Source organism: Oreochromis niloticus, linkage group LG12, assembly GCF_001858045.2.
Source record: "Oreochromis niloticus isolate F11D_XX linkage group LG12, O_niloticus_UMD_NMBU, whole genome shotgun sequence".
NCBI classification, from domain to species: Eukaryota; Metazoa; Chordata; class Actinopteri; order Cichliformes; family Cichlidae; genus Oreochromis; species Oreochromis niloticus.
This window is the reverse complement of record NC_031977.2, coordinates 12,263,140-12,839,855: the sequence shown is the minus strand read 5'-3', so window position 1 is coordinate 12,839,855 and position 576,716 is coordinate 12,263,140. Positions and strand designations below refer to the sequence as shown.

At 41.8% G+C, this 576,716-nt stretch overlaps 21 protein-coding genes and 1 long non-coding RNA gene across 45 annotated transcripts; 8 read left to right on the top strand and 14 right to left on the bottom strand.

Annotated features, from left to right (window-relative positions):
• Positions 1-34,088: 34,088 nt before the first annotated feature.
• On the bottom strand, positions 34,089-35,862 carry LOC112841793 (uncharacterized). The gene is made up of 6 exons (XR_003213164.1): positions 35,727-35,862; positions 35,399-35,545; positions 35,216-35,244; positions 35,031-35,058; positions 34,773-34,914; positions 34,089-34,487 (listed from the first exon to the last, which is right to left on the bottom strand). It is a non-coding gene; the product is annotated as an uncharacterized LOC112841793 (long non-coding RNA).
• A 43,426-nt stretch (positions 35,863-79,288) lies between these two features.
• On the top strand, positions 79,289-80,758 carry LOC102082345 (trichohyalin-like). The gene has a single exon (XM_005450602.4). It carries the CDS (start codon positions 79,365-79,367, stop codon positions 80,676-80,678), a length of 1,314 nt encoding a protein of 437 aa, XP_005450659.2. The 5' UTR covers positions 79,289-79,364; the 3' UTR covers positions 80,679-80,758.
• Positions 80,759-120,550: 39,792 nt separating this feature from the next.
• Positions 120,551-137,313, bottom strand: mn1b (meningioma 1b). 2 transcript variants are annotated; one of them, XM_005473181.4, is made up of 3 exons: positions 136,443-137,313; positions 132,721-136,326; positions 120,551-122,077 (listed from the first exon to the last, which is right to left on the bottom strand). In XM_005473181.4, the coding sequence occupies exons 2-3, from the start codon at positions 136,256-136,258 to the stop codon at positions 121,866-121,868; spliced, it is 3,750 nt and encodes a 1,249-aa protein (XP_005473238.1). In that variant the 5' UTR covers positions 136,259-136,326; positions 136,443-137,313; the 3' UTR covers positions 120,551-121,865. The 2 variants fall into 2 exon arrangements, with proteins under 2 accessions (XP_005473238.1, XP_003445632.1); XM_003445584.4 differs by lacking the exon at positions 136,443-137,313 and having other exon boundaries at positions 132,721-136,436.
• A 4,513-nt stretch (positions 137,314-141,826) lies between these two features.
• LOC100708348 (phosphatidylinositol transfer protein beta isoform) lies at positions 141,827-159,417 on the bottom strand. Of its 4 annotated transcripts, none has more exons than XR_003213230.1 (13): positions 159,314-159,417; positions 156,813-156,843; positions 155,338-155,483; positions 155,002-155,093; positions 154,865-154,872; positions 154,687-154,761; positions 154,524-154,607; positions 150,954-151,031; positions 148,629-148,739; positions 148,120-148,242; positions 147,453-147,511; positions 145,764-146,017; positions 141,827-144,937 (listed from the first exon to the last, which is right to left on the bottom strand). XR_003213230.1 is itself a non-coding variant. In XM_005473179.4 (12 exons), the coding sequence occupies exons 1-11, from the start codon at positions 159,331-159,333 to the stop codon at positions 147,464-147,466; spliced, it is 816 nt and encodes a 271-aa protein (XP_005473236.1). In that variant the 5' UTR covers positions 159,334-159,417; the 3' UTR covers positions 141,827-144,937; positions 147,453-147,463. The 4 variants fall into 4 exon arrangements, 2 of the variants coding, with proteins under 2 accessions (XP_005473236.1, XP_003445718.1); XR_001224432.3 differs by having other exon boundaries at positions 145,764-145,943; XM_005473179.4 differs by lacking the exon at positions 145,764-146,017.
• A 1,749-nt stretch (positions 159,418-161,166) lies between these two features.
• LOC100707538 (tetratricopeptide repeat protein 28) lies at positions 161,167-341,944 on the bottom strand. The gene is given in 26 exon segments (XM_005473175.3): positions 161,167-163,529; positions 163,710-163,817; positions 163,919-164,048; positions 164,769-164,792; positions 165,502-165,578; positions 166,238-166,469; positions 166,554-166,678; positions 166,789-167,036; positions 167,303-167,847; positions 167,968-168,147; positions 168,303-168,392; positions 168,394-168,448; positions 171,771-171,911; positions 175,028-175,187; positions 176,698-176,916; positions 177,049-177,178; positions 180,280-180,389; positions 186,373-186,896; positions 188,183-188,727; positions 188,867-189,663; positions 199,815-200,322; positions 223,590-223,720; positions 225,454-225,726; positions 232,692-232,839; positions 338,856-339,152; positions 341,670-341,944. Coding segments are annotated over 26 exon segments (7,440 nt in total). The 5' UTR covers positions 341,700-341,944; the 3' UTR covers positions 161,167-161,916.
• A 2,230-nt stretch (positions 341,945-344,174) lies between these two features.
• Positions 344,175-347,942, bottom strand: LOC100707808 (L-serine dehydratase/L-threonine deaminase). The gene is made up of 8 exons (XM_003445587.5): positions 346,442-347,942; positions 346,149-346,305; positions 345,968-346,007; positions 345,747-345,886; positions 345,406-345,497; positions 344,795-345,022; positions 344,578-344,702; positions 344,175-344,494 (listed from the first exon to the last, which is right to left on the bottom strand). The coding sequence occupies exons 1-8, from the start codon at positions 346,453-346,455 to the stop codon at positions 344,301-344,303; spliced, it is 990 nt and encodes a 329-aa protein (XP_003445635.2). The 5' UTR covers positions 346,456-347,942; the 3' UTR covers positions 344,175-344,300.
• A 696-nt stretch (positions 347,943-348,638) lies between these two features.
• Positions 348,639-389,827, bottom strand: hectd4 (HECT domain E3 ubiquitin protein ligase 4). 4 transcript variants are annotated; one of them, XM_005473171.4, is made up of 76 exons: positions 389,140-389,827; positions 385,486-386,039; positions 383,191-383,280; positions 382,977-383,104; positions 382,195-382,303; positions 380,946-381,084; positions 380,550-380,720; positions 380,252-380,450; positions 379,998-380,159; positions 379,505-379,618; positions 379,274-379,414; positions 378,956-379,191; positions 378,720-378,862; positions 378,545-378,615; positions 378,343-378,448; positions 378,134-378,254; positions 377,897-378,025; positions 377,423-377,547; positions 376,895-377,048; positions 376,697-376,800; positions 376,342-376,540; positions 376,110-376,229; positions 375,920-376,024; positions 375,659-375,822; positions 375,263-375,508; positions 374,838-375,030; positions 374,420-374,524; positions 374,189-374,277; positions 373,939-374,111; positions 373,118-373,253; positions 372,881-373,025; positions 372,599-372,765; positions 372,301-372,447; positions 372,023-372,207; positions 371,748-371,901; positions 370,500-370,780; positions 370,186-370,372; positions 370,006-370,087; positions 369,696-369,898; positions 369,391-369,526; positions 369,121-369,303; positions 368,826-368,990; positions 368,407-368,576; positions 368,060-368,175; positions 367,862-367,965; positions 367,475-367,636; positions 367,165-367,313; positions 366,943-367,022; positions 366,485-366,648; positions 366,132-366,369; positions 365,875-366,011; positions 365,662-365,788; positions 365,076-365,213; positions 364,756-364,892; positions 364,511-364,671; positions 364,247-364,428; positions 363,950-364,155; positions 363,721-363,851; positions 363,393-363,598; positions 363,106-363,285; positions 361,432-362,825; positions 361,132-361,339; positions 360,829-361,052; positions 360,260-360,405; positions 360,065-360,168; positions 359,164-359,287; positions 358,336-358,526; positions 358,084-358,230; positions 357,866-357,985; positions 356,005-356,160; positions 355,231-355,334; positions 354,817-355,038; positions 354,560-354,726; positions 354,213-354,408; positions 353,336-353,558; positions 348,639-350,921 (listed from the first exon to the last, which is right to left on the bottom strand). In XM_005473171.4, exons 1-76 carry the CDS (start codon positions 389,284-389,286, stop codon positions 350,785-350,787), a joined length of 13,359 nt encoding a protein of 4,452 aa, XP_005473228.1. In that variant the 5' UTR covers positions 389,287-389,827; the 3' UTR covers positions 348,639-350,784. The 4 variants fall into 4 exon arrangements, with proteins under 4 accessions (XP_005473228.1, XP_005473230.1, XP_005473229.1 ...); XM_005473173.4 differs by having other exon boundaries at positions 350,785-350,921; positions 377,903-378,025; XM_005473172.4 differs by having other exon boundaries at positions 350,785-350,921; positions 380,258-380,450.
• Positions 389,828-391,005: 1,178 nt separating this feature from the next.
• On the bottom strand, positions 391,006-397,921 carry LOC102080676 (group 3 secretory phospholipase A2). Its single transcript, XM_005473170.4, has 7 exons — positions 397,408-397,921; positions 396,214-396,346; positions 395,406-395,540; positions 394,077-395,044; positions 393,338-393,467; positions 391,384-391,503; positions 391,006-391,229 (listed from the first exon to the last, which is right to left on the bottom strand). Exons 1-7 carry the CDS (start codon positions 397,898-397,900, stop codon positions 391,049-391,051), a joined length of 2,160 nt encoding a protein of 719 aa, XP_005473227.1. The 5' UTR covers positions 397,901-397,921; the 3' UTR covers positions 391,006-391,048.
• A 586-nt stretch (positions 397,922-398,507) lies between these two features.
• On the bottom strand, positions 398,508-417,377 carry LOC100708347 (rabphilin-3A). Of its 5 annotated transcripts, XM_019365178.2 has the most exons (20): positions 417,109-417,377; positions 416,280-416,463; positions 407,073-407,162; positions 406,942-406,953; positions 406,642-406,767; positions 406,404-406,533; positions 406,188-406,271; positions 405,929-406,097; positions 405,745-405,789; positions 404,782-404,964; positions 404,510-404,692; positions 402,846-402,925; positions 402,628-402,702; positions 402,282-402,391; positions 402,014-402,140; positions 401,867-401,923; positions 401,605-401,759; positions 401,444-401,525; positions 400,788-400,884; positions 398,508-400,694 (listed from the first exon to the last, which is right to left on the bottom strand). In XM_019365178.2, exons 3-20 carry the CDS (start codon positions 407,144-407,146, stop codon positions 400,564-400,566), a joined length of 1,920 nt encoding a protein of 639 aa, XP_019220723.1. In that variant the 5' UTR covers positions 407,147-407,162; positions 416,280-416,463; positions 417,109-417,377; the 3' UTR covers positions 398,508-400,563. The 5 variants fall into 5 exon arrangements, with proteins under 5 accessions (XP_019220723.1, XP_019220725.1, XP_019220722.1 ...); XM_019365180.2 differs by lacking the exon at positions 406,942-406,953; XM_019365177.2 differs by lacking the exon at positions 416,280-416,463.
• Positions 417,378-418,541: 1,164 nt separating this feature from the next.
• vps33a (VPS33A core subunit of CORVET and HOPS complexes) lies at positions 418,542-425,428 on the top strand. 2 transcript variants are annotated; one of them, XM_003445590.5, is made up of 13 exons: positions 418,542-418,707; positions 418,996-419,061; positions 420,326-420,453; positions 420,571-420,757; positions 420,853-420,969; positions 421,079-421,253; positions 421,652-421,845; positions 422,144-422,270; positions 422,422-422,489; positions 423,026-423,163; positions 423,256-423,393; positions 423,485-423,653; positions 424,351-425,428. In XM_003445590.5, exons 1-13 carry the CDS (start codon positions 418,606-418,608, stop codon positions 424,542-424,544), a joined length of 1,803 nt encoding a protein of 600 aa, XP_003445638.1. In that variant the 5' UTR covers positions 418,542-418,605; the 3' UTR covers positions 424,545-425,428. The 2 variants fall into 2 exon arrangements, with proteins under 2 accessions (XP_003445638.1, XP_005473224.1); XM_005473167.3 differs by lacking the exon at positions 418,542-418,707 and adding an exon at positions 418,785-418,869.
• Positions 425,429-429,818: 4,390 nt separating this feature from the next.
• Positions 429,819-439,070, bottom strand: LOC102080115 (uncharacterized). 5 transcript variants are annotated; one of them, XM_013271599.3, is made up of 9 exons: positions 438,934-439,049; positions 436,883-436,950; positions 434,759-434,953; positions 433,842-434,144; positions 433,450-433,764; positions 432,573-432,629; positions 432,288-432,371; positions 431,953-431,996; positions 429,819-431,664 (listed from the first exon to the last, which is right to left on the bottom strand). In XM_013271599.3, the coding sequence occupies exons 2-9, from the start codon at positions 436,923-436,925 to the stop codon at positions 431,458-431,460; spliced, it is 1,248 nt and encodes a 415-aa protein (XP_013127053.1). In that variant the 5' UTR covers positions 436,926-436,950; positions 438,934-439,049; the 3' UTR covers positions 429,819-431,457. The 5 variants fall into 5 exon arrangements, 4 of the variants coding, with proteins under 4 accessions (XP_013127053.1, XP_025767698.1, XP_025767699.1 ...); XM_025911913.1 differs by having other exon boundaries at positions 438,971-439,046; XR_002064087.2 differs by lacking the exon at positions 438,934-439,049 and having other exon boundaries at positions 433,450-433,663; positions 436,883-437,790.
• Positions 439,071-439,082: 12 nt separating this feature from the next.
• Positions 439,083-449,984, top strand: ppp2r2aa (protein phosphatase 2, regulatory subunit B, alpha a). 2 transcript variants are annotated; one of them, XM_005473164.4, is made up of 10 exons: positions 439,083-439,373; positions 439,755-439,832; positions 441,059-441,156; positions 441,359-441,524; positions 441,660-441,772; positions 442,505-442,682; positions 443,942-444,106; positions 445,643-445,812; positions 445,996-446,087; positions 446,411-449,984. In XM_005473164.4, the coding sequence occupies exons 1-10, from the start codon at positions 439,367-439,369 to the stop codon at positions 446,688-446,690; spliced, it is 1,347 nt and encodes a 448-aa protein (XP_005473221.1). In that variant the 5' UTR covers positions 439,083-439,366; the 3' UTR covers positions 446,691-449,984. The 2 variants fall into 2 exon arrangements, with proteins under 2 accessions (XP_005473221.1, XP_003445726.1); XM_003445678.3 differs by lacking the exon at positions 439,083-439,373 and having other exon boundaries at positions 439,742-439,832.
• A 1,895-nt stretch (positions 449,985-451,879) lies between these two features.
• On the top strand, positions 451,880-456,123 carry bnip3la (BCL2 interacting protein 3 like a). The gene is made up of 6 exons (XM_003445679.5): positions 451,880-452,034; positions 453,134-453,404; positions 453,499-453,580; positions 453,665-453,771; positions 453,883-454,032; positions 454,331-456,123. The coding sequence occupies exons 1-6, from the start codon at positions 451,983-451,985 to the stop codon at positions 454,377-454,379; spliced, it is 711 nt and encodes a 236-aa protein (XP_003445727.1). The 5' UTR covers positions 451,880-451,982; the 3' UTR covers positions 454,380-456,123.
• A 939-nt stretch (positions 456,124-457,062) lies between these two features.
• On the top strand, positions 457,063-465,619 carry dpysl2a (dihydropyrimidinase like 2a). The gene is made up of 14 exons (XM_003445680.5): positions 457,063-457,422; positions 459,903-459,991; positions 460,089-460,273; positions 460,445-460,609; positions 460,902-460,963; positions 461,095-461,175; positions 461,257-461,325; positions 461,417-461,537; positions 461,625-461,781; positions 462,037-462,178; positions 462,306-462,476; positions 463,142-463,321; positions 463,408-463,594; positions 463,678-465,619. The coding sequence occupies exons 1-14, from the start codon at positions 457,381-457,383 to the stop codon at positions 463,767-463,769; spliced, it is 1,743 nt and encodes a 580-aa protein (XP_003445728.1). The 5' UTR covers positions 457,063-457,380; the 3' UTR covers positions 463,770-465,619.
• Positions 465,620-471,838: 6,219 nt separating this feature from the next.
• On the bottom strand, positions 471,839-493,999 carry adra1aa (adrenoceptor alpha 1Aa). Of its 2 annotated transcripts, none has more exons than XM_003445591.5 (3): positions 493,764-493,999; positions 483,146-484,637; positions 471,839-474,698 (listed from the first exon to the last, which is right to left on the bottom strand). In XM_003445591.5, exons 2-3 carry the CDS (start codon positions 484,041-484,043, stop codon positions 474,157-474,159), a joined length of 1,440 nt encoding a protein of 479 aa, XP_003445639.1. In that variant the 5' UTR covers positions 484,044-484,637; positions 493,764-493,999; the 3' UTR covers positions 471,839-474,156. The 2 variants fall into 2 exon arrangements, with proteins under 2 accessions (XP_003445639.1, XP_005473219.1); XM_005473162.4 differs by lacking the exon at positions 493,764-493,999 and adding an exon at positions 492,884-492,963 and having other exon boundaries at positions 473,599-474,698.
• A 6,480-nt stretch (positions 494,000-500,479) lies between these two features.
• Positions 500,480-504,560, top strand: tmem230b (transmembrane protein 230b). Its single transcript, XM_003445681.5, has 3 exons — positions 500,480-500,782; positions 502,895-503,017; positions 503,115-504,560. Exons 1-3 carry the CDS (start codon positions 500,687-500,689, stop codon positions 503,253-503,255), a joined length of 360 nt encoding a protein of 119 aa, XP_003445729.1. The 5' UTR covers positions 500,480-500,686; the 3' UTR covers positions 503,256-504,560.
• A 1,854-nt stretch (positions 504,561-506,414) lies between these two features.
• On the top strand, positions 506,415-534,636 carry igsf9b (immunoglobulin superfamily, member 9b). Of its 4 annotated transcripts, XM_013271597.2 has the most exons (23): positions 508,558-508,644; positions 513,815-513,869; positions 514,284-514,379; positions 516,716-516,922; positions 523,298-523,444; positions 524,359-524,510; positions 524,703-524,820; positions 525,104-525,245; positions 525,526-525,671; positions 525,779-525,921; positions 526,010-526,150; positions 526,259-526,375; positions 526,460-526,610; positions 526,710-526,821; positions 526,901-527,076; positions 527,175-527,413; positions 527,537-527,621; positions 527,718-527,888; positions 528,036-528,072; positions 528,305-531,721; positions 531,870-532,027; positions 532,799-533,010; positions 533,222-534,636. In XM_013271597.2, the coding sequence occupies exons 3-22, from the start codon at positions 514,319-514,321 to the stop codon at positions 532,996-532,998; spliced, it is 6,120 nt and encodes a 2,039-aa protein (XP_013127051.1). In that variant the 5' UTR covers positions 508,558-508,644; positions 513,815-513,869; positions 514,284-514,318; the 3' UTR covers positions 532,999-533,010; positions 533,222-534,636. The 4 variants fall into 4 exon arrangements, with proteins under 4 accessions (XP_003445640.1, XP_013127050.1, XP_013127052.1 ...); XM_003445592.4 differs by lacking the exons at positions 508,558-508,644; positions 513,815-513,869 and adding an exon at positions 506,415-506,478; XM_013271596.2 differs by lacking the exon at positions 513,815-513,869 and having other exon boundaries at positions 508,552-508,644.
• Positions 534,637-536,873: 2,237 nt separating this feature from the next.
• gatd3l (glutamine amidotransferase class 1 domain containing 3, like) lies at positions 536,874-541,214 on the bottom strand. Its single transcript, XM_003445593.4, has 7 exons — positions 540,981-541,214; positions 540,843-540,895; positions 540,645-540,758; positions 540,423-540,554; positions 540,201-540,293; positions 537,217-537,382; positions 536,874-537,111 (listed from the first exon to the last, which is right to left on the bottom strand). Exons 1-7 carry the CDS (start codon positions 541,095-541,097, stop codon positions 536,977-536,979), a joined length of 810 nt encoding a protein of 269 aa, XP_003445641.1. The 5' UTR covers positions 541,098-541,214; the 3' UTR covers positions 536,874-536,976.
• Positions 541,215-542,349: 1,135 nt separating this feature from the next.
• tmem127 (transmembrane protein 127) lies at positions 542,350-544,973 on the bottom strand. The gene is made up of 3 exons (XM_003445682.5): positions 544,206-544,973; positions 543,943-544,107; positions 542,350-543,849 (listed from the first exon to the last, which is right to left on the bottom strand). The coding sequence occupies exons 1-3, from the start codon at positions 544,438-544,440 to the stop codon at positions 543,539-543,541; spliced, it is 711 nt and encodes a 236-aa protein (XP_003445730.1). The 5' UTR covers positions 544,441-544,973; the 3' UTR covers positions 542,350-543,538.
• A 365-nt stretch (positions 544,974-545,338) lies between these two features.
• On the top strand, positions 545,339-548,964 carry ciao1 (cytosolic iron-sulfur assembly component 1). The gene is made up of 7 exons (XM_003445683.4): positions 545,339-545,758; positions 545,871-546,019; positions 546,112-546,223; positions 546,312-546,400; positions 546,491-546,692; positions 546,795-546,861; positions 548,092-548,964. The coding sequence occupies exons 1-7, from the start codon at positions 545,620-545,622 to the stop codon at positions 548,324-548,326; spliced, it is 993 nt and encodes a 330-aa protein (XP_003445731.1). The 5' UTR covers positions 545,339-545,619; the 3' UTR covers positions 548,327-548,964.
• snrnp200 (small nuclear ribonucleoprotein 200 (U5)) lies at positions 548,536-562,432 on the bottom strand. The gene is made up of 44 exons (XM_003445684.5): positions 562,388-562,432; positions 562,007-562,170; positions 560,947-561,118; positions 560,656-560,848; positions 560,504-560,559; positions 560,324-560,422; positions 560,063-560,215; positions 559,873-559,972; positions 559,649-559,785; positions 559,491-559,568; positions 559,199-559,372; positions 558,929-559,066; positions 558,683-558,838; positions 558,421-558,591; positions 558,143-558,336; positions 557,913-558,036; positions 556,989-557,138; positions 556,646-556,888; positions 556,363-556,551; positions 556,071-556,268; positions 555,827-555,979; positions 555,664-555,744; positions 555,433-555,516; positions 555,181-555,287; positions 554,975-555,093; positions 554,732-554,886; positions 554,351-554,540; positions 554,087-554,260; positions 553,799-553,959; positions 553,462-553,689; positions 553,144-553,335; positions 552,842-553,020; positions 552,584-552,735; positions 552,366-552,474; positions 551,898-552,006; positions 551,623-551,812; positions 551,363-551,527; positions 551,141-551,262; positions 550,898-551,041; positions 549,950-550,126; positions 549,699-549,859; positions 549,502-549,583; positions 549,318-549,410; positions 548,536-549,236 (listed from the first exon to the last, which is right to left on the bottom strand). Exons 1-44 carry the CDS (start codon positions 562,430-562,432, stop codon positions 549,087-549,089), a joined length of 6,411 nt encoding a protein of 2,136 aa, XP_003445732.1. The 3' UTR covers positions 548,536-549,086.
• A 6,733-nt stretch (positions 562,433-569,165) lies between these two features.
• zfand5a (zinc finger, AN1-type domain 5a) lies at positions 569,166-574,613 on the bottom strand. Of its 3 annotated transcripts, none has more exons than XM_005473157.4 (6): positions 574,281-574,613; positions 570,931-571,092; positions 570,419-570,521; positions 570,222-570,307; positions 569,565-569,693; positions 569,166-569,468 (listed from the first exon to the last, which is right to left on the bottom strand). In XM_005473157.4, the coding sequence occupies exons 1-6, from the start codon at positions 574,309-574,311 to the stop codon at positions 569,320-569,322; spliced, it is 660 nt and encodes a 219-aa protein (XP_005473214.1). In that variant the 5' UTR covers positions 574,312-574,613; the 3' UTR covers positions 569,166-569,319. The 3 variants fall into 3 exon arrangements, with proteins under 3 accessions (XP_005473214.1, XP_003445733.1, XP_005473215.1); XM_003445685.5 differs by having other exon boundaries at positions 574,359-574,611; XM_005473158.4 differs by lacking the exon at positions 574,281-574,613 and adding an exon at positions 571,413-572,093.
• Between the last annotated feature and the right edge of the window lie 2,103 nt (positions 574,614-576,716).

Here is a 576,716-nt window from a genome sequence, read left to right as displayed (position 1 = left end):
AAAGAAGGACCCAGCTCCAGTCACACAGCAACTGAAAACATTTACACAGCTGGGACCCTTGAACCCTCGGGCTGCCCTGCCTTACTGCATCGACCTGTGCTGGGGCAGTAAGAGAGAGGGAAAGGGTGGAGGCAGGACCAGGTGCTTCGAGGGAACACAGGAGTTCCACGGATGGAGCAAAAGGATAATGACCGCTGTGAGCTCACTGCAATTCACTCGCTGTTCTCCTTGTCCCAAAAGTCATGTTTACCTCTGCCCCATTCTGATTAACAGGACAAATTACGCACATGACCGTGAACACAACAAATGGACAGACATTTATGTGGGCCAGCATCCATGTATGCGGCACTGACACTCATATTCATACACGTTTGCATGAGCCACTTGGAAAATGGGTTTTGATGGGTCTGCACTATTTTATTTCAGCATAACAATGTGCAGCTTGTGTCTATAATGACGATTGTTTCTGTTTGATAAGCTGTGTTTGTGTGTTTATGCTGGGATTAGAGTAGATTCATCCACTGGATTAAGGGCTAAAGTCATAGATAAAGTCTGCACCATACTTTACCCATAAACTAAATGAAAATACCAGATGAGTTCCACTTTGATGCATACACACAGAACTCTACCAGATGTTTGCATTAATTCCATTTATGGAGAATTTCAGCTACTTCACTGATTATGTTTTTTTCCTGCATACTGAGGAAACCATCAAAAATTGTGATGTTGCTTTACTCAGGCTTTCTTCCCTGGTCAACAGTTCAAAGCATGAGGTGGACTGACAAAAACCTGTTAGGATCACTTAAAAAAATGAGAGAGAGAAAACAGCTTCTTCCTCACCTCTAGTTTTATTTTTATGTAACATATTAAATGTGATTGATTTAGCATATGGGTGCATTCTGATAGTTCACATCAACAAAACCAGACCTTGATTCTGGCTGAAGCAGCCCATCTTTTACCTCTCAGTACAAAAAAAAATATGAAGGGATCAGGTTAAAGTCAAGCTTGAGACACTACAACTTTTCAATCCAATCCAGGTGAGAGTGAGATGAGAGAGGGTAGACCTCTGTATAGAAAAAAAATGCATGGAGAAGAAAGGTAGCATTTAAGACTTCTCCTCCTGCCTCCTCCTTGGGCGTGAAGAGGAGGGGAGGGCGGGAGGGCAGAAAAGACCGATGACTCCAAGGTTGTGTTGCCCCTGAGTGACCTCATCCCAGAAACCCCAGAGGAACAATGACATCACCACCTCATTCCAAGACAGAGAATCAAAGCACTACAGTGCTGGACAAGCACTCTGCATGTGTGCACACCAAACTATTAGACCTTGTTTCTAATGTGTGTGTGTGTGTGTGTGTATGTGCGTGTGACCATTCACCACTCTGGAAACAAGAGTAGAAATGGGCGGGAACTTCTCATAAGTAGAACCAGATTTGATTTTCAGGCATATATGTTCACATTTTCTTTTATGCTTCTTCTCCTCCTGAAAGCTACTCAAGTAAAAAGCATTTCTCAGTGAAAGGTAGACGTATGAACTGACGTGGCCGTGACATATCACTTCAAACACCTTATATACATTTTTTCCCTTTACCTATGTTTCAACAGTTAATCCTATAAAAACAGGCATACTGTCTGTCATGATTTATGGTGGCAGAAAGTATCTCAAGACCACAGACCACCAGGAATAAAAGAAGTTTTGTTGGCGTACTGAGTGACAATAGAGTAGTTGATGTTGTACAGATTACTTCATGTTCTTATAGGTAGACCCTCCATGCAAACAGCAGTGTAAGGTAACACTGGTAATGGGATCATAAAACAACTTCAATGGGTAACCACAACATGACATTATTAAGATGCAATGAAAAGTTATTTGTCCCATTAACATTACATAGTGGCAGAATGAGTGTCAGACACATCATATACTGCTTTACTTTGGAGTTCCATACTATATATTTTTAAATCAGTGATGTGCTTACACACCACTCTGCCTTTCATCATTAGTTATTATTAATCTCTGGCTCTTTTCCACATATGTTTTTTGTCCCGTCTTCCTCCCCTCACGTTCAACCAGTCGCAGCAGATGGCTGCCCCTCCCAGAGTCTGGTTCTGCTTCTGCTTGAGGTTTCTTCCTGTTAAAAGGGAGTTTTTCCTTCCCAGTGTCGCCAAGTGCTTGCTCATAGGGGGTTGTGTGATTGTTGGGGTTTTGTCTGTATTATTGGAGGGTCTTTACTTAACAATATGAAGCGCCTTGAGACGACTGTTGTTCTGATTTAGCATGATATAAATACAATTAAATTGATATATTATGTCGGTTTCATAATGTTCATCTCTACTGCATGTGTTGTATCTAAGTAAGGTCAGAGCACACAGTATAAGGCTCCTACTCACTCTCTTGCAAAAGGATTGATACTCCTCATATTTGCAGTAAAGACAGCCAGCATGAGCTTACACATAGACTGGAAACAATCAGCATGGTGCAGCTTGAAAGTAAAATATGCCTACCAGCAACTCGAAAGCTCACATGTAAACAATACAGTGTCTTGCTTGATTCAATTCAATTCAGTTTAAGTCAGTTCAATTTTATTTAATTAGCACCAAATGACTACAACAGTTGCCCCAAGGTGCTTTTATATTGTAAGGTAAAGACCCTACCCTCATTTGTAGAGAAATAGTTAGAGATGTGCAATTGTCCAGGTGATGTACTCGACTAGTTTTTAGCTTCTAGAAGTGACTGATTCCATACAGTCATATCATCTGTCCATGATATGATACACTACTGAAAAAAACACTGAAGTCACAGTGTGGGGATTTTGATGAATGAATTATTCAGCTTGAAAATCCTTTCAGATGCGCAAAAACGTACAAGAATTGCCAGTGAGAACCAGAATCATCAACCCTTCGGATTCAAAATCACATACACACATAAAAAAATCAAAGTTAAAATTGTTAAAATGTTCCATTCATTCCTTGAGCAGAAAAAAATGAATGGTACAAAAAAAATAATTAATAAAGAAAAGAAAAGGCGCACGCACACATACATAAGTTGTCAGTTTTACATTTGGTTTATGTACACATTAAATACATGAAAGATAACATGCTAATTAGTGAGCTTCAGAGGGGCTGGTTGGCCGACTTTGTTTGTTCCACACAGAGTCAGTGTAGCTGTTTCCTTTTGTTTGCAGTAATCACATTAAGATAAGCCAACTGTCTGCTGGCTATAATTTCACTACACTGCAAACGTCTTCCTGTGTAACTTGTGACAAGAAAGCAAATAAGCTTATTACCCAAAATTTAAGAAAATTTTCACTATTTTAATGAGTCTGAGCGAATTACTCCCAGTACATCACTTCATTTTCACCTTTAGTGAAGGTAGGTTAGGGCAAAATTAAGGGATTTGTAAATGGCAACATGCTAACTGTAGCTGCTATCTGATTGGCTTGATAGTGCTTTACGAGTTGTGCGGTGGGTAAAAAAGTGACAGTGCGTTTAGCTCCAAATCATGCAGAAGATGCATGCTGAGCTGTCTGATGCTGCTAGAAAGGACTGCTCAATTAAGGAGCAGATTTAAGATGAGAGCGTTGATTCCCCAGTCCAATTAATTAGCACTAGGAGAGAGGAGAGACAGGCAGAGAGCAGAAGAGAGATTTAGCCAGGAAGTGCCCACCAGGGACTTGCTCTCCTGCTCCTACCTTCTCACCCTCACTCTATTCTATGCTCTATTTCCTTCCTTCTCCTGCTCATTCTTTTATTCTTATGTTCGGCTCCTTTGACCTCTAGTTCACCTTACGTGCTCCATTGCTAGGTCTAAAATCCCAGTATAATAGTCTGCCTTTGATACAAAACCGTTGCACACATTGTCTAATTTGTGGTATTACAAATTCAGTTTAACATTTTCTCAGTACAGTTCTGAGAATTACGGTGCTAACTGTTTTGCTGAATCCACAATTGAAGCCCTCTTTAAAAATTCTTTCATGTCACTTACTGCTAAGTGGGTACATCAGTGCAAACACAGGTTCCTGACATCATATAGCTAAATTTAATTTCACATGTTCCTTTATACATTGCATAACATGTATAAAGTGATGTCGTATATTCTATATCTGTCTATCTACAGGACAACCACAGTGACTGAACTGTGATGAAACGTGGAGGTGAGTATATTAATATAAGGATGCACAAGGTGTAGGGGTGATATTAATAAATGGTATTAATGCATAGCACTGATGTTAATGCAACTTGTACACTGATAAGTGAATAAGAGGGTGATTCCCAGGCAGCCCCACAGGTCAAAATACATATGTACTGTATACCAAACAAACAAGATGTGCTGCCAAATCTCCAGGAGATAAGGCATGCACTGGAAATGAAAATAATACTGAGTAAACCCTCCACATATGATGTGGCCTGATGAAGATTTCAAACTTTGATAGAGTTGTAAAAAAAAGTAGTTTTTTCCAAGTAAGAGAGGGACCGCTCGAGAGCCTCTGCAGTCAGATAGGTGTTCCTGTTTCTTGTAACTTAAAACCAAGCAGGAACTTTTAAATGTTTTGCTGTCCCTTACTGTTTCTAGAATTAAACTTAAAATGGGCCATACATTTTGTTTGTATGGCTTTCCAGTAGCATGCCACCTTAAATGAGTCAGGTGTTCATTGAGAAGCTAAAGTGCATTTTAGTGGGCAGATGACGTGTGGTGATATATTTCACGTGTTTAGCTGAAAGAACAGCACGGTTATGGTAAAATGTCAGCATGAAACTTAAGGTCTTTCTCCAGAAGTTCTTCCAGATTCCAGTTTGTGTGGACCGTGAGGTGAAGAGGACCTAAAGTGCAGGATGGAGGATGCAGACTTTTCAGTGACCCCTTAATGCTGAATAGAGTCCAAAAAGGAGATCCAAAGATAAAGATACTAAAAACAAAGGGGGCACGAAGGAGACCAAAACACTGGAAAGGAAACCCAGGAATATCACAGAGCAGCACTGAGAGACTAAGCAGACAACCAGGAGAGAAACAGGAATATTTATACGGAGGCAACTGATTGGGGACTGAACCCAGAAAATTAATCAAAAGTAGGTGAAGACAATTAATACTATAAGACAAGAGGGGGAGTGAGTCCAGGAAAGGCACTAGGGACAAGTAAAACAGGAAACGAGGAAAAGAGAATCCAGCTAAACTCTCAGATACCGAAACTCACACTAGGAACACGGAAAGCTAGAATGACGAACCCGTTTATTTCATTAATAAAGAAACTAAAAACCTTTTCCATTCTTTGCAACCTCAGTTTGACAAATCCATCATTTTCACCATTTAGTGTTCAGTTGTGCTCAGTTAAATATCAGTCATAAAAAGCTGACAACCACATTCATGCGTGATGAGTTTCATCTTTTTACTGTTCAAAGTAGGAGACGAATATGCAAGATCTTGGAATCTACCTGTACACCTGTACAAGGAAAACCTTTGGCTGTCTTATATTCCTTCTGTAAATTTAATTCAGAGTTCATAATGCTTCCATTAATAACAGTAATAGCTCTTTCCGTGGCGTCACTGCATGTACACTATACCAGCAAAACACAATTAATCTTTTTTCTATAGTCATTCGTGTCCATGATGCCAGAGTTAATGTAGTTTTCACCAAAACAGGCTGCAGATTTGTCATTATAATGCTTTTCACATTAGTTCACAGACCAGACCTTTATTTTTGGGCCGGCAGCTTAGCGGTACAATATAAACCAATTATTTGTGTCTAAAAAGTACCAATCTGCAACATACATATTTATTATAGACATAGCCAATACCTGCGATGGTTTGTCAATAAGTGAGGGGCTGTGAATATATTGTGTCTGGACCCGTGACCCCGTCTGCCTGAACGACAGATAACTTACAGTATTACTGCCACAGCCCAGTGGCCATCTATCAAAACACGGCAAAAAGTCAATATCAGAAGCTCGTCCCAAAACTCAAAAAATTACCCTGGTTAGAGGGAGGAAAATAAAAACTAATCAATGTGTGGTCTGAAAGGAAGGGCCAGTCTTCACTGGGCTGTATGAATTTCTGATGCCTCTGCTGCTTAAGCTCCAGACTATCAATTACGAGATAAACAGGGTCTAGGTGATTGTTGTCATGGTGCACAGGGCTGCCATCCAATTAGATCTTGCGCCGACTAATGTGTTAATATCTTACATAATTGGTGTTGGGGGCTATTTTTTCCTCCCTCCCTCAAATGCCAAGCTGATTCTTATAGAGACTAATATCACACCATTAGCACAGTCTTATCGGGGCAAAGTAATATAGATGAAATATATAGAAGCGTACAGTATAATTCAAAATAATTCCAGTGCCTCGACAGATTATTTTATGCATGTTTCCCAATCATCACCTTTTTTCTAGGTGCCTTTTTATTTCCCATTGTCAGGACAGAATTTTAATCAACAGAGTGTTCCAGGAGCAGATCACTTGATTGTTTTTGGAAAATGCATTTTATCTGTTTTTCCCCCTTTTTATTTATCTGTGAAAAAGCTCCTAGATTAAAAAAAAAAGTCGGTTTTTAGTTGGCAGAGACTGGAGGATAAAACCTACACAGACTGAGAGGGGGGAAAAAAAACATTTGAGACTGAAAAAGTAAAGAAACAACAGAGCAGAGAGTATTTGTAAAGAGCAAAAGCAGGGGGATAAGAAAGAAGAAGAAGAAAAAAGAAAGGAGAAAGAGAGAAGGGACCAAGGGATGAGACGGCTGCCTGGAAAGACGATTAGTATTCATGCGGCGTGGCGCTCCAGAGAGGATTAATGGACTCTGATGCCTAATATCCTGGAGAACAATTAATTTGCCCACAGTTTTGTCATGGTTGAAAGTCAAATGCTGGAACAGATCGATGCGCACAGCCGCCAGTGAAATCGCAGCAGCCCCTTCTGCCAGGCGCAGAATTTTAATTTCATCATCATCATTTTCCCCGGCTGCCACCCTCAACGAAGCTGTCCCTGACATGGCTGAGAGGGCCGCCACATCCCGACAGGCCTAGTGTGCGCACACACACACATGCACACACAAAGATCACATTGAGCACACAAATATGAAGCAAACATTTATGTATACAACTGTTCAGTGAAAAACTCCCATGCAGGCATATGCATAAACATACACATATTCCTCTGATGCAAACCTAAGTAGAACGAGACAAAAATCTGAACTTACATCGATATGAATCCTTCTCTTTGTATCAGTCACTGGTGTAGGATGCGTGGGTGGAAATACACATGCGGAAATTTGTGGATTTCGGTCCTAAACGCAAAGCGAGCCTTATACGCTGTATACGTTTACATTCATCCTCCACAGCCTTTGACAAGCAAGAGTTATACCACAGAGAACAAAGTTACAACAGTGAGTTATTTTTCCATGTTTCAGAAGGGGGAAAATGACAGAATTTGAAAACAAAATGTGTACATAGCAAAAAAAAAACAACAACAACATATTTCATCAGTCTGGTAACAGAGCTGTGGCATTGTGGTCTAATGTGCATTCTGCATAACTGTGAAGGCATCGGTATAAGTGCAGCCCCAAGAGTCAAAGAGCCCCAAATCTACTGTCAGCGAAGTAGAAGAAAAATGAAAAAGAAGAAAATTAAATCATCCCGGACAACACTGATCCAAAAACACTGCTGGTTCAAGTCTTCACTTGGAGCGAACCTATGCTAATAACATTAATAACACAATGGCTCCTCGACATCACCATCGGCGGCACAGCGCCGATCGCCACGCGTCGCCAAACCATCATCAGAGGCGGTAAATATTTCATCAGGGATGCAGATGTGTCAATTAAATATATGTAGAGACACAGCAAGATCCCTCGTCAGACTCCTCGCTTTATTTGTCTTTTAGCTTCTCTGCCTAGCTCAAGGATATTCTCATTAGCACATTAATGCAACACAAATGAGGGGGACACAGGAGACAGCCAGAAAGTGGGAAAAAATAGCTGTTTGATAACATGCATCGCTTCATATGGCTAGCACAGTAGCGCTATGCTAACTTTGTGTGGCTAATGCAGTAGTGATAATAAGCGCCAAACTGCAGGTGTAATAAAAATAACGAAATCTCAAATAATATAAAAGTTTAAAATGTAGTCAGAGTCATAATCTGCAGATGGTTTCCGGCTCTCCCAAGAGCTCTGATTTTAGTTTTCCGAGTTCATGAAAGTCTCTCACTCTGATCGCCTGCTCTCAGTTAAGTATTACCTTGCAGGCCTTGCCTTCATTTCTATGGTTTTTTTTGTCACAGTTACCCTCTGTGAGGAAGAAAAAAACCAGAGACATCATTCTATGAATTATTAAAGGTGCTGGTGCTAATTTATTTAATGAATTAAGAAGAGTCCGGTGGGGGGTATTTCAATAACGGAGCACTGTTAGTAGTGTTTTAATAAGGATGGCACACACTGATTGGGTAATTACATCTCAGCTCTCCCCATGCAGCTTCACTCCCACAAGAGGAGGAAGCAGTGTGAAAGTGGAGAAGTTGTCTGGCTTCTATATTTATCATAAAACACACATCACGACATGGAGTCCTACTCGCTGGCCTCCCATTAGAGATTGAATTGGGTTGTGCCTCACAGCAGTTATTGGTTATTGGATAAATGGGAGTGCAGTGCACAATCAATCAACGAGCAAATGTTTGTGAACACAAACCTACATGCATGTGTACACTGTATGCACTTACCTGTATTTGATCTATGAAGTTTTCAGGTTAACAGTGTCAAAGTAGGGTGAAACTTTTTGTCTATTTACATAATTACAAAAAAGCTATAAAAGTTCTTTTACATTTTAAATCGACTAATACACCTAGAGTCCTTTAAAATAAAAAATCTATACATACAGTTTAAAGACAAAATATGAGCCAAAACAACCTGCCTTTAATGAAAGATATGTAGTGTCATTGTAACTCTAAAATAATAATGGCATTACAGCCACAATGACGTAATAACACCAACACAGTTTTAATATGAGAGTGACAGGTCTTCACGTGGTTTTTTGACTACAAAACAAAGGCATGCAGTAAAGATACTCAATCTGTGCTTTAACCGTCTTCAAGTCCAGTCAAATAAACTTGAAATGTCTCAGTTTCCTGTTCAAGAAAATATAACAAGAATAGTAATACACTCCAATGCATTTCAGTGTGAGATCTATTAGGCATCTGGTGCACATACAGTTCTACAATCATCCATGCAGTACTGTAATTCGCTACAGTTGGTGTTAAATGAAACACCTACTGTAGCAAATTACCATGTTAAAAGCTTTTTTACTGTCTGTTGAAAGAAAAAGTCTAATATAAGCTTTAATTTGGTGATATAATAATTGCATGTCATTTTCTTTGCTTAGCTACACCGTTGCACTGTTTTATAATCTCATATTTAATATGCAGATTACTGTGTATCCACATTGTGCAGTATTCTGTTCTTAAGACTAGTGAGCAAATTAGCAGTTGCTTGATTATATAGGTAGCAATATTGCAAATGTGATGCATCTAGTTGAGTTTCCATAAATACCTGTAAAAAATCACAAGTGTGAAAAGGTGCATGTTGCAGAAATGAAATGCTTTGTGTTGTTTCGGCACTTCACAATTAATATGTATTATCAAACATTTCAGTGTGCTTTGTTTCTGCCAGCTAAGGAAACACTGGTATTCCTGTCCACAGCGACAAAACACAGGGTTTTAAAATCAGGTGTCTGTCTTAGGTGTGTGAAGAGTGTGTGTGTGTGTGTGTGTGTGTTTGAGGGGGGGCACGGGCACAGCAGAACAAGAGAACTGATCAATTCTGTTAGCACTTAAACACTTTTGCCAGTTTAACCAAAAAGTGGGAAAGAGCCACGAGGAAAGTGGATTGAGGGAGGGACAAAAATAATCATTCCTCAGCAAAAATGTCAGGCTTGGTTATGAATTTTTTAGAAAGCAATAAAAATCCGCAAGCTTCGCCTGGCTCTTGTCTCACCATTCAACACATCGAATAGCTTGCACTGTGATATAATGGAGAAGATAGTGAGGGAGAGAGAAAGAAAGACATAGACCATAACCAGAAGAGAGAGAGAGAGAGAGGCTGTCTATAATAGGGGCTTCATTGGTCCAGGGTGGGCCTGTAATGGGACTGGATCCCAATCAATAGAGATGCTCCTCAGGCCATTCGTAGGCGTAATGACTTTAGGTTTCTCAATAATTAAGATATTGTCACTGTGCTGACTGCAGGGTCAGCCAATCATTAACCCCATGTTAAATATGCCTTTGTTTTAATTGCTTTGCCTTAACTCCTCCAGATATGCAGGGATGAAAATTAAAGGGACAGCAACCCTTTTTCTGCATGCATCTATGAGAATCAGAGAGGGTGCGATGTGTGGAGATAAGAGCCCCGGGGCAACGTTGTATGTGCGCTGCTGAGATGCCTGTTTTCAGCACATAACCAAATTATTAATTGTTCCTATTTTTAGCTTTTTTGAATATTTCCACAGTTAATTGGAAAATATGTCTTTTCACAATCAACTGTGGTGGTGTTTTTCTTTAAAAAAAAAAAAAAACCCAAAACAGATTAACAGATAAAGGTGTGTTTCTAGAGGTATGACATGCGAGAACCCAGCAGGATTTATTTTGTTTAGAGATATTAAGCAAAATCCAGTGAAAGCTACATGATCTGATTGTCATCATTTGGGCCCTTTAAAAAGTAATGCTATTTCTATAAGTTGTTTTTCATAATTTGGCCATCAAGGCTAAATGTGGCCCCAAAAAATGGGCGCTCATCTCCTCTCTCACTACTCACATGGTAATATTCCTACCTCACTTCCCCCATCCCAGCAATCACTCCCAGCCATTCCTGCCCCAGCTGGGTGATGAGAAACAATGAATTTATATCCGACGTGCTGTCATTCTTTTCTCTCTCCTACACAGAGTTCTGTGCTTCCCTCTCTGCTGTCTGCCGCCTCACCATTGGCTGTTGGTAAATGGACTAAAGCGCCACTCAATAGGCTGATGCACTCCGTCAAGGCGAGGGGGCTTGACCTTTCCTGGCGTGGGGAAACGCAATTCATATCGGCCCCAGACCAGCTGCCCGCTAAACGAACATCTCATCCAATTTCCAGACGCCTGCAACACAAAAAACAGGAGCGGGGGGTGGCTGGGTGTGTTGGGTGCTGGGTAGGCATGGCGGTAGAGTGAGGTTAGGGGGAGAGGGGCTTGTGGGCAGGGAAGTCCTGATGGATTTTAGATTGGTTTCTCAATTTCTCTTCACTCGGGAGAGGTGGGGGGAGAAATGAGACAAAGAGGAAAAACAAACACCAAATGCTTGAACAGATACACACACACACACACACACACACACACACACACACACAGAAGGCAGCTTGAAAAAAAGGTTGCTTAAACTGACCTCTTGATTTACTGATTATTTATTTACTTGTTGAGGTGTTTATTATCCCAGGTTGTTAAATGATTTTATGGGATTTCACGTGATATATCTGACTGGAACCCTGTTATTTTTTACGGAATCTAAATCATCAACGCTAGACAGACTATTAATGACGGACCACCAAGAGAGATGGTTACTGTGGAGACCGCATTCCCTGAGGACTTACTCATGACAAGCACACAAACAGGAATATAAACACGCACACGCGCACATGGGAACCTACAACCTAAAATGCAATAAACTCAGTCTGAATGCATCCGCACTCGCACTCGGATTCTTGCAAACGCACAAGGACAACCATTTGCTGTGACGGAAGGTGTTTTAGTGAGTGTAGCGCTTCTTGTAACACTCGGTGGCTTTTAAAGCACAATCATTTATTAAATAACAGAAGCCGGTGCATGCTGCAAAAAAGGCAGAGCAAATTAAGTATGAGATTTGTCATCATATATACATGCAATGTAAGGCAAGTCCATTCAGATGCAAGGCAAGCAAATTGTCTGAGAGAGAAATGAGGATCTGCTTCAGTGTATTTTTGCATGTGCGGGTATGTTTGTTTGCACAATATATATGAAAGAGGAAGACAAAAATAACCACACACACTCATGCACACAGAAAGAAATTACAGCCAAAGTAGCTTGTGCATCAAAGCAACTGTGGCCTTAACACCACCAAGTTCTCTAACTGTATTGAAGATTGCTTCATTAATTTCACTGGCATCTACTACCACATACCATCTCTGCTGTTTGAATAAATATCTGATGGATTATATCATATTTATAGGACACTAGCTTAATTGATTTAGTGGAAATAATATGGTGTACGTTTCGCTTTTGTTACAGCTGATCTACATTTTAGCGTGTGCTGCAGGGGATGTCACAGACCTTTTTGTGGCTGAGTTGGAGAATTCTTTTACAAAGATGCCTACACTAAGGCATGCAGACAAATGCGCTTATTCATAAACAAGCACACAAACACACACAGACACTAGGAGGTAAACAATTCCCACTATTGAGAGCAAGAGTTCTGCCTTGGGCAACAAACCAATCATAGCTCTGCTGTATGAGCATGTTTTTTTAGAGAAACAACTGGTATTGGTAATTTGGCACAGCTCCCTTGGACACAGGAATGTGTAAGCAGTGTGTCCTTAAACCGTGAGTATACCAAATGAGCCACACAGCAGCATCAAGATACAGGGACACAGTGCCTGAGGTCTCTTGGGTGCTCTGCTTTACCCCGTAGCCCAGTTTCTGTCTGGCGGTGTCTGCATTGCAGTGTTAGGCCTGGCCCAATTAAACCTATTTAGAGAGCCTTCAGCCTTGGGCTCACCAGGGACTCAACATGTTATCCTACCTTCCAGAGACATGTGACTTCCTGTCTGTAAGAAAGACGCCTCATGTGGTATGATGTAATCGTTCAGCATTTTAGTGAAATATACACTTTTTCCATACTCACATTTAATGTTTGTTATTCTTACTACTTAAGTATCAGTGATACCTGTTTTAGTGGCGACTGTCCTCACAGCCCCTTCATTCTTGGAGGTAGTGATGGGTGGGATGTGGGATGTGGTTTGGCTACATGGATGGAGATCAAATTTCCTACACCCCACAAAAGCAAACACAGCTAGTCGGCAGTGTGTGCTGAGCATCCCTGGAGTCCAACTGCTGCTCTGAAACTAATTTAGCAGCCCATGCTGGATGGAGCAAACCTCTGCCCCTATCCTTCTTTTCGTCTATCCATCCATTCCTCTCTCTTTTCCTTTCCTCCCCTCCTGTGGCTACTCAGTTCTCTCCCAAAGCGTTACTCTTTGGAAGACAGTGAGACAGAAGGACAGGGGGAGAGGAAAGGGTGGGAGTTTGGGCATGAAAAGGGGGGGAAAAATGGGGAAAGGCTTCTCTTCTTTCTGAAATCATGCTCTGGATCAGTCTGGAGAGGCCTAGCGTGTTTGGATTGGCATGGTGGCTGGCAGACAACAGAGGGAGGTGAAGCTGGAAGAGAGTTATAAATAAACATTTCAACAGGGTTGGGGAGAGGTGTCGGCAGGCCTCAGGCCATGGACCTTCCATGGGCTCACTGGCATCCTTCCAGGTCACATTACATGAGGAAAGTGCACACAGAAAAAAGTGTGTGTGTTCTGGTAATCATCACAGTGTGGGGACAACAAAAAAAAATCATATACACGTCATGGGGACCTCTTGTGGCATAGGGACCAAAAATCAGGTCCTCAGTAGAGAAATCCTTTCACCTTTAAACCTGCAAGTGTCTGCAATTTGTAACTTACATACACGTTAGCATCCCTTGTACTTCTCACAAGGTCCTCATGGTCCTCATAAGTGATGACAGGGAAGCTGGTACATATCTACATAGAAACCAGTATGTGTGTGTGTGTGTGTGTGTGTGTGTGTGTGTATCTAAGACAACGGGACAAAGAGGGAGCTTGGGTTGCTATAGCAGTAAACTTAATGAAGACATCACTATTCCAACCTCCACACACAGAGAGAATTTGTTTGTTGTTACATACATAAAAAAATCATCCATATCCACTTTTCTCACTGAAGATGTGCCAGTGTTTGAAAATCCTCAAAAAGCCAACAAAGTACCTACTGTAGAGTACAAAAGAGTGAATCTAGTCCTGTATGTGGGCTTTGTCTTCTCAGTGTATGGACTAGAAACTACTGACAGCAACATCAGGTTTCTGTACTTCATGTATGTTTGAAAAGTCCAATAAAATGAATATCAGTGTAATGTTATATAGTATATATCTAAATTTACATTCAGAGTAATATATGTAAAACTGAAAATAAATTATATGCAACTTAAACAATGTGTTTTATGAGTTCTGTGTGTGGATTTCTTTGTCCAGTATAAATGCAGCCTCCCAGATGTGATTTTTTTTTCCCACCCAATCAAGTCTCAGGACTCCCCTCAAGTTCCTCTGTGCAACTCAAAATGCATGGCTGACAGAGCAGGATCCACAGTTCTGCTATAGAAAAAGATACATTTTATTTTCATGGCTGCTTATTGCAGGCAGATTTTTATGGTTGCATTTTGGCAACGAGAACTGGTGCTTTTGGCTTGAGATGTCCACATCTGTGCTCCACAGTGAGTTTTTCCCCTACTCTTTCACTGAAACCTTGCTGTAAATAAATAAATAAGGAGCAATGGTGTTCACATTTAGCTGGATACTCTGAGGTGTGGCCTTAGTCTACAGCCTACAGAACTGTGCAATAGGACAAAATGTCTTTGCAAAAACAAAAAAAAATTGTGGCTGCACCATTACTGCAGCAAACTTTGGGACTTCTTGAACACATTAAGGCCTTCACGAAAATAAATCTTCCTATGGAAATCTGTAAAGATAAAACACTGTTGTAAAAGGCTAAAACAAAGAATACTATGAGGAAGAATGGTGGATCCAGCTGCATTTTGAATTAAGATGAAAGGAAAAAAGAGAAGGGAAAGAGCCCTAAAGAAAAAAGAGAGAGAACTCAAAGGGAAATGTAGACCGCAAAATGCTATGAAGTCAGAGCAAGTCTATCTCTTTTTAGTCAGTTGTGGTTTTGCTGCACAATTTACTATGAAAACCTGGCAGTGTCCACGGGGGCTAGTTAGCAGATCCCACCTATATGACGAGAGTTGGGTAGCTTCACCACACGCTTGACCAGGGGTGAAGTGACTCATAAACACTTGGGAGTGTAGTGGTAGGACGGTGGGAGGTGTTCATCCACCTGTGGAGAGACTGCATGGCTGCAGTGCAAACCGATACAGCTGACCCTTCTCATTTATTGACGTGACAAGTGCTATTACAGTCTGAGAAAAAATAGGTCAAGTTTATTAGAACAAAAACAAAACCAAAAACTTTGAAACACTCTTAACAAAGTTGCAAACAAATGCACTGTTTGATAGCAAACAACAATAAAATGCGAATTAATTTGATCATGATTGAGACTGCTGGGTGGGAATGCAGTTCATTAGGCTCACTATGTACATTTGGAATTTATATTTATTATGTTGTTGTGTTTCATCGTACAGCTTACTGAATAGATTTTTTTCTATAGAAATATCTGAAAGTGGAAAAGCGCAATATGTGTGGCTTGATTTTATATTATGCTCTATTGCCGGTCCATTTTCCACACATATATGGTGTTAAACATTTGTGCTTTCTCCTTTTTTGTTTACTGAGAGACAGAGAGAGAGGAACTGGGATACAGATAGGGGAGGAAAAGCAGTGCAATACTATTAAAATTTCCTGTTTCTGTGGAGCCAGGGGTCTTCGGGGAGTGAGCTGAGAGGAGTCCTGGCGGCCAGCCGCCTCTGATGAGCCAAGACATACTGTGGAAAGGGGAGAAAAATCAAGGAACCTGCCTACAAAGAAACCACTTTTAAATAATCCTAATATAAGCCTTGAAGCACTCGATATAACCTACAAGAGCCTAATGAGAAATTAACTTAAAATCAGATAAGCACTCAAAACAATCACAGGAATGGCTTCGCAATGAAGTTTTCTAAACTGAAGCCACATTCTCTATGAAAAATCTCTTTTCCTTGAACAGAACCTCGCTACATTTTCTTCTTGCTCTAGGCATCTCATCTTCACAACAGAAACACAACTGTTTCAAATTAAATTTTAGTACCAGTTTCGAATAGTCTTTACCGAGAAAACATTCTTATAACTCGAGGTTTTTTTAACACCGTTGTTTTTCACTATAAACACTCATAACATTACACCGCTGCTCTACTGCCAAATTACAAAAAAGAAGCGCATTAGTAGTACAGTTTGCATGGTGGTAATATGAATATATGTACAGCATCCATTAAAGCATTAATCAACAAGCTTTAAAATCCACTTTGATATAAGCAAAAACAAATATCAATAAAAAATATCAATGCATGTGAGCTGTTTGTGCAGCAACGAAACAATAACACAAGCCTCTTTGAATACTGTAATGTTTGTGGAGGCACGCTAACGAGACTATTGCCTGTAACACCATATAGATTTCTTGTACTTAAAATAAACTAACATGCACACAAATAATCACCAGCAGTTTTGCTTAGCTATGCAATCAGGATTTTGTTTTACATCAAAGCATCGCACATGTGCTTAACCTAAACTGGAAATCTGTCTGAGAGAGAATGAGGGATTGATTAGGGAAATTAAAGAAAAAACATATCAACTAAGAGGTGAATTGTGCAGAACCCCTGAAACCCCTAACCTACCCTGTAGGAGAGCTCTTTTCCTCCCTGAATCCTGCTACCAAGCACAATCTCCAGCACTGCCAGCATGCTGCTCTCCTGACAGGCTTGAGCTCAGAGGCCTAAAGAAAACAAACTGACTCTGATTGTGAAAATAGTGCCGTAAGGCCTTCCTGGTGCCCGCCACTTATCTTACACAAGGCGAGCTTTGTGTACTGCGGGAGCTCCTTGCTGGCCCTCAACCATCCCACCAGGTGGAGACGTCCAGGGCCATATTCTGCCCCCCTCTAACCTTCCCTCCTGCCATCACTTTCTCGCTCTGCCCTCATGTGTACCATGTCACCTCCACTGAGACCGCTGTGTATATTTTGAAAGGGGAGCATCAGGAAATTGATGCACAGGCCCCACACAGGTCTGTGGGCAAAAGCAATTCCTTAACAGTTGGAGATGATGAGACTCCCAAACCACAAAATGCCAAATGGTGTTTCGCATACACAGTATCTGGAATAATAGTTTAATGGATGGAAAACTAATCGCCTGGAGATTCAGAGGAGAAAACAGTGGATAAAGGATAACTAGTGTCAGGAAGTAGATGTACTAAAGTAGAATTACTACAAGTACATTTCACAATACCTTTGGGAGAGTGCGGTAGCATGACATCATAGTATTATTGTGCATTTTTTTAGTACACAGAAATATGTTGAAACTCTGACATCTTGACTTATTTGTTTTTTGTGACTATTTTTTTAACCTTTTTAAGTAAAAAGGTTTCCTGGAACAGGAAATTAAATCATTTTTTGCATATTTAAGGAGGTCATCAAGTAACAGTGTGGGAGGAAAAAATGTTAAATGAAAATTAGAGAGCAAAACAATTGGTCATTAGCGCATACGTGTTGTAGCACATGTGCACAACAGAGATATTAATACCACAGTAGTGACACTTTAGTTGCTGGGCATTGCTATTGGAGTGAAATTTGACAACAATCAGACGGCTGCCTCTCTGTCTGATGTTCAGCCAAGGCAGATCGTCAGTATAAGAATAGATGTTTCAGTGTTGCTGACCTCAAAATAGCTGGATACAACATTTGTATCTGTGTAATTCGAAAGTCAGTGATAACACACCCACAGCTATGACTGATGTTTTCCCTGATGTCACAAGCCAAGTCAAACTTCTAGATGTGCCAAGCTAACTGGATAATAAAGATCCTTACCGTAGGCTATTTACTTAGACCGTCAGAAACAGCTTTTTAGGCCAGAAACTGATTAGTGCTCGTAATGTTCTCAACAACTAATCTAATTACTGTGTCTATTGCAAATACAACTCTCAAGTTTAAGAAAAAAAATGACCCTTTATTTTTGTGGTATTAGATTTATTAGATTTCTTTACTTTATATGGATGTGGAGTCAAAACCTCTTTTTCTAACTTAATGGTGTGAAACCAAACTAAGTATAACCACAAATATATACCATGGAGTCATCACAACAAAGTAGCTGTGGGACAGTCACACAAGGAGTCAAACTCCAAAACATAAATGCAGTTATCTCCAAGATGAAACCCGTACACACTTTTTCATGTATGTTACTGAAAAATCCAGGAAATTGTGAGTTAGATTCAATCTTTGACAAAAGCCATTATGTTAACTTCTTTTTCCCCCCTGCCAGGCTGTTACTTGGTCTCCCACTTTGGCCCTGACTCAACAACCACACAGAGGATGACATTGACTTTGGCAACTCTCCGACTTCTCCACATTGAGACTGATCGTGTAAACTGTTATGACAAGTACTGGTTGGATTATGATTAATTGAAAAAGAAAATTTCAATTTGCTTAATTATCTGCTCCATCAGCCTTGGCAGCACATGTTGTTTTAGGGTTGTTAGCAAGTGTCACTAATATTCCTAAACTTTTTTATTTACCTGCCAAACATGCTAACATTGTCTGCATAAATGCCTTTAACCATTTTCTTCCTTTTAGAACTAAAAGAAACGCAACTTATGTTTGTTTTTGTTTTTTTTAAAGAGACAATATACCACAATAGAAACAATATGAACACCTCTGACCTAAAAAACCACGGCATGTTCTTCACCGAACATGTTTAAAGACACAGGTCCAGGGGTTTTCCTTGCCCCAACTTCAGGCTCTAAGACAGCGTTACTTAAAAGCTTTGTACAAATCCTCCTGGCAGACTCTAAGGCTCAAATCCATCTGCCTTTAAACTGGTTTACAAGTGGATGAAAACACTGCAAAAACAGAGTGAGCTATCCCTTATACAAACGCCATACAGAGGTTCACTCAGTAGCTTGTAAATTAAACGATACGTATGAGGCATTTTTAAATTTTCCTGAAACATTGAAATGAGAGCGATTAGTTAAAGAAGGTCGATGCTCTATAAAATGACTGACTAAGAATGATCCCCACTGATCATTTAGAGGGCTGAACTTTTTCTGCTACTGCCACATTCCACATCTGTCAACAATTTTAGAAGAGTTCAGAATAATTGTGATTTTTTTCCCCCTAGAGTAGGCTTGAGCTAGTTAGCATGCCAGTAACAAAGTAAGGTTACCATTCAGTCAATGGCTGATGCTCAGTAGATTAACAGCAACAGACAACAGCTAGTTCCCCTGGAGAGCTGATAAACAATTCATAGAGATGTGGTATAACCAGAACCATAAGCCTGGTGATAATTACCAAAAACACAAAGAAAACTCACCGACATGCTTATTGTTGAATAAATGCCACTGAAGCAACTTATTATACACTACATGAGTTCATATTTTACAGTTAAAAAAAATGCACCACGACAAGAGGCCTCAAGCAAACAAGTATCAAGATGAGAAAGACAAACTCTAATCCTTGGACTTTCTATTTGAGTTACATAGAAACTTTATGTAATACTTAAATTCTTTATTGAATTAATTCTTCAACTAGGAAGCAATAGTTTGGATAGTCATGTCTATTTACTAGCTTTCAAGCTTCTCACACTCTGTGGTGAGGGTAAAACATAAAGATCACTAGATATTATGTGCAACTGCAACATCCTATTAACATGCACCTTCTACCATCAGGTAGACAACTTTCAGCCTTTATTTAGTTGAATTTGATGTCTGTAAACCATTTAATATATCACTCTTACTTTTTGCTACTGTGGTTGGGTCCATTTCTGGAGGTATTTGCCTACATAGAAGTGTTTTCAACCGTCACAAATATGCTCCCATTCAGTTTTCCTTGTGTTAAGAATGTTTTGCCACTTGGTTTCAGTTCAGCTCTTTGTATGTTATAACTTGGTTCTTTTGCATGGCAGGCAAATAGACCAGAAACAGCACAGGTTGTAGCACATATTTGTGACAATGGGCACATTTGACAACACACACTTTCTGCAAGTAGACGGGCAATCCAAAGCTGCCTACAGGCTGCTCATGTGAACCGTAACTTCCCCGTTAAATTTCCCAAATATGCTTGTTCAACTCAGCCTTTGAACTCACCAGAAACACAGATGAACTTCTTGAAGTGGAGCATTTACTTCAATTCATCTCAGTTTTATTTAGATAGCTTTCAGAGTCATATCGAGATGATTTATACTGTAAGGTAAACAGTATTAGCATTACACTAATAAATACAGAATCCTGATGAAAGAGAATCCAGCGATTCTCTATGACACAGCACTTGGCGAAGGTGAGGAGAAAGAACTCCCTCTAGTTTTCTGCTTCCTTCACTAATATAAATCATATTAGGCTGTTTATTACTGACAAATCTGAACCGTCTCAATATATAAACCTTCTAACACGGTTCTGGCTTCAAAAAGATATTTGGAAAAGAAATCAGACTGGGCTTTGTCAGTAAGAAGAGAAAACAAATCAAGCTGATGACTGAGATTTAACTCTGCTGCCAGCTGTGCATATATAACTTCACATAGTTTGTAGACATAAAGCACTACAAGAGCGCACCTCTACTGCCATTCAAGACTATAAAGTTTGAATGGGGGTTAGCATAGAAAAGGGTAAGAATGAAGATGATGAACGCAAGTCTTTTTTTCAAATATAAAATTAAAATCCAATGATCTAATTTGTACAATGGCATAATATGTTCCATATGAAGCATGAAAATACTAAGCTGAAAAGCCTTGTTTGAGGTACATACTGTTACACCAACCATATTTCAGTTGGAATTCATTAGGAAGTTGGGGTTACATATTTCTTATGGAAACAAAGAGAAATGAGAAATGTGGATGAGGTTGTTTTTTCCAAGGTCCTTGGAGAGTGTGTAAGTGATCTGAGACACTCGGGGTGGCGTCTGGATGAGCTTGGGTTTGGATGAGGACCCTGCATCTGGGGCACATGTGCTTTCAACGGGGACAGAAAGATGGGGATACAAAGCCAAAACCTCTCTTTCCCCATGTCTATTTTTTTATTTGAATGAATTCAAAAAAGGAATCTAATGACTTTCCTGACCGTGCCACAAATCTGTGCTTATTCCTTTCTAACTTCACAAAGTATCTTTTTAAACAGCTCTCAAAGCAATGAATATGGTGAGGACAATAAGATTACTTACAATCAAATGTGTTTATGAAACAATGCTGTTGACACGCTCGCAGTGAAAAACGATCTCTGCTTAGCCCGGATCTCTGTGGCTAAATTTGTTTGGGTGTAAAAAGGAAACACAAACCAGCAACAGATACACAATCCTACTAAAAAAAAAAAAAAGGAAAAAATTATAGAGGAGAGGTAAAGAAAATACTGTGGATGTTGTTGTTCTTTGGCTAACAGCAAACCACATCTAGTCGTCCCAACGGTCTCTTGGCATCTCTCCTGCTAGCCCTCCATTAGCAGCATCAGAAGGCCCGGGGCGGCAGACAGAAGTGTGACTGGAGATTATTGTCCTGTGTGCTTGTTTGGGTTAAGGCTTTAGATGGGGAAATGGGATTAGGATAGGCCCGGCTGGAGAGACACACACTAATGGGAAGCAGAGGAGCAGTCGCCTGATCCTCCTCCACTCACAGAGAGCAACCCTGTTATCCCACCTGATTGGATTAGCCCCCTGTTAAATGTGCTGTGATAAGGGTGGACCACTGCTGAGACTCCTCGGTTGCTGCTGGGGTGGAAACATGCAGATACTGTATAGGGAGCGAGCAGATTCCGTCACACCCTTTTCAGTGGATGATGTCCATTTCATGCCTAGCACTATTTTGACTGTGATGACACAATTGTGGTGTAAACAGAGAGTATTTTCAGTGAGATCCTTTGACTTTTTGAGAATTTTCATACATACATAAGTCCTTTTTTACCTCCTGCGATGGATCGCCGTAATATAAGAATATCTCCTGCAACTGCACCTTGCTTCCCTGGGCTTTTTTATATGTATGCAAATCTTCAAGACTTAAACTTGCTAATTGCAGCCACTCTACCAATCAGACAGTAATTACTGGTATCCTGCCTGCCTTTCCTTCCAATGGCTGAGCAGCTAATTTGAGCTGTGGTTTAAACAGCTGGAAAACAGCATCCTGTGGCAAAACTGCAGGCCTGTGTTTGAGTGTGCATGCCTGCGTGTGCATCTGTGTTACTATTTATGTATGGCGCATGGAATTCTTTTTGGAAAATATGGTGCGAGCTATGATGAATTTTAACTAGCGGGAAAATGTGGGTAGATGTGTGTAATGTAATATTTCTACAGAATCAGGTCCATACCCCCTACTCTACCCGGTAAAGTCGCTGCCCGTATCAATATGTTAACTCTGCCTGACTTACCTGTCAGAGTAGACCCCTTCTCTGTGATTGATTAACAATTTATTCATGTTTCCTTTTTTGCCACAGGTTCAGATGATACAGCATGACACCTAGCACAGACTCTAGCTGATGATTGGATTAAAAAGGTTACCGATCTCATAATTGCTTTTAAATTACACTCCATGTGAGCGCGCGTCATTAATGTAATGATTATCCACATCGCACCAATCTTATCCCAGTGAATCTTTAACCATTTAATCTTGATAAGGTGACATGTCACACTCATCATCAAACACACACCTAATCTTCAAAGGGGGAAAAAAGATTTGGAATTTCACAGAACACACCAAACCACTGCAAAAAAGAGACAGTAGCGGAGTCCAGAGGGACAAAAAGTGCCATTTCTCCCACCTGCTGGTCATTCGCTGGACATTTTGGTGCAGCACCAAAGCCACTAACTTCTGCAACAGTGAGGTAAAAGTGCATACTGTGTAATCAATTTGGGCAAAGCCACCATCAAGCTGACAGGCACTTACGGAATTAGCCCTTGGAATACAGATCGCTGTTAGCTAATTAACTAAATTGTTTTTAATGTGGGGCATGTACAAAGGCCACCAGTCTCTAATGGCCAACCAGCTAGAAATGTTGCTGTTTTGCCTGCTACAAAGCAGTCATAACTAAGCCTGTTTAGTGAAACAAAAGTTGGATTAGTAAGAAGAGAAGGACGTGTATTCCTTTACAGCTCATTACAATGTTTATTGTTAATAAGAGGCATGAAAAAAGTGATATTTTCTGAATCTATTTTAAAACATTTGCAGATGCTTATTTTCCCTTTCACTGCTTTGTGCCTAAAAGACTTTTCTCCTCCTGAGTCCTTTTCACAGTTGCACTACTTTTCAAACGCAGTGTATTTCCCATTGCACGTTTTGCCGTTTTTTTCCCTCATCTCTCGCTCATTAGTTGCAGATCTGTGGCTTTGGCAGAAACAAATTGAGAACACATTTCCATCCTTATGTGAATGTAATATTATTTTGTAAACAACAGTAACAGTTTATGAACTATCGGAAAACAAGCAGGAAATATAGAAATACAATTGATATGAGCTATTCTGCTGGCAACTTGTAGAAAAAACATTTTGCAGCCTTTTCCACTGCAGTAGAATATTTTCCACAAGTTTGTGTTTTGTTCATCTGATAAGTTCATGGAGTAAGAAGTGCTTCGTGATCACGCTACTGCTATAAAGATGTCAGGAGAGTAGGTTTTTGGCTCAGTTATGGACAAAAACCCCAGGACTCTGACAGGTAGCAGAGTAGAAGGCATTCTACTCTATTAAAAGGTAACTGGTTCAAATCAGAAAGGACATCTTAACTGAGGACAGTCTGAGGAATGATTCAGTAATGAAGTCTCACAAAGAACAGGCTCACTCTGTATTTCTAAAACTATGATGCATTTTACTTTATATAATCATGAGGGTCAAAAGACCAAAACAGTAACCCCTTTCTTTCTCACCAATTACTAAACACTGCAAAAGTTTTCTCATTGGTGGCTTTTCCACTGAATCTAACAGAGAATTCCACTGTTTACTCTATGTCCTCTTCAATGCCTGTTTTCCTCTGCGTTGTTGCTTTATTAAAGTGGATGGTTTCAGATGCAAACACAAAATTTAACACGTTACACTGTGAGAAACCACATTAGGCCCAGGTTGCACAGAACCCCCCTGTCAAACATCGATCACTAGAGAAAAACATTGAAGATACAACTTTTACTTTGAAACATCCTCTGTTTCGGGTTTTGGATTACACTTCAACAACTTCATCACAGACAATGGGCAACTGTGGTAATGTACTAGTGACCAAACCACTTCTAAAGAGGTTTTCAGTGCAGCATCGATTGATTTTTTGAAACAACAGTCAGCATCCTCTTGCAACCACTTGGCAATTGGTTGGGGAATACATATTTTTCCGTAGCAAGGTTGCCAAGGGTTGCCAAATGGTCTCTAGGCCTCTAGATGGTATGCTGTGTAGTTTGTTTTTAGATATTATTGCTTCCTTCCTTTCTGCTTCCTCCCACTCTCTAAAGACCTGCAGTTAATGGCATTAGGTTAATTGGTGATTCTAAATTGAATGGTTGTCTGTCTCTCTGTGTTAGCCCTGCATCAGATTAGCGACCTGTACGGGGTGTGCCTCGCCTCATAGGCTCCACCCACCCCACAACCCTGATAAGCATAAGAGAATTCATAGGTAGACTGATAAATGAAAAATGTGAATCATTAAAAATGTGGAACATTCAGAAGAAGAAGCAAAACTGTGGTGTGGTCACCACAGCAGGTAGCTCCACATGTTCTGGATGCCCTCCCTGATGCAGTCCCAAGGGGGATTTGTAAGCTGACCAACCTTTTATTTGCTAAATGTTTTACCACTACATCATTTGAGGCACTTCCAAAGTGAAATGATTATGAAAAAGCAATATTTAAAATGTATGCCCCACCTTTTCAAATGCAAAGCCAAAAGCAAATCAAGCACTCCTTGAATCAGGACTTGACAACTCACAACAATCACAGCTGTTCCCTGCCCCACAAAGCTTTGAGTTTCTTGGATTGGTAATAATATATTAAAAGACAGATAAACAATAAAAATCAAATGTCTTGGACAGAGGAACGTGAAGAGCTTGTCCCTCGAACAGGATTTTCATCGGCTGCTTTGAAATATTTCGGATTTACCACAAGTGACATTAACCAACCTCGTTGTGTCTGCACCATGAAACAGCACAACTCAACTTCGTCAACCACCTGAAAACATACTACAAGTTTAGGCCAAGAAAAGCAGTGCATTGGCTGCTAATGTGAATTATCCAACATCAACCCAACTCTCTGCAAAAGTGAGAATGTTCAGTGCGTCAGCGTATCCACCCAGCTCACAAAGACGCACTGAAATCGCCAACGGAATCACACAACGCAATTTGACCAAAGACATAGTGAGTCATGAAGGCTTCAGGGAAAAAAACCTGTGCTGCATGGAAAAGGTCGTGGGGGGGGGGCTCACAGTGGCTAACCGCTTTGCTACAAGTTATTTAGCTCAGACTCTTTATTTATTTTATTCTGTTTTATTTTTTTTTACTTTTCTTCTAAGAGAAATTTAGACGACTAAGAAGGACCAGTTGTATTTCGTACATATATAGAAATGGTATTCTGTTTACATTACAGTGCAACAAAAATATTATTTGTCACTAAGATCAGTAAATAATGGTACATAAAACCATGATCTCGTTACTCAACAAAATAATCATGCCAATCATTTCAGCCAATATCGTGCAGCCCTAGTAGGGACATTTACTATGACAACACAGTAACTGGCCTGCATGGAAGCCAGGTAGATAGATGTGTGTCCAACTGGCTTACACGTGTGCTCAAACGATATATGTATGCTTGTACCTGCATTTCTGAATGTATTTTTCAGTGTATGAGCCTGAATATTATTAGCTTAGCCGTGTTTGTGTTTGTGCTTTGAGCTTGTGAATGTATGTGTGTATTTCTCATCCAGAGCAAGTAGTGAAACCTAATTGCTTGCAGATGTGGAGGATTTTCAAGTGTTTAGAATGAAGTTGGTTTCCAAAAAGGGATAGGGGGTGCTGAGCAGTCTGCAGTTCGAGACAACCCGCCTGCACCCCTCCCTCTGCTGAAACCAATGCCTTTCTCTTTCTCTACTCACAGGAGTAAAGGTCAAGGGTCGCAGGAGAAGATCTCTGTGATTGGACACAGGCCTGCTGTATCAAAAGTGGAAGACATATTAAAGCTGCTGTGTGTAACATGACACTCCTGTGTGTCTGATCAAAGTGGTATCATAAATGAAAAATTGCCATAGCTAAACATCTCCTTTTTAATCAACAAATGTATAAGCAAATACAAAACAAATGAGGGAAAAAAGAAGAAGAAGAAAAAAAAGACAAGGAAAAATTCTTGCATACCACCCAAACCTTGCCCTACCCCTCCTCTCATCCCCCAATCCTTCTTAGGGGGAGATAAAGTGTTCCAGAGACAGAGAAGCAAGCACAATTTCAAAGATATATCAGAGGGAAAAGATGGAAAAGTGCTTTTAATCTTGTGTAACCCTATAGGGCTCTAAATGTGAAGGGCTCCGGAGAAAGGATCCTTTAAAGAGGACATATAATCCTAATTAAAACACAGCACAGAGGTACCACTCGATCTAAAGGGGGCATGCAACCATCTTCTAGTTCAGGATCTTTTATTGCTTTGGAAGCCACACTAATGAAATAATGGATGCAGTCTAAAGAAGCAAATCAAGCGATCACATTTGCTCTAATGAATACCTTCACATTATGTCTATATGTGCCATGTGTAAGCTGATGGTCCTTATAGCATTCAATGTGAAGAAGACAGGAATTGTTTGATTTATTTCTGCTAAATGCAATTCTGTATTTTTAATCTATTTTGCAAGCAAAAAAATTAAGTATAAAAGAAATCCTTTCGTATTTGAGCTGTTAGTTTAGTTTAAGCTCTTTGGCTGAATATTTTAAGTCTGCCTTGCTGTGCAGTCCTGCCCCCTGAAACACACACACACGCACCATTCCCCTTTTTCCACTGATCAAGGTAATTGAGAACAGCCATGTCACCCGACTTCTCTGTCGTCCACTCCCAGCGCCCCTCCCCACGCTCATGAAAACCCAGACATCTGGTCCGCATACACCCCAAGTCTTCATCCCCCAGTCACCTCTGAGCCCCTGTCCTTCTCAGGAGCAACCAGACAGACTCCCAAGACATTTGAGTGTTTTTAGAACAAGAAGATAGAAGAAAAAAAACAAAGCGCAAAGGAAAAAGTAATATCCTAAAGAAAAACCTACTGCAATGCATAAGTAAAGATGCTGTATTTATGGATGACGGGATGACAGAAGTGAAAGTCTAATTCTAAGTTTTATGTATATGTGCATGAGGCTGTGTGTGCATGAATGTCTATGTGTTCATCCCACAGCAGCAGCAGCGGAGGCAGTGTAAGTTACGTGTTACAGATAGAGATCAGGCTGGGACAGATTTAATTAACAGATATCTCTCCTTAATGTAGATTCTTTTGGCTCCCTCAGATACACCCCTTACGCTTATCCAACCAGAAATAACTTATCTTGGCTCTGCACTACTCTTAATGTATTTCTTACAGCGTTTAAGGAAATGGAACAGGGGATTCGGCAGAGAGACTACACCTTCATGTTTACTCACGGCAAACAGCAGTGGACAAGATTAGCACTCAGGGAATTGTCTCAAAAATCTGCACTACTTATTACATTCACATACATCCTCCGTGTCAGCTTTTTACTCGCTGTCTTTGGAAACTGCATGCATGCATGTCTGTATGTGTGTATGTTTTAATTTGCCCCCCATAAACTAAAGCTAATAGAGATTTGCCCTTTTAACTATCTCTCAAGGTGACCAGATTACTGACATCAATTAAAGCAGGTCCGGTTGGCTGGGAGCCCATAGCACACACTCACCCTGAGAGGAAAAGAGGGGATCATCATCCAATAAATCACCAAAGGATAGGAAAGAAGGGGAAGAAAATATAGGATAAAAGTGACTGAAACTTGAAAAAGCAATGGAGGGATAAGCACTCAGTATTCTCATAGAGCATATTTGCCCTACAGCAGGTTACACAAAGCCCATTTCAGCGATTCCTATAAAGTAAATAAAGAAATGAATCTTAACGCTTATGGATTTCAGATATATATATATTCAATGCTAAGTACAGTCCTCCTATTTTCCACAGCTCAGCGATCTGGAAAAGTCAATGGAATGGAAGAAGGAGAATATGAAGTAAAATTGAAGACTATTATTATATATCAATTATGAGGTTCAAGATAAGAAAGGTCAGGGGCAGTCTGGAGAAACTGCACTGAAAATGTCCTGATGAAATGATTAACAAAGCATTCCTTTTGTTTGTTTGTTTTTGTGCACAATATCTTCACTGTTATCAACAATTAGCAGTGCGCTAATTGTTGGCACGTGGATAACCTATGTTGTGTGTCCATGTTTGTTGTCAAGTGTCTGACGAGATTCCGCCTATATGTGTAAGTAAATGTGGGTGACAAACTCACAACTGGATTTACATGTGCATGCGTGCGTTTCTATGTTATTGTAAGTGCGCGTGTGTCTGTGTGTGCGTACCGGAAACTGAGTGTGTGCATGTTAATCTTTGCACATGTGTCACCAGACTCCTTTTCTGATAATTGTAAGCTAAAGTTTCTATGGTGTGAGTCATACTCTTATCACAAGCCAGGATTGTAGTACCTTGCAGATGTGAGTGTGGATAGTTACTGTAGACACACAACCTGTGAGAACCTGTTTTTATTAAACTGCTTTCTAGTCCTTCTGGAGTACACTAGAGGATGAGTTTCACACAAGCACAGTGAATCAGCATCTGCACTCAGATGTGTTCTTCTCTCTAAAGGTCTGGGTAGTTTCCTCTGCAAATTATCGTACCTTTGATTATCCTTAAATTCTTTTAAAGTCAAATTGTATAAATGTCTGTGACCTTTTATCAACACATGAGTACATGGAAAGTTGTTCCCTTTGTAGCCCGTGCACAAAAAGGTAAACCAAAGTCCACACAGAGCCTAGTCCACCCCGGTTGTGACAAAATTTACATAACTAAGACCCTAACTGAGCATTATGAGTCAGACAAGAAGCAGCCTACTTCTCTCATACTTAAACTTGTGGATACAAAGTAGTTCACATCATAACAGAGGAATGTGAGAGCCTGTGGTTTGTTGGCTTGTTTAAGAGACATATCCACGGACTGAGCTTCCGTATTTACCCTCAGTCTCTTCTTTTCCACTAATTCCCATTTTACGCATTAAACAGGTGATGTAGCATCATTGTCACTGCGTGGGTGGAATTTTTACTAACTCCCATACAGACAAGGAAATACTACAAACACAGATTCCATAAGGCTAGCACATGCCTCATTCTTCAATTAGATCAAGGTTAAATGCTGCTAATCAGTGATCTGAATTTGGAAGATATTTTCAGTATCCAAACAGATATTCCTGCCTCGCATGTGCAACCAGATGACAAAATTAAAAGCACAGCATGCCCATTCAGTCACACCCATGCGCACATGCACGATAAGTCCTTCATTAAAAGGGCTGAAATACAATCCAATGACACATAGCACTCTGTTTAAAAGCATACTTTGAGGGGAGATGAGGAACTTTAATTAACCTGTGTTGCAGATAGGAGGGAAAGAGCAGTTATCCTGTGGCCTCTGGCATAGCGCCTGTCCAGTGCTGAAAGGTGAAATATATTCATATGGATCTTAAACCACCACCACGAACACACATTAACCTTGCAGGTGTGAACACGGGCAAAAGTTGGGAGCGAACGTAGACAGAAGGCATGCAAGGATTACAGTGGCCGATGAGGGAGCAGGAGTGAGATGGAGAGGAGAGAAATTTTCCACCCGCTTCACAGTCAACAATCCAATCGATAGCGCAGGAAACATACAGTGAATTTTCATACATCAGCTCCAGACAATGTGGGGAGAATCAATTTAGGACATTGTCCGACGCTGCCCTTTCTCAAATGCGGCACACAACAGGAAATAGTCCACTTCAGATGTATTCTTGAGACAGGAAATGCTCATTTTTGTTTTGAATGAGGGTGCTGTTTGGGTAGAGTGTGCAGAGAACAGGAAATAAGACATTCACTTGTTTAGAGGTGGATTCAGTGGACAATTACCTGCTCTCATTCTTGGAGATTTGCTTTCTCACACACAGCTCAGCTGGGCAGTGTTGAGACAAGGTGGGGTTGTAGTGCACGTGTGAAAGCAGTTTAAAAGAATTTAAACTTACCCCTTTGTTTTATTTAGTGTTTTTGTATTTAAGGCATTTTTATTTGATTTAATGAAACTGCACTCCTAATCTTGTCAGGCTGTGACGCACCTCGTGGCCCTGTGGCCTATTCCATCTCTGGTCCGCCCTCTTTTAAACTCTCCTTGGCTCTGTGACTCTTTAGACCTTTGGTCCAGCTTTCCCAGACGGTGATTTAAAATAACAATTGCGTGCATATCAGGTTTCAGGCCTCCGAAATAAATGTGAGATGAGGTAATACGATCAGTCCAGAGCCCCATCTAAACTTGTCTCTCCCTTTGTGTGCGTGCATGCATGTGTGCACCTGTGTCTTAAATATTTGTATGTATGTTTTATGTTAAAGTCAAGCAGCAGTGTGTTTGCAGTGTATGCAGGCGTATGCATTGTATTGTTTTGCATGTAAAATACAGCGTGTGAAACATAAGAGTTCAAACCTTTTACAAAAACCTATCCACATCATATTGGGCAGTAAGCACGAGCCCTTAGTGCCTGTTTTCAATTAGATTGAGAGTTAAAACAGCATTAAACTCTTACATGGTTTCATTGAGTCAAAATTACTACTCAATTAATACCTCATAAAGTGGTCACAGAGTTAACGATTGAGCAAAGAGACAGAGTCATAACGCTACCCATAACATTAAAACAAGAAGTCAGGGTTGCCTCACTGCACAGGGAGAGACACAGGATGCTTGTTGACCCTGTAAGTGCCAGTGAGTAAACACTAATAATAGCTTCCATAAAACCACTCATATGGCACTGTGGGCCTGGCCTATGGGGAACATTAAAATGCAGTGGCTCAAGGCACCCCTTGAAAGATCTGGGCAGAAGTGTTATGGTTTGTGTGACAGTGGTGAATTGGCAGCGCAGTGAGGTGATAAGAGCGACTCGTGGAAACAAAGAGCCAGAGGGACAAGCAATTACAGAGGAGAATAAAAGCTGCCATAATGCTGGAAAAGAAACTAGCAGTGGAAGCGCTGCAGTGATCAAGCAGGACCATGATTAACTGTAATAGCAGGAAAATGTTCTTCTGATTGGGAGGGAAAGCAGGTGAGCAAGGTGTTTCTATTCTCTGGGATGATTTGTGGACTTCTCAGCTACCTCTGGATAAAATGATACAAACTCAATCTAACAACTGGAAAAGACGACAAAGTTCAAAGAGTCGAGCAGCTGCGTTTCCTCTCGCTCTTTACTCTGTTCAGAGCTTTAGGTTCTTCCACCGCCTAACCCCGGTCCAGCTTTCTCTCAAATTCCACCCGTTACCTCCCCCTCTGCATGGCTTTACTAAACACGAACCCCGGGCTTAATCTCCCAATAACACGTTTGTCGCACTGCAGAGACAGGAGCGAAATCGCTCACTCCTATCCTCCCACGCGTCCCTTCTATTCTTCCGGCTGCTTCTCTCGAATGACAGGTACCTTTCAGTCTGGTAATCATTGGTTAAGTAGCCATTTTCCATTTCTGCCCCCTATTGAAGGCTGGCCATGTAGAAAAGGCAGGGCCTTGTAGGGATGGCTGCTAATGGGGCGACAGACAAGGCTCTCCCATTTTGTCAGAGGGAGCTGAGAAGGAGGGCCTCTTATCAGCAGGCCACAGCCACCAATTTTTCACCAAATTGGCTTCTCTTTAGCACCTCCCTCTTTCTCCCGTTCCCTTAAGTGTACTTGCCACCATTCCCCTCATTCTTGTAGTTCCTTCCCAACATCCATAACTTTTAATCTAAACGAACGACTGAGAGGTAGCCTTCTTTCCCCTTAAGGAGTGATGATAAGTTACTTTGCTTACTTCACAGGTTGTTCAAAAAAGGAAATCTGCTCTTCTGGAGAAGGCCATGAAGAAGACTTCTGTGTGACAACTGCAGAAAAGCGAGAAACCTCTATTCTGTAGTTTTCCACTCCAAATTTTAGCACTGACTCCAATTTTTAAGTGAAAACACTGAAACAGCCCGTGCCATAATATGCAATCAACCATTACGCATCGCTCCCTTTTTTTTTTCCTCAGCATTTTTCCAAATATTCCTACACATTCGCTTTTATCCATGTATGTGTGCAATTAAAGTGTAATCTCCTCTCATGCTCCCCCCTCAGCCCCATATGTTGTTGAGTGGTGAAGCTGTTGAGAAAGAGAAGTGTTAACCTCCACTCCAAACCGCAGGCAGAAGGGCTGCATTCCTCCCTGAGTACTCAACGTGCTGTTTATCTGCATCCATGCACTCTGTCACCATGGCAACCCCAACCAAATACACTGGCCTGTTCAACTCTGTTTAATTTTTTCCTCCCTTTTTTGATTTCATCATTGGGCTCCCATGCTCACTCTCACTAAGATAAACAGAGATGGAGCCCATACTCAGCCAAGCCTACTTGAGTTTATTTTGAGTCTCCGCCCGGTTCGGTCCATGACGCTGTTTCGCCATCCCTCTCACTTTTCACAGCTTGAAAATTGGAAAACGCTCAGCATTTGTCAGGCAGAGGAGACTGGAGCTGTGGTTTAAGTTGGCTCGGCTCATCTGAGACATAACGCCCCAAATAGTTTCAGAGCAGCGTGTTCATTGCATGGCTTACGACATGTCAAATCCAGAAATGAGACTAGTCTAAAAAAGCGTGGCCTCTGGGAGCAGTGAAAAATTCATTATTTATCTGTTTACAGACTGTCACCACTACCCGAAATAAACAATTTTTTTTTTTTCCCATTTGATACACAGAGTACACACACGCAACCGCACACAACTGGTCATATTTAGGAATCAAGCGATGCCAATGAGATGAGCCCTAAAAGTCACATTAATGGAGGGAGCCTGTAAGACAACACTTTGTTCTCTTAATTAGCACTTCTTTTCTCCATTCAGCCGGTGTTCCAATGGTTGACTATTCCTTTATTAGGCAGGATTCCGTCTCCAGCTTTCCAATAGGCACTTAACTCCTGCCTAATAGAGGATTTTCCCACACTTCCTCTGACAAGCCATTCAACTGAGAAGAGTTAATTTGTTTCTAATGCTTGGCTAATGGAGGATTCTGATGGCAGGAATTGAGTGCTATTTTTTTGGGGGGGGGGATTGACTTCCTTGCCACACACTCGTCTTAAATTAAGTCTATAAGATGAAATTTTTTCCCCCTTTAAACCGCAGAGAGTCAGTTTACCTCAAGCTCTTGAGAATAGAAAAAGACGGCAAAATGGAAGTCAGTGTAGCACAGTTACACTCTACTAACCTGAACTGAGGGCTGAGAGCCCTTAAACTCTCATCAAGAGACACACAGTTTTTCACCCAGAAAGCATCTCTCCTGCAGTGGTGCATACATTGTTGCTTTTTTTCCTCCCCCCTCACTGTGGATGTCAAAGGAGGGAGTCTATGGGACTATCTCAGTTCTGCAGTGGCCAGTCAGTTAGCGTCTGATTGACAGCCTGTGGCGCTATCAACTGTCCTGCTGCACAGCAGGAGTGTCAGGGAAAGAGAGCAGGGGGTGAGGGTGAGGACGAAAGCAGAGCCATGCCTGGCAAAAGGGATGAGGCTCACCAAGGGCTATCTGGAAATAGCCCAAATATGGCTCTTCTAATCAATCTAATTCCGTCTGCAAGCTTTGGCCTTCTCTCTCAGACGTTTCACAGCGTCAAGATAACCTTATCTTAACCTGCCACATCCTTTACAATTAGCGCTCTCTCTAAAGACACTCACAAACACACACACAAACACACACACACATAGATGCTCTTGTGTTTGCACGCACAAATCTTAAACTGGCCACATGCATGCTCTGCAAACTGCTACCTTCTATTAATTATATGTTGCTTTAAATTTAGCCTGTCTGCATTTGAATACAAAAACAATGTACTCATGCATAAACATAGCAAACCATCTGAAACCATCTTTTTTAATACTCACTTTGGTTACATATCTTGGTTAGTTTGTATTAGCTGTCAAACATTTAGCATGGTTGGAGAAGTGAAGTGCATCCACTGGGATGATGCATGACAATAGCGTGAAAAGCCGTATCACAGGAAAGCTTCAGCTCTGCTCTGCTTATATTCACACCTGTGTTCTGGAAGAGCGAGCAAGCAGCGCGGCGCATCGTACACCGGTGACAGATGATCGGAGCATTTTGGTGCGGCTAGCGTGTTGTGGGGAGGGGTGTGTAGTGGGTGTCTAAAGTCTTGTGGATTATGTCGTGACATTTCAGATGGGCGTGAGTGAAAGGCTATGAAGATGAGACTTTAATGAGGTAGCAGGCAACATGGCGACATGTACACCTGCTCAGCTCCTGATTGGCACAGTAATCGTCCACTCAACAGTCCTGTGGGAGGGAAAGCAGAGACAGCAAATCTTGATGGAAGTATGGGCAGATGAAAGAAAATCTGTCAGGAATTTATATGTTTATGTTAGCATAAAAGATAGGTACATGTCGCTTTCTTGTATTGGAGGAGCTGGGGGGCGGGGGTTCCTTTTACATGCTTGGTTTTATCCTGGCCAATCTTAAAATATCTCAGCAGAAGATAAATCCCAGCAAGGTCATACTAACAAAGACTTTACCTCCTCCCTGTTTTCTCTTGCCTCAGATAACTCTTTGGATTTCAAATACCTTTTCTGCTGCCTTCCATGAAGTCAGGGACACAAGCTGGCTATTGATCCATTGCTTCACCATTTAATGTCTGTGCATTCAATGTATGTTTGTGTCTGTGCCAGGAATAAATGTGTTGGTGCTCTCACAGCTTTGTTTATGTCTGCAAAATCAAGCACATGCACACACACAGAGACACACATATACAAGCTGGTGGTGACTTGTCAGGATAATTAGGACTAGTAATGAGATGTGGTGGGTGGAGTGCATTTACTTTACCAGTGCTGATGACCAGTGCCCTTGAAGTCTATCAGAGGGACGAGGCAGTAACAGAGAAAGCACAAATACCACAGTGTTTTAGAGAGCATTCAGCAGAAGTTTAAACAATGCTTCCTGTCTGCATAAATAACAGAGCGTTTAGGAGTTATATCCAATGTGAAATAGGTTGATTAAATAGACTCTACCAGCGACTACTAGCACCACCCAGAGCAGTCTGCCCCTCATTTGACACCACATGCCAAAAAAAGGAAAAAAAAAAAAGATTAAAATAATTGATCAATTTACTCAGGGACCAAACTGATCAATGAGATACATTATTAAAAGAAGGCTATTGATCAGGATGGAGGCAAGCCGAGTAAAATGTTTACCGCAGCAGAGAGGCCGGGATCAATTGTGCGGCCAGTGCAGTTGAATAGAGCCCCATTTGGATCAATCTGTGATGGAGCAATAGGGCGTATGGATCTGCCCACTGTTCACTGTCCCTTTGTAGCAGATGAAGAATGAAAGAGTGAGACCTGAAATACAGTGAAGATCAAAGCTGGGTTAAGACAGACATTTTTGTTGCAACAAAAACAGACTTTCATCGGTGAGAATATGAGAAAAGATTCCACTAGGAGCTTCCTTGCTCACTGTTTTTATACAGAGTATACAACGTGCATGTTTGCATTACAGACTTTTACGTCATAGTTTGCTTACCCTCATTCTTTCCAATAATGTTTAAAAGTCAGGCATTTGAAATCATGTCCCATGATATGATGTATGGCCCGACCCCGCTCTTGACCAACACCTAAAACGGGAAACTAACCCTACACAAACTATTTCTGCATGTTCCCATAAACGAACGTATGTCGCGTGTGTGAGCCAGTTTAAGTATGCGTGCACAGCTGTACGTGCAAGTGAGCATACGCGTGCGCAGAGCGTGCGTGCGCACAGAGTGTATGTGTGACTTTAGCGGCTATTGATTGTGGGCAGGAGCATTTTAAAAAATGTCAACACACACCACTACTCCACCATCAGTTCAAGGAGCTATTTTCCACACAAAAGAAAGCTTTGAGGAGAGAAAAGAGAAGGGCAGAAAAAAGAAACAGATTTTAAAATGTGCTCTAAAGAACAGCAGACCAGCAGACTCAAGGCTCCTCTCTTCCCTCCCTTCTTTTCTGGCTGCTTTCTTTGCAGCTATAGAAAGGAACAGAATGATTGTGGGCTGCGATCGGAGGGAGACGGGGGTTACTGAATAGACCTCAACTCTTTTACAGATTTCCTCTCTCCCCACCATGGAGGACATCTGACCTTTGAGGGAGGGGGAGAATAAGAGAGACAGGGGGAGACAGAGATAAAGAAGGAGGGGTAGCTGGGAGAGAGGGGAGGGAAATCATAATGAAAAGTGGTAATTCCTTAGAGAGGGAGCGAGAAAGAAATGTCTAAGGGCCAGTAATGAGATCGTCTGACTAGCGGGTTGCTATAGCAACCACCACAGTATTACTATACACTACACTCTATGAATGAGAGAAAGACCATCCATTGTGGCCACAAGTGGATGGGTCAGAGAGAAAAAGAAAGACAATGGGAGTATGAAACAAGGGAACCGACTCAGTGTTAAATGGGTGATACATTAAATGTCATATAGTTTAAAGGGCAAACAGGAATAGGGAAATGTAGGGATGCATAATGACAGATACATAAAGTAACTTTTTAACAAGCATAGACAACTATAATGTGCCATAATTTTTTTTTTAATTGGTCAGTTACATTTAGGGAGGCCGATTGCTGTGAGCTCCACCTCCTGAAAGGTCCAAGCGGAAGACAGTGACTGCGGGTCTTGCTTTTTAGCCCAGTGTTTGTAATGTCTAATTGGATAGCCAGGGATCCAGGTGGGGGGAAGTTAACCCTTTACAATTGTTAGGTTGGTTGGTGGGTCAGGCTGGACTCCCCCAGCTCTGTTGAGTTGAGCTGCAGATCTGATTACTGTGGTCTCTTCACAAAGCCTGCTTCCACCACCTGCTCCCACTCCATTCCTCCAGCCTCTGATAAACTATCATCAGTGCAGATTGAGACAAATGATCTCCCTCTCTCTCGTAGTCCCACTGCCCAACTGTTTGTGCACGTACGAGTGAATATGTGCACGTTCAAGAAAAATGTAGGGTTGGTGGTTGAGTGGGATGCATGGGCTGGGGCGATCGAGAGAGGAGTAGTTTTGTTTTTTTGATTACAATATGTTTCTGAAGTGGATTGCGCTCACGAGTCGTTATGTGATTTAACTTGGAATAATTTCAGTTCCTTGGTGGGAACACAACGTTATCTAGGGACAGAGCAGAAAAGATCAGTTTACATACACATTTTTTTCAGTCAAACTTGCCTTTTGGGTCTGTACAGCGTAATCGTGTGACACTGGCCCATGGGTAACGAACATTTCCTTCCTTGGAGGAAGTACTGGTTCATGTGAGCCCCGGAGACAGGAGGCGGTGTGGGTTCATGATAATCATACTGAATGGACAATGCCGTAGATAGGTTTGGGCGAGCTAACATGCACGCATGCCTGGTTTGACAGGCAGGGCCTGCAGGAACTGGCCATGAATACACACTCACGCTATGGGGCCAACAACAAAACAGGCAGATAAGAAGCCTAGACATCCCACCTCCATTTTTTTTTTATTGGTTTGTGGGGTATGATGAAAAAGGTACACAGGGATGCCATACACACCAACATGTGTGTGTTTGTGAAGTAGGGAAAAGGACCAAAGATGACCCTTTACGTTGAACATTGCTGTTAACAGGCTAGCTAATATTATGGTTTGTCAAGATTAGATCAAATGTCTGGGTTTGTTTGTTTGTTTTGCAAATTTGTATTTCTAACATCTAGACAGACATTTTCCCTTTTTTTGAACCAATTAAGACATTTATTAACATTAACACAACATTGACACAGAATGAGAATATTTTACTGAAAGAGCTCGATGGGCAAGGATCAGGGGAGGAGGAGGAAGGGTGGACCCGTCACTGATACTCTGTCAGATTTACAGCTAGACATGCTGACCTCATTGTGCTACTTTTTTATACTAGAAGCCAAGTTACATAACAATTCAATGCTCCACAGTGGCCTCTAAAACTATTGGGGCAAAATGTAATTCCATATTCTTTTATTTCCAAATCATATCAACCTTAGTTGACATGATTTGGAAATATATAATAAGTGTATGTGTAAGTTCTTCTTTAACCTGTGTTGATTAGTAGTCCTCAGCTGGTGATGCTTACCTCTAACACTGCAGTTGCAAAAGTATGATAGCCATCATGTTGGATTTATTTCTTCTCACGCTTTACTGTATTGATTTCAAAGGATTATGGGAAAACAGCATCAACATTTAAAGGCAGACCTAAGTGCTGTAAATACACCATCAACTAAAAGAATAGAATCAGCTCTTACTGCTCAAAAAGGCAGGGCAGGTGGTGCAACAAGGGAAGGATCACATTCATAAGCTGCAAACATTAAACCTAAGAAGATGTCTTTTATTGGAAGAGTCAGCAGAAGACCAAGTCTGGATTGATTTTCTACATGTCCTTATTTGTAAATCCTTTAATGTAACCGATATTACTTTTCTATCCTGGTGAAAGTGTTATTCTTTAATCTGTCGGAAACAAAGGTGCGAAACGGTATTTCAACTCCTCGGATGTGAGTCGTAACTTCAGGATGAATGTTTCACATTTGCTTCTTAATATTAAATGAAATAGTAACCATGGCAACATCAGGATGTTTTGCTTTCCCAAAACAGTAAGACAGACATAAATGCCATTTCTATCTAGTTCCTTATCAGCACTAGACCAGAGGACACAGGCTGCCCTTCCTTGTCCCCGCAACTACAACCTCTTTTAGGAATCCGGGGCCACCACTTACCATTGTGCTGTCCTACAGGAAGCACAGCTCACTGCTCACTCCCAGCATTCACTGGGTTTCCTGTGTCAGGTTACCACATCCTGTGTTTATTTTCTTTGCTTTTTGTCTGTATCCACCCTATAGGATTTTTCTAACATCCACTATCTCAACAGTTGGAAAGAGGTGTTGCTCACTGACAAACGTCTTTTTTGCGTCTATCTCTTTAGAGATATATACTCTCCCTCTGTGAAGAATTTTGACTTGCTTTGATTAGACTTGGATCTTTGCATGGTTTTCCCTCTCAAGTTTGCAGAAAACAGCTAAACCAAAAAGAACCTCAATCAATTTCAAATTAAGCAGTTCATTCAATGGACATTGTCTTTGACAGATAAGCTTGTTACACCTTGAGAAAAAGGCTAAAGGAAAGACTTTAAAACAATCTCTTCAAAGTAATTATTGCTCAGCTTGTTTTTTTCCCCCCTTTCTACTCTTCTAAAACAAACAGCTTTGGAAAACTTAGAAGGGTGTGATTGATAGAGAGCATGAATGATGTATAAAGTCTATTTTGCTGAGATCGATACTGAATTTCATTAGGACACAACTTGTGTGCGTGCACTCACACACACACCACTCTTACTGAGGGCATTGCAGGGTTTCCACCGTTGCAAACCTTGCACTGTATTTCCACTGATGAACATAAAGCTGAGTATGTGCCTGTTATCATCTTATATCAGCGCCTCGTAACAAGGTGCCCTGTCTTATGCTGACTTGCATTAGTTGCACTGATATGGTTAGGCTTTCCATGTCCTACCACAAAGTGTTCACTTGCATGCTAAACACTGACCTCTCAACCAAAGTAACACAGCTCTTCTTCATTTACCTCTTTGAGAATCCCCACGAGTATAGCTCACCTCTATTGTCCTTCCTCCTACTCTTGTATGCCCTGTGTGATGACTATGCTGTTACTGCATTCATATCCAACATCCATCTTAGTGTCCATCGTGCACCTTGATAAGCAAAGTGAAAAGAGAGGGCGGACATACAGTCTTGAAAAAAGTGAGTTTATCCCATGGAAACTGACTACATTTTTGTAATGTCTGTACAGGCAAATATGTGATGCTATTTGAAGACTGGCAACAGAGAAAAGCAAAAATGTGTTCTTTGGAAAATGCAAATATGCCCTTGGGTTTACGAGCCAGTATTGCTCATTTTAACATAAATGACATCATGAAAGTATTTTGTGTACCTGTCCACTGGCCATCAGGTATTGGCTTTATGACATTTTTTGACCACTTTTCTATGCAAAATGCCTTCAGTTGCAAAAAGTTCCAATTTGTAATTCTCCACATAACCTTTATATTTGAATTAAATCTGAGCTTTAGATGAGTTTCGGTCTCTTATTATTATATTTGATTTAATTTTATTTAATTTTTATCTTTTGTTTGTTTGTTTGTGTGTGTGTGTGTGTGTGTGTGTGTGTGTGTGTGTGTGTGTGTGTGTGTGTGTGTGTGTGTGTGTGTGTGTGTGTGTGTGTGTGGCACAGCATCATTTACTATTGAAAAGCCCAGTTCGGCCTTAACTTCAACTACTGGACAGATGGTCTCACACTATCTCCTACCCTTCCATATGATGTAGAACTTCTTGCAGAATCAGTGACTGCAAGCTGCCCACTCCCTGACGCAGCAAAGTGACTCCCAAACCGTAACATTTTCACAAGCCAGCTTCACAGTTTGTATGAGATTCTTCTTCTGAAAAGCTGTTTTTTGTCTGTGCCAAGCATGTCAACTGTTACCCTCGGCAAACAATTCAACCTTTGGATTTATTTGCACATTATTCCAAAAGCACTGGTCTTTGCCCATATTGTCCAGCATATTCGTTGCAGTCTCTTACTGTTTGTACACACATGCACTTTGGCACCGATAGTTACCTGCTGCTTGCAGAATGAAATATTCTTGTAAACTCTTTATATCAAACATTCAGGTTTTGGACTGAATTTGCCAGGTTTGTGAGTTCAAGACGTATTGGCTGTCATTTGTAAGCTACACCATTTGTTGAGGACTTCCATTATAACCGAATGATTTGCTTCATATTATTTGTAAAGTTTCTTACCAGACACGTGGGTATTCACATTATTCCTGAAGCTCTGCTGAAAGCCAGGCATCATAACAAAATGTATTTCTTCACTTCATCTTTACTAGCTCCTAATCTGGAATCCCTAATTTTATGGATTGGCCCTGCTCACTTTTTGTGACTAATCTTTTTTTTTTTTAAAGACAAAGGAAGACTGAAGCTACGTCTCAGTATTAGGGCCACATAAAGAAAAGAATGATATTGCTCATTTTGAAAATTAAGTTGAAATTTCAAGATTAAACGCAAATTACTGTGTTGAGTTTTAAAGTTGAAATGTGTTGATTAAGTTGTCATTTCAAGTAAAACAACTGCGATGACTGCTATAACCTCTACACAATGTCTTGTGTATATGAGTTAGTGAAACAACCTGATCCTGGTCCCACTTAAACACTTTATAACGAAACTCCATGTCGACGTCATATCCCGTCACAGCATTTCCATGAAACATGGGATGAGCCCATGGATATTCATTTCAGATGCATGAGCTCAACACAACCTGGTCTCATATGAGACACAGTCACTTAAAACCACTTTATGTAGTTGCAGTAAGTAATGTGCTCAAAATACATGCTGGCACCACGACAACAAATTAATTTCTCTTGATCACATGAGGTAGCAGAATAAAGGACAGAGTTAGTTTTAGGGGGATGAAGGCACACCACAGAAGCAGCTCAAAACCACATTTTGCAGTAATGCAAAAGGTGAATGTAATATCTCTCTCACACAAGAGCCCTATTCGCGCAGGACTATTATTACCTAGGGGCATCTAATAAAAAAATGGATTTGTAATAAAGGCGTCTTTGGTCTTAAACCCATGCAGATCAGCCACGTCTGTAATTTGTAAACTGAAGTGAAAATTCCAAAGCAAATTACCCTCCGCATTCTCCAAATGAGGCCCTGTGAGAATATTAGGCCTGTGGAAATTGGCATGCCTTTGATTTTGGACTTTATGTTTCCCATTTTGAACATCTTCTGTTCTTTGCAACTTTCTTCTGCCTTTCCTCTAAAGCAATCATAAATTGCCAAAAAAAAAAGAGAAGAAGTTTGGAGAGCATTTTTGTCCCAAATTCAAGAGGGCTCAGATCCATTCATAGAAAGAGCCAGTTCAAATCCATCAGAAGAGCAAAATCTAGAAGGATGATGACACGGAAAACATGCATGGCAGCATTCAGTAAAGAACATTTAAGAGTTATTACGCCTGTAGCTGAAGACCACAGAGCCAATAAATTCAAGCGAAACACTGACTTTGCTTATCCTGTGCAAATGAGTCGTACGAAACATAGACGTAAAAAGATCATTCTAAATCACAAGAATACCCCTGGTAATACTAATCCTGTGCAAATAGGTCTGAGAAGAAATTATAAAGAAATAGGTTTAATATACTTAAAACAGAGTTGTCACGGTACTAGAATTTCAAACTCAATACAGATTCCCAGAAAAAAGCTTGATAACATTTTCAATACTTTGGAGAAAAACTAACAAAATTAAGGAGCATATTTTTGCTACAAAAAATTAGAACAATTCTAGATTGCACATATGCACCCTGTTTATTTTCTGTGTTTTTGGTAACTTGGCTGGTCAAATAGAGTTGTTAAGGCAGGCTGCCAGAGTTTCTGTGTAGTTGCTGGTAGACTTTCCTCAGCTCCAATCAGGACTTCAACAGAAACATATCTCTTTTCAGACATAAATAATTGTGTTAACCTGTCATAGTACCACTGTCTATTAATGCTACATAATGTTTTAATATTTAATATTAGCCACTACCTTAATGATAACAGAATGTTAAGGTGGCTACTGTGTACAGAAAATGGAAAATAATGATGGTAGTTAAACAGCTGATGTTAACATGTGTAACACTGAGGGTAACATTGATGATGCCAAAGTTGTTGTGCTGCTAGACGTGGGCGGATCAATCCAGATATCGATAGTATCAAGACCAATGATAGTCAATAGGATTAATATGTTGTTTCTCTCCTCTGAGATCAGTATGTAGCCCACTGAATTGTATTATATTTTCTGCTTGTTTTTGTTTTTGGAAATGAAAAAGTATACCTCAAACGCACTAAGAACAGTGTCTGAACCTTTTTCTGTTGACTGTCACGTCTATTTTATTTATAGCATATAGGACATTTAAACAACAGAAGCTGACCCAGAGTGCTTTAGAGAAAGGCACATTTACATTTCAGGTGTTCAAAAAAACCTCAGTTTCAAAATACATGATGAAAAGCTGTAATGTGTGTTTTACTGAGTTAGCTAATTGCTGTGGAAAATTAAAATCACAGTTATTTAGTGGTCATTAGAATGTGTGCAAAATTTGGAAATGACAATGATTCATCTCATTCTCTCCACTACATCAGCTGCTTTTATAGGTTAAAAGGATCTGTATTGATATCAGTGATACTGGTCCTGTATTTAGTATCAGATCATTACTAATATTTGCCAGATCACACACCACGGTGTGCTGCTGTTCATGCATTTAGTTGTTAATGAGGGGACGGGCTGTGTACCTGGCTGGTGCTGTGTGAAATTTTGTGTCAGCCAGAAAAATCTTGTTGCTGGTATCAATAATGTTGCAAATGGGTGTGTAATCTGATTGTAATGTTTAGTATCAATTGTATCTTCTTTTGTTTTTGACATCCTACCCAGTACACATACTGCCTATGGTACCTATGATTCTTAAAAAAAAAAATTTGCTCTCAGGGACCCCAAGTGACATCACTACTTAATAACACATGTAAATAATCTAAAGTTACTAAATATCTGGAGGGAAAATGTTGTTATTTGGATCAATCCAATGAACAAAGAATATGAAATTAATCAAAAAAACATAATGTACAATGTTGCAGATAGTTAAACAGTTCATACTATATACCTGTCTGTATATGCTCAGCATCTCAGCATGCAGCACTCTTGACACTGTAAACACAGGTCAATCATAGTGACCTCTTTAGGCTTGTATTTCATGGCACGACTCTCAAGTGCTGGTGGAAGAAGGATGTTGCAACTCAGGACCTAATCTCATACGCTGTAGGAGTCAGTAGAGAGCAGGAAAATGCATCATCTGCAGTTGAACAACGGTGCTGCTGCCATAGCATTACTCTACACTGTACTCTTCTTACAATGCTCATCTGTTTCTGCCCAGAGCTCAAGTCCTGGTCAGAAGTCTTTGTGTGTCGCGGAGTAAATATGCACAAAGGCAACAAAGCAAGCAAGGAAAGAGCACGGAGAGGCGTGGGTTTACACACGTAAACTCTAACATCAGCTGCTCCACTTGTACTGTGTAACCCCCACCACCACCTCAGCCACCCACTAACCGTTTTCTGGGAGTTACATTCCACACGTGAAATATGCAACCTAACAGCCTCTGGGCCCCCTAAGAAAAAAACGATGACTGTTACCGTGGCAACCTTAAACAACAGCGGCGCACAACATCTCGCTGATGGACAGCACGCTCCAGGAGGCCAGTGCACAGGTGCTATTTTCTTTCAAAACATAAACAAAGCAAAAATTTTAAAAAGGGAAAGCATATATACATGAAATATGAAATCATCTTGCCAGTAATCTCTTTGTTTAGGGTTTTAGGGCACAGCACAGTAATCATGTGTGCTTGATCAGTAAAAAAAAACAATAAATCACCATTTCTCTTCACATATCAACATTAGATTATTCTGAACACCATAAAATAAGCATGTTACCCCCTGTGCATATTTACAAATTATTTCAAAACTGAAAAATTGTCTTGTCGTAATTCAAGTTTTCCTGTAAAAATAAGCAAACTTAGTCTTTTGATTATCCGATGCAGACAAAAACTCTCATGACTTTAACGCCATCATTTGGCAAAATATGAGGGTAAGTGTAACAAGTGTCCCATGTGATGGAAGAAGTAGTTAAAAACCCCAAGAGGGAATGTGTGAAGGATAAAGGCATACGCAGAGGGAGTGGGAGTAATGCTTAAGGATGTGTTAGTGGCATGGAGCGTGGGTCCGGTTCCCACAAAACACTTGATCGGCCTAATTAAAAAGAACCTTGGCATGATACTTTTTGAACGGTGGGGAGTCAGGCCACGTGCCAAGTCTGTACTCACCTCCTCCCTCCCACACACATCCAGGCACTGCCATCAGCTACAACAACATGATGCAAAAAACACGAGAGAGAGAGAGAGAATGAAAGCAAATTCTGGGCAAATTCTCAGCACACTGTTTAGTAATACTGCAAAAAAAAAAAAAAAAGACGCAGGAAACCTTATTTGAAGCACGGCTGAAGCTTACTGTCAAAGATGTATCTACTGTCAGTGTCCACTGACTCTCCTGTTTGTCCTCATAGTCTGAAAAGCACATTCAAGCTTTCAGCAGCAGAGTGTCCTGAGTGCAAAAGTGAGTCATCTTCAGCAACTTCCAGAACAAAACCAGTCTTTTGGAGCAATACTGTACATATGAATCAAACTTATGCATGTGGAAAGACTGCCAGGACTTAATGTGTAGCACATTTCTGTAGCATGCAATCACATATGCACTGTATCCTAGCACACACACTCACACACACACATATCCTAGGCATACTACGCACACTCATACAAACAGCTATCCATGTTTGTTTAAGCATTTTTCTTCCTTCTCTCCAAAATAGACACACCAGGGTTGCTACAACAGTAGGAAAAAATTCTACAAAACAACTTCAACAAGTTCAGTACAAGAGTATCATCTTACACAGTAGAAAAAAAATCTATATTTTTATTGGGTAGGAAACTGGAAAATATTAGAGAATACTTTGTGGACATCAGGTTCTTTCTAAATTGAAAGACAAGACTTTGTTGTTGTCAATAACTGTAAAAACAACAAAGGAATTATATTTCTATTATATTACATTGTCTGAAACAATCCTCTTGTAAACCATATTCTTAGTTCCAAGAGCATTCGTCCTACTGTAGGCATCAAGTTACAAGCATATGTTTTTTATATGCTGAAAAAAAAGCTTGTTATTATTAAAGGCATTTTCAGTCATTTTGATTTTCTCATGCGCAATAAGCAGTGCGAATGCATTCTGGTGCTCTGCAAAAACCAGTGAATCGGTCAAAATACTTCCAGTACAAAGTGCATCGGTACTTTGCACTAGAAGTACAAAGTGTTGATGCACCGTGCCGCATGCACCGTATGACCTCTATAATCTAAACCCCGTACCTGAACTGTGAAACAAACTGCTGTAATTCCGATGGTAAGTGGATTCACCACAATGTATATTATGCCTCTGGATGTCACCTTGCCAACAGCACCACCCATCCGTTTAAAGTGCTGCTCTTCCACCGTGTTACAGTGAGGAGACAAGCAGGTAATGGGATTGCCACACCCTGTTTGGGTTCAAAGCCTCAGGAGCTCTCAGCTGTAGGACAGTGAGCCGGGATGTGTCTGGGGATCATCACCTGCGTGTTGGAATTGTTCAACCTGCACAAGCTCATTGTTCAGCACTGTCTTAATCTATGTAGGAAAGTGAAGAGAAATCTGTGTTGCAAAGAGAAAAGAAAGGATAAAAGAAAAAAGGAAACCCCCGAACAACAGCGAGTCTGTGTGCCTGCAGTATGTAGCGGTCGTTTTTTTACCTGTGTCAGCTCTCTGAACCTGAAACTTTGAGATAAAATAAAGGAGAGGAAGCATTTTTCTGCCTGTTCTCTAATCCTTCACATTAATAGTGCCCCTTCTTTCTTTAGTCTTCTCTGTCTCTTAAATTTTCCATTTGACCATGAAAGACTATCTATGCTGTAAAATAATGAGCCTGTAATTTATTTTGTTACGTCTATAATAAACATCGAAAGAAGATATTGAGGTAGGGGGTTGATTATTTATTTAATGTTTTCAGTATTTCACGTGGCCATCACAGTACCAGCAAAACTCAGACAAGCACCAGATGCACCAGGTTTAGTGCTTGAAGAAAAATATGAATTTACAATGATGAGCATAAATACAACATTCAGGACACATGCCTAATAGTATTTGAGGTTGTTATGAGAGGTATAATGTAAAATAATGGCATTTGGAGAATTAATTAGTGTAATTAGGAGGACCTTCTCTCTCAACAGTTAACAACAAGAATATAATATCGACATCAAATTGCATCAATGATAATTTCCAAATTTCATCTTCACTTCTGTACCTCTGAGTGTGATGATGCTAGGGAGCAGAGATTGAGCATAATGTTATTACTTAAACTTTTTATCAAATCACTAGAAATAAATTTCATTTAAGCCTTTTTCAACATTTTTCCCCCTATTTTCATGCAGCAGTAGATCGCAGCCCTGAAGTACTTTTAAGTTAAGAACAATAGAGTTATACTTGCTTTCTCTGCTCTGCTGGTGTACACTTGAGTCTGAGCGCGTACGGTGACCCAATGTGCTGCTGCACTCCACTCGCCAAGGACTGGATCCTACAAGGCTGCATAGCCTTCCAGGATGTTTTGATTTGAGCTGATATTTGTGCTGACTGCACTTATTCTGGTCTTACAAGATCCAAAGAAGACAGCTAGTCTTTATGTCTCTTTCCATTGGGTGACTGGCTGCAAGAGCAGTTCTCACAGCCGCTGAAGATAATCGCCCAACATTTGAAATGAGTGGAACCCTGCCACAGGGAGAAGAACTCATAACACATTTTCAATTTTACTTTTCAGTAACTTCCATGGCTTTATTTTCCTTTCAGAATCAGAAGTTGACGTGTAAAACTCCCACTATAAGTAGCAGATGGTACGCCATTCATCGGTGGGTTTACAGGCTCCTGGTGGCACATAATGCATTGCGCACAAAGTTCATTCGCATCTAGAGTCTACTGTGATCATTTATAAGGCATTTGGTGTTACTCCTTAATTTTTGCTGAGCATGGAGAAAGCAGAAACAAGTCTTCAACAAGTATGAAATAACATGACGCCATGGTTTGGTTCTTGACTGCAACTGCTGCACTTAAACCAATCACGGGTCAAAACAATGCTAAATTCGCCTTAATTATCAAAGCCAGAGGGGCCACTGAATGGAGAGTCGTTTGAGAGCCTGACGAGCCAGCTCTTACTGCTAAGCTGAGCCAAATAAGACCCTATTTGAATGATGAACATGTGCTCTGGGTGGGTTTTCAGCTCTTCAGTCATGCATCATTTTCTTGCTGATACTCTACCTTCCATTCTGTAATAAGTTCAACAGACCTATATTGCGCCCAGCATCGTTCTGCTCTCTCTACCACCTAAAAACAAATAAATAAATAAATCCATCTCGCATATACCTTCATCCTCGGCCTACAAGTTATTTCCTCTACTCTAGATGTAATCCTGGCCCCCGGCAGGAAGAGAGAGAAAGAAAGAGGGAAAGAAACAGACATCTACACGGAGACACAGGCAAGAAACACATTGGAGAAGGGCTAAACATACACAGTGAAACAAGAGGTATGGAGACACACATCAATGCTGTTAAGTGGAGCAACAAGAAAATGTAAACACCTTCCCTTCTCCAATAGCCTTTGCTAGGAGGTTGTGTGTGTGTGTGTGTGGGGGGGGGGGGGGGGTTGCAGACCTGTCAGCGATTGTTAACACATGTGTCCAGGCTTCCTTTAGGCCGTTTACTTGAAGAATGAAGGAGGCTCAGTACCAAAGATTTATGGCTCCTGGGGAAGAAGTGGAAGTGTGTTATTGATAAGTTGCTGAGAGAAGGTGAGGGGCGCTCACTGCAGTAATTAGAGGATGAACTTGCAGCCCATTGATTGAACAGAGTCCTGGACAGGAACGGAGTCACTTCATACAGTTCTACAGTCACAGTCTGACCTCGCTTTGGGCAGGTGACCTCACCTCTGGTGCTAAGAAAATTGCCTAAAGATGTGACTCATCATATCTAAGCACTCTGTGTTGAAGTGTTGGACTCGGTCAACAAATGAGCCTCTACAGCTGGTGTTGCATCAGAACGCAGCAATATGGGAAGCAATGATGAGCAGCCAGGCCCAAACTGCCTTTGTGCATGTCGTGTGTGCGTTTGCGTGTGTGCTTGCGTGGGCGCATGCGCTCATAGCGCGTACATATGGGTGGAGGGGGTGAGAGTGGTGCTTCTGTTAAAGCCTAGTATTATCCCAGCATTCACCAGTGTTTCCAGTGACCGCAGGCTTGGAGACTGGCCCAGTCTTTCTAGACACTGCTTAGCAATGGGACCCACAATTGTTTGATTTGGCTGCATATTCCAGTGTTTTCAGTGTTGCCTAAAAGAGGAGGGGTCAGTGGAAGCGGTGAAGAAGTCTAAGCTGGAAGGAGGAGGAGGAGGAGAAGACGCAAGGCTGCAGTCGGCCTTCCCTTCCATTCCCCCAGCTTTCCTAGAACTTAGGAAAAAACAGCAGATTCGGAATCTGAGTGCGAGTTCTGTTTTGTTCATTTTTTTCCCCTCCATTTAGTACCAACAGAAATTCTCAGCTTGTTTCAATCCACTGTTGAATCAGATAGGCTTACTTCATCACGACGACTAGGATGTTGATATGTATCTTTAATCAAGGAAAACTGCATTCCCGTGATGCAGGCAATCACTGAGTCGTCCTATTTATTTTAAGTTTCCATGTGCTTGACTTTAGCTTGTATGAGGGAACTGTCTTTCTGGCAATGAGGGCATAAATCAACCGTGTGAACAGGATTAAACTTGTTTAATAAAGCAAATGAAATCACCAGTAATAATTTTTTTCCCTAATTTTTGGACTTGACATTTGCATTTCATCCTATTATTGGTATTTCTAGTGATTAAAAAAAAAAGGACAATTTGTTACTTGCGTGCTTTTTGAAAGACAGAGGCACAGATTTAAAATGTTTCATTACCTGGTTCGTTGTAACTAACACTGAGGAACTTACAGGACATGAATCTACCCGGATCCTTTTGTCCCTCAGAGTCAACATTTTAACAGTGCACAGCTCCCATGTGTAGGTAGGAGCTGATCTGGATATCTGAATCCCTCCATCTCATTAATAGTAGATGCCCTCCATCCAGGATTGGAGATGCTTGAATAATCCTCTCTTGGGTTTTTATCATTCAAATATATTCCACCCAATGAGACACCTGTTCTGCATCTTGGGTCTCCATGACTTCGCCATGTACCTTCCAGCCTGCAGCGCTGTGGGGACTCTTTTTGCTCCTTACAGTAGGCAAACTTTCTAAGGACGGCGAACGTGATGATATGTTACTACTAGAGTGACTGCTTTTCCACATTCGGGAAGAAATCGCCATTTGGTACAACAAGACAAAAAAAGAAAAGAAAAGAAAAAGAAACAAATGGATCCACTCTGACTACAAAATAGATTTCACTAACAGAAGTAATTGGAGTATACTCCTCTTCCTTTTACCAAACATACCAACCCCCACCCTCTCTGCACCTCCCTCTCATGTCCGCCTTACCCTCCTCTGCTGCCCAGGTGAGTGTTGTTCAAGCTGCAGCAGCATTGGAATTACACAGGCAAGACGAAGAAAGCGGACAATTATCTTCAATATCTGTCAGACACATGACAGCAACCCCCGTCCCCCAACCCCCATTCCCACCCACCAACACACACAAATGCACACACACACACAAGCCAAAGAGAAGTACAAAGAATGGGGGTGTGCTGCTCTTTTGATTGTTCAGAAGCATAGAAATTTTCTCTCTCTCTTCGTCTCTCCCGCTCCCTTTCTTCTATCCCCCCTCCTCTCAGTGCCTTTTTCTGCTCATTACCCACCACATTTGCATGCAGGCTGCCAAAGAGCAGGCAACTATTGGGAAGGAAATAAAATAGAAGGATTAGAACAATGGTAATCACTGGTGCTATGTGTGTGTTTAAGTGTGTCTATATGCCAGTATTAATGCAAGTGTGACAGAAAGTACAGAAAAAGCATCCAGTATGAATACATCACGCACTGCGTTTTAAAGAACACCTGGGAGCCTTTTTGTGGCAAAGTAATGTATTAATTTATCTAACTCAAAAAAGATGAGCAAATTCGTACATTAGTTTTATACTTTTGGTCTGAAAATTAAAAAAAAAATGAGACCATATGTTGCACAAGTGACACACAACCTTTCAATCCATGGCTTAGGTAAAGAGCAAAAATAAGGTTTACAGTTTGTACCAAGTATAATTAGTGAAGAACTGCATCCAAGCTTCCCAGCACTATACTAAGAAAGAAAGTGTAATAACTTACAGTAATTTTTAACTTTTCACTATGTCCTTTGGGCCTATACCTGCCTGAGTTGCCAACTAACACCTTCTGGGTATTCCATAAATGACACGAGTTCACACATGCAGACAAGACCTAATAGAGCTGGGCCATATCAGCAGAGCTGGAGGTATCGCAAGGAATGGCCATATTGCAGCCCAGGGTAAGACCAGCAGGAAAGACTTTCAAAAAAGGGAAGGTCGATGAAAGACCCCCATGAGCCACAGAATGGATTATGTCTCCTTCCCTCTCAGCAAACTGATAACCACATCAGCTTCAAGGACCCCTCAGGGCCAGTGCAGGTGAGGCTGGCTAGCGCTCTCACTTACAATCATGAATCCTTGATGCATTAACTGTGTTTCAGATGCATGTGTACACAGAGGGGTCCGAGCTAAAAGGAACAGATGGGAATAAAGGATGGCATGTGTTAGTGTGGAGGAAGTAGAAACAGGAGACCAATCAGCAGAAGCACAACAAAGCAAGGGAATGCTAACCTTTAAAAGGACTAGCAGTTTGAAAGAGGCGGGTGAGTGGGGATCTGTGATAATAGCACACACTTGATCACGCCATTACCTCGAATTAGGGATAATTAGCCTCGGTAAACTGGGCACGAAACACGCCTATGATGTTGGGCCCAGAAGGCATGCTGTGGTACCTTTTACAGCCCGGTGGTTGATTTTGGGCACACACAACTGCTGCTCACAGCACGGCGAGGAAGCGATAAAGAGAGTGGGCCCGACTGGCTGGTAGCAAACTGGGAGTAATTATCAAAGAGAGCTTATAATCAAACATCTGAATCGCAAACATGGACTATAAAACCCCTTTGGCATACATCCAGGAGTCGTTTTATCCAATTAGTTAAATGGCTGTAATGTGGTGGGGGGGGGCTGAGGTGGCAGTGAGGGGAGGGGGTCGGCGGCAATAAATGAATGGAAGTCCACAATCATACATCGCAGGGGATATTTGTCAATATTTTTTTTGTCTTTCATTTATTATATCATTGTTTTCCGTTAAAATAACCCAAGAACCACACAGTGGAAAACCTGTTTGTTGAGTGCAAATTGTAGTCACTTGAAATCTGGCTGCCGCACTGCTGGACTGAAACAATAGCTTTTGGCAGTGTTTTCTTATTCCAATTAGCATTTATTGTATGCATATTTAATTGCCAAATGCTACAAGAGGGGAAAGGTAAATACAGTATGTGGTTAGGTTTAAAAGCTTGGCTTTGCAAAAACACCTGGTTGAGACATGCTAAGCAGTTAATTCCACATGATTCAGTCTCCCTCTGTGTACATAAAATGCGTGTATGTGGGTATGACTGGTTTGAAGTATGTGTCAAGTCTGCCTATTCTCACTACACATTCTTGCTTTTTAAATTCCACTTTATGTGTGAGAAAATACATGTACACTGCTTTACTGGGCACACATCATTTGGTGGTTTTAATCTTTCAGAATGCTTATCACACCTTCAGAAGTCTCCATTTATACTTTTTGGGGCTTTTCCCTGTCCTGGAGTCTGTTATCTAGCTTTTGCATCCAAAAGGCTGGAAAAACTACAAAAAAACATGTTGCAAAAATGACTACTAAATTACTACTTAAATTCCTCAAACTCCTCAGCGGCATTCCACATATTTCTTTCAATACTTGAATAAAATACAGCTTTATTTATATAGTGCCCAAATCACAACATCAGCCTCAAAGCGCTTTATACTGTAAGGTAAAGATGCTACAATAATAGAGGGAAAACCACAATAATTAGACAACCCCCTGTGAGGAAGGCAACAGTGGGAAGGAAAAACTCCCTTTTAACAGGAAGAAAGCTCTGTCAGAACCACGCTCAGGGAGGGGCGGCCATCTGCCATGATTGGTTAAGATGAGGGGAGGAAGACAGCGTAAAGACACTTATCAACGTCATTAACAGGATCAGCTATGTCACCGGCTAAAGCAAGAGTTATTTCATAACAATCACAAGGGCTGCTATAGTTATAGACAAACAACATTGCCTTGCTTTGGTGGTGCTAACTGACCAATCAGGGTGGACTGGGCCGCAAGACATGAGGTAAAAATCGGGGCATCTGCGTTTTAAAGTATGAGAAAAGTAATGTGCCAAGTAAAATTGTGAGCCTTTAAATGAGGATAACGCGAGCCCTTTAAAGACCAGTATTTAAACTCGATTGACTCTCAGTTTAACGAGTTCTTGCCTCACTACCTCTCTATGGGAGTTAATTGGGAGCAGGATTGTTCGGTGATGATGAAATCCAGATACATCCCAGTGAGTATGTGCAACAACTCCTTACTTCTACCACACTAGAGAGGAATGTACCAGGCAGCATAAAGTGGGGAAAGATGGAAAGACCTGTGTCCTTCAGAGCTTTTTTTTAAAACCTGAAAGTCACATTCCACATTGTCTTGACACTTCATAAGCTACTGAACAATCTGGAGTTCCCTTTTTGTGAGTGACAAGCTTTGCACTGTGAGCTGTTGCCATGCACTTGTTAACCCTGCTCCTCTTCCCTTCTGCCATTCACGGCATGGCTCACACTACACCAATACTATGTTAAGAGTCATGCAAATAGCAATTTCAGACACCACAAGCAAGAGCAGGATATTTATGGAGAAGCTTCAGAGTCGTGCAGAAAAACATGTGCAGTTAACTTGCGGACAGCATGAAACTAATCCGAATAGGCAGAACAAGTGTCGATGTGTTGTGTTACAGGCCTATTGTGACAACACAGAAGCCTAGTTATATACTAGGATATTAAAGGAATATTCCAGCAAATGAAAACAGGCCTTTATTTTTGCCATCTTATCTTCAGTTTGTTGAATAGATCAATAGCACATTGCATTCACCTCTGAGATGTGATTTGCCTTTAAGACACAGAATGTAAGCGATAGAGAATGTCACAAGAACATATACTTAGTTAAACTTAGTACATTATTTTTAGTGCTCCCTCTCACTTTGCTCCTATCTGTACAGATTTCATTTTTATGTTTTTGTCTGATCACAGCTTTGTTTGGTTGCTTTTCTGCACAGCCAAACAATTCAGGGGTTGAGCCGTTTAAACAGTTTTTTCCTTTGTTTTTAGCATTAAGAAGTGTCTTAAAATATCTGTTGTAGCTAAGCTGACTGATGAGAATGGAGTGAAAAGTATTCTGCAAAAAACAAGTGGGCATTAACATTATAGTACACTCTATTGCATGCATTTCCTAAGCATGCATAGGCATGTTTGCATATGTATGCATGTGTAAAAATGCTATATGGGTATTTATGTATGCCTTTTTTAAAGAAAAATTAAGACACCAGAGCACCTATGCTGCCATCAGCCTCCAACTCCTCCATCAGTAAACTTCAATATTAGTTACAGCCTCTAAACTCAGGAATGTGTCACTTTAACTCTTTCATGAACACTCCCAGTAAGCAGACTCAGTCAAGCGTGAGATGCTGGCTGTGCATTCATGTATGAGGCATGTCCTACAAGAGCAGACACATACAGGGCTGAGTCAATTGTAAGGTGGCCTTTACCCCCTCAGGGCCAGTACAGGCAAACACAAGAGCAATAAGGATGGTGGGACGGTGTTTCCTGAAAACACCTTAGTGTTACATTGCAGGTGTCATTCAGGAGGATTGTGACTGTGTGCAGGTGCTGGTCAGTCACAGGATAAGAATGCATTATTATTGTTTAGCTCAAAGAGATAGAATTGGCTTGTTTTTAGCAAAGGAAAAAAAACTTTAAAAATTGTCTAAATAGTTTTAAAAATATGGCTTAAGTAGAAAAGTTTTCTCTTAATCAACTGTTTTCCTGGCTTTACCATGCTTTAGGGCTTGTCTGGTCTTTTCCTCTGGTCTTAGTTTGTGGTCAGCCAAGCTCATCATTTTTCTCCACCCTACATCAGTTTGTCATTCGATGAAAATAAAAGACCCAAGTGGTGACTGATGTGATTTACACAACCTCAGAATATGAAATCATTAGGCTCATTTCCTGCTGTACAGGAATCTAAATTATGTACACTAGATAGCAGCACTACTGTCTTACGCAATAACTGGTGGGTGCTTTGGCATAACTGTGGGTACAAATTATAGACTGGAGGGGAAAAACATGCATGTATCATCTGTGCTATCACTCATAGGTTTATGATCTGATATTTTCAAGCCTGGATTTGGGTATAACCCCCCCACCACCACCATCATTTTTCTGGAGCCACACAAGAACCACAAAATCCAAACAAACTGCAGAAACCACAGCCAAATCCGTTAGAGATGCAACACCTGTGAGTCAAGCAGAAACAAACACAACACCATTTCTTTAACCCTATAATATCACCAACAAGACACCTTCCAAAACCAAGAAACAATTAATGTGTAAAAATTCAGTCATTAAATTTACCACATAAGTATGGAGTGCTTAATCATGTTTATGTTCTCACACTAGACAATTACATACATGGTCTTACCAAAACATGGATAATATCTAAGCATATGCGCGTGCAATATATACATATATGCAGACATTTTCACTTGACTACTTCACATGACTTAAAAAAAAATCTAACTGCGTGTGTCTGCATGCATAACACAATAAGGGGCGCAAGCCCACTTAATGAGGTCATTAATCCGCAGACCAGCCACGCAGGCAACAGATGCAGCTGCAGGCAACTTCTCTGAGAACTGCACAGATGGGAGGGGGAGACTGGATCAGAGACATTTTGAAATGTAAGAACAAATGAAAGAAATATTACATTCAAGATGTATCCTGTTGGTTTCTAGTGGAAAAAAAGATAAACATACAAGATGGACAGACAATAGCATTTGCAAAAGGTCAAACAGAAATTGCATGTCAATTTTCTAAACTTTTTTCTTTCTTGTTTACATGTGTGCATCTGTCTTTCTCAGAAGCAAACAAGCTTCTCTGCAAATTTGCAAAAGCATAAAACAAACAGAACATGCCTGAAAAATTTCGGGTTGACATTCTCCAAATCAACTAACTCCACCCTAAAGACAGGGAGAAGGAGGATGCTCCTGGGCTCTTTATAGCAGAAAGAGTCACATTATGACTCAGCTTTCACTTCCTCAGAGGTGCCAGCCAATCTGTGGGTTGGTAGCAGTGTGAATCAGGACTGTTGCACCCCCCCCCCACCAACTCCTACACTTTGAGACTTAAAATGTGTCTTTTGGATGTCAGGTATGTGTGATTATCAAGGCTTGAGCTCTGAAGACAAGTTTATTTCATTTTTCCTCTAATATCAAAATACAAGCACAACTTAGAAAGAAGAGAATAATACTCTATGTTCAAAACAGTGCTGAAAATTATGTTGTCACTAATGCAGACTAAAAGAATGAATATTTTTAATAGTGTCTGTGTCTTTTTCCTTCTGCAATTTCTCTTTTTATTTACATTTTCACAAGTTCTCAAAAATGTTGAAGGTATAGCAATATTGAGAATTTTTGTCCTGTAGCCTAACCCACGCTTTACCAGGCACGTGAAGAAGCAATGCCCCTGTGCAGAGATCAATAGGCCATTCTTATCATTATATTAGAACTAGAATTTATGTAAACAGTCACATTTAGACTACATGAGCCTATTCATGCTCAACGGAGTGCAATGTGCATGTGCTTTGTAGTAGTATTTAGATGTCAGGTGAATTGAGTGCGTCCTTTAGAGCAGGCTAACAGAGTTAAACTGCAGGGCTGCAGCAGGGCAAAGGGCAAAAGCATGACTGATCTACTGAGAGGAGCATCAGTGTGAATGCAGTTGTGGCTCCAATCAATATCGCCTCATTTGTTTGTGTGCACAGAAGTGTAAAATTGTGTGTTGTCTCTCTCTATCTCGACTTCAAGTTGTGTAAGTTAGAGTTTTGCATTTAGGGAGTGAAAGCGAAGGACTGAAAGGAGAGGAATGAAAATATAGTTGGCATTTCAATCCCACACTGAGGCATGAGAGTAGGGTATTCATAGATTCAACTTGGCTTCATTCACAAATACAAAAGCCGTTTGCTCTTTCCAGGGTGACAAAGAGGCCAACTCATTCTTTTGCATTTACCTGCTTAGCATCAGGATCATATTGCTTTGGTTTTATTCAGTCAGCACTATCAAGTGCCTTCTCCTGTGTCACTTCAAGACTGACGCTTTGAATGAGGATGAGCAGTCAGGGTGCAATAACTGATGCCAGGGGATCCTTCAGTTTTGTGTCTGGTGAGATGAGAACCTTATCCACTTCACAGGTTCCAACCCCAAACACTAGATGTGGCCAAGAGAGACAACTGGCAAGCTTAACTAAGGACTTCCTATCAAGCTCTCTTCAACCATAAATTGGATTAGTATGAACACTTATTGCGCACAAAAATTTATCCTACATTACACTATTTTCTCTCATTAACTGTAACACACACAGAGTTTGAATTAAGTCTTACCGAATGTAGTGATTTTCAAGGACTTAAATGAGTTCTTTGCTTTCTGCCTGAGGCCCATGTCTAACAAAGATTCCTTGTAAGCAACATGAATTCACTTGTTCAGATGAGGTAATTTAAAACAATGGTCTTTTCACAGTGGCAGTACACTAATAGGAGGAAATGTGTTCCAAGGTAAGTCAAATTATTGATCATACAAATGTGTGATATAAAATCTCAAGATTTTATATTACACATGTTTTACAGAGCAATCTTTTTTCTGATTGTTCAGGTAAGATTTTACCTTCATTCTACTTTGCAATATGAAACTTTTTTTTTTGCTTTTCAGAAAATTAAATCTTAAACATTTACAGTATGGCAAAGTGTTTGGTACACTGGAAAGGTTTAAGACATGGCTTAATTCTAATTGTTTGTATCGTAATTTTTTACTGCTAAAATGTGGATCGATGTTTTTAGCCCCTACAGATGTATCACACAAGATACCTTCATTTGCTTATTTTAAATCAATAAAATGGTGAGCTCAGTGATAGTGAGCTGTCCAGATGTAGAGCCGGCAAAGCAGCGCTAAATCACGATGCTCACATCACTGCACTTTATTTCTGAGATCATGTTTTCATCCTACTGTATGTTCTTTTGGCATCAACCCACAAAATATTTCCAGTAACATTGTGAAGTGTCAGTATGGCAAACGTCTTTGCCAGAAAAAGTACCGTAAAATAACAGAAGTTTACTTTCACATAAAATTACAAAGGTCTTCCATAATTGAAATGCAGTTTTTTAGCTCTCTTGTGTATTTTTGCAGATCGTTTACGTTGAGGGTCTCTGTTTTTTCTCAGTGCATACCTGTAAATAACTGTTCATCGAACACAGACCCTATAGTGCCTGTAACTGATGGCTTGGTCTTATACAGTGGATTTGTAGCTATTACAGAAGAAGAAATCCACATATTTACTGTTCGTTTCTTTGGTGTTTATGAACAGCCATTTTTGCGATCTCTATACACTGATATAATGAAAATATTAAGAATAACACAATATACTGACCTCCATGTCTGTATTACATGAGCATAGACATGAGCGAAGCCTGGTCAGGTTTTTGCTGGTGTAATAAGATAAACACCTTTGAAAAAAGTCAAAATCATGCAAATATGATTTCAGATAGAGTCATGTGTATTTAATGGATATCAACCTTGAGACATTTACACTTATTAAAATATTAGTTTCATTTAAAAAAAACAAAAAGACAAGACAAATACAGCGGTACACCGTGGACAAGTCGCCAATCAAGTCCCCAAAAGTGCTCTTTATGCATTTTTAGCAATTCAATTTTGCAAAGAATCCAAAGTAACTTAGAATCGCACTGAACATCACAAGACAATTTAAGACTTTAGCCATGTATAGCTCACAAAAAGTTGCCCATCCTCAAGGAAATGTGGCCATAGACCATTGCTCTTTCCTTAACCCTGCTCACTGATTTCACAGCACAGTCTTAATAATGTGGTAGAGGTACCAGGAGACAAACCACTGAATGGATAACTCCAAAGACACGTCTATTGTGCTATTGTGAGGTCTTTACCTGACTATATAAAGCGCCTTGAAGCGACTGCTGTTGTGATTTGGTGTTTTGTGGGGGGTTTTAATGATTATAATAAAAAATACAATTTGCAAAAATGTTACATTTGCAAGTATTAACTATAATTACAGTCATTATAATTGTTTTCACTGTTACATTTTTATTTTGACAGTTCAATACTACTCATATAAGTATTAAACTTATAAAGGAAAAAGAACCTGCTAACATGTTTGTAGTGAAAACAAACAGACATATGTTAACAGAAACTACAGCTCTTTTCATTCTCATTGTGTCACAGTTTAGATATATATTTACAGTGTTAAACTAGAAATTAACAGTTTTAAATATACAATTCACATTTGTGAAATTGTTACGTTTTTACTGTATTTTTACACTATTTTTATATGAAAAAAATATTTCTTAAATTAGGCTTAAAACCATGAACCATCCTTTAGTCATGCTGCTGTATGCTCAGGCTGTTGGGGGTCTTTCCATTGATGCACTGAGTTATTCTCCTGCCCTCTTTTCACTCCTGATGTTTTTACATGCCACTTCTGCATACCATTAGCTTTTGTCTTCTCTCTTCCAGAGTTTGTTTTTTGTCCTTGTTTGGCTTTTTTCTGTTTTCTTTCTCTTTCCCCTCACCCACCACCTGGTTGCAGCAGATGGCTGTTAAAAAGGAGTTTTTCCTTCCCACCTTCACCAAGACCTTACTTATAGTGGAATCATAGGATTGGTGGGTTTTCTGTATATATTGTAGGGTCCATACCTTACAATATAAAGTAGTTTGAGCTGATTGTTGTTCATTGGTGCTATATAAATAAAGCTGAATTGAATTAAATTGAAGACTGAACACAAGACAGAATTTTCTCCAACATCAAAATTATATAAACAAAGTATTTACAAGAATTTGGTAATGTTAACGTATCGCTTATATCTAACAGCTACTTGTACCAATGAGACCGGTATTATAGTAGATATGCTACTGAGATGACAGCCCCATGATGTGAGAGGCTCAGTGTTGTAGAGCACAAGGTAGTCAATGGTAGCATCCTGTCAGTCAATAGGTGTTGCTGTGGGATGCCGTGGCTGGGAAATGACAGTTGGCGAACTCTGGAAAACTGAAACTTAAACCAGGCCCCCAAGAGAGAAAAACAACAACAAAAAAACAGGTGTCCAGCATGAGGCGCTACTGATGGTGGTTTGGGGGGATGACTGTCAACCCTCATTATGCACTGTCACTGGGCTCATGAGCAAGTGTCCACTGAGGAATAGCCTTGAGCTGTTAGGACACAATGTTCCAACGAAATAACACAGTCTTATCAATTATATGTACTCCAGTAAAAAGAGCCATAGTGATCCACCTTTTGATTTTTTAAAGCATTTGAAGGACATGGTTTTTATGCACTCTCAGTAAAATGATGTGCTGCTACTGATCAATCTATTTTAACTACTTACATTCCAGCTGAAATCACAGAAAACAGTAGTACAACAGGTCAAAGCATATCAGCAAGGTGCTGTCAGCCCCTTGGCTGTTGTTTGGTCTCTGATGGAGAAGAAAGGGCAACTATGGTCAGAATCTACCTGACCTGTGCACACATGACTGCTCTCTCCTAATCCACGTCACAGCAATACAAACAGCACAGAACCTTTCTGAAACATTTAGTGGTTGAAAGACAAAAGTTTCTGAGAATGATGAGCACCTGTTATTGGCATAGTGGTATGACCTTGCACCTGTTCATTGTGGCATTAACGGAATGAAGGGGCAGCTGCTGCTGTGGGCGCCTGGTTTTCCACCCCTGTGTTTTTCTCTTTTATATATTTTTTGGGGGGAATATTTCATGTAATTGCATCCCAAAACTGTATTTTTGAGTGCACTCTTACAGATTTTTGTTATACAGGATTTATGTGCCTCCTATCATATGCACTTGCGTGTGTGGTCTCGTGAGTGAAATTTGTGCACGTGATGTGTGTGTGTGGTGCTCCCCCATCGGTAAAGCTTCACCCCACCACCACCAACACCACAACCTCCCCCCCCACAGGGACAATGCAATCAAACGTCACCACAGGAACCTGATATAATGATCGCTGTGGAGTGTGCTAATTAACACTGAATAGAGCTCATAAGCACAGTCCCTTTGCCAACAAATCAGCCGACAGCACAGAACACAGGCGTTTGTCAATGAGGCGAACAGTGACAGGGTCACACACTCTACCCAAAATCCAGTTGACGCCAAAGAAAGCATACTAGCACCTACATACACATGTGTGCCACGCTGAAAATACATGCTCCTTTATTATGGGTGTAAACAGCATGACAAGGCACAAGACTTTGAGGGAATCATGTCCTTATTCAAGTGCCCTTAGGCTGTTTTCACTCCCTGCTGCAGTAAACAGTATCATTATTTATATCACCATTGCCCATGAGGTTGTGTGCACTGAGAAAGCACAATACTAGCTGTTAGCGGCACAAAAACTCAAATACACACTCATACACAACCGCCGGTCTCCTTTGAGATGTCAGCGATCTGCTCACGGTTTGTTGGAGCCATTGTTCAGAAGGGCTCATATTCTTTAACGGGGGGCCTTTTGTTGTTGTAAACAGCATGAATTTTTAATCCAGCCCAAGATTCTGGACTGGTAATGAATGTGTCTCGGCAGCCAGCCTCTCTGGGGAGGGAGGCCCCTGGCTCCTGTTGCTAAGTTTCAGCAATGCCTAAGTTCTGCAGGAATCAGCCTGTTACGCCCCACCAATCTAGCTCACACATATATACACTAACACACTCACTCACATAAGGCCAAGTGAGTACACATTAGTGCACACAGTTTCTCTCAAGTACATAATGCCAACAGTCATTTGGGCACACAATCGCTGGCTTATACAAATACACAATATCTTTAACGTTATATACACAGAACTTAAATTTGCAATTAAAAACAGACTATGTATGTCCTGTGCTGTAGAATGTAACGGGTGCTCTATGTACACACAAACGAACTTGCAAAAATATACACTAATCTCATAAAAAGTCACACTCAGAAAAGATGGCAGCGTTTTTGATGAGCTCAGTTTCTTTCCATTAAGTCACTTTCACTGGTCAAACTGATTTGAGGAATGTGTCTCTGTTCTTCCCTCTTCCAGCTGGCTTTTTTTTCTCAGAAGATCCATATCTTCGATTCTGCACCAGAGGCTGTCACTCATTTTATTAGCGTAAGGGTTGCTAGTTCAATAGCGTCAATTCCGAGCCTGAGACATTGACCTAAAAGAGTTCCTCCTCAACACCCAGTCCCGTAACCACCACTCCTTCCACAGAAATGCCTCCATCATCATCTTCAATAAAATCCTCATTTTACCTTCAGCGGCCAAAAAATCCCTTAAAACCTGTCCCAAACGATCCACCTCCAACCTCACAGCTCCAGCATAAGGAATATGGCATCTGTTTAGTTGCATGTACTGAAGTTGAAGAAACTTGTATATTACGCATATATCTGCGTGCAGGTTTTGACAAATGCATGAGCATAGAAGCTAAAGATCTACAATGGAATTTCTCATCTATGGCATACTCTATTTCTGAAACATTAACCAAGTCTTGCGTAAGACTGCAGATAGAAACAGTGGTTGTCTGATCTTATGTCTCAAAATAGATCTGCTCCCTCTAGAGCCTCTCTTGTCATAGAGAAAAGCATCAATAAAACTGGGAGATGTATAATGTATGTCAAAGGGTTAAATCAAAGCACTGCTTTCTTAAGTAAAAAAGCTGTGGAATTCTCTCCTGTCCTCTCTTTTTTTTCTGTCTTCCCCTCCCAAAGCGATTAAATTGCTGATTGATTTTTGTATCTCAGCTCAATTCCTTGCCCCTCGCTCTCCGTCTCTTGCCATTGATCCTCACAAGGCTGCTGACTCCAAAGTCAGAGGACCCATCCTCTCTGGCCTCCGGAAATGAACTTGTTAGATGGGCTGTGCGATTTATTGCTCATGAGGCTGGGGTGTCTCTGTGTGCGTGTGTGAGAGTCTATAGGGGCTGAATGTGTGTGTGTGTGTGTGTGTGTGTGTGTGTGTGTGTGTGTGTGTGTGTGTGTGTGTGTGTGTGTGTGTGTGTGTGTGTGTGTGTGTGTGTGTGTGAACCAACACTGCTTTCACACGAGTTGGAATTTATTGCATGTCTGCATTTCTCTGCACAGGAGTGCATGGACATGTCCGTGTGAGGGAGTAAAGTGTTGAATTTATACTGTCTCAGTGTGTGTACATGCATGTATTGATATTTTTCATGTTTGACAGTGGTACACATTATGCTAAGAGGTGTTTTCTTATTTTAATAAATCTTTACAATAATAAATCTCGTGTTTCATGTAAAGTTTGTTGACCCATGGTGTTCTGCTTAACTCTGGAATATTCTGGGTTGCAGACTAGGTAGCAATTTAACATCCGACATAAGGAGTCACTAAAGTTTGGGGAGTTTTTTGTTTGTTTTTCTGTTTTTAGAGCTATTATGCTGAGCTCTTCCTGGTATTCCTCGCTCTACTTCTCACTGCCCTGCTCCGTCTACCTGTATGTGACATCAGACACAGCCCTGTCCTCTGCTGCAGCCTCCACTGACATATTGATTGGGTTCCATTTAAAAGCCCTGTTCACCCACCGTTATTTACTCCAATAGTAAATCTTTACAATGCTGTAAAAGACTGTTTTACACACTTGGGTTATACAGTCTCCCTGCTGCAGGAGCCAGACAGGCGTGTGTCAGGTGGAGAGGAGAGGAGATGAGAGGGTTCAGCACGTCGTCTTTCCCTAGAAGCAAATGCAGTGCAATGGCACCAGAATGGGCTTTGGCACTACTTTAAAGGACGCTCCAGGAGAATGAGCTGCCTACTCTCCCTTAACTTCTTTCTTCTCTTTCTAGTGTGTTTTGGCCCTCCTCCATTCTTTTGTCTTTAGCTACTAGATTTTTTTTTTCTATTTGGTACAGTGGCATTAAATTTGAGAGAAGTGCCAGCTGCTGTTATTATTTCATTGTTCAGCAGAAAGAGATCTTACGTAACTGACCCAGACCTCAAATAGAAGTATTGTTTTACATTATCCAACTAACTTTTTATATGATAGAAATGTTTTATGTCTATGATTAACATAAGTGTGCAGTTTAGGTAAATGGTACAGAAAGCACTTAAGCAACAATACGTGATAGAAAGAGATTAATGACTACCATCTATAAGACCAGCTCCAGAAAAGTTGTGATGCTGCGTAAAATGTAAATAAAAGCTGAATGAGTCACAAATCTCATAAAATTATATTTTATTCACAGTAAAACAGAAAGCATATCAAATGTTTAAACTGAGAAAAAGAACGATTTTATGAAAAATATTAACCCTAATTTTGCTTTGTTTAGTTTACCCTCTTCTTTTAACAACAGCCTGTAAACATCTGGGAACTGAGGAGAGCAGTTGCTGGACTTTTTCGAGAGGAATGTTGTCCCGTTCTTGTCTCATATAGGATACTCAGCAGTCCTGGGCCGTCTTTGTCCTATTTTTGGTTTCATGATGTGCCAACTGTTTTTAGCTGGTGAAAGGTCTGAACTGCATGCAGGACACTTCAGCACCCAGACTCTTCTATGAAGCCATGCTGTTGCAATAGAGCCAGTATGTGGTTTAGCATTGTCTCGCTAAAATATACACTTCCTTGAAAAATCTCCTCTTTAGTCCAGAGGATACGGTGTCCATGTTTTCCAAAAAGAATTTCACATTTCAATTAATCTGACCACAGAACAATTTTCCACATTGCCTCAGTTCATTTTAAAAGAGCTTTGGCCCAGAAAAGACAGCGGTGTTTCTGGATCATGATCACAAAGTCTTTGCATGACAGAGCCTTAGTGGATGCTTTTTTTTTTTAGATTGGTGAATTTCTGCCCATCTTTACTTCTGAAGAGCTCTACCTCTGTCAGATGCTTTTTTGTACCAAATTATGTTAGTCTCACTTAACCTAATTAGTTGCAAAATGATCCTACACATGTTTCTTTTTAGTACCATTTACTTTTCCAGCCCTTTGTTGCCCCTTCTCCACTGTTTTTTGAGATGCGTTGTGCCATCAAATACAAAATAAACTAATATTTTCCATTAAATTGTAAAATGTCTCAAACATCTTAAGCATCTGATGTGTTTTCTGTGTTCCGTTGTGAATAAAATATGGATGTATGATATTTGTTTATCATAGCATTCTGTTTTTAAGTGCATTTTACACAGAGTGACATCATTTTTAGCATTTGGTTTGTATTAGGATGTGTCAAAAAGTCATGAACAAGCTTTGGCTTATGAATTCTTGAGGTCAGCGTGTATCAGCATAAATCATTCAGCTTGATTATATGTATGTCTGAGGTCTTTATTTCTTTAGAAGACATATGCTTTGCTCATTCCCGCTGTCTGTCTTTACTACCTACCCAAAGACTTCAGCCCTAACCAGGCGCAATGTGGTCCACATGGCCAAGTCACACCAGTAGTAATAATTACTTAATTTAGGAGCAGGGAGGCGGGCCGTGCTTGGCGTTTATTGGTGTTGATGCCGAGCAGACTTCAAAAAGCCACTCAGCCCATAATTTATCTCTCTCTGCGGACCCACAGTGTTTCAGGAGCAGAGTGGCAAAGACATAGAAAGTAAATGAGTGTGAAAGAGAGGAAGACAGAGAGTATATGTCTTTCAGCGAGTGTTTAATACTGTTTGGCTGTTGACTTTGGTGTACTTATTCTTTGATGTCAGTAACACGATCATCAAGGATCATTTCCCCAACCCCCTGCAGTACTTTTGCACCAGCAAAGGCACATACCCCTTCACAAACTCATCCAAGATGAACTTAGCTATCCAAATCATCTGGTGCCGCAAGCGTTCACATGGGATACCCAAGCTGAAAGTGTACACTCCAAAAAAAAAGAAAAAAAAGATCATTTGGAATAAACAATAAATAATTCATCAGTGTGGTTAAATAAGTAATAGTGTGATATCTATTTCTTTGGTGGCGCTATTGCCTTGCTTTATTTATTAATGGGCTTAATAGACACCATGTCTTGCCATGAAGTGTAAAGTCTAAAAAGCCTATAGAGAGTCTCTTGAACTGAATCCTTCAGGGAAAGAGAAAGTTATGACTTCGTTCGTCTTGTCCAACCCAACATATGCCTTTTCGGCCATCCCTGTGAAGTGGTGAGGCGAAAAGTACAGTCTAGACTTTTATTTTGTGGGGAATATGTGGGGGAAAGGGTCAAAGAGTGACATGAGCCAGCTGTGGAATCCTGATCACAGCGGCTCCCCAATTCTTCCCCTCCTTTACTTCACACACATACAACCGTACTCCCATCCCCAATTTCCCTGTAATATCCATGAGATGCTCCATAAATACCCTCCCCCACCATATCCAGAGGAGGATATCCGCCCTTCTCTGAAGAGATAGAATGTCTCTCTCCATATCTGGCAACCATGACCACATTTTAAGCCAGGGCTTCTGTGAAATATTCCCTTCGTGTGGCTCTGGGTTTAAAAGCACCCAGAGGGATACAGAAACTTCTGAGACTTGAAACAAGCACACTGAACTATTTTCAATTCATAATGAAGTAAAATAGAAAAAGAACCCTTCTTAAACCTTTGGTAACTACAGGGTTTATTGTCTGTGAGCTACCCAGCTTTTACTCACAAGGTTGCAATAGGAGCATTGGGATGAATCCAGTTTATAACACGGTACACTTCTGAGCAGAACAAATGTTTTAAAAAAAACTGCAGTTATGTGGCTCATAACTTTCGCTGCACCATATTCAAGTTTCGAAACACCTAATTACTTTTGGCAAATTGACAACTCATCTTTTCCAAGTTAACACAAAACAGCAAAAAGTAACCTCATTACTCTGTTCCCTCCTATTTAAACGTGTTCCCCCTTCCTAGAACTTTTGGGTTAATAAAAGTGGAACTATGCACCTGGCACTGGACTAGGTTGGGTGGGCTTAATGGTCTGTTGTTCAAGTGTTGACACCTTCTAATATGTTGACAAATGTGCGCTTTAGTGGCCAGTCAACAACTTGCTAATATACGACCACTACACTTTCTGCTGCTGAGGATGATTGAGGCGGTAGAGGCAGTGTGGTGCAGAGCTATAGAGTGTAAGCGTTTTTGCAGATAGGTGGACAAGAACACGCTGTCATCCTGAAACATGGCTGGCTGCAGCCAGACGCTGTAAATCAAGCAGCGCCAGAATTTCAGCACAGGCTACAGTGTCACCATGCACCTGCATATACTCTGCAGTCTATGACTGCAAAGCAGTACTCTGTTGAAATATATACTACAAACTACATACAGATATATACAGTTAATATTGTGTTGTGATATTACTAGCAATATCACCACCCCCACTTCTCCTTTCACTCCAAGTTGTTTCTGCAGTTTCTGGTCATTGCATAAAAACCTGCCTGTCAATGCATACAGGTAAGTGTATGCATGCAACACACACACACACACACACACACACACACACACACACACACACACACACACACACTTCACTGTCTTAGATTGCCAAGGGTGGAGAGACGATAAAAAATTACAGCCAGGGCTGCCCCCTCTGGCCTGTGGCCATTGGAGAGGAGAATGCCTCTCACCTCCCATTTCCTTTGGTCCACAGGAGGCCCATCTCCACACAGTCACTGACCCATCTGTCCCGCATGGCTAACTGGGCTCCTGTGTATTCACCACAGCAGTGAAACAGTGAAGGGAAGGAGGGGTGAAGGGGGCTGACAACATCTGGGAACTATCAAGCCAAAAGAGCCTTAGATCCTGAGATTCCAGTCTCTGACCCCTCTCCTCTTCTCACCCCCCCTCATGCCTCTTCTCATCCCCTCCACCACCACCTTTCCTTTCCATCTGTCTCCCTCCTCCTCTCTTCTCCCCCACCTCTTCCTCTCCTCCTATCGTCCCGGCTGCCCATCATTTCCATGTCTCTTCGGCAGTGGGCCTAATCCAAACAGATTGTCTAACTGTTTTAAAAACATACTCCCTTTCTCAGCCCCCTCTTCGCCCCCTCTCTGTCCTGTGTTCATCCTGGGGAACAGACACTCTCTTTCATAGTGGAGGAAGTGCTGGTGTCAGTCTGGCCTAGGTTAGCAGGTTGCTGCTCTACAGAACCATTTCAGGAGCAAAGAAGCTAGCCAGGCCCCAAAGCACTTTGACAGATCCCCATTTAATACTCAATCCTGACACATTACATGCCATCCAACCCATCCTCTCCCTCCAACTCCCCACTAAGTCTCTATAGGATTGACTACAGCTGGCCACATAGACACACACACACACAATGTGCCTGTGTGGTGCAAATCCCATTGTTCCAGGTATATTGTCCAACCTTGCCATGCTATTCCACAGGCTAGAGCTAGGCCAGGAAAAGCCTTTGGGGGAGCACCCCAGTAGGGTGCTTGAGAGCAGAGAGGTATCCCAGGAGACCACCAGGCCTCCCACTGGGTACCCTGCCTACATCAGAGCCACCCCCCCGCCACTGCCTGCTGAACTCCTGCATACTGTGTTTTGTTTAGAAGGAAGCTCTGTCCCTATTTACCATAATTGAATTAAAAGGATTAACATGGTTTCAATGTTGCTCACATCTGTGTTCTCTATGATTCCACCTCTTTGCTTCTGTCTTGAATTCTTGAGGGAGGGGACTGGGGATTTGCAAATGCTTAGAAAAAGGTTTCCCGTGAAATAAATGCAAGGTTTTAGATCATTAAAGCCCACTTTACAGTGTGTCAAATAGCTATTTATGGATTGTACTCATCTAAAATCTTCATATTAAAATTTGAAAAAAAAATCATGCTTTACAAATAGATGGAAGACACTGTAAAAATCTAGTGGACCGAAGCTCTGAGATTCTCTGGTGGATTTTACCCACTTGTGTAGTTGCTATCCCAATTGGGTTGTGACTGAGGGTCATAAGAGCAGTGGCCTACAGATCAGAGGCTGGATTAATTGTTGACACTCTCCTAGTCCAAACAGAACCTTCACTACCCCCATTACACACACGCACACACACAAATACACACACACACACACACACACACACACACACACACACACACACACAATGCTCCAAACTACATCGAGGCCCTGACAGACACTTTGATTTATGTCTAGCCACCAACAAAAAAAAAGACCAAAATCAATTGGCTATTACTGCACTTAGCACTGGGCTGTCACCACCTGGGAGTAGGGTGTTGAAAATAAAAGACAGAGTCCATACAACACTTCCATACCACTCCATATAGCCATTCCCACTGGGAAGACACAGATCAGTGCTCAATCTCCATATACACAGTCTACAAAATGACTGTCTGTAATACTTGTGCTTGGGGGCAGCAGCAGCCCAGAGGTCAGAGAAGCTGGTTTGAGAATGTCCATGGGTGAAATTGCCAGACGGACTAGAAAACCGTAGGTGGAGAAAGCTGCAACCAGACTCCAACTTCCATCTGGTATATAGAAATGTACCTTGGTTGCACTTTGATGCTTGCAGGTCTGCCTGTTTATCTGTGCACTAATGTACAGTATAAAAGCAGAGCCAATGAATTAATTTAACATAATACTTGATTTTTACTCATTATTGGTTGTGGACAAGCACTGGCCAAATTTAATGTGCCAGTACATTTCGACCCAAGCTCGCCTAATCTTTCTGAGCTTCTGATGTTTCTCTATCTCACTTTGTGGCTCTTTCTTAGTTGATTGCTTAAGAACATAAAGTGTAAAGGGCTCAATGGAGCATACTGGATCACTATGTACTCTTTGGGCCTATTCCCTGGTATAGCACAGTGGTAAGGTTAGTGAAAACAGTCTCTCTTTACTGTCACTGTACCCCTATGTCCTACACTCGAAGTTTGTCCTGCTGTATTTAAGTCTTTTCTTTTTCCCCAGTGGAAGCTATCCCAGGTATGCATCATGCAAGCAATAGAGGGATATTTTTATGGTAAGGCTGTTGGGGGCGGTGCATAAGGAGGTAGGGGCTTGCGACACTGAAAAGGGCAGGGATGTATGATTTAGGGACCTGTAATGTTGCAGGATCGGAATGAAGTTTTCACTCCAGGACTGTAGGAAACAAAGATTAGACTAGAAAAAAAATAAGAAAGAGTAAGGAGGTACAATTACACACTACAGAACACCTTATTTGTTTTCCACTTATAGGGCTGTGTCAAGTAGAGAGCAGTTGTCAATGGTAAAACAGGCAACACTGCATCGCCCCTCACCCCCCCTACTCAGCTTGTCCCTTGCCAGCATAGGAACCATGTCTGACCCAACAACTGTGTGTCTGCCATATGGAATGTGGACCAGGGTCAGTGGCTGAGGCCTCACAGCCTCCAAGGGACTATTCTGAGAGCAGGAGCTCATCTCTGTTCTAACCCTATACTGGCGTCTTGTGACTGTGGTTATAAATGGCCCTATGCGCTCACTGATTTGAAAACACAATCACTCTCTCTCTCCCTCTCACGTATACACACACCACAGACATCAGCGGCATAGTGGAAACTAGTCGATATGAAACCACAAAAGAAGAATGGTCATTTGGAAAATAAATAATGTGATTATAAGGTGTTCTAGTAATCGAGCTCAGTCAGCATCTGTGGTACGTAAGTGATGACAAGATAGTTTCACATTACACGCCCACACCACAAAGGCAAGCACACAAACATGTTGTAACAGACTTTAAAAAAAATGGTGTTCACACATGTAGTGCTGTTGCAATGTGCAAATCATCTTTGTGTCCATCTAGAGCTCCAAGTTCCTGCCCACGGACCATGTGCTGTAATCACAGTGTATTTAGCTTTATCTTTAGAGACTTGGCATGCGTGAGTCCTCTTTACGACACTGTAAACTTTAACTGCCTAGGTCTTAGTGCTTTAACTCCAATCCAGCCACCCAAGGGAGCCAGAGAGCTTAGGGGACAGAATAGGAGAAAGCCACTATTGTCCATTTGAGCTGGAGTAGTAACACCATGACAGCACAATGCCTGCTGTCCTTAAACTGCCCTGTAGACATTAGGGTACAGTGATTTTAATGGCATCCAGAGCAATACGATAGGAATAATTACTTATTACTATAAATACAGTCCTGATGATGCCTCCCAGCTCATATCCAATGCATGTTACACATGCACAAAATTTTTCAATTCAGTTTAGTTGGCGTCATTTGTGTATAAAACGTATGCAAAAAACTAATGTCCATTCCTTTAAAAGGACAGCTTCCTCCCTCTTCTGCTCCAGTTGGCATTTATCTCCACGACTGCGTGTGATTGTAGAGGCTTCTTGCTGTTAAATCATCTATTTCATGAGTCGCTGGCACTGTGAGGGGGGGAAAAAAACTTAAGGAGGCTATTAAAGGCTGCCTGCATTAATGTAGTCACCCATTAAAACTCCCTATCAAACTGAGAAAGAAAGTGGACTCGTGCACCCTGCACTTTTGAACACAAAACACTGATAGATAAATATTCACTGACACACAAAAACATGCTATTAAGGGCACAGATGTGTACGTAGGTGTGTGTGTGTGTACATTACAAACATGTGACATTACACATATCCTTGCATCCTGAATTACACTTCAAACAGCATGTTCCACAACATGGTTAATTACCTAAATATTAGTCATTCGTAGATGCAGGAGCATTATAATGATAAAGTACATATCCACAGAAGTTGCACAACACATACCCTTACAGACACCTGTTGTGATGATCACATTGCCATAGCCCCAAGATAGTTGGTCATCCTGGGTGCTCATTCACGTGAGCTCCTGGGGGCTGAGACAGAGCCGCCTTCTGGTGCAATACAAACAGGACTTTTATAGGCATGTTTACAAGCAGGTTGTCGTAGTCCCCCGTTTTAGGACGGGCTGGGCTGAGCTGGTCTGTCTTGAGCTGGGCTGGGGCGGAAGGCAAGGATTGATGGCAGGCGGGACAGCACAGCCCTGTCTGGGCGTCTGGGTCATATACCATGGCCTCTGCTCTCTCTGGTTTCAGCTCAGGTTGCTGTTTCATGTGGGCTCTCCTACAGGGGGACACTAACTGTCAACATAGCTCCTCTGAGAATGGCATAGGTCAGTGCACATATGTGGTTGTAGGGTGTCTAGTTGGTGCTTACAATGGATCATGTGGAGAAAGCACCCCACTGTGAAAATGAACCCTATAAATAAGAGTTAAACATGCTGCTCCACAAAAATGTGATCCCACTCAAACACAGTGATGTTGCTTGGGTCAATGCATTGATGTTACAATCGAGTCAAGGTTTAGACTTCAAGAAAGGATGAACTTTTGGTCAAGGAGTGGGCTCTCTCTAAGCTTCTGTATTGTGTAGTATTACCACAGCTGTGCAAAAGGCCAGATGAGGCTCTGACCCCCATGGGCCAAGGAATCATTATGGGCTCATAAAGGGCCCCGCGCCAAGCCTCCACTCAATAAGCCTAGATCCACGTGGAGCCAATGCAGCTGATTAATTAGTCAAGCAATCAATGAGCTGTGCCTTCTATCCACTGATTTTCTCCCGTATTTTGCCCAGGTACTGCAGCAATTACTACACATGTACAAACATTCACACATGCACCCGCAGGCAGATACACACAAATGCTGCACGGAAGATAACATTCGTACAAACCCACCAATATGCACACAATCCATCACACACTTGACTACAAAATGATAATGAGATACAAAAACAAAGAAAAACACTTTGAATTGGGGATAAGAGGCGACGAAGAGAGAGAAAAAAGCTGTGGGAATAAGTAAGGAAGTTCTCACCTTCAAAGCAGTGAGAGCAGACTGGCTGTCAGTCAGGAGAGGGAGGTGCCATATGAAGGATCAGTCATCCTTGACAGTGCTGTCATGGAGAGCCTTAATTAACCAGGATTACTTCCTCACTTAATGAAGCATGCGCATCTTCGTCTCGGCCCGAATACCACTCTCCCCTCTCCCTATTTTCCTTCCCTCAGGTTTTCTCCTCTATCTCTCTGCCTCGCTCATTCTCCGTAGCGCTTCCTCTTCCCTGCGCCTCTCTCCAGGTAGGCTCCTCAAATCACTTTTTATATTGGAGACTTCTCACATCCCATATCATAGGCGCTCTGTCACTTTCACTAACTCAAGTGGGTGTGTGTTCATTCCACCCATCTACCCTCTCTCTTGCTTAATGTGCACACAACTTCTGCTCAGCGGCAGCTTGCACTTTGACTGTTTTACTCAGTCAGCACCATCTTTGAGCCAGACCTTCACACTACTAAAGCACAAATGCATTCAAATATTTTTAAATCATATAAACGTAAATATTATGAACCTGATGCGGGACTGCAGAAGAAAATGGAATACTTGGGTAAGAGAGTTAGTGGGGAGGGGGGCGGTGGGGGACTGGTGATAGAGAGGGCTAACTAATAAAGTAGTGAGAAGATGAGCAGAGTATGAAGAGAGGAGGAGGAGTGAAGGTGAGGTGCAAGCTTGAAGAAGCACGGAGAGCAATTTGCCGCCACAGTGCACACAATGTCCCCTCCATGCCTGTGGGCCATGTGAAGACTGCTCCTTCAATTACACTTCACACTGGTCAGGGAGAAAGAGACAGTGAGAGACGGACAAACAGAACCGAGATGAAGGCGGAGACTGAGACAAATAGAGGCATGGCAATCTCGGTGTAAATACGGACGCCATGTTAGAGAGACGTCACAAAAAGGTGAGAAAGTATCATGCACTAAGTTTTAATGGGTCCAAAGAAGTAACGTTGTGCCTTCTCTGCTGGTTACCATCAGCAAAACAAGGAAAAACAGAAGATTAATACAAGAAAGATCCAACAGTGAGTTTTTTTATTGTACTTCCATCAAGTATGAGGACTTACAAGAAATAGATTTAAAAGGAGTAATCAAAATCACTACAGTAGAGGCTATAAATATACATAAAACTGAGAAAAGACCAAATTTATGCAGATTTTTTTAATTTACCAGTCATGATGGCATCACTTTGAACAATAAATGTGAATTTTTTTTCTACTCAAATTATATATAATATAGAAACACTGAAGAAAACATCTTCTATATATAATAAAAGCCTTATGGTAAGTAAAAAAAAAAAAAAAAGGCACCATTGAGCAGGACAAAAAGCACAGAGTGATCTTCAGCAGGCTGCTTTCAGAAAGCCAGATGATGAGGTAACGGGACCACAGGTTAGTGGCTAACACGGCTAAAAGTTATGATGCCAAATGGGTGGCTGACTCAGAGTGACATTTGGGCATGTCCCAGTACAGCCACAGTCAATATGTAGCCTTGTCCCCACTCTTCAATACGTCTCTTCTCAAACATGCCCACCAGGCATGGGGTGGCTGCTGAAGAGGAAGAGGAGGAGAGCAATAAAGGGCTGGAAGGACTGAGGGATGGAGGTAGATGTTTGGGAGTGTTGGGGTGGAGGCAGAGGGGTGAGGGGTGCCTGTATCAATCCGTCAAAGGCTGACAGCTGACTCCTGTGCTCGCCATGGCCACGGGCAACTGACCAGAACCAAGCTAGAGCTGGCCAGCTGTTTGTGTGCATGCGACCGCGTGTGCGTGAAAGCGCATGTGCATTTCAACAGTGCAACACGCCAACGCGCACACACAAACACACACGTGTATACGTCTCATCTTCCACCCAACAGTAGCCATATCTTTCTCGCCATCTCTCCGCTTCTCTCGCTCTCCCTGCCTCCCCAGCCTGTCCATGGCATCTTACAAGTCAATCAATCAGTTTCAGCGAGCTGGCATGAGAGCACTGCATTTATACAGAGCGCGCCCTGCCTGTCATACTTGCTGAAGTATTTTTATTTAAACTGACCTTCAAACCAGTCCACTTTTCTTCCTCTGTAACGCCTCAGGTATGTGCAACAACACACGAGAGCCTTCAGAGAAAAAAGGATGGCAGAGAGCAACATCTGGTGTCTTTCAGTTCCACCCTCAGCAGCTTTTACCTGAACCCCTGGTATTAGCAAACCTCTGTCGGTGGTATGAGCTCAGAAATTAAAGCAATTGTTTCATCTGCATCTACTGGTATCTGTATCAGTACCAAGTCTTGTGCACACACAAAGATTCACTAATATGTATATATAGCATAAACAATGGCATTTTAATGAATCCTGTTTTGTTGTCAGCTGCAAATTGTTGGAATTCTTCACCATACTCCCACTTCCACTGAGATTCATGAGTTCCGCATGTTTCGCTGTTTGCTCCTGTTTATTCACATGTTTCTGTATTTCAAAGCTCTTTGTTCTAATTACTCTTACACACACACACATACACACGTGTGGAAAAACACAGTTTTTCCTTTCCCTCTTCCCCTCAACTTCACCTCAAATTTAGGAAGACCCCGACTCCCTCAAGTCTGTTTAATTCCCCTCAACCCCAACCATACAATAGAACAACCCCTCACCCTGAACATCCGTACCCCCGCTCGATCATCCCACAACCCACCTCCCCCACCCCAGCTTCTGACAGTACCTCAGTGGGAGAGAGTGGCCCTGATGGATGCTGCAGATGGGCCCTTCCCTTGGAGCTTCCAGCCTCGGAAGGGTCAGAAGCTAGGGCTCCACATGAAATGTATGTTGTAACAGGAAACAAAAGAAGGGCCCCTGTCCACGCCAATAGGCCCTGCAGCCCACTTAGCCACCTCACCCACCCCAACAATGTAGGGGAAGCTGAGGAGTTTGCAAGAGAAGGTGAAAGAGAGAGAGAGAGAGACAGACAGGGATGCTTGGAGAGATGGTTGAACGTTAGCGGGGGTGATGGGTCTCGGAGAACAAGGAGCTGTACATTGAAAAGAAAACAAGGTGATCAGATGGAATGCTTTGGGTTGGGCTATAAGAAGGAGTTTGAGTTGCTGTCTTGCACACTGCATTGTCTTTTGCACCTGGCATTTTTTGTTTCTCATCTTAGCCACTGTGATAGACAAGTAGACAGATACACAGACAGTACATAAATTGACCTCCAACCCTCTCTGTATCTCCCACTGAGTGAGTGAAATATGTGTGCTTGCGCGTGCGTGCGCGCGTGTGTGTGTGTGTGTGTGTGTGTGTGTGTGTGTGTGTGTGTGTGTGTGTGTGTGTGTGTGTGTGTGTGTGTGTGTGTGTGTGTGACAGATGACAGGGTATCACTTGTTGGTCATCATGTTTAGACTCATTCACTCCAAAATTATTTAGGCCAAATATTTAAAACAGTGTCATTGCATACACATTTTCAATTGACTTCAATCGCACAAATGCAGAAATAATTGTTTGCAGTATCTTATTTATTATGAGAATGTCATGACTGATCATTTGCACCTACACCACCAAAAATGGGGGCAAAAGGGAGGAGATCATGTTTAATCAGTTAGAAGAAAAGGTTAGAAATATAAGTGCCGACATGAGCAGTGTCCACAGAAACCTCTGAATCGCAGCTCAAAGCTCATATAAACCATTTCTACAACCACTAAACGAAGCAAAGACACCAAACAGTTAAAAGAGCAGTTACGTCACCACGAATCTGTGGTCAGGTAATATCCATATTTTGATTGATGATTTTCTGGAGTTAAATGTGAACCAAAGCATATTTTCAAAGGTGTTATATGCTATGAAATATTTTTAAATAAAACAATCTCTAATAAATTAGGTGTGGGAAATAAAAGAATCTAATTTTTCTATGTTTGAGTCACAGTAACTTTTAGTTACAACACTTTCAACCACGTTTAAGAGCCACATCTGAAATTCAAGCACTTTTCAAACCTTGAAAAGACAATATTAAAATTCAAGCATTTTCAAGGATTTCAAGAACCCTGTATATGACTCTTAAGTCCATGATCTTCATCATATTGCCTGTTCTGGTCACGGCTTCAGGGCCGATCCTTTAAAAGTCTGCAGTGTCGATTAATGCATAGAGCTGCAAAACTCACACTTCTTCCTCTCACACGCAATATGTCACTGTAAAGATTTTCTGATTCACGTTACTGCTTTCTACACACCTTTTGTTTGATTTTTTTCACCTTACATAAAACACTTCCCCCATCTCACAAAATGACTTTCACATTAATGACACTGATTGCATCTGCAACCTCTTCAAAATGTAGCATTTATTTAATCAGATAATAATACAACTTTTTAAGAAACTCTTTTGTAATTAAAAATCCTGGTCAACCAGCAGTGGTTACTTACACTAATAGTACACACAAATCAACTTTTTCAGTTTTTCACTTAGAAGATGATCCAAAATACCATCTGGATGGATGAATAAAAAAGAATAATAATTTTTTATTCTTGTCACATGGAAATATTCTAATCAAACTGAAAAGAGAAACCTGCTCTTTGAAAACCTCGACGACTCTCTGTCGGCTTTGAATTACAGGATCACATCTTGCTGCTTTAAGGTTCTGTTCCAGCTTAACATTTTCCAGGTCTGACTACATTTAGCTTATTTGCTACTGTGCTTCCTGTTTTATTTTGGTAGCGATTAATGGAAGAAAACTGCTCTCCCAGTTAGTTTTACTTGTCCCAGTCAGATCGCTCTTTGTCTCTATAGTTGTGTCTCTTCTTTGCATGTACTTTTGTTTAAACTTTTCTTTTTTCTTTAAAAAAAACTTTTATTATAGCTCTATGGCATAGAAAAAAAACTCTTGTTTTCTGTTGTCTGTTATATAATATTAGGGATGTTTGTGACAATTAATTTCTTAATCGGCTGGACTAACCAATAGTCCACAACTAGGAAACACTGAAATTTAAAGTTAAGTTTGAAAACAGTTTTTTTTTAAAAATACCCCATTCCAAAATGTCTTGTGACAATCTCATTGGCTTAGGGCAGGGGTCGGCAACCTGCGGCTCCGGAGCCGCATGCGGCTCTTTAGTCCTTAAAGTGCGGCTCCGCCTGGTTTGGGCAAATAAATTAGAAGCATTTAGCTGAAGTGTATTTTATTTATGTTAGTTCTTTTTAACTCGGAGTTCTAAATTGGAAGATTATTGTGATATTGAAATATAAAAATAAAATTATATTCTATTATTTTTTCATCGCTCAAAATAAGAGTCACACTCGCGGAAGCCGGTGTACCCGCCGAAACGCCGTGCATTTATCGAGACTTTCAACCCCAGGTAGGCCAATTATGGATCTTCGGATCCACATTATGTCAGCAGCTGTTCTCCACCGTGAACTATGTTAAAGACAAACACCGTTCACGCCTGACAGATGACAGCTTACAGTCCTGCGTAAACTGACTTCGTACAGCCCCGATTTGCGGACTCTGTGCGCAGAGGTTCAGGAGCAGAAGTCCCATTGTAAACAAATCACGGCAGACCCGACGATGTTTCCATGAACATGCTTTTGAGCATCTCTTTATTGGGCACTTTTCTTTTCACACACGGTTGCTGTACGCATACAGCCGGCTGTAGCTTTTCAGCTCACAGCCCGACATACACCACCAACACAGCACAGATAGCGCAGACGTAAAGGCAGCGAGGCGTGATTGCGGGTGTCGCTCAGGTGCGTCCGCCTCCCCTGCAGCGGCGCCGCAAACCACGCCCCGCCGCACGCATTAACCAGGTAAAATACATAATTAGGCAGAATTTTGCAAATATCTATTTTTCATCTTTCAGCAGCATAGTGCTTTTTTCCAATTATTTTTTAAGAGTCAGGTCAAGGCTCCAACAGCCCAAAGGCGATATAAGGGTGGCGGCTGACAACAGTTTTTATTTGCTACATGGATCATTTTAGTTCAGCTGGGTGTCTGTCCTTTTGTTATATTTCTTTAAGAGTTCAAAATGTGTTGATTACATAAATATAATTTAATTTTCTCTGTAGCACTTCATGGATTTCATAAGCAGCACACCTTAGTTGTTCACACAAAGCATAAAGATAAAAAACAATATATACAGTGTTATCTTCATTTTAGATGTCAAAAAGTATTTGCGGCTGCCAGTGTTTTCTTTTGCGTGGAAACCGGGTCCAAATGGCTCTTTGGGTGTAAAAGGTTGCAGACCCCTGGCTTAGGGAGTGATGATGTAATAAGGAGATCTTAAGAATCTTAAGTCCTTTGATGTTTTTCCTTAAATAGGGGTGAGACACAGCAAGTTTTAGTTCGTTTTAGCAGCATCTGTGTTTGCAGCCTACAAGCGTTCACCACAGAAACATTTGGAAAGCTTTTCAAAGTCATCGTATAGAGACTCCAACATGTTTCCAAGAAAAAACCAACCAATTCAAAAAGATTACGCCGCCTCTCCTTCCTGGCGTGGTCCGCCAATTTCCCCAAATGGTGTCTTATCCTCCCAAAGGGCATTAGAGGAGAGTAGGAAGGAAATCTACCATCTCCAGAAAAAAATGCAACAAATTGAAGAAGAGAAACTTCAACTGGAGGACAAGTGTAGACGAATGGAAGCCCAAAATAAAGAGCTGGAAGAAAGACAACAGCACCAGCCGGACATAAAAATTATTAATGAGGGCTGGGGAATCAAGTTTGCTCAGGCCCGAGAGCAGATTGTGCACCTCATTAAAGAAAACAAGCAAAAGAGTGCAGAACTAAAAGAAATGACCAACCAGCTCCAAGACAAGAAGACGATGACTGATAAGATACAATGGGATCTCCAATACATGGACCAAAGGTATCAGCTGCTCCAAAGACAGCTCCATGAAGCTGTGGAAGAAAAGAAAGAAATCCTCCAACAGAAGGAAGAGCAGGACAAAAAGCAAAGAGACATGCAGCACGAACTGAAGAGCATGCAGGAAAAATACCGAATGCTGAAAGAAAGCCTGGATGAAACACTGCGCCAAAATAAAGACCTTCTTCAACAGAAAGAGCAACAGCAGGAAAGACTGGAAGAAGGAAAACGTATTGTCCAGGACTTTGAGTCTAAAAATCTAAAACTGCAAGAGTTTTGTAATCAGCTGGAGGACAAAGCAACTAAAGTGGAAGAAGAAAAGGACAAACTGGAGAAACGCTGCTCACAGATGCAGAAAAGGATCGATCAGATAGCGAGAAACAACTCAGAGCTCGTTAAGGGGATTTTGGTGGAATTCAATAACTTGAAGCGTGAAAACACTGAAATGCAGGCACAAAAACAACAACAAGACAAAATACATGAAGACCTGCAGCTCACGCTCCAAGAAATCCAGAAAAGAAACGAGCAGTTAGAAGACGAGCACAAAGAAGTACAACAGAGAAATGAAAACATGCACAAGGACAAGCTGGTACAGGAGGCAACATCCAAACAACTCAAAGACAAGCTTGAAGAACAACAAGCAACATTAGAAGAGGTGGAACAAAGATGTAAGAAACTTGAAAAGCAAAACGCAGAAACAGTCGATGAGTTGAGAAATCTCATCCTGGAGAAAAAAGCGCTTGTGGAAAAGTGCATGAAAAAGAAGACAAAATGGTTCCGCTTGTTCCGGAGGAGAGACGCTACTGCTTCCTCACCTGATGTAGCCTCGTCTTGCTCCACCTCTGTTCACCCCCCCAACCAGTCCCGGCAGTTGACTGTCCCCTCCTGAGCCTGGTTCTGCCGGAGGTTTCTGCCCGTTTAAAGGCAGTTTTTCCTCCCCACTGTCGCCAAGTGCTTGCTCAGAGGGGATTGTTGGGGTTTTCTCTCCTCGACCTTTTTTTCTTTATTTACTTGTTTAACTTTTTTCATTATTACTTCATTTTACCTTGTTTCTTTATTTACTTGTTTAACTTTTTTCATTATTACTTCATTTTACCTTGTTTCTTTATTTACTTGTTTAAGGTTTTTTCATTATTACTTCATTTTACCTTGTTTCTTTATTTACTTGCTTGTTTAACTTTTTTTTCAACTTATCTAAATAATAAACCAATTGAATTTATCCTTTGAGTATTTTTCATCTCGTCTTTACAGAATTCTTCCAAAACATTTTCAAACATTCAGATCTGCCTTTTATTTTCTTCTTGAAACCTCATAAATGGTGAACTAAAAACCCTGGAATATGGTTTGAAACATTGTTTCAGCTGAAACCGGCATAACATGCTTGAGTGAGTGTGTGTGTGTGTGTGTGTGTGTGTGTGTGTGTGTGTGTGTGTGTGCGTGTGCGTGTGCGTGTGTGTGTGTGTGTGTGTGTGTGTGTGCATTAAGTTGAGCTAAGTTGATCCTAGTTAGATTCCAGCCTGTTGGAGCTGAGAGTTGCACCAGGCAGCCAGCCTCTGGCTATCCACTAAATTAAAGGCCTAATGCACAATCCTTCGTGCAGGCTGACAAACTAATGAAATGGAGAGGTAGAGGCCCCCAGGAGGATTGGCCGGCAGATGAAGACGCTTCCAATGAGGGATTCAACCCAGGAGCAACCTCCCCACCTTGTCTTTTTCATCCACATCTCTGTACCCCTTCTCTCACTTTCTTGCTCATTCTCTCAGTTATTCTCCTACTGTCTCTCACTTTCTTTTGCTCTGCACAAGACCCAGGATGTCAACAGCATGTCTAAGTGCGTGGGAAAGGTGCAACAGCTCAGCAGTATATAGCTATAGCTATATCTGCATTTGTGTGTGTGTGTGCACTGGATTTCCGATGTGCATATAAAGAGATGGGGAGGTGATGCAGGTTTTTTGGTAATGCTCTGTTTGTTCCCATCAAACATAGTTGTCCCCACAGAGGACTGAACAGACTTAACCCACTAACCCTGGAAAAGGTGCTTTGTCTATAAATAACTCCCACCAATTAAAGCTGTTTTTCTGAGTCCTCCCCACTGAGCCCGGCACCTCTGAGTCTCTGACGACTCGTCTCTCGAAGCAGCTCAGCGCAGGAGCCACCACCCTGTTAATTAGACTTGCAATCATTCACCTGCCCTTGTCTTGCTGCTTGGCCGTACTGTATCTCACACACACACACACACACACACACACACACACACACACACACACACACACACACACACACACACACACACACACACTATTCACCTGATGAATAAATGCAAAATAGCAACAAAAAAAAAGTACTACATTACAATATCTTAAGCAGCGGATTAGTCCTGAGGTGATGACTCTGTAATTTAGCCATTTGCCTCCTTGTTTGACATGGGTGTTTTATCAAAACTGTCAAAAACACGATAAATTAAAAAATGTAACATTTAAAGAACAATGTGTCATAACTCTCCTGTGCTTTTGGTACATGAAATACACAGGATATAGTTTGGATTAATTGCTATTGCTATTAAAAAGAAGTCATGGAAATCTATTTTGGTTTGGGTGCCCCCCACCCCTCACCCCCACTTTGTCATCCTTACAAAGCTAACATCTTAATTGCAGCCTGGTTAACTGGCAGTTACAGTGAGTTAAACACACCCGCCCTGACATCCAGCTTCTGGCTGACTAGCTGGTTCATGGAATGCTTTTCACTAATTCATTAATGCAAACAACACATTATCCAGTCAGCAGGCTTGTTTGTGTAATGACAATCACTTACTGAAAAGAATTTAACATTTAAGAAACAGTAAAAGTCTATCTATTAGCAGAAAATAAAAGGGAGTGCTAAAACGTTTCTTGGTCATCTCTCTCTTCGCGTGTTCGTCATTGTCACGGGTGTGAAATTGGTCAGTCAGAAATGTGATGAATTCTATCTAGCCTATAAGTGGTTGAGCCTAGGGTTGATCAAAGGTTAACAACGCTTCACCTCTAAGACAGGTCCCATTAGCAGTTATATTGGGCTAATGCCAGAGTGTGTACATTGCCTCACAAATGTGTGTGTTGGTGTGTGGAGCACGCCAAAATGAAGCTGCGTCCACACAGGGAGCGATGTGCTCACTGTGCATCACTTTGAAAGTGAAGGTTGGTCACTAGCAGACATCACAGGCTCCGGTTGCCTAGGTAACCCTCTAATGTATTCACTACCCTGTCATGTGTCAATTACCGGTGTAAGGCACTCTCACTGGTAGTGGCTTCAGTCGTCCGCACTGAAGTTGAGAAAAGTTTATCTCGGGGCCTAGACAGTGTGTTTTTAACCAGAAAATCACTTGAAGTTGCTAAATTTCATCAATATTCTGTGGTCTCTGGCAGGCGTGTCAAATCGCTTTCTGTGTCCTTGCAGCTTTAGAGGAGAATTTAGACAAAAAAGTGACTGTCAATGCATTTTATAATTACTGCGGGATCTTTACCATACAATATTAAGCAATTGTTGTGATCATGCCATAGTTTGAAATTGATATTCCTTAAAAAGATTACACATTTATTTATTAAAGCTAAAAGAACCAATTTAATCTTCTGCTACATGAAAACACACTTGCTATAAAGAATATTTTAATAAAAATCATGCGTTTACTTGTTTAAAATAAGAAGAGAAGAGCTGAATAAACTAGTTACAGTTGATTGTTGATGACATCAATGTAATGGTGGTAATCACTGCAAGTGTTAGCTACAGTAACTGTGGTATGCAAGTCTTATGGTCAAGAACAAACATTAACTGGCCACTTTATTAGGTATACCTTGCTAGTACTGTGTTGCACCCTCTATTGTCTTCAGAACCATCTTAGATTGAGATTTTGGTCCACACTAACATGATAGCATGACACAGCTGCCGCACATTTGTTGGCTGCCCATCCATGATTCAAATCTCCCACATAACCACATCACAATGGTGCTCTTAGATTGAAATCTGGTGATTGTGGAGACCATTTGAATACAGTGATGGTTTGGTATCCTTCTGCAATCAGCCATCAAAAGATGAGTACATGGACATGGTCAACAACAATACAGATAAAACAGACAAGACATTTTTCCAATCTTCTGTAGTTCAATTTCGTGAACCTGTGCAAACTGTAGCAACTGTAGTGAAGCTGAAAACCAACCCAAAAAGGCTTTGAATCAATCTCTACAGCAATTCTACTGTAGCAACGTGTACAGGTAGAAATGACGCCTATGGTGCTCCAAGCCTGACTCCTCATCACTGCCTTTGTTACCTGTTAAAGTCCAGGGTCTAGCTGCTGGGCTTAAGTCTGCATATACTCACTCTGGCCTCTTCGCTAGCTTTATGTTAGCATGGCATCTCTGCAGATGCATGCAAAGAGCCAATGTCGTGTTAGCAGTGTAATCCAATTGTTTCAGTCCTAAACGAAGTTTACGCTTCACACCACCATTGGTTCCTTTATTGTTTTGTTTTTTAAAGCCCATATCCCCACTCAAAAGCTATAGACCACGCCACATTTTCATCATCTTTGTAAATGAACTGCAATCAGCTGACTGCAGGTGGAAAAATCTACGTTTGACATTTATTTTCCCTTTCCATCTGCCCATCATGGAGAAACTGAAGTACATTTGTAATGCAAGTAATGTCATAACTGCAAATTGAATGTAATTACTAGATTTAATACAGTAATAAGTAACAAGTTATTTTTGCAGTGTGTTACACTCAATACTGCACACTGCTCTTGGTGACAGCACAAATCCGCATCATCTAGACCAGGGATATGAACCATAAGGCCTGGGGACCAGAATCAGCTCGGCAAAGACTTCAGTCTAGTTCACTGGACGACTTTGGAAAATGTGAAGGAAGGCATAAATTTGAACTTCTGTTTTTATGGTTTTTCCCACCGATAAAGACCTTCCCCCATGTCATTCATTCTACACCATGGTAAATAAGTAACAGATGAACAGAAGAGAAGATCCTGTTTTTCACTATCTACAATAGAAATTTCTATTAAACAAAAAAAGACAAACTGTGCATTATACTAACAGAACTATTTCTGTAATTTGAGATTTATTTCTTACAATTTATGCCCAAAGAGTCATGCTGACAGATTTCTTCTATTTTCTGCAGCAGCATTTCTTTATCATGCAGAACAACTGGGATGAATTTTTTAAATTGCACTTCTTATTCTTATATTAAAATATATCAGGGTTTAAATGTGTAATAAACTTCTTCACACTGACTGAAAGGGGACTTTCACTGGTCCGGGCCACTTAAGTGGGCTCACCATGTAAAATGAGTTTGGCATCCCTGATCTACATATGGGCTGCAAAGTTCTGAGTAGGACCAGCACACAATCATGCCGGTCCCTGCAGCATGAAGACAGGCTTGTGTGTCATTAACACCCACAGACAGGCCACAGCCGGGAACTGTCAGTCAAACCCTATCCGTCTATCAGTGTCTACTAACCAGCCTGCAGTCAGAATCGCTGTGCTAAATGGCATTTTTACACATTAATGCATTTGATTACACTGAGAGATGGAGGGACTGCTATGGCAGCTACAAAACATGATGTATCCTCCCAACAACATGCAACATACCCCTGAACACGCACCGCGATAATAGCCCTGCCTTTGACATTTGAAGTAACATTATTATAGGGCTCATTTGGAGCACAGAAGCCCCAGGCATGAGGCTCTGTTCATCAGGTAGGCAAGGGCAGCTGGAAACTAGGGGGGGGTCAGGTAGGGTGTTAGAGCCTCTGGGTTTTGACATTCACAGCACAACAGACAGCAGAGATGGATGCTGGGTAGTATTCCATCTATGCATGCATGACAGAGCCACTCCCTGAACACAGCCACATTCAATCCCACACATGACCTTTCAAGAAAACTGGGGTCAACTTCAGGCGTTTTATTTTATTTTATTTTATTTTTTCACTGTGCTCCTTTGGCTCTACCCTGGATACCCTGGTCTTGACAGTAGGAGCAGTAGGCATGCTGTCTGGATTAATGCCAAGCTGAACACTATTACTAGGGGATCTAAAAACTGGCAGCAAGCTGGGTTTTCAGATCGGGATCAAGTTAATCAGCTGAATGTGGCTCCCCATCATCCTTTACCAGTCTTTAGCCTTTGGTCAGAGGTGTGAATACATATGATACATTACTGTGTTGTATGGCTGCACAGGTTCTGAGAGTTCATGTGTATGCAAAAGTATGTCTTTTGTGTGTTTCCTCGTGCAGGTGCTTGTGTGTGTGCACGCAGGTTAGATGGGCCCACAGGGTCAGGAGATGCTGCAGGGCTCTGCTGACGGCTGCAGGAAACCAATCAACCTTGTCTGTGTATTCCACGACCCGTCGTTTTCTTAATGACCTGCCCTGACAGGCCTGCTGCAGCCCCGGCCAAAACCTCCCCACACCGCTCAATGGATGACCGGCCCCCATCAGCAACATGCTAATGACCCAAGGAGAGGCAGAAAGGAGGGAGCGGCGATGGAGGAAAGAGAGCAAAAGGAGGCATAGAGGTAGAGAAACAAAGATAAACAGAAAGATAATTAAAGGATGGGGTCACCAACAGAACAGATGTTTTCCTCTTTTATAAACAACTGAGACACAGCTGGAGGTCACAAAGGCAATGTCTACATGACCTATATAATATATATGATAAGGAGAACTGCGCTTATGAACCATTACATGTGTAACTTGGGTTTTAGCAACCCAGGAGTGTTATTATTACAATAAAAATCTCTATTTTTTGTATTGTTTGAAACCGGTATCAGTTTGCAAGCTCCCTGAAGGATGCAAAACTAAAATCATAATGCAGCACAGCCTTCTGAACTGCAAGATGGCAGTGTTGTAATTTTCATCATTGATAGCATTCTTTTCTCAATCTTACAAAGGCTAACAATATACAATATGAATGGCAAAATAAGGGGCTCATCCATTTTATTTTATTAAACGGCTCATCACAAGAACCTGAACACAAACAGCATTTTCTCTTTAAAGAACACAGCATTGAAGCACCTTGGTAAGAGTCAGGAAAAGATTATGTTTTTAGCTAAAATACATCATTATTAAATGCATGTTAGAAAGCCATGTTATGAAGGCACTGAGGTTCACCGACTTAATGATGTCACTGTATCTTATAGGCCACTTATAAGCTTGTGTGAGAGACCTATAGCGTGGACAACTTTAATGGTGGTGTTTGTTCTCCAAGCAAATCTCCACTTCATCTAAGTTGTGTGAGCCTCACATTTACAATATGTTGCCCAGAAGACATGCAATAAATACTTCTTTCATTCTAATCATGCCCAAAATGAGGATGAGTTTCAGGTTTTGTTTCACATGTAATTTCAGAACAGTTAGGATAGGATAAAAAAGAAGGTCGGTGTTCCTATCACAACATCTTACTGAGAAAGAACCAAGGTTACAGAATCTTCATTAAGGCCTGTAATTACATTGATGTAGCTGTGCTGTCATTTACAGCCATAGTCAATGCTGTAGATGTTTAAGGACCTTTATATATTTTAATTAATGTCTTTCTTAAAGCTGCCTGGATGACAGTATCACCTATTAGGATCAAAATAGGGAGCAAATTTAGAAAAGCATCTTCTCTACATCTTTAATCATTGTGATCAGCACATGTACTAATGGCAAAGAGAAAATACATCACGTAGATGAACCTTGTTACACTCCAGCTGTAAATGTAATTATAGCAAAGCCCAAAGTACTCACTGACATTATGCATGAACATCAAGGTCTTCACCATAATGTTACCACAGCTCATACTTTTCAAACATGTTATATTTGTCCTCGTGGCACGACCGCCTTAAAAGCTCTCTTCGCTTTGTATATTTGAATTTGTTCTGAAACAATTAACTGAATGTCACGATATGTAGAGTGCAGCATCTCTCAGACTGATTTGTTCTCAGCAAGTTTTAATCCAACACAAAACTCTGTTGTTTAAAATGCGATGCCACAATATTTACTGCACTCTGGGAGAAAAAAAAAGTCCTTCCTTAATGTTATTAATATAAACAGCATTATTGTGCATAAAGATTCAACTGTTATCATTTCCACTTTGGCTTTTTTGTTTCTTATTTTTTAAAACAAGTATTTTACTTGTTTTTATTGAGACTACCGACATCAATAACACCGAGGAATAGTGTCCTGATATACGCTACCTCTGAACCTTCGACAGCTTAACTTGATAAGCAGTTAAGAAAATGGATGGATGACTATTTTTAATAAATGCACATTGAGAGTCAATTTACTTTCAATTATTGGTTTTGCGCCGAAATTTGTAAAACTTCGTAAATGGTTAATAAATACTGTTTTTCAGCCTCCAGAAACAATGACTGGATGTCTTTTCTGAAATTGCAACTGATATTTATTGTTTTGGGGTTTGTTTGTTTTTGTCAGAATAATAGTAATATGTTTTTAAACACATAACACACTGATACACAAGTAGACAGGAGGGGTGTGGTGGCGTGACTGTGGTGTGAATCGCAGTGTAAAAGACAATCTTTAGTGTCACTCTCAGTTTTGCTTTCACTCTTCATTTACTTTTGCTTTCACTGGCTTTTTGTTTTGGTTCAGACCAAATGCTTTGCATACAAGCAAAAAGTACTTTTTGTGGAAAAAAAACTCAACAACTGTAAATAGTTTTTGCCATGTGTCAGTTACAGTGATTAATTTCTATGTGCCCTGATTGTCATGAATCTGGACGAATGCGTCCACATTCTGATGGCGTGAGGAGTCATTACTGATGATGACTTAGACATCAGAGAGTTAACAAACAGCCAAAGACATAAGACGAGACATAATATAGTATGTATTATGTATTATTATAGTCCGTTATCTATGCTATAATACAATACATAATGTAATATATTTATAAAAGTATTTTATTATACAAACTAATGACAAATTTCAATTGTTTCCAATGTTTTTCCACCCAGTGTGACCTGACAGTACCTATTTTTGCCAATTCTAATTTGAGTAATAGAGTAATACTTAAACATATAGTGAGGATATATAAACAAAAATCAATTTTCCATCAATACAAAATATTACTTTTTATTTTTACTTTACAATTTCCCCAAAACTGTAGTAAGTTACAGGATCGTGTTTCACTGTAAGAACTGACAGATTCACTTCAATTCAATTCAATTTTATTTATACAGCACCAAATTATGACAGTCGCTTTTATATTGTAAGGCAGACCCTACAATAATACAACTGAGAAGACGGCAGTAATCATATGATCCCTATGACCAAGGAGTTTAGTGACAGTGGGAAGGAAAAACACACTTTAACAGGAAGAAACCTCCAGCAAAACCAGGCTCAGAGAGGGGCGGCCATCTGCCATGACCAGTTGGGGTGAGGCGAGGAGGACACGACATGCTGTGGAAGAGAGCATGTCCAGGAACAGGAAAGAGGTACAAATTTAAACAAATGAGTTGCTGTACACCCACTTTTACCCATATTTTACCATATCCTATACAAATACAGGCCATATCCAACAAAAGCAGGTGCAACCAATTTATAGGACAAAACAAATGTCATTTACATCATTTTCCAGTCTGTTTATAACCAAATAAGAGGATGTCAACCCTTGTCCCTTAATAGCGTTATTATAATGTACAAATTAAAAAGGAAAACACTTAAAATGCCTACTATTTATTTCTGAAGTGAGTTTTATACAAACCAAGGCATTTTCCCCCTATATTGCAAAGCTATGACATCACAACAATGTGACTGGTCAATCACAATGTTGATCCTGGGCAAACATTATTATGATGATGTAGGAACGACACCAACACAGGGACATCAGATACATCAAGATATATTCTGATCGCACTTTTATAGATTGAAGTCGTGCTCTCTTATTAGGCAACAATATTACAATAGCAAGAGGAATATAAGATTATGTCTACAAATTACTCATAATGTTAATCCAATAATCTAACTGATGCTCTTTTAACAATCCTGCATTTTTTTTTTTTGTTAAATGGTTTTTGCGATAGCTGTAAAACCCACTGATAATCTACCAGATAGTTCCCCCCTATCCCCAATAACAGGCATCTATTTAGCCAACCAGCATACCAATGACACTGGTGTTCATTTCTCCACTTTCCGTACCTGCTTTCTGCTGCTGTCTGGTCATTTAGGTCATTGACCTGAAATCTGATAGCAGTCAATGAGTTTACCAAATGAGCTACCCAATATCTGAATCCTGCTCCAAGCACAGGCACTCTCAATAAGGCTGTGTAGATTAATAGCATTAACACAGAGAGGAGGAGTAAGGGCAGCAGGGGGGAAACGGGGAGAGAAGCAGCAAACTGAGGATGAAAGAAAATAAGAAAGCCTTATCTACCACTGAACGCCGAGATGTTTTTTTCCTGTTGTATGAGACACAGCTGCACATGTGATTCATCATCTGTTATTTAGAGAATGTACGGAGGCCCATAAAGCCAGATGAATTATATCTCTTGAATAAATTGCGAATATTCTGTGTTTTCTGTCTATGATAGAACTGTATTTCAATCCCTGTCATTGTGATGCTGCCAGAATCCCCTGCCAGACACAGGGAGGTTTGGGACTTTTAAGCTGTTTGTTTCATCTCAGGTATATTAACCCCAATTTTATACTACGCAGTGAGATAATCATGGTTTCAAGCTGTTCGTGTTTTCTTCACTTACCAAATCTGCACACTTTTAATCCCTGGAAACTAATTAAGATTTATATAATTATCATTTTCGCCAGTGTACTTAAGTCACTTTGTGTGCGCCTGGATTTTTGTGCTTGTATGTGTGTGTGTGTGTGTGTGTGTGTGTGTGTGTGTGTGTGTGTGTGTGTGTGTGTGTGTGTGTGTGTGTGTGTCAAGCAAAAAAAGAAGAAAATGGAGAAAAGGATGTGGAAAGCAAATGTATGTAAGAGGAAAGAGAATGAAGTTAGAGTGTTAGACAAGGCTTTCTTTATGTGTGTTGGGAGGCATCATGCTGCTGCAGTGCTTTGACTGGGCACTGACTGACCACCCTCCTGAACCGCTCACCATACACACACACACACACACACACACACACACACACACACACAGATCCTGGAAAATATCTCACATTCCTTCCACTTCTCTGACTGCTTTACAGCCAAGCAGAGATAACAAAGGAATGGGCAGGCATTGAATACTAGCCTGCAGTGTGTGGATTCAGAAAGCACTTTTTTTTTTCCTTGCTGAAATTACTGGACACCAAACTTTATCTTGCCTATCCCATAAAGAGAGGTCTGACTGTTCTGCTAATGAGATGGGGTGCTCTGTTCATCTAAATAAGCAACCCGCTTGGCTCACCTGTTAATCCCACTGAAGTGAAACCTCATCCTACTGTCTCAGCAGCGTGCTGGCTCGTCCTCGTACCTGGGCCGTGTCTCATACCCTGGCCGACTCCAGCCCTACCACTCTCCCCTGGGATGCGGTTTTCTCTTTCTCTTGGGCTCAAGTTGCCAGCTCAGGTATCCCAAATTCCCTGGGTCTCTCGCTTCTTGTTTCACCTCCTGTAACAAGCCTCCTTTCCTCTTGCCATGCTCAGGTCATCTATACTATTCACCCCATGAGTGTTCATCGGAATGACAAAAAGAGATGGCTAACAGATGCACTGATACTCATTGACTTGAATGTTTTGGTCCACTGATGCACAATCAAGATCAACGAGATGATATTGCTTGAACGAGAGACAGAAGATAGGTTTCCAGGGCCGGTTCATTACAGTGTAAGAGTAGAGCTTCACAGTCAGGTGATGTTCCAGCTGATGTCTCTCAAACCTTCAGCTGTATGTTGGCCAGAAAATAGCATGCTTCCCTACTGTGGCAGGTGGAAGTATAATATGATTCAACCATCACTTCCAAGCTGAAACTTTCTCTCTCTCTTCACACTCTACCACTCCATGACAGCTGCCTAGCCGCTCAATAGTGATAATAAACTGCCAAAAGGTGTTGCCATTATCCAGTTTATGTTAGTATAAGACCAAATTTAAGTTTATAAGGTTATTAGCAATCAAAATATTGTTTTCTACTATCAGAAAAATAATTTCATATATTTCCCTGTATGGAGAATCTAAGCTACTATGACATTAAAAACCCCACAAATATACAATCAAAAATACCCATATCGCTAACAGTTTATGAAGACACTTTACAAATGATCAGAAAAACCTTTCTTTCAGCAGACAACTCGCCATACATCCCCAAGGCTCTAATCTATATCTATACCTATAATTTCAACAATTGACTCAAAGCTAACCTTTCTAACAAACAGCCAATCACTGCCAGTTCGCAGGACCTATGTTTATGCTTTCTCAATCACACATAAATGTAGCATCTGACAGCTTTAAAAGACTTCACTACGAGGGACAGCGACAGCAGCAGAAGCCAGTCCAGTGCTGGAGAAGAAGAGCCAGTCAAGCTGCAGATAAAGACGAGCCATGGAAAAAGAAGCAGTGTCACATCTGCACACTTTGGCTTCAGTGAATGCAATAATGGAAAACAAAAGTTAAACAGCCTTTTACTATAAAGGCGTCTGACTGCTACTGTCCTCTTAGAGACCTTCAAGTAGTTTTGGTGCCCATAAACTAGTCCAAAAAAAGCAACTTCAGTGAAAACGAAATCTGCAAATGGTCACAGATGAGACTCAAACTACAGTTTTCTGTCAAATGTCAGACATGACCATCCTACTAATGCTAGACTTGTTGAAGTGGAAACACACTTGAGAAGGTAAGAACAACCAACCAACAGGATATGCAGTGCCCATAATATGCCACATGGCTGTGTATGCAGCTTTTTTCAACCCTAAATATCAGTAAAGTTTTACACATACGTCTGAACCAGTGAATAAGAAACACAAAGTTAATAAAGGATTGATTGAATGATTAGAATATTTATGACATTTTTATTTATTTTGCAGTCGAACACACTTGCTTAATCATGGATTATGTGCAAAATGGTTATAAATTAATCCCTAGATTTCTCATTACCAAGCTAAGTGGGACAGTTAATTCTGACAATGTGTTTAGGTTAAAAACGTCATGTTAGAAACTATTGATAATACTTTTAATGCATTCTTATAGCCTAACAGCCTCCATTCCTACCCGAGTCAACCAGCCGACCCAAATTTCCACTTGTCAAGAATCCCACGACAAGGCTAACAAGAATACATATCACATCCATTTAGTGCTTTTTCCCCACAGGGTATAATTAATATAATTTTAGGTCTTGATTCTCAACTGTGTGTTTCAAAACAGATTTAAAATTTTTGCTGGCTTCTTTTGATGCATTTAAATTGCATTACATCTTATAAGCTAGATTTACATTGCATTGTTGCCCTGTCCTTTTTTAAAGACATCACATTTCCCAGAGAAACTTTATTTTATAATGCAAAATCTGAAACAGTCGGGCCAGACATCAAACTGACTTTGCTGTTCCTATCTTGAACACAAAGTCTGTGTTATGTCCGAGTGAACCCATGTGTGAATACAGCAGGCAACTGTCCAGAGCATTCATAGCAAGCAAGTTTTGAACCGCTCATGATGTTTCGATTATGCCTTCTGAATGCTGTAGCCACATACTACATGAATAAAAAAAGAGGAACTCCACATATGAACTTTGGCCTTGATTCTCAAGAAATGGTCCGAAGTTCATGTGTGAAAACAGTCTATGCTGACCTCATGCGACACTAAATGCAGCCTAATAGCCTCAGGTAAAGGTAATCGGTAATTCCAAGACTGAAAACCTGAGAAGACTGAGCGTCTTTGTTCTTAAAACGACCTGCCAGAGAAGTCAATGCAGACTTCTTCTGTCTAACACTATTAAAAACACAATTTTAATATCATTTTAGAGTACCATTATTTTTTTTAGAGATTAGAGATTATGTAAAAAAGCACTGGATGACAAGATCATTTTCTATGCATATTAGAAACTCGTGATGAGAGGTAGACACTAATACGTTTAAAAGATGGCATTCAAAGTAAATTATGTTGAGGAAATAAAGTGCACACACTGTAAAATACTAAGGTAATAAATACCGCAAGCATTTTCTTTGTGACCATGAAAATGACATTATTCATGACCTCGACCACGAAAGATTTGAGGAGACAGACAGAGAGGAGGAGTCACTCAGATTTGGGTGAATTTTGGTGGCATAAGAAGAAACTGGGAGGGGTTAGCATACTGGGTGGGGGCTGCGCTGCGAGACCAAGTCCACCCTTGGGAAAGGTTTCCAAGCATGGCACACCCCAGGGCAAGACAAGCAGACGGAGCCCCATAGGGTTAACGTGACAGTAACGTTGGTCGGCATCAGCCTTGCCTTCTCTCATCGCCATATCCTTGCAGAAATGCCAGACGCTTGGGTGGGGTGGGATTGTTTTTTGGGAGGGAGTGGGTGGGTAGTATGGCACCAACGTGGTCGAGTGGTAATCCCAAATGGCACATGAAAAGCCCCAGGTAGTGTCATGGAAGAGCAGTGGCAACTCTGTGCTATGAAAAGCCCGGGCTAATGTGTCAGCTGGGTGTTTCCCCAAATCAGCCTCGTACTCCACCAGGACAGCCCTCAAACGATACGGACTACTGAAGATGACATATGCTGAAGGCAGAGACTGACTATGTGTGCTTGTGTAATGTGCAATTTATGTCACTTCACACACGCACACACTCTTTTTTCTCATAAACATCGACATGTATTCAAATGGTGTGTGTGTGTGAATAAGCATCTGCCTGCTTGCTTTTCTGTCAGAACACATTGTAGTGTATACAGTGCATATGTATAACCTGTGCGTACAGCGTGGATTCAGACTTGTGGTGGGTCCAGACATCTTTATTTAAAGCTGATGTGGTTAAAGCAGCCCGTTAAGCCGCCCTTTCCGGGGCTTCTGTGGTCTAAGCTAGTGTGAAGAGGTGTGCTAATCGCTCTGCCATGTCTGTGTGCGAGGTGAGCAGGAATGTTCCCTGTAGCCCAGCAATTTGATCACAGCTGATTAGAGAACGCGCCCACTGCCCACAAGGCGAACGGGTAGACGGGAGATTAGCGCTGAAAAGTACCGTATATAGGAACGGAGATTTTGTTGTTAGCTCAGAAGCAGCAAAGTATCTTAAAAGATACCTTTAAGTGGAAACCTGAGCCACACATAGAGCTACAGCTTGGGTTTTGAACTGTAGAGAGGAGAAACAGCAGCTCCTTCCCCTGCTCTCCTGCTTCTCCCCTGACAGAGCCGCTGCTGCTGATCGCGCTGCCTCAGGCCTGTTGTGGCTGGATGCTGCCGTCCAAGCCTACATGTCAGTGTGAGACAGGCTCTATCTGACCTCTCTAGCGCTGGGGGCCTTCCAGCCCCAAGGAGCGGCCCCCCGCTCCATCACATCCCTTCCAATTACTGACATCCTGCCGCTTTTGAACACACAGGAATCATAGTGAAGAATAGCAGAGGTCAGACTGCAGATGGAGAGGGGTGGAAACTGCAGGGCCTAAGTAAGAGGGAAAGAAAGAGAAAAAGGGGGAGGAAGAAGAGTGAAAAGCTATTTGTGTCATTGATGCCTCTGTAGCCCCTCCACCAACCCTCCATCCTTTTTTCAAGTCTTATGACTCAACCATAATCAGGAGCAACTGTTTCAACACCAAAGATGGAGGGGCGATGAGACTTAAAAATGCCCTCCCATTTAGTAAAAACAGAGAAAACAAAGCACATCCGCCTGTGCCTCCCAAAAGAGAGCAGTTTGAATTTCTACTGTTAACAAGTTTTTTCTCCATGATTTAGTATTTAAATCTGGGGAAAACTTGAGGATTTGATTAACATGGAAAGAAAATTTACAGAGTAATAGGCAATCATGGACTGAATGAGTGAGAGATTTAAGTAAATAAGCAGCATTGAGGATGACAGGAGACTCACAAGCTAAGAATGATTTCAGTGCAGTGTATTTCACTGCTGAACGAACTGATGTTCTCAGGGAATGGTCCCTGGGTGGGGGCAGGGTTGGCGGCTGGTTGCATGCTTGTGCATGTGTGCATGTAGACTGTGGCCGTCATATAATAAATGGCATATGAGATTGGTTGGTGTGCCTGGCAAGGGCCCAGTGCCCTTAAACACAAATTAGCCTTTCCAAACCCATATCCCCCTGGCACAATGAAAAATCCCACACACACACACACACACACACACACACATATGTATGAGCACACACACTCGCAAATACAAAGCCACACTCACATACATGCACACTCACACATTTATTTAAAAAAAAAAAAAACACAAAAAAAACAAAACACACCGATGACCTCACTCTCCCAAACTGTGGTGAACACTGCCAGGCCAGAAATCCCTCTAAGGCCTCCCTTTCAGACTCTAAGCACTGTGCTGCTGAGTAGCCATATCATGGGTCAAAATGGGGTCATCACAGGCTGCTATTAGACTGCAGCAATCCCTGCATTTCAAGCATGCAAAATGAGCATCACATTTGCAGGAAAACTATTTCATCAAATCAGTTTTGACGTGTTTATTGTTGTGTGGAAAGTATAAAAATAGTTTCCCTTTATTAAATAAACTTACCTTGCCCTTTATGATTTTTGTTGGTATTTTTGCCCAAGCAAAGTAGTTCTGCGAGCTCTCTGTGTGTGTGTGTGTGTGTGTGTGTGTGTGTGTGTGTGTGTGTGTGTGTGTGTGTGTGTGTGTGTGTGTGTGAAAGAGTTTAAAGGGTGTTGAAAACTATTAGCCCGCTGCAGAGAGGCACTGTGCAGAGAATGAGTGATGAATTATTGAAGTGGCTCTTTGGTGTGAATGAAGTGTTGAAAATGTCCATTGCCACGGACCACTCTGACGTTCCTGCACAAGCCTTTCAGTTGCACTTGTTAAAATGCACGCGTTGGTTCAGACGGCTACTGTTCCACGCCTATTTCTCTGGAAACATTGAGAAAACAGCGGAAAACGGGCGGATAACTTTTTCTTGTTTCATGAATCTGAACATCCTGCTCTTTGCAGCAAAACGTTTCACCTCTAACTGTCACTCCTCTTGCAATTTTTTCTTTTCTCTTCCAACGAGCACTTCAGAATTTTCTCTTGTTATATCATATTCACTGATCAGTCTCTGTGATTCCTCTCTTTCAAGTCTTCCCCTTTTTCAAAAAGCAGTTTCCACTGGGGGTACAGGAAACAGGAATCTGAACCCAATGCTTTTCGACAGCGGGGCTGCTCCTGTATGTTACACCCCAGTAGCACCAGCGGAGGAGGCTGGCAGGGGGAGCTGCAAAAGAAGAGGAGGAGGGCTCTCAAACGCGCATCACACATAAAAGTCACCTCACTCCAACCGGGAGAAATCACGGGTCCTGACGGAAAGGTAACAGCCAGCCGCAGGCACTCGGTGAGTTGCTAGGAGACAGGGAAGCACTGTATGGTCGATGGGCTGAGTGAATGGCTGGTGTATTCGCTCAGATGGAGCTCACTGACACATACAGACGTACTGACAGCATACCGCTAAGCATAAATAAATTGAGGCTTCAAATATAAAACAAGCCATGATTACTGCGCATAATTACGAAATGTCAGGAAACAACCAGAATTTCACATTCCACAGTTTGCACAAAATAAAAACAGCGTTGCATTTACTTCAGTGGCACCAGAGCAACCTGGTTGCCCGTATTATCCCAAACCTCTTGAAGGTGAGCACAAAGTGTTGATCAGCACTGTCCCCAGAGCTGCATGGATGCACACATACAGTTGTCTTTCAGAAACTAAGGTGTTTTATGGTTGTGGGTAATAAGATGGCTGCCTTTGTCTCTCCTTGACCCATTGCTGAACCTGCCATAGTTGACGCCACCACAACAGAGGAGACGGGAGATGACGAGAACCGAGCAGCTACACCTTACTGTGTTCAGTCAACAAGAAAAGCTCCACTCCCGGCTCATCCAACCTCTTAATTTCAGTCTCTTCCCTTCACCAGATTTCCCTCCCCATCACGCATACATTCCTACGAGGAGAACATCCAGGGCATCATGTATGCCATGAATGCGTTTCCAGTGATTTAGGTTTCTCACTATGCGGTGAGAGATGCTCTGTGGAATGAGCCAGGCTGCCCACAGATAGCCTCCCCACTGCTCCGTCCAAAACCCCCTAACTCGCCTTATCTAAAGTATTTGAAGGGGAGGACACAGGCGCCCTCTCTTCCATTATATCATTATGTAAACACAGGACTTTGCCACAGGTTGACAGGCAGTATTTCATAAATCAGCAGAGAACAAGTCCACGTTGATTATAGCTTGCTTACATCATTGTGAGAAATCAATCTGTTTAATTGGTCAGCTTTTGTCAAATATATTAGATTAAGACCTGTGCGAGACCATCATATTGAAGAGTGTAAATGAATAAGCTTTCAGCTGTTAGGAGTCAGGGCTTGTTGTTATGATTTAATGTGCTTACTAAACATGTTTTTCCTCACTTGACCACACTGGGGGCTGATGAAAGAAGAGAAGATAAGGCCAAAGAGATGTAGGACCAGCGCAACTCATCTTTAAAGTGGCTCATTTTATGGTTGCAGTCACAATGATATTAATAATGAATTGACTTGAGTTTGGCAACACTAGCTGAAGCGCATATAAAATGATTGGGGGGGATTTGATAATCCCGAGGAAGACTATCACCTGTGTTTGACACGTATACCTGGCCCATTTTGCATATGATCTTTTTTTCATCAAAGCAGGCTCGGTTTATCTTCCCCTTCACCATTTCTTAGTCACGTCGACCACTTTAGCATTCATGGCAAGCCACAGCAAGGCACAATAACAAGTGGTCTATTCAAATTAAATCAGTAATGGCATTGTCCATATTTCAGGCAGGTCATGCGTTTTTATTTATTCAAAGAATGAAGACAGGTCGGTTCCTCTCACAATTATCTCTTTTCATTTAAAGAATGAATGTGCATGTCAGGGCTTCTTTTACTCCCTTTCTTTCTATTCTAAAGTCCCCACATCCTCACTGCCCCCGCCATCACTGGGCGACAGTAGAGGTCGTTAGTGGAAGAGGGATGATGCCAAACTTGAGTGGAGTCGGGCCTTATCTCTATTCTTTACACTCTCGCTTTTGTTTCAAGGGCTTTGTTTACACACGCCCCATTAATCACCTTCTGCCTTCCCACAATCCCACAGCATTTAAAGTGGGTGCTCGTCTTGGGGACAATGTGCAGCACAGGTGCCAGTGTAAATCTTCTTCCTTCTCTTAAGGAAGGGAATGAAGTTCCCCAGAACTGGTCACCTTCTCCCCCCAGGTTTTGCCATTCTCTTCGCTTAACTCTGCCCTTGGCCTTGATAACTATCTCGACATCTCGCTCTCAACTGGTGCCGGAGAGTCCCGATTGTCAAGACATTCAAGCTCTACCCAGCTGGGCACCAGTCTATTAGTGCTACCCAACACTACTTGATCCGGTCCCACCAGCTGACTGACGCTGCCCTCGTGTCTTGACAGGGAAATGTAAATGTACGCAGACTGGATGTTGTTGAGCAAACATTAATCACACCGCAGGAAGCCATGGTGAGAAAGGAAGATGGAGGACAGAGGGGAAACCACCCACCAATGGCTTCAAGGACTGCAGGGTCACCTTTGTCAAAACACTTCTCTGCACAGTGCCGTAAACCCAAATGGTATGCAGACAGCTCTTCATCTGCCTCACTGTAGGTAGGACGCCGCAACATTGTCATGTTGTGCAGCATCCTTGTCCTTTGAGGCATCTGGATGAGAAACACTGCCTCTGTCTCTGAAACGGCACTGACGCTGATAATTTCAGTGAATGGTGAAAATAAGTGAAAACAAAAGGGGTTGTTCGCTTTCTTCTGCATGTGTTTCACTGCAGTGTATGGTTGCATTACAGCATTTAAAACACTGGTCCAAGAGAGCATATGTGCGATGCATGTGTCGGAGCTTACTGAGAGTGCGCTAATGCATAGCCCTGTTTAATTGCATAGTCAATGCATTCATCATTCAGAGTGCAGAGCCCGGCTAAAATGAATTGAATTATCTGGCGGGGGAGAACAAAGAGATGTACATTGAGTTTGTGCGTAATTTATTGTTGCAGAGTGAAGCGAGCAGGGAGCAAGAGAGGCTGGGAGAATTAGAGGCAACGGGTAAGACAGAGAGACACGGAGGAGGACAGGAGGAAAGAGGAGGGGAGGGGGGGAGTGGAAGGAGAAAGGCAGACACCAAAAGAAGGGGGAGGAAAGGGAAGATAGAGCAGTCTGGGGGAGGAGGAGAGAGAGGCATGGAGTGAAAGGGAGAGAGAAATGAGTAGGGGGGAGAGGAGGTCAAAAAGAGTGGAAGAAAAAAGAAGGGGGGGGCACAAGGGAGACGAGGAAGCAGAAAGATAACATAGAAACTTGAGATGGAAAAGGAGTGGAGAGATGGAGGGAATGAAAGAAAGGGAGAGACGGGAGGGAGAAGGAAGCTTGTGTGTAGAGCAGAGATGGACCTGACACCTTCCTCCAGATTCCTAAGGGGATAAAACACAAGAAAAGTGTGTGGATGTGTGTGTCCATTTCCACATGCCTGCACAAGTGTGGAATGTGACAACAGAGGTTCTAGGAAATCTGTCATGTTGTCATGCATGTAAATGTTAAATGGGATGACAACAATACCTGAATTACATCACCCTTCTTCCATAGTCACTCTAATTGTACACACAAACAGACAATTTAGTTTTGCAAGGCTCCATCGCTCTCCGGTGAGTGCCAAGTAAATTTAGTATTGAAGAGAAAGGTTGTGGAACCCACTGTTGTTTGAGGGGTGGGGGGCAAGGGGTGGGGGGTTAAGGAAAATCTATTTCCCAATACTATCTAACTGCAGTTTTCCTCCAAAGGACTTGCGTTCCTGGTACTGGCTGTTGTCCCATTGATTCCTTACCAACATCATCTGAAAATCTATGAGCATAAAGGGCAACCCTGCAAAGTACAAAGCACATACGTGTCACGTCATGTCCTATAGGGTCACTGTGGAGGGAAACTCACTTTCATCTTCTCTTATTCTGTTGCCCCGTTCTCGCTGCTGCCTCACTCTGTGTGTGAGAAAAGATAGATCCAGACAGAGGAGAAGGAGAAGGAGGAAAGTGGCTGAAAAACAGAGAGCGAAGCTGAGGAGAGAGGTGGGTGGGTGGGTGGGGGGGGGGGCAATATGGATTATTCTGCACAGGTTGTGACATCTCCTGATAGTGCATTATACAACAAGGAGCTAAGCAATTGCATGTTCACATCCTGTTTCTGTGGGATAACTCACTCCTGGAAACCTAGCAGGGGGCTTAAAAAAAGATTATTGGCTGAGATTTGCTGATTCTTCTGTTTTTTTAAGTGTTCTATTGTATTTTATTGTGTCTATTTATGTCCATAGATTTCCTGACAAATGACACTAATTGTTTCTCTTACAGCAGATAAAGTGTATGAGTGCTTCTTTTTTTTTCCTTTTTTTAATAGACCAAAGCCCTTAGAATGTGATCATGGCATCAGTACAGCATTCCTTGGACTGATCCATGCTGTCCTACACAGATTCAAGCAGATGGAGGCTGTGCCAAACAGCTCAGTGCTTAGACTGGGAGCAGACAACCCAGTTCCTCCTACTCCAAATACTTGCCAAGAATTTAAAATTAGACTGTGGAGAGATACACACTGTACTGTATGGTTTAGAGCTACAGCTGAGCATAACACAACCTTTTGCTAACACAGTCTTGATATAAATTCAATATTAAGTTAGGAGGAGGGCAAGAGAAGAGGGTGCAATCGGAATTCTGGAAAACTCAGCTGCCAGAAAGAGTTTCGAGGGACTTTAAAAACATTAGCATGTCAGTCAGATGTACAGCTATTGATTACCCGTGCCGCCTAATGATGATTATTTCCTGACTGCAGGCTCACTCTAAGGCATTATAGGAAAAAATATAAAGACTTGTATAATATTTATGAGTTAAGCTGGTAGCAGTTGAATACCTTAGCTTTGGTTAGCTGGTCGACATTTAATCCAGCAGTTTCCATCTGATCTGCTACTATTGTAATAAAGGGTCTGTTCACCTAAAATATTTGTGTATCTAATATTTGCTTAAATTTATCCTTCAAGTCTGCCAATGTATTGTCTAAGATTGGCACTTTCTTTTTCACTGCTTTGGGGGAACCGCTGACTCGTTTTACCCAACCCAGTCACACTAAAAGAGATCTCACTACAAAAAAAATACACTGCTCAAAAAAATTAAAGGAACATTTTTTTAATCGGAGTAAAGCATCAAGTCAAGTAGCAGGGGGGGTTGCTAGTCAGGTTCACCTGCTTTGGTGTTAATGAAATTAAGAGGAGGTGCACTAGAGGGGCAACAATGAGACAACACCCAAAACAGGAGTGGTTTTACAGGTGGGGGTCACTGACACTTTTTCCCGTCTCATATTTTCTGACAGTTTTTCTCACTAGTTTTGCATTTGTTTTGCATGCTACCAGTCACTACTGGTAGCATGAGGCGATACCTGGACCCTACAGAGGTTAGGTAGTCCAACTCCTAATGCATGGCACATCAATACATGTCATTGCAGAAGGTTTTCTGTGTCTCCCAGCACATCTCAAAAGCATGGAGGAGATTCCAGAAGAGAGGCAGTTACTCTAGGAGAGCCTTCTACAGGGCTGTAGAAGGTCTGTAACCCATCAGCAGGATTGGTATCTGCTCCTTTGTGCAAGTAGGATAAGGATGAACACTACAGAGCTATAAAATGACCCCCAGCAGGCCATTGGTGTGAATGTCTCTAACGAAACAACCAGAAACAGATTTCATGAGGGTTGCGTGTTGCATGATTGGTTTAGTAGTGGGTCAGTTACCGTTATCTAACCTCTACAGGCTAGGTAACGGCACCTTGACTGCCATTAGAAATTGGGATGAAATCCTTGGACCCACTGTTTGACCCTATGCTGCTGCAGTGGTTTCATGGGTTTCTCTGGCCTCATGAAGTGAGCGTAAGCAAGCAGTTCCTGCGGGATCAAGGAATTTATAGCATTCACTTGCCTATTCACGGTGTCTTTGAATTCAGCCCTTTGTGTGTTGATAATTTCCATCAAATGATGTGGCATCCTTTAACTCTAACACATGACCCAGTTCATATCAGTATAGATACCCAGCATGATTTTTTCCCCTTTGAGATCTGATGTGTTTTCAGAGCGTTCCTTTAATTTTTTTTGAGCAGCATTTTAAATTGTATTTAAGAATAGTGTGTGTCCAAGTGCCTCAGTGTAAATTTGCCCACTGTCTGTAAATTTCAGCATCTATGGTATAAAACATATTATAAGATTAAGAAAAAGACTCACAAGTATATAAGTGATTATTCTACCATGAAAAAGAAAAAGAAACAGGTCCAAACAACATCCAAAAATGCTATCTTCTTCTCTTGACTCATCACTGAAGATATTATTTATTTATTTCATTCTTCATATTCCAGGAAGACAAAGCAAATCCATTCTATATTCTGCATGTATTGCAACAGTATGGCTCTGCATTCTGCAAGAGCTGGCTCCTGGTAGGTTACAACTGCCACACTTTAAAACGTTTGGTTCATTAGGAAATGAAAAATACAACGAAAGAGAGTGTGAGCTGTTTAGTTACTATCCTAATCTAACAAAGAACACTAGAACATTTCACTTTTAACAACAGCTACAATCCTCTCCTCAGCAGTGGTTTCTGGCTTCATACTTAAAATAAGCATCTGCTTTGTTAAAAATCCAAATATTGTGAGGACCAGTCTGCTTACACAGATGAATGGGACTCATCTTCTCACCAGGGACAAAAAGTCCCATCAATCATTCAGTTTTAAGGTGAAGGCACGTTTTTAAGAGGCTAATTTTAGGATGGAGTTCGGGTTTACAAAGTCGCAGTTGTGGTTAATGTCAGAGTAAATCTCCAGGAAATAATCCGAGTCAGTCTAATGTTCTGTGAAGTCACGGAAACATGACTGTCTGTGTGTGTGTGATTTATGTAAATTAACCCTTTAAGATCCTTTCTGTCTCTCACTCTGCAGATTGCAGCGTGAGAGAAACATGAAGGGTTTACTGTAGTTTGAGGGTTGTGTCTCTTCAAATTAGGGCACCATGTTTTTATGTTTAATCGAAATAAATGGAAATACAGAAAATGTTGTAGCTGTCTTTTAATATTCTACATGCGTACGTTATATACCTGTACTTGCTAATTATAACCTAACACCATTTGGACTTTATACAGAAGAACTTTTCACACAAAAGGTTTTTCTCAAATACCCGTAGACCAACGATCACTTGATGAACAGGGTGAGAACAGGAAGCAAGAGTTCAGTTAATGTTCAGAGTTCATAGTCCGTCAGCAACATGAGTCACTGGAGCTGGAAGCAGTGTTACAGGTGAGGGCACATTCCCCTTTACCACCACACGGCTTCCCGTGTCTTCACCCTGGTGACTCAGTGAGTTGCAACTCAACAAAACTCAAACTTAAAAAAAAACACATAGAAGCACCCGCTTTCAGAATCAAATGCATATATTTTGTCGGCATAAATGTGAGGATGTGAATTCAAATGTTTCAGTATTTATTGCCTCTTGTGTCTGCAGTACATCAACGGCAGTTTACTATGCTCCACGTTGAAACAAGGGGCTTAACTTCAACCCAGTAAACGATTAAATGAAAGTCACTCCCACGAGTTACCCGATTATAGCTAAAATGCCTCTGGATGTCTTCCAACCTTGTTAAATACTTGTTACCACCTCAAAAGTGTGAGTGATCCATTTTTACACCCCCACATATAAGAACGTGTGATTAAATGAGTTTTGACACACCCAACATGCCTACAAAATAACTATCATGCCTAATAGAATTGTTATATTGCTCTGCCTAGCACATGGGCACAAATAAACAACGTGCAGCAAAACAAAACTGCCCCCCGGCTGAACAAAAAAAAAAAAAAAAAAAAGCAGGCATGGAGCCACAGCTGTGTCCCACGCGATCACATCGACCAGAGGCCTCAAAGACAACATGTCTGTGTCAAAAAAATGACAAAGTAGTGTCATATGTGGCCGCAAGCCGGGATAGGGAGATATGAGAATCGTGAGTGGCGTTAAAGCGAAGAAAAGCAAGATAGAGAACAAAAAGGAGAGAGGAGGTCAGCAGGGGACATAAATACCACTGGCCCTGTCACAAGATTTTAGCCACACAACCAAGATCACACGCTGCATTTGTGCTAGCTGTGTTTAGTTCGCTGCTTGTGCAGCTTACAACAATCCTGCAGTTTTTACTTGAAGAAAACTGATGTTTTCACAGAAGCTCAGCTGAGAAGATGAATGGAGAGGAGAGAAAGGGGCCGGAGAGGATTGTGGGCCCAGAGGAGGAATACACAGAAAGGATGAGTCCTTTCTGAGAAGATGGGGGACAGCCAGAGCCGGGGCGCAAAAAAAAGAAGATCCTGTTTGCTGTCCCTTGATACAGTATACACACTAAATAGTCTTTGCAGCAGATTTCAGAGACAGACCCTTGTCTTTGTTCAGCTAATAGGCAGACCACTCTAAATGGGCTGTTTTTCAACCCTCTGACACAAAGACACTTTTTCATGACTCCTCAGTGCCATCGTTTTCCTGCTCTTCTTCTTCAGATATCTGGAACAGAGCGCTCTCTGTGTCTTGATGTGTAGCTCCCACAGCACAGGAGCTCTGAGCAAACTCTCACACACACTGCTCCCCACTGCCAGGCTCACATCCTTCGTAAAAACTGCACTGCGCACACAGACACAAGCCAGGAGTGAGTAACCACAGGCGCCCTCACAGGGTCCCATAGATTGAATATGTGAGCCATTAAATGACCAAAATGGTCAGTCATAATATCCAATTGCTGAAATCAACATTTTACAGCGGCCCATAAAGTTTTTGCTCATGAAAAATGGAATCAATAGTACAAAATGATCTCCCTATGACAGCCTAATATGAATTTGCACCGTTTATAGAATGGTTCCACGACTGAATCATCACTCCCTATAATCATGATATACATCTTAACGAAGTGTGTTGCCCTTTTCCAGGATGATCTGTACTTGTTGTCAGTTACACTGTATACCCAGGAGTTGTTGTTACTTGACTACTCTGAACCCTCAGGCTGTTTGGCACCTACTGGAGGAGAACTGAGTTCATTATCTAATAGCAATTTCCACTGGTGCTTTTCAGTCTGTATTCCTGCATGCAAACATTAAACAGCAGCTTCAAATAAACACAAAAAAAGAGGAAAAAATAAAACCAATTACCTACATCTGTATTTTCAACCTCCACTATTACTCCTGTTAGTAGTAGATCCCTACATGTCAAGTTTTGCATGTTTGTATACCTCAGTTTTAGTGGATTGTATGATCCCCAGAGTCATCAGCTATACTTACCATGTAAAAATCCAAAGTGGGTTTAATCTCTAAAGCTCGCCAGAAGTCAAAAGTTCCCCTCGTCATTCTCAGATTTCTTTACTTTTGCATTTACCCATTAAAGTTTAAAACCTTTGTCAAATTAAACAAGAGAAATGCATCTCTCTCTGTGAGGAAAAAAACATTGTGACAAAATGACTGCTAAGATTTATTTACCATCTTTCTTTTCACACATTTGCTTTTCTCAGTGTGCATCTCCTTTTTATGAGGTTGGCATCAAATGTCACATAGGCTGTCTGTAGACTTTGATGGATCAATCTCTCTCCCACCAGCCATCCCCAGGGCTTTCATCTGCTTATCTCTGACCACTGTCTGTCTGCCTGACCGCCTCGCTGCTCATTCACACTCGGAGGCTTCCACACAGCCCTGCAGCTCTCACTCCGTACCCCCAAAATAGAGGGAAAAAAACTCTATACATAACATAGTCAATGATCTCAACCATTAATGGAAGTGGGTTTTAAAGGGAAACATCTCTCACTTCTCATCTTTAAACACTTTATTCTAAAATCTACATCTGTGTTAAATACTGTGTATAAATCATGCCTTGGTGACTTAGCAGTCGCTATTGTCGGGCCTCCTTCAAGCCCATTAGTCACATGTGTAAAAGCATATAGACGCCATGCTTCCCAAGTTGCAGTTGTGAAAATACTGCTCATTGCTATGATGTCAGCACAGATCCCTAACCATAATGTGCTGAGAAAACTATCCTGGAATAGCAGCAGAAGAGGTAATGTACGAGATGAACATAAACACTAGGGTTTTTCTGCAGAAACTCTCGTCTCTTCTTATTATTGCATCAGTCACCCTCCATCTGGGAATCCAACAGAACATAAGCTAAACTTCAAATCGTTATTTGTGGCATTCCTGTGATTTTAATCTGTATTTAACAAATACTTTTTAAGTTATATATGTTTTTGGTTTTAGTTTTTTGGGCTAATTTGTTGCCGTTTTCAGCTTTACCTGTTAAATGCAACCAGTAGGAAGCTCGAGCTCGTGGTCTGTCTCTGTCTCATACGCTTATTCAGTTTTTCCACTCTTTTTATAGATCTTCACATACAAGCTTATTTACATTAACTACAGAAGCATATTTTAAATGTGACTGCTGCTTCTGGAGGCTTTCCCACCCTCTCCAGAGGGTCTTTTCAGCCACAGGGCTGCTGTAGTGATGGGATTAAGGGAGGCCTGGAGCGTGTCCACGTCTGGAGCTGAGCCGGACCATGCTCCGACGACCCACCAACCTCAGCGTTATTGTTCTGCTTCCCAGCGACCCACTCCAGGTGCCAGGCAATAGAGAAGATGCTCCAAACTTTCCCAGGAATGAGGCCTACTGACTAAAATAGTTCATTTAGCACCTTTAGCAACCTTTGCTAACCCTCGCCTCCCCCCCAAACACAAACGCCTTCACTTCTAACACTAACTCACTGAGAATCTGAAAAGGAGACTATCATCCCAACAGAGGCAGAAGGGATGTCTTTCTTGCTCTTTCTCTCTCTTGTGTTGCTTGCTCCTTCACTCTTTTAAATCTAAATTCCTCTTTTTTCGGTCGGGTGTGGGGGGCCAATGGGAGGACAGTTGTTTTGTCTTCCTCCATTGGCTGATTTACATCTCCACAGCTTCTCTATCAAAGTGGCCATTGTCAGTTTTGACCTATGAAAATTACAGAGGACACTGGGGGCCTTTCTCCTTTGACAGGGTAGCTAGCACACAGACAAGCGTGAACACACACACACTCACACACATACATATATAAACACATAAAAACACAGTTTAAATACACGCCCACAAGATGCACACTATCCCGTTTTATTTATTCTGATTCAACATAGATGATCAGCCAATAGCCGTCCTCTCTACTGTTCTTCCCTTTCTAAACCTCCCGGGAAACGAGGGATGGAGAGAAGGAAGAGGAGAAGAAGGGAGGGGAATCATCCAGGAATAAGGAGAGGAATCCATTTGCACACCAATTGTTTTTCCTTCTCTGTGAGCCAGGGAAAAGAGAAAGACCACCTCTCTCCCTCTGTGACCACGGTCCCTCCTTCTCCTCCTCCCTCCTTCCCTCCCTCCTCTGTGAAAGCAGCATGAATGGAGAGCCACATTCAGCGGGGATGAATGGGATGGGGTGGAAATGGGTAGGGGGTCATTCTGACCACCCCAGCCCTCCAATACCAGAGCCACATGTGCAGCATATTAGCATATGAAGCCCTGTCACTGCCGTGTCCACCTCCCAACTGACCCGATTCGTATTCGCGCGCACACAAACACACACATATGCATGCACACACAAACACGTAGAGCTTTTGGGTCAGGTGGATGCTGTTCTATCACCAGAAATCTCTGAGCAGTTTAGAGGGATTGTGCATCAACAGGACGGTAAACTTATGGGCAACAGGAGCAGCAGAGAGTTAGCAAGACCTGTGGCAGGCAAGCGGGCCTCACACTAAAAAGCTAAAAAACAAAAAATGTCAAATTAGCCTCACACAAGCTATAAGAGATGACTCTTCCACCTTTCCATCATCAAAATCAATGGGGAACCCGTACAGCAATCTGGAAATCCACAAACCATTGAACTGTAGTTAAGCAAATTGGAAAAACAAGTGCAAAAAAATGTGAGAAGAGGGCCAAAGAAAATGTACCTTGGGCCCTCGCTGCACAGGGACCTTTTTTAGACTGCCTTTCCTGTTAGACTTTCCCTCATCGAGACAGTGCGTCACACGCAGGGAGTCTGCAAGCCCAGCAGATGTTAACCCTTTGCAAGCTAAACAGCAGTCTTTCCTGAAGAGCGCTCCTCGGGGCTAGTTCACACACTGTCTGCTGGGTCCGGTATGTTTGGACGGAGCCTCTTGCTACTCCACTGTACTACCCTAAGGCTCTAATCTGTTTAACAGCACAGCGGATTTACATGATCACATTACAGCTTCTACCATTCTGGAGTGCTTGTCTACCATTTAAAAAAAAAAAAAAAAAAACAGCTCTGGTTTGCGGCCAACTGGCACATGTTGAGTTGTCAGAGCCTTAGACAGTTGCATGGTAATATCATAATATGAAAAATGAAAAAAAAAGCACCCCTCACCTCTGTGTTTACTGCCTCTATGTGTGTATGTGTGTGCCTGTGCTGGTAGGGGGCTAGTTATTAATCACTGCTTGAGAGCTGACATCAGGCAGCCAGTAAACGTTAATTAGGACCACCCAATGGCCGGGCCAGTGTCATTAGCTAATTGAGTTTGTTTATGTGTTTGTGTTTGTGGGGACAGAAAAAAAAAGCCAAACACAAAAAAAGAATTAAAAGAAAGAGCGCATGGAGGGAGGAGGCAAGGGAGGGAGTTTGGAAGGCTGAGAGGGGAGGAAGGAGTGAGGGAGAGATGTGGGCTTGTCTCATCCAGCGCACTGTTGTAGTGACATGTCCTTCAGCTCAATCCATAGGGAGAACTAGAAAGAAGGAGGAAGACAGGGAATATGGAGGAAGAGAGGACAGAAATACAGCCACCCCCTCCGCCATCACCCCCACTCCATCCCGGGAACCTGAGGCCTCAGTCATGGCCGGAAACTTACTCCACAGGCAAGCTATGGAAAGAAAGACTTACAAAAAAAAGGCACAGCAAAATGATTTTCCCCACTTTTTCTCAGAATCTTTTCACATTGTGTTCTAACCCTCCAAAACCGCTGATTTCAGCAGGCTTTTATTTTTTTTAAATCAAACACATGCACCCCACACACAAACATATCCGCATGTATACAGTTTGTGCACACGCACACATCAACAAGCATGAGCTCATGCACCCTCCAGCCTTTCCCCCCGTGTGTACGTTTCACACGCCACTTCTGTTGCCTCCCTTGGGTGTTTAGAGTGATGCTGTGTGTAGAGAGCAGCCAACCAAACAGCCCTGCATGGTCTCAGATGGCTTGGTGTGGCTGGCTGTGGTTATGCCTGTTGAGTTCGCCTGACCGCCACATGATGAATCACATCCCAGCTCCATCCAAAACGGCACACAGAGGCCGATACACCGGTTCCCTCACCAACACAGCTCGTAGCAGTGCGAGGCGGGAAAAACAACTGTTCTCTACCCGCTTTCTGCATGGAGATTAATTTTAACAAGCCAAGTCAGAGCTCTCAACAGCAGCAGGCTACAGAGAGAAGAAAAAAAAAATCAAAATCCACCAAGGAGCAAAGGGGGGAGGAGGGAGAAAGCTGAGCCACAGCCCTCTGCTGTCAGGGTCTCTCTTCTTCCCTCTCTGTGATTTGTGCCCATGGCCAGGTCCGATTCATGTCCCACAGATAGCTCAGCTCATGCCCCAGTAGGCTTGTTAAAGCAGTTGAATGAATGCCTACATGTAATGATTTGGCCCAAAAGCTAGGACAAAAACAACAACAAGAGAGCAAATCTAGGTGGACAGACGACAAAGTGAGACATTGCCCAGTTTGTTTTGTAACTTTCTGGTGCAGCATTTTTTTTTTTTATAGGCAGCTTAGTGGTCATTGAGATCATTATTGTCTGCTGGTGAAACATTTCCAATTTCAATTACAGTCAGTCAGTGACACAAAGGGGGGGGGGGGGGGGGGGGGGGGGTGTCAGGAAATAAAAAGGAAACAATTCCACTTAAGCAAAGTATTTACTCTTCCCACTGCGCTTTGGGGCACATGGCCTTTCTGTGTTAAAAAACTCACTGTTGCAAAAAAAAAAAAAGCACAATTTTCACATTTTCTGTGAAGCTTTCTTTTTTCCCCAACTGCAAATTTGAATCAATTCCAAAGTAAATACAAAATTTATTTTTAAAAATGTGTTTTATGTTAAGTGATTGATTTACTGCTCTACAGTAGAGCTATCATTCAATTTGAAAGGGGGATTTTATCTATTGACAGCTGCGCTTCTTGATTTTTTTTTTTTTTTTTTTTTTTTTTTTTTTTAAACACTCCTGAATTCACAGTAAATTCAGCACTGTACACAGAGTGTTGAAAATCGCACTGCAAATGGTGCTGCAAGCCAATTTTACCCATGATCGGTGGAAAAACTGATTTCATTTAGAACATTAAAGGCAGACACTCCACGCATGGATCTAAACTGCGTTTCTGGGGTGCGTGTGTTCAGTTACATGTGTCTTATTTGAGTTTGTCTGACAGAAAGCTGCCTGTTAGTGTGTTCAGAACAGTATGTGTACTGTCTGGCTGCTAATACGTCACCAGGGATTCTGCTGAGCCAATCACCTGTGAGCTTACACTCCTGAGTGGAGAACAGCACTCTTCCAGTGAATAGGGTGAACAGCAGAGAGGGGGAAAAACAAAAGAAAAGAATGAGAAAAATAACCCATTAGTGAGGTAGATTGCTGTTACCATGGCATCTTGGCATGGTTAAAGAGCATGGAGCTGTAGCTTACCTGCCTCCACCCCCACTTTCCCCAGTGCTCAATCTCCCCTCCCCTCCAGCACACCTTTTACATGCCCCAGAGGAGCACTGAAGCACTCTGTGGAGCACATCCATGAGCAAAGCTTCTCAGCTAGGCAGGGGTGGAGAGACAACCACCACCTGCACTCTGGGATTCAGGGAAGAAACTCTAAAATTAGCCCCAGCATGGGGTGCAGGAACAGGCGAGAGGGTTGAGGAAGGGAGTGCGGAAGAAGAGGAGAAAGAATGAGGGTAGGAGGAAAAGGAGTATGATGCAGAGACATGGCAGAGAGGGTGGTGACAGCACACATCTACTGAGACGCCTCTCTGCACATTCACTAGGCTGTGGCAAATTAAATGTCTGATCTAGCACTTCATAAATATAAAGGCACACACACACACACCTCTCCACACACAATTATGCATGCTCATAAAACCAGCTCTCACACATCCACACATTCCTGCTCACAGGTGCTAAACACATACAATACCCACACGCACGCACAAGCACCATCATTAAAGGAGTTGCTCATTGTGAGATCGGACTGTGGCTACACTGAGGCTTAAGCTCCCTGAGTGGTCCAGTGTCAGTGGGCATCTGTGTCCCCATGTCCCACTTAGTCCCCTGCCGAGGAGCCCAACCTGCCGCTCAGTGTGGAAGAGGAGAGGGCAGATGGGTAGAGTCCGATTATAGAGTTGTCTGACCTCCCTCACAGGCAGCTCTGTGCTCTATGCCCAGGGCCAACACAGAAAGAGTGTTTGTTGTTGGTATTAGGAGCTAAACGGCTTAACGGTTAGCAGACGTGCTTCCAGAGGGTCGAGCACACAGTTTTGACTTGCTGCCAGACCCTGAGAGCCTAAAGCGATTCAGGCATGGTTCACAAAAAAAAGTAAAGAAAAGGATATGCAGAGTTTTCAGGAGAGAGAAGAAGAACTTAACTGTAATTAAAAGACGTGAGTGTGCATAAACTGAATCCTGTGCTTTTGCAAAAGCAACTTTCTGCATTTTGTTTTAAAGCTTACTTAGCCATTATTTATCTTGCAGCCAACTTTGCCCAGCAACACAAGATTTTTATTAATCATAGGTCACTGCAGCAACAAAACACAATAAAGACGGCTAAACAGATATCCATTATCTAATCCCGCTTGGACATTCTGCTGAACTTTTGCACCTCTCTAGCTCAGAGGGGTAAAACTCCAGTGACTTCCTGCTGGACTCTCCAGTGTCTGTCTTCAGAGACACCCTCTAAAATAAACACAATGCAACAAACACATGTTAGCGTTTCCGGCAGCTAAGCCGCTTAATTATATGTGTGCTGCATGTGGCTGTGTGTGTTTATTAATCTAAGTTTTGTAAATGAAAAGCACACACGGCCTGTTATTTCTGTGGACTTTTTCTACAATTAAGTCTATGTACAAACCATTTCCAACATAAATACACAAACTAAAAAGTAAACTGCACTCAGATTAAGTTGAAGTACTGCTAATAGATTGTGTCAACTGTGAGCACAGGCCGAGATGAAAAGGGCTACAGTAATCCCCTCTAGCCTGTTGATTTCCCTAATCTCCTGCTTTTGTTGTTGCTGGAGCACAGAGGAGGGTGTGACAGGGTCAGGGGTGAAAGTTAAGAGCCTATATGGCTAGAGGAGGGGACAGATGAGGTTTCGTGCCCCGAGACGACTCTGTGCCTTTGGCTGAAACCACCAACTTCCTTCGTCCCACCAGAAAAGAGATAAGAGCAAACAGGGAGGCCCCGTTTAGAAACACAAACACGTTTCTGACTCCCACTGTTGGACATCTAGCCCTGTTGTACGCCTCATCACAAACTGCCTCGTCCACAAGCGCACACATGCTCTCCAACTAAGCGCGCCTTCGGCTTCTGTTAAGTTTTGGTCCACGCGGAAGAAAACATCTTTAAAATTCCTTCACATAGGAATTCCTCCCGTTGGATTTCTTTTTACTTGTCTTTGTCTTTTTTCTTTTTTTTGGTCAAAACAATTACGAACTTGTTATGGCAACGGCAGAGATAACAAGTTAAAGGTCATAGCGCTAGAAAATCTGTGACCGGTTTGAACGGTTATACTACATGACAGAAAAATCTCCTGAATGTAGACTAACTGGAAAAGTTTGGACAAACGCAGCTCAAAAAGAAAGACGCAGAGAATGACGTCTGAGTTTACACACCTGCCAGCACTCTTTTTGCCCAACATTATTTTTTTCTTTCCTTTTTCTTTTGCGGAGGTGTGAAGGTCCCTCCCTGAGGCCAAATACCTGTGGGATTATTACAGCACAGCCTGAAACACGCTCGGCCAAAAGACCTACCCACTATCTTGGCAAAAACAACATCCAAGCCGGGGCACAGGAGAAATCCCCGGCCTTTATGTGAAAGGCGACTGGAGGAGATGAGGTTGCACTAGCATGTCTTCTCCTCTGTGACCCCAGGGGGTGATAGGTTGAGAACAGTGGCTTGCATTGTTTGCCTGTGCTACCCCACCCCCCCCAAACTCCTCCACCCTGCCTTCTCTTCACCTCATACCCCACCCAGCTGAAGATCGAGTTAACTCTTGCCTGCGGTCACTCCACCTTGCAGAAACTCAATACTGTGCCGTTCTCCATTTCTCTCGCAGGCCAGCTTGTGAGAGGTTAAACCTTCAGCCCCTTTTTCACATATGATTCATTACCACCAGAGCCTCACTGAGGAGAATAAAGGCGGTGGAAGAGACCTGTTGCACCGCAGCAGGCAGATATCAATCAGCCAGCGTGCTGATACTGTGGGCTTTGAGCCCATGGGCTCCTCTGAGATCTCGTGTGCAAATGTATTCCTTAGGATCTGTGTAATTATCAGTTTGTGTGTGTCAGTGCTACAGAGTTTGCACCGGTGATAACGTACATGTGGAATGTATGAATGTGTTTGTAGAAAGGGAAGAGGTTCCTTTGTCTTGTTCCCAAAGCTAAGGGGCAGAGCAGGGGAGCAGGGCTGGCCAGTGACTCATAAATCACAGGAGAGGATAGAGAGTAACAGCTCAAATTAAGATAAAACCTCCTTAATTATCAGCTAAACAGCCTGGTGTCCCCTCTCTCCCTGGGCTATCTGTCACCCAGCAAGCAGGCCCAGTCACTGGGGGACAAGCTTTACTGCTCCTTACACACAGAGTGGAGCTGACACACACACACACACACACACACACACACACACACACACACACACACACACACACACACACACACACACACACACACACACACACACACACACACACACACACACACACACACATCTGTCGCTCTCTATTTTAAAAACATACAATCTTCCTGTTTTTCACAAACACATTTAAAAAAAGTTGTGCACCCATATTGCCATCTAGCACGCAGCTGTCAATCACAGTTTCTTGCAACACCGCATCTGTTAACCCCCCCCACCACACACACACACACACACACACATGCATATATATTCTCCTACTCCTCTTGTCTCTTTGCTTATTCACCGCGCCAATTATCATTACCCTAATGATTTCTCAATGGCCCTCAGTCCTCTCCCTCTTCAAAGGCTATCTCTACCTTGCCCTCCTCCCTCTCAATTTAAGCCCCAATGAGATGTCCTGACATCCTTGTGTGCCATCATTGGCACGCACACAAACACACACTCGTGCACACGAGTAAGCCCTGTTGCGCGCCCCAGAGGTGCATAGCGAGACAGTAGGTGGGGAAGTTCGGCAGCATGGGTGTACCCAAAGCTGGAGAGAGTGGTTGAAGCACACTGACTCAATTTGTGCGTGCATGTCTCGGCTCACATATTTGTGTCAGAGAGGGGGAAAAACAGAATGAGAGAGAAAAAGAGGAGAAGAAAGAGAGAGCAGAGAGAAAAGGAGAGACCAAAGAACTCTATTTTGGCAAATTTGGTGTTTAAATGTTCTTTTTTTCCCACTAACTTCTTCTTTTTTTTCCCCCTTCAGTTCTCTTGGAGGCAGTGTATTGATTTTATATTAGGCCTGAGCTACCATCTGGCTGCTTTTCATTCCTCTGTTTTTACAAAGCACAGAGAGCACAGAGAAAGACAGAGACAGACAGACAGAGAGAGAGAGATCGAAAGAAAGCCAGCAAAAAATTCATTATGCGTTAAATAAAGACAGTCAGAGCATACAGAGCAGTGTTTGTGTGTATGTGTGGGACAAAGTGTGTCTGTGCTTCAACATATCAGTTTATGTCAGAGAATTGTGTGTGTGATGTCTTATATACAAGCATGTGGGTAAAGAATGCAAAGCTTACTAAATGAAATGAAAGGAGTTTTCTGCATTTTCTCAGGGGAAACTCTTCACACCCCCACCCATAAGTTCCTTTATCCTTTTCCTCATGGTTGTCCCTCATCGACAACCCCCCCCCCAAAAAAACAAGACAAACAAATAGTACCAAAGAGAAAAATCTGAGCCCCCGAGAGCCACAAATCTTTGTCTCCCTCCATCGTTCCCGTTCTTTTCCCTCCCCGTCCCTTAGGAGCTAGGTAAGCAAGCACACCGCCCTGTCTCATTGCCTCCTATCACCCATTGATTTGTTTCATCAATGTGTGATCGTCTGATGACAAATATTTAACATCCTGCCACAGTATTGATCTGAATACTCTGAGTGAAATGGGAATTGGGGATATACTTTCCCCTCAAGAGGTCAGGTTTGTGTTTGCCGTCTGTCTGCAGTTCGTTCTGCCAAAAGCACGTATTGTTTTTCATGACTTCACTGGTGTACGTCGCACGGGCTGCAAAGTTCATGTGACACTGCAAAGTCATCTGTGGGATTTCAGTTTTACATCCGTGCATATTTTACATGTTGAGGAAATCTCATGTGGTGACAATGCTGAATAAAATACAGGATAAAGCATCAGTTCAGTGAGTTCTTACACTGAAATGCAATGTTAGACTCTATGGGAGAAAGAAAAAAAAACAAAAAACACACAATATGTTTGGTTTCACATAGCCTCGCTGTGTTTGAGAATGCTAGCATAAGGCTGCTGATGCTGAGTAAGTTGTCAGTAAGTGTGGCTGTAGGGTACTGAGATCCAGGACTGCTCTGTGATTAATGGTAGGGGACGCGCCCCACTAATTGTGGATCCTGACACAGGCACACGTCCCCAGACAAAGCAGGACAGGGTAGAGCAGGGTGCCATGCTCAATCACCTTCCAGTGGAAAGCTCGTGTGCTGCTCTGGTGGGGGGGGGGATCAGTGCTAGGAAGGTCACAGGATATCTAGTGATGACAGTGAAGGAGAGTTCAGAAGAGCCGTTAGTATCTAACCAACTATAGGAAGTATAGTAATTGAAAGTATAGTCAAGGGTCCACGTACAGTCAGGATAGGGATTTACAGAGTCGCAGAAACTTCAAGTACTAGTAGTCTGTCCTTACATGCAAGTGATTACTCATTAGGTCTTACTTCATCCGCATTAGATTATCCTGATTGGATCTGAAATAAATCTGCATGAGGTCTGTGTAACTAAATGCACCTGTTGCAATATGGCATCACAACAACTTTATTGCTTAACTGCATTCGGTTCTACAAGGACTTCATCACAACGTAAAGTGTGCTACTTCTCTCCGCTTCTCTCGGCTGCACCATACGCGGGTCCAAAGTCTGTGCATTTCCCAGGAGTTAGTGTTTTTAACATACTTCAACTCTATAATTTTACAATACAGCCAAGCTTTTTACTGGACTGACCCATGGACTCTGAAGAATAAATGGGCCCCAAAATGCAAATGCTCTGTGCTTTTCTTCCACCTGCCGGCATCTTTTGAGAGCGAGGACAGATGGATGTCATGAATTGGCTAAAGCGAGGGACTCCAGACATTCAGCTCTATTAAGAAATCCCTTTATAGGGGGAGGGAGCCGGGCGGTTTTCATATTGTTTCTATCAGCAAAGAAGTTACTACAATGGGATAGTTCTCAGAAAGACTCATACCGTTAACATTTTTTTGAATGTTAACAGAGTTTTAAGTGCATTTTTACCATTTCTGTGTTATTTTTTTCCAAGCATGTGTGGGGAGTTGTATTTCCATGTGTGTGTATGCATGCATTAACATTTCTTAATTGTACCTTGGTGCCTCCACAGCTCCGTGTCCTGGGTCTGAGTCATTCAGGCAGAGCCCCCCTTGGTCCCTCCTTGGCCCCCTAGGCCCCCAGGCCCCTGTGAGCTTCCCACAAAAAGTCCACAATGCTATTCAAACAATAGGCCAAGGGACAAAGAGCACATTTACACAAGTAGAGGGGTTTTTTTGAAAGCAAAAAGGCACTGTTTGGAAGATTTCCAAACTTCTCTCCCCTCCCAAAAAACCCCCCAAAAAAACGACCACCACCCCCACTCCACACCCCACCTTCCAACTCCTTAGCTTAAAAAAAAAAAAAAAAAAAGTTCACCATTCCAGTGATGGAGACGTGGGAGCCAAATATACTACATCCAGCCCAATCCCACCCGCCAATGCACAAGCACCCCCAATTTAGCCAAACCCCCTCTTTACAGGACAAAAGCCCTTTAGAGGCTAAGTGTATGTGAGGGCTCTGGTGGATACCATAGTGGCTTAAAGACCGTGGAGGCCTCTAAGAGACACTTCTTTTACTCTCAGTCTCCCTCCATTTCTCTTTCCTTCTCTCCGTCTTTCTGCCTCCCTCTCTCTCCCAACCAGTGAAAGGTTCAGCAAGGGGTAGGAGTTTAGAGAGAGATAGAGATGGGAGGGGGAGGTGAGAGTGTAGAGGGTGCTCTTATGTCAACATTGTGGTATTTTCCCAAAGATGCATATCGCCTCTATACAAATAGGAGATGTATTTATAGGAGTACATAGAAAGCTGCGTGAGTGTGGAGTGTTTGGCCGAGCTTTCTGGCCACGGACCCCACGGCTCCATGGATGGTCTTCATGGCTAGTGAAATTGTTATTCTTTAGATGCACGTTGGCTGGGAAACACAAGTTCTCAGGCGACCACACAGTATTCTCCCTCCCAATATGGCTGCCATGCAGAGGCGCCCATTGAGGGAAAATGCCCAGTATCAAAGATCTTGACTGGAGCCAATATCCCAAGGCTCCTTTGTCGCTGTGTCCCACATGGCATGTGGCTGGGCAGCTATGGTATGTTTGAGAAAACAGAGCGATCGAGCTGCACTTCTATGCTTATATGACGCAAAAAAAAAAAACAATTAACCTGTTTTGAGCCGCAATAACTGCTGGATTTAGGTCTATTACTACAACAAATTGACACAGAGGAAGATCGTGGGACTGCATGTCAGACTGTGATACGGTTTTCTCTTTGGGATGGCAAAAATAGAGTTTCGGGTAGATACCAGTTGTTTGTTATTCACAAACTGTGAGCTCAGAAAAACCTGTGAGCACAAGCCCTTGTCCTGCTATTTAAGAGGTCAGCCAAACCAGACAGGTAGGCAGGTAGCGTGTCACCACAGGAGTCTCCTGGCATGCACAGACTGCAGTGACTCTCTAAGGAAATTTAGCACCTTGGTATGAGCAAACACAATGCCTAAGCTTAGCCTAGATTTAGCCGACAATAAAAAGCACTTGAACCTGTTTTGATCAGTAAGCAGACACCCAGTCTATCCCTAAAAAAAGACATGCCTTTTGATCTAAGTGACTCACTCGTGTCAGCTCTATTGCATTTTACTAGTCTAACCAGTGTCATCCACGACTTGGAACCTGTTGTCCTTTTGTACAAAATGTTCTGTGAGAATAGACACGTGACAAACAAAACTGCCTTATTATGAACAAATGCACTGCATGCTTGGAGAGATTAAATGCTTACATTGCGCACTCCGCGTCGCGCTAAGGCAAATAAACGTGTTGGAGTATTAAAACCAGACAATCTCCACCTTAAGTTTTATAGTGAGCAGAACGATCAGCATTTATTCCCCATCTATCTCACACTCACAGTCATTCTCCCGCCCTAAACAGGCACTCCCGACTTATATGACAGTCCCTCACATAACCAGTCTCTGCTGTTTGCTAACGCTGCAGCTCTCTGTGCTTCACACTCACAACAGGCTGTGCAATCCTACACAGCAGGCGCCAAGTACAGCAGCAAGCACAAACACACCTGAATGACACAGACAGGGTCCTGGAGGGAGCTCCACTTTGTGTGTGTGCGTATCCTAGACCCCAGTGATGAAGGTTGATCGCTGGCCCTGTTAGGTAGCATTGACGTCTCCACCTCAGAGCTGGCACACAGGGGAGTTATTGATTAGCATTAAGCATCCATGCAGATGGCCAATAAAGAGCAGGTGAGCCAAAGAGGGTCTGGGGAGTGGAAAAGGGTGTGTGTGTGTGTGTGTGTGTGTGTGTGTGCTGAGCCTGCTGGAAGTAGTGAGACAGAAAATTGGAGAATAACTGATTTATTAATTTACATTTCTGTTTCGGTTATATGCCTTTTAACATTATTTATATCAAGAACTAATTTTATTGTTTTTCTTTTTTTTTATTGTCATCACTGCTGATTTATTAGAGATGTATTAGAGGATGGGAGCAAAGATGTCAGGGAAGTTGAGGGAATAAAATGCAACACATGTCGTAAGCAAGTATACATGAAATGAATTGTCTCGGCTTCTAAATCCACCAGGAAGCCACATTTTCCAGCATTTCTCATGCGCCTGCTTCGGGCTTTAATATGACACAGGTTCCAGCACGCTTGTCAGGTGTTATGCATCAGTCCACAACTTTCCTGTCATATCTGTCGCTTGGAATATACTCTAGATTTCCCTGATCTTCAGAATACACACACGGTATTTCACAGTATTTATTATTCATTAAATAGACAATCTGTGTTTAGCTTGTTCTTGTATTTAGTGTGTGTGAGTGTGTGTGTGTGTGTTTGGGGGGGGGGGGGGGGGGGGTACTCTTAGAAAAAACAAACAAAATGAAAACACCAAGGCCACCTTTAACGTCATATTTATTGTTATTCAGTTACTCAATAAAACATATACAGATATATACAATATGCAGGAAAACAGACGACTGCACTTTACATATTATTAAAAAAAGAAAACAAAAAAAAATCAGTTTTTAAATTGCCGTCACAGTCCTCCATCTATTGTTTGAGAAATTCAAATTCAACAGAAGCTTTATTTAAAGATTACAAGATTGCCTAACACACAGCAAATTTTCTCTTATTATACATGTGCAATACCAATAATCTTTTTTTCAATTCCCTTATTTATCAGTCCCTTGACCTCCATTTTTTTCTCTTTTTAGTTTCCATTGGCTGAGTTGTATACAAGTGGTTGAGCTCACAAGATCTACAGAAGAGAAAAGCAGAAAAAAAAGTATAGAATAGAATAGAATGAGGGAAAGACATTCTCAGAAACACAAATAATAGAGAGCTACAACAAATCTTATGATTTAGAGCAGCAAACGATAAAGGTTAAATTTCGCGTTGACAAAGAGGAACAACTTTGTGTTCACAAGGAAAATTGCTGAGTTACATTCAAGCGTAATCCCTCCTCATCCTGCCTTCCTCTCGTTCTCCTTTTTAGTATTTGGGGCGTTTCTGAACCAGTGGGCCATATTTAATTGTAATGCAGGAGTCAAAGGCCAGGATTTGATTTTTTTTAAATTTTTTTTTTATTTTGGGGGGGGCAGAGTTTTGACTGACATATGCCGAAGTTGCCATACACATTACAAAGGCAATCGTAGCTAAGTTTAAGAACAGACAGTAATATAAGTCATAAGACTAAACACTGGTATACAATCAAAGCCAATGACAACTTCACCTCTCTTGTTATGCTTCTCGTTTTTGCGTTCTCCTCCTTTAACTCCTTTAACATTTCTTATTTTTCTTCAACCAAGAAAAGAAAAGAAAAATAAATGATTTGAGGTTTTCCAGATGTGGGCGTCGTCGAGTAGAGCCCCGTGCTGTTATTGTCCAGCAGTTGGTGAGAGTTTTCTTAAGTGTGACTGCATGTATCAGAAAACAAAACATGGTGTTCGAGTGTCTGTGAGCATGTGTGTGTGTGTGTGTATGTGCGTGCACGTGTGAGTGTGTGTAGCTGTATTTGTGTTGCATTTGTGAGTGTAAATGTCTTTCTCTCCCTGAACAGGCAAGAGCGGCACACAGTCGTTCCATCCACAAATTAACATAGTCGCATCCTTATCGTGGTTAAATGTCTCTGAATCTCTCTTTCTTGATATTTTCTGATCTTCTTTAATTCGTCCTGCTGGGTCGTCGTCTTCTTCTCTTCTTTTCCCCCCTCAAGTTAGTGCCGCCACAAACGTCCCAAATCGGTTTGAGATATCAGAGTGGAGAGAGCGCCACGACGAGACGGGCCCCCCTCGGCCTTTACTGTCCCCGAGCTCGTCTGTGCAGTGGACAGACAGGCACTGCAGGTGGTTTCCTCCACTGCTCCCACCTCCTACAGCCCCCGGGGCTCCGGCTCCAGCCTTACTCTGGGTGAGCTCAGATTCTGCAGACAGACAACAACAGAGAGGAAGCGGTTAATTAAGACAGCAGAAAAATGGAAAAAACAACTTCAAGCAGTTGGCATTCTCCGATTCAGACGAACCATTTAAAGTACACACTTTTAATTAAACAAGTGTCATCTTCACATCCCACTCTAAATCTGCACTGTGAAATTAATTCAACATTATTCCACCACCCATCAATAAGACCCGAATAGGAGGATACAAGCAAAAGCTCCCCTCTCCTCGCATCCGCCTCCTGTCACTTGATATAAACACGTGAAAACACGGGCGTACGTTAAATGTAAGCGCATATATTTTGGACGCGACCAGGCGCACAAATCTGGAACCCTCCTAATGACCTCTGGTCAGTGGGCCAGAGGGTACCGAGACACCTGTCCTTTAGCCCTGCTTGACCCAATTTACTGGTATAATGATCGTGCCCCAGTATCGACCCTGTGTCACCAATGTGTGAAGTGTCATAATAAATGGTTGCACAAAGCCTCGGGAGAATCCATATCCTGGCTGATTATGTCACATGTTTTGTAAAAGAATTAATAAATAAAACAAATATATATATATAAAACCCTCTTTGTTCTGTTCAGTGGAAAAATTAGCCAAGAGAAGATTTTTTTTTCATTTAAATGTGGCACATCACAATTCATTAAACATATCTGCCAAGATGCAGACTGTAGCAATCAGAGAGAAAAGAGGCCAGAAATTAGGAAAAGTTTGGAAGCAGACACATAAAAAAACTAAAATAAGACAAACACTAGCAAAGAGTTAGTGCTAGGGCTAGGTGTTATGACACAAGTGTTGCATCCTGTGTTTTGGGCTCTGCCTCCAAGCGAGCCCAGAGCAAAGAGAAAATGCGTATAAAGATGTTAAGGATCCTTCACTTAAATCAGTCCGATTAATCTCCCATCTCCTCCCCACACAAAACATACTCTGTGCGGATGGTTGAAACGGATCGGTGTGCTGCACGAAGACGAAGACCTTTGAGGTGCAGGGACAACTAGATGTCTGAGTGTAGAGACAGGTGGAAAACAGCGCTGACAAGCTGAGTTACATGCGTCAGAGAAAGGAGAGGCTGTGATAGACGACAGTCTGGGCACAGAGGCTGCAGATCACAACGCACCAGTCAGGCTAGCGCTCACCTAGGAGAAAAGAGAAGCATCGCGCCAGCCCCTTTCTCATCCCTAACCCTGTGTTCTCTTTTTGCTCATCCTCCTTTGCTTCTTAACCATGTTTTATTTTTGCTTTGCTTACCGTTTCCATCTCCCTTCCTCTCTGCCCTCACAAAAGGCTTAGGCAGCAGGGAGTTTACAAAATGCAGGCAGAGAGAAGGCCGAGCTAGACTAGTTAAGACCATGCAGCTAGGACAACCAAGAAAGGCAGGAAGACATGCAGGCGCTCAGGCAGGCTTGCCCCCCAGCCCGTCTGGGCTGCGACCACTGGAATGGAAAAGTGGGGGGATTTGGTGAAAGGTCAGGCAGCCAAGCCTCCCCGTTGTTCTCCATTTCATCTGCATCTCTGACTGCCGGTCTCTGTGAGCTCTTCTCTCTGTCTCTCTGTCTCCATCTCCCTCCCAAGGACTAGAGACGTGGTGTAAGTGGAGGCTGAGGGTGCAGGGGGTAAGGGAGAAATGAGGATTTAGAGCGGTGTTGGTGGCGGTTGTGACAAGATCTCACATTTGCCAGAGGGTCCAGTCATACACCTCAGCACGGCTGATCCCCAACCCCTGCCAGTATCGCCCCCCCTCTCCACCGTAACCACTCACACTCCCTCTTCCCAGCACTGTGCCCTCCAGCACCCGCCAGCAGCTCATGCTAGCTGGGCACAGCAGGGTCCGCACCGGCCTGAATAGGCAGCCAAGCGTTCCCGTGGCTCACTGCTGACACACAGCAAACTGACAACACACGCACCCAAAAAGAAAAAAAAAACCCCACACACAACACGCCAACCGCTGCTGCCACTGCCATACTCACACAAGCCCTCAGCTGCTGCTCCACGTGCACACACATACGCCTGACTACATATGGACGTGCACGCAGAAAGACACACACACACGAGCCCGGCTACACACATTACTCAGCTTCAACACAAGGACAAAGGTGGAAAATACACAAAAAAATGTATGCATAGTCTAATACAACAAAATGGATATTTCCCACAAACACAAATGCATCCTTTCTATATTCTCACAGTTTATTTTACACATATACAAGCATAAAAATACTACCAAACACAGGAGAAAAAAATGGGATGATTGCCATTTAGCATTAAAAACATATGCAAAATCCAACACACAAACACTTGACCACCACATGATCAAATATATTAGTCAGTATGAGTATTATGAGAGAGACTGTGATTTTATGGGTTGGGGGGGTTAAAAAAAAAATCCTGACACTACGTTTAAATCGCAAGCATTATCCATGCCGACGGATTTGTTCAAAAGGTGGAAACGGCGGTGTGAAATTCTAAATCACACCAGACTAAATCCCAAATCACCATGACATTTTACAAGCAGGAAAATCTTTTTTTTTCTAACCCCCCCCCTCCCTCAATAAGATCTATCTTGTTATGGTTGTTCACTGACGAAGGTAGAATTCATATCCACGGTAATATCTCAATAATAGCCTATTCATCTGAAGAGAACAAGTGCTTAGCTTCAACAAGCAAGCGGGGAAAATACCTAATAAAACGGAAACGGCACAAGCAGCTGCGCCGAGCCACAAATACACCTAAATATCCTTAACCACATTACAGCCACAAAAGATTACCAAAGTGATGTGTTAAGTAGGCACTGAATTTAACGTGATGCTCTTATATCACCATATCTCTTACCCCAAGTGCGGTACATTTTTATTTGGTGCCTGGTGATGATGTTCCCACACACACACACAGACACACACACAAATGCAGGCACAGCAGCAGCAGGGTTGTGGAGCTGTCTCACAGACACAGCCAGAAACAATTTACAGAGATGAGTAGAGCTCGAATGCCATGAAGGCAGGGAGCACAGCGCACAGCTCTGGTTGTCTGGATGACACCAATGTGTCTGGGAGCTGACGGCCTGACACGGGTTTACATGTCATGCCGCACACACTCAACACACCAGAAGCAACGCAGGAAGGTAAACAATGGCTGCTCCGAGTCTGTATCCTCTACCCATTAAATAATAAGTATTACAGCGGCAATTAATTTTTTTTCAATTGCTCTTAAAAATAATGACGACTGACACTGACGCACATTTTGCTTTTTTTTTTTTAAATTAACTGATAGAAAGAAAAATAAATAAAAATCAATGCATGCCACATATTTGAATCTATAAAAAGCCTCCTTTTTGGTCTTCCATCACACACATTTCCCAGGACTCAGGATGTCATGCGGCACGCATGTGCAACCCCCCCCCCCTTTTTTGCTTTTTTTTTTTTTTTTAATCCCGAGCTCTAGACTTCCATGACGACACTTCACCTTTAACCTCACGCTCCTGAGGCCGTGACCCCATCCTCTCTGAACACAAACCAGACCAATCAGAATGCTCCACTTGCTGCGAAAGGAAAAAAAAACGAGAAAAAAAAAACACACACCCAAAGGCCTCCGCTCCTATGACAGTGTTTGACATCAGGTCAGATTCCTTTAGCATAACAACTAACACTATGGTGTTGTGTGAGGAGTCTGTCTTTGTCAGCACAAAACACCCGTTACAATCCACAGAGAAAAAGCCACAGGAAAAGAAGGGCAAGAGTAAAAGTTTCGCATCTCTTCAGGAGTCAGACATAACCAAAGATAAGCAGAACACTTTGCAATCTTCATTATATGGTTTCAGTGAAACCTCAGAACATGCCAAAAATGATCTGAAGCGGTTAAGCCAAATAATATCCCTAAACACAAAGAAATATGTTGAGGCAAGCCTTAATAAAGAACGGTGGGGCTAACAAAGGTACTGTCCCAGGTATCCATGCACCGGGGGGGGCTGCCTGCAAACTCCCCCTCATCTCCACCCAACTGCCGAAGTGTGACCTTTCCCTCAGAGCAGAGAGGATATCTGCGGGGAGCAGGGGCACATTTCTCAGGCAAGGGCACAGGGGTTATTTTGGTTTGAATTTCCTCTCTGTTCTCTGGCCTGAAACATAAAGTGGGGGGAAAAAAAGAAAGAGAGAAAAACTTGCCCAGGCAGGCTCTGCCCCCAGCATTTGTTACCTTCTCTCCAACAACACACCCATTGCCATCTCCTCAGACTCATACCCACACAAACGCACGCACACACGCACACCTCTGCCTCTGGCCACAAGAAGTGCTTAGGAAACCAGACACAAATCAGAACATGGGAAGTGATTTAGTGCCTCCTTCATAACTCACAACCATGTCCAGGACCTGTCCAACATGTCATCCAAGTCAGTGACATATTGATCTACTTCACTGTCTCTATTTTGTTTCACAGCACAGCACTGCACGCTTCGGTCTTTTCGGAAGGGTTCGCGCACACATGAAAACAAAGGCTACTCGAGGATGTTTCGCATGCCTTTGGTTTTTGTTTTGAGCTAAAACAATAATGTGCCTAATTTCATTTTTCACCACAACCTGCCACACACACAAAAACAAAACAAAAAAACCCCCAAAACAACATGTACAGTGTAAACAGTAAAATATACAATATTTTACTGTTTATTTAGTATTTTTCTAATTGGTGTTAAGTAGTGACAGTTTTATGGGCAGACATATTTGAAGAGCTATAGATACACAGCTACACTGAAAAAACTGAAAAAAACTCCTACACACAGACTAGAATGAACAATGGTTGTGGTGCATGAAAGTGATGGAAAAATTGAATTATTTTCTCTTCCATAAATGCAAATGGTAGCTATTACCTCCTCACTCACCTCGTGAGCGAAACCACAGATGTTCTTTTAAGGGGGAAAAAAAACCCAACACACACACACAAAAAAACTTCTCTCTATCTCTCTTAGTTTCTCTTGCCCGCCATCGGTTTCTACTTCTGTCTCCCAAGAGAAACAGCTCCAGTGTCATAACTCATTTGTCAGTTCCTCAATACAAATTAAACACTGCCTGACGACTACCTGTATGGCACATAACATAACCGCTGCTGGCAGCATGACAACATCTACACCTCTGAAAAAAAGAAAAGAAAGTAAAACACACACACACTTTTTAAAAAGCTGCACTTGAATAACAGGGAATACATGAACCCAGGACATCTTTCGGGACCTTTGCATCAAACTGATTTTTGGGATTTGGTTTTTTTTAAATGTGTGTGTCTTCTTTGGACCCCTGTGTCGCTAAACAAGACACGTGGACATTTTTGGAGGCTTGCCACTTGCACCCACATTCAAATGCTTGGAACTCCTCCCTCTGTGCATCTCCTAGGTATAATCAGCTTTCCATTCCTTGCTGCTTCCAAGGAGAATATTTACCACATGCTGAGACAAGTTTCATTTTATTCTAACACCTTTCCCCAGGGAAAACAAAACACCGGATGGAGGTTCTATTTTGAAGAGTTGAAACTCCAGCAATGCAAAAAAAAAAGTCTTGACACCTTGGTTCGTCTTTTTCTCTCACTCTCTCTTCATCAGTCACCAGCACGCGTCTTTAATAGGCTTCCTTTGACTGTCTTGCAAAAATCCCAAGGAACATGAAAACCACGCGCACGTCGCACGCAAACAAACAGATGACTCTCAGAAAGTGTCCTAAATCTAGACGCTTTAAATATAAAGACGGATGCATTTCGATACTGTATACTTTACACTCAGAGTAAATACTCTTAAATGTTTTCAGCATGTTAGGAATCAGTGTGCACGCGCTCCAACGGCAGAGACACCTGAGATCTGAGGATGAAGCCGTGGACATGACACTGAGTCTAAATAAATCAAACTTTATGTCCACAGCAGGCAAATGCATATGCAAGTTGCAGTGCCAGCGCGCACACACACACGCACACGCTAAAGGAGTGAAATTTTTTTTGACATTAAAATATTTTAATGCAATTGTTTGTTTGTTTTTTATGTCCACACTACAGACATTTTCAAGTGTTGCCCTTTTCTTACATTAACACATCTGTGCTGCTAAAAACTAACCGTCCTTTACAGCTTGGATGAACCTGTCAATAACCAAGTCAGCTTGAAGTAGTCACTGGAAGATGAATTATGACTTTCGGAAAACAATATTAACAATGCTAATTGCTATGATTATCATAATGATGAAGTGCAGAAGTGTGCGGGCGAGGCCTGGTGGAGGAGTGTTGTTGGGAAAAAAAAAAAAGTCGATATAAAACACCTTGTAATGACAGGTAAAGAACACAGACTGCCCCAAGCTGGGTTTTTTTCCCTCCCCCCTCCACATTTCAAGCACGTGCCAATCACTTTCTTCTATTTTAGAAAAAGGAAGCACAAATTACTGGTGTGATTTGAGGAGCTGTTGTCGTACTGAAATGTCAAAGCCAGGTAGTCTCACAGGATTGTTCTCCATGCTATCAATACAGCCTCCTTTTTTGTGCTTTAAGTACTTTCTCATAGGTGTGATAAGACGAAAGCTCCTTCTTTTCAAAGCTGTCAAAGTCAGAGTGACAGATTTGATCATTATTAAAGCTGTTTAAGGACTGACTACTGAGCGTGAAGAGTGAAAACTATTCTATGAGGTCAACTGTGAAGTGTGAAAAAAAAAAAAAACTGTGTACGGGCCAAAAAAAAAAAAAAAACAGTGAAAAGTAAAAATAAAAATAACTGAATCACTTCCTACGCCTGCTGCTCGCCTGTTATCTTGACTATGCACGACTTTCCAAATGAGCGGTCAGCTTCTGGCAAAGATATACAGAAGAGAAGGGAAGAGGAAGAGCGTAAAAAAAAAATGCTTTTAGAAAAAGGAGAAATAACATTAACTGACATGGGAAAGTTGGTCGTGTACACCTAAAAACTTCTTCCTCCTTGCTAAACCTCCTTGAGAGTTCGGGGAAGCCGAGCAGCACACCAGACTCTGCAGGCCACGGGGCTTATAGCAACTGGTATTGCTCTGCCTGGGCGAAAGACTCGCGCTGCACAACGTCACTTAGATAGGAGGCCAAGTATGGGGTCCAGTGGGGGACATTACTGCCACACGCATCACTTTAACAGGCACAGAGGGACCACAGAGATGTGAGCCGGGATGCACAGATATCAGCACTCAGAATACAGTTCCTGTAAGCACAGTTTAGCTTTTATCTGCACACTCAAGCATCCAGTAAGTTACACACTGCTTGTAAATATCAGCACTGGGTCTTATTTAAAGCATAGCAAGATATATAGTTCCTGAAATCCTCGTGAAAGACAAATACACACGGCAACAGCAATTAATCTACACTTCCCTACTTTACATTTGAGTGAAATGGTGATCAGAGATTGAAAAGCTTCAACTTTAAAGGAACCAAAGTGATCCTTGACCCCCAACGCTGGTCAGTCTCACCTCATCAGATACAGATATCCAAAGTACACACAGCCTGCTCATTCACCTGGTCCACTTCTCAAGGTAAATTTCTTGACACAACTGAGTAAAAACACTTTGAGCACAAAGCCTAAAGTTTCTCTAGAAATAAGCCATTTTTCATATAGAGATACATTCTCAGAAAAGATGAATGCCAGACAACTGAACTAAATTTCAAAGCATTTTTTTCACCTTTAAAACAAGGCTTTTATTTATTTCTGTTCATCATTACTGAAGTTTTTGATTTGACACAAGAATAAAAAGAATCTATGCATAATTCCAAACAAATACTAAGACATTTGCTGTGTGTATATGCTGTGGTGAGGAAAGAAGTGTGTTTTTTTGGAAGGGGTCAGAAAGAGAACTATTTGACCTGCAAGGAAAAAAATGTAACATGGCTGCAATTCTTTTTAGCCAGGACGTACGACTCACATGACAGTTATAGTTCCACAGCGTAGAAATATCTTAACAAGTCATGTCGTCTTTGAACATTCGTTAAAATATCCCAATACGTGAGGAAGAATCATTTTTACTGGAATTACACGAATTAAGTTCTTCCTAATTAAAATGGTCATTTTTCTATGACCCAGTTAAATTTCGTTAAGCCTAATGGACTAAAGAATCGCCTTGATTTATTTTACATTAGTGTCACTGGCATTATCTTGCCAGTGGCAGATTTTTGTTTACAAGGCTGAGGACTTATAACTCGACTCAGTGGTGGAGATGGATATTTTTTGCAGTGTGAAAAGCCTGTGGGATGTTATGGAACTACACTGTGGGCTATGACTTATCTTAAATTATTATGTTATTTTGCTCCCTTCTGTGTAGCCTAAGCATCAGATTCAATCTTAAAATCCCCCTCCCCCCTCTCAAATACACCTCCACCCTTTTTTCATCTTTGCTGTCTGAAGCACTCAAATGAGAAACTGTCAGGAGCCGTGATTTGTGCTAACTAGCTATCGATCGCTCCAGAGCTGCATGCCTTGTGTCCATGCAGGGAGGGCTGAAAGAGGAAAGGAGAGAAGAGGAGGAGAGGAAGGAGAGGAGAGAGGAAGGAGAGGAGGACTATTCTGCCTTAAATTACTGATTTTTGCCTATTGAAAATTTTTTAAATGTGCCATCAGCGCCAGAGGAATTAAAATAGTAAATGCAGCAGGATGAGTGTGGCTGACTGCTCATCATTGTTAGATTTGCTCAGTAATTATAATCAAAATGAGTTACCATTTATAAATCTCTGACAACAGAAGCCTCTTTAATTAAGAGGAAGCACAGGGATAGGTGAGCAGCAATGCACCAGTTTGGCTGATTCTGGATCACATTAATATGCAGCACACCGCTTGTTACAGTTACTTTGTGACCGGGTGAGCACAAAAAAACCTAAATGGTGAGTCAGAGTGCTTTTTAGATGTAATGCCACCACTGCTACAGCGAGACGTCCTGTGCTCAGTTTCATAAACAAGTGTGCCTGGACTCCAGAGTCCGCGCGATGCGCGTCCCCGCCCCTCTCTCTGCGCTCGCGCCGATCAGAACAAAGAGGCGTTCGAGACGCGCGAAGCCACTCGCGCAATTATATAACCTATCCATATTATTATTATATATCAAAAGATGCAGGGGCCTTTCAGCGCAAACCCGCCAGTGTTCAACCATTTAAAAGCTTGTCCGTCTGCTAACACCGACAGACGCCTCCGTACAACGCTGTGGTTTGAAATGAGCGACTAAAGAGCCCACACGAAAAGGAAAATAAAATGAGAATGAATAGACAAGTAAAAAAAGCAATAAATATAACACCAATAATTAAAGTAACATATTATAATACACAAAGCTTCTCTTAATGATGCAGTTACACTGCAAAAACGACGTGATTATGACTAAAGCACGTGATGATAAATCATATTGAAGCATCATAAATTTAGCTTTTTAAAATAAATGTATTTTATTAATATTATTAATATTAATAATATTATTATAGCTCTAACAGCTAAATAATATATTTATTTGTCTGCAATTTTTATTTAGAGACACTAAAAAATACAAAAAAATACAAAAAAAATATTATTAATAATGATAATAAAGAAGATAAAAATCGCACTGTATTCATAAACTACGACTGCAGTTTAAAAAAAATGATTCTGTGCCTTAGAGTCAGTTTCTTTTTCCAATTTCATTCAAAAACAAACCAACCAAAATAAAGTGCTGTAAATAGTAAAAATATTTCTACTTTGACTGTGTGAGACAGTTATTTTACATTAGTCAAAAGGGACAGGGAGCAAGACGAAACAAACATTTAACAATTAAAAAAAAAATTAACTCTTTCATCTTTTTCGCCATTTCCATTTCCCACGTAAAACAAAACTGAAAGTGAATGGCATTAATATCACCATGCTATCTAATCTCCCGTCCAACAAATGTTTAAAAAAAAAATCCTCTTTCAGCAGCTCAGTATTATCTCATGGTAATAACAAAAACAAACACGTAACAAGGCGAGGGGGAAACCCCGCTGCGAAAACGCATATCCTCAGAAAGCTATTAATCTTACAATGTAGTTGTTCACCCTGAAAACCGAGATAAAGAGCCACAGGAAATGTTTACTTTTCTTGAGCTGCTCTTTTGAAGTGCCTCTGGACTGAAGAACCCTATAAAATACTTTGCATGGATGCACGTTTATTTTGCCTATTGTTATTTCGGTTCTTATATAGATATATACTAGTGTGTGTGTGTGTGTGTGTGTGTGTGTGTGTGTGTGTGTGTGTGTTTTTATTTTTTACATTTCGTACTACAGACCCAATTCAAAAAAGAAAATATTTTTTCTTTGTCTTTCTCTCTTTTCAAGACTATGAATGGCTCTACTATTAAATTTAGTATCCTCCTATAAACGTTAAACCTCTAAAACTCAAAGGCCCCAGTTAAACGGAGATGCTGCTTCCTGCCTGCGCAATGTGGACAAAACGTTGTCTCTTGTAAGTGTCACCTGATAATTTTACATATTTATACTGGTGGTGTTATCACTGCATTTCAGATTTAAAAAATAAATAAATGACATTTAAGAAAGAAAATCTGTTCATTTGTATATTCATGCTCTGCTGATGTAATGTGAGTGGCATATGAGAGAGACTGTGACGAGGGTGAAAGAGATTAATTAAAACTTAAAGAAAGAGACTGTTTCATTTACCTTCTTTACTGCTGTTCTGGCTCTTATTTTTTTCCCAGGGTCCCGTGGCCTTGTCATCCTCTGACCCGTCCATCATAACCTTGTCACTGGGCACGTACCAGGTGGCGTGCTGCTCTGCCATGAGGGTGTCAAGGTCAATAGTGCCCATTGAGCCCTTCCCAGCATCCGGGCTGCAGCTCGCCAGCTCATTGTCTCCGTTCTGTGAGGGACAGTCGCCATTCTTTTTGCCTGTCTTCATGGCCAGGGGCTGGTCTTCAGAGATACTGAACTGCTGCCGCTGTAGCTGGATTTGGGCCTGCAGAATCTCCAGAGGATGGATTTCTTCCTGGCCAGAGGTGCTGGATGGTGTGCGTACCTGTTCCACCCCAGGAGTGCCCGGGTGGCTGACCCCACTGGCCCCTGTGCCCACACCAGCATTCAGTCCATAGGTGTCTGGCGTCGAGGTAGTATGATTGTTAATGCCCATGCCAAGGGGCTTTTGTCCATTTATCAACCCGTGGTCACTCCTCTGCATTTTGGGTGAGCCGGTGATTATAGGGCTGCGATTAGGTTTGCTGGCTGAGGCCCCTCCTGTGTCTGAGCTGGAGGACACCTCATCCTCATTGCCATAGTGGGTGCTGACATCTTCAGAAAAGTCCACTCTTGGTGAGCTGCTGTCAGACTTGGCAACACTTTGAATGCCACTGTCTAAAGAAGACATAAGGTCAGCCTGGTCCCCCAACATTAGGTCACCTCCTTTCCCCCAAGAGGGCGATTGGAGTTGTTTCTCATGGGGCGTGCCCCCACCCCTCTCCCCAACGCCAGCCGAGGGGGTCTGCTGGCCTGGACTTACAACAGGGTTACTATTATCAGAGGAAAAAAAAATTCCAGGGCTCACATGTCCACTGTCTCTTTTTCTCCTCCCTCTCCCTCTCCCACTCCCTGTTGTTGCCTTCCCCTCACTGCACGGGGTAGCGTCCATGTTGTAATTTGGGGAGAGGGCACTGGCTTCCCCCTGCACCGTCTGGCTTTGACTTGCAGGCTTAGAGTTGCTATTCCCAGTGCCAGGCATCTGGCTGTTCTGGGAAGTGCTGCTCTGAAAATATTCAGGACCAGCACTGCCAGTCCCATTAGATGTGCTGCTATTAATGTCCTGCTCAGTCTGACTCAGTTTTCGCTTGCCCTCATTTTGGTTCTTCTTGTTGAATGTTACGTTAAGATTGGGGGCCCCTAGGCTAGCGATCATGTTCTGGCAGGCTGTAGAAAGGGCCGCTAGGCAGCTCTGGCCGAAAACACTGTCTTTAGAGCTGGTTTTGCTGAAGTTCCCAAGGGACAGATTTCCAAGCTTACTAACAGACGACCGCTGGCCTGGGGGGAACTCAGACTGAGGAGGGTAGTTGCCAGGTGAGGTGCTCACCCCCTGGGGAGCACTGTGAGCCGGCCCCTGACGGTTAGCCCCCCCATAGGGAAAAGCTGGCTGTGCTCCCATTGAAGGTGCGGGGAAGTCAGCTGGCCGTCTCTCTGCTGGTGCATTTGGATGTCCTGCTCCTGCTCCCGGAGACTGCATTTGTGTGAGGTTACCCATGTTGCCACTGAACTGTGAGTGCATGCCTGGGGAATGAAGGTTCTGCACATGTCCATCTCCTGGTATTCTCATGGGCTCCTGCATGCCGATCCCCGGCCTAAACATTATCCCAGCGCCGTTCTGCTGCAGCCCCATGTCATGAGGCCCTGACTCATTACCCGCTCCACCCATACGCCGTGACATCATTTCTCCTGGTGGGTGGGACCCCTGAAACCAGGAGTTCTCCTGAGTTACATGAGGATTTTGCCCATCAATGTTGGGCATCCTGCCACCATTCTCCCTGTCAAAGCCAGGATGAGGCATGTTCCCGACTGGGCCTCCATGAACCATTGGGCCTGGAGGTACATCGCCATGGTGACCCAACTGCTGTAGACTCGGCTGCCTCATTCTTTGCTGCTGGTTGCGAGAGGCCATCTGCTTTATCATCATAGCTGCATTCTGGCGCTGCTGCAGAGACTGCTGCTCGGGCCCTGGATGCTGCAGCGGACCTGGTCCAAAACCTTCATTCACGGGTGGGGTGAACTCTCCAGGAAGGCCGGGGTAGGCAGATGGAGAGAGGTGGTTGTCCATACTGCCACACCAGCCCTCGCCGCCATGTGCATTAGGAAAGTCAAATCTAGGCCTTTTCGCCATGTTCATATAAGGAGAGTCAAAGTGTTGGAGCCTCTGATTTGCAGGCTGTTGGGAGGGAGGAGGAGCTGGCTGTTGCATATTAAACATGGGGTCCCCGTAGGGGTGCAGGCCCCTATTTTCCAGTCTGTGAATGGGATATTCAAACTGGTTGTGTTGGCCAGGCATCATGACCCCTCCATCCAGAATGTTAGGGTTAGTAGTGCCGGGCTCAGCCTGAGGGGGTCGAGGGAGGCCAGGGGGGCATGAGTTCTGTCTGGCTATCAAGCCAGCCTGTTGTTGTTGCTGCATGAGAGGATGTCTTGGATTGACCCCAGGCTCCATTCCCACGGGCACTTTCCGGCCATTTCCAAAACGTTCAAAAAACACTCCGTGCTGAGGCTGCTGGGGCTGGGGTGGTGGCGGGTGTCCCTTAGAGATGCCCTGCATACCTGGTGTCCGTGGCATGCCAGCGTTCCCTGGGAAATTCCCACCGGGAACTGGTCTTCCTGGCCCAAAATGTGGTAACTGAGATTCTGATTCTGAAGGAGAAAATACAGGTACATCAAAATGTCCAGATGGAGGTTCACTTGGAAAGTTATATTCTAATCCCTCTACGGCTCCTTGGTTTGGCAGCCGCCGAGGCTCCAAACCATGAGACTCAGATGAGGAGGATGAGGAAGAAGGAAGACCGTGAAAGGATGCTGCTCTATTAGGTGACTGGTCCAGGGGGAGACAGGGAGCAGGGACAGCGTGGTTCCCACTTGGAGGGCCATGATGTTGAAAGTCAGGCATGTTACCAGGCCGCTGCTGTGGTTGCTGTTGCTGCTGCTGGGGAAAGCCATCCCCCGTCTGTCCCTCAGCAAGAGGATCAAATCCTTCTCCAAAGCCCTGCTGTGGTCCCATGCCGTTATTGTTGTTGTAGCCCATCAGCCTGCCGCCATGCAGGCATGATGACCCTGGCTCTGGGCCTCCAAAATTCCCACCGAAATGGGGGTGATGTTGGTGGGGGTGGGGTTGATGCCCGTGAGGATGTCCTTGATGAGGTTGCTGGTTGTTAAAAAATCCATGCATTGGTCCTTGCCCCTGCTGCTGCTGAAGTCCACTGCCTGCATGCATGTCTGAGTGTCCCCGCGGGTGAAAGCTCCCGTACTGCTCACCATTCATGTTCATATTGAGCCCGAGCATTTGCGGCTCGCTCAGAGGGCCCATGCCGGGTTCAACGGCTCCCGGCGGGCCTCCAGCATGAAAACCGGGGCCTTTATAATGGGAGCCCATGTTCAGTCTCTGTTGGTTTATGTTTCTCTCTGACTGGCCAGGGTTTCTGCTATTAATTTGAGAACCAAACTGCTCCAGCCCAAACATACTCCCCTGCAATCAATCCCACATGACGGCCAGTTTGCCAGACATCGGCACACTGTCTATTTTTCCGTCTGTCCCCAAAAGGGAAAAAAAAAAGTAAAAGAAAAAAAGATACAGAAGAACTATTCAGATATTTTTCGAATCTACTGATTATGACAATTTATCTCATTTAAATGTCAAAACTCACCAAATAGGTTCTCATTGCTGTGAATATTTATCCAACTTCTCCAAGGACGCAGAGAAGGGACAGACTGTGTCCAAATACGCACGTAAACTGTGTCCCTGTTCCCGTGTGAATGCAGCACACTACTTCTCTCTTTGATTAAACAAACGAATAGAAAATCCGTCTAGTAAACTTGCTACACGAGCGACCTATGGCATTCCGAAGTTTTTCTGCGCGCATTTCTTCGGGGCGAACATGGCACAAATACAGCTCGCTTACAAACTAAAGGGTGAGCGCAGAGGACTCGAAGCAATCAAACGGGCAATAACTGCTTCTTTCAGCTAATTCATTATTCCATTCTGATGTCAAATGTCCCAGAATGACTTTCTGAATAAGGTCCCATGCTGGAAATAAAGGTGGGGGAGAAAAAAAGTCCAGGCTTTGAGTGAAGAAAATCTTTCTTTAAATAAATACTGCCCACCGACGTCCTTCAAAACATCAAAAACGGCCAAGCAGGCATGTAGCCAAAAGTCCAGTGTGATGGAAAGTCCACAAACACGACTCTCCAGCCCAGCCGCGGGTGAACCGGGGCGTCTGTTTATGCGACCTAAACCCGGAGGAGCAGCACGGCGCGCGCTACCCGCACTCCACAACTACGGAGTGGCTTGACAGCATCCTTCACCCACTGCCGGTCATGCGCTTTGCAGCGAGGCGCCGATCCCAAAGTCCTTTCCGTGTGTCTCGATCCTGATGCGTGCGTCCCCTCCGTTTACCGAGTCTTGTCTGGTGTGGTCTGAGTGCACTTGGGAGCGATTCACAGATACACTCGCTGTCCGCTCTACCACTTGGCGCTGTGTGAGATCAACGCGTCCAGAGGATCCAGCAACAAGTTTTGCATTTCTACAGCCACTGCCATCCACGAGGTTTCAGCCAATCACAGAGACCACAGAAAGCTTCGAGGGCGGGACAAACGCTGTTAAGGTGGTCCGCAGAGTAAAAGCGATTGTAAACTCGTGCGTGTGCGTAAATTCGACTTCAAAAGTAATGTTTTGCCCCAAAAGAAAGCACAAGTGGGGATATGCACTAGATGGGATATTGCGGCTAAAAACACAACATTAATAAAAATAACAGAGACTTTCTGCCACACTGGCGTATACCATAAAATTATATTCTGATAAGGAATGGAAAAATGAACTGAATAAGACTGCGTGAAGTTAAATTCTACCTAATGCTGTTCTGTTTGCTCCTTTAGACCTCTCCACTCACGGTCAAATAGATTTTTTTTTATGAATTAAACAGAGTGATCCACGCAGTATCCAGCGTGCTTTTAACTGTTTAGGCTAGAGTGCAATGACAGAAAGCCTGATTGTAAAAGGATCTAGTTACACCAACTGAGGGGTTAGACGAGTGAGCAGGAGTTCACAGATTTTCTAGCCTACATTAGAATAATAGTAACGACTACCATGATTTGAGAAGAACTTGCACACATCCTTAGTGCGGAGGTAATAATCCGAAGGTTGGATTTGCTCTCACGTGTAATCAACTGCGTAAACATTCACAATCTCAATCTGAAATCTATCAGGAATAATGAAACTTCCCGGTATTGAGCTCCGTAGATTGATTTATGACGCCTAGTCGGAAATACAGACAAAAATCCGATGCAAGGATAAAAAGGCAGTCAGACTAATATTATAAAGTGTCGATCCACACCTCGACGGCCAATCACACTCTCCTCATTCCAGCATGTTAAAAAAAAATCCCCCTTAAAAGACTATCTGAACTAAATTATGTGGACGGTATTGGGCCGCGGTTCCGATAATCAATACTGTTCTCTTAGTATTATAGTCTTTAAAAGGCAACATTTGTGTAAGAACAGATAAGGCTGATTTGTTTTTAAAGGTTAATTAGAGGCCTGCAACAGCCTAGGCTATCTGTGTAAGGTTAAGTAGCGCCATATCCAAAGATAAGACATAAAACTGCCAGAACAGCCCATATTCGTGTTTTGAGACAATAGTCACAGCATAACAAACATAGTATGAGCGGTTATTACCCTCGTCAAATATCCGAATAATGCATTTGTAAGAATTAGAGCATATCTGAGTAAGAAAACATATTATATTTCACACAGTGTTTTTAAGGCTTATCTGAAATTTATTTCGTGTTATGTGTTATGTAATTCTGAATGTGTGTTCACGCGTGCAGCTCACATATTTGCTTATGAATGTATTTGGTTCGGGATATTTTACACCTCTTGGACACGGTACTTCTCGTGGATTTTAATTATCCAGTGCATTTGTTGTTTCTTACCAACTTACAAAAAGAACAATAAATGTTTAAAAAAGCACACACATATGTATTCCACATGACCTTCCTCCTGCATTTAATCCCGGTGTGAACAGACAAGGAAGTTTTTCTTGTCTTTAGATTTTTAAGGACAGTGAGGTTACTATAACAAAGGCGAGCGGGTATTTAGAACAAAGGGAGCGAGCTGGTAACAAAACGCACTTTTATTCACCAAATATGGAGAGTTTCTTTGGTCAGAGGAGAAAACCATATCATCTTTTCTCGACACTGTGGGAAGTGGGAGAATTTGGTGTTAATACAGCTCTATACCTTTGGGGTATCCATGAGGACTTTTACCAAACAGACACAGTGCCACCTAGCGGCTGGTGTCAAAGACAGAGGAGAACACTTGGTCAGACTGAAGCTTTTAGATATTAGTTTTACATACTTGAGTGTGTAATGCTCTAAACTGCTATACCGACGCAGTTTAATGCACTAATTTATTTGTAAACAGCAAATATACTGTTTTCAAATGAATTATTTCAATACTCAGAGGTATACTTTAACTGGGAAGATGGAAAGTAAATGTGCGGCTACTGTAGTGTGACATGGTCATTCAGTGGAAAGTGCTATTTAAGGTAAAAAAGTGATATTTTTAATTCTTTTGTTCAGCGAGGTCAGTGTGTTGCCTCTCTTCAACAGCCACAACGCACACACAACAAATATTTGATGGGATGTATATAATGTTCAAGCCTATTCAATAATGCACAAGCTACATTTCTCCTCAGTGTTGTGGATCATGAAGAGGACAAAATATGTTTGTTTGTTTTTTTAGTTTTTTTAGCTCTGTGTTCTGAAAAGAAATAACCGGCTCTGTATGGCACAAACTTTGATTTAACAGAAGCAGACAGAGTGCTCAGCTTTGCACCTAGAGAAAAAAGAGGGGAGGGGGGTGGTGGTTTATGTAAGGGCTGAACCTGGAAGCAGGTCAGAACAAGGCACTCAAATATACGCATGCAAACGCACTTCTTGAAGCTGGGAGAAGAGAAGCTCGTGTTACAGAGCCAGTGATGGGTAGTGGCTGTGTTCTGAGGGAGGCTTGGAGTGAGAGGGGGACGGAGAGGGATGCTAAGTTGTTCAGATGTGCTGAATACTGTTGTGTTATTGCTGCTAATTCACACTCATGTTAATGGGCTGCCTCCGTATTCCAAAAATCATGTGGATCTATCATGACAAGAATTTTAGCCATGAAACCTGAAAGTGTGAGCATCACTGTGTGCTTTAGAAATCAGGATTCATGGGTTTGTTTTTTGTAAATGGGTAAAGACTAGGCTGTATCCCAAAACCCAATTAAGAGCATTCGAAGCAAATATTCTGCAGCTCAACAGCAACAACATCAAGATATTGTTCTGTCTGACAGTAATACTAATAACCCTGTGATACAGAGCCCGCTAGTTCTGTCTACACTGTCTTCTCAAATGGAGACAGACAAGTTAAGTATGACAAACTGATGGCACGGTCTCTTTCCTCCTGAGTCCCCAGTGATGATAAATGCAGCCCAGAGCTACTGCTGCTGCTGCTGAGGCGACTTCATGACAATGGAGAGTCTACAGGCTTTCAAGCACTGTCACAATACCACTCTTTTCTACAGTGATTTAGTACTCAATTTGTCTCAATATTTTACTCAATAGGACAAGATAGCAGAAGTGGGTGCCCTTTTCTACCCTTAATTCAGAGTGTTAAGCTTTCCTCAGCTAGACATATATTACTGTGGGGGTTGCCCAAAGAGACAGTTCCTTCCCTTGTTGGGGGTACAGTGTCCTGTGCAGCTCAGGCAGTGAGCAGCAGAGCGTCAGTGTGTCCTCTGTGGGCCTGTCATTCAGATGAGCCATCGCAGCTCCCTGGGTCAGGATGGGTTAAGCGGCATCTGTCATCCAAAAGAACCACCATTGTATTAAGGGGAGGGTGGCAACAGACACCCCCTCCTCCTCTCCCCACCCCACCCCACCCGCATCGCTCGACTCCGCACCTCTCTCAGAACAACAGGAAAGACTCAGGAGAATCTCTGGGGCTAAACTTGACCCGAGCCCGGAGGATGAGGAAGCGCTCGTGACATCACTGCTAACCCGCGTAGACCAGAAATAACTTTCCTCTCCAAGAAAACCTGCAGCCACTGAGCAAATGTGGCCCCCCCGGGGAGGGGTCACATACACAAACACGGTAGGCGTGGACCAAACTGTGAGTTTAAATCTTCACTTGTGCCACTTCCTATAAAAACAGAAGTTCTACCAGAGTGTGTTGTCTTGCGGCAGGAAACGCAGCCATGTGGCGCGCAAACACTAGAGCAACTTTTTTTTTTTTCCTAGGTGTCGCAGGCCTACACGATTCATTTTGACAGATTTCAGGATACTGTGTGCTTATGCAATCAAGCAACAAGCCGCTATAACAAAGTGTTTGGAGCTGTAAACACTGAGGCTTTCTTTGGTAACGCGCCTGGATGTCCTGCTGTGTCAAGTCTCGAGCCTCTCTTTGAGATCCATTTCTTCCCTTCATCTGTTGCAGTATCTATTTAAACGACAGGGGCTCACTCATGACATGTCCCTTCATCTTCCTCGCGAGGGAGACACATGGACGGATGGATGCATGCCTACTGTAGACTACTGTGAGCTGCCACTTAACAGGAGGTGTGTGGGCGAGTCTGCCCATCTCCCCTTTTAGAAACAGCATTATTTGCTTGTTCTGTGGCAGATATAGCTGGTTTCCTTGCAGCAGGCCCATGTGACTATTCCTCCACAAACAATAAAAAAAAAAAGAAAAAAAGAAAAGGCAGCTATCTCAGGCAGCAGACTGGTGGCTTTTCCTGCTCTTTAGCACAGATTCCGCTGTTATTGTGTGACTCTCCTGACCTGCAGGTCGCAGAAAGTGCGGTCCACGCTGGAGTCACCAAAATGTGTAGGAAATTTTTGTCTTATCTGCAATCTACAGTAAAGAACTGTCATTCAAAGCTAGGCCAAAATGAAAGCAGCACAACATATAGCACAAATAAATATATACATAATAAATCTTTTAAGGTGTTTTAGCAAAAGATTGTGACTATTTAAAGCTTTGCAAATAAATGACAGCTCTCGCCTTTGCCCTGAGGACTGATCAAATCCCCCTCAGGCAAAACCTTTATTTTCTAGCAATCAGACAAAAACAGCACAAACTGAACTTCAGGAAACTTTGTCCCGAAAAAAAGAAAAAAAAAGAAAAGGAAATTTATTTATATTTAGATACAATATTCGATACAATATATAGACTTGGTAGCACAAAAAAGATGTGCAGAAAGAAAAAGGCACAATACATCATACATTCGTTACCACAACCCCTGATTTTTAAAAGCTGATCAGAACCTTTAAACACTTTTGTTAATATCATTGTTTTGAAGAACAGCAAACGGCTGATTTCAGATTTCTCCTTTCCTCCCCTTTCACTGGGTTCTTGGTTTTTGTTTTGTTTTTTTATTCAAACACACATGAGGAATCATTCAAATGAACTTTGAAACACTAATTACACTGTTTGCTCACAGACATATGCATTCATGACCGTAACAAAAACCCAAGTGGTTCTAACACATAAAGACGATAAAAGGGAACAGGCTACATTATCTTTGTCTTATTGTTAACCTGAGAAGATTCTGTTATTGAAAACCGCTGTTTCTGACAACAGTTTTCCAAATTTTCCTATATTAAATCGATATTTGCTGAACACAAACACCATTTATTCTCTTTGGAAAAGCCAATTACCATGGACATGGTCAGATTTGCCCTCATAGGACTGTCATTAACCAAACACACTAGAATACTTTCCTGAAATTATTTAATCATATAATCTGCCTTGGGAAATAACAGGAAACCGATTACTAAACACAAATCCCAAATTTATGTTGGGCAATTTAAAACAGTGACATGCAACCAAAACACACAAATATTCAAGAACATTACGAGGGAACAGATGAGCAAACCACACATACTGTATACATGTAACACAAGCCATAATTAATAGTCTAGGCTGATGTGACACAATTCTGAAGCCTGAAGAAAGAAAAAAAAAGAGAGAGAGAGCTGGATACAGAGCTGAAAAGCCAGAAGACATTAATATGGCAGCTCTTTCCAATGGCTGGTCTGAGGTAAAGATTTACATGACAAACGGTGCACGCTGGCTGTTATAGTAACAAAGTTCTGCTTGTGGGAATGGAAAGGAATTGCACTTCCACATACCAGGAAACAAAGGAATAACATACAAGTCTGCGCCCTGATAAAGCTCTTTTGTCAAGACTAGAATCAAGAATCCTAAGAAGTACCAGCTAACAGCTAATGCTAACCCTTACGAGGTGTGTGTCCACCAAAGCGTTTTTCCTGAGCACGAGTGTGTCGTGTATTTACGCTATGCAAAAAATAAAACGACAGCAGCTTGAAGCGGCACCGAGCTTCTTTTCTGTGCTCAACTTTATATAAGTTGTTGAGAGCTGTAAGAGCATGTCTGCAGATGACAACCAGACAGTATTGATATAAAAACAGTGCTTGAAGGAACATTTTATTTGTAAACCGGCTACCAGGCACAGTCGTGTATTTGAACCGCTTTGACAAAAATATTGTGTGGCATACTAATAGATCCTCTCACATGGGAAAAACAGAACAAAACAAAAAAGAACCCAAACCTATGTGCGTCTTAAGGGTTCAACTGGGTGCCTGACATTTTCCAAAACATTTGGTGGACACACTTTAGGGCATCAGGAAAAATGGCCAGTCAGAAATGAGAGAGGTAGCTAAAACAATGGCTGGCAGCAGAGGTTCATTAAGTGTAGTAGCTCTGATAGGTGTAAAGGCCTGGACACATAAGCAACTCTACATGGTACTGGTATCCACTAGGCACTGATAAGGCAATTACAAATCTGTAAACACAGCTAGAATGATGCAGAGGAGGAGGAGGCCTTCTGGAAACTGTCTACCTCAGAGAGCCGGAGGAGCGAGAAAGGCCTCTGGTGGTGGGCTGGGTGAGTGCAGCACAGTTTGGCTTGTGACAGAGGCTGGAGGGGTGTAGCACCATCTGTGGCTGTTTTTCAGTGCATTTTTTTTTTTTTTACTTTTTATTTTTTCCTCTAGGGACATCTGTTAGAGAGGTGAATGCTGCAATGTATGTTATGTGCGACTGTTTTCAGAATAGCAAGTACGGGGTGGGGGTGAGAGCTGTAAACATATCCAAAGCAACATCCTTTAGCTGAACGAGCTCGCAAGGATCTGCCCCTGCTTGAGTTTCTCCAAGATCAGTCAGCACAAAGGTATCCACACCTGCGAGAGTGTGTGTGTGTGTGTGTGTGTGTGTGTGTGTGTGTGTGTAAGGATGAATTCGTATGTTTATCCTCATCTGCGCACTGTATGTGTCATATGAATGTGTGTGTGTGTGTGTGGGCTTCCTGTTACCTCTGCATGTGGGAGTGAGAGTGAATACCTGTACAGACATGATTGTCAGTGTTAATAAGATGCAGTGCTTCGATAAGGTGAGGGGGGTGATGGAAGAAGGATTACAATGGGCCAAGACGCCAAGGCTGTTAGTAATCACTTAATGGAGGTTATGGCAGGAAGGAACAAGAGCATGACAAACAGTCTCCTGCCAGGGAATGCAAACCACACACTGAGCCACAGTGTGTACAGTTAAGACTGAGGAAGAGACAAAGAGAGGTCACAGAGGGCATCATTCTGTGAGGAATGGGGGTTTTTTGGGTAGGGAAAAAAAGGAGGTTGGGGGAGCTGGATATATTTGGTCCAACACCTGCCACTGTGGAATCAAGGTGATGAATTAGCTTTTGTTTTGTTTTTTTCTTAAAAAAAGCAAATAGCTTTTCTTTGCATCTCTGCAGAAGACTAGGTCTCAATATCCTGATGGCCATAGCCGGCCTTTCTCTGTCCAAGATCAAAATTAACCAGAGTCTCATCAGCTAGCATCGTATCGGTGGCTATAAATCAATTCCTCACTGGATAGAATGACTATGATTGGGTTAAAGCCGGGGATCTGCTCTACTGATTGCAGGTAGCAGCGCTCCCTCCTCCACAGCGTGATTCAGTTAGGGTAAAAAAGTGGCACCAAAGGAGCCCGCTTAGCAGTCCTCACAACTGCTGTCATTGTGGGTGTGGTGTTTAAAATCCTTTTCATTCATCTGCAGCACTGGTTCCTCGCACATCACCCTTTTTGCGAAGCTGTGGGGAAAGGGAGAGAAATAACACGCGTTAGATTTATGCAAGCTAAACACGTAAGGGGGAGTTCAGATGATGGCTTCAGGAGTTGCTGGTTACTGGGAGGGGTCGGACTTCTTTCTATTCATTAAATCTTACTTTTGGCTCTGCAAACCAGTAAAAATACATTAAATTTCTTTTTGTAAACTGGAAAAAAAAAGGGCAGCTCCAAAAGTCCTTATCAAGCCTCCTGTTTGTCTTCTAGGTAGATAAAAGCATCACTTTCAAATTCTCCCACCCTGAGGCTGATGGCTTTGGAAAGTCAATTAGTGTTAGAATCTGATAGCCGAACACCTTAATGGAACAGTTCAAACCAACACTGGCTCTAAACAGAGGAATAGACAGATCTGATGAAATGGCACGAGGATTCACCCTCCCACTTCTCCATCCTCCCCCCCCCCCCCCCCCCCTCCCCCAATCCTCCCTCCCTTTCTCCTCAATCACAGCACAGACTCCTTCTCAACTGCAGAATTCCATTTGTATGTTAATGAGGAAAAAGGAGCCATCTTGAAACCCCCTCGTACACACCCCGTCCTCTCATACCTCCTCCTTCCACACCATCAGCACCCAACCACTATACTTAGAGAGTTCAGATATGACTATTAGTATATAGTTTCCTTAATGCTGGGTTTTTCCATTCACCCAGTGCTGTGTTTGTCTAGAATGTGAAAGCCAGTGACTTGTGTGTATGCTGTTCTCACCACCACCCAAATGTGACCCTGCTAACCCTTGAGCTTTGAGATTCAGGCTTGTTGCCCTGCTTGCCACAGCCGTCTTTGATTGTACCAACCTGTTTACTTACTCCAAGGGAAAACTGGAAACACATGCTCAGCTGGGCGAGATGTGAGAAGGCAAAGCGCAAAAATTCTGCATGCTGGTAGCGAGCCAGGAATGTTTGAGACTGGCCCACTTTGGCCGGTCCAGCCCAGATTCCTCCCTTGTTCTCCTTGTACGGCCAAAAGCTCCCAGACTGATATTTGGAGAAGTTTCAAGAGCAAGGCAGTGGAGAGGTTTAGAGTGAATGCAAGACGCAGAAACTGAAGCCTGTGATTTAGAAGTAGACTATTTTACTTTACTTTTTTTTTTTACCCCACATCTTTTTTCTATGGGGATTAACTGGACTGCAGGCCCTTCTGTGTACATATATAACTACTTACCACCTTGTGTTAAACTAGCCTTTCATAGGAGTTCTCAATGTGCAATAAAAGTAGGTTTTATTGCACGTGAGCTATCTAATCGAACATTATAGATCCTTCTTAAAATTAACAAAAGCAGTGGGCAGCTCAGTAACCCTAAACAGCCTGGAACACCACAGAAGACAACTAAAATGGAGGAATTTTTAAAGAAAAAGCCTTTTCACAACTTCTAGCTACCTGAGGAGCACTCTTGAGGAGGTAGGGACACCACTGTCAAAGCCTATAATCAAAAAATGCCTTTACTAATGTGAATATAGACAGTATGTAGTACGAAGAAGGAATAGAAGGGCTAATAAGACCTTGTCAGACACGGTGGAGGCAATGTTATGGCATGGGCTTGTGTGGTTGCCAGCAGAACTGGGTCACTGGGTATTTACTGATGATTTGACTACTGACAGAAGTAGCAGGATGAACACTTAAAAAAACACATATGTACTGTTGAGATTCTGCCAAACACTGTTATCCTGTGTTCAAATTGCACAAAGAAAAACATGACAAAAATGCAAACAAAGAAGTTTTTATGGTAAAGAAATGCATGCTTTTCACCAGTGTTTCCCCTAAGATGACTGCTTTTGGACCTCTAATATTAAATGGTGTGTGCACACACAAGCACAAGCACAGTGGAGTAAAGCCCTTTCTCAACACCGAAGAGTGCAGAGTGAAGTCCCACCATGCCATGAACAGCTGCAATCAGCCAAGCCGTGCTGGCTCCCTACGAGTGTTTTTCCACTGCACCGCACAGAAAAACTAAAGTCGTCTAAAGTGAGCATCTAACGAAGCTCTGTCAACTTTGTGATAAAACATTAGACAATATATTAGGACTTTTCACACATGAAAGCTTCCTGCAAGCAGACACTGTTTACTGTGAAGGTCAACCCTGAACTGGATGAGCCATTAAAATGGACGGATGGATGGAATAATAATATGAATGGTTAGGTTACATATAAACTACTCTAACTTAGTGATTGGTTGATAGAAAAATAAAAAATGATACTAAAGTGTGATACAGAGTTACAGGCTAACATATAAATATGTTATATATATATATAATATATAAATACCCTGCACTTGGCAGACGTTGTTACACATTACAAGCTGAGGGGAGACCATCATCCACTAGCCATGGGATACACTGCAATAGAGGCGGCCTACAGATGACAGTGGAAATGTATCGGATCATAATTTGCTATATGGCATGATGCAGCACACCCTTGCCAGGCTAACAGAAACCCCATTAAGATACTGCCCTACCAGTAACAACAGACAGCAGTACAAAGACCTACACTTGGCCTTGCTACTCCTCTGTAGCCTTTGTACCTCGTACAGAGCCATTCTTACGCCTCTGGATAAAAATACAATAAAGGCAATCATAGAAATGGGATTAGGAAGAAGAACAAAGACTGTTCTCACAGTCATCTGTTTGTGCCGATTACCAAACAGTTTAAGGATGTTTAGTAAGAAACAAAACAATACATACATGAAAAGGAAAGAAATTATGATTTATCTTAAATGCAATATTATTGATATTGAAAAGATTGATTTAAAAAAAAAAACAAAAAAAAAAAACATTAAAACCTATGAGGTTTTGAATTCACATATGGTAATAAAAGGCCTTTTACTTGTGCACTCAGTAAATAACACCAGGATCCACTCAAAGAAAGTCAGCTAGATCGCACCACTAGGGGTCAAAGACTCCAGAGGGAGCCCTTAAGCCACTACATTTACTCCAGCAGTCCTCCGGCTTTATCACATTAGCACACTCTATTTCTAGTGAATGGAAGACAACAGCTGGATAACTAAAATGGTGTTACATGGGTTTTGCACAGCAAATAAGAGAAATTTAACCAAAGAAAGTGTTTAGGGTTGGTTTTATTTTCTCTTGCACCAAATCCATCACTTACCAAACTTATGGTTTCATTTTTAATTGCGATTTTCTACTTATACGCTCACCTCATCCAGTTCTCTCTGCGTTTCCGCCTCCATACGCCGTATATCATCCATATTTAGCTCCACCCACTTATCAATCCAACAGAAGAGTTGGCGATGGAAGTTTGTGAAGATCCTCTTCTCTTGCTGTGGTAGACAGCAGCAGTCTTGGTTAGGACTGTGTGATGTTTAGCATCAGTCGTGTGTTTATAAGTACATTTGAAACTTGAGAAACTGTAAATACAAATTACTCTACAGTATCCTACATTTGACTATAGACCCCCCAAACATTACCTCATCATGTTTGCAGTAACAGCTTGCTTATAATAATTAAGCACTAATTAGGCACAGCCCACCCAGACAGAAGAGCCATAGTATTGCATGTGCAAACTTGCAATACTCTCAGTCTAAATATAACTCATGAGCCAACTGTGTAAACGAGTTTTTCCTTCTTCTACTGTATTTCGTTATCCTGTATTTATACATGTGTAATGACAATAAAGTTGAATCCTAATCCCAAATATGTCACTAACCTCGTGGATGAAGTTCTCCACTTTGGTCTGCAGGCCCCACCACTTGAACTTGACTGTGACTAATTTGTAGGCACACATCCTTGGGCATTCAGGATTACTATTCAGCTCTTTCTGTTGAGAGGAACAGGGGAAAGAATCTGACTTACAACCCGTCACTATATCAGAATAATGCGCTGCAAAAACTTGACAGAAACTTTCCAATGAGAGAACAATTGTAAAAGCAGCAGAAGGCATTATTTTTGACAACTCTAACATTCATTCATTAATACATAATGCTTTGGGCATGAAGGTTGCTGAAATAATTATCAACATGAAGATGTGCTGTGCACAGATAAAAGTGCCCTAATCTACAACACACTTTCTAAATCCATCCGCTGCTTGCACTCTGCCACGCGCTCTGAAGAAGAGAAGAAAAAGAGACTGGGTGTTGGGAGGGGGGACCACAGCAAAGTGGATAAACTCCAGATGAAGGGACCATTTCTCTGCCTCCACCCTGACAGCGACACCGTTCCCGACAGGCATGTCTTTGTGGCCACAGAAGGCAGATAAAACGGTGCTCACGAAGCGATAAGGGCGCCGCAGTGCAAAGCCGGTTACATTATTAACACCTAGGACCTGCTCGCCCCCAGAACACACACACTCTCCCTCTGAGAACACCTGTTTAATTAATCACTTCATTCTGGCTCGGCATTCCAAAAAGAAAATGCCACAGACCCGCCTCAATCGCCCTCATCCCACTGCCGTTTGATGCTACGATCATGGAGAAGCGTGAGAGAAGGGAAATGAGAAACATTTCTAAATTTGCAGTGGGTTTAGAAAAGTTGTCATCGCTAAAGGAGAACTTCACATGAAACGGATTCTACATCAAAACACTTACGGTGACATTTCTTCTCTCCCTCTCTGTGCCCCACTCAAAGGAGCAGAAGTTTTCAGAAATACAAAGGGTACCGATATGCAAGCATGTGTGCATGCAGAGATAGACAAGAGTTTTATTGCTCTGAGAAGCTGGCAGAAATTGTGCCTCTGTTGTCACATAACTACTTTCTCCCCCCACCTTTTCAAAAACAGTCTTTTTCCATGTCCACAGCGGACGGGAAAGTGATCTAATTAAAAACACAAAATAAAAGTTGTGCTTCTTTATTCATACTTTTTAAAGCTGTTTGGCTGCCTTTGTTCTGCAAAAATTCTTGAAGCAGAGGAAAGTTTCCCATGGCGAACTTTGAGGGCTCCACTGCAGAATAGAAATCCTCTGTGCTCCAACAGCGAACAGGACCCGGTCGTGTGCCTCCGGGGTACAGCGGGGTTTAGAGGCAAAAGCAACAAAACTACTGACAAAGTTCCTCTGTGGATGAGCTACTTATTGACTTTTTACCCCTTATCAAAATATGTCCCTCTTTATACAGAACTGCTGTTTGCCGATTTAGACTCTGAGTCCACAAACGGACACTTTACTTCCAGCTGTGGACAAAGCCCGGGTGTTCTTGCAGCTCTGTAAGTTACCTGTAAAAGACTTTTAATGCCTAGATCTCATCACATAAACCTGCTATATAAACCTGCTGCAGGAGCATCCGCACAAAACACAATCTTTGGACTCTGCTGACCCAGTAAGTCCAAGCTGCACTTAGACTTTGGAGATCAAAACATTGCAGCAATTATATACAATGCACATGACTGTACAAAGTCATGAAATATATAAGAAGCAAAATCCATGAAAGCAAGACTACACATCCAGGTCTTGATGACCAGATATATACCCGGTTTCCTATAACTTGGTAAATGGGTCAAATGTTTGCCTCCTCCTCTCTTCTTTTTTTTAAAAGCACCCTGTGGCATGAATATGTGCGTAAGTGAAATGCATCTAAGGTCATGTTCATAACTCTTAGATGCATAACATTTCATTAAAAAAATAAATAAATAAATACAAATCCACTTCTGCTGTATTTACATCCAGCATCCACACTAATTTGCCTTTTTAGGGCTCCCAGAGAGGAAACCTTTGTCAAAACTGCCAACCCCAAGAGGGCTGAAACAGTTGACACAGATATAGACATTCATTGCCTAATTGAGTTTGATCGGTAACTGCACGCTACCTTGGATTTATATCACCCAAACATGTGATCCTTTGTCAGGAGGAAAGTAAAAGAAATCAGCCTCAACCAGCAATAGTTCATTCACGCACTGAAGCCTTTATTTTCTATGTAAGCAGCCACTGTGCAGTTGAAGTCTGTATTTTATCAAATGACTATTTCTGAACTGGTGCTGAAACAGTCACATGGATGTAGCCCATATTCAGTTTAAAATGTATGTAGTTTACAACAGCATTACCTTCCAGTTGGGACCAAGAGGTCCTCTCCCAGTCTTGACAGACTTGAAAATGGCAGGATCCTCATCTTCCTTGTAGTCCTACAATGAAACCTTCAGTTACTTTCATTAGTAGAATATATAGCACAGAATATTTAACAAAGCTGAGGCAGGTTTATTTATGAATACTGGTATTTGTTTCATCTTGCAACAAAAGCCAAGAAATCTGCAGGATTTTACCCCAATTTAAAAAACATCAACACAATTTTTAAATGAAAAGATGGAAATGTGGGACAACTATTCAATGACTAGAGTAAGGGAAGTCAGAAGAGAGCTTCTTCCTTTTCATCCTTCCATCTCTGCAGATAATGTCACAAAGCAGGACTAGAACACAGCTGTGCTCACAAGTGGCTTGAAGATAAGACTGATCTGTGTATGGGGGCTCTGACGCCACCAGAAACGTTTGTTTAATTAGGGTGATGATGCCAGTTAAAGTAAGTGAATGTACTAGCATCTACCTGTTGTGTGCTGATGAGGATTTGTGCTGCTTATATAAGTTTGTGTGTCTGCAGCTCCAACTGCAAGAGAACCTTTTACCCCATATACAGCATCCAATTCAAAAGGTCATGTCCTGCCAACATATTGTGGTCAACTAAGCACTTTTGACCTATAATACAAAGAGACCTTGGTGCCTTGGGGGGGAAAAATTAAAGCGTATAGTAAAATGTAGAGGGATACTGAGCACACGTGACGAGCACGAAAAACTTAACAAACCTGACTTTCTTATTAAAAAAAAAAAAAAGAGACAAGAGAAATAATAATACAAATAAATGAAATGGCTTTAAAATTATCAACAGCTCAAGGGCCCAGCAATTTTAAATAAATCATGATGCGCCTGAAGCTAAAGGCTACTTTTTCAGGGCTACTATCCAACAGGAGGGTGCCAAACGTGTGGAAAGAAATAAAAACGCACCACTAAAAAACACACTCGCACACACACACACACACACACAAGCCCACACTTTCTCTCTAATTTGGGTGTTTTAATGCTGAGAGCTCCATCACTATAACAATACACTGTGCTGCACTAATGAGGTCTGTGAATCGATGTGCCGTGGTACGCGAAAAGAAGCCATTTCTAAGAGTGTGTATTAGACTCCAAGTGTGTTTACGTCGAGTGTGTGTTTGTCTAGTTCCGGCACACGCAGCACTGTGAACCTTAATTACACTAACAAACTCATCTGTGCTGGCGGTACGCCCCAGAGCCTGCAGTCATGCCCGAGGCTGAGGGCTGATAGGGCCCTCAGACACAACACACTCCTCCAGCAAGGCAAACACGTCCGCCTCGTTAACTACCCACCGCAAACAAACATGTACACACACAGAAACTAGGGCTTCTCGGCCAAATAGCCACATGTATGCTTGCACGCATACCGGCAGTCACATTGAAATGAGGCAATGTGATGTCAAACAAGAGCAATAACGTGCAACATCTTCAAATATGATTTCAGAGATTCCAAGCAGAGTATTCAAATCTTTAATTTATCCTCAACTGGTATGTGTACGTTTTTAAATACAAAGACCTCTCCAATCAGCTGGCTGTATTGGGACACACTCTTGAAATCAACTATTTTTAAATGCACTGTGTTATTTCAGCACAGCAAACACATTTTCAAACGGGGCAAAGAAACAGACCACAAAAAAGCAAAACAAAACTAAGAAGTAACATAGCCCAATAAAGCAGAACAGTCAGCCATGTACAAGACAGCCCAGAGAGCAATTAATGTTCTGTGTCTTTATAAAGAAAATACAAAGAGAGACTGGGGAAAAACTCACAGACAAACCAAAACAAAATAAAAAATACCGAGGAGATGGGCTGGACCTGATGCCAACTTCAGTAAAATATTTATAAAATGGGTCAGGATTGACTAAAGGTTTATGAAGATTGCCAAAGATTCTCTTCACTTGAAATGCTCTACTTATCGTCGATGCCACGAGCACAAGCAGCTTTTTCAGCTCCATGAATGAATAATCATACCTGAAAAATCAAGTATGTTGCTGTGAGAACAAAATACACAACTGTTTTGAAGCTCATGTCAGCCTGTAAATAAAATCCAAATGTTGAGTTAAGTACTGAAAATGTGCTCCAGTCTCTCTCGTGCTTTTTAACGTGGTGCCTGGCCGACATATGACTTGGTGAATTAAAAATCTGATATATCTGCTAATATTTTTTTCCTCACAGACACACAAAACATCAACATACACATTAAGTAAAGTGACTCTAAACTAGTCAAAGGTCTAAATGTGAGAATGTCTGTGGCTCTGTGTTAGCACCATGGCCCTGAAAGTGTATAAGCAATTTTAGGAGGGAAGAAGAAGGAAGGAAAAAAAAAAAAAAGGATGGATAAGCACTGTTTGTGAACCTGGAAAACTAAAAAAAAAATATATAGACACGATATCCTTATTTGGATTATCTAAAACTAAGGATATTATATGACTACTTTCCTAATGAGGCTTTGATAGATGCGTTTATTGTGATTCTGGATGGCTACAAGACTAAGTCAAGTACTTTCAACAAGTTTTGTTTTTACTGTAAAAGCTGTAATGATTTTCCCAAACCTGACATATGTCTGCCATACAATAATAATTAAAAAAATCCTAAAACTAACAGTGAAATTAATATCACTGGAGCTTAGATACACACAGCTCTGCTTGTGTTAAAGCCTTGATCACACCTTGTGAGTCCACTAGGGTCCACTCAGATCCTAGTGATCGGTTGTTTATCAGACAGAGCACAGTGTCTGCATATCTGCCAGTTTTTCCTGTCCGCTCTGGATTTACACTACAATGCACCAAGTACAAGTGCACCCCAGGTGGCGGACTTCAAAGAATGACTACTTGGCTGTCAGGACTTCAGCTGTCTGTGTCCGTAGCTGAGAATAATCAATGCTTAAGAGCAAGACAAAGTTGAGCAGAGAAACCACATGCTGTGACAACGTGTGATTTATATGGATGGCGTGATTTCTGACCAAACCAAGAGCAAATCTTTAATACATAAGCTAAACCGATTTAGCCCAGAGACTGTTCCCTGAAACTCCACAGATGAAACGACCATGTGTCAGTTAACGCGTCTGTATTGTTTTCATGAATTAAACTCTGACTCTAACATTTTGAGAGTGCTATATAGGCAAGAGAAAGGATCGCACAAACAACGTTTATTCTGGTTGTTAAATTGGACTGCAGTAATATCGCACCAGAGAAACATGCAGTGGGTCATAAGTCACACAGACTGCTAAGTAGTAACAAAATGCTCTTTCAGCTACTTTCAGATATGTCTGTAATTCAATAAATTGGTTAGATGAGAATAGAAAGAAAGTGCTGTTTCATTTCATCAGTGTTATTCATTTACATCCCTATTACATAGGAAAGGCTAGATGTCTTTTTTTCTCTCCCTGGAAAACGCATATATATTCAAATTAAAACATAAACAGAGCCATAAAACACCTGCTTATGAAACATTCACATGACAAAGAAGAACTGTAATAATCAAAGTTGTCCACATGAAGGCGCCATGCTGTGTATGAAGCTACTTACAGCATGGGCCACTTGACTTCTGTCTGCAATGTCAATGGGCACCACCGTTACATTCTTCCACGTGGGACTGTCAAGTTTGTGCACCTGAACAAATACAAAAACATATGTTAGAAAATAAAACTCATGATTTATATTAGACATCTGTTTGCTTTGACGTCCTCACATTTTCTTGCATTCCAAGGTCCGGTTTGTGCCATGTCTCAATTTTAATGAAGAAATTATCTTTCATATATTCATTCTGGATTAAAGAGAAAGAAGAAACATAATGAAGAAAAAAATTATGTAATTATTTTTTAATTAACTTCAATCTTAGCTAATAAAACCCATTTAGGGTTACATACCGTCACAACTGTTCCAGGTCAGGCATGAAGGAAAAAAAAGGGGGGGGAAAGAAAGACAAGACATGAACTCAATTTAGAAGTGAGAAGAAGAGTTTCAATGCAAACCTAAACTAAGTGGTGCTGGGAAGGGGACTCACTGGTTCTGCAGTAGGGGTAGGCATTCCAAGCCTTTTCATGGAAAACCAGGGCACCTTCAGGAGCTAGGAGTCTGACAAATCCTGGGACTTTACTGTAGGGTATGGTGGAGGGTAGGAGGTACAGGTAAACGGTAAAAGAAAGGAAGGAGGAAGACTTATCACTTATTTTTTCTACAGCAAAGGTTGTACACAATAAGCAAATGCACTGAAAATGCTTCACAGATAAGACAACACTGCCACTGCCTGGTAGCACTGCACTATTACACCATAAGAAAGAATCAATGAAGCCAACAGTGGAGTTCTAAAAAACAAGAAATAAAAAGGGAAAGCACATACCTCTTTAGGTGGTAAATTTTGTGTGTGTACTGTCCTTTTTCTCCATCTTTTTCATATGGCTCATTCTTGAGTACCTCAATGCCCTCACCACCACCCGTCTCATTTTTACTCGCTTCAGCCACAGAAAACAGCTGCCCCACTTGATACTGCAGGACAAACATCAAAACATAAGAACATGATGATAGACAGTAGATTTAAAGTACTTTTTACTGTTACATACATCTAAACCACGAACCACAATTCTTTTTCTTCCTAACATTTTGAATGTTTCCATCTAATGAAATGATATAGGCTTATTGTGAACACAGCAGCGCTTTTTAACCAAACAGTAATCCATGTACATAGTCCTGAGAGCTCAAGGACAAAACAGGAAATCTAAAAGTGTCAGAAAAGTAAATCAAATATTTTAGATGAATGAATTTTTTTTCATTCATTCATTTCTCTCCATCTGTCCCATAAAGTGAAATTGTAGGAACAGAACTCAACACATGGCCTGTTTTGTAAAACTGAGCAAAAAAAAATCAACCATAAAAATCTTAAGCTCTATTATTGTCCTGCTGCCACTCTAATGTAGGTTAGATTTCTATAACGCGCAGAGAAAACTTGCTGAAGAGCTAAATGTTTAAGCCAGCTTTTTCAGTTCTGCTGCCGTGTTCCCCAATTTCACCATCTTAAAGCTAAATTAACTTACGCGCCGTCTTATGATGTTTGAACATCAAACAGCAGAAGAAGAGAATGACTAATAATTAGCTACCATAACTCTTACTAACATTTCTTCCACAAAGACAAGAATTACTTTTCAAATGTTTTGAATTTGGATATGCAGCACTAATTGCCAAGAGATTGTATCCCAGCAGCTGGGTGAAAGTCTGGGATTTATTACAGAAATGTCTCTAAACACAGAACAATTGCTGGCTCAAACAAACAACATCTGCAAATTAAGCATTTTCTTGGTTTTAGCAGCCAGCAGCCAAAACAACAGAAATGATACAACACTGCCATGTCTTTATTCTCAGTGAGTGGAAAAGAATTGTTTTAAACAAAAGGCACATGTCAGAGACTTGCAACATTTCCTTTTAACCACGCCACAGTGACACATTAAAGCCCAAAAAAGGAACTGAGGGTTGACTCAGTTTACACAGTCAGACTAACTGAGGATGGACTTTTTTCAAGCATCAATATAGGCTCGTTTACCACCACACAAACAGTACGGGCACTATAGAAAAGGAACTACATGTATGTAAGTATGAAAAAGTGCATTTCATATCCTTTAACATCATTATGACTTTTTTCTTATTTAGTTATCATTAATTTATTGTAATTTTTGTATGGCTGTTATTGTCATTATTTTGTTATTATCGATATGATTATGTGTCAACGGCATCAACAGAGAAAATATAAGCGGACTTGACAAAAAGTTAATAATTTACAACACCTTAATAGCATAACAAGCAGGAGTAAAACCACTTACTCACCTCTTCGACACTACAGGGTAAAACCACACGGCTGCAAGAGAGAAACATATGATGAGTAACTTTCACAAAGCACATTTCTCATATCCACTGTTTCATATTAGACAATTTCATTAGATAAACTATCATTTCACATCAATCTAAAGCAGCGACCCATATATGAGAAGGAGTATTCTTCTAGACGTATGCTGACATTTGTATTTTTAAGAGTGAGTTATACCACATATTAATAGGACAAAAAAAGAAAACACTGCAGATGCATGTGGCATAAATAATACAATAATAATTCATCCTAAAACAATAAAACTGACTCTGGAGCCTGAAATGTCTCTACATCTTGGCAGTAAAGTCTGTAAATAATCTCAATAACAAAGGCTATACAATCAGTTCAGTCTCTAAATATTATTCATTACCACGCCAAATCAGCATGCATGTTTACTCACAAGACTGCTTACTCATGCCTTATATTATTTTCTGTATTCACAATGAATGCAACATGACAACTGCCTGTCAGGTCACACAGTATGCAGAAGAGTGCAGAAGAAGCAATGAGAACATAACTACAGGAACTCCGGATTACAAAACCAGAAGAACCACGATGACACACACAGACCTGCTCACTGCCAGGAACAGGAAGACACTCAAAGTTACTCTTCCTGAGGGAAAAAGACTTCTAGTACCACCCAGAGTGACATACTGCTGACATCAGCAAGATGAGAGGAACCTATTCCTAGACCTGGCTGGAAAAGTTAGAGCTGAGTTAAGACAAAACTTTATGGGACTACAGAAAGTTTATTTTGTTTACTTTAAAAGAAGTGAGTTAGGTGGGGTCAAAAATACAGTGAGCTTAGCCAAAGCAGTTTAATTAAGAAGACAAAACATATCTGAATCTATTATCCAAGATTTCTAAACATTAAAGACCATCCCTGGTCAGTGCACCGTATGATGATGGTGCAACTTTTTCCTTCATGCCCAGAAATAGACGCATTACAGGCTGTGAGTAAAACGTTTCCCATCACCAAACCACAGAGTGCAAAACAAAATGTTAGGGGGAGAAAATTCTCCAAGTACATATCTAAAGCACAGCTGAAAACAAATGAAAACACATACTACAACTTCTTTTATTTGGGGGGGGGGCTTTTCTCCTTTTCTATCAATTAACTTTTAATGAGTGAAGGCAAGATGATAAGTGTCAACAAACCATAACAATGGGAACTGACCAATGTTTTGTCAAACAAGGCTAAACTGAATGTCATCCACCATCAGATGTTTTGTTTCAATGCAGCTCTGACAGCTTAAAACTAGGACTTGTAATTAGTGACGTTTACTTTTGAAGCAAACAAAATGTGCAGGCAACATCAGAAGATGTCAGATTTATCAAACCATGTGAGCCTGAGTACAGTGAGCGATTGTGGGGTGTTAGGGATGCGGGAACTATAGGCAAATAAGTGGCCACATGCAATAGTGCAGCTAGTGCCAGTTCAGAATTCCAGTGCTTCTTTTTGCTTACCACACAGGGACTTTGATGGAATTAGTGCGCCACAGTGCTAAGGTGCATGCTGGCAGCAATACTGTGTTATATTTAAGGAATAAGACAATATTGTAACAAGGTTATTACATAACTCAAATCTACGTCAATCCTTATTTTCAGAATTCCCGTGCGATGCAACACATGACTCATTCACATCCTCCATCTACCCATTTATAGTCACTTTCTGTATCTTTAAAAAGGTTTAAGTGTTCAGTCATCCTGCCTTGAATCCCAGTCATTTAGTAAGAGTAAGAAGCCTGCTTACATATTCAGCCCGTGTCAGAAGACGTCAGACTTACTGCTGTAGTTCGACACTCGCCAAAGGATAGCGGTTTTAAAAATGGAAACTGAAATCTTTTATGCAATTTCAAAACCCAAAAGGCTAAGGCTAACAGCTGCTAGCTTCGTCTTTAATACATGCAAAATGATTGAGGCTTGAAACAGACACAAGTGAACAAACTACCAATTCGCTAAGTAATCAAAATGTGTTATCCTGGGGTGATTAGCTGGCGCCGACAGTTTCTATGTCAATACTGCAAAGACAGCGAGAACTTACAGCTTCCAGTTGACTTCCCCTCAGGTTAGGTAGTTAGCTAAATTAGCGTTAGCAACTCGGGTGCCAATTCGAGGCTTTGAAAAAGAAAATGTCTCCGCTTTAAAACCACATAACAAAAACCGCAGATTGAAGCGTTTAGAAGCCATCAGCTTGGCGATAACATATGAGAAACTACAGGAAACCAGCAGCTGTCAGAGAATGATAATCTGCTGTCAAAGCCGGTAGGCCAGAGACGCTCTTGGCCAATCCCATCCTCCCCTCGTGTGCCTGACGCTGACCCCGAGACATGATGAAAAGTTTGCATCAGCGCACAGGGACTGAAAAAAACTGCCGTGAGTGCACGGATCTATACTAACCTATAGAGTGTTTTCAGAAATAATAAGAAAAGTACAGTTTAAACAGAAACCCCGCACTTACTACTCCTTGATGAGAACCATCTTAACTTCTTCCTCTCGGTAGTGCCCAGCTACCTCTAACTGACGTCATGGGCTACTAAGTTAGGCGGCAGGTCCCTCCTTCTGCAGCGGTGATTTGCGGAATGACGGAGAGGTGGGCCTAACGATTAGCATCATCCAATGAAATCTCTCTTTGGTGACTTTAAACCCACCCACTGTATTTGAGGATGGATTATTTAGAATCCGTTATTCCACATTTGATCACGTAAAAATACTAAAGATATAAAATATTAATAATTTAAAAAAGTTGAGCATGCTGTTCCATTAATCTATAAATCTGTAAATAATTATTACTCCATATTTAATTAAAGACGGTACAAAGACACAAATACTGAAACCGAAATGTAATTTTCTTTTGTTGTTTTAAATAAAAGGAAATTCATGTTTTTTACATTTTTGAACATGGTATGGGAGATTTCAGCTGCTCAACAGTTCAGTGTCTCCTTTGTCATCTTTTTTTCATTAATAGGCCAAATGTTTTCAGCGGGGCCCATGACTGGCTCAGTTTGCTGATGCTCTGCTGCTCTAATGCACAAATAATGTTGCTTGCCAGCAGTTTACTGAAATAAGCAAGGTATTCCCTGAAAAAGATGACTGGATAGCTTATGTTATCCCAAAACCTATATATACTGTGTAGGATTAGGTGTGCAAGTTACCCATGTCTTGTGCATCAGTCCATACATATTTTTCCATATTTGTTGCACCTAAATGTTTCAGGTCATTAAACAAATTGTAATGTTTAACAGAGAAGTAAATATAAAATGTAGTATTTAAATGATAATCTCATTTAGAAGCTACTATACCTACCAGGCCCTGTCAATAATCAGACCTGGGTGTGACTAGTTTAACTGGACTCAGCTTTCCAAAAACATAAACACAAACCAAAAAAAAACCCCCATAGAAGTTTGACAAACATACAAAAAGAAACCCCCATAGAAGGCAAAAAGTGTTAGGGCACTGTCTGTGACCCAGTGTTTGCTAGTTCTGGACATTATGCTATTTGTTTTTGAATATTCATTGCCATTCTTGCGGTTCATGGTTATTCTTAAATCATGTTTTAAGTTTGTTTCTGTTGGCCTTCAGTTCTTAGCAATCTTAGTTCTCCCTCAGTGTCTAATCTTCTTCTGTGTTTAGTCAGTCTTTGTCGCTGTGTTTACTCGTGTCTCCCCAGTCACTGTGTCAAGCTTGCGTCTGTTGTTTCTGTCCTATTTTGATAGTCTCTTGTCCTGTATCCATTGTGTTCACTTTGTTCAGTCTGATTTGTTCCTCCTGTGTTGTCCAGCTGCCTCTACTTCCCTGATCATCCTTTTGTGTATTTATTGTGCGAGTTTCCTTTTGTCCCTCGTCATATCGTCTGTTCATCTAAGTTCATGTTTCTGATCTCGGTTTCCATGTTTCAGGTTTTCACATTCCAGGTATCTAGTGTTTAGTATATACTTTCCCCCAGTTTAGCATTGTTAGTGTAACCTTAGTCCCCATCCATCTTTTTTTTTGTAGTTTTGGCTGTACGAAAAAATAAACTGTTTGCTTTTCGTTAAGTCCAGCCCCGTCTCCTTAGTCTGCATTTGCGTCTGCTCTCTCTACTCCAGAGGATCTGACGTGACAAAAAGAGGGCAAATATTTTTCTCACTATATAGTTCATATTACTTTCAGCTTTAGCCATGTTATATTTGTACTATATTCAAGTAAATATACGATTTAAATGATATGGTAATCATTTCTCTTTGGTTTACATTGTAGATACAGCCGTGTCAACTTTTTTGGAATAAGGTCTCTATAGATGTATGAAGCCACACAAGAGAATAATGTCAAGAATACAAGAAAGCAAACATGATGCTTTATTGAAACAGTTTACTGATAAATGACAGATGGTTGTCATGAAACTTTCATGTTTAATCTAAAAAAATCATGGGCTAAAAAGTCATACATGGTACTTAACACTGAATAGCAAGAGAATCCATGCTTCAGAGCAGACACTCAATTCACAAAGAAATCAGGCAAAATGCCCTTTTGATTTCAATAAAAAATATTAAATCTTTTTCTCCACTCTATCCATCTTTACATGGTACAGGTTTGTTCACTTTTTAATCATATAAAAACGCTTAATACTGATTGTGAAACACTGGAATTAATTTACAAAACATAATAATAATTATTATATTAATAACAATAACAAACAATAACAATAACCATTAAATTTAAAAACAAAAATAAAATGGAAGAAATCAGTCATAGCTGTTGCATCTTGGCCCACACAAACAGCAACGTTTTTTGGGGAAAAAAAATACCGAATGGCATTTACATCTACCTGACACACAGTTACACACAAACACAGTATCAGGTCGTTGAGTTTTTCTCATTGCCATTTACAGTGTTATGGGCACAAAGACTAGACACTCTCTAAAGCATTCATGTGCCACTGCAGAATCAAACTCACAACCAAAGAAATCCTTCTCGCTGTCAGTCAACCTTGATGGGCCAATAGCGGTCCCCAAAAAGTGCCCTACCCCTCCAGCACCCAGGATAGTAAATGATAGGTAAAAGTATTGGACCATTTTAAATGTCTCAGCATTTAGAGGAAGGGAAAAATCTTCCAGGTGACAGGAACTTGTATCCATTGCCAGCAGGTAGTCGGATAGAACGAGCACCAGGGCTACTGCTAGTGGAAATAGTAGGTGATGGGGCCACTTTTCTGGGGTTGGAGCAGTGATGTCCATTGGAAGAGTTCTTGCTACCCCTATCCAGTGACTGCAGCCCCAGCTCCCGCAGCTCCAGGCTGTCTTGGGTGTCGTTAGGGGAGCAGTGGCGCGGGGAGAGGTTCAGAAGGCTCAGTACATCTCTGCTGGCAGAGGCGAGAGGACCGGGTGTGCTGTGGACAGCTTTGACGGGACCTAGATGTTGCTGTTGTTGGGCTGCAGCATTAGCCCAAAAGGTCTTCAGATTGTGGATAGCTTGTACTTTTTCATCAATGACCCCTCTTCTTAGTCGATCCAAATCCGGCGTGTCAGCCGATGTAGAGCAGGCAGAGCCTGTAGAGGAGTAGGAAAGAGCAGGAGATGGAGCACTACCAGCAGGGGACTGGTGACCAGAACTGGGAGACACGTTGCTGGGGGAACGAGAGATGTGGCCGCTGTATGGGGAGCTCGGGTACTTTAATTTGAACTGTGCGTGAGTGTCTGAAGTGGGTGAAGGATGGCTGCCCTCCTTTTGGGAAGACTCAGAGACCGCAGGGCTATTGTAGCCAGAGCTTATCTTCTGCAGTGAAGAAGATCGGGAGGGAGGTTTGGGTCTTGGGGAAGACTGAGCTCGACCACTAGCGCCGCTGTTAGGACGGCTGAACGCACTAGTTTCAGAAGAGCGGAATGCGCTACTCCGTGTTGAGGTTCCTCCAGCTGTCCCGGCCTCTGCACCAGCCCTCTGAAGACTACCCACAGCACGCAAATGGCTGTGAGTCTCTTCCAGAATCTTCTGGGCCAGTTCCTGAGGATCTAGAGGGACAGTTTTTTCTTCCTGAGACTTGACAGTGCTGTCCGTCTCAGTACTGGACTGGTCAGATTCTCCTGTATCTGAGCTGCTCACCTTACCGACTTTCTGAAACGGTGAGTTTGGGCTGGGCACCAGGTTTGTTTTGATGGGGGATGTTGGGGTGCTGACACTGCCCCTCGATGATACAGATACAGTGTACCCTCTCCCCGTTCCTGTGCTGGAGCCACCAACAACACCCCTGCCTCCCCGGTGGTGGCGCTGGCTGTGGCCTGGTGGCAAAGGCAGAGAGTCGCAATGACTTCCCAGGGGCTCACTGCTGATAATGGAAAAGCCCTCATATTCCTCCTCATCTCCGCGGGCTCCCGCCACTGCAGCAGCTGCTCCATGGGGAGACGAGCGGCTGCGAGGAACATGAGGGTGTTTGTGGACCGAGTAGTGTGCTGTGACCCCACCGCGCTGCCGATGAGCAAGGAAATCACAGTCTGACTTGGAAGCAAAGCTCATAGAGGAGGCTACAGAGCTAAGGCTATAAACAGAAATGGCATCAGATGCTTGATTGTCCAGGCAAGGAGGAGAGAAGGGAAGGCTTGAGTATCCCATGGGCAGGGGGTTTGACACAGACTGGGCTGAAGCTAGGGACTCAAGGGAAGATGAGCTGTCCAGGCTCAAGCGCTTGGGCAGTTCTGTGGAGTCTGAACATCAAAGAAAAGAGATGATGAAAAATGTGACATGTGATAAACACAGGATAAAAACAGGCTGTTAGAAAGTGCAAATGCACAGTTCAGATTCCAGTGTACAGGGAATCAAGTTAGGAGCTCAGCAACAATCAGTAATGAATGAAAGTGCATAAGCAAATAAATACAAATACTTACCAAAGAGTGCCAGCAGAGACTGGAGAGCAAAGTGCAAGGTGCGGCGGTTGGCTAGCTTGCCTGTCTTCAGCACTACTTCTTCTTGGCCTACCTCACATAAGTCAAACCCTGCACATGCAAAACAGGACAACAGCTGTAACTTAAATAGACATATGGTAGACAATAGGATAGGGACTTTTTTTTTTTTTTTTACATAATAGATGACTAACCAAGAGCAGCCAGAAATTCATGGCATCCTGGCAGTCTCCATAGCTGCACACTAATGGACACCTGAATGGGCAGCAGGGAGAAATCCTGTTCTTTCTCCCCTGTCTGTAGTTGGACTAGCACCTGGTGGAGCTGAAAAAGACAGGGGACAACATTACAATAAAGTAGTGGAGATGTAACTAACGGCTTAAAAGTGAACTGGGTGATCAAACTGTTGCATCAGTAACTTAAATAACCCAAGTAAAAAATTATACAGCTTTTTCCTTTTAATAATGATTTCATTTTCTTCTCTTTAAGTCGTCCAATTAAAAAATATTCATGTATCTTGTATAAGCCTGTGTCCATAAAAATATGTCTGAGCCCAGTGCACGAGCAATCTTGGCAATAAAATAACTGTAGGTAAGCTGAGCTGAAAGGGTTTGGGCTTTGTAGGGTTCAACACGCGGCCCGAGAGCACACTTACGTGTTTTGTTTGGGGATTACTTTGCTTTGAACAGAGACATCTTTGTCAACTTGACGCAACTGTGCAGAAACCTCTTCTCCTCATTTCACCCGACACGATTAAGAAAGGGTTTTTTACATCACAGATTTACCCCCGCTTCCACCCTGAAACATTCCTTTGACCTGAACCAAACCCAAGTTTTAAATCTTAAATACCCCCAAATCCCTTAGATTTGACTGAAAACTAGCAAAGGAAAAATTATGAACGACACAAGACAGTAAACTTTGTATGTGGAGAGGAAAAACAACATGCATTTTCGCCAATACAAAGAAAGTTTAGCAGAACAGACAGTAAAGAGTGCATTAACAAGGTAGCATGGGATGGAGTGCTGGTAGTGAATGCACACTTACCATCGCCACCATATTTTTAACAGCCTTCAGACCACGCGTTAGGAGCAGGGGAGAGAAAACAGGCGTTTAATGGCATGCATACAGGCCATTCGGAAAAAAAAGAAAAGGAAAAAAAGAAAAAGAGTACAAGGATTTATGGCAACAAGAGGATACAGCAACAAGTAACATTAGTGGTTTAACAGGTTAACGTTTGATGCTTGCAGCATATATAGATTAGATCCACAGTCTGTCCACTGACACACACACACACACACTTACATTTTGAGGCTATGAAAATTGCCAATCACAAACTAACTTGATGACTGTAAGCATGTGACAGCCACATGTTACACTAAACAGGGATAAACTACGTCAGTCCCAGATTAATTCTCTGGTGTCATAAGCTTGGGGAGCAAGAGAACAGGACTCAGACTGTAGTTAAGACTTTGGGCAACTAGTTGGAATTCAATGCAGCATTTCAATGCAGATTAAGCTCCAGCTTGAGTTGCCAGTCCATTAGAGCGTATCCAGTCCTGACATTACCAAATTACACAGTGATAAATCACTGATATGCTTCTTCTAGCAACGCACTTATAATACAAAGGTGGGGCAAAGTTTCAAAGAAAGTGAAAGGGGACTGCTACAATACTTTTTAACTCTAAGTAACAGGAATGGTATTTGTCATTTGAACCAAAGACCAGTGGGTACTGGGTGCAAAGTTCAGCAGCATTTGTTCAGAGCTGCAGGGACCTACCCGGTTGATGAGCTGCTCTCCTGCCTCTGAAGCTGTAATGAGTTTGCACAAAGCTTGGAGAGCTGGCGGTGGCAGACCTAAGGGATTGGATCAAAGGAAGTTCTTCATCATTCATTAACAAGGCACATTGGTTTAAAAAAAGTGCTAAACATGGGGCGATACATGGAGCAATGTGAAATGGCACAAACACAGATGGGTTAAAATGTTCTGAGATTCTATCACAGAGTGATGCCAGGAAGGTGTCCTGGTCTCAAACTCATCCTGCAGCACAACAACGACCTTGCAACTCCCGTTGGGGCTATAATAAGCTATGTTCAGTGACAAGCATAACGCTGAATGCTCACAGGATTTAGTGTACCCTTGGTGTGCATTTTTTGGTAAATAAGTTGTGTTTTCTCATTTAATTGGATTATTTGACATCAAAATTTTATGGCAATGTTTTGGTTGTTGTTGTCATTTAAAAAAGTTATTATTAATGCTCAGGTAGGAATCAGTGCTGCTGTGTAACAGAAGCTCAGCATCATAATGATGGCAGCATTATAGCGAAGACAAACAATATCAAATACAAACAGTATTTAAACCTTTAACTTTATTCAGTGAGAAATGTTCAGTTTCCCAACATTATAAGACAAATAAGTTGTCATAGTGCATGGATTTGCTAGTATTTATAAATCCATACCCTTGGGCACATTGTAAATAACTTGGTTTGTTTTAAATAGCTACATTGTCTACATACCCAGCAGTGACTGTAAGGTGGTGCTGCACTGCTGAAGCCTGTCTCCTGGGTCAGCAGTGGGAAAGAAGACAGCAGCGGGGATACCGGTGCCTGCAGAGTCAAGACGGAAGCCCACAGCTGTCAGCAGAGCCTGCCAACCAGGGACACCCCCTACTTTGTTCTCCACACTCTGCTGGGATGTATACATGGAATTACGCTGGCCATTCTGTATCCTCTGAAGAGACTTTTCCACCTGCAGTGAGCACAGCAATGCACCATCAGTGTTTTTGAGCAGTGCTGACTGTGACATCTTGTGTAGTAAGGGTGCGTGTCTCACCAAGTGAAGTAAAACTCTCAGAGCATCGCGAGCCCGATCTGGATACTGTAGAATCTCAGCTAAAGCTTGGCCAATTAAGGAAGATGGGCTGTTAAGCTTCACATCATTGCCAATCAGCATGTATCCTGGAAAAGAGAAATGTGATAAGAAGAGCTCAGTTTCACAGGGATCTTCTTTTAACTACTTTGTTTAGTACTATTGTTGAAATAATGCATAAAGGAATTTCATCCCTGACCTGCCCAGTTGGAAGGGTGTGAGTACTGCTTGCTGCTCTGGACAGTCTTCATGGCATCTGCCAGTGCCGCACTAGCTTTGGTCCCGTTGAGAAGGGCGGAGTAGAAGGCATGGACAAAAACCTTGGAGGCAGCAACTGGGACAGGCCACAAGGACACAAGTACACACTGAGCCCCGGCAGCCAGGAAAGCTCTAGTCAGTCCCACAACACCATCTGCTGTGACCTTGCTGCTGGACTCCTGGTATGACCTGTAGCCACAAAAAGACATAAGGCTCAAATGTGAAAACTGTAAAACTAAAATGTCAAGCTTGAAATTTGGTATTCTACCCTGTGCTTATCAAATAAATCATGATAAACATTTTAAGTACATTTGAGTATTTAATGAATTTCATGCAGTATGGTTAATTTGATGGTTTTTTAATGGCTTTTTTTAAAAAATAACTCATTCCTGTCAAAAGAAATCTACATTAAAAAAAATCACTATTTAGTTGTATCCCTTTGCCAGTCCACCTACCCCAGCACAACCAGCTTGACGGGCAACCTCAGATCCAAAATATCTGCAGCTGTAAGCAGGAACTCCTGCAGGGGCGGGCTGTCACAGATGCTCTCCACATCACTGCTGTCATCCTGCATGTGGAGAGACTCTGGGATGGTGTAGCCACTTCCAGTGGAGCCCTTTCTGCCTCGGCCACTGCTGCCTGTTCTCCCCCCTGCACCTCTTCCCACTGTTCCCACTCCCACATTGGCGCTTGCTCCCCCAGGCACAGCCTCAGGGTTTGGGGTGAGCACCAGAGCGGCTAATTTCCAAGAAATGTGGGTGGCGAAGTGGGCGCATTCAGCCTGTGTTAGAGCACTCATGACCCTCTCCTTTGTGGCAGAAGAGCCAGCAAGGGGTTGGCATCCCAGCAGCTCAGCAACCATTAGTGCTTCCTCCTCTGCAGACGGCATAGGTCCCCACAGCCAGCGATCCATCACAGGTGAGGGAAGTCTCGGGTTACCCACCACTGCTGCCATTGAGACGCCGCCGCATGGGGCTGGTCCAGGACGCCGAGAATGAGCCTTAGAGGACATCAACAAATTTTACCTTGTAGCACAGCAAAGCTTAAGACGGATGCTGAATAGTTTGTTATAGCATTACAGATTGTAAAAATGTGACAAAGTTTAAATAGGAAGCTGTACCTTTGCACTGGTTCCAAGGCCATGAATGGAGGGCACAGCAATGAGGCTGAAACGCTCATATAGGTATTCATTAGAAGAGCTTCCTTTTAGCAGAGCAAACGGGATGAGGTACAGTTCTCCCTCCAGCACCATCACTAGTTGCCTGTGTCTGCCAACAGGCCCGCTGGAGTGCATCAAGCCCTGTGAGGCAAGGATATGAAAACACTTAATCATATAAAGGAAATTCATTTTTTTCTGCTTTTCTGTTCCCCTCGAAAGCACCCTATTGTGTTTTCTTCTCTCTGTCACACAACTGCCTCAACAGACAGGCAATACCCTGCAAAAGTACTACTTACCCCCTCCATAGGTGCAATGAGCAAATCATAAAGTGCCCGCAGTGGAGGTTTTCCAAGGTTGCTGGAGCGACGGGGCAGGGAAGAGTTGCCCATCTTTGGCAGGAGACATTGTGTTGCTGAACAGGCTTGTCATACTCTGGCAACTCCTGCAGAGACACAAAACAAAGTACTGTAGTTTTCATTTTAATCCTGAAAACCTCAAGAAAGTTTCTTAAATTCTTCATGAGTTTTTGAGTTAGGAGTCCTTGCTGAGACTAAACCAACTTTAAACTGTTCAAATACACTATTTCTTTGGGCCTTTCTGGGCTTCTTGTTAATTCCAAAAAACAGTTTTGCCAGTGTGCTGTGAAAGTGGATGACAAAGTCCATTTTTAATTTAATAGATAGGATCATCGTATTCATATAACTGCTCAAATGCAGAACAAATTTAATCCAAGAGGAGGTAGATGAGGGTAGGATATACTAATTTGTTGTTACCCCTTGGGAAGGCAAGTATAACACAAAGGCTGTTTCAATTGACTCAGTTTCCCATGTCAATATGTAAAGCTCCACTAGATGGCAGTATTGCACTGCTTATCTAGCACTTATTGGCCTAAATAGGGGCCAGACTGGCAGGATCACCACAGAAGGAGAGCACCATTCATGCATTTTCTTCAACATATTAAAATTCAGAACATCCCATCAGATGTTACTTTTGTGACTGTCTTCAATCTTTATCAACAAACCAACTCAAGATAACAGCACAATGTGTTTTGAATGCCTGTCTGCTGTGTGAAGAGAATGACAGCCCTCAGCTCACATAGAGAAAGTCAGCATACTGAGAATTGTGCTAATGGTGGCCGAGGGGCTAGAAGCCTTTTCCTTTTTCCTAGCAGGGCCAAGCTTTATAGTCACACTTGTCACTACTCCTCCATCTGTTCCACCAGCCAGAATTTCTTCCGGACCCAGCCAACAGACATCTATCCTGCCCTTCTGGTAGCCCCAGGCCACTGGCTTTCCTCCAGCCTCCCGACACTCTGTCTCTCTCCCAGGCCTTGGCATAAGGCTCCATGGGAAAGCAAAACAATCGTTTGTTAGCCTGACAAGAAGAATGAGCGAGGATACAAGGGATAAGCCAAAAGAAGGTGAGTGTCAAGTGTAAAGGGAAACGGTGAGAAGAAAAGACTGAGAGCTGTAGAGAGACTGAACGTGACGATTGCATTCAGCGGCTGTAAGTGAAACACGGGTCTTTAAGTGTCATCTGCGTGGTAATCAGAGATAAATACATCATCCTCTAGTATACATTAAAGGTGCAGTGTGTGAAATCTCACCACTAGATGTCAGTGGATTGCAGCTTGCAGGCAACTGAGCTCTGTTTTGTTATCCATCCAAATTCAGGTGTGTAATCCTGGCTACGGTGGCCGCTGTAGGATAAAGAACTGTGGATGTTGTTCATCTGTGAGTGTAGGCTGTCAATCTGCTGTTTACCTCAGCTATCGATATGCATGTCTATGTAATCTGGAAGAGGCTGTCAGAGTTTGTGAATGAAGGCTGGGTCTCACTTCTGTCTGATGTCAGTGATACTGAGACGAATTGTTGATGATATCCTGAACTTAGGAGCTGATCTTTTGCCACTGTTAGCTGCTGTTAGCCAGCATTAGGGGAACTTCATTTGAAGTGGATCCAACATTGCTGGGCTCAGACACTTTGCAAATAAACTCAGGAAATGAGTGAGACGATATTTAAAAGGTTTATTTTTAGGACATTCAAGCCTAACATTGGCATCTAATTACCCGGTGACAATATTTAACTGCATGAGTAAAACACGCGTTTATGCACATTTTTGTGTGTTACAGCCCTAGCTTCTGTTCAGGAGATGAAGCTTGAGATAAGGAGGAAGAGGATGAGGTGGAAAGGAGGAGGAGAAAGACACTATGAGAAAGAGATGTAATATATACATGTAAAAATGTTAAATGGTCGAATATACTTGGAAAGAGCTATTGGTGATCTTTAAATTCAAAGTAAAGTATAAGGTGTACTACATATGTAGCTATTGACAAGGCAACATGGCGGCTTCAACAAACTGGCATCTGCTCCAGTTTGTGTATCTTTAACGATTAATTCTAAGTTTATGAGAACGTATCATTTTGTTGGAGGATGTAATTACACACGAATTCATGTATAACTTTGAGTACAATATTCTTTTTTTCTATTTAATAACCTAAAAAATACTTACTGTACCTCTAAGCTTATTATATTGGCTCTTTGTAGCGCTGATAAAATAAACCTTTTAGCAACTTGCACCATCCTTTTGGCAGAATTTTACAGAGAACTGCAAGATCATTAAACAATCTCATCAAGTTACACAACGAAGACACAAAGAGACTTTCATTATCACTTTCCCACAGTAATCCTTCCAAGCTCCGTACTGAAGACGAGATCTCAGGGCAATTCACACATCTCATAAGTGTGAGTATAGTTGCCCTGTACCTATTTCAATTTAAATGTTATTCAATTAAGGTTTCTTTTTGAAATAAATGTATCCTTTCTCTTTGTTATACATAACTATCAAAATCCTGAAGTATTCATATAAATTCATTCCATTAAATGGTAATAGCCTAAATCTTAACATGTAAGAAAAAAATAGCAGGAGAAAGTGAATTCAAAGAGAGCTCTTGAATAGCACACAGATTATCTGACACCAAACCTCAAGATGTATGGAGGACAAAGAGGTTTTCTCAATTTTCTCTTGCTTTTGGTATTGTGACAGACGACAGGCTCCTAAGCATGATGAGCTTTATAATTCAGATTTTTTTTTTAAGGGCCCAAAAGAATGAGGGGATTATTACCGGCAGCCCATTAAAGGGGCTTAATGAGCACCAAGACTCAATTAAAGCTGGAATTACCCTCTCATCAAAGAACAGCTCAACTGTGGACGAGGACAGGGAAATATGACCCAGACACACAAGTATGCACACACATGCACGCACATTGTCGGTATACCTTACCAATCAGCCCAATGTAAATGAATACTCTGCATAGTGTCAATAAATAATGCCGTGAACAAGCCAGTGGCGCTCTCACTGAAATCTCATAAATCTGCATAACAAACACAGACATGGCAAACATTTTAAAACCACATTCATCTCCATGTCTGCGCCTGGCAAACAGTCACACGCACATGTGACCACATTCACGCACACACAGGGCTTCCATCAGAGTAGACAGTTGATAAGGGCTTTAGCAGCTTTGGCTTTACTCAGTCTATTTAATAAGGAGGATTCACATGCTGCCTCTGCGCTGGCTAAACAATAGAGAAAAGAGTCCTTTCACAGATGAGCCACAATACCCATGAATCTCCTTACTCGAGCAGAGACTTTTAATCTTCTTCTTTGTGCAAAAGTGGGTCTAAGTAGCATTTGGTGGTTAACGCCGCCACTCATTAACAGCCAAGGAACATTGAGGTGATGTGCATCAAAACCCCCCTACCTGTTGAACAGGTTGTTTCTGGACACCATCCGCAGGAAGCCCGTTGGATCAGTGACGGAGTTAAGCTTGTTGTTGAGCTCCTCAAATTGTTGATCCAACAAATCTCCCGCCTCACTCTCAGTCTCGCTGCTCGAGCACCCTCTGAAAGAGAGAAAGAGATGGAGTGAGAGGCATCCAAGGCCACAGAAATGTTGCCAAGAGAAAAAAAGCATGTGAGCACAGCAGACAATACACTCTTATATTGTTTCGCTGCGGATAAATCAAGTACTCACAGAAACACACACACAGACACTTCTGATCTGCCAAAAAACACACACCGTTCAACCCTCACACACTTGGCCTCTTTTTTTCAGCCTGGATCCAACAGCCTGATTGTAATCCTTTCAATATAATGCCAGTAATGCTGATCCAGTCGCGGGGGTGTCACCCCCCCAATCACTAGCTCGCCATCACTCTCTCATGTCGCCCTTCATGCGTGAACCTCTCCTTTGATATCGTGTAACTCTTAGAGTATCTCACACCAGCTGTATGACCTTCTTGGAACCACCATGGGATCTCTGATTATCTTGTGCACCTACCACTGCAATTCTTAAAGCCACAGTACGTGGCTCACACTGAGATTCGCTCTCCGGGAATGTACATGGTAACAGACCTATTCAGGCTGGATTTTCAAAAAGATGGAGAGATTCCACATGTTAATACGCAGATTTCGACTATCACAAAAGCTGTGTCTTCCGCTCTCTTTATTATCCTGTCTTTCACACACATATGCTCCTCTCCATTTTTCTCCATCCCATTCATTCTGTAGACACTCATTTCAGAGTGCTGCCTCCCTTTCTCTGCACTCTGGAGACTGAATGGGCTGGTAAGTGGGGCCATATGGTGCCCATCCAGGCGCAGTGGTGTGTATGCAACTTCCCATTGGAGAAGTAAATGAGCTGGTAATGGGGCAGGAGGGCCAGGCTGCTAGGGGTGGAAGAGACTGGCACTGGGTGGAGCAGCTGGTCACTATGGATCAAACTCCAACTAGAGGAACACGGCGAACGTCAAGTACAGTGTAGCTCCAAGGATGTCAATGGGTGATTTGAACTTTTGATACATCTCAGCACATCTTTACATGCCCTACACATATGACTACATCCCCTGTTGTGTGTTAGATCTCTATTCACTACCAGCCTCTTCTCTGACTTTTGGCTCACTGATTTCAGTGTCTCCTCTGAACCTTCCTCGCATTCTTCCTTAAGGTTACAGTAACCACCTTCTCTTTTTCTTGGGTTGTCAGACTGGCTGTTTGTAAGGTGGATTCAACACCTCGAGCTATCTGAAGAGCCATTATTCCATCTCATTTATTCCCACTGGGGGGGAGAGCAAAGCCCTTTAAGCAGGTAGTGGATGTCTGTCATCACAGGAAGCATCACACTCTTTTACACACACACTCACAATAAAACAACCCTTCTTCTGCTAAGGCCTGATGTAGACTGCTGTGGGGAATCTTTATAACGTACTTATGCTTGTTCTGGTGCATTACATGTTAATTGCCATGTGGTCATGACCAAGTGTTTTATATGTGGTAAAATGCTGGGACTTTTTTTTACCTCGTGTATCCCTGCACTTTGTTGTAGAGAGTTTTTTTGGGTGCAAAGATGTTTGTCCCTGTAGTTTTACCACTTTTTTGAAAATTCCCTCACATCAATTACAATAGTTTAGGCAATCCTACTTTATCGCTTTAGTGTAGGAAATTATATTAATAGCATCAATATAAGGAGTCACAAATGTCAGCAAATTCCTGGAGGGAGATTGCTGAAACTATCATAACTGTTTGTGCACATTCCTGTCACGTCCCTCTAGGAATTTGCTGACATTTGAGATTGCTTATATTGAGGCTGTGAGTATTATTCCTTATAACTGAGGTGATGACTGTTACTCTGTCACTGATAGATTAAAAAACTGTGTAAAAGTAGCCAGAAATGCACAGGATGAATCGATGGTGTTGAACAAGCCTCACAAGAGCTGCGGAAATCTACTAACACTATGCTAATTTATAAACAAAGATGGCACCAGTTCATTTCAGTAACGGCCAAGATTCTACCAGGAAAACGAACACGCCAGCCGCGGGAGGGTGAAGACGCAAGTAACATACTAACAAAAATAACAGAGGATAAAAAGCAGGTTTTACGCGAGTTTCTCTCTGAAAACAGCGTGGCAATTCAGATAACTGAGAGGCGGAAGAAGAATGAAAATGTTTTGATATAAGGGCAAACTCTTGTGACAGACGTTGCTGGCGGCTGTGTGGTCCTGAGGACTGAAGTGGAGGATTTATTACAAACTCATTCACTGTATAAATCTGAAATATGTGTTTAACAACTCACCTGTCCCATGCCTAAAAGAGCAGAAGAAATTATTTAGCACCAGTTCCCGAGCCGTCTGTGTGTTAATGACGTTAATAATACTGTGCCGTAAATGCACACATTGCTCTTGACTTTTTTTCTGCAGGCTGTGTGAGGCTTTAGGTATTTAATAAAGCCATTATTACATATAGTAACATTCATACATTAATCTAATATGTCAACACAGTCCCGTTAATAGCTTCGTTTTCACAGACATTTCAATAAGGCATGTAAAAGCTGTGAAAGCACACAGCGATTAAAAGCCTGAAACATTGCAAACCCCATCAGCTCAGTGCAAAAATTACCGTGGCTGTCTATAAAAGATGTCACACCCTTGCATGAATGTAGTACCTGAATTCTCCTCCTCCATCTAACACTCTACATTAAGCTCAGTTTAGTCTAATACTACCAGTATTATTGAGGACAACATGCAGGATGAGGACTGAATGTAGAGCTACGGGACAGAGCCAAAGTTTTGGCACTGGACTCACAGCTTTGAGCCATCCACCCGTGCCAATTATGCACTTGTTCTGATAACTTCTCCCCCTCTCATTACAAATAAATGAAGACTGCTAGCAGCAACTATCTCAACAACATCGGGTGCAAAATAAGACATGCTTTTTTTCCAGCATTACATGCAATACAATTTGCACAATTTGCAGTATGTCGATTTGGTAAATCAGCTATGTGCAATTCATTTGCTTAATCTACCTAAAATGTGGCTCTCTTTAAGGGAAACTAAAACAAATACATGTGCAACGAGTGTACGCTAAGGCATAATCAACAAAGTGACTTATTAAAGAGGGAAAAGGAAGTGACACAGATTATGAGCTAACTAAATAGAGTTTTCATTACACTGTTACACCTCACCTGCTGTAATAAGACTCTACCCCCAGAGCCTCACGGGCACTGGCGATGTGCTGCTCCAACGAGGAGCCACTGACCACTCCGCCGACACCTCCCTCTTGGAACTCCGACGCCCCTTCGGCTACGCCCTCGCCCAGGTACACCTCATGAAACTTCAGGATGCCTGTGGAGAGAGAGTGTGAGAGAGAAAGGAGGGGAGGGTAAATGTGACTGGCTGCTTTCAGGTGGTTATGAAGTGCAATGACAAAAAAAATGAAAGCGACCATTTTCCACTCTCTCCCTCTTTCCTTTTTTTTTTTAATATGTTCCTATTACTCGCTCTCGACGGTGGCAATATTGGATTATTTCAACTGAGAGCTGTGAGTGAGGCCACGTGCAGCAGTGCATCTGCGGAGCAAAATGAATAAAACAAATATTGTTCAATAAAAGATAAGAGTAGGCTGCCTGTGCCATCTGGTGCCTGCCGCGAGAGCTCAGCTAAGTTTCAAGCAGGTGGGGAAGAGCACATCGGGCGAGTACGGGCTGTTTGTGTGTGTCTGGTTTATGGGTGTGTCAGTGTGTTTCACCATTTTGTATTAAATGTGTTTAAATAGACGGGAAAAGCGATTCCGGTGAATATGCACGTGCATGCACATTCGGGCCAGAATGTACACTAGTGGAGTAATTACAGCATGACATTAGGAGCCCTATTTATTGACTGCAGACTCTTTAGAGCTGGACATGTTTGTGTACCAGCTGGATGCCAGGGAATGCCAGGAAGTGACAGACAGGCGATTAGTGAGCAAGTGGCTCCCTCTTAGCCTGGGGCAATATTCAATGCTTTGAAGATGTACTCCGGTCCCTGTAGTGTTCCTCCCCTCCTTATGACTAGTGCTTGGAGGTCAAGTTCGTCTGGTTGCCTGGGAGCTGGATTTGATCAAATGTTCAGGCTCTTGTGCCTTGGAACATGGGTCACGGCTCTCATTTCCTCTCTTCACACGAGAGTCAAAGCAAAGCCAGCAGTAGGGCAGCCACAGCAGTCGGGCGACATGCACCATAGCTTATTCGCCTTTTTTTCTTTGTACAACTGGAATTTTACAAGGCAAACAAAAGGGGCTGCACTAGCATCAGCGCTACTCAGTGTGTAAACAAAAGACAGAAAGATTTAGGAGTGTATAAAGAAGTGCCAGGACAAAGCGATATCAAGAAAACGGATGAAAACAAAAGCAAACATGAGACACAAAAGCCGAGAAGACTTGTTGTAACAGCAAAGTGTTTTGCTGTTGACACGTGTGAAGATGACGCCACTGGTGTTTTGGCTGTGTCGTTATCGGTGACACAATCAATTAGCATGGTTCACAGGCAGATGGCCTTCTGGGGGTGAAAAGCGAGGCAGGGGGGCAAATCCTAGCAGTGGAGTGGCAGGTGGCACTGTCGCTCAGTGTTAAAGCTGGCCTTCCTACCCCTGCAGTGCAAAACAAGCCTCTAGCCTCTGGGCCTTTTATCTGCTTTGATTTGAACAAGCAAGCGTGAGCGTGGGGCTGCTTTTGCTTTAAACCAAGCAGCTTCTGTACAGACAGAATAATTTCATATTATTGATCGCCTTTGTACAAATCGTGCCACTTCAAAATTTCTAAGCCATTTTTTTATCGTCATTTTCTGTGCCTTTTGCCACATTTCAAGGACAAACCTACCTGCTCCTGGAGCCAGCAGCCAGCTGTACAGGTAACCAGCAGCCATAGAAAAATAAAGCACCAAAGCCCTCTGGCTGTTCACGGTATCCAAGATGTGCTCCACTGTTACCGGCGTGTATGGATCCGACTCCTGCTGGCCCGTCTGCCTCTCCACCAAGAGATCAGCAAAGGCTCTCGTACGACCCCTCTCTGCCACTGCCAGGGCCTCGTCGTGGTGGCCTGCGGAGATCAGAGGTCAGCTTTGATTAGAGGATGAAGTCTAAAATCGTTCAGGTGCACACAGAGGCAAAAGCAAAAACAAGTCATAACAGCGTGCAGTACTGAGAGTGTGAGTAAAGTTTGTTGACGTACCAAGGCTGACAAGGACCCTTTGGAGAGCCTGGTAGCAGGAGGTTTGCAGGTCAAACAGAGAAAGCTTGTAATCTGTGCTGTGTTGGGCTTCGTGGCGGATGGTCTCAAACAGCGCTGATGCTCGGTAAAGCTGAGGATAAATAACGGCAACAATGCGTTCAGACATTCCTGGATTGCTCATTTACCAGACAAGAACAGTGTACAAAAACATAACAAGAAATAGTCCTCGGCACAGTCAGCGATGACCCTGAAACAGCAAGGCGTGCATCTAAATACCTTTTCTGGAAATTAGAGTTAAATGAATAAATTGTGTTTAAAAAAAAGAAGGCAGTCGGGAATCTATTAGAAAGACATTTTGGATAAATATGTCTGCATCTTACTAAATGTGGGCATGATTAGGCCTTAGAGGATAGAAAATAAACATGGCCACTAGATGGTAGCATTCCACCTCACAGGTTATCACTGATCAGCCTCCTTTCTTCTTTTCTCTCACAGCAGAATAAAGTACTGTAATGTAGCTTGATGAATAACCATTAAACACAGGTAAACCTCTCCTCAGCTCTCATTTGCCCAGAAAGGGCTGCGAGCAGCTAAACCATTACCCTGAGCATCTTAGACAAACACGGTTCAGGAAAACAAATGCTTTGTGAATTCAATAGGCCCGTCTGTGTTGTTGGATCTTTCAATTCAGGGACAGACACCGGATTGAAAGAAGAAGGCGAGACAATGAAAAGGTGGGGCGGCAAGGACTGTTGCACACTGGCCAAGCAGAACCAGCCAAGAGAGCTGATTCATGGGAGCCTTTTATTGATTTCCTATTTCTGCACCTATATAGCAGCCCTGTAGAATAACTGGGACTGCTATAGAGTGACTCTCCAGGAGTCTGGGGCCAGCAGAGAGGGTAAAACACTCTTGCTGCTCGACCATAGTACACGCAAGACAAAGAGCTCTGCAGTGGAAAAAGGGTTGTTGGTATGGATTAAATGGATTCTATCAACCCTGTGGCTTTGACAAGAGGAAGGAAGAGAGAAAGTGTGTGTGGATTCCTAGTGAGTACATAGGCATAGAATCTAGCTCGTCAGGCATATCCCAAGGTCAAAGAGGAAAGTGTGTCAGAAGGAGTGTAGGGGGGAGAGTAGAGAATCTGTGAGTTCTGCTGCATTAGTCCTAGTAGAAGGAGCTGCTAGTCTCAGGCTGATTTTGCTGATAGGGCTGTGGGCTGATTGCTGCAGTGCTAGTTTCATCTGTTAGGCTTGCAGATATCCCTTTAAGAGTGAAACTAATTTCTCACAGTGCCTTTCCTCTGTCTTCACCCCTACTGGCACAGATGAAAGTGGGGGGGGGGAAAAATCCCAAAGGCACTGCATCTATAGTGTCTTGCTTTGCCGCGACACAGGTACAGTAAAATCTGCGGCATTCTCAGGCCGCTACCTATTCAGATAACACTCTCTCGTTTTACTGACACACTAACATGGCTTTTATCTGACATGTTAAGTGAATGTCAGTGTCACACTGTATCAGTAAACGTGAGCAGACTTGAATGCACGCATACCTCGAATGATTTTTCTAAAATAAACTCCCCGGGGAGCTCTCATCCCCCTGTGGAAGATGATATCAGAGGTAAAGGCTTAATCGACTGTAGACCGCTGATTTTTTTTTTTTTTTAAGCAGGCACAAATGTATCGATTCACGTTTGCCGAGATATGAATGCTTCTTAGAGAGAGCAAGCACTGTTCAAATACCTGATTAGAATCAGGACACGTCAATCTGTGTGCCAGTACGAGCACCGGGATCACAGCTAGGGTGCTAAAATACAATTCGGTGCGCAGATAGAGAGAAATGAGGAACATGAGGTCAAGTACTCTTAATCTACACCTATGAACGCTTTATAAATTTAAATACAAGCCTTTAAAATAGCAGTATAAAGTGGGTCAGAGTGTTTACCAAGGTCAGCTGTAGCGACAGGCCAGCTCATGAATAACCATTTCATCTATACTCTGAGGACAACAACGTCCTTTCCCACCACCAAGTCACTGCAGGAGCTACAAGCTGACAGGCAGAAAAACATTCAGCATAGCTGTGGTGTACTGTATGTATGCAAACGACTGGATTGCAGTTAATTGCAACAAGGACAACATAATGTTAGCATGGACTATTAGGGTCTTGAAGGTGAAGCATTAAGCTGGAAAGCAAACATGCAGTGGAAAATATGTTGCATTGGCTTGTTAGAATAATATTTTGCTTTAATTGAACACAAATTCCTCAATATGAGTCACAAGCACTCAGCCCCTGCTCTAGCCACCACCTTGGTTCAGTCTTTCATTCTCAGCTCTTGTTACAGATAATTGCAAACAGACAAAAATACTTTTTTGAAAAAGTATGATGCAGGGCCGACGGAAAAACAAAAGCTATCTGGGTCGAATAAATGTAAGTCGTGCGCGTGTGTCATAATAAAAAAAAAAAAAAAAAAAGAAGGGAAAGGGGAAAAAAAAGAGTCTTGGACTAGATTTTAAAAATGAAAGCAGCTAAAAAACATCCCCACAGACACACGTGACAGCCACCGCTGCTGACTGACTGTTCACAAACTTGCGTGTGGATACACAAGCCAAAGAAAGGAAAAAAAATATGTGTATATATATATATATATATATATATATATATATATCAACTAGTGAGCTGCGGTGTGTGGACAGACTGCAAAGAGAGATGTTAAGGGGATATTCCATGCTTGCCAGGTGGGCAGTGGGCTGAAGAGGAATGAATGTGTGTGTGATGCAGAGGCTTGGGGGATCCTGAGACCATGCACACAGATACAAAAAAATATTCACTCATCTGTCGCCTGTCTGCTGAGATGACAGCATTTACTAGCTCAACAGACTCCATAGCATATTGCCAGCAGCAGTGCTCTAGCTCTACAGCCACCTCGACTTTTTTTCTTTCTTCCTGTTGTTCTCTCTCTGTCTTTTTTTTTTTTTTTTTTTACCTCGAGGGCATTACTGAAAACGTATATTTCCCCATGTGTTTAAGACAAGTACTTCCACCTCTCATTTCTAATCCTTGCCAACCTCAAAGCCGACAGATGTGGGCTTAGTGGAGGTCGGCCTTAACTACCAGAGGTCGAAGGAGCCCAGATGGAAGGGAGAGGAGAGAAGAGGCGAGGAGAGAAGGAAATGAGAGGACTGAGTCAAGGTGATCCATAACCAGAAGAGGAGCGAGCAGGAGATGCTTTACCTGATGCTGGGCCTCCTCCAGATTCCCACTGGCCCACAGAGAAAGCCCAAGACGATGGCGGATCTTCGCCTCGTCCTCACGCCGAGCAAGCTGCTCCGCAAGCCGCAGGCCTGTCAGAAGGCAAGGAGAAAGGAGCAGATGAGAGGGAGAGGAGGGTAAAAATTATTCAGAGCAGACAGACTCTTAGGTATCTTTCAGAGGAACAGATGTAAGCATAGCGTGGTACTGATGTTCTGACAGCGAACAGGTTTGGATATTTGGCCTCAGTTGTAAGATGCTGCTCGCACCGGGGCTAAAACACACACACGTGTTTTGGCCATAGCGGGAGATTCTTACAGCACTAATGGGTCTGCATAGTAATCAATGCTCAGGATTGACTGGCTGAGCAAACACAAACACGCCGCATCACTAGGACATCTCCAAATATTTGCAAACACACTGATGAGCTAATAATAGACCACGTGCAAACACACAGAGTTTACTTTGTGATATTTGTTTGAGAGACCTTCAGAGTTGTTCAGGAGCCAGCGGAGGTATGAATGTGCACGCGCACTATGAATGCGCACGCGCACGTGTGCTCGTTCGCTAAATTTGCCCGTGTCAGATCATCTGGTTTGTTTTTCACTTCCAATTTCTCAGGCGCTCGTCACATCTTAGCATGTGTCCTCAGCCTGCCTGCCGAGCACTTGGTTCAGCCCAATTACTGAGATGAAAATGCCACTCCACAGAGGACAATAATGAAAAAAAAAAACCACACACACAGTTGCTGGGTCACACATCACCCACAAGGTGCAAAAATACACAGCAAGCATTCTGCTGTTTGCAACAGGCCACCGCACATGCACAGTCTCACTTTACACGAGCTCCGTATTTGCAAGTCTGCTCTCTCCACCCTGCTCGTGTGATAGAGGGGTCTAGACGTGCTTTTGGTCAGGGGGGAGGAGAAAATGGGCCAAGCCACCCTTGTCCGGGTCTGCTTTTTTTCTTCATTCCTGGAAAACGGTCTGTGGCTGAACCAGATAAGCCAAGAACAGAGAGCGTGACCTGAAAAAGCCAGCCTATTCCGCAAGACCAGCACACCACAGAACCATAGACTTCATGGCTCCTCCATGGCCACGCTAGCCGGCAGCCTTTGAAGCCTGCAACAGTCTCCCCTCTCTCTCTCTCTGTATCCTTATCTTTCCACACACCCTCCCTCTGTCTGACTGCCTGCCCTCTCCCCCCAATGCATCTGCTGTGCTACTCTCTCCCTCTACCTCCTATTCATTTTCTCATCTCTGTGCCTCTGTCTCGGAGCGCCCCCCCTCCAAACTCTCTACCTGTTTCATCTTCACTGTGGTGGCAGTGCTTGCAGGGACTCGGCACTGCTTAGGGCTCATTAGGCGCTGAAGCAAGAGAGAGGAAACAGATCTAAATTATCCTTTTCATTCTCTGACAGCCTCACCCCTCACTCATCTCAACTCCAGCTCTGAGTCTTTCATGTCCCCCCCACTCACACACGCACAAATGTGCACGCACACACATACCTTTCTTTCTCTGAGCTGTTCTGTGATAGTTTTTTTTATGATCAAACCAGAATGTCAACCAACCTATGTTTTCTTTATTCTCCAGCTGACAGTGAAATAATACATGTGAATTATGACTCACGCCGATCTCTGTCTTTTCCCTCCACTCCGCTGCCATCCTCTTTCTTCCTCTCTGCGCCTCCTTCCCTCCCTAACTCTCTCATTCCCTCTGTTCTCCCGCTCTCTATCATTCAGTGTCTGTCACTGTCACCGTGCGTGCCTTTGGTGCACCCCGCAGGCACAGGCACGTAGCAGCGGCTGACACGAGGATGTGGCCGTGGCTGGCTGCACCCTGAAGAGCAACTAGAGAACACTTTAAAGGCTGCTTGACAGCTGGGTGAGAGATCCTCTGCAGCCCCTGAGGCCCACGCACCTCTGCCTTCAAACAAGCTTTACATGCAGACTCCACATTCACATCTCACGCACTGCATAGCCGCAAGTGCACTGTGCTGCAAATAAACATCCCGACACGCATGCCTGTGACACACACACAAAAAAAGGCCCTTTGATCATGGCCGCATGTGGAACGGTGGACAGTATGTGTGATATTATTAAAAAATTTGAGATTAGGCACACTTTTTCAGGCCATCTCCCCCAGGGACACTGCTCTGATAGTGTTGCACTATTTTGTACAAATGAAAACTGCAAAGAGTAGTTGAGTACTGGATGAAAAAGGAGAAGTAGAAAGAGAGGGTCCAGAGCCTCACTTCTCTCTCATCTCAGCGCAGCTGGCCAGTGCCATGGAGTTATTTGTGAATGTCAGGTACAGAAATCGCCAATCAGATGCTGCAAAGATTAGCAGGGAGGGACTGCTGAAATTATATCCAACGCACCGATATGCTGCTAGGACGGGGCATAAATCATGCTTAGGTGTACCACAAGCCCATTTTGGAAAGAAGAAAGACAATAGTTACAATACTGACAGCACATACACACTGTATGTATTCTGTATGAATAAATAATTACTTCAGACTATTGCTATATACAGGGGTGCACATAAGTGGTCCACAGGTGCGCATTCGCTGTCAAAATAAAAGACGCGCACCAGATAAGAAGTTGCAGCGCGCGTTTGCGTACATAAGATTTTCTGGAGGAGGACAGACATTTGTTTAGAACTCTTAAAGATGTCGAAGAAGCTCCTTTAAGCAATTACTTTGGTGTTCCTCCACCTCCAAAGAAATGTCAGAAAGAGTCCGAACCGCAAAAGAAGCGCGTATTCACGGAAAAGTGGTTGCAGGAGGTGAGCTGGCTTCAAACAAATGATGAACACACAGAGATGTGGTGCAGAATATGCCGTGAAAATCCCACTCTAGCGGACAAAAACACTGCCTTTTATATGTACGCAAACACGCGTTGCAACTTCTTATCTGGTGCGCGTCTTTGATTTTGACAGCGAATGCGCACCTGCGGACCACTTATGTGCACCCCTGGCTATATATGTTTGTTTGCACCATATCTCCTCATTAAGGGTGGGCCAATCTGAGTGAAACGTTGCACCAATATTATCCCACATGTAGTGATCATCACCTGTTAGTGGGTGGGATATTTAAGGAAGCAAGTAAGAATTAAGTAAGGATCACAGCATCTCCAAAACTGCAGCTCTTATGGGGTGTCCCCGGCCTGCAGTTGTCAGTATCTACCAAAAGTGGGCGAAGGAAGGAGCAGTGGTGAACCAGCAGGTGGGTCACGGCGACCAAGGCTCAGTGATAAAGATCAGGACCCAACGCTGCCCCGTGTGATCGGATCCCACAGATGAGATATTGTAGTTCAAATGCTAAAAAATTTAATGCTGGTTCTGATAGAAAGGTGTCAGAATACACAGAATAGAGGGGCATAGAGGTCTACAGGAGTCGATGCCTTGATAGGTCAGGGCTGTCTGGGCAGCAAAAGGGGGGCAAACACAATATTAGGCAGGTGCTCATAATGTTACGCCTGATCGATGTAAATATATAGGAATTTATATATTAAAAAATATAAATCAATTACTATGAAGATGCCAGTTTGAGATTAAATAATAAGACTACAAGGAAATTTAGATCAACAGCCAAGACACAAAGTGTATTACAAATGGGATCTTAAATTACTGACCAAAAGAAATCAGTACATGTACTCTGCGCGTCAAAATAGAAATATAACAGTGTACATGTTTTGGTGATTATCACCTGCCATAACAAAATGACAGTGTTTTATATAAACATCAAACCCAAGGTTAACAGGTTAGGTTTTCTTTGTCTTTAAAACTGAGCAGGTTTCTATGTAGCTTGCAAAGAAAACCAATAATTATATATTAGATTTTTACATTTATATATTATTCTGTAGTTAGGTGTTTATAAACAACCAACATTTTCTCATTTAATTTGTAACAAAGATAGATAAGAAATGCTAATAATTATAAGAGTATTGGTCTTTGTGTAATTTATAATAATTTATGATTTATAGAAAAAAAGCTGGGCTTTATTCTGACATTTACTCAGATATTTGTACTGAAAGATTTTAAGCCCAAGTAGAACAATACGGAGACTAAAACTAAAATAAAGAATATCTGTAGCTCCTTAAGCCACCAGCTCAACACTCAGCACAACTAACTGCAACCAGCATTTAATATTAATAGCATAAAAATATTAGCACCAAAAATATGAGAGGGTCCACACATGATGATAATTGGTCCAGAGTTGTGCAGAGATCCATATCATCCAGCTCTATTTAGTTTTAAATGCTTCTTGACAAGCCCTCAACAGCCTAACAACATGAACACGCTTTAAGGGAATTCCTAAGTTGGTCCTGTCCTAGAAAGAATTTATATGTGTTACAAAACTCGTTTTCCACGGTGAAGGCCGAAACGAAAATGCTTATCTGATTTTGTCTTCCTATAAACGTTTTGCATCCAACATTCACCACAAATATTATTAATTAGAGTGTAGCTTATAAAATGTTTTGTGCAGAATACATATAAATACACTTGCAAATTAAATGATGTAAACACAGAAGGCCTCCAGTACATTTCCAACAAATAACTGCCCTTGAAGGTTAATATTGTTATCCCTTTAGTTTGCTTAATAAGCGATTCTATAAGTCAAGCATGGAATATCTCCATTAGTCGCTACAATGACTGCATTGACTTAATGACACTATTGATTGCATCAATAGTTGGAAAGTGCATCTCGGTGTGTAATGATTCTTTGTTTAACATTTAGAAAGTCCTGCACAATGCTCTGTAATATCACAGTGTAAGACCAAGAAAAAACCCCCCAAAGCTTATTATCGGGCAGCCTTATCTTTGTATAATGTACTGCACAACAAAGTATAATCATCCGACACGCAGACACATACAGATACACGAGCAGTGGTTTGGAGGTCACATGCTGTCGACGATATCTGCTAGTTTGGAGCTGCTTTTCCTTTTCCCTCTTACTAATTAATCTTTTTTGGAAACAGAAACAAAACATAAGCAGTGCAGCATGAAGATAAAAAAAACTAGAAGTGGAAGCAGAAAAAACAGAAAAACTAAATGGGGAAAAAAACCATGCCAACTTTTTGGTCTGGGCAGGTTGGCCAGAAATAATTGGCTGTCAAGGCAGCACTGTTCTTTTTCACGGCCAGACCAAGGAGCAATACAAGGACAGTGCGGGGGACAGTAAGAGGACGGGGTGGAGACAGAATGGCCTGTCGCCTTTGTTTCCATTAAAGCTCAACAAGCAGGCCTGCAGAGGGTGTATGGGTCACCGCAGAAAAAGCGAACGCGAATACAGCCGGCAAAGGAGAGATAGAGGAGATTTATTCTTGCTCCCCTGCATTCCGCTCGCTCCAGAGCGGAATATACAAATGTCCTCTTACACAAACTCTGGCTTCATTGATTCAAACAGAGTCTGGGTTGTAACACGGTGGGTGGTGCCTGTCAGTGGGCACGGGCAAGTCTGGCGCTGTGGACGGTGAGCTAACACATCCATAAAAGATGCAACTTATCACATCCTCAGGAACAAACACTTTGAGCGCTGCCACTGACATAATGAATTTCTGAGAGGCCAAGCTGCAGGTTTTTATTTCGCCATAATCTGCGGGGCACAATGAAGCGTTAAGAGGCAGGAGTATGACAGCTACGGTGTGAAAAGATTCTTTTGCAGCTTGCTGCAAAGAACCCTCTGAGAAGGTAGATACAGAGGTGTGAAAAACAGCTAGGGGTGCATGGGAAAAATGCCTTGGCATGCATTCTGATAGGTTTGCATAGACATACACACACACAAATGCTGGTATACATATACAGCTCAGAAGACAACACAGATGCATAATACACACACAAAATTCCCCAGTGCACTTATAACACATAAACACACACACACACACACACACACACACACACACACACACACACACACACACACACATACATGCACACAGCCTAATAAAAATGTGGCAAAGGCTTAGCAACAAATAGGCTCTGCATTTCCTATTCATGAATTCACAAACTCTAAGCCTATCAGCTCAGGCAACAAAGGCAATCCTCTCTCCTGTTCCCCCCCGACTCACTCACCTTCCTGCAGGTACATGACAGCTTGTGAGTAGTTTTGCAGTGCGTGGTGTGTTCTCCCCAAGCTGCCATAGGCCAGTGTCTTGGCAGCCAAGTCATTAGTCTGAGCAGCCACACTTAGGTGCTGTTCTTGGAACACGACCGCCCGCTCGTAGTTTCCTAGCGACTCATAGGTAAGACCCAGGTTTCCATACGCGCGGGCCTGGCGTGTGGTGCTGCCCGCTTCCTCTGCGATCTCCAGGTCACTTTGGTGGCACCGCAGGGCCGTTTCGTACTCTCCCATGGCTTGATATACAGTCCCCAAACCACAACTGGCGTCACCCTCCAGTAGCCTGTCCTGGGTGTCACGGGCGATGGCCAGCTGACGCTCCAGACAGGAGATGGCCTGCTCGTAATTGCCCAGTTGGCTGTGGAGCGCGCCCAGTTCACCGTAGGCCTGAGCCTTGCCTCCACACTCGCCCAACTCATGAGCCACCACTAGCCGTTTCTCAAAACACACAAGTGCCTGTTGTAAATTTCCCATAGCCCTGCAGATCAAGACAAAAAACAGCGATTGTTAGTGTGAAGCAGATTAGAAGTGAGATATGTGATGTAACCTAACAAGAAAATTTGGAAGAATATGTCACTGACAGATTCAGTTAAAGCTGAAACAATCCCAAAATGCCTTTCAAGTTCACAACACTCAAAATCAAAAATCTATTTATAGCACTTTGTTTCATCTCATATCTTGGGAAAACTATATACTTTATTCATAAAGACATTCTCTTAACAGAGAACTATTAGAACGCAACGTGCAGCACACATTGCAGGAAGACTTTCATTTGCAAAGTGCCAGATAATTTCAGTATTGCCGTCAATGAAATATAGATTTTTGCCTTTCATTTCAGTGCTGAAAGCTGCTGATGTCGACAGACTAAAGAGCGTGTGAAAGTATTCCTATATGAGGAATATTTGAGGCATGATATGATATTTCAAGTGCAGACTATTTTGCAGAACACGGTTAACCGTGTAAGATAGGCCACCTGCTCCCATCCTCTCGAGTACGTATTGACAGAGTGGAAATCATCCCATGTGAACATTTATGCGCCTTCGCAGCCTTCAAACAGACTTTTATCACATTCTCAGGAACAGCAACAATTGCTGGCTGCTGGTTCAAATGGTGCATTAAAAGAATAAAAGCCTTCGGCTTAATTAATCTTGTGTGATAATGTATTTGCTTGACTAAGAGCCGCTGGAAGATGAGAGGGGTTTATGTGTGATGTCTATTATTCCCTTCTGAACTCATGCATGGCTAATACTGCTGTGTGTGATTGCTGCCGTGCCATGCTGATGACGCACAATAAGAAGAAAATCATCTCTGAAATGAGGATTTCGGCGAGCCTTCTCGTGTTTTATTTTGCAGTGTCGTCTCCCAGGTTGCTATCGGCTCTTTGAGGCATGAGGAGAAATAGAACGGCGAAGAGACACAAGATGTAAGAGGTTGTCTCAAAATAACTGTGCTTCCCTCCGTTTCAGACATCTGTGTGCCAAAGCCACTTTGCATACAGATAAGGCCAGGGCCGCTAGGCTGCTGCTACTGAGATGGCTAGCGCCACATCCAAGTGCTGTTCACTACAGCGAGGCGTCTCTAAACTATGGTGGTCCATAATTGTGAGAGCAAGGAGACAAATTATATGCAAAGTACTGTCATTAATACTTAAAACTGAGCCGATACAAGTATCTGCTGCCATAACAGCAAGAGGATATTAATGCTGAAAAAAAGTGTTTCTGATAATATCAAAAAAGTACATTTGAAACAAATTCCTAGACTCACCTGTGTCCATTGCCTAAGCCTCTATAGGCTTTCTCCTGGTCCTGCATGCGGTTGAGGCTCTGAGCCACTGACAGATACTGGTCATAGTATTTGATGGCTTCTTCGAAGTCTCCGAGAGCCTCGTAACAGTCTCCCAGATTACCATAGGCCCTGCCCCGGTCCATTACTGCTTCGTTTCCACTCAGCTGCTGTAAAGTGGCCAGCTGCTGTTCAAGGTAGCCAATAGCCTCCTCCATCACCCCTACATTCATTTTCGTGATGCCCATGTTTCCATACACCTGAGCCTCCACAACAGGATCCTTCAGCCTCCGACCGAGTTCTAACTGCTCTTCGTAGCTCTTGAAAGCCATCGCGTACTTCCCGAGGGCCATGTAGACAGCTGCCAGATGACCATGGGCTTTGCACTCTCCTGACACATCACCGAGCTCTTGGTACACTTCCAGCTCCTGGGTATGGTAGCCCAAGGCTTTGTCATATTTCTGTACAAGTCTATAGGTGGCCCCAAGGGCAGCATACGCACAGGCCTCCATCCTACGCTCCTTAACCTGAAACAAGAAAGAATTTCACTATATTGGCATAAAGGACATAACAGAATAATTATAAATGAATAAATAAACAAAATCAACATTTTCATTTTAATAAGAAGAATTGTTCTAGAACAATATGTGCTATGTGGGGCCGCACCTGGTGAGCTAATGCCAGTTGCTGCTCATAAAACTGAATGGCCCCGGCCACATCCTTTTTACAAACAAATATGTCTCCCAGGTTCCCCAGAGCTCTGAAGCGAGCCTGTGCATTGTTCAGGGACTGGGCCAGAGACAGCAGGTACTTCTGACACTCCTCTGCCTTAGAGAAGTCTCCTAGGGCCTTGAAAGCCAAACCAAGGTTACAGTATGCCTTGGCCTGGCTCAGTTTGTCATGTAGATCCTTGGCCAGAGCTAGGTCCTGCTCATAGTATTTGACGGCATCCTGGTAGTTGCCCAAGCAGTAGTGGGCATAACCCAGATTGTGACAAACTTTCCCTTCGCTCTCCATATCTTGGAGGTCAGGAGACAACCGGAGGTACTGCTCATAGTAGGGCACAGCCTGAGGAAACTCTCCTCGAGAGCAATGGAAGTTGCCGAGGTTTCCCAGAGCCCGTGCCTCACTCTGGACATCTCTGAGCTCACGAGCTATGTTGAGATGGTTCTGATAATGCTGCAGAGCACGGTCGTGAGCACCCAGAGCTTGGTAAGCCACAGCCAGGTTGCCATGGGTGGAGGCCTGCGAGGCTCGGTCGTTGACCTCCATGGAGATCTGCAGCTCCTGACGGTGGTAGCGAACAGCCTGGTCAAAGGCTCCCAGGGCGTTGTAGGCATTACCCATGTTGCCATAAGCCCGACCCTGAGCAGCATAGTCATTTAGCTCCTGAGCAATAGCCAGGTGTGTTTTGTGGAGTTTCAGTGCGGTCTCATAGTCTCCCTTCATCTGGTGGATGATGCCTGTAGAGAGAGGATGAGAAAGCAAAAGGATGAAGTTAAAGACCCATTTAGGGGAAAATTGTAATTGAGTAAAATTCGAGTGCCTCGTCAGCTCTTCGTGTACAAAACAAGTCATTTGGTTGTTAAAATAGGCTCTCCGAGCCATCTGTTCTCTGCTTACACAACACACTCTCCCACAGAATTATGGTCATTAAAATGTAGTGCAATCAAACAAGAGTTATTATAACACTAAAATAGAATCTTTTGAATGTTTAAGCTGTCTTTGATGATCGTGTCTTACAGGGATTTTACCAAAATCAACAACTTTTCCACAGGGTTGAAAATAGCTACGAGTGAACGAGAAAGAAAGACAGAGGAAGTAAAAGTGCGGGGGAGTGTGAATAGCAGATGGAAAGCTCAGCAAACAACTTAAGAAAAAAAATTTGATAAGTGTGGAGAAACAATAAATAATGGAGAACCCAGTCTATTGAGCATATTATCTCAGATAAAATACCATCCTCTGAAAAATAATAGCTTTACCCCACAGCCAGGCAGCTATCTGGCACACAGACACACACACACGCACACACACAGACACAGGCACACACACACACACACACATCCAAACAAATGCGCACCCACACCTTTGTACTCATACAAAATGACAAATACACAGCAGAGAGTAAAGAGCCGTAGTAGCAAATCTACCATTCTTCTCCTCCTTTCCTCTGAGCTTTTAAGACTCACTGCTAATCTGTATGTTTCCTCGTTTGCTTTGTCACCTAGCCTTCAATGATAATAACGGCAATGATAGAATTAAAGTAAACTGAAATTGTAGACAGGGTGGCTGCAGGCTAGCGGATGGAGACGAAGAAAACAGCTGCAAGGCAAATAATTCAGTCTTTCATCTACCATACCGCCTGACCATCACGGCTCTGCTGCATCAGCACAGAGACTAATGGGCCAGTAGGATGGGGGTTCAGCCGCTGATGGGACACAAGGGATGGAAACAGTTCTGGAGCCAGAGTGGGTGGGAACTGGGGATGGAGAGGGGCTCTGTGGCTTGTGGTGAGTATGTGATGGTGCCGCTGGGATTAGTTACCACCATGTGTGTTTTCCCATTCATTTCAACCGAAACCTGCCACATTATGAGCCCGAACACAGGCTATGTAAACAGTGGGATTGAAACTAAACAGAAGGCTCAAACGACTGCAGAAGTTACACAGTAGATGTAGAAACGCATTCTGATGTTGGCTGAGTCAAAAAGCAGCACATCTGGCCGATGCCAATGGAAAAAAGCTTTGGTGTCGTTGCAGTGTGAGTCATTGGACTGCACACTGGTTTGACACATTGCAAGCTTTGTCTGTGTATACATACGCATACACACAGTGCATGCATACTTCAGATAATGTTGCAAGACGTTTACATGGTCCAATACACACCGATATTTCAGTCTCAATTAAGTGTAAAATAGGAGACAAATTAAAATACTAAACCTGCCTGAATTGGATGTCTGAAAATTAGACAGAAAATAAATCCACCAGCCTTTCCTGCAAATAATTTAGATTTATTTGGGGAAAACATAATTAAAGATCCCCTGCCTGCTTAATTCAGACCGTGATTCAGCATGCGGCACACACCCAGCGACAAATCAAACCTGATATGCCGTTCTTTGCCTGCTTGTGTTCTCGGGTGTAAGTGATACAACCTGAACTGACCTTCTAATCATCAGGTCACGGCCCTGAGGAATTGGTATGCTAGGCATGCCACACAGCAGAACCCAAACAGAAGCAGCGCTGCCAAATGAGAAAGGAAGGATTCAGAATTCAAATGATGACTTTCATAATGACTCAAATGCATGTTGCTGCTGACTATATACAGCACAAATAAGAGTAAATATGGGGCTTTTAAGTTTGACAAACTTCCAAGTGCTCCCATTCCTTAGAGTCTTTTCTTAGAGTGAAAGCATGTTAAGATTCACAGCAGGCTAGTTGGAAGAGTACGGATAGTTGTAGCCACAAAGTCACTCCCAAGGTTATGCTTTCCCCAGTGGAGGCTGATCTTATTGAGGATATAATGCCTACTGATGTATTACCAGCAAACATGTTCCATGCTGCAGGCTAAAAATGGATCCAGGGCTCGCTGATGGACGCAGGGGTAAAGGAGGCAGGAGACTGGACAGAGGCTGGGGGAGTATGGCTAGGTTTATGGCTGGACTTGGAAGATGCAGCCAAAATTGCCATAAGCCTCAGGCTATGCCTGGAGCCACACTTGAAGCAAGAAAATATATTCTGTGCCCCCCATATGGTAAGAGGATTATGAGGCCCTCTGGGAATAGTATCCAGCATAGCAGTAAATAAAACCATACCAGATATGATGGTAAATACTGCTGCAACACAAAATTTGGGACTTAGTACAACGAGGTTTAGCGGATGTGGCCATCGTTGCATACTGTCCAAATCAAAACGACTGCAACAAAACATCATTCTTACCCCTCAATTTAACGTCTGATTTTACTGCAACCTGTGGAGCACACTAAATGCACTTTAGTGAAATGTATAAAAAATATGGTTCAATTATTGTTTTTTTACACAGCTTTAGAAAAAAAATACAGTGAAAAAAAAACAAAAAAAAAACAGGATAAAGCAGACACTGTGCAATCCAAATACTTTTATACAGAGCCCTATCCATCCCCCCATGACCAAAGACATTAAAAGCATGACAATGTGTTGTCACTTTTCATTACACAGCTGGCTGTACATAGAGGGATATGCTGTAGTGATGACTTTGAGGGATGGTGTCGTGTTCTGAGTAAGTCACTGTGTCATTCTTCCAGGAGCTAGGAAGGTCCGGAGCGCTGCTGCCTGCAGTCAGCTAAGAGGATTTTACAAACAATATTGCTGCTGCCACTGGGCTGATAGCAGGAAAAGAGGTGACCAGTCTGTGTCCAAAAAACATAAATAACTGGGGTTCTATATTTTTATCTCAGAATGAGGTCAATATTTTAGGTTACATGATGGAGAAAACCAGGACGCAATCGTGGAATAGTGTCTCTCTTTAATATTTCGGTCTTTGGTTTCTGCTTCAACAAAGAACTATTTGAGAGATACGATAATGAGTTTGGACAGTATTTACAACACATTTTACCGTACCACAGCTGCCATAAATAGCTGAATAAAAAGCTGCATATATTTTAGTTTCTAGGGAACCAATTGTGAAATTCTGGACTAATAAAAGCTTAGTTTGGCTGTTCCCTTATTCACCAGGGGTCACCATAGCAGATGGAGGTGCATATTTTTCAACCAGATACCCTTCCTGACCCACAACTCCTGGGATTTGCATCTTACCCCAGTCTCGAATCGGGGATCTTTTGCATATTAGGTGAATTTGTTAACCACTACCCTATGGACCAATACAGATATCTATTCAATATCATGAATTAATTGATCATTTAAATAAGAATAACAATAATATTTAAACAAATTCAACTTTATTTTCTTCTTGCTCTTCATCACAGTATCCTTTAGAATTTTGGAACAGAAACTGATGTGGCACCACAGTCAACAAGGCCAACATACTTTTGGACGCACTAAGTGCACAACACTGCTACTTTCTGACAGCCGTCCTCGTCAGCTGGATGTGTGCTACGTCTTTAACTTTATCTGCACTCATGTACTCAAGAGTTATTGAGTTTAGTTTCTAAGCTGAGCAGCCTTGATTGACATCTGCCTGCCTGTTTGGTATCTGTATTACTACCGCATTGTTTTGTGGGAAATTAGCACAGCACAGAGCCCTGTGCATACTGTAAATGCAGTATAAAAAACAAGCATATAAAAGATGCACTACTATTTTAAACTACTTGATGCTGTTAGTATAGAATTTCCAAAACAACCAGCCATTTAAGAAGGCAAAAGAGGATAAAACATCAGTAATCATTCTTTTCTTAAAGAGGCCCTAGTTCTAATTTCATTTATATTTTAAGCCATTCTTTAAATGATAACTCAGTTCTTCCCCACACAGGATACAGTGTAATTATAGATGGCTAATGAGAGTCTCTCTGCTAACACATTTTTCAACTTTAGGGATCTCTTATGAAGTTGAAAGAAATATTGCACTGAAACAGCATTATTTATAGCCGCCGTCTGAGTATGACACTCAGACAGAGAATGTGAAACTTCCAAAGATGATACGGATGATTGTATGATAATAGCAACGGTGCAGGCAGCCCACATATCAAGTGTATGGAAATTAAAGGGTGGATGAAGGATGAAATGCTACATTATATGAAGCATTTTAAAAGAGTTGCACAATACACAATAGCATTGTAATGATCTGTTGGGGGAAGCAGTGAGCTGAAGCAGACATCAGATCCTCCTGGGGTCTGCAGGAAGGGGTGGAGCTGGGGGGTTTTGGACTTAAGGTACTTAATCCTCACTCGCAGACACAGACATCTCCTACAGTCTGACTGACAGAGGCCCAGGAAGGACACGATGTGGATAGATGGGTGCGTGCTTAGAGGGTGGGTGGCCTGCCAACAACAACATGCAGACAGAGCGCTGTGCTCGCCCTCTTCCCTGTGGCTGAGCTGCGCTCCTTTGTGCTCCAATTGACCTCAACCCCTATTTCAGCTCACTAAACCAAGTATCTCTGTACTGTCTACACGACTGACACCTGACTCCTCCTGCCTCTTAACCAACAATGTTCCGTCTCAATTATCTCATCTTTTTCGGTTGCACTGCAAAGTCTCCTGTCTGTTTAGGAATAGGTCACATTTCATGCTGAATTTGCAGAAGTGCCGCAAAAAAAAAGGGCACAGTCGTTCGAGGCAGAGCAATGCTACAGCTCTTTTGTTTCGTTTATTGGCTCCACAGCGAGTCAAGTACTAATTCTGCATGGTGAGCTATACTTCAGTGTAAGAACAAGGACCATGAGAGTGTTTCACAAGGCCTTTCGTCCGGTTTCTGGCTCGGTATTTGGTCATGAGATTAATGGGGCCATGCTAAGGGGAGACAGAGAGCATCTGCTGCTTTTTGGAACAAAACAGAAAAGTGGGGCCAGGCTAGAAAGATACACTCTCTTTCAAAAACCTCTCCAAGAGAGTAACGTAAGCCTGACATCATAATAGGCCCATCACCACTTGACCTCTTCTCCAACCACTGTTCCTTTTACTCCTTTTTCTCCTTACTTACTTGCAGGCCTGCTAATATTTACTTAAGGCATTTACCTGGCCATTAATGGAGAGTTTAAAAGTGTCACAGGGCTTAGATAAATTCACTTTTGAGCATTTGCTTGGCTCCTTCACAGCCCTATCCTTGCAATGTGCATTCATTCATCCTGTTTGGCCAATTAGGCTCACTAAATTCCTCTGTAAATTCAGCTCCCCCCTCTTCCTAGTCAGACTTCTAATATATCCACAGTTACCACTTTTTCCAAAGGCTTAGGTACAAAAGTGAATAATCCGCGTGTATCGGTGCCCCAGGCAAGTCTGGTCCCTGTCTGTACTTTGCTCCAGTTATGGGCAGCACTGGAAAAGTACTGGATTCATGTCCACACAACCATAATATTATGATGCTGACGAGGAAGAGAGCATTCGGTAAAATCATTTCACAATGAGCAACATCTTTTTCTCTTCTTTTTTTTAAAAATCCGCGAATTAGTTGTTTATTCTTCCTGTTTATGGCACTTACTCAAAAGGTTACATCAATTTAACTCCTTCCATAATTGGGTGTCGATGAGCTCTTAATCTCAGGGTCAGCGTCAATTTACTTCAACCAAAGTGACAACAACCACGAGCGCTTAAAATACCAAGTCCGCTGCCGGTGCTACTGACACATGCAATCCATTCTCAAATGACTTGCAAAAGGGAAAAAGCTAAAAAGCACTAAAAGTGCAGACAGTCTTTATTACAACAACTTCAGAAACTCTTTCGTTATACAAGTTATGTTTTGTTTTTCAGAAGCAAGTGACAAGATCTAAATACAGAGCACAGCAGTACACATTGTCTGATTCCGTGTTGTTTTGCGAACTCCTCTCTCTGTTGTTTTCCTCTTTCTGTTTCTGTTTTTGCGAACATCAGCAGAAAGCTCTCCCTGAGGATGCACAATAAAAGGAAAGAAGGGGGAAAAAATGCTTAATTAGGAGTTTCACCTCCAGCCTTTCCAGCTTGAAGGAGCCAACGTTTCCAGTGACTCCTTTGCGTCATAATGGTCAAAAGAGCAGGGTGGCTAAAGAAAAGCAAGCAGCAAAAGGCCGAGCTAAGAAAGCACAAACACTTCCAAACAAACTTATTTGAAGTCTCTTTGAAGTGAAATGCACAGGAGAGAGTGGGCGGCGGGGGGAATAATACAATTTACATTCTGTTTCATGAATACCACAAATGTGAAGTACATGGGATCCCCCTCCGCCTCATTCCTCTCTGAGATATTAAATATTGCTGACTAGGGGGTAAGTTAGCCAATTAATGAATAATAAATGGGGCAGGAATGCAACATTTTCATATCCTTTATAGGTCAGAGTGTGCTGAGCCAGGGCTGCTGGTACCGCCGGGCATCACGGTTAGATATTAAAGCATGGCAATCTCTATACAACTGTACCTCAGAGCCATGTCAACTGCTGCCGCTCCACCCACACTACACGCAACATTAACGACGAGCTGAGAGGGCATAATAAAAGTTTGCTCGTTCCTCTTTCTGCAACTTCTGCCTTCCCATCCCTCTCGCGATGTTTTTCCGCTTTTATCACTGCTCGTTAATCTTGACTCGATCATCCACTCCCTCTTTGTGCACAGCGTAAAGGCAGTATTTCTTTTTTCTCTTCTTTTTTTTTTTTGAAGTCTGAGACAACATCCTGTTAGTTTTAGTCCATATCTTCTTGTGCTACATAAGCAGGCTCGCGGGCACCGATGACGGGAAAAACAATGCACGGCGCAGTGGCGCAAACAAAAACAACAACAATGGGGCAATTACGGACTGATGCTTCACAACCTCCACTTCATTCTCTGTTATCTTCATTATTCAGCTCCTCTTGAATCAGCTATTAAAGGTAATTAAGCGATTCATCAAGTCAGTTTCAATTACTGGGAGCTTGACAGCTGCAGATTACAATCAGTAGGGGTGAGCGGAGAGATGGGGAGACTGAGAGAGGGAGGCATCAAAAAGTGAAGCGAGAGAGAGAAAACAGACAACAAGTGCTAACCGATCAGGCAACACGGAGACGGGCAACAAGCTCTCCTGGGTGTCGAGTGCTAATGTATCCACATGACGGTCCAGGCATGTCCAGGCACCTGTCCACAAAGCAACAGGCTTCATAGTTACCACCCACTCACTTAGCTTCTGCTCCGTCACCAGCTGGCGGTCTTTGATACCACATCAGCTACACTATCATTACTCTGTCATGGACTGGAAGAACTGTAATGTTAATAATGAATAAAACTGCTCTTGCCATCATAACAGCAATCACGCTACAGACAGGAATAAATCTGCTGCCTAACATACAGTGCCCACTCGTAATAAAGCTCACATGTAGCATCATAAAATGTCCTCACAGGCACCCCTAATTTATGGGAACCGGTTACCAGCTTGCTTTTTTTTTTTTTTTTTTTAAAGTCAGGTGTGTGTTGGAGCTAAGAGCAAGACAGAACGTGCAGCCATTAGGCTGGTCAAAGGACAGCTTCAATTTATGTTTGGCTGATTAACCCTGCTCTCTGCTTGCACAATTTTGCGCATTAGGTTAAGGAATAATTCATCTGGAAGGAACTATTATGCCTCTTAGTTGTCCATTAGAGTTGGGTTTACTACAGTCTTGATGGCTATCATAAGTCATCCGGCACAGGTTGTAATTGCTGGACTAAATACAGAAGAATTGCCCCATCATAGACTGCTCATCGGGTGTTGAAAATCCAAAAGGGCACCTTTATCCCCAAGCTTCCCTTCATCATTACATCAGCACACTCCGCAAGGTTACTTTCTAATAATTTTAGCAGGATTTAAATGTGAAACACTGGATTGTAATTACATTTTTAAGGTCCGGCTCAATCAGATATTACACTTCTCCCACCTAATTTCTATATCTATCTCACATTCACATTTCAATTGAAGATGTGATTAAGTCTGAACCATTCTGAAGGTGAGAGCAGAGCAAATTTATGTCAGGGAATTTCCCATTAAGAATTACAGACTTGCATGGGGGTCTATTTACTTTCTGACAGTCTCCGAGTAGAAATGACAGCTGATTATAACATCCACCATCCTCCTTGCTCTCAGTGTAGACTCCTTGCACTTCACTTGCCTTATATCACATTATCTGCTGTGCACTGTCCACTTGAGACATTCATTTATGAATTAAATATATATGTCTGCAAGCAACTTTACACAAAATAGTAATGATAAAGTAACACCACAGCATATTTTCAGTGTATAATATACTGCTTGCCTTTATGAGTCGTAAATATTCAGTAAAACAACGATAAATAAGCAGAGCATTTAAAGAAGACAAAGGAATGCAGCCTGCAACATAGCCAAAACCCTAAGACGAGGCTCTCATACTCATAATCAGCCTAAAACAATGCAAAGAGCAGTCATTAAACACTGATATTTCATCTTTTTAGTCTCCTCCATTGTTCTGTATTAATTCAAAAAACGCCTTAAACAGCTACGTGTAAATATAGAGTAACTGAAATGTTATCTACTTCCAGTCTACAAGATTCCTTGCTATCAAACTACCAGATGCTTCCTCATCTTGGAGGATGTGCTTTGAAATAGATCTGTCATTGACCTCCTGAACAGGATGGCATTTGAAGTGAGGGATCGCACCATATCATGGACAATGGTGACTGACGGTTTTTAGAGAACAAGTAAAAACATGAAAACAAAAATCAACAACAACATAAAAGTTTCCCTCAACTTCTGACAATGCAAAGCAATATGTCCAATAAAGTGTAAGTATTCGAAATCTTGGTAGAAAGTTTGAAATCAGATCAAATTTGAAAATTTGATCTATTTTTGAACCTGAGCCCCAGTTTTACATCTTTCTGGGTTGAAATTGATTATAGGGACAAACATGTACGTGGAATAGTTCCAGTGCTTAACAAGAACACTAACCAGCAACTGCAAAATAGCTGCAATGCCATTCCGCATGGCATTTATCCACATAAAAGGTTTTGCCACTTACTGATTTCAAGTATGTGACAACACAAAGAACAGATGCATGTAACTGAAGTCTCAAAAAGTCTTACAGGAGGTGACTGGATGGAGGATGCGTGTGAAATAGTTGTGTTAAGTGACAAATGGATGAAAACACTCCAGTCTCGACACTGGGCATCGCAAACTGTCGTGTTAGCAGTGACCATATTGACACATGATCACGACTTCCACTTAAATAAGAGAATTAACCCTTAGTAAGGTGCATTTTCCTGAAGGAAAATGTTTTTATAAGAGCAGAGAGACTTACATATGTAAGTTATTTTGATGATCAAACTTCCACCGAGCGAGTGAGTATTAAGTGTTTAATGGATTAAACGGTTTGTCTGCAAAATGTCAGTAAATATTGGAAGCTGTCAACTGTAATTGCTCAAAGTCGAACATAAATTAATCAGATTTCTTGTTTTTTATTCTCCAAAACACAACAAGACACAATCTATAATCAGACAAAGAAAAGCCTGTTTATTTCCTGTTGATTAACTAATCAATTAATTAACTAATCCTTGCAGCTCTAAAGGAGCAGCGTGATTATACAGTTTACCTCTTGGTTGTCAACACAGAGGATAACATGATTGCTGCTGCTGTAAGAGCATAAAAACACATAAACCATTGAGGGCCGTCTGTATGTCTTATGGATGAACTGCTTAAACAGTCTGATCAGTTAACTACCAACTGACCCAGTACACCAGTTCAAACGCAGGCCTCCTGATTGTTAATGCAACACAGTTTTTGGTCTCCAAGCATAAGACGTCACCTCTTAATCAGTGACGTCTTATGTTATAGTATTATCTTTCTTTCGTCTTGTTAGACTCTACTATGGATTCAGATTTAGATTAATTAGAGATAAATGTATAGATATAGGAATATGTATTTGTTCATCATTCTGTGTGTCACAATCGTAAGAAATCGGCTAACAGTATCAAAGACCACAGCGTACATTACACAACAGCCAACCTAAAGTTAAGTGTTACATACCTAAATTGGAAGAGGCCCTTCCTTCTGCAGCCCTGTCCTTCAAGCCCTCGGCTATAGCGAGCTGCTGTTCGTGGTACTGCTTGGCCCTCTCCAGATCCTGCATACAGCGGGCAGCATGACCCAGTCCTGCGTAGGCTCTCATCTCGATGGACTTCTCCTCCAGCTCTTGCGCAAGCTCCAGAACGTGAGTATGGTAGGACATGGCCTTGTCAAAGTTGCGGTGATAGTGGTAAGCGCTGCCCAGGTTACTATAGGCCCGCGCCTCCTCACGTTTATTTTCCAGGGCCTTGGCGATGCTCAGGTGCTGCTCGTGACACTGGACAGCATTATCAAAGTCTCCCATGGCAATGTAGACAGCTCCCATGTTTCCCAGCTCGCGAGCCTCAGACAGCTGATCTTTGGACTGCTTGGCCAGAAGGACACACTGCTTGTGGCTAGCTAGGGCATTCGGGTAGTCCCCTATGGCTGTATATACATGGCCCAAGCTGCTCAGTGCCATTGAGGCAGCCTAGAGAAAAAGAGAAAGGCAGATACTGAAATAAACAGCAAGATACTAAAATCTATGCAAATGTAAAGAAAAAACAATTAATTACACCCACATTTGAGCAACAGCAAGTTTTTGTTTTTTGCTTCTACTTCAGACATTCCCCACCCACACCAATATGTCCCTTTACCCAGATGTACTGTAGATCAAATGAGGAAAAAAAAGGAAAGAAAGAAAATCTAAACTCCCCAAATCTCATAGGAGGCTTAGTGCTCAGAGACCGAACAACAAACAAAACCTGATTTGATTTTGTCTTTGGCTGAGCGAGGAGGGGGGTAAAGTGTGATGCAGATCAGCGCAGCAGCAGGCTTGTTTTAAAGCCGCCAGTTTGCCCACTGCAATCACGCTTCGTGGCGCGCCACCACCAACGGAACAAAGACACTGCTAATCAGGAGGGAGAGAATGGGTGTTTTAGCTTCACACCAGAGCTGCGGGCGGCCAGCTGACTGACTGCTTTCAAGATCTCACGCGCTAAAAACGCGGTGAACAGAAATAGACTCCAGGCGTTGCCATTTACTCAGTCTTTCCATTTTTATAACCAATGTCCACTGTGAAAATGAAATTACAGAAAACACTGGTTATACCTGCAAAATGGGAGGCATTTCAGTATATAAATATAGAGGTTTCTAAAAGTTGATTTTTGACCCCCTATATGGCACATTCACTGCGAGCTTATTAGCTGTTTATATGGAGGATAAACAGCTGGGAATTAGGGTCAGTTGTCTTTGTGTGAACAGATGTTCAATTACTCATGCAGGGGCATCTAATAAAGCATCTCCTTCCTGAGGTCCCACTCTGCATCCACCAGCCAGGAAGAGGGTTGGAGGGAGGCCAGAGGAAAGGACAGACATCCTGACAGTTAAGGCCACATCAGAGCCCATCCTGGCCTGCGTGCAGCCTCAGCAACAGAAATGACCTGGATCATAACATACGCAGAAAGTCAAAACTGGAAAATTAAAAGTTACAGTTATAGCAAAGGATGAACTACCCAATGTAGGCGTGAGAAAAAGCAAGGGACCTCCGTGAATTCAATTCGCTTTAACCATTTCCATATTGCTTAACAAATACGGATGTGATTTAAAGAACTGTGCTGGAGAGCAGGAGATGGGGGTTTTTTGTTTTCTTTTTTTGCATCGCTCCAGCACCACTTAATGAAAATATTGAGCGCTCTGAATAAATATAAAAGCGAAGAACATTGCTGAGAAAAAAAAAAAAAATCAATACAATCAGACACTCTTGAAAATGCTTATAAAGACAAACATTTTTCTCTGAATCTTTCACACATTCTTTTTTTAATGCACCAAAACCAGCACGATCGTTCCGTCATTTCACATAGCTGCTGATGCCTGGAATCAATTACCTGCTGACATAAGGACTTCCAGCAGTTTGCTCAAGTTTAAAGACTCGACAAGGCATTATACAAGCCCAGGGAGGCAATTATCCCTCCGTCACAACTGTTGCTGTTTCATGTTCCCAGATAGCCTATCTAGAGCTGCTCAATTACATGTGCCTTTTGAAGCTTCCCTCCATCTCTCCGATTCAAACTTCAACTCTTCTGAGCAGAAAAACAGAGAGGATTCCTCATTTCTGTCTGTCTTCAACCGGGCGCAGTGGGAGTCAGGGGAGAGAAAACGGGGGGTGGGAGGGGGGCACAATCATTCTCCAGTTGAGATGAGTTGCTCTTGTGATCAGTGTCCCTCTAAAGTGAGACTGCAACGCTGCATTTTCTCCTCAGATGGAAGCCAAGATAGGCAGATAATGAGGAGCCAGCCTTCCCAGTTACAGAGGATACACAGCGTTTGGCTCGGTGTTTTTGGACAGTGCTTGGGACCATATGAATCTTTCTCACTTCTGACTGCAGTCCTCCCCAACACTGCTCATTTTGACTCCCCGCTAGTTGCAAAAAATAACACTCAGTCGGGGAAGAGGAATAATGCTGCGTAATTTCTGCCAAATTGACTTCATTCTAATTTGAGTCCATTTCTTTTCTGCACTTATCTTTCCTCCCTCCACATTCTTACGCTCGTCTCCCCCGCTCCGCTCAATTCGTCTGGAGAGTCAGATCTGATTGTGTTTACAGAATCCAGCCCTTCTCCGGATGTGTGCTGATTTGATTAATCCCAACGCCGTCCATTATAAACTGTTGATAAACCACTGGCTCTTATCAGCAAACACATTTTGCACCAAAGGTCTGCTAATGAAAGGTAAACTAGTTCTGCCCGGGAGAGAGGAGGGAACGAGAGGGATATAGAGGACGGGCTGAGATGACATGTTAATCAGAAATGCTTGGCTCCGTTTTTTTCCCCTGACAGGGACTGTGGTTTAGGATTTCTTGCTGATTTTTCTCTCTCAGACTCCACGACTAAGTATGTTTATATTTTGTAGCACATAAGAGAAATGGCTGCTTTCATAGAACATGCTAGAAGTAATGCATTATACTTTACATAATTAGCCCCTTATGTCATGCAATGAGGCTGCTTTTGATCACTGGCCTTGGTGGTATGCACGTTGTGTGACTCTGAGCCCCTGGTGTGTGTTTTATTTCTTACACTGGAACAGACGAGTGCTGCCCACCACTTCACTGCAGCACTGAGCTGTGTGGTTATGCCTCGCCTTGCAGCTGTGGGACTATGGCTCTTTGAACATCCTCCTTTTTTTCACTTTGGACCTATGAGGTCTGATATACTCTAAACAACCAAGGCTATCATCACACACTGGCAGAGCTTATAGGACAAGCCTGGTTGCCATGGAGATCTAAATAGTTGGATTATGGTTGGCCTTGTAGAGAGACTCCCACTACTATTCTTATAAACATAGGTGTGGGACCTCCTTCTGTGCGAACAAAAATAGGCAAACAAAGGCAAGGGCGAGTGTACAAACAAGCATCCACTGCTCTGCCTGTTGCTTCTTCAGCTGAACCTGGTGGCTGTATCTGTATCTGGTCAGAGACACGCTTCTTCACTGGTGCATATTAACAGGTTTGAGCTAAAGAGGAAATCACAAAGGTCTGAAGTCTAAACTTGCTATAGGGGCTTATGCGTAAGTGCACAAAGCATAAAAGTGATAGAATTAGAGGTCAGTAAGGTGTAAGATGTTAAAGTTTACCCTCTGTCCGAACGGCATGTGCTGCAGCAGGGCAGAGTAGCTCCTATTTTAGTAAAGTCTTATTAATGGTATTATACGGAAGAAGCGAGGAGTAATCAGAAGAAGAAAAGTAGTCCAATATGCCCATTTACAATGTTACGTATTTAAATGACACATTTGAGTGCTTGCCATTCATTATATCTGTAAAACACAAGTCAACTTTATTTATATAGCACCAAATCACAACAGCAGTCGACTCGCGGAGCTTTATATTGTACAGTAAATACCCCACAGTGTTAGAGAGGGAACCCCAACAATCAGACGACACCCTATGAGCAAGCACTTGGCGACAGTGGGAAGGAAAAACTCCCTTTTAACAGGAAGTAATGTCCAGCCGAAAGGGGCAGCCACCTGCAGTGCCCGGCTGGGTGCGAGGGAAGGTAGACAGAACAAGAGATACACAAGCTAAATAAACAAATATCAATTTTAAAGAAGCTTGAACCAGCAAAAATCTGTGTCAGCTGTGTTTGATCAAAGCTACAATGTATCGAGCATACGCCATCATTAACTTCCTGGGTTAACCCAGGCATGAAACAAGCATCTGAAGTGATACCAGTCACTTCAAAAAGGTGACTAGTGTGACTGAGAACATTTGCAACACCACACGCTCGCACCTCAATGTATTCTCCTGCAAAAACGCATGCACACAGGAACAGCTGTCTAATTAAAAGGCAGTGCAGAGGGAAGGCGAGGAGGACCATGCACCAGTGTTTCCCTTAACGAGCTGGGCTCAGGCAGCAACAGGAGCCTGGCTGGCAGGGAACAGAACCACACACTGGAGGGAGCGGGGGGGTGCAGGGAAGAGCAGAGTGGGAGGAGGAGGACTGGGGCCTGATAAAAGGCTATGGAAGAGATTGTGTTTGAAGGATGAGAGAAGAGAATGCTGGAGACGTCCCCAGGGCGAGGATGTCTTTAGATCTGAATTCACCTGCAGAGATGCATTTTGACAAAAAAGAAAACATCTCAACAGTAATAAACGGAACAGACCAGTCACAGATGCTCTCAAAGGAACTTGAACGAGGCTTTTTAAAGGTGAGCGTTCTTGTCTATGCGTGCAAAAAAACAAAACAAAACAAAACAACAACGAAAAACAAAAACACATATATGCATGTATGAAAAAATGACAGAGAAAAAAGGGGGGAACATAAAGGAGGCACGCTGGCGACGTCACTCTGGAGGGTTGGGGGTGGGGATTTGTATGATAAAATATTCATCTGGTTTTATGGGTGTATATTCCATTCTCTTTCCTCGCTCGGTGTTTGCACACAGATATGGATCCTATGGGAGCCACCATTAGATCAGCCAAATGACTGCCTCTCTGCCATATCAGAACCTTCTGTTTTTTTTAAGCAGGCAAATGCTCTGCTTTGCCAAGCGAGGGCAGGTACAGCTGTGGCTGATTGCTCGCTTTCACACACGCATTTGTGAGCTTACACAAACACACACACACACACACACACACACACACACATCGAATGCACACAAGTCCACGGTGGTTGATAAACTCGCTGCAATCCAAGCTCAATTCAACGTTGCATCTTCTAGCCAAATTTCAGCCCCGTTTCTCTTTTCCTTTCCAAGTTTGAAAATAACATTCATAAAAGTCATAACTCTGTTGCTTCCAGAATTGCAAATCAATGAAAGACGGGCTGTATCATCAACTGTGCCTCTGTGGGAATGTTATTTGTTTTTGTCTGAGAAGAAAAGAAATACAGGCATAATTTTGGTGGCTGCCAATTACGTTAATCAATCGCCAGAGCTGATGTGATCTATTCACACTGAAGAGATACCAGCGGAGCCACTTGTTTTTGTCTGACCTGTGTAACCTCCAGCGTGTAGATGAATGACGCCAGAGGTAGGAAGGTTAATAATTCCTTTAGCCTTCACGGGACATGTGCACAAAGGATTGATTGTCACTAAAGGTCAAGCAGTGGGCACTCATTACAGCTACTGTGCTGCCTGTCAGACTGACTACTGCAGTCACACAGAGCCGCACATGCTGTACACTCACTGCAAACGTATAGACACAAAATAACGTGTATCATTAGCTAACGATATGCCGCATTTTTACTATCTCACTATCTCACAACCTAACGCACGAATATGCCACATGTATCCCTGAGCTTTGTGTGTTCTGTCATGTTTGCGCATCTGTGCGTGTGTGTGTACTTCTGTGCTTAGCCACATTTTTGCAACTGTGTTCTGGAACATGCTTCTACTCATATCCACTCGCGTGTTTGTTTGAGGCTATAGCCTGTGAGTTGGTGGCAAACAGGCAGCTGAGAGGGAGGAACACTAGAGGGACAGAGTAAAATTGAACCTGACAGTCTCCATTGGTGTTGGTGGAAAATTTGACTGTTCCCTTTAAGTGGTGTGGGGGTTTGATATTTCAAGCTCCCTCTCTCTGACAATATGCTAGACAAAACAAGGCTTACAGAAATGGCCAAATGTTAAGTGAGGAAAAGAAAGCGAGGGCAGCACGGTAACTGAGCTTCCCAGCCCCCCACCCTCAGCAGCCCCCTACCTCAGAGTGCCCGTCCCCTGTGACAGGATGTCAGCATTGTTCAAATGCAAAAACAGCCCTCCTGCCTGCTGATATAAACACATGAATCTAAAGTCTGGTTGAGGAGGAAATTGAAGAGGTGGCACACGGGGGAAGTGGGGCACTGTGAATGAATCTTAATGTACTCTAAATCAGAGCAAAGCCTTGAAGGGTTGCACGACACTGCTGTTTATTTCTGTGCTAAAGTCAAATCTCCACAGGCATAGCTGTGTGTGATGCCTGCTGCTGTAGGGAATCAATTCTTGAGAGACCTTGTGGTGACAGAAGGGGAAATCACAGTGGTGTTTCAAAGTCATCTGAGAGCGGGGGGGGGCTTGAGGTAAACATCAAGGCTTGCAAAGCCTCAAGCAAAGGGACACAGAACAGAGAAATGCACGGTGCTTTGAAGAGCGGAAAACACCTTCTTTAAACTCTAATAATACTGAATGTAATTGAAAATGACTATTCAAAGTTAATCCAAAGGTACTGCAGGTGGGATAAGCTACTGGGGTGGCTGCTGACATGATTTTATCGATCCATGTGTCATTATCAATTCTGTTTATAGGTCCCTCTCTTTATCTGTTTACTATCGATTGATTCCTGATCAATTTTATGTGCAAGAAAAAGACAGACCCACAATAGTTTTCAGCATCACGGCAACTTTTCTTTATTATCTCTGGAAGGTGAAAACAATGTCGAAAAAGGCTCGCATGTGTGAGAAACCTCCAGTGCCCTGAGTTTCATGTCATTCAACACTGATAAAAGAAACTGCAAAAGCAACACAACAGTCTAAAGTTAGATTAAAAGGGGTGTGCCATGTCATCATATAACACTGGTTTCAAAGTCTATCCATTAAAAGCTAATTAGCTGCCGTTATGGTTTCCTGCTGCGGCTGAGGACACGGTGCCAAATATAGCGTAGCTTGTAGGCCTCCACTTCGCATCTGTTAGCATTCAGCAGGATACCAGGCAGTCAATCCAAGGACGCACAAGTCATGGGTTATTCAAGGGCATTTCAGAAGCCTAAAGATGGGAAGTGGTGTGTCTCTGTTAGTCTGCACAGCTGGACAAATCAGGCCTGGCATGTCGAACTACACAGCTCAATCTTTTTAATGGTACACAAGAAAATTTGGTGTGCTTGTGAGGAGAGGAGAGGAGAGGAGAGGAGAGGAGAGGAGAGGAGAGGAGAGGAGAGGAGAGGAGAGGAGAGAAGAGGAGACAAGTAAAGGTCTGAGGACCTGGATCAATATGAGCTGGCCAGAGTTGGTGCTTGGAGCACCCTGACACAAAGAATGAAATGAAGTGTGACAACCAAACGTCCAGACTATCACCACCTCACAGTTCTCTTTGAGGGGAGATAGGCGCTCCTGCACTGCTCTCCTCTAATCCACTAACACTAACACCTAATGGGTTTAGACCACATCGGATTTCTGTGAAACAGAACTTGACTTCTATCAACTTTTTTTGTTTTTAAAGTAGCATTCTCACAACGGGGGTTTCAATCTAGATCAATGCTGAAAATAGTAAAGAGAAGAAAGGGGTATTAAAAAGTAAAGATATGCTGGCTTAATTAGTCATGACAAGCAGTGCACATCTTTAAGTTTCCTTCCTCTGTCTTCTCAGTAAGTCAGCAGCAATGAAACAGAGGGTTTGCTGCTGTCTGCTTAACAGAAAGTGATCCCAGATCAGAAGGATCACGTTTCCCGGGCTATTATTTTTGTTATTATTATTATTATTAGTAGTAATCGTATTATGAGCGGACTAGTTAAATGACTGCTTAGAGGTACACTTGACAGACAGAAGACAATATCAAATTTCTATTAAGATATTTAAATCTACACAAATAAGTCTTTTTCATTAACAGTGGGGCAAATGAATGTTTGAAAGACCAAACAAAACATTGCTTTTTGGCCCCTTTTATCTCACTAATCATGCTGTCATCAACCCTGTTTCCACAAGCAACAGCAAAATACTGCTGTCAACAAAAAAGCTCTGATAAACCCACCGCACAATATCTGCACAGCAGGAAGAGTCAAATTGGCACGAGCTGGTGAAATACCTGCTGGTGAAAATCTAGCAGCTAATGAGCCACATATTTTTAAGGAACTGGTGGTGACCATGAAAGAGAGAATGAATAATGATTTTTCAGGTAGCCATAAATGCCAATGTTGGTTTGTGTCCGCTGGTTGTACAAATACTCTATGCAGTCCTGTGAAAAAAAGTACAGCTTTACTACTCCCATAGCAATTAAAAGGGTAAGGAACAGTTAGGTGCTGCATTTGATTAAGTGATCATCAGCAAGTGTAAGCACCTCTATAAAGGTTCTGAAAGGTTGCTAATTGGAGCATTCAGGTGTGTGTTAACATAATCCCACAATCTTGCCAGGAGTGAACATCCCAGCAAATTCCCCTGAAGTTCCACCAAACAATGTTCAAAGAAACTGCAAAAACCCCAAGGGCTACATCTCAGACTCTACAGTCATCCTGTTAAATGAAAGATGAGACCAAAGTGGATATAATGCACAGTGAAAACCACACACAGCGCATTAGCACAAACACCTCATAGCAACTGTCGAGCATGGTGGTGGAGGGGTGCTGATTTGAGATTGCTTTGCAGCCACAGGACCTGGTAGTCACTGAGTCAAATATGAACTCTGTATACCAAAATATAAAGCTGAAAATATAAATCTGAAAAATGGCTGAAAAAGAAAAGAATCAAGGTTTTGCAATGGCCCAGGCAAAGTCCAGACCTCAAACTGACAGAAATGCTGCAGTGGGACCGTAAGAGAGCTGTACATAAATGAATGGCCACAAACCTCAATGAGCTGAAGCAACACTGTAAAGAAGTGTGAGCCAAAATTCCTCCACAATGATGTGAGAGGCTGATAAGGTCATACAGAAAAGGATTACTTCAACTTTTTGCTGCTGAAGGTGGTTCGAGAAGCTATTAAATCATGTGGTGTACTTTCACAGGACTGTCAGAGTCTTGTTATATTTTTCACATAATATATGAAAATTTGGGGCATTTCTGGGTATTTTTTTAGGTATCGGACATTTTATTTTCCTGAAAAAAAGATCAGATTTTTGTTTTCTAGCTTGTTATGCCCTGGAGAAGGTGAACTCAAATGTAAATTTTAAGCTGCTTAGATCACATCACTAATGCATCACTAATGAACATTGGAGTCCGTCTTGGGGAACAATATGCAGCGGTACATGATGCCAGCTGCTCCTTTCCAAAAGCAGCTAAACATGTAGTTTCAGTCCTATGTACAAACAAGGAATGGCACATAATAATAAAATCAAATGCTCCCATCAAGAAAATCTCTCACCTCTCGTGTGCAAGTTAAATCGCTAGCTAAATCGTGCTTAATGCTGACTCTTGTCATCATGCTTTGCAGTATTAGGAAAATAAATCAGCAAAGACATGCAGCTGAGTGAGTGAAAAGGCCTTGTTCTACCTCCAGCCAGGCACACAAACCATTTAAATCTCTTCCTCCCTCTGTGCTTTTATTCCCCAAATGTAATTACAAGCCTGGTGATGGTGGCTACTGTGGCCTAGGCAGTCTGCAGAACACGGCATCAACACCAGCACTTTGCGGGATCAAAAGACGGGCTATCCCTCCAAAGCACTTTCGCACCTCACTGCTCCATAGAAAGTGGCTCCTCCGAGCGACACCAGACTAACCCCATGCTTTCAGCACCGCTGGGTGCTTTGCTTCAGCCGCAGGTGGACAGAACTGGTCTTCCTGATAAAGACTAAAAGGAGGATTTCAGCACTGGCCTGTATTACACATTCATAAAAAACATTACCCACATACGCACACGAATACACAGACTCAAAACCACGCACGTGCACACTACCTCCCACTGTGACAGAGATTTAAGACAATGAGGATGGTAAGCTCCCTTAGTGCAACATGATGGAAACCAAATCCCAGAAACATTCCATTCTCTGTCCCATTTGAGACGTGTGCGCCTCCTGGGGTGACGCTGTTCCTGTTTGAAATGTGTGCGACTCTGCGAATGAAGGCAGAACAATCAAAACCAAATTGCCTAATTAGTTTTCTTGAGTCTGAAAATTCCCCAAGATGTGCACTACTGACGGCATTCATTTGCAGGTAATACGGACAACTAAGAACAAGGCTGACTACAAAACCCCCCCCCCAAAAAGCACAATAGCAGATGAGAGATCAGCGGCATTCCAGGTTTAGCACTGGGATGTGGTGCAGAGGACACAGGAAGGGACATTCCAGAAATAATCGCCGCTTTTAAAGGCATGTTTTGTTGGCGACGCTGGGCCACCTGCCAGTGGTGCCTTCAGCTGTGAGCACGCGCCATGGGACTCTGATTGACAGAGAGGGTAAATAGTTGCTAGCGGGGGCCCTGATTGTATCTTTCGCCTGTGGCAGAACAGGAGCCAGAGTAGAAGGGTGATTGGCTTTTGTTACAGCCCTTCAGCCACGAATTAAGCTGGCACCTCAGCCAAGCCACCACACACACACACACAGAGAGAACCCCCCCTTCTTGTAAATAAATAAACAAAATAATAAAAAAGCACATCTATTTCTTCTTCTTTAGCACAGGCGTTCCTAGAAAAATAAAAGAAATCACATCACATTTTGGTGAAAAACACACTGAAGGAATTTAAGGGAAAAACGGGTGCTCGGGGAATAAGGAGGCAGAGCTAGAAAGAGACAGAGCAGAGAGGCGAATATGTTTACCAAACACTCTGCAGGGACTGGGTTGGAATTTGAAGGCCTGATTTTTTTCTGGAATGCCTCTTGTGTTCAGGTCACGCAATGTAAGAAGGGGGATTCGCCAACGTAGGAGGAAGACTCCGCTAAACTCCCTCTACTGACGACAAGCTGAAGCCAAAACAGGGAAAAAAAAAGAAATAACGGTGCTCCAGGTGGGAGGAAACTTTGTATGCTGAGCATGAGCTAAAGAGTGTCAGCTGACTCAAAGCACACAAAGCAGACACATAAGCATGAGTCGATTTCTACTTCCATCAGTCATGGGCAGGAATGATGGGGGGGGGGGCACACACCAGTGTGGCTTCAAACAAAGTGGATTTTTGTCTGCGTTCGATTGCCCACTTCACACCGGAGTGACGGAGCAATCACAGGCCACTTCTGCACTGCCATTTAGCGACAGGATGGAGGCTTCACAGCCGTAACATATGCCTTACTGCTGCTTAATAAAGGCGAGTTCCCTGCTTTAGAAGACACGAGAAAAAGAGAGCGAGAAGGGGGCGGAAATGAAAAAGGAGGGGTGGAAAGGAGGATGGAGTTAGAGCTACAGCTGAGCCAACACCAACAACTATTACATGACTCATCTCACATCTGCAGCAACAAATGGCCAAACGAAGGTGGACTGTACTCAGTCTTACACCAGCCTACTGAGGTATATATCCAATAGACACAGGAGAATAAATACGACTAGATTCTTTAAATAGTACTTCCTGTGTGTTGTATTGCTGTGTAACCTTTGAATTTTCTTACTGTATAACATCTTGGCATAATGACACACCAGCCGGCACATACATTTTTTTTGTGCAGTGTCCACAGTTCTGACACTACATCAACACACACAGTCTATATACAGTATATGGCATCCAATAAACAAGTGAAGTACACACTAGAGACAAGCCCATAGAAAGCTTATCATCTCTGGGAACATGGGATTCCTGCACAGTCCTGGTTACAACCATAAAGTGATTTTTCTCTTGTGCATCTCATCTGAGCTCCAGGCATACATGTGCAAACACGCAAACTGCACACACATACAAAGACAACACTGAAAAAGGTCCCTTTTGTCTGCTCAACACTGATGAAAAGCTACCCACTGCGAACTTCAATCACATTCGAAAATGAGTTGGAGACATGCTGTAACCCCGACAGCGTCATTAAGCCTGTCAGTCAGTCCCGCAGAGTGAGGGGAGGGTGGGGAAAACAGCCAACGGCCTTCTTCAGTGTGGTGTGTAGCCCCGAACGAGACCCGGAGGTACCAAGAGCCCCTCCTGTGCTGGATCTATGTCTGGCACTGGTGTAATGAAGCTATATGATTATGGATTCTTCATCGTATGTCCATAAACCCCCAAATGCCAAACACCCAGACAAAGAAATCATGCATATTTTAATGGTGTTCATGGTAAATGATAACACACACTATCATGAGAAATGATAGCTAAACCCCATCAAATACATGTTCCCACGCATTAGAACCCATGTGGTGCACACACAGCCACACACACACAAACACGCAGTCAGAGAAACACACACTGCATAGAGCAAGATAAGCCTCCGTGTGCTGTCAGAGGCTAGTGTGTGATTGGCCTCCGCGGAGCTACTGCTTCTCTCATCATTAACTCTTCAGAGGATCACGCTACTCTAATCACGCTAAGCCTCTCCGAATGGCGATGAAGTCAAAAACGTGCCCGTGCACATATTCACAAACACCCAGCTCACACATATGCATGCGGGCAAATGCTTTCACCGCAATCACAAAACATAGCGCACACAAACAGCTGTGTGCAGTCTGTAAAAGCAAGTCTGGTATCAAAAACAATATGAACCAATTATGGCCAATTTGCAGGAGAAATTTCAAAAACTAAAATTCCCTTTTCCAGTCAAGGATGTAATTTCCTCTGAGTATGGGAACAATATGTGCACCTCACTGTTCAACAGCCTATTTTTGTTACTCAGTTTTTACATTTTACATTTAATTAAATAGCTAAACTACTACTACTTTAAGTTGTGTTGGCTCATTAATAATGCAGAACAGTTAAAGAGTACTTTATTTACTATGAAATCAAAACTCACTGCTCTATCCACAGTATAAATCAGGATAAATTTTCCATCAGTGTACTTGTGTGCATCTGCATGTTTGATGAGAGCCAATCCAATCTGAGATGGACACACCTGGTCAGAAGCAAAAGCCAACTAAATCTACCGACAGCACCAGAAATAGCAACTTAGTTCTGAGTAAGGAAGCGATTTGTTGTGTTTACCTCTGAGACTTCTACTGAATATTCTACACTTAAGGCTGCACATTCAAGAGATTTTTCTAAAGCTGATGTGTAGCCAGCTAATTCCTGACTTGACTGTTATTTAGAGACCATACCACGTGTGCTGCAAGGTCAAGTATAAGCAGAACCCAGAGGGCTTCATCCCCTCCTAAGATGGAGTACTTTCATTTCACGCACTTGGGGCATCGTATTTTCTCTCCATTTTATTGCTCTCTCTGATGGCTCTCTACAAAGACACATTCCACCTCCTCATACAGAAACCGGGGCTCCCGTCCAAGAAAGCCTCTGGAAGGTCTGGATACTGTGCCACAAGGACAAGAATGCTGACACTGCAGTAACTCGGGACAAAAGCTAAAGATAAGAGTGGTGAGAGACAAAGCGACAAAGAGAACAAATCTCAGCGTATAGGAGTTGTGTGGAAGCTTGCGCCAAACCAAACTGAGGAGCTATAATCCCCCGTCTTTGGCGTGATGTCAGGGAGTCATGCAAAAAGACCATTTCCTCACTGTGCAAATATGCCGCCTCCTACATCCCTGTGTGTGCAGCAGCCATATATAATGTAAACATCAAATGCTTGTAGCTGCACTGACCTCTCTGACTCCCCTGGGAGACCCCTTGTTCACGTGTAGCACAGAAACCGTTTGGAAAACACACATGGACTTGGCCAAAACTCTGCCACACTGTCTGAATTTCACCTTATCACTAAGGACAAGCTCATCCTTTTTACAGATGGCTGAATAGCGAGGACTTATGACTGCCTATTTTTGGCTTCACTCTTTAAATACAGGAGAAAAGAAAAACACAGAGGGGAGGGGGCATTTCTTCCCAACGCAACCTGTTTCAGTGAAAGAAGAAAGGGAAAATTTTTACAGCCACAGGATTAAAACATGGATAATATTGTAAAGTTCCTCCTTGTGCTACCAAAACAGGTCTGACCCATAAAGGTGCTGACACAGGACCTCTTGCGGTATCCTATAGTGACACCAGTGGATCTTCTTCAGGGGTTCTGGTGTGTTTCAGCACATCAAGAGGATGATGCTCATTCACATTGTTATCTTGGCAGTCTTGAGGCTGGGTCAGTGTGTCAGGGTCTTTGTGTTGTTCATCAAACCACTCCAGAGCAGCTTGAGCATCATAGTCTCACTGGGAGAGCCCACTGCCTTCAGGAACTGCCATGGAGGAGTGGGGGGTAGAGTGTTTAGGTGATTGATACATGTCAAAGTGTTGTTCGGATGGGTTTGCAAGCAGAATATTGCATTTTAACAAAATCACTTGTTCAACTTACTTGTCAGTGGCCTTATAGATTAGAATTTTCTAACAGTAAAATGAAATGATAGAAACTCATGTATTTATTTCATGCCATGAGGGTTCTGTCAACTTTTTGGCTGATGACAGCAGGCACTTGGCAATATTTATAAATGGCCAATCATTTTCACAGTCGTACTGACTAATCAAGGGCTAGTAATCGCTCCAGTGAGTTTAGCTGGGCCACTGCCCAGAAGAGATTGTTGGTCTACACCACTGACTGTGCCTAACCTCGAGCCTCTACCGCTAATCACCAATTAGCATGTATCCTTTTCTGCGTATTGACGCAAGGCAAATGGTTTCAGCTCAGAATGCCTGTTAAAGGGGCTGAAAACAAGCATCGCCAACAAAATCATATGCCAAATGTCCGCACCAGAGGACATCTTCTAAATGCAAACGTGCACAGATCTGTTGATCTGCCAGTGTGTAGGTAGAGGGTGGCTGTGGAGGGAGTTTCCTTGGATTTGTAGCTCTCCCTTGTCACAACAATGTCTTTTTACCCCAGGGCTGCTGACATGATTCATGAGCCAGACTTGATGTGGTGTTGGTGTGCAGGCCAGATAAAACTAATATAGGTTTCTGTGCTGGAGTGTGCTTTACAAGTTACTGTAGCTAAGCAGCCATTTCACACTGCTGAGCTAGAAATAGGTCTTACTGTAGCTAAATCAACCCAGTCCACCCATCCCCAACCTTCAATGCAGACGGTATTACACAGTGCACACATAATTTTACACACACGTTCAATAAAGACACACACACACATATTCCTGCTCTGCTTCTCTCCTTTTTCTCCTTTCCTCGCTCTCTGTGTTTCTTTATTCCTTTCATAGCTACTTTCAGTGGACCTCCACCTGTCCTTTTGCTCCCACCCTTTTCCAAGTACCTCTCTTTCCTTTGCTCCTTCTCCTTCATTAAAATGGACTTCCTAAAGCCTCCATTCGTCTTGCTGACAGCTCCACTATCGATTGGGCTGGAGAAAGGGATGCAGTTCCAGAGCTTTAAATGGCTCTTTGGCCAGCCTGGATGAGGGCTGGGCTGGACTAGGGCCAGAGGGAAGGAGGAGGAGGGAGTGCCAGGTTTAAGTGGGAGGTCTGTCCAGAATCTAGACCGTGACATATTTCTGGTCACCAGTGAAGAACACTAAGATTGACCCGATGGCATTTATCCGAATTTACATGAGAATGACTCACCGAATCTGTAATAAGGATTACACCGATGTGACGAGATAATGAATTAATCCTTGACTAAAAGACAACACATTATCCAGGCTGCCTGGACCACTTGAAAGCTCTCCAGAAAGCAAGCACTATAGTGGGAGTATTCAAAATATTGGTAAGGAGAGCTAGGAGTTTTTCTGTTGGGTACTCTGGCATCCAATTTATTTCAATCAAAGCCATGTGAATTAATGGCGCACTGGCTGGCACCTTTAATCAGGCTTCATCCCTTATTGTTACACATTTTCTAAGGGAAGATGAGTTGGCACCTTCCATCTTCATCCCTCTTGCTGTGCGACATCAAATCTCTCTGCACAGATTAATGAGCGGACATTTGATTTTCCCAATGATTAAAATTTCTACTGCGTACTCAGTGTCCTGAGGCGCAGCGGAAACTGCAAGGAGCACGATGGATTGTCTCCGGAGTGTCTGACGATCGCTATCTGCGTATGTCAGTGATGATCATAAAGTGCATCACAACAGCATGTCAGGAAACACTGCTTATTTGTTATTTAATCACTCGCCACTGATTGGAGCAGCAAGGGATGAAAAGATAGACAAGGTTTGTTGTTTAGGACAAATTGCTCAACTTCCCAATTCTGCGAAGTTCAATCCACACAAGGAACTTTAGAGTTTAAGTCTTGTTAGAGTAGCATTAGACACAGGGTTTGCAATGCTTCTGCATTGATTCTTTAACCAGTAAATCAAAGAGACCATGCAACATCCAGATTTGCTGTCAATTTAAAAAAAGCCAAGCCCATGATAGCAAATAATCCTGCAACACTGCACTGTCTCTGCTCTTTCTAAAGGCAATGCTCACAGAGAATATAGCGATATGGTGTGTGATTCTATAAAAGCAGAGATAGAGAAGGAAAAAAAATTACATGAAGATGGGGGGGGAAATGGAAGAGAAGAAACGAAAAGAAGTGGAGGTGATGTGGAAGGGTAGAGGAAAGGAGAAATAGAGCACGGGGCGCTGAGGAAGGAAAGAGGGAGGAGGCGGCAGGGAGCACTAGTCGATATAACGGCAGTCATTCATCTCTCTGACAGCCTTCCAAATGCTCCACTGGGGGAGACACAACACTGCGTCACCTCGAATGCAGCAAATGCACAGTGCAAATACACACGCCTGCATATGTGTGCATACACACACATGGTGATGATGCCTGGACTCTGGTGTGCATGAAAGTCCATGTTCTGGGTCAGTAGTGTGTTAGGGGACAAATCAGTGCATGCCATAATACTGGAACAGTATAGAGGTAGAAACCATCATTTTTTCCCCCCGATCTTATATTGTGCTTCATGTTTGTTAGCACACTGAAAAGCTCCAAGACTAACATGCACATGAACAGGACATGACACGCTTACATCACACTAGAATATGGGAGCACAGATGTGTGCTCAAAATAAAGCACACACATGCAATCCTTGTTCCTCGGCTCTGGTCATGGCCCATTGGCTGATGCCTGCCGTCCATCTCTCATGATTCATGGCTAAGCGAGCGGCTGCAGAGCAGTTCTAAACCAGTGGGCCGAGGAGAGCCTGTGTGTCATTAAGGCAAAGCGGGCTGGACATGCTGTTAGGGCCGCTGCACTACAGCCAGCTCTGTGCCTCAGCACAGCACAGCAGGAGGTGAGGAAGCAAATACTTCTGAGCAAGGTAGTATTGCTCATAGTGGTTTTAATATCAACAGTTGAGTGCCCTCACAAAGCTACCTTTCCCTGTGAAGCGTGCACTGTAAGAAACAGGTGTGCTGTCTTTTATTTAGTTGGACAGCAATCTCTTCCTGCCCCCACCTAGCATTTCTGCTAAATTAACCCCTCTAATCATCCCCAAATCCTTTTTAATCAACAAAGCAGTGAAGGCTACAGAAAAAAGACAAGGGTGCCAAGCTGCCCCCCTCCCCTTCCATCCTCTATTAGCGTGGGCCCCAAGACGAGTGGTGGAGGCACACGTCCATACACTAATGACTCCTTAATGATCCCCTCCTCTGCTGGAGTGCTGACAAACACTGACAAACCCTGACCCTGACAAGAGGAACACCCACACTTAGTCCTCTGCCTCACCCCTTATTTAGAGGCTCATCTCTCAGCCCTCAGCCTCATTATACCAGCTAGGGTCCAGCAGGATCCATACAGCCCCAAACAAGCAGCAAGATAAACACCCGTGACGAAACAGTCCGTGTCACTTTCAGTGTGAGGGGCTAAGTTTGAACAAATTCCTTGCAGCAGATGGCGTGAAAGGGAAGGAGAGCTTAGATAAACAAAGCCAGAATTAAAAGGAGAATGGTGGTGGAAGATGAAGTAGTAGTGCGGGAGCCTATGGAAAAAAAGGAAAAAAAAAAAAACATTGTTTGTATCCTTCTCTGATTGCGATTTCCATTTCAGTTTGGGGTTGGGGGAGTCAGCAGTGGAGACTCTTTTTAACATCACACAAAACATAATTATAGAGTGCACCACTGCCAGCCCGCCTCAGTTTCTCCTAAATACTCACAGCCCAAATTAGGGGTTACCTCCTTCTAGTTAAACCTACTATTTAAGATGAAAACGTCACAGACAAACAGAAGAGGCGGCAAACAGGAGTATTGAGAGGAAAGACCTAGTTTAACAGCTTTGTTTCACAATGACAGAGAGGGCCTTCGTTAAATATGGTTACTGGCAGGCCTTGGAAAAAGCCAGGTGTGGAAACTGGGACAAAACAAAAGTTGGAAACGACACAGACACAGCTACAAAGACTAGCAAGTTAGCTTATGTTTTATCTGCTCTGCATATATCTGACAGCTTAAATTCTGCTTAAGGTTATTTCCAAAATCCAGTGAGCTAAAGAAAAACACTAACTTCACGCTAGCCAATGACCTCACTGGTTTGGACTGCAGCTCCTGTTCCCATTCGTGGATGACAGAGCATTTATTCTTTGAGCCTTTACCCCGCCTCTGCTGTCTTTTCTGTTTTGTTTGCTCTTTTCCAGTTCTTCATCATTTCAGATTCATAACTATGAGCTATTATTGCCACACCGGTCAGCCGAAAGCAGGGATCCAACAGGATGCCTGACTTTTCTGCTGCACTGTGCTATAAAGAGCCACAACAGAGATTTTCCACTGTTATTAGAAGATGAAAAGACATCCTAGGCCTGGCGTCTTTACTGACATTACAGAATCCAGGTACTGTACTGCCTCTTGAGTTATAGACAAGCCTCATATGGGATCCCTGTTTTTTGTCTGTCTCTGCTCCTTCATCACAGACAGGAAACTGTGCACCATGTTGCAGAGAACAGTAGCTACTGTGGCACAGCTTTGATTTATGTCTACTGCTGTCAGTTGTGTTATTAGTACCACTATTAGCACACATACGCGGCGAGGTATATGTTACCTTGTCACAAACGTTAAGCCATATGACCTCGTTACGTGATTACGAGTTTACCCATGTTCATAACAACTTATTGAATTTTTGCATGTTGTAGCTATAACTTCTGTTTGCTGCACTACTCATGAGAGTTATAGAACCATGGTGACAATGTTAGTACTGCAGCATTGTCCACAAAAGATATCTTATTTCAAGGCAAAAATAAAAGTGAACAAGTATAAATGTCATGAAAATGATGAGTTATTAATTCCTCAATGTAAGGCTAAGAATAGTAACCATTAAAGTCCAATTTTAGCTCCCCCCCCTTCAGCAATTGTCTTGAAACCTGTACCATATCTGGCTACATTTGATTTTTGAGTTGTTTGACTTCTCCTAATGATATCACCACATGCTCAGATGTCAGTAATTAACTTAATGAGTGCAATCTTACTATAATCTGTATCCATAACGACTTAAGAATGCGATGTTTTGGATATAACCCTTGTACTCTGATTAGCTTGGGCGAGCATCCCACTATGGGAACCTTTCTGTGAGCCCTCATTAGCAGCTCAAATACACCAGCCATGACTGACTGGCACTTGTGACACCAATGCAGGAATAATTGGGATTCCCCGACTATATATTGATCTGACTAAGAGTCAATTCCTTGTTTTTATAGCAAAGACACTGGCTATTAGATATTCAGTACCTAACTATCCATAACTCTAAGTTTTATTTATATAGCATTCATTTGAAATCTTTCTATGGGGAAAATACTGATTCCTGGATTGCAGAAAAGATAATTATCTCCAGTTACACTTGATAGAGGAGGGTCCACATCCTAAAAAGAGGATTGCATTGCCTACATTTTTACTCGTCTCTGTGTCTCTGTTAGTGACCCAATCCTTAAGTGGACATCTTACTTAAAAACACTAGAGGACAGTTCCCAGCATGCAGCTATGCATGTTGCTTGAGAGAAACTCCCTTTAAGTGAGTGGACAACGATGCCAGGTCCCTGGTGGAATGTTCACACAGGCCATCAGGAGACTTAAGACTTCCTCTACAATAAACTTTTATCTAGTAAACAAAATTCTGTATAGACACAAGTTATCCCATGTGTGGTTTTGACAAAAGAAACAAAACAAAACTCGGGGTCTTGACCAAATAAATCCACAGTGCACAGACTGGACACTGACGACTATGCCTACAACAGTGCTCCATGAAGGAGAAAGAGGAAAGGGCAGCGAGCTGCATGTGTAAACACAAGCTTATGCTTTCTGTGAAAAATGCAGGATTAGGCTGCATGCTGACCTTAGTTTTCCTGAGAGTAACTGCAGGTACGTTTAATACACAGAAAGTACACGAATCTCCTCTATGTGCTTAGCTGAGGCGAAAGCAAACAATATGACCACCTTCAAGGTTGTTTTTAACTCCAAGTCAGAGCATTTAGAGAAGGGCTTAGATGTGAGAATTTACATCTCTTAATGTTGGCCATCCTAAAGGGTGCTGGCCCATTATTGGTCCTTCAAAATCCATATGGCGGGCTAAAATATCTGCCAAATAAATCCCAATACGTGTGTTGCCTTAGCCTTCTCAAAAAAGGTCCTGCAAAAATGACAGTAAACGTCCCACAGAGCACTGAAAAGGACAGGTTTTGATTCTTAGCACCAGCCCAATAACACATACCAATTACTTTCATAAAACATCCTAGTTAATGACGCTCTGTTATTGATACTTAGAGGTAGAGTAAGTAGTTGTTACAGGGTATTTAACAGGAAAAAATAATATTCTATTCATAAATAAGCATTGAAAAGTGTGTAATTATATCTGCCAACAAATTGATGCTTTCTCAAAAATTTAGAACTAATACATTAAAAATACATAGCAGTGGTGGAACCACAGTGTTGAATACAGTGACTGAGATGGACATTGCTGTTTTACCTAATCGGGTTTTATGTATGTAGCTAGAGACCAGCCATACAGAGAGAACACCTTATGACTTACTTTGAATTTAAAAATCACAAAAAGCGCTTTCAGACATTTGTACTTGTATATTTTCATGATCTTTTTCTCATGATGTCATTCTCTTGCACTTCTTCATCTGCCTCCTCCACCACTGCTCTCTTTCATCCCTAATTACCACCTCATCTTCCTCCTCTTCGCCTCAGCCTCATCTCCTGAATTGAAGTTTATTTATTTCCAATATTGCCGCAATTACTTATCGTCAGCAGACTAGACCGGTGACCCTCCCATCTCCAAACAGCTGACAACTCGCTGGCTAAACAACAACAATAGCTGGTTATAAGCAAACATTATGGCAGCTAACGTCAGGTTTGAGTGTCCTAAAAATCACACTCTGATAAACAGTTTGATTACATTTTCACATCGTATGAGAGTTTATACACTAAACTCATGATTTAGTCATAATTAACTAATGGCTTATGGACACTGTCAGGCCTGGCTAGATAGCTTATGCAGCTGGTGAAAGTCACTATTTTCCCAGGCCAGCAGCACTGATACCTGCTGAAAGGCTTCCCTAATTCGTTTAGCACAGATGCTGATAGGCTTCCGTGATGAAGAAGAAGAGGTTTCTGAGTAGAGTTGTGTTAGTCTAATATATAGGAGGAGTCATTCCTGACATAGCTATCACTAATGCCAGCTAATCAGGGTCGGTTTAATCGAATTTGGGCTTCTGATGTCACCCAGGACCAGTTCCCATGGTGAGACAGAAAACAAATACTATGGAAAAGAAAAACCTCCAGGAGTTGCAATGACCTGAATTTGATTTTGAATCTAAGAGTGCTATCAAACGTAGGAAAAAGAGGATATAAACACGTGCTTGTCCATATTAGATCCAAGCATTTTAGCTTCATGATTAAAACCTTAGGCTTAACGCAATCAAAACCCACATCCAACATTAGCTCAGTGCCATTGTCCACAACATTTTTTTTCCTAAATGAACCGTTTCACCAGATGATTTCATTATTGTCTCCAGGAAATTTACTAAATAATTCAAGTTGTTAAATCACAAATGGCACAAATTCCCAATGTTCCCTGAGAATCTATGCATCATCTCCTGCTTGAGTGCCTTCATAACACCCTCAGACTGCAGGCCAGACACTGGAAATCCAGGCAGCAACAACATCCTTCCTCGGGCCTCTAGGAAGTGACCTCAGCTTCAGAAAGGCCAGATAAAAAAATCCACATCAGGAACAAAAACACCAGGCTGACCGTAATGAGCTCTCCACTCGGCTCCAGTGTGTTCTGAGGGAGACCAGGTGGTGTGACACACATATGACTCTGATTAAGGGGCCTTTAGATGAACAAGAGGACAAGGGGGGCAAGTAGGGCGGGCTGTGCAGGGGGCAAATGAGACCTTGCGCATATGAGGCAACTATTAATGCTGTTCAATGACCTCCAGTAGACCCAAAGATGTTCCTGCAGACATGAGTGGTCGTTTTCCCACTTGTGTTTCACATACAGAAGCACTGTTTCTGCACGGTTTTCTTTTAAGAAGCGACAGTGAAGTGAGAGCACAGGCCTCAGTGGCAGATAGTCTGATATACTTCTCTGCTGTCTTTAGATGTCACTACAAACTCTGGCCAGAAGAACTCGCTCATGTCTGCATCTCATTTAATCAAAACATTTCTTTTTAGCAGAACAGTCAAATAGCTGAGAGCAGTCAGCGCCTTACACGTGTTGCCTGTATCCCTCGCTAACATCAAATGACAGAGAGGTTTCACTCTGGCGTCTGTAGGCTTATAATCTGACTTGTGATCTGCACATGTCCTCAGAATGTGAGAGTGAAAGATGTCAAGGGCACCTCTGGCCTCATTTTCAACAGTTAGTTTCATCCTGGCGCATTGTGCCACGTCTGGCTGGACCGTTTAAATGTCTCCCGATATCAGGCAGCATAAACAAGCAGGCCTGCCTGTTGGGAAGGATAAGGAATGAAGGGGAAACAGAGGCCATTCTTCTGCATGTGCGACAGGAATTGTGTTGGAACAAGCACCTGTCAACCCCCACCAATGACCGCAGAGAGAGGGAGAGAGAAGCAGATGACAGAGCAAGGAGAGAAAGAGGGCACCGATTGAAAGAAATGTGGATCAGTCTGTCCAACTTTTTTTCTCCCTCTCCTTCATGTTCTTCTCTCCTTCCAACTCCTCCTTTCTCTCGCTGCCTCAAACAACTTAATCTCTCTAAATTACATTCCAAAGCAGGCATATGCTCCAAAGTCCCAGACTTACTGCTTCACAAACCAGATACACATCTACATAATATCTGCATAAATACTTTGCATTGATAATAAGGAGAAACAGCTGCCAAGGCTATCCTACTGCCCTTTATTACAACTTCCTCATTCTTCGTCCTCCGCCATCACCTTCACTTGTTCTCCGCATTAACTTGACGCCAGTTTTTTTTTTAAATAGACAAAGCGGAGCAGCATCTCTGTGACCTTCAGCCTCCACCTTCAAGTACCCTCTAAAAGACAGAGCTGAAGAATGCTAGGCACAGCACAATTCCACACCTACAACATGATAAGAGACTCGGGGAGAGAGAAAAAGGAAAGAATGGTAGTAACATCAATTTATCGCCCTCTGAGATGACAGCTATTCCGCTCTATCCGTTTCAAGACTGCTGCAATTTGTGCGTTTCTTACCTCTCTGTCCTTTAACTTCATGGCCAGAACCAGCTGGTTGCGATGGTTGGTCAGCGCTTCACGGTAGTTCCCCTTGGAGAAGAATGCCGAGCCCAGATTCCCGTGAGCACGGCATTCCCCTGTTTGGTCACCTGAAGAGGGAAAACCACAAGGGATGAGATCGACATTTCAAGAGTTAACAAATAAAATTTACAGTAAAGCTCGGAGGATTGCAAACCAGTCGGTGATTATTTCACATCATTCCACTGTCACTGTCAAACAGGGACGTGATGAACCACATCTATGCCACTGACATGCCATCGCACCCTTAAAAGGGAAAGTGCCGTTATAACCCGTTATAAGTTCTCCACAGTAGAGTGCCTTTTCTGACAGCTGGTAGTGTTGATCTCAATGCTCCAGAGGGTGAGAGGGGAAAGCCTTATTATTTCTTCCTGACAGAGAGGCCCCACAGACAGGGCCAAAGTAAAGCACAAGTCTCTGTGCTCTACCTGAGAACCACAGCTCCTTATCTGCAGCTGTGCTGCCCAGTCATGTGTCAAACTGTGTGGGGGTAAAAAGAGTGGAGCCAGTCTGTGCTACTCCCTGTTTTCATTTTTTCCTATCTTCCCTTCAGAAGTTTTTTCCCTTCCTTTCCTCTCTTTCTCCCCTTTTCATATATTAATCCAAAACAGGCAAATCCATACTTACTGCAGGCATTACTTATTTTTGAGCAAACAAAATAGAAAATTCCCAGCAGCGACTGGCATTTTACCATTTTAGTGGAACATATTCAGATGGAAAGATACACAAAAGAGACAAAAAAGAAAAAAACTTCACTGGAAGGTCACACTAACAACTTTTATACTGGAATTCATCAATATACAAGAATTAGTCTAAAGTATTTGCTACATTGAACATGTGCAGACTGCTTTGTAGAGTGCACGCGCCTGCGCCACTTACCGGGCAAAACAAGCTCTTCAGTTTTTTGTTTTGTTCTGAACTTCCAATTTTTGAACTGTGTTTGTGTGACATGGGTAAGTTAAATGGACTGGTACTTATACAGCGCCTTCCTTCTCAGCTGAGTACTCAAAGTGCTTTCTACTGCAAGTCTTATTCACCCAATCACACACACATTCATAGGACGCTTTTATCTTTGCCTGAGCACTTCCTAACATTCGCACATGCACACGCACACGCACACTCCAATGGATGCATCAAGAGCAACTCAGGTATGAAAGTATGAAAGTAAGCAGAGACGCAGCACATGAGTTATGTAAGGCTGGAGTTGAGGACAAGAATGCGTTTTGATTAGCGCTAACATTAGCTTGCTGTAATGCTTACAGTGATAATCTATGTGGCTAAACATACTGACAAGGTGATCTCTAACAGCCAAAGCTTGATGCTCAAACACTGTTCAGACTGTCCTCATGCTTACATCTACTTTAAGCACAAAATATACTGTAGCTAATGGGATCATTTTATTTGGTCACAAACTAAAGAAACAAACAAATTAGATCAAATTTTTCGTAATTTCACAATGGTACAAATAACAAAGTTAGAGGATTACATAAAACCACAGTGTTCGTTCTCTGCAATGTCTGATTAATAACCACCCAACAGCTGCTGACTGACTGACAGACGCTGTCATCACCAGCCCAAAATACTCTATGATGACTGATCACAAAGATTTCATTAATTTATTAGCTGTTTACATAATTTAACAAGAAAAAATGTCAAAGGGCTTATTTATTCTATTATTTATAGTTCAAGATTGTTTCATTTTAAACAGTAGGAAACAATAATGACATGCCACACTCTGGGAACTTGTGTCTAAGCAATCTATATTATCTGCATCCACTCCCCCCGCCCTATTCAGGGGTCTTACCTAAGGTTTTGGCCACTTCCAAGTCCTGCTGCATGTAGCTCGTGCTCTTCTCTGTGTTGCCCAGGGACCAGTGAGCGCTGCTGAGGGCGGAGAAGACGGAGCCGCGTAGCTTGAGGCTGCATGTGCCGATCTTCAGTGCGGCTTCTAGCACCACAACAGAGGCCGTGTGGTGGCCTGCTGTCAGCAGCTCCTGGCCGATCACAGAAACCACCACAAATGGACTTTTGTCCAGCTTCATCTTTTGCAGCTGCTGATAGGTGGGCTCGAGAGACTCTGTGCAGGAGAGACACAAGTAAGACAGAGATTAGAAACAGACTACAGATTATGCCAGAACCTTGTGCTGACACTCTGATGGACACGGATATCTGACACTGACTGCAATAACTGTTACGTGTTTAACGTCTCCGACAAAGGTGACTGTTGTCTGAATTTAGATTCTACTTTTCCTCCAGTAACAGTTGTGTTTTGTCTGCCTCAGTAAGCATAGCCTGCAGCCTGACTGACTGACTGCTTTCGCTGACAATTTAACAATAACTCAATATACGAGCCATTTTTCTGTTCTTCCACTCTGACTGGAGTGATCAGAGGCAATTTCCAACAGTGCTGTGTAGAAATAGCAACAGTTTAGACCACTGGGGGCAACTGTCTTTACAAACCACAGAGCAAAACCAAATTTGTGCCTTTTCCTTCAGCTAGTACGAATATTTGAGGGAATTTAAGGGAATGGCGCACAATGAGTAGGTTTTGAGACAATTTTAAAAGTGATGGGGAAACGACTGCAGCTGAAGCACAACAACAGCATCGGTGGAGAAATGCAGAGGAAAGAAGATGCAGAAAGGTGACCTCCAAAGAGGCTGAAAATACACACAATGACATAAATCAATGGTGGGCCACGTGGGATTCGGGATTCAAAGGCCCCTCCAGACTTGCAAAGTCCTCCGGCAGATACGAGCATCGAACCACATGAAGGGTGAGTAAGGGAGGCTTACCCAGTTATCTATTTTTTCTGCCGTCTATTGATGCATTAGCCTTCTTCTGTGTTTAAGTACGCATTTGAATTCATCAGAGTAAATTCACACGGCCCTGCATTTGCAAATGTCCCGAGGAGAATTGCTACTAATCAGGGCAAAGCGCCTCACAGAAGGCCGTGCCTGTACAAACGGGTACGCGTGACCAGATGTGTAGTCTACAATTCGTTGTAACTCAGTCTGAGAAACATCCACAGATGCTAATTCACCTAGACACACACATACACGCACAATATGAGATGCATCCTCACACAAGCACTCAAAAGCATAACTGATGATGCTCTTTCAAGAGCGTCGCTTCTGTTCCAGCACTTGGCAGAGTGTCGTGCTTATGGAGACAGTGCGTGCATATAATATCCATTCATAGCTTGTAATTGCTGTCGGAGTGACATCAAGAGCTGACTCATAAATCAAACACTGAGAGAATGCTTTTTTAAAAAGGTGTCATGGCTGCTGCATTCATAAACAGGTAGTTATGACAACATCTGACTGTGTTGTTTCACACACATACACGGGCTTACAAACAAATGCTTAAGAGAATAGAGTCGTGGGCCAATAGAGTGCTATGAAAAAAGGGCTGAGAAAGACCCCTTTCTGATTTCTTATTTTTTGCATATTTGTCACAAGTAATTGTTTCAGATGATCACATTAGTTTCATTATTATACAGATAACCCTTGCAATTTTAAAAAAAATTGCAGTTTTTAGATGATCATTTCATTGATTAGGTAAAAAGCCTGTCCAAACCTACTAATAACGGGTTGTGCCACCCCTGGCAGCAAGAACGGAGGTCAAGTGTTTGCAATAACTGGTAGTGATTCTTTCACATTGCTGTTGAGGAATTTTGCCCCACTCTTCCTTGAAGAATTGTTTCAATTCAGACACACTGGAGGGTTTTCAGGCATGAAGAGCCTGTTTAAGGTCATGACAAAGACTTTTAATTTAAGTCTGGATTTTGAATAGACCACTCCAAAACCTTAATTTTGAGCCATTCAGAGGTGGACTTGCTGGTGTGTTTTGGATCATTGTCCTGCTGCAGAACCAAAGTGTGCTGGAGCTTCAGGGCTGGACATTTTCCTTCAGGATTTTCTGGTAGAGAGCAGAATTCACTGTTAGAGCAAGTCGTCCAGGTCTGAAGCAGCAAAGCAGCTCCAGACCATCACACTACCACCACCATGTTTGTTGGTGTGATGCTCTTTTTATGAAATGCTATTTTAGTGGGCTCACCACTCCTGAGAAGGTTCACTGCTGTTCCACGTCTCACTGTCTCAAAGCCTTAGAAACAGCTTGTGTAACCCTATCCAGACTGTTTCTTTAGATCTGGGCATGATGCGTTTCATTTTGAGATCATTTAGTCTACTTCACTTTGTCAGACAGATTCTATTAAACAGATTTCTTAATCGAACAGGTCTGGCAGGTCTGGTGTGACAAGTCAAATTAAACTCAGCTTTCCAAAAATGAAAAGAATGAAACCATTATTTAAGAACTGCATTTTGTGTTGACCCAGGTGATCTTTATCTGATATGAAACATGTACGTGTGACATATGCATATGCAATAAAATAAGAAGTCTGGAAGAGGGTGAATATTTTTTCCACAATACTGTATATGAAGCAAAGATTACAGCCCTTGTGTTGCAGAAAACACCTAACAGAACATCATAACATTGTGCCTCTTTCTCGCCTTTTGCCTTTTAATATTGCTTTTGCAGCCAGAGCCATACGTTCCTTTAGTGACTGGATATGTGCAGAGCATGACTGCATACAGTATCACTAATGCACCATATTCTGCCTTCCATTTCATGTGAATAAAGATGTAAGGCATGCACTCTCTCCCCTGCATTAGCAGATGTGTCATCAGCAGGACTGGTGAAGCTATAAAATACTCTTTTTAATTTTTAATCCCTCGATTTCATGGAAATTGCCTCTGCGATACAATATCACTCGATAAGATTATCTTTACCATCCTCTCCCTTTGAAATTAATGTAAATGTCTGCTGCCAGCTGGATTTCATTCCTGATTATGACAAGTTAAATACAAGTCGTGGAAAAAATCTTATTAAAAGACCAAAAGCAAAATATTTTACCTGCACTGTCAATGCCACCCAGCACTTTGTTCGTTAGGCAAACACGCCCCCTATGAAGACTTGTGTTTCTTTCTTTTCCAGCAGTGTATTCAGTTTGGAATCAAATATTTTGGTAATGTCACTTGCTGTGGTTTATTGGTCAACAATGCAGTTTTTGCCCCTAAAAAATAAGCTATACTAACAACTTCTGGTAGGAACAGTTCATTGTCTGGTTTGATCATTCACTGAATCTGTTGACAAAAAGAAAAATGCAGAATAAAATCTTACTAATCCTCTCAGCAACAAAAAAAATATTATAAATACATAAAAATCCTCCTTCCTTGCTCTCTCCAGGGAGGTCAGCTTGCTAGGCTGCAGTGGTTTCCAACCTTTTCCCTCTTAGTACCCACACAGCCTTGTCAGATAAACTGAAAGAATAACATTCCCTTTTAATACCGTTCATGTTCAGAAGAGTAATTTTAAAACTGTATTTGGACAGCTTTCAGCTTACCATTTCTAATTTATTGCTTCATAGTTTTTTCAACAGACCATCACTACTGGCACACTACTTTACCCATAAGTCACTACTTTTGGATACTGTTTTGTTTAACATCTGTTCGTTTCTTTATGCTCCGAGATCAATTTCACCCACATACCTTCCATTTCTTTCCTGTTTCTTTAACAGGAATGTCATTATAAAAAAAATATAAGAAATTTATACATAAATTATTAAATATACCAAAAAAAAGGTGACTTTTAAAGGTTAGAGACCAAAGTAAGACCAAGATATTCAAACTACTTTATAATGTTAAGCTCCTCCCCTTGCAGGAAGACGTTAGAATGCACCACATGACCACGAGTCAGTGCCTACGTAAGAATTAAAGATGCTTCTTGGAATTAATGATACTGAATTAATTATACTGCCCACTTCATGTCGTGGTCTTCTTCTGTTAAAACAATTTGATTTTTGTACTTATGAAGGTTGTTTTTTTCCAGAAAATATTAAAAAATATTAGTTTTTAGTTACAAATCTGCAATTTATTCTGTTCATTTTGTCAGATTTCTTTTCACTTCCATTTCTCAAACAACCTTAAGTTATCTAAGCAAATTAGCTGTAGCATTTTGTATGGTCTGTATTACTTTGTTCATTATAAAGACTATTTTTGGTCACTCTCTAAGACCAAATTTCTGTGATTTTCTTAAGCAGCCTGTCCGTATTTTTCATCAGTTTCCCACATTAACTATGCAGCCAGAGCAGGGTATTCACTTTCGAGTCCTCGTACTACTGAACGATGCAATCAGATTATTTTTTTAAGCGTTCGTATATCACATCCACTATCTGTGTCTTCATCTGTGGAGATTTCACTCCAATCAGTCCCTTTTATTTTGCTGCTGGCTCTTTGGGACTGCTTCATAATTAAATGTAGTTCTGAGCGATTTTTTTGGTTTAAATGAATTTTTAAAAAGTTGTTTTGGAAACTTTCATGAGAAAAAGATAGCATTACTGTCTGACAACTCAGTCAAAAGACAGCCGTCTTACCATGCATTTATCTTCCTCGTTCAGTCGTTAAGTCATTAATTTAACTAATACTTAAACTGCTAGCTGTACTTGAACCAAAATAATTTACAACTCTTTCTATTCATGATTACGTTTAAGATGATGCCCATGGTATAAAATCAAGTGTACTTTGCATTTGCAGGGATTCTGCTTAGTTGCCTTTAGACACACCTTGCCCAGAAACTCTAGTTAAATGAAAATCTTTTAATAGCAGTGGATCCAGCCTGGGTCAATAGCTGCCACACCATGTCCTTCATGGTTCATCTGGACTGAGCTTCAAGTGAAAAAACCTTTTTTAGTTAGCATGTGTGTAAAATAACCCAATGATTAACAATTAAAAACTAATGGATCCTTAAGATTCTCTCTGGCCCTCGAAGAAAACAAACAAGACACAGGATGAGAACAGGATGAACAGCAGGAATATTCTCCATGGGACTGAAACACTAAAAACACACAATTTCCCCTCGGTTTAATAAAGTATTCTGATGGCATTAGTGAAAATATAAGAGGCTGAGTTGCCACTGCTCATGCCACTCAGTGATATAGGTGGACAATGTTGATGTTATAGGAAAAAACTGCAGCTTAGATGATTGTAAACTGCACGTGTGCGGCAAGCCTTTGTTGGGTTGAACCGTACATGATACAGAATCGTTTATCAAAAGACAAACGCCTTTATTCAGTTCTCTTAGGTCCCTTCTTCTTGTCTCATTCAGGGATTTGTTTATTTTGAATAAATGTTATCAGCTGCATCTCTTCACCCAGTGGCAAACCATAAACCTAACAGTGATCTGAGCAGTCTGAAAATAAGTTTGTTGAGACGACAGCGGTAAGATAAATGACCGAGATAAGTGAGCGCTGCAGTCACAGCTAGATATAATCAACTGTTTCTTGTCATCAGCTGCATGGTTTATATGCTGATGAGAAAAAAATGTATCCAGTTTTCACTAAAGAAATTTGTACTATGATAAATTTGAGGCAACCTAAAGACTTTTCACAGTTATAACAACGTTGTTACCACCAAAGGCAAAACAGTAAGAAGCCTATTAATTACAATGATTATATAATTAGGCTTTTACACAACTAACAAGCAATATTTTGATAAGTACTTTGATAAATGCTTCTTTAAAGTGTTTAAAGTGTTTTTGATAAATATAACGTGGCGTTGATTAGTTCCAATTAAAATGGCAGCAGAGGTAACGAACTCTGGATCCTGAATTACTGCGCGGCCATTAAACGTGGCAGACAGAAACATGGCACTTTCTGCCTTGAAGGAGAGAAAGCAATGCTCGCCTACCTTTCTTTCACTTATCAGGGGACTTTGGCTGAGTAACACTGATTATCCTCCCTGTTTGCTGGCGTAACATTGATTATCGTCCCCTTGTGCCAGGAGTCCCTCTGAGAGGATCATTGCTCTTAATCCTTTGACCTAACTACCTCTCCTCAACACACCTTGGATTAGGTCCTCTGGTGGTTGCCTGGCACTCTGGGAAATAGGGTAAACAATTAAGAGATTAAGTGGCTTGGGCTAAATGTTGGTCTACCCCTACTAAGAGGACCCATTCTGGTCCATAATGCTGAGGTCTGGGCTCACACCCAAAGCCTTTTTTTTGTTTTGGTTCCAATGGCAGGCTTATATGCTCACTGTCGCTAAGATGGGCTTTCCATTCTTTTCTCTCTTTGCAATATTTTTTTGTCGCATTTGCACAAGAATATTCAGAGGAGCACGGTATTCAATCACGGAAATGCTGATTCCTCACTGAACAAAGGCCTTCTGAGCTACTGATCCACTGCACAGTGCAGTAATTTTTGGATTATAAAAACAAGGCCACATTTATTCAGAGGCACGGCATCAGAGGAGTTTGGCAAGGAGGTGATGACAAAGCGAGACTGCAGGATGACTCACAGTCTACGCTGGCAATCTGTGCCATCTAGATCTGAAGCATATTAAATCCTCCGCAGTGGTCATCTAAAGTAAAACTGGTGCCAGGTTTGTTTGAGGCTCATTAGGCTGGCCCACACGGATTACTCATGGACAATCAGGTCGCTGCAGTTGCTTGATACAACAGATAACAGTGCATAATAAAAAATGAACACATTTTAGTGACAATCTTGGCCTGAATACGCTACTTATAAATCCACTCAGCTTTAAGAAGAAAAAGCCTTACACAGGGGCAGACACAGACAATGGCATTAGTGCTGGATGCTCATTAAGATAACAGGCTATCAATGTGTGTCAGCCTGACTGACAATAAGATATGCTGAAGCTGCAGGCGTCATTCCTTAGAGTCCGAAGGTAAGTGCTTGACACCACCAGTCGCTCACAAAGACAGGAAGATGGGCAGATAGAGAGATGGCCTGCCCACAAAACAGGTACAAAACTGACAGGTAAAGTCACCTCAACGCATTTATTGACTGAGCGAGGATTATCTCCGAGACAGGCTTTTAGGCTGCTGTAGGACAGAAACGTGAAGAAGGTGAAGCAGAAAGAGTCACACACACACACACACATACACACACACACACACACACACACGAAGACCTTCTGACATGCGCACAGAGAGTGCACGTGTTCACCTGCCACATTTCTCACCTCGTAAGGGCGACTTCATGGCGGCTTCTACCATGCCCACCAGTAGCTGTAGGCTCTTGGGGTCTTGGGCCAGCCCCGAGGCGAAGGCGGCCAGCGCGTCGGCATGGCGTCCAAGGTACTGAAGGGCAACACCCTGTCGGAAGTATGCCTGCAGAGAGAAGGAGGTAAAAGAGCTATCAGTGCTCAAGTCTTCTGCCACAGCATGGGGCTTTATTCAAACACATTACCAGACACACTCATTTCACGCCATTAGCATTTTTTCCACATGAGCAGTTTTCTGAACATGGCACCTCTCTCCTTTGTATTCCCATAATAGAGTGATCACTGGCTTTTTTTGTACTTGTTAATTGGATTATAAGTTTTACATAAATGCACATGTTACACTCTGGCTGGCTGCCTTCTCAGGAGCAACTCCTGTTTTTCTATTCAATTTTTTTTTTTTTGCTCTCTGTCTCCTTGCTGTGGGAGTAAACTGCACAAGCCGAGCGCTGGGATTTCTCTGGCTGGTAGAAAAAAAAAAAGTGATGGGAAAGAGAGAGGGGAATGAGACAGAACTACTTACTCAAATCTGTCTGTAGCTTAGAAAATAACACCCATAAATACTTCAGATTACTCATTCTCTTTGACAGTACACACTTGTAAAAGAGTAACCCAACTGCCCGGTCTGTTTTTGCTATACTTTTTTTTTTTTTTTTAACTTCAGATATGTATTTGCGTAATGTTTTGGACACACGGAAGAGCCTTCAAAGAGACAGAAATTAAACAGATTTGTCATCCAGTCATTTATTCATAGAGCTGGGAAAGTCACATTGTTGGAAGCATAATAAATCAGTACCATGAGGCAGATACTGCATGCAACTTGTAACATATTGTATCTTTCTGTTAGAGACTAATTTTTTCTTTTCTTTTTTTGGAACATTGTGCACACTGAAACCTAAAACAGACGCTGTCTCTGCGATCCAAAGCCCCAACAATAAGTGTGCTTTTTTCTCCCCCCCCGCATGTCTGTTTGGAATCACTAGCTGCAGAGAGATCTTTCATCCAGGCAAGTGACTCAGTATGTTTGTGTCTAAGGCCCGATCAGACAGAAATCCTACTGAGTTGTTAAACCTGACTCTGGTCCAGTCTTACAACACCAGCAAAGAGAGATGAAACTACGTTGCGCTCATTATTCACAATCCAAACCGATAAATCCCCTTAAGGAGAAAGCAAAGTGTCTCCCAGAATAGTCATATATGGGCTTGTGTCGCACATTTACAGCTACAAAGCAGTAAGAGATAAGAGTCCCAAAGTCTCCCTTATGCTGGTGTGTTTTTTGTGCGCTGGCTTGTGTGTGAGGGGCAGCAGCAGTGGTCCAGGCTACCGTCTGGCCACCTTCTCGCTCGGTAGGCAGCAACTCCACTCATAGCTTCCAAAAGTGACACAAGGGCTAATTTGCCATTAGCATCTCAGAGGCCTTTTCATTAGCCTTCCCAAGCTTCTCTGTTAGCACGACTAGGAAGTGAGAAAAGCAGAGAGGATTAGGGAAAATGAGACATGACATCGAATTTATAGAGACCAGTAATTAATTTCGCTTCCGTCCGAGACCCCCCACTGACTACCAATCTCTCTCCAGACCTGCTGCCCCCCACTTCAACATTTCCACCGCCCCTCACTTGCATCACATCTCCAAAGAAAATGACGACGACAGAGATTAAATTCAAAGCATTAACCTTTGTTCTAACACTGTTATTATATGAGTGGAGCACGGTTCAGGGAATCCGCTCAATATTAATTGCATCTAGCAGCAGTGGAGTTTGGGCAGGATGCACTGGCTAGAATTGAGAGACCCCACAAACGTTTTGCCCAAGGGAACAAAAGACATTTAAAAGCACTTCTCCCTTTGATTAGATTTAGCCTACAATATGACTGCTCTCCCTTTCATTCTCTTAAGCGCCGTACCCTGACCGAGACGACCGGGGAAAGAAGATGAAGGGAAAAAGATGTATTTAAAAGGAAGATTTGCGTCAAACAAAAAAAACCGGCTTCTTCTTTAATCACTTCATTGTAGCTTCTCTCGTCCTGCATAAGGTTGAAAGACTAGACCGGCTAGAAAATACATTGAAATACTGGAAAACAGAAGCACAACACTGAATGCATCACTGCAAAAGTGACAGAATCGATGTGCCATACAGCCTTATAAGATTTCTTCTTCCATTAGTCTCCCATGGGCTTCAAAATACACCATATGGCTGCACAAAGACATAAACGTCACATAACCTCAGCCTCTGCATAATCCAACAAGTCAATTCAACCAAGTACCGCTGTTAAAACAGAGGGTTCCACTGAATTTACATTGCAGTGGCTGAATACTAATTAGGGACAATGGTGATCGTGATACTGATGAGAGCTCAAGATAAACCGAAACTGACGTACAAGTAAAAGACTGAATAGCACGCAGCAAAATCAAATAGTGCTGCAGAGATAACGCCGTCGGGTCGGCGATGCTGTCAGCATGGATTGAAGCATTTTGGGTGAAGTAAAAGCAAGATGTTTACCCCTACACATTTTTATTTGAATGCACGCTTAACAGGATCTTTTCTAAAAACACGGCAGCATCTGCTCAGAGCTGCTGCTACAGTGATTAGCACAGCCTCTGTAGCTCTTAGCCAGACAAGAGAAATAAACAGAGGTACGGTACAGGGGGCATTACAAAGAAGGAGGCAGCAACGCAGATTTGCTGTGCCCTGTCAATGTACAGCATTGTATGCACAACTGAGTGTCAGCGTCTCATCTTTCAGCCAAGAAACAGCTCCCTAAACAGGAAAGAAAGAGAGTGACTCCTCTGAAAGCCAAGTTCCCACGCAGCACATGCCCTCCTGAAATGTGACACATCTGTTTGGCATCTTTTTACAACATGACATCAACAAAACAAGACTTCGAATAATGCGTTTTGCCAGAAATTCAATCCGGGGTAAATTATTGAACCTTCTTGCATGTTCGCGTCTTGTACTTAATGCAGCATTGTGCTGATACCACAGAAGAGTGGATAGAGAGGGGAAGGTTTGTCGTTCGTACCCGTGGGTGAATTCTGAGAGGGCTTATGTGCACGTGTGCATGTGCGTGATTACGTGTGAGTGTGTGTGTGAGAGCAAAAGAGAGAGCCTACAAAACACATATGAATAAGAGACAGGGTGAAAGATTTTCTTCTTTCTCGAATATTTTAATATTTCATGAATCCTTGTTTGATGTAGTTTTAAATATTCATGCTTTTATGCTTAGGAGGAAGAGGGAAATGATGCAAAAAATCACCGCAATACACTGTGCTAGACACTGTGGGGAACCAACATTCCCTGTGCATATACACAAATAAGCTCACGCACACCGCTGAATACGCTCTTTCGCTCTAACAAGGCACTTACAATGAAACATGGACAATTTTCTTCAAGTGACAGCTCTGTTGTTCACAATAAGGCTCACAGTCAGAGCAAGTGAACAGAAAGTTGACAAGATTAAGACTGTGAATTTGGTGCAACACCAGCTGTTGGAGGCTCTTTTTCTATTAGGAGATTAATGTCTCAGCATATGTCCTTGCCCCCTTCTTAGGCTGTACACTCTAACCCCAGAGGTGTCTTCAGTCCCTGGGAACATGTCTGTGTTTCCACTTGTCGATCTTTGCTCAAGATCTCGGGGTTAAAGAAAAAAAATCTAGTAAAAACATATATATGACTACCAAATGGATCAGAACACCGAGCGACAGTAATATGATTTGGTAAACAAAGTTTCACTGTGTGTATGCAGTCAGCACTCTTCCTGATATAAGCACTTGTACAGAATTTCTTATAGAGCCGTTTGAAAACCAAATAGCCAGACTTTGTATAATTTTCTGAAGAGCTCTTGAGTAATAGTTCTCCAAGATTTCTAAAGGTCTTTCAAAGTTTTGGAAATTTGGCTGCTTTTTCACTCATTTTCAGTCCAGACTTTGTACCTGACCATTTTTGGAGGAATGTTTTTTTTTTTTGTTTTGTTTGTTTCTTAAGCCACTCAACACTGACCTATGAATCATTCAAGTAAAAAAAAAAAGCACCTAACTCAAAGGAGGAACCACTGTTGTGTGCACACCAACAGACATTTTTTACTAGCAGCTAGTCAAAATACATAATTTATTCCCATTTTTTTAGTTGAATCTATGAAAAATGACAAAGATAACACAATTTGGCAGGCATAAAATAGTGTTTTTGCACCAACAAGGTGATTCCCAAAGAGTTATTGGCTGAAAACCTTGCACATCTTTGGATGCTGTGCCGTATGTCCTTAAAAAATTGAGAAAACTGGACGTGAAGTGAAGGACAAAAGAGAAAGTGGTAGTCCAAAAAAACAATCCACAGCAGATGAATAGCATCTGAAAGTCGTGTCCTTAAGTAATAGGGGGGAAAATTCTGCAAAAACCTCACAAAGGACCTGAGAGATGCATTTGGCACTTAAGCAAAGTGTGTGACTGGCAACCGTTTCATTTTTCAGCATGACAGCGATCCCAAACACACTGATGATGTTGTAAAAGCATACCTGGACAGAAAACCAGTCTGTAGCACTCGGACCTCAACATTATTAAAGCAGTGTGGGATCATCCTGACAGAGAACAGAACAAAAGGCAGCAAACATCAAAGAGCTTTGAATGTCCTTCAAGAAGCCCGGAGAACTATTCCTGAAGACTACTTCAAGAAATGACAAGAAAACTGTGTTGAAGAATAAAGGTGGTCATAAAAAAATACTGACTTCCAAGCTAATTAGAATTGCACAAACTCTGTTTTTGTCTTACATATTATAATTTCATTAAATATAAAGCTGTAACCATTTCGCACTATTTGTGTATCTGCACGTGCGTCCTTTATCTAAGTTTCTTTTCTCAAATTGCAGTGTGTGATGCATGTAGTAATTCCAAGACAAAATGCACCCAGACAACAGTCTAATCTATTTGTTTACCTGATCCCAAAACTGTGATTTTCAGAATGAAATCAAATAGCGTAGGTAATTTGCAAATACTCTGTACCAAGGGCACTGGAGCTGGAAACACGCCCATGTGTTCAGGGTTTTTTTTTTAACAGCTGAAGCTGTTTTCTCCCTCACATTCAGAGGTGTAAAATCTCACGCACACTGATGTCTCTCTAAACAAGTAGCCTAGCTCCTCACACACAATGCAGACAGCCTGTCACCGAACAGATGGCTACAGCTGTGCTCCGGTAGCCCAAGGCCTTGTGTAGCTTGCTGTGTCCTGATCGGTGATCAGCAATAATAGAGATGCACTCAAATGTGGAAATCAATAGAAGCCGCATAAGCTCCGTTTAGATCGTGCCACACCCTTCAGTGCTGTACTGTGTTTAGGATACGCCTGCTGCAGATGGATTCTGATCACCCACAGGGCGAGTGGTGCCAAAGCTACGACTCTGAACTGAACCCCCGCTGGTGACATAATGGAACCCAAATCAGTCCATCAAACAGGGACAGCAGGCTGCAAACACACTGCAGGCACACACGCACATACACAAACACAAACTGAGAAAAAATACATCAATATCTCGAGAAGAAAACCGCCCATCTGTCTCCAATAAACGTGTATTACTTGAAATCAGCTTTCCACACTGGCCGGGACGCTGGGATTAGATTAACACTAATAGCGTGACAGGAACAAAGGCATTGCTGCTTTTCTTTCCTCTCTGTCTTTGCTCTTTAACTATAGGTGTTGTTGCCTGGTTTCCAGTGTGGCCCAGAAATGTCATGTGTCGACCAGGGTTTAAGACATGTGCCTGCGCCATCCCTTGCACATCTCCGCCACTACGCTTTCAAGGTGACACAGTCGACTCGGCGGGTACACAAAATGTCAGCTGCTTAATTTAATATCCAGGGATAACTGTCGCCTATGACAAATTAGCTGGGAGAACAGTTGAAAAAAGTGAAATGGAATGATTGCAGCTTTGGGCCCACTGCCCTTCAAGCTGACAAGCTGAAAGCCACAGAAGAAACACAATGGAGCCTCTGCTTAATTAAATCTATTTCTGAAGCCAAAACTGCGAGCTTCTATCCATCTCCCGTGACTCCTCGCAGGTAGACATCCCCCAGTTCCCCATGGTTGAAGAGGTCCGATGTTCCCCAGGAGGACCAGTGGGAGCATTACACCCATTGCCCTGGGTCAAACATAAACCTCTGGCCCCGGGGTCACAGGGATGGAATCATGACGCAGCTGCCTGTCTATTACCGTCTCCCCAATCTAATAAAGCCAAACCCTAAAACGGCAAAACATCCCTGACCTGCATCGATCGATCTGTGTTTATCTGTCCGTACGCGTTCTGTTTGTGAGGAGAAAAAAAAGCAGTGACAGACTCATTTTTCCCTCACACTGGGTGAAAGATGTCTTCAATAATCCAGCCAATCAATGAAAAAATGTTGCTTTTACAGGGTTTTGTTTTGCCTTACGTGCTGACTTTGAGGGCTTTTGTAGAACACCCCCGGTTAACTGTACAGTGACATTTTTGTTAACAAGATAAGCCACATCAAAGGTGCATGTTAAGCACCTATGCAAGTCAAATTGAGACACCTCGCAATCTGCATGTAGGTAGACACAGTAAAATATTTATGATCCATTGATGCATTCCTCCCTAAAGGCGTTGTACACTCTGGTGATTGCTGTACTATCCAAAGCCCCTAATTAGCCCATTAGATTAGATGGCTTTAATGAGAGCAAATTAAACAGATCATTCTATGTAGAGCTGGCAATTAAAGGGTAAATGTTTCATTATTCCGTGAGTGGCGACAATGAAACTCAGGTATACTCCAGGTTGCCTGGCAGGGATTTCAGTGTGAGAGACAATGTAGGAGTCTCTCATGGCTGCGAGGAATCGATTAGCCGGCTCACATCAAACTGGCAGGCAGCGTAGGACTCCAGATTGGAAAAGGTCATAGTCAGGTATGCGGAATCAATGCTGAGTATTCTGTATTCACTGAGTCTTGCATTATCTGGCTAGGGGGATGGTTTAACGCTTTCTAAAAACAATTATCAAAAGACAAAGAGAACCTTCAATAAAGAAGGTCAGGCCTTGTAACCGGTGGAGTGTCATATGGCGTACATCTATTGTGACAGTCGGAGTGAAACAGAAGGGAAAAAACTGATATTGCTCATTTATCACAAACAGATGAAACAGCACAATAGTGGCAAGCTGTGGGGTCGTGCAGTGACACGCTGTCACAATGCACTGTTTGGCAGAGGAAATTCAATTTTCTCTCTGCTACGTGCACGTCCACCATAACTGACGGCCTCACAAAGGAAACAAACCGAAGGAAAGTGTTAAAACACCAGATTAAAAAAAATTAAAAAAAAAAAAAATCGCTCTCCCCCCGTAGCTCCAAGCATGTTAATTCCAATGTTAGAAAAGCCACTTCACACTCTGCCGCCATGATTTATGGCCCGATTTGTCACATGGATGCAGCTAGCATAGTTGCATTCCTATTAGCATCTTAAGAGTGTTTAGATGTAAGGCTGCAAGGGTCAGGGTGTTAAACAGATTTCCGTGCCCCTCTCAACTAGATCCTTGGCTCGGCTCTGCCTGAGCACTGCACACGATCCCAACAGCCACAGGGGCTGACTAGCAATTAAAGTGGGCATTAATTACTTAAAGGAGCTTTAATCAATCAAGGCCAGATGGTGAACCTGAAAAAAGAGAGCAAACTCAAGGCTTCATAAGTGCCCTCTGTGCCGACTAGGCTAAAGGTGGTCATAAAAGACTATATTAGAAAGGCCTGCTTTTTATAGACCTCACATTTTTCAAGTGAAACAGTCCATCGAGCTACGAGCGGCAATCTCCACTGGATATTTTAAGTGTTTACTGCCATTATTAAGTCTTTTTCTGTCTGTTTTTTTAAGTGCAACAGATAATCCCAATTATTCAATACAAATTTGTGTGTTTGATCATTTCTTTACAATGCAAATTTAATAAGGAGTCCTAATCGCCTGTGCCCCTGATGTGCTTTACCCCACAGTCATAATAGAAGAGGCTACTTGGCCCCGCCTCTGTGCTCTTCTGGCCTGAGGCACCGTGTCCTCCATCTTAATTTGTACTCCTTTAATTGGCTCTGACACTAACCTCAAGCAGGGCTGAAAAATACCCTCTTCTTAGTAAACACAAAAGAAGGGACAAGTGTTCCCAACATGAGAAACCAGGCGTCTTCATTACTCACTGGAAGCTGCGCCCAACTGAGCCTCTTGCGAGAACTCTCTAAAGCATGACAGTATAAGCGGTTTTAATATCTCACATGTTGCTTCCATCTCCCCCGATTTATTGAATTTATAGCAGGACTCGAGATGTACTGTGGTAAAAATGAAGGGGAAAAAAAAAAAACTCTATTCGGAAAATATTTAGTCTGTGCGAAATGAAAACACTTGAAAGTGGCATTTGCAGAGTGCGAAAAATAAGCTGCCAAGTCAAAATAGTTTTTCGGAGCCCGAGGTGCTTTTTTTGCTTGGTTATCGCTGAAGATCCCAGAGAGAGGGAGAGTCCACCAAGTCATTACCCTCTCACACTGTCACACAGTAGGCACAGCTCCTTGCCAGTGTCAGCACTTGGGTTGGGTTCATTAAGTTGCTCTGGCCTTAGTGGGAAGTTGCTTCATCAAACAAGAGTCAGCAGCCCAGGCTGCCATCTGACAGTGTGCTTCTCCAGAGCTGCCCCACAATACTTCAAAAGACTCACAGTCAGCCTTTATGGAGAGCTCTAATGAAAAGCATGGCATGAGCCCCACTGCTTTTGATTCTGCTAGTGAGAAGTCATACATGATTGAGTAAAGGCAAGCTGAATCACAGATAAAGCACTGAGGGGTTGATAAGACTGGACAAAGAAGAGGGGAGCGTTTGAAAAGACAATGAGAATGGAGCACAAAACAGTTTTATATACACGACAGTGGACGAGGGCTCGAAAAGGAGGTAAAGGTCTGCACATCAAGGAGACACACCGATGCCCCTTGTTATTCCTCCCTCGTCTACTGTACATGTCTGCTGCCATCCAGGCTATCAGAGCTGTTTATTGTGAATGACCTATTTCTCCTTCCCATCTCCCAGTGCAGCAGCAGCATCACTATACTGGGGTATTGTGGCTACAGCGCCACTGCTTCACCATACCCATGCACAAAGGGAAGTCCCCAGCGATTATCAGATAAATGCACTTTAATTCACAACACATGCAGCGGAGGTTTATATATAGACGGGCTAATTCCCCCTCGGCCACACTGCAATATGAACTCCACGGAGCGCCAATTTAAGTGTGTGATGAGTCCCACGCGGACAAGGTCCTCTACTTATCATATATATGACATGCTCCAGCACATTGCTGGGCCAGAGAAAATATGAAAAGCTGGAGAGAGAAAAAAATCAGGATTATGAGTGGACCAGTGTGGACTTTTTCATTATTAATGAGGAGACAATGAAGTAGGTTTCAGGGCGGCTTTTCTGTGAAGAGATATTGGTCACTCCTAAATGTAGCTGAGCTCCACAGTAGCATAATTTTCACAGGATATTTGTCACACTAAGAGAATCAAAAAAGCCAAAAAGATGCAGAGAGCCGCACATCGCAGCTAATGCACATTATAGCAGCAAGTGCTTCCAATTTTACTCTGAAATCCTGACAGTTGACTCCCAATAGAGGGCTAATTGGCAGACTCCTACTGAAAGGAGGTATCTGCCTCTGATAACGCTGAGTAGTCCTGTAGCACATCTGCGCAGTCTTTGTGTTAGCTCATTAAACAAGTTCCCTCAGCGTTCTTTGGCCATCACCATGCATCATTAATTGTGCCCGCCTGCTAATAACGTTTGCTGCGTTTCCCTCACTTTGATATCTATCTCTATGCGTGCTGTGACATTCTTTGGCTTGTCCGGTAAAAAAAGGAAGAAGTGAACAGGTTGCATTACAACCTGTGGACTGCGTATATGCTAAAAAAACAGACAGTGTATATGTTCACTGGAAGTCCTTTGGCAGCTCCTCTGAACATCAAATTAATCCGCTTCCAGAAACAAGAAAACACGCATGCATGCTCACGCAAACACACCCCTGCAAAGAAGGCCAAATAAAAACACTTGCTCAGAACTCTGAGTCATACTGTGGGTGCCAACAATCAATATGGCTCACCGCACACAGCTGGCTGCAGCAAGGGAATGTATTAATTTTCTCATTTAGAAACAAATATATACTACAAATAGATTAATGGTGTTTGATCAGCTCGGCGGAGCAATGCCAATTAGCATGTGTAGAAGGAAAGAAGCACTGTGCTTTATGATTACTTTATCATTATTATTATTATTATTATAAGTGCTGCCCTAAAAGCAGGGTAGCTACTAAAAATATGACTTATAAAATGTCACAGCTTTATACAAAAGCATTATAGCTCCCAAGAAGGTGTTACAAGGAAAAACAGTTGAGAAACAAAGGAAAATTTAAAAGAAGGAAAAGAAACACGGGGGGAGAGGATCGTTAGCACCATTAGAGCTAGGAGAGTAGGCCCACGAGTGTGGAAAATTGAGGCTAGGGTTAGCTTAGGACCAGTGAGAGTTGAAAAGTGGACCTCTTTTCATACTACACGGAGTTTGGCAATTACTGGTGACAGCGGTTCGCACCAAGATGGGGAAAAAATTGATCCAGACAAGCAAGACTTAGTTTGCTTTGTTAAAAGTAATTAATCACTGTGGCCACAGAGGAGGGTTGGGTGCCTTGAGTGCTGCACAGTTCTGCTCAGCGTGTCTGACTGCGCAGCCAGTGAGTGAAAAGGGACAGAGAAGGGTTTTAAGGAGAACTTTCATGAGAGAGAAGGGAAAAAAAACAGACCGATGGAGGAACGAGGCTGGGAAAGAAGAAACATGCGCACGCTGCACCCATTTATTCACATGCATGCACTCGAGGGGACCTATAGTGCAATCCATCATAAAAGTCTTATCCACACCCACTGAGGAAAAAAAAAAAACCTACAGTAACAGGGAGCTGCGGGATAAGCAGGTAAAAATCTGGAAAAATACAGATAATCCTTTCACCTTCAATTCACTGTAAGTGAAATGAATGCTCATCTTCTGCCGCAGGTAACTTAACATGAAATAAACATCATTTGCTCGGTTTCTCCCTCTAAAAGAAAAAAACATTTGATCCACGTCTTCAGAACCACTTTAGCATCTGTAATTTTGTTTTTTATTGCTTATGCTCAGTTTTTAATTGAAAGACAAATCCAGCAGCGGTCTTGTTTTTATCGCATTAGACACCCTCCTCCTACTTTGTGATTACAGTGATCCTAGAGATGAATCACTGCAGACGCTCTTATTGCCTCTTGTAATTTCCTGTTACCTTTCTCCTGCTGGACTACTGTCAGTCCAAATACACCATAATTATGATTAGTTTAATTGCGCGCATCTTCGAGCTCATCATCAACACAAAAGCAAAGAGAGAGAGAGGGGGAAAAAAGCTAAAACTGAACACATGCTGGGCATACTGTAAATCCCATTAGATAACACACGCTGCCCTCAAGCTCTCAGTGCTGTGAACCACACTCACTCCTCCCCACCCTCCACTCTGCAGTGATAACAGCAGCAGGAGCCCAGAGCCACAAAGACACAACCCTGATCAATAACAGAGCACATACACACACTCACAGAGGAGTCCAGTGATCTCATAGTAGCTGGGGGTCTTAGGGGAATGGGCGTCACTGGGCAATGGGAAAATTGGATGTGAAATCGTGAGTGGAGCTGGGAAGGAAAAAGACAGACGGGTAGGGCACAAGAATGCCATGGGTGCTCTCCAGTGTCATATTTCTATCCAAAAGCTAGAGAGTTAGGAGCAGCAGCTGCAGCAGCAGCAGGGAAATGGCCATGTGTTAAGAAAGGGCTCACTGAAGTGCTGGCTGTGCAGCCGCGGGCCTGGACTCTAATAGAAACAGAAGCCAGAGACCCTTCCATGTCAGCGCCTCGGCTGAGCTGAATACTAAATCCTCCTCTTGTGGTAATGATCACCCCAAGCAAGAAGCAGGTCTGAAACAGCCGTTTGCAAATGAACATCGGGAAACCTGTAAATTCAAATTAGCAAATGGTCTGTACCGGCAGCTCTGTTGTGTAAGACCTAGAGGACACAGTTTGACCAATAAGGGCAATGATCCTCTGGTTTTGTAGTTTCCACACATTGCACTTCTAGCCTCACTGTATTAATGCAACAGTTTGCCTCATCACAACCCCATGGGGTCGGGTTGGGAGTCTTAAGAAATAGATGCAGCATGATAAATGGCAAAAAGAAGCAGAATCCCCTCCCATATAGTAGGGGTGTATGAATTACCTATCAGGCTGGCCAGGGAGTGATGACCCCAGTGGACGTAGCCAACCCTGCCACCATAAATTACTAAGCCACTAGTCCCTGCTTGAGACCTTGCTATAACTCACACACACACAACACACACAAACACCCACACACCCTTTGGACCTCCTCCTTAAATGGACCTCCACTCTCATAACTTATTATTAGATGGCACAATGTGAGAGTAGTGCTCTATTACTTAATGACAACACTAATATTGGAGCCTATTATATCATGCTTACTGAGGTAATTACTAGAGATGCACCAATGTGAATTTTTCAGTCCCAGTATCGTTACAGATACTTTGGCTTCGGGTAACAGCCGATAGCGAGTATTGTGCGGACTGAAAATCATTATTTTATGTGCAAGGCGACATTAGTAACCCCTTGCACACATACACAAAATGATATAATGACTTATGTCATGTTACTTACCTCATTTATAAACTGCTTTTTGAATTTCTGCTGTCTTGCTGTCATTTATTTACACTCGCTCTAATTGGGCTCCTCTCCTCTGCTCTCTGTTTCACCCTGTGCGCTCTTCCCCACCCACACAGAGAGGAGCAGAGGAGATGGGAAGGTGAAGTCACGGTGATTTTGTTCAAATTCACCCGACGACTGTTCAACTTAAAACCAAATGGGGTGAAAAAAAGAAAGGAAGAAAGAGAGAGAGACACAAGCTAAAAGGTAGTGCACCATGAAGTTTCCTTTCCCCTTCATATCTTTTATCTCAACGCTGAAATCACAGCTATTTTATACAATTATTCATTGACTTCAGAAACATAATCTTTTTAACTGGGGATTTCCTTGAACTCTAAATATAATTAAACTGAAATGAGAAATTCAAAGGTACATTTTGTAAAGGAAAGACGGCCTGTATTTATATCACAAGACACAATAAAAGCATCAACAGACACCTGATCCAGCTATTAGTGTCAGTGTCAAGTACAACACTAGCTATTGCAACAGACGGCTTCCAAGCTATCAGGTCAGACAGCACTTTTGAAACCTATACTGGTCTTCATATACCAGCACACCACCCAAACACACAGTTTCATGTGCTGTATATATCCTCTTCTCTGTAAACTATGCTCCTGCTCTGCGTGCTGGGAAAATGTAACTACTGCAGTTTTCTAACACTATCCTCCCTGAATCATTTATCATGTTGTGGCATTAAGATAACATCCTGCACTAAGTCATCTTCTAGTGCTATTCTATGAATAAACTTCCTAATATCAGTCAGCGATGGCTCATTATGCTGGCTTATCATGTTGGGCCTCTTTTAAAGTGTTTTTTCTCTTGGGTTAGAAAAAAAAAAGTGTGCTAGTGTGCTTTTTTTTGGTGCTGCTGGATTAAGCATCCTGTTTTAAACATTTTTCTGCCGCTTTTTTCCCCCAGAGCCAGCAGAGATGAAGAGAGCTTTGGAGTGTTCAGAGAGAATTTCATTCAACCTGTAGTGCTTCATGTTCCCCTAAGGGAGTTCCCTTTTCTCTATGAGGGGTCTGAAGCTAAACAACCCCGAGGAGAGGGCCAGGGAGCCACTCATCTACTGTACAAACATGGGAAGCACAGACATGGTGGAGCAGAAGGCTGTTTACAAGACTAACCAAGCAGATAAATCACCCGTGATCACTCTGAGAGATTTTCTAAGATAAATAGCGCACGACACCAGGTTAAAACTGTGACACACAGATTAGTAGTGGAACATTACTTTTAGGTTTTATGTTACTTTTACTCAAGAAGGAAGAAAACAAAAGTTCAAGCGTATGAAAAACAATTTAAAAAAACTAGATCACTGTCAGGGGCAATTCTCTGATCAAAATCATAACCAATGTTCCCTCTAAGCTGCGCACGTGCGCAATTGCGCACTGCTGGCACGGTCTCTGCGCACAGAAAATATGTGTTGCGCACAAAAAAAATTAACCTGAATTGAAATTAAAATTAATACTTTAACAGTTCTGTTTTGCAGTGTTAGTCAGTGAGTGACTGGCTGCTCCCATATTGTATTAGAACGATGCCACCTTATCCCATAGTCCAGCCAATAATGCGATTTACATTCATATATACGCAGCCAATCAACGTGGTTGACAGGCTATGACAGCGTCCTTATGTGCCGACACCGGAGTTTTAGCTGGCAAAGCGGCGTGGCTGATGTGGAGTGAAGCCACGTTAATGACAACGTGTACAACCATTGGAGATGTGAGCAGGACAGACGAACAATTGACGAAAAAGTGTGGACTTTATGCCAGTTTTTAAATTGTGTTGATAGGCCACGTAAAACCAGAGTTGTGATAAAAATATCTGCAATGTTTGGTTTTCTTCCTGAATACTATCGTTGCTTATATTTACTGCGGGAAGAAACGGTAAAAACGGCGTTTTATAAGAAAAAAGGCTCGAAAGCACTCTCCGCATGTGAGCAAAAACAAACTCCGCCCCCCTCTCTCTTTCCTATTCGTCCAAAAAAGTACCATGTCGACCAATCAAAAAATGATATGGCAACGTGGCATCTAGTTGTTAAGAAACGGGGGGAAGTTTTAGGAGTGACGGCGGTGCTTTGATATGTGAGAGATTTGCGACGTTTAGCGCAAACCTTGTGTAGTTAGTGTGTAGTTAGTGTGTAGTGTAGTCAATAGTTTTGTTGTGTGTGTCAGAACAATGAGGCGACTGCTGAATGTTACAGGTGTTACAGGAGTGATACATCTCCTGTTGTCAGGCCTGCAGGTATCAGGCTGTTGTTCTCCTTTATCTCATAGTGGACAGAAATTATTTTTTGGAGTGGCACAAATAATTTGTGTGGCATCAGATTTGATGCAGAACAGCTGATTGTTCTGTAAATAGTTTGAAATGTTTATTTAAAAATGCCTTGGCTGCATTTAAAAAAAAAACAGCTGCAAAAATCTTTGTTGTTTGCCAAACTGAGTTACTTTTTTGAAGAAGTAACTATATAATTAATTGCCCAGCATTGGTCTTTATATGCTGTATTTTGCAGACAGGGAGTTAAAGGACTCTCTCCCAGCGCACAGACTCATAATACAAGTCAGAGCTTTTTTAAAAAAAAGAAAGAAAGTTGTGTTTTCAAAATTGGAGTTCAAGTTATTTTTACTTCCAATAGTGTTAACATACTACACAGGTCAATGACTAGATTTTTTTTACATTTTCATTGTAAGTGGGCTAAAGCAGTTAATTAAAAGTAGTCTAACATAAATGTTGTAATTGCTGTAATTTGATTATTTTAATAAACCATGTAACTTGGATGGATTAGATGCTGGCGCGACCACAGCGCACACGTCTGATGTCGCTCACAGTGGTCCAAGGGATCGCTCAGGGAGTTTGTGTGTTCGCTCAGACACGTGAAAAATTAGAGGGAACATTGATCATAACCACTGCATGCATGCAGACATGCTTCAGCATTTGAAAGTATATCAAACATAGAAAAATGTTTATTAAAGATCTTATTAGAAAATTCCGAGTTTTGCAAAAGGCTCTGTTAATAATATTTTCCTGCTATGTCACTGGAAATCGACCATCGTGAGGCTTTTCAAGGGCCCAAGGTCCCTATTAGTTAGTCTGCATTCCTTTGCAGTAGCTGCTGGGGGAAAAGAATAATTTCCTGGATCTAATATTTTATAGTGCTCTGTACAAAAATTTCATTTGGTCCTGCTGAAGGACAAACAAATGACAATTAAAACATAAGTTCTTTGGAAAGGACAGCAAATGTAGGATTGCACTGATCCTGATAGTGATTAGAAGCTGCTGCTTTTCCACTGGTCAGCCCAGTGTTTCCCACATCAACATTCAGTTGGCAGACCTTTGCTTTACTTTGCAAGAAGTATTAACACCCAAATATAGTTAGTAAATCTTTTATTTTTGTTATTTGTCTGAAAGGAACACTACTTCTAATGGTTTTATTGCTGGACTCTTGAGGCTGCTAACCAGACAAGTCTAGCCCTTCACCTGTTTTTGCCGACCTACTTCACGATTAGCTAGGTCACTATTAAAGCAGTTTTCTTGACCTCATTTACTTTAGACCAACTCCAACTCCACAACTGGAAGGGCTGGCAACAACACCCCTCCTCCTGCTGGAAATCTGCTCGAGGGCCAGTCTTAATCAGAGCCTACAGCAAGTGCAGAGCTGGTTCTGCTGCTACATCCAGCTCATCGAGGCTACACAGCAGAACAAGGACTACAAGCCACAGTCAAAGACGGTGGAGTTGCAGTGCTTCAACATGTGACACACCTGCAATAACATTTGTAAACTGGAGAACCTAATGAACAGTATTAGCTAAATCAATCATTTAAATAAGCATGCAACTTTTTGAAAACATGTGCACTGACCCATAAGGCCAGTAAAAGAGCCTAAATCTGTGGGAAACACTGTAGCCATTGACCAATCATGGCTAAAATGTAGCGTGCTGTGCAGAAGCTTGATGCACACCTTTCTAAACCTCTCCCTGATATAGACCACAATAACTGTGATTGTTATCAACATGCCTGGTAGCAATATGCTGGGTAATCAACAGAAACACAACATATTGATTTGTGCAAGAAATTTCTTCAGTGAAACAAACATAAAGGGCCATAATTGTGAGTGGGCTAACTCATATCACTACTCTGTACAGCTAGATAGTGCCAGTTATCTGCCAGTGTAGCATCTGTTATTTCCTTTTGCTCTACCAATCTGTGTGTAACTCAATCAGTTCTGAAGTCTTTGCTCTTTTTTTGGACGCAGTAATGTCAGATAAACTGAAACATTCATTGCACATTCATTAGCTCCAACTCTGACAACAGCTCAGCTGGCATTGTTTCAAAGTAAAAAAAAAAAAAGATGCTGCAGCAATCCCAGACAAGTTGGATAAAATGGGTTCTACAGCAATTAATTTCAGTTGGATTTTATTTGCACAAAAAAAGCTTCACACTAACCTGTAGTACGATTTTGAGGTTTGTTTGAGTGAAAGTAATAAAAAAGGTCCACTAATTGGGTGCAGATTTGGGGAAGAAAGGTAAAAAGAATAAACACATCTGGCATTTTTATGAAAGAAATTACTGTTCGTAGAAAAAGAAAATGAAGACAGGCTGAAATCAAATAAGAAAAAAAAGAATAACAACAAATCAGATATCAGAATATATTAAGAAAATTGCAACTGATGCATCTCTAAAAATGATTTAAATGTTTTATATCTGTTAAACAGAAAGTATAAAGAAAAATCTGTAGGAATGGTTTAAACGTTGTAGTTTAAACTATACAGCTGCTGAAATCCAGTAGCTGAAAAAAACACTAAGATATAAATGGCATCCCACAAAAATCTTTGTGTGTGCGCGAATGTGTGTTAGTGTGCATGTCTGCAATACCCTTCCATGACTGAGTCATCTTATTAAACCCGTTGCCTGGAGAGACCAGAGTAATTACTCAGTCCTTCACAACACCTTTTGGACTTTGGGCCAGATTCAATGTGCTGCTCCAAATGTCACACACCTTAGTTGGCAATTAAGCAGCTCTCTCCCACAGTGGCAGTTTAATGGGCTTCTTCCACTAAAAATAAAAGCTGTGAGATACTCATATCATATTACAAGAATAGGAGGGTTGTGATGATCCATATCATGTATTTTCTATATAATTTGCAGGTGAGTTATCAGGTCATATTGAGCCTGGAAATGGAGATAATGAAAACATTTAGTAGGAGATGCAGGCCACCATTTGCGTTTTTCAGCTTGCGTGTTTTCTGCTTACTAGAGCAACGAATTCGCTTTTAATTGGTGTCCTACATTTAATCCAAATCATTTCCTGCAACGTAGCCTGCAACTTGCCAAAAAATATTAGGTTTAATTTGGATTTAAATCAGGTTTTTAATTTAGATTTTTAGTATTTCACAGGTCTTATAAAGCCTTAATCCCATGTCTTTCATTGAAGATGTTTTGCAGCTTGTATGCTTATAAATGGGGTTTATACTAGTTAAGGCACTGCTTAAAATTCACACCCCTGCTCTGCATATCTGTCACCAGTACAGAAACATTAGGTGATAATTGTCTACAACGAATGAAAACACAAGGTCAGAGAGCAGCTGCACTTAATGCATACACCAGCCAGAGCAAAGTTTGACACCACATTCCTGTCAAGGCTCATTCAGTAACACCGAGCCACATCCACTTTCTCTATCAAGACTCTTCACCCCAGTGTCACTCGGCAACGTGCAACTCCAATTAATAGACCAGTGTCTATGCAAGCGTGTCACAATGGCAGCTGCCTTACCCCCTCCTTCTTTCTGGGCACGGCTACAACGGGTGCTCAGTGTTTATGTCACCTCTTAATTGCATTTTTCCCCACGGTAGAGGTATGGCTTTGTGCAGACGCCCCGAGGAAGAAAAAGAAGGTCAGGCTGCCAATTTGGAGCTGGCAGGTCGAGAGTAGCGGCAGCACTTAGTTTCGCTTGAGAAGAGAACGGAGGGCTGCTGCTCATCTATGGAAACCAGGACAAACAAAAGAGATAAGTGAAGGGGAAAGGAAGACAAATTCCCCTCCTGTCTTTGCTGTCTTGGGGTTCTAGCAGAGTGACATCGGGCTTACGGAGAAGCCCCACACAGCTCAGCTACCTGTGATTGAACAGGGACAACGTGGAACAGAAGGGAGGGATTTTTAAGAGAGTATTTTAATGTCCTGAACCACTGAGAATATACAAAGCAAACACACCAGAACATCTCTAATATACATATAATTGCACCAAGGGTTTCACAGAGGGATGCCCAACTTTCTCCAAGTATGAAAACAATTCAGTAATTAAACTAAGTAACCATATATAAATGCTTCTATAAAGTACCAAAATCATAAATTCTTACACTGACTTTACCATGAGTCTATAAAATATGAAATACACAAAAACTTTAAGCCACTTAAACATCAAATAGCTCAGCGTTTAATCATATGAGCACTTTCTAACATGATGTTGTATCGCCCTAAGGCATTTTGATCTGTTGCTGGTAAATAAGGTTAAACTGTTTATTTGCAGAGGAAAGGAATGACCCAAAAAAGCAAAAAAAATGCTTCTGCTGTACCCACCGTGAGTGAAACCAATATGTGCTGAGTTGGAGCCACAGAACCCTGGACTTTCCATTTCTTTCCATTTTTAGATCATTTCCATAAGCCATCTCAATGTGGCAAGGGGATGAGGGGAGAGGTCAGGAGTGAGAATGAAAGGATAATGGACAAATTTAGTTAAGAGGTAGCTGGTTTGGGAGATTAGGGCCAACAGTATATCTTTCTAACTGCCAGTGCAGCCAGTTTAAGCCATATAAAAAGAAGCGCTTAGAACAATCACACAAAATAAAGAAAAATTGTTTGCCTGCGATGACAAATTAGATTAAGTGAAAGCAAAGCTTGCGGAATGAAAAGGAAAAAACAGGGACCGGGCCTCTGTGGAAGAGAGTGAGTCGCACATTCAAAGGCAGAGTCTATTTTGAAAAAGAAAGCAGTATAATCTCTATAGATCCCCCTCTTTGCATTCCTGTGTGTCTGGGTCAGGGTGTCAGTTTGTCTGCTGCTGTCTGTCTGTCCCAATCCAGAGTGTCACTGAACCAAGTCAGGAGGACATGGCAGCTCTGGTCAGGAGTTCATCATGGGTCACCAACTGGGGTCAACCCAAGGGACACCAGGAATGTTTACAGAGAGGGATCTTTTTTTGTCAACAGTCAGTCACCAGGGTTTGCTCTTTGAAAGTGCAAATTTATGTGCACCATGAGGAAGCTGCAGACCAACTGCCAGTTGATATAATTAAACCATCAAATTTTTTCACTGTTTGCCAACCTAATGTTTCATTGAGTCTTAGTCAGCAAAGATTTGATTGGTCATTGGATTGTAGGAAAAAAAAACTCCAGAGGAAGTGGAAATGTCATGTTAGAAGGCAAAGCAATGATCCAGACCCAGTTTTACTTTTGATTGTTCTTTCAAAAAAACTTTTAATGATTCCTATAACCTTGAAGAGCTTCATACATAAACATAGGCAGCGTCTCCATGGCCAAAGAGATCTAGTTTTGGCTCATCTAACCAAACGATGCACTTTCAGTCTCAAGAATCTTTCTTTAGGTTGTCCTTAGCATACCTGGCATCTTTTCTGCAGAAGCGGAGTGTTTCCTGGTCTGCATCCTCACAGTCCGTTCCGCTGCAGGTTTTTCGTGATTGTCTTCTTTGAGACTACAATTCCCGACTTTGCCAACTCATTCACTGGAGTCTTGGCAGTTGTTCTGAAGTCTTTGGACACATCTATTGCTAGTTTTATTTCCAGAGTCTTTGAAATCTTTTGCTTCCTACCACTGCTAGGCGTATTCTGTATTGTGGGGCTCTCTTTGAATTTCTTAATGATATTTCTCAGTCCATCTCTTGACACTTTGAAACCCTGTGATAACTTTGTACAACCATCTCCTGCTTTGTGAGCATCAAGAATCCTTTTCTAAATTGGTTTCTTCTGTGTTTGGCATGATGCTTTCTCACGTGACTGCTCGACACCTTTGCTGAAGTTTTAATACTGTGTGTAAATTGGAAGATAACCCTGAGTTTTAACTTGATTTTACAAGCTGTGAGCTATAGCTTAGTAAAAGGTCAGTTTTTCAAGGGACTAATAACATAGAAAATTCTGCTCTTGTATGTAAATAGAAATTATTTATGTTTTGTGTTTAGAAATGTTATGCTGAAAATCCTTTACTCCATTAAAAAAGCACAGAAAATTTTGGCTTGAAATTGAGGGCGAATCATTTTGTCCTCTTCTATAGAAAAATCCTTGGTCAAAGGCAACAGTAGCAGGTATATTGCAGTATATCATGCTCACTAGTGCATAAGAGTGAAGGGTGGAGGAAAGAGGTAAAGGGTGAGAAGGTTAGGTCACCCATGAAGAACACACCCATCACTCTAGTGGTGACCCATTTGACCTAGATAATACACCTCCTCAACCACCACACATACAGGCGTAGTTATACAACAGCAGGTGTTGCCACAGCTTCTGCAGCTGTCTCTGCCCATCAGTCATAAAAAAGCATTCGCGGCCTCCAGACAGTGAAGAGTGAGTAGTTTCTGACACCCTGGTCAATTACAGAGGTATATTTATCACAGCCTCCAGACAAACCTCACACATAAAGACTCAATCCAAGTGCTACACCATGTCTATTATCTCCTAGCAGCAGATGTGAAAATAGCTATTGCAGGCTATTTAGCCTCATGGTCCAAAATCCTTCATATGCCCATGACCCAACACCACTCTCATGACCGCAGCCATTACTGTGAATCACCCTAAACACCCGGCTTTCAACTGGGCTGAAAACTGAAGGAGCTTTTGAACATCATACTGCATGCTGAAAGAGAGCCTCGGTGCTGGCCCTAGGGGGCCCAGAGGCTTGGCCTCGCCCTCATGTTTTTCAATACACAACCGCTGACACAAATGAAAAGAGATTGAATTGCTGGAAAGAAAAAAAAAAACAATTGCTGAAAAGAAAAGGCCAAGACAGTAAAAGGGTAAGAGATTTCAATGTCCCAGAGGACCCAAGAAAGACATCTGAGGTAATTTCTCCACAAATATACAAGTTATTAACACAAAATGAATAAATGTCTTTTCCTGTCTCGCTCTCTTAGGCGCTCCCTCCTCTCATGTATTTCATTCTGGATTGCAGTGAATCCCTTTAAGAAGTGCCCATTTTGATGATGCTGACTTTTCCTGGTCTCTGGGGAGCAATTACAGCTGCCCTGTCAAATACTACACTGCTCCAAAGGACCAGTTCATCGCTTGAGGGCCCTTTTCATACCCTTTGAAAACTCCAATTTCAACCCCTGTGAAAGTTGGTACACACCAACCCTTGAACTCTAATGAACACAGTCCAAGACAAGACCAGGACAATAATGAAAATAGCGCCTAGTCGACGGTGAGATCCACCTCTATACATCAAACTATCAACTCCTAGCACAACCCCGAACCCCTCAATATCCCTTCAGGCACATCTTTCCAAGACAAGCTCCATCGTTTTTTTATACTCCCTGGTGATAAAATCCTTATTAATGGAGGGAATCCAATTCTCTTTTCAAGGCAGACCTTGAGGTCCCCAGTAGGCCATCCACATCTGAGAAGAAGTTAGCCATCAATGATGACTCTATTAATTCAACTTCTTGGCCAGGAGGTGAAACAGCACAGCGGGGTGGTAGACGACAATCCAAGTGCTCCTCATCATTGACTTTTTTTTGGTTTGACATTAATTAATCACCTCCAGAGGTCAAGTTGGCACAACAGCAAAAGGGTCCATACTGAGCCTTTCTAACACCACAGCTTCCTGAAGGAGGTGAGAGGTGACAAATGTAAAGCAACACAGCCTCCATGCTAATGACAGTGTAAGCAGGTGGCAGCCTCTGAGACCTGAACCCTTGGCCAATTAGGTACACCCACAGATGGGACCGCAATTTATAACTGGTTGCATGAATATCACATCACCCTTACCTGTCTGCTGCATGTCGTTAGGCGTGATTGGCGTGTGGGCCTTCGCCTGCGCGGTTCAGGAGTTTGTGTGACAGCCTACGTGATAACACACAGCTTTTCCCGCCATCCTTCCAGAGTCTATCACACTACTTTTTTTTGCAGCGCTGTTGTGATGGAGCTAATTATCAGGGCTGAAGAAAGACCAGGGTGGATAATGTAAATGTCAGTAGCATGAGGGAGAGGCTAGCAGCTCTGCTTTGAATCTTGCTTCACTGATCAAAGGCATGCAGAGAAAGGAGCACAGAGCCAGGGCCAGTTATAATAATCTAAATAATTTGCAACTATTTCATGCTATGAGAAAGCTAAAAAAAAACAAGACCCTGAACTTCATGATACTTTCCATTTGAAGTCGGAATTTTCAACTGGAACGCCCCCTCAAGTCAAACTCTGAGCTGGGAATGTCAGAGCAGCCCCACCAAGCCAGACTTAACAATGGCAAAGTGCACGTAAACAGTAGTAAAACGTTAAAACGTCTAATCTGTATAGACACTCCCGTGCATCTGTGACACGCTAAATGAGCCACAAACGGAGCCCTCACCAGGCTCTATCCATGAACATGCTGCAGTGTTTTTAAGTGCAAAAACAGTCCTGCATTGCACAGAACTGCTAGTGACGCGTGTTGCTAAGGAGCAAAACAATACCTAATTTTCCTTGCTTTTTCCGACTTTACTACTGTAACTTGCTCACCTCGAGAGTGACATCACTCCCAGCTCCGACATCTGACTCCCGAGGCAATTGGAAAGCATCATCTACCTTAATTAGTTTCAGTTTAGCTTTGAAGACACCCCGCTGCTAATATGGCGCCCTTATAGTCACGTGTCAAGCTGCAAATATTAAACGAAAAAAAACAAACAAAACAATGACATAGAGATAATGTGAACTGGCACGTCATGTAATATCAGCACAATCTATGTTTGTCTTGTTAATATTCCCCTTTTCTCCAGCTTTATAAATGAAACAATCAATTTCTATATCAATAGACGTCTCGTACAAAGCCAAAGCCGTTTTTAATGACAACCTAATGCTTTTTTAAGTGCACGCACTGCAATTTACTCACCATGTTACAGCAGCTTTACAGCAACACGAAACCAGCTGGCACACATCACAGTAGACCCTCGCCTCAGCATGATGGAGAACTTGTGTCTCTTTTTTGTTCCTGTTTTTCTTTTTTTTTCGGGGGGGGGGGGTCTTAGAGAATATGAACAGGCTAAGAGCAGATTTATAAAGTGTGAATGTGGGGGGTGAGTAAATGTAGCCCGCTCTGCTGTGTGTTTCAATCAGATTGAGCGGGTGCAAGTGCAGCACATTATTCTCCCCTGCTCTGCATAGCGCTGTGCTAGGCTATGTCCTCCTGCTGTATTACGGTGATGTATGACCCAAACGCTGCGCTGCGCCACACCACACCGCACACACTCCTAACACACTGTTTCCAACACCCTCTGCGGCTTTTTCATTCCACCTGTCAAACAGTTATTCATCTCTGCCTTTCTCCTCTCTCTCGGTCCCTCCCTCCCTCACACTTGCTTATCTTTTCACCCACCCCTACATCTCTCTGCCTTACTGTATCCATCACTTTGCTTGGACTTTATGAGCATTCTTATGGCTTTGTTTTCCTCAAAAAGAACACAATATTGCAGATAACTTATTGTGAATGATGCACATACTGTGCATTATTACACCACATTCTGGCTGCACGCACGCCAGACGAGGCTTTACTGTTAGGAGCAGAGTGAGTGACATAAATGCGCAATTTAAACAGGATCAAAGCGCTGAGGGTGTTCATCACATTTGTTCACTTTGCGGGGGATTCTCTGGCAGCGAAGTGACGACTCGTTCCATCAGCGCAATTTCATTGTATGACAACCAGTGGAAGACAAAGAGGGAATAAAAGGGCCTATTAAGGTCCACAAAGTAAATGTGCACAACAACTTGTCAGCTCAGTCCAGCGTGCTAAGAGATCTGAGGCTTGCTAAGAGTCGGTGGGAAAGAGGTGCAAAGGTTAGGAAATGTAATCTGAGAAAGACAATTAAGGTTTTTATCAGTGAGGCTAATTTATCTCAATGGTATTTAGAGAGAACTGAAAGGAGGGAGGCTGCTGGAGGGAGAAGCAGAAAGAAAAAGGCTGTCAAACCTATTCCCACCAACTGCAGCTGCTTTCATTATCTATGGCTGTTAGCTACAGAGACACTTAATTAGGTGGTAGGTTGTGTGCTATTGCTCTGTCAGCATCTATTATTCTTTATTTATGCTATCACTGAAACGCAAAAAAGATGAGAGGTCATGGTTGCTTTTGTGCTAAAGACATTTCTGACTTCTGCTTATATCCATGTGGAAAAACAAATACATCCCAAGTAAACGATATCAGTCCTGTTACAAACCATGAATATGAGTGTAAATACATCGCAGTTTGAGAGGTGGAATCCCGTGTTCAAAAATGCTTCCCATACGTATATAAAAAAAGAATGTAGAAAAAGTTTTCCCCCTAAAATTCCACTAAACCTGCCACAGTCAGCGTCTCCTGCTGAGAACCTTTGATCATGTCTGCTTGAGTGCAGGCAGGTGCTTCGGGCATCCGGTGTACATGAGCTAAGACCTCTCCCCTGGACTCCCCTAAACACAGAGCTCAGCCAAACCTAGAGCTCGGGTGCAGCCTTACGTACAACACCCAGGTCACAAGTTCCAGGTTTTTAATCACAAAGTGGAACTGATTCAATTCATTTGGTCTGCGAGCAGATACGGAGCCATTATGTCCTATTAACAGCGTGCGGAGGTGGAGCCACACCTGAGTGCACTGGAAATGGGCAGAGTGCTCAGCTGTGGAGGAGCAAGGGGAGGGAGCGGGGAGCTCCTATTTAAAAACGTGGGGGCTAAACTTGATTAATCCATAAACTGATTTACTACGTCTGATAATGTGCTGGTAACACATCCACACGGGGACTTCTATGATTATATCAGTTATGGTTCACGGCCATCTAAGATAAGGTTAAGCTTGGGGCTCAGAGGAGGGAAAGCCCGTAATTGATTTAGCATTAAGGTAATACCATGCTATGATTTCTACCAAGGTAGCCTATACAAAGTGTGACATGTAGCTTGAGGACACCTGGCACTGGACAGCTAGCTAATGGCCTGATTTTTTTTAACCAGTTAGAAGTCCATTTTCCACTGACTGAACAAAATCATGACTGTGTCTCGCGCTCTACTAAAATTTCCAATTTAAGTGGATTTTTCATTCCTGTTTCCAATCATTATGTGTCTTGTACTGGGCTTTGGTGCAGGCCCTCATTTAGTCTCTCTCTAAAACAACAAGACAGACGCCCTTGAAAGCCTACTAGGGGTAACCTTTGAAGCTCTTGTCTTGGTTTCTCTCATATCAGGCCTGCTTATAGAACAAATGGAAGACACCAAAGTGAAGAAGAGAAGACCGAAAGTAAAGACTGATCACCTTTGGAGTCAAAGTTGTACTTTGCCACTGAAAAAAAAAAAAAAAAAAACAAAAAAAAAAAAACACACAGCAGAAGGCACAAAATTCGCTTTGAAGGCAAACATTTCTGGTTTGCATCACACTTTCCACACTTTCAGTACTGCTTAGTGAGTATCAGATGAGTGATTGCAGGCAACTGTAGCAAGGACTGCTTGACTTGGACTGGGACAGCCAGGAATTAATTAAAATCAGTAGGACATGCAATATTTTTCCTTAGGTGGCGGGCAGTGACTCACTGGTCTCCAAGCCAGTGTGATTGGGGCCTAAATCTTTTAATCTTTGTTGCAACATAACTTCTAGAAGACGGTCCATCTTTATTTTGGTGTTAGACTTATTTAAAAAGGCAGACATTTTTGGATTTTATATTTGGGTCACTGAATACAGTGATCTAAAAACAGCTATTAAGAAAATTAAGTATCCAATCTAATACAAAGCTGCTAGCACAATACAGGTACTCCCATGGAAAAAGAAGCAACAACTGGATATACTACGTGACAGCGTGCCTGATGTCAGACAGAACTGTCTATTTATTACGTTTCTTTCCCATCTTTCGTCTGGCATTACCTCCACATGGATTCCATCTTCCTCAAGCAGTAGCACACAACTTGACAACCCCGTTAGTCTCACCAATGCAAGCGATTGGTTAATCATTAGTCCTCAAGCAGCGACCATTCAAACTTTTTTTTTTTCATGAAACTGAAAAACTGGTCTTTCATGTCTCGATACAAAACAAATCAGTCAACTTGGTGAAGTGGACAGATTCAAAGGTCTGAAACCGGGCGGGAGTGACGGATATAACTAAGAGGAAAGAAGAAAAAGTGTGAGCAGATAGATGGAGCAGTATGTGCTGGCTGATCTGAGAGCTCCATTCAGAAGTATATGGACACAATTAGACCTTGAGTGGAGATGGTACAGGAATCCACGCTTTAGCTTTGCGGCCACGGACGGATCGTCAGGATGGCATTTCTGGAATGTCTAACCAAAGCTTTGGAAAGCTCGAGGGATAGTGAAATTGTACACCCCCGCCTACGAGCTCCGAAAGCCTGCAAGTTGTTACTGACAGCTCATAAGAATGCAACTTATGCATCTGTTTACTAACACAAGTACTTTGTTCTAAACTCCAACAGGGTCACGTTCCTCTACCAAGTCAGCTTCAATTCGCCATCAAGGTAAATGCTGTGTGAAAATGTTCCCACACACTGGCGCAGCATGACAGGAGCTGGTTTGAGTTTTCCGCACTGATCAAAGAGTTGAGAGTGGAGTCTCATCTGCTCCAACACACACATGATTTGCGGGGCTTCATGGTTCACAGCGCCCCACATGCTGACGTCAGAGAAGATCAACACATGGAGCAAGGGACTTGTAAAAACAACACAGGCATTACGTCAACGGCTACAGAGCAGAAGCACACTCTATAAAACCCTCGCATATTTACCTGCAAAACCAGGGGATTCTGTTGCATCGCAAGTGAAGTACTGAGATGGACTCAAAGGTGTTCCCGTCAACTTTGAATTTTCAGGACTCTTGGAATTCGATTGTTTCAAAATCAGGAAGAAAACGAAAAGAAAAACAGGGGGTCTGCGTGAACAACTAATAATTAGAAGTTGTGAGATGAGAAGAGAGAACAAAGAAAACAAAAACACATCTTTGAGCGTGAAAGGCTGTTTACCCACCATCACCATCACCACCTCCCACCCCTTTGGGCCTCCCTCTCAGACACGTGTCATTAATCATTCTTTCTCTCAGGCTTGATTGATGCTCCCTCTCCCAACATAGCCATGCGTCACTAATCATTTCATATGAGACTACACGCAAAAGTGGGAAAATTGACTAACCATTAAGAAACCATTTATTGCCAAAGGACGACATTAACTGCCTAACATTGACTGGTGCTTTCATTTAAAGTTCACCCTCATCAATGGCCAACGCAATAAGAGTATTGACTTGAAGTCTGCTCATTTAGCAGAGCCATACAGAAATATCTCAATCTATTTAATTTAGGAACTTTCTGTCGGCTATAGTTGCTGTTGTGCTGCTGTGAAGGAGGTAGATCCATATGAGCCATCCACAGCTGATGAATGTATTTTTTCCCACTTTGTTTTGTTGCCCGCGCTATTCCGTGTTTGGTCAAAACTGGCAGCCATAACGTGCGCTCTCTAACACTAAGACAGTACGCTGGCTTTCCAGTAGAGTTGCTGAATGTGTGTGTGTGTGTGTGTGTGTGTGTGTGTGTGTGTGTGTGTGTATAAGAACGATAAGCTCAGACTGGGGGAATCCTGGGAAGGCTACGAGGCATTTTGTGAGTAATCTGACCCAAAGGGCAGGCTTAGGCCAAGCAATGAAGTAAAGGACAATGAGCCAGAGCAGTCGAGAAACTCATACACAGCGGCTGCCCCCAAATGACTTTAGACACGCTTCTATCCGCAGAAACAGATTATTGCTGTTTATCCTCTTTTCATTCCCAATTTTTACATGTGTGCATCGGCGTCGTCGGCCTGATAATGGCAGTTCTCCACACCTCCTTCTCAGCTATCGGCAGTCCAGGCGCTCCGATGTGTGTTTTAAAAAAAAAAAAAAAATCAATTGCTACAGCTGTGAGATGAGAATGTAATACTGAATACATTTTGTGTTTCCCCCTCTAATCTTCTCCCTCAACATGTCAGGCAAATTTTGCTGCCTCTGCCAAATCTAATATAACTGGCCCCCTTCTCCCTACAATGCGTGCATACGTGCACACACACAGACACACACAAACAACTCCAACACACAAACAGGAGGGCAGACTGGAAGTGGGGAGAGATGGTGGTAATCACAGCCAAGAGAAAATGAAATATGTATGAAAATACCACGTCAAAGGAAGAAGTGCGTTCTTCCCCTCCAGAGGATAGACCATGCATGTCATCTGGATGCTGCCTGTCTCTGGGCCTCTGTGTTTCCGCTCTTCAAACTCATTCACCGAGATCTGAATTACTTGTACTGAAAGATAACAGTTGCACACAATGCGTTCAGGGTTCAACCGCAAGCCGCCCTGCTCCCCCGCACCGTGTGCGTCGTAGGTAAGTCCTCTCCGCCTCTTCCCATCGCATTTCCCAATCCTGTGGCTTATCACTTTTCCCCTTGAAACACCTACACTTTCCAGTTTTAACAAAATCTGCAGTTCGACTGCGGTTGGTAATTTATGCAGCGATTTATCCCACCACATCTTGTGACCACCTGTGAGGACGAGATAGCATTCTTGGTACTATTAAGCCAGTGCAATTACCAGCCAGGTGGTCTCCAGTTCAGTCAGCATCTTAACAGACAGCAGACCTTCACCATGTGATAACTGTGGAGGTTGATATTATAAGCAGGTCTGTTGGAGTCCTAACCAATGGTATAAGAGCTGTGCGTCAGAGAAATGCAAACGCAGCCGTGTAGCTCGAGTGTTTTAGACAGGATAAGAGAGAATAGGGGAACAACACAGAGGAAAATCATCAAAGCATGAAGTCTGCCCATGTTGCAGATGGCTCAGGAGAGGCAGGAGTGTGTCGTCGTCTTTCTAATGACAGCCAGTTTAATTGAAAATCCACTTCTTTGTCTGACAGTAAACAATCCAGTGCGGAGAAGCCGAAGCACTATTCCCTGGCTCAGTAGTTAGCAGTGAAAAACTGAGACAAGAAACTGAAAGGCTAAGAGACTAGAGAAAAGAGAAATGGAGCGGGAGGAATAAAGAGAAAGCAAAGAGAAGGAGAGTACTAAAGGAAGGCACAGATATGGATGGTGCTAGAGTGAATTAAAGATCGGACTGAGATAAAGAGGCAAAACGATGTGAGGGTGGGAGAAAGAAGGGGGGAGAAATTGAAAGAATGGCTGAAGAAAAAGGGGAGGGGATGGAAAGCAGAGTGAAATCCAAGCTCAGCAGTCTTCCTCGGGCTCAATTTCCAGGACATGATTAGTTTGGAATGATGACACGTAATGGGTGTAGTGCAAAAAAAAGAAAAAGAAAAAAAAAAGCTCTGCTTCCTTTACTGTCCCCTCTCTTGTTCTCCTAAAGAAGCATTTTCCTGGTACAGAAGGTTGCTCTAATAATTACAATAGTCTTTATTCTCCTTTTGTTCCACAACTGTCATGCTCTAGAACTGCTACAAAAACAATCCACTAAACATCTGACAGCATCTTTTACTGCAAAGCACATCTTGGAGTTGTATCAAAGTTGTTCTAACTTCCTAATTATTAACTTAAAAGCTGGTCTTAAAAAAAAAATGCTCACCATCTGCTTATATGGAGCCCACACAGGCATTCAGCTTCTCAAGCATCCTATTTGTTAGTTGAAATTGATTTGTATGGACCTCGAAGAGCAATAATCACGCCTTTCTGGCTTTTAACCTCTCGAAGACTCATTTGTTAGCATTGTACAGGATAACAATGGAGCTTGTTACTGTAAAGGACAGACGTTAGCTCTTGCATACATATACTGCCTTCACCGGGAAAAGGGATTGCATACCGTATTTGCTTAATGGGCTTTTTAACGAGGCAGCTGAAGCTCGGGTATCCAATAACTGCAGAGGGTCATAACTCAATCCCCAGGCCCTCTGCATGCAGAAGTGCCATTGGGCAAGGCGTTCACAGTTAGTTCACAAAGTCAGTTCAGTGCCTTGCATAGCAGCATGGCTGCCATTAGTCTGTTATATAAAACCACCAAGGTTACAAAGTGCTATTAAAGTGCAGACCATTTACTATTTAATGGAAAAAAAATGAAAGGGAAAAAATGTTGTCATAACTTTTGGATGAGTTGTGCATTCTTCTGGTTCAGAATGTTGCCTTAAATGCACGCTGTATCAATTTTCAAAGGAAGAATGTTGAGAGGAATAGATATACGAGAAACAATGAAGAGAGAAAAAGAAGGATTGGGCTATTTCTGCAGGGAATGTGATGACTGGCTGACACAAACACAAGCAGTGCCTAGCAAAACACTGTAACCAGCCCCTTGCAGAGAGCTTAGGACTATGAAAAACCACAAGAGGCCAGAGAAGAAAGGGGAAACAAAAAGCCTGAATATATCAGGAAGAATGCTAATTGACCCCAAAACACTTGCAATAGGTTTTAGATTCCTGAGCTCCCCTCATATCCCCGCTCCTCCTCTCACTGTACTTGCCTTCCTCAACTTATAATCTCCTGCTTTTCCTTTCCTTTTATGTTCAAGTCATATCCCTTTCTTCACTCTAGCAGAGCGGCACAAATCTATGTCCAAATTTTTATTTTTTTTTCGCTGCCTTTCAAAGTATCCCAGTATCAGTGAGCAACTGAATAAAAGTTTCTAAATTTCCACCGTTGCTTTATATCTCCTTAACCTCATATAGACTGCTCCCTCCCCAACTCCCTGCTGCTAATGCAGAGTCCCAGACAGGGTGTCCTGGCCTGGCTCTACCCTAGTGGGCAACAACCTGGTCTCAGCCCTGAACAACAGATTGACTCCGTCTGTGCTAGCACCCCGGTGGCTAATGCAAATACGAGTCCATCTGCTAATTCTAATCCATCCAAACTCAACCGATGCACAGGCACAGACACACATACACGTGGGCATATGTGTTAGTCCCGAAGGATGGGATCACATCCTATCTGACGGAGCACTATACCGTAAATGTGATTAATTGATACCATCATCATTGTTATAAAGCCTTTGTGCACCCTATCACCTGATGATCAATGAAGATAAATTGCCGGCTGCTCTAGCAGAATCTCTAAACATATTCTTGCCCCCCCCCCCCCCCCCCAGGGTAGGTACACGCACTGCAATATCCTCTGAGAACAGCATCCACAGAATTTAAACTGCATCACGGATGAGGAACCAAGCGCACATGTACAGGTAGATAGACTAACACGCACGCATCAGCCACCGCTGTAATGAATGTAAAAAAGAGAAGCATCCACACATGCACGCACACAGAGCCCGAGGTAAAACATGAAAAGAGACTGAGTTTAAATGTAAACATGGGGAGGGAGGATCACGAGAACTCAGTGGTTTGGGGGTGCAAGGAGATTAGCTGCTGTTAAACAGAACAGATACATGTACTAAATATGCTGCAGTGTTGTTAGGCTAATCGCACTCATCCAAGGGATTAGACCGTATACTTATGTTAGGGGAACCCTAAGCAAGCCAGCACTGTAAACACATTAGTGAGCAAATTACAGAGTCACAGACAGGAGAAGCAGTGTCACCAAAATAAGAATAAAATCACCATCTCTGCATACAAGAACGCAGAAAAGCAGGAGGGAATGAGCTCCACTGCAGCCTGGCATACGAATGTAGGCCAAGTGTGTATGTGTGGACGAGCATTTGCATGTCTAAGCGTTGTTATTTGCATCTTTCTGTGTTGGTGCTTAGGTATATGCAAAGCAGCACACCCTGCATGAGCGCAAGTGCAGCAAGTGTGAGCGTGAGCGGCAGAGTGTAGTCAGTGTGCCGAGCCCCTGACTTTGCACATCTCACGCATGCTGGATGAGTTCTTTCTGCATAATCTCATTTAAACCCCCTTCACACACCATAATTCAATTCTCTCTTCTAGACAATGACCATGTCATCTTAATCTGGCAGGTAGATTATACAGCATCCCACACAAGACTGCTAATGCCGAGGAAACGGCTCGGGCTATTGTACGTTCCTTCAAGGTTGGACGAGCTGCTATAGATTGCTTTAGAGGATTGCTTCTGCCACTCATGTTTTCCACCACTGGTTTTCTTGCCTTTAATCTCAAGAAGTTTTTCCCCCTCTTTTCACCATCTGGGAATCCTGATTGTGTTTTCCATGGGTTTGATTGGTTAAACTTCAATAGCCCCAATGGCATGCTGCTTATACCCTGCTCATCTGTTTACATATTCCTCTGAATACTCATCAGTTATCTCGAACAAGAGCCACCAATGTGTGGCCCTGTCATCACAGGAAGGCGCCTTGTTTTAACCCTTCAACATTACACAATAACACTGACCAAAAGGCAGACCTGTCGTAAACATCTGCAGGTGCTAAGGCACGGATTCGCCGAGAGGTACCGAGCTGGCACGGCTCATTTCTAGCTTTCGAGCTACAGCTCTCATGAGACACAAGTGGGTAATTGAGCCAAAACAAAAGCAGCTAATAATCTGAATTTCTACAAATCCTGTGAGATAGTGAATCAGATATAATTAGAAATTTTAATTACTGTCAGTAATCAGCTACAACATTTAGACGGCGTGGAGTGGCAGGTGTGAGCACACTGGTTGTCCTGCGGTGAGGACCTGATGCCGCCCAATCAAGTCCCCCCAGCCTGCTCAATCGGATTAGGACTAAACCATTCAGCCATAACAGGGCCTTTAAGACCTTCCTTCATACCTTAACTACTTATCCTACCTTGATCCACCCAACAAGGTTTCCTAAAGCCTAGGCAGAGCATCACTGCTTGTCTTGAGGGGAAATTTTAAGAAAATAAAGCCAACTTAGTGGTGACTAATAAATAGAGAAATGAAATGATGATCATCCAGTGTGTAAACCAAACAGACCTGCAGGCACAGTGTAAACGCTGGAGCTGGAGCTGGAGCCGGAGCCGAAGCCGGAGCCTCAGGATCACAGAATCACTAATGAACTGTGATATGGGGCAGTGTTATTGGAAATGCACAACAGCACTACAATAGCCTATGATTTTACCCTCCAGGCCTCCCCCAGCTAATGAAAAGCAGAGACACAACAACATTCCTCAGATGATGGGTACAATAAACAGATACCAACACAAACACAAGAGCCACACAATGAAAACAGCATTACAGTCCGACCGCAAACCCCTGGAATATTGTAAAGAATAGGCAGCGGGCAAAGACAGTCATGAAATTTTGCTTATTCTGAGCACGACCACAACAAGTCTCACTGTAAATTATTAGTTTAGAGTTCCCTTTTAACTCGGCGTATTTAAGTCACATCTGCTCTGTGGCTGTTACAATGCAAGCCCAGTTTGACTGGTATTATGTTGCATTGAGTGTCTCCAAAGCCCCAGGACCAGGCCACCACCACTGAAGAAGAGACTGCACATGCTAAACTGTGATCCAAGCATCTACGTTCATCATGTGGCATTGCTGAGCTCAGGCAGCAATCACATCAGTACAGTTTCCTTTTATCCTCTGAGCATTTGTCCCTTCTGAAGAGATCTGACTGTAAAGCAGAAGGTTTCTCCTGCCTCCGGGCTGTTCCTGTGGAGGTCCTCTCCTCCTCTGATCAATCCCCTGTGTCCCTTTGTGGCTCATCCAACACACCAGCCAAGCAGACAGGCTCAGTCAGACCTGCTTTTAGCTTACTTTTGTCTTTTTCTGTTGACCAGAGGGAATGCTCTCCAGCTGGACTAAGTTTGCCTCTCCGCTCTTTATCTCCCCAGTTGCAGACTGCAGTTGTTTTTGGGTGACACATTACTGGATTGTCCTTGCCTTGTGAATATGGATGTGTATGCTGGGGAGAACGCCAGGGTGCTCGGTACACTGTAACCTCTGAAAAATGCATCATCTCCTCTCCACAGAATACATCTGTGTTCATTTCTCTATTGTGAGCGTCTCAGAACAATGCAGCTAGTGTGAGCCAGCAGTGTAAAGTGGTCTGTGGTGCGAGCAGGTGTCTCCTGACTTGATCCCAGGGGTCCCATGTCGAGATATTCTTCTGATACCCTAGCACATCTTGCTGCTATGAGGATGTGGTGAGCAGAAGCCAAGCTGGACAAACTGAAAGGGCTCTAAAGATCCGGTTTTCCAGACGCTGTGGGGTGATGGAGGGTAGGTTTGCACAGCGTAGTTCATAGACAGCTATTGGGACATCTCTTCATTTGGTTACATTTGCTACTTAAAATCTATTCAATACACATATCAGTAATTTTTACTCCTTTATTGCTGTGAGATTGTAAACCTAACTAATAACTGGCTCCTGTCCCAGCATTGTAAGATGGTCAAGAAGTACATCTTCTAGCACTGATTAATGGTCATCACAGTTTGCATATCAAAAATCATTAAACTAAGCTTGAGGTTCATCGTTAGCATTATTTAACTGCACTGTTGGAGAAGCCTGCAGCCAGCCGAGGCTGAAGAAGCCACTCAGATGAGCGATAAAACATTTTGTACCGCTGATGAACTGAATCAACAAACTGGGATTTCCATACCTGGGTTACTTTACATACTTCACAATAAAAGCTAATCTGTGTATTGCTATATAGCAAGATAGCATAAGACTACTGTTATCTTCACAGAAAACGCATAAAGGCACTTGATAAACCAAGGAAAGCCAAAAAACTTTAAATGGATTTTAATAAATTCAGAATTGATTTGTTTACAGACTGATCCCTCTCCGTCAGCTACTGGAGAAAAAAACATAAGGCTGCTTTGCCAATCTTTTCCGCTTTAACTGTGGACAAAGATGTCAGATAAATGGATCGAGTCATTTTGTGTGTGAGTGGCTGATTTTAAGATATTCATCCAAGTTTGTCTTTGTACTTGTACCCTGCTGGGTTTTCCAGTTGGAAACTGAAACCTTAATTTCTATCCTTTGGAAGACTTACTGCAGTCAGAAACACTTTTGTTTTTGTTAATCTATGCTCCGTTTCAGTGTTTTAAAATCACATTTTCTGTCTCCGTCAAGTTAAACTGAAAAGAAAATCATGGCTCACACTTATATGAATACATCCAAATAAGGTTTGTATGCCATCCAGCTTTTATCCTTGTCAGGTGTCCCATATTCAAAAGGACAAAGCAGGCTTTTCAAAAAGAAGCAGGGTTGTGCTATAGAAAGGAAAAGCTTCTCTATACGAGAGGAAGGTCATGGATAAATATAACCTCACCTCTCACTGCCCATTCTGTGTCTGCCACCACTTTTACTCAGTTGAGGTCCCAGCTGCACCGTAGTCACAACCAAATAGACAGCTGGCAGTCAGTTATGTTCCCACACTTCACACTGTGAACAAGGTCCCTTACCACCTAGCAATGTCAAAGGCACCATTCAGACACCCCTAAATATTTAATCAGGACAAGTAGAAGGCAATATTCTACATCCACAAGCATTAAACATTTAATACCCGGCTGACATGATATCTAGTCAGCCGAGACTTAGACAAGAGAAGCGAGCGACGGAGAGCTGCAGGCACTTATTCCTTCCTAGTTAAAATACACAAAGAGAAAAAGAAGAAAAAAGAGAGAGAGAGAAAATGACACTGTGCCAAACACAGGTCAAAGTTAAGGAACAGACACACCCACGGAGAGGCGTAATAAACCACACACAAACCGGTGAAGTTGAATTTCTGCACAAACATATATCATGCGTGAGAGGTGAAGCAGGGAGGAGGCTCGCGAATCCCATCAGTCATGGCTTTAGACTGAGGTTAAAAGCAGAGGCGGCCAGCTACTGCCAGCACACACAAACCAACCAAGGACAGGGGGAAGGGGGAAGTCTGAGGGCAATACACGGAGCACAGCAATATATGACATCACAAATCTGCACTGGGCTTGATTTGTCTTGATTTGTCGATACGACGCGCAGCCCATCCTTCCAAGTAAACAACATCCTGTGGGATATTACACATCCGTTTTCTGGTCTTCCTTTTTATGCTGCTGCGTACGTGAACAAAGCTGTATGTGTAACACCTTTGTGGCTCGGGAGAGAGAGGCACAAAATCTGACTCAACCTCCTCTGTGGATTTTCTCGAGCTTCACATTGTTGCTGATGCTTGTTTCGCCAAAGACTCCTTAAAATTAGATTTGGAATCTCAAGGCGACCCGCGCCTGTTTAAAGAAAGAAAACTGAAATTGAAATTGCTGGCATAACATATCGGAAACGCGAATCTAATTGATGGCAGTCAAGGTGTTCGCTTTTTTTTTTCAAAGAAGAAATACATGTATGTCTCTTACTGCCGCTTTCATTTCTTAAATCCTTTTTTCATTCCGGCATTTGGAGCTCCAGAAGGTCAAACGTGTCCACACATTTGACCTTCTGTACACAACTGTCTGCATAAGACAAAATACATCAGACACCTAGACTGAGATGAGCAGAGACCCTGAATCTTTGCAGTGAATGCAAAGTTGTCCTGTATATATAAAACCAAGTGACTGAATTATTAGGTCCCTAATTCTATAAACGAATGAGGCTTCAGTGTCTGGAGAAAGGTGACGTGTGTGGTCCAAGCCAATAGTATCAAGTGGAGAGCATACAGTGTACACCATGCATTCAGACAAACACACACACAGGATACAGATGCAGATACTGGAGGTGACCCAGCGCAGTGACAGGGTGGGACGTGACTTGATTAAGAATGGGGAGGTAAGAGTGATAAAGTAGCACCTAAATCCACCCACATCCTGTGACCCTGCAATAAGTCAAACACCAACGACAGGCACACACAACATAAATAACTCTGTCTGAAGTCAGCTTGGAGTGGCCCTCCCTCTCCTCAGGTTCAGAGTCATTGTTTGACTAAACCTGAGACAGAAAGAAAAAAGTTTTCTTTAGGGAGAACAAACACAGAGTGGACGTAACCCTTCCTCATAACAACTAAGAAGTCGCTTAAAGGTGGCTAAATCCAACTTTCGGCTCTCCGGAGTCACATACACACAGGCTGAGGAAAACATAAACAGCTCGCACACCAAATTCTCCAACGCCTACTTGTGTTAATTCATGCAATCACACCCAAACACATCATGTGGGGTTAATAGAGCAGGTGTCCACTGCAGAGCGCTCTCCGCATCCTTGGCTCCCGAGCCAATATTCTGGGGCTAATTTGAATAAAAAAAATCTGCAAACATTTGCTGGACGATTCAGGCTAATGTTCAATCTGCTGCTCTTTGACACAGTGCCACCACGCATCTCATTTCCATTCCTGAAGCCTTACCACCAACCTGCCAGCGCCGCAGAGTCATGTGGTGGAAACGGAGCACGAGGGAGGGGAAACTGAGGGACGAGGAAAAGGGGATGACATGTTTTTATTTATGTAGACAACAACTCTTCGGCATTCAGCTAGAAAAATAATGGGAACGGCACACGTAAATGTGTCTAGCGGAATATCATCAAGGCTAAGGAAGAAAACAGAATTCTGATACTAACACAAAAAGCACACATATTTGAGGAAACTGCATGAAACTGCAGGGAGTGTCTTGAAGTTTGGGGTTAATACTACTCATAGGTGCTGGTATTCTCAGGATGCTCTAGAAGGAATGCACACATATACTATAGATCCATCTAGGTTAATATATATTTGCCTTACACACACACACGCTCAAAACTCCTAACAACCCCAAAACAATGAAAAGCGAACGATACAGAGGAAAACCGACAACAGCGAGACGTTTAGAAAAGTAACAAATGAGGGGAGAGGATGGGGGCAGGAAAACATGCTCATGTGATGATATACCGCTTTTCTTTTATGCATAGCAAAAGTTTCCACTCAATTTCCTCCTCTTATTTTGGCACCATCCCGAAGATAATATCTCTCTGTGTCTCTTTTCAGTTTCAAAGGGATGATGAGGGTTGCATAAAATTAGCTACTTGATAGGGAGACGGTGACCAGGGGCAACATGGAGGACCTTGTTTCCAAAGAGTCTCGACACACTCTGCTCAACCCCCCATATCCCCGAGTAACAACTCGAGATCAGATAGAAAAGGGAGAGGCCTGTTTAAAATAGCACCCCACAGACACTCTTCTGAATTTTTGAACAGCAGCGAAAAAAAGAAAAGAAAAAAGAAAATATATAGGGCATAAAATCATGAGCTTAAATTTTCTACATGCTGCGTCTGTTTTATAAGCTCCTAACACCCAAACCTAATAAAGCACTGAGAGTGTACATTATGGATGTATATTGTTTGTTGTTGCCAAAAGGAAGCAGAAGCTCTTGTCAAAAAACCAAAGAGGTGAATCTGTCATCTCACACGCTTCATGCACTGAAAAATAGACAGGTCCGAGCCTTAAATGCTTCATCTACTTTCTGGTATCCCAGTCCAATTACACTCGTCCCACCAAGCCCTTTCTTTCCACAGCCTCACGGGCTGTCAGATTCTGATATGGAGGGCGTTGCAATATTGAAGGTCGGTCAGTTCGCACACTTAACCTCATTTCCCCACCACTCTGCTCTGCCTCTCCCAGAAGAGCTTTTTTGATTGGTGTCCATTTGAAAAGCGGGCTTTGGGTTTGACGGCTGCGGTGCGGAGGGTGGTGGTGGTGGTAGGGGAGGGGGTAGATCAGAGCAGCCTCAGCACAGCCTGAGAAAGGAGCTTTTTCGGAGCGCGACTCCTGACTGTAGCCTGCTATAATGGTTTTCAATTAACCAAGGGAAAAGACTGAGTACTAATCTGGGCTAGCACAGGAGAACCATTCATGCAATATTCATGTACACAAACTAATGAAAGCCCAGATTAGCCTACATATTTACATGGGGTCGGGAGCTACGACGTCCACACATTAAAGGAGTGCGATGCCAAGAGGAGAGAAAGAAAAAGATGAGAACTGTACACTGGGAAACAGACTCGGAAAAAGAGGAGATAATGAAGTGAAGAGAGGAGAGCAAGAAAGAAAGGAATCAAGAGGAAAAAAATGGGCGGGGGTCAACGGGACATGAGGAAGACCTTGAAAGAAAGGGAAATAGAATCACGAGATAAAGGGGTGAAGAAAAGCTAGAGGAGGTACGACTCCTCTAAAGGAGATTAAGGATCATCTGCATTTTGTCCTTTCATCTGCTTTTGCCGTAATCATCCCTCTCTAAAAGGCAGACACCAGCCCCCACCCCACCCTAGCCCCACACACACACACACAGACACACACACACACACACACAGACACTCAGAATGACACCAATCTGAATGAGTGATCTTGACAAATTGGGCTGCTTGAGTAAAAGAGGGTGCTCTTTTGACTGAGGAGAGGGCTGCAGACAGACAGCGGGGCAGGACAAAGATATAACTGTAATTGGCTGCTACGCTCTCCTTCCCCTAATCTACCGCCATGGAAAGTAGGTGGACTGGAGAGCCGAAATCCAAAAAAAACCCCTCCAAACCAATCATTTCAATAACGTTTCAAATGCATTATTGAAACGTGCATCAGAACAATATGAGAAATTCATTTGCGAGCCTTAGTAGGTCACAAAAGACTTAAAAGACTTCAAAGCTGGATTAATGTGTGACTGGACATAGCAATTCCACACTGGCTAACTTCTTACCAAGCATTAACGCTGTATGTCAAACAAGGAGCTAATCGTGGGTTTAGTTTGAAAATATCCTTTGACCTTTTGTAGAGGTCCCAGAATTAATTTTATGCTCCACAGATATCTAATTTTATGCTCTTACGGACTTATACATTTGCAGAATAATGGAAATGTCCTGATATTTTTCTTCACTTAGGAAACCAGTGAGCCCAGTCCACTGAGGAAAGGGGAGAAAAAAGTTTGGCGTTAAAGCGCCTGCTTCTGGTTTATACTGCAGCCAGTGTATAAGATGCTTGTGCACAAAAGCTGATGACTCTACAATGAAACGAAACACAGTAAGAGCCAAATTTCTGGCTGATTGGAGAAAATCTCAGATTCTCTTGTTTCCAGAACCCGGGGAGACTAATGAATTCACACTTTTACCAATGTGCTGGGCTAGCAGGTTCTCCCAAACCCACCCGCCCCCCTTCACTTTCTTCTACCTGCCTCAACTTTCAGTAATGAAATGTGAGAAATGGGCCAATTTACAGCTGAGGGCTGTTTCTTCCTAAGAGACAAAGACATAAAGATGGAGCACAGAGGATATGCAGAGGTAGATGAGGGGGTTTGGATTTAGACAGAGAGAAAAAAGGCAAGAAAAAAAAAAGAAGTTGCGAGACAGGAAAGCAAGATGTTGGCGCTAATATGAGTGTCATCTCTGAGGGAAGACAGAAGTGCTTGAATTGCATTTTTGGCCTTTAACTTCTCTTATACAAAAAGAGACTGGAGCTGAGGAGCGGCTCTTGATCTTTCCAATCAGCTACCATGACAAGAGCTGCTCAGATATTCAACAAGCAGAAACAAAAGAGCACGTCAGCACGGAGAAGTTCGCTACGCTCAAAAAGTTTGACAGTAAGATGCAAAGAAGCTGGAGAGGAGTCGGCAGAACAAAGGCAGCGGAAAGAGGGACGAGGTCCTCCATCTGTTCGTAATTACGTTTGAAGTCCACGCTGAAACGCTTTTAAAGTCCAACATTTTCCTATAGAGCAACGCCACAGCGCCTAATCACGACGCTTCTCCTTTAAAAACAAAGAGCATGACGCCATCCGTGTTGAGCTGGTCACATGTGTTGTTGCTTCAGACAACAGGACGACGCACACAAGTGTTAGTTGTCTGAAGCCACATGTAGAAGCTATGTAGTACAATTTTCATTTCGAATTCACCGAGTGCCGACACACCCACAGCACGTTTGACAGACGTGCTGGCAGTTTGGGGGCAGAGCTAAGCAGAGCACAATCCACAGACAAAGCTTTCTGATTGCTGTGACATCACATCTGTTAACTCCTCAAATACCGCTTTGAGACGATGAGCCCAGGAGGAGGTGGGTGGGTGTGTGGCTAGATGAATGGGAGGAGTCCCCCCCCCCCCCACACACACACACAACACACACCCTCCCTTTGGGACCAGTTACATTTTCATTTGATAGAAACTGGAAAACCACCATCTGTAATTAGATTACACATAGATAGACGGAATCAGGAAAAAAATCCTTGGTTAATTAACTCAAACCATATTCTAATCAGGTTTCATACCCCCCACCCCAACAACCCTCCAATCTGAATCTTTTCACAAATCCCCGGGGGACTCACCATCACACATGCCAAGAAGAGAGAGGCACTCAAACAAGATCATCATTTGACACTAATTTCCCAAACAGGAAAGCACTTAAAGATGCAGCCTGATTGTGATAACTAAGCATGTGCATCAAGAGCTAATGAGGAAAAAAAAAGGAAGTAGTCACAGAATGTGCACAGTCCTATAAAAAGGTATAAAGAGATCTCTCCGCCTCGTGTTGTTGTGTGCAAGTTTTCCGACATGAGCGTTTCCTGCGCCGGGGCGACAGTTTCTGTCATTGCAGGAAACGAGGGCGGAAAATTAAATGAGCCTCTCTTTATGGGAACGAGGACAAGTGGCTGTGATAACAGTCAAAGAGGTGCCTCAGAAGGAGTGTTGCCCGCCACATTCACATCTCCATTATCTGTCAACCTGCCAGTCCATCTGTCGGTTTGCCACACAGTGCTCCGAGGACTGACAAACTCCATTCACGCGAAAACACGTGTCGGGTGCGATGCGAGGTGAGGAAAAGCGGCACCTTAAATGCCGCACAGAAGTCTTGCAGTTTTACTATTGTTTAACTTTCCAATTATGAAATGTGTGTTAGAAATAAAGAACTGAAGTATTTTATCAAAGCTGTCACACGTAGAGAGTCGGCAGACTGACAGCTCATTCACGCAGCCATTACATTGGTCTCTCACTTTGATTAGAAATACATTTTAAATGTCAAGTCAGTTTTTTTTCCAGAACAAAGCACAGCATGAACAAAAACTAAACAAAAAAAACAGAGGACACCACCGAAACAAGACGAGTAGGAGATTAGAGATGTCGCGCTTCAATACTGAGATGAGATATCCAGCGCATTCTTCAGAGAACACCTATAAATGCATATTTACTGTTTTTGAAAATGTGCTTTCTTGATTAACTGAGCCATGTTTTGCCCAAAGACATCTACACACCATGAGATTCGGTCCTTCTGTGCTGATTAAGGCCGTGAAAGCTGTAATTTAATCAGCAACAGGGACAATCCAACTTATTAAATTAGATTTTTACCACAGTGCTAAAAGGCACGCTTCGCAACACCAACTGGCCGAAAAACACCCGACACTGTCAACAGATTTGCAGCGAACAGGATTTGACCAAATCTAAATTGTTCCTCGGGGACTGAGACCGCGTTGACACATGGAGGGCTGCTTTAATTTCTAAACACCTGCTCACTCTCTACTTAGACTGCAAAATAAATCCAGCACAGAGCATTTTCTCTACTCCAACAAACAACCCTGCTCTGCCATTTCACTGAGAGTGGTACACAGCCAACCAATCTCCCCCGAGTGTGCCATGAATGTGTGTGTGTGTGCATCAGAAGAGCCACCATCACAGCAGCCTGCACCTGCTCTGCCTGAGGCCCGACTCTGTTAGCTATAGGAGCAGCAGCACGATGCAGACATGGAGGAAGGAGAGGATGGAGTGGCAGAAAGCTTGGGGAAATAGATCTGTCGGTGTAAATGTCGACAGCTCAGCTCAAACCAAGTATAGTTAAGCTGTATTGCAGTTGAGAACCTAATATGAATTATTATGAGTTTGGAGCTGTTTAACTAGCTGCGATGCTATAAATAATACAATGTCCAAGTTGTGTGGAAGAAAATGCTTCACGGTAGGAAGTTTATGTGCAGGTTCGGCTGTATCCTTCCACAGATCTGCTTAGAGCAGGCAGCCCGGTGAGGCCTGCTGCTGCTGCTGCTGCTGCTGCTGGTCAGAGCCTGATGGACACATGCAGTCATGTTCACTGACAAGACTCAGGCATGGATAATTTCACATGTCCAAATGCCAGCCAGCATAGCTATGTTACAATGATGTCCCCGGGGCACACACGGTTGTAAAACGTGCACAGCCCAGCGGCAACAAACGAGAAGAATTCAGCGTCTGTAAAATCTAAAACAGCACGCACATTCATTACACCGCTCAACATTTTGACTCAGCAACTTACTAGCTGAGCTCCATGCAGCGATGCAGGACAGCTGAACTTTTCTGTGCTGGTAAAGACAGTATTTTAGCCTCATTCCTGGAGAGGACTGCCGTCTACTTTGTGTAATGTGTGATTTTTCATAGGAAGACAGAGTGAGTGGGAGGGAGGGCCTCTCCCGATATGTAAATTGGGAGGGTAATTTCACACATGAACCATTACACCAACTGTTGTGTGCCAAGTTACATTCTTTTGTTCCGGTGACTGATCATGTATGTTTTCTGAAGCACTCAGTGAAGCAGCTGGAATGAGTGTGCATACCATTTTTGGTGTTTTTATTGCAGAACACAGAGCAGCGCTACTATACGTGTTCCCCTTCTGCATCATTTCATCATGGAGGACACCCAAACAGGTGGCAAGAAAAGGCAGAAAACACACTTCACGCAGCTATAAATTAAAACACTGCTTAAAATAATGTAACATCACACCGCAGACATTGTGTCTAGTCAGCCGCTGTAGCAGTGCTCAGCCTTGTACAATATATTTAAACAGCTAAGAAGTTGCTGATGCTTGAGATTTCACAGCGGTAACTGGAGCACTCTCCAGACTGCTGAACAATGCCGCTCTATTGTGGCCTCTGACCTCAGCCGCAGGAATATAGATCAGCGGAGAGAAGTGGAGGAGGGGAATAACACGGTGCAGGAGGAAAAGGAGAAGGCAAAACGATTCGCTATCTGATGGATTATAATATCGCACGGTTTGCATCAATCATGTCCTATCTGACACGAGGATATCGCTCACTTGTCAAGACGACATTTTTCCAAGAGACATCAAGACAAATACCAAAAAAAAGAGTCGCAAACGCATCGGGATACACGAGTTGACACACACATATTCATTTACAGATGTATCATTTTTAAGCAGTGATATATTACAGCTGGAAGTGCTAAGGTCACTGAAATGTAAGCTACATTTTTTATTACGCAGAAAAAGGTATCATACACTTTTTTGTTTCTGGATCACAGTTGTGGACAGAGAGAGGCCAAAGTGAGACGATGGGGCATGCGAACGCTGCCTTGTGCTGTAAGCGGCTGCATCTCTATTAGACTGCAACAGAAACCCAACTTAAATATATAAAATCTATGAGGTATGAGATCATTTGAGAAGAAGAAGCATGGGGGTTTGTTCTGTAGTCCTCATTACAGACTCCATCTCATCGGGCCTGTCAGTCACCACCTGTCTGTCTGCCTTGTTAAAGAAACTGGAATCGTGAATCTCCCTTAGGAGACAAGCCCGCTGAGGATATGGCAGTGCTCTTGGCCCACATATCTTAGCAGCTCCAAACATATGGCTGACATAAATATCCCAGTATAAGCCTCATATAAATATATCCAAACTTACAAGAGGGAGTAGCAACTAAAGCGAGCCTTGGGAAGCGGAGACAGAAAAGGCTCAATGGGTCGTGCTCAGCGCCATTTCTCGTTCCTTTCTGTGGGATTTTACAGCCAGTAATAAAAGCCTTTCTTTGCTACCCTCGCCATATCCTATGTGGCAAGAAAAGCAAGGAGAGGCAGGGCCAGCTAGGCCAGATTGATGGTGAGGGGAACTAAAACAATCTGCTCTGGGTTTGGTTGTTTCTGTGACCCCTGGAGAAGCACTCTGCTGAGGCTGTTGGTGTGTGTGTCTGCTACACAGTCTGACTACAAAAACAGTGCACAGCACCTATTTCTTTCTGACTTAAGAGGCGAGAGGGGCTCAGGCTAATCTTGTTTGCTTCTCTCTTACACTATGTGCCATCTGTCCAAGTGGGCAGTGATCATGAAGATGCGGGGGTTAATTAAGTTATGCTCTTTTTTTCACACTCAATAATCATCAATAATCTCCGAAAGGACAAGACGCTGACCACTCAGGAGGCTGTCAATCCATGGAATGGAACGGCAAGTCCAGGCTTAAGGGCAACAGCTAAGCCATGGACACACTCCTGGAAAATTGAGCCTTCAAAGAAGGGCTTATGAATTCCATCTCTGACAATAGAAGAGATGGAATTAGCGAGAGTTAGGGGCATCAGTATGAGACAGGGTGGTATTAGTGGTGCTCTTCACACGTCTCCATCCAGGCTGGATCACAGGCCCCCTTTGGAACACACTAGACGCGATTGTCTGTCACAACACACAGACTGCATTGGTTGGAGACAGCTGCAGCCTGCAGGGCCTCGAGACAGGACCCACTGGAAAGTGTCCAGTGTGGAGTTAAAAAGGAATGTAGAGACTGTGGTTTTGGCAGCTGCGCTGTGATAAATGTTGTGAAACAGAGAAAAGTATGCATGTTTTAAGGCCATATGCTGAAGCGATGTGGCTCCAGTGCCATTGACAGCCCTTATTCAAAACATGTTTCACCCAGATTATGTCTAAAGTGCTGGCTCTCATCAGCATGCACGACTGAGTACATAATACAGAAGCTTAACTGATGAAAAGACTGAAAAGAATTCAGCTTAAGTCCTACAGAGGACTGTTCCACCTCACAGAAAAAGAAAATGTGTTCCAATTGATGTGGTCCATCAAGTTAGGTCCGCCTTATTCCCCGCGGAGGCACCCAGAGACAGGCACCTTCTGAGCCCCAAGAGCAGCTGACCACACCTCTGGAACAATGACCTCAATAAACTCAAACATGGGTCCATTTGCTCAAACAGAATCACTGGAGGGAGAAGGAATGGTGTAGCAAATCAGAAATGAGTGCTCTGAGGCTCGGAGGAAAACATTACAAATGGACTGTTCTACACATAAATCAATTCTTGTATTTACCACTTGCTATCCAAAAATCCATCTCAACACTCACAGTGGAATGTGCAGGTCCCAGGAATGAGGATTAATGAGAGCAGGATGGCCCAGTCACCATTGTCTCTGCTGTTGTATTTTGACAGCACACTCCCAGGAGTGCCTTACCAGCAAATGCCTGCAGACCACTGCGTCACAGTACGAGAAAGAGGATGCCTAGCATTCCAGGAAGCTTTTCTTTCTGTCTTCCATCTCTGTCCAGCCCTCCCAGCGGGAGGCAGAGGATCGGGATTAACGGAGCAAGTGCGGCACATAAATGTCAGCGGCATTGCTGAGTCGATGTTCCCCACGCTGCAGCTCTCCTAACTTGACCCAATACCCCGACCCCATCCTATCTTTCCGCTCCCCAGGGGGGGACGGGGCAGCAGGATGGTCACGTAGCCACATCCAGTTCCGCTTGGCGTGCTGGGCCTTAAATACAGCGCAACATCAGGAACAGCAGGTGCTATCACTCCCTATCATTAATTATACCTGCTGCATCACTCTAGGGCCTCTCACTCCTCAACTCCACATCTCCAAATCACCATCTCTTACACCTTCTTATTCTTAGCCTGTCCCCATTTTCTCTCCTTCAAATCCCAACCACCTAAAAATGCCATCAAGCGCTACAGCAATCCCATTTCTTCTCTGCAATATCCACCCAGCGCTCTGCTTATTTCCTACAGAGCCTACAATCTAGACCCCCATTCATTTGTTCCCTGATGTATTTCAATCTTTGCCCAGCACTCCCGCGTCCTCCCAAGTGAGTCCTCCCTCCAGTGACAGCTACGCTGGCTTTCTTCGCTCATCAGATATCTGTCTTCCAACGCTGTTTTCAGATTTTCATGGGTGTTTCCTGCTTTTAATGTATTCCAAAACTGCTGTGCTGCTGCCAGCCATGAGACGTCACACGGACTGATGGAGAACTGGGAGGAGGAGATAGCCCTTTCCCCTCCACCAGTGAGCTCATAAATAATACCAAATCAAAGAGGAAAAGCAGCATGAGAAAATCCTGGAGGTAAAAAGTCAATGAACATGGCCAGAGATGTACGAGCACGCCTGCTGATGATAAAAGTCAGACTTTGAAATGAGTCTTGCCACAGAAACATGAGCAGGGGATCCTGTCCATCTCAGGTGAGAAGGCCTTATGTCAACTGTGTAGAACCCACAGAAACATCTGGCACGACCACAAAAACAACCAGTAACTTCCTTTGGACTTGGTCACACTGCCACAAGGTATTATGTGAACTTTAAATGCAGGGGCTGGCTTTTTAAGACCACCAACAGGTTGTGAGCCATTCTGCCCAAGAAAACACGGAGTGACCATGACTTGAAAACACATTTGGCAGCAAAGAAAGGAGAGTGCAGTGTTTTTCAGCAAAAGAAAATCATGGGTAAGGAAAAGAACTTAGTTTTCCTGCCAAGTCCATAATTAATGTCCAAAGCTCTTTGGAGTTGTGTGCACAAACATATGGAGACACCAAAAAACAGCTTTTTTTGATATCCACTGTCTTAAAAGCAACACTCCCACAGGCTCTTCATTGTCTGGGTGTAACTCGGTGCCTTAAAAGTGCCAGTGCAGGCACAGTGCCATCTCTTAGCTGACTTCCTGAGTTACCTTTCCCTACAGGACAGGCACAGACGACATTCCTTAATGCTTACTTCCCTGTATGAAACCCATCCAAAAAGGACTGCAGTGGCTACTGCTGTACAGCCACAAAAATCCACACAGCATTTTTTACCCTTGCAAACACAAAACACAAGTAGTTCTTCAAACAGAAAGGAGATTTCCAAGACCAACAAAAAATAAGCCATCTCTGTGGAAAATAATGATTATCACTACACACACCTTTACCGAACCAGTATTGGAAATAAAAGTCTAAAGCAGCCTTTAGTCATATGCCTTCCCAACCACGTTTTAAGCTTCTATAACATGGACTTTCTTAATCAGCTCAGTTGTTCAAACCAAGTCTGTCAAATCAAAAGTTAATCACACAATCCCCCTGAATGAAAGCATTTTCACGCTCCTTTCTTTCCACAACAGACAACCCGCTCTGACGGCAACATTTCCTCTCTCTGCTCAACATTGCAGATTAAGAATTTTGACTCATTACTATAATCCATTAGGAGGAGGTGGATGGGACACTCAACCTGAATCAATATGACTCTCCTACACTTTCTATTGATTGCTCACGCTCTACAAGTGTAGCAAAGAGACAGAAAGAGAAGCTGATAAACACGAGAGCGGGGACCTCGAGGACTGTTTGTGAAATTAGTTTGTGTGCACCTTCTAAAGTGAGCATTGAATTCAAAAGAAATTGCTTTCTCCACAATATGGAGCACAATGGCTGCTTTCTATTCCAGTACACTGCATGTTTTTTTGTTTGTTGGTTGATTTTTTTTTTTTTTGCACTACCTTAGTTGGATGACATCTTTGGCAGCGTACCAGAGTTCAGGGTGAACAGACAATGTCAGACACACAGAAACACACACACACTATTTGCATGGCAATTCAAAATATTGAACACTGCTCTGTGGGTCTGCGTTTTCTGCTCTAAGTGCTTGTGCTCATCCATATGCATCTAGCATCCTATACAACCAACAGGTTAATTAATCAACATCAGGCGAAACAGAGTAACCATTTTCCTCTTTGAAATGAATCCCCAAAATGAGCGCTCTGGTGCAACTCACCTCACTGAAATCCACAAAAAATAATCTACATATGACAGACAGTGTATCTTTATGGTGTTTTCAAGTTGAGTACACATGACTGAAGGGCTGGGGGTAGAAATCAGTTCCTGCAGCGTGGAAAGGCTTTTAGTCCTCAAAGGGGGGGGGAACCTAACGGATGACTCTGGCAGACACGCTGCACAGCTGTAGAAATCATTAGGACGTGCTCGCAACATTTATTTTCTGTGTTGATAATTCAACATTAAGGAGCTTGGGTTTTATAATTTGCTTTCATCTCATCTTTCAGGAAGAGATTAGCCACATTAATGACACTTGATGAAGAACAAACAACACAGAGATCTAATTTAGGAAACAGCACTGAAGACCTACAACCAGCGCTAGTGGTAGTGGTTAGGCTGTTAATTTACCAGTGCCCCGAATAGCCACAAAGACAGATCATCATCAAGTTGCAGCTGAGCAGGGGAAAAAAGATCTGGGCCAGGAGGAAAAATCCTGCAAGTGTTTATGCTGCTGTCGAACAAAGTCTTCTGAATGATCCAAAACAGCTGACAAATGAAGGAAAGGACTTACTCATCCTTTCATATTTTTTTTTCTCTCCTTTGAATCCAGACCAGAGTAAAGCTGCTTCTGTAAAGGGAAAAACTGTTTCTTGTCAGACAAGTGCCCCCTGCTGGTAAAAATCCAAATCTTAGCCATTTTTGTGCTACTATTTTTTTCCCCCTTTTTTTTTTCTTTTTTTCTTTACAGACCCCAGATGATTTTCAGATATTTTCCATGCTGTAATACCCCACGGCTATGAAAACTGAGCAGTGATAGAAAGCAATAACAATACAACCTTGAGAGTAAATGTATATCTGATCTTGGAAACAAGAAACCCGGACACATGTTTTAGTAATCCTAAAGAGAAAATAAAATGCTAAAAGAGGCATTTAAGAAGTGGTGCCGGTATATTCTGAAACTTTTAGCAGAATGTTTCCTTTCTTTTTCCACCCACTTTTAAACCTGACGAGATTATTTTTCATTTTGACACTTGATTGGGCGATTTATATTCCCACAACTGCAGAGGTTCACTGCCCCACGCATTAATCACTGATGTCTTGATTAGTCCAGATCAGGAACGCAGGGCTGTCGGATGTTGTAAAGAGGTACAGGGCATACACGACATCAGTATATGGGTTAACATGGTCTTCGTCAGTGCATGACACATTTTACACCCCGGCATGTGCACTAGTAATGTGAAATTAAATTACATGTTATAATTAACATGTGATTACTGTACTCGGAATCATTAAAACGGATTTTCTGTGGCAGAAAATATCCATAAAGATCAAAGTGTAACGGAACAGAAACTTGCTCGTCCTTATAAACTCTGCTTTGGCTACAGTTTAATATAGTTTAGTGCACAACGCTAATGTGATTACTACTATAGGTGTAGCCGATCATTTGTAGTAAGCGAACAGGCAGAGCGGCAGTCTGTGGCCGAGCCCCTCTGCCCAACTTGAGATCTACTAGAGAAACGTTATCATCAAAATATCTCAGAAACACTCACCTTCTTCCGGGGCTGCCATTTCATCATATTTGTAAACCAAAATGGAACAGCATTAAGATATTATATGAGAAAGGAATGTAGATTCAAAGAAATCCAGAGCGCAAGTCATGCTGCCTCTCGACTTCCCTCGATTTTGCAGCAGATTTTCTCCAAGGAGCTATGCATGATGGTGTGCGACTCTCAGCTTTGCGGCAATTTCGGGGTAGACAGCACAGTCAACAGAAATCACACAACGGTTAAATCCACAACTGAAGCTCGGAGGATAAATCAGAGACACATTGTGTCAACTGACACTGTTTGGGTGAAAGGTTCCTGTGCGTAAATCCAAAGTAGGAGTCCGTAATGAACCCGGTCCCTCTTCACTCGGCACGCAAGATCAGCGCCACCGGGACCAATCGGGATCTTGTTTCAGGAAAATTTATTCTTAAAGTTTTGTCTCAAAAAGAAGAAGAAGAAGAAGAAAAAGAAGAAGAAGAAGTAGTCTTCCCTATAAGTAGGTAGGTTACAAAATTTAGTCCAGCGCGGTGCGAATAAACTGTGTCCAATCTGTCCTAGTCGATGCGGAGCAGACCACAGGGAAGCGAAATGACTACCAAAATGCAAAAACACTCAACACAAGTGGTCAAATCCCGTTTTCCAGCGGCCGAAACACACTTTTGGAAGTATTCGTAGAGAAATAGTCACACAGAGGTCGGTGGAGACGGCGCGACAGGCAAGGATTACTTTTATGAGAAGGGGGGGTTCAAGCACCAAAAAAAAATCCCTGGAATTTCTGCAGCTGGAAGGATATCCTGGTTCACGCAACAGCCAAAAAAAGAAAAAAAGAAAAGAAAAACTGGACTACAGCTTTCTGATCACTTCCTTCCCTGCGCTCCTCCAGCCTCACAGTTTAGAGACTTGTAGCAGTGGAGCTGAGCCGTCGTAAGGTAGCAGGGTCATAGCGCCGCCGTCCAAAGACTTGCCAAAAAGTACGCTTTACATTTACGCACTTAGATGGTGCTGCCACCCAAACAGGAGGCGGACTGTGGATTGGTGCGTCGCTCAAGGACACATCCCTAGATCCTAAATCCTCGAGCAGTCTCTTTTACCACGTGCCAATTGCTGTGGCAGCCCAACATGCTTTAAATACAGGACAGGGTTTTGTGATTTGCAGGAAATGTCCTTCTTGTCAGTTTAAGTTGTTGGTATAGACCTCATACTCCAACAAACAATAGTCACACAGAAGCTGATTAAAGCTGTTCAGTTCAGTATGAATCTAAAGAAGATGTGATTATTTTTCTCCAAAAATCTCCTATAGCGTGACCACATCCCTACAAAATAAATGAATCTGGGATACTTTACCAAAGCCAAGAGGTGGGTGCATCTAACATAAAAAACAAACTCTGCAGGTTAAATGTTTGGAGACAGCCACTACTTTTTATATGAATACAATTTTACAAATTCTTAGAAACATAAATGGAAGCTAAAGTTTGTTTTTGTAGTCTTTTGCGATAGCCTTTGCACATTGGTCATCATTTTTTCAGCTGCTCATCTGTCTGGTAATCACCTTTGCTCGCAGCAGCGATGCATCCATCGCTTTCTCTTTCACATTTTCTGTGATGCTGTGTTCACTTTTGTAAACAACAGACATTCAAAATGTTGGATATTGTTTAAATATGTGGGCTAATTGGACTGGTAATGCTGTGCACCCCCACATAAAGAGGGACGGCTGTTGACCTTAGGTCACTAAAAAATTTAAGTGTCCAACCTCACACAAAGAAAAATGATAGAGTGAATCTGGTTAGCAGGTCATCACAGTATAAACGGGTGTGAATAAGCTCACAAAATTCAAATAACACTACACAGTGCTGCTGCATGAGCTTGCTGCCTTGATCATTCTCAATAGAAGCTACTGTCCTTGATTATTTTTGAATATTTTCATGGCAAGAAGAGACTGAATTCACACATAAAGGGTACAGTTTACAAAGGACAGAGAGCCTTGGACACTGGTGACAGCTACAGCCCTGTTTCTATACACTTTACGTGTTTCTTCCTGCTGAGAGGAACTGTCAGGTGCAATAAACTGTGCAATATGTTACCGCACATCAGAGATCTGACATCGCGAAAGATTATTGGTGAGCACGGTTTAAAAATACCAGCTTCTTTTAAATTAAGAACAGAGGAAATGATAACAAACAACACACTGGAATCACCGTCAGAGACACACTGAAGAAGAATGACTATCAGCAGGCGATGTGTTGAATTATCAGTGTCTCGTTCTGCCACTGGCCTTTTACCAGTTTCTAATCTTCTAATCTGTGATTCAGTTTTATAAAATTCTATGATTAAAAGTGCTCTTTCAACAATAGTGTCATGAGGGGCTCAAAACTTTTACAGTTCAGGTATTCATTTATAATGAATATTGCTTTTGTTGCCTGATAATAAAAGAGGAACAACAAAAAACCCTAAAAATAAACATCAGAAATACCAAGAATTTTTCAATCAGTGCACCACTGCTATCATCAGAAAAACATATCTAATGATGCTGAACCCAGCTCCTGCAGCAAAAACATAGACTACTCATCACCAGATACATGATAGCAGTAAGAGAGTAACAATAAAAGCCCCTCTCTCTATTTTTCAGAAATGATCTTAAAGTAAGGGGAAAGCTGGATTAAAGAAATGGTCAATATTGAAGTGCAGGTGAAACCAGTTTAACCAGTAGGCTTGTGATTTAAATTGGTTTAGGTAATTGACTCTATGGAGCTGTGAGTTTGTCAATAAACTAGTGTGTCTTCAGGGTCAGCTGGGTGCGCAGTGCACCTAGGGGTCACCAAGATAACAAAAGGCAGCAGGAGGAGGGGCGAAGCTGACATATGGTCCGATGGACAAACTCCTGCTGTGCAAAATGAGTCCATGAAACACTCGGATGAACATAAACACTGTCACTGCATCCGCATCCGGTACTGCGATCAAAGCACGCATTTGTAGTCAAAAGAGGTGGGAGTTATGTGTGCCTATATTATACAGTGTCTATATTTTTCCCTAGCTTGTATTCCCATGGCCACAAATGACTCCTGTTGGGTCTGTGCAGCACACCACACCACTAAGATACTATTTACACTTGTGTTTTCTTTCATCCACACACGCACGCTCACACATTAAAGCCCCACTTTCTAAAGCAGGTTTACACAGGAGATTGTTTCATAAAAGGCGTTTTTGGTGACCAATCAAAGGCCAGCTCAGCGCGCTGTTCAGCAACAGCCTGTCATCTGGCATCTCCATACAGAAGCAGGCTCCCTGTGCGTGCCTCTGCTTTCCCAATCACAGCCGCACAGGAAATCAGACTCCAGCCTTCAGAGGGAAACAACCAACCCCCGGCCCCCAACTCTCCCCCCTCTTTCATTTTCCACAACTTGGAGCTGTTTAAAAGTTTGCGCTTCCTTTTCTTGTTCTTGCCAATAACGCCCTCAAAAATGTCTCTGCTGTATGTTTTGTTCAGAGGGTTGGTGAGTTAGGCTCGTCTGTTAGCGTTGGACAACTGCATTACAATAAAACTAATTCAAGTAGGGCGCAAAGGTCTGTCGCTCTACTACTACAGAAGTTTGCACTGCTGTGATACAACGCTGTGGGCCAATGTCGTCACTGAGGATTGCGAAGGCAAAATGTTTAGAGAGGCGCCACTTCAGGGATGTCATTGCATCACTTAATCATAAAATGTTTCTAGTAAAATGCCTCATAGCTGATAAACTTTTCCACAAGCCACACATTTTATTTGGTCAAACTCTTGGTTCAGATCTGACATAGCCCGATCGGGTGCAATCAACACCCAAGCAGCCTTGTTCAGACGCTTCATGTCCCAAACTGACCTCATCTTGCACAGGTGCATTTAAAGCCATTTCGTAAAAGTGAAATTTGACTATTAACTGTACATGTAAGTCATTCTACTGAGCTGAGCTCACAGCATTCCCCGTCTTATTTGCTAGATGCCTTATACTTCATAGCTGGAAGAACGCTCTTCCACAACTTCATAACTGGGTGGAGGAGGAATCATCCCATCATAAATCTGAACTGCTTAAACACACTGTCTGTGGCTCCACCCAGAAGTATTATTAGAGCTGGCAACCTGTCTGTCGCACTTTGCGACTGAATAGAAGGAGAACTGAAAAGGTATTTAACACACGACTGAAGAATAGCAATCCAAAAGCTCTTCTAAATGTCTGAGTGTAATTTATCCCAGCACAGGCTCTCACTCTGAAGTCCCAACATCAGAGTGTCGCTGAGCACCGTCGTCCCCTCTGTGAAAAAACAGCATCCTTTTAATTTTAGGGGCTGAGATTTTAAACCAGTAAAGCACGCACACTAACACACACTAACACAAGGATATGTCATGTCTAACATCCCCTGTACAGATATATTTACAGGTTAACGTGACAGTACAAACATGGCAGTCACCACGCTGTTCGGTAGCTATAAAGTGTCAGTGCTTCATGTTGGAAGACGGCAGAACAGACATTCGGTAAACCTCGCAGGCATTCGAGATTCATAAAGCAAAAAGTCTTGAAAGCTCATTTGTTCCAGCATCGAAATTTAAAACATAAGAATATAATTTACGGTATTTGACGGATTGCTTCCACTGCGTGACATGGCAGACGGATGAATCTGTTTTGAAATGCTTAACAACATTAGAACAATGAAAGTGTTAAACAGCAATGACACCCACCACTCTGCTGTGCCGTACATCACTGAAAACAAATAACCCTCATCAGCATTTACTCATTCACCTCTTTTACACAGCTGTATTCTTAGATGATGTTGTGTCAGAATGGAGCCTGCTGTGGACTCTGTGAGATGGCTGTTCGTGTGTGTGTGTGTGAGTGCGTGCATGCATGTGTCTTAGTTTGAGCTTGGTGTTGATTAAGTGTCTGGAGCCTGAGGGGGGATAATGAGAGCTTCTAATTAATGAGCCTGTGCATATCTCAGAGTCACAGGGTCCTATCTGCAGAGAGCAACTCATACACACACACACACACACACACACACACACGTACAGACATATACATGCACGCATACACAGAAACACACCTCAGTGCACTGTGGGGATTTATCCCTGCGCTTCACAGTATTTTCTCCAGGGAAGCCCAGCTGGGAGTGTGTCACTCTGGCTGCTGTCCCTGATAAGTGTCCTCTAATAGGGATGGATGGGGGTTATGGAGCCCCCGCTATGAGAAGGTCACATGCATTGACCACCCAATGTGCCCCCAAGCTAAGGCTGATGTCACAGGCCCTGAAAACCGTCCCAAATCTTATTTGTTTGCTGGGTCTTCGTGTCACATCCTGACCAACACCACTGAGTCTTTGTAGAAGAACCAATTTACATGAAGTCAGTGAGGAACAGGGCAAAATATTTGCTCACCAGTGCGAAAAAACTAGGCTGAATCCTTGTGTTGGCAGCTGCATCATTATAGCAAATGCAATTACCAGTTTGTCTGAGTGGGAACGTGCTTCACCTTCTTAGATTTAAAGATATTTTCCAGTATAAGAAGAGAGCATATATGTATCACAGAGACACATATAATTGTCTTCCCACAAAAAAAACATAAGAACATCACTTGTTCCAGTTCAGTGTCTACAGTGTAAGAGCCAGTGACAAAGACACAGAGCAAAATAAAACATAACAAAGAGACACTGTTATCTTTATTTAACTGTAATCCCCACACATTAACACTGTACAGTTTTTATCATTATGTGTGCTAACCAAGCAGGTTATATGTTCAGATTATGATCCCATTTATCAAACAACATGTTTTTTTCTAACTGATACATTATTTGTAACATTGATACAGATACCAATGATTGGTAATGCAAAGATCCGATGTTCTGATACACAAGCTGCACATAAAACAAAGAGAAGATGTGTTAATTGACATATTAATTTACTTGTTCACACTGTGCTCCGATCACCTGATTGTTGTGTTTCTATAGTTTGATTTCTTTGCATGTGTGAATTGGATGGGTTGTTATCGACATCTGGTGAGAATTTCATGTCAATAGCACCTTTAGAAATATATTTAGAAATTGGTGACATGTTCAGTACTTATTTTACCTGCTATAGCTAATATCAGCCAATAATCCCCAAAGGTTGATCCTGTTCATCTGGACGTAGCGTTTTCAGTGCGAGAAACGTTTCGTTACTCATCCAAAGTGACTTCTTCAGTCTCAGCTGATTGCAGGTTTCCCCAACCCTATAAACAGTACATTTGCACAATAACTGAAGTTATCCCACTGAATGAAAAATGGGCTGTGAGGTTGGGGAAACCTGCAATCAGCTGAGACTGAAGAAGTCACTTGGATGAGTGATGAAACGTTTCTCCCACTGAAAACGCTACGTCCAGATGACCAGAATCAACCTTTTGGGATTTACTTACCTGGATGATTGAGCACGCATCAAGACATCAGCCAATAATGTCGTTTAGGCTTTACCGCTAACATGAATTTACCTATCCATAATGGCAAAACCCATTTCCTCTACCATAAGCTTAGCAACACTTTGCATTTCTTTAAAAGTTTCAGTCCACAAATCTCATTCAGTTTTTGGCTCATGTGCTTGAAACTGTAACATGTCTTGATAAACCTGCCAATGAGTAAGAAGTAAAAACAAGTATCAGTGCTAAACAATAAAGCGGTGAAAGAAAAAGAGAAAGAAATCTGTGGTTTGAGTTATAATCACGAGTCAAATGTGTCAGCCAGTGTGCGTATTGCAGTTAATTTGCAACTTGTGAGTTGAAGCCATAAAACATCTCTACAATGTAGAACATCCATGCATCTATTCATAAATAATTTAACGGAGGCCTCTGGGGTGTTTTAACCATGTCCTGATGTACCCAAAAGCCCATGTTATTTCCACAAAGGAAACATAAACACTCTTATCTGTAGTCTACACAGCATGTGATTATGCAATTAAAAGCTCTTTTTCTTTTTGAAACATTCTGGAGTTTAATCAGTGATTCCTCACAATCTTAATGTGTGATAAAGACACACGATTATAATCTTTTTATTCTCCTTAAGTCCCATCCACTAATTTTCTCATCTTCCTTTTCCGTCTTCCAATCACACTAATGAAGAAGGGCTTGTTTATCCCCCGGAGTCCCTCGGCAGTGCATTTCTGTTCCGACTTTATGCAAAGAGAGAGACCTTTGCTTTGGTGATGTGTTTAATAATTCAGTGGTCTTGGACACGGATGAAACGGGCTCCAGCATATTGTTTCAATCAGACCGGCAGTTAAATAAGCACTGGGGTTTGACGTCTGTGGCAGGATCAATAATAACAGTGTTGCCACACACTCCAACGCATGAGACCGAGATCCTGTGTGGTCCCCCTCAGTCTATACACTAAACTTAGAGATGGAACAGGACAATGCATTCGAATGTGTTTGTGTCTATCTGCTTCCACGAATACAAATATACACACACATAAAAACACACAAAACCATGCTGTGGCCAGACCCACCCATCTCTACTCCCTCATTTAGAAAAGCCCCAAAACCAAAAGTATGCCTCTCTTTTTCAATTACCTTTCTTCCCACCATCACTACCACACCAAATCTATCTAAAATTTCCCAGTCTCTTTTTCCTTTCTCTCTCATATCAAATGTATCCATGTGTTACCGTCACACTCCTACACATGCACACACACACAAAGTCATACCACAGTCTGCTAATCATACCATGCACATTAAAGCATTAAAGCTACAATTTATGACCGATGATCTCTTGAGCAGACTACAATTAATTGAAACTAACTGTGCAAATATTTGAGTACTTATAAAATCCTCGGTTTGGTTACTCAAAGTTGTTAAAGGCAAATTCATGAAAGCCAGACAAGAGACTGTGATTTGCTTTAACAAAGTATTTTTTTCCTCAATAATTATACCATAATACCTTAATACTTAAGGCCTATTATGCCAATGACAGCTCTTCCTGCCCTCACTAATCTAATCCTGCGAGAGCACATCAGTTGAGAATGAACTCTTTTGAAGCGAGGAGGCTTATGAAAAAATAATAAAATGGACTCAGTAAAAAGTTCTTGCTTATGCAGAGTGGCAATCGGTAGAAACACAAAGTTGGGGTGTTGAGTACAGTAGATGCTTCCTGTCCCATTGAGCGCACGTAGCTCGTGATCACTGCTGTGAAGAGATTAGGCCAGTCTACTCCTTAAATCACTCTGACTTGAGATCAAAGGGGTTAAAGTCGGATTAGGATTAATGTGTCTTGGTAGAACAGGTGATAATCCTTTAAATTAGCCATGTAGCACAGGCGGGCCTCTTTTTCATCTCAACACCTGACTTACGGGTTGAAATACAGAGAGCTCAGATACAGGAAAGTAGCGCTGTTGTTGCCCTGATTAGTTGTCTTCCTTCACCCTGACCACTCAGATAGCAGGCAGTGCTCTAATGCATCAGCAAGATGACTTCATTTGCATGCAGGCGATGTTTTTCGAGAGTGGCTGAGTCAAACAGCTGTGCTGCTTGCTTCCTTTGAGACGAGGGTTACGTAAAGCGCACTTTTATGATTCGAGATCCTTTATTAACAGGTGGCTAACAGGATATCCTCGGGCAAGGTACGGCAAACACTTTGAGAGAAGTACGGCAGCCCGGTGCTATTGATACGCATCATGTAGAGGCTCTGTAACTGATCTAGCGGAAGAAGGAAGTCGTAGGGGGGTTTGACTCCACTCCAAGGACAGAAATGCTCCAGACCGTTCCTATCAGACTCTTCACACATGCTGCCTCTCACCCCCACCAGCTTCCTCCCCTGCTGTCAAACCTCCTTGTCTTCTGTTTGACTTTTCTACTCAAATCATCTTCATCCCACTCCAGCTCAAGCTCCTGTCAGCTAAGAGTCTGCAAGAAAAGAGTCCCGGGAAAAATACACCTGGGACAAAATGACTCTAAGTCCACTCTAAGGCTGTAACACAAAACCCAGGACTGTCCATACACCTGTCAAAAGATGGCTAATTAGCATTTTTGGGCCAGGAGTAGCAGTGGTGCTGAAACTGCTCCCCACAGAGCTGCTGTCTGCTACCACAGCTACCAGTTTGGCCAGTGGGTCTGCTCCAGTCCCAGCCATCTGGCTAGCCTGCTAACATCCGATCCCTCTCCCCGACTGGTCAGCCGAAGAAACAAACACAACCTTAAATAAGGTCAGGACGCGCTAAAGTAGCCCAGAAGAGTGAGAGCAGTGGATTAAAACTGAGGAGGGACGGGATGTGACAGATAAACTAATTGTTGAGAGCTAAAGTAAGAGAGGAACCGTAAGAGACAGAGAGGACACTCCTTCCTTTAAGCGACCACCCTCTGTGAGGCTCAGTGACTGATGAATCCGCCTGTCTGTGTTTCCACACTGCATGTGTGTGTGTGGGCGCCCGTGTGTGTAGGAGAGAGAGTACAGCATGTAAGCATGTGTGCACGCATGAATACAATCTCACGTTTCTCAAACAGATCATGACAGCTCACAGCCGGAAGGAAAGCTACATTTCACCCACAATTCAGCAGCGATTCGTAGATCCACAGCGGGACGTCCGGGATAGATGGTTATTTGGAAGGTCATTAGAACTGCGGTTGATAAAGCACAGAAGAAAGGTTTCCACTCAAGTATGAAACCTGTGAAATATTTACATTCATATTACCGTGACGCTGTAAAGAATATGATTGCACTTTATTTCTTGATGTAAGATGCGGGGAAAAAATGGTGAATCACACGCCCCACTGAGCTTTTCCATCCCAGCACGATATCAGACTCTTTATTTTGAATCCCAGCTCTGCAGTTCACCTCCTTAGTGTCGGAAAGCCTGAGGCAGACAAAAATATTTCAATTTGGGGCAGGTTGATAAGTTAAACATGTTTCTTAGTCTGATGACGGTGATGTAAATAAATAGTCTTGAAGTGCAGGATGTCCTCTGGTGTAATCTACGCAACAAATAACAGGCTATAAAAAAAGAATGGTTTTAAATCCACTGGAGGTTCAACGATGCAAACAAATCTGTGTCTGAATGCATAAACGTTGCCTTCACCTTTTCAAAGCGCCATCTGCTTTAATACTCTCGCTAATCTAATTGGGGAGATTTTAAAAAGTCAAAAGTTTTAAAGGTAAAGGCTTTGCCTTTGCAAAGAACACACCGCTGATACACTCACCTGATACAGTCTAAGTAAATGCAAATTTAAGTGAGAATCCACGGTGCAGCAGAGAGCAAGCAGTGCAAACATCAGCAGTTTTGAGAGTAGGTTACTCTCTTTCTCTGACCCTCATTCTTTCTTGACTCTCAGTCTCTCCATCTCTGTCTCGCACTCTTCTTCCCCCTCCGTGGCCCGGCCAGGACTTCTCTGTCCTTCATCCTCATTCTATTTCATGCCTCGTCCTTCTCTTGCTCAGTCCTCATCCATCACCACTCGCACCCTGCACTTCGCACTACCGCACCCCCACCCCCACCCATTCGGTATACAGCTTGGCCAGATACAGATGCAGCCTTCAGTTAGCCTCCGTGCTGACACACTCCTCTGTGACTCATCACTTCATCTGACTCGATTTAGCATTCATCACATCACAACATCTCTATCACCATCCAGCTACTGGCTGAAACGCACTGGAAAAACAGTCAGAACACAATCTGTGTTGTAACTAAAGGCGATCCAATATTGCTGTTATGATGATGCTTCAAGTGAAAAAGTGAAAAAGGCTCGTTTTCTGGATTTATTCTTAGTTGAATTCAATCATTTCATGAGCCTGGACATGACTCATGATAAAGAGCGACTCAGAGTGGTAGAGTTAAATGGTGGTTATAAACCAGCCCTTTCTCACTCTCAGTGCATCAAAAATTGCCATTTTGTCAAAGCTGCTGGCATCTCCAAATTAAGCACAAGGTGACCTTTGGCCTGTCATTTCCAGCTTGTTGCTAATCGATGTTTGTAAAGAACCCCTTACATCACACTTAGATCATGTTTAACTCACCGGATTGTAAAAGGCAAAACGTTATTAAGAGGTTTACCTTTTCAACGCTAAGTCTAATCCTAAGCAAACGCATATTTAAATAATATTTCAAAATTTGCACTTATGGATGATTGCAAAGGAGTGATGCATGACATTTACACAACTCTAAGTAAACATCATTTTCAGGTTTAATGTTCTATTTCAAACCACAGCCAATCCTAACTGTAAGCAAATAGTCTTTAGTGACCAAAACTGAAACACAAAATTATCTAAAAGGCGACTTTACCACACCCACTGAACCTAACCATGAAAGTAGAACAAAAGAGGGGTATGAGAGAAAAATACACAAATCAGCAAATGTAAACACAGCAAAACAAAGTTCAGAATGTTTTGAACAGTTTCCAAACCACAGTTCCCTGGCTGACACTCTCCTGACTCACTCCACCGCCACCTCTCCACCCGCCTGATGGTGGCTAGTTATCTCTTGGCATATAACAATGTGTCAAGGCCCAGCTGCCAAAGGACACCTTGTACAGAATTTGGAGATGACAGCAGTGCTGACAGAACAGTAGTACTTCACACTCTGGGATAAACTTGATGGAAAATGGGAGGATGAATGGACACAAGAGGGGTAAACCATTGGTTCAGTGTGCTTGGAACAAGCTAGTGTGTAAGCTGTGTTGCCCAGTCATAACACTAGAGCCACAATCACTGACCGGGTAACAGATATAATGGATCAGTACTGACTTATCACAGATATATCAATATCAGCATGTAAGTCTTGTGAAAAAGGAGTTTTATCAGGACTCTGTGCAGTGCTGCAAAAACCAAGCACACACTTACTGTTTTCATACCGATTAACAGGATAAGTAGTTGCCAGGTGCTGTTAGTCACATGCATTTTATTAACTGATCTTCAGTAAGTGTGATCACCTCTATAAAAGCAGAAGTTTTGATGTTTTCTGGAGCATTCAGATTTTAGCATGTTAAATGTTGAATTTCACAGCAGTATGATTAGAAACAAGCATGGGTTGTTTGGAAGGAGAAAACCTCTTCTCTCTAAAAAGAACACAGTAGCTAGGGGTGGGAGAAAACAATCAATAGAGCATACTATCATGATATTTTGGGAGGCAATATTGTATCGACACAGAGACACCAAATAATTTATTAAAGAAATTTAAATACTCTGGAAATACTGTAAACAAGAGGGCCCCTCTCATGCACCCCGATCTTGAGACACTGCTAGCTGAGCCAACACACTTAGCCTGACAAAACTATCTCTTAATTCAGAGCAAGCTAATTGCTCAGTCACACAAATAGAAACAGGGCAACGACCTCTTTGCATCTACAAATAAACAAATAAATAAATAAATAAATAAATAAAAATGGTGGCTCTGTGTCTTCACATTCTGCAACAGATTGCAACATGTGGTGACCAAAATGGTTGCTCAGAGCTTGAGTGCGTTTCACACTCACAACAGATTTTGATCGCAAGGAGTCTGCGCAGGTCAACCTTTCGGATCCCAAACACAGGAGCAAATCTACAACAGACTGAAAAACAAAAGAATCGAGGTGTTGCAGTGGCCCAGTTAAAGTTCAGATCTCAACCTGATTGAAATGCTGTGTTGAGACCTTAAGAGAGCTGTGGATAAACAAATGCTTGCAAAACCGAAGCAATGTTGTAAAGAGTGCGCCAAAATTCCTCAACAATGACGTGAGACACTGATAAAGTCAAATGTGAAGTTCTTGAAGCTATAGCTGGTGCTACAAACTACGTGACATAGGGTGTACTTAGTTCTCCCAGTACTGCATGGTAAAGCCCTGTGAGAAGTTATTTCACAGGACTGTGTGTGTCAGCCGATGTGCACTGATACCAATTTTTTTTCTTATAGAGCATAATTTAGAAATGATGTCACTACATTGTGCGTCCAGCAGAGCGGATTTCACTCCACTGTTTCTATCAAGCAGACTATTTATAACAGCTGGCCATGGTTTTGTACAGTCAGATGCTAAAACTATCCCTTTTCTTCTCAATGTACACACTGTACAGTATGTTTTTGCATATATACATACAGATATGTATGTATAGAATCAATAATCACACTTTTATTCACTAAATCATAGATGCATTGGCCCCAAAGACACAATATCACTGTACCTGTTGTCAGCCTGAACTGATCTTTAAGAAATGCAGCTTTTGGATGTCTTCAAACCAAACAATATAAGCCTCTTCTTTAAAGCACTGGGGCTTTAAAGGGGCTCAGATTTTGGATCCTGTTAAACCATCCAACAGAGTGCTTCAAACACAGTGAAGACCTGCTGCTTTGTCCTGTCTCCCTCCCCTCACCACCAACCAGTCGTGCCAGATGGCCGCCCCTCCCTGAGCTTGGTTCTACCAGAGGTTTTTTCCTGTTAAAAGGGAGTTTTTCCTTCCCACTGTCGTTTGATTGTTGTGGTTTACCACAATTACCTTATAATATAAAGACCCTTGAGGCAACTGTTGTTGTGATTTGGTGCTATATAAATAAAATTGAATTGAGAAGAATTTTGTGATCCATTTTTACAGCCACAATGTTTAATTCTAACATCCATGCTGTGAAGTAATAGCATTGTTTTTGTACATTTTTTAAACTTAAATCAAAAGACCTCTATGCCTGTATATTCCAGTTCAAACATCTGGAGCAGCACTTCTGTCCTGCAAACAGCAAACAGCCTACTGGCTTTAAATAACTGCAGTGTGTGAAATATAACGACTTCCATTTTGGGTCAGATTTAGGGTTTACAGGTGCCAGAAAACATGAATACTAGAAGACCATGTTTCAGGCCTGCCAAAAGCCCAGTAGACTTCTGCCCTTCCCAGCTAAGTAGGCCTAGCATGAGAACCGTTTGATGTGGTTGAAGAAAAAGACCAGGAGATGATGTAATGTTGGGAAAAGCTGTGTTTTGAGAGTTGCAGAGTTTCCACACTGTGTCCCAACTGCATCTTCCCACACCCCAGCACCTCTCAAAGGGGCTGGGCATCCCTCAAAACTCCCCCCGAAGAGCACAACAGATGTGTGGATGCTCTGTGTGCATCAATCACCCATTGTCTTTCATCACACTCACTCCACACGGTGTGTGGTCCATGTGGAGATAAGCAAAATGACGTCACGCAAACGAGCAAACAAGTCCAATCTCATACTTTGTAAATTACATGTGAGCCAAATATAGTAAGAACAATTGCACAATAACAGGAACAATTATAAAACAACTAAGATTTTTCAAGTTGTAAAAAAGTTTTAGGACCTTTCTGGACACCACTTAGATCTACTAATCCATTTAAGTATTATCAACCACACTGCCTTGATAAAGCCACCAACTGCACAACAGTGTATAAATCTCTGTCTGGGCTTCATTACACACACTCAAAATACACACTAAATTAGTCTGTATTATCAGTGGATTACGTGCTCATTAAAGTTGACACGAAATTTATTAACACTCAGGGATAAAAATCAAAGGTATGATAACTGGTGCCACGGCAATGTTCATTTTCACCTCCCACTTAGGAAGAGTGCTCCACAACAGGCTGTGAAGAAGTGGTGCTTGAGGCACGATTACTACAGTAAACGGCATCTCTACAAGAAGTGGATTTAGGAATAAAGAAAAGGGGATTTTCTCATCAGCCGCATTCGCTATTCAAGCATTTCTGTTAAGTTGGCTCTATCAGAAACCCTCTGAACCGGAGAGAAATGCGAGCTGAATAGAGGCAGAAAGGTGGGGAAGCCGATGCTTTCACACCGACATTCAAGCTGTCTGTCACACGCGCGCACACACTGATATCTGAGAATGCAAACTCGCACCTTACACCTCTCAAATCTGACAAGTGAATCCTGGCTGTAAAAGCTTTCAGTGTTAAGTGTTCGGTCTTCATCTCGCTGTAGCGATTAGCTGCTACTGAGGCATAAAGGGCTGCTTCTGAGCATGAAAGTTGTGACTGCCTGAACGACTTTGTGGAAATCGTCTTGACATCCCGGACATGACAGCACTGACACAGGGGGCTGAAGGCAGTATGTTCAGAGCTGTTTAAAGGAGAAAAAAAAAATACTTTCTGGAGCTCAGAGCGGATGATTAATACATTCACAGAGTCGTGACTGCTGGACACCTGGGAGCCGTTATGCCAGGTTATACTCCCGCGCAAAGGTGGCTACACCGTATGTACCATTATGTGTGAAGTTTGGTTTGGATACACCAGAGGTAGAGTTGCACTGGAGGCATCTTTTTATGCAGATCCTCCTCAAAAGAGGATCACTGGCTTTGCAGCACTATCAAGCCATCCAGATGGTATACAGGGCAGCTCTGACAGTCCAGAACAAGCTCTCCAGTAGCTCTGCCAACCCCAAATCTCACTGACCTAAATCTGCTTGTCTCAAGCAGAGAAGTGAGCTGAAGAGCGGACACCTCCAAATTTCACATTTTTACACAACGTATAATTAACTCTTGCAGCCTGAAACGAGTCTGGATGAAAACACAGAGAGGCGATCCAGATATTGCGTGAACGATACCATTTCATGACTAGTGTTATTGCATCGATAATATTTTTAACTGATTCCTCAAAGACAAACGCAAATATTTATCTTTAATATTTTTTAGGATGTTGAGTTTCAAACTATTTCCCGCAGCACATTCATTCCTTACATCATCACCCTTCTCCATGCTGTGTGAGAGGAGCATGCAAAATATTAAAAGAGACTGCCTTTTAATGTTTTATTGGCACATACTGAGTCCTGGAATCAGTGAAGCTAACATAAATAAGTTAAAGTACGTGAAAAGCCCTAGAGGTGAAATGGAATAAACGACAAGCATTTTTGCGCACAAATTGCTTTGTCAGAAGTTTTTTTATCGCATGCAGGCTTTGGATTTTATGTATAGCAGGATCCTGGACTGAGTAGTGTGTCTTTTGGACTGCCAACAGTTGACCGACTGTGCTGTAACAAATCTAGGAAATGCAAAAGATGATGTCAAGTTGCTACTTTATAACAAAGACTTAACATTTCTTTGTCCTGGAAAGAGTGTCTCAAAGTCAGCCAATAAAGCCATCACTGTCTATTTTCCACAAGAGGTAAATTAAGATTTTTAGATTGATTCGCTGGCTAAACCTAAATCAGCCATAAAGTTCAGGTCCATTATGCGTAGGACGTTAATTCAGTTTTTAAACAGACTTGCTTCCTGGTGTAAGACTACTAAATGAACAGCATGTTGATTTGACAAATGTAGATGCACATTATAATGTGCCAAGGTCTGAAAATACTACAAATGGCCCAGTCAAGGAGAGTGCAGCGCGAACCTGTCAAGATATATTAGAAGCCTCCATCTTACCAGCACTGCCATCTGACAAACGCATGCCTGGCATGGCGCCCAGAGGAGAAGGAAAGACAACAGATGCCATCCAAAGCACACCATCCCTCCTCTACGAGCCTATCGAGGATACATTTTTAAAGAAAATGCACCCTAAGAGGAGACACCCAAACATGACTTCCCAAGTTTTGGTTTAGTCCTAGCTCTACATACACTTAATTTACATCACGGATGTTTAGGATCACGAATATCAGAAGATGTGATTTATTTATTTTTTTGTCACCTGCCTCCTCCTCATCAGAGCCAAAAGAAGGTTTCTAAGAGCATTATTAAGAGCTACTACAAGGCGACTTCAAAGGAGTATTTCAGCACAGTTTGGTGGGTGGAGACTGTGTAAATTAAACCTCATGGTGTGGTTGTTAGGTTGCCCCACAAAGTTCAAAAGGTAAAAACATACTTGTGCATGCTCTTGTGACTTTTAAGTTTGGTCCAATGTTGGATAGAGGCAAGCGGTCAATCAGAGAATGCACGAGAACTTAAAGAAATTCCTCTCGATTGTTATGTTGCACACCAAATTAAATGCCTCTTTATGATGCTCTCATTTTCCATCCAAAATGTTCTGTCTTGCAACAAAAACAATCATAATGGTATGCCAGCTCTAGCACCTCCACCACAAAATAGGCAGATTTTGAGTACAAAACACAGATGTCATCCTGGCTGCCGAAAATCATTTAACACCCCCCCACCCACTGAAATATAGAGTACTCTCAAATTGGAAATAGTGAGGAACTGAACATCTTCATTCAGCTGCAGCAATCCTGTGCAAATTAAGAGAGCCAATGTGCAATTACTACCCCAATAGCCAGTTCAATAGTCACAGTCGCACAGCCCTGGCTGTCACTTCTCAACAGAAGCCGTGTACGGACATCTGCATCTGCAAAGACAGGGCAGATGAAACAGGAGGGTCATTTTTTTAAAGCCCCTGCGGGCTAACATGAGGCAGTTAATACATACTGAGAGATGAAAACCACCACTGGAGAAACCTTATCGATGTGTTTGACAGTAGCATCTGGGCTGATATTGACTGATTATTGATCGAAGCCCCCTTCCCACGTTTCTTTTTTCTCCACAAAGCATTGTTTCAAAACGCACACAAAGGAGGAAAAACATAAGGCGTAATTGCACCTCAAAAGGACACAGTCTCCGAAGCCAACACAATGCAAATAGAGGAATTGATTATCAAGGAGACATACTGTGCAAATGAATGTATTGCAGCTACAGCAGTGGCGGTTTTAACACAAGATCACCGCGATCAGTGCTGGCCGTCATCTAACCCAGCGACAAAACCCTTGCAAGACAGATGGAGATACTGTGTAGTAGGCGCTGTAGTACAAATAAAGTGCTTTTTCAGCGGATGGTGGAAAGCACACACACACAGTGCCTCCTGCTGGGTAGCAGCTGAAACCCCCTCCCTGATGTACCAGCCTCACAGAGCACAGAGAGAGAGGCTGAGCTACCCTGGGACAAACACACCTTTCACTGTGCAACTGATATCACTATTCACGTTTGCATCTTTTCTGCAGGTTAATGCAGAGGAGAAAATGTAATGCAGCTACTGCAGGCGTTGCCCCATATATCTCCTTTGCTGTGCATCACTCAATCTTGTCCCCTTCCTCAACATCGGGACCCCCGACACGCATACACTGCCACGTTTACGCCGAGCTGTCAGTACATTCACTGCTCACCTCTGAGCCACGAGGTTTTTTCTCCAAACAGGAGACCGAAGCTCACCAAATGGCGCGTGAAATAAAATAGTGACACACGCCCCAATGAAAGCTAATAAGACATCACATTACAGAGATGAGAAACTATATCATTACCATGGCAACTGTGAGGCGCGCACAGCCAGAGGGCTGGCTGGGTGACAAGAAAAGAAAGGGTGGAGGAGAAAAGGATGGAGCAAGGCGAACGGGGGAAAAAAAGAGATTTGTTAAAAAAAAAAAAAAGTATGAATGAGGCAGAGGAATATTGACAGTCTGCTTCTCCTCAGTGTTTAAAAGACGGCATTAGCAGACTCTGTCACATGATATTGCTCCAGTTCACCATTTCTCCTTGACGCCGTCAGTGCTAACCCTCTAATTAGTGCAGAGCATAATTCCACTATAAACCACTGCTATTTTCAAGCAACTTCCTGATGAGTGGCAGGATTAATTGTGCTGGGCTCATATGACTCCCTCAGTGAAGCTCTCACTGGACCAGAAGCGAGGACTACATGTGCGAGCAAATGTCACAGTGAGGGAGAAAAGCGACACATCCTTTACATCTCATCCACGTTTTTAGTAATTGGACCGCGTTCATGAGCCGATGAAACATTAAAAACCCCCATCTGTGTTCCAACATTTGCTTCATTCATTATCTTATTCAAATGTGTCAAGAATAGTCTTTTAAAGAGCGCGCTGAGCAAGATTCTGGGGTGCTGAAACTGCAGTAATGTAGCGTAATTTCGTGCATGGTGCCCGTGAAGAAACGCCGACTGAGCGTCTGTGAAATCCCAGCCTTTCAGTGGCAGCTGCAAGCAGCCTGAGCGAGCGAGGGGGCTGCAGTGTGGACTGCGTAATTTTGAGCATCTGGAGCAGCAGGCAGTGCAACGCTACCTACAACACACTAGAAAAGAGCACCACTGCCAAACCGCCACCCTGTTTATTTTTAAACCAGCTGGTAAAGGAACAGGGGGGTGGATAAGGTAGCCAAGTCATTCACCGGCTTAACAATAAGTGGAAAAGGGGAGGAAGGTGAGAATCAGTGTGAAATGAACAAGTGAAAGAGAGTGAAAAAAAAAAAAAAGGCTGAGGGTGAGGCTGGCTGCAAACACCCCAACATCCTTGCATCCAGTTCCAGGAAGCCAAAAACAATTGGGAGACTTTGAGATAGAGGAGGAAACAAAAGAAAGCCACACATGAGGTGCACAGAGTGGATGCAGAGTACAGCACAGCGAAACTGAAAGAGTAAAAGGGAAATGTGAATAATTCATCAGCGTAATACAGTTTAATGACTTATCAAAATGCTGTAGCAAAAGACTCAGGGGCAAAGAGGCCGATATATTACATCACTGACCACTCAAAATCACAGAGTTGGATAGTAAAAAAAAGAAAAGAAAATCCAAAGCACAGTTATTATTTAATTCACTGATATCATAAATAATTAAGCAGACTTTCTGGTGCCACATCGCTCTAGGGCGGCAGCACCACAGGGGCACCGCATGACACTTTACCCTCTGTGAGAGAGATGCAAAGCGCCGGCATTTAAAGTCGTTAACATGACAGACGGATGGATACAGAGGGGCCGGCGGGCGTGCGAGACGTCTGTCTCCGTGCGCTGCATTACCCCACGTCAACAGTCTCTCAGGCTAAAACAAATATGAGGCAGATGCAAATGAAGAAAAATGCTAAAAGGAGTTGAGATAGGCAGCGCACCGTTTGATGCAAAGGAGTGTAATATATATGCAAAAATAAATAAATAACTAAAAATGTTTACGGTGCAGATAATGAATTTCAGATGAGGTCAGATTGTGTTAGTGTGAAGTGCTTTATTGGCAGAGTAATGAAATTCAATTAAGAATATGAATGGCACCAATGCAGAGAAATGTCATTCTGTATTGTGACAAACATCAGCGTGAATGTTCAGCCATTAGTTTTATTCTGCAGATAACGCTTGCTTAATTCGCCTGTAATAACTGGGACGTTTCCTCGGAGATTCAATATGACTGAACACAAAGTCTGAATTTCTAAAAGTTTAAGCTGCACAAAAGGAATTTTAAAGAATAATAAATGTATAAATGTATGCAGGATTACTTAAAAATAATCATAGTCTTGTATCGTTGTGCGGTCACAACTTAAGGAAAGAGGTTAAGCCAAGCACCAAGTGGCGTGTAACTGTAAGAAAAAGGTCCTCGTGATCTTCTCGCCACATACGCTGGAGTGTAAAGCTATTGCTGAAACGGTTTTCACATTGCATCATCAAGTGAGCAAAATTGCCCTTGCTGATATGAGCCGCAGAGAATAGCTCTACTGTACACTTCTCTCAGTGGCTCTAAATTAAATTCCTTGTTTGCATCAGCTTTTTGATCATCCTGCTCAGCATGTTGCCATCTACTCCTGTGTGCATGTGCTTCCAGGAAAACAGGACATAGGTTTAGGATACAATACAAGATACCATGGTAGAAATCTTTAGGAGCATTCTGTTACAATATATCAGCTTTCATTGTAAGTCACACTAGAGAGAAAAACCTCCTTGCAACTAGGGAAAAAATAGTGGTTTCTTTGTGATTTTTTTTCTCCAAAAGTAATTTAGAAACACAGACCGATTGCCAACACGTTGCTATCCCTCTGACTTTGTGTGTCAGTGACTGCACTGGGTTTACTTGCAATAGGGGACTCAACTCAACTGTTTACCAATTGGTTGAATTCTGGTTATATTCCGGCATGAACGGTGGGTGACTATGTCATTTTGTAGTTACATTATTCACTGTTGAGGAATTTCTGAATGGGTGGGACTCTGAATGCAAGTCATTAATGTGAATTTATTTGTGCATGCAGACAGCAACAGATGTTTTGATTGCACATTTATCACAGTTATTCATATGTTATCACAAACAGATTGTGTGTAATTGAAAACTTGACCTCCTTCAATTATAACGTGATAGCAGACTGACTCCATCTTTTTGCCATATTATTGCTGTTACTTTGGAGATGGCAGCTGATTGCGAGTGGTCGCAGACTTGGTCTCCGTCTTTGAGGCAACCACTTCGAGCTCACTACATACAACTGCAGTAATTTTGGTTGTGCCACAGTCTCCGACCAGTTTCCCCTTGTGTTACTGTAGGATAAATATCTTCACAGAAAATCCTCAACTTACAGTAAAGCTGTCTCTTCTTTGAAACCAGCTTGGGTTTGGGAGGATGATAACTACTTTTAAGAATAGACTTAAAGCTTTCCTTTTTGATGAAGCATAGAGCGAAGGGCTTCCCATGATGCACTTGTTTCTCCTTCACTCACCTCCAGTGTTAATTTCAATTTTTATCACCATTTTTGACAACAACAAAAACAAGATGATAACTACATAAAAAGTAACGCACAAGGAAAGAATACCTATGACGACATGTAATGATACTTTAGTCAATTAATAAAAACAAGATTAGAATAGTCCGAAGAAATGAAACCCAATCAGAGTTAATTAGGTGGTTTGGAAAGGTGATGAGCCAATCAGAAGTAGTTTCCTTGTACAGGAAACTACATTCGATCTGCCCAGCACAGCTTTTATTTGGGAAACAGTACAACTGGCTTCCATGCTCCGAGAGAAGAGGAGACATATGGAGACATTTCGCATTTGATGTCAAGGAAATAAGATGATTTGTTAACTGCGTGGAGTAACTCATTACCGGTAAAAGCATGACGAACGTTTACACTTTATCTTTTAGTCAACTCAATCAACTTTAGATTTAGTCTCCAATATCTTTTGATATTTAATAAACTAACACTACAGTAAAACTAAAAGAGTTTAGATGCTTAAATTGTGACTAAAACTGAATCAAAATTTGCTGTCAAAATTAACACTGCTCACCTCTTTCAGCTCCCCATGTGTTTAAACACCAATCATGAGTTATTATCACTGGCTCTCGTCCTCATCATGTCTTTTGTCCTGTCTCCGTCCCTTTACTCCCAACTGCTCACAGCACAGGGCCGCCCCTCCCTGAGCTTGGTTCTGCCGGAGGTTTCTTCCTGTTAAAAGGAGTTTTTCCTTCCCGCTGCCGCTAAGTGCTTGCTTATAGGGGGTCACCTGAGTGTTGGGGTTTTCTCTGTATTATTGTAGGGTCTTTACCTTACAATAGCTCCTTGAGGTGACTGTTGTTGTGATTTGTCACTACATAAATAAAATTGAATTGAAAATTGCCAGCCATTCAAAAAAAACAGTCTTTAAACATTTGCAACCTCAAACAGCCAACCAAATCACATATAAATGATGTGGTCTCAGTATGACTTCCATACAGTATATATACTGTGTGAAATGACACAGTTCTCTGTCATAGAGGCATTCACTATGGCATAACACAAAAGAAGCGATCACAGTAACAGAAAACTTCAAATATGATTTACAAGAACGTGCAAATGAATTTTACTGTGCTGCTTTCCAGCTTCCAGCTGCAGAGCATCACTACAGCATCTGAGCACTTTAATTTAAAAATTGCACTAGCAATATTTTATACAGCTAATGCCCTTTAAAAGAACCTTAATGAAATATAAGGTTGTGCTACAAGATTTATTCTCTAAAAAACTGTTTGAATGTTGTTGCTTTCAAGGCAAGTCAGCTCACCAGGTCCTCATTTTAGTTCTCAGGTCAGGTGCCCTTTGGAGTTTCTTGTAAATAAACAAAGTTCCTGTTTACATTCAGAGTTACTCACCAAAACGCTTTTTGTATATCTGAGACCCTGAATTCGTGTTCTTCCGCTTACAATGAAACATTTACACAGACAATTTCTTTGAAACCCACATGTTTACTTGTAAGCGGTCTTCACTAGCACACTGCTGAATGGTCACCACCTGTAGATCAATGGGAAAAAGTCAAATGACTATCAGGAAGCTATTCCACTGTGTTTGTGTACATGCACATATTAGAGCAAACACCGTGTGAACTCTCACAGAAAATGCCGCCCACTGTGCTACCAGTGGGCAAAACCACAGCAGTTTCTTTAAGTCGAAGTGTGTGAAACGGGCCCATGTGACCTAAACTCAAGAGCAGATTCGAATGAGATGTAGCCAAATCCCAGAAATCTGCATCATTTTGAATAGTAAAACCACGCACACGTGCAGGTTTATATGCATGCAGATAGGAATCCTGCAACTGAGAGCTTTAAGTTAAAAACATCAAGATGGGTTTCCAGAAAAAAAGGTCCCGCACTTCATCAATAATTCATGCGCTCGGTTATTTACTTTTGCCGGGTTGCAAGCTCCAGTTCATCTTTCCTACAGAAATGTATTAGGCTGTGCGTAAGAGGCGGGAAAAGGAGGTAAAAGCATAGGGGAAAGTGCAAGGTGAATAAGAATAAGATACTGACCATTTCTAAGACAAAATACTGCATTTTATCATTCTGGGGGTTCAGTGAAGCACCGATTCTTCTGAGCAGACTCCAGCTGTGTGTGTGCTCCTACCCTGGAGCCAAGCAAGGCTTTACAATGACACGCTATTTTCTGATGTATGTACAATAAAATTATGAGGTCCTTACATCATAACACGATGAGTGATGTTACTGCCCAGAAGTCACATTACATGTCTTTCGTGGCGAGAGAAAGATGTGGCACAGAGAGAAGCATCGACAGTATATTTATGAGGCGGGTAAGAGAGTGAGCAGCGTGTAGGTGAGCCAGCAGCCTGAGATCGAGGAGAAAAAGCTTTTTTAAACACTTGACTGGAGCCGAGAGTATTCTGCCATGTTTAAGGGTCATCTCAACCAGACCCCTGTTTTGTACTGGTGTCATCACTCTCCATTTCACACAGCCTGTCATCCCTGGCATGCTGTGACTCTGTGTTTGAACAACATGCGGCCCCATGATCCGAGCGGCTGAGCGTGATGTTCTCGTGCATGGCCGAATATACAGAAAGTCAGAGAATTAAATGTATGAGTAGTCACTGGGCTCCATTTCAGTGCTGGCATAAGGCAAGTTGATTCACGCCAGTAGTGTCAGGAACAAAGCAATTTTCTTCTTGGCCTGCACTCTGGATAAAGTGACACAGCTTGGGAAGAATTTATTCTGTGTCATTTTGGCTCCGAATACAGCATCGGATTTTACCTATGCTTTCAATAACAAAGACCACATCTCATCAAGTCATGGGACACAGAGCATCTATTCAGAGGGACTTTCTATGTTAATGAAAGACAAAGCAAAAGGCCAAGACAGCTGAATCCATGGCATTTAGGCTAACGTGGATCATATATGCCTACTTTATGTGAACAGAAATTTAAAAAAGGGCAATGTCACTATCATTTTATTCAAATTTAGAGAGTTTTCTAGTCTTTTTTTTTTTTAACAACCCAGCTCATTTCTCTTCAAGTGGATCAGCAGAAAATGGACCAAGCTGATTTTGCTTTTATGTGATGAATGCATTTGAAAGAAGACTCAGTTCTTAATCTGGACTCAAACAAGTTGGAAATCAGAGAAAAGCCTTCAGGTTCTGCAGTTTGCTGTGTTTTTCATTCCATATCAAAGACAGCACACATGTGGAGAAGTGTTGTAGTTTCTTTCTGAGGCCAAAACTACTCCCAACACAGCATTTGTGCTCTTTTTAATAGTGGCCACACAGTTCTGTCTATTTTTGAGCCAATAGCATGTTATCTGTCAGACGAAAGTTTACAGATCTGTAATTCAATGGCAAAAGGTGAAGCAAACTCAGAGCACGTTGTGCTCACAATTCACAGGGTAAGTGAACCATGATGTAGGCTGCAACTGGAATCACCTCTGTGGCAGTAAAGCTCTTAATTTACCAACTTCATGCTCAAACACTCACTGGTGCATTTTAGCATCAGCACTGAAAAAAAAGCAGACCGTAATGAAAAGCTACATAAAATTTTAGATGGGTGTTAGTTGAACATTTGATAACAGAATTATCTCATGACTGTGGTTCAGGAGATAGAGTGGGTTGTCCACCTACCAGAAGGCCAGTGGCTCAATCCCCAGCTCCTCCAGTCCTCGCAGCATCCCAAGTTTCCCCCGAGGCATCCGTCAAAGTGTGAGTGCATCCATGATAGAAAAGCCTTTAAAGGCATAGAATAAAGCGTGCGTGTGTGTGTGTGTGTGTGTGTGTGTGTGTGTGTGTGTGTGTGTGTGTAAGCTATGAAAGTGCCAGTCTCTTTACCAATTCACATTAAGGGCGCAATGATTTGGAAGGACCCTTTTCAATGAGATAAGTCAGTTGAGGTAATGCAGGCACGTGAAACTGGAATCACAAACCAGCTCCATTTGGAACCAAAGTGTCCATTTCAGTGGAAGTAAATGCCTCCAGGCTTATTAATTCCTTTCATCAATGCTGGCATTGTTTTTCTGACAGTTCCACATTGCAAAAACTGTTACACCAAAAAAGAAAATGAAACAGCTGAGCAGATCCTAACAATCTCTGGAGGGCCTACGTTTTTCCTACTTCTTGATCCGGAATCAATAAAGAAGAAGATCTATAAGCAGAATCAATAATGGCACTCATATAAAAAAAATCTTATCAATATCCATCACATGTAGGGACCAAGAAATACCACCTCTCGGCCTCCTTTTCTTGAAGATGTGCCCAGCTTAATTTACTGGGAAGAAACACCAGCTTAGATCTGAGGGTATACTGGGTGAACGCCAAGAGGAACTGGAGGGCGGTGATGGCAGAAAAGAATATCTGGTTGCTCTTGTGCTCCCGCTGATCCATGTGAACCAAATCCAGGATAAGTGATGTGAAAATGAATGGATGGATGGTGTGCCATTCATGAAATGTGTACTGTTTGTAGACAGAGGAGAGCCACCCAGAGCAACAAACAGCCAGGACTGACTTTAAGAGAACAAGAATGAAGAGAATGGGACTTCTGTCACACCGCGCTGCTGTAATCTAATCCTCGACGGCGAGGACCTGTGCTCCACAGATAACCTGCACTGACACTACATACCTCACTGCTGGCCGTAGACGGATTTCTGTCCGCCCTCCAAATAAATACATAAGTGAAGAGCAAAATAAATCGGCTCTGGCCTTTCTAAACGAAGGCACACCGAGTAAATTAATACACAATTAGAAGGTGAATGGCTGTGACCAAACAGCAGGTATGTTGCATTAAAAGTTCTATGCTGTCCGTGTCTATGACCTAATGCTCCTTAACTACCATTCCTCCACTGTGAGGAACTTCATTATGACTGGAAACAATTAGTGGGAGCAACGTATGTAATGGGCTCTCAGCTTCCAACGGCACAGTCAATAGCCTGGAAATGGAAACTCTGCTCTAATCACTAATGAGAAAATTGTGGAGGGGCAAGAGGGAGGGAGAGCATCACTGGGGAGTGGGGATAAGATGAAAAAGCAGCAAGACACTAGTGCTGGGCGCACGATAAAGGTAGTCTAATGTTAGACTATAAAATAAGAGCTCAATCTGGCTTTCATCGTCATCAACATAGATCCTAAATCATAAGCAGATTTACAGTTTATCAGAAACGTAATCAGTTGACTTATTGCTCTGTAGCTGATACATTTACTGCCTGCTTTGTAATTGACCCAAGCCTGGGAAAGGGTGTCACAGAAATCACACTGGCAATCAGCACAGTAATGGATTAGGCCAACTGCATATCAATAACAGGGACCGGCTCCTAGCAGCCGGAATGAGCAGCCAAAAAAACACGAGGGAACGCTTCGTAAGGCCCACTCAGCACCTGTGGTAGGGGCTACAAAAAGCTAGAGCTAATGTGTGCAGTTCACAGGAATTCCTCCGTGTTTCTGTTTTAATGATAGTCTAAACTCTATTTCCCTCCCTCTCATCTCGACAGAAATCAATGTTAAGGAAACACTCAAGTTTCCACACAGCAATAGCAATTTCTGCCCAGACGGCTACATAGCAAAGAGGTGTTTTATGGTGGTAATGCCATTGCACCACAGGCCATGATTGGAAATTTAATAAGCAGGCCTGGGAAATAGCCCTGTGCTCTTTCGGGCTCCCTGTACCTTTCTCGTCGTCTCTCAGCTACAAGGTTTATAAAAACCAGAAGCCTCTACACCAGTAAATTAAACTCTCTGCTTGTGGGACACAAGCTGAAGAAAAAAAAAAAAAAACACCTCCTTTGAAATCAATGCAATCATTAAGGTTTTTTATGAGCTCAATACATTTATACCGCTGTGAAATGCTATGAAAATAAATGGCGGGTCTTGGATTTGGTTCATTTGCACGGTGCTTGCAGAGATGTTATTCGCATTGGTCTTGACTCCCATATACCTTCACATCCTGTTTCCTTAGCAATACCATAGTGAATTATTGATGTTAGCACCATGCCTCCCCCCCCAAGTCCCTTCCACGCCAGCCCTCTGCAAGGATCTCCGAGCTTGACTGAGTCTCCCAGGAGCACTCACTGCACACAATTCCAGTGACAATATCCAATAAAGCGAGACAGGGGGAGGGGTGAGATGCACCCTGACATTTAAATCAATTGCTTTCTTACAACAACTCTATGATTTTTAATCCATCTTTATTACTATCCTCACTGCAATATCTAAAGCAACATACAGGTTTCTATCATGACTGGGAGAAACACCAACAAATGAATGGATTTCTCAATATCTGTCCTGGTATTTGAGCACATCTGGCAGAAATCGGCACCCTGACATTAATAGAGCTTAATGCAGTAATGCTCCTTGTGTTGAAATTCAAACAGAGCTCCAGCTCGGAGTGCCAGTTGTTTGTAAATGTCTCACACCGAGATCTCTATCTGCATACACTGTGTTTAACAGTGTGTGCAAAAGAAAAGGCACAGATGTGTGTGAATTCCCAAGGTCTCTGAATGCATGTTTTATCACTCGCAAGCCTCAGAGAGGTTGTGGAGGTGGGGGGCTGCCACCTTGAGCAGAAAGAAGCCGTATCAGCTGCTGCATCGTGTGGAAAATCTACAATATAACCTGCGTGATTTATGCCAAATATTCAACAACTGTTCGCATTTCTTCAGTTAGTTAAAAAGAGATATTACTGGACACCGCTGCAGGCCGGAAATCTATCCAGTGGAGTTTAGTGTCTGTATTTAACTCCAGCAGTTTTACTGTGGATTACTGACAGATCCACTAATCCCACCACATCGCTCAACATAATACAGGTCTGATCTTTCACGTTAAAAAAAAGGTTCACTCAACACTGAGACGTGATAGACTGTGTATCCTCATAGCCTAGTTTGAGGCTAATCAATGCACATAATGCACATCAGTGTTAGGAATATGTTTATTTTTTTATCCTTTCCCGCTTGTGTTTTTGCCTGGTCCTTGTTATAAATACACAATAGACCTAGGCTTAATCTATTGTGCTGATTGGCATTGTAATATCTATAACCCCGTTCCCTCGGCTCAGGCCACTTATAATGCAGTCGGTAAATGCACGTTATTCATAAGGAGAGAGTGAGACGTGTAAACAGTCAGACAGCTCTTGATTTGAGGGCTCTTACTAAAATGTCTGACTTGCTCCCGTTTCAGCAACTCAGCAATATCCTATTCTGTGGTCTACTCAAGCCATCTTAAACCCTCAATGATAGGTATCAAAAGCCTGTGCAAACAGCTTAACCTGATTTCCAGTGTTACTGAAATACGGCCAAGAGTCAGGCTACACGATGTATGTAAATCATGTCAGTGAGTAACAAAGAGTCCAAACCAAAATCGCTATCTATAGCTGGTTTAATTTATTATTCATACGTCTCTTTTTATGACATTGTTAGCCAAGGCCAGCAAACAAAAGATAGCCAGCACGAGCAGAGAAATAACTCACGTCTGTGCTTTAATATTTAAACAAGTGGAGACAAATAGGTCTCCAGTGTGAAAACCAGTACGCAAGATTAAGTGGTTCGCCTAAACAAAAAAAGGCTTAAAATGGATGTGTTTCATTAATGGTTAAGTATCGGCTGATTTATGCTGACATGTCTTGTCTGGGATGTATTGACATCTATTCCCAGATTGTCTTCTTCCTGTATAGCCTCTCAGACAACCAAGCACTTAGACTAAATTACTTAGGTAAATAATATATTGATCCTAAATATATATAAAAAAAAAATGCACCAAATTAAGTAACACAAGACTACACTAAAATAATAAGAGGGGGGAAAACGGCAAAGTTGGTAAAATCTCAGATGAAAATTACCTTCATGAAAAACCTTGCTCAGCAGAGCGCAAAATTTAATCCTGTGCTTGAATCTCTGCAGCAAAACACAGCACGCTACGTTTTCTGAAGTATGGGGAAACGCCTAGAGCACATCAGAGGCGAGGCACAGAAGCTACTTATCATTAAAACAGGTAAGACACAGAAAAAAGAAAAAATGTAAAGGCTTTATGTGCATAAACCCCTCAGCTGTCAAGGAAACACAATACCAGCCTCAGCTGGGGAAGCCAAAATTAATAAATGGCTCATAGTTACAGCGGGAGGGCTTAGCGCCGCAGTGACAGTCCCCAAAAGTGAGACAAAGAGAGGCGGAAGGTAAGATAAAGGAAGAGCAGAAAGGCGCTAAAATGTCTGCAGCACATTAATTGTTCATGAGAAGGTGCATACAGGCAAACAAAGCAGTGATGAATGGTCTCATTTGTACAATGAGAGAGGCTCCGCCCAGCTTGTATGCTATCAAGCTCCAGTCCCCTCTTTACTCACTTCGGGCTTATGCAAATACAGACCTCCATTAGCTGAGTTAACAGGTAACTGCTTGAAAGCGACCCCCTTTGACCAGCGCGCGACACCCAGGTGATGGATAGCTCACTGAGTCGGTGTCACTCGGGGCAGAGGGAGGTGACTTTACCCCTCTGAAATATATGATAAACAATCAAGATCTTAAATTGTGCAAACACTTCGATTTATCTCTGACTTCTCCTGTCTCACCTTCTCACGGAGAATTACACAAATGTGAGCAAGAGCACAAACATAACTGATATCCTCTTATAGGCGCACAGGCAGGAAGTATGATTAGATCATGAAACATTGATGATCGTGCCCTTGTCTCAACCCCCGCCCCAAACAAGTGCTCAAAAAAACCCCAATGACTATTTAGGGAAAATTAGAGCCTCCTAATAGTCCAGACATAGTGGTTCTGCACCTGACATGACAACCTTAATAAGAAGAAATAAGACAAATACAGAGAGCTATTTAGTGGGAAAAGCATTCCCTATGAGAGCCCTGACTGAAGTGACTCACTGGTTAAATAATGAGAACAAAAAATGTTGGAGACTAAACATGTGAAAAAGCATTGAAAAATGATGCAAAATTAAAAAAGCCACAACTGTGGTGTTTTTTTTAAATTCTTTTATCCATTTCTACAGTTTAAAAAAAAAAAGAAAAGGTAAGTGAGCGTCCAGCTGCGTCCAGTGATGACCACACCTCTCAGCGGGCGTCCTCTAAAAAGGCTGCTGCCACAGTGAAAACAGAGTGATCAGCCATGTCCTTGTCCTACTTCTGCATCTAGATCTGCTGCCAGATCTACTGATTAAAGTGCTTTAACAGATAAATATGTTTAATTATGTACTAGAATGCACTCTCACTTGAATAAACAGAAAATAGTTTAATCCAGACAGGATAGAAATGAGGTTCAAACAACAGCCCAAAAATATGAGAAAGCTTATGATCCCCAAGCATCTGTTTGCGCGGCATCTTTCATTACATGCCGCTTCACTGCCATGACTGGGTGCTGGTTGGTTTTGAGATGGAGCTTGCATCTTTGTGAGCTGATGTCACCAAGGGTCAGACTGACACCTGTGTTGTGAATAATGCATTGCAATTTAAAAAAAGGCCTTCTTTAAAAATAAATAAAAAGGCCACCGAGGGAACTGCCAGAATGAAAATGCCACAGAGGTCCTAATTAGTGAGACCCCTCTATGCCTGTAGCCCCCCCAAACCAACAACAGCGTCCACACCGCGGGGATCAGACATGGAACATGTATCACTGTTCCCACTAAGGACTGAGGTGTGCAATCTCTGTCATTAAAAATGTGAGTAACATCACCGTGACTCTAACAGGCCTTATGCACCCCAGCTCCATATAGTTAAATATGCAAACAGACTCACAAGGTTAATAAAAGCCCAAAGAAAATGTGGCTTACTGCGAATTATGGCCGCACCAAGATTCATTTACCTGTTTATTTGTTATGGGGGAAATTACCTCAGTGGTCATCTGGACCTCCAGCTGTTCCCAAGAATATTCTCGAATGCCCCAAGACTGAACGGGTTTACTGTGAGCACTATGACAGCTTGTTATCCTGCCATAAACAAATCTCAGGTGCACACTGCATAGGCAAACAGTAAACATTAATACAAAAGTCAGTCGTAAAACAAGCACAACTCTACCGGGGTGTCATGCCAGCCTGCAATTTGGAAGTCAGCAAATACTGCACACACTTAAACAAGATGTCTAGCAAACTCGATTTCTCTTAAAATATTGTTTTCGGTGCTGCCACGCTCCCTCTAAATGTGATATAGTGGATATTATGTGTGCATAAACCAGAACAAGGAACGGTCTAATTTGGCTCACATTTCAGCGGTGTCGTGGAAGACTGATGTCTCTATATTTAAACTTTGATGGTTAGTTCCATCTTTGTAATAATGTGTCGTCTGAAAAAATGTATACCATCACCCTGTCCCACCTGTAGGTGTCACATCCCATCCTTCTCAATCTCCTGCAACACGGGATGCGAGGCGATGTTTCTCTGTGAGTGACAGCAACACAGCGTTGAGATGCTGTAATCCCAGTCCAGTTCTCACCTTATTCCCTCAGGGATTTCTGGACTCTAAGCCTGGTTCTAAAAGGCACACATCCACCCTTTCACACATACAGGCACACAAAAAAAATTACATCCCTCCTCATCTACGCCTTTATCACCAGCCTTGACCCTTCACCTTAACTCCACAGTGAGACTCGTTATTAGTCTGTCACATCCAATAAAGCCTACCTTATATAAGACAATGAAACCCACCTTTCCTTCCTCCTGTGGAAGAATCAGAGCAGAGGTCGAGACAGCTGTATTAGACACTTTTTGCCATATCATAGCCCCATCAAGGTGCTATTAACTACAGAAGGTCTAACTATATTGGGTGGTAAATTCCCCAAATACAGCAAATATCAAATACAGGTTTTTGTTTGTTTGTTTCTAGGCTTGCAACCTATGAAAAGAAAGATAAATTATAGAAATTAAGAGGTGTAAAGACCCCAAAATAACCCCATGAAATTCCAAAATGCCCCTAGATACTCTCATAATTGAGAAAAATACTTCTAATAATCACTTCTCTCAACTTTTGTTTTCATTCAGTGTTCATCTCAAACACACACACTTGCAGTGTTTTTCACACTGTGTTTTTAACTGTGCATGTGTACTACTATGTAAATATGACACCTGGCAGGAGAGCTGCTAGTAGAGCAAGATCAAATAAACTTCTTCGGCAGAAATAACCACAACCGGTAACAGATATGAAGATCTCACAGTGAAAACATAGCACAAACAAATTGTTTGAGAGCAGCTTTAAGCCAGTTGGGGCACAGTTCAGTTGACACAGAGGTGGCTCACAGTCGGTGCAGTTGGAGGAGGACTGCAGCATCTGAATGAGAAATCCGAGGCTACCTTTGCAGGGTTTTAATATTGTGTGACCTGCTGACTTTCTGCAAGCTCATGTCTAACCAGCCGACATTAAACCAGCGGTTCATAATGCAGCAGTAAGTTGATTACATCATCCCCTCAACCAGAACCTTTGGGAAATATAATTAGTCCCAAATATTGAGGATCACACATTGACAGGTGGTGATTATTTAATCAGGGCTCATTTCAACATTTTAAATGTGTTTTTGTGTTTTTGTTTTATGCTTTTTTTGACGTTTCCCACATTGCTCTAAAGAACATCACAAATACAATTTGTGACTTAGTCAGAAATTTGGCCCAAAGCAGTAACATCATAGTGACATAAATATTAAAAAAAGATGAGCAGATCTCAAATATCTAAAATGTTACTGCCCATGTCACAAAGGTGTTGCTTTGATGAGGCTTTGAAATATACGACACAGAATACAAGTGTAAAGTCCGTCCACATATGAACCAATGCGGTTGTCACGCATCACTTTGTAGCTGGTGGCTTGTCGCTAGTGAACATTCCAGGCTGTGATTGCACAGATAACCCCTCTAATTTTGTTTATCACCCCCATAAAATGACAGTTGAGCAGCAGCATCCTCAAAGCTCACCTCAAAGTTGAGAAAAGTTAAACTGTCAATAACAGTTATTGTGCTTGTCATTGCTACAAATCACTGATTTCATGGTCATTTCATGGTCTCTTGTCGCTCTATCGCTGATATTCACTTCCCATGCGGATGCCCTTCAAGAATCTGTGAGGCTAAACTAAGCATACACTTATACTCAGCGATGCTTTGAGCCAACACTAGCAATGAAATGTGCTCAAAAAAGAAATGACTCAGAGTTATAATGTTTGTCATGTTCACCGCGTTGGCTAACAGAAAGGTTTCCTCACCTCCCCAACTGGTCTCCGCAGATGGTCACCTTGCCTGAGGTATCTTCCTTTTAAAAAAGGAGTTTTTTCTCACCGCAGTTGCCAGATGGCTGCTCCTAGGGGATTGTTAGGTTTGTCTTTGTTGTAGGGTCTTTACCTTTCAATATAAAGCACCTTGAAATGACTATTGTGATTACAGAAATAAAAGTTGAATCGAATTCCCCGTCCACCCCCCACCCTTCTCCCACCGCCACAAAACACAAATAAAAAATTTATTGGATTGTACTTGAAACTCAGTCTGTTACTGCCATGTCTGCTCAGCATTTGTACACACACACACACACACACACACACACACACACACACACACACACAGATTACATTTCGCCTGTCATGCTGGAACCATCTCTGTGAAATGGCACCAAATGGTCCAGGGTATTGACCATAACAGAGCAGAAGAGATAAAGATGAGAAACGGCAGAGCAATCAAACAATGAGTTACGATTCATCAAGGGAGTAGATAAACAATGATTGGAATGAGAGGAATGCAACGGCAGCCTTTATCCCTGTTACTGAAAGAATTGGCAGCAAACTGGGCATCTTTAGCTGCAGCAAAGCACTAAAATGCAATTACAGCCGCATCAATTTTCTATCAAACTATCACAAAGACATTCACAAGGCTCTATCCTGACAAGCAGTCTGAAAATACTGTTAGTTAAATATGCCTAAAAACTCCACAGAATCCTGAGATGGAGAAACATCCAAACAGATTCAATTTTTCAAATCCAGAATATGGTCCTTCTTGTTATGTAGGCGTTCACCAACGGTTGTAGGAAGCCCAGGGAATTCTCCTAGTACATTAACACTTCCTGTCAGAGTTCTTTGTGGAGTGAATGGCAGTCAAATGAAAGGGGACACACTCTCAACATGACCTCTGGGGAGTTATTGTGTGTGTAAGTGTTTAAGCCTTGAATTGCTCTGTCTTGTCTACAGGATGGAGGGCACACAGGCAAAACATTTTTTTGATACACATTAATACTGTATGAGTCCAACCATTATAATACATAATTAAATCAAAATCATAGTGTTATAAAAATCCCAAGGATAAACATTTTGGAATATATAAACCCATAATATCCAGTGAACAGTAGCTCCATACATTTATGACTTGTAGAGTCCAGCTGTCAGGGTTGTGTTGACCTCTGCAAAGCCATCAGCCCACTTTAATTAGCGAAACGTACCTATTTATTAATTAAACATGTCAGGCAAAAGAGAATTTAATTCCCCTGAAACGCCGCACCATCACATACTGTACATATTGTTTTTAATTATGCTTTGCTTTAAAATCAACAGAGCCAAGGACTCACGGAAGAATTACTTTTATTTTCCACTACCCTGACAGCTCACAGCCCGATGTCAGGCATCCACACACACACACACACGCGCACACACACACACACAGTTTAATGCAGGAAAAAAGAAGCTACACTAAAAATGCATAAGAGGACATGGTGTATATACAGGGTTAGCTTTAACTCAAGAAGTTTAACAAACATATGGACATTTTTATACACAGTACCCAATTTTTTAAAGACTTAAAAAAAACATTTTAAATATAAGGACTGGTTTTAATACTTAATTGAAAATCCTTTGGGATCAATGAGTGCCTTTAGTCCAGAACCCACGGACATCACCACATGCTGCGTTTCCTCCCTTGAAAGCTCTGATTGGTCCTTTAGTGCAGCTGCCTTCAGTTACTGCTTGTTTGTGGGTGCTTCTGTATTCAGTTTTCTATTTAATATCTAAAAAGTATGCTCTATTGGTTTAAGATCAACTGACTGACTTTTGAAGAACATCTTATTTCGTTGCCTTGAGAAACTCTTGAGTTACTTTTCTGCAGTATTCTTTGGCTGATCTGTTTTACAGCTTTGGGCTGAATCTGAGCAGATTAGCTGAAGCTCAATCTGTTCTGAAGAAGACTAATCTGACCTTCCATGCCTCAAGTGTAAGCGGTGGTTCGTACCTTGTTCTAAATCCTCTGTATTTCCATTCAAGAAGGCATTTTTTGATTGTACTATATACCCTGACAATGACACACCTTCCTCTTTACCTATGATCTTGTTTTTCTGAAGTAACAGTTAAGGTGCACTGACATCTGTTTGGACCTCATATTTCAAATTACAGTAAAACGCTTTAAAATACAAATTGAGCACTTTGAATATACTTTATATGTCATTTGTTAAATGAACTATAAAACTGGCTGTAATTCTTAAACAGTTAATATGTTTTTTTACTAAGTCTGCACTCCGATTGCATATTGACTTTCCATGGTGGTGTACAGAGGCAACAAATTATGAACCTAATTCATAAAATATTATATTTTCTTACACTTAAACACCACCATTGTGGTAATTTGTCAACATATGCTTCACGGTTTCTAGTTTCAGACTTGTTATTTAGTGCTTCAAAGACGACAGCTTTTACAACACTGAAACTGAGAACACAGATGCTACCTAGAGTACAGAAATATTCAGAGGAACAGCCAGCAACAATTTCTGCTTTTCAACTGATGAAGCAACAAAAGGACTTTTACAGAGTGCAGCTTGATCAGCAAAGAAAAGCAGCAAACATTATGTTGGAAATAGCTCAAAGAGTGCGTGTAGAGTGGAAAATGCACTTAAAGAGAAACAGGAACTCTAGACCAGTATAGTTTCTCGTGAAAAATTGGAAAGTTGGGACAAAGTGTCTTGTAAGAGTAAACATAAATAAATAAAAGCGAAACCACTTGTAGGAAAATGGCAAAATCAGTTGAGACACTTCACAGGATAGAGGAAAAGGGAGGACTATTTGAAAAATCAATCTCAGAGGACTAATGTGATTATTGATGGTGTCCCTGGGGAAAAGGTGGAAATTGGGATGTCACACGTAAAAGTACATGAAATAATAAGAAATAAATTGGGACTGGCAAGAAGGATAAGGGAGGCTTTGATGAAAGCAGTCTCAGACAGATTAGTCATAAAACTACTCTGCAACACAGATGATAAAAAACAAAGACAGAAAATGCTCAAAGGGAACTGCAGGCACATTAATACAAGTAATTTGACCTCATCATGAAGAAAAGTATGGACACTGAGGTATGGCAAACTGATCAAACCATCAAACAGTTCCTAAACTATGCATGTCTGACTTTATGACAGGAGCCTTTTTAAAATAAAAGCATTTTGCACATTTTGCACTCCTGAACAAAGGCTCAGTAATTGCACACGTCGACATCTCTAAGAAAAGGAACAATGTACATGACTTGAAAACTTGGGGATTGCCAAAATCATTTATATTTGGGTTGTATCTGAGAATAATAGTACTATTATAGTACTGTGCAAAGGTCCTCAGTCACCCTTCATTTATTTATATTTTGCGTCTACTTTTTACTATTAGTAAGCTACAAACCACAGGATTTGTTCCCATTTTTATAGTTGAATGTTTGGAAAAAGCCAAAGAAATCACAGTTTGACAAGCATAATATAGCATTTTGGCACCAACATGAGGATTCCCTAAAAGCTATTACCCAAACCCTTTGCTTATCTCAGCATGTGTGCAGTGTGTCCTTAAAAATTGAGGAAACTGGAAATTAGAAAGTGGCAGTAGGGCTAAAAACATACAAACGATGTACAGCAGATTAACAGTATCTGAATGTGTACAGAGCAGAGAGGTACAACAGTGAGTGTCTGCAGCCATCTGTAAATCACGATGGAGGCTCATCACGGTTTGGGACTGCATTTCACTGCATTCTATTAAAGATCTTGTCAAAAAAATGATATAATTATGAACGCAGAAAAGTACAGTCAGATTTTGCTCCACTAAGCATTATCACCTGGAAAGCATCTCCATGTTTCAGTGCGACTGTCTTCCCAAACACACTGCTAATGTACTAAATCATACCTGGGTAGAAAAACTCACAGTAAAACATTACGATTCATGGATTGGCTTCTCCAGAGCTGCAGGCAACAGAGGAAGAGAAAAGCAATGAACCCCCCCCCCCAAAAAAAACCAGCCACCATCTAAATAAGAAGAAGTTTTGAATGTCCTTCAAGAAACCTGGGAAACTACTTCTGAAGATTACTTAAAATTATGACAAAGCAGAGTTCAAGCTGTGCTGAAGAATAAAAGTGGTCATAACAAATATTGACTTTTAAGCATGTTAGCATTATACAAATTATGCTCCTATTTCCCATTTTCCTAGCAAAATGTAAAAGAATGAGGAGTGGCTTAAGACTTTTGGACATTACTGTAGATTAATACTTTTCGGAACTATGATTTGTTAATTGATGGTTTTTCCTTCTTTGGAACGAGCAATTTCCACAAAAGCCATGTCAAAAAAAACAAAAACAAAACAAAAGCACTGTTTGACACTGAATGATGTAGAAGCACTGTGGGTTTAAATGCATTTAGCCCTCCATGAACTAGGAGTGCTGCTTATGTCGCTGTTGGAAATCTCCTGATGCTGATGTTGCTCAGCTATGTGAAATGAATAACACCCTCTCTGATGTTAGTGGTGACTACTGACTGGCTAGTGAGTAACTGTGTGTATAAACAGCTAGCTGGATAGAAAGATATGAAGTGAACACACTCGTATACTTCCTATATCAATGCAGGTAACCCAATTTAAACTAATGTAACTAATGTCAACCATGTAACCTGTAATCCACTAAACATCAGGTGTGGACTCAAGAGAGATTAGATGACTGCTGTGACGTTAGCTAACGGAGAGTCTTTGAAAAACTAAGACACCAAGTTATGAAGGCATGATGAATGAACACATCCCAACCATTTGTTGACCTAGTTTGCCTGAAATTAAAAACGAAATGTTTCCGCAAACAGACCCTAATAGTGTTTAATGACAGACTTTGAAATGGTGAAATCCCACGTGGCACTGAATGGATGTGCTGTGCTATAAGTGTTGCTCGGGGAAAGCGAGCCGTGGTGGTGCAAATATGCAATTACACGAAGCACGTAGATGAAATCGAAAGGAGACTGCATCATAAATAAAACATCCCGATCCCGAGTCTAAATGAGTAATTTATTCTATTTATGATGAATGAAAACTGTGGAAGTAATTAGAAATATCCTTATCGTCTTTACATGTATATTTAATGATGTGCACGTGTATCTGTAAGCAAATTCTGGAAAGGCTGGGCACAGGCCATGATAACATGGGATAAATATAGCACATTTACACTGCGGTGTGCTCACTGAACATAAGCGTTGCTTATTATGAGTCTTCATAATAGCTCATGCATCACCGCTGGCAGACACGACTAACAGATGTGAGCGCTGTAACGCTCTCTTCTTGGTCCCTCGTGTGATCTTATATTCTGGTACTTGAAGCATTATATTCTGTGTTTACATTACTCCACGTTATCGAGTAAAAAGTAAAAACTTCCTCTGAGTGTTTTGCCTTTTGCAGCTACAAATGCAACCATGACATAGAGAAAAGAGGTCATTTCCGAGCTTTGTTGACAAACTTCCCCATCAGTTTCCTGTTTTCGGCTCATTGTTAGACACGAGTTTCCCAAGGACCGTGTGCACTCTGACCTCATTTTCCAATGGGTCGTTTCACACACACACACACACTTTGACACAACAGAAGAGAGAATTTCATGGCTGATTCAACAGCCTCTGCACTGTATTTTATCAAAGAGAAGTTCACTGAATAGAGTTTAGCACAATGCGTGGCAGAAAAATGCAAAGTTGACGAAACAGTCACATGTAAAATTCCTGTTTTCAAATTCGCAAAGCTATTTTGGTCAAAAGACGAATGGAGGACGGAAGAGAACTGAAAACGCATCACAATTAAAGTGACTGATTGGCCCCTCGTCTGGCGTAAAATGGAGAAAACACTACGTCGCAAAGATCTCATTGGCTGCACCTATTTCCAGTGAGCTTCATTAACTGGAGGACACCAACAGCCAGCGTTCAAAGCATCTGATTGATCATACCATTTAAGTGACTACAGAGAAATGTACTGCTCTAATTATATCTGTGCGGAGGTCTTTGCAGCTACAAAGTCTCGAACAAGCGAATCATGTTTCTTTAATAATATTGTTTTTACAGCTTTCAGATTGGCTTTCACAAACTTACATCATTTAACCAACATAGCTAGGTGCCAAGCGCTAATTAGGTAGCATTAATCAATAATAAACAGACATGCCGGAGCTGTGCAGACCCGAATTATCATGGTAGCAATTCTCCAAGGTTAACCTGACACATTCTTTCCTGCAGTCTTTCATGTAAGACAGTAAACTTGTGAATAATACGAGTTTTGGAGAGGATGGCACAGGATTCAAGTATTCACATGCTTACAGCCTCAAATGAAAGCATTGCTTCTTTAATAAACCAATAATAATAATAATAATCATAATAATAAAGTTTGGGAAAGACTGGGTGCGATTTTGATTAGATTTAGGGTGGAGGTTCACGTTAATGAGGCGCTGCTGCTTTGGGTGGACATGATCATCCTCTTCTGCTTTTCTTTGGAAAATGGTTTCTTTGAAACTCCATGTTTTTTTAAGTACAGTAACATCAGTTTAACATCACATTTACTGACTGACAATCTATTGTTTGTTGCTGACTCACCACCTGCTCCAACAGTTCCCAGCGGGGTAGCATAATAGCAGCTAGATGAATGCAGGTAATTCAGTGGTACTCCCTGGGTAGTGATGCTTAACCTTTCATTACATTCATAACATAAGCTTTCTGTGTGATGAGTTTGACAGGAGGAGCTTTAACAGAATCAGTAACAATCCATGTCTTTGCACACACGCAGGTGCAACTGTTTAACTGCAAAAAGTGAGTTTCAATTAAATGGTTAAGAAAATGAACAGCTGGATGGATGAATGGATACAAATGATTCATCTAGCTTTTAATGCACATCATATAAAGTGATATACAAATATCTTCATGTGAACTCGTACTTACCTTATTTTTACTAGATAATTTTCAGTGTTAATCGTAACCGGCTCTTTATTTACCTCTCACAGAGCCATTTTTTCTATCTGAACATCCAGGGAATGGCCAGGATGAGCAGGAGAATGCTTCAGAGCTGCCCTCCTGTTTAATGGGAATATGGATTTTGCCATTAAGGGTTGCCTTTTAGCATTTTACTTAACACACCAACATCTGAGGCAGAGGATTGTTTTGAAACAAAGAAAAAAAAAAAAACTGCCAACAGAGCCAACCAGACCAAATGAAATGGCTGACAGAGGTCTATATTTGGTTGCGCATGGCGACTAACCAGTCATTAGTGATGAGGCTTGGATGAATTCATTATGGTTAAGGAAGTGTTGTGACTCAGTAGTCTAACCATCCAATAAACTCCAATAAAAAGCTCAAATGAAAGCTTGCTTTAGCTGTTTCTGCATCTTTCTTGACGCCAGCTACACATAAAACAAATGTTCTCCAAAGCTAGCATCTGGATTTGTTGAACTTGCTTGTTTAAGTAGCAGAAAATGATAAAGGCATCATTTATTTCAGTCACTGCAACAAGAGAAGTGTTGTAAAACGACTGACTGATAAACAGATTGATAAATAAACAAATCGGAAATCAATTTTTTGCAGTTAACTGATACATTAATTAACTCATCAACTCTAACTCACTGTGTGTGTATTGTCTAACCTAGACAAGCCTCATTCCTTTTGCTTTGCCTCTGTGGCAGACTTGGTTTCATGCAAATACATATCTCTACGCTCAAGTGATCAGCAAAAGCTTGTTTCTGCAGCGTAAGTGGTACTTCGCATTTGCATATGTATCGCTACGTAAACAGGTGCATACAACAGCAACTCCAATTCAGCGCTTGTTTTTGCATTTGAATGGGTTAACAAAAAAGGGCTTCAAACATGATCTTACAGACTATGCAAAAGGCATGATTGTGGATTTGAGGAGGGCAGGGTTTGAGGACTGCAGAGATTGTAGAGCTTGGTGCTCTGCTGAAAGCAGCAATCTCAAAGATGTACAATGAAAAGAGCAGAATATGAGACCCTGCAAAACATTTTCTTCGTGGGAAAAAGACTCCTGGTAGATGAATGCAGCAGACATCATGTGGTTCTGGCCACAAGTATTGTCAGAATCATAACATCAGGTTGGGTTATTGCAACCAAGTACACAATGCATCGCACTGTTGGTATTCAGTGGATGCTGTAAGCTGCAGACAGGATTCAGTGTGGACTTCAAGGCTCGCAAAATTTCAAAATCTCTGGTAGCCCTTTGGGCAGGCACTCTTCAGTTTTTGGTAGCCCAAAATAAATTTAAGTAGCCCGAATAAAAAAGAGAGCAGTTTTTTAATGTTTTGTTTCCTTTACAATATTATACATTAAAGTATAATATTGTAACGGAAACAAAAATTAATCCGAAAGTTGTTAAAATACAAATCACAACAACTGTATAAAAATCACAGTCATCAACTCAAATACTTGTTTCTAATTGAACAGAAATTTCTATGAACTTGTAAGAACTGTGTAGAACATGAATCAGTCTGTGTCAGATCCTGAATCTGAAATTTCCACTGAAGTCAAGGGTAAGGGGTGAGTGGAACCAAGATCGAGGCCATTTGCTTTTTGAAGTTTGCATAGACTGCTAAATTTTGACAATGGTGGTTCACTCTTTGCAACATAGTACGCTTTTGAAAGATTTTTCAGGACTTCTCCTTGTGCTTGGTTTATTTTTAGTATGTTTTTTGCAATTGCTGTTTGTTCTGGGAAAGATATTGCAGACTGGGCAATAATGCATTTCTCATGGGTTCTGATGGGGTCTTTCTTAAAATTACTGGTCCCAGTTACAAAGGCGCTTGTCGACTCAAATGAAATGAAACTCACAACACACCCGGCAGAACATCATGTTATTTAGCTCGTCATATTCCAGCCACAGAAATTCTTTTGTCCATGAAACCAAAAAAGCTGAGCTTTCTTTTTGCCTCATAGTCTGATTTGTCATAACTTTTCCGTTTTGTGGTAGGCTTTTATTTGGCTGCCCCTTCTTCACCCTGACCTGTCTTATTTGGCTCAGCAGAACTAAAATACCGGCGTAAATCCTGCTGCTTTTACACACTTACTTACATAACGGTCAGCGATTCTCTGCGCAATCGACCTCTCACATGTTTAAGCTTGCTGTGGGAGATTTCACTTGTCACGTTTGAATAGTAAGCTAATGAGTGATAAGACGATGTCAGAGGAATTGGTGCGCAATTAATCGTCACTCACCAATCAGTGCTGCCGCTCTCTACACACCGTTCGCGCGATCGCAAAGTGAAAGTGAAAGCAAAAAACAAGCACAAATTCAAACGCGATTTCAATATGTCACATATTGGCAGTGGCTCATCGATGCCAATGACATAATTACTCAGCTACATTTTCGAAAGAATGCAAAAGCATTGACATATATTTTCCCTTCCTATGATAGCCCGACGGGCAGGGCTGAGGTAGATTTTGGAAGCCCGACTGGAAAAATCGCTAGCGTCGGGACGTCGGGCTAGCGATTTTGCGAGCCCTGGACTTAGAAACATCAGTTGTTTGGTCCGAGTGTTCCCTCTGCAACAGTAATGCCCTGTTCGACTACGGCCATAAAATATATTGATTGGTTTGTAATGCATATCTGTAGAAATTCACAGTTCAGTGCAGGAGGCGTAATGAGTCCATTCTGTATCATTGCACAGGATCAAATATCTCCATCCATGCCCTTCACTCTTCCAGAATTGTCACACGTTCATATACAGTATGAGTGGTCTAAAGTACCACTCATACAGTGAAATGTTGGCGATCCAACTACCACAATGCTCAGATATCGAGCTCCATGATCAGAGAAAAGAGGAAAGCCGTGACTGCTACAAGTTTATCCCCCACAGTGTGTGACATCCTTGAAACATGGGACATTATAAGCTGTGAGTGTGTATAACAGCTCCCCGGTCTGAAGTGAATAACACAGTATCGTTTGCTCTTAGATCCTGATCAATGCTGTCTCCATGTCAGGGATCATTTATCAAAATGGCATGTGTTAATGTATGTGTTATCCTGCAGATATAACGCACCTTAAACTAAGAGGAAAAGGCTCTGGAAAAACCTATAAGTAATAAACAAGCTTGAGCTCCTAAGAAGTTTGTTAACCTGACCTTTCATAGACAAGTTGCACATTAGAAAAAAAAAAGTCAATCTGTAGAGCAAAGCTAATGAATCCAAAGTCAGCACTAACTTGAATTTGGTAACATGTATGTAATATTCCCTTAAAGACACCCATACTGTGTCTCTTGTGCCTTCTGAGATTAAAGATCAGCGTTGTTTCTAAAATATCACATTGACATTTTGTCTTGTATACAGAAAAAATCTTGAACATATGACTGATGCATGCGTATCCACTAATGTGATGGCTAACTTGTGCCATTTTGAAAATACTGCATAAATGTTGTAGGTCTGACCTGGTAAGATTACACTAGGATATGAAGTCGGCACAAGCAGATGCCGTCAGATTGAAAGAAACACAGTCCAGCATTTGAGAGCGTTTCAACATCAGCGCCAAAGACGTTTCACTTCGGAACAAAGATTGATATTTTTTCAGACACCGAAACAGCAACACTTGAGAACATGTGTGTCTTTTTTTAAAGAAAGCCTCTGGTTGAATACTAAAATTATGGCTTTAACCACAGGAGTCACTTGTCAGATTTGTACACAGAAATACACCAACTGCTCTCCATGTTTCCTCTTTTTAGCTAATACTTCTCCCCAGACATTTCCATTTTTCCGCCGCTGCTGTTGTTGTTTCCCTGTCAAACTCATTACGAGTAGAAAGAATTAGAGGGTATCTAGGTAAGACACAACAGTGCACACACTCAAACGGCTAATTGCAATAACCTGGCACAAATGAGTAATTTAGCTGCCTAAAAGCGAGCTCTGAGATCTAGAAGGAGCACTTTAGATGAATGAATTAGGCTGAAGGCCATTACACGCCAAGATATTTGGACAGAAAAAGAAGATTCATCTTTCATTGGGCTGGATTTGAATATTAAACAGACGCGCTTACCGTCTCGTGGCAAAATCTGCGATCGCCACGGAAGCAGGTTAACATAATCTTGTGCCCGCTGAACTCTTTGTTCCAAACTTTCATTATTTATTAGGAATCATCTATCATTAATCATAAACAACATGCCAGTTAAGTCAGTAATTGCAGAAAAATTGTGACCGCGCAACACTTAATGGGCAATATTAGGTTATATTTAAACTGAAGGCTGATTAGATTTCTTGTCGCAGTTCCAGATGAGCAACGCAAACAAATAGGACTTTGTTTTTTAGCGATACATTAAGTGATTGCTTCTTAATGAAACGGTGACAGATGTGAAGAGACATATTGTTTTTGTATTAGCTGGCATTTTACAGCGTGGTATTATGCAAAGTAATGCTGCCTGTTCCTATTTGCAATAACGAGGAGGGATGCCTTTTTTTATTTTTAACTCTCCCACTTAATATAAAGATGCCTTTTGCAGTTGTGGCCGATAGAAACGCCGAGGAGAGACGCTCATCTCGTAAAAGCATCACCTCCCAGGCTGCTGTTCGCCAGTCGCTGTTATCCATCAGTGAGAAAACTGGGAACTATTTACAGACATCTTTTAAGCCTGCAGGGGTGAGTGGGAGATACAATTTGAGTGGAGCATTTCTCAAATAATATTCAGAATGCATTTGGCTGCCTTATTTCAGCAAGTGTAAACAATAATGCAATTCCCTATGGTTTTTGTAATTACAGGTATATAAAAAAAGAAACATTATATTACATTAAAGTGTTCCTAAAGTTTTCCGTTTCTTATTAGAATAAGAAACAGCAAGCTAACTGGATAATGGCAAAGTTTCTGCAATAAACTCAACAGGGAAGTCTTTCAGGACAAGTCTGACACACACCTAAATGTACACATGATTCATTACTTTCATGTAAGTACTATTTTGGTGCTGACTTTCTCACACCACTGCAGTACGTCTTTCCAAAAAGGCCAGTCTGCCACCTGAGAACAACATTAGTGGCACCTTTATCCCTGCACATTTATTTCACTGGGAGGAAGCAGGGCGTATGACTCATGGAAGGACGTTACATCACGAAAAGGTGCTCCATGAAACAGACCACAGGCTAGAAGAGGAATAGTTTCCACTAGGATGTAAGTACAACCCAAACCCAAGCGGTGTACTTTAAGACAATGCTTTAGTGATGTTATGCATGAGCAGAAAGACTGTTTTTTTCTTTTTTCTGTGTCTTACACAGTTGCTGGATCTGACACAAGAGAAAAAAAAAAATGAGTGTTTCAGTCACCTAAAGTTCAGAAGTGAAGGCAAGAGGACCAGGAAGCCTCTCAGCTCTGCTATTCATCTTGCCATGCTTATGCGGTGTATACTAATGGGCTGCTTGCAGGTTGCTCTCTGCTCTACCCCGTTTCCCCAATGGGAGCACTTCCTCCCTGCAGCAGAGACAGGCTGAGCTAATTCTGGAGACATCCAGGTCTTGAGGCCTGAGCCTTGCTTAGCTTCCAAGTAGGAGGGGCCAGCGTACTACAGTATGCAGCTGCTTATGAGACGAATCCCTGCGAGAGAAAAAAAAAAAAAAAAAGAGCATCCGTGCAACCCTAGGGGTTATGCGCCAGGAGCAGGGTGCAATTGTTTTTCTCATTTCCTCAGTGTTGTAAAGCTGATCCACTATCAGGCGCAGACTGGTATGCCACGAGCATGGCAACGAGCTGGTTTTCTCTGGCTCTTTTGACATTTCTTCCCATGTAATAGCAGGCGAAAAGCTATTAAGCTAGTAATCAATTTGTGTATTCGGAGGTGAAAAAGCAGTCTGAGGGTGCAGAAAATCTTTAACATGATTGAAAGTTTCTTATTTGAGGAGCTTACCTAGGCTGACACGCTGTATTTCCTTTGGGACAAAGAAACCGCTGCTTTTAATTTTCAAATAGCTTATCTGCAAAATGGTTAACAACAAAGAAAGATTTATGTTAAATTAAAACACACACTGTGGCCAGCAAAGAGAAGACTAGCTACATGAATTCTACTCCCACAGAGGTCGATTATTTTCTTCATAGTGTTACATCCTCACTGTGTACGACTCTGTGGCCTTCTAAAGAAAAAAGACAAATCAGCCATGCTTGATTCAATGGTATAAATGGGCATCTTAAAGAAGATAACACGTAAGCTGAAGAGGAAATGGCATTGCAGTCATTTAGAAGATCTTCCTATGGCCTGGAAAATTGTTTGTTACTGTATAAAAATGAAGTCCTGTATAAAGCTAGGACATCTTACTATTTGTCACTGATCGAGGAAAACAGGAAGCGGTCTCTTCAGCTCTGTAGCCAGGCTGACAAAGAGTTGATGCTCTATTAAGCCAAGCATTCTTTAAACTTTAACTAGCGAAGACTTTATGAAGTTCTGCACAAATAAAATTTGAATCAATAGACAAAGAATTATTCACAGCCGTGCCATTAAATACAGCAACTCCAATAACTGCTGATATTTACCTACTGATTTGACTCCTACAAGACTGCTCAAAGAAGTTTTACTATTAATTAATGCTTCATTTTTTAAAAATCTATCTTTATTAATGGGCTGTGTATCAAAGGTGGCGGTAATTAAACCATTACTTTAAAAGGTCTTACTTGATCCAGCTGTCTTAACTAATCATCAAATAATTTCTAACCTTCCTTTTATCTCAAGAATTCTTGAAAGAGTAGCAGTAAATCAGCTGAAGAGGAATAGTTTATTTGAAGATTTCAGAGCTCATCGCAGTACAAAAACAGTGTAAGGAAAGGTTACAAATGATCTTCTAAAGGCCTCCGACGGTGGACTCATCCTTCTTCTTGTGTTGCTAGACCTCAGTGCAGCATCCAATACTGGTGACCGCAGTATTTTATTACAGAGGTTAGAGGATGCTGTTGTTCATATTGTTCATATAAATGGGGAGTCTTCTTCACACATTAAAGTTAGTTATGGCGTTCCACAGGGTTCTGTGCTGGGACACGATACTAGGAATTATTATTAGAAAACACTGCATACATTTCCATTACCATGCAGATGACACCCAGCTTTATTTATTTTATTAAGCAAGATGAGCTAATTAAAACTGTAGGCATGTGTTATAAAGACCTGGATTACCTATAATTTACCTCTAAATTCAGTCAAAACTTAGGTTATAGTCGAAGAAACGTATTTAAATGGTGCTACCTTGGCCTCCAGTAAAACTGTGAGGAATCTTTGACTCAATCTTGATCAGGATATGTCCTTCAGCATGCACATAAAAATGATATGTAGGACTCGTTTCATTCATTTACCCAATAGCTCTAAAATTAGGAACATCCTGTCTCAGAGTGATGCTGAAAACGACAAAGGAGGTCATGCATATATTGGAGTGTTTTCCTAACATTTTAGGGTCTTTACAATATAAACCATACTGAGGCAACTATTGTTGTGAATTTCTGCTATATAAATAAAACTGAGTTGAATTAAAAGATCTGAGCAAACCCAAAAGAATAAAACCCACTCTAAATTTGTGAAAATGACATTTCTGTATAGCAGTTAGTAGGTGCTGATAGTGTGTCGATAGGGCCCGGCAGATTATCATCAGAGTGACATCAGCTCCCAGCTCTGACTCATCTCTGCCCCCTGGACAGTGTGGAGACAGACAGCTGTGGGGTGAGAGGGAGGTCATCATCACCCACATATCAAACTAAATTACATCACCCTGAAAAGCTCCACTGAAAACTGAAAGCCTGTCTTTGTGAACTTTGCAAGTTCCAGCGACAATGATATATAGTGTACCGATCCTGTGGTTAGTATAAAGAACACACACACACACACACACACACACACACGAGATATGCTAATTTTCCTCCTTTTTTTTTTTTTAAACAGCTGGTGTTTCTTTAAAGCAGATTAAATTTTACTAAACACTACAATTTGGTGTTGAGCCTGGGTGGCAGAGAGGAAAACCACTTGGCCACCATCACGGCAACCCAGCTAAGCAGGATTTGGAAACACTCTGACAAACTGTAAATTTAAAAAAAAAAAAAGGGGGGGGGGGAGGAAAAAGCTACTAAACAGAACATCAACTATCAAATAAGCATATGAGCAAGCCTGGATATATCTTCTATCAGTCATATTACAGATCTAATTTACGTGTCTTGACAAAGCTGTAGACGGAGGATGTGCTAACAGGATGTGCTCGATGTTTATGCGTTCAATTTTGAGTGAGTTGTCAGCCTGAAAGAGGAGAATGAGATTTGGGATGCAAGTAGCATCCATCAGATTCATAACAATGTCGTAGCTCAAGCAAATTTTGTTGCATACTTACTAAATAGTAGCTCATGGGAAAGAAGATGGGCTGATTCGAGAAAGAAGCATCTTTTTGGAAAATGAGTAGCAATGAAGCAACAGTGTTGTGGATACCATGTAAGAGGGAGCAACACTGCCGCGTAAGTAAGTACAAGTTCCAACTCATCTGCGTAAAGAATGACACAGCTGCCAAGGACGTGCTGCTGAAATCAAAACAGCCGACATGTTTGTGTGTGTGTGTGTGTGTGTGTGGTCACTTTCCCTCCATCACGGGGCATATGTGCTGTACTGCTTAGCCGCAGCGGCCTTCTAAAGGAAAAAGTCAGAATTTAACTGCTCCCGCTTATTTCACAGATTTTCCAGACAAATAATTTCAGGTTTGTGCCCACTAGCGCCAACCCTCCGTCCGTCCCGGCCTCCCTGGCCTATAATTATATGCCATTCATTTGATTTGTTCATTAGGTCAACCCTCGGCTGGGTAGAAGCGAAACGGAACCCTCTTATTAGTGGTTCATAGCTCTACTCTCTCCATGGTGAAGTGGAAAACAGCAGTGGGAGAGAGGAAGCTGGCTGGAAGACTTCTCTTTTTCCCTTTTTTGTAACCTGATTGCACCTCCTCATGATGAGAGGCAGTGGGGAATTTGCGCATACTGTGACAACAATGTAATATTACCAACGCCTCTTCCAAAAAAAAAAAAAGAAACACAACAGTGGCATAAAGACGTAAAACCTCTAACACGCTCATTCTAACTTTTTCTAACATTTTTGGACATTTTTCCTGGCTTTTCAGTAGATATGAAATTCCTCCTCCATTCTTACTCCGTATTCAATTATAAATGTCGGAGCTCTTTCTGCAACCTCTGAAAATTCGCACTAATTAAATCTAACAGTTACAATCATGAAATGTGCCTCGTCACTGCAGCGGGATCTTCTAACAGATATGCTGCTTTAGATGAGATCATCTGCCCCATGTTTCTCTGTAACTCAATAATCTGACAACATGGTGCACAGTATAATGAGTCTTGGCTGTCTATTGGTATTCTCAGGACTAACTAGAGGCATTCATATCATATAATTATTTATTCATAACTTTGGGAAGGTATGCAGGTTGATGTCCTCTGCACTCAGTTTCTTCAAATCAAACCAGCTCACGCTAACCATAAATATGCATCAAAGGATATTATTAATATTAATTCATACACAGCGTGGCATCCGAGTTAAGATCAGAATTTAGCATTTTTTATTTTGTCCAATTTACATTTCATTCTTCTACTTACATTTTGCAGGCAGTTTGTGGGGTGATACAGCACAGTGTATGAGCAAACACACCTGTGCAATATACTTATATTAATTATCTTAAAATAACGGCATATCCTAATTGCATTTTTAGGTTTTTGATATTTTAAAGTATTGATCAAAGGTCTTGAGTGAACCCTCATTTCTTTATATTTTGATTCCAAGGAGCCAGAATTTTCTATGATCTTATTCTCCAGGCTTTCTAAAGATCTTTCATCTTTTCTCGGGACGTTCGCTTCTTTACATATTGACTCATTTTCGGTTCAGTCCCTGTAGCCGACCCTTATCAGAGGCATGTTTTTGTCGTTGTTTGTTAAGCCACACTAACTTACGAATCATTTAAGCATTAAAAATGCATCTCACTCAGGGGGTGAAAAGTGTTGTGTTCACACATAACAACAACAGCAACTTAGCAAAGAATCAATTTTAATTTGAATCTTTGGGCATTTTGTTACTAGCAGCCTGTTGCAAAAAAACATCATTTGTTCATATTTTTATTTGTTGAATCTTTGAAAAAAGCCAAAGATAACACAGTTTGACAGGAATAAATACTATTTTGCACCAACAAGATGGTTCTCAAAGAGCCAAAAACTTACATTCAGTGGCCTTCAAGAAGCCTGGAGATGACTACAAGACAAATAACACAAAAGTTTGCCTCAGAGAGTTCAGGCTGTGTTGAAGAATAGCAAATACAGACTTTCAAGGTCTTTATAATTGTACCAAGTCTGTTTATCTCTTATATACTGCATTTCAATGCATGTTTGTCCATGTTTTAATAAGTAACTAAGGATCCATACAGATATAAAATTACGATCTGGCACGCAGCCAAAGACGCCAGTTTTGTTTATGATGTTCTTGTTGTTCATTTCCCTGTTTGCGCCAGAGAAGCTTCATCATAGAAAATAATTGAACAGCTTTAATGACTTTCAGCTCTTCATCACACAGTCTTTGAACATTTAACAAGTCCAAAATTGATGTGACACAACAGATAAACACCGGCCACTGGCATCAGCGAATCTCATCTTATCAGTCAAAACAAGGCGGGTTCTGATGCTTGGCCAATAAATCGGCGACTGATCCAGAGCTGATGGTGTGTCATTAACTTTTTTAAGGCATTTATCCATGAACCTAAATGCTTTAACCAAATTAGCATTTAGAGCTAAGGAAAAAGTCACCGAAAATATTATATTCCATCCAACAGAGGGCGGTGCCAAATCTCATGCAGAGCCATTCGACAGCAGAGAAATGTCACTCAAAGCCACAATCACCAACATTATGATAGTGCTGACAAACCAGTCATTTCCACTGAAACCAGTAGGCCATCCAAAAACTCCTTGTTGACATAATTCAGTGTGGATAACACGCAAACTGACTGATTGAGTCATCCAGCCAGTGAGGCCCCAGAAAGCCTACTGAGCAGAACGGCATTCAAATGTAGACAAACTGAGTTTCTTTAATGAATCTACACAAAGGACCGGATCACCATACCATATTGTAATCTTCCTGCACTATGACAAAAACCTTCTCTGCTCTTTAAACATAGACTCACACATTATTTCAAATGACTTTTGCCAGCTTACAGAAGCTTTGGTCCATTAATCAGCATGAAAATAACAGAACCGGTAACCAAGATGCAATTAAATACACATTACAGGTGGTGTGAATGAAAGCACAAAGAAAAGCACGAGAGCTGTGACAACTCTCCCCGTGATATCAAAAGGTACTTTCTTTATTCTGTACACACACCGAGATTAGATGAGAGCTGCTTTAACGGACTGTCATACCAACAGGGAAGCATTACACCCCAGTGGTTTTCATCCACATGAAAAGTAGAGCACCGCTGAGAGTGGCAAAAGATGAGGTCTTCAAATCATACGCACACACACACAATGCCTTTCTTCCTGTGACAGCAAACTCCCGTGTCATCACCCAACGCTGCAGGAAACAGAAGCTTTATGCTCCATCAGGGTGTCAGCATCCACTCCTTACGCATTTACTGGATACGGTGCCGCTGTAATTAAAGTCCCCTTTCAGCACTCCACACACCATGACCTTTTCCATTGCAAACACTCATTGTCTCAGTTAAACCCAAGGCCTCTCTATTGGGACATAAATGGACATTTTAAGCTGCTGAAGAAGAAAAATGGATCGAAATAAATGTGTTAAAAAAAAAAAAAGTGTGGCAGCTTCGTGTGAAAAATGAGGCTTGATGGTTTTTCACAATCATTATGAGTGGGTGTAATCTGCAACTTTGGCAATAAAGATTTGAAGAGACGGAATACCCATGACAAGCGCCATCATAACCTGTAATCAGAAGATATGCAAATGATAGAGATGTTTCCCCTGACACTGCGGTGCCAGTTGTCTTCTGGGTCCCCAGGAACTCTCCTGTCAGCGCTCAAGTAGGAGAATGGGAGTGATGACAGAAAGGCCTGTTTGTTTAACATGTCACTGGAACAGCAGTGCTGAGAGGGGGAGAGCAGATGGAGGAGAAGAGCAGCAACGGATTTCCATCTAGAAAAGAGCACTGTCCTCTCAGTCGCTAAAAGACACTCGAGGCGCAGAAATCACAAAACGCTCACTGCGAGCAGATGCCGAAAGGTTTGCCATCTTACGGTGATGCCACACACCCAGCGTGTCGATCAAAAAGTTTGCAAGAGTATCATTCCCTTTGTTCTTCCATATTAATAATGCACAGCAAAAGATTGTATGCCGCAGTTTCCCTCCATCACTGGCTGCAGATAAAAAATGTGCGCAGATAAAAAATGTGCGCAGACACAACGCGTGAGCCCCGTGTCTACGAAATGGCACCCTATTTTGTTCTCATTTAAGCTTTTTATATTCAGTAAGAGGGAGAGGTACAAAGGGCCTAAAGCTGTCTTGGGTCATTAAACCCCACATTTTCTTTCTTCTTTCAGAATGTGTTTTCTGGCAGTTACAGCAAGGAAAGCTGACAGATTAGACAGGGAGCTCCTTCACAGGCTGGCTGTGGGCTTCAGGAGGGTGGGCTGCAGTGCGGTGCTAGGGGCAGCAAAACCACGCCTGTCACTGTTTGATGGGCCAGCGCAGAAGTGCAGTCATAGGGAGGTATGATTGATGATATTATGTACTCACACAGGATCTGAATGCCAGCACACTCCTGTGATTTAATCCCTGTTCTTTCATCAAACATCGAGCCACAGCAGATGGACTGCACTCCACCAAGCCCTTCTTTCCCAGAGGCCAACACCATGAGTGTCAAGGCAGATATTACGAATCATTTCTTTGAATCATGAGTTGTAATTTGTACAACTATTCATTCATAATCAGCAGAATGGATATAAAAAAAAGTGTAAGTAAAAGAGGCTAAATGATTTTTAGTGTATCAAAACATCAACCTATGCATTTGTCAAGCAGGAAAGTTTGCTTTCACAAAACGATGCTCTACCTTAATCTTTTATTAAATGCACTCATTCAGAAGACAGAAAAAAAGCATCAAGGAAACAAACTGGCTGCTGTTTTGTTCTGCACATAAAAAAAACCCTTGAAAATCTATTCCCGTTTGACGAGACTGCCCCCTAGTGGTGAGTCGAGAGATTTAATTTCTGCAAAGCAATATTGTGTAATTTTTAATACATTGACATAAATCCCTTTTGTTTCCTGTTACAAACGAAGACACAAGGGTCAAATTGTACATCAACATCACGATGAACAAAAGCCCGGGCACGAGAGTGAAAACTGTCAAATGGCAGTAAATCCAGGCTGAGCAGAGCTACACAGATTAAGCGAACCATCCCCCAAGTCAGACCACAAAGACTTCATTGTACTTGGATAGCGTATAAAAAGGAGGCGAACGATTTTGGCAGTGATTTTCAATTATAGTTTGGTCTCAAAGGCCTTAGAGGTTTTGTGAAATTTCTCCCACTGTACGAGATACAAGAGAGAAAAGTGACACCATAAAGTCAAGACTACTGTTACAGAAATTTATAATATCAAGTGAAATATATCTGACCAGCTGGAGCACACGATCACAAGAACAGAAGTATAATAAGCTACAGTAAACAATAGGTGTGTTTAAGGCTGCATTCAAAGTCCACAGACAATGGGACAGGACACACACACGTTACCGACATAATAAGAAGTGACAGTGTCAGCTCTCACTGGAATGACACACTTTCACAGAGGAGGAAACCTACCTGAGCAAACGAAGAAGCACGACCTCAGATCAAAGAAGAGGTGGCCGCTGATGCATCATTGGTAGCGACAAATTATCATCAATACCACTCCACCACATTATCATCAATCTCTCGCTGGAGAGACAAAAGTATCTCTGCGTGCTAAATCACGAAATCAATGCATTTCTATCACTGAGAGGAATTGGTCTGCTAGTGATCTCTGTGGCTGAGTAATGTGAAATCTATCGCAGGTTAGTCCACGTGGCTTGGACAAGATCAAAGACAAGACCCCAGAAAAGTTTGTATTGATCAGAAGCCACAAGGTTGAAACTGAAGGAGTGGAAACGTGATGGGGATTTGATACACTTTAAACTAAAGATAAATGATCTCATTTATGTGAGTAAAAACAGCGATGCGACGAAAATATAACTATGTGGCTACTTCATTACCACCTGCACTGAGAAAGCTGCCTTTTTTATAAAAAGATGGTTTTTTAATAAGCACATTTGGCACGTCACATTTCAATCTGTGCAGTATACGGGCCATAGTTTAGATTTAACCTTTGACATTCGTGGCTATGACACTATTGGTGGGCTAGTTAATGATTTCTATTCAAAAAAATAAAATGGGAGATGTAGCATGAAAAGTTCTTTAGTTCACGTCTTATGTCGTTCCACTTTTGCAATAAATAAAATAAAAAAGCCCGACTTTCTGAGAGTCCACAGCTTTTTAGGCTGTTGAGGTGCACTTACCTTTGGCCACTTGGGATTAAGCTCACAAGCTTTCTCAGCATCTTCCAGAGCTGCTTGGTGTTGGCCCAATTTGAGAAAAGCCGCTGAACGGTTACTGTACAGGATGCAGTTCTGTGAGTCGACCTGCAGTGCATCACTGTACAAATGAACGGCCGCCTGAAAGTCACCTCGCTGACAAGCCTCATTGCTCTGCTGCACTTTCTCCATGAACTCAGCTTTGCTCAGACCGTACCTGGCCCCGTCGTCTCCAACGCACCGGATAGGTCTGCCCGCTGTCCGAGAACCGAAGATTGAAAACTGGAGAAAAGGACAGGGAGCAGTCGGAGAGCTTTGATCAGTCTGACTGAAAAAAAAATCACAACACTTAACCAAGAGGAATTCCATTAAGCAGAGACCTCGGTGAGCGTTTTTCCAAGGCCGATATTTTAAGCTGTCATAGTCGGAAAAACACAAGTGAAGCAAATTTCATTAATGATGGCTCAGTTCCATTAAGTGTCCTGCAAGGCCACGACAGTGAGCCAACACGCACACTAAAAGGACCTTGGAAGTGGCTCATTTAAATGGAACACAGTCATTTTTATTGTGATCAATTACACCTGTGCTTTTGCTCCTGCAACATGCCAAAAATGTCCGCTGCCCACTGCTACCACTGCAGCACTGAGAACATGCACCTGAAGCACAAGGGACCGTTAATGAATGAAATGAATATGAAGCAGGGTGTTTTTGAAAGAGTGCATGACCCAGAGTCTATGCCAAACTCCTGTGTGCCAAAATAAAATGCATGTGCTGTGGTATTTGAGCTCAATAAGCCCTTTTCACAGCAGATATTTTGACGTGTCACATCAGGACACGGGTGCAATTTAGAACATTACTGCCAGCTGAATTGCAAGTGAGGCTCGGAGCCTCATTTTTGTGCATGCTAGCTTAGCGATACGGCTTCTGGAGAAACTGCTGTCTGTGATTTTTCCTGCTGTGTCATGTGTTGGGAGGTTATGATCCTGGTAGTATGTAAATAGTGCAGCTGTAACTCCTGCAGATGTGTTGCTGCAATATGACTCAAGTCAAAAGTTGACACAGCATGAGGGCCACTGCAAATCCCATTCCAAAGTATGAAACACTTTATAAGGCATCTGTTGTTTTTGCAGTTTAAATAAAGGTTGTACAAAACAATCAGAGCTGTGCAAAACCATTGCAGACAACATTTTCTGTCTGAGCAGACGCTTTAGCTGCAAACTTTAACTATTTCTGCACATATGTTAACTTCAATGATGTCACTCTTTACAAAGTAACCTTTTATCTTCACTTCCCAGAGTCCACAGCTGTTCTTCTTTCACACTTTTTTATTACAGCATTACACATAGCGGTTTAAAGAACAACATCACTGTGACGTTCAGCCTAATAAAGACGTCTTCACTGCACTGCAAAATTTCCTACCACGGCAAATATATGTGTTAGTGCAAGGCTTTCTCCCTGTCCCTCTTTAGTTTCCACTCTTGCACTAAAACAGCAGGAAGACCAACTGTACTGACTCAGATCTTACTAACTGCATCAAACCGGCAAGCATCTGATTGATTACAGTAAGTAGGAGAGCGTCGTGTCCGTTTAACAGGGACGGCTGGCTGAGTATTACTGAATCATGAAATTCATCTCGGGCTGCCTGTTTTTTGGGCTTGCTTCCATTATACCTCTTTCTCACCACACCTCCTCCGACTGAATTCTGGGATAGGGCTGGCTTGGTAATTACTTCCAGAGGCCCAGGGAGTAGAAGCAGCAAAAAAAAAGAAAAGAGTGCTTCTATGACAACCGTTAAATAACCTTTTGTATCACATGACAACAGAGAAAAGATCATGGTTTTATGTGTGTGTGTGTGTAGGGGGGGGGGTCCTTTACAGCATCTCTTTTTCTATTGCACCTCTAAGAGCAAATTCAGCACCTGAGGTTTGATAAATTCGTGTAAGGTAAACCTCAGGAGGTTTTTAAAGATTTTTTCTTCTTCTTTTTCTTTCTTTTTGTGTGTGTAAGTGCCATATAAACCATAGCTCACCCTTCCGAAACACACAAACAGGCTGAGTTTGTGACATCTGCAGCACAACCAACACTATCGCCCAAGCCTGACATTCAAAGGTTTGCTCCCGAAGGAGAGGCAGGAGAGGCATCTATTATGGATTAGTGCTTCCAAGGCCCAAGAGAATGCAGGTTTTGACAGAAAAGTCCGCTCTCTGCTGTCTAATCTGCTACAACATACAGAGGGGGGGCTGCCCACTGCATGTGGGCAGCACTGGGCAGGAAGGGTGGAGAGTGAGAGATAATGAAAGCCTACATCAATACAGAGGACACCCTACCAACGTAATCATAAGGAGACAGAGATAGAGAAAGCAACTTATCTCTCCTACTGTAATGTAGTCCAGACTGCAGGATGGTCACAGTTCTCCTGGAGGAACTGTGTGGATTTGCTCTCGTTAATACACAGAAACTATCTGCCACTGTAAAGTCTTCTGTTCGTGCAAAAACTAAATAAATGTGCTCCAAGTTAATGTTGTAATCGAGCGATATTCAAATCAGATTTACGCTGGTTATTGTGTGCACTGGGACAGCCCACACATCCAGTGTGCAGAACAGTGCTGTATGCATGACTGGAAAATCGATAGAGGTCTTTTACGAGGTTTTCACAGAATGGTCATTTGGTATTTCCTGTCCAGGACGCGGGGTAAAAAAGTAATCCGGGGGGCAATAAAATACCAACAAGTTGGAAAATGACAGCTGGCATGACAGCCTACGAAAGAGTCGTTTTAGTTGTTTTTTTTTATAATTTACCTTTTCTTTCAGAGTCGCTTGCTTCTCCATCCCGTTTGCCTGCGACGGGTTATCGCTCTCATCCCATCACACTCTTTGTTGACTTTGTGTCGACTGTTTACGCAACGAGAAGTCTTCCAAGTGTCGCCAAAAAAGTCCACGTTGCAGCGAAAGAGTTGACAAAGTGCGAGGAAAGGCTGAAAAACGGAGCTGTGTGGCTGTTCAGGAGAAACTTTTTTTCTCAAGGAAAGTGCGCCATGTTGTCAAATCTTTTCCTTTTTTCTTTTTTTTTTTCTTGTCTTTTTTTTCCCCCTGTTGCCATAGCGGATTTTCTGAGCGCTGCTGCGCACACAGGCAGAGAGATCTGCAGGAGTCGGGAGAAGAAAAATCCAGATGATAATGTGTTACTTGGGACATTTTTAGGGGGGCATTTACATAGTAGAATGTGTCATCATTTTTTTGGTGAGGCCGGTAAAGTCCTGCTGTAGACCGGGGAGGGTAAATATGCATTCACCTTGTGCAGTCACCAGAGGCACTCCCTTCAGGTCATAGTGTTGGGGCTTCCCTGTAGGGCCACATGGATTGGGAAATCGGTTTGAACTGTTTATTTGGCATTTGACTGTTGAGGTTGTGCTAACATGTAAATAATATAATAATAGATAGTGAGGCGCTGATCAGATAATGCCATTAAAAAAGCCACCAAAACCACAACTATTACTGCATGCGAGGCCTACCTAGGTCAACCACTATTACCTGTACCTGAACCCACTCAGTCACAACTCAATAAACTATAGCCACAAATAATGATGTTTCTTAACACTCAATAATACAGCTATAGCTGGTAATTCTAAAAGCAACACCCCTATATCAGGTCAGACACAATCAGGTGGTGAAGCTGGGTTTACCTGTGTAACAATATTATTCCCAGTTTTCCAGAGATGGCGTTGATGATGAAGTTCACACAGTTTTTGTTTGCAATCATCAAATATCAATCTTTGTTTATTTGATGCATGAATCCAAAAACTTTGCAGATGAAGTTGTAACACATTTTTGTGTTGTGCAATTCCTCACCGACAGATGGTGTAACAATCCTTCACGGAGAAGCTTTAGGCCTTTAAACAATTTGTAATCCTTCTCACTCAAAAAGAAGTATTCGTGTTAGCTATTGTAAAAACTACCATTGCTGTGTTGTCCTAACTAAACATTTTTGCATTCTTGGTTTCTTAACAGCTATAAAAGCTTGGAGTTTGAATGTTGCTCATTTTTGAGTATAAATTAAAAGTTGCAGTAAAGTGAAAAGTGTTGAGCCATTTCTTTATCGTTTGCTAAGAAAACAGGAAATAAATGGAGCGATTTATTGAAACATTGAAAAAATGACATGGAGATACAGTATATAAGGTATAAAGAGACTTTTTACAATTCTAGCGCACTTGGTAATCAATATTTGGTATGCCCACATTTACTCTTTAACATAACTCTCTTAGACAAGCTTGAGTCATCTCAAATAGTTCTTCATGCTGTTTTTACTACACTGGCAGTGTGTTTGGCATCACTGTCATCTTGAAAAATGAAGCCAAAGTCATTCAAAATCCTTTTCAGATGCTTTCATGTTTGATCAAATGTTAAATGTTATATACCTATGTGGTATGTGACTTTTGTTGCCATGATGCCAGGTCTCTCTTGGAAATGAGATTTTAAATCTCAATGAGATTTTTACCTGAATAAATAAAGGACTAATAAAAAATCAAATTCTGACTGTACTTTTCTGTGTTCATAATTCCATCAGTTTGGACAAAAATCTCCAACATCACTGGCTGAAATTTAGCCTCAAACTCTCCCCTACATATGAATGACAAGACCTGTTGACACTGATTTCCAGCCCAGTTCTTTTTTTTTAAAATCCTCTACTTGTTCAGCTTCCTCACATTTTTTAAGGAAATGCTGCACACCATGCTGTGATGTTACAGATTTGGGGCTAATAGCTCTTTGGGAATCAGCTTGTTGGTGCAAAAAAATATGTATTTTATGCCAGTCAAACTCTTGATTGACTCTCGAGAGCTATTGCTCAAGACAGTTTTTTAAATTACAAAAAATAAATAAATAAATAGATAAAGTGGCTTTTTGCAAGGAAAATACAAAGAAATCAAAGGCGGCTCAAGACTTTTGCCCAATACGGTAAATTGAACTTGTTAGTTTTAAGACAAAGAACCAAACTATAGTTTAAAATAAAGAATAGTCTGAAATGTGGTTATTTTTAAGGCCAATAACTAATAAATAATTGGACCTGTTTTTTTCACATATTTTATGGTGAACAGTTACACACTGAGCGAACTGTTTTACCTCAAATGGAGTTTTGCGCATCTTTACTAAATTTTCATGTTGGTGCCTAACATACAGTCAGTATACAGCACATATATACCATAGGTAACGGCCCTACAAACAAAACATACTAAATACAAATCAAATGCATCTTAAATGTGGGTTAAACTCTTGTTTTTCAGACAGAGCTAATAAACAGAAACGCAATTAAAAATATATTCCATCTTTATTAAGTGCTACATACTAGTACTTATAATATATAACAGACAGTAAATATAGGGTTTGTGACCAGGTGGGGAAAAGGAAGAAAGGTCAGGAAAACTGAGGGTGAAGTTAAATAATGCCAAGCTGCTTTTTCAACTTGTTCAGTTGCTCCAAGCTGATGTTGTTGCCGCCACACACCACAATGACCACAGGGCCCAGGTCCTGCGGCAGCTTGCGCTCATCCCTCAGCCTTTTGATAATGCCACTGTACACCGCTGCCAGAGCAGCACCACAGGCAGGCTCCACCAGGATCTTCTCATCATCTGCAGAGACAGAATATCAGGAGAGATCAGCAATCAGATCGGTCATTTCAAATCTGTTGTTCGTCTCTTCAGGTTGTACTCACCCACAAAGCGTTCAACAGCTTTCACAGCCTCCTGGTCTGTGACTACTTCTGACAGAATTGGGTGTTCTTGTGACAGTTTCATTGTCTGCGCTGAGACCTTTGCCACGCCCAGTGTGGTTGCAACACTGTAGAGTATAATACAAGGCCGCTGTTCACCACCAGTCCAAACATTTGTTGACACCCTTATTTTTTTAGTTAATTAGCTAATCAGCAGTACCTTGTAATTGCAGGTAAAGTCACATGCTCTCCAGCCTCCATGGCTGCATGGAGGCTATGTGCTCCCATGGTTTCCATGGCTACAACAGGGACGTCAGCCCAGTTGGCGCGACGCAGTCCCTCCACCACCCCGTTCAGCAGGCCCCCGCCTCCCACTGACAGCACTATCGCTCCTGGCTTCTCCTTCAGGTCGTGCTCCAGCTCCTTCACCAGAGATGTGTGGCCTTCCCTTTGTACACGAACGCAAGCTGTCAGTTTCTAGAAACTCACCACTGATTTTGCTTTAATGCACAGCAATATAGGAAATCTCTGCATGGTGCAGCCTGGTTTATGGCATATGATTATCAAATGCTAATTATATACCAAGTAACCCATAATTTCAATAATTTATGGTTAAGCTTAACACTTTGAATGTGACATCTCAAACATAAATTAGTTATCTGACAACCCCCACCCCACCCCCGAGTAGCTGTGATAACACACATCTTGCCACATCATCTCATTTACTTCTTGCAACTGCTCTGTTCATGAATGCAAAACAGGTGTCACAGTAACAGCAGGCTAATGTAAACACAGTCACAGCTCCGAGGATGCCGACTGAAGCCATCTTACCAGATGAGGGGATCATCAAAGGGAGGGATGTATATCCAGCCAGCGTTGTTTGCCACAAGCTCCTGTCCGTATGCAATGCCTTCATCTACATTCTGTGGAAAGAAAAGATATAAATGATCTGGTATATCTTTCCCCCCCCCCCCACTTCCCTTCAGCATTATCCAAGGTTGGATTTTTGCCTCTCAATGAATCAATGAAAACCATTTAATAGTCACATCTTGTGTTCTAAATGTAACCTGTGGATTAATAAAATAAAGCATTTTCATTCAGAATCTACCACCCTCGTACATTCATTTGTTCTGGGAAAAAGTAAAAAAGTGACTGAGGAACATTTAACTAACCTTGCCATGGATGATCACAGTGGCTCCCTCGTCCCTCATTTTCTCCACTGTTATGTTCGGTGTGACGTTTGGGACAATGATAGTTGCAGGAACCCCGAGCTTGCGCGCAGAATAAGCTGCTGCCATGCCGGCATTTCCTCCTATTGAAACAAACAAACAAACAAAAAATTAGACACACTGAATGCATCAATATGGTAAAGTAGAGACTGTTGTATTCTCACCTGAACAGCAGACAAATCGCTCATATCCTCGCTCTGCCAGCTACAAGGAAAGCAATAGGAAACATGTCAACACAGAATTCATGAGCCAGTAAACTGATCCCTGCCGGTTCCTTTCACTCTCGACAAGATCCTCTTTCAAATCCAGGGCAAATCAAATCATTGCCAGATAAGAATTACTCACCGTTTTGCACAGGTGACCGAGGCCCCTGATCTTAAAGGATCCTGTCGGTTGCGACGAATCCAGCTTGAGGTAAATAGAGGTCCCGGCCAGTTTGGTCAGGGCAAGGCTCTCCCTCACTGGAGTGGCCACGTGAAGATGCTGCTGGGTCTTCATTTCACTTTGGACCAAAAAGCAAGCAAATGTTTTTCAAAAAGATCAAAAATTCAAAACATCAACCTAATAAATAAATAAATAAAGAAATGTCAATTCACAATGCGGTCCTTTATACGAGAAGAACGCAGGTTTCGACTCACCTAGTTGTAGACATGTTTCCCTGAATATTACAGATCCTGTGGATCCTTATGCTTGGGTCTCTTTATCACTAAAATGTGTCAAATTTATATAGTACTTGTCTGTGTGCTTGACAAACCAAACCCGATTCTCAACCAATCGGCATTGCTCATTCAGAGCAGACTCCTCCCAGTCATGATGAGGATGAGACAACCCAAAAGTGAATGACTTTCTGCATGCAAGCACAATTTTTGTGAAATGTGCTTATTATTATGTTATTATTATAACAATCTGTGAACCAAATCATAGAAAAAACACAACCTCCTGCTTAGTACTGATATAGTTGGGAAAGAATATTAAAAACATGTCCACAAAGTAAATGTTATTAAACACAGTTCCCTGCTGCCTAGTTTCATTTTGTTCTTGTTTTATTTGAATCTACCCATGATGGATTTACTTGCTCTCTCCCATCTAAAGGGGTTGGACACAGTGCTGGCTTCCCCAGTCACCAACAAACAAAGGCGGGCACTGAGTGTGAGTCACTGTGTCACAACTGAATTTCCAAAAAACCTGTCTGAAGACATGATTACAAAACACAGTCATCATCACCCATTTTTCTTGACAGTCAGCGTTCCACTGAGACATTTTCTGAATCATTAGACATCTGCCCAATTGTTCATGGTCTCAATTCACTGTGGATCCTTTCTGTGTGGAATTTGCATGTTCTCCCCATGTCTGTGTTGATTCTCTTTGGGTTCTCCAGTATCCTCCCACCGTCCAGAGGCATGCAGTTAATGTGGGTTAGGTTAATTGGTCATTCTAAATTGCCCATAACTGTGAATGTGAGTATAAATGGCTGTCTGTCTGACTGCCTCTCAACCTATGGCAGCTAGCATAGGCTCTAATCCCCTGCGCAACACTGAATTGGATAAGTGGAAAAGGATGGAGGGATGTTTTCTTTTGCTTATTAAGCCACTTAACACTGACCTATGAATCATTCAAGCATCAAACCAGTGTTGTGTGTATACATAACAGACAGCTTAGCAAAAAAAAAATAGTTTGAATTGTATGGTTAGGCACTTTGTTACTAGCAGCTGATTTTCCCCATTTGTAAGAAAAATGCCAATGATAACACAGTTTGGCATAAAATAGCATTTTAAGGTTTAAGCTAAAAATTGGATATCTGGGCATGGCGTGCAGTGTGCACACCATGCTACTGCACGTGTATACAGTGCATATTATATATGTATTATATTTGGTTTGTAAATCGCTTTGGTATAATATTTCATAAACAGCATTTAAGCAAATTTAATTTGGAGTTTAGCTACTTGTTATGTCTCCATTACACCGCATTTACACTCTGGTCTCCTTAAGTGAGTAATAACTGAGTTCCTGGTGGTGTCGGAGAGCCCCTTTGACCGCATGTTGTCCATTCACAGCAAAATCTTCCAAATGCAAGCACCAAACTTCAAATCAACTCCAGGCCTTTGATCTGCTTAACTGATAACAACATGACAAAGGAATTGTCCATTAAATAGCCTTTTAGTCGATTGTCCAGTTACTTCTGGTCCCCTTTAAGGAGTTAATGTTAAGGAGCTAAAACTCCTAAACTCTTTATCTAATTTTACTGTAAATACTCTTAAATGACAGCTTAAAGTTTACACATTATATAACTATTACTGGAATATGTTTCAGTAAATAAGTTAAAAAAAATAAAAATAAACATGTGTCAGTGTTCAAATATATATATATATATATATATATATATATATGAAGTATAAAAGCTCAGTAAGCACTGACAGCAAACAAAGTCAGTTGGTCCCTTCCTCAATTACACACATTGCTCAAGACAGTTTTCTTTGAACAGAACTGAATCCACCTACTGAGTCAGTGAGAACCACGATATGATGCTTAGAGCTAGAACTTCTGTAAAAAAAGTGTATGGTTTTACTGGCAGTTACTTAACTGCCAGTAAAACATACAAAGCATGTTCTAAAATAGACAAACCATGCTTCACTCGTCATGATGACAACTAATTGTCAAAAGAGACTGGTAACAGGCACATTCATCAAGTCACATCACCAGCACTGGCTGGTCAAGTATGAAAATGTGAGGGTTCCTGTGACCAGTAACTTAAAGAACAATTAGTTAAAATGATAATTAGATTAAGAACAAAAAAACAAAACAAAACAAAAACACAACAACAAAACAGTCAAAGAGTATTTGTACATGAAGACATTTCTTTATTGTGACACAAATCTCAAATGCCATCTGATTCTTTACATCTGTATAATCCATTTTTAGATATGTTAAGTTTCCGATGTGCAGAGGTAAGACAGTAAAAGTTAAGTTAATGCAACCATAAATAATTGTAATAAATATCAAGTAAATGTACAGCACACATTTTATCGTAACACCTCCATGTATGGATATGTCCGTTTTATAACCTTTCCTACCCCTCCCAAGAAGGAGTAGTAGAAGAGAGCATCCCTGTTAGCAGCGGTATATCACCCTTCAAAAGGAACTGAACCAAAAACCAAAAAAATTTGCAAGCAATCAACAACCCAATTAGTCAATTATCAATTTTCGCTGTTTTTCAGTACTATCCAAGTAAAATGGCGATTTTACTCACACAAGAAAAACATGTTTCACCATGAGTAGAAGAAATTGAATCCATCTGAGTACAAGACAAAGGTGATAATATTATTGGTATTTCCAAAAAATTCATAAAAAATAACAACACAACAAACTGGATATCCAACAGACATCAGCTAGTTTGCTCATTTTAGAATCTTTTCTTGGAAGAGTAGTGCAAACCGAAAACCAAAAGTTATAAGGTGAAGTGAATTAGCAATTAATAAAAATTGCCAAATGTAACTTTATTTTATTTACATTTTTTTCATCCTATTTATTTTATTTTTATTTTTTTGAAACACAGCTAAACATTTGGTTATGGGTAATTTGACCAAAAGAAAAAGAAAAGAAAAAAGCAGAATGCTGTTCATTTCTCATTAAAGAAAACTATGAAAAGGCAGAACTCAAGTTAACCCGCTGCCCCTTCCTCGGTTTACGTGTGATGATCACGTATATTGGGAATAGGGAACCGGAACCTTTTTCACATTCAGTAGAAGTTATTACACAAACAATGCGGAAGAGCAGCAGTTCATGGGTTCCCTTCCTGTTTTCACAATGCAACATAGGTTTCACAATTTGTAATGCAACTTTATTAAAAAAAAAAACAACAACAACAAAAAAACAGAGCAGGCTTTGATTACTATCGTCCAATCTACCTGACCCATCATTCTGCCACAGCTACTCAGATATTAAAACAACAAAAACAAAACAAAAAAGGAAAAAAAAATCAAAGCGCAATTTCATAAACTAATAGATTAATATGACTTTTTACATGACTTAAATACCCTCCCTTCAGAGACTTGGATAAAATGTAATCAGTTTATATAGGCATAAGTTAGTTTGTCCATTAGGAGTTCATTTTTATTTAAAACAGGCAGTAAACTACATAATATCCTATACAGCACTTGTTCACACCTTCTGCCTGCCAGGCTCCAAGACTAGACAGCAATACAAATTTCTTTCTTTTCTTTTTTTGGGGGGGGAGGGGGGAGCCATTGTACCTTCAACTCAAAAGCCATGATCATCATCTGATTTTCACACACAGCATCACCCTCTTGAGAGAGGCTCCTACAGCAAAGGCATGTTTCTGAACATCACCCCCACAGAGGGGTGGCAGAGGGAGGCAGAGGGAGGCAGCTAGGTTAAGCGTTAGGAGAGTAAATGTTTGTTTTGTGCCATAACGGCAATGCCAAATCCAGCGAGTCAGACCGAGATTACAGTGCTAAAATGTTAAGCAATCGTGAATTCAATGAAATTCAAAGTGCTGATCTCAAAGTTAGCCCGTAACGCTGCTAAATTCACAGAATTTGACTGAACCTTGTTAACCCTTCTGTCAAAGGAAAGGGGAGGAAAAGGTGAACAAAAAGTCTCACAGTTGGTTCACTTCAGCGTCGTCCTCAAACTCCGTGTCAGTGCCAATTCAGAATATCTTCCCTGAATTCCCTTGAAATAAAAATAATAAAATAAAATACAATAACAAGAAAAAAACAAAGCAAAACAAATCAAAATAATGAAATGTACGATTTGTGTAAACTGCAATAAAAAGCAGGGATGAACAAAGCATTGCCACTGAAAATTTAATAAAATTAACTTTGTGGCTTGTCGATGCAGCAGAGCATAAGGTCTGTCTCAGAGGAAAGTCCAGGAACTTGGGGATGAAGGGAGAAAAGGGGTCACAGGTGAGGGTGAGGTTTGGGGCACATGGGGGGGAATATTGGGTTGTCAAGTCTTCTCAGCCGCTGAGTGGGTCCTCACGGTAGTGGATGGCGTAGCGCAGTTTCTCCAGCATCACGTCCAAAGAAGTATACTGGGGCAGTTTCACCATGAACATACAGGTCTCCACCCGGATGTAGCGCGAGTCTGGCTGACCTAAAGGAGAAACAGGAGTTCATAACCCAGTGCTTCTCTCCCAGTTATGCATGTTTGCCAGTTGTTAATGAACCAGAAGCCCAATGACGTGCTACGTAGCAGGTGCTATAATAAGCTGCCAGCTATGCAGGTGTCCAGTAAATGACAGCAGACTTCAAGCCTGAGATTTTAAACGTGTCTCTAATTTACAAACACAATCAACATTTTCAGAGTTTGCTCAAGTTTGCAAGAGAAGCTGATTTAACGCAAGGGCGTAGATTTGGTTTTGGCGTTGGTGGGGACAGATGATTCAACCATTGAACCCTGCCCTGTTTCTTTTTTTTTTCCCTTTTTGTCTTTGCTTCTTGATAAAAAAAGGAGAAATATACTTGCCTACATATGCTATTCTGCATGCTTTTAAACCATTTAAAATTACAATTCATAGTTTTATATGTGAATTATATAATGTTAAATTACTTAAGTATTTAAGACTTTAGTTTACTTGAGCCATATTCCATATAAATCAGGTATCATACAAAAATAAAAATAGAGTGATGACAATAAAAGAATATGACTTTAAGGACTTAACAACATAAGTTATAGTACACCAACATCTCTTATACATTAGCACTAAGGGAACACTGAATGACCTGCTGGTTTTTGTCCATAAAACTACTCATCTAAGATTACCACAACGTAAAAGATCTCTCAGCAAAATTATGCAACATTTTAGGCACTGTTGCCCCGATCAAGTCAGTGAGCTGGGATTTTTTATTCTAAACATGAACTACTGTTACAGCAACAGACATGGACTACTGGTGTCCCACACAACAACTCAATGTCCACTATGTGAAGGAGCCAAACGCATGCCTTCTCCTCTCGTTAACTGAGATAAACTGCTGGCATATTTGTTTTACATCTATACTGTCCAGTCTCTCCTGGTGGACATACAGCAGCATTGTTTAATCTCATTTGAGTCATTGTTAACCTTAGCCATGTTTTTAGTCTTCTGAGAGCACTGAAGCTTCTTTCAGCCTCAGTACATGCGTTTTATCCTCAGATTAAAATTATTACTATGTGCTTGATGTGCCTCACCTTTGGCCCTGGCTCTTCCCCTCTGACTGCACTAGGACATATTGCCACCTGATAAAATAACACATTGATTTGTGCCATATAAAAAGTGAGACATGTCAATTCAGATTCTTTGTCAAATATACACTAATGAATCAATTTACATCAGCAGCCTAACAACTGTCATGACAATACTAGTTAATCTATAGTACCAAATCATCAGTCAGTCACCTGTGACCTTGCCTCTTCACCTCTGTCCGAGCTACAACATGGCAGAGCTGCCTCTGTCACCTGATAAATAACAGTGAGACATTCCAAATACATGCAGTCACATGTGCTTCAAATACAGTAATGAACCACCAAGTCATCATCCAATTTCACCTGTGATCTTGTGTCACCATTACTCTCTGAGCTTTGTGTTGGTTCTTCTGTCACCTGACAAATAGCACATACATGACAATAAGAATAAAATGTGTAGCTGCTTCAGTGTTTCTGTCACTTTGTGCAGATCTTGACTCATCAGTAATGTTTGTAGGGTGAGTGCATTTTTAAAACAATTTGTGCAAACTGCACTACAAGGTGGAATATTTGCAAAATCATGACTACCTCATGATATTTTGTCTCAAAAATGAACCCTATGAATATGTCAGTACCATTAGGATGTAATATTTTGTCACCAACATTTTAACAGCCTCTGTAAACTAATATCCTGGCTTACTCGAGGCTGCCGTTTTCTCTGACTGTTTCAATCAAAATTAGAAATGCTACTCTGGGAGACTGAGATAACTAATAGTGCTGCCTGTTGTGCAGTTAGTTTCCAAAACACGTTATTCATGGTTACATACAATTTTAGACTGATGTGGGCCAAAGCCTAGCATAGCCTGTAACGTTATTATGACGGACACATTTTATGAGTGAACTTGACTTTAAGTGACTTACAGGTTTCTTTGAAAAATACTTTCTTATATCCAGGTTCTTCCTTTTTGCTGCCATCCTCCTCTCCTCCTTGCAGGTCCTCACAGCGCAGGCTTGCCGCTGCTAAAACTAAACAGAGCTCCCTGAAAGGCACAGCCAATCACATTGGCCATATTTGTCACATGAGGTAGGACTCCAGTAGAGAACGTAATTTAACTCTTTCTGCACTGCTGGGTGAATGAGACGTTGACAGATCATTTTTTTCTTTCTATCGGGTTTGTTTTTCTTTATTCGAAGAGATCAAATTATTGGTGGGGACAATTCAATAATCGCTGGATATTGGTGGGGACATGTCCCTTCCGTCCATGCCAAATCTACGCCCTTGATTTAACGTGACTACTTATGTCATTCAAGTCTGCTCGGGGCCTTGCTTAACCCTCAGATCTTACCTGCTGCTCCATCAGGAGGGGCGATCTTCATGGGGTATGGGGGAACATGGGCGGTGTCAGGACCCCCATCCTTGCAGGGGCACGTGAATGGGATGCGCTCCTGATTGCACGCAAACTTGATGAACTTGCAGAGCTCCTCCTGAGTGAACATCTCCAGGGCAGTCCAGAAGAACTCGATGTGCTGGTCGGTCTCCATCAGGCCCACCTGATACATTGTATGAGCCTACGAGGGAACCGAGCACATGCTGAAATTAAATACTAATCCGTGACAACACGAGGTGAGTGACATCTCTCTGTATTTCATATATCTAGCATGAATCAATAGCAGAGTAAAAAAAAAATACACCGAATAGCCCAACTTCTTTGTTGGGCTATTCGGTGTATTTTTTTTGTCATTTAAGCTTCTTTGCTTAAATGACAAGTGACACAGACATATCACTTTCACACAAATATACGTTTCACCTCAGTGTTAATTTTGATAGCAAGCTTTGATTTAGTTTTAGGCATAATGTTTTAATAATTTAGGCATCTAAATTCTTTTCATTTTAGTCGACTATCATAAGGTTCTTGTAGACTAAATTTGAGGTTGATTTATTTGACTAAAATATAAAGAGTATTTACCACTTAGAGTTGCTGACACAGTTTACAAAGTGGCGTAGTTTCATGTGTGCAAAATGTGTCCATACGTCTACTCCTTCCTGTCTTCTAAGTGTTGACATTTTGCTCGTTGTTTCACATTTTTATGAGAAACACTCATACAACACTGACAAGCGAACAACACTCACCTCGTGTTGTTCGCTTGTCAGACAAAAAAAACAAAGCCCTTGACGTGAACTATGATGACAATTATTGGTCAACAAAATTAACACTGCTTCACCTTCAGGAACTCCAAGTTGATGTAAGGCAGGCCGCAGGTGCGCAGCTCAATCTCTATAGGGCTGAGCATGGTAAGCAGCTGCAGGGGAATGATGGATCCGAGCCCTGCACGCACCGCTGTCATGCACTCCACATTCTGCAGCTCCCTCAGACGAAGGCTCCGCACCGCCCGTGCATACACATCCTTGTTCTGCCAGCTTTGCAGACAGATACACAGGACATCCAGAATGAAATCACACCCTAATGTTCTGTGGCATTTGGCTATAAAGACAACTTATGCTGAATTAAGATAACTGCCAAAGTGAACAACAACAACAACAAAAATGCGATCAGCGGGATGATTTGTACCTGACAATGAGGCTCCGCCCTCCCTGACAAAGCTCCACTTCTTCACCAGTCATAGTGACGTAGGTAAAGGTGCAGCAGGGACGGCTGGGAGAGTCTGGGCTTTCTCCTGAATGGTGCTGGGAGGAGATTTCAGCACACAGGGCCTCCAGCTCGGTCTCGTCAGTCACCTTCAGCATAGGAGGGAAAAGGTAAGTTTGAGGTCACTAGAGTCATGTTGGTAGCATCGAAAGGTGCTACGAACACTAATATACACTTACATTTTCAAATTTCTTGACATAGTTGTAGGTAAGCACATCAGCTTCTTGCAGGTCCTGCTCTGAGTCAAGAGGCTCACCAACTAGGCCCTTCCAAAACGAGCCCAGTAAGTCCAAAGGAAGTGGCACATCTGCACGTATGGCTATGCCTAGTAGTTGGCCAAAAAAGTGCAGCAACTGTTCCTCTGCATAGCTGATAGGGCAAGGAGTGAGGACATATTTCCCCTGAGAACAGCACAAATACAGATATGAATTATATTACTCCCTAACACAGCAGTTTGCATCATGTGTGATAAAAACACATTTCAGTTAGTATCTAGCACACAGTTGGATATGAATGAATTTTTGGGGAAAACAAATATAGCAAAAAAGACAAAAAAGCAGAAAACATGGTAGGTAATAGAAAATAAATATTACCTTATTACGATTGGCTGCAGCACTGGGACAGGGGAGCAGCAGGGAAAGTGCAGAACTCTGCAACTCCTTACACACCTGCCACAGGAAGTGTCTAAAAGAGCCACCTGCACACATTGATCACAGCCAGTTAGAACAGGAAGGGGGCAAATACTATTCGCAGGGCTGTACATTGATTCAAAGTGCACATACAAATAAACTTCGAAAGAATTTTAGTTCAATACAAATAGACTTGGGATCTGTGCTGCAGGCTTCTGCTTGTGATTAACTATTGCAGTATGAGAACTCCTTTTACACATGGTGCTTGTTTACCCCCTCTTAAAGCCAGTTTTGTTGTTTTATTTTGGTAGAAATGTCCTTCCTTTTTTTTTAGGTTCCTGTATTAATTTTTTTATAACAAAAAATAGTGTTTTTTTCCTATCAAAACGAAACAGAAAACCTACATTGACCTGTAACATCTTGAAAGTGGTCAATTTCTTTTAAGGCCTGACAGTGTAATTAAGTAACTGCAAATGCCACATTTACATGATCTTTGTCTCTTTATTTCTTCCTGTATTACAGAAAAACAAAATGAGCAGAGCAGAACAAATCTAAGTATATCCAGTGCTTAGTTTCTCAACCGATTAAAAGTTCATATATTTTGCCATTGATTTTGTATTTTGTTTTTAATACTGGTTAGTTAGTTGTACCAGTTATTTGGAAGTTTATGTATTAAAATAAAACTCAAGTGCAGGAATCCAAGGCAGTACAGAAGTAATGTGAGGGAGAAATTCTTACTTGTGCCATGAACTTCCTCTCCAGTGAAGCGGATGTTAAAGGCGTAGGTTGGGTCTCCTCCACTGGCGAGTTTCACACAAAGCTGGGATGACGGCACACACGACAGCTGGCGTGCTGCCTGGCAGAAGTACGTGTTCTCTGATGACCTGATCTCACCTGAGGCAGACGTACCCGATCAGAAAAAAAGCACGTTTGACAAGATACCTTGCAAGTATGAAGAGTATTAGGCCCACATTAAGAAAAAAATTAATTATTGATCATTTTGAGAAAAAAGGTTCGTAATTTTATTTCGAGGAAAAAAAACCCCAAACTGTGCAGATTACAGTTTCGAGCCAAACTGATGCAGTTGCTTTACCCTCTGCAAGATGCTTTGTGTAGATGAGTTACTGAAACAAATTGATCAGCTGTCACATCCCACTAAACATTGGATGTCAGATAGATGTTCAGACCATGTCTATATTGGGTCTGTTGGTCCATGACCAATTCTGGACATCTATATGACGTCCAAACAAGGTCCACAATTTGGACGCCAAACCATGACCCACCTTGGAGGTTAATATAACGCTCAATATTTGAACTTTGGACTGGATAATTATTTTGGACGTCACGTGGACATCTATGACAGGTGCTGGGAATTTACATGATAAAGAAATGTAGTATTTTTTAATTACAAATATCAACATTATTGTTATCAACATAAACAATATGTTTAAATACAGATTATTTAAAAACAACACCCATTAATTATGTGTTATTCTATTGATTTATTCAGTACATGTTGGCATTTTTTTTAAAAATGTTAAAATGCAAAATAATTATGGTTAAAGTATTTTTGAAAATTTTTGAAATTCCTTTTAAAAAGAGTACAATTGTGTTTAAAAAGTTTAAAAGAGCATGCTTTATTTGCTTTATATATGCTCCATATTTACAAGTAATCCCGTTTTATTTGTGAAGAGGTTTGTAAGAGGAAGTGAGTGTTTGTAATCGGTAGCGAGACTGAGAGAAATTGCAACAGAAAGTATGAGAAGTTTATGCAATTGTCTATAAACTGGACTACTCTGTGTGCGTATCAACAACAGTATTTGTTGATACGCACATTTTGCAAACTGTCTGTGAGAAGCTCGGGACATTTCTGCTCCAAATCCACCGTGCAGCTGCTCACTTTTGTTTTAGCTCAGGAGCCCGCGCCATCTGAAGATGTCCACTAATCGCTCTGTATTCCTTCACACATAACTGTTTCTGTACAGAAAACATGCCCTCCACCATCTGGAAACATGGGACTATAGAGCCCATAGAAGAAGTCTAAAAACACAGTCTAAAATGAGTCGAAGATGTCTTCAACAACCACATTTTAGACGTTCAGTAGACGTTGAAAAAACAAAAACATTGCCTGGCATTACAAAACGACCCCTTCAGTGGATGAAACATATAAACATATGACATATAAAAGACAACACTCTGATGTCACTTGCGCAGTGGGACTGTATCTTGTGATACAATATACACGCTTTTCCAAGTTTGTGGGGTTTTTTCCTTCTGACCAGATGTTGCTTTCTGCACCATCGTTTCAACATCCTTATTACCACACTCTGTTTATGTGCTAAAAGAGAAATCATTTTCTTGTAACTAAAACCGATTTTGAAATATAATTTCACTAACTTAGCTACACAAGCCATTATATAGAGGATATAGCAGCTGTGGCAATTTGCCTTGAAAATATTTTAATGTCCACATTTCTACATTTTTTACTCAAAATGATCAATAATAATTTTTTTTCTTAATATGGCCCTAATGCTCCGTATTGAAGTGATATTGAACTTGGAAAAACTAAAAAACATGAACCAGTGAAAGGAATACCCACCTCCCACAATCTCTAGAGGGTCCAGTGTAATCTCTGGAGCGGCATGGTCAGCTGTCCGCTGCACTGTGGCATTCAGTACTCTGTTCATCACAGTGACCTTAGTGTCATAAAAGATTAGGCCTGCAAATAGAACAAGCGGTGAGTCATTTCAACAAAGCAAGCTTTCCAGATAGGTTACACAAACTACAATGCGAGATGTGTGCTCAGATCCCGCTCACCTTTGGCCTCACTCAACAGAGCTGCAATGCTGTTTTCATACGTATGTGTTTGTCTCAGCTCCACCAACGGCAGGAAGAAACTCTCCAGGCTGTTGTTGAGGGATTGCAGCAAAGCAAAGCGTAGGCGTAAACTCTCCACAGGCACATCTAAAAACATTGACATTTATACAAAAAGTTATGTATAGCTGACACAAACCCCCTGAGGTTTCAAACTTTCCAGTGGAACTTTAAAAGTGCTGGCAGTTTACGTACTGAGTAAGCAGGCCACACGAGGATCAGCAGCATCACTGGGGTCCAGGTAGACTTCATGAGGGTGCAACCGGGCTGGTGTGATAGCCAGGTGACGGCACAGTCTGTTGATGTACTGTACCAATGCCACATCCATTTCTAAGCTCCACTTTCTACAAGCCTTCTGTGCATGGCGAGTGTCTATACAGGTGCACCTGGCAGAGGAGCACAGGAGTTCTTAAATAAAGAGCTCTGAGCTCTTTAAAAACATTAAAGAGCGAAAACATTATCAGATAGAGACAAGACACTCAAAGAATCCTTAATACAAACTGATAGGTGAGTTCTGCAAAGATGACAGCTGACCTGATGATGCCCCTAAGAGCCAATAAACTGCCAAACCAGGGAAAAAAAAAAAAGAAAAAAAAAAAGACATGAACCAACTCACATACTCGCCTTCTTAAAGGCAAGCAGAAACTCAGCGGCCATCTAGAAATATCTGTGGGCAGTTATTTTTGATAGAAAGAAAAAACAAAACAACCAAAAAACCTTCAGTTTAAACAATCACCGAAATGTTTACTACATCTGTAGAATCAGTCGAATCTGATAAAAATGGGACTTTGCCCCAAAATAAGGCTTATAAAGTTTTTTTCCCCACTGGAAATTCTACATATATCACCATCTTTGCAGTTAGTAATAAGACATAATATATGCATTTATTATTGCTGTTATAAAGGTTAAAAAAAGCTAATTAGGGCAGAATTACTTACAACAAGAGAGAACTGACAACATGTTAAGTTTGCTGAAAGTGTGTGTGTGTGTCTGTGTATTCAAACAAGGCTGTCCAAATCTCACCTCTCAAAGTGAAGATCATAACCACAAGCCAAAATTGCCCTCCAGACACTGCGGATGTCCTGCTTGGCTCGGTCAACAGCAAATTTATGGAAGCCTTCTAGTGTCAAGTACTTCTCCTCTGGGACTAAAGAAACCATTCACAGCAGGATGCATTTCATTTACAAATACATGATCAGCTACTGATATGGAAAATTCTCACTTGTCTGATAGTGGACTGGTGGTGTGTCAACAGTCAAAAGTACCTTTAAATGCAGTTGTGTGTATGTCTTAAATTCTCAGGTAACCTACTTACAAATTTCAATGTTATGCTGCTTCACCCTACTTTCCTACAATTCAGATACGAGTATTATACTTTTGCTTATCTACAGTTTCAGCTGGTAATTAGTTTTCAGATGAAACTTAATGAAAAGGTTTATTAAGATACTAACAAAACAAAACACCCGCGCAAAATATTGCTTTTAACGATTTTGACATGTGACAAAGTGTCTCGTGTCTGGTTTTGGGTGCCCTCATGAAATAACGCAACTGTGGGGAAAAAAAACGAAAGAAAAAGCACAATACAACCAAATCAAAAAAAAAAAAAAAAAAAAAAAAAGCAAAAATGAAACTGCTAGAATTTTGATGTTCAATTCCCATCAGGTTCCTTAAAATTTCTCTCATGACACAGCACAAATATTTTCACTTTTACGTGTCCTTTTTTTTAATTTCACTTTTACTTGTGATGGAACATTTGAAACTCATGGAGTCCACAGCTTAGGAATGTGAATATTTCTTCACCACACATATAGTTCTGGAGTAGTTAGGTAGTTAATTCAAAGGTTGTTTTAATCCTTTGCAAATCTTTGTGTTAGCTAAAAATTCAAAGATGTGTGGGGTCAAAGTGTGAGTGTTTATTACAAACCTTCGGTTTTCTTAGCAGGAGATTTTTCCACATCTTTTTCTTCAGGTCTGGATTTCTCAGGAGATTTTGGCTTTAGCACTGTTTTCTTCTCACTCAGTGCGGTTCTGAGAGATGAGCACATTTTAATTCAGTTATCATGACAGTGTATTTATGCCTCTATACATGTAGTTACCCTTCAAGAAGTGAGTGACGTACCTGACACTGTTAAGCACAGACTTTTCCTTGGTGGGAGGTTTGGTGATGGGCCTCTTTGTGCTTACTACCTTGCCTTGATGCTGCTCTTTTCCTGCCTTGCTGTACTTGTTCTTATTTGGCTTAGGTGTGCCATACTTTCTTAGAATCTAAAAAAATAAAATAATTTGTAAGTTGTCGTGTACAACAGTTGAAAAGCTGTTTTAAAACAAAAAGGTCTATTAAATAAAATTACAGTTGCATTATTATAATTTTTTTAATTATAGTAATCCATCAATCCATTTTCTTCAATTTCTCAAATTCAGGTTAGGGGCATTTAACCTGACCCCACTAATTCAATGTCTTTGAATTGTGGGAGGAAGTCGGAGAACCTGTAGAGAACCACACAGACATGGGAAGAACATACAAACTCCACACAGAAAAGGTCCTGATTTAATTCAAACTCAGGACCTTCTCTCTGTCAGGTGACAGTCCAAACTACAACTGAGCCACCCCCCACATTTGACTAACAAATTTTTAATTTAACTATATCAAAGAATTCACAAGTTTACTGTTGAGCACTTGTCTCATACCTGAGTAAGTTGGTCTTCAAGTACTTTCTTGGGAGGTCGAACATTGGTGAAGAAAGTATGCAGTAGGTTGCCAGGTGTCTGAGAGTTGATCTGCTCCTTGCTGAGGTAAATGTCAGACACTTTAACGGGCTTGGCTGGCGTGAGGCTGAGCATCTGCTCCGAGTGGACACAGCTCTTAAAAATATCTGTGAGGACATCTCGGGCTCCAGGTACAAGCTTGTCACCTTCAAACAGAAGAATTTTAATTTAGACAAAGTAAGAAAACTAAAAGCAACAAATATGTGATTGTAGTTAAATGACAACCTTTGATTGTCTTCTCCAAGAAGTAGTCTTCAAGGGCAGAGCTTCCCTGTGTGTCAAACAGGCTTTGGTTAACACTGGAAGCCGTGAGGATCTCCTCATTGGTCAGCTCCATTAGTTCTTCTTCACCTTCCAGGCTGGACAAGCCAATCAGGTCACTGCTGTTGAAAAGACTGGCACGAATTTTTTCCACTTTGGCTCGAGAACGCACCTATAGTCACAAAAAGAGAAATTTCCCTCACATCTCAACATCTTAAACACAAAATCAATCAGATGGAATAATAACGTTCTGAATCAGCTCACCTCAATGACAGCATAACCTTTGATGGGTCTGGCCATGACTGCATTGCTCTCTAATGAGGTGACTGTGTGCATAGAGCCCCCATCTGACACGGATGGTGTTTCTGCACTGTCGACAGGTTCCCCTAAGCTGCCGAGACTCCCAAGACTCCCTGTGCTACACAGGGAGGTATCTAGACTCTCCTGACTAGAAACTGTCTGTGACTCTTGGAGTCCCTGCTGGGGGTATGTAACAGCAGAAGCTGCAGCCGCAGGAGTGAGAGGTGGGACAGCTAAAAGCTCCTGATCGACAGAAAGTTCACTGGCAGTGCGGGAGACCCCCTGAGAGGAGCTGCAGATAGAGGTCTGGCTGGTAGAAGCTGAAGCACTCACACTCATAGCTGGAGTTACACTACTGGAGCTGTCGGGACTCTCGGGACCTCCATTGTTTGCAAAGGGGCGCTCAGGTTCAGGACCCACTTTACCATCCTGAGGGCTTGCAACACCAGTTCCAGGTTTTTTCTTGGGGTCCTCCTCCTGGAGAGGAATGAAGACTTCATCTTTAAAGAGCCCCCCATGTGCGTTGCAAGCCCTTCGGATAGCATTACGGACAACAGCCTCCTCCAGGTGCGTGGGAATACCTGAGAGCACCAGCAGGCGACTGTGAGCAGTGGGTCCAACCAGAGCCTGGCAGGCGTCCGTTACTGCATCGCTGGTTACGCTTAAGCCCTGCGGGTCCTTGTTGGCAAGGTGTCGTAAGATCATCAGCAGAGTGAGGCAGCGGTGGAACCACAGCATGTCCTCAGGTTTACTACCTGCCATGTTCAGCAGGGCACTGTCACTCTCTGACAGCCTTGCACCTCCACTTCCCCGTTTACCAGACACTGCTGCCACTGCAGCTGCTGCTCTCTCACGCTTCATCTTCACCTTCTTACGCTTAGATAGCAGACTGGGGCTCTGCGGTGTCTGGCCTGGGGATGATGATGAGGATGAAGAAGAATCACTAAGGTTAGGGGCACTGGTGGAGGACAGTGCTCCCACTGAAGAGCCGCCAACATTGAGGGGAAGCGTCACCTCTGCTACAGCCAGACACACTTCCATCAGAGCATGAAAGTATGTGGAGAATCGACTCTGCTCCGCACCCAGGGCCAATGCAATGCCTCCGGATGAGGACCCCCCTGCTCCAGCCCCTCCAGCAGTCCATCCCTGAGTTTCCCGGTCATAGAGCTTTCGGAGTTCTGTCTGCAGGGCCATGAGCACTGCGAGGCAGGGGTTAAGCAAAAGAGCAATGGAGCTTGAAAGACCAGCAGGGCTCTTCCGCTGCTCCAAGTGGTGGATCTTCCGCAAAAGTTCAGCTAACAAGTGAAAGATGAGTTCTTTGATGGAGGGAGCCAGATCAGTGGTCCAAAGCAAACCACCTAAGAACAACGACCAAGGAAAATAATCAAAACTGGGATCTTGGGAAATCTTTATACACCTAAATGTCTCGTGACTTATGGATGAAGTGGTATGCCCTTTAAGTACAAGGTTCGTAAGCTTTGAGTTGTTACTTCTAACCTAAATTTAGGATTTAATGGGTAAAATCTACATTTGTGTGTTTAATGTAATACTACAACTGCTATACAACAAGGATACACAAATATGGCAATGAAATACTACATTCACATTAAATGGTGTCACAATGGCTGTTCCTCCTACCAAGTAGTTCTACCACTTGTAGCAGCACAGATGAGGGCACTGTGTCTAGCTCATCCTCTGATCGTTCACTGCTCTCTCCCAGCTTCCATGTTAGCAGCTGTTCAGCAAATGCCATGGCTAAAGGAAACTCCAGTGGCAAGGAGTGCAACACCAGCACAGCACCAGGAGGGGGGGACACCCCTACAATTAAGACAAAGGGATACTTCATTACATTTAATGGGTACAGAGTTTATTCACAAAACAGCTGAAGCAGCTTATATAAATTCCCTTTGGAATTAGATACTAACCAAGCTTGATGTGCACTTTATCAGTAGGGATCATAACAGAGGGATATTGATTGGTGGTGGGTGGGGGAGTAAGGCCTGTGTTGGTAGGTGAGGCATCCAGAGGATAACACACAGCCTCCATCAGATTCAGCTGGCCATTTCTCCGCACCTTGTGACCCAGGCCATACACCATGACTCGAGCCCAAGGGGCCTTGTACAGACTTGAGCTAACGGAGTAGAAAAGATTAAGATGTCATTTTTGCTATCAATTTGATTTTGTTTTTAAGTTTCTCTCCTAGGGTTTTTTTTCTTAATGAAAGCTGTTATTTAATAAACCACCATAACTCACTCTTTACGACAGCCGAGCTGGCTTTCTTTGCAGGACACGATCACAAATGCAGCACCTGGAAAGCTGACATCCATGCTTACTTTGGATTCTGTCACTGGGAACTCCTCAGATGTAAACTGCTCTGGTGCATTCTGTCAAAAAATCACCACAATTGTAAGAGGTGTAACAGCTTGTAAACATGCACTCTGAGATACATTTGTTAGATTAATAATGGATTGGCAGAACACACCTGTAGAAAGCAGCATATCTGCTTTGTAAGCTCAAGTAAGCTTTCTTCTCCTTGATGCAAGGCACGGGTGATGGCCACTGTCAACCACTCCCGGATTGGCTGAGCGTTGCCCTGGTAAAACAGGTCTGTGGGGGAGCAACTTTGGCCCTCAAGATTGTGCAATACTGACTGAGCCAGCAGAAGAGAACTTGAACTGATAGTGCCATCTGCAGGAAGAAAAATTGACACATTTACCACTAATGGAATATGCACATGGTATTAAGGCGTTTCATTATAATATTATATAGTCACACTCACCAGGGAGGGGTGGAGCCAGCAGCTGATTAGACAGAAGCTGCAGGTGTTCCAAGGTGATGTCACGGATAGCAGGTATGTGGAAGAGACGAGTGAAGGTGTGCGGATTCTTGGGGGCAAAGATGTTGAGCAAGGCCATGCGGCAGTATAATCTGGCCAGTGCACTCTCACAGCGAAGAAGTTCCCTAAAATAAAGCAAAGCTGCATGAATGATTCTGTGCAGCATGCAGACGTGTCATATTTATCATCATTGGATTCACATGTTACCTGTGAATCTGAATGTTGCTACTGTCTAATGAGACCAAGCCATTAGCCGCAGTACGGCGAGATCCAGCAGGTGGGCGTTCCAGCATTTCAATAGGATACCAGTACCTGACAAGCACACCTTCACTACGCAGGTATGTCTCCACCTGTACCAGTTCATTCACCTTAACAAAGCAAACACAGTTTGTTCATCAGCATCTTTGTTGTTAAGATAGAAAACACTTATAATGGTAAATGAGTATACTTACAGAGTCCACATCCAGCACAACACCATGCAAACCAAAAGTTTTTAACATGCCCCTGATGGCAAATTTCGGCAGTGCTGTTCCCCCTGTTGTGCTGTTGGTATTGTTGCTGTCAGGACATCGGATGACCACAGTCAAGCCTGTGTTGAAACAGTACATCATCGCGAGGATCATTTAAATGACATCACATCACATTATATACATTTGATTTTTTTTCCCCACTGGAAATTACAATAAGGTCATTCAAGCCTAGTGGCAGCAAGTGAAAAGTAACTGTGTGCAATATTAGTACAGATGTCTAAAGACTTTTTTTCCTTTCGTACCTTTGCGGACTTTGTCGATAGTGAACTTGTTGGCCTCATCCTTGATATCCTCAATAGTTGGGAGGTAGAGGTCTCGAGGAATGCCACCATTCTCTTCATACAGAAATTCCACTGTCTGCCTCGCAATGTCAACCATACCTGAAACCAGAAACAGTGTCTCAGCTCTACGCACAGGTAGATAGTCTGGTAAGTGATTAATTTTATAACTTCAGACATCTATTTAATGAGGGTTGATGACAGGAATCCCATGATCAAATCATGAAGCACATCAAAGCATGTAGTATTAAAACTGCACCAGCTTGGTCTGATTTGATTTGATGATTAATTCCTTGTTCTATGAGTGAACCTAAATTATCAGCAATAAATCTTAAGGCGGTTAAATAAACATGTATGATTCTATTCATTACAAAATGTTCTTCCTATTATGACATTATTTTGACTTTTAGATGCAATTAACACTCCATTTAATTTCCAAAAACATCTTAAGGCTCATAAAGCTAAAGCAGCACAGGTTGTGTTTATTGTCATGGAAATCTGCAGTGGCATGCAAGATTTTTTTGGCCATGTTGTAATAAAAGTTATTTACCCAGCTGCAGAGCTCCTTTGATTTGGTCCAGGCCCGATTTCCTCTCAGCCTCGTTACGGAACCGTCTACGAATTGTGGGGAACACTTTTGTCTCCCATGCCTTTACCAGAAGGGCATAGTGGTCCTCCTGAAGTCAAATCAAAATTCAGTTATGAAATACTTAAGCTTAAAACTTTTTCCAACACAATTTTGAGCATTGCAGACTTTTCTTACTCTTGGAACATCATCATCATCCTCATCATCACTCTCATCATCAGCAATAGGGGGAGGATGTGGGTCAGGTCCAGAGGTGACCAGATTCTCATAGCTCAGCTCCACCTTATAAAGGCAGGACTGGTCACTGTTGTACTCTGCAAAAGCCAAATATTCAGATTGAACAAAGGTTACTAGGCTGTGAGGCAAAAATACAGATCAACAAGAAAGAAAAAAAAATTATGGAAAGGAATGTCAGATGAAAGCAAGAGACATACGCTGCTGAGCAACTGCAACAGCTGCAATGCGACAAGGGGGTCCATGAGAACCAGAGTCTGAAGTAACACTAGTGCCTGCATCATTATCGCTGTCTGAGGCCATAGCAAAGGGCAATGCTTCAAAATTTGCACTGATTTCTTCTGCAAGGTCTACACACAAGTCAGCAGCATTTCTGTGTGCTTGGCCTTCAGCAAATGCAAAAGCCCGGCTTCCAAAGTTGGCACGTATCTTTGAGTTCTGCAAAGGAATACAGAGAAAGTCAATATATAAATATATACATACATATAAATGATCCAGCACATTTTCTAAGAGCAGTTCAAATATAAATGAGCCCTTTTTAGCAGAAACCCACCTTCTTTTGAATGTGTACCAGGGGCCACATTCCACCAGCTACATCCTCAAGAATGGGACTGAGCCGCTGACCACAATAGGTAAAATACACCCTGCCTTTAGGGGCCTGACCAGGTGGAGGTGGAGTGCCCTCAGAACGCTCCCATCCAATTCCAGCTACATCACCTGTGTTCATGCAGACGGAACATCCACATCTCAGTGATGGCTTGATGTGAACAGGTCATGACACATTTTAAAACATGCTAACATAGGATACAGCTCAAGTTAGATTAAGTTAAGAAAGCAAGATATGTTTTTCAATCAGCTTTTTGAAAGAGCAGCCTGGTAAGCAACATTGCATGTAAGACGTTTATTTCAAATCCATAACAGACTGCCGTATGGATTTCCAAGCTGTGTAAATCAAACAAAAGAAATGATCGATTGCATATGGAAAGAAAGATATTTTGGCTACTGTCTCACCAGGAAGTAGAGCCACATCCAGCCTGACACTCTTCCATTGCAGCAAACTGGAGCCATTATAATGCACTGCCCTACCATTACTGACACACACAGACAGAGAGGAGACAAGCACACAGAGACAGCATGACACAAAAGAGTAAAGCAGTCAGCAATCAAGTAAGAGAAACAGAGCAGAGGAAATCCAAAGGGAATATCTTTGCTTTAATATGTAGGTCTACATACTTATGGAACAAACATGTGCCAACAGGGTTGGTCCATGCGCCATCCCTTTTCTCTGCTTCAGGGGCAAAACCAAAAGACACAATTGGCCCACTGTCCTCCTCTGAGTCTCCATAGGAGACAATTTCTATCTCCCAGTAAAACGATGGTGCCTGCAAGGACAAAGAGAGAAAAGTTTAAACTATGGACAGGCTCAAAATAAATAATTATAAATAAATAAATTATAAGTGAATAATTATATTTCATACTAATCACTGATATTTGTTCAAACAAAGTAAACTACTGCAGGAGTGCATTCCTCTGATGTGCCCACCTGAACTGGTACAGGAGAGGTTGCGTAGATGAAAGTGCCTCTGGGAAGCCCTCCTCCAGCACTTGGATCAGCCAAGAAGGTGACAGAGGTCAGACGGGATGAAAACATGCAGGCACGGACTGGAGGGAAAACTCTGGATGGACACCAAGTAATCTCCTTTGGCTGTTAAGGCAAGCAGATCAAAGGTGATGAGACAGAGGGAGCCCAAAAACACTTAGCCAAACACATTAAGATGTCTGAACATTTTTGAGCACATAAGGAGTAGAAACACAATCATTTTGATTTTATCAGTTAATTAAAACACATTCAACAGATTTCAACACTTTGAAGACTATAGCTCTGTTACAAGAGAGGCGGTGTTTTGTCTATGTATTTAGTAGCCCCAACCTGACGTCTGTCCGTCTGCAGTGGTGGAGGTGGTGGACGAGCACAGTCCCGATACAGCATTCTTACTCTCTCGCATTGAGCTTCAACCATGCCAAGGCGCTCTCCTGCACAAGATGACAGAAATGTGTCAGACACACAGCTGCTAAGCTGGTATGGTGCTGAGAAGTACCAGTTGATGACATATCTGGATATGCTCACCAGGGCTGCACTCCTGGGCAACCAGGTTGAGAACCTCAACAGCAGCCGGACACTGCTGAATGAACTCTTCACAGAAGGAGCTGTCCTCTAGAAGTTGGGCCATCACCAGACACGCCCTGACAAAAAACAAACAAAAACAACAACATCACATCATATCACATAATGATGCTCCAGTCTTAAGGGGTTTACATTTTAAATATAAGATAGTTTCCCCTTATAATGCAAATATGAGACTCAGACTAGTAAAGTTCAAAAGTTGATTCCAAATACAAAACCCAAGAAATTTTGACACAGACCTGACCAATCAGACAAAATGCACAAGTTTACCTGCATTACTGTTTACTCACCTAGTTCTGATTTCAGCCAGCAAGCGCACTGCAGCCATTACCGGGCTGGAGCCATCTCCAGTAGCTGGTAAAGAAGTGTGAATAGAGAGACTGCCCTCCTGTGGCAGAAGCATAGACTGCACAGCTTGTACCACCTTCTCTGTGATTGACAGCTTATAGAGAGGAAGAGCCTGTTGTGGGGAGAGCCAAAAGTGACATTCAGGTTGCCATCTCCTATAATAAGAACTGCATATTTTTTTTTTTGTTTTTTGATTTGATTTTATTGATTAGCATTCAAATATCTCAGTGAATACAGAATAAAGATTACCACAAAGCAAAAAATCATGAGACAAGGCTAATCAAAAGGTATTGGCTGAAGCATTTGCTTATTACGCCAACCCTTTTAACATTTTAATATTACCTGATGTTGGAATTCTTACCTCAGATCTGGGAGTGCAGAGGCGTGATATTGGTACTGTCAGGATATCTGAAGCTTTGCAAGCTTTCCTGTACTCGCAAGACGGAAACTTCACAGTAGCGATGCCCTCCTGCTCATTTATAGACATAACTATACCCACACTCCCCAGCACTCCTTTACCTACCACCTGCAGAGCAAAGGAAGCACGATAAACATGACAGTAGTTAATTTTTTCAGTGGTTTCAATGGATATGATCACACCATCTTGATAAATATATGCAATAATAATGTGTGGTATCTTTGATATATGAACTAACCTGAACCTCAGAACCAATCTTGATAGTTTCTTTAAAGCCTCCAAGAGCACAGAGTGCAGCAACAGCCTGTCTGCCAATGGCCTGCAGTTTAGCCAGTTTTCTGCCACTGCTGCTGCCGTTCTCCAGAATACTCTCAGCATACTTGCCCAGCTGAGGGATAAACATTAGCGCCCGGGAGAGAACCTACAAAACAGCCATAGGAAACACTATCAGCAAACAATATCAAGTATGATCATTGATATGGAGGTAAGAAACAGGATAATGCTTTACTTTTTCAGCAGTGCTTGTCCAGATCTGAGCAGTGTTGGACTCAGGAGCAGTGAGCAGACTATGAAGCAGGGCTATGACCTCTGCAGCCATGCTGTTGGCGACATGGCCACTGATAAATGGGCGTACTGGGTCTGACCTAATTAAGGCAGATTTTAAGAAGAAATGTTACAACACATACACATACACACACACACACACACACATGCCACATACACCTACAACCTGGCAGTATCCACTTGTAAATATGACTGCAAATATTAAATGATTTACTTTTGTATAAAATGTCTAAATCAGAGAAACAGCACCTGGCCAACTCGGCATTCCTGTCTCTACAAACAGCAGTCTGAGCAGTTTTCTTCTTGTCACCAGCAGTAACGCCCCCAGCAGTCTCTTGGGCTAAAGTCTCCACAGGTGGGCCAACGCTCACTATCAGACCAGACTGGGCCCACTTGTTGGCTTTCCTCAGGGCAGCAGATGCTTCTTCTGTAATCACCTCACAGCATCCACTCTAAATTACATTTAAAACAGGACAGAGATAAAGATGGCAGTTAAAAAAAAACCAACACACACAAAAAAAGGCACTTTATGGTTCTGGTTAAGTTATTTTTACGTTACCTTTGTCATGTCTCTGTCCATCTTTACAACTTTTTCCATGTTTGCTCCAGTGCCCAGTCGAAAGGGACGCCCCTCAGAGCTGCTACATTTTGGAAAGAGTGGAGAAACAGTAAAGTCAGAAACACCCAGAATAAGATTGCAAATGTAAACCCAAAACAAAGATCTGAGGTGAAATCATACCTAAGAAGTGGTTGTAAAACCTCATGAGATGACTGGTCCTCTCTCTTGTGGATAAAAATCGAAAGCTTGCCATCAACTGCCTCTCCCTCCTCCCCAACATCATCAGACTTGAGAGCTCCTTTGGAACTGGCACGAGAGAGACTTGTGTCTGGCTCAGAGGAGCTGGGTGAGAGAAGAGTCTGACAGCCTGGGAAATAGAATATAGGAATAAGAAGGAGAAGACAATTTTATAACCATCCAGTATAGTTGCTTTGCCATTTTTGCCTTTATTCAGATGGTGGACAGCATTTAGAGGTTCTAGGTAAGAGACAAACCTGGTACTACATAGTCTGCCAGCTTCGCTAGCAGCAAGGCAGCAATGCGCGAGGCTGGATCATTGGCATCTTGTTGCTCAGCATCTAGCGTGTTAATGGAGTAGCTCCACGAGGGCAGAGCCACATTACCGCAGTCCTCCACGCTCATGAGCGGCAGGGCAGCACGACACAGCTGCAGGATGATAAGTACTAGCTTTGGTGAGGGCCTCTGGTCAAGCAGAAGAGACAAGAGCTTGGAGACACAAGCTGGTTGGCTCAGGATGGCTTTCCCTATGTGGCTCCTAAAACATAAACATACACTGTATGAACTGTCGGTGTTGCGATATACAAAAACAGGTGATAATTAATAATAAAAAAAAAGTGTTAGAAAAACAAAAACATGATAATACATAGTGCACAATCCAAGGCCAATATAGCTATAGAGTCAGTCTCAATACCAGTTTTTTTATGCCTCTCCTCTCTTTCAGTAACTACTACATTTCAGCCTCAGTTCATCTAAGGTAAGGTGACCATTATTACCAGCATTCATTTTTCTACTGCTGTAGCTACTTCTCTCACACACTTGGAGACTCACTTCGATAAACAAAACCACCAAGTGAACCGGAGTCTCTCTCTCTCTCTCTCCCTCATATGCTCTTGTTTGGCTGTTATTACAGTATGCTGTAGAACTGCAAGAACTGCAGGGAGGCTGACTGTTGAGGACTTAATTCTTGGTATAATTGCTGATTTGTTATTAACTCTTTCTGTGGCTTCTCAGCTTTCTCTGCACCGTGAGTTACCGCTAGCTGTTCCATTAGAGTGCACTACTCAGTCATTGGCTTTGAGTCCCAGGTGTGTCTGGTATTGCAGCTGGCTTAATAAGTCACCACAGATTGGTGCCCTAATATAGCAATGTGATATTTAGAGTTCTGTGTATATCAGTAATATTTATTCACTTTGCTTTTGTCCCTAAGAAAAAATAAATTACATTTTAATATCCTCAATATATATTATGAGTTTTATTACATTTTATTAGATTTATTACAGTCTTTATCTCATTTTATATCCCAGTTATAATCACCATGATCCAGCAGATGTCCATGCTAAAAATCTTGATCCACCAAAAGCTACGATAAATAAACTTAAGGATGAGTTTTTCAGTTTTTCTACACATCATGGTTTCTCATCATTTCTTTTAGCTACTACATTATGACAGCGCTACCATGAACACCCAAAACACAAAGATAAATTACATGAAATAAACTTTACCTGGAAAGATCATTGAGCAGACTGAGCACATCCTGTAAAGCATCATTGCCAGCTGCCTGATTCCCACAGCATTCTGTGGCTCTTGCCAGGTGATTGGTCAGCAGGCTGGATACCTGCCTTGCCAGACCTGAATGAACTGCATCTGTAGATCCACCTTTGAAGAGTAAAAGCAAGGACTGTTAATCCATCATCACAACAATCATAATATTTCATCTTACAGCATGAAAAAAAGACCTTTTAGGAATTTGACCAAAGTATCTACGAACTTTTCATACCTTCCACCTTCTCCCACTCAATACATCGGTTGGCCAGCACCTGAAAGGCTGCCCAAGCCATGGTGGCCACCTTCTGTTTTTTGGTCTGCTTTTCATTTGAACTGCATTCCCTCTGCCCACTTAAGCTGCACAGGCTATCCATAAGCTGAACCAGCCCACTGCGAACGAGGCACTGCTCCTCACTCCTATGATAACACAAGTAAAAAATTAGAGTAAGCAATCAAAGTCTTAGTACTACAGGAATATTAAACGAGATCAGTTAAAATAGGTTTGCTTGCCTGGTGTAAGGGATTGTGCAAAGCAAGCCAATACTGTTGGCACAAGCAATTGGGTAGCGTGCACATAGTGACACTACAGACGTCATGGTCTCCCCAAAGGCCTCCTGCACCTGCTCTACCATTCCCCCACAGGTCAGCTCCTCAATCCTACACAGATGGCACACAAACAAAAAGTAAACAAAAGTTTGTTTATAGTTTAACCTGACAGCTCAAAATCATAACTACAAGACGTATTTCATCAATGTGTATAATCCGAGTACACTCAAATTTACATTTGCTGTTCCTCCTCTAGTCTTACCTCGGTCCACCTTGCAGTACCATAGTGACAGGTCCTACTAGGTGGGTGACCCCACCAACTCTAACAGCAGCCGTGAGCAACTCCCTCATATGAACAAGCGCCTGCTTTCGTGTGCTGCCTCGCCGCCAACGTGTCTGCGCAGCAGACAGGAAACTACTGCTTGAGACCTACAGACAAAAGAGCTATAAATTACCTTAATGCAAATCAGAATTTCATCCATTTATTTGAATGCATCTATGCCAAACAATAAATTTAAAGCACTGGCATGAGTGAAAAACCTACAGCTTGATCAGGTGTAGTCCCAATAAAGGCAAAGAGTTGTCCCAGCAGCACACTGTATGTTGGCTTGTCTCGGCTGTCCTCTATGGTCAAAGACTGCAGCAGGGTAAATGAGCTGCTGCGATGACTAGTAGGGTGGTGTCGCCTTCTGAAGATAAAAAGGTTTGCAAATACAGTCAAACACTCTTTATTCCTATAAGTTACTTGCATTCCTTTTATCTAATACAGACAGAAGAATACCTTTGTGGCGCATGTGTAAACTCCAAGTCTTGGTTAGCAATCATCTCCAAGTCAGAAGGTGCAGACATGCTACGCAAGAAGACTGGTTGCTTCACTACGGGGACCACCGTCTTGGCATCAGACACAGACTGAGAGGCTGAGAAAAAACAGAAGAAGAACGGGGTGACTGACATCTAATTACACAGAAACACAGATACCTATAAAAACTTTGCTTTTTCTTCCAGTGGAGAAACTTCCCAAATCTGAGTTACATAACAGTAGCCATATGCTTAAAACTTAATATTTCAGGAGCGTAGAGGACTCTAATCACAGGTCTAAAACACTTATTTAAAACCCTGGTTCCCAAATAGTGTTCAGTGAGTTGCATAACCATATGTTATTACTGGATTATGCTTCACAAACACTTCTGGATGACTTATTAATTTTCAGTTTCAGTACTTGGAATGTACTAATTTATTAAAGGATAATAAAAAGCCATCACACACTGGGTATGAAGCAGAGGCAGCCAGACAGTTGGTTAGATTGTATGAATAGCTCTGAAGAGGTTATAGATGTAAGGCATACGCCAGTGCAGTCAACACTCATGCAAAAAAAAAATATTCTGATAACATGCTCGACTCAAATAGCCTGAAAGTGTCCTTGTCTGACAGTATAATCAAAAGTTATACTCTCGTTGATGTGCCTTGGGCACAAATAAAAATTTGAAAACCACCAGTTTAAAGAAAGAAATCTTTAATTTCGGTCCTGCTAACCAACAAAGCGTCACTTGGAAACAACACCTGTAACAAGATGGGATGGGAGACAAACAGATGCGCATTTACCTGGGCCTGGTGTGCCAGCAGGTGTGCTGGTTAGACTTCTGCAATGTGGAGCGATGGTGACATGGAGCAGTAGCTCAGTACGGTTCATTAGACTTTTCACCAGAGTTTTAGTTTTAGCAAGAGGGCTGCTACTTCTGATGTGTTTACTGTTCACCTCCTGAAAGAACTTCTCCCTGTTATCGCAAATAAATACTGTTAGAGAACGAACTGACCTGAAAAAATGTAAATGAGCTACATAATTAATACTTGCCTCAAAGCAAGGACAACATTTTCCAAATCACTAAAATCAAGTGGGACCTCCTTCAGTGAGCAGAGTAATTCCAATTCCTTCATTTTGTTCTGGTGACGTTAAAAAAAAACGAAACAAACAAAAAAAGAAAAAAACAAGAGACAGAAAACCAAAAAGACACAAAAAGAACAAACTTAACTGAGAGCTTATCATTGGTTGATTACAGAAATTAGTGTATCTGTGGCAGTGTACCTCATAGAAGTGGTAGTCATGAAAAAATGGTGTGTTGTTCTCCAGTTTTCCTTGTTGGGCCTCCTCTACCTCATTCTGCCATTTCTGTTCCAATTCTGCTACACTCTGAAAGCAACACAGGAAATAGTCTTCCACTCTTTTGTGTCTTAAGGTCTGTTTGTTTATTTATTTATAGATACTCTTTCTTATTAGAAAGATTAGAAATTCTTATTTCTTATTTGTAGGTACTCTTTAACATGGACTTTATTTGAACTTAAACAATAAATTAAACTGTTCAAATAAAGAATTCTAATCTTAACCTCTTATTTAATAGCATAAACAAAAACTGAAAATACACCAATTTCTTTCACTTGTTGCAAGCATAATTAATCGATAAAATACTGTTTTCAAAAAACCTTGATGGTCAGCATAAACTTACCTGCAGCTGCCGCTCCATAGCATTAATCTTCTTAAAGGTCTCAGCCATGATCTTACAGAGCAGGTCATATTCCTCTGTGTGATCCTCGCGGTATTGGTAGTTGACTAGTGACTGAAGCGCATCCACCAGGCTCAAATGTTTGATCACGCAAGATACTATTACCTCTTCCATAACATCTGGTCTTATCACCTCCCTTACAAAAAACGAAGAACAAGTTAAAAATGATTGTGAAGTGAAATAACATTAACAAAAATCTTGACATTAATATCAACTCTGTTGTGACTCTTGACTCTCCTTCAGAATAAATAAAACCAGAAGCCCTAAATTTGTAGGGTGTTTGTCTCAACCATTTAGGGAGAGTGACATTATCCATGTACAGTGTATATATGTCATGTTCTGTCAGACTGAAAGAATTAAGCTTTTACTTTATGCTTGGGCGGAATTGTGGTCGAGCCCTTCCGGACACTTCTCGTAGCCTAGACATGATGCCCGGAGGAAGGCGAATTCGGGGCAAGTCAAAGTAGGTCCCTGGCATAAGGCCTGGAGGTGGGATGAGCACGTCAGCTGGGTAAGTGAACTCCCGATCCTCCTCAATAGTGAGTGGCAGAGGTGAAGGACTGGGCGTGAGGGCAGGGGAGATGGCACCATTTGCTTCCACCTGCCACTGACACCTAGAGGGGAAAAAAATTTACTAGTTTCAGCTGCTAGCAGCTCAGCTGTGACTCAACTAGATATCGAAGAAGAATATGTAGTAATCCTTACATGTAGGACATCACATTTAGCTACTATTAATGGGACACATTTTATTTTAGCTCTGTTACCTTTGCAGCAGCTTTGAGCAGAGCAAATCATGGCAGGCCTCCTCCTCTTTTGTCACCTCTGGCCCGTTATACAGAATGCGGAGCATTGAGCATGCCAGCACTGACAGTCCCAGGGCAAGGTCTGCCAGAAAGGGGAGACCTCCAGAGACATCTTCTGATGACTCCTGTAAAAACCAAAAAAAGATATACAGGATCTTCAGACTACTTCAAAAAGTTAAAAAAAAGAGATGTTATTGATATTTACATTCTTTGAATTGTTACCTGAGCTCTGACAGTGCAGGAGAACCCCCACATGGCTTTATCAGGGGTATTATGTTCACGTCCACTCCTCATCTCAAAAGAAAATGTTACTGTGTCTCCTTCAACCTAAAGCAGAACACGGAGCAAAATGTAGCTGTTCAAATTGTCTATGAACATCTATGAACAAATAATTCATTCTTGCTTTTATTACCTTCACAAGGTCTTTGGGCCATCCTGTCCCCAGGACACTGCGACTGCCATAACCCAGAGTGTTTCCTCCATACTCTGCTACTTTACGACTATTGGTGTTGGGACCGGCATAGATAACCAACTATAATAATAGAGAATGTATTTGTTTAAAAGAATCCACAATGCTGAACAAAAAGATGTCTAAAGGTGAAGTATGATTGTGTCTCCAGCTCGTACACAGGAGGAGTCATTACCTTGTCATAATCATACTGTGATGAGCAGCGAGAATCAAAGCGAAGGTACAAGCAGCGGGCTCCTGGGATGTGTACGGTCTCCTTGAATTTGTAATTGTCCCTTACAGGATGCACAGTCTCTACTGTTTTCCCAGCAGCCCATGGAGCAGGGATCTTCAGTCCTGTCAGGAAGCCAGGCTCTTCACGCTCATCAAGAATTCTATGATACAAATAAGTTAGTCATTTTAAAAATTGAGCTTAAGACACAGCCAGTGCCATGAAGAAAATCATCTCTTCAAAATATTTATCATGCAGAAACACACTCCCGTAGATGATGAACTGGCTTAATTCTTATGGTGAAATCTAGAAAACTCACTTGTCATCAGCAGTGCATGTCTTTGCTCCCTGGCCCAGAGAGCCACCAGCAGGCAGAGACTCTTCAGTAAAAAGCGGAGACTGAGTCTTTAGTAACAAGGCAGTCTGAAAAACAGAGCGGACAAAAGCAATTTAATAACGGCTGCTTTTTATACTCAAGGAAATACACAAGAACCATTTCCTCCTTGACAAAACTGACCTGGCTGGTATAGAGCACCAACTGCACCAACTGAGGCATGAGGGCGTCAGCGAGGGTGAGGGTCTGCAGGTTTGGGTGCATCAGAGAGGTGAGCAACACCGGCAGCAGGTGCCCAAGCATAGTGGCCTTGGTAATCTGTTCCAAGCCTTTCAACCTTAACAAAATGAAGATAAAAAACAAGTGAAAAATTCAGTTTCATTGTTAGCAGAAAAAAAAGATGAGAAGAAGAAAGTCGGGCACAGTGATTCTAAGAACCTGCTCCAAAAAACAAAATACCATCTCCTTCACTGTTTCATTTTGTTTTAACAACATCAGCATTAATCAGGTTTAGTTAAATCTTCTTTCATGGTGATATAGTACATGAGACCCAACAAAGAGAATTTCATGTCTAGTTTAATTTCTGACAGGTACATTCTGGTCTTACAGTGATACAAACTGGCTTCAAATGTCCTCGTGCAATATTCCAATGTAAGTGGTAAGAAGATTTTACAGGACTCAAAAAGTAAGCAAAAGTATTTAAAAGTTCACCTGGTTTCTCTGTCAGCTATGTCGCTGTTAATCAGAGCAGTGGTGACCTGCTGTAGGGTTTCCAATACTTCATCACATCCCACCAGGATTTTGGTTGCTAAGGACAGGATGCTGCTTTGCAGCTCCTGAGGATGACACAGAATAGGCCCACACTTGCGTAACGCTGCTTCCAAGATTTTCAGTAATTACATTCACTCAATATGTAACTATTAATACATACTCTATGCCAACAGATTAAAAAAAAACTCTAGATTGTTCTGTTTCATTGCTGTCATCAGTAACCTTGATTATGAACACATCTTTTTTCAACAAATAATAAATGACATCACAAAAAACTGCACTGGACACAAACTCTTCAGCATTACCCTTAAAGAACTTCAAAAGCCATTGCTTCATTTGGTGTGTTGGTCTCTCATTGACAGACACACTGACTCCACGTTCACAAAGGTAGGGGTATTTAAAGGGGATGTTTACCTGTACCTTCATTGTTTCCCCTTGTAGGGAATTGTCACTGTCATCACTATCATCCGGACGGATAAGAATGGTATTACTGAGGAGGTGGTTCTGAACAGCCATGAGGTAGCGCAGACTAGGTGAGACCACCTAGAGAGAAGGGAAACCATCTTAAATTGTATGAATGCAATCTTCCAAGCCATGGTGATCTTAGTCTGCATTGATGGCATTTAAGTGCTGCTAAATTGATATTCATACTGGCACAGTGGAGAGCAGCTTCTGGAAGTCATCTCGGGAGACAGTCTGACATTTGGTGATGAGGAGGCAGGATTCTCGGACTACAGTCTTGAGGATACAATGTAGCAGCTCATCATTCAATCTGTAAAAGAAGACAGATTTCCACAATTTTAAACAAATACAGATCTAAAGAGAAAATATAGTATTATTGACACAAGGCTGCCACTTGCCTGTAGTGGTCATCTTCTTCACTTCCAAATCTATTCTTCTGCAACTGTTCTGCCAAATTTGTAAGGATGACATCCCGAAGTTGAGACAATCCACTGTTTCTTTCACCTGAGTATTACAGGTAAAAAACATACACCACATGAGAAATAACGAGAATAAAATACAGGAGGTGTCACTTAAATTAAAGCCTGAGCTGCCAATCACCTTCGGTTAGAACCAGTTTCAGTAGTTTGTTGAGTTCAGCCTCCCCCTGATACAAAATATTGAGGCCTGAGCTACAGAGGAGAGGTAAAAAAAGAAGAAGAAAAGGTTCATTAAAATGAAATCATGATCACAAATCCAACCATTACTTCTGTCTTTGATAGTAATTGTAACTTACCTAATGGCCAAGCAGACTTCTCTCTGAATTTCTGCTCCTATCTGGTCCACTGGAGCCATGAGCAGCTGCCACAGGAGGAGTCCTGCACGGCGCACACTCTCCCTATTCTGCTCTGACTGAGGATTGAAAAACCTAAACACTACCTGTAAATGACAGAATAAATACACAAGAACGTTAGAATCACACAGAAAAAGCTAAAGGACTTTCGGCAAATATCAGCTGCACCCAAAAATCACCTGAAACACAACTAAGATACAGCGGATGATGCAGGTGTCACCATTGACCATGGCCTTTTCCATAATGTCACAGATGCTGCTGAAGTGACGGGCCTCAATGGGGTGTTGTTTTCCCAGTAAGGCCCCCAAGGGCAAACTGTTGCTGCTGGCTGCCAGCAGGTTGAGCTGGTGGATACACATAGCACCTACATGATGAAGCAGCTGGTTGATCACCTCGCCAGTGGCCACAGTCCCCTCTGTTAAAGGACAAATTATGCAGATCTGTCACTTTTATGATTTAATCTTATAAAACAAGCAACTTGTGGTTACAACACCTACCTTTGGGTTCTTTGATGACATGGCTGACACCGAGTCTATGGCACACATGATGAAAGGCTTGGTTCCCGGGGTTGCACCACTGATCTATGTAATCACTGGAGCAGGTCCAGATCAAGTTGTTCAGTGCATCATAACACGCTCCTTCAAAGAATGGAATAAATGTCAGTTATGTAGTGTGTGACTATTTGCCGCACATATGTACAAGTAAAATGTGACAAGTTTTCAGCTCACCTAGCCCTGCCACCTGGGCTCCCCTGCCTAAAGAACTGCCAGGAGCATCAATGAGGTCTGCGCGACTGCTGAACTGACCATCAGCCAGGTTAAAGACCAGACTGGAGGCCAAAACTGAACAAAAAATAACAGCAACAGTTAATAAACTCGTGACTCACATTATGATACAAAGCAGTGGGGGGTGGGGCATTCCCACAATTCTCATTAACTATTAAATAACCCATAAAGACTATTTTAAATGCTGTGTATTCACCAGTAATTAGCCACTGTCATGAAAGATGATTAATACTTATTTGAAACATCAGATTTAATCAGATTCATACAGAATATCTACAGGCAGCTAGTAAACATGAAAAAGAAAACACTTGGCTTAGTGTCTGACTTTCCAAAATTAAAAATAAAATAAATAAAAAGTAACAAAACACAAGAGACAGAAAACTCAACATAATCAGGATTTAGCAGTGAGCCTGTGCATGTGTTTGCGTACGCTTACTTTTAAGTGAGGAGAGGCTGCTGGTACCTCCAAATAAGGAGCGTGTGGCAGAGCTCCCAGATACACCAGGAGGTGAAACCAGCATTACTAGATAGGTGCCACAAACATACATCGGGGTCCTTCTCAGAGTCTTTAGAGGGAGTCCACAGCTAGTGTTGACCGCTACAAAAGGATTAAAAAAAATTATTTTAAAAACCACATCATCCAAATGAATCACATCACGTATGAATTTTGGATATTTATAGTTTCTCTACCATTACCAGACTGCTCCTCTTTGACAGTGTTGGTGATTGCAGAGCCTGTGAGAGCAGCCAATGTGGCAGAATGGGAGGCCCGGAAGCGTGACATTCGACTTAAAAGAAGTTCATTCAAGCACTTGGAGGACTCGCCTTCTTTGCGAGTAAGGATAACCCTCTCCTGCAAGATGTCTGCAACACACAACCCTGTCTGTGTCTGCACCATGTATAGGAGAGAGAAGACACCAAAGATTTAATGAAGACACAGACGAAAGAAATACTGCTGAGACTAAACTGCAGGGCACAAGATACTCACCGACAGGTGAAAGACATCCATGAAGACAGAGTGGCCTTTCTGTGTTTTCTCATTGAGGCTGGCTGGGGACCAGACCCAGTACAGATAGGTCCCGTCTGAGCAGAGGTGCAGTGTGGTCATGCTGCTGCCCACAGGGAAGTGATGAGCTGGCATGGGCACAATCTGGCACACCTGAAGATGAAAGAGTGAAAATTAGCCTTAGGTATTAGCTATACTTGAATTTTGAGATACCAAATTAAACAGTATCCCTCTGTGTCCTTTGTACCTGCGCTGAATAAAGAGTAACATTCTCCCACTAAGAACTTCATGATCTGTTGAGATTAAACATCCCACCTACAGAATTTACAGAATAAGTCCACATACATCTTAGAATAGAGTAATGAAAGTAGACAGTACCTGGAGGGTGAATGGGTCAATGACCTGGCACAGCTGATGTGGCTTGGCATCAAAGGATGAGGGACGGTGAAGGAGGCGGCCGCTGCTGAACACAACCCAGCCCGGCTCCAACTCTTCATTTCGACAATACACAAATCCCCTACACAAACACAGCATTGATTCCTTTGGTCTGCATTTGGAGTTTATTCCAAGTCATACTAAAGATGCTTAGGCAGCATGCCCTACCCAAGCAGCTCACTAAATCACTTTTTTGGTTTATTGTTTAATTTGTCACTCAACTGTGAGTTTTTGGTCAAATTCTATAGTTACCACAAATTAAATCAAACTTTACAATCAATCAGAATCCAGAAATGTATGTGTTCATCATATTAAAATGACAGTCTGCTTTCCTTCTTTTTACGCAGTTTCTTTGCCTTGTTGACCTTAATGAGAGTAGACTTTGACAAGTTATTGACAGCATATTGTCTAACTGTTGGGAAGCTACTTGTCATACTGAGTGTTGCTGTGAATAGCCACAGTAAGAAGAGAAAATGTGAGACGAGCAGCATGGGTTGATCAGCGTCAGTACCGATTCCCATCAGGACACAAGCAGCTTACTGCAACTGTCTCTTTTTGCAAGGCTGCACTCAAAGCATCTGTCTTTAACTCTGCTTTAAATCAAATTCTCAATCAGGAAAATTAGCTTTTAAAGGTCATTTTTCTGAGACTGATTAACCCCCCCCCACAAAAAAAAGAACCAAACAATAACAAAAAAACCCCAAAGATACTTAACACATGCAGTTAGCACCACCCTGGCCTGATGCGTGCTACTTCTTTCATACAAGCTGTTTTGCAAACAATAGCTAGAATTACGACCAGTTACGTTGCAATTGAAATCCAAATATCTGTTTTGTAAGGTCACAGTGTGCTTTGACCTTCAGAAGCTGGCTGACCAATAATGCACGTATACCCTCATAATGTCTCTGGACAAATTCTGGGCTCAATAAGCTCTAAAAAAACATCATTTGAGGATCTAGCTTTCTGCAAAGTATGCAATTTGCTACAATATCATTAAATTAAATAAACCAAATAAATGAATAACATGAGAGAATGTAACTATATACAATAGCAAATGTTTTTTAAATGTCTAGGAAATAATGCCTTTCAGTGCACAAGTATTTTTAGTGCTTTTTTTGCTTCATTCTTTCTTCCCTCTGTTCTCTGAATGCTGAAGAGAGAGGAACGGAGGCTAGAAGTAGTGTCACATTACCTCAATGTCCCATGTAAACCAGAGCCAAGCTTGCTGAGTCCTCTCCCAGAGGAGTTAGTGGTATATAGATATAGCCCATCTGTGGCTAGACAGCGTCCCAGGTCAGTGTCTGCAAAACAGGCACCAATGGAATTCAGTAGGAGGTAAATGACAGAAACATCAAAGACAGCTGAATAACCTGTAGGGGCAGGGATCAACAAAAGAGTGGACAAAACCAGGCAAGAGAATTAGGATGCAAAATAAAGTGGACCAAATCTTTGTTTTGCAGACTTTTGCAAATTTAGAAATTATGATGTCTTCAGAGATCTGATAAAAAAAGACTTAAAATGGACAGATCAATTTAGCTTGAAAAATAAATGCTCAGATTTGCTTTATGGCTCAATAAAAATAGATGTACAGTATGCCCTGTTCGGCTTCCATCACACGTCAGATTGTCATCTGTGAGACAGAGAGACATCACTCCACTTCCTCTCTTTTATCCACTTAAGATCTTTAGTTTCAACTCAAGACAAAATGTTTTCTCTGTATGTGACATCGAATGAAAGCCAAAAAGAAACAATGGTCTTTCCACCCTTGATAATTGCTTGGATTTAAGATGCATTTCAAACAAGTTCAGTGAATAAATAAAACAGGAAGGAAGTATTATGATGGCAAGTGAGACAAGGAGCATCTTTTCCACAACTTACATTCCAGAGAACTAAAAACTTTCAACCACGGCTGCATATTATTTATATCTTTTCATTTTGAGTATCACAAAAACTTTTTCTGAAATTGTTTTCTACCTTTACTCTCTGCTCCTCCAGCAGAATTATCTGGTGTGGGCAGCATGTCCTCAAAACCCCAGGACACACAGTGTTTTCCCCCCAAGAGGCAGGATGGAGACCCCGGGCCTCCTTCCAGGAGCAAAAGTCTTGAACAGGAGAAATATAATGTAGTTACATGTTGGGGAAGTTATTAGGCATTGTCTTTCAGTTAAATCAAAACAGTTTCCCTCACCTGTACAGTACATCTGACACAGGGAGGTGGCCCAGATCAGTTTGTTTCTGCAGCAGGTGAACTGTGTGGATGAAGGTCTTCAGGGATCCCCTAGAAATGAGTTTGGCAGATTATTCAAGAGAGCTCAACGTGAAACACAAGTGAAAGCTCATTGTTAATCATTTCTGGAGCTGCAAGAGGAATAATAACTTGGCATGGATTATGGGCAGGATCTGATGTAAATTTAAACAATTTAAAAGAGATTATGCCACACTGAGCAATCTTCTTAAGTTTTACAGATTTTACTCAGTCAAGAATGAATTAACTTATGGACCACATTCAGGTGTGTGTGTATTTTAATTTTAAAAACTCTGTGAAAGTCTGTTAAATCAACTAAACCCCAATGCTTGTACCAGAGAAAGGGTTAAGCTATGAAATTTTGACTCGTATGTTTATAATAACATTTAATAGTGCTACTGGGAGTATTAAAATCAACAACTAAAACAGAGAGACACCATCAATGCAAGCCTCATGAAAGTGGTAACCATTGTCCTTGATGTAAATATGTAAAAATTGTGTATGTTGCTGTTCTGTGTCTTGTGTACTGTTTGTTTGTATATGTGTCTTTCTTGCTGCTGTTACACCCAAATTTCCCCTTGTGGGACAATTAAAGGAATATTCTATTCTCTATTCTAATGCCATACTATGTAAACATCTAAACAGCTGATATCAAAGTCCTGTGCAGTCCATTTGCTTACATAGCCCTCCTACACAGAGAATTTACTAACCAACTCCAGATGAGGTGGAGGGGGGGAGAGGGTGGTTAAAGCTGATAGCCCTTTAATTAGCTTCCACTGCTGGGTGAAAAAGCATCAGGGCTAGATAGTTCCCCACAACAAAGAGCTCTCTGCCTCAACAGAGGCTGAACAAAGAGTGGAGAGTTCTGGTTTTGACAAGTCAAGATCAGCTGTCACCAACAGAAGCTTGAGTTCAGGCACAAATACAAAAACTAAACAAAAAAGGATATTCTGCTCATCTGTGCAGAAAAACTAAAAAACAAACAAACAAACCAGATACAAGATTAGCTTCTTCAGATATATTTTTGTGTGCTTGCTTCTGTTCTTTGCACGCAAGAACACATGAATATGTATGACAAGTTGAAAGGGTAAGGGCAACGGTGCAATGTACAAGCATTATTTGGGTCCACCTGTCCCCTCAAAGGAAAAGGTCACTTTAAATCATAATAAAGTTGCTCTGAGTTATCACATTTAGCCTATGATAGAATATTTCTGTGTTTATGTGTGTTGAGGTGAACAGTCTTTTCTAGGATAAGAATGCCTCCACATCAATAGGGCAAAAAGGAACACTGAATGAAAGTATGTAAATTTTATGAGTCAGAAGTTTCACCAGATCTCAATTCAAATGAACACCTGTGGGAGATTATGAAACAGAATGTCAGACAGAGCTCTCCACTATCCAATCAAAACACCAAACAAGGTAAAGTCTTGATATATTCTCGAAGAGTTCTAGAGAATTAACAAGGCACAATGAAGAACCAAACAGCTTCATTAAAGCTGTTTTCCTGAACGTTTCTAGACAATACCTGATGTGAGTACATGTAGAACTACCCATTTAAATGTCTTTTACATTTTATCTCCCTTGTACAAACTCTGCGCGAAGTTTACTGAAACTGATGTGGACATATGTGAGAAAAGTGCAGGTAAAAACCTGGTAAATTCAAAGCCAATCATCCTATGTCCTGCTTTCTGCATGCTCTTCTCAGGCAGAACCCTCACCTAAACCAAACATCAGTATTTAGAAAGCAGCTGCCACGAATTATCTCCTACACACAAGGGCCCCCTGTGCTGCCTAATGAAGTTAATAACAACAGTAAGAAGAAAAAGAAGCATTGTTTTCCAACAGCACTACTATCTTACATCAACAGTGTTGTTCTGACTACAAGTTCATGGAGCCAAAAACTCTGTTCATATCAATAAGCTTAAAATCATAACAAAATCTCAACTACTTCTTTATCTTACATTACAAATATCAAAGCAAGATTACCACAGTGCGTTGTGTGGTCCTTAAGAAAACAAAGTTAATAATTTAATGTTATTGCCTGATAACAAAAATTGCCACTTAAGATGAGTATTGTTTTTTCTAGATAGCTTATTTTCACAGGTTTCGCATTTCAATGAGATCTTGTATGTAATCATTCAGTGAATACCATTAGTACAGCACACTGTCTACAAGAACAAAACGAATGATCCTAAGAAGGATGCAGGTAGAACAGCAAGGAGGAGCGCATGGTCTCACCTGGCACAGGCAAGTGCCACAAGTGCAGCAGCAGCATTTTCCCTCTGTCTGTGCGTTTGTAGGATCTGCGGCTGAGTCTGTCCATGCACTGGGCCTGACTCCTGGGCACCATCTTCTAGCCAGGAGCATAGCAGTCCCTCCAGGCCATTGAGGCAGTCAGCGGGCTCTTTGCTAAGGCTCAGCGGCTGGCAGTCCCGGAGGCAAGCTAGCAGTACCTCTGCTGTGACGCCGCAGAGTGCTGGGTCACTGCGAGTTTGGGACTGTAAAAGGGGAAAGACCAGCAACAGGCCGACACGGGAAGTGAAGGGCGCCTGCTCGGGTTGCTGGAGCAGACCTTGTCTTTTGAGCAAGGCCAAGGTCTCCTCATCAGCCCCTCCAGTCCCTTCTCGCTCCTGCTGCTCCTCCAGGGCCAGCTGCCGCTGCGCCCCCCACAGGCCACGCAGGGCATTGAGACGGTACTCCAGCAGACGGGCATATGCATTGCTCTGATTCCCACAGACAGCACGCAGACGCTCAGCAAGCTCTACCGGATTCTTGGTCTCAAATGTTAGAATCTATAGGACAGGGGTAGTGGGAGAGAGGAAAAAAAAAAAATCAGGTATTAAACTGTTCACTTTTTTCTTGACCATTTTAGAAAACAATAAACAATGTATTATTTAGAGATGGGAGACAGTCTTTTGTTTCCTGGCAATGCTGGCTACAAACAAATGAAATCTTCCTTATCAGCAGAAATATTTAATCAGAATATAGAAAGGACACTATGGAAGAAGAGAGGAAAGCAGTGAGGGATTTTATTCTTACTGATGTAAATTTAAATAACACAGCTGTGTTACACACTAGCCCATCCAAATTTTACTGGCGAAAAACTAAGAATTATTTGCAAAAACAGCAAGATGTTAAAATCTTTTTCAATTTGGCATCTTTATAAAAAAACAATAAGAAAAATCATCAACACCGCCATTCAAAAGTGGGGTATATACATGACTTATAAAATGCATTTGGTTTATGAAGATCTGGTCATAAAGCATTTCCATAGTTAGCTATGAATCATTTCCACAGAAGGAGCTCTTGTCTTTCCAGTTCTTTGGACTACGCAGTAATGGTCAGAGATAGCAAAGCACGTATCCTATCACAAGTGAAACAATGTGCCTCATGTGCACTTAGGCAGCATTTCAGATATTGATTACACAGGAATCATGGACTAGAAAAAAATCCATTATAGCATTTAGCAGGCACAATTTGTATTGATTCAATTTCAGAAACGCTGCTTATGTTACAGTAACACCCCATAGCTGGATGCTGGGCCTTCTCCACCTTGCTCTGCAAAAACTGCTGCAAGCGGATAAAAATAGTCAGCATCACAACACCTACGATAACAGCACTGAATGACCGAGCCAGTCTTAAAACTGGACACAGGCCTTAAATGTGGAGGATCTAAATGTTACCAAGAATACAATAAAACAAACAAACTGAGAGCCTAACAATGACGCAAGAATGTCTTCTTATTTTATGTTTTAGTACCATTTAGTGGGACTACCCACTATAAATACCAAGTTCGCATAACTACACATAGCTCATCTGTTTTGGCTCTGCTTGATAAAACACACGTTTTAGCATTTTATGTTAAGGATGAAACACGCTATACATTATGTAACCATACTCTTTATCCAATATCAGTGCTCCTAATTCATAATTAATATGAAAGTTGAAGAATTTATTACCATAAAATGTCCAACATCATAAGAAACCCTGCTGTAGGTCATTATGATTGGTTCTTTTACAGTAAAGTTTTGCTTTGAAGCTTTACTGAGTCCTCAGTTTAAGCATTCTACTCTTACAAACATTTTCCAAACTGGAATCCTGAGAACTCAGTAGCAAAGAAAGGCCCTGGAGCTGTTGTGTTTCTAACACAGGCACCTCTAGTGTTAAGAACATGATGTGTGGAATTGCGCTAATAAACTACTTCTTCCACTATACAGGGACTATTCTGTATTTGAAAAGTTTTGGTGCCTACCCAAAAACCAGGTGATCAAGGATAAACTGGTAATGCAGCTATTTGGGACATAGTTTGAACTAACAGAAAACATAAAAACTGCATGTACAAATTAATGAGTTTGATTTGGTGGCCTTAACTCAAAAGAAACATTTAATTAAGCTATTTTTGGTGTTATAGAAGCATGCTTCTCTCGTATAAGCTAAGCCCATTGTGACTGTAATTAAACATGCACAAAAACAAACCTGTTTTGTGGCTATTAGCACACAAATAAGGATTATAACATCATATAAACAAATCTTCAGTTTATAGTTTTTTATATGATCATCGTTTTTCAGATCCAAAAGATCTAAGCAAGGAATTTGGAAGACAGACAGACAGACAGACAGACAGATAGACAGATAGATGTAACACTGATATTGTGTAAGAATAGTGCATATTGCAATAATAAATATGTACACTATAAAGCTAAGAAAAACAGCTGCATTAAGGTGTAACACAGAAATATGCTTTAAAGCATCTATAAGTGAAAGTCTTGAAATGCAGCTGACTGATTGCAAGTATGAACTCTTGTAAAGGTTAAGTTCAGCACACAATTCATAACTTAACTATTCCCACTTTATCATGAAGTTTGCTTGTTTAAAGCGAGTAACCATCACTGTCTTGTTAGTCTACTACTCATCAACAGGCAACTCCGAGCACAAATTAGACCCCAGCTCATGAACATGTGACATGAAGACTGCGGCAAATATTCTCCACGGTCTGGTGGATCCTGCTAGATTCAAAACAAGGCACAGTATGGAAATATCGAGTATGTAAATATGCGGTGTTAGCTCGTTGTTTCCATCAGCATCACTGTAAAGCTTCTGGTCATCTAACAACATGGATTCTTCCGGTTATGGGATGGGACTTTCAAAATAAAAGTCTTTTTTTAAAAAAGCTTAAACATTTGGTAAACAATAGATTCTACAAAACATAGCTTGTTTTGTGCTTGGAGAACAAGATTCAGAGCAGGAGAGATGAGAACTGTTTTTTCCCCTGCGTTTGACAATGATCATACAAAAACACTTCTCAATGAAAGAGTAGCTATGTCACTTTTACGTAGACTAAATCTGTTTACTATGCACTAAATAAGCCAAGATCTAGTCAGGAAAAATAAAGGCATACAGGCATGTGTTTAAGTGAAAAAAGTACGAGCTGTGTAGCTTGATACCTTTAGTACACCTCTAATTGACATATTAGCTCAACACTGAGTACAATATTAAGTACCAAATCAATATTACTTCCACGTTAATATACTAGAAGAAAGATACTATGTAATATTAGAGATTTTAAAAATGAAATTTGCCATGTTTGTAATAGTACTAAGTTATATTTTGAAGGAAGGGGCAGGAAATGAGTTGACCAGGCTCTCGGTTACCTTGATGGTAAATTTAGCAGGACAGGAAACTTGCAAACGTCTGCGCTACCGTTATTACGGAGGGTGTGTTGCAGGTGACAGTCAAAACTAATTCTTACATTAAATAAACAAAAAGATACACTGATCTCAACGATATATACAAATGTTCCTGTATACAGCTCTTTATGTTTGTTTGTGTGTGTGTGTGTCTATGTGTGTGAGAGAAACTGAGCAGGAAAAAAGAGCGATGGCTTTTACCCACCTCTTGCTCGGTGTCCCCCTGCTCCGATACTCCAATTTCACTGGGCAGCTCGGCCAGATCTGTGACCCGAATGAGACCGTCGTGGAGAAAAATGGTCTCCTCCTTCACCGAAAGCCACTGGGACGAATCCACAGCCCCGGAGCCCATCGCTCTCTCCTCCGACAGCGTAGCCAAAGGGGTCGAACATTAAAAATTCAGTGACAGAATGACAGAAACGCCCTAGCTAGCCTGATAGCGACTCACAATAACATAACGGCCGTCAGCGCCGCGGTCTTATCTGATGGTAGTGTTTGACAAGGGAGACAAGCTAACTTGACGAGTGCCAGTCAGCGGGCGAGCTGTAGTGGCAGGTGCTCTTTACATTACATGGGTGCTCTGGTCATGCTAACAGCGGCTGCTAGCTGTCTGGCTCAGTTAGCTGAAGCGGAGCTAACTTACCGTACGGTATCGTTATAGCGTTACCGAGCAGAGTGGGCGTGACAGCCGTGCTAAATCCGTTATTGCGTCGCACCGTCTAAACGACAGTATTTTCAAGACGCAAAGTGAACCTGTAGTACTCTCATTTCACGGCTAAAACCCGACTGCAAGCAGCTCTGCTAATGGCCCGGTGTCTGTCAGTGCCTGGAGAAGATAATGAGAGTCACCAAGCTGTCAGTGCGACGCCATGTTTCCAAGGCCAACTAACCGCTCCCAGAATGCACCGCGTGCTAGAATAAAAGCTGTCAAAAGTCTTTCTTTCTTTCTTTTGGTATCTAAAACCACATCTTATCACAGCTGTGAAATGACAAAGGCACATTTATTATATAATTTAAAGAGCTTTTAAAAAATCAATGTATTATTATTATTATTGTTATTATTAATATTATTATTAGTGCCATCTGCCTCAATCACACCCTAACCCTAACATCCTCCTCTGTCACACCAACCTTTGAATGTGCTCTTTCACTAGATCCATGAACTTCCTCTGTGGTCTTCCTGTTTTCCTCCTGCCTGGCTGGAGACAACAAACTTTGTCCAGTATAGCTGCTCGCCCTCCTCTGCACATGTCCAAACCATGTCAGATTTGCCTCTGTCTCCAGACCTCCCAATCTAAGCTGTCCCTCTAAGACAGTCTTAACATTTCAGCTCAGCCTTCTTTCTTTTTCTCAGTGCCACTGTCTCCAAAAGATACCTCATAGCAGGTCTCACTGCCATCTTGTAAACCTTCCCCTTTACTCTTGCTGCTATCCTTGTGTCAAAAACCACCCCTGAACCAGCCTGAACCAGCTCCACCTTCGCTCCACTCTCTTCTTGACCCTAGGTATTTAAACTTGTCCACCTTCACTAGCTCCTCGTAGCTTCACTGTTATACCTGACTCCATCTCATTCACACACATGCATTCTGTCTTGCTTCTACTGATTTTTATTCCTCGAAAGAAAGAGCCAGTGGCTGAATATTCAAGCACTTAAATTTTTGATTTACAGCTGCTGCATGCAGAAAGGCAAATCAGCTGTTGTTCTTTCTAAGGAAGTTGTGAAGTTTTAATGTAGACATGACAATAATTAAAATGTTTAATTCTTCCTTTATTGAGTCAATGCTTTTCCATGATTTGCTGGGTTTGTAGCTTTAATCTTACTTATTATTCTAGTTTTTTCCCTCACTGAGTCATACAATGTACAGTGCAGACGACAGAGTGAATTTAAAATCAATTCAAAATCAAACAGAAACAATAAAATGATTTAATTATGTTTTCATTTAACTTACATTTATAAGGATATAATTACATTTATAAGGCCATACTTTGCCAGTCGAGGGCCTGACTTCTTAAAATGCTGCAATTTTCCACCATCAGGGAAAAAGAGCAAAGCCTGTGTGAAATCTAAAGCTTATAACATTTATTGTTACTGCACATAGCAGCTTATTCTACAGTCATCTGAACCGTGCCATAATATCAGCTCCGCTTTCTAGCCTCAGGCATCGCTTATAAAGGCGAACAGGAATCCCTCTTTTTCTGTCACTGCCTGAAATTCGCACCCCAGCAGAGTCTTTTTCCTCTATCTTCTTAAGCACTTGATGTAGGTCAGAGGCTTTAGTGAAGCCTCTAGAACAGCTAGGGAAAAAAAGACATAAAAATATCAGCAAGAGAACTCAGCACAGTAATCTGTTACAGGCAAACTGAGTGAACATATTAGACAAGGGGCTGGTAGTGCTTTAACCGAAAAGTGTTAGAGATTAATGCGAATACGCATATCGGAGCTTAAAACCTTTTTTTGCCGTGGCATTTTTTCTCATTTTGCAGTGTAAAGCAATGCTGAGAGACGAAATCCAGCATGAGAGAAGGCAGAATGCTGGGTTGCTTGAGGCTTTCAATCTGAACAGCCAAGCTGTAAAATTGACAAAAAGGACAAGTGACAAGTTAATTCTTGTATGTAAGGCAATAAGATCACTTGTAGGAAACCAGTTAGACATACAGCAGAGCAAGAAAAGTTTCAGAAAGGGAATAATATCATTTATATCTCTCCACGTGTGATCTCAGGGATATAGGTTAAAAAAAAACATTTAATTTTTATAGAATAAATAATAATGAAGAAAAATACTGTAGTCCTACCATATAGTAGGCAGCAAAGTCCATAATCCAATATAAACATATCAAATATCATATTAAAACCATGAATGTATGCACACTGTGCCTTATTCTAGCAAGAAATGACATGCCTCGATCCAGGCCTGCTTTTATTGTATTGGCAATGTGTTTGGGATTATCGTCATGGTGACAAATGAAGCCATTACCAATCAGATACTTTCCAGATAGTACTGCATGGCAGATCAAATTCTGTCCATACTTTTCGGTGTTTATGATTTCATGAATTAACCTCCATGTGGAAATATGCTGAGTTTTGGCGAAAAGTGCTTTGGTAATCACCTTGTTGGTGCGAAAATGCTTTTTTAGTCCTTTTAAACTGGGTTATCTTCGATGCTTTTCATTAATAGAAATGGGAAAAATGTTATTCACAAGTGTTCTAAAGATACCATTTAAAATTGATTCTTTGCTAAGTGTTCTGTTATGTGTAGTCACAACACTTGTTCAAAAGACCATTTAAAAAAAATTAAAAGAAAGTTTGATTCCTCGGCACAAAACAAAAAGAAATAAGCGGTGGCTTAAGACAGTAGGTATTTTTGGCTGCTCCCTTGCCACATGATGTCACCCACATTGGGTAGGATGCCCTTCCTGACGTAAACTCAAAGGGAAGTTTTGCCTGCAGCTTAAATCGAACCATAATCTTTTAGTTTATAAATAAACAAATACTTGGTATTGGAAAATATGCATCTTAAAGTGTGCCGTCCGTCCTGCCATCACAGTAAATGTGGACTCTGATGGAGACAGAGTCACAGCTATTTCCTGTAGTGCAACAACAATGCAGTACTTATTTTGGATAGTTTCCTATTTTACCCAATATTATAGTTCCACTGGTCTTTAATGACACCGCTGCTATAGTCATCAGATTATCGGGGTGATTTCGGTTGAACTAATTCAAAGCTGTGTAAGGCTCATATTTCCTTAACCTCATTTGACTATGTCGTAACGCTATTTCCAGGGATAAGATTACTGGTGTATTAAATAAAACAATCGTGAATGAAGTAATTCCCAAGCTGTGAAGCTAGGATTACTTTTTAATGTGTTGACATTGTAATTTTTTTTCATGATTATTTATCTGTTCTACAGCCATAAACAGCAGCAGAACAGGGGGCAATCTTATTAAGGGGCAATTTGGTTAAACTTAGTACCTCCTTAAATTTCAACCCTTTATCACCTCCTGCCTATTTGAGCCATGTTCAGAAGTCCCAACTCACCCCCACCCTCATGTGCCTCCACTCGCTCCCAGTCAAGTCCTACAGCTCGTAGAGGAAATCCTACTCCTCACCTACGTCCTAGTTTTTAACTTCTGTGTATAAAATGACCTTCGGTTTCTTGAAAGGCACAATATAAATCAGATTTATAATTATTATTATTTAATCATTAATAAACCTTTATTAAAAAACACATTGTCCAGTCTTTGATCGGGGCAGCTAACTTCCTTTGTAAAATAGGCCGCCTGAATACACCTGAATATAGACACTGAGAATGTTGCATAGGTGTATAACATACAATTATGTGAACATACAACATGCAAAACATAATGCAACACTTATGTCATATAAATAAAACTGTCATGTTACCGGCTGGTGCAGTCACAGTGATAGATGGTCTTCGACTCCATGTTCTGGAGGCCATTTTTTTTTTTCAAAGGAGGGATTTTGAATTTACAGTAGTCCAGATGTTTGAGGCTTTCACACAGGAGCTGGCTATCTACAGGAGCAAAAATATATATGTGCATATATATTTATGAGTGTGCTCAGATTTCTTTACAGAACTGGGTAAATTTGCTGGTTACTGATGCTGCTATTTTCTAGTAAAGGTTAACCCTCTTTTTTGGCATTTGTAATTTGTAGTCAGCAACAATGACGATTAGCATTCTGTCCCATCGGTAACGACAGCTAATAACACAGCTAAGAAGCCTGGTAATTGTTAATAGAATAATATCCTGAACTTCCTCTTTAAACACATAAATTTCTCTGTTAAGCTACAATCAAACTGCTCACTTGGAAAACTAACTGATATACTAACAAATAAAAATAGCCTTGACAGTCATTTAACTCACTACCTTGCATACTTTCTAACCTCCCCTCTTGAGTATATTTTTGTAATTAACAACTAATTCCCATTAATATTACAATTAAAATATAATAATTTGGATTGATCCAGAAGAACATGAATGTTTCCAACCAAAGTGACAAATGACTGATTTTAAAAGCATCTAAAATACTAAATTGCATTTCAGATGTCAAAATTAAAGAAAGAGGAAAATCAATGGCTTAACTTGCAGCTATAGCCCTCTCAGCAGCTGTGCGCACTCACCTGTTATCTTATGCAACATTTTACTTTGTTTAAGGCTTCTCTCCGTATGGGTGCTTTGGGCTGTGGTGCTACCTGTGAGCTCCTGGTTTGAGTTATTCATTAGCAGATAGGAGTGCACCTGCTTTTGTGGCTCATCACCGTTATTAAGCAGGGCTGCTGTCTTTAGTTTTGCTGCAATGGGTGTAGCAAAAGTAGCCGTTATCAAAGTGTTTGATGTGAGTGTTTCTGTTGTCTTTTTAATACCCAACATCTCCAGTGTAGTCACTTTGATTGATAATCTGTCCGTAGTTGTTTTCATATGAGATTTTGTTTCTTGTTCCAAACAGCTTTTACAGCCTGACTGAAAAGCATCACCTCTCACACGCTTCCTGTGTCCACAGCATCCTTTTTTCTTGATAACGTCTTTGTGACTTTTGTTGGTTTTGGTCACTGCGGCTGTTGTTTGGTGCGGCTGAACTTTTGGCATCTGTGTTAAAGGTGATGGTGCTGTAGATGAACTCTGCAGATCAGAATTTGAGCTGAGCTGTGGTGAACCTCGGCGTCTCAGTGTGGAGTAATCTGACAGGCCCACTCTGATATGCTGGCTTTTTCCATCGCTTTCTTTACTCTGTAAGCTACTTTTAGAAATCTTTAAAAGACCTGTTTCTACTGACAAAGCAGTGGCGACTGCCTTTGATGTTGGAGGCAACTGTGAAGGTGCTGCTCCATGAGGTTTATGGCGTCTTCTGCATCCTCTTGCTTTTGTCTGTCTGCGGTGGAAAGTGTCTCCTCTGGGTGGGTCTCTGAATCCACACTGATGCTGAGTTTTAGATGACTTTCTGCGAGGGGGGCTTTGAGTTACATGCTGCTCCTCGTTACTTGGTAACTTGTTGGTGTCAGTGTCTGCATATTTTTGCTCAGGATCAGAGGTGTTGTAGGGGAGGGGGCTTTTGAAGACAGCATATGGAGCTTCTTTGGCTACTTTGCACCTATAGAGAGAGTACACAGACTTGTTACAACAGAGGAACGGAAAGGAGAACCATTTTCAAAACATGTTAAAAAACATTCTGCTCAGCACATTTCTTATCATTTCTTATTTTCTTACTTTACTTAAATAGATCCTAGCTTTTGAGGAAGATAACGATAGTGACACAGTGGAAATTAAACAGCTGCTGGCAGAGTTTAAGGCATGTTAATACAAGCTGCAGAAGTGCATCTGCCACTCAGGCTTCCAAAGCAACCATACCAACACTGTTCACAGAACAACCCTTTTTCTATGGTACTGAGCAACTGTTGTGTCTAATAATATGCAGTCAAAGTATCAAGCAACAGTGTCTGTGCCTCTCTTACATCCCCCACCAGTACATCTCAGTGCACCGCCTCTGCTGCTTGAGCTCAAAGCAGGGAATCCGGAGGATGTTGAAGAAGCTGTAGCCTACCATATTAGAAATGCTATCATTCACGTCCAGAAGGCACTGTCGAAACCTAGTTAGAGGCAGAAAAAAGAACGAGGTGAGTCAAAGTTCAAAAAGCAGTCCAGTCAATAAACACACAAATGGCAAGTGTTTCCTCATGTTTGACTATTCCCAAACATTTTATAACCACATCCATGTGCTTCTTTGGGATGAACACCAAAAAGTACACACAGACTTGTCAAGACTGGATGTGAAGTGAGGGCAAAACTGACGTTGCTGTGATTTTACAAAATAAAATCACAGCACATACATAATATGTACAAGGAATGGAATGCCCTCCAAATACAAAGCCGCCGAGCAGCGTGTTCACTCTTGAAATCAGTTTATCTGGAGGGGTGAACGCAGTGATGCGTTTATTACCCCTGGATAAACGGTTATATCACATGGCCCCGGGCTCGTCTACTTAAATCGGTTTACGTTTACTGGCACCCTGCCAAAATGACACGATAGGAACTTTCCTCCGAGTTTATTAGTCGGAAGTTTAAGAAGGCATTAATACTGATAAATTCAGCCTTTGAGCAAATCTGCCTTTACTTGACTTTCTATGCCAGCCAGGGCAGTATGTGGAGATGTCAGGGGGTGGAAAGTGAATTAGTGGTTGCAGGAGTTTCCCTTGAGGCGATGAATACTTGGAATCCTGCCGCTGTGTTAAAGATGCCCGGTGGGTGTGTTCTGACGCTCACCTTTGGTCACATTCACAGTGTGAGACGGTGAAGAGGTTGCGGTTGAACACTCCATAATTCACCGTAAAGGCCGGGATGATCTGCAGGCAGTGGTCATGCTCACGGCAGCATCTGTCTGTACCCTCGAACATCCCTGTGTGCAGGATTTAATCACACATCAAAGGGCACTTTGCTTGGAAGCAAAGCTTTTTTCAAGCAAAAGATCACATACCTGATTTGAAAGAAAAAGCTGCAGACTTCAAAGGCAGTTATTTGAAAATTAAAAATGTATGGGTCACAAGATTTTCAATTAAATAAAAAAAAAAAAAACAAACCCCTACTGAGCCACATCTTTTTGATGTGACTATCATATAAAAATATCAAGCACCTCCTAATTAGATTTTTGGAATCTAAGTGTATGAGTGATTATTTTGGGGAGAGGGTAAGACAGCCATATCACTTTTTATAGTTAAAAACCAAAAAGAAATCCATTATTCTTATATTGGCATCTAAGGGTGTACATGATAAACAAAGGGCACAATCTGGCCCAAGATTTGACTCAGTATAGGTTTACATAGCAAAGGTTATTGACTATGAGGCCATCTGATGTACTCCTATGTGGGAGTCATGCCTGCATAAGTGCTGATAAGAGTGTGTGACATAAAATAATGTGTACCATCTCAGTTTAATGATCTCAGCCTAGCTGCCCACATAAAAGTTGCCAGGCTCCAGCACTGTGGAGCTGCCCTGCTGGACAAACTAGGAAATGGCATTATTTCTAAATGACTCCAAGCATTGTTGACTGTATTGTGTTCTGCAAAAGAAATAGGTTTCCCCCTTTGAATAAGGGAGAAGCCAGAAGTAGCTTTTATTGGGACATAGTGGTCAGTAATATAAGCCGATGTGAGTTTCATTTTATTCTCATTTCAATTTAAATCCTTATTATGATATCAGTGGAAACACTTTCTGCTATGTTTAGAAAATGACAGGGATATTAGTTCTTTTAATTGAGGTGATTTTAGTGACAAGCAGCTTGAGAGGTTTGGATTTTAAATGTTCTTTCATGAGGCTTTCAGTAAGCACTGCTGGAGATCACAAACACCAGGGAACTGCGACTCACTTGTCTCCTCTTATCGCCAAAGTCCTCGAAAACCTCAAACAGGCCAAAATATGTTTTAACCACAAAGTCAGAAAACCAGAATTCAGCAGTCTCACCTAATTCTTCATATCCGTCTGCCGTGCTTCCACTGCCGCACCACAACGTGCCCGGGAAGATCCAGGCGCGTTTTCGCCGAGCTTTTCTCTCTGTTTCGTCTGTTCTTGTGCGCCTGGTGAGCTTTGACGCACTGGATGCTTCGAGGTGAGCGCAGTCGGCTTTCTGCAGCGCCAATAATATGCTGCTGATATTAAACCCATAGCTTACCTCTTGACCACGTGTGTTGCTTGTCTTGCAGAGACTGTGATATCTTTCTGTTATCTGTGGATTGGCGTTTACTGTGCATGTTACCAGTCTCATATCTTGGGACCAGATGGTGAGGTGCAAGGAGCGCACGCCGACTGTGTCTTCGTGCAGAAAGGAAATACGCGTCTGTACGTTACCACGAATCGATGTGAAACAGGAGAGAGTCGGTCCGACCATATCTTGTGCTTTTGATAAAACGATTGATGATAAGAAGTAAAAAAACTGAAGTACACATCTGCTTTTCATCTCAAAGTATTGGGTCTATAGTCGGTCAGGTTTAAGATACTGAAGTTAAAAATTATGACAGGAGTGTATTTGTAGTCCAGTCAGCTTAAAGGCATCTGTCCCTGAAGAAACATCTGAGAAGAAAGGTTGAAGTTCATAGGGTCTTTATATTGCCTCGCCGATGCTGAGAAACTTGATACTCAATTTCGTGCTTGCGTTTGAGGGTGTGTACTTGTCCACCTATCCTAGTGAGGACCAGATACTGGCGTGAGGACCCGTTGGTGAAGTGATCCCTTCAAAGAGGAAGCGCTTACAAGCGAGGTTATCATAGTTAACTAAAACTAGACGTGAACAAAATCTTCAAATTAAAATTAAGATTTTTGTGTGTTGACTCACAGTTTTCAGATTTATGCAAATATAGTCACCAATGAACCCAAATGGATATCTCCAACAATACTTTTCCATCAATAAAGCACAGTTGAAGTGGTTATAAAGTGTCCAATCGTTCACCTCAGTTTTTATCCTTTCAAATTTCATGTTTGTTCCATTTATTACCACCATATGACGAGAGCATCTGTCCTCCTAATATCAGAAAGGCTTTTCCACATCAAGAAGCTTGTTGTTTTTTTCCTTAGACTTTATTGATCTGTGTAAACTCTCTGCAAAATCTTTACATGCAAAGTTATTTGCAAACATACATCTTTCCATTGCATGCACTATCTATGTACAAATACAGAGATTAAAGAAGAAACATTCCACTGAACTGGCTGAAACAAGAAGAAGACAGGTGTGGGTGTAGCTCAGGAGAAAGCCTGCTTTTGTTTTCTGCTCGTTTTGCTTTTTGAAACAGCAAAATGCCGATCATCATTTGACGATCACTGTGGCTGAAATAGCACAAATGCAGGCCTGGAGGGTGTCTGAATAACTGCCACGAGGGGGCAGAGTGGTTTTACAGAGAAAACAAGACGCTGGAAAGATTTTATGTACAGGACCTCTCGTTCAAAGTATAAGATTAATGTCATAGTCTGCTACTGATAGAGTTGGACATTGTCATATTATGATGTGCTCAGCTGATTATTAGTCTATCCTGTGGATGCTAACAAACCAGTTTATTCAGATTACACCATAGTCGTTATAGTCATGCAGAATATGCCCTGTTGAATATAAAGTATTAACAGGAATGTTGTGGGGGAGAAGTGTAAACATTGATGGAATTACAATAGCATTGATTTCTTACAAAGTATATATATATATATGTATCTGTATCTTGAACCACAAGACATTTCATGCATAGAATCTTTTTGTTTTCGTCTTTGTTATGGAATATGTTATTGGAATAACTTGCAGACAGCTGTAGAAATTGAGGTCGATCCACTTTGTAAGGTGTGCTTTCCTTGGTTTTCTGTAATCAGTGAACAAACGCACACTAAAGCCTTGAATGATTGGGGTGTGGGCAGACCGAGGAGGGTGGGGGTGGCTGTCTTGTGCAAAGGGTACATCGGGGTAAAAGCGGGCCATGACTGCCCCAGGCACACAAGAGTCACAAGCACAGTGCATGCAGGTAAAGCTGCACATACTAATGGCATAACCTGTCCAGCCTTCTCTGCTTGTTAAGCGGAGCAGCCAAATTTGTTAGGGAAAGCTGTAAGAAACCTGACTCTGTGCATTCCATGTAAACACTGCAGTAGAAAACCTCTGAGGTGTCAGGGTGAACCGCTAGCTTCAGAGGAGTAGAGGTAGCAGGATGAAATTCTTTTTTTTTTTGTTTCCTGCCAGTTCTCACCGCGACAAAGAAATCAACTGGAAAATAAACATAAAGGTTCATTTTTCAGTTTCTCTAAACACAAAGTTAATACTTTCCACAAACTCAGAGTTCACAGTTTAAATTACCACACAGAATAAAACCTCCTGGTTTAAACTAAGTGTGCTCTAATCTTAAATCACAAATTAACAGCAACTGATTGAAGATTGATCTAGCTCATGGTCCACTGACTTATGAATCATCTGTTGTAATCAGATGTCTATACTAACCTGAGCAATGTATCATTATGTAAACATTTCTTCATGGTAATATACAATATGCTGAGAAAGTTGAAGTATCTGAAGGTGCAGCTGCATGTAGTGTTGTGTGTGGCGTGGCATGCTTATACAGGTCAAGTGTTACACTACAGCGTGATGTCATCACGTGAGAAAACAAAGATAATACCTTTACAGTCTAATAAATTTTAAGCGTGAGCTCCATTGAGCCTTTTTTTAAGCTTGAGCAAAGGTTTTGACAGATGCCGTAGCATATTGCTTTTCTTGTTCTGTGCAAGTCAAACATCATTTTCCTTTGCGAAGAACGTGTCAAGTTCGGCACAACGTGTAACATCGCTGACGGCCGTGATGGCCTTTGTGCGGCTGTTTGCTAACAGATGTCTCGGCTACATAAACGAAAATTTCTAATTCATTTACGCCATGATTTGGTGCAGATTAAGTATCAGTGTAGGCAGAGGAATCGTTTATAAGGAAACGGGACAGAACAGTGTACTAACTCGGGGAAGAGGGCAAACGGGAGCAGTGAATACAGAAGATTAAGTAATAAACAAGAACATGGTTAAAAAAAAAGTTGATCAGAAGATAAATGCAAGCCAGCTAGGAAGGATAGTATGAGCACATGCTGTATGGTGCGGTGGGGCAAGTGGTTAATCACTAGCAACGTGATTCTCATTCAACAAGGTGTGCCAGCGCTCAATCTTCTTGTCTTTGTTCTTCAAACACTCATACCAGTGCTTCAGCCTCTCTCCCTTGGCAGTGATACCCAACTGACATCCACCTGTGAGAAGAGAAGTGGGAGGAGGTGTGAAAGTCAGGTGGAGAACCTGTGAGAATATCATGTTTATTGCATCAAAACAGATCAAATGTTTACCTATGTAGTCATTGGACTTCCCAATATCGTAATCCCACACTGATATATCTAGCGTCTTCTTGGCCAGTTCACTGTGTTTGATGTCGAAACTGAATTCCTGAAGTTTAATAGGGACAATGAGACAGCCTTTAGCCTTTTTCATTTCTGATAGACCTGATATAAAAGATGGATGTAGCCTCCAGGTTTGCCAGTGCGAAAGAGCTTTGAGCCTGGAGTCTTTCTAATGGCCAGCAGGCTTTACACTTAGAACGCAGTGTAAAAAGAAGAAAAGCTGAGAAAAAGACCCTACTTTGTACCTATTACCAACCTCAGTTAAATTATGGTCGTAATTAGAGTACAATTATTAAATGAGGCATAAAGCAGGATATGATAGAGGATATAATAACTTTGAGATTGACATGTTGCTATAGCTCAAATGAGCATTGTCCTTGGTTTCTGAGCTGGATGTATGCCTGGTAGCATGCGATGCTCAGAAAGAAACCCAGATTTAGTTCTATCCGACTTCACAAACCAACAAGTGAAGTCATAGTGTCTACATCAATCTTTTATATACAGTCTATAGTTGCTCAGAGTAAGATCACAGTAATGTGATAGTAACTTGTGGAGGAGCTCATTTTTATTAACTGCAGCGTTTCCCTTTGAGCTCTCTTACAAACCTCGTTAAACTCTGGGTTCAGAGTCCTCTTCTTGATTTGTGTTTTGCACTTTCCCTTCTTCCCCATGTCAGGCTTCAGACATCTGTAAATTGCACATGTGCAAAATTGAATCTAACGCCATGCATTAGCAGTGCAGTGTACTTATTGTTTGCTTTACCTACATTTTGACATACGGGTCGGAGTAACCGTTAGCATCCATGGCCGCCAGATGGACGCAGCGCACGACGCCTATAATGAGGCGGTTCTGCTGGGTGCTGTACAGGAGGGATATCAGAATCCGACCACGCTCTTCTACCTCTGTGCCGTCTTTCCCCGGCTATGACAGAAAGAGGAGGTAAATAGTTCAGTAGGATTCATGATAAAAATTTGCATAAACTTGTGGGGGAATCCGTCATGTTTAGACATGTGTGGAAATAGCATTGCCTCATCCTCGTAGAGAGCGATCCCTCTGGCTGTGCCGGCTGTTGCGGTTCTCTTCGTCTGCGAGGGGGAGCGAGATTAGAGCAGGTCAAAAAGAGTCTGTGACAAATGGAACAAAGGCCTCTTTGACTATGTGCGAGTTTCACTCACAGGCACAACTCTCTCTAGACACACGTTGAAGTTTTTCTTCTGATTCATCTTCAGTTTCTTCAGTGCCACTCGGGTTTCCCCGATAAACTCATTATGCCCAAACTTGTCTTCGTCACAGACAGAGACCCTGAGAAAATTTTAAGTAACTCTTAATTATACAGAGCGGTATGTCTTTAAATGTAAGGACAGATGAAGTTTGACATGTGAGCACATGGCTGTTGATGCAAAGTAAAACTTTGAGTGAAACAGTCTGAAGTTTAGGATTCACCTGAGGGTCTTACGCTGCATGTCCTCATCTGTCAGGCCATGGTAGGTGAGCGTCTCGTTCCACACAGGGTTGCGGGTGTTTCTCAGCGTCTTTGTGCGCAGCTTGTTCGACTGTTGGATTCAAGGTGGATCAGGAAAAGGAAATATCATTTTCTAGATACAGTTAAACCTCCAAGTCATGCTTGTAAGATTAAACCACAAGATGTCAGGCTTGAGCTAAGAGAAAGGTTTCTCATCAAATCAAACGGTCTGAAATTGCCATCCTTCCTTTATTGCATAGCAGGATATTAAGGTTTTAGATCTTTTAAAATAAGTGAAAGCTTAATGTAGGAAAGCATGTATTTTACCTTACTAGCCCCTGGCAGCAGATGAAGCTTGACATAAGGATCTGCCAGTCCATTTGAGTCCATGGGTTTCAGTCCCTGAGGAGAAACAGGGCAGGGTGTTCGCCACATCACAAACGGCAGAGAGCAATTAAGCTATAGTGCCATTCAGGGCCTTTTTAACATGACCCACTTGATTGAAATTGCCTCTTTGTGTGGGAGAATGAGCTGAATAGTGGTACCTTTGCTTTGAGGATGGTACAGTGGAGGCTGTTGCTTTCCTGTTCATAGTGAAGACTGAACTCTAGAGAGCCCAGAGTGGCTGAAAGAGATCCCAGACCAATCATTACATGAAGGTACGGAGAGACAGCAAGTCTGCTCTTGAACAATTAAGAGTGTAAATATAGAAATATTCTCTTGTAATTAAACAACACTCATCTTGTAAATTAAAGTGAGAATTGGAAACCAGCCCAGAATGGACTGAAAGGATGGACAAAAGGACTTGACCTTCATCATGAAACATTCTCAGGCTTCTATTTACCTTATCTAAACAGCAGGACAATCTTATTAAAAACAGGGAAATATAATATAAAAGAATTCAAGTCTCAAAGGATAAGGGAGGGAAAAAATAAAGACCAGCATGCTGCCCACTCAGACTTTCTTTGCATGAGTTTTATTGCCAAGCATAGTTGTCGAGGGATGGAATAATCAAATGTCTTTAAAACAAAAATACAACTATAACTTTTAAGAGCTGCTCAGCACTGCTTTGAGTTGAATCTTTAACATTAGCATGCTAAAATGCTCATACTGGCAGCTCATCTGAAGCTTAACTGCAGAACTTAAATGTTAAATCATAAAAACAGGTTTATTCTTATTGTTCTGAAAAGCACATGAATGTCTGGATGTAATTTTCAGTCCTTAAATGGTGCTAGTATGGTATTTTAGTCTGGACCGAGGCCAGTATTCCTATATGATCATGTCACTTTTATAGCTGAAAATAAGCACCACTGGATTATAATTTATTAAAAGATAAAATATTGTTTTTACTGGTAACAAATCACTAAAAATCTAAATATGCAGATATTAAGTTAAGATATGCCTAAATTGCTGTTACTTGTTAAGTAAAGAAGTCGTATCCAACTGGGCTACATCACATCCCCATAGAGAACAGACACATAACACCATTGCTATTTCTGACATGTTCCCTGCTTACACTGGGGACTAAATCCCACACAAGGGGATCTATAACGTGTTCCGCCTCCTGTATCTTAAATTTTCTTTTGCACAGTTTAATTGTCCTGGACCTCAATAAAATAAATTAAAACCCAATTCCCTAGAGACAGAATGAGGGCTGTTTGACGCCGGAGGCCAAAATCATGACTGGCAGGTTATCATCCTCATCATTAAAATGGGATATATGAAAACAGTGACTAGATGCATCGCTACTGATTTAGCTCTACATGTTTCTCTGCTTTACTTCCTCTGATAACGATTTTTTTATAGTCTGGTCACATACAGTGTTTATTCGTCATTTTTAACTCAGCTCGACAGACACTGCCAAAATGATATTTACCGTTTGCTTGGACTATTGGGCAATTTATTAAATGAAGTGCACATGAATTATTTTAGTGGGAGCGAGCTAAATTGCAGAAATGAAGCCAAAGATGTGATTCAGAATGCCCCAGGGAAACAGATTTTGCCAAATTAAGGGAATCAACACCCAATACTGCACGCCTTACAGAAATAAGTTCTTCCTGGTTTAAAAAACAAAACCAAACCAAACCCTCATCTTTTGTTATTTGCTTGAAATCAGTGGAGAGAAATCAAACTGTACAGATAGGGAATTTAAAACAATACACATCAGTCATGTCACTCCATGAGAAGGGTGAGCAGATGGTGTACTCACTGGCTTCATCCGAGTCATAGTCATTGGCTTCCTCCTCCTCCTCAGCTGGGGGAGGTTGCTGTCGGGCAGGAGGGGCACCGTAGGCAGTCGGCTGCCTCCTGTCCTCTCTCACTGCAGGAGGCGCTCTCTGCTCTGGAGGAACTGCACCGGAAGAGTAAGCACCTCCATCTCCGACCATTGAACCTACAACCACATTCAGTTGTCTCAGACTGCAAGAAATGACACTACTGAGGATTTCTCTCTCTCTCTAAACACAAACAGCTGTTTCTCACCCTGCTGCGTCATGTTGGTGGATGCACAAGGCTGTGGTCTGGTGCTCTGGACAGGCACCATCTTCTTCATCACCACTGGGCTGCCCTGCCCGGCCTCTTCTGGGCCAGCCCCACCTGAGGCCATGCGCATAACTGGTTTAGGGGCCACAGGTGGGTAACCAGGACGGCCCTGTGGCTCGGGCCCTAAAAATAAGCATGAATCACATTATTCAGAACTTACATACTGCGCATAGGGAAAAAGTGCATAATAAGACCACTTCAGGCTGCTACTGCAGTGGATTCTGTAATACTCCCTGGTCTCTCCAGATACTTTTGATGTTGTAGCTTTTTCGTAGCACAGGCATTGACCTACATACGCTACAACAAGCTGTGGCAGCCAGCAACCATACATGCAGCAGCTATGCAGACTGCCTCTCTTGTACGGGGAACTCACACTGCACAGGTAATCACGCTGAAAGTGTGAAATGATGCTGTGCGACCCATCATGCCAGCACCACCTGGAGGCTCATTCCACGCCACAGCATGCGACTTCCGACAGTTTAATTGAGCTCTTCATGCCCCCCTCCTCTGCGACAGTGGGCGGCACAGCCAAATTTGGGTAGGAGATAAAAGGTTTGATGGCAGGGAAAAGAGCAATGAGAGGTGGGGCTGCATTATCAGAAAGGCTGATCTAAAGAGACTGAAGAGGTGGTGTTTGAAAAAGTCACACTGAAAATTAGAAATAGTAATTTTCCAAAAAGTGCAACTTTTCACTTTCTGAGCGGAAGCCAGTTAGCCTGCTTTGGTAGCTTCACACCTGGCCACCATAAAATAGCCAGCGTGGTCACGAAGGGGAGGAAATGAACCACTAGCACATCATAAAAACAGAATACTTAACAGAACACTATCAGAAGCCAGGAAGCGAGAGGAAAACGCATTCATATGGCAGATCTATCTTAAAAGGTTTCTAGATATTGAACTTGCCTGAGACCTGTTGTTCAGAGGCAAGAGCCTCATTTTGATTCTGACCTAAGAGACATAACATAGACCAACTGAGATAGATAGATAGATAGATAGATAGATAGATAGATAGATAGAGAGATAGATAGATAGATAGATAGATAGATAGACAGACAGACAGAATAGAAAGTTGAAGCAAGCTGTCTACCTGGTGCTTGTTGTTGGGTTACTGTCTCCCTGGGCCCAGAGGCTTTTGGCCTCTGGGGCTCTGCTGCCTCCTGGGCACCTGTCTCTTTTGATTTAGATAATGGCATCGGCGATGGCAGGAAATGCTTAGGGAAACCTTTGAAAAACCAGGCACCAGATCTCTTCCACACCTGAGAAAAGAGGAAAAGCATATTTTTATAGGCTTTTTCAGTGGATTATTACTTTAATTGTAATTTTATCTCTCGGTTAAAAGCGCTCACCTCTCGCTGTTCTCTGCAGATCTTGCACAGCCACACAGCGCGTGGCCGACTGCCACACTGTGTGCCACACTTGGTACACATGTTCTACACAACAGATTAGAATAAAGATTACCAGCTGTTTGCCATTTTCAATGTTATTACAAATATACGGCTGACCTATTGGATTTTCTTAACCTTTAGCGTGAATCGCAGCAGAAGAGCTGACTCATTACCAACCTTTTTGCAGTCCTCGCACACCACTGAGCTGACCCCAGGTGAGCCCAGCTGCTCTCCACACAGCAAACAGCGGGACACTCCATCCCCACACACAGTCTTTTTCATGTCGTCCAGGCGGTTTATCAAACGCCTGCAGCAGCACAGAGTGCAATCTCACTTAAAATGTCAACAATTATTATCCCAAGTCAAAATATATGCGTGCAATCAGTCTCAGAAGAGAAACTACTGCAAGTCTTACCCAATTCTCTCCTGCTCCATGGCCTCCATTTTCTCAGCGCGGGCGATCACACTGTTTATAATCTCCTTCTCTTCATCGGTGAGGTCTGGACCGGGACCGGGGCCTGGCTGCATGGTCCAGTTTCCCCTGTAAGCCAAGCATACTCTGCAGTTGAAGGTGCACTATATGATTTAACTACACCAATCACACATTTACATGCAGGCTTCACATTCACTGATTGAGCAATGAATGAATGAGCATGCATTTACTGCATCAGCACATTGCTGCCTAATGCAATAAGATAGGAGTTTATCTACTTACTGTTCTTTATCACTATGTCACAAATCACAAATCAGACAGATGCAGGTGAAAAGAGGAAGGCACAGTTAGGTGTTGATGTGGCCATATGAAAGGTTTACTAGAAGAAAAATTGTTCTGAGCATCAGGCTTACCTAGCGTGCATGTTCCTCTGCCTGTCATTGGACACCCAGCGATCCGAGCTGCTGCTCATCACTGTGTCTGTCATGCTGCTCTGTTGCAGTCTGTGGGATAGACATAGAGACAGAAGGCATGGATAAATTCAGCATGAGGTAGTCAAACAAGCTTTAACTGATGTCATAAAAACTCTCTTGCTATATCTCAGAGCCACACTTTTACCTTTCCTGCACCCTTATCTCACGCTTATGCAGCACCAACTTAATTGCCACCGGATTGCTCTCTCATCAAAAAAGTCATTTCCTACAAATGTGTGAGCCAGGACAGAGCCAACATCAAATTGAAAAGTCACCAGCTACACTTCCTTTTAATTTCACAGTGCAGGGTTAATTAAAATGTCCATCAGAAGCCAAAAAAAAGTAGAATCTACAAAAATCAAATATCATTCCCAGAAAAGTAACTTTTAGCTTCTTCATCCACTTTGCTTCCAATGAGTTCGCATAAGCATGAGAAATACACCAACTTTCAAAGGGGCTTGCATTGCCAGATTTACCGCCTAATCAGTATCGTGTCCTCTTGCCAAGCCTGTTTCAATATATAGTTCCAGGAAAATATTCAAGCAGTGAATGGATGCAAGAAAACATTTCAGAAACATCACAAACTGATCTGAAAAATACACGACAGAGCTACAGCGACATAAGCGTTTCCCATACGGGGAGAGACGCTTACTGGGCATACAGCAATTGGAACGACGCTCATGACAAAACGAGCCTTCTTGTGCATGATGGTGCAGAGTGAAATGATGCAAAATGAAATGAAGTGAGTGGTCTAGATGGTCTGAATTTAGATTTGCCTTCACTGTCAGGCCTGTGGAGATAAAGCTGTGCAAATTGGGGGTGGCAAGGTCAGTTATTTGAGCAGCTGTTAGTGAAGCCATAAGAAACGCTTCCCGTTTGTGAATCTGCACAAATCAAAGAAACAGATGGTTACGTGCAGCAGGAGTCGCTCAATTATGCAATGACACCACAGCTATGACTAAGAGTCTTTTTCCAGCATTTCTGATTGGTCATAGTGTGTTGGTTTAACGCCCTTTTTTTAATACCATCAAGTTATCAACTCCTTTGGCCCCAGGGATGTTGGTGAAGCTGGGTATGGAGGTGGGTGCTATGGGGGCAGGGGAGACTAATGTTTATAAGACTATTTATAAGACTTAACTTGGATCTTACTGACGCTCCATGAGGAATCTGAACTGGACTGTTTATAGACAAGAAGGGAGTCACTGTTGCCGAGGAGGATGCTAAGGATGGCTGTGTCATCAGAGTATTTAAAGTAAATGTCAGCTTTTGCGGTCACTGATGTACGTGATGCAAAAAACCCCCATAACAAAACAAACAAACAAAAAATAGACAGAGAACAGAGTGAGTGCTAATGATGACAGTGAGAAAGAGTGAGTGCTTCATCCATCCATATGATACACTAGCAATGTAATTTAATCTCAGACTGACATGGTAAAGATAATACGACACCGTCGACAGAAATCACTGAGGCAGTTGCCTACGGGTAAGACTGCTTTCTGAGTGTGTGTGTGTGTGTGTGTGTGTGTCTGTGGGCACTCCTGCGACTGACTGGCATGTATCAATCCTCTGCCAGACAATACATGGAGCGATTGGAACCACAGTGTATGTCATGAGGGAAAGTACCTGCATTCAGAGAAGACTGGCAGATTCGAAACTGAAGCAACCAGACAAACTAAGAACCTTTCTTGTGCTTCAGATACCAGGAGCTGTGATGGTGACCTGCTCTCTTCCACTGTGTGTCTTTTGTCCTGTCTAGCTTCACCCCCAACTGGTCAAGCAGATGGCTACCCATCTCTGAGCCTGGTTCTGCCAGAGGTTTCTTCCATTAAAAAGGAAGTTTTTTGTTTTGCTCATAGGGAGTTGTCTGATTATTGAGGGTTTTTTTTTTGCCGAAATCTGGCAGCTAATTAGGTAAAATAAAAAACATGATTGTTTAAGAAAGAGCGAGCAGGTCAAATGCTTCAGAAGGAAAGATGTGGAGACCGTTTGTAGGGGCTGCATCTGTGATGGGAAAGGGGCGGATTGGTGGGCACAGCATGGGTAATTAACCCATCTGGGAGTAGTCAGAGAAAAGCTTGCTCATTTAAGCAAGAGAATACCAAACCACAGTGTGCAAGCTTTCTAACAACATGCCACCTTAATAAAAGAGTGTTGCCTGCAGTCCTGACCACTGAAAACATTTGGTGCTTCATGAGATGTAAAACTTTCAAGCACCTAAGTTCTATATCAAGGAAAAGTACTCTGCTCTTAAAATTACAACGATCGTTCATCAGTTCCCAAGATGTTGAGTGTTTTAAAGCATGAGGTGATGCAACACAGTGTTAATGTTGCCTTTCTTTTTTGCAGTGTTTTGCTGGTATATCAAAATCAAAATGACCATATATTATTACAAAAATACTCATTTTTGTCACTTTGAAGCTTTGGTATGTTGTCTTTTAACTATAAAAAAATAAAGCCTATTAAATGATTCGTAAATTGTTGCATTCTGTTTTTATCTATACTTTATGCATCATACCCACTCTTTGGGTAATGAGGTTTAATATGTGGGGGCGGGATTTAGCCAAAAATGCACGATGTTAATGACAAAAAAGGAAAAATGAGAAGTCACTGTGCCACTTGTCTTCAGCATTTCACAGCAGGAAAATCCAGCATTGTAGAACCTTGGAGAGAGTAAAAGACATAACAAAAGGGAGGGGTGCACCACTCATTCAGCTGCAAATATTATGCTGCGTAACGTCAGGCTCCATACCTTTTGAGGTCTAATCTGTTGTACGTCTGCCTGCAGGATTCAAGATATTCGCTGTGCTATCAATAGGCACTCTGGGTGTGGGCTTTTCCTTCTGATGCAGCGCCTGCATCTAGCCAACACTAGCAGCACAGTCCTCAGGGAGCCTGGTCTTTTTCCACTTTTTCAGCAGCAGACTGACAGATCAGACATAACTCTGACCACACCGTGTATTTTATACACTGACGCTCTCAAGTGCGGCCCTCCTTCACTTGCCAAAATAAATTACGGCACTTTTGTCGAACATTATTATCCTGCAGAGGTGGATGGAGAGAGACAGATGGGAGGATGCTTTCAGACTTGGGCAAGGTAACGACTGACTCAGACTAGCCCGAGCTCCCTGCTTGGGATAGATATTACTGCATCACAGTAGTGGGTTCTTTGCTGAAGTGATAAACCAATTAATATTCAGGAGACAGTCTGAAGGATCACATACACATAAAGAGCTGTCACTATAGGATGTTATGCTTTAGCTTTTGGAAAGTAGTGCTTGGTTTCATTGGTTGTAGTTTAAATTCCCTCAAAAGGTTTTAAATGTACTGTAACTTTGAAAATAGTATCCAAGACCAATTATAATGAACTGTCTTGCCCAAAATGTCATACTGGGCCTTGTTTCTGACATAATTTTAACCCTCAGACTTCATCCTCTATACTTCTCAGGTTAATTGGTAAAAATGACTCAGTCAGGTGGTTGATTCCTCTCTGAGGAGAAGCACATATTCTCTGTTATTTATTAATTTGTTGCTTTTTTTCTGCAAAAATGTTATGAAACCTTTACAATGGGAACTGTGCAAATGGCCACACCATACCGCCAGGAGTAGCTAGTAACAGATCATGTGTGAGATGACAGCAGGAAAGACCAGAGGGAGAGCATCGACTCAAGACTGATCACCATAAGTCATGGGCGCAGCGGGATCTCTCTATAGAGAGAATTTCATATGGGGGTGGAGAGGACCGATTTAGAAACCTGTGTCTCCTCCTCAGGGCCTGAGAGACTAGTCAATACAAATCTGCATCTGTGCATCTTCAGGGGTGTACGTACACACAACTCCCTGAGCACAGCCTGGACGTTTTGCATCAGCTTCTGGCAAACACAGCTATCCATTCTCCTTATACAGTTCAAGAAAATCATCAGCAAGAGTAACCTATTTCGAGTCCAGTCAAGCACTTTCACAGATTAACGTTGTTGTATATCTTTCAATAGTAGGAGTATGACTCATTACTGCAGAATATATGACTGGAAAACAAACAGACTGGAAAAAAGCACCTTGTTACAGTAATGGCTTGAGTTTTCAGTACTTGCAGAAGGGAGAGCTGAGGAAAGCAGGCAGTGACAACAAGTCAGTGGGGCTTCTTTGGAATGATTCACCATGGGCCACGGTAAGTGGGATGTAAGGATAGAGCGAAGCTACTTCCTGTACTGAAATCTGTAAACAAAAGCAAGGATTTACTCAAATAATATTCAAGCACTTTGTGCTCTAACAATACTGCAATTTTTAAATTGACATTGATCATTATGAATGGTTTGCAAATCTATTTTGATGAAGCAGACAAATTAAATAATCAAAATTACTGCCAAATGCTAAACGTATTATCTTATTCCGAATTTGATAGAGGACAACTGTCTGCAGCGTAACCAACGGCTTTATCAATCGCCTGACACCCTGCTACATGTCCTACTTATAAATGTATTAAATATAATGACACTGTAACACTATGAGGTACTACACTTGAATTCCAGGGCAACAATTCCCTCGCCATCCTCCACAAAAGATATTTGTAAAATGGGTTAATGAGAATCAGAGATCAATGCAGATTTACACAATTGGTTTCCCTTTGATTTATATTTCATGTGTTCAAAAACTTTTGAATGCATAATGGAGGTTCTCTTAACAGTCGTACATACTCAACACGCAAAACCAGCAAACAAAGAAACACTTGATTATTGTGAAAAGTGAACGTCATCGCTAAACAAAAGGGTGCAATACAAAATACCACAATTTTTTTTTCAAGTTTTAAGATTAAAATCATAAAGAAAAAAGAAGGACTTAAAGGAGAGTTTAAGAAGTGACGAAACATATTTTACTTCATCCTGATTTTTCCTCCTCTACCATCTGGTCTGGCAGTAAGTCAGATTGTGTTATGTATTATGAAAGAGAACACAGACAGGAGAGTCTTGGTTGGCCTACAGTTTTAGCTCGAGTCCTGTGGTGATCTGGAACATCATGCCTTCTTTTTTAATTCACTTCCTCACACACGGACTTATTTGAGAGCCAAATGCTAATTAAATCCAGCAAAGTAAAACATTCTGGACAGACGGAAGGCGCAAGCAAGCAGCATTGCTGGCATATGGGTGAGCTACTATCACGTCCTGAGAAGTAACCACTACTCGATAAATTTGAGTACGAGATTCGAATGATGGAGAAAATAATTTAATGTTAAAAACCATCTACTTCTGGAAAATGATGGATGGTCTGTAAAAGCAAGCCTATATGTGAGCTATCTATAGACCTTCACTCAAGTTCTCTTCAAAACACGAACTACTCAACAGCATTTTGACTCACTTGTAAGCTACATGTCATCAGAAAAGTACAACCAGCTGCTCCTTCGCAGTCAGCGGTGACGTGTGTGGTAGAAACTGAAGGTCTTTTTTTATAGGCTGTAAAATGTTCTGTGTTATATTGTTGATTAGGCTATAAACACAAGATTGGAGTACACTGCGCAGTAAGGGTCATGAATGGTAATTGACTTGCCACCTTTAGCAGTAAAAAAGAAAAAAACACTGAAACAGGAACACCTGCAACCACAAAGTAAAAAGGAAGAGTCAAATGTGCTCCAGTCATTCGCATCATAAAATCACATCTCTGCATGTTGTAGTTTGGAAGCCAGGATAACCACTTTAGCCCATATTTGTTCTCAACAACTATTAAATGTGTGGGGATAAACAAAAGCTCCTGATTTCAACAGGATGAGTCCGGTAATTTGATAACCCACTCATTTTTATCTGCAGTTTAAGGAGCTGACTTATCACGTGAAATTTACCAACATCTGTTCAATGGATTGCAAAGCTGACACATTATTTTGATTGCACGGTATTGCATGATTGTATTGTGTAAGTGTATACTTTTTTACTTCAAAGCAAGCAGCCCATTCATCTGTAATGTATATTTGGCAGTTCTTAACGCAATTAAAACATCTGATTTCTCAGATTTTATCAAAGGAAACATATCATGACTTGACATTAAATAAAGAGCGACGCCAAATTTAAATAAATTAAATCTAAATCGCAAAATTAAATTTATGATCATTTGGATTTATAAACTAAGTAGCTTAACAGATCTTGATGTCTAATTCTCACAATGTCTCACAGAGTGAGTGGGGAGAGGGTAGGAGCCACCAAAAGGTAGCCACCCACTCCCAGTAGCATGACACAACTCCATCCATCCTCCATAGAGAACTGTGAGATGGCAGCATAGCAACACACTGAAAGTTGGACCTGGGCAACACTATAAAGCACTGCACCGTGAAATGTTCTGCTGCAAGAGGAACACATCACTCAGCATTTCTTAATTATTTACAGCTCCCACCCCCGTTGCCATTCACTCTGTGTAAACCCTCTCCTTAAGGCATTAGTGTACGCTTTATGCTCTGACCACTATCAAACAAGGATTTGGGGAGGAACAGATCACATCGGGTGGAACAGATTGAGAAACTCTGTTTAGGGCAACAGTGTGGATGTTAGTCTTTTAGGTCTGTCGCATTGACAAATTATCCATGCTTTCACTCAGACAATGGCGCTGACAGGGACCATCTGCAGAACCATCTGCGAGGACTCTTCACCTCTCAAATGTGAGAGTGTTGTACCGTTTTAAATACACACAACTACATCCTCTCGGCAGGCAAGGATCCAGGTCCCGCATCGTTGGAGAACAAACAGGAAAAACCATCCAGTGACCAAACAAGCTATCATGCTGATACCCTGCTATAATTGTTGGCTCCATCCAGTCAACCTAAATCTGGCTGGTGAGGATTTTTTTTTTTTTAATTCAGAAATCACAACAAGGCGTACTGAATTTGCAGTCGACATCCGACAGATCCCAGCAATCCTGAGATTTAGCTGAAAACGCCATCTGACCAGCACATTGATGTACATATAATTCAGATTCAACTTTTAGACTCAAAGGGAGCTGAAGAGAAAGTCTGAAACCTTAACCATAAGAAAACAGAGAAAAAGAACAGTTGCTTAATCAACAACAAAACTCCACATGGCATAACATCTGCCATCAGTTAAAGTGCAATACTGCCACCCACTATGTTTAAGTGTCAACCTGATAGTTACTGGTGCTGCACTACTTTTTTGTGTGCATTATTAATATTCTTTAAATATTTCATATTTTAAATATCACAGTTATCACCAACTCTGTTACATCACAAGTCTCCTAATATAGCAGAGAATGCTATTATCCGAGCCTCCTTTTAAAGCTAAGTCAGTAAACAGCTACAGGACGAGGGAACACTCGATTACCGGCACTCTAGCAAGAGCCTGCAGTGAGTTTCGGATTTGCTTGGGTGATGGTGATTCATCCTTGTATGCCCCAGAAGCAAGAGGTGGGACTGGCTGCTGATGCACCGGCCGGTTATGTTCCCTCGGTTTCTTCAAATCTTATGTCAGAGGTAACAGATAGGCGTATTAAATGTCTGTTTGTAGTCTTATGAGACAAAACTACATGGTTGATAAGATGAAAGAAAACACGTCAGGTCTCTTAGTCTTACTGCTGTTACTCTCTCCCCTGTGAAGATCTGGTTCAGCTGTGGGATATCTGACTCTCCCTCTTGTCCCACTAGCAAACTAGCAGGTACAATGCCCCTGGGTGTTTTTAACAAATCTGTGTTGGCAAACTGTTCTGGCCTGGAAGCTGCAACACTAACAGGAAGCTTCTGCGCAACTTTTGACAGAAAAACCTCTGTCGGGAGTCTTTTCTGTAGGCGTCACTCTGAAGACCATCACTGAAGCTGCAACATATGCAAAGCAGGGATTAGAATGAGTGCAATATAAGGGTCAGGGATTGGGAAGGGTAGTGGAAAGGTGGAAAAGGGGTTTCGAGATAAGCTAGTGTTAATTCTATTTTGGATGTTTAACTCCTCACTCTGCTGGGGGAACTTTGTTAAAAGGCCACATTCATTACTTCTGCTTTCTCCAATATGCCACACCATTTAGGCAGCTCGAATCACCACATTTGGATAAGTAAGTGAATCAATGCTTATCCACCGCTGATGAGAATAAGAAGATGAAGCCACTCCCCTCTGGAACTCGGCCGCAAATGGCAGAATAAAGTACCTCCTCTAACAGAATTTAAACACAGAACACAAAATCTGCTGAGATTTACAGTAAAAACTGTGTGATTTAGGCCCGAAGCTGCATGCATAGATGGTGACGAGCACAGAAAACATGGAGTCATGCACCTTTACCAACTGTGGCCATGGTAACAGCAAGATCAGAAGATGAGAATGAGAGTGATTAAACTCCGTGTGTGTGTGTGTGTGTGTGTGTGTGTGTGTGTGTGTGTGTGTGTGTGTGTGTGCGTGTGTGTGTGTGTGTGGAGTGTGTCTGCATAGTAGACCACACCTGTGCCAAATTTTCAGACCCATGCAGACCAGGTCATTGTTACAAATGTTGTAAAGAAACGTGGTTAAAGAAGAAGGGTATGGCTGCCTTGTATGCTTGTGTGTTAAATAATGCATACAGCATGCAAAGCACTTCGTTCCTCCATCTTTCCCCCCCACCTTTTCTCTAACTACCCATCATTCTTGCTCTTTTACTCTTGTTTTATGTGACCAGATGTGAAAACAACTGATCTCCTCCTATATTTTTTCTTAATTTCATTCCTTCTCTAGAAAACAACAATAGGCGAGCAGGCAGGGAGAAAAATACAAAGACAAGGGACATCAGGATAAAGGTGTCATCCAGTCACTACTGGGGCTGCTTATGTGCAAGGATGCAACTGCAGATATCGCTCAGACCATTCATTCAGTCTTTTCTCCCCTCCCCCATTTAATCCACATGCTTCAGGTCTGTAGGAGGAGTTGGGAGATGGTGGAACTGGAAGGCAGAGCCCAGCTTCCTTTCTCTGTCCTCTTTCCATATTAATGTCAGAATAAGAATGAACTAGTCCAACCCATTACAGCACACGCACACACACACACACACACACACACACACACACACACACACACACACACACACACACACACACACACACACACACACACAGATACACACTGCTTTGACATTCCAGGTTTAATAATAATAGCCCCAGGGTGCAGTATAAGATAGCATCACAACAAGTAGTCAACTGAATCACCTGCTCTGTGGCACAGCTGGAGTTGAGAAGCAGCCCTCCCCACATCAGTGATCAGCTTGACGTTTTTCCTCCATAGTCTGCAAGCCTCCAGCGTGCGCTCCTAAAAAATCCTGCAGCAACGCCCAGGGACTGCAACCACACAGTCTCCCACATGACTTACCAGGTCTGTTCTCTTACATCAGATCTACAACAACAAAGCACTTCATTTGCAGGAGGAGCCGGCCTCTAGTCTTGTTTTATTAAATCTTTTTTATAAAGGGAGATGGGGGCTGAACCTACTGAGGTACACCCAGAGTGTAGCCATTCATGAATAAACTTAGTCCATAATCATAACACCAAAGTAGGCAGTAGTAAATCAGTGCAACACCAGCTCTGCATGAATGACAGCAAAAAATAAAATAAATAAATAAAATTCTGCAGCAGGATCACGTCTTCGGAATGATGTCCCCCCCCAAAACCCCCCCACAAAGGATTCACTGAAATGTTCATTGTTATAATTGTAAGCTATAGGTTAATTAACAGCATGCATACTGAGTGCACTGCACACTCCCTCACAATCTTCCCCTTCATTCAAACGACTCAGTAAATAACAGGCTAATAAAAACCCATGATATGTGTTCCAGCAAATTAATAAAAACAGGCAATAAAACGAGCTCCCTAGTAAGCGATTTCTATTCCCCGTGTCTTCTGAATGAAATGCTGCATCCATTCAACTTGCACAGGCTAAAGAGAAATTACAATGGGCTGTCCAAACGCAATAATCTCACAGAAATGTTTCGGGTGAGGATGTAATGTTTGAAAATCCTTCGAAGGAGATCGCACAGCCTACCTGTGAATCCAGCCCTGCCTCTCTCGCCTCTCCTTCTCTCTCAGGGAGCTGTCAGGGAATGATGCGGACTAAATTTCTGTGCAGCGCTCGGATCCGACCACGGAGTTAGTCATTGCGCATGGTGCCCGTCACAAAAGCCTGTGGCTTTATTTATTTATTTTTCCTGGAAGAGTAGTCTGTTGCTGAAATGCACAGTGGATCACCCCAGTGCGTGGGAACTGGTCTTCTATCCTGCGCGGAGGATGGAAAGCCCTTGGTACCCTGGGCAGGAAACCCCTGGATGTGAAGTGATAACACTGATGCTCAAGTAGGCAGTCATCACCTGATCCAATTGTCTCCATAACACAGTGTCTAAATTTGTCTCATCATTCAGCAGTCTGTCTTTATGGCGCGTAAACATGGATTATAGCTTTAAAGTTTGATTTTTAAGCCGTTTTTTATTTGAGTCACTTTTTTTTTTGATTGTATTAAACAACCATTCTTCATATGTATGTGCCAACAAGAATCTTTATGTTTTCTGTATGATAACATTAGCAGAAACTTTTATTTCCCCTGTCACATCTTCTTCTTTTTCTCCTTCTTCTTGTCTTTTTTAAAAGATAGTTTTAACTATGTAATTTTCAAGAAAAAAAAAAGCCAAATTCCAACATCAGTGACTCAATTACAGGAGCTTGCCGGCGATTGAATCCTACTGTGAGGACACTGCGCCATCTAATGGATCCAATAATAATTGCGGAAAAGGATGAATGCATTTCTTTAGCTGAAGGTTTTGAATTATTCTAAAAGGATTCATTATTTTTTTATTATTCTAATAAGTTATTTGTTTGTAACGTGAATGAAATGAACAATCGTCACGGTCATAAATAACCGTAGTCACAGTGGTTATGGCCTGCACTTTGTGGTAGTTACAGTGTAGAGTTGCCACCAATGACTGTAGAAAGCACCTCCTCCCATTGTGCAAAAATGAAGCCAAATCCCGCTTGTGAATTTGGACACAGCTTCCACACCTACTCGCAAAAAGAAGAGTACAGGAGGATTGAAACAGTACCTCCTCTGCGCTTCCTTCATCGTATTTAAAAGCATACTTGAACAGGAAACATTTCTGATGTTATTCTGTCGATGTCTACGCTTAAAAAGTATAATTTAAACAATGCTGAGACTCGGTATGAGACATGAGTATTTCTCTTAGCTGTTTAAGTAATTTTTCTTACCGAGCAACATCTACGCATGCGTGAAACCCGTATTTCCCGTTATGCTATTTTAGTTTTTGCATTTAACTTTTATTTATTATTACCGTAGACTGCAAACAGATAGTGCCGACATGAATTTGTCGGTGCATTAGTGAAGTGGAAGTGTTTGAGTGCACATTTTCACAGTGTTTAGGCTCAATTGTGGCGTTTTCTACAATCACTGGTGTGAACTAGCTTGACTTTCTTTGGTCACATGATGCGACTACGCTGAAGTCACCTGATTTGTTGTGCTGCTAGTAAGGAAAAAATGGCTGCTCACTTGTCGTACGGTAGAGTGAATTTAAACATATTGAGAGAAGCAGCACGAAAAGAGCTTCGAGAGTTTTTGGACAAATGCGCAGGAAGCAAGGTGACAAACCCGCATACGCCTGTGAAATGTAGTCCAAACACTGGTAGTTAATGTGGTCTCTGAGGCTCAGCGTTACCATGCGACTGTCAGTTAACATTATAGTCATAGTTTTATTTTGAATGTGTAAAACAATACAGATAACGCAGACATATTTCTGTGTAGGTGCGTCGTATTATAAAATATTCGAGCTACTAGCTAAGTAACAGTTAGCAAGTATCGCCTGACAGAACATCTTCAGTTCTGCTTACTCACGATTCAAAGCTTTGTGTGCTCTTACTCTTTCTTTAGGCCATAGTTTGGGACGAATATCTGACGGGACCGTTTGGACTAATAGCTCAGTACTCTCTGTTGAAGGTAAGTGCTTTCTGTTTACAAACCCATTTCTAAAAATGTTAGGAAGCCGTGCTTTGTGGGAATGCAATGATTTGCAAATCTCCTAAACCAATATATTATTTACATTAAAAAAATAGAAAACGTCAGAGCTTTCTACTGTTTAATGAAAAAATATTAGGCCATTTTGAGTGTGATGGCAACAAGACAACTGAACGTTGGTACAAGAAGAACAGTCTGGAAAAGTAATTGGTACTAAAATGAAATAGCTGGAGGAACATTTGGCAACAGGTCAGTAACATGATTGGTACATATCAGCCAGAGATTCAGAGAATCTGAAGGAATCTCTGTGGACAAGGGACGAAAAACACTCAGGTGCCGCTGCATTAAAAACACACATGGTTCTGTCATGAAAACCGCTGCATAGGTTCATGAACACTTCCAGAAATAATTGTCTGTGAACACAGATCACCATGCTATCCAAAACTAGAGGTTAAAGGTCTGTCACGCAAAGAAGAAGCCATGGTTGAACATGAAATGCTACTGTCTGCTAATTGTGGAAAACTATTCTGTGGTCAGATGAATTAAGACTTTAAATTATTTTTGCAAAACATGTATGTTGTGTCCTCAGGACTAAACAGAAAAGGCAGCATCTGACTTATTATCAGCACTGAGTTCAAAAACCTGCACCTGTGATGGAGCTGCATTCATGCCTGTGGAATTGGTAGTCTACATATCTAGCAATGCTGAAAACAGGTTTTACATATGCTCCTATCCAGACTGGATAGGACAGCAGTCTTTTTGCACATTTCATCAAAAGACTCCTAAACCGCATTAAGCATCTATTACAACAGCATGCATTCATAGTTGAAGAGTCTACTGAACTGTCCTGCCTACATTCTAGACTTTTCAACAGCTGAAAGCATTTGGCACATCGTGAAATCAAAAATGCAACAAATTAGACTCAGAAGTGTTGACGTATTGGTGTCGCCAAATTAAAAATCATCAAATATTTTTCTTGGTCCATTTTCTTATTTTAAATCTTTTATGTTTTATGTTATTTTCTAGTGTAAAAGAAATATGTGTTCATGAGATTTTCAAATCTTGGAATTCTGTATTTATTTGCACATTATTTTTTGGAAGTGGGTGCACAATTTATGTCTCAATTAACTCAGACAACAGACAAGGCCCACATGTCTTATTATCTAGTTTCTTTTAACACTAATGTCATGTGTCTAATGTTGCTGAGGGTGTTGTTTTAACTTGTCGTTTATTATGGTGTGTTCAGGAACATGAAGTGGAAAAGATGTTCACCCTCAAGCATGGGAGGCTTCCCCCTGCTGATGTCAAAAATATCATCTTTTTTGTCCGGCCCAGACTGGAACTTATGGACATCATTGCAGACAATATAACTAGGTGAGTGTATGTGTCTCATCCTCAATCTGTGATAAAGACAAGGTTTTGTTTTCTTGTCCTTTCTCTCACTTTGCATAGCTATCCACACTTTGCAACATGAATTGTGCTACTCTTTAGTGAGGATAGACACCATTCATCCCGAGACTTTCATATTTTGTTCGTGCCTCGGCGGAGCATGCTGTGCGAACAGCGGCTAAAGGAGCAGGGCGTGCTGGGCTCTTTCATCAACATCGATGAGTATATCCTGGACCTGATTCCCTACGATGGGGACCTGCTGTCCATGGAGTATGAAAGTGCTTTCAGGGTGTGTTCAGGTTGCACAGTACAAATATGTATCATCCACTTGCTTTGGTGGAATCTCTCATATACACATAAATTACTCCCCTTTGTCGCACTCAGGAGTGCTACCTGGAAAATGACCAAACAAGCCTGTACCACACAGCCAAAGGCCTCATGACCTTGCAGGCTCTGTATGGCACCATTCCACAGATATATGGGAAAGGAGAATGTGCACGGGTGAGCATGGTGTAACCTTCAATAATTTCTGTTTTATATGAAAGCAGAGGCTCTGCAGGAGCGAGGTAAATACATTTTTCTGATAAACAAATCCTCTGCTTGTTATCAGCTCGTTGCCAACATGATGTTGAGGATGAAGAGGGAGTTTGCTGGCAGTCAGAATCAGATTCTGCCCGTGTTCGATACCCTACTTCTCCTTGATCGTAACGTTGACCTGCTCACCCCTCTGGCCACACAGCTCACCTATGAGGGTCTCATTGACGAGATTTACGGAATCAATAATGGTATGAATAAATCATTTAGAGTTCTTACTCTTATGTTTGCATGTTGAGCCTCAGTAATATTTATTGTTTCTGACATCTGCATATCCCGCTGTTTCTTTCGGAACTTTATTTTTAATGAAAAGCAGAGCAGGATTACACTTGAACATTAAAATTAATCTTCTTTTTTTCTCCAATATTTGACATATTGCTCATATTGTAGTGTTGAGGTGGAGGTTAGTTTCTCCAGCAGTTTGATGATGTCTGCAGTCTAGTGATCCTTGTTTGGATGCTTGCCTGCAGACATTTCTGTGTGGTAGCTTTTCATGCTAGTACTGTCACTATCCTGAGCCAAAAGTTTTTCAGAGATTTTTCACTATTTTATTTTTAGTCTTTTTTTTAATTCTATGCTTTCACTCCAGGTTATGTCAAGCTGCCTCCTGAGAAGTTTGCACAGAAGAAGCAAGGTGAAGGGAGTAAAGATTTGCCAACAGAGCCCAAGAAGTTACAGCTCAACTCAGCAGAGGAGCTGTATGCAGAAATCCGGGACAAAAATTTTAATGCTGTTGGTGCAGCACTCAGCAAAAAAGCCAAAATAATATCTGCCGCCTTTGAGGTTAGCCTTGTTTTGGATACATTTTTGCTTTTTTTTTTCCCATCTTTGCTTACATGTGGTGATCATAGTGTGAAATTCCCTTCATTCCAATCCGGGTACTTTCGGGGGGCAACATGAGATCAATTTCAGATATTCCTGCTAGGCCAAACAACAAGTAAAGGAGTACTGCACTCCAGTGCATTATAACTGTAGCATGTCAGAGCCTTGAATTTTATTACTGAGGTGTTTTGTGTGATAGTGGTTAAAGATTATTTGGATGCTGCATTATGCTTGTTTCATCTCTTCTTTTGTCTCTCAGGAGCGCCATAATGCCAAAACGGTGGGAGAAATTAAGCAGTTTGTCTCCCAGCTGCCTCACATGCAGGCAGCCCGAAGCTCACTGGCTAACCACACTTCTATAGCCGAGCTGATCAAAGACATCACAAGTGCGTATATAATCCCATGCTTTCCCATCAAATCACATTATGTTTTTTAGCATACATCTCGCTCAGTTTTTGGCTTTTAAGACTTTAAAGACAACTATTTCCATCAATATCCACTACTATGTAGTAAATCATCTATCATCTCATGTTTCAGCATCCGAGGCCTTCTTTGATAATCTAACAGTGGAGCAGGAATTTATGACTGGTGTTGACACAGACAAGGTATTTTTCATCTAGTTACCTATTTTCCTCCCTAAGATAAGTTGTTACAAGTTATCAAACACACACGTATATATTAGGTAAATCTGTTCAACCATTCTCACACGGCTGCAGGTCCATGCATTTAGATACTAAACAAACTGAGCATCTGAAAGGGAGGAAAGGTGATGTAAGTGGCTTTGAACATGACATGGTTGTTGATGCCAGATGAGCTGGTATGAGAATTTCACAACTGCTGATCTCCTGGGAGTTTCCCTACACAACCCTATTTGCATCCTTGATGTACACCCAGCAAATCTGCAGCAACTTTGTGATGCTTTCATTTAAATACAAACTAAAATCTTTGATGAATGTTTCTCCATGGTATAGATCCAACAGGGTTTCCAGCACCTTGTTGAATCTAACCATGAAGAATTAAGGCAGTTCTGAAGGCAAAAGGGAGTCCAACCCAGTAGTAGCAAGGTGTGTTTTTATAGGTGCTGTTTCACAGGATTTTTAGTAAAGTTCACTAAACACCGTAAAATAATGTGACTATGCAGGTGAACACGTATATAGAAGACTGCATTGCCCAGAAGGATCCCCTGATCAAGATCCTGCGTCTGGTGTGTATGCAGTCAGTCTGCAATAATGGCCTCAAACACAAGGTGATGGACTACTACAAGAGGGAGATTCTCCAGGTAAAGACATAAAGAAGCTTTCTCTGCACCCTTGGATTCCTGTCATAATTAAACTGGATGGTTTTTAACTTTTTTCCTCCCCCTGTGTGAAGACCTATGGTTATGAACACATACTGACGCTGAACAACCTAGAGAAGGCTGGTCTTTTAAAGCCACAGACAGGCTCACGGAATAACTACCCCACTATTAGAAAAACCCTTAAACTGTGGATGGAGGACGCCAATGAGCAGGTACTCAATATACAAAAAAAGGAAAGCAGTTAATGGATTAAACTCATGAAAAAGCAAGGGCTGACGTTTGTGAGTTTTTCTGTTCTCTCAGAATCCCAACGACATCTCATACGTGTACAGTGGCTATTCTCCACTTAGCATCCGACTGACTCAGATCTTGGCACGACCTGGGTGGCGCAGCATCGAAGAGGTGCTGAAAATGCTTCCCGGCCCGCACTTTGAGGAGAGACAACAGCTTCCCTCTGGGCTCCATAAGAAACGTAAGGACTAAGAGAAGCTAGGACTGCTCTTTGCCCTGCTGCTCACAACAGAACAAAAACAGCCTCACTCCTGCTCTGTGTAGATAAGACACAGGATTTGTTTATGTCAGATGCTGAATAGCGGCAGATTTATGGCATGTAGCCAATGGTGCCACACAGCCACTGTTAGCTTGTCGTTTTTTTGTGTGCCTTTCTTGATAGAAAGGCTGAAAAACCACTCTGTGCTTGATTTGTGAGTGACAGCCAGTGTTGTCCTTTTGTTTTTCTCCATCTTTATTCCATCTTTTCATTTTGGCAGTAGTAGGTGTTACACTGATGTGAATAATGAATTTAATTATACACTCTGTTTGAAATGTGCTAATTAGAACTGTGTTTGGGCATTAGACAGTTGACTTGTTGCTACATGCCTGCCTTGCATTGGTTTTTAAAGGTGATAATAGAAGACTCTAATCAGGGGGGAGTGTATGACTAAATTAGGGTTTTCACATTTTAAAAAAACCGGTGCTTCAACAGAGGGTGGCTTGCTATTTGCTTTACATTGAGTTGTGTTGTATTAACATTTATATTTGCTAGTATTTAAAGGATTCACCAGGTCAGAGTGGAATTAAGGAAAAACTATAAAATATCCTTTGCTATTGTTAATATATTTAATTTTTATGTTGCATTTTAGTGACTTGCATCTCTCAATGTCCAACAGGCCAGCAGGGAGAGAATCGGACAACGCTGGTGTTCTTCCTCGGCGGTGTGACGTATGCAGAAATAGCTGCTCTCCGTTTCCTCTCTCAAGTGGAAGACAGCGGGATGGAGTATGTTATAGCCACCACAAAACTCGTAAATGGCACAACTTGGATCAAATCCCTCATGGACCGCCCTGAATCCCAGACACAATGAGTCACCTGCACGTACACCTGGCCACATCAAAGAGCCCATCCACCAGAAAAGCTCAGCTACTTTTTTTTTATGTCCACATCACTGTCCTGCAGGTGTTTCATTGATGTCTCTTCCAGTTTAAAGAGAGACCGGCTCTTTAAAAGTTGCCCTGTGAAAATTTCTTTGTCAAAGTAACTGTTACCTGCTATGACACTGCAGTCTTATGCATGTCCACTTTCTAATCGCCTGAGTGATGTCACCCTTTGTTTTGCAAAGTCCTGTTTGCAAAGTCTGATGTTTGTGTCGGCCGTTTTCTTTTCTTGATGTGTTTACCGTGGGGTGGTCTGACTGAGAAATGCTCATAGTACAGCAATTTGTCCATCAAAAGGTAGCTCTGAAGCATAGCTTGCTTTATCATCTGTTTTGCTCCAAACAAGAGTTTAATTAGAATTTACAAAATGAAACATGTTTTTCTTCTCTTAAAAAAAGGCTGAACAAGCAATGGAGACAATTGGGTGATTTTTTTTTTTTTTTTTTTTGCAGAGGACTCGCCCCCTGCTGGACATTAGAGAGAAAGCAGGTTTAGGGCAGCCGGAGGCTACATCTGTCTGTTATATACATTCCATAATCTTTACTGTCCTGCCTTTGAGTTGCACCCGTATTGCGCAATATAAAGGTTTATTGATGTCTAATGAAGATGTCTTTGTCATTTGGTTGTGTTTCCGTCATTGCAGTTATTGCTTTTCTGCTACTGTATATATACTGTATATAGAATTAAAACATATTTGTGATGCCATAGAAGAGTAATGATGCATTTGATTTGCATTTTTGAAAACTAGTAGTTGTCTTTTGTTTGTTTTCCTTTGCTTGGATTAAAAATGGCTAAATAAAGTCTTAAACTATAATTAGTGTCACATTACTTGGTCATGTGATACGCCATTCTGATTACTGTAAATTAGGCAATTTTTGGAAAGGAAAGCTGATTGCAAGCGGATGAAAAGCAGGGATGGGAGTGTATTCCTCAGCAGTGCTCCAGTTCTCTGAAGGAGCAATTAGCGCAGTAACAGGCCTCCTGATCATCCGATAATGGCCCTGTGCTGTCTGGAGAGCTCAGCCCACGGCAGCCCATGATTTGACAGCACAGGACACTGATTGAATTAGGAGGCCATTTGCTCCATGTTCCGGTAGAGGATAACTCTGCGGCAGGAGGGTGTTTGATCTCTGTATCAGTCAATACCTTCTCCGTGCCTGACACTATATATATAGGGAGACCTGCTGACAGCACTCAGATATTTTGGTGACCTCTGTTTGGCTAATCTTTGTAGTTTTTCCTTTGTGCTGCTTGTGTAAAAGTCTTGGAAACTACTTTGGTAAATTATTCAGAGAATACTTAAATCTGTAAATTTTGGCCTGCTGCTTCCTTGAGGAGCAGGTGCAACAACACTTTTATTGCCATTAAATAAATCCCAGGGGATTCAGATCCTTGTGATCAGTTTTTCCTTTTGGCTCCTCCTCTCCCATAAGGGCTTGAAACGCTCAAGACGGCACACATCAACTTGGACTTCAGGGCTAGAAGCACAGGAGCCCTTCTGATCAGCTCCTGTCCTGCTCCATCAACACAAAAGTGTAAGTGTTTCCTTTTTAAAAAAAAGATATTATGCCTTAACCTCATGTGGAATTATCTGGCATTCATGCATGTTTACATTTGTCACTTTATGCACAGTTTTTCTGTTTTTGATAGCAAGATAAAAATTTTAAAGAAGATAACAGACATTAAACTTTCTTTATTTTAACAGGGAGGTATAGTAAAAGTATACATTTTTATAAGCAAAATTTATTGTGACTAACGTGGTTTATGTATGGGTGTGGCTGTTGCTTAATAGTGTGGCAAAAAATTACCTTAAAAAAAAAAGATTCACCATGCAAGAATTTTCTTGTTTTCCTATCCAAAAGCAGTAAAGGTGATGTGAAAGGTGAATTATGATGTTCAGTATATTATTTGCAACTGTTCGCAAACAAAGCAGATCGATACTGAACCCATTTGTGCAACTTGGGGGATAAATTATTAACGGCGGTCTTTCCTCGGCTTTTACATTTACAGGAATAAATAACTTTGCGCTTATGATACAAATTAATATGAAGATGCATCCTGGTGTTTTTGCCTAAATTTCCATACATTAAATTTAATTCATTCATACTGCCGATGTTGTTTGCAGTACATATATGTTTAATGAACTTTCAGCCACCTGTCTTGATTCTAATTCTTTTCTTTTGTACTGAAATCTAACAAATGTGTTTGTTTGAAGAATGGGGCGAGGCCAAAACATGGGACGCCTGACCCAGCTTGGTCGGAGGCAAATGACACAGCAGGAGCCCCAGGATGTGGATCCCTTGTTTATCCGCTTCCTCCGGACATTCAAGGAAATCCTCAAATTTGTTCTCTTCAGTTACACTGTGCTGTTTGGCGCTTTGCTCCTTGCCAGGTGGACCACTTATTTTATGATAGGAAAATAAAGTGAAAACAACTGTTGGAGAATAAGCCAGATCTTGGACTTGAAACTCATTAGTGGTGTTTATCAGGCAGACCTTGGGATTTGCGGCCTATGAAGTTTCCATAAAACGATAATAACAGCTGGATTTATCATGTTTTCTTATGTGATTCGCATAGTGGAGCTTGTGGCTTCTTGACACGACCTTTCTCAGTGAACAAAGTGAACAAAACAAAGTGTTTAGAGAAACCCGTCGGTGAAACTTATTTTAACGCCGTTGGAATCCAGTGTTTGTTTTAAAATGTATATTAATAATGTACGTGTTACAAATGAGCACAGAGAAGCTATAAAACATGTTTGTATGCTGGTGTAGTATACACTGAACTATTGTATGTATATTGTAAAAATGTTTATGTAAATACTACTTATCATCGGTAATGATAATGTTCATGTGTATTGATTTTTGTGTTCCAGTGCGAATATCTACTGTGTGAAGGGAAGCAAAGCTTTCCCCTCTGATGGGTTTTCATTTGTCTAAGAAAGCTGAACCAGTAGGCAGACATAGCAAGTAACTGCTCCGAAAGGGATTAAAGCCTCAAGGTTTATATGACAATAAATTTGTGGTAATTTGATGAAGACCAAATTTGGTTGGCAAGCTGTCTCAGAGACAGACAGGTAAGGACAGAGTAGTAGCCCTGCTGGTGTCATTCTAGTATTAAAGCTGTTGTAGATGATTTGTTCGCCAATAATCTGTCAAAAAGTATCTCAAATATGTCTCTCATGAGTGATACTGAGTCATTCTGAAGCAGAAAGAATATTCCTGTCACAATGTAGAAGCTGCTGTCAGTTTTTGGCACAGCAGGTGAGAAGTCTCACTGATATTTAAAAATTCTTTTTAAAGAAAGATCTGGCTAATAGGGGAGTAAAACTTGCAATAAATATAACATCACAGTTCCATAAATGGTAAATGGCCTGTATTTGTATAGCGCTTTACTAGTCCCTAAGGACCCCAAAGCGCTCTACACATCCAGTCATCCACCCATTCACACACACATTCACACACTGGTGATGGCAAGCTACGTTGTAGCCACAGCCACCCTGGGGTGCACTGACAGAGGCGAGGCTGCCAGATACTGGCGCCACTAGGCCCTCTGACCACCACCAGTAGGCAACGGGTGAAGTGTCTTGCCCAAGGACACAACGACCGAGACTGTCCAAGCCGGGGCTCGAACCGGCAATCTTCTGATTGCAAGGCGAACTCCCAACTCTTGAGCATCTAAGATTTCTTAGATGGACTAATATAAATGCTTAGTTATACTCCTACACAACTGACCTCGGGATACAGTTACAAATGCTGAAATTCTGACTGGCGTGAGAACAAGCAGCAAGTAAAGATACTTGAAGAAGCCAGAAAGGGCTGGATTAATTATATTGTAGCGCACAGAGCAGGAACAATAAGCCAGACTGATAAACTTGCAAAACACATTATTTCCCCTTCATAAATTCTGTTGACTACAGCCCATTTATATTATAACCAAAAATATTAGGGTACATATAAAAACACACATAGAAAAATAACTATTTGGCACAACATCGGAAGCAGAGCCACAGCAGAGCGATCGTTTTATAGTTATTTAAAACTATAATCTCAATTATTTCATCAATTTCACAAATAACCGTAAGAATGTCCCAGAAAGACGTGGAAGTGTGACAGTGAAGTGGGAACATTACCAACAGAGGTGAAGTCAGCTATTTAGTAATAGTCTGCAGTGACGTATAACTGTTAGCAACAAAAAGCTGCTGTCAAGTTTTAGCCAAGAGGCGCATTGTGAGTTTTGTGACTGAAAGTTGCAAGGCAACATTAACAAAAGTAAAACAGTGTGAATGCAGTTTTTACAGGTGTTTCTCTCTGAAAACAGTGTGGCATTCAAAATAAGTAAGACAAGGTTAAAGAAGAATCAGTATGGTTTTGTATAAGGGTGAACTCGTCTGCTACAAGGTCCTGAGGACTGAGGCTCAGGTGGTGTGAAGGTTTGATCCAGAGGAGAGCCACATTTTTCAAACTATTCCACCATATGAACCTGAAATCTGTGTGTAACATCTGACCTGAACAATGAGAAGAAGAACACCAAACATTATTTATCATGGTGCAAACCTTTCATTATATATATTTTTGACAGCATTTTCTATTTCCTCTCTATGTGCACATTGCAAAAGGCTTTGCTGTCTGGGAATTGATGTTTGCAGGTTAACAGCTTCAGGTGATTGTAATCTAAGAGCTAACTGCTTGTTCATTTACAATAGAAATTGGTTATTCTATTAAACATTTTATTTTCTAAAAAAAAAAAAAGATGCTTAGCTTACCTGCTTAGCATTCATATTTGAACAGAGCATGGTTTCCACTGGTGTATTGCAACTCTGATAGCCCATTGGGCCTAAGATGACCCTCTGTTGGGCCTCAACATCAAGAAGTATTTTTAATGTTTCTCTTCTTAGACACTGTTAGACATCCTACTTCCTTTATGTTAGCTAATGTGTGCTTTTAGCTATTTTTACACACACGTAAACTGCTCATAACATTTTGCAAAGCTATAAAGAAGCTAAAAAAAATAACCCAGAGAATATTATGACCTTATATTGTTTTACCTGTTTAGCAGAGTTTTAATAATTTAGACTATGCAAAATCCATGCACTGGTGTGTGAATACGGTTATTCTGGAATTCTCATGCCGGATGTGACTTTCTTTCTCATATCAAACCAGCAACAGTGTGTCTGTAGAAGGCACCACAATCACAACCCCTCTGTATGGTTTATGTCATGCAGTATGTTTATTTTTTAGTCATCCAGCTAAAAGCTCAGGGAGATTAAAAATCTCTTTCAAAAGTTATGAGGCCAAAATGGCAGCAGAGATTGTAAAAATTAAAAAAAATAAGTCAGCACACAAACACAACTCTCAAACAGTTGCAGTACAATTGTGAGTCAACAGGTTAAAATCATACAAAATAACAATAAAACAAAACAATGAAGTTTCAGATGAATTTCAAACCAATTTTAAGAGAAATCTCAATGACCAGCTATTTGATCCTGTAAATGGACTTAAACTCCCCCATATTAACCAGTTCTGATCATTTTAGGTCTCAGTCTGTTTTTCCTTTTGGAAACAAACAGTTTGTCTGATAACCAATGAATAGCACTAATTTTAACTAAGTGCAACTTCTTTTTTGTTGTTTGCAAACACATCCATCAGAAATCAATGTTGGCATCAACAATGGAATTAATGATCTGAGAGGCACAATACTCCAATCGATCATCCGGAGCAGATACATACGTTGAAGGCACACTACCATAACTGTGTTAAACGTTCTTAAACACTGTAGGAGAATATATTTATTGAAGCAGCTTTAATGTATTAAAGCTGCTCAAGGCTAGTTAACCTTTAAGGAGAGTCTTTAATAACAGCTACTTCTCCAACCTTTTCATTTTGATATATTATTTTACAACCTAGGTCCTGATTTTATACTCATTGTAACTCAAGTAGATTTGAGCCACAGATGGATGCTGTATCCTATAATGACATGCTACACTAAGCTTGTTTGCTGATTAGAGATATCTTGCTGATTTGCTCCATTTCCGAAATTCTCCCGCAAACGTAAGACTGCAGAATAAGACCACTGTTGAAGTCCCATTAAAAATCTTTGTGACTCAAAAAGCTATTTGTGTGCAGACAGGTTATTCAAAAGCAACAACAAGCACTCCAAGAGCGGAAACCTCTGCCAAGACAGCTCATTATCCAGGCAGGATTTAAAGGGATGGTATTTTATTTTGGATGCAAACTATAATGTGATATTTAGAATCCCCATATACCAGTATCATGTAATGTTGCCAATACAAACAAAGCAAGTAGAATTTCAAGTATAGTTTTAAAGATAAAAGGCATTTTATGAAAGTTCGACCTTATTTGACCTTAAAGAAGAGTTAGTGGTCCAAAGTAATGAAATATTTTGAATCCCCATATATCATTCCCTATGTGCCTATAATACAAACAAAGCAGTAGGAAACATCGTTTTAAATACCTCTATACAGCATTATTATCACTTTAAAACTTATATTAATCTTTTGACCTTGAAGAGAGGTCAGTGGTCAAATACGACAGGATATTCTAAATCTTTATATGCTACTTTCTACTTGTTGGCAAATACACATGGCATTTGTAATCATAGTTTCTAAGATATATGTTTGTTTGTTTTTTGCCAATATTCAATCAATAAATCATTAAGTTAACCTTGAAGGCCTTGGTGGATGTAATCCAAACGAGCCATCATATCAAACGAGTCATCAAGAGCTACCAAAAACATAACCACACATTTTGTAAATTTGAGCGGATCTTTTCTTCTATTTTAATTTTTTCTGTTGTTTGAGGACTGCTGAGTTGAGATGCTTCTCTGTCAGTCTGGGTGGCTGAATGACGGACCGTTGGTTGGATATCTGCCAAACTTCACAGTAGTATATTCACAGGTGGTGGTGCTGGGTCGAACTGTGTCAAAGCAGCCTTGAAAGTTAACAGTAGCGTATTCTGCCGATTCAGAAGGGTTTTCTAGATTTTTTGAGTTTGTCTTCCGTAGCTTCTCTTGTATCCTTTCATAGGAACAGTCCTTCAACAATAGAATGAAAAACACCGTCTAAATGCTTCATATTCATCATCCTCTCCCAGTATGTGCAGAGGACATCCTGCAATACATTTGCTTTCTTTTTGCCATAATGTGAATAATATTTGTTGCTTTGTAAAACACCACTGTATTATCATCTGTCCATTTATGGTGAAGTATTTTGCCAGCATACCACAACCAGGGGAGATAACGTTAATTTTCCGACCATGTTTGCTGACTATCAGTACACCACGCTATAGTTATACATAAAACCTCAAAAAAGTTCACACCCACCTCCCTGTTATGCTGTGGTGCTGTGCCAGTTCCTGTATTTTTTTCTGACAGAGAAAAACAAACAAACAAACAGAAATTAGTAGGTAATACCAGTTACCTAATAATATTTCTAATTTGGTTTCATTTCATCTGATTTAACTAGAAATTAGCAAAGATGGTCAACTTTATTACTTTTAAAATCTCTAGATTCTGCTAATGTTGTGCATCAAGTCTGATGTACCGTTTCCGTCATCTGTCCAAGATAAGGAACTTCACGGATGTGGATTTGTGGGTAAAAAAAAAGCACACATTTAAGTATTTCTCTTGATGTACAAAAGATTAATGACGGTTCTTACGTTTGTAGATAAGGATCAAAACTACCGGAAATAACAACACGGACAGACAGACCAGAGTCAAAGTAATAGGTTCCACCAAGAGGCCTGCAAAATAAATCAAACAACAACAAAAAACATGATCCACTCTTTGAAACTGTAAACACTCAAAACAATATAACTTTCTAGAACTGAAATTTAAAAAGACATTTACAAAAGTGTCAAGTTAAATATTATTTTATATGTGAACATCTTCAAACGTATTTCTCTTCTGCTGCAGAAGTCTTGAGATACCACATGTGCTCTCACCAGAACTTGGTGAAACAGTAGTAGAAGAAACAGTAGTTGGAGATGATGTTGCTGATACTGAAAGCAAAAAGTTGGCAAGTTAGAGGTCAGGTTTATTCTTCTTCATTATAAAGGGTAGCGTTATTCATGAAATCAAACGATACAAACTGAAACTCCCGTATGCGAGCTGATAATGTTTTTCTTTTCTTTTCTTATTTTTAATTTTCAGAAGGTTCCAGTTAAAAACAAAAGAAAAAACAAAACAAAAATCCTGAATTTTCAGAGATTTCAGACTCTGATTCTTTCATACAGAGGCAAAAACATAAAGAACCTAACTTTTATCAAACTAACGTAGAAGCAGATGGATGGATGGATGGATGGATGGATGGATAGACAGAATTTCCTGCTGTCACGTCACTTTTTCAGTTTAATAATGACAGAGTTGAGATTTAAAAATCAGATGCTTTCTAAAAGTGACTGTTTGCACTTTGTACTAAATGATGGATGCTGCAAATCTGTATTGAGGAAAAGTTCAGGTTTAGAGCTACTAAAAGTCTCAAGTAAGTTGTGGACACATGACTGTATGCTTAAAGTGAAAATTAAACTTGAAACAACTGAGCTCTTCTAGTAGCTATTTGAGTATCAAACCACTTCCTCTTATTAAGCGCTTCCCGTGGTTCCAGACGACACAGACGTGTATTCTTCTTCACTTACAATTTTAAGGTGGTTATTGGTTCTGGCTAATAGTTTTTATTAGGCTTTTAAGTCAGCGGGGGGGGGCATATCACCAGCTAAAGATAGTACATATACATGATTACCATCCTGTGATATCAACTGTATTCTGAACCAGGTCACCTACACACTTTAAAAAAAAAAATTAAAATAAATGATGACTCACCGACAGTCAGGAATAATTTGCTGAAGAACATGTCACTGTGTTGTTTGTTTGGGCTTTCTGCTCCACACCAGTACGTCCCGCTGTCGTTTGCAGTTACTTCTCTCACTGTTATGCTGATGTTTGTCTGCGTTTTGTTGTCATTCATGGAAAACCTCTCGTTCTTGCTTGTGTTGTTGGTATTAGCAAGAGTTTGACATGCAGATGGGTCGTCCCCCTTACAGATAAATTTTGTAAGTGACTGCTCACTCTGGGTGTAGTTACACAAGAATGTGAAGTTTTTTCCAACAGTTTCTGATTTTGTAAAGCCACTAATACCTATAGAAAACAGAGATTTGCCAACATGTTTAAATGTAGAACTTAAAACTCAGAAAATGAAGTTGTGGAGTACTCACTTTTAACTTCCAGCCTTATTTTTTTTAGTGCATAGCTATTAGATAATTTTACTCCGCACCAGTAGACACCCTTATCCTGTAGGGACACATTACTGATGGACACGTTAAAGCCCTGGCTGTTGTTTGTGAATGTCCATTTTTGATGAAATTGTGGTGGTAAAATATCCTCACAGATGGAATTATTATCTTTGCAGAAAAACATCTCCCTGGACTTGTTTTCTTCTCTTGGATAATCACATCTGATGGTGACTTTAGCAGTAATGTACCCAGTTTGATTAAATGGTTTTATGCAGTCTGATTTCACTGCGAATAAATATACAGATGAAACAAAATCAAACAGTGTAATATTTTTACAGTAAAGTGTGTATGTGTATTAGTACTCTGTTAAAATTTTCTTTTAAAATTGCATCTTAAATTTAAGAAATTACATTTGTAATTAGTAAAATTTGTAACATTTTGTGATTATGAAAAGTCTTAAAAGGGAAAACGGCAAATAACAGCAAACAGTAAATAAAGTAGAAAATTGGAACCAAACTTTATGACTCTACTGACTGATCAAGCTGTGGATCGTGGACAAGCTGTCAGGCCATCACACTGATAACACAGAGAGGCAGACAACCATTCACAGTGGCCAAAGGGAAATTGGCAGTTAACCTAACACGAATGTCTTTGGGACATTTGGGAGGAAGCTGGATTATGTGGCGAGAAGCCAAGCCCCCAGCTTGCAGATTTAAACCCAAGACCCCATTGCGTTGAGGTAACAGTGCAAACCACTGCACCACCATGTTGCATAGAAAATACTGCATATAACATTTTTTTTTACCTTGATTGAAGCCATAAAAAGTCACAACAAAAACTAACAAAATGAAGCCAAAATGAATTCATCAATTAATAAACAAACGAAAAACATGTCTTACCAAGTTTCTGTTCATCACAATGTTTTTCCGTTTTGTTTTTGTTCTCATTCATAGGTTTCCTGGTGATCACTGTGAGAATGCAGTTTGTATGATTTCCATAAGCCATTTGACAGTTTGCCTTTGTTTCAGTGTTGTTGAAGGGGACGTGAACCCAACCTCCTGTGCAGTTCTTTCTATCTGACATCAACTCACAACCTGAAGACAAATATTCAAATTATGTTGGTCATTTAACAAAACAAATAAGCAAATTAATTTATCAATTAGGTGCACAGTTCTTCATGCAACAGTCTTGAGATACTTTATTAGCAGAGCATGCTGTAAACATTGCTGTTTTTATTTTTACTATATAGGCATGATGCTGTGACCAGTTAGTATTTTTGTTATGATTCAAAGTGTCACTACTGCAAAAGCGAACTTCTGCTTCAATATATAATGTTACAATTAATTAATATACCATTAAATCATGTTTATTATTATTATTATTGTTGTTGTTGTTGTTGTTTTTCACAGTTGCTAACAAAATATGCAGTACATGTGAAAAAACTGCTTCCAGATTTCTAAGGTTTTGTTTTGTTTGTTTGTTTTTGCATGGATTGGTTTAGTCATGTTTTCATTTCTCCTTCCTCTTGTCTCACCAAGTCCACAGTTCATGGACTTAAACTACAGTGCTTACTTAAAAAGCTTTATTAGACCACCACCCATTGGTGGTGGTGGTTTTATAACACGGCTACCCTAAACTTACAGCATTGGTAATTACCAAAGTAATGTTTTATGCTTCTGGTTAATCTGTGAGCTCTGTAATCAAAATCATATTTTTAATGTTAAAATATAATTTTTCTTGTTATACGTGAGTTTATAAATTTTATGTTTTACTATAAAGCAACAACAAAAAAGTAAATCACATCCAAAATTAGCCAATAAAAACCAATTTCAGTAGTAATTGTCATGCTTGTGCCAGCTCAAATTTCAGTATAAAAACTTGAATTCAGTTTGTTAGCTAATAAATAACAACAAGTTTTTAACAGATTTCTAAAATGTTTGTGTTTTCTTGTTTTTAGTGGCAGGTGCCCTGCATACGGGCAGAAGTAAGTCCCACTGTTGTAGGTGTGTAAAATCAAGCACGTAGGCATGCAGACTACAAAGGTTTGTAAAAGAATGGGTCTCTGTATTCAAATAAGGCACTGTAATAGGATGCTACTGTAAATTTATGAAGTTTCATAGTTAATGAAACTTTTTCCTTCTTAGATATTCACAACAACTGTAAATGGTATGATTGCTCATACAGTTTTAAAGCAGAGTCACTGTTTGCTGAGCCACTAAGTCAATGAAAGTTTCCAACACTGTATTAACTCAATAAATGAGGAGTTCCAGACCTCTTCTAGCATTAACATCTGCACAAAAACTGTGCACTGAGAGCTTCATGGCATGGGTTTGGCAGAGCAGCTCCTGTGGGTGTAATATGAGGGTGGCCTAATATTTTTATCCATATAGCTTAGGTCTCATAAGCTGTCAGTCCTTATCTCTTCTGACTGGCATTATTAATCCCTGTGTCACTGTAAAAAATGAGTTTTTAGAGAGTGAGGGCCTTTTTAGACCTGTTTCACGGTCATTGATGTCATGGTGGAAAATACGACATGGCATTTGATTTAATCCTACCATAAACACATTAGTGAAACTTTAAAGTAATGTGAATAATCATGATCATCTGTCATAATGTAATGTTCTTTAAAACAGAAAGAAAAGTCATGGGTAACATTGTAGTAACATTCAATATTAGAAGAGTGAAAATGGCTCTTGGCTTTTAAAATCTGTGAGAATTCGGTAACAGCAAAGATGGGGCAGAGGTACAATTTTAAGAAAAAAAATAGACTTTTATTGATATACAGTGTCGTAAAAGCCTAAGCAGCAAACGGTGTGGAAATTAGCTGCGGCCAGAAGTCCTATATGATTGCATCTGTTGCATTTAGCTTAAATGCGACAATGTTAATATGTACAGTCCCTGTTGTGTAAATATATGAAGTACAAAATACATAGTGTAATACCTATTTTAATCATATTTAACATTATTTACAGTATAATGATTTGTGAATAATATCAATTAGGAGTTGGTCATAGTCTTTTTACCTGTCATCGTTGAGAAGATGAGTAGTAGCAGTGATGTCATCATGTTGGTTTAGTCGCTTCTTTAAGATCTTTAAGTGGAAATTATAAACCTGCAGTTAGTTTGCTTTTGTTAGCCTGTCCTGCCTATCTGTGGGTCTCTGGTGATTCTTGATTTTTTTTGTCCATCCCATCTTATGTTACTGAAAAATGAACTTGCCCCGCATTTCTGACCACAAATCCCCTCCCCATTTCTTTAAGGTTAGTTTCTTTATCATACTTACATCACCTTTTGCAGTAGAGAGGAAGCAAGCGGTTTATGTGAGTGTCAGAATGAAAATAACACTGAATAGGAAGTCAGAGTCTAACAGATATATTTATTTGATAATATAATAGAAAAATACTTATAAAGAGAAGAGTCTCTTTAATCTGCACAGTTCCTTAATTGCAAATTGAAACTGGACTGCTCAGCGCAAAAATGTTGAAATCCAAGAAAATGATCTGAATTCTTCTATGCTTTTTTGTACATTTGATGCATTTTGGATAGAGATGGTTATATATATTTAAAAAGTTTGCTTTGGCCCACTGACTGTTGAGTGGAGATTCTTCTCTGTTGGTCTGGGTGGTTGAGTGACAGTTGGTTTGGTTGGACAGTCATCTGACCGCTTTTTAACTGAAGAAATACGTTCCTAACATGGTTGCTGGGGAAGTATAAATCAGTATGCCTTATTATACTATACAGTGTATACAGAAAAATTTCCACACTGGCTTCTTTGATGTGCTTTGCTGCAGTGTCAGCTCCTGTGTTGTTTGAACATGAAAATTCTGGCAAAAGGGAGCGAGCAAACAAGCATATTAGCATTCAGTAGCATTTGTGTGATTGGTAGTTTGGTTTTATTTGATCTTATTTAATAGACATTTACCAGATATGACGGAGATTTAACAAATGTGACCAGGAAATCTGAAAAACATTTATATTCACATGCATCATGCACTATATCTGTGACACTTTAGATATCAGTAAGACTGAAGAATGATACTTTGGTACAATAGTATCAGACAATATTTGACACTGAGTGGGTATGTATTCTTACTGCATTTATTCCTTTTAGATTACTCAAATGTACTAAGGTGTCACTGTGGCTTAAGGTTCATGATTTCGACCATGAGCTAAAACCTAAATCTTTGCCTTAGATCTATATACATTCAAAATAGTGTTGAGAGAATCTCATACAGGTTGCAGCAGGCCTCTTTTTAGGAAGTATTCTTTGATGTGTCATTCAAAAAAAAGAAAAGAAAAAAAAAGAGCACAGGTATAACTGGTAATTTAGATGGCTGCCATCCATCTAGGTGAACTGGTTTGAATAAAAGGCAGTAAACACGCTGAATCACCTTCATTGCATAGCCAGTTGATAGAGCTGAGTCATTGTCAATGAAAATCTGTTTTAACTTTGTTTTTCTGGCTATGACAAGTCACTTTTTTCTGGTATAAACACTCTCAACTGTTCATGTGCCAAAGAGTTACCAGGAAACGAAGGGAGGCATTGATAACATCATACACCTGAGCTTTTCCTTCGCTAATAACTGTAAAACTAACTTCCTCACAGGGCCCTAGTAGGTGAGATTAATTTTACTTGGAAGAAACGTTTTTTCTAGTTACGCTTACATTGACGCATAAGGCTCTGAGGCTGAACTCTCAGAGACATCCTGCTGAACAAAGATGTCAGATGCATCTACTGCAATTATTACTCAGTTTATTTCCCATTCAGTTGTAGTTTAACTCAGTGGAATCAGTGGGTCATGCAATGACTACATTTAATAGGCAGTAAACAAGATAGTAACTCATAAAATCCACCCAATGTGAAATAACTTTTGTGGACATTAAAACAAATTAAAAACCCCTCTAAAATTTATTAAGAAATCTGAATTTCTGTTTTAAACTTGGAGCTTTCGGACTCCACTTTCTAAATTCAGCATGCGTCCGGGGTTAGTTCGATTTTCTTCACTGAAACAATGCACATGGGCGGGGTCTAGCAGTTATACGGGGTTTTATATTTTAAAAACCTGCTTATTACCCTTTTTATGAATTTAAAGCGCAGTAAATCAAGTGACCTCGCGGTCTCCGCAGACAGGAAGATGACCAACGTCTCTGAGGGGTAGGTTTAAAATTTCGCGGCGCACCCTCTCACCGCTCCCTGTTGACTGCTGAACGCCGCCCGCGTTTCGCCATTTTGAAAGTGCTGTAAAGAGGCAGAGGCGAGGGAACTCTCAAAGTAGAGTGCAAAGTCTACAAGCCAATAGTAGGCATTATTAATTACTTTGTGTAAAACAGTTCCGTGGTGCATAGCAGGGCCGAGGACTTTTGCTTACGTTCTTCAGAGTACCAAGCAGCACTCCCGGCTTCATTCCTGCACTGCTCCTCGCTAGAACCTCCCAGCCGACCCGGGTCAGCACTGTTCCAGTCCAGGGCCCGAGCCCGCTTAGATACCCCTCTACGAGTCGCTCACCATGGCAGGTAAAATCACAGGGGAAAAGACTACCACAGTGGCTGGGGTTATTAATTAACAGGTGCTGACCTGTTTGACAACGATGATGGGTTTCTCTGTTATGTCATGTTTAACCAGCGCAAGCTAGCTAGCGAGCTAGGATAATTCAAAGATGCCAGTGTAAGTCAGTGTTAGTGTTAAAGTGAGCGGTATTCTCCACAAACACACGTAAAGTAGTTATCTGTGCCTATGAGTTTATAGCAGCAGTTGCAACGCACAGTTACTGTGAATTTCCTTAAGGCCTCGTTGTCATATTGATGTTTTTAGCTAAGTTAGCTGCAGGCTAACGCGTGTAAAGTTGTCCCTCTTTAATGGTGGTGTGTCCAATCTTGGGGTCATGTTGTGTGCAGGGCCTGGTGGTGGGAGCAATGATGTGCAGTGGTGCTTCTCCCAAGTCAAAGGAGCAATAGATGACGACGTCGCTGAAGGTAAGTCCATGTGATAGTCACTGAACATTTGCTAGCCTGAGCTGCCAGGATCACCATCCTGTGCACGCTTGTTTTAGGCTTTTCTTCAAAGTGCTGCTGCCACACTTTATATTTGTGGTATTTCTAAATATGCAATGAAAAGTAATGCCTTCTTTTTTAGAGTAATAATGGGTATAAGGGATCAGTGGTGTGGTATTGTAGTCCATTTGGTTTCTCACAGACTGACAACAGTCTTCTATTTTTGGCATAATTGTGCTAAATGGCATTCACTATTTTCTCCGTTCACCCTGGGTATTAGAGGGGTATTACACAATGTTTACATGATTGGGAGAGAACTGCATGTTAGAATTGAAAAAGATTTTACCTCAGCCAGACAAGAATCTTTAATAGGCGTTTCATATTTGTTAACGAAGCAGCACTTACATTTGACTAATTACAGATCTGTTTGAGTGGCCAAGTTAAAAGAAAACCTTTATCAGCTAATTATTTCCGAACTAAAGGAAAACTCAAAGCACCAAAAGTGTGTTTACAGTACATGGTGGCCATATTTATGTATAAAGGGCTACCCATTTGTTTACAGTAAGCTTTGTCTGGGAACATGTATAAATGAGAGCCTCTCCTTGTGTCAATACATAGGAGTACATGGGCTCAAAACACAACACTCCAGTAACGCTTTTATTAGTTTCCTGTAAAAAAGGATTCGCCTTCAGTCTGTCTGCTATTGTTTTATGGGGTTGCATGGAGTCGGGTCGTATCAGGCGCACACTGTCGATGTTAACGACTGCACTATAGTAGTGCCAGTGTGTAAGTGGGGATTGATTGTTGTATTGTAGGACTTGGTGAGAATGGTTGTCTTTGAAAAGTGCTAAATCTGAAGCTGAGGATGGAAACTTTTTTTCTGTTCTTTTTTCCTTTGTGTCCTAAGATTGTTGAGTGTACGTTTAGTTTCACCAGATCACAGCTCCGTCGAGTGTGTGTGTATAAATATGTGTGCGTCATTGCTGTGTTGTGTTTTCACCATGGTTGACATGATTTTCACCCCTCACAGGTGGGCTGCTGAGGCATTTTGTAAACCACTTCCCATTGAAAGGCAGTGAATCATTTAGAGAGCAATTCGATTTACAATAATTAGATTGACAATAGCCTTCATCAGAAACTCTGACAAACAATGTATGGTTATTTATATTTGATGCTAGTCTCATTTTTGCAATTTTTATTATTGACAGCTGATATCATATCCACTGTTGAATTTAACCAATCTGGAGAGTTACTTGCAACTGGGGACAAGGGAGGTCGTGTTGTCATCTTTCAGCAGGAGCAAGAGGTATGTTTTAGTGACACATAGAAACAGTACATATTTTTAACATTTGATTCATAATACTCTGGAGCAGGTAGGTCATCAAACTCAGTTTATATAACACAAAGACGTACAGGTAAAAGTACAATGTTTCTTGTGATCTTGACCCGAGACATTGAATCTTGGTTTCATAACGCTTGAACTTTTGTTTGATCTGTTTTGTATTTAGAGTAAGAATAAGCTTCAGTGCCGCGGAGAGTACAATGTTTACAGCACCTTCCAGAGCCACGAGCCTGAGTTTGACTACCTGAAAAGTCTTGAGATTGAGGAGAAGATCAACAAGATTCGATGGTTGCCTCAGAAGAATGCAGCACATTTTCTTTTGTCAACAAATGGTTTGTAAATTACTTTCTTTTGAGTAAATTATTGTGCTGTAGTAAATGTGAACTTTTGTTACGCCATCTACTGCCTTATATGGGAGTAAATATAACTCAATGACTCTCATGGTCTTTGCTCTTTCTCATTGGCAGACAAAACCATAAAGCTGTGGAAAATTAGTGAGCGTGACAAAAGACCAGAGGGCTACAATTTGAAGGAAGAAGATGGGCGATACAGAGATCCCAACACTGTCACTACACTACGGGTGTGTAGAACTGGCTTTATTACAGTCCAGATCTTTTCTTTGGTTTGACATTGTTAGCCAAAACTGAGATGCTTTGCTTACTTTCCATTCATTTATGAGTAGATCAAGAAAATGAACAGCAAATTTAATATGTTGAGTCTGGTTAGTAATTTACATCTGAATTAGTTGGAATAAATGTTAATCGTTTCTTTCCCGTGTTTCCTTCCACTCATTACAAAACTGTTTGTTCTATTTTTGATTGAGACGTTGACTTATCTTATGAGCAAGTAAACAGATGGAACTAATAAAATTACCAATCTGTTCCTGCAATTACTGCAGTGCTGCAGTTGATGTAATGTCTGCTTTATTCACCTTTAATTTTGACAGACCCCCCCCCCCCCCCTTTTTTTTTCTTCTTGTGGTTGCTGAACAGTTTCCAAATATAGACTCTGTTCAACAGGTTTGCGTTTATACTGAGGCAATGCCTTTATTTCTTTGTTTAAAGGGCAAGTAACTGTCCCCATCTTAAAAATGGGTAAATCTATGTACATTTTGACCTACATCTTTGTGCCTCTTTACCAGGGTAAGAAAAATAATTTGGACACTTTTTAATCTTTTTTTTTTCTTTTTGTAGTGTGAAATTCCTTTTTTTTTTTAAAACATGCCTGTGTACATATATTTAAAATCAAGGTCAAAAAATCTACTGCATCTCCCATTAAAGAAATGTAAAAACAGCCCCACTTTTGCTTTCAGGTACCAGTATTCAGGCCCATGGACTTGATGGTGGAAGCCAGCCCTAGACGAGTGTTTGCCAACGCGCACACATACCACATCAACTCCATCTCGGTCAACAGCGATTGTGAGACCTACTTGTCTGCTGATGACCTGCGCGTTAACCTCTGGCATCTGGAGATCACTGATCGCAGCTTTAGTATCCTTTCATTCTTTAATTCCATAAAGTACTGCAATAATATAAAATTATTCTGTCAGTGTTTTGTCTTATTTATTCCCAGTTTATCCTTTTTCAAAGGAGCGTAAGCCAGGGAGAGTACTTTAAAAAAAAAAAAAAATGTATGTGAATGTTATGTGAAATAATGAATGATATATTGTGGTTAGTTTTAAGCCTTTCTTTGAAGAGATGCCTGACTTATTAATCCTGTTCACCTGCTCACCCCGTATCAGTCAAATTAGACAAAGACTATGTATTACTTAGCAACAAATAAAACATGATTCATGTATTTTTGTAGGCCATATAAACAATTCTTTGCCTGATATTTAAAAATGTACACACTGTGTCTACAGGCAGACTGGACAAGGGTAAAAAATTATCTTCACTGGTGTCTATTTAATCTGTAGCACAGTGTCATTATTTATACTACCACCAGATGTCCCCAAAGCGTGGGATGTTTAACTGGGTGCCTTGAACGTAGTCTAAAATAATCACCTCCTACATCTTATGTTAATAATTTCACCCCATGAGTTCTTACTGCGTTGTTTTATGTAGGCTGTATAAACAAAGATGAACCAGAGTTAGATACAAAGTGTAATCACGTTTTTCTTGAATTGACATTTGTTGCTCGTTCTGGACGCTCATATCTTCTCTTCATGCCGGAAGATCGATGCAGTGCAACTCTTGCCTTTTATTAAGGATTGCCTCAACTGATGTAAAACACTTGAACTGGGGAAAGAATGAATGCAAACTAAAATATGTTAAATGGTTTTATCACTGTAGGATCATGAGGTCAGAGGTCATCTGTGAGATTAATGTAGCTGTTAAAAGTTGAAAACACATGAGCATGAAATGGAAAGTATTCACAAGTGAATACATGATTTGGGGCACTTTTGTCCTAGTCACCAGATATCTGTGACAAAACTTTTTCCATGTGCCAGTCACTGTTTAAAATGAAATGCAGATAGTTTTAAAAAAGATAAATCATAGTGAATTTGATAATGGTCTGTGATAGTGGCAATAGCAGTTTTTCTTTTAATCTGCGCACAGACTGTTTACCTGCAAGCAGTAAAGCCTGCTTTAATGGGGTCTTCAAACTGATAACACGACACTATGAATAATAATGATGATAATAATAATAATAATACAAATTCATTTTATTTCTGAAAGATTTTTCTTCAAGTTGCTGAAATGTCTGTTCAGGGTTTTGTTTGTTTTTTACCTTAACCTCAACTCTTCAGATATTGTTGACATTAAGCCGGCCAATATGGAAGATTTAACAGAGGTGATCACAGCGGCCGAGTTCCACCCCAACCAATGCAACACTTTTGTCTACAGCAGCAGCAAGGGCACGATCCGCCTGTGTGACATGAGGGCAGCAGCGCTATGTGACAGCCACGCCAAACGTAAGTCAGTCCCTTTTTGTGTTTCTGTAACTGTTTGACTGTGTGTCTCCTCAACGATCGATGGGGGGCTCTCATTGTGCCTATCAGTGTAACACTCGATTAATCAGCTGCAATTATAAAGTTACTCTTGCCATGGACGGTGGCTGACTAGACTAGTGCAATGTGCTTGAACAAAGCTGACGGTTTGTTGAGAAGAAGACTTGACAAGTGAAAAGTTGCACAGTTGTGAGAGCCCTTTCTTAAGGGGAACCAACAGGAAACAAAGCTGACTTATATGTTGAAATTTAATGCGTTCAGTGTTTAAGTAAAAGAAAAACCACAGGCATAAGGAGCTGTTGGTTTGGATTTTCATAACTTTTTAAAGTGGGGAGTGAGTACACACAGCAGGGTAGGTCTTTGCACTGACTACATTATCCTCCAGATACACTGCCTGAAGGCTTAAAAATGAACACGTACATAAAATTTGTGGTTTTGTCATTCATCAAGTTGTTGTTTTTTTTTTTAAATGTTGTTTTCTGAAAATATTTTCTTCAATTTTGTAACAAAAAAGAAATTGAACAACAAATTACTTCTCCAATTCCATACAATTCACATGGTAACATAAAATTCACAAATTCACCTAAGAAATAGAAGATCAATTTTTTTTCTTTTTATATCTACCAGTGTCACCTCACAGCACAAACTGTGGGAAGTTTGCATGTTCTTTTTGCGCCTGTGTGACATTGTTTTCGGTTTTGGATAAGCTTATTTTTATCCAGTAATAGTTTACACATTTCTTCTTCTTTGGCGTCTTTTAATCTCCTCAACCTGTAGCAAAACATGATACAACAATAAGCTTCCTCCCTAAATTACATGTCGCAGTTTCTGTAAATGTTTCTTTTTTGTAAAGGATGAGGAGTTACGCTGTTGTCCTTTGCATAGATGACTCCAATGACCCTGCTTACGAATTGCATCTATCCAGATTTACTGTCTGGGTTTTCTGCCTTGGCCTTTGACTTTCTGAAGTTGTTCACAAAGCAGTGAAGCTATTTAAAGCTAGGTTTGCTGGCATCAGTGTGTGCCCACTCACCAGTCGGCCTACAATGCCATGCATCATGAATCTTTTCTGAAACCCTGTGCATCTACCTAGTTTCCCATCTACCACCTTATGAAGTATCCAGGCCATGTGGGTCTTAGTGCATGAGGCTATAACAGAGGATTTACACACTCTTCTTCCTGCTCACAGCATAGAAAACATAGTGCACGTACGTATAGATTGGCACCTGCTAAGCCCAAATTATTCAGAACAGTCAGAATGGTGACCCTTTTGTATTTCATAGCACATATCAAAAGATAAGCGGAAAGGCTTTGTTACTTTCATGCTTTATTTCTATTTTTATATAACCAGTTTTGAAATTCAGTGTCTTTTACAAAGCTGTTGTCATGTAAAGACAGTTTCTGGGCTTACTTTAAAACAACTCGACCACTGTAAAAATTATTGCTTGTTCTTTCAGTCATTGACACTGAAATGCATGTGTTTGTTTTTAATTTTTTAAGTGTTTGAAGAGCCTGAAGATCCAAACAATCGTTCCTTCTTTTCTGAAATCATCTCATCCATCTCTGATGTAAAGTTCAGCCATAGTGGACGCTACATGATGACCCGGGACTACCTGTCTGTCAAAATTTGGGATCTCAATATGGAGTCGCGACCAGTAGAGACATATCAGGTCTGTAATCTTTGCCAGCACAAAAATACTGTTCCAGTTTCTGCATCACTTTTCTTCCTGTAAGGGTGGATTGATTCTAGCGGGATCTGTCCGTGCACGTGATTAAAGTGTAAATGTTGTTTTTGTTTTTGCACAGTTGTTGATGGAAACTCTGTATATTTCCTCATTGCTTTCTTTAAATAGGTGCATGAATATCTCAGGAGCAAGTTGTGTTCACTCTATGAGAATGATTGCATCTTCGATAAGTTTGAATGCTGTTGGAATGGGAACGACAGGTAAGCTCTCCCCCCATGGCTTCCTTTTTTTTTTTTCTGCAGCCGTCCTGGACATGCAAAATACATGCACGCATGACGCACGCAGAGCTTTAGGGAATACTCCTTTTCTGACGTCACTGAACCCAGAAACACAGCCTTATCACTTACTGCAGTTATCTGCTCGGTGCAGACCATAATGTGGCTCGTAATTTGGTTTGGGTGGGTGGTGAAGTGGTATAACTGGCTCATGACAGACGACAGGATTTAATGTCCATACTTGAAAAGGATTGTGTTTGCCAGTAACGTTAAGGCTGCTTGCTGACTCACACCCTGTTTACCTACAGTGTTGTGATGACGGGTTCCTACAACAACTTCTTCAGGATGTTTGATCGAGGATACCAGCAGGACATGACCCTAGAGGCGTCGCGGGAAAACAGCAAGCTGCGATCGGTCTTGAAACCTCGCAAAGTAAGCACAGGTGGGAAGCGCAAAAAGGATGAGATCAGTGTAGACAGTCTGGACTTTAACAAGAAGATCCTCCACACTGCCTGGCATCCTCTGGACAACATCATTGCTGTGGCCACAACCAATAATCTGTACATATTCCAGGACAAGCTGAACTAGCATTTGTTGAAGCACTGAGATCCCAGTTTCTGCTTGAGCCCCGCTGCTCTGATATACAAATATGAACAATAGCTGTCTGTTTTTGGCTAAATCCCTCTTGATGAGCTGCCCTTGGCATATGCCAAGAACTGCTATGTCAACAGTGGCATGAACACAGTACACCCAAGTAGGCCATCACAAGCCCATTTTCTATTTGTATTGCAAATATGAACATGTAGGGTTTTTGGTTTTTTTTGTTTTAAGATCTGAGTCAAACTGTGGGATTTAGTGTCATGGGTTTTCTCTGGTTGGAGCACTCCAGTCATCAAGCTACAATTTGCAACTCCACTACATCCCAAACCAAAGGGAAATCTGTGTTACATACACATGTTTGGTTAGTTTGTTTGATTCTTCTTTTGTGCCATGGTTCATCCGTATCTCATAGCCACTAGTTATTAGATTTTTGTAGCTATTGTGTCTCATTAGTTTTCTGTTGCTCTCATATCATTCAGTCACCACTGGCCTGAAACACTGGTAATGCAAACTGTCGACACTCCATATTTTCACAGTATTTGTCCATTTGCCAAGTTCACTCACAACTTTCTTGCCAATATACAGTATGATTATGCAGTTAAATGACTTGTTTAGTGTTTTAACTTTTTTTTATGGTTCTATGATTATAGCATACAGCCTGCATTACTGCAAACATCTGTCCACAGTGTACAAGATTTAATATTGGATCAGATTTTGACCTTTTAAGACAGCCACTAGTTTACAGTCATTACTATTAAGAAAGTCCGCTTCATTTATTCCTTTATAGTGAACTTGTAGCTGTTGATTAAATCAACAGTTACATAACAGGAAAACTGTTTTCATACTGTAACAATGGGGACTAAATTCTTTTTTTTTTTTCTTTTTCTTTTTTCCAAGTACAAGAAATAACAAAGAACCTGGTTTTCAAGCTGCACTAAAATCTGAATATATATATCCTGTTTCAATCTCAAGCCACTCTCTAAACAGCAAGCTGACTTTAATGCTGTATTGATGTGGAAAATGGTTTATAGTAATAAAAAATATAATTCCAGTTAATAGCCCACGGCTTAAGAAATGCTGGCGCAGTCGTGCAAAATGCGCACACACACATTTTTCAGGTATTGTGGTTTTATTATGGCTAATTATGCCAAAGTAACCAGTCCTATACTCACTCGGAAGCTACACTCATTTGAAGTCGTTTTACAGAGAGTAAGCCCCCTTGTCTGACCTCGTCACCCTTGCACGTTTGTGGGCAACCATAGCTCAGGACAAGAGGACATATATAAGAATATATATATATACACACACACACACACACACACACACTAGGAAGGGTGTAATGGCATTATGTGGCCTGTGGCAACAAAACTACGTTCTGCTGCCAGCTCTCCCGCTGTTATGTTTGCAGGTTGACCGATGGCTTTACCCTCTGTATCTACTTTCTGTTTGTACACTTTTTTTTTTTTTTAATATATATGACATTTTGTACTGTACCTGTTTAAAAATAGATTAATCACTATAGTTGATTTATTTTTGTATAAATTAAGGCAATAGGATTACAGTCTGATCACTGTAGTTTCTTTAGCTGTCTGTCTCAGACTGATTGTAGATGGAAGGTTCGTTGACAGTTGGGTAACTGTTTTTTTGACATACGATTTGGGGACATTTTTTCTCATCCTGGAAGTTTGAAAACTCAAAGAAGCTTTTTTCAGATGTCAGTATCTTTTGAAGTTATAAGCGTTATAATTCTAATTTTTTTTTTTGGGCACACTGTGCATGTAGAGGTTCTTTGGGTGCCTCAGAGTTGGTTTCTGAAATAATTTGGATCTTAATGTCCACTTATGTGCCATAGTTTTTGCTTAATTTTATTTTATTTTTCTGGCTGTGAAAGAATAGGCCCTTCTGGGTCTCTATTTGAAAGGCATTTTAATCAATGTTTATTGTTTAAAACTGCTTAGTCAACTTCTCTAAAGTTACTGATTTAGATTTATGAAAATGTCTCCTCTCTCCTGTGAAGCATGTGTCGCTTTGCTTATACAGGCTTGTTTATTTATCAAGGAGGAATTGTGAAGCACTAGTTTGCCGATGATTGTTATATGGCAGGGTAGTGAATGAGACATCAGGTGTAAGTGTTGTTAATATTAGCTGCACTGGGAAACCTAATGAAAGCTGAGCTGTCACTAAGTTGTTTGTCCTGTTGTCTTTCTTCTATGAAAAGTCAAATGTCGTATCAGGAAGAAGGTTTAATCTCTTGATGCGCAAACAACTTGATTATAGCACAATTTGTCCACTTCATGATTTAAGCCATTAAATCAGGGAATGAAGCTTCTTGGTCCACTGGATGGTATTTGTGTCAGTTCATGTGTTACTTTTATTTTAGAGAACAGATATCCAATTGTTAGGATGCCAACAAAAATAACCACCCATGTCCCTACGGTGGTGTTAAACTACTGTTTTTGTGTGTGTGTGTGTGTGTGTGTGTGTGTGTCACTCAGGGTTCTGGGTAATGTCTACTAGTACTGAGATATTTCAGTAATCTTTCTTTTTTCCCTTTGGTAACTTAGGTCTAATGTAAGACAGTGTGAGGGTCATTTGTGTCATACGGCTCCAGTCACTTGAATAAACCTCCATAATGTGCCCATTCCAAAGTCAAGGGTCCCATAAATTTACACGTACTTACAGTAGCTGTTTTTCATAGCTGTGGTTTAAATCACGATGATATTCAAAGGAACCCTATTGCCTTTCTTAGAGCATTAAGAATAAATGAGATAATCAAGTCATGTTTCTTGAAAATTATGATGTGCCAGACAGGTGACTGCTCAGGGGAATTTACCGCTGCTCTTGATCAAAACGTTGTACCTTCAAGAAAGCAGCTTTTCAGGACTCAAGACAAAAACTGCCTTATTTAAAGGTAGCTCATAACTTTTTTTTTTTTTTTAAATAAAATCAAACATATGTAATGGCTTTTGAACAACACCCTGGGAAAACAAAACTTTCCCTACTTGCTGTCTGGAGTTGTAAGGTTTTCCCAGTTGCAGCAGTGTGTTATACATGTCTGATATATTACAGGAGTTAAAACAAATTGCACTTTTATTTTTGTGAATTTCATTAATTTGTATGTTCTGTTTCTTTAAAATGGGCTCTTGAATAAAGATTGTAAGAGTTTGGTGATCTATGGGGTGTGGGTGGGGGGCAACAAAGGGTTCAGTGTACAGCTATGTCCTTGTCACATGGAATAAAGTACAATTTAGATGAAAAGTAATAAAGAATTTTCAACCTGAATTCTGAATGTAATGACTGTTCTTTTTTTGTTTGTTTTTTTTCTTTGGATTAGACACTGAGTTACATTTCAAGATTCTATAAGGCTTTTAAAGGCGAAACTAAGCTTTGCATATTGTCTTAAAAAAAGACTACACCTTTCCTCTTCTTTAAAAAAAAAAATATTTTTAATAAAAAAAAAAAAAAAAAAAAGCTTTTAAGAACAAAGCTGTTACTTCAAAAAACATTTTTTTTTAACTGTAAAGATGTGAGATGAGCTGTCTGCATACCTGATCTAAGGATTACACAGTGAGGCACCTCTGAGCTGCTATGGTATTATATATTATTTTCTCTATTGGTGTGAAGTTTAATAAAAACAGCATGAAACTGCTTTCTCTACCTCAGCGATGTCAAACTCCTTTCACATCATGGGCAACGTATAGCCTACTTCGAAACTTTCCTTTGTGTCAGTGTAAAGAACTTTAGCTACACATTTAATCCCCAAAATATCTTAATATTAGAAAAAGGCAGGTAATTTCAGCACATCCCAGTTTTTCTACAAGGTAGTATATAATAGAATTACTCTCCCGTAATTATAAACCAAAGAAAAGGCACTGAAAATTGATTTTTTTAAAAAAAACAAACTATATTAGTAATACTTAATTACCTTTCTGTATTATGAATGGCCATGTGAGAGGTCTTTACCAGTAGAAAAAGCTGTAAAACTTAAATGTGAATACAGTTAATATATGCTCTCCTTATTCCAAAGCCGGCCAGCGGGCCGAATTAGTCTTTATCGGGCCCTGTGTTTGAAAAGTATATAACAACAAGCCAATCCCAATCCTTAATGTATCCTATAGATTCATCCCTTTCTAATTAATACCAGAACTGTTAATAAGGCTATTTTCTGCCCACGTTAATATTCCAGACATGTAACCCAGCAGTTATTTGAAGGTTTACCAGTGGGCAGGGGCAGATCTACTGTGGTGGCATGGGGTGGCATGTGCCACCCTAAAATAAACTCTTGCCACCCCTACTGCCACCCTAATTTTGCATATGGCAGTGATGTTTATTAAAATAAGCTACCATTAAGACTTTAAGCCTAGTGGCAATTAACCTTGAATATAAATTCTAAACCTAAATATACTGCATATTACATCAAAACATGTAATAGCATCATAAACGGCTTTGTTTCTTGTTTTCAGTAGGAACAGACAGTGCAGATTTCTGACATTTTGTGTAAATTTAAGCATGTAAAAATGTTATTATTTGTAATGAAAAGAGTGAATCTTAAGTTAGACTTGTATTTCAAATTCATGTTGTGTAGCTTTCTGGATTTTATATTTATTGGGCTACATGCTTATTTGTTATTTATGTTATATATGACTATGTTTAATTACTGCATATAATATATTTTAACCATATTTTGTACATACTATAGAGGCACCCAAACCCGCATATGGCATATGTGCATATGTGCATATGTGTAAAGAAATGGCTATTTCCATGCCACCCTCATGCCACCCTAAGAAAATTTCTCTAGATCCGCCCCTGTAATTGGAGGCGACAGGACCGGCCTTATCAATGTTGTTAGTCTCATCTCAAACCTTGACTCAAGTGGCCAACACAGAAAGAAACAAAACAAAAACGAAAAAACACCCCAAAATACAACACAGTGCTTTATGATTTTACATCGGTTATAAATACACCGGATGCTATCAGAGAACTGATTTCTGTGTATACAATGGGACTTCATTTTAGTAGAAATAATTTTTACTTTCCCTCACGCCCAAAAAAGGAAAAAAAGAAACATCTCTATTTTTATAAATCTCACAATTGTGTACATTATTAAAATCAGCTTTTAAATAACGCAGCCAAAAGAAGGTGGGGAAAAAAAGTAAAACGCCATCTCTGTTCTACAGCCAGCCTTTGTTGTCTGTTTGGACTCTGGACAGATCTAGCGCCTGCGCACTTGGAGGTTTGTCTGCGTGTCATGTTGAATGCTAAAACAGGATAGTCAACATGTCCACCGCGACGGCTCAACAAAACAATAACGAAGAGCCCGGGCTTCAGGGTACGTACCGTCCTCGGGTTTTCCCGGCTCCACGTCGCAGTCGTTACTTTATATGTTCGTAATGGACGCGTGTGTGTTTGAAAAATACCCCTACTGCGAAGGTTTTATTGTAAAAGTTATATCGAGGGTGGAATTTCCTCGTCGACTGGTAGGGGCGGGGCTATGTCGTTTGGCGTCACCTCAAATGAGCCAATGGCGTCTTAGAAAAGCTTTGATGGACGCGTCACTGGCCAATCATGTACAAAGATTGAAGCTGGGTGGGCTTCAGTAGCAATGAAAACAACTTTGAGGCAAAACACTGAATATTTTGGGGGATTTTTATGACTTCCTTTTTGTTAAATTATTATTTTCCTGTAATGGGCCGTATATGTTTGTGTGGGCGAGCTACTTCTTTACTCAAAAGCCCTTTGCACGTTTGATTAAACATCAAATCTAACCGAAGGCAGTGGTCGGAATTTTTACCCAACTGCCTGCAGGCAAACAGCTAAAAACATCTGAAACAACACTTAAGGTGTGCTCGCACTTGAAGCGACTAAAGCGCCATCACATTAGCTCTGGTAAAGAGAAAATCGGGATGTTCTTCGTCATGCGTGGCAGCACCACAGCTGGAACAGCGACATGTCTGGGCAAACTGTCTCACCCTGCGCTTTGTAGTTATGCAAGACTTCACATGGGAGCAACACTGATGGCAAATGCCTCTGTAAATGTGCAATCTATCATTTTTATGTCCATCCGCGAACCAAAAAAATACATCATGCTTTGTTTTCGCCAAACGGGAAAAGGGCGTCTCACTCTGTCACGTTGTGCGCTCACCCAAACCCGCAGGCTCCGAGAGATTACGCAACACCCTTCCGTCTGCTGATTAAAAAAAAAGAGTGCAGGCTGTTTATGGGGCAGTGGTACAAAGAAATGCGTGCCATCATGGATGCGGTGCACAGGCGGTTCATTTGAATTCGCAGAATCAGCGGTGCAGAAAATGTAGGTCAGCTGTTTCCATTTGAGGGTGTGCCTCTATGTGCTGTGTAATCAGCTGCGAGGTTTGTGCCTTATCACAGCAAGCTTACCTCCCTTGTGTCCTCTTGATCTTTATTTTACAAAGGGTCCTGGGTGGAGCTGGAGCTGAATGGGAATACAGCGGCCCAGGGGAGGCAGACCAACCTGCTAACGCCACCTGCTGCAGACCAAATAAACGCAAATGCTGGTATGAGTCAAACTCTGCAGACCTTGGAAGTGGTGCCTGAAAGTGATGAGACCCTAATTGGAGGACTAGAGCATGTGCCATCGTCCTCCTCTATCCACAACGGGGACATGGAAAAGATCCTCCTGGATGCACAACACGAATCCAGCCCAAGTAACTCCTCCTGCGATAGGTAGGAAGAAAAGCCATTTTTCAGTCTTCAAAGCCTTATATGTGTGTTTGTTATTCAGCAGGTTTTTTTTCTTACTCCACACATGTTGATTAAGCCCTCACAGGCCACCAAGTCCAGAGCAGGATGAGGGTCAGATTACATTTGATGTGGAAATGTCCAGCCCAAGAGGTAGTCAGGTAAAGCTATGAATTCAGCTCTAAAGTTTAAGACCCTTTAAAGTCTTTTTCATTGATCTAATCGCTTATCTTTTATATTTGCAGTCAGAGGAAGATTGTGCAGAGAAGGACAGAGAGGAAGACATTTTGATGAACAAAGAAGTAGACTGGGTTGCTGACTGGTCGAGCAGACCTGAAAACATTCCACCAAAGTAACCAGGCTTTCAGAACTACTTACTGATATAAGTCAGGAGACTGTCTTCAGCTGTGTTTTTCTTCTTTTCTGTTTTTTTAATAACCTGTCATTTCATTTTTCCTATCAGAGAGTTCCACTTTAGGCACCCCCGACGTTCCGTTTCTCTAAGTATGAGAAAGAGTGGAGTCATGAAGAAAGGCGGCATCTTCTCTGCCGAGTTCCTCAAAGTCTTTATCCCTTCCTTACTCATCTCACACATCCTGGCTCTTGGGCTTGGGTGAGTCAAAAGTCACGCCTCTCTACCATTGCTGAGCTTTTTGTTACACCAGCTGGAGTTTTCTCAAGTTGCCTTAATTATGTTTGTCTGCAACAATCATATCTAGAAGTTTTAGCCATTCAAAGAGACAGCTTCCATGTTATGTTTATAAAAGTGTATACCTTAATTTTAACCTATATGTTGTTATAAATGAGCATCATCATTTATCTAGTACTGCTGCAAAAATATTATTGTTCTTTTCCTTTTTTTCCAAACTGACTCAGTTTTGTTCCTTTTTTTCCTTTTTCCTCTTTCCCAGAGTGTACATTGGGAAGAGAATTGCAACAGCCGCCACCAGCTCCTACTGAGTAGAAAATAAAGCAGTGCCTAGATGTTCTCCCTTCTCCAAGTCACTCAGCCATCCTCGTGTGGTCAAGCTCTCTCTCTGCATCTGTTGTACACCCACACTTCCCTTCCGATCAGCATTAAAAATTATATTGCATCGTAGATGTAGTCGTACACATGATGTAACCGTGGTCGCGCTCTATCAGATTTTGACCGAGGACAACACTGTACACACAGTTGTCACAAACTTGAATGCAGTGGGTAACAAAGTCTGTTTCACCTGAAAAGTATTCGTCGTCTTTTCGACTAAAAAAATACCAGACAAGAGGATTCCAGGTGAAGTAGCTTCGGGGTTGTAGTTTCTTTACTTGCCTTGTTGTTAAGTTACAAGAAATTGGACTGCGTCTCTCCTCTGTTGTCTTGGTAATTAATATCTGCAAGAAACTAATTAATCGGCTCTGGGAACAAAAGGGACTTGAATCGCCTTAACTTATTGAGCTTAACATTAGAGGTGCAGCGAAAGGGTGGTGGTAGTAGGGGGATGTGTTACTGCACTGTGGGATCAGTTTTTAAATTCCACACATTTTTAATAACAGAAGTTATATCTTTTTGACCCCAGAGGGTTTAAAAGCTTTTTTGTTCTGAAGGTTGGAAAGCTTAAACATTTATCTTGTATGTAGCTCCAGAATTTTACAGAGGTAGTTGGAATATGCTATAATAGTGGCAACCTAAAGGCTGGAACGCAATATACCAGGCCATATGCTATTTTTATTTGTTTTATTGCCTACATATCTTCTTCTTTAACACATAATATAGCATCAGTGGCAAAGTGCCAAATTTGTATTCTTCACCACTGCACATCGGTGATTTATCTTGAGACTTTTTAATTTTCTTATATGTTTAGGTATTTAAAGATGTAGATGTGAAAAATTAATTTAAGCTGTGATCTGCCCCTTGTCATAGATACCTTTCGACATTGTATAATCTGTTTATACAGTGATACTAATGCGTATTATATCTCATGCATCGTGGCAGTGTAAGTAATGTGTTTTTGCTGTCGTTTAATTGAAGCTTCAGTGGCAGAAAGGATCGCCACAGAGGAGGAGGAGGGGGTTTCTAGGCGGGTCTCGTTTAAAAGTGTTATCGGACTTTAATCTGGATTTCACTGTACAATAATTTCATCTAGCGTACACTGTCTGTGTACCTTTTAAAGAAATGATTTTCTGGAGAAAATGCATGCATTTCTGGATATTGATGCTGATATGCTGGCTGGATTATTCTGTCAGTGTTTGTAAATGGATGACACCATAACAATATGGAAACATTGGCTATAACTTACAGTATTGGCTGTTGGCTGTGTTGGTTTGGAAGCACTCGTACTAACTCCTAAACTGTGCATGTGAAAACAGGCTTATGTACAGTTGATAAGTGTGCAATACTTGGAATTTTTGGAATATAAAGTTTGTACTGTATACAGTGGCTGATATGAAAAAAATACAAAGGAAGTAAATAGAGTTCCATAGAATTGAATTCATTTTTCAAGTATAAAAGGCACATATCATCACAATGGGCTTTCTGCACAGCTGAATAGTGAGCAGTGTGTTAAAACTTGAATGGACATTGTACTGAATACAGAGGCTGAAACAAATACAGCTGCTGTCTTTGGAAGTTCATTTACATTTCATCACCATTAAACAAAGCACTCAGCATAATAAGGATGAAAGTGAATGTGTGTGAATCCAAAATAAAATGTCTGTTGCTTCCTCATTTGTTGTTAGTAGTTCATTTAAAGAGGTTTCAGATGATCTTCATGAATGTGGACGTTTTAATTTGTATAAAAGATATGGTTATAGTTGTGCTTTTTATTAGCATTTCTACTCTTTAGTGCACCATTAATAACAGCGGTGAAGAAACACACTGTCAGATAGTTTGGAAGATGTCACTATAAGGTCTGTAGATTTAATGTGAAGACGCTAATTATTTTATCCCTCCTGAATTTGTAAGTTTGCTCACTTACATAGAAATGGAAGGAAGGAGGTAGTCGTCCAAGACGGTATGGTACATGGCCCCAGTGGCCCTTCAATGAGATGAAGTCATCCTGTACTGTCAGCAGAAACACAGCTCCAAAGCATAATGTTCCCACCCCTGTACTTGACTGTGGGTATGGTGTTCATTGGGTCATACTCGGCTTCCTCAACCATGCCAAAATGCTGAATTTTGGTTTCATCTGACAACAGCGCTTTCTCCCAAATTTTCGCTGACAAACTGGAAAACCTCAGACGAGTCTGTACATGAGCCATGTTATGGAGGGGGACATAAAAATTAGATACTCTTCATATTCGTTGCAAGTGAACAAACTTACAAAATTAGCAGGGGATCAAATAATTATTTCCCTCACTGTAGCTCTACTTGCTATAGTTATCAAAAGTTTATCCATACAACAATCAATGCATGGTATGCCACAAACTGTAAATCCAGTGCCAAAATGCTGTTGTGAGATGAGTAGCCTTTCATAGGAGCAGTTGTATAAACTGTTCAACTTCTAGATCAGGAGATTAATCATTTTGTTAAAGTACTTCTTTTATCCCCTGACGTGTCCGTCTAATCTAACAGGTTGTGCACAACATATTTCCCCTCCAAACAGCATCTATCACATCAGGAGAGAAACATGGAGCTAAGGCAGAGCAGGGCGGGGCAGTGCGCATGCGCCGTTCCTCATTGTGGCCCTCCTCTCCTTAGAGCTCGTCTGGGTTTCAGGGACCCGTTATAGGAGTAAATCAAGGTCTACTAGTGCGAGACAGAGGTACAACTTGTCGTTTTAGGGTGCTGTTTTTAGGCTGCACGCTGCGAACTTGACTTCATATATAGAGACATTTTCAGACAGAGGCATTGTTCTCTCAGGGCGTCGACTGGCCAACAAGCGGAGCATCCATTCATCCTTTCATTGGCAGCTGAGGTTTTCCAGTCTCGCTAGCTAGCGTTAGCCAAGAGGCAGGGGGCACCCGTGTCGGAGAGAGCTTCAAAATGTCGGGGTACCAAGGAAAGAAGAACATCCCACGAATTACAGTGAGTTTTGTTTCATTTTATCATATCTGTCCTGCAATGGAGGTGTATAAAGGGTGCGGTGAGCTTCACAGTTTAGACCAAAAGCTAGCCAGCGCTTATCCGCCGTATCCATCCATTTACACTGACGCTGTCACCACCACCAGCAGCAGCAGCAGCAGCCCAGCTCCACATACCGACAGCCTGGGATGGTAACCAGCTAGTGTGCAAGCCTTCTAACAATTCCTCATTTAAAATCTGGGTCTTACATTTTTTTCTCTGTAATGAATACTCAGATCAGCTCATTTAGCTGCCATTATTAGCCCTTATTCTCTCAGAGCATCCTTAGCCTGAAGGGTGTAGTTAACAGGTTTAGACACAGATTCCCTCACTGTGTCGTTTTTCATCTTCCACCTTCTATCCTCCAGCATCCACCATGCCTGCCCTCTTATGTGGAGTCTATGTGTGTTTTTTTGTTGTTTTTCTGTCTTGTTTATGGTTTAAAAAAATCCTGATTCATGTTCAGTCAAATATTGCTAAAGATCCTGATTTGCTAATATACATTAATTTTGCTTCGATTTATGGTGCAGCTCTTCACCCAGACCACACATAATCATTAGGGGGAATGCAGCAGGCTCTCTGTGATAGTTAAAAGAAGAAAACCTTCCTCGCAAAGTAGGTCATTGCACAGCTCCCATCCAAACCCTATGCTTTCATCATGCAGCAAGAGGGCTGATTCTGCAGCATATAGACTCAGCAGCTTTATGTTTGATCACTTAATCACATCAAAATCTTTTATGTACTGGCTGTGTTTCGTACAGATGGTTGTCAGGTCATTCGCAGGTCAATCCAGGGTCATAAACACACGAGTCTGACATCCCAGACACGCCATGCAGACAGCAGCAACTCTACAGCCAGCCTTACCCAGGCTTTCACACTCAGTACAACACCACCTATTAGTCTGGAGTGAATGAATCAGATAGTTTCACTCTGCAAAGCTTTAAACAAAATGCCAAGGTTAGTCTGAAAAGCAGTAGCTGAATTTGTTCAAAGCACACTAAAGCAGGAATAACGGCAATCCTTTGAAGGATGTGCCTTAAGAGTTTCACAGCAACTTAACCTTCTCTGCTAGCACCATATTGAGGTGCAGCTGTTTGTCGCACAGCTTGATTTTGATTGAGGCTGTGTGTTCCTTTACAGAGTTTGGCTCTTGTGTAGGTCTTTTTTAATTTTTCTGTGTAATCTCTAACTGTGTCATATCCGTCAATATCCAGAATTTGTCTGTTAATACTTGATTCATGGTTATTACACAGTAATATTAAAAGAGACGTGCCAACGACTTTTGTCTTTATTTAAAAAACAAAACACAAAACTAAGATTAGGGTCCAACAAATGCTTTTTATTTAACACAATGACTTAAAATTATGACATATCCTCTGATATAGTTTTCCTTTCAGACATACCAAAGTGAAACAGAGTACCCTTTTTTAGCTGGTTGCTGTGTTTGTGCATTTTAAGGATGTGTTGCCAGCAGGGAAGTTCCATAGCGCCATCTGTTGGACAAACTATGCAAACAAATAATTGAAGGGTGTTTCTTCCATCTCTTCTTTGCTTTTTAACTTTAATATATCCGTCATTCTAAATGCTGAAACGATGGATCAGCAAATAGCTCATATTTCCGATAGTTTCGGTTTGCCAATATTCAGGCTACCCAATATATTTGTGTGGTAATTGTCTGATAATTGATGCATAAAAGATGAAGACGTTGCTTTTTCTTAATTTGGGGTGTATGGTAATGATCAGCATCTAATATATAATTTAGATGTTGGCGCATTCATTTTGGAAGTTGAGGACTACATTTGATATTGTATGTGTATACTGTGAGCTCAGCACACTGGTTGCTGACCACTCGGGCACAGAAAGGACACAGGTTAAATGACCCACTTATGTCAGCGCAGTGGTCTGTGAGATCATGTCAGCCATGCCCTGTACAGTTAAAGCTTCCTGCAGTCTGTAAAGCTGGACACACTGAGTGTTTCCTGCTGTGAGTTTTGCTGCAAAACGTTTTTTTTTTTTCTATCTTCGGAGACCCCAGAAAGCCTTTAGGAGAAGTAGGCCAGCCTGTTATGCTTTCCTTTCATCTCATTCAGGTGGAGGTAATTGTGTCACTCAAGAGCCTGCACTAAGAATCTTTCCCTCTCTTCAAATGATGTGTCTGTTATGCATGAATAAGTCAACTAAATTAATCCTAGTCATCATTTAGACAGGTTGAACATTTGTATGGATCAAGCCATGCTTTGTATGAGGCTTTGAGCAAACTGGGAAATATACAGAGCTTTAGCTTCGGTCACTCTTCTTTTCTAAAACTGTGGTTTTTTTCCTTTAAAGTGGGTAAAAGATTTTCTGTTGAGTCATGGATCAAACTGCTGGCTGCTGGAAGTTAAAATAAAATATTTATTGCTTGGTTTAGCTAATGCTGAGAAAATGCTGTCTCATCCTTTCAGAGTGACCGCCTTCTGATCAAAGGGGCGAAGATAGTGAACGATGATCAGTCGTTTTTGGCTGATATCTACATGGAAGATGGAGTCATCAAGTAAGTCCTTCTTTTTCTGCTTTTGCTTTTTGTAACAGATGACTTCATTCACTTCTTTATGCCTGATTTTTTTCTTCTTTTTGTTTGTCTCATTGAGGCAAATTGGAGACAACCTTATTGTTCCTGGGGGAGTTAAAATCATTGAGGCTCATGGAAGAATGGTGATGCCCGGGGGTATTGACGTGCACACCCGATTCCAGATGCCTGACCGAGGCATGGTGGCTGCAGATGATTTCTACCAGGGCACCAGGGCGGCCCTGGCTGGGGGGACAACCATGATCAGTATGTAACATATCAGACAGACTTGCTTGCGTGTTTTCAGCCAGTTTACACATAGAGCGATGTTGTTTTGGGGATTATGACATTGCAGATGTGAATGCCATCAAGCGTATGATTTAATTTAACAGTTTGCTTGTGCACATGAAATCAGACCTGCTTGTTTGTATTCTATAGTTGACCATGTGGTGCCGGAGCCTGGCGTCAGCCTGGTTGCTGCCTTCAAACAGTGGAGAGAGTGGGCTGACAGCAAGTCTTGCTGTGACTATTCTCTGCATGTGGACATCACAGAGTGGAACAAAGGCAACCAGGAAGAGATGGAGACTTTAGTGAAGGATCACGGTATGTAGTCGGAGTTGTAGTCAGCTCATGTCTCCCACATACAGCTCAAAATCTTAGACTTACCTGACTTTTTACTGGGATGGTGAAATGTTGCCATTTCCCTGTTGTAAAAAGTGGTTCTCTGACTGCGTAGGAAAGAAAATCAACCTGCAATAATCTAAAATTTTTGCTGTGCAATTTTTTTTTATCCTTTTGGTTTTTTTACTTCTTCCCTTCGCTTTGGGTTTTTCCCTCTTTTGCTCTCTTTATTCCACCTTTTGGCTGTTTTCTCTCATAAGTTTTCTTCCTTCAGGTGTCAACTCTTTCCTGGTCTATTTGGCTTATAAGGATGTTTTCCAACTTTCTGACTCTCAGGTATGCTTGGCTGCTGGGATCTCTGCTGAGTCGTCTGTCACAGCACATGTTTTGTAGGCTTTTAGATGTCTTTGGTATAAATGACCCCCACCCCTCAATGAGCTTGACCACTTTTATCCATGTTCTTGTAGATCTACGAGGTATTCAGTGTCATCAGAGATCTGGGAGCCATCGCCCAGGTTCATGCTGAGAATGGAGACATCATTGCAGAGGTAACGTAGCCCCTTATGAAGTCGGTGATGTCAAACCAGATACTTCAATATTGGATGGTAATGTTTTTGTGGATGTTTTAGGAGCAGAGACGTATTCTAGAGCTGGGGATCACAGGGCCTGAAGGTCACGTGCTCAGCCGCCCTGAGGAGGTAAGACTGATGACGTCTAAGAGTGACAAGCGACAGCCTGAATACAGTGTGGAACAGAAGAATCACCCGTGTCTCACCTCATTATCCGCAGGTGGAGGCCGAGGCGGTCAATCGTGCTGTCACCATCGCCAATCAGACCAACTGTCCCCTCTACATCACCAAGGTGATGAGCAAGAGTGCTGCTGATGTCATTGCTCTGGCCAGAAAAAGGGGTAAGAAGAGAAACTTATAAAAAAATTTTTTTACTCTGCTTGTATTCCTGACATGTAGCGTTGACATCATCCTGTCTGCTCCTGCAGGTGCTGTGGTTTACGGAGAGCCCATCTCTGCTAGCTTGGGCACAGATGGTACTCATTACTGGAGTAAGAACTGGGCCAAGGCAGCAGCCTTTGTCACCTCTCCACCACTTAGTCCTGATCCAACCACCCCCGACTACCTCAACTCTCTGCTGTCATGGTAGGTGCTCTAAGCTAGGACATAAACAGCTGTAACGCAGTGATTTGACAGATGTTACAGCTGCATTTGAATGTTCAGCTGTATCTGTAATCACATTTATTATCGAACACCTGATGACACCAGATAATCGTAACATTTCTATGAGCAGCCTTAATAAAAATCTGTTAAATTTCAAAAATTTTCGGATGAATTAATCTAAAATGGCACATTACACATCACACACATGAAGGATATCTCGCTTTGTTTCTTATGTAGCGGGGACTTGCAGGTGACCGGAAGTGCTCACTGTACTTTCCACACTTCTCAGCGTGCGGTAGGCAAAGATAACTTCTCCCTCATCCCTGAGGGAACCAATGGCACCGAGGAGAGGATGTCCCTAATCTGGGACAAATGCGTGGTGAGCTTCATGTGACCCACTTTTCACGCATTCCAGAAAATTTGGAACATAAAGCAAAATCCCCGGCAAACCTCTCCGCGTGTTTACACTCACTGAAATTAAGCGATTTGTTGTCGTGTCGCTAAAGGTGACCGGAAAGATGGATGAAAACCAGTTTGTGGCAGTGACCAGCACTAACGCGGCCAAGATCTTCAACCTGTACCCTCGCAAAGGCCGCATCGCCGTGGGGTCCGATGCCGACCTTGTGTTGTGGGACCCAGACGTCACTAAGATCATCTCAGCTAAGAGCCACAACCTGGTCAGATGTTTACATAGCTTGTTACAACTCTTGATTCCCAATGTATTTAGTCATTTGTGTGTCTTATGCATAATGTGACCTAATTCTTAAGCTGAAATGCTCTTTGCATGCTGAGCCTGGTCCATGTTAGCAAGTGAGGTACTAAAATGGTATTAACACGCAGGAGTGACAATAGATAGAGAATAACAAGGAATCTGAGTGAAAAATAAGCTTCAAATATATCCTCTGTTTGATTATGCAGATTTTAAATTTAAAGAAAGACTTGTTGCACTTTTCACTATACTAAATGGCATCATGTTAACTGTTTACCCCTTGAAGCCGACTCGGAGTAACCTTTGAAGCTCTCAGCTGAGGGCTTTCTGTCATACTTCAGTCGTGCTTATAGATCAGAACGACTGGGTCTGCATCAGAAGTAACTCTTAGAAAAACCTGGAAACCACATCTTTATTGATATATACTGAAACTCATCATTAAGGGTACAGAGGAAGTTGTCAAATGGTCGCCTTTCTGAGGGAAAGGATTAAAGCAGGCAAAAAGAAATAGATATGATGCAATATAAGATATCAGGGAAATGTACTTTTGCTTCTGTACCTCAGATATTTATTTAGGACTTTTAAAAGATTTCTGCTAATCTTGTAAAACAATCAAACCTCGTCTTGTCCAAGGCTGTGGAGTACAACATCTTCGAGGGGACAGAAGTGCGTGGAGGTCCTCTGGTGGTGATCAGCCAGGGAAAGATTGTGTTGGAGGAGGGCAGCCTTCACACCACGGAGGGCTGTGGGCGCTACATCAGCCGTAAACCCTTCCCGGACCACGTTTACAAGAGGATAAAAGCTCGCAGCAGGGTGAGTCCTGTGTGTGTATCTAAGGAGCAGCCACAGCTGCGGAGACCTCATTCTTATAATACGAATGACCGTGTTATTATGTTTAGCTCACAGAGCTGCGAGGAGTCCCAAGGGGTCAGTACGATGGGCCAGTTTGCGAGGTGACTGTGACTCCCAAGGTGATGTCCACAGTTTCCTCGGTGAAGACTTCCCCTGCCAAGCAGCAGCAGCAACAACAGCAGTTTACTCACCAGCCTGTGCGCAACCTTCACCAGTCTGGCTTCAGTCTGTCTGGTGAGTCAGAACACCTGCTAGTTTGCCTTTTTTCACAGCTGGCCATTTAGATTGTCTAATATTTTATTAAAAAATATTTTTAGGTGCCCAAATTGATGACAACGTTCCTCGTCGCACCACTCAACGCATCGTGGCTCCTCCCGGTGGAAAAGCTAACATCACCAGCCTCGGCTAAGCACTTTTTCTCCACATAGCCAGGGAGGGGGGTTGCAGGGCCACACGGGACCAGAGGCTGCTCTTACAAATGTCACGTCCCTTTGCTGATCACCTCTGACTCCCCTCTGCAGCCCACACCATTTATTAATATTCACACATACCACCACGTCACCTCATGCAAAGAAAAAAGAAAGCACTATTCCATTTCGCTTCACCGTCTCGAGATATTTAAATACCGAGGAAGGATCAAGTGAATTGAAGCAGCTCTTTTTTTTTAATGCTGTTTTCACGGCAAGTTTGATTATTGATGAAATTAATTTGTTTACATTTTTTGTATATTTTCAGATGCATGTGATTGTTTATTTGCCCTCTTGGCTCAATAAGCTGACCCAAAAGTCATCCCAAGGAATATTTTAGCAACAGGAACTTTTGGCGGTTGATCATCTTCGTTTTCCACATATTAGAATGTTTTGGTGGTTGTCAGACTGCCATCTTTAGCTGAAAGTAGAGCCTCTGTTGCCACCGTTAACAATGCTGTTTCTACTGTTATGAGACTGTTTGTTCAGAAATGAGAAATTAGATAGTAGAATATGGTTTTGAATAACACCTCAAGTCTGCAGTATTTGAATTTATGCTTGGTTTTAAGTTTAAGTCATGTATTGAGCTGAGCAATTCACCTATGTCTTCCTTTAGTGATATAGTTGCACTCTGTTTCCTTTTTAAAAAAAAATATAGTTCTATTGATGTTTTATGTTTTAACATTTTTAAGTCATTTTGGAAAACGCTGACTGCACTGAAAGGAAAAGAAAAGGGTATTTTTAGGGTTAAACCACTCATTTAGCTTCACCCCGGGGGAGAAATTGCTAGCGTTCTGCCTGAGAAACACACTCTTCCCTCATTTCTTCCTCGCGTTTTTTTCCCCTCATGTTGGTTGATAGGTTGTCTGGGCGAAAAGCTTCCAATAATAGCAACACTGGATGTGGTTAAGGATATAGTCAGTCGAAGAAGCTCGATTGGAAGGTTTGCCCACAACCTCTCTGCACCTGGTGCTATAAATATATATATAAAAATATATATGACCATTGCTGTATATGTGCAGATGATGTCACAGCAGTCGTGTAAGCTTTGTAATAACAGCAGCCGGGGTCGAGTCACCAGTTACCCAGTTTTAACAGAACACGTTTTGCACCTGTAACAATCCAAATGGTTAAAACTGTATGTGAGCTTGCAACTTTTTATTTGTAACAGATTTGTCTGTATGTTTTAGGATATGTGTTGAAATACTTGCCTGCCTGTTCTGTAAAGATATTGATAGCACACTGTATCTATGAAGGCTCTTTAAAGATGTGAAACGATGATTTGTTTTTTGAGACCTGATGAAAAAAAGAAATGCTTCTGTATGTACATGAAACCCCCCACACAGTGTGCTGATGATGTGTCCACTGTTCTCGGTGTTAGTGTTGTGAATGAATTACCGGGTATATCGTTTTCCTTCCTCTCTATCTATCTGCCTGACGTTGTCAACACCAGATTCACTCAAGCTAGTAACCGTATCGGTCACACAGCGTTGTGCAGCCATACTGTAAACACTGGATTTTTTTCCCCCCTCCTCATTGCCTTGTCAAAGTGTAGGTTTTGTATGCCGAGCTATAATGTGAAGTGATTTACATTTGGGAAACTTTCTTGATAATGGTCATTGGGTTGTAATGTTGAGCACTGTTGTTTGCCCTTCTCCACCTAGTGTGATACTACTGCTCATGTATGTTTTGTAGGATACCAGAGTTTGGGAGCAAATCATCGATCCTGTCAGCATTTGGTTGTGTTGACTTCAGTGGATTAAAATAATAAAAATAAAACCTGTGGTACTGACTTCTTTCTTTTTTCTAATAAACTTCATAGGTGGGAGTCTATAATGTGTCAACTGCTTAGACTACCAGTCAGCTTATAATTAAGATGGAGAAAGTGCTGCTGTCTTCTTCTTGCTTCCTTTAGGAGTCACCACAGTGAGTCATCTGCCTCCATCTCACCCCATCCTAAGCATCCTCATCTCTCACCACAACCATCTGCATGTCCTCCTTTACTACATACATCCTCTTTTCCTCCTGCCTGGCAGCTCATGGCAGCAAATCCATGATTTTATTGCTGTAGGGGGCATTCTTTCTTCTTTTCTTTTATGCATAAAGTAAATATGCATTTTTAACTTCATGCATAAGTGTTATTTCATAACAATGCATAAAATATTTAGTTAGACAACTATTTTTTAAAGTTTTCAGGATGGAAAGAATCCTTACTGGAGGTAGAAACAAAGCCAGACACCAAATTGTTTCGACAACAAAAGCTTCTTCCTCGATTTTTTTTTTAAATCATGAACTGCTTTCAGTTATCAATAGAAAATCAGGTATTGTAAGTCAGTTCACTCACTTATCCAAAACAAAGTAGAGATCAAAGCCTCCAAAGCACGAGGATGACTGAGGCTGCCTCCTGTCCTGATTCGGTCCAGCATTACCAGCAGTTAGAACGACCAGCGCAGTCCCAAACACCACTGGCAACCAGGAGCTTCTCTTCCAGCACAAAGGCATTATTCCAGAAAAAAAAAAGTCTCATAAACATCAGATGATGACGAAAACTGGCATCAGTTGTTTTCAAAATTTTAATCCTCCCTGCAGAAACTTCTTTGAGTTCTCCACAGATGCCTGAAGCATAAAAAGCAATGATCCAATGGAGAGCAACGAGCTTAACTCAGAGGGTGAAGAGGAGGAGAGAGACAAAGCACGAGTGCTGAGGAGCTCACTGTTGTTGGTCTCTGTCATCAGTGGTTCCAAGAAGAACTAAAACTAGCAACACATTTAGGTAACTACTGCATAACTGTGAAGACCAATTTTTAATTTCTATGAACAAAGTTCATTCATCACACTTGAAAAAGTTGAAGTAGTAGCATGGTAAACACTTCTCCCCACACTTGTCACCTTGCTAAATAGAGGCAAGCCCTGAAAGCCCCTAGAGTCTCACATTTCAGTCTCAATACTCATTTACCAGAGCACAAAGAGAGTTTATGGGCTAAGTTATCAGAGGCATAGATCTGTTTGGGTAGTATAGGGGTGTGAGTCTGAAGCTGAATGTGTGCATCACACGTTCCAGAAGTGTGAGAGATAGTTACCTTGACATTAGATTAGATGTTCCTAATGGCTTATGCATGAAGGCATGCAGACTGTTATCACTGTTGCTGAATGAACATCAGTGAGCTGCTGAATCACAAACTTTTTGGATGCATGTATCACATTGCAAGCCATTAAACATGCACCAAAGGACCAATATTGATGGTAACAGTTAGCTTTAAGTTCCATGCTTTTTTTCACCAATTTAACGTTTATAATGGGTGTCTATGGGACAAAATGTTTCAGTGTGAGGACCATCTGCCACAGTGAAAGAAATCAAAAGAGTCATCTTAGAAATGTATCTTTTAACTGTTGCTGTCCACAGTTTTCACTCTACAGCCATCATTTTACCCTCAAAACGAAGCCATCATTGTCCACTTTCCAACTCTGCGTCTCTCAAAGCTAAGAGATGTAAACTTTTTGAGCTGGGTGGATCAAAGTGTAGGGAGCACCTTCTAATGGAGCCATAAAGATATACTGTATTTTCAGTGAGGAGCTTGTCTCGACAGCAGGAAAGACCCCACTATTTAAATCACTGCTGTGACCAGATGTTTGACACCAGGAAAATACAAAACACACTGTTGTGTAGACCAAGTCCTTGGGACCCTCATGGTTCAAAAAGTATTTTGATCATAGTTACGGTCTTGGATAATTTTCCAAGAATTATTTGAGATTCTTGAGTTCAGACATTTAATTCCACTCTCCCAGTGATTTAATGAATATAAGCTTTCAATATTCATTCTGTTTTCTAGTATGGGGTTAATCTTCTTTTGTCATTAGACAGTTTTTCTTACGTACATTTTCAAGATGTTCAGCTAGTTTGTTCTTCTGTGTGAATTTCAGTTGTGCACTTTGGCTGTCAGGTGAATGACTCGGTGTATTTCACATCATTAAACATGTTTTCCACCAAAGATTCAGCAATTATAAAAATTCAGCTCAAACCATTCAGCTATTAGTATTTACACTGCATTTTCTACAGGAAATGCATCCTCTAGTTTTATTTACCAGTTTCAGTTAGTGTTGTTGACATGTTAGGAGTTAGAATAAGTTCAAATTCTTTATAAATATTAACATCAGTATGTTATGTTAACAACACTTACTGGACTTGTGGAGGTATTTTGAGAACCGTAAGAGACTCTTATAAACATCTGAAAGAAAATCATCTTTAATCATAGATGGAGACTCGTGCAAAAAATATTTACGAGCTTTTAAAATTTGATTTCAGTTTCTCTGTCAGTCAGTTTCTTTGGGTCTGACACAGCAACAGCACAGAATTTTTAATTTTTGGAAGAAGTCTTTTTTCTTCTTCTGTTTGATTTTAAGGTCTTCAGACTTCTCTGTCTCAGCTGTCTCAGACATGGATGCAGTTTCAGCAGAAAGTTCCTCACAGGGAACATTAGGCACTGGCAAACTTTCAGAAAGGAGCTCCTCACTGGGAAGAACATTCAACACTGGCACATTTTCAGAGGGAAGTTTATCAACTGGTGGAACATCGGGCGTTGAAGGACTGTCTGAAGGAGGTTCTTCATTGGGAAGAATATCAGACATTTGCAGACACTCAGACAGAGGTTCTTCATTTGGAAGAACACGAAACATTGGAAGACTTGAAGGGGGCTTAAAGATATTGGATACGAGATTCTTTGCTACATCAGCAATCGTCTTGAGCAGCACTGGTGCAAAGTTTGCAATGTTGTTAAGTAGAATTTCTTGAGGGTATTCTTCTCTGATTTCTCTCAGGATGCTCTGGACCATGTCATCTCTGATGGAGCGGGAGAAGATGAACTGGCTCTCCGTGCTGTGACAGTTTTGGAGACGTGATCCAGAGTGGCCTTGGTGAGGCCAACTCTGTAAGGCCATGTTCAACAGGGGGCAAAGAGGAAGCTCCCAGAAGCCCTGCAGGACGCAGGGAACTACCTCTATCACCACCTCTATCACCACCTCCTGTGCAGTGAGCAGTTTGGTGTTTTGTGGTTCCTGCTGCTTGTCTTTAAGGATTTCAACGTAATCCTTCACCCTGGTGAGGAGTTTAGGTGTTCTGTAGAATAAGGTTATACAAATGATCTTTTAAACATATTTAAAGCACCACAGAAATATTTAAAGACTGTAGCTGGACTGTTAATTGTATGTCAGATGTGACCCACTGAAATGAAAGGAAATTAAGGAGGTATGGCCTCTGGAAATTTAACGAGCATCCGGGGCTTGAAATTCTATATCCTTCATTTTATTAATATTGTTCACTGCCCATACCTGAAACAGAAAACACATTTACAGTGCAGTTTTGTTTAGAGGTTATGTAAAAAAAAATCTCCAAATTACTACAAGTCTTGTGAGTTTTCTAGACTTACCAGTTTCATTTTTTTCCAGACTGTAAAATTACACCATGTGTTTAAAAAAATGCATAAATAAAACCTGGCTGCTCGTTTGATTACAGAGGACTCCAGCTGTGTGGCTCACGTAGTGTCTGTCTTTTGGGAAAATCAGGCCGGTGTAATTTAGGTGAATTTCACAACGTCTCACACACTCATCTGTGTTTTCCAGCGGTCTTTGTCATAATTTAACAGCATAATCAGATATGATGTTATATGGCAATAAAATAGCTCATGCAGTGAATAAGGGGTAACACCCTTTAAGGATGATAAGCAATGCTTCACTTACTCTTAGTTAGGGTGTCGTTGATTCGAAAGCTGCACAGCACTTTGTCAACATTTCGGTCGTGAAGGAATCCACTTCCTCTCACCACCACTTGGAAGGACTCTGACAAGGCGAAGAAACACATTATGTCACCTCATCTATAAAATATTATTGAAAATAAATGAAGTTATTTCCTCTTCTTTGGTCCAAAGTAATCCCAAGCAGCAGTTTACATACAGTCATGTTGAGCATGAATGTTGGGGAAATTTGGAGCTTTTAATAATTTCTTTCAGCAGTTTTTTTTCCAGGGGGAAATTAGTTTAAAACAAGAACTGGGTGTGCAAGTTGGATTTTCTCTAATCCACACAGGGTCAAGTGTGGATTCCCCTCAGATGAGAGGAAAATGGTGTTCAGGAAGATCCAAGCCTGCCATGAACTGGAAACTACGACAAAAACTCCCTTCACTGTCCCAGTAAACTGAAGTTCACACTGCTTATTATTAGTTTAAGATGTAATGAAAACATTGCGTCACTTACCCATTTTCCCCTCACTGCATGACACCACACTCACATTGATAACAAAATGGGTGATGACGTCATAAAAAATGATGTCATCCCCCATTTGTCCAGTGTATCTGCTATTTCCCCTCTCAGCATGTCCAGACTTCTCAACCTGAGTTGTCCCTCTGAGATATTCTGTCTAATCTCGACCATCCTGGTCGCTCTGACTTTGCCTCATCTCTTTTTGTCAGTGTCACCATCTCCTATCCATACACCATAGAAGGTCTCACTACCATCTTGTAAACCTTCCCTTTCACTCTTTCTGCTATCCTTCTGTCACAAATCTTCTGTAGTGCTCTTTCTCAGCGTGAAGCCATGCTGCTGCTCGCTAATTGTCACATTTTTCCCATATCTCCACAGTACAGCTCATCAGCTTTATCCCTCTGTAGTCACTACAGCTCTGTGGAATCCAATCCACCCACCACAGTAATGCTAAACACCCCCAACAGTTTATCCATGCATCAAGTATCCTGTGTTGATCTTGAAATTGTTAATTAATGACTTGCTACACAAAAATTCTGTACATGTGTTATAATTCATCCAACTACAGCAGCCTGTATTATAACACAATGTATTTTCATTGTTACACAGTCTTACATACTGTGCATACTTTATATGTATTTTTCTTAAGCTTAGTAAAGACCATTTAATTTAAATACTAATGATAGTATAGTTATGGGAAAACATTTGCACTGTTGCAAACAAATATTTGCTTTGCAATTTGACAGAAAAACAGATTAAATAATAAACTCTGATTAGATTTAGCACTCAAGCTGAGGCCAAAAAACTGTGTGTGCAACAGTTCACCTGTCTCTGCTGCAGGAAATTAGATTATGAGTCACCGCTGGGTTCTGACTGACGCTATTTCGTTGTGTGGGGAATAATCGATTGAGTATTTCACATGCAAAGATGGGTGCAACTGCCTTCCTTTGCAGACGAACAGCGGGGGTCCCAGCTGTGTGACTGTTAATAAAGACTTCTAATAAAGTCAAACAGCTGGATGCAACAAAAACACCTCAGGGTAACATTTTGTCAAACTAGGATTAGGCTACAGTCACTGGAGAGTCTCATTAAACAGCCTTTCACAGGCAGGTCTGTGCCAGCACTGGCAAATCAGACATCTTTAATTTAATTAATTACATTTAATTAAAATTAATTTTAGTTTAGTTGAGTTCTTTTTTTATTTTATTTTATTTTGTATTATCTGGGGTCTATTGTGTCTGATGCTAAGACTAAAATATGCTGTTTGACCCAAACATTAATTCATTATGGACTGGCTTTAAGCGTTTATTACTATTATTTTTATTTATTTATTTATTTATTTTTAACTCAGTGTGAGATTTATTTCAGCAGTATAAGAAGGCAAAAGCTTGTGACACAGAGAGAGTTGGCAAACCTGCCTTGCATTTGGTGTGAAAATAAACACCGTCCATCTTCTGTTCATAAAAATATTATTAGAATGTGACTTTGAGGGCTCTTTAATAACAGGGGTGCAATTTTCTAGATAATTAATTAATATTAATAACAATGATTTGTAATTAACATGAATATTTCTCACTCTATCATAATTAAAAATGATTTTTCCTTCAGCTTGTTTTTGTCTTGTTACTTTTACTTAAGTAAATCCCCTGATTAAAATATCCTGAAAGGAATTAACTGTAATTGATTCACTGGGACTAGTGCTTTTATATATTGTACCATCGTTTCCAGGGACTTTTTTAAGGATGTGCAACTCTGTAACAATCCTTTGCAATAGGTTTTAATATGTGGAAGTGCATGCAGAGAGGCAGTGAGACACTAGGTGGAGCCACAGGGTTGTGGTTCTCACTCTCCTTCTATGTTCTAGCTCCTCAGTCGCTTCCAGCAAAAATGAACCGAACATGACATCTCCGTCACACTGAATGCTCACATCAGTTAAAAACTTCTGTGATTATGTAGAGTGAAGCCCCTGGCTGTTTGACAGTTGTCCAATTAGGACTTAGCATGATGAGCACTCTGATTAAACCGGAGAGGGGAATCCTATTATGTCAACATCTTCACCCACTGATGAAAGCTTTAGAAAGGAAGAAGAAGAAGAAAAAACATCAGGAAGTTTACAAAGCTAAACCCTCTTGGGGAAGTGCAACCATGAGTCATCAGCAGCACTTGCTTTGCTGTCAATCCAGTGAAACAGACAGTGCTATTATAAGACCACAATCCCTCCCAGAATTGATTTGTCATGACCACAACATCATCCACAAGTGAGTGAAGGCAGTAAGCCTTACATTTATTCCCTCTTTAGGTTCAGTGATTGTAGTGATTGTCTGCACTTTTTTTTCAGTTTATCAGCAAATGCACAATAAAGAATAGATGGCATACCCTGGAATTTAACCCTGAATACACGGTGTTAGGCTGCTGGATAAAAACAGTGGGTGTTTCTGGTGAAACAGAGGAGAATCGCTCTTAATCTGCTCCACTCTGCGTTTGACTCCCACAACCCCTAAGATCTAATTATAGTATTCATTGCAGCGATTGCATTTGGAAGATGGTATAACTTTATAAAGCGCTGCACACAGGTATTTTGCTGGCTGAGATTTTTCTTTATAATCCCAGGGCTCTATGGAGAGATAACAGAGGGAGATGTGAATTAGGTCATCTGTACCATCTGTACTTTATTGCTGGAGCTGGCAGCTCTACTCCTAATGGCATCTGCGCAGGGACGTGTGATTTACAGGTTCACAGTCAATGACAGCTCGGACACAGACGAGCACTCCGGCTGCACTGCCGGGTCCCTCCCCTGGGGTTGAAAGCTGTCGACTCCCCTTTTACGACTGAACTCCAGTGTAGAGAGAGGAAGACTGGCTTAAAGATGCCAAGCGCATCTCTTCCTCCTCGCACCCACAAAGAGAGTACATCATGGTGCTACAGAGGAAGCAGCAGGAGAAAACAAATCGATAGCGCTGGCAGAGGTTGTCCTCTTGCCCTTTGATGCCTCTGCGTAAACAAAGACACTTTGCAGTCTGGAACTCCCACTGAACACTCACATAAGAAGAAGTACACGCACACCACGCACAGCGCGCACCGAAGACCTGACAAAGGCCAAAGCAAAGACCGTCTTCTTTCTATGTGAAATGTGGCTAAAAAAAACCCCAACAAAAAACAAAAAGAGGACAAAAACACAAAGAGTAGAGACTGAGAGAAGAAAGCCTGAGACTGTGTGTGACTTATCATGACATCGCTAAATCTGGTAAATTTTTCTAAGAGGCTTGGAGTCGGTCAGGATTGAGGCCAGCAACCACAAGGTCAGTTAAAATTCCACTCAAGTATATTAAGACATCCATCTGGCAGGGCTCAGAGGTACATGTAATTGTGGGAATGTGAATAGATGAACTAGAAATGTTGAGGGGCTATATATTAAAATAAAACCCAGTTTAACAGAAAAAAAGAACATTTATAAAAGAAAAAAGAAAACAAATAGAATAAATAACACAAAGGTCCAAAAATGTCCTCATGAATCCCTTGCTAGGAGTATGTCTTACAAATTTATTGTATGTGACACAGAAGTATGTGAGGTCCCTCGGTTTCCACTGTGTACAGAACAGTACACAAGCAACAATTTCACCACAGGAGCAGGAAGCAAAATCTGGAGACAACAGGAGCACCACTGATCAGCATTTCAGAAAGTATTGTTGAACTCATGCAATATATAGGAGCCCCCCTCATCACAGCTTTAGACATTTCAACTGCTTTTCTGGAATATAAAATGTGTAAACATATAGAAAATCTTTCGCTCTTTTTGGCTTTTCTTCATACGAGCACTTCCCAGATTTGATCATTTGCCTTATTAGCTGTATCTTGCAGTGCAAAGCTAAAAATTTGCTTTCTTGTGATAACATCAAGATTAAAAAAAAATCACAGAAAGCTTTCAAAGCTGAGATGAAATTTGAAATTTAAATTTAAAAGCAGCCATTATTTCACCACCAGCTCATTCCATTGTGATGTTAACGGAGGAAAAGGGCATTTATTCTCATGTGCGACCTTGAAAGGCTACTCATAACAAATGGATGAAGCGTTACAGTGGCTATACGGGCTCTCCTTTTTCCGATAGGGACAGCTGATGGATTTTAATAGTGGGAAGGTTTCTGGCGGAGGTGGGGTGGGCGCAGCCGGACTCCCGCGGGGGCGTCCTGGCCCTGAGGATGCAGCAGCAGGTCCGATGTAAGCTTTTATTGCAGAGTTTGGCCACTTTCGCTCTGCTCGTTTCAGCTGGTCCAGAATCGCCCGCAGGGGCTCCGGAAAAGACCTTCCATTCCCGGCTGTCCCTGGAGGAAGGAGTTCTTGAGAGAGCCATGGAGGAGGAGGGGCTGAGCCGAGAAGGAGGCCCCCTGCTGTCGAGGCCCAGGGTGAGGGGCTGGCCGTGACCCTGCATCTGACTCTGATGATGGTGGTGCGGTCTGGGAGTCGTCCTCAAACAGTGAACTCCAAGTAAACTCTGGAAAGCTTTTTTAAACTCCTGGTTGGAGCATGGGTAGATGATGGGGTTGATGCAGCTGTTGAAGTAACCGAGCCAGAAGGTGATCTTGAAGACGGTGTCTGAAGGTCTGTATGCAGGGAAGATGGAACCTGCAGGGACATCAGACACACATCAGAGAGATAATAAAGACAGACGTGGCCCTCAGGTAGAATATAAATCTGTGGGAGGATTCTGTAGCACAATGTTTGTTTCGCACATCTAAACAAAATCTGCCATTCAAGACATTTTACTAGTCGCCTTTCTCGGGACAAATCACTAGCGCTCATCCTCCGGATATCCAATTTATAACAGTTCATCCAGTAGTTATTGAGCTGCTTCAGTCTGGATTGAAGTGGTTAACTGACCAACGCTGCCTCGAGCTGTGCTGTTACTGTGGCTAAACCAAATTTGAGCCAGTTTTCAGAGCTCTAATTACCTGCTGTGCTCTATTAGTGTTTTTTTTTTAAAGAACACATGATCCCAAGCTGTTGGAAATCACACCACTTCACCCGTCTACGTGTCACACTTTATTTCTAATTGTTTTATCCAAGTTCCACTTGATAGAAGCTTCCTCTTTGCCACCAAGGTTAAGGATTTTATTAAAATTGTTCCCGGATACTGTGCTGCTTTTGATTAGAGCGAGCGGGGAATGTGAGTGGGATCTTTAATGAAGTGGCAAAGGTAATGGCTTAATGGACGCATTACATGCAGGCCTAGTCCTCATTGTAAATGTAGGTGACGCTTCACATATTCAGTGGCTGGCAGTGAAACATTAAAATAATGAAACGGCTGACTTCTTCTGTGGCTGCACTATATCTGTCTATCTGCCATCTATTTTCAGAGGCAGGAGAGAAGCTGCCTTGTGAAATGTTTTATTGGCCAAGCTCCTGAGAGGGTTAAGCATTGGGAGAGAAAAAAATGGGATTGTGATATAGAGATGGATAGAAAGAAGAGGCGGAGAGAGTTGGAGAGCAAATTATTTTGTGCCTGGCTATGCAGCTAATGCATTTTATCCCCAGCTGTGCCAAAAATCCCCAATTCTATTATTGCCCGTACCCCTTGATAGATTCATTGTTAGAATAAAAATAGAAGAGGAGTGCAACTGTTGGGTGGATGTGTTGACGCTTAAACTCAATGATGCATCGGCGTCTGCTGCTGAATGCGCACATTTTTGTTTTTGTTTTTTCCGCTGATTGAATTCATTCAGATTGAAAATTTCCAGCCAGCTGCTTGCATGGGATGTGATATTAATCCGGTTTAGCGTCTACATCCACTGACACTTTTAATCTGAACAGTGCGACATATGTAAGAGTGATGAATATGATCACATGATCAGCGCTCCCTGAGTGTGGATACACAGCACCCCGTGTGTTCAGAGCTCTAGATGTCGTGTTTTTGTTGTTCTTAATTTCTTAAAGAGTTTTAAGAGTGCATTAAAGTGCATTAAAAACTATCTAGAGAACACCGGATCAGCATGGAAGTTGCCATCATTGGAAAGAAAATAAGCAAATGTCCCCATAAATTTACATAAAGGGCCAAAAAAATAAAAATAAAAATCTTCCATAAATCTCTGAAACTGTAAAATATGCGTATGTTTAATCTAATTTAGGTGCTTATGTATTGTGTTTATTGTTATTTTGTTCAACCCCTTTGTGTCCTGTTTTTTAAACTGATTTTAATCAGAATTTTAAGCTCTATTTAAATATAACCAGTGCCGGTATAACTCTTATTCGTGCTATGTTGCCTTCGGTTACAATAAGGAACTTCATTAGATACACCTGTTCAACTGCTTATTAAAAAACTAGTCAACCAATCACATGACAGCAACACAATGAATTTAGATATATAGGCATGGTTGAGATGACCTGCTGAAGTTGACTTCTTCAGATTTTCTCTGAAAAAGTGAAAATAGAGAAGACAAGAAAAATCCTGTGCTGTAACAGTCAGACAGTAGGGTTAGAACTTGGCGTGAACAACATGAAAGCACTGATCAGTCCCGTCTTGTATCAACGTTTCAGGCTGTTTCTGCTGGTGGTGTAATGATGTAGGGGATATGGGGGCCCCTTATTACCAAATGAGCATCGCTTAAACATCACTGCATATCTGAGTATTGTCACTGACTGAGTAATGTGGTCATATAGGGATGGACATCATCCCTTTATGACCATAGTGTGCCCATGTTCTGATGACTGCTTCCAGCAGGATAACGCACCATGTCACAAAGCGCACATCATCTCAAACTGGTTTCTTGAACATGACAATGAGTTCACTGGACTCTAATGGGCTCGGCAGTCACAGGATCTCAATCCAATAGAGCACCTCTGGGATGTGGCCGAACAGGAGATTCACATCTCATCTCCAGCACCTCGTTGAATCTTTGCAATGAAGATTTAAAGCAGTTGTAAAGGAAAAAGGAGTCCAAGGCAATGCGAGCAAGGTGTACCGAAGAAAGTGGCCAGTGAGTCTATATTATTGAATGCTTTCAGTCTTAAAATATGCTAGAAAATTGTTTAGTAAAATTCATCTAAAACTAGTAAGACTTGATTGCTTGGTCACTTGGTCAAGTACCAGTCTGAGATATTATAGTTTTATTTAAATCCTTTTCATTCATTTTCTTATCATCTTCAGTTTTAGTATCATTTTTGGAATTATTATTTTCACTACAATTATTATATTTACTTTTATAGTATTTCAGTTTTATATTCTTTTTATTATTAATATTATGTAGCACTCTGTATGCCCTTAACTGGAAAAAAATAAATGAATGCTGCAGATGACCTTTAAATGAAATAGGAATGGATTGCCATGGTATATAATTAAATAGATTTTCTATCAGTCTTTCTATTAGCTATTTTTCTTTTGCTTTTCCCTTTTATCTATGTTGTTTTCTCAGCAGTGAGGTTTTTAAGGTTTGAGTTTAACTTGAAGCAAACCAAACCGAGCACAGAGTTCTGACGCTACGCCTCTAGCAAGGTTGGATGAAGTGTAGGCAGGTGCTTGGCTTTGGCCTCACAAGAAATTTCAGGCGTTTTCCTCGTTGCTGTCTGGTTGCTGAGTGTGTTGCTCCTGGCAAGCATGTCTTATTTCTCCTAGCGGGCTAGGCTAGCAAGCCAGATGGGCTCTGCATACCCAGTCACCTAACGCTGCCTATTACGCAACCTTGATAAGTCTGTAGCCCTTGCTGCTGTTAATTGTCTGCAGAGGCTAAATTCATAAACAGCTTCTCTCACACAGGTTTGAACATTTCTTTGTCCCCTGCAGCCGTTACCTTACTCTCACTCTTTTAGCTCGTGCCCCACAGCCAATCACATTACAGCCAAAACCACTTCACGTGTGATCAAAAAGCTCCATGACATCTCCCCTGCAGGGTCATCTCCATTTGTAACTCTGGACTGGTTCCAGTGCAAATGTTATTTTTTTCCATCTCTCCCTAGAAGTCCAGTTCAGACCACTTTAACTTAACCATCCGCGATACATGCTGGAGCTGAGCTGGCTGTAGGGAAAGATTGTGCTTGTGTTGCCACAACTCCTGTGTTTTAAGTGTACTGTGTGCGCACTGAGAGTAGACTTTTAACTTTCTGTGACCTTGTGAACAATGCGTGGGCTATTTTGCAGATTACATCATCTCCATTTTAAATTTGAGTACTTATTTGAGTATGATGTATGGACAAAAAGGCCATACCTCTTAAACTTTGAATTCAGGTGTTTTCAGTCCCGTTGCCATAGATTTATAAAAAGACGAGTACCTTACCATGCAGTCTACCTGTAAAACTACTGAAAGAATTAATGTTGCTGTAACAGATGGTAGTGTTGCAACAAGTCAGTCTGTGAAATTTCTTTCATCCTAGATATATCACAGCCACTTTCATGTGATTTTGTGCAAAGTGGAAACATTTGGGAGGCACAGCAACAAAGTGGCAGACCACGTGAAGCTACGTAGCGGGGTCACCAAGTGCGTAAAAGTCTGTGACGCTCTTCTGACTTCATGACTGCAGAGCTCCAGACCTCCTCTGGCATCAACATTAGCACAAAAACTGTGCACCATGAGCGTTGTGGCATGGTCTTCCATGGTCGAGCAGCTCCTGTAGGTGTAATGTGTAGGTGGGCCAGTACTTTTGTCCATATGGTTCAGTAATATTTTAGTGTTCACAGTGGGCGTGTTGGTAAAAGTTCCAGATTTGCAGTAAATTATAGACATTTGCTAAAATACTATCCTTGCTCTGTCAGAGTTAAATTGTGCAGCTTCTGTTTTATTTACCTTCATGTTAGAAAAGCAAATCTGCGACACCACAAGTTGGTAGCTGGGTTATTAACTATCATGCTGGTGACACAGATAGGAGTCATAATCTGCTTATCTGCTTTAATCTGCTAAAAAGGGAAAGTTAATTTCAGGCTGTTTGGCTGATGGTTTTTTTTTTACATGTTTCATGTAATAAGAGAGTAATGAATGATGACTGTATTCAACTAACATTTATTTCAGTTTTTAATTTGAGAATTTAAAGCTAGATTACATGTGCTTGTCTAAAGTAAAAGAGCCCCAGCAATAAACTTCTTTTTTTTACAATTAAAATAATAAAAATATAGACACAACACTATGTTAATTAAGCTGAGAATATTTTGGCCAGAATTTTTTCTCTTAACTTTTTCAGGTGGCTACAAGGTGCGTAAGGTGACATCTGTTTAAATCAGTTTTAATTATACAGTGCCAAATCACATTACCAATAGCCCCAGTGTGCTTTATATTGCTAAGTAGAGACCGTACAATTATACAGAGAAAATCATAACAATCTGAAAACCCCCTAAGAGCTCCTTTTTAACAGGAAGAATCCTCCAGCAGAACCAGTTCGGGGAGGGGCAGCTATCTGCTGTGACTGGTTGGGGCTGACGGCAGCTGACTCCCAGTGATGTAGCCATCCCCATCACAACAGGAATATCACCAGGCTTGTTGTGTTAACACTTTTATTTTAGATTAAAAAGACTAAAATAAAAGATATTTCCTCTATAGATTAGTTTTGCTGCAGCAGGTTTTGAAAGCAGGCATTACTGATTCACTTTCATTTTTTTCTTAAAGCCTCATTTTTATCATTCTTTCACTTTTATCAGACTTCAGTCCACTGAAGTCTTTTTCCCCAGAGCTAGTTTATTTATTTTTGATTTAAGTATAGAATATGAAATGAAAAAACAATAAGGCACAGAGTGTGGGTGTGCCACTACAAACAACACTTTTACCAGTTGACAGACAGCTATGGTAGAATGGGTTGTCTACTAACCGGAAAGTTTAATCAGCAGCTCCTCCAGGCTGCATGCTGAAGTGTCCCCGGGGGAAGTTACCGAACCCCAAATAGCCTCCAGTGCAACCATCAGTGTATGTGTGATAGATGAATAATGTAAGAACCACCTAACACATAGTTATTTGACCCATTGTTCATTTAAAAATGTTTATCAGCATGTGTCTACAGGGCTGTGTGTAATTCCCCTGCTCTTTCTCCCAAAGTTCCTGTCTTTCTTTTCAATACATCCAAAAATAACTCTTAGGGGGAAAAAAATGTTCATCGGCTCTAGTTTAAAAAGACACTCGACACCCACTGACACTCTGAGTCAGAGGTTTTTAAGAATAAAGACTCCTGGCTGGGGCTGGAGACAGGAAACATTTCAGTTCATCTTCAGTTTCTTAACATTTCATAGCACGAGGACACCCTGTGAAGCTGTTCTTTATGTCAGCGAGGGCATGCTTTATGCTACGGTGACACTGTCGCCTCTCAGCCACCTGTTTCCTTCCACAGACATTGTTGTTAGCTTAACTGTTGATGCCAAATTGGCCTTGGGTGTGGGCGTGAGTGAGTGATTGTCTGTCTCTCTGTGTTATCCCTGTGATGGACTGGGTACCTGTTTAGCGTGTCCTCTGCCTCTCATTCATTGTCAGCTGGGATTGGCTCTACCCCCACCACCTGACCCTGAACTGGCTAAATGGTAAAGAAAATGAACTGACTGATTGATGCTTTACATGTGTTGTAGTTCCAAAGAAGGACTCGGTACATGTCAAGGACAATCCACAGATAAATACAGAGCCTTTTAACACCAATTTAAATTACTTCCATAATTAAAGTCTTGCAATTATTACATTGGATCTGCTTCCACTTCCCCCTAACCCTAGCATCCTCTTCTGTCAAACCAACCCTCTGCATGCCCTGCTTCACTTCACATCTTGTCTGTGGTCTTCCTCTTTTCCTCCTGCCTGTCAGCTCCATCCTCAACATGTATCCACTATCACTCCTCATGTCCAGACTATCTCAGCCTTGCCTCTCAGCCCACAGTTATTATGGATATTAATTTAAATAATATCTACTCCATAATCTAAATGATGTAATCAAGACTTATCCAGCTGTACACGTCAGAACTAAACCAGTGCTTTGTGATTCATTGCTGAATCTATCATTGTCCACAGACTTATGTGGCAGCGGTATGCACTGTGACGCCAGTATTAGTAAGGGAGCATTCGTGAGCTGAGGCTTTGCCTCATTTCCCAGTCAGGAGCTACTCAGCCAAATGGTGGCAGCTATATTTACAAGCATGAGAGCATGGAATAAATACAAACCCTGCAGAATTTGTTAGGATTTTGCCGTATCTCATATCTACTTGGTTCAGATTTCCTTTTCGCATGATTGACAACAGCACTTGCAGCGCACAGGTCTACAAGCCGTGTGATTATTTCCCTTTGAGCTCATCTTCATTGAGCCCGGTGCTCTTGAAGACACCATCATATGAAGTCTGGCCTCAGTGCGAAGGGCTTTATCTGTCACTGAAGATCTGCCCCCATGATGAAGGGAGTCACAAACACGAGGGAGAAAAATGGCTTGACATGCCGTTCAAGGGTCTGGTTTGAAATATATCTTGGTCTCAATTTTAGTCCTTTTGTTTACAGACAGGGGAGCAGTGGAGGATGACAGTGATCTGAAAGATTTATAGAGCCTATTTATAGAACGACTACCTGGCCGAGTCGAAAGCATTTACTACACCGCTCCAGAGGCCACAAGCTCGTCTGAATGCGAGTAACCTCAATGTCATCCCACAAAGGAGGCATTCACTTAACATCATCTAACTATGAAATTAGCCAGCATTTAAAAACATGACCGTAGAATAAATTGATCAATGAGTATGTAATGGGAATAAATTCAGATGTTGAATTGCTTCCTGAAAGTGGTCTGACTCATGCGTAGGAGTAGGTAATCACATATATGGACCTATTTTTAATTTGTGAAATGTTATTGATTAAATGGTTGCAGAGGATATCATTGACTGTCTGTGCTCCAGTGACATTTCTAAGAAATATGCTTTTTTTCCCCCATTGATACTGAGAGTTAGATGAAACGAGAATATTTGTCCATTCAATGGGAAACCAGAGGCAGGAGTTAATGCAGGTGACAACACCAGATCCAATGAAACCATAATTTCCCATTTTTACACCTGGATTCTCAAATCCATTAAACAAAAATGCTTAAAGAGTCAGTTCATGAGCTTGGAAGAGCGCTTGGCTAGCTGTCCGCTTTTTTCAGTCTGTCTATATTATTCATTCATATTTGCCCACGAGTGGTGTCAGGATTCAAATTTCACTCCTCGAAAAGACTTTGTTTGATCCAAAATGCTGCAGAGAGAGAGAACTGACAGGGACTAGAAAGCAAGAGCACATTTTTCCCTAACTGGCTTTTCTCCACTGGCTCCCTGTTAAATCCAGAATCAATCCTTCTCCTCACATACAAGGTTTTGATTAATCAGACCCCATCTTATCTTAAAGACCTCATAGTGCCGTATCACCCCAATGGAGCTCTTCACTCTCAGACTGTGGGCTTACTTCTTGTTCCTAGAGTATTTAAAAGTAGAACAAGAGGCAGAGCCTTCAGCTTTTATGCCTCTCTTCTGTGAAACCAGCTCCCAGTTTGTATTGAGACAGATACCCTCTCTACTTTTAGGATTAGACTTAAAACTTTCCTTTTTGATAGGGCTGGATCAGGTGACCCTGAACCCTGACCTTAGTTACGCTGCGATAGACCTCAGCTGCTGCTGAGTGTTTCTTCTTCACTCTCTTCTTTGCAATACCTGTGTGTTTACATAGCACTCTGCATTTTATCATTAGTTATTAATTATCTCTGGCTCTCTTCCAAAGTGTGTCTTTTTCCTGGCCTTCCTCCCCCCTCCCCCAACCATTTGCAGCAGGTAGTTGCCCCTCCCTGAGCCTGGTTATGCCAGTTTTTCCTTCCCACGGTCGCCAAAGTGCTTGCTCATAGGAGTTGTCTGATTGTTGGGGTTTTCTCTGTACTACTGTAGGGTCATTACCTTGTTCTATAAAGTGCCTTGAGGTGACTGTCGTTGTGATTTGGTGCTATATAAATAAAATAAAATTGCACTGAAGTGAAATAACCTTCCTTTCCAAACTGTTGAGGTATTCCCTTTCAGTCTTGTAAGTAATATATTTTCTGCTCTGGTTAAAATTAGATTTGCCCTGAGAAATCTGGCTCTTGATATTAGGAATTACATGCCAGATGAACATGATAATACTCACCGATGGGTAGCACCAGGAAGAAGGGGAGCCAGCACAACACGAAGCAGCCAACCACAATGCCCAAGGTCTTGGCAGCCTTCTTCTCACGAGAGAATTTCAGCAGCTTCAGAGCAAAATGTGTGCGATTGCGAAGGGCCTCGTCATCCGAGACAGTTGCATTGCCTCGGTGTATCCTGAGAATCACCTGCTCTGAGTCTGACTTCTCTGTCTTGTGGCCCTCTCTCAGGCCCTGGCTCTCTCTGTGAGCTACCACATAGACCCGACAGTACATTACCAGTATGATGGTCAGAGGAAGGTAGAAGGAGCCCACTGCAGAGAAGATCGCGTAGCCCGGCTCCTCTGTGATCTTACAAATGGACTCGTCCTCGGGCGGTGCCTCTTTCCAGCCAAACAAAGGTCCAATAGATATGATGATAGACAGCACCCAGAGCAGCATCAATGCCAAGAAAGCCCTGCGTTTTGTAACGATTGCTGGGTAACGCAGGGGGTAGCTTACTCCAATGTAGCGGTCCACAGATATTACACAGAGGCTCATGATGGAAGCCGTGCAGCAGAGCACATCCACAGCTGCCCAAACATTACAAAAAACCCGTCCAAACACCCATCGATCCAGGATTTCCAAAATGGCAGAGAACGGCAGTACGGTGGAGCTCAGCAGCAAATCTGCTACTGCCAGATTAACTATGAAATAATGCGTGACTGTCCGCAGGTGTCGATGGCAAACCACCGAGAGGATCACCAGAATGTTTCCCACGACTCCAAACCCAATAAAGAGACCAAGCACCAGACCCAAAACCACAGCCTTGACCACATTGAGCTCTGGGACTAAAACATGGCTGCAGTTGGAGCAGTTCTGTGTCAGAGGAGCTGGGGTCATATTGTCCAGCACAGGAATCATTAGTTCCAGTACAATGCTGGTACTCAACAACTGGCCTGTGCAGAAACGGCAGACTGAAGCGCACACCTATTTAAGTTCACTACTAGAGAGAGGAGACATCAGGCCATTCTCATAAAAGCCATTAGAGTAATGATCACATTAAGTCTGTCTTGTCAAAACATAATTTGAATGATGATGCCTCGAGCAAATGAGCCATTATGTTGGCAATGCATCAAGGAAAATAAAGGGACAAGTTGCATGCAGAACCACTGAAAGAGAAGTATAATATATGCAAACGAAAACTACTGAGCTAAAATCGAGTAATCCATCTTGAAAATGTTAATGATGTTAAAACTGACTGTTTTTATGCAGCTGGTACAAACCACTGTTAAAAATGCATTACAAATACAAGAGACAGATTGGAGGTGAGCGATTTAGGAAGTCTTTGAATGTTCTCTGAACCAAAAAAATCAATGAAAAAATCACTGTTTGGACTGAAAATTGAAGTCTGTTGAAACCAGTTTTCCTGGGAGTAGTAGGTGAGAAATCAACATCCAGGCTTGTGTGTTGAACGCAGCTTCAGCTTCAGTAACAACGGTTGACAGCATCCAGCGCCTTTGAAAAGAGAGAGAGAAGAAGACACATCCGTCACATACAGTGAAACATGAAAGCATTCATCCTTGTTCAGCTCATTGTTTTTTGTATACCACTGCCCAGCTCTATCAAGAAGGTGGGCGGGAGACAATGTCTGAGCCACAGCTGTTGTCAAATCAATGTCACCACTGTCTCGTCTTGATAATGGGATAAACTCAAAGTGAGGCTAACAAACTGAGAAACTAACAGTTCTGTGAAAACTTTTCGCAGGACTATACAGGCTGGTGAAAAACACCCCATTCATTAGCTTGTGGAGCCGCTTTTAGCAGCAGTAACTAGAATAAAGTTTTTTTCTGTTCAACTTTATCTGTTTCTCACATTTTTATCAAAGACCTTTGGCCCACTCTGTTTGCGTGCATTCATTTATGCGCGCAGACAGCTCTCTTTAAGGTTCCCCCACAGCACTAGATTGGAGTCTGGACTTTGACTGCATTATTACAACAGCTTTTGCCACCATTGTGCTATTGGGGTCACACATTTGACTCTAAAATACTTTTGCATACAGTAGTGTTCATTGCTCAATGACTACAAGGTGCCTAAGTCCTGTGTCTGCAGAACAAGCCCCAATCATCAGCCCTCCACCACCGTGCTGACAGTTCTATGAGGTATTGATAAGCTGTGTTTGGTTTTCATCAAACGTGGTCCTGTGGATTATGGCCAAGCATTTGCACTTTGGTCTCTTCTATCCAAAGCACATTGTTCAAGTGGTTTGTTCATATGCTACTTTGCAAACCTAAGCTGTTTTCTCCTGGTAACACTTCAGAACAAGCCATTCTTGTTCATTCTTTGTCTAATTGTACTTTCATAAACTTAAGTGTTGAATATGCTACCTTAGGGCCTGTAAAGGCTGAGTTGTAGCTCTTGTTTTTGTTTTTTCTTTTTCAGTTTCTCAGAGCATCTGATCATCTGAGAACTTGTGGAGAATTTTTCTTGGATGTCCACTCCCGAGAAGATTGTGGCATTCTGTTAGTACACACCTGACTGCTCTTGCACAGGAAACTGCCAAAAATCTTTGCTTTCATAGAGTTTCTCGCGCTTCCTGATCATCTAGTGCAGGAGTGTCCAATTCCAGGCCTCAAGGGCCAGTGTCCTGCGTATTTTAGATGTCATCCTTCAAGACATGTTGAAGAGGTAATTTAGCCATTTAAGGCCTGGAGTTGGACACCCCTGATCTAATGCATTGATTACCATAACCAAGATGCTACTTACCCTCATAATCTATATAGAAGCAGTAAGGGTGCACTTAGTTTTTCACAGGACTGCACAGATACCTGTGAAAACTTTCTTTTTCCCAGTATGGGAGGAATAGACTAAGGAGCTTGGAAAGAAAAGCGTCTGGACTTCTTGAGTTGCTTGAAGACGTTTCACCTCTCATCTGAGAAGCTTCTTCAGTTCTAAGGGTCAGTGGTGGAGAGTCCCAGATTTAAACCTAGTGGGAGTTTCCCCCCCAAAGGGGGACAAAGGACCCCCTGATGATCCTCTACCTAATCACATGAGCCAAGGTGTGAAAGCGGGTGTGGGTCCTAATCAGCCAGAGTTTCGGGTGAGTTTATTGTGAAACCTGGCCCCACCCTATCATGTGATTTCCTGAGGTCAGATGGCCCAGGATGTGAGTGGGCGTTAAGGCGTCTGGGAAGGGATCTCAAAACTGGATTACAGATGGCAGACAGCTGGTGTCGTAAACCACCACCTCTGTTCAAAGATGGTCGCTCACAGTGGACGTAAATGGCTTCTTTCACTCCTCTTTCAAACCATCTGTCCTCTCTGTCCAAAATGTGAACGTTGGCATCCTCGAAAGAGTGACCTTTGTCCTTTAGATGCAGATGAACTGCTGAGTCTTGTCCCGTGGAGGTGGCCCTTAGAACTGAAGAAGCTTCTCGGATGAGAGGTGAAACGTCTTCAAGCAACTCAAGAAGTCCAGACGCTTTTCTTTCCAAGCTCCTTTCTACGATGACCTGGATGACTGAGAACCTTCACAGACATATGGGAGGAATACCACTTCATCATTACAAAACACAGTTAAAACCTCTGCTTTGAGCCAAAACCACAATAGCTGAAGTTTCAACAATGCAGCAATCAGAAGGCTCGGTGTGTATTATATGTTTTTCAAGTGACCTATAATACATCAGGATATGCTTGACTTTGCTCTTGATCCCTCCTTTAAATCAATATCATACCACGACCTTTATACAGACACAGGTCGAAACAACACACATTATTACAGCTCCACCATTTTTTAAGGGTTGTCACAGTCTGTGCTCCTTATGTTTGTAAAGAACACATTAGTTTGACATGCTGGGAAAATATGCCAAGCTAGATCAAAATATTGATACCACTGTCATAACATGGCAGAGTCCCAAGAAAAATAAATCTGCCTAACAGGAAGTTATCATCCCAGCACAGCTTCATCATGTAAGCCTGTGTAAAACCAGAAGAAATTGTCACTTTAATTGTAATTTGTTCATATTAAAACCATACGGTAAATGGGCTGGTTCTTGTATAGCACTTTTCTACTATAGCTGAGTACTCAAAAGAGCTTTACATAACATGCCTAATTCACCCATTTATACAAGCACTTTTTACCACACCTGGTAAATATCATATCAAACAAACATGGTGTTTCAGACTCAAACCTCCTAAATTTTGTGCATTATCTGCTACCACTAGCTCCACATGCAAGAAAAATATGACAGATGTATTTAACATAATGAAGCACAATTTCCAGAATCGACCCCTCTTTTTTATGGGAGCTCATAACGTTTGCAGTTATTTTTGATGATATTATCTTGCAATAAGGGCATAACTTATCCCGTTATTCTGAGATAAAACAGTGCTTGTTTTCTCATGATAGGAAGCTCATTTTCTTTAGCCATCACAAGAAAACAAAAGCTTGTTTTCTCTTCATTTATCGGGGATTAGGAGTGCAGTTCCAGCCGGGTCAAACTACAGGGGAGCTAGGGGAAGGTTAGTAGGACAGGGGAGCTCCCCAAAAAGAAAAAAAAAGCTTTTCAAAATTTATGAGGGAAGCCGGGGTCTCAAAAATATTGACAATATGCTATTTTTTCCTTATGCATTTCTATTTCTTTTTAATTTCATAATCACCGGTCATGCATAAAATTAGTATATTCCTGATGCGTGATTCATGCATGAGGGTGATTCATCACTAACTTTAATAACGACACCAGCGTACGTTCTATTCTTGTCGAGCTTGGCTTCCCTTCCCACCTTTGTAAAGCAGAAAATAAATTGAACCGTAACACTCAGGAAAGCCAAGGCGCACTTAATTTCACACAGGAAGGTAGATTGGTAAACGCTCCCTCTCTCTTTATCAGCAATAAAGTAAACTTATTACTGAAATGAACAGCCTCTTTCTCCTCGCCGCTCTCCACGCAGCGGCTATTTTTAGATGTTTGGTCGGTCGTTATTATTCTTATTCACAGGATGATAAATAAAGCTAAGCAAAGTGGTTTATAAATTGTTTAAGGCTATGAAGAAAAAACAAAGTTAATTCTCCTGAAGCTGATATCTCCACAACATGGCGGATCAATGAGAGAACATTATTAAAAACACATCACACTGTCCTTCAGTCAGCGTCTAACATGGCAGTAGATTCAAACAACATTCAAATGGGTCCTTATTTAAGGAGAGGACTAGACCATCTGTAACTCCACAGGTGAGTACACTTCCTCCTCAGTAATCAGATGAGAGGCTCGGGCATCTCCAAGGCTGCCAAGTTATTTTGTGATTGAGAAAACAAAGTCAGTTTTTTATGATATATATTGAGAGTATAAAAAAAAGCAATGTGTTATCAGAAGTTTATATAAATAATTCATAATCTTGAGATAACAGCATAAACAAAGTAATTCCCAGAAGAGCCGTTTTTTGGCTTCTGCACATTTTTGGTCAGGAAAGGTAATTACAGTCTCTTTTTCCCCCATTGTGGCAATGTGTTTGTATAAGATAAGAAAAAAAAGGAATTCAGTTGCAAAGTTAAATTTACACGTATTGTTATTTGGAATTTATCCTCACACAGTTTAACTTGAACTGCTCCCTCTGACTTTGATGCATTGGATTAATTAGGATTTGTGGGCTTTAGCACTGCAGTGCAAAAGCCCACTTGAATCTCGGTAGATTGTTCATTTTCATCTTCTTTTTCTTCTCTTTGTTTCAAATTTATCTCTTTTTTTAAGGGGGCTAGTTCTCAAAAAACTTGTGAATATTGTAAAACATATGCATCAGAAGTGGGGAAGCAGTCTCTGCTGAACACAGTCTGGGCGTTTCTCAGTAAGATGGCCTTTTCTTCACTGTTAGACCACATTCTCTGTTGTCTCTGATCCTGCAGTAGATGAGACCAAGCAGCAACGTCCTGGGCTAAAGATGAAGGCAACACTGAAGTGCCAAAAAATGCAGTTCCTGAATGTCCACTTGAGGCTAACTCCCTGAGAAAACTCAGTTCCTATAGACTCGCATGTAAAAATGAGCAGCTTTTTAGTAGAAATAAGCCTTTTTAGAGAAATCTTTACACAGGCACACTGATCAGTAAGCATTTTGAACCAGTTTTACTTACTGACTCCAAATCTGAAACTGTGTTTATTTATTTGTCTTAGTTATGATGTTCCAAGTATTTGACAACTAGGATGACCGAACAGAAACTGTAAAGTGTTTCAGGATTTAAGACCTAATTTAGAAAAAGGAAAGTCAAAATTATAGAAGGTGTTTTTGTTGGTCCTGAAGTCCGTGAATTTATGCCTGACGATGAGTGCAAAAGGAAACTGAAGCCAGCTGAATCAGCAAAATGGGAATCACTGGTACAGGTTATCAAGAAATTTCTTGGAAATCACGGAGCAGAGAATTATGCTGAGGTTGTGGAAACATGCTGAAAGCATATCAGCTCATGGGTGCTAGAATGTCACTGAAGATGCACTTTTTACATTCTCATGTCAAGTGTTTTTCCACCAAACCTGCACAATGTCAGTGAGAAGCATGGGGAAAGATTTCACTGAGATATAGAAGTTACGGAAAACCAACATCAGGGAAAATTTCTCCAGAGCATTATGGGGGACTACTGTTGGTTCGTGCAAAGAGAGATGTGCACATTTTCACCTGTTTTAATTTGAGCTAAATTGACAGAAATACACTTTCATGCATCTCTAGTATTGTTTTCTGGTTTGGTTTCAGATTAAATACATTATTGTTGGGAAATAGTTAAAATTCCAGACGTTGCATCATTACATCAGTGATGTACATCAGTGATGTAATGATGCAACCTTAAATCAAATTTCACGTCTGAGAACAGTGTAAAAAATAGATACAGAGCTGGTTGTAAGTTCCCAGTTGCAAACTAAAAATATTTTGTGATCTGGTATCTCTATCTGTCTGATGCACAAATAGTCTGTGGAAACATTTTGCTAATAACTTAGCACCTGGACCTCTTTTCTACATATGAGATATATGTAGAAAATGATAGCAGTGGATATAAAGCTGAACCTGAGGCTTCAGGTCAGCACTACACAATGCTGTACTTCTGCCACTGGTCCTGAACACAGCTATGTAGTGGTGAAAAATATTTTGCTTTAAGTTTCATCCAAATGTATATAATCCATGTGGATATGATACATGTGGATGAAAACTTTTCCAATCCATTCCCTAAACCCAACAGGAAGTTCGATATTTTGAACTTACTGTCGAATTTTTGTGCGCTTAATTAATACTTACCCATAAGACATAGCACCACCTACTGGATAAAGCAGGGGTGTCAAACTCATATTACATTGAGGACCGCATACGGTCTACTTTGATCTTAAGTGGGCTGGATGAGTAAAACTCAATTTTGCATCAGTGTAAAGATGTTTAACTACACATTTAATCCCTGAGATATCTTAATTTTAAAAACATGTAACTAAAATTTCTGCACTAGACAGTAAAAAAATAGGAACTTTTCTGTCATATAATTGCTTATTTATTACTCAACTACTTTGGTATAGTATGAATGGGTATGGAGTATGTCTTTATCAGCAGGAAAAGTGGTAAAACTTATAGTGGTAAAAATACAGTTAAGTCCAAAAATGTATGCCCTCCATCCAGAAACCGAGATTGGAGTCTTTGCCGGGCCGATTCTGACCCCCGAGCCTAATGTTTGACACTGCTGGAATAAAGGAAGCCAGCCACATTAGACAATAAAGTTCAATGACTCCACTACAGCATGCCCAAAGTGCATGGAGGTACGAGGGCCTGATTGATGCTTGCATAACCTAATTTGGAATGTTTGAATGTCTCCTGACTTTTAAACAATGTCTTAGTGCCGCATAAACTCCTCCACTTTGACAGATGTGAAATTAATCTCGTCTGTGCAGATTATATAAATGTAGATTAGATAAGACTAGTAAAAGTAGAGTAGCCATGTTGACGAATTTTGGATTTTGTTAAGCTGCTTTATTTCAGACCAAATTAAAAGTTCATCTGAGTTGTCCTCTTTTCCACTGACATTGTCTCTATCTATCTATCTATCTATCTATCTATCTATCTATCTATCTATCTATCTATCTATCTATCTATCTATCTATCTATCTATCTATCTATCTATCTATCTATCTATCTATCTATCTATCTGGCCTTGTCCTCTGGGCCCCACAACTACCTGCTCCACACTGCATGTTCAAATGTTTATTATGTTTGTCTTAAAGTTTTATATCTCAGCTGAGCTCTGATGCTGGCACGATGCAGTACGCCATTACAGCGTCATGCGGCAGCACCTGAGAGCTTCTCCCTCCCATGTGGGAAATAATGCTAATACGGTAATTATGAATAAAAGGCCTACATGTGTATTCACAGGAGAGATGCGGGAGTTCATTACACCATCATCATTTCGCACTGTAGAAAAGATTAAGTTACCTCGGCTTAAAATATTAACTGCTGCATTAATACTGTCACTGTATTATAAATATGCTGTGTTACAATTGAGAAAACAAGTTGAATGATTTACTGTGTAACACCTTCAGCTATATATATCCACTCTGTCAGGATCTGCTCCTTCTGTTTATGTTCTCAACATTGACTCCTTGTTTAATCCAGTATCAAATTCAAAATTCTCTGCCTCACACACAAAGTCTTGAATAATCAGAACTCATTTCAAAGACCTTAAAGTACCATATAACCTCAATAGAGCACTTTGCTCTCCGAGTTGTGGTTTCTTGAGTATTTAAACGAAGAATGGGAGGCAGAGCCTTCAGACACCTCTTCTGTGGAACCAGCTCCCAGTTTGGATTCAGGGGACAGACACCCTCTCTACTTTAAAAATTAGGCTTAAAAGCCTAAAACTGATGATCAGGTGACCCTAAACTCTCCCTTGGAATAGGCCTAGGCTGCTACGTGCTTCCCATGATGCACTGAGTGTTTTTGTCTTCACTCACCTCTTGTGTTTTTTAACACTTCTCTGTATTTAGTTAATTAGTTATCATTAATCTCTGCCTGCCTTATAGAGTGTGTCTTTTGTCCTGTCTCACTCCCCTCACTGCCAACTGGTCGTGGCAGATGCCTGCCCCTCCCTGAGCCTGGTTCTGCTGGAAGTTTCTTTCTGTCAGAAGGTAGTTTTTCCTTCCCACTGTCGCCAAATGCTTGCTCATAGGAGGTCATCTGATTTGGGGGGTTTTCTCTGTATTATTGTATTGTTACTTTACAGTATAAACTGCCTCGAGGCGACTGTTGTTGTGATTTGGTGCTATATAAATAAAACAGATGTATCGGTATCTGCTCAGTGTGTCTCACATTAAGGATTTAGAGGCTACCAATCACTGTGCATTTGTATCAAAGAAAATCTGTTCCAACGAGAAGAAAACCCTTTTTCTTGACGGTTGACCAAATTGCATGGAAAGGATTGCCAAACTCCCTAACAAATCTAATTTGATTAATCCACCCGGCTCGTACATTACGATCACAAGACTTAAACTCATGATTAAAACTCCTTCTAAGATAAATTAAAAGTGACATGCTTACTTCTGGATTCTGTTAAAAAGACCTGTTGATTTCACTACACCATGGGATTTCGTTTGGCTCTGTAGACCCAGCGGAGAGGTTCTCTTCCAGCACTGATTGGTTTAATATTCATTATAATGCTTCTCTACGTAGGGAGTTGCCAAGTGAAAGAGGACATATGCTGCAGGGTGACTGAAAACAGTGTGCAGCTCCATACTGAAGCAGCTGGAAGTTACCTGTCTTGCTCGGTTACATTTTGTTAGCTGCCTTTTTCAGGAAGTCCCTCCAGGTACAAGCATCTTTCTCCTCTGCAGAATAGGCTCCAAATATAGGCTTTGTCTTCTTGGCTGTTTTCCAGGCGGGCATAGAACAATGAGCCGAGGTGGCTGATGTGCAGCTGCTTCTGAGGTTTGGACTGGTATCCGCAATATTGTTGAGGAAAGCTTGAGCAACCCTGGCTTCTCTGTGTCTGCTGTTACTTTAATTGGCCAGGAGTAAACAGCGATTGTGACTCAGATGCAATCTCAACCTCTTCACCGGTGTGCGGAGTAATTCCCAGCTCTATAAGATGAGGCCACTGTGCAGGACTACACCTGACATAAAGTCACATCCACCTCAGTAAACTGACACAGACATGTAGGAGACGCATGAGAGCTGGCTGGCGTTTTTCTTCAGAAACCTTATAGCTACATTTAAAATATTTCTTCGTCATATTCAAATGATCTGTTCGCAGTTTTCCTTCAGATTTGAGGTTTTAAAAAAACGGGAGGGTGTAGAAACAACAAAAAACAGCATTGCATAAAACAAGCATATCAGCGCGATCGTGCCTTATGGCTATTCGGAGGGATACAGTTGTCTTAAATCATGTGTATTTTAACCACTTCACCAGTTTGCTCCAGACATTTAGCCGCATTAAAACCAAAGAATAAATCAACGCTATTTTGGCTACTTATGCACACTTACTGATGAGATTAGCCTCGAGACAAATTAAGGAGATTTGCGCATCAGGGCGTTGAGCAAATTCAATTAAGAAAAAATAGTTTTTATCAATAAAATAAACTATCAATTCAAAAATGCTTCTGTTAAATACTTCAAATGAATTGTTCCGGGACTCACCCAACTTTGATTTTTCACATCCCGATGCCTGGACAGAGCCACATTTGGGCACGGCAGTGATTGCCGAGACGCGCTAGGAGGCGGCGAAGGGAGAGCCAAGTGCGCTCACCGTGGAGAGCCCTCATATCTGCCGGAGCAGACAACCGAAGCTTCAGGTGCTCCAAGTCTCTTCAGATGATGACGAGTAGCCAACCAAATCTCTCACTGCTTTCCTTTCGAAACCACTTTCGCCCGTATCTACCCCCCCTCAACCCAACCCTCCCAGCCCCAGCCCCTCCTTACCACCACCCAGCCATCCATCCTCACATCACCTCACTCCGGCTCAGCATCACTCTCCGTGCGTCATCACAACCGGTCTCTCTCTGTCATTCAGAAATCTTTCATTAACCGGTGTCGCCCACCTTGCCAGCTGTTAAACTGTACGAGAATACGGTGTGTGTGGAAATGCTCAAAGACTTTGACTGTTTTTTGTAAGGTAATGCAAGTGTACTTTCAGTCTTCAGGAGTCCGTACCATCATGGTTCCTCTCAACAGTTCAGCCAGACTTTTACTTTTCCATGCTTAAAAAAAAAAAAAAAAAAAAAAAAAAACCCAGTGAAGGAATGTTCGTGTGTTGCAGATGTTTAAAGTGTTTTTGATCCCAGAGATAAAAGTAAAGGTAATGTCTAGTTTTATTTAAAAATCTGTGTAACACTTTTGATTACAGCTAAGAAATAACTCTATAGCCTAAAATATCTCATACACGTGTTCATATTTTTGACCAGAAACAGTCGTGTTCTTACTGAAAAAGCGTCTTCTTTTACAGCCCACACCTCCAAGACTTGCACCATCATAAATTAGTGTTTTTTACACACACTTGTATCTTTGTAGATGCTCCTTTTAAACTCACATTTGTTATTATCATATCTGGAATGACACTCTCTTTTTAAGTCCAACTTGCTTTTATATTTGTTATTTGATATAACCAAACGTACATTCTCTTATGATTCCATCCATCCATCCATCCATCCATCCATCCATCCATCCATCCATCCATCCATCCATCCATCCATCCATTCTCTTCTGCTTATCCAGTTTAGGGTTGCGGGGAACCTCAAGCTATAGGGCACAAGGGTACACCCTGGACAGGTCACCAGTCTCTTGCAGAGCATGATTTAAAATATAAATTACATTTTATGGGTGGTAAACAAGGTACACCATTCTTCACGGGCTTAGCCTGATACCACTTTGTTCCCCATCAGCAAAATAAAAGCAGCTGCCTTCTATATTTAAAAACTTTGGTGCAGGAATCACACCCTAACATCCAGTAACAGTACATCTGCAGCAATAACACAGTAGCCTGTAGTTACTAAGTGAGTACTTTATTTACACTGCGAGTTATTTCTAAATATCTGCTATTACCCACCCTGCTCCAGCTTTCTTTTTTCTACTTCTTTCCTGCTCATTAAGTACACACTAATTTTACTGATACCCCCTAAAAAATAATTAGACTGTAATTGCTCCAAGCTGTAGCTTCAAATATTAACACCATTACCACTAACAGGACTAATCCTCCTGCACGTTTAAACATAACACACTGCATTATGAAAGCGTGATGAGCAACAAACGCACCTATAGTTGACATATGCAGCATACATTATAGTCTATAAGACCCTCGGTCCATCTGTTGCACACTCAGTCGATACTCATTTGTTAATGTCTGAGCAGCGAGAGACGATTGTAATTTATAAAGCATTGCCATTTCAGCAGGGATTGTGATTATTCAGTGGCTGTGCCTGTGCATTTTCCCTTTTTTTCAATTAAGCTATGATGAAGAGATGAGACAGAAACAAGCACACACATACACACATTTAGGTACACATGGATAAACACGGTACATTGATTTTTTTGGGGGGGTGGGGGATTGATTCTTTTCTTCCCACTGTGGACAAATCCAGGTTTAGCCAGTTGGAGTATTTGTTGTTTTTCAAACTGGTTTCAGATATGAAGGCTTTACCCGAGGCTGCTGGCTGTTTTAAGTGAGAGATTTTGAGCCGAAGTAAACATTTGAGCAGTTAAAGTGCAGCTTGTGTGTTCAATCAATGATGAGACTTTCAGCTCACAATGCCTCATCTTTTCTTTTTCCTTTTTCTTTTTTTTACCTGCCGGTATATCCGGCGAGCACGTCTACGTCATCTTGCCAAAAGCAAAAATCGCAAGCAGACCTCTGAACTCCCCAAGAGTGCATTCAAATCGGCGAAAGGTACGGCGTGACATAAATAGGCATATCTATTTTGCTTGCACAATAAATTGAAAAGCAAAGGTCACAGATGAATTTTCTTTAAAATTGAAAAACAATTTTCACCGCAATTTTAGCAAAAATCACAACATTTAGGCAGATTATGTGTCATTACTGCGTATGCATGACTGTCTGGCGCTGACAAACCACTTTGTAATAAGCATTTAACGCAACAATAGCTTTGTAATTATGTTATGCATTAAAAACAAGCCTGCGAGACACCCGTGCTGTTGATTTGTGTGTATTTGCATCCTGTTAGGCCCTATCGTGCTATCTGCTGGAAAAGTAATTACCTGTCTGCGCCGCCCATGCAGTGAGGTGGGCTGCTGAGTTTGAAAGAAACTGAAATCAATATCTCTGCACTGGAAGACACATTTCCTGTCATGGAGGCAACAAACCTGACTCTAGCATTCATACCAATGTTGGCATTTACAGTGACATTCACCTTAATTGCATATCAAGAGATTTTCTCTCCTGTGCTTATGACTTTGACAAAACCAGCTCCAGGATTTCAATCATCGAAGCTGTTAAATGCACACCGCTGACATTACTCTGTGACTAATGTGAAATGCTTGGCATGCATAGCAGGCAAATTTGAAGATCGAAGCCGCTACTTTGCGTGTCGTGTGTCATGTTCTCGAGGCAACTGTTCTTTTTTTTGTTGTAAGCTAAAGGGGGGGAAAAGGGGAGATGACAATGTGAAATAAAGGTGATAGATTTTGTCATCGGGCTGATGAAGCTCCTTATACCGAGTGTGCGGCAGCAGTCTGCTGTCCTCCCACACACACAACTAACCTCAGGCTCACACCTGAAATGCAGATTAAAGAGCAAAAAAGGAGGAAAAAACCCATCAGTGGCTGTGGTCAGAAATACAATCACTGCGTCCTCCTGCAACCATCCTGTGTGACATACAGCACCTGCGATGATTCGAGCAAGGAAGCATCCATCACTTCATTACCGCTTGGCATAAATTTTACATGAGCTCCTAGTGTTCAGCGCCAAGTGACAATTCTGTGATTCACTCAAAGCTGACAGATCCTTTTGTATTTAATTGTGCCCAATCAGTTCCATGAAACCGATACAGTAATGCATTGACAGCCGACAGAGTAAGGCAGTGTCTTTGCTCAGTGACGCACAAAAGAAAGTCATTAAAAAGTGATTTTTTAGTGTTATTCTAATCGGGACGATGAAGTGTGGCTGCAGGAATTTTAAATGACTTCGGTGTCTGTTTAAAGAAGGCTTTTACTCAATCCACACAAGGAGCATTAAAAAAAGACAGGTTTAAAGCCATGCCAGCTGTTCACTATACTTTGATTGAAACGCTGAAGCAGTCTAGCAGAAGCAAGCCGCTATAGGCACTGCAGTGTTACGTTCAATATTTAACATAGTCACCACCTTTATGACTTGCTTTGTTGTTGTGACAGGTCTTAGAAGTTAACCACATCATTGGGTAAACTCTTAAAAAGTTCAGGAGTTACTAAAGTTTGTACAGTTTATGGCTTTTCAGTAATGTCGTGGTGGCACTGAAGGAAAAGTCGAGGCCTCACAAGAGTTGTTCCTCTTCTCGAGAGATTCCTCCGGATAAGTGAAAACTGCGACCTGGTGGAGGGAAAAAAGGAGAAGTCAGGGCACAAACAGCTGGATTAAAGGGATGGGGGTAGGGGGCAGCAAATGTTTTTATGGTAATCCAGCTCCTATTTGCTCAAATATTTCAGCCCGGACCCAAAACGGCCCAGACAGTATCATTCGTTAAGCCGTACTTTAATGTGATACATATTTCTTTTCATCCAATGTTCAATATTTGAGCAGGCACACACACACACACACACACACACACTCACACTCACACAAAAGAACAAACCCACAGATCAAAAAAAAAATGGAAATGATATTACATGTCGCAGAACTTATTTTAAATTTTGAAAAGCTTGTTGCTCAGCAGCACCTGTGCACCACCCACATGGCGCATTTGATCATTTCTGAAACCCGGTGGGTTTAAAAGTAATAAGGCAAAGCCACAGGCAGATTGCATGATGTTCAAGTGGTATAATGGTCGAGGCTTTTATTGGGCTCCATTCGTGGTTCTATCTGCAATTGCTGTAATGAAGACAGACCTAATTATCTCAGCAGACAGAACTCCACTATGAACAGGACTCTAATTATGGCCTAAATGCTGTTCTCTTACTGTTCAGAGTCATACTCAGGGGGTTATAAGAGGGTTGGCTGTGGCCGTCTTCACACACACACGTGCACACACACACACCTTGGGGGCTCAGTGTGCTCAGCTGTCCTGATGTGCTTCTGTGCAGGCATCATGGTGTAGGGATTATCTAACATGACAACGCACTCTCTTCCCGCCTTTGACTGGTGACAGCTTACCCAGTCATCTGATTAATTAATTACAACTCCACGTGTCATTAGACCAGTATTGTTATTTATGATCTCAAACACTTTGCACCAATAGTTTACAAGAAGATCCTATTGAAATTCTAAACCCCCATGGGATGAAAAAAAAGACAAGATGAAGTAATGTCTGAACACAAATGTTAGGGGCAGCGGGGTTACTTACAGATAGATTATTCCATCAGTGGTACCATTTGGAGCCCATTTATTTTGAATCTATGAATGTAAAATAACTGCAGATTTATCTGGTCTTGTAGATTGTCTCAAGGCCGCGGAGCAGATAAATTGAATGCTGTGTTTCTAAATTCACACCGAGGGGGAGGCTAAGCGGCTTGTGCAGTGACCTTGATTGTAGCTATTGAACCTCCAAGTGAGGAGACCGAACAGATAAGTGCGGCGTTATTTGGCACACAAAGGAAGACGATCCAGTGACGCAGCCGTGGCGTCAGCTAATGAGCAGAGTCAACATGCAATCACAGAGCCCAGTGAGGTATGAGTTAGGAAACTGGAATGAGTGATAAAGCAAAGGGCAAAGTTTCCCCTCAGTAACAGGTATAGTGAAGAACGTCTGCACAATCTGTTATTTCCGAAGGCCGCTTATATGACTCTGCATTCGCTCACTGCAATTTGGGATAGTGATGCAATTTTAAAGTGGTCTCCAGAGGACAGAATACATTTTGCTAAATCCCTCTATAACGAAGATGAAATGCAGGCGGGGTGGATTTGAAAAGATCATTTCTCGCTGAAACTCAGAGAAATCTGTAAATATCATTGACAAACTGAAGACGAGAGAACGCACTGTGCTCTGTGATGTAGAAGAATTTGTGTTGTGTGCAATGGAAAGAAAAGGAAAAAATCCAGATGATTTTAGGGCTTCAATCACCCCCAGAGATCAACATTATGGCCTTAAACTACAGCGATGAGACAGTCAAGGTCACTCAGCATACTAATGATCACCAGAAACTCATCCTCTGCCAAAGTGTAGGCTTACTTTAAAGAGTATTACTGATGCTGCGAGCGATAAGAATATGCATTTGATTTACTGCTCATGATAAAAATGCTTTATTTATTTATTTGTCATCCTGCAGACATTTAATAACTGACTGTAGAGCCCATGACTCTAGCTAGACCTTCGATGAGTCAGGTAGCATCTCAGTTCCGCCTAAATCTGCGTGGCACTTCCGTCTCATACAAGGAGCTAGTATGAAAAACACAAATTAAAAGAAAAATACAATACACGACCAAAGAAGCTTTAATTAGTCATTTCAGCTGGATTGAGGGTTTTTGCTTATTACACGGTCAGTCACTCACAGACTGGGTTAATGATGTGCGTAACCAGGGAGGTGGCAATAAACTGGCAGAGGTGACTTTGTATACAAACACCTGGAGTCCATCCATATCTGAAGCAGACAAATATGTAACAATTATCACTTCAGGATTAAGAGGTTCATTAACGTGTCCTTTTTGAAGAGAAGCTGTTGATCTGGTTAATTGTTTTTAGACATCATGTAACTGTCAATTTTTTTTCCTGTTTTAATGCAGATTTATGAAAATAAATACAGGTCATGAGATTGTATTTCAGTAATTAAAACAGCCTTCAGAGGGAGTGGGTCAGTCTTAGCTTCTTCTGTTACATGAAATGGAAATGGTATCAAAATCTGCAGTCTCGTCAGAAACGTTATCTTCTGTGAGCACAGTGTGATTACAAAGACAGAACAGAACACCCCAGGAAATGAACATCCGCACAATGAGATGAATCTCGACACCGCAGGGTCATGTCTGTGACTCGCAGTGACCCGGTCATTTTAATAAGACTCAACAGCGCCCTCTGGTGGTAGACACGGCGCGGTGCAAATCTTCCTTTTTATTGTAAAAGTGTTAATTGCGCTGTAGCACATCTGAAAACTTGTTTTTTGTGATTTAGCTTAACGTTTTTTTTTTCATCTCGCATACCACAGACAACGTTTGAATTAAAATTACGCGTTAAATCGAAGTTTCTGGCTTGTTAATAATGACGCTTCAGATTGCGCAGGCGCAGAGTGTATAAGTACTGAAAACACGGAAGGTCCAACACCATATTCCCAAACAGAGGCTTCTACGCTGTAAGCTCTTTATAAAACGTCGTCACAGCGGCCCTACAATAAGTCAAGTGCAGTATTTTTAAGAGTGATGTCTGTCGAGTAGTAAACCTTTGTGTAGTTGAGCCTCTTCTGCCTCATCTGAAAGCAAACCGCTGAAGAAGATGCCTGCTCGCAATGTTGTGTCCAACGGGATGCCTAACAGCAAAGTTAGGTATTCCAGGTTAGCCACTGACGACGACGGCTACATTGATTTACAGGTACAACAGAAGGTGTAACGCTAGGATACGTTACCATTGCTAGTATTTTTAGATAATAGACTAAAGTTAGTGCACTGGTTTCGACCACAACATTAAGAATATAAAGGGGTACTGCAGCAATGGATGGCCGCTGTCATTTCCGAGCTAAGGAAGCCCTGTTGACGTCATTGGGGTTGTTGGGGGGGGACCTGTGATATTAATTCCTATAACCTTTTGATGTTCTCATCATAGTTTGGTGAATGTTCACAAGAAGTACTGCATAACCAACACTTTTAAAGGACTGTGCAAATGTCTTGAGCCACCCTGCTTCCAAGGAGTCAGACTTGGCATTTTTTTTAAGTGGTCCTAAACAATACATAGACTGAAACAAAAAGACTGCTGGCTTATTTGTTTCGGAGGGTATTTAAAAGTACAATGGGAGGCAGAGCCTTGCAGTTTCAGGCCCATCTTCTATGGAACGAGCTCCCAGTTTGGAAGTGTTTCTTGTTCTCTCACCTGTTTTCACTCACTATGTGTTTATACGCCACTCTATTCAATCATGAATTATTATTAATCTCCAGCTCTCTTCCACAGTGTATTGTATCTTTTGTCCTGGCTTCCTCCCCTCAATCCCAACCAGTCACAGGAGATGGCTGCCCCCCCCGATTCTTTCAACGTTTTCTTCCTGTTAATAGGGAGTTTTCCCTTCCCACTGTCGCCAAGTGCTTGCTCATAGGGGGTCGTATAATCGTTGGGGTATTCTCTGTATTATTGTAGGGTCTTTACCTTAAAATATAAAGCGCCTTGAGGCGTCTGTTGTTTTGATTTGGCACTATAAGAATTTCACTCTCACAAAGTTGAGTTGAAACAAACAGTAGTTCTCTGGGCTTTCTGAAGGTCTTTCAAAAATGTTCTTTGGAAACTGGCTGCTTTTTTACTCATTTAAGGTCCAGTCCTTGTACCGGAACATTTTGTGAGAAATGTCTTTTTGTTTTTTCAGCTACTTTCAGCTATGAATAAAGTAAGCATTAAAAACGGCACCTAACTCAGTGTCATGCCTACACATAACAGGCAACTTGGCAAATTTTAAATTGTGTCTTTGGGTACTTGTTATGAGCAGGCTGTCACAAAAACGCCTAACTTTATTCAGTTTCTTTAGTTGAATCTGTGAAAATGTCAAATATAACACAGTTTGACAGACACTAAATAGTATTTTAGGGCCTGCATTTCAGCCAATGGTGTTGGGAATCTTGTCAAAATTAAATCGTGAACACAGAAAAGTATGATCACAATTTTGATCCACCGTGTGATGCCCTCTAGTAGGCGTAGATGACAGCTTCAAAATTACCATCACAATATTTCAAGAAAATTTACTGCAATATAAATGCATGCTTTTGCTACACCAGTGATAGCAAAATTTTGCATTTTGACATTTTTATATCATGTAAAAATTTATAGATGTATTATTGCGGACAATATGATATGGTACACCCCTACCCTCTGGAAATCATTGGCAACAACTTAATTTTTCAGTCGGGCAGAGATCCCAAAAACACTGCCAGTGCAGTCAAAGCATACCTGGATAAAAAACACACAATAGAACACTGTCAGTCATGGATTGGCCTCCTCAGAGCCTGGAAATCAACATTATTGAAGCAGTGTGGGATCAGACAGAGAACAGAACAAAAGGCAGCCAGCATACAAAAAGGAGCTTTCAATGTCCTTCAAGAAACCTGAGGAACTATTCCTACTTAAAGAAATGACAAGAAAGCTGCCAAAGAGACTGTGTTGGAGAACAGAAGTGTTTATAACTGCCAAGCTCAACAGAACTGTACAAACTGTTCTTCTATATACTGTATTTCCATGTGTTTTTGCATGTGTCAATAAATTGCTGCACCTATTTGCCATTTTCCTAGCAAAATACTAAAAGAAAAATTAGGGGTAGCTTGAGATGTTTACACAGTACTGTACATCCACGTTTTTATGAGAAAAGGGCAATTTATTTAAAGCTGATTCGATGGAAAACTGCTCTCTAGCCTGCCGATTTTGGCACAGAAGAGTAAAAACAGACACTTCCAAGAAGGCCTCATCGTTCACAGAAATGTTTTTTAATGAAATATTTGCCCTCTACAGTTCAAGAAGAGCCCACCCAAGGTCCCATATAAAGCCATCGCACTAGCCACGATCCTTTTCCTAATCGGCTCGCTGTTGATCATCATCGGTGCTCTTCTCTTGGCTGGCTACTTTGGCGTCACTGTAAGTAATCTTCTAGGTCACACTTTTTCTTGTTACATCTTTTTACGGGTCATACAATGTCATTGTGTTAGGAGAATAAATGTTTTCTTTCTCTCAGCACACAGACCGGACCGTGCCCGTCCTCATCATCGGGATCCTTGTCTTCCTGCCTGGATTTTACCACCTACGGATAGCTTACTATGCATCAAAGGGCTACCCGGGGTACTCTTATGATGACATCCCAGACTTTGATGACTGACCATTGCTAAAGCCCCAGTCCTGCTGTGCTTACATGTAGTGAATTTAAGGCCATGATATATTTAAGGAAAATGAGATCCAATTTTTTTTTTTCTTTTATAATTGTTTTTAAATTACAGTATTGTTCTTATAGATTTTTCTGCCTAGGTTCTTAATGCCAGGTTGCTAATAACAACTGTTTTTTGTTTTTTTTTATCTTTGTATTTGTTTCATAGCTTGATAAATAAATAAACAAGATTTTTATAATTTCTTTTAATTTATATAAAGCCATTTCAGTTGGCTTATAAAATATTTTACCTTATGTAGTACAATCAACCAATGTGGCCACATATAGTCAGTCTTTTAACTGCTTCACTACAACCAATTTGCCAATGTTGCCAAAGTTTTTATTTCGTGTATTCTTTAGGTAGATCCACCAGTTCAGTGGCAGAGAGAATAAATAATTTAATATTAAAGTGGCTGCAACCAAGATAACAATTAGCTGGTATACCTGTGATATACACTGTATCGCTTCTCTGGCATTATACTGCTATTTAATAAAAGGCTAGCGTTGTTTCTTCACAACATTCCGTGTAGTGAAGATTGCCTCGCCCTAGTTAATGCTTCCTCACTGCTCTGAGTTGTTCTTTCCCCGAGGATTTTGTGTGATTAATTCCAATCCTTCGATCTCCATATGGTGCACCTGGCCTGTGAGAGTAAACACTGTCAAACAGTACACAAGCAATTAAGGCCTGACATTCTGCTGACATTTGCCCCTCTAATCTGCGCCATCAACCTATCACTCTCAGCATATTTTGAAAGTGTGCTGGTGAAAGCCAAGACTGCCACCTCGATTTCTCCACCCCCCCCCAGATAATGTCATATGTAAAACACATTGCTACTAAAGGTTGGACGTCTATATAATCCTTTCAGAAGCCTGGTAACCCGCTGTTTGCCAAAGGGATAATTCGAGGGTAGCTGCTTGTGTTCTCGTTGTTTCTTTTTCCTTGCTATCGAATGAGCCCACCCAACTGTACACTGATCACAAACTACCGGGCCTTAGATCAGATTATGCACTTTAAATCAGCTCAGATTCTTTGTTTTTTAAGTGCTTCCTGTGGTTCCAGGAGGCATTCGCACACAAAACGTCTCACAGAGGACTGCGATTTACTGTGTTTGTCCCGGAAACATTAAAGCTACACTGTTCTGTATTTTTGTACACTCTCAGTGCTTTCTATCATATCGGTTTTTATGCTCTCTTTGGTGAGTCTTTTAAAATTACTGCTTTTATGTGAAACCCGTCAAACCTAGTATGGTGATATCATAAGTTAAGCGTTACGAGACAATAGAGTTGTTGAGCAGACGCATAATAACAGACACAAAGTAATTGTACAGTGATACTGCTGGGATATTCAGTCATTTTAACTGTTTATATGCACAGCTGAGGCCATGTTACTCTTGAGTCTTGTCAAAGCAACATCATCACTGCAAAATAGTAATAAAAAGCGAAGTTATATCAACTATATAGGCTTGTTGATTTGACTCAGAATCATTACACAAGTGTTTAACTGGATTAGTTGTACTGTCTGACCCAGCTGATCCACTGTTGCATTAACCTTTATTACTGAAAGGTGATTTAAGTGACTTTAAGTTTAACGTGGTTGTTAAGGCCAGACAGCCTTGTCTGAGTATTTCAGAAGCTGTTGATCGGCTGGGAATTTTCCCACACAGCCATCTGTAAGGTTTATAGAGGATGATCAATAAAAGATAAATTATTTAGTGAGCAGCAGTTCTCTGTGTGAAAATCCCTTGTTGATGCCAGAAGGCAGAGATGAATGGCCAGACACTAGCTCAATCAACCGCTCGTTACAAGCATGCGATACAGAAGAGCACATCTGAATGCTTTACACAGTGAACCTAGAAGCAGTTGGGCTGTAGAAAAGACCACACCAGACGCATTATACTGCATTAAATGGCAGGGTCAGGGTTAGGTTGGTGTGAACAACATGAACGCATGACGTATAGGTGGTTCATTTTGCTGGTTGTGGTGGTGGTGTGTTGGTGTGGGGCACACTTCCTGGCACACTTTGGGGCCCTTAGTACAAACTCAGCATTATTTAAATGCCACAGCCTAACTTAGTATTACTGCTGATCATGTCCATCCCTTTTTGATCGCAGTGTATCGTCTGATGGCTGCTTGCTGCAGAATAACGTGCCACATCGTCCCAAACTGGTTTCTTGGACATGACAATGAGTTCATTGTAGACAAATGACCTCCACAGTCAGCAGTTCTCAATCCATTAGAGCTCCTTTGGTATATGGTAGAAGAGGAGATTTGCATCATGAGTGCAGTCGTCTGCAGGAATTGTGTGACGCTATCATGTCAATATGGACCAAAATCTCTGAGGAACCGTTTTGAATGTTGAATCTATTCCTCCAAGAGTGAAGGCAGTTCTGAAAGTGGCCAAAAGTGATTTCCGATGTTCCTATGTGCTTTTGTAATGTCTAATACGTTTACTTATATTATTAAAAAAGAATTTATGAAGGGGTTTTATATTAAAAAAAAGAAATGACCTGTTTTGCAGGTATCTTTTGCTTTTTTGTACAAACTCTGTTTTACATTATAATTAATCCAGTTCTTTTTGGCCACTTAATATAGAACTGTTATGTTGTATTTATTGCAATTTCTTCTGTCCTCTTGGTCTGATCTCTTTAAAAAGTATTATTAATGTCAATGAGAGTTTTACATTCATAAATAAATGATATATAAAAGTTATAGTCCAACAAGTCATTTTTAACAGTTTAAATTCCTGCAGTCATTTTTTGGCAGACAATGGTACTAACATGGTGTGCCTAATTAAGTGACTGGTGAGTGGATGAACCCAGGAACAGTACAGAAGTGATTTTGGTAAATTAGATAAGCTCGTCCGTCTGACCAAACTGATCCACTGTAGCATTACTATTAACCAAGGACACACTAAATACTATACTATAAACTATACATATATAATACATTACTGTATATGTAATACACTCTATTTGGACACAATCATAAACCTTAGACGGTTAATACAGCCATCCGGTGTCACCACGTGATCTGGCACTGGATTGGCTATTTTAAAAAGTAATATAAAGCATACCCAATAATCTTTAACCAGCTGCAGTCACTGTCAGCCACACATGACAGCAGGTTAGAGTATTCGGCTCATTTTAGGAGGCTCAGGATCACAGGAAGCGTTTTTGAGGTAAGATAACGAATATATTTGGCAGGAAACTTTACTGAAAGCCCCCACTCGAACTTTAAAAGAAGTAACAGTCGTCTCATAATAAAATAGAAACGTTTTAGCCTTTTCTTTTAGCAAGAAAAAGCAAAATAATAGTTTTAAGAACATTAAATGACTTTGTGGTTCATTAGCCGGACTAAAGCTCCGCAAACTGTTTAGCTAATGCTAAGTTGGTTTAACTGTAGATACAGATCTTGTTCCCTGCTAATACACTTTTAATTTTATTTTACACACTGTAGTTTTGAGTTTTTTAATGTGTTGCCTTTTAGGAATATGAATGTGAAATTTAAGGTAATAATAATAACTGGCTCTTGCTACTGTGACGTTTAGCGGAAAGCTAATTCTTTTTATTGGAGGTTAAATGGGCATTTTTTTTAAAATGTGTGTTTATCGATTTCTAAAACATAGTTTTTACTGGCATTCAGATTATCAAACGATTGCAGTTTTTTTTTTTAAAAACCCCACTGTTAAGAAATTTCTTCACATGGTAAAAAAAAGTCTGGTCTTCTCAGCAGGCTTGTAACAAGCTATTATAAGATGGCTATAAATTATGTATAACACTGATAAATTTTAGGTGATCTTACTGAAAAAGTTAGGTTAGTGTGCCTGTATTATAACAAAATCACAGCTAATTCCGAACATGAAATGGTAAATTTTGTTACAAACATGTCCGTTTAAGTTAGTTTTGCAGATAGTTGGAGCTACTTCCTCGCACCATGTTTTTTTTAATGTATATCTGTTAAATGATTTAACAGCCGACTAAAATGTGTCCTTAAGGTTTGCGTTTGCCTTTTGTTAAGACCATCACCAGTTTTTCCCACGGAAAGGCGCTTTTGTCTGAGGCGCTAAAGGACCAATTTCATAAACCAACACAGACACAGGCAGTAAAGTGACGGAAGTGTATTATTTCACCTTCAAAATTAAAGATACCTTAAGCGATAGCTTCCTAAACTGGAGTTAAACACTTCTATTATTACTTGATCCAGTATACTATGCCTTTGTAGGAACTGTTTAGTGCTGGCATTATTTTTGTTGTTGTTATTTATAGATTTGTAATTGATTGTAGCTGTGAATAGTAGGTCAAAACTGCTGATACCGCTATGAATCATGTTCAGTGGTTTTCACGCATTCATTGAGCTGGCTTCTTAAATGCTAGATTTGTTATAAGTGTAAACATAAACAGTATAAAATACTGTTTTACAGACACTGAGTGTAACAAGGAAACAACATGCACAGTAGTGCTTGGATGCTGAAAAGAAAGAAACTCAATGGACTTAAGCATTTTGGCATTTACACAGTGACATTAGCAAGTTGACATCTTTTATCTTTAAATTCCTGTTCTGATTTTTTTTTTCTTTATCAATTAAAAAAAAATAATTAAAACGTCAAAGCTTTAATTTGAAAGTTGTACCAGGAAGCTTCGTGGTTGTGCTCTGTGTGAGTTGACAGCCGTTCAAACGTCGCTGTGGTGGGAGGAGGAGGGAACGATAATAACGGGAGGAGGGCCACCGCGGGGAGAGTATCAACAGCAGGGCTCAAACTAAACGTGTAGTATGCTCTCTTTCTGATGGATCTTGCACCTGTTTGAGGATCAATGTGCTCCAAATCGACCGAGAGCCTTTCAACTTCTTTCTGAAGTCTGTTATAAACTCTCACTTACGATTAAAGGCACTTTGAGGGAGTTTGGACTGAGAAGATTGCGCACATTAAAAAAGAAGAAAAAAAAGAAAGCCAGTGCTTGGAGTGTTTAAATGGACTTTAAATGGACTGATGTCGGAGTCATGAGGGTGGCATGGGTTAATGGATTTTATTGAAGCTGCGAATAGTTTTTTTTTTTGTTTTTTTTTTGTAGAAAGTCTGAGCGCCATGGATGTCGAGGAATAGCAAGACTTTCGTTTGATCCACGCTCGGACTGAAAGAGGGAAAAAAATGTGACCACCTGCCTTCTTCTCCCAGCACCTTCTTCTTTTTCTTTTAAGTCGTGTATGTGTGTTTGTGGTGTTTGATCTCTCTGAAGAGAAAGGAATAGACGGATAAACTGGGTCTGTAAGAGGAGTCTAAAAGAAGAGCATCAATGGACTGAAACACTGCACTTTCTGCTTCAAGTGAAAAGTGCCTCAAGCAAAGGTAAGGAGCTGGGCGGGCAGAGCTAAAACATCCTCCGCAGGCTAGTCAGCACCAAACATCCTGTAGAAGTTTCTTTGTACTAAATCAGCACAGCTTGAATAGAAATATCTGTGAGATTTCGGTGGTGTTCTTAAAGCCATTTAACAGGAGCCTTTTGGTTGGTGTTTAAATTACTCCATTTGGTTCCTTTTGTTATGATTATTATAATTTTTTTTAAAACTAGTAATTTTGCCGTGGTTAATGTCTAGTTTCCACGTTAAGAAATACTTTTGCGATAACATCGTGCACAGAGTCATCTTTGTGCAGGATTTGTTTATGTTTTGGGTAGCACATGCAGCACTTGTAATCCCCGAATGAGTGTTTCCTTCATGTTAAAGCATTATGAATAGGTTTCACACGTTGTAATGACCCTTAAATCAGCACTTTGCCAGTCAAAATACGTTTTTTTTGTTTGTTCTTTATTTAGGCCCCCCTCGTCTTAGGTGGCATCGGCTCTTCTGAGTCAAACAAAAGATGCACCTGTTTTGTTTCATATAGCGAGACGGGTGTTGACATAAAGGGCTGTACATCAAAATTTACTGTAGGGTGCAGCAGTACAGTGGCTTATGGCTTGGTGTTTGTCGTTTTATTTTTAGACTAGTTTATCAGGCTGATGCACGTTATGGGACAGAACCTAGTAGTTCTGTCTAAAGAACCTAGTATTTTTGTGCCAAAGAATGCAGCAGCCCTGTGCTTTATACATAATATACAGTGTATGCTCTGCTGTTTCCCTTCCTTTGTTTTTGTTGTGCTTGCTGATCGTTAAAAAGGGAGGTGCATAGGGGTACAGATCACTACTGATGCCTTGTAGTCCCCTCTGTTAGAAAATCACTTTAAAGATTATGCTTGCTTTCAAATTGGAAAGAAAAATTTGTGCTATTTCCCCCCAAAAAGCATACTCTACACTACTCTGCTATTTTTACATGCATTTGTGTTTGCAGCAACACAGTTTTTTTTGTTTTGTTTTTAAATTGCTTGTGCATTATTTACACTGAGGGAGCACTAAAAGCAGTTTTGCATTTTACTGCTAGAATCTTTAAAGTCTGTGTTCAACAGTCTCAACTTAACAAAGTCTGTGTGTGTCAGATCCCAAGCCCGGGTGTCATTTTACGAATATCCCCCCATAATTCAGCAAGCCTTGACATTTTACTGGAATATTGCATTGTTCAAAACACTATGTGGCAAACTGTCCCCTGTAGGCAGATTGTCAGGCTGCAGGAAATTGATTGCACCGAGGAGCAAATTATTCATGAGTCGAAAGTGGTTACTGAAAATGATTCTGTTATTGTGTGTAAGATGGAGCGTCTGCTCCTCCATGGTGAATTTAAGCCTGTGACAGTACTGAGGCATATAAGGAAAAATACATGTAGTAAAGCATAAAGATTAAAGAGAGGGTCTAATAAAGTATTTCAAGCTTTGCAGTGTTTCATGTTTGGATGCTGTTGCATGTAATAGATCTCAATTTTGACCTGGGAAGTAACAGCTTTTCCTCTAAGCAGAGAATCGAGCAGCATGCCACCAAAATACTGAAAAAGGGCAGTTCTGTGGACGTCCTTTGAGTCTCGTTGATCTCCAAGTTAGGCATGTGCTTCATGGCTGGACCCCCGAGTTTGTGACCTTTGCTTTTAGGCCATTGATTTCTTTCACTGTCTTGTTTTGAAAGAAACTTTATGGGACCGACCTGGTCCTGAGAGTTAGTTGGGGGCAGGGAGACTTACAAGAGTGATGTTAGCTGCCTTGCTTTACTCGGCACTTACCGTTCCCCCGGGATGTCTGAGTGAGTATTATCCTAGGATAAAACAAAACATGAAATTAAACCACTCATGCATGAAGCAGTAATCTGCAGCAGTATTTGGCTGCTGAAAAAGTGCAGAGTAAAGGTAATACTGTTTAAGTTTTCATGTGCGACTGAAAACATTCAACCACGGCAAGCAAAGTTTTTCCTGGCTCGGAACGGACCTTTGGGAGTAGACTAAGCATGTAAGCACGAACGAGCCTGTGTTACCTTATTTGACAGGAATCTAAGAATTTTCTTGGTATTTTCGAGCGTTTGATAAACACAGATGTCCTGTTTAGCAAAGGAAACCCTTGTTCAAACTCAGTAGTGAAAAAAAAAATATTACAGTGCTGGGAGTGGGGGTTTCCTTTGGATTTGGATAAAACTTCTGGATAAAAACAACATAAAGCTCCCTGTGCAGGAAAAACCCTGGTTCAGTTATCAGTGTTGTTGTGCTAGGTGTTAGGTTACTAACGATTACTATGTTAATCCATATAAACTAGGCTTTCCCCGAGAGCACAGGACTCTATTCTCGTGCCCAATGAGTGCTAAGCTCATTTCCTTTAGTTAAAGTTAATGTCAATACCATTTCTGAGCTTGGTTACAGTGCCAGGGACAAAATCCATGAATCGATCGCTCTGCCGTGCGTGCTTGTCTAACCAGTCTGCTTTGGATTACTGATTTTTCAAACCCATTCCTGCGTTAATGATGGTTCACATCTTTGCTCTGGATGGTTGCGTGTTATTTTTACATCTGTATCAGAGTCTTCTGCGTACCTGTTAAAGTTTCTACTTGAGCAACACTTGTAGTTCCTGCTACAGGCTGGTTTGTGCTGATGCCACGACCTGTCAGGATTAACAAGGATTACTAAGAGAGTAATGCTGCTGCTTATCAGGCCTGTATCTGTCACTGGCATCACTGATGGATCTGCTTAGGTACCGGTGGATAACGCTCTCACACCCATTAGGTCAGGAGTTCACTTTTTGTGACAAGTTTTAACACGAGTGTCACAGAAAACATCAGAGAATATGATAATTTACTTGTCACTTATAGGCCGAAAAAGACAGCTGAAAAGATCCCTTCATTACTCATGGTTACTCCTGCGCGTTAAAAAATGCACCTTTCTTTTTGTGCATTATTCAGCTCATGTCTGAATAATATAATAGTGTGACACAGATGACAGCCATTGGAAGAGCTCACGCCCACCAGCTGTTACAGTTGACAGGTTGACATCAGCTTGCATTTACTGCGAGCAAAGCTGTTGATGTCATGTCAGATTTCAGACATGTTCGTTCATCCGTGAGAAACGGCACCCTTTTATTGCTTGTTATATTATTAAATATGAATTTGGAGGGTGTGAGGGTCTTTGATTTTACTTTTTGAGTCAAGTACTGGCGCTGTAGTTGTTACTACACGTTTTGGAAAATTTTAAAAGTTGGTGGAGATCAGAAAGACCATGAGCAAAACCCCTAAAATAAACCCCAGGTTACCCGGGTTTGTCGAAGCGTCACGCGCCTGCCTTTTCTGCACCAGAAGAAATAGAATCCCAGTCGGCAGACTTGTGTGACTTGGCTTACCAGTGATTGATCACTGAACAGCTAGATGACAGACTGTCCTTGATTTGCCTCACGAATTTGATCTCTAATTCAATTACACTATTAACACTCAAAGCAGCAGGGCGGGATTAGACTGGGTGTTACAAATGGCCTGTCCAGAAGGCTAAGTCATGACTAGATCCAAAGCAATCTGTGTCAGTCAAATCCAGCGAAGCACTGGATGGTATCCGCATACACGTTACAGAGCTAACAGTCTTATGCTGAAGCTTGGTTTTTTGTTTTATTCTTGTTTTGTCGTCTTTATGTTTTCTTTTTTCTAAACACACAAAGGTTGTATTATTCTTTAGTCAAGCTGGCTTTTCGCCACCCGAGAGGTCACTACCCTCATGATGAGTTAGCGTTTAAGACGTTTTACATGCAAGTACAATAATGTCTGTGCTTTTACTGTAGAACAGGAGCTGTTTTTCTTCACACGTTAGTTCTATACGTGAATCATGGTTGCTTAAAGGTAGTAATTGGCTTAGTGCAATGAGATAAATAGAAAAAGTTCCTGTGGTTAAATGTTTAGTGGCTTGTTACAGTTTAAGTGTGCTCATTTTAACATCTGGGCTCCCTTTGAAGCCCTCTCTGTTCACATGCCAATTAAATGGCCTTCCTCTGCTCTACTGCCTGAGGAAATAATCTGGTCGTCCTCCTGCACCTGCAGACAAAGCCCCCACCCACCTGCCCCACAGGCGTCCCCTGTATGTGGTTGTTTCCACATGAAAGTCCTATATCCCGGTCTAGGAGCACATCAGAGCTGGCGAGACAAAGGGAAGCTGGCGAAAATTACTTGAGATTTTCATATGAGCTGGAGTTGTATACATGCAAGTTAGGATTTGTTTATCAGTTTTTCATGTTGTCAAAATGACTGTGGAGCTGGTAGATAAGACAGTCGAGTGGTGCACAAACACTTCCCACATTTGTTGGCTGTCAGAAGTGACACAAAAAGAACTAAATCAGTTTCTTTATTTCTTTAATCCATTGTAAGAGTGCCGTTTATCCGTCACCCCTACTGACCAGCATTATTCCCACAGTCAGAGTAATCCGCCCTTATTTTTAGTGCACTGAAATGATTTTGTCATGCAAAAAGTAATGACCATATCCCAGACTTGCCCCTGACCACCCTCCTCTTCTTTGCTTGTGCAACCACATTCTTGCCTTTCTGTTTGCTTTAGAAAGGTGCAGCATAAAAGTTATTACTACTACAGCATCTCTCCCCCGGCTCAGCAGAAACGTTGTTGGTGTTGGTCAAGTGCGAGGAGATAAAAGCATCTTTGTGCTGTTCTATTCTGGGCTGTTTGTTTGCTCATGTGCCGCCAAGAGACTAAAGGTCTCAGTCAAATGAGTCAGACGACCTGTGTTTCTGCAGTGAATCTCTGGTTGTAGCTGCAGCCAATATCCAACACCTCGCTGCTTTCTAAGAATACCCTCCGCCTTATATTACCTAAATGAACTTAAAGTAATAAGCTGGTATTAGGAGTACTGAATGACTTAAGGGAAGTGTGCGAGGGCTTCCGTTATGTTTGAAGGTCAGCAACTTAAACTTGTGCCTGCAATCCAATTTGAAGTAGAGGGCCATGTGGTTCGCTCCAGCTGTTCTCTTCGTTCACTGGGAAGGAGGTCAGCAAGTCATGAAAGAGTCTGGTCTGTGGGGCTTGTGAAAATTAAACGCTGTTAACAATATAACATCTGGAGCTGGGCTGTGTACCTTTCAATATTGCTCGTCTAACCTGTCAATTGCTGTTGGCCTATTTAGCATTTGACGAGACCTTCTGGATGAGGTGGACCAATCACAAGCACCGGGTTAATCTGTACGTACATCTAGAGCCTTGTAAAGGCCTTCTCTGTGGCCACACATAAACACACACATACACACACGTTCGCCAGTGCAAGCAAACATCTACAAGATTCAGACTCCAAGCAATTGCCCTGTCTATTTGTATCACTTGTTGAAGTAGCTTATTTACCTTAATCCAACCACAGCGCAAACGTACAATTTTCCCCAGGATGATGTGTTTTGAAAGAATATGGTTATTTATAAACCAAGAAGCATCTGGAATGCAGTGCAGTTGTTGGATAATGAGTTGATGTTAACTCGAGGGGTGGGGGGATTACATTTATCTGAGGGGGGATGTGAGGGATGTACTTGTGCAGCGGGGGAATCTGTAAACAGTACAGTAGTATTCTGCTGAGGAGTAAACGGTATGTGTGGTCTTCATTTTCAGGTTGGGAGATGTGTGAAGGAGTGTGACGGACGGCCATGGGACTGGAGAGACAGTGGCTTCAGGCTGTCACCACTGCTGTAGCCATTTGTCTGCTAAGTAAGTATGCCAATGCAAATACTAAGCCATTGCATATATTAACAGTGCATTTGTGTAATTTATCTCTCCTTGTTGTGCTTTCAGAGATTTTTTGCTTTTGGATTTTTTAGAACTGAATAACTCCCCAGTACACCTGAACTGTCATGTCATGAATTGAGCAATTTTTCAGCACACACACAGGAAAAGCAAACAATTGTAGATCTTTTTTCTGCTAACGTGATAAAACTGATTCCAAAATATGAGACCCGATTATGCAACAATGACATTGAAACATTATTTAACAAGTCCACATAGGGCTTATGTAGTATTACAGTACAGATTAACAGTGATAACAGTCTTCCTTATTGGATCACGCTTTTTCATCGTGCTTCACAGTTTTGCTCCTTATCGCCAATCTTTAGCGACTGAAATCTCTTTCACGACACTCTTAATAACACTCTTACCTTCAACTTTAAATTTCAGTTTCGATTTGAATTAGTTTAAAGTGGTGAAATGTTTGAATATTTAATCTGCAATGGAAATAACAGCTGGTTGTCAGAGAAGATGAGATAGGAGAGGTGATAATAAGCTGTTTAAATATGCATATGCTGCACATTGCTTTGGGCAGTTGCGTCGTGTCTTGGAACAAATGTAACTTTTCCTAACGTTGGCTAATGTGAAGCTTAGTTTAATAAGATATTTTCAGTCATTGGAGACATCGCTGCCTCCTTTGTTAAAAAATAGGCCACTTTATGTTAACTTCTTCATTCAGACACACCCACAAGACTGATGGATTGAGTCTTGGCATGTGCACGTACAGGGCTTGTTGGATTGAAGTGAAGTGTTGCCACACTTTTGTCTTTTTGCTTTCTCAACGATTGTCAGTAAGAGGAGTGCATGTCTGTGGGTGGTTCACAGTACTACAGCAAGAAGTAGCTATCACCGCCCTTTGCTCTCAGGCTCAGAGAGAGCTTTCTTTTCTGTACTGGGAATGTATTTGTTGGAGTGAAGACCACTTACCAAACAGTTTTTTTGTGAGCTGAGTAATGGGCAGAAGCGATATGTAAAGGGGTAATCTTCCTGAGTTCAGGGTGATGCTGAAAGTGATACTTAAATGTTACTAAGTCTGATCTTGTGATTGCTGCTGTGGCTTATATGGAAAGCGACCAGGGTGCACACTCAGACATAAAGCTGATACATTCATATGCCAGTAGATTAATGGAAAGGAGTGCTTGTCTGAAAGGGGCTTAAGACAACCAGTTGTTTTGCTCCATTTTGCAGTTTGTTTACATATTTTCACCAAAGTTGTTGCCAAATCTTTTACCTGCACTAACAAAGCTCGGATGCTTTGCAAAGCAGCTGGCATATGCTCCCGTTTTGTTTCTGCACGCAGTTTGAATGACACCATGATGACTATGGCACTGATCCAATTCCCTTGTGCTAGAGAGAGTGAAGAGGAGGGGTTACAGCTCAGACATGAGTGAACGAGAGAGAATGGGGACAAAATCCAACTTAAATAATATCTCTGGGTGTGGATTTAGATCAATCCTGGATTTATGCTACCCCCCAACCCTCAGCACGCTTCTGTGTGTGCGTGCTTGTGTTTGTAAGGGGGAGTGATGGTGGTGGGATTGATTGTGCTGGCCCATAGACCATGTGCGGACCCCAGGGGGTAGTGGGAGGTCGACTGGAGCGGCCACAGAGCGTCCTGCTGCCCTGCATCAGAGTATCGCCACCAACCCCCACCCTCTGAGATTAAAGTAATCACCAGGCCAGATGAGTAGCAGAGCAAACACTGGCACCCAGTCGCTCACACACCCACATGAGCACATGGCAGCAAAGGGAGATGGGATAGAGACAGGAGAGACTGCTCCAGGTGTCACTAATGGGATTGCTTTGTGTTTGCAGGCTTTGCAGCAATACGATCTTGTCACCAAATGGCACATGGTTGTTTTACATGCCCTCAGATGGCCCGGCTTTTAACAGTCTGGGAAAGTCATATGCAAGGTCCACTTCAGAAGAGCATTCATGACACTGTTATGACTCTTTCCACCAGGTTTTCTCTGTCAGGGCCTCTCGCTGCCTGTGTGGTCACAAACCCTTGTCTTCTAGTCCCTCAAGGATGCATTTATAAACTTCTTATCATAGCAAACAATTTTCACAGAAACCAATGACCAGAAGATTTCAAGGAATGTTAATTTAGCTACTTTGGTAGCCATTACTCACTTCAACAGTCCTTGAGCTGCATGATTTATGTGTTTACTCAGATGTGCGCTGTTTTATGGACTTTGCACTGTCAGAAAATGTCTGCAGGGAAACGAGTGCTTTATCCCGTTGATATGCTGTTGTCTTTACAGGTGTGTCTCAAGGTGCAGCATCGTTGGTTCGTGCCCGAGAGGGGAGCTCCGCAGAGTTAAGCTGTAGCCTCGCTCCTACATCCAGCGAAGCCACCACCCCAAGCCTCTTTCCACTACATGTGGTGGAGTGGGTGCGCCTCGGTTACAGCGTTCCCGTCCTCATCAAATTTGGAGTGTATGCTCCTCGTGTTCATCCCAACTACAAGGGTAAGCTTTATTCGGATCTGCTCAGTCATGCACTCCTTTCAGGAAACTGATGAAAGACTTATTACTTGGTTGACAGCGCAACCCCCTGAAGTAGAGGTAGATTCCCTTGAAGACCTCACGTCGTGTAAATCTTTCTTCGTCTGCTTTTTGTGGTTTCACTCCCATAAGTGAGCTTTAAAAGCCAGTAGGAAATAGAAAAAAAGCCAATAACATAAAAGTCTCTGATCATCAGCGGACAGATTGCTCAGGTCGTGTTTCAGAAGACTTTTTTTTTGTGAGGGGAGGGGGTAAAACTTCCTTAGCTCATTTGTCTTGTGTGGGCAAAGATAGACATATGGAGGTTACAGTGGTATTTTTGAACTACTGGGGAGGGGAAGTTTGGATGAAACAATACCCTAAAAACATAATCCATCCAAAGCACGGTCCCTGTAATTACAGCTGGTGTTCAGTCTGTGTGTTTCCAGAGTGCAGTTATACTGCAGAGGAAAGGGGAAGGATGAGAATGGATGTGTTTTAGTGGAGGCAGTAAAGGGTGGGGTGGGGGGGCAGCTGAGCAATAACAAGGGGGGTACCAGTAACGCTGCTCACAAGGGGATTAGGAGTGTAGGTGGGGGCTTGGTGGTCTGATGACAGTGTTTTATTAGTATGCTGAGGGGTGACCCAGTAAGGGGAGATTGTTGTGCTGGAAGGAGGATGGATGAAGCAATCGGAATAATGGGAGTTTTCTTGCTGGAGCCCTATAATCCTGTCATTGTCTACCAGGGGACAAAAGACAAAAAAGGGGTATCACAACCTCCCATTGCTTTGCCAAAGCCAACAGGACTAGTAGGACACCCCAGATCCCATGCAGTCCCAACTAGGTCACAGAAATGTACAGAGAACCTCGCTGGATTTGTGATGTGAGGACATACAGGAGGTGCTCAGAGAATCAAGCTGCTGATTTAGAAACATGTTTTCAGCTTTGGACGACTCTAGGACCCCACTGAACATTTACAGCGGTCGAAGCACAAAACATGCTCCCACCCCCAAACCCCCAAAACATGCAATTGGACTAAATGTGTTTAGCGGTCTTGTAGGCCGTTAACCATATCATTGTTTAGGAGCAGCCATCTGATACACATGCAGCCATAATGAAGTAAATAATGCAGCAGAGACGTAGCTCAGAGTACAAGAATGTTTAGGGGGTGTCTCCGTGTTTCTGGCAAATTCACCCCTTGCGTGTACTTGTCTGGTGCGGGCTTTTCCCCAGTCTGCATTAGATCCTCATACCTCCCCTCCCACTGAAGGCAGATGGCAGCATGTGAAGCGTGTCAGTGTTGTGGGTCTAATGTATTCTACTCTCAAATTAAAAATGTTGTGGGATTTCAGCTTTAACCACAAGACGGTGAAGTCGGCCACCATTTCCTGGTCTTTGTCTTGGCTTGTTTGAGGACAGGAACAGGAGAATGAGGATGATTTAATTTTAAGGCTTAAGATCAAGAAACGGTTAAGAGATCAAGATAATGAATTATGGGAAAAGAATTACATTGTTGTTCAGTATTTGCAGCATAATGGCCACTTCCATTAGAGCTAAGTAAGGTATCAGACTTGAATTTGTAATACTAAATAGGTATTTAGTGAAGAAAAAGCACTACCAATGGGCTGTCTGCCCTTTGTCTGCTGCTTTGTGTCAAGCTCACTGAGGCTATTAACAATTTTAATCAGGGCAAGTTGTATCTCCGTTTCCTTTTTCATCCCATTAAACCACCATCTTTTTGATAATGATATCAGGTGTCTCCAAGATTGTACTCTGTATTTGAGGAGTGTCACAACTAGACAACAGCCTGTCCAGCTCTCAGAGACCATCTCTCGTGTCCTCTCGGGAGAATATCCCGTTCATACCTCTCACTCCTCTGCCTCTCTGTTTCACACACAGCATGCCATGGAGATCTGAACATTAGTCAGCTCAGAACAAAGAGGAAACAGCCAGATAAACTCTGACTGACACGCTGCTGTTATATTTGTTGAGACAATATGTTGGAGTCTTGCGGTGTCAGGATGGTTTACCGTTGCAAGTCTAGATCAAATACGTCCTGTGTGCTGAAGTAAATGAGTGGCGATTGTGAGCAGGGGGGGGACTCTGACCTGAGGTTAGAAGGATAATAGGCAAACCCCGAGATCTCAGCAGGCCTCCATCACACTCTCAGTGTGACCTCGAACAGTGGAGAAGATAAAGCCTGCATTTGTCACACACAGACGAGTTTTTATACCCGAGTATGCACAGACAGTCTTTCCCCTGATAAACTTATATGGAATTTAATATTAACTCACTGAGCTTTAGCAAACAACGCTCTGTTTGAGAACTCCAAAAGCAGAAAATAGATCACTGAAATGTGAAACTGAGGGCTCCATGATCTTCAACCAGTTTTTCTGCTATAACTAGACCAGCGTGATGTACAGCAAACAATGACACAATAGAAGAAGAATACATAGCTGCAACTTGGGGATTTCATGTTCACGAGCTTAGAGCAGCAGGCCACCACAGAGGCCCTATTACCTCATACCTTAGGATAGGCAGCTAGGCACATATTAAATCTGTGAGATACAGTCCGAGGGCTTCACACAACTTTCATAAAGACTTGAAGGGGAATAGCTCAAGTAACCAATGCTTACTATAAGGAAAAACTTCAGCAAAATCTGGTTTTCTACCTGCAACTTTGCCTACAACAAGTTTGATATTCACAAATTATGGCATGTCTAACTGAACAACTTTAAAATTTAACGACTGGCAATTATTAACATCAGCGTTATCTCTTCCTGAACCGAAAACAGCACAAGATCAACTTCTGCGCTGGAAAACAGCCCAAATACCTCTCACAGCACCGACCTACGGATTTTAATTTCAGAGATTTTAATATTAAAACTAATGCTTTTTCTTTGCGATCATGTGTAAGAGCTAATGCCTCTGATAAGTTGAGTTCCCATTGTAGTGAAATTCAGCACGTGAGCCGTGTGTGCTCGCTCGGCCAGAGTTGGGCAGAACAAGAAGGACAGAGTTAACTGTAATCTATCTCACGACAAAGAGCTATTCATAAGAGGGTTAAACTGATTAGGGGGACAGGAGGATTGAAGAGAGAAATTTAGGGGAACGGGAGGGGTGAGCTGTCAGAGGCAGGGGGCCGGTCTCAGACTTATGATTGTATTCAAATCAAAACACGTCCCACAATGCACCTCTGCCCGGCTCTCTTATGCACGTACGAGTAGACAAAGAAAAGCAGCGCTGGTGCTTCTCCAAACAGAATAATCTTTCTTCCTCACTCGCTATTGTCTGGCATAAAATTCACAGTACTCCATGTATTACTTTGTCAGTAACTTCCAGTGGGAACTCAAAGGCTAAAAATCACATGTTGGTTCATTCTGCCGGAACAATTAAAACCTTGTGCCGAGGCTATGGTAGTCACAACAATAGCAAAGAAAGTGCTGTGCATCATAAATGCACAGCACTTAATATGATGTGTTGCACTGCAGTGGTTTCACTTGCAACAAAAGATGCATTAATCTTATGCAGAAAAAAAAGGAAAGAAACAGGATATCAGCTCAGTGAGGTGAAGCCAGCTACCGGCCAACGTCACGGCTATAAAAGCCCAGTTGCTCCTAACCTGCCACCCACTAGGCGAGGACCTGACAGGCTAATATGAGGAGGGTGCGTCTCTGAGGTTCAAACAGCGCTGCTGGATTAGCGTTTCCATTTTCTTCCCATTGGCTGCACTGCAGAGCAGCTCAACCTGTTGGAAACAAGGACTCATTTTAAGATAGACTGTAGCTGTCATGTGATTGCTGCCGGAGCAAAAACAGTGAGGAGGAGGAGGAAGAGGAGGAGGGTTGAGATGAGATGGAGGAGCAGTTATTGTTTCAGCAATCCTCTCTCTGAGTGCCATAGAGCCTAATCATGTTTGTCTCTCGAGGACTCGCGGACATTGCGCTGATGTAGGACCAGGGAGAGTGATGAATGGCGTCTGCTGGAGCACAGAGGTCAGGAAGGTCAACCTCTCATTGGTTGCCTGTGGATTATTGATGAACCAAATTCGACTAACCTCTCTTTAACCTCTTGCTCAGTTCCTCTTGGATTTAAAAACAGGAAGGGTTTTTTCACTGGTGTGGTTTATAATTTTCCCAGGTTTTGTGTTCAGTTGTTGCAGGATATTTGCATTGTGTCTGAGAGAGAAAAGCAGCCTCTTTCAGTGAACATCCTTAGGGTAGAGCACCTGCCGAGTGCCATCTGAGATTTCAGTTCAAGTCCCAAGATGCAACATTCATATTTAAATAAAGCAACATTTGTCACGCAGCCTCCGTATGTGCTCGTCCACAGACTCAAAAGACCTCTCTTCTTGTGCTTCTCATTAATTTCTCTCACTCTTCCTTCTGCTCTTGGATGTGACACAAGACACCCCCACCCCCCACCCCTTCCAATTGTAATTTCTCAAATCTGTGACAGTACAATCCCCCCTCCGCCCGCATGATCGACCCGTGTTTGGCCGTGGCGTGTTTCTACAGCAACTGAATTCAAATCTAAACCTACAGCCCGGGCTTTTCTTGGTCTAGTCTCTATGGTAACCTGAGAGAATGAGGAATGAGGGGGGGGGCTTCCATGTCTTTGTGGTGACGGATAAGAGGGAGGCTACGGGAAAGGGTTAAGTGTTCGGCAGTGAAACCCAAATTTCCCTGTGTAGACTCAGGGGACAGGGCACTCAGATTTTGAAAATCAACATGTGTACACACCCATGTGTTTGTGCAAGATCAGTGCCCGGGGCAGACCGACACGTTATAGCAGCCAATCAGATGGATTTTTTTAAGTATCCCATAAGGTGAAAGTCAAAAAGAGGGTGATGCTGTGCCTTCTCTTGTCCTGCGGGTCTTTTTTTTTTTTATTGCGGGTCTAATTAGAAAAGGTGGAAAAGGAAACAAGCAGCTCGGGAGAGGATCCTAAGGATCAGGATAAGAGAAAAAATACCTAAAGTTATCCCATAGCTGTTATCATCTAGCCCTGCCCAGTTGTTTGAAAGATGCTGAGCTGAAATCAGAGGCATTCATTTTATGGAGCCTCTAAGTAACACTTGCCTGTCTTCCGGGAGGTCAGTCAATCATTAAACCTAGCTATTTAGCACAGCAACTGCCCCAGTCAGGAATGCAGGGTTAATTGTTAGCCATTGTTGCCTGTCTTTACTCTCAGTGTGTGTTTCACCCGGTCTTTAGGGCATATACAGAGTTAAATGACTTTCATAGCTGCCAGGCTCTCTCCAGACGCTGCTGTCTGGAGAGAGCTGGTGTGAATACTGACGATATTGTATTTCTTGCGATATTGTTGCTTCAGGGTTGCAGGGCATTCAGCGATTCTGTCCTGTTGAGCTGGAGAAGATGATATCTATGCTCGCTGCTACTTTTTTCTTTTTTGCAATGCTTTATTATTATTACTTTGCAGAGATGATTGATTATGAGACTTTATCTAAGCAATGTGTTAGGAGCGAGCAAGAATTACAGGACGCTGGACACTGATGGGTCACTGTTTACTTTCAAACTGCTTTGGCAGGGCCTGGTATGAGCAATGTGTGTGTTTCCTCCCTGCACGCATCCTCCTGTCTTTTAAAGCTCTGTGATTGAAGGGCAAGAAAAGAGTTCATTGAGAGACTGAATAAAAGGAGGGGGTGTACCCTGAAACCAGGCTGCAGTCACCAGGCAACCAGCAGATCAAGTTTCAAAGCCTGACAAGGAGTTGTAAGAAGTACAGAGAAGAGGAGAGGGAGCAGAGCAGGGGCTGTGTGTGACAGGAAAATGTGTGTGCGTGCTTGTGCGTGGATCCATCTGCCTTTTAATGGCGTTCACACACGAGTTCAGAGCGTGCATCTGCCAGGCCCTTACATTGTTTACTACTGTCCGTTGCCCCCACCTAACAAAAAAACAGCTTATTTATATCACACACTGCGGTGGGTTTCTCCTTTAAGCTTAAACTGCATTCAAGTATTCCTGGCATACTCATCTTAGCTCTCCACTTCACCAACCAAACCCTAAATGACAGGACAAAATCTTCATCTGTCATCTTGCACATCTTTATAATCATCACTGTAGTGATTCATGTCTTTCAACTCTGTCTCAGGGCCACTGACTTCTCATCACTTGAGCTGCAAATTTTCTTAATTATTGGTTTTGCTACTCGCTGCAAACATTCGAGCTACAGTTGCTCTTCGCACTGTTCGTGGGTGTGTCTGTGACTTTGATCGTGCCCATTGTGACACTGGGTCCTGTGCATGATAAGCCCTTTCCTGCATATGCTGACTCTGCCTGTCTGCTTGCGTGTATGTGCTGACTCTCTCTCTGTCCCCCTCACCCCTCCTCTCACAGGCCGTGTGTCTCTGACCCGGGGCGCCTCTCTGCTGATAGAACGGCTGACCCTGGAGGACGAAGGCTGGTTCGAATGCCGCATCCTGCTCCTGGAGAGCAAAACCGACGACTTTCGAAATGGCACATGGACCTTCCTCTCCATCACAGGTGCAGCACCGCAGGGTTTTGGGGAGTCGGGAGCTGCTCCTTTCGTTGCTCATCACTGGCACTGTCCTTATTTAGAACAGCTACAGCATGGGGCCTGGCTTGGACTCTGAAGGCCTTGGCAAGCTGAATAGTGTTATTCCAGTGTATGAAGAGGTCCTAAGTGACATACCTTGCACCCAGTAATCACATCGTGTCTGTCTGTGCCTAGCCTGCTGTGAAGTAAGGCTGGCTTTTAGAATGGCACTGTATCCTTGGTTTGTGTTTTACATGCAAAAAGCTTTTAACCCACGTACATCACCCGCTCTCTCACCTTCACTGGTTATGTTGTGGAACACTTAGAAGTTCAAATGAAAGTGTGACGTGAGTATTAGATATGATTGTAAGCCTACATCAGGATCGACGTCAAAGCTTTTTTTTGGAACACAATAGTGTTACATTGTGCATAAATTGGAATCTGTTTAGAGTATTAGACACTGACAGTGATGATATTTTATCCAAAGCTCTTTTTAATGCAGGGATTGCATATATTTTTCAGCATGGAAGTGTTGTGTAGACATATGTGCCTCTGTCTGCCAGTTGGAGGCTTACTAGTTATTGTGCTACAATTACAACGTGTCTATCTAAATATATTCACAGTAACTTATGAAAATCTCTCCTTGTCGCCACTTCATATCCATGCCTGTCTCCACACACTTGTCAGAGCCTGAAATGACTTGCCACTGAGTTCTAATGTAGTTTTAGAGGAGCCACAGGTGGTACTTCTAAACCACAGCAAATCATATCTAACCTCTTTGGATTTAGCTGTTCCTTTGGATTAGCCGTTTGAGTAGTTCTCCATTTTAAAGTTCCTTTATGTGTCCTTTATGAGTATGTGGATGAAAATAAGTGGTCTATTTGATCTGTCTTTGTTTCAGCTCCGCCCGTGTTTATTAAGACACCGCCAACTTTTGTGGAGGTTCTGCTCGGTGACTCGCTGACTCTCAGCTGTGGAGCCCATGGCAACCCTCGACCAACTGTCGTCTGGCATAAAGACGAGAGCCCAATTGAGAAACATGAGAAAATAAAAGTGAGGGGGATTAACAGATGGCATTTTCAGTATTCTAATTAAATACTTATTAATTAGCATTTTCTGCAGGAGTTGCAGCTTTGATTTTTCTTTGAAGCAAACTGCTTTGTTGTTCTCTTCATCTCTGCCTCATAGTCTTCCTCTCCTGTTCCTTCTTTGTCTTTGATCGTCTTTACCTTGGCCTATTTTCAGGTGCTCAATGGTAGCTTGTCTTTGGCCTCTGTCACACGAAATATTTCTGGAGTTTATAAATGTCACGTGTCCAACTCAGAGGGGAACCTCACCCACTACACGCAGCTGCAGGTCAAAGGTCAGTGTTTAACTATAAGTCATTGTGGACAGGTGTAATCTCTGCCTACCTCGTGATAAGCAACAGCACAAATAAATTATGTTTAGTGAAATTGTCAATGTATATTTTTTTTACACCACTTAAACATGCTGCTTAAACCATGGTTAAATATAATAGTGTATAGTGCCACCTACAGTCTTTTCCTTGCATTGCAGCAATTTAACAATTTTTTTAAAAAGCTCTCCCGCCATCATCAGTTGTCCATTAATTCTGGTCATTCTGGTCTATCTTGTGCTTTGTACAGGCCCTCCAATCATCCTAATTTCCCCAGAGGACACCACTCTTAACATGTCCCAGGATGCAGTTCTGCAGTGTCAGGCTGATGCCTACCCATCAAACCTGACATACGAATGGTTGAAGCAAGGACAGAATGTTTACCATATTGAGTGAGTCCATCATTTCAAAATATCCATTAATATTTTTACATTTTAAAACAGCCCTCGGACAGATTGGCGACCTGTCCACGGCGTTCCCCGCCTCTCGCCCTATGGCAGCTGGATAGGCTCCATCCGCCTGTGACCCTAAATTGGTTAAGCAGAAGAAAATGGATGGATGGGTTTTAATGCAGAACCTTTTAAAATTAATAATATTTTAGTTGCTTCAGCAAAGTGTTTTTGTGTCAGCTATTTTGAACACCTCTTCAAATGTGTATCTTTTTGATTTCAGATCACTTAAGTCTCGAGTGAAGGTTTTGGTGGATGGAACACTTCTTATCCCTAATCTCATCCCGGAAGATGCTGGAAACTACACCTGTATCCCAACTAATGGGCTACTGAGTCCACCCTCAGCCTCTGCTCATCTGAAAGTTAAACGTTAGTCTCTTATCCTGCTGACTTTTTGTGGTTGCACTTACCAGCGTTCCCTGTGAAATAAGCACTGTAGTAATTTTTTGTGAGTGATTTTTCTTCTGTCATCTTAGATCCTGCACGTGTAGGCCGAATGCTGCGGGAAACATATTTGCCCGTAGGCATGGAGGGGGTCATTGTCTGTCCTGTCCAAGCCGATCCCCCTGTGCTGTACGTCAACTGGACCAAAGACGGGAACGTTTTAAATCCTGATAATGTAAGTCATGCGCCATGAAATTGAAATGTTTCACTGAGTAGAGATTTTCACCAGAAGGAGTTTGGAATCAATCTTTGTACCTATCCAGTACCCAGGTTGGATGGTGAACTCAGAGGGCTCAGTATTTATAGCAACAGCCAATGACAATGCTGTGGGTATGTACACCTGTACGCCTTATAACAGCTATGGCACCATGGGGCAGTCTGAACCCACCCGTGTCATCTTAAAGGTAAGGCTGTTGTTCTCAACTCAAGTCTTTAGTATCAGGAAGATGATCTGCTTTAAATGTGCACACTAATTAACAGGCAAAAGTAAAAAGGCTCTCCTCCTCCTCCAGGACCCGCCATCGTTCCGCGTGCCTCCTCGACCTGAGTATTTCCAGGAGGTGGGCCGGGAGTTGATCATCCCCTGTGAAGCCAGTGGAGACCCTGCTCCAAACGTAACGTGGAGCAAGGTACGGGAAATTTCCACTGATGCAGCAACCCGTATGTATTAATTCTAATTCCTTATTTGAACTCATCCGTGTCCTTCCTCACAGATTGGCCCTACGCCTCGCTCCCCATACACTATGTTGGCTAACGGCTCCCTCCTGCTGCAGCCAGTTAGTAAAGATCACCACGGGGGTTGGGAGTGCCTGGCCACTAATCGTGTAGCCACTGTCAGTGCAGGCACTGTGGTCATGGTGCTGGGTGAGTGATCAGCCGCATCGCTGCAATAAATATGTGACTCCTGCATTTACTGAATTCAAGTGTACTGCAAACAGTTCAAAGTGACGTTCTCCTCCTCAGGCACCAGCCCTCACGCTGTGTCCTCAGTGTTTGTCACCACAGAGGTGAACCAGGCAAACGTGTCCTGGGTGCCAGGCTTTGATGGTGGATTCACCCAGAAATTCACTGTGTGGTCAGTGACATAAAATACATAAAATATCACACAATCGTTAGATCCATGACTCTTTTTGACTGTTTTGTTTTTCTTCCAGGGTCAAGCAGGCATCCAGGGGGAAACATGAATGGGCGTCTTTGCCAGTGCCAACATCTAAAAACTACCTGCTGGTGACTGGGCTACTTGCCGCCACTGGCTATCAGTTCAGCGTCCTACCTCAGAATAAGCTCGGCTCTGGACCTTTCAGCGAAATTATAACTGTGCGAACTCAAGGTTTGTACAAGTGAACTTATGTTTTGGGTTTGAGTACCTCTTACACTTTTTACTACAAGTATTTATAAGTATGAACTTATACTTTGCTTTCTTACCAGCTGTGCCAACAGAAGCACCTACAGCTGTCACCACTCTCCCAATTCTGGATCCTCCCATATTCCTGTCAGCCAACCGGACCGAGCAAGGCGTTGTCCTGCGTTGGTTTCCTCCCGAAGCTCCATTTTCTCCACTGACAGGTTATGTACTGCAGGCCCGCAGGGATCAGGGGCAGTGGGTCATCCTCACCAGCAACATCAGTGCCAATCAGAGTGACCTGCTTGTTCAGGGACTGCTGAGGGTAAGTTTTTATACCTAATTGTTATACTATTTTATATGAAATAATGATTTTTTTATGAAAAGCCACCCTTTAAATGAGTGCTAGTTTATATCTATAATCAAAATCCTGATCTGTCTCTCTCAGGACTCGAATTATGATCTGAGGCTTATGTCTCGCTGTAATAAAGTGCTCAGTGAGCCCAGCGAATCTGTCAATGTATCCACCATCGGTATGTGGCTTTGTACAAATTACTAAAAGCATTACACCCCGCAAGTTCATAACTGCTGGAATTAGTGGCCTCTGTAATTGACTGGTCTGATTACAGGGATGGAGATTTACCCCCTGCGCCCAAGTTTCTTGGAGGTTATCCCTGAGCCGCTGTTGGCTGGTGTGTTAGCTGGAGTGTGCTTCCTGTTTGTGGCCATCGTTCTGTCTTTGGTGACAGCATGCTACATGAGTCAGAGGAGACAGCGCCGGCGCAGGAAGAGGAGACAAGGTAAAGTGTGATTAAATCATACAAACAAAAGTTTTAACTTTGAAAGTGTGAGCACGTATACTGTTCCTAATTTAAGTTAATTATATGATTTGAGAGTTTCATCTGTGCTGGTGTCTGATATTTTTTCCTTTCCTTACATTTTGGTAGATCTGCCATCTGCACTTCAGAAGAGCACATCTCAAGAGTAAGTGTAGGAGTCCCCCTATCTGTATTGTATTTGAAATAGACCACACGCAGTAATATTTATGTAAAGCTTGTTGTAAAGCTTGTTTCCTAACTGATATATGATTATTATGTACATGTGATAAAACGGTAAAGGCAGCTATTTTTATTCTCTCTTACCAGGGAAGTAGTTTAGCACAATCTTCAGCTTTAATCAACTTTAACAGCATTTATTTCCTGTCTGACCTTCTTAGAGTTCACTCACCCCCTCGCAGTCCAGACAGTGTCCTGAAGCTGAAGCTGTGTCCACCACTTCCTTTCTTTCCCAACTCGTCCTGCTCACAGTCCGATCGATCCTCATTTGACAAGGGAAGTCACGGGGAATACCACGACCAACGGAAGCAACTCTTGTCCAATTCTTCTCCGCCACCTCATTACACACTCTTTGAGAGTCACCTGGGGTCTCAGGCGCCCTCACCAAGTGCTCTGGAGTCCATTTCCAGAGGTCCGGATGGACGCTTCATTGTCCAGCCACTGCCAGAGGGTTCTAGTCCCTCGAATAAAAAAAATTTAAAGAAGACTGTCCTACAAAGTAATGGTGGAGCTGGTGGGGCAAGTGGCTCAGGAAGCAGCAGGACATCCTTTAGGGACTCTCCAAAGTCGAGCATTTTAAGCTCAGAGAAGGACGAGAGGAAGGATTCTCCTCTCACTGTGGATGTCCCGGAGCTGAGCAGGCCTCCTTCCTCCCCTGGAAGAGTACGAGCCATGGCCAGAAACTTCTCCCGTCATGGCTGCTTTTATTCTGATGACGAGCAAAGCTCAGAAGCTCTTTTAGAAAGAGCCAGCTTTTATTCAGACAACAGTGAGAAGAAACCCAGTGATCCTCTGAGGAGGTATCGCATGACAGGACACACTGAAGACCTGCTGCCCTCTTTTGGAAGGAGGACAAAGCTTCTGGATAGAGACACAGACAGGCCGCAGCCTTCAGGCTATGAGCCTATGGAGAGTCAGTTGACTAATAACAGCACCTTAGTCTCACAACTTGACAGTGAGCTGGAGAGGGATAGCATTAACAAGTGTGTCCAGCTGGCAAAAGAGAGGGAAGAAATGGAGAGAGAGCTAAAGAGCTATACAGCTGAGCAAAGAAGTCGAAATCGTGGGAGAAATGAACATCAGACTAATAAAACAGAAAGTCCTCAGAGGGATGAGCCTGAGTCAGAAGAAGAACCTGTATGGAAACCACAAGATGTTAGTATCAGACAGAAACATAGGCCTTTGGGTCAAACAAGTCGGGTGTCTGACTATAGGAGAGCGTGCTACTTTGGCAACACAAGCAGTCCCATGGACCGGCTCCCCACGTCTCGCATTCAGTGGGACATTAGCCCTGTAACATCTGTGACCAGCCTTATTCCTGTACAGACTCCTCAGGAGACCGCATCGCCCAGGCCACAGCGTCCTCGCCTCTGTAGAGAAACCACCGAGGACTCGCTTGCTGTTGATTCATCACGGTCTCCGGTCACCCAGAACACCTCTCTCCCCACGATCTCCCCTGATGTTACCAGTGAACCCGCTGCTCTGTGTGTCGACGAACCAGATCGAGTGCGGTCACTGAGTCCTCAGGGAGATCCTGATATATACATGAAGTCCATCAATGAGCAGGACATAATGGAAAAGACACAGGATGAAGATGTTGCTGGACGGAGGTCAAGGCATTCGTATGCTTATGGAGGCACTCATCTCTGGGAGTCAGCTGCCAAAAGTCCTTCATTAATGAGTGAGAGGCCTGAAAGTTCAGCTTCTTCACCTTATAATCAGCCTGAGAGACCTGCAGACACAAACTACACATCCACAAGGGATCCCAGTACCTCCAGTTACTCTACTTTGCCTTATGAGCATCACAAAGTGGGGCCAAAGGCTAAAGGCAGAGAGACTCCAGTCCAGGATGACCGACGAAGTTCAGGATTTTACTCTGACTTAGAGAAAGAAGGAATCCGAGCACGCTCCCGGAGGAGCGACAGATGCCTTTTCTCTGACAGCCCTAGCCCTATATCATCCTTAACTCTCGTGGAAGAAGCCGAGAGCGACCAGTCTCAATTTTCTGTCCCCAGAATGTCAGACGCCTTCAAGGCCAAGCCCACAGCTCAATCTCCCAAAATGTCCCCACTCCAGACAAGTGCAATTCTTGAGTATCTGAGCCTTCCTGGTTTTATTGAAATGAGTGTGGATGAGCCTGTGGAAGAGGTCACAGACAGCAACGGGGAAAGCTCAGAACTAAAGCCAGAAAAATCAGTGGTGGCTAAACCTGATGTAGTTCCTAAAAACTGGGAGGTTCATGTTCAGGGAAACCGTGAAACTGGCTCAAACCAAGAGGAGGTTCGCTTTAAACAAATTCATTCTGCAGGCGCTGCTGAGGCCAGCTTTGAGACTAGTAAAAAACAAGATTATGGACGTTCCCGCCATGGGGAAGCTAGAGTAAGATTTCCTGATGACCCAAAACCATCCTCACCCGGCCCAGAAAAAACTAGCAAGCAGCTCTATGATGAGAAAACAAAGATTCAGGCTGGAAATAAGAGCACATACAGGCCTGAATCCAGACTTGGGTCCATGTCAGCTCACACCTTGTTCAGTGCAGCTAAAGGCATGGCGGATATAGTGTCAAAACACTCGCAGAGTTTTGTAGACAGTAGTGAGTCTTTATCAGAGCAATCCCAAAGACAAGGTTCTCAGGGCAGCAGGACTAATAACATTGTATCGCGTATAAATCAAGCCCCTGTGCCATTTCTAAAGAAATCCTTAAGCATAGGTCCCTGCAGGACTCTCTCAGGCATGGGACAGCCTCGTCCTTTTCTAAAGAAATCTATCAGCCTGGGCCCACAGAGGTGGGAGCACTTTGAGAGCCCAAGGACTTATATTTCTGAGAGATGCTACTGGGACGAATTCCCAAACCCAGACGTCAGGGTCAAGTCCTATAGTTTGGGTCGCACACCGCCTTCCCTCCCCAGGCCAGGCCCCTCCTGGAGGGAGTATGTCCCGTTCAGGCGCCCCAGCATGGGCAGCTTAGAGAGGCCTCATCACGCACAAAGATCTTTAGCTAGTCCTTCCTACCTCACGCCTGCTGCGTACCCACCCAGACAAACCTCAGTCTCCCCACTGATGGAACCCTCCGATCCACGACGGCAAGCTACCGTTTTCCCAGAATCCTCCAGATGGTCCCCCACTTATCCTGAAGCTCTGAGGTCTGTCCAACATAAATATGTTCCCATGCCCTCCTCTATCCCCATCCCCCACTACCAGCACCAGCACTGGGCAGGATCCAGAGGGGATGGCCTGAAACCCATGGACTCAAGGAGAGGTCCTCCGAGGTCCTACCTGCCCAGGGGCATCAGCTGGCCCTCACCTTACTACGCCCCTTTCCCACCACGAGAGGGGGAGATCTACAGGCAGCCTGACAGGATGATGGGGAGGGGAGGGGAGACCGAGATCCGGGAAGGCAGAGAAATCAGGGAGGGGGGCAGGGCCAGTTATGCCAGTCAGAGCAGTGGTAGAGGGAGTGCTGGACTCTTCCGACAGTCCCTGTCCATCACTCCCACGCTGCTCAGCTCCCCAGAAACCACAGAGGAAAATGAGCGTCACAGAGCTGACATGGATTTGCCTGAGAGGAGAGCAAAAAGGTGAAACACCGCCACACCTGAAAAAGCAAACACACTGGAGCGTCCTCACGGCTGAAGGACTTCTTTCTGTTGCCAAAATAACGTTAATATTGTCATTTTACTTGTTGGTAATTGCTTTTGTTCTTACCACCTTGTTTTGTGTGTCTAGAAGGAACACATCAGTAGATGAGAGTTATGAGTGGGACTCTGCTGATGCCTGTGTGGACTCGGAGGTCCTGGAGGCCACAAAGCTTGATCAGTCACAAACAGGTTTACAGAGAGGCAGTCGGGATCAAGCTGGTGGCCTCCAGGATCAGCGGCACAAAGGTGACTATTTCTCTTACTTTTCTGCTTTATGTTGCATCTTTCCTTATGAGTGAAATGCTTAGGTGGGATTCACACGGATGTGTTTTATGCTTCGACGCTCTCACTTTTCATGCACTTTGATATTACCGCCGACTAATTTACTGGTTGCATAAATGAACAAATAAATTAGACTACTTAAGGGCTGTCAAACTTAAGGTTGGGGTCGGGGGGCCAGAATTGACTTGAATCCACGAGTATTTCTTTGATCGACTACCAAACATTTAGATGACTATTTGGCGTGTACTTCCCTACACCGAATCTGGTGACATCACATGTTGCCAAACTAATTATGGATCCATTACTTTGCTTTTGAAATGCCTGGCGGAGGTTGCTTCCTGTTAAAAGGGAGTTTTTCATTCCCACTGTCACCAAGTGGTTGTTCACAGGGGTCATGAGATTTTTGGGGTTTCTCTCTATTATTGTAGTGTTTTTATCTTACAATATAAAGCATCTTAAGGTGATTATTTTTGTGAATTGGCACTATATAAATAAAAGTGAATAGAACAACGTTACTAAGAGCCAGCTAATGCTAACCGCATGTTAGCATTAGCTGGGAAACACCCACCGTCAAGCACTGAAGCAACACATCCATGTGAATCCTGCCTTACAGTGATGGCTGCATGTGTTCATCCTGTGCCCTCGTGCTGTGATTATTGTGAGCTTGTCCCATGACATGCCCATCCATGCATTTCCTGTGCCTCACCTCACCTCACCCCACCCCTCCACCCCCAGGCCCGTCTCCCTCAGTCAGCCCGCCAGTTTTCAATCCACCTCGATGCCAGTTCAGCCGCTCTCTAAGTGAAGCACGTTTCAACGCTCTCCGCCTGGAGTACGAAGAGTACAGGCGGGCTCAGGAATCCATCTGTTCCCGTGAGCCCTGCGTCACCTTTGGCCACGATTCAGACTCTGACTCCAGCTCAGCACTGCTCTAGCAGCTTAACTCGGTCCGTTATTCTGCCTGCCCTCTCGCCTTCTTCCTCCTTTCACCACCTCTCACTGGTCGCCCTGCTTGCACCATCTTCTTGCCTGCTTTCATATCATTGATGTGCAGTGAAGTTGTGCTTGATTAAAATCTTCTGATTATATTTAAAATCCTTTAACCTGGCCTTTCAAGGTTCATGTAATGCTAAACTCCTGTGTCTTTGTCTTTCACAGGTACTTCTAAGGGAGATATCAAATAGCAGTTTTAATGAATTAACGACAGCCCTGTGGTCCCCGACACAGTCACACCTCACTGGAGCTTTGCTATGTGAATCCTCTGTTTAAACGGACATTGCTCATCAAATATAAGACAGCAACTCTTTGGTTGTTTTTGGATTACGTATTCTTTTTCTTGTCTTGTTGTTCCATTGTGCTTTGCATAATGAAGCTGAAAAGGAATTATTTATTTTTCTTACGAAGCGCGTGCAGCTGTATTTGAGGTTTTATTTTGTAATCTTGACAATCAGGCCCAAAGGAATGATAAGTTTAGTGAGGCTTAAAAATGTTTTTACAGTCCACAGTTCAGAAAGACCTGCTTTATAAAAGCAACAGCCTACTACGTATTTGGACTGTTTAAGATGTTCCTTTAGGGATGTTTAGGCAGTGTCTGTGTCTCTAGTGTCGCCTGTGATACCAATCAAACAGCACTAAAAGCATTTTCTTCCCACTCCCACTTAATGAGACTAAGTACTTAAATAATAATAATAGTAATTGCAGTTTAAATAATGCTAAGGCTTCCTGCAATTTGTGTTACTGAAAAGAATTTGCTCACTTCCTGCTACGACTCACCCTTCGGTTGCCTAAAATTATGTATCCCACATATTATCTGTCCCAGTAACATCCTCCCATTGAGCTCTTATTAAACAGTTCACCTAAAATATTGCCCCTGTATTAGTTCAAAATGTATAAATGTTTATATATAGTTTATTGTGAATGATTGAATGTTGTATTGTGTACAGTCCTCTTCAAAGAAAAACGCTTCTTTACTCCACCTGAGTCAGTCAGACTTTACCTCTGCGATTTATGAATAACAGATACTGTCACACTTGATAAGATTCACAGGGAAATTTATTTTTGCCTTATTTTATTCACGTCACGCTGAATGACAGTGGAGAGGTTTCGGCTGGCGGGATGTATTCAAACAAAAACCGGAGGATTCACACTGATTGAACACCTTCTCCTCACACAATGAGTATTTGTGTATATTTATTGAAGCGACTTACGATATGCAACGATGTTTACAATTCACATCCTCGATGTGAAGGCAGCACTGTGAATATTTCATCGACTTCTGATTCTGTATTTGAAGTCTGTTATGAATTTTGTGCCCGTTTTTTTTGCTTTTGTTTTATTTTTTACCGAACAGAAGCCGCTTTTGTACATCACCTGACAAACAGAGATCTAAAGAATATCTTTGTAGCTATAGTTTGGGATTTGTATTATATTTACTTACCTAACCCAGATGAAAATGCATTTCTGACGGTGGCTTTGGAAGCTTTGTACAAACTGGAAATTTTTATATCTTACCACCTGGCTGTTTTTTGTCATTTTTATATGTTTGTAATGAATAAATTGTTTTATTCAGAATGCATCAGACTAAAAGAGTGTTGACTGATTTTCTTTTTTAAACACTTTACACACTTTATCACACAATAGTCCCTCTCATTAAAGCTCGTGTAACCCTCTAAAATAAGGCTTGCGATCAAGAGTCTAATTCCCCTGTAATTAAATGGAATTTCTTTTTTTAATTATAATGTAATTATATTTATCTACAAGTAGTTGAAGGTAGGTACACTAGAATGAGGGGGTAAGTTCTTTTTTACAGCAAAATTAGAAATAATTATAATGTAAGTAGATTTTAGATTTATATAGCAATAACAATTTTATTGATATAGCACATTACATATGTAAAATCAATGTGCTTAATAAGACAACAGCATTAAAACCCTGTGTAGGTTTACAATGCCTTAAAGACAGTGAAAACAGCAAAACAAATCAACAGGATCTATTCAGTGTAAACCCGGGTTAATAAAAAGGTTTGGAGTCTGTTTTTGAATATGTGCAGAGTTGTAGATCAGCAGGAAGTTGTTGCAAAAAACCAGACCACAATAACGGAAAACACCTTCAGCACACTTAGCACTACTTTTTCAGTCGTGCATCACTACAGGAAAGAGAAAATGATTATATTATAAATGAATTTAAATAGTGCACACGTGATTTAAAAGGTGTATCTAAAATTTTGGATATTTCACAGGAAAAGCGGTATGGGTTGTATTGTAAGTCATTTTAAGTACTGTGTACAAGTTTTTGGTAATTTTGCAGAAAAACTATATTTCCTCATCTATATTATAAGTACACTATCCTTTGTTTTTGTAGGGGGCCGTATTATGAAGTGATCATGCCTAACTTTCAGGTGTTTTACAGGAAAGGATTCACAAATTATTAGGATTATTAGGATTTTCCCTTACAAGAAAAAATAAATAACATCCACATTTGTAATCACAATGTAATATGGGGAAATATTGTTTGTTGTTCCGCAAAATAACTTGAAATTACGCAGTACTTAAAGTTACTTACAGTGTAATTATTCCTTTGTTTCTTGTAAAAACCTGACTTGTTACCCTCTTGTTCTAACGTACATATATTTAAGTATTTGTAAGTAAATATAATTAGATTGTAATTTCAAATAAAATACATGCATATTCTGTTTAAATACAGAGGAATTACGCCTTTAGTCATGGGCCATGTTATAAAGTGTTACCAACGCTTGTTTAAAGCAAACCTGTAGGTATGAGGCTGCCAGTGTTTTCAAAATGACACAAAATCAAGTCAGCTTTATCTTTTATATTAAAAGTATTTCAGGGGCTCTGTTAGATTCTACTTACTTGCAGCTCGCAGAGCCATCTTAAGCCGCAAAGGCGTGAAGTAATTGTTTTCTGCATGACTTTGAGGAGGTCTTACAGAAAGTGCACAGGTCCTGTGGCCAAATCATTATCGCTTCCCCACCGTGCCTGACAGTTGGTGTGAGGTGTTTGTGCTGATGTTTGTTTTTTTCTTTAACAAACGTGGCCAGACATTTTCCACTACTTGTTCAATCTTTTTCTTATTATACTGTTATAAGCTTTAACATTAACAGCTGACTAAGGTCAACTAACTGAGGTCTCTAGAGTCTGATGTAGCTGTTGGGTTTTTCCCAGTTTTTCTCAGCATTGTGTGGTCTGACCTTGGGGTGAATTCACTGGCATGTCACTCCTGGGAACACGGTGGGATTATGTTAACACACACCTGAATACTCCAAACCGGCAAACTGACAAAATGTCTGCATTTACAGAGGAGCTGACACTTGCTGATCAGTTAACTGTGTGCTTTGATTGACAGACGCTAACTGCCACTTACCTTTGCTCCTACTTTTTCCCAAGATTACTTTTCTTTACATGACTCACTATTGTGAGTGTAGGCAGTGTTCTGCAGAAAGCTGAGTCACAGTTTGATTTAAGGACTTAAAATGTCGGGGTATTTGTGCGATATTAGACTTTACCTACACTCGAGGTGTAGATCCTTTCTACATACGAACCTTTCTGGGATCAAAACCATTAATTATTTTCTCCATGTGATGTTTATCTGTTAAATTGGTGGAAGTAGCTGTGATGGTGCTTTCTCATGCTCCCAAATCAGCAATTAAGAGCACAAATGTACCAAAAGAGGACACTTGCTATTAAAACTCTGACTTGTTATTTTGAGGAAGCGCAGTGGATTTCTCAGTGGCTGTCTTTATCCCCATCCTCAGCTCGCATATTGACCAAACAAGACTACACAAAACACAGCATTTGCTGTTTTACTAAACTATTTTTTATTGTTTCAGGTAAGAATTCATCACAGTACACAGGTGTATATTTTGTGGTAGCACTATTTCTTCTCCAGACGCCACCTCACTTGGTTGACATGCGCATGACATGCTTGACCATATTTCCAATACCATCAAATATATAGTGATAGTGATAGTCAGTCTCCCACATGAAGGATGGAGTGCTAACCACTTTGTTCTTCTCATCCACATAGGCTTCGTAAAGGAAAGGGTTAAGGTCAAATCAGAAGTTATTTCAGGATAACGACAAAGAGAATATTTTTCACTGATATTAATACTGAAAAGGAGACCTTGGAAAGGATATATATGGCTCACGGACGTTGTGGCGAGCACCCATGCCCTTCACAGCCTGCACCATGTTTGTGTTTGGCCAGTGTCCCCAGCGGGTGTTGTCGTCTCGCTCGTAACCCATGGTTACCTCAATGCTCGGCAGCACACGGCAGGCCAGCACAGGAGCCATGCTGGCGAGTCTGAAACAGGAGCGGCAGAGGACAGTCGTCTGAGGTCGGTCAGGGTGGGAGACTTACCGGTGTAAGCCAGACAGGAGAGACTCAGTCCTGAGAAAAGAAAGTCTCTCCCAGAGCAGCACTGATTTGGTGCGACACCACAAAACTGGTGGCTAGATTAGGATTAATATGATCATTTAACAGCAAATTAAAGCCAAAAGACCCAAAGTTTTAATTTGGAAAAGTGGAATAGAAGCTCAGTGAACGTTTGCCATCACTTAATCTGCAATTTATACCCATACTCTTGACTGATGACAGGCAGTAGTGCTGTCTGATACTGCAAATGTTGATATCCATCTGATGCCAGGAAAATACCAGGCCAGCATTGCTGATAGCAGTACTGATACTGATAACCTATAAAGACAGCTTATGTTTGGGAGAGCAGTGTGTCATGATTTATGAGATGAATCATCATCAGTTTGCAAATTCTAAACACAGTCACAGTCATTTTTACTTTCTACAATTATCAGTTAAGACAACAAAACTCATTTATTTTGAAACTGGGTTTGTTTCGGAGCTGGGATGTAAATGTGCTTGTCTCTGAAACACTTTGGATCAGCTTCTGTTGTTTAAATGTGCTAAAAGCTATAAATAAAATAACCATGACAACCAAAATTTTTTATTTTGTGTAGATTTTTTTATAAACATTTTTTAAATTTAATATATGTTTTCATTAAAAATGTATCAATCCAATTCACTGGGCTACATACTGAACTTAGAGGGCAGAAATAAAGTATTGTTCCTATTACCAGACTCAATCTGATACCAATACCACCACTGGTATCAATACTATTGATACTTGGATTGATCCACCCACCTCTAACAGACAGGATACGTCTTTCTTTTTTCCACCCACATTTTTAAATACTGTTAACAAAGCTAAATACAGACATGCATGAAGCACTGTTCAGTTATTTCTCAGGAGAAATGAGAGCAGTTTCTAATGCACTGCGCAGGTATTTGAGTTTTAAGAGTGCTGCCTGTGACCCGCGGTCTTCACAGACACTGACCATTTCCTCGCCCCTCTTTGCACCTTTCGATCTGCCTGTCAGACATCGTGGCACTGCACTGAAAAGCTAAGGGGTTTTTTTTTCTGCATGAAGCTGCAGCTGGAAGGTTTGTGCCATGGAGGAGATGCGCATTGCGGAGTACTCATTATGCCTCCCAGGCACTAAATTCTCGGTTTAAGAAAGGTGGTGTGATTCTAAATATAGGTTTGCTTGTTTTGTTGGCAGATCGTTTTCAGATTTAAAGACTCAATTACAGCTCTGACAAAACAGAACAATGGAGGGGGTGTTATATGGAGGCAGCAGGGCTCCCGTCTGCAACAGAAACATGTCATCACTTTGACAGTGATACTGACTCCCAAATTACACAGCTTGCAAAACATTTGAAGGCCTTTGCTCTTGATGGTAGAATGGCTTCAGATGATGGCTGTTTTAGTCTTTAAATAATCTGTAATGGCTCCGACTCCTCTGTAGGCATTAATGGCAGTAGGAAAGGATTATTCCTCTTTGGGTCGCGGTCAAGAGTACTTTTTAACCCCACTCAGCCTCCAACTCCACTCTTTAATTCCTGTAATCCCGCATCTCCTGTGACCTTTGACTAGGTCTTCTGCACCCTGTTCCCTGTCTGCGCGGCCACTGCTCATCACCTCATCAGTGCCCTTGTGCCAACGCAGTCACCAAGGCCAAACCGGTACTCATTATGAAGCAGTCTGATCGGATGTTTTCAAAAGACAAAAAGGCATTCTGTAATCAGATTACATTACGTAATCTAGCCTCGTTCAAAATTTGTAGGAAAGCCAGCTTTAATAATCTGTTCTCTCCATAAATGAGGATCATTGTGATCTTATGGTTTAAAACTTGAGTTCAGAATACCCAGAAGCCACAGCCAGCACCCTGCACTGTGATAATGTATGTAGTCCCATTTAGAACAGGCGCAATCGGGATGTGGTCATCTCATACACTTTGAATCCGGATCAGGATGAAGCTAATCCAATGCTAATTTAAAAAATGAGCATTAGATTAACTGGAAAAAAGCACTAAAGTAGGAGGGGTTAGATAAACCTGGAGATTTTCATAGATTATTGTGATCCTGATTTTTTTTCTTTCTTTTTTCTTTTCTTAACATTTTGAACAACACCTGAGTGTCAGTGCCGAGCCTGTCCTGCCTGCTTTGAACAGCAGGATTTGTGTGGTCTGCCTGCCCTCATGTTCCTCGATGTCAGCTTAGGACTCTGCTTGTCCTGCTGTCTGCTCTGATCAGTGAGAGCCAATAAGGAAACTTTTAGCTGAAGCTTTGTAAATCTTCTCAATCACTTATTTAATTATATGCAGCTTTTCTTCTCGACTGGGTTTGTTATTTTAACACACCAACTATTCTCTGTAGTTTCACTGTTCCACGGTAGAAGTCAGATTTCCATGTGCAAAGCTTTACTCGCAGGAAATGAAATGATTAACAAATTTTAAGGATGCGATGTGATCATTTTTACCTAATAAGATCATATTAGTAACTACTAAGAGAATCTGCAACACTGTAAATATAAAGTCTCTCAGTCAGCAGCTCAGCATTCACTGCCTGACTGTTTTCCTTTTTACAGCCTCTCCATTGTCCCAATTCCATTACAGGGATTGTTTAAATCTTTAAATAGTTTAAAGTAATCTAAGATAATCTGATTTAAAGTGTGCCAGAACTCACTGGCGGTCTTTAAAGTGGCCTTGTGATTTATCAAATTCTCCATCAGTACTGCCGGAGTGAATATTGCTCAGATCTTACGCACCCGATAGGCTTGCGTGAACGATGGAAATCCTTAAGCACCCTCTCCACGTCGCCGTGCAGCTTGCAGTCTTTGCCGTCCTTCATAAAAGAGGATCTGAAGAGTTAAAACTAGTAATTAGTGGTTCATTTTTAATGCAATACGAACTTGTGTTGTATCTAATCCTAACTCTGATTTACACCAGCTGGTCTCAGAGTGATTTCTTCACATGTCAGCACTCCTCACAGATTCTTGATGATTCCATGTCCTCCTGGAAAGATGACGGCGTCGAAGCTGTTGACGTCCAGCTTGGACAGGTCCTGCATTTGCGTCATTCCCTGTCCGTGACTGAAGCGGGCTGCCTCCATCATCATATTCCTGTGGGGATGGACAGAATTCATCACAAAGTGCACCCACGTAACCATAGACAAAGTCAAAACGCCCACTGCACCCATCTTCGAGGCCTACCGGTTCTCTCCAGAGGCAGGTTGCTTTCTCATGTGGTCAATCACGTGCATCTGCTGTTGATTTGGAGCAAACATCTGGAAGCGGGCGCCGTTACGGCTCAGGTGGTACATGGTGCTGAAGACGAGAGGGGTGCATTACCATCTGCCCGTGTTAATTCAGTCATGTGCATTTCCTGACCTCAGCAGGAGTGATACTCACTAAACCCCTTCATGGACATCAGTGCCGTCCCACCATCCGCATCCTGAGAAAACCTGAAACACATGGAGTCACCAAATCACAACTACACCCACACCCGTTGATCTGCTCCTTTCTCCCAGACTGATCTGCATCACTTACCACTGCAACGTTAGTATTTCCCCAGTTGCCGTAGTCACCCTGGTGCACAAAGCAGGCAGGCTGGCGAGAAAGAACAGCCAGCGTTTGTTTTGACAGCAAAGCCCTGGTTGCCAGCATGATTTAGCTTCAATCTCACTGTTGTAGAAGAAAATTTTAAAAAATAAAAGACTTCACAGTTTTACCACAGAGCCACGTAGAGACTTTTAATGGTCGTGGTGTTGATGTCAACGAGGTTGTCCGTATATATACCTGCAGAGTGGGGCTAAGTGACGTTACCACGTAAGCTCTGTCTTCTGAGAAGAGCCGTCTCTTGTTCGCCTTGACTGACTTACTCTCCTCCTCATGAACACTCTTTCCTATTAATACCTTGTTTATTTATCTGATTAAGTCATTTGGCCACAGAGTGACACTTCAGCTTTGAAGAGCAATGTAAACATGTAGTGCTTCAACCCAAACAGTATCTTGACCTTTTAATAGTTTAACTCTTGGCAACAGATGCAGACAAGCGAACTTGAAGAACAGCTAACATATACTTTTGCAAAACAGTCACAGTGTCTTTTATATAAGGCAACAATCGATGTGATGCCTGAGTGAGCCTTTTTTCCCCGCTTTCTATAGTTACTCCTTTGTCCCAATTCAATTACAGGGATTGTTTAAATCTTGTGCGTTTAGCTAGTTCAAAGTAATCTAAGGTAATCTGATTTATGAAGTGTGGCAGAACTTGACAGTCTGTAATTTAGCCTCATGATATATGTTATTCTACGCTAGCTCATTATTTAAAGTCTGTATATTGACCACATTATGCATCCGGGAAAAGCCTTGCAGTCTTTGCCAGTAAGACTCTTTTTTTTTTTTTAGCAGCAAAAAGGTCCTGGGTTCAAGTCCCCCAGTCAGATGGGGCTTTTTCTATGGGGTTTCTCTGTTCTTGGTAGGGTGAGAGGTGATTCAGAATTGCTCATTTGTGTGAATGTGACTGTGATTGGCTTTCTGCCTCTCTGTGCTAGCCCTACAACAGACTTGCGACCTGTCTTGGACGTACCCAGTCTCTCTCTCTCCTAGGCTCCAGCCTCACTGCGACCCTCAAATGGATAAGAAAACGGATGGATCGAGCATTTAAACTGCTTCATACTTCTGAACTCTTCACAGTAAAAGGCGTACCATACGCCCACTAAAGTCCATTAGACCTTAAGACTCTTACTCTCTTTAATGCCATGTTGTGTCTACAGTCTCTAGACTACGAGACCAGAAATACCCCAGGCAGACGTAAATGTTAAAGTCACAACACTGTTAGATCAACGCAGATCCTTCGGGCTGCATTTGCTGAAATCACAATAAATCAATGTTAATTCACAGATGACGAGCGAGAGGCAAAAGTATGAGGTTTCCTTTATTATGATCACTTCTTTTTTAAATGTATAAATGATCATTATTTACAAATTGAGGAGGGAAGGGGGGTTATAGTGACAGTTTGAGGGACAAATGCAGAAAATTATGGAATCAACAGAACAATACACAATCAACTAGAATCACAACATCAGTCACAAGTCCAAGCCTCTGCCTGTGTGAGATGTTCTCGTTTAGATGGTGACTCAAAGTTTAAAGTCTTCACACAAATGAACTCATGCACTGGAAATGCATACTGAAACGGTCACATGTGGGAATCACAAAGTGCAAGTAATTTTTTTTTTTTCAAAAGCAAACACGAGAAATATAATGAACAACTTCTGATGCGGTGAGGTGTTTTTTAAACTAAATGTCACCCTTACTGTGAAATAATACAAACATGTTTCTCACTTTCTCTCGATTGCTACACACACACACACACTTTCTCACACATGCGCGCGCGGACACACACACACACCATGATTCGTTTTAAAACACCAAAGACCTGGCTCACAATTTCTGACAGTTTTCTTATTTCAAGTACAGAAGTGAACAAAGATTTAACTAGTGAAAAGATGAACAAAGCAAAAACTACAAAAAGACAGCACAGACAATAAATAAGGTCCAATCTGATATCTTATATAAAATAAAGATGTTTAAAGAATCTTGTCAGTGTATTTCTGCATCTGTAAGGTGTCGGTAAAATAAAATTCACACAAATGGCAAGCACGTCAAACTAAAACCATAAAGCAAACAAAGCTCCACTCACGTCCGATCGAGAGCAAAACAACCGCCGATAGCGCTCATTCAACTAAATCCTACTAAAACGATCCAGCTCTGGTTGTTCCATCAATTAATTGTCATGAGCCGTGTTGAGCACTTCCAGCAAGTTTAGTTTTCTTTACATGTAAGGACCAAATCCCTAAAAGCCATTTACATGCAATTCACTAACAACTCCAGTGGTGAAAGTAAGAATTAGCTTCTAAATTTCTGTCACCACTAAAGAAAGCTTTCATGCACCCAAGCACCGTCATTCAAGGAACCTGCGCACTGACACGCTGTGTTCACTGAGTATTTTTGCAAAGATATCCATTTGATAAAGAGCTGGGCTTTGCCCATCAAGCTAAGTAGCTGTGCTGAGAGAGAAAGGTGTTACAAAGGCGAGTCTGGTGGCATTAGGGTGTGTATGCGGGTGGCGGTTGAAATTGATTGGCAATGTCATAATCGGCAGGAAATGTTTCACTGCTGTCCTCCATCTCCGAGAGCAGCTCTAAAGCCTGCTCTTCCTCCTCAGTTGGGTAGTGACGAAGAAGATTTGCAGCTGTGGCGAGGATGGATGCTCCACCCGCGCCCGCCACCAGGTAGAAGCTGATAGCAAAAGTGACGTATATGAGAGAGCCGTGGTACTTTTTGTGCTGCTGCTGTAGGGACAAGATCAGCTCTGAGGCCCAGTAGCAAAAACCTATGACTGTGGCACACTGCAGCACTGGTGGGAGACAGAAAGAGACAGTTACAGATCATTGAATTTACACATTGTCTGTCTTTTTCTAGACAGCAAGAGGGGAAAAAAGATTATTACCTGTGAGAATATGTGCAAATGCATATCTGCGGGTTATTTTCAGGGCAGGGTGCTTGGGACCAAACACATCCAAGAGAAAAGCAGTCAGACTACAGAGGATTCCCAGGAAACAAAAGGCAGCGATTACTCTCAGCAGCAAGATGGTCTGCGGGTTCACGCAGTAATCTGATGGGAACAGACGGACACATCACAGAGCATTACACGTGAGATCTGGGATTAATTGCTGCTGTGGGTTTTTAACGGAGCTTGTGTGTGGGCCTCACCATCCAGAAGCTTGGGGTCAATGTATCCCAGGACATCTGACACCCCCAGCTCTTGTCTCGGACAGGTTCCTCCGTGGACGCGGAGCCAAGCCGGCTCAGCCAGAGCTGTACACAGCGCTGTGATGGACAGAGCTCCGGGAAGAGCCGACACAAGGCTCCGCTCCGGCTGCTTGGGCAACGAGGTGCCTCTCCTCCTTCGGCCTCCAGGGACAGTAGAACCCGGCGGGGCATACATCCTAATCCGATTTCCTCGTCCTCTGTTGTATAGTGTTGCTTTCCCTTTATTGTCAGTGTACCTGACAGCACTGCGGTAGTAACGAGCAAGTCAGCCAAAAAACCGACAGCCGGTAAAGCTAATTCTGGACTGATGACAGCGACCCGGCTCCTTTGTTCACTCTGGTTTCAAATGTTTCCAAATTAAAACAGACCATAAAACTAGCTGTTTAATCAAAAGCAATTCAGGTGTCTGACTGACGGCAACACAATGGACAGATGGTTCAGGCCTGCTAGCTCTGTTGTTAGCCTGAAAAGCTAACTTCTCGTAAACGCAAAATGTCGTCAAGTTTTTCTTTTTTTTACAAAAAATAACTATAACAGCGACCGACACGACAGTCATACGTCTATAAAGTAATCTAGCTAACAATACTAATAAAAATAACGATAGATTTGGTACACAAAAAACAAAGACAAAACAAAAGGAAGCGTCCGCTGGCTTCCTCGAAAACACTTGACTTCCTTGTTCATACCATTCTTCTTCTTCGCGGACTCGATAGCTGTAAAAGTCAGTACTCCCACCTACTGGCGACTCCTCCTATGGCAGAAAGTCATCATACAATAACATAAAATTCTCTTCTTTATTTTATTAAACTCACTCATTGTACATTAACAAAATAAAGGTGCTCGCGTGAATACTTCATAGGAAATCATAAAAAGAGATGACCAAAAATTTATAGCACAATTAAAAGAAACAAGACTGACCAAAGTGCTTTACAAGTTAGTTAAGAACAAACAAGATAAAACCTTAGATCAATAAAATACAATAAAACACGACATAAAATAAAACACCGTAAATTTCACGGAATTGTTTTTTACGTGAAATTTCCCGAGGGGAAAAAAAAAGACCACGAAACTGCAACCCACAATGCAGCGCGGGGACTAGATAAGTAAAGATGGCGGCATTTTGCTCACCGGTGATGTTGTGAACTTCTGCACTTTGTTGTTTGGTGCTAGTTACAGACTGTGTTCAGCGCAGATACGGCCATTTTTGTATCCGTGCCCTGGTTGTTGACTGTGGTTTAGGGCTGTAGTGCTGCTGCTGCTCTCTGTCTGCTTTTGGTGCTTCGGGCCATTTCCTGTCTCGTTTCTCGGCTAACTGTCAGTGACAGCGACTCGGAAGTATTTTCCCAGCTCGACCATGAAGGAGGCTCTGTCCCTGGTTCAGAGGTTGAGCGCACACCCGGACTCCCGCTGCTGGTTCGTCAGCTGGAGCCCCAACGGGACGCTGCTGGCCTCATGTGGGGGCGACAAGACCATCCGGATATGGGGGAAAGAAGGTGAGCTCTCCATGAACTGAACCGCAGACACCCCCAGCCTCAGTCGCATAACAAAGCATTATAGTACAGTAGTTGACATCCTTCACCCCTTTACCTTGCTCTCGTTTTTCAGGTGACTCCTGGATATGTAAGAACGTGCTGCAGGATGGACACCAGCGCACCGTGAGGAAAGTGGCTTGGTCTCCCTGTGGGAATTATCTGGCCTCTGCAAGCTTTGATGCTACCACTTGCATCTGGAAAAAAAAGAACGATGACTTTGAGGTCAGATGACAGGTCTCCTGTTCATTGTGTTAAATGGCATGCCTTAGAAATGCTGCATCTTTGCAGATTGTTACCCACACTTTGTCTCCTAGAGTTTGACTGTGCTGGAAGGACACGAAAACGAGGTCAAGTGTGTGGCGTGGGCCCCTTCAGGGAATCTTCTAGCCACATGTAGCCGAGACAAGAGCGTCTGGGTTTGGGAAGGTTTGTATTAAAGAGCGCCTAAATTGCACTAACTGATCTGCGCCACTGTCTGTTTATATACTTGACCTTGTCTCTTTCTGCTCTGCAGTGGATGAAGAAGACGAGTATGAATGTGTTACAGTTGTGAACTCTCACACGCAAGACGTCAAGCACGTTGTCTGGCACCCGACCCAGGAGGTAGGTCTCATTTGGATCTGTCCACATGATTGTTTTTTCATCTCCAGTTGCAACACCACGTGACCCTGCACTCACCATGTGTTTGTACAGCTCCTGGCCTCAGCCAGCTATGACAACAACATTTGTCTTTACAAAGAAGAGGATGATGACTGGGAGTGCCGGGCCACCTTACAGGGACACACGTCCACAGTGTGGAGTTTGTGTTTTGATGCGGCTGGTCAGAGGCTGGCCTCCTGCAGCGATGACCGCACTGTGAAGATCTGGAGAGAGTATCCAGCTGAAAGTGGACCGGGTGAGTCAGCAATGGTTAGGACTAATTAGTTTTATCATAAATCAATGCTGTAATAAAAATATTGACAATATGTATTTTTTTTTTTCTGCTTTTCTGTTTAAGATCTGTCATGGAAGTGTGTTTGCACTCTGTCTGGGTACCATGGACGAACGGTGTATGATGTTTCCTGGTAAGACTATTTTTGTAATGTACTCTGCCATTCTTGTAAAATGCTTCAGTCAATCATTAAAGGTGCAATTAGTCATTGTTTGAAGTCATTTAATAGAAAAAAAGACCATTGTGCACATAAACATACATCTATTAGTGTGTAATTACATCTTATGCATTCTCATAAACTTAGATTTAATCCATTAAAAATACATAAGTGTGGAAGCCACCACGTTGCCTCGCCATCTTGAATGGAGTAACCGAGATGAGGATTGCAGTTCAGCCTAATCATGTTTTATGTATGTAGGAAGAGACTTGCCAGATATATAGTATGCTAAAGGACGGGGGATTCATGTGGTGTGGAGGCAATTTGTGTTTTCACCTTCAGACTAAAGATATGAAAGATTATTCATATGTTTTACCATCTGAGAAGGGTTCACCAAGGAAGTGAAAACATAAAGGAAAGAAACAGCGTGACCCGTAACTGAATAAAAATGTCATCCTCTTCCTCACCTCAGGGCTCTAACACACAAAAACATGCATGAAAATGCTAATTTATTCCTGATATTGTTGCAGTTACTTATTGTCGGCAGATTAGACATGCGATCCTCTAATACCAGCTAATGTTAGGCTCGAGGGTCCTAAAAGTGACACTTTCCCGCTGTTACAGTGTTTCATTAGATTCTCAAAGTTTATTGGCAAAAAAAAGATTCACAAATGCCGACCCCAGCAGATCGCTCAACAACTCACCTCAGTATCACCGTAATAGGATAAAAAATGAGCTTCAGTGACCTGTATTGGACCCCTGTAAGTTTTGCAGCCTCCTCCAAAGTAAATAGACCTGCACGTCTCACCTGACATATCAGCAGCTTACACTAGCTACAGATTAATGGCAGTTTTTGAGGTGAAAACTGTAACTAGGATTATTAGAAAAAAGAATTCAGCTGAATTTGTTCTTAGATTTACTGACATCTAGTCGTTTTTACACACTGCACCTCTAAGATCGTCTAGCGATAGCAGTGGTTAAGCGTTCCACAACTTGTAATTTCTCTGTAACAATGCAGTAGATAAGATAACCTTTATTAGTCCCACACGTGGGAAATTTGTGAGGAATATGTGGTGCTCTATGCAGAGAATTATGTGAGAACATAAAGTGGAGGTTAACTGACCACCAGAAATCCCAAAGATGTGGTCTCCACGTGCATGAATTTGTCATTGTTAGACGTCACAGTGAACCTAAATCTTTCTTCAGGTGTCAGCTGACTGGCGCTTTGGCAACTGCCTGTGGTGATGACGCAGTGCGAGTTTTCAAGGAGGATGAGACAGCCAATCCCGACGAGCCAGTATTCTCGCTGGCTGCTCAAGTGGCCAGAGCTCACAACCAAGATGTTAACTGCGTGTCCTGGAACCCAAAGGAGGCGGGACTCCTGGCTTCGTGCAGCGATAACGGAGAAATCGCCATTTGGAGGTTCCAAGAAGAGGAATGAACATCACTGGAGTGCATAGTTACGAGTTAAACTGGGAACTTTCTGCGGCATTCACCACAGATCATTATTTTATAGCTCATCAGGATTCTGCTTGACATCAGCGCTCATCTGTGTCCATGCTGAGAATACTGCTTCATGTGCTTTGAGTAGCAGCGCCACTGAGAATTAATAGAAATAACATGTTTAACTATGAAATAAAGTGAAAAATGTTTCTTCTCCTTTTTATTGCAAAAACATTTCAGACAGTAAAACACTTCAACCAGTCCAAGGATTACATTTCATAATAAAATGATGTGAATGCAAAATATAACCGGATAGTTGCCGGTTGTTTTTATGCACCCTACCTGGTTTAAGGATGCACTATCCCCAGGATTTATAAAGCACATCTCCTTTTTAAGTGTTTCTTTAATCCACAATGGCCAATTAAATTTTTGTCAGATCTCAAAACTGACACAAAAGTACAAAGTGTTAAACCTCTTATACTGAAAACTCAGACTGGGGCTTGGTTAGCCATGTGTCTGTACTACATGTGGGCAAACAGATCCTGTACACTATATTCTTGGACTGGCATCATTTAAGGGACTTCACTGAGAAACAACTGAAAACAAAAATGATTTTCACAAGAGCAGAAATGATAATGGGAGACTCAGAGTCAAAATAAAGAAATGTGAATCAGGTTGGATATCTACAGCAAAAAAAGAAAACTACTGATCCCGATCTATCAGAGAACTGCTGAAGAATGCAATAATCAAGTCTCTGATTAGTCCGAGTCACTGTCTCCATCACTGTCAGCCTCCTTTACATCTATGCCGAACTTGTACTCCTGGTCACAACCCATATATGCGTCACTCATGAAGTACAGGGTGTAGTTGTGGATGCCCATCGCCGGGGCAACAAAGTCCAGCTTGACCTGCGGTGAAGGGACATAAACTAAGTGAGGCCTCTGGTGGTTAAAACATAATTCCTGGCTATTATAAGATGACTCACTGACCTTTGCTTTCTGCTGAAGAGTCAGCCTCTTGATAGAGATCAGGCTGTTAGACTTGGGGTCTCCGATCACCACCCACCAGCCCTCCTCGCGTTTCTATAGCGATGAAGTATTTCCACAAGAGTTGGTCATTAAGGTGAAAATTAAATAAATATATATGCCATGGAGATGTTTGAAAAGAACTTACCTGGGGAAAGAGCGGTGCAATGACTGGACCTGTTACCTCCTCCTCTCTCTCCAGCTGAACCTGAACCAGAACTGGACTGCCACTGTGAATAAATATGGAAAGAGATCAATTTCCCACCCATCTGTGCAATTTTGAAATGTAATTTTTAGTTTCCAGGAAACACAGCGAAAAGTGCTGCTGACAGACTGTACACGCACCTCTTGACACTGTCCTTCTCTGCCACTTCGTACGACAGCTCGATGTTGGGGTAGCGGTTACAGAAGCGAGCCACGTCGGCCATCTGGGAATCCGAGAGCTGCAGCAATGCGCTTCTGTCTTCATCCTCCATTTCCATTATGTCAAAGATGCTCTCCACTCCCTTATGAGCAAAGGAAACGTGAGCACGTTCAATCAGCATGAGATTCATCTACACTAAAGTGAGAGTCAGAGTTTCTTAGGATCATTTTACCTTTTCTGTGCAGCGCTTGATGTGCTCTGAGGTGAAGAACGGCAGCTGTTTGAGGTACGAGTCCTTGGACCACATGGCCTGAGTGACCATCTGTGCCAGCTCCATAGCAGCCAGTGCAGGACTCAGCCAGCCGTTGCTGGACAGCACATCGACACACGCCTGAATCAGTCGGATAGCCTACAAAAAAGACAACACACACATATTCTTTAAGTATACAAATATACCTTCCAATATAAAGCACCTTGAGGCGACTGCTGTTGTAACTTGGCGTTTATGTAAGTAAAATTGAATTGAATTAAAACTGAATTTCTGTTATTACTGCGGCCCACCTGCAGTACCTTCGGCCCCACCAGGTGGCCCCGGCACTCGCTTTGGGAAGCACTGATTTACAGTGATCTCATGATCTAACCCACTCCCTATGGGATCATTCTAAAGTCTTTTTGGGCCTTTGTCATATATTTCAGTCAAATCCAAAATTAACAAATTTACTGCGTCCAATTTTTAAATGTTTTCTAAAATCTATTACAGCAACATTTGGGTGTAAACCCTCGAAATGTGAATCTGAACAGGGTACAAGCTGTCTTTTGTTCATGTGTGACAAGAAGGCTCATCCTACAGTAAGAGGACTCCTCACCTCCATCACATGGACAGTGGATTTAGGACATCATGTACTTTTTACAGCTGCTTTAGTAAAACATCAACCTAACTGTTTTTTGAAACCTGGCAGCAATTTCTTTCCTTTGTATCAAATATGGAAGCTTGCTTATTTCATTGTTTGTTTGCTGTCTTTTTGGATGTGTGTAACTGGTCTGGCCATTTGTTCATTAATTTCAAGACACATTTTGTTTACATGTGTGCTTTTCGTGCAAGAAATAGCTTGTTCAAAAACATATAGATGGATAAAATCCAGAAACAAAACTGTTAGGCTTTATAGAGAAAAAACTGAACCTTGCTGAGGATCTCCTCGGTGTCTGACTGGAGCTCAGCACTCAGCTGCATCCTGGAGAGATGGGCTTGCAGCAGCAGGTTAGTCTTCACGTGGGGGTCATTGAACTTTGGGTTGTTCAGCTTGTGGGGCACTTTCTGTGCAAGCTGAAATGCAAAGAGCACATAAAAGTGTGTTATTTCATCTTGGTGTCTTCTTGCAGATGTGTTAATGCTGCTCTGTTTGGGTCTCGTCACTTTGTTTACCTGTCGGAGAAGTGCATCCTCATGGTGTCTGATGGGAATGTTCTTATACTCGGCAGCATTGGAGATGATCTCAATTAAGCCGCGGATCTTTGTCTTGGCGTTCAGTGACATGCTGAAGAGCTCTGTAAGAAGAGCAAAGCACCACAGTTAGGTTTGAGTTGAACACATACGTGAAGGAATGATGATACAAATCTGAAAAATCCAGGAGGCGTCAGCACAAACCGATGGTGGTGTAGTTGATGTAATAGTAGGCAGCAATCATGCCCAAATTGAGTGGTGCTACATCCAGCTCATCCTCGATGCTGATGCACTTGGACTGCTCCAGGTCGTGTAATGTGTTCTCCACCAGCTCAGACAGGTGGTCAGACAGATGGCGATGTGACATGCCTGTCAGGAGGACAGAAGCCACAGCTCAACATGAGCAAATTGTTCCCAACATCCAAAGTATAAGTCGGTTATTCCCTTTGAAGGACGGGACTTACCTTGCAGGTTGTAGTAGTTGGGGTTCTGGGTCATACGGCGATAGAGGAATGTCCATGTCAGGTAGTCGACAGCATCCTGCTTGTTCTCTACCGTCTTGGTGACAATCTCAGCATTGAAATGGTCGTGGAGACAATGATCCAAGTGAGACTCCACCGGCAGCGGCTCGTACAGGAATTTCTTGAAGAAATCCTATCAAGAAAAATCAAAATGGTTTGTTCTTACTGTTGTACAGTCATTGTTTTCAACACCACAGAAGTGACTGAGGTCTGTCTACCTTCTTAGAGCCTTGACACATGATTACACAGCGCCCCTCATCATCCAGCATGGGCCTGTTTGCCTTGCCCACCATCTGGAGGACATCATATATGGGATAATCCACATATCTGATAGAAGAAAGCAAAAAGTCAATATCACCAGCAGAGTACATATTAAGTTTTATTTAAATATATTTTATATAACAAACAAAAAGCCAGTATAAACTACGGAAGAGGATTAGGGCCACTGGAAAAAAAATCTGAGAAAAAAGTCAGAATTCTGAGATTAAAGTCAGAATTCTGAAAAAAAATAATTTTGATGAAAAAGTCAGAATTCTGAGAAAAAAGTCAGAATTCTGACTTTAATCTCAGAATTCTGACTTTTTTTCTCAGAATTCAGGAAAAGAAGGAAAAAAAAAAAGACCTGCCCACTTCTTTTTTTCCCAGTGGCCCTAATCCTCTTCCGTAATAAACAGAGGATGTCTTACGCGTGAATTTTGCCATTGTAGTACTGGGTGTCCATGACGATGACGAGGTGTGCTGAGATGTTGATGCCCCAGCACAGTGAACGAGAGGACACGACGACCTGAACAGCACCTGTCAAAGCAGAAGAGAAGGAAAGAAAAATTACTCTGTTTTGTTTTTTTCCCCTTTTCTAAAAGCCACCTACCTGTCCAGCACAAAGTGCAGCAGAAGTGAGTCATACCTGAGTTGAAGAGCTGCTCCACTATTCTGCGTTCAGTTGCAGAGAGGCCCTCGTGCAAGTATCCCACGCCGTTGGCCAGAGTCTCTTTCAGAGTAGAATCATTTATTTTCTCTAGGAACGGAGCCAGGTCTTTCTCAGCACAATGCAGGAACCTGCAGAAAAGACATTTACTCTTTGACCACAGTGCGAAGATGTGATGCTGGCATCATTTCCATGAAGTTGTCTGTCTGAGGTGTGAATCTCGCCATGGTGACTGACCTCTGAGGAACCACATCAGCAGCACAGAAAGTGAGAACGTCGATAGCTGTGAGGCGAGTCTGCCTGCGGGATGGGACGAAAACCACAGCTGGCTTTGAGGGAGAGTGCTTCATGATGGCGTGATAAACCGGCTTCGCCATGGACAGCAGGCGAGTCTGAGTATGACTCACATTGAAACCCTAGAAAAACAGTAAAAGATTGACAGGCAATCAGAAACCTGACAGGTACTTTCTTGGCTGTGAGCACTGATCCATTTAAGAAACACATTTCTCTTTTTGTTGACTAGCATGTTGTTTACAGACCTGGATGTGCAGCTCCAGAGGCACGGGTCTGACATTGGGATGGAAGTTGAATGTGGCTGTGGTGCTGCAGCCCAGCCAGTGGGCCACATCTTTGGCGTTGGACAAAGATGAGCTGAGGGCCACGATACGGATGGGACGCTCAATCTGGGAAGAGATGTATCTCATCCTGGAGCAGATGACCTCCAACACAGGCTGATGACAAGAAACAAAATCCATTAACACAACACAACACACACACACACACACACACACACACACGCACACACACACACACACACACACACAAAAGTGCAACAGCAGGTAGTACTCTGTTCTTACTCCATTTTCGCCTCCGATAAGGTGCGTCTCATCCACAATGAAAAGGCTGACATTCTGGACGTTCTTCCTCTGCTTCCAACGGCGAGACAGGATGTCCCATTTATCAGGGGTACTGATAATAATGTCACCTTTTCCCAGGAGCTTCAGATCAGTACTAGTCTCTCCTGTCAGCAACACCACCTTCTTGTCCAGGATGTCCTGGAACTTCTGGTGCCAGTCAATAAACACCTGAGACACAAGGATAACCACACTCATGTCAGTTTTAGATCTAACAGAATCAGGCTGGAAGAAAACCAGTTTGCCAGTTTTCATAGGTGCTAACTCATTTAATTCAGACCTGTTCAGCCAGTGCTTCCATTGGGGTGATGTAGACACAGCGACCTTCTGCATTGTGCAGCAGCATTCTCAGAATGGCAAACTCTGCACAGATGGTCTTTCCACTGCCGGTGGGAGCTCCCACAAACACGTTATCATCACTGTTGTACACAGCATTGAAGACTGCGGGAGTAAAAGTAAAACAGATGAGTGAAGAAAATTTTGTGAAAACAGACCGCTGCTTCTAACGGGGAAGCAACTTTTAAATAATGATGGAAATGGATTAAGGAGAACAGCATGTAGTCTGTACCTTGTGTCTGAATGGGGTTGAAGAAGGGGAACTTGTTCTGGTAGAGAGCCTCAAAGGCAGAGTTCCTGAGGGCAGTGACAGGAAGAGGCTGCAGGTCCAGCAGCTCAGTGGGTGGGGGGTACTTCTCCGGTAGGATAAGGTGACGGAAAGATACTGGGAGTTGAGTCTCGCAGGCTTGGGGAAAAATAAAAGAAACAAAAATGAATTAAAATGCTGACATGATTGTGATGTGTAGCTATGACACTTTTTAATCAAAGCACTTACACAGCCAGCGGTCTGAGACCACACGGATAAAGTACTGCGGTGGAAGAGGCTCGAACACTGGGACAAAGAAAGTGACAAGATGCTCGTCCTGGGCGTACTTGGCTTTGAGGAGGAAATACTCATGGTGGAGGATGACCTCACTGTCCACGTCCTCAACCAGGATCCAGAAAGCCTCAGACGACCCATGAATCTAAACAGCAAAACGAAAGTAAGTCAGGAGTATAGAAAAAAAGAGTTCAGTGTGTTCTCTGGGCTGATCATTTTTTTTCAGGGATTAAGGGTGCAGTCAACATACTGGGACCAATACACTGATTACCCCCTAGTGCAGTCGTATGGGAAAAACTGTCTGATTAGCGTTCCATTATAGATCTAAGTCCTGACCTTGTCATCCCACTGGAAGTCAGGTGTGACTGTAAGCTCCACTTTGAGTGTGGAGCGAGTGATGGGCTGCACATGAACGGCCAAGTCCAGCTTGGGGAACTGGTGGACATATTTGTGAATAGTCTTCCCCATCTTTGGCATTCGGATCAGTTCACCTAGAAATCAAACATCCAGGAGGTTTTTAATTACTCTCCAGGCTGAAGAAGAAATTCAGAAACCGTAACACCGAGGAAGGAAACTCACCAATCTCGTTGTGGTTCAAGTCGTAGAGTCGCTCAAATGGGAAGTTTTTCTTCTCAATCTTCTTGATCACTTCCTCTGGCAGCTTCTTGAACTGACGCAGAGGAGACATGGACTGCCACCTGCACAGAGGACAGAGTATCAGATGCCTGCAGCTTTGACCAAGCAAAGGGAGTGTTAATCTAGGAGTGAGTCAAGAAAGGGCTTACATTCTCTTATCGATCATCTTGCAGAGATTCAAAGTCTTGTCTGTGAGCTGAGCCCAGCCTCTGCTTAGCACAATCTCAAATATGGCCCGCATCAATCGCCCAGCACTCTGCAGGAAGAAGATACAAGGAAATTTCTATGAATTACAACAAGCCTGGGACTTCTCCTTCAAGCTAAAATGAAATTACAATTTTAAATAAGCATATAGGGAAACGTAAAAGTAAATGAATAACGGAAGTACGCCGTTTCTGCACCTGTGTAACATACACCATGTCGGCCATGAGAGCAAAGCCTTCAAGCTTCAGCTGAGAGATGTATGCCTGGAGCAGCACGTTGATCTGAAACGAGAACACAAAGTACAGGAAGTATTATTTACTGCAAATGTGAAGTAATGTTTCTCTTTACAAAGGCATGGTGTGTGTTTTCTGGAAATCAAGCACATCATATTTTTGCGTTTCATAAACACCATCACTGGTTGTCTTTACCTTCGCACTGGGCTCCTCAATGCTTTCCTTCACAGGGATAGGAACTCTTTCCAGTAACTTTTGAAGCTCCAGTTTTTCCTCCTACAAGATAAAGCTGTATGTTACTTTTCTTCATTTTAGATATAATTTTTAAACCATCGATGCTGTGAGCGGGTCAGCATACCTCTCTCACTGTGATGTTCCTGAACTCTGAGGACAGTGAGAACACTCGGAAGAGTTCGATCTCGCTGAGCGTGGGTTTAAGCAGCTGGTTGTAGGTTTGGACTGAGTCGTGGGTGATGTAGAAGTGACTGGCAATGCGGCCCAGGTCTGTAACCTTTGGGTGAAGAGGCAAAAAAGTGAAACTTCTAATCAGTACATCCACTCCCAAGAATAAAACGACCAACACTCAGCTGAGACTTGCATACCTGGAAGCTGCCGGTCCTCTTGTCATATTTGATGAGGCTGTTCTTGTCCAGGATGTTGGCTGCTGTGTGCACCAAGTCCATCCTGCGCCGCTCCAGCAGGGGGTCTGTACTTCGGTCGTCGTGAGAAACACCATACAGGGTGGGGTTGCGAAGCATGCGCACATAGAGATACGTGTAGCCAAGCCAGTTCACAGCATCCTAATGGCAAATTTGAGAAATCGAAACTTAAAGAAACGAGGAAAATTTGATCCTTCTGTCTTAAATAGCTGCATGTACATTTCAGGTCACTAACCTTTACATTCTGCACATTTCCCAGTACTATCTCTGCATTGAGCATGTCAGCCAGCTTGCCCACCATCTGACTCTCAATGGGCAGCTGCTGGTTCAGCAGGGACAGATAATACTGCAGCTCTCCGTGGGACGTGATCAGGATTCCCTCTCCTTTGGTGTCATACTGAGGACGGCCAGCTCGACCAAGCATCTGGAATCAAACACATTTTCAATAAATAGAGTTAGTAAAGCTACAAACTAAAGCAGACCTTACTATGTTTGGTAACAAGAAAGGATGGGCTGACCTGTAAAATGTCCAGGGCACCCAGTTCAGTCCATCTGCCTTTCTCTGGGCTGTACACTTGTGTCCCTTTGATGATGACAGTATGTGCAGGCAAATTGACACCCCAAGCCAAAGTAGCTGTAGACACCAGAACCTGGATGTGTCGATCGGCAAACAAATCCTCCACCAGCGTACGGTCGACTCTGGTCATACCAGCGTGGTGGATTGCAAAGCCGTATGGGAGCAAATCCTTCAGCTCTAGGTTCTGCATAAGAAGGTTAAATTTAGCATTCAGTTGTGGTATTAAAAGCATTTACCACACAAGAGTTTTAAAAAATGTTTCCAGTTTAATGACATTTGCTCACCTTGCACTGCTCCGCCTCAGTTCTCAACACTTCAGTAGATGCAGAACCCTCTCGGAGGAAAAGACCCAGAGTGTCCTTCTCCAGGCACATGTCCCTTATGGCCCTGGCAGTTTTCCCAGTCTCCTTCCTGGAATGGACAAACACTAGAACCTGTTGGGAGGAAAAAAGTAAGGCTTTCAGATTTGGTAACGCAGTGCTGTAGATTTTTCAGAGAAACAACACTGAAGTAAGAAGTTACATTCAAAAACTCAGCCCTGTGAGTTCCCTGTGTATAAACACACAAGAGCACGTACACACTGGAAAGGTCTGCATGGACACAGGGTTGACAGGAGGCCCGGGTTTAGAGGGACCTCGACCCTCCAGCTCTGGGAGCCACAGAGGAGAGTTACAGAGAGTAGTAACCTGCAGGTTTATCTATGGAAACCTGGACATTTATTTCCTCTTGATATTTTGTTGGGCTTCGCCTCTTTCCTTTATGTTGATATTAACAGTGAGTGAACTGTCGCTTTTTAGGGATCAAATTATAACATAAGCCACATAGTAACAACAATGAAAGCAGCACAATGTCAAATATCTTGTTTTTCACTGGAGGGCAAAAATGATAAAAAACCAATAACAGGAGTTGTGGTTTTCTTGCAGAAGAGGATTATATGATCGAGGCGAAGTGCAGACTGTGACTGAGAAAACAGTGTTAGGAGTCCCCGGTTTCAAAAATCTCATTTTGTGCTTATCCAGCAAAAATACATAAATAAATAAATGAATAGGAAAAAAAAATAGAAGAGGTGTCTAATTAAAATGTCATTAGCATTTACACAGCTCAGCTGGCAGTAAAACATATTTTAGCAGACACATCTTAGATAACGCTAGGCTAATTCAGGTCACCGAATTATATCACTTTGGAAGAACAAGTCAAACAGGACTCACCTGGTTCTTTCCAGCATGCTCCATAATCTTTTCATAGACAATCTCATTCATGATCTGGAAACGCTTGATGGCCTTCTTCTCTGTGATACCAACATAAGTCTGCTCCAGGGGCACGGGACGGAAACTACAGAGAAAAGCCGTACAGCAATAAGCAATAAGGAAGAGCAAACAAACAGCTGTTCATAGAAATCATCATAAAAACGTCTTTTTTTTTTGCTTAAGCAGCACACCTGTTGTCAAAGTAGAAGAGCCCTTTGGCAGGATCAACACGCAGGCAGGTAGCCACGTCTTCATAGTTTGGCAGTGTGGCACTGAGGCCCAGCAGGCGCACATCCTCCTGGGTCAGCTCCACGTTGCGGATGGTCCTCGCCACCAGAGATTCCAGCACAGGACCACGGTCATCGTGCAACAGATGGATTTCATCCTGAACACCCACATTAAATTATTCATCATTAAAAGTCAAGTCAACTGGCACATTTGCTTTTTAGTGACAAAACTGTGCACTTACTATGATAATGAGGCGCACTAGCTGGGTGTAGGTACGTTCACCACCTTTACGAGTGATGATGTCCCATTTCTCTGGGGTGCAGACAATGATCTGAGTGGCGTTAATCTCCTCTTTACAGAGCTGGTGGTCTCCCGTCAGCTCGGACACTATGATGCCATAACTTGCCAAACGCTGGGAAAAGGAGGAAAAAGGTTTTCAGATTTGTGCTCCCTGATGGTTGTCAAGTATGCAAAGAAAGCTGTGCAGGACAGACGAGGCTCACCTTACTAAAACTTCCCACCATCTCCTGTACTAGAGAGCGCATGGGGGCTATGTAGATGATTTTGAAGTCGTCCACATTAATTGTTCCATCAATGTTGATGTGCTTTCCAATTTCTCTCAGCATTGCCATCAGAGCGACATTGGTCTTACCGGCTCCCTGTGTGCACAACAAACACAAACTCATAAGAGAAAATCCAGCTGGGGGAAAGTATTGAAATGCTTTCTGGCTTTAACAAAGCGTGCTCACCGTTGGAGCACACACTAGCAGGTTCTCATCTGTCTCCATGGTGGTCTTGAACAGCTTGCTCTGAATGCGATTCAGGGTTTTAAAGCCTTCAAATCCAGCCTGGGCGTACTTGGGCAACTTCTCAATGGGAACAAGTACCTGATGACACAAAATAGTGCTGACTGTAGGACCTGAACACAGTTATATGCTACTTATTACTATTATTTTTTCCTTAGCTGCTGCACATTTGGACAATTAAAATGTTCCCATGAAGAAACATAACTGACAAACCTCATCTTCAGCAAAGGGTTTAGGTTTGAGGGCAGGTACGTGGACTTCTTCATAGCCCTTGCGCTGTTTACGAAAAGAGCCGTCTGGCAGCTGGCAACGCTTGTTGGCCATGAAATGGCTCCCCTGACTGAAAGCCAGGTCGTCAAGGTCTAGCAGCTGTCGAGGGGTCACTGACTGTCAGACAGAAAGGACAATTTTCCTATGCAGTTTAGAAATGTGTAAAAGAAAACTCACAACAAGTAGTGTTCCTGACAGGATGATTTGTAGTTAATATATTGAAAGTGTTATATACCTCTCCATGGTCTATGTCCATTGCTTCCAAGTCATCGACACGGGACTTCCTCACTCTCTCCCTGCGAGACCGCTCTTCCTAAAGGACGTAAAAATAAATAATGTGACAAACTGAGCCTCACAAAGAGTTCACATAATCTCACAATCAAGCCTCCTTACTCGAATAATATCCTCCTTCTCCGTCTCTTGCAACTGGTAGAGAATCTTTGACAGCTCCTGATCAGACTCCATCTTTCCTATGATGCGCTCCTTTTCCGCCTCACTCTGAGCACTTGCCAGCATGGTACAGTACTGAACTGTGTGTCAAGGGAGAAGAGAAAGAAATCAGTACCTTTTCAAAGACATTAGCTCTGTAACAGTTTCACTCAACAAAGCAGACTTACTCATGCGACGATGCTGACGCAGGATTTTAATGAAATCAAAGGTGTTAAAGCCGAGGAGCAACACCAGCTGGTTCTCACACTCTCTGTCGTCGCTGGCAGTCTGTAAAATAAGAGACGAGAGAATGATGTTGACAAATACAAACTTACCTGCTCTAAACAAACAAAAACACAGGGAACGTCACAAACCTACCTTGAGGATTTCTAAGACCTCATCTGCCTTTTTTTGTGAGACGATGGCGTCATCATAGAACCGGCTGAGCTGACGCTGGAGCCAAAAGGCGTCGATGTCTCGAGGATGTAAATCTTTTTTCTTCACTGTCATCACGTCACCCGCACCACCGAGCTAAGTGAAAGGTAATTTATTAGTTACTGTGCAGCACAGTTGCAATATCTCACAAAGACTAAACACAAATATGGGCTTAATAGAGTAATGCCACGAATGGAAACTTACATTAGCTGAGAGAGTGGAATCCACAGCTGCCTCCACTCCTTCACTGTCTTCATCGGAGTGTTCATCTCGTACCTCGCCATACTGGTCTTCATCAACTTCCTGTATGTTAAGACAGGAAAAGTCAGTGACACAAACTAATCAATCAGCTCAGCTGTAAATCTTAAGAGCTACAAGCCTCACCTCCTCATCAGACTCAAACTGAACATTGACACCATACGTTTCATCAATGTTGTCATCTGTGGATAAAAAATACCACACATAATGAATATTTTTAGAGAAAACTGATGGATCCTGTACAGTTTTCATTCAACAGTTACTCTGAATGTGCCTACCCATATTCTGCAAGTCTTTGTCCCCCCCATAGTCTGTGATCTTTTTGCCCAGATTGACTAAGACGTGGTAGCGCGTGTCATCAGCAGGTCCGAGAAGCTGCTCTACTTCCCGTCGCCTCTCTTTGTCTCTCATTTTGTCATTCTTGAGCACAGCCAGAACTTCATCAGCTGCTCCACAGAGAATATCACGCGGCTGTAAAAACGTAATGAGATAATGAGTAAAACATGCAAGATGTAGCGGAAACAGAAGCAGAATACTTCAAGAAAGCAGCTGTTGTGGCGTTCACTGACCTGATCTCCCAAAGCAGCATGGATGAAGCTCAGTAACACCTCATATGTTTCTCTGGTCTCTTTGGTTTTTGGTTTGTACACAATGCCCACCATCTCATCAATGCCTTCAGACAGAAGGGTAAAGCCCTTCATTTTGTTAATGTCGTGTCTGTCTTCATCCCTTTTTCTTCTCCTGGATAAAAAATAAAAAAAAATAAAAGATGATATGTTAACAGTAGAGCCATGTTTGGCCATTTGAGTGGCAAACATCTTCCAAGGCATGTCACATATGTTCACTTTTTCTTTTTTTCTTGAGAATTGCCTTGAAGAGACATCAAACTTGACAGCTGTTCTTCCCCATACTTTTATTTTCAGTTTTTCAAAATTAAGTTATCACGTGGAACTAATGAAGTGATTTTTAATACCGGATTATTTTGTTCTTTTTTTAAATCAACCGGTTTTGCCTTCAAACCATAGATTCGACGAGTTAAAGCCTATATTTCTCAGAGAGTTGGGGCCACACTGACATGACAGCATCGCACAGTAGCTGCAGATTTGACAACTGCACGTCATCCATAATGCAAATCTCCTGTTCCTCCACATCCCAGAGGTGCTCTATTGGACTGACATGTTTAAGAAACCAGTTTAAGACTATTTGAGCTTTGTGACATAGTGCGTTATCCTGCTATAAACAGCTGTCAGATGAGGGGTACACTGGAATCATAATGGGATGCTTAAACAAAAAGATCCCCTACACTATTAGACCACCAGCAGTCTATCCTGCCTTCTTGCATTCATGTTGCTTATCCCAAATACTACCATCCATTTATGTTGTGCATTCAGAGATGCTTTTCTGCATACTCAGACATGATCAAAGTCAACCCACCTTTCTTGTTCATTCTGATATGCAGATTGACCATGCCTAAATGCTTAAATGCACTGAGTTGCTGGCATGTAATTAGCTATTGCACATTTGCATTAATGACAAGGGGAACAGGAACATCAGAGTGGCCGGTAGTGTATATAAATTATGTATTGCTTTAAGTTCACATGAACAATATATGTAGCTGTCTGCACTGACTTTTCTCGTCTCTCCTCCAGCCTCTGAGGTTTGGTCCTCTGGGCCTTGTCACCCATCTTGGTCCCCTCCAGCTTCCCGACCAAGGACAACACCTCACCGGTGGGCTCATCTCTCCGGGTGCGGTCGATCAGAGAGCGATCGGCTTGAAGCACCAAGTTAGAGTTCTAAGAGTTCGGCATAAAAACAGTGTGATGATGAGACAGTACATCAGTCTGCGCTGCAACAGGCTGAAGTAAATGCTAGTTAGCAGTACGGCTAGCTAAACAAGGATAAATATCAATTAATAACAGTACACACCAAACACTTTTCCTGATAACTTTACAGAATAACAATCCCTGCCTCTGATTTTTTATTTTTTTGTCTCACTCTAAACACACTCACCGCTTTGTACTCGTACTGCAAGCTTCGAGCAGTAACATCCGCCATGGTGCTGGTTTTCCCTCAGGTTTTAGCGCACTTTGTGAAACGGCTAACTGACTGTTAATATCCACAGAGTCGACCTCACTCTGCCTGCTTAAAGAGACGCTGTGAACATGAGTGCACTGATTACACTTGTAGCATTAGCCAGTTTTCGAAAAGTCCGAGTTTCATACAACAAAATGCGTTTCGCATACGTTACAATAGCGCCGCTAACACGAGCGCACAACAAGCCGCGCTTTTCCTCTTCCGCTGTCAAAGGTCAGAGCAGGATCATCGATGCAAAGGAGCAGCGCCCCCTACAGGTTGGATTTATTTAGTTTCAATGTCCTATTGTTATGTCAATGTATTCATGGGTATATAAACTTATGTAAACTCGCCAAATCTCCTCTGCTAGCGGCTTATTCTGCTACTGACTCTTTTTTTTAGCTTCTGGTACCCCAGAATCAGGTGTTGACAATTAGACCCTGATTAGCAGCACCTGTGAGCATGGACCCTGTTACAGCGGTCAGTTGGTGTCTGCTCCAAGCATGGCACATTTGACTGATCTGGATAGGGCCTGTGCCATAGAGCAACTTTAAGCTGGTGTCCCAGTTGTAGCATTATCTGGAGTGAGCCCTTGTACCATCTCCAAATTGAAGGCCAAGTTCCATATAATGGAGCATGTCAGAGACAGGCAAAGAAATGGGCATCTGAAGAAGACAACGGCACAAGACAATTTTGTTGTAGCACTTAGGAACTGTTGGCGCTATTCTTTAGATTTGCAGTCATGGTTTGCAGGACAATATGGTTGACAACACTTTACCCAGAAAATCAGAAGACAGGCAATCTCTGGTCTCATAGTGCTGCCAGGAGGATGCCATGACTGCCCTTCACCGTCAGGCCTGTTGTCAGCGACACGTGGAGGAATGTTCTCTTCAGCGATGAGTCCAGATTCTGCCTATGCCACTTGGATCATAAATTTAAAGAGAATGCTATGCTCATTTCTGCACCATAGCGTAACAGACCTATCATCATAGAGGCAATCATCATAGAGATATTAAGATGAGATTACGCAACCAGTGGCAATCCCATATCTCCACAGTCTGGGATCAAACTCTATCCTCCAAGATGACAACCCATGCCATTATCAGAGATTGCCTCGAGAATTTGGGAGTGGAGAGGATGGAATGGCCTGCCTGCAGTCCTGATATCAGCCCCATTGAACACTTGTGGGATCAGCTTTGGGTGCTCTCTTCATGCCAAAATGACCAACACAACCACAATCGCCTAACTTGCAACAGATGCTGGTTGAAGAATGAGACACCATCCCACAACAGAGTACATTGTTTGGCACTGGCGGAGAAGATTTGGCAAGTTTTTCATGGGTGCAACCCACATGCTCAACTCTGATGCTCAACCCACAAATACATTTTCCTTACAAATGTGGCACCATTTAAGGAGAAATAAACAGGCCTTCTACTGATATGAGTTATTGCTAAGACGCATTGTAACAACAAAGAGACAAACACACTTTTTGTGCTAACTTCATTATATTGTCTATCATGCTTACATTATGTAAAATTGGAATAATTTCATAAGAACAACAAAACTTGCCATCCTGTAGTGTCTTCAGGACTTACACAGCAGCCATGTAGTGTTAATACTACTAAAAATAATGCCCCTGTCACTATCACTACTAAAACTAAAAGTAATTATTATTATTATTACTGCTATTGTGTATCAGATACAGTATGCTGATTTACCATAGTAGACATCTGTACCATCACTTGCACAGTATAGTACTACTTAATGTAATAGCCCATTGATAAATACCATACTACTGTACATGCTGAAAGTCTGCATAAAGTTATCTGTGGAATCACTATACCAGCCAAACTTAGCTGTAGACCAATCTGCAGATGAGACACTTTCCTGTGGCACTGGCTGATGTTTATTTGTTTGGTCACATCAATTTGGCAGTGGCTAAGTGTTCAATGACAGTGACAAGGAGCCAACAGACTTTTAAACAGACAAGGCAGTTTTATTAAATTAAAACTTCTTTGTTTCCCTGGCACAAAATAGGGGAAAGGAAATTATAAAAAAAATGTGATTGATTCATATCAGTATTTGCTTTCACTAAATTGTTTCTTTAAACATCATAGATTACATATATTATAGATCCAGGATTGGGACATCTCTAGTCCTGTGTGTTATGCTGTATTTCATTTTTATTCACAGAGGGCAACACAGCGTGTAGCTCCACAAATAGGGGGCAAGTGAGGGTGGCTGTGGTTCAGGAATTAGAGCAGGGCAACTGCCGGATCGATTCCCTGCCTCCTCCAGTCTGCATGTCAAAGCATCCTTGGGCAAGATACTGAACCCTGAGTTCCCCCTTATGCATCCATCAGAGAGCAAGTGTGTGAACAAATTTCACAATGGATAAGTCCATGTTTGATTTGGGATTTGTGTCTACTTCTCATCTAAAAAAATTGAAAACGAAGCTACAACAAAAATTAGAGACTGTTCATAAATGAACAAACTTACAAATTCAGGAGAGGATCACATAATTATTTCCCCCATGTACATTATCTTCTAAGCTGCATGACGAGCTGATGCAAGATAAAGCTTTGAACCCCACACAGGAGACACCACTGTAAAGAGTGGGGTTAAAGTGTGGATGTCCTTTGGGTTCACTCCACTCTAAAGAGTAGTCGTTCTGCACCTTGGGGCGGTGGCTTAAGAGTTGGGAGTTCGCCTTGTAATCGGAAGGTTGCCGGTTCGAGCCCTGGCTTGGACAGTCTCGGTCGTTGTGTCGTTGGGCAAGACACTTCACCCGTTGCCTACTGGTGGTGGTCAGAGGGCCCGGTGGCGCCAGTGTCCGGCAGCCTCGCCTCTGTCAGTGCGCCCCAGGGTGGCTGTGGCTACAATGCAGCTTGCCATCACCAGTGTGTGCGCGAATGGGTGGATGACTGGTTGTGTAAAGCGCTATACAAATACAGGCCATTTTACCATTTACCTTGAACAGTGTGAGATCAATTATTTCTTGGTGTAAATAAACGTCAGATTTATGAAGTGCAAAAAGAAGCATGTACAAGAACTTTTCTTCAGGAACTCATATGTTAGTCTTTGACTGTCATTTTGATCTAAATTAAAATTGCTAAATGAGAAAGATGAGCCTCATTGTGGACAATATAAGCTGCACTGTGAACTCTATGATTAGCAGCGTGGGCCACAGTCTGTGAGCTACAACATCCAAAATTTAATATTTAAAAATATAAAAAAATTACAATTCCGTGTAGGTATGACAATGATTAATGAAGAGCTGTCCAGGTTGGATTTTCAGGTACCTCTGAGGTTATTATCATCCCACATAACATTTTTTTCCATCAACCACCAATATTCTTCTAAAATCTGTTTTTATACATGACATACATGCATTTTAACTGTACAGCCACATATTTGTAAAGCTTTTAGTGCCCTAATACAATTTTTTTTAAACACACTGTTCAGTTTTTGATGAAAAAAAATAAGCTGTTTTTTTAAAAGATTCTCTCTTCTTTTTTTTTTTGCTGATTTCACTACTTTTCCCTGAAGCACTTGACTCATTTGCCAATAAAAGCATTTATTCAACTGTTATGTACATGTTAGTCATAAACATGTGTTTTGGTATGATGTAATAATGGTGTGTGATTCATATCGGGTAAACGAGTGCTTTGAAAATGTGTGGTAAATGGGTTGCACTTACACAGCTCTCACACCCAGATGGCAGCAGTGAGAGCAGTTGTCTTTCTCCACGACACGTTGACTTGTCAGACAACTCTATCACAGTCCCCTCAAACACCTAAGTTCCCAATATATGTATATCATTTTGCTGTGTATGAGAATATTCCACAGTTATGGATGTAAAAAGGGTAGTGAGTGGATGTCTCATATGTGCTTATGTGTCCATTCAATGTAAGTTGTTATCTTGACCCAACACGAGCTGCAAGGATCAAACAGGATTTATTGTAGAAAGTGTGTGAAAAGAAAAGGAGTAAGATGAACTTGACTTTAGTTTCACTGTTGTTGTTTTTTACTGGAAAGTACTTTGGTCAACCATGTTGTTTTTAAAGTGCTCTATAAATAAAGTTGGATTGGATTGTTGTCTTTAAAGAGGAGAGTACTGTATGTTCCTGTTTGTGGCCCCATATAACTTCCATTGCCTTTGCACATCTGGCTACAGCATCTGTCACTTTCCACTAGTCGGAGTCTCTGAGGCCACCGAGGCCTCGGTCACACCCAATGACAGACAAATAGGGAGAGGATGACACAGATAAAGGATCTGCATCCATCAGTGAAACAAATTATAGGTTAAGTCTGTGTGAGAGTGGAAAGAGACCGTTAACAATGCAGTGTGATTCCACTGCATCAGTTACATGGTGTGCTCACTCTTCTGTCACATTGGGTTCAGAAAACATGTGGTCAGTGATTAATTAACTGTATAATGCTTTGTCACTGGCATAAGATTCAGATTTTTTTTTTTTTTTTCCACCCATTTGTGGAAATCCACCACATTTTAGCCGTGTGTCCAGACAATGTGATCTTTGTGGTCTTCTGTCACAGGAACACCACATGAGGACACCTCAGCTGTCTGAGCAGCTGCTCCCGTTAACGCCATCTGCGAACGCCCTTCGCCCTGGGGCTCCAAACAGGAGTGTGAGAAGACACGTCGTCCCTGAAACACGCTCATAAGAATCCTACCTACACGGTGTTCCGCAATCCAGGGATTAATACTTCCTGCGTGACCCAGACGAGGTTTGAACAAGTGTCTTAAGTGTCCCTCGGCCTGAGGTCAGGTTAGCCTGGTTTAGGAATTAATGACGGGGGAAATGGTGCTCCTACTGACTGAAAATAATCCAGCCACGTTCAGTCAAGTTGTCCACAGTCATCAAAAACCTGCTTGTTTTGGCCACATTTTCTATCTTAATGTTTAATCAAACCGACAACAGAAAACAAAAACAATAATAAGCAAAACGGGACACTGTGAATCAGCACACACTCAGCCTTTTGTAATGTCTCTCTGTACAGTTTTATTTACATGATACTATTCTGTTGTAATGCTGGATAGCAAGATTATATGTAATACATAAATATCAACACAGTTTTGTTTTTTCTTTTTTTGTACAAATTTGCATATAACTAAGAATCAGAAAGGAAAAACTCAAACGGATACATACAGTTATCTTTAAATGAAAAAACAAAAACAAAACACACATCCATACGGGGGAGAAACAAATCACAAACATACATTGGTTTCAATGTGTCAGGCAGCCATGAAAACACACTGTCGCACAGGTATGTGCACGTTCACGCACACAGATACACACTTTTTTTTTTCTCCTTTTTTCCCCCCTACGGCACTCTATAGCAGACACACAGAGACCAATAGCTGTTAGACAGATGAGAAGTTACATCTAATCTTGGTATCTATTATTTTTCATAAATCTAGCTCTGGCATGCTCCTGTAGTTCTGTAAACATGTGCTGATAAACTGGGTAGCTCCACAGTCAAAAGGGATAAGGAAGAGGTGAAGACAGAACACACGCACACAGCCCAACACAGACACACACACACACACACACACACACACACTGTGCTCACATGAATGTTTTGTTAGCGCATTTAAAAAAACGAAAAAAGAAATCATGGTTCACATACCCTAACTCCATCAATGCACTGAATACATGTGCTAACATCAGTACAATGGAAGAGAAAAATAAGCTAATAAAACATAACAGATAATTGTCTTTCAGCAAATAAAACATCTGAAACCCTAAGTTGAATGATATTTGTGAAACACTAAACACAGATGAAGAGTGACTCATGCATTTATCCCATTCATTCATGCCCCTACAGTATTGAAGCCTACATTCACCCTACCAGACCCACGGGGGAAGGGTGCCATCCTTCCCCTCAGGCCACACGTCGGCTCACACACACGTACACACAAAAACACACACAGTCCTGCAACAGTTGGTGGAACTCCTTCAGCGAGTAATTTGTGTGTCCCCGTCTAGCATGATACCTCCAAACAGCCTTAATCAAAACCCATCAAAGTGAAAGCAAGGTGTGCCGATTGGAGGGGTTGGGGAAATTCACCGATGCCGACTGTCACGATGATCAACTGCTGATGGGGTCGAAGCTGACGAGAAAAGTAAAAGGGAAGACAATGTAGCTTAACGCGGCAGCCGTGAGGTAGGTAAAGCTAGGAAAAGACAACGCAACAAATCCTCCCCTCCTCGTGCGAGGCAGGAGACGCTGACCGACTCCAGCGCCGACGGAGCACAGAGCGAGAAGTTCAAAGGTTGAGGGACACAACTTGTACGGACTGTTTCTGTGTAGTCTGAATGCTTTTGAGAGACCGGCCAGTGTCTTGACACGTGGCGGCGCGGGTTAAATGGCCTTCTACGGTTTGGCACAATAATGGCGCCTGGTATGGGTGAGAGGAGCACAGCTTATCCTGGACATGTAGCCTGGTCTGCTCTTGGTAAGACAATACATATTCTTAGAAAAAACAAAAAACAAAACGTCGGACTGAACGGCGGCAAAAAAAATAAAAAAAAATAAAAAAGAAAAAAAAAAAATCACACCACAGAAAACAGGATAAAACAAACTAATGAGTTAATCAAAAGAAAAAAAAAAAAAAAAAAAAAGGGAGAAAAGTGATCATTCATGCATCTTCCTCAGACAGGATCTTTTACTTTTTTTTTTTTCTTCTTTCTTTTTTTCCTCTCCGTGATCTTCTTGAGGTTGTAATTTTGTAAATCAAGTCTGTTCCATTCTCATTTATGCTCATTTCCAAGGTTCACACTCATACTCCAGTCTTTTGTCAATGGTGTTTCATTGTTGCTGCCACTGCTGCTCTGTCTCATCTTTTATATTCTCTGGATCTTGTCAGCCACCACCACAGGGTTCTCTTTGCGGATCTTGGCGGCAGCCTCGGCCTTGTAATCATAGGGACAGTTGTGCTTGTCAGAGTACCGGTGGATGCCGCAGAACAGGTTGCCACAGCGACAGTCGAACCCTGAAAGCGCAAAAATCGAGGGTTAAAAGCTGGAATGGGAGGGTTTCACAAGTGCATTGACAGAAATTCATGCTGAACTGCGACCTGCTTGCTCACCTGTGAGGCCCACTCTCTTGCGGCACATGAAGCACCTGTTCTTCTTAGGTTTGGGGGCGTCACTCTTACTTTCTTCACTGCTAGAAGAGGCTACAGGAGTAGGGCTAGAAGCAGCAGGCTGGCTTACAACTACGCAGAAAGAAAGACAACAGGAGGGGAAAAAAAAAAGTCATAAGTCATGGAGGCCTTTAATGTGTCATTATCCCTTTAATTCGCAAAGCAGCAAACAAGGCTGTTTGTCATACTTCTACAAGACAATGAAAGCCAGTGGCCTCTAAAATGCTGCATTGTTGTCCAAGATAATAGTAATTAGTATTTTCCTTATTTCTAAATTGCCCCTCTTGTTCTTGGCAGCAAAGAATACACTATTCTGAGCAAGCCTCTGGCAGGCAACATTAGATCTGAGAGTGTCCTGAGAGTGGAGGTATTTTTAAACAGGTTTATTTTTAGACACCCTCTCTTTCTTGGAGGCTGTAAGTGAAAACCAACAGCGGAGCTTGAGGTATGCAGCGAAGCATCAAAAATAAAACTGAGGCTACAGAAAGAACTATGAAGCAGCGTTTGCCTCGAGAAGTCTGTTTTTAAGCTGTCAACTAGGTATGTGTAAAATGCCTGCAATGTTGCCAGTAACCAATAGGAATGAATGCACGTTTTTACCAGGCTCTAGGGGTTCAGGTTTGTCCTCTCTGGAGATGCTCATCTCTGTCATTTGCTGAGTCACAGGAAGAGATCCTTGAATGGTTCTGCAGGTTTAAACAGCGGGGAGCGAGGTGAGTCAGTCATCACATTGCTCATTCAATATCAAGAAAAGTCACCAGCAAACATCACGAGAGCTAATGGCAGCAGATACTGACCTCGACATGTCTGGTGAAGGGGCAGGGGAGGCATCAACCTTTGCTAGACTGGCTTCTAGTCTCTGGATGGCAGAAGCCTCTGAGGTAGGACTAGCAGTTGAGCCTGTATGATGACAATGACAATCAATTTAAAAATCCAAATAAATACAATCCAAGCGATGTGGTTTGCATGCCAACAAATGAGCTGAATAATAGAAACCGTTTTCAGTAGTTTCAGGCCTATCTAAAAATGTATTCAACTTCACTTCTCTTTTGCAACATATTCTCCCTTGTTCCTTGTTTCAAAGTACTGACAATGTTTTGCATTATGAAAAACTTTAATGTTAAATCACAGAAGTGCTTAAAGGAGCACCCCATCACCCTGACCCTGTGTTATTATCCACAGTGGAGAAAAAGCTTTAAATATACCGATTAAAGTTCATGTATTTGTTTACATCAAAACTGATGTAATCAGTCTGAGCTGCAGTAACTCTGAAGGAGGAGACCAATCAAATTTGTGTGTGCCGTCTTACCCATTGGGCCGAGGGGGCTCATGCGGTCGCTGCTCTGCTGCCGTGTCAGGTGTTCCTTGTAGCATACAGAGCACATACCATTGGTTCTTGGGTTGCCATAGAAACCGCAACCTGTGGCACAAAGCATGGGCACTGGACTCTGGTTCGTCTCTTGAGCCATTGCTGAAAGAACGAGGGAGACAGAGTGAGAATGCTTATTAGACGGACAGTTTTTAAACACAAACACCTTGATCTGACACATGCATAAAAAAAATAAAAAAAAATTGAAATGTTTTCCTGGACGCATTTCCGCCCCTACCGCTCTTCCTGTCAGTCTGGTTCCAGAGAAACTGGTTGCAGTATCAACAAAGCTGACTGATAACACGGCTGTCATTTTATGTAAATTCAGCAACAACATGTCTTTCTGTTTCGACTTGCCCTTTAGCCTGAATACAGTAATGAATGTGTCTCCGCAGGAAGCCCACAGAACAAACAACACTCACTGTTCTCTGTTCAACACCTTTGGCAAAGGCTCGCATGTGCTCTGTTCTACAGTTTTGTTCACTGCAGTGTCACCTCTTCCCTCCTGCCGTCTCTTTTGGTGGTTTTGAGAAAAACTGATAGAGCTATTCCCGTTATCCCCCCACCCTCTGCTTTTTGTAGGCTTTAGTGTCAGCTGTTCTTCTTCCTCATACCAAATTCAGGCCCTTACTTCCTCCCATCTAATTAAAAACAAAAGCTCTGACTCACTCGTGGTATCATGATCGCAAAAGAACATACGAAACACTTCAGATTAAATAAGATTCTGTTTTTGCTAAACGGCACAAGGCTATAAGCGATAAACACAGTAGGTCAGCTGTTTCACAAAGTGTTCCCCTCCCTACCCTTGGCTCTTGCCTTACAAGGCATTTCAAAACCTCCGTAGTCATTTCTCACCACGCATACGCCCATTAAGTGAGCGTGCATGTGCGTAACTTGGCAAAACAAGTAGTCCTGTGACGCTTGCAACCCGTCTTTGTGCAACAGCGCAGGAAGTTGTGTAATGGGAGATACTGACTTTGAGGTCATTGATCAAAAACAGCCACATGAAAGGACAGATACACATGGAAGGCCTGGATTAGATATGAAAGAAGAGCTGTGCCTGCCAGCCCTGTCCAGGCCATTTTACAATTCAGTCGATCACCTATGATACACACACACACACACACACCCCCCCACACACACAGAAAAACTAAATAAAAATAAAATATAAAAATTCACACACAACAACAGTCTCATATTTCCTCTGTGAACAACCTTTGCCCTGTTCTGCTGCAACACAGCAGCTGCTTGCTTGCGTTGGTGTGAAGCTCGTCTATATTCTGGTCACGGACACAAACAGGGCAGGCGAGCTCAATGTTCTGGCAGCTGGTTTAGAACGTCCTGTCAGTTCACCTGAGGGGTCCTAAATAACAAGCGCCATTAGCTATCAGACCCCCACCCTCCACCCAAACCTGTCTTCCTACCACTTCCTCGTTTCTCTACACCTGGATGTTATCACCAGTGTGTCAACAAAGGGTCTCCTTGGAAAAGCCCACAAAGACCTTTTTTTCCCCTTTCATTTGTGTCACGTGTCCAACTGCTGACTGCTGAAAAATGCCAGACAGGGGGACTCAGCTAAAAGCTAGTAACTAATGCGTAGCTCAAAATTCTTTTCATTTCAACCCCCATCAGTAATTTCCTTTTAAATATGACTGACTTATCAGTTCATCGTGTAGACTAGATGTAGACTGGAGGATTTTAGCTCCACGTTACGCAGTTCAATAAAAGAAAAGGTAATGATTTAAATTGGAACTAAATCATATCTGACGATGCAAAAAACATATTACAAAAGAGGCCCGTAGCAGTTAACACATTAACTTTATGACACAAAGGAACAATGGGTCCAGGTGTTTGATAAACAGCAGGCATGGTAACCTAATATTTACCAAGACCTTATAAGCACAGCGATAAAGTAAAACAGACATGGGCACGCTGAATACTTGATAAGACTTTCATGTTTTTCGAAACAAAGGGGGATCTCCCAGAGAAACATAAAGCATACTGAGGGTCATCACACATTCACCTCAATCAGTCCCTACCTATAACACTATTTAAGAACAAAATATGCACTTGTGAATTATTCCAGACAGTCCTATGAAACATTACAGATGTGAAATTGTAAAATACACCAAACAAAAGGAAGTGGGGGGCTTTCCAGCACAGAGCAGATCATCAGTCACGACCAATAAACCCAAGTTCCTTTCACAAAGGATCCAAACCCTTCACTATAACCAAATGTGAAAACTGGTCTGACTAGAAACTGTGCCATTTGATTTCTGTGGACAACCAAAACTACTGCGGGGGGGGGGAAACAAAACGTACGCGTGATAATCTCCAGCAAACAAAAGGGGGAAACTGTGCTTCTTTATCAGCCGCAAGCTAAGCTCATATTTCAGGCCCTGCTGGGCTTAAAAGTCCTGAGTCACACTGAAGGGCAGGGGAGAGAAGAAAAAACAAAACAATTGGGCTTGTCACATGCTGTAAAATTTGCTCTTTAAAAAATGGACAGTGTTGAAAACAAACCACGAGAAGCCTACGGGAAGATAACGGCACTAATGTTTTCTGAAAACCCACTGTCTAGACAGTGAGGTATCGGCTCCCTTTGTTTCTTCTTTCTTCCTTTGTCTGCAATCTCCCTGCTTCCTGTTTAGACATCGTTTTGTAGTTCGCCTTAATCGCTTTATTTGTACTGAAATACGGTTTTCTGCGTGATTTAAGCGAGGCTATGCGAACAACCACGGTTATATAATCACACTAAGGCACTTAGAAAGAGACTTGGTGATGCCACATAGTTCTCCACATCGAGCAAACCTCGTCTGAGCCAAAGCTGAAACTACTACCTCCATCGGCCGAAGCCGTGCGAGAACTTCGTTCAATATTCAAGAAAATGTTCTGTAGCAATTTAGAAAGCAACTCTCTTGCCCTGCTTGCCTATTCAGCTTATGAATTTTCTATTTCTAGACAGGAATTAGCTGGCTTTGGTGCCCCATCCCCCAGCTCTCGGGACAAACAGAAAAATAGGCACAGCAACCAACTAGCTCTCTCCCTGCCTTGTTATTCTCACCTCCTTGAAAGAGACGGAATCACGTTCGAGGGCTTGTGACATTTCTACCCAGGAGGAGGAGATGGTGGTGATGGCAACTTTAACAAGCCAAAGAAATGGGGGGTGGAAAAAGCTTGTTTATCACACTCAGCCATCACGCAACGCACCGCCTGACCTTTCAATCCACCGTTAAAGGTCGCCATCACCGACCGCCACCTCTGCAAACACCCATCGTTTGGCTGATTACCTCGATAAGCCGAGCTCACTTCCAAAATCATCCATATTCAGAAGAAAATCCCAAAAAACAATAATCCAAGATCATCACCTGCTAAAAATCGATGAAGTTTCTCGCGAGACGACGGGGAAAAGTGGCCGTTAGTGTGGGCAGCTGGAAAATGTCGATTGATTTCAGGTCCCGGTGAGGTCCTTTTCTCTTTCTTGCTTCGGTTATGTGCCGTCGTCCTCGGTGCCAGACAGGTTTAGACGGGTTTTAAGTCTCCCTTCCTCGGCCTCCTACCTTCCTTCCTCTCTCTCTTCCTCTCCCGTTCCTTCTGTATGGATGTTTGTTTCCCTCTTTAGTAAGAGGAGTGGCGGGTGATGTCACGGGTAAAACAACGTGTCCCCATTGGCTACCCGCGGAGCCCTCGAGCTCTGTGTAAGGGAGGGCGCTGGAACTCAGTCTGCGCTTGCGCCACTTCGTGATTGCATTATTACACGTCTGTTCGTCATCCTCCTACAAGGACGACCATATTGAGTAATCCACCTAAATGATAGGATGAATGAATAATGGTGCTGACAATGAGTGAATTAAAACAAGAAGAATGCAGGTCCGTGATCTGATTAACGGCCGATGCCTCTTTGTAGAAGATTCTACACACCTATCTGTGAGATGACACTATTAATGTAACAGCCTCGCCCCTCCTGCTACTCACATGGCCTATGATTATTTCAGTCAGAAGAACAACGCAAGTACAGGTTGTAAACATGTTTTCCAGGAGACGAGCCAAGCGGACTGATTTCACAACATTTGGCTTCAAACTGCTAATGTCCCAGTTACTGATACTAAATAGTGACCTTGACATTATCAATACTGTTAGGCCCAGTGAGGGCCTAGTCAGTCGTTAGGCCCTGATTTTAACCTTAATTTCAAATCAAAACTGCAAACCCCAAACAGCTGTTAAAAATCGTGGATGAAGTTAAAAATGTTCAGACATTGTAACTATTTTGTCGAGTCAAACTAGTCTTCACAAAGATAGCTGTATAAGAGAAAAACACCCGAGCACCTGTGTTGATGTTAGGAGTACAAATATGTGTTTGGGGAAGTTTTCAAGAAAAACACCTCAGCAGCACCATAAGATTGGAACTTTTTAAAGGTGTACATCTGTTAGAAAAATGCCTTGAGGAAATAATAAAGGCTGGCTCTAGTTTCTGGACTGTGACCACTGAAAGAGCTTAGGGTAAGCCCTTAGTGGGATTTCTGAGAATTTATAAAAGAAACTGAAAAGAGATTTTAGTCACAAAACATTACTCAAAGTGAGCCTTTAGAACTGCAAAATATCTTATTCTGCATAAATACAAGTAGTAGTCCAAACTGTGCCATTATGGGTAAGGCTATATTACCAAAGTAGCTGTGTTAAATATTCCAGTTAAATTAATTTACTAAAAATAGAAAACATTTTACAAATTATTTTTGGTGGCTTTTCAAATGTCAAATTGGCAGCCTTGGCACTCTGGCCCTCAGTATTTCTAAAATAAAGTCTTTCCTTGTGGTAAAAAAATGTTTATAGTGAAACCAAATAGTTGACACAAAGCTTGTGGGGTCGCTTTATTTGACTTTAACCCTTTGTTTTTGCATCAACAGCCACCAGAGCATTACATCCACTGGATTTGTTTTTATGATACGAAATACCCCTGTACTCTCCACTCACTTGCAATGCGTCATACTACATAATTAAGTACATACATAGGGTATTTTGCCGTAAGGTCTAACAAGTCTCTACATATCCCCTCCCTGTACCTTGTCAGCATAACATCACACAAATCCCCAGGCACTACAGGTCAGAGCTGAAAAAAACAAAAAAGCGTTGAAGTCGGGTGATGTGGTGTGAGCTTGTGTTTGGGGCGGGGGGATGTTGTCATCTCTCTGTGTGTCGATTCGTGGAAATCTAGAAGCTTACAGCAGTTTGGAAATCACTGAGATTTCTCAGTGTGTTTGATCCGGTTCAAACTAACTTTATATGGAAACTGAAAAATGGTGGTAGCTAAGTGAAAGTAAAAGTGACTGCTGATCTTCAGCTGACTTTTTCAAGGGGAAGTCCCTCTCTTTCCTTCTTAAACACACACACACATGCGGAAACATTGCTGCTAAAACTGGTTTCATCATACACAGATGAACAGAGGACAGCTTGTGGTCTGACCTACTTGTCTCTTATTGGAACATTGTGCATGCATGCCAACAAACCCTAAGGAAGACTCCTTACGTTATCATAAAACAGCGTGTTTTTTGTACAAGCCAGTATCACGTGGCATCACTGTTTTATTATCTTTTGAGATTTTCAGAAAGACAAGCTTTGATGACCGTGACTTCTTTTATATAGTCTTTTATATAACCCGGTCTTTCTTCTCTAATCAAACCTCAGTGAAAAGATTCCAGTTATAGTTTAGATCACAGCTCACATATTAC

Excerpts from the sequence above, each read along its gene's own strand:
- LOC102080115 (XM_013271599.3), bottom strand. The coding sequence starts at position 436,925 with ATGATGACATCACTGCTACTACTCATCTTCTCAACGATGACAG. Across the intron at positions 434,954-436,882 it reads CATCTTCTCAACGATGACAG|GTTGTGAGTTGATGTCAGAT; the intron begins GTAAAAAGACTA and ends ATTTGTCTTCAG. Across the intron at positions 431,997-432,287 it reads TTTGATCCTTATCTACAAAC|AAAAAAATACAGGAACTGGC; the intron begins GTAAGAACCGTC and ends TTTCTCTGTCAG.
- LOC100708347 (XM_019365178.2), bottom strand. The coding sequence starts at position 407,146 with ATGACAGACACAGTGATGAGCAGCAGCTCGGATCGCTGGGTGTCCAAT. Across the intron at positions 402,926-404,509 it reads CTATGACTCGGATGAAGCCA|CCACTCTGGGCTCTCTAGAG; the intron begins GTGAGTACACCA and ends GATCTCTTTCAG. Across the intron at positions 401,924-402,013 it reads GTCTAGAGAGAGTTGTGCCT|ACGAAGAGAACCGCAACAGC; the intron begins GTGAGTGAAACT and ends TCCCCCTCGCAG.
- tmem127 (XM_003445682.5), bottom strand. The coding sequence starts at position 544,440 with ATGTATGCCCCGCCGGGTTCTACTGTCCCTGGAGGCCGAAGGAGGAGA. Across the intron at positions 544,108-544,205 it reads TGACCCCAAGCTTCTGGATG|ATTACTGCGTGAACCCGCAG; the intron begins GTGAGGCCCACA and ends TGTTCCCATCAG. Across the intron at positions 543,850-543,942 it reads ATTTGCACATATTCTCACAG|TGCTGCAGTGTGCCACAGTC; the intron begins GTAATAATCTTT and ends GTCTCCCACCAG.
- vps33a (XM_003445590.5), top strand. The coding sequence starts at position 418,606 with ATGGCTGCTCACTTGTCGTACGGTAGAGTGAATTTAAACATATTGAGA. Across the intron at positions 420,970-421,078 it reads GGAAAGGAGAATGTGCACGG|CTCGTTGCCAACATGATGTT; the intron begins GTGAGCATGGTG and ends GCTTGTTATCAG. Across the intron at positions 421,254-421,651 it reads GATTTACGGAATCAATAATG|GTTATGTCAAGCTGCCTCCT; the intron begins GTATGAATAAAT and ends CTTTCACTCCAG.
- LOC100707808 (XM_003445587.5), bottom strand. Across the intron at positions 345,887-345,967 it reads GCGATTTGTCTGCTGTTCAG|GAGGAAATGCCGGCATGGCA; the intron begins GTGAGAATACAA and ends TTGTTTCAATAG. Across the intron at positions 345,498-345,746 it reads CTGTGATCATCCATGGCAAG|AATGTAGATGAAGGCATTGC; the intron begins GTTAGTTAAATG and ends TTCTTTCCACAG.
- LOC102082345 (XM_005450602.4), top strand. The coding sequence starts at position 79,365 with ATGTTTCCAAGAAAAAACCAACCAATTCAAAAAGATTACGCCGCCTCT.
- ciao1 (XM_003445683.4), top strand. The coding sequence starts at position 545,620 with ATGAAGGAGGCTCTGTCCCTGGTTCAGAGGTTGAGCGCACACCCGGAC. Across the intron at positions 545,759-545,870 it reads CCGGATATGGGGGAAAGAAG|GTGACTCCTGGATATGTAAG; the intron begins GTGAGCTCTCCA and ends CTCGTTTTTCAG. Across the intron at positions 546,401-546,490 it reads TCTGGCACCCGACCCAGGAG|CTCCTGGCCTCAGCCAGCTA; the intron begins GTAGGTCTCATT and ends GTGTTTGTACAG.
- snrnp200 (XM_003445684.5), bottom strand. The coding sequence starts at position 562,432 with ATGGCGGATGTTACTGCTCGAAGCTTGCAGTACGAGTACAAAGCG. Across the intron at positions 560,216-560,323 it reads ATTCCACTCTCTCAGCTAAT|CTCGGTGGTGCGGGTGACGT; the intron begins GTAAGTTTCCAT and ends CCTTTCACTTAG. Across the intron at positions 555,288-555,432 it reads ACATGGTGTATGTTACACAG|AGTGCTGGGCGATTGATGCG; the intron begins GTGCAGAAACGG and ends TTCTTCCTGCAG.
- hectd4 (XM_005473171.4), bottom strand. The coding sequence starts at position 389,286 with ATGGGCTCCGGGGCTGTGGATTCGTCCCAGTGGCTTTCGGTGAAGGAG. Across the intron at positions 361,053-361,131 it reads CTTGGAGAAGACAATCAAAG|GTGACAAGCTTGTACCTGGA; the intron begins GTTGTCATTTAA and ends TTCTGTTTGAAG. Across the intron at positions 358,527-359,163 it reads TATGATCTTCACTTTGAGAG|GTGCACCTGTATAGACACTC; the intron begins GTGAGATTTGGA and ends CTCCTCTGCCAG.
- mn1b (XM_005473181.4), bottom strand. The coding sequence starts at position 136,258 with ATGTTTGGGCTGGAGCAGTTTGGTTCTCAAATTAATAGCAGAAACCCT. Across the intron at positions 122,078-132,720 it reads CCAGAACAGCAGTAAAGAAG|AATCTGAGCTCACCCAGAGT; the intron begins GTAAATGAAACA and ends GTCTGTCTGCAG.
- ppp2r2aa (XM_003445678.3), top strand. The coding sequence starts at position 439,742 with ATGTTGTGTGCAGGGCCTGGTGGTGGGAGCAATGATGTGCAGTGGTGC. Across the intron at positions 441,525-441,659 it reads TTTTCTTTTGTCAACAAATG|ACAAAACCATAAAGCTGTGG; the intron begins GTTTGTAAATTA and ends TCTCATTGGCAG. Across the intron at positions 441,773-442,504 it reads ACACTGTCACTACACTACGG|GTACCAGTATTCAGGCCCAT; the intron begins GTGTGTAGAACT and ends TTTTGCTTTCAG.
- dpysl2a (XM_003445680.5), top strand. The coding sequence starts at position 457,381 with ATGTCGGGGTACCAAGGAAAGAAGAACATCCCACGAATTACA. Across the intron at positions 457,423-459,902 it reads AGAACATCCCACGAATTACA|AGTGACCGCCTTCTGATCAA; the intron begins GTGAGTTTTGTT and ends TCATCCTTTCAG. Across the intron at positions 460,610-460,901 it reads GACTTTAGTGAAGGATCACG|GTGTCAACTCTTTCCTGGTC; the intron begins GTATGTAGTCGG and ends TTCTTCCTTCAG.
- zfand5a (XM_005473157.4), bottom strand. The coding sequence starts at position 574,311 with ATGATTTTGGAAGTGAGCTCGGCTTATCGAG. Across the intron at positions 571,093-574,280 it reads AGTGAGCTCGGCTTATCGAG|CAATGGCTCAAGAGACGAAC; the intron begins GTAATCAGCCAA and ends TCGTTCTTTCAG. Across the intron at positions 570,522-570,930 it reads GAGCCCCCTCGGCCCAATGG|GCTCAACTGCTAGTCCTACC; the intron begins GTAAGACGGCAC and ends GTCATCATACAG.
- bnip3la (XM_003445679.5), top strand. The coding sequence starts at position 451,983 with ATGTCCACCGCGACGGCTCAACAAAACAATAACGAAGAGCCCGGGCTT. Across the intron at positions 453,772-453,882 it reads CCTGAAAACATTCCACCAAA|AGAGTTCCACTTTAGGCACC; the intron begins GTAACCAGGCTT and ends TTTTCCTATCAG. Across the intron at positions 454,033-454,330 it reads ATCCTGGCTCTTGGGCTTGG|AGTGTACATTGGGAAGAGAA; the intron begins GTGAGTCAAAAG and ends CCTCTTTCCCAG.
- adra1aa (XM_003445591.5), bottom strand. The coding sequence starts at position 484,043 with ATGATTCCTGTGCTGGACAATATGACCCCAGCTCCTCTGACACAGAAC. Across the intron at positions 474,699-483,145 it reads CTTCCTGGTGCTACCCATCG|GTTCCATCTTCCCTGCATAC; the intron begins GTGAGTATTATC and ends ATGTCCCTGCAG.
- LOC102080676 (XM_005473170.4), bottom strand. The coding sequence starts at position 397,900 with ATGAAAAGCAGATGTGTACTTCAGTTTTTTTACTTCTTATCATCAATC. Across the intron at positions 395,045-395,405 it reads GAGATGTACTGGTGGGGGAT|GTGCAAAGTAGCCAAAGAAG; the intron begins GTAAGAGAGGCA and ends CTCTCTCTATAG. Across the intron at positions 391,230-391,383 it reads AAATGCCACGGCAAAAAAAG|CTGTTCTAGAGGCTTCACTA; the intron begins GTTTTAAGCTCC and ends TTTTTTCCCTAG.
- tmem230b (XM_003445681.5), top strand. The coding sequence starts at position 500,687 with ATGCCTGCTCGCAATGTTGTGTCCAACGGGATGCCTAACAGCAAAGTT. Across the intron at positions 500,783-502,894 it reads ACGGCTACATTGATTTACAG|TTCAAGAAGAGCCCACCCAA; the intron begins GTACAACAGAAG and ends TGCCCTCTACAG. Across the intron at positions 503,018-503,114 it reads CTGGCTACTTTGGCGTCACT|CACACAGACCGGACCGTGCC; the intron begins GTAAGTAATCTT and ends TCTTTCTCTCAG.
- gatd3l (XM_003445593.4), bottom strand. The coding sequence starts at position 541,097 with ATGCTGGCAACCAGGGCTTTGCTGTCAAAACAAACGCTGGCTGTTCTT. Across the intron at positions 540,555-540,644 it reads CCTGCCTCTGGAGAGAACCG|GAATATGATGATGGAGGCAG; the intron begins GTAGGCCTCGAA and ends CCATCCCCACAG. Across the intron at positions 540,294-540,422 it reads CATGGAATCATCAAGAATCT|ATCCTCTTTTATGAAGGACG; the intron begins GTGAGGAGTGCT and ends TTAACTCTTCAG.
- igsf9b (XM_003445592.4), top strand. The coding sequence starts at position 514,319 with ATGGGACTGGAGAGACAGTGGCTTCAGGCTGTCACCACTGCTGTAGCC. Across the intron at positions 526,611-526,709 it reads CACTGTGGTCATGGTGCTGG|GCACCAGCCCTCACGCTGTG; the intron begins GTGAGTGATCAG and ends TCTCCTCCTCAG. Across the intron at positions 527,077-527,174 it reads TATAACTGTGCGAACTCAAG|CTGTGCCAACAGAAGCACCT; the intron begins GTTTGTACAAGT and ends CTTTCTTACCAG.
- LOC100708348 (XM_005473179.4), bottom strand. The coding sequence starts at position 159,333 with ATGGTTCTCATCAAGGAGTA. Across the intron at positions 155,094-155,337 it reads AAAATTTACCACCTAAAGAG|TAAAGTCCCAGGATTTGTCA; the intron begins GTATGTGCTTTC and ends CATACCCTACAG. Across the intron at positions 147,512-148,119 it reads CGCAGAGAGAACTGGATGAG|AGGCGTAAGAATGGCTCTGT; the intron begins GTGAGCGTATAA and ends ATTTTTATCCAG.